Below are 576716 nucleotides of genomic sequence, written 5' to 3'. Positions count from 1 at the left end.
ATGCATAATGGGGTAGATTTTCAAAGGGTTACATGTGTAATATACGCACATAACCCTTTAAAACTCCCCCTGTGCGAGCCGAGCCTATTTTGCATAGGCTCTGCGGCACACACAAGCCCCAGGATGCGCGTATGTCCCGGGGCTTTGAAAAAGGGGTGGGAAGGGAGCAGAGTCGTGGGCTGGCTGCTGGTCCGGGGGTGGGACTGAGACCTCCGGCACAACGCCTGTGCCGGGGGCTGGCGCGCCGGCAGCTGGCCGGCACGCGCAAGTTACACCTGCCAGAGGCAGGCATAACTTCTTGAAATAAGGTAGGGGGAGATTTAGGTAAGGCTAGGGGGTGGGTTAGATAGGGGAAGGGAGAGGAAGGTGGGGGGGGAGCGGAAGAAAAGTTCCCTCCGAGGCCGCTCCGATTTCGGCGAGGCCTTGGAGGGAATGGGGAAAGCCATCGGGGCTCCCCTAGGGCTCAGCGAATGCAAGGTGCACAAGTGTGCACCCCCTTGCGTGCGCCAACCCTGGATTTTATAACATGTGCAGCAGCGAACGCATGTTATAAAATCGGGTGTACATTTGTGCGCGCCAGGTAGCGAGCATAAATGTACCCCGTGCACGCTCTTTTAAAAATCTGCCCCAATATGAACCTACATTAAAAAAAAACCACTCCCCCCTCAAAAAAAACCAAAAACCCACATACATATAGACTGTCATGGAAAACATAAAAGAATTACAATATTCTACTACATGCATGCAGCATGAACAGCACACAATGAAGGACCACCAGTGTTATTATGAAAAAGTTTGCGTGTTAGCAAGTCCGAGACCATGAGGAGCCAGAACAAGGTTTTCCCAGCGAGAATCCTCATGCAGTTAGCTATAAGAGTTATTTTCAGCTTCCCCCTTGTATAGCTGCAGGCTCATGGTTACATTGTACCTGAAGACCTGCAAGCCAATTTTCAAATGGAAACCCCTCACTGAGTTTCTCTTTAAAAATGTGTGGCAGTTGGTGCTGGGAGTACTTGTTTAACCCTCATATTTCTCAGAGTATACAAGTTAAACAACCCACAGTGAATTCAAATCAAACTACCTACATGTACCTCAGCTGATCTGCCCTGGACGCAAGCCCGGTTCCTCCTCTTTTCCCACAGAAAGGGTTAGGGCAATTTTCAAAGAGGAGGTTTCTGGGGGTAAACACTTGTTTACCCATGGAAATGCCTTTGAAAGTTTCCCCTTATGGGGGTAATTTTCAAGCAGCCAACATAGGAAGGTCAGCAAATGCATGCATAAGTTACACCAGTTTTCAAAGCGGACTTATGTGAATAGGTCTACTTTGAAAATTATCATACCAAATCTATCCATACACACTCCTGGTAAAATGTGCACCAATAGTTTTCTTGAAAATTCTTGCACCAAATCCAAAAGTATGCGTGTAAATCCAAACCCTTTCTCACTCGAGGAATGTCTCCTGTCAGTCTGGATAAACTTGTGTGAGAACATGACATATGCATATATGTTTACCCACAGATTGGACAGGCAATTTTGAAAAACACCAATTCTACACATAAAACACTATTTTACACACAGATCTCCCTGTGAGAATGACCCTCCCTATGTATAGAGAGAGAGAGAGGAAGATTTGTGGAGAGGGTCAGTTCTTGGAAGCTAACTTAGTGAAAAGTATTAAATAAGTCAGCTTCTAAACAAGCTGGTGCATCTTCAAAGTCAGGTGGGACTTTGGTTATTGCATTTTGTTCTGATTTCATTGGATATTAATTTCCAATTGACTGTTCCATGAAAAAGGTACAGTCATACTGAACACAAATAACTTCAAAATGTGTAACTTGAAATACATATATTAAAGAAAACTAAGGCAAAATGCACATCTTTGTCTTCATAGCAGATATTCAATCATTATCCTTTCCAGACACAAGAAAGCTTGGAAGGAATGAGAATGGGTTTATTTTAATGAGAGGAAGCTAGAGACTCGTCATATAGAAAATGACTGAATTATGCTCTGTTTAGGGGTTTCACTACTCTGTTTTGCCTCAGGCTTTTGGGACATTAAGACCATGTTATAAATCCTGGTCAGTGCTTCCTCTAAAGAGCTAAAATGAGAGTTTATTAGCATCTCAGTGGTTGCCTCAATAATGACAAAACAGTTGCTCATTACTGCTCATTAGATTCATATTAGATTCATTTGCCATAGCAATACATCTTCTATTCATACTCGATTGCAAAACAACAGATATGACTTGACACCTGCTGTACTACAGAAATCATTAGATACAAATAAAATACTGCAAGAAAAGGATTTCAAACTTATACTCATCTATGGGGAGACTACTAAAGGACTTTTCTGTTTAAGTTGCTCCATGTGGAATTTCATACTGGATAAATAAACACAGTAGGCAATCAACATTTTCAACAAGTGTGTACATTCCTCTTAAGAAACAAAACGTGAAAGGTCTTAATCAGCAGAGCAATGGCAGCTTGCAACACAAAGGGAAAATTAATTTTGTATTTAAGGATTCGTAGTTGAATAAATGAAATATCTCATTGCCTTGAAAGAAAAAAAACATCAAATGGATGTGCATCCAGCAAGTATTTCACAAGCAATCCTTATCACTTTCTATTGCATTAATTAATTTTAGCTTTGCATACGTGCAACTCAGTCCACACTTTCATTATGAGTAGTTTTCATCTTAATTACATCTACTCCACTTCCTCTAATGTGTCTCATCACAACAAAATAGAATTAGCGTACGCTAACTTATCCAAACTCTTTCATATGTAAAATCAATAGCCAAATGCACAATTAAGTAAATATTATGCAAAAAAAAAAAAGCTAAGTTTGCTGTACACTCTTAGGGGTAGATTTTCAGAGCCCTGCTCGCCTAAATCCGCCCAAAACCGGGCGGATTTACGCGAGCAGGGCCCTGCGCGCCGGTGAGCCTATTTTACATAGGCTCACCGGCGCGCGCACAACCCCGGGACTCGCGTAAGTCCCGGGGTTTTCGGAGTGGGCGTGTCGGGAGGCGTGTCGGGGGGCGGGGCCGGATTGCGCGGCGTTTCGGGGGCGTGCCGGCAGCGTTTTGGGGGCGGGTACGGGGGCGTGGCTACGCCCCGGGGCGGTCCGGGGGCGTGGCCTCGCCCTCCGTACCCGCCCCCAGGTCGCGGCCCGGCGCGCAGGGGTCCCGCTCGCGCGCGGGGATTTACGCCTCCCTCTGGGAGGCGTAAATCCCCCGACAAAGGTAGGATCGGGGTTTAGACAGGGCCGGGCGGGTGGGTTAGGTAGGGGAAGGGAGGGGAAGGTGAGGGGAGGGCAAAGGAAAGTTCCCTTCTAGGCCGCTCCGATTTCGGAGCGGCCTAGGAGGGAACGGGGGTAGGCTGCGCGGCTCGGCGCGCGCAGGCTATACGAAATCGATAGCCTTGCGCGCGCCGATCCAGGATTTTAGCCGATACGCGCGACTATGCGCGTATCTACTAAAATCCAGCGTACTTTTGTTTGCGCCTGGAGCGCAAACAAAAGTAGGCTGTTCGCGCTCGTTTGAAAATCTACCCCTTAGTCTTCAATCCCTGCCTCAAAAATCTGCTTCGTCATTAAAAGCTTTCTACTAGGCTCCCCAATGGGACCAATGTAATAAACCGTGGTAAGCCATCTGCGTGTTTTTGCGCACTGATCTTACACGTGTATGGAGTGAAGCACTATGGGGTAGATTTTCAGACGAGCGCGAACAGCCTACTTTTGTTTGCGCTCCAGGCGCAAACAAAAGTACGCTGGATTTTAGTAGATACGCGCGGAGCCGCGCGTATCCACTAAAATCCTGGATCGGCGCGCGCAAGGCTATCGATTTTGTATAGCCTGCGCGCGCCGAGCCGCGCTGCCTCCCCCCGTTCCCTCCAAGGCCGCTCCGAAATCGGAGCGGCCTCGGAGGGAACTTTCCTTTTCCCTCCCCTCACCTTACCCTCCCTTCCCCTACCTAACCCACCCACCCGGCCCTGTCTACACCCCCCCCTTACCTTTGTCGGGGGATTTACGCCTCCCGGAGGGAGACGTAAATCCCCGCGCGCCAGCGGGCCTGCTGCGCGCCGGGCCGCGACCTGGGGGCGGGTACGGAGGGCGCGGCCACGCCCCCGGGCCGTGGCCACGCCCCGTACCCGCCCCCAAAACGCTGCCGACACGCCCCCGCAACGCTGCGCGCTCCGGCCCCGCCCCCCGACACGCCCCCCTCCGAGAACCCCGGGACGTACGCGAGTCCCGGGGCTCTGCGCGCGCCGGGAGGCCTATGTAAAATAGGCTTCCCGGCGCGCAGGGCCCTGCTCGCGTAAATCCGCCCGGTTTTGGGCGGATTTACGCGAGCAGGGCTCTGAAAATCCGCCCCTTAGTGCTGAAAAAACCCGCGCAAAAACCCGTGGATGATTTAGCGCAGGCCCATGCAAATAGCATGTAAAGGAGGCTATTACGTAATTACATGCAATGCAGAGAGCCGTGCTAGCAGGGAGATCTTCTAGTGCATGGTTTGTTTTTTTTATGCGGGTTATTTAGCGACTAGGTCAGGGCAGGAGTAAAAGTTAAAGCACCTGTCTGCTATGCCAAGTCTGATTCTTCTGCATATTTCAGTGCACATACAGCACCTATATTGGATTTACCTGTCTGACATGTATTCATCACTATAATATATTAATTGCACTTGTATCAAAACAAGTGCAATTAATATATTAGAGCGATGCTTGCTCTTTTGCATAGGTAAATGCCTGGTTTCTGATGAAGAATGCATATCCAATAGGGAAATCCATTATGCATATGCAGTGGAATCAACTGAGCCATGGATTTCAGGATAGGTTAAGAACATAAGAACATGCCATACTGGGTCAGACCAAGGGTCCATCAGGCCCAGCATCCTGTTTCCAACAGTGGCCAATCCAGGCCATAAGAACCTGGCAAGTACCCGAAAACTAAGTCTATGCCATGTTACTGTTGCTAATAATAGCAGTGGCTATTTTCTAAGTCAACTTAATTAATGGCAGTTAATGGACTTCTCCTCCAAGAACTTATCCAATCCTTTTTTAAACACAGCTACACTAACTGCACTAACCACATCCTCTGGCAACAAATTCCAGAGCTGTGTGTGTAATGTGGAGGGTAAAGTGTACATAGGGTGAAAGATAAAAAGAATCATATGTACCTGCTCCGGTGCCCTGGTTTTGCCCTGAGTCCAAGAGGCCTGTCGGTGGCAGGTAGACGTGTGTCCCAAAGCCATTGGCAGAAATTGGCCTGAAATGAGAAAGGCCTGAAGGAGGGGGGGGGGGGGGGTGCTGGCTGGGTAACATGGCCGCAGCCATGTTACCCAGCGCCCCCCCCCCCCCCACCCCAGAGGCCCCACAGGGAAGTACCAGTGGCCAAAAGGAGACAAGCCATGTGAGTCAGGAGCCAGAGTGGGCAGCCGGTGAAACAGCTGTGGCTGCTCTAGGATGCACAATGCTGCTGCTGAGACCCTGTATATTTTTAAATGAAAAAAAGCAGTGCCATCACGCTGCACCCACGCAACCCTGGCTTTCTGTATCGGGACCTGTGCAGGTATCTGAGCAGGCATTTGCTTTTGCGCAGGTTTTTTTGTGCACTTCTCATTTGCATGCCGTTCTATTATTACATCCCGTGAGGCTGCCTGTTTTTGCCGCACGTGCTCAAAACATTCCGTGCCAATATATTTAGCGCCAATTTCAGGGTTTGTTTTATTATATTGGCCCCTATGTATGCTGCAACTATTGCAAACCGTTCTCCACTCTTCTCTTTGTTATCATGCTTTATTTAAATTGTAAGCCTTTTAAGGTATGTGTTCAGGGAATGGCTGGAAGACTCTCTCTGCTAAGATATCAGCCTGAAATACTAACATCTGTGTTTCACAAATGCAGACCCTGATATAACTGATTCACCTTTCTGTTGCAGATAAAAAGAGGACCAACTGTAGCTGGGTAAAGACAGCAGTATAGAATATCTGTAAAGCACTTGGGACAAAAGTGTTAAAGCACAATGCATTTTTTTTTATTGTAAATGTACCTACTTTTATCTTTCTTTGAACAACCCTGTGTACACTGAAAGCACTCAAACTAATAAATATCAATTTAATCTAATTTGGAATTCTTAAAGAGATTTTATTTCTAACTTTATAAAAATTCTAAACTTTTATGCTGCCTACTATACTACTAAAACTATTTCTATTCTACGTGCTTGGTAATTTCAGAGGTCGTCATCAATGGTCATTTAATGTGCTTTGGATTTATCTTAGAGATTCATCGCTGGCTAACACATAGGCTGAGAATTAACTTTATTTTTTTATTTTTTTTAATAGCGAACATTTTACTTTTTATTGGGTTTTCCTTAAATAAACATACAGGGATGAATTTTCAAAACATTTACACATATAATATTTGAATATACTAGCATTAGTAGTTGATACTCGTGTACATGCTATTTTATAAGAATCAAAAGTATGCACGGATTTTTGGTTGCATGTGTACATTTGTGCACGCATAAAAGGGGCTGTCTGGAGCAGGGCCGAGAGGTACACTCGCAAATTGCTTTTTTATAAGAAACTTAAATACTTGCATTTGTCAGCTTATTAATATCAAACTCTTCTATTGTCTTCTATTGTTTGGGTGGGAGGAGTTCACAGTGAAGAAATGGGAGGGTCTTGATGACCTGGAGAAGGTCTGGGTATCACCAAATGCAGAATATCTATATATTAAAAAAATATTTTTTTAAAAAGTTGGAGGTTTTGGCCAACTGGTGATTTCAATTACGTGCACATTTTAAAATACATGGACTCCCATTTGTAAAACAGGGTTTTATGCAAGTAAATCACAATTTTTTTGCGCATAAAATATATGTGAAAATGTTTTAAAATAGGTAAGAAAAGTACGCACTTTCAATGCATCGTAGATATCCACACATAATAAAACATACACACGTATGTTAGGGGTAGACATATTCAAATTTTATAATCAGTGCATACCGTACCTGATATGCACATGTTATAAAATACAGTAGTAGATCTCTGCGCAGCTATACATGCCTGTATATGGGGCTGCACAGAGTTGTTTGAGATTTACCCTCACTGAGTTTACAATGTCTTTCTGTACATATACAGTGCATTTAGAGATTGCTGTGATTCAGTCCAGTTTCTCATGCATATCTCTATGTCTGTTCTTCCAGTTCTTGTTACATAGTTTTCTTTATCACAGGCATTAGACATGCTAAGAATTCACCATCTATGGTGCTGCTAACAGAAGTTGAAAAGTCTCAGGTTAGCTTAGATTGCCTATCTCACAGCGTGGTGCTTTCTGGGCCGAGTTTGTAGATTGGGTTTGTCATTGCTCTTCACTACTTTTTCTTAGATGTCATTGGTCAGATTGTTTTGATTTCTCCAACAAAGGGGCTCTATAGCTTTAAAGATATTTGCTAATCTTAAGTAATGCGGTTATTTTTTACAATGTTTCTATCTCCCAGGCCTTGGCCAACCACTGTTCAACTCCTAGACAGATTGATGTTTTCCAATTCCTGATCAGTGGAATACTAGTTAAAAAAGGTGAAGCACCAGTTTTGAGAGTGAGCCAAAGCCTACATTCCCTTCGCTGAATCCCAATAGGAATGTTCTTGGATCCAATATCAGTTTGTGACTTGTGATTTTATTTAGTCAGTCTCTAACTGATGACTGAAATTGTGTTATGACTGGGCATTCACATCATATGGGGAAGATTATTCTGTTAATATTACAACCTCTCCAGCATTCTGCCAAACTGGACGTGCCTTGATAATGCATTTTCACAGAATAGGAGTTCGTATTGGGATTTTTTACCATTAACTGCACGTGCGCATTAGTAACTCTGTGGAAAGTTTGCCATTGCTATGGGTCTAGTGGACAGAGCCGTAGCCAGGCCATCTCACACCTATAGCCAAGTGAAAAAGTGCACCCTCACCATGAATGCAACATACACCATCATAAGGCAGTAGGGGGCTTTAATTTTTATTTTTATTTCTGACACAGTAATTTCCTCCTGCTCTTTTGGGTTTCCAGCTCAATTGGACCCAGTATGGGGATCCTGGCACCATGAACATTATTAATAAAAATGTATAGCCCGCTCGGTCTACAATTCTAGGTGGAATTGTCATAAATCTGCTGCTCGGAGTTAGCAATCTGTTATCGATTTCCTCCTGTAGGGGGAGGAGTTAGCAGTCTGTTATGGAGCTCCTCCTGGAGAGGGAGGAGTTAACAATCTGTTATCAATCCTTGCTGCTAGGAGTGGCAATCTGTTATGAGTCCGCCAAGGAGTTAGCAATCTGCTATAGGTCACCCTGCCAAGGGGAATAGTTAACAACTGTAATACTCCATAGGCGGAGTTAATGATCTGTGGTGGATTGGCTTCCCACAGAGTGGCAGTCGTACAATACCACACTAGTAGTGTAAGGAATGACACTTGAGGTGAATTGGTGAATCCCTGGGCCGATGGCAGATGACAGCGCCCCCAGGAGGATATCCTGAGAGGGACCACTGGCTAGGCTGGAGTATGGAGACAATCACAGATAGTTCTTTATTAGACAGGAAGTAGAACCACCAGAGGTGGAAGTAGTGAGCTGATGTGCCCGGCAGGGCTGAAGTCCTTCTGATACTGGAATTGTGATAACTGGGTTGCTGAGCTGTAGAGAGAGACTATAGGTAGTGAGTAGACAGGGTATGCTGGATACATAACCAGTAGTAGATGATACATTCACAATTGTCCGACCCTCTCGCACTGTCAACAAAGGCACCCTCTCCATTCCCCCTTTGAAAAAAGCCCACCTCTCCTCTACTAGGGACCGTGCACTATCCATTGCAGGCCCTAAACAATGGAACGCCCTCCCTACCACTCTCAGGCTAGAGCCATGTTACGCCAAGTTCAGAAAAAAACTTAAAACATGGCTCTTCCAACAAGCCTACCCTGATTAAGTACACCGACTTCTGCAAGTATCTTGCCTACGCCTTGTATATTCCTGTAAATAGTCCGTTGCAGTTTTTATTTATTGCTTTAATTCCTCCACCTCCTGCTCTTTGTATACTCCTCCTTGTTCGCCCTCCCTGTTCATTGTAATTTCTACCTTTAAAGTTACATTGTAAACCGGTATGATGTATGCATACTAATACCGGTATATAAAAGTTTTTAAATAAATAAATAAATAAATTGTAGATATCTGTAATGGCTTTTATGCAACAGAGTCTTCCATATATTCAGGAACAGGAGCTGTAGGCAAGTGTTGGTTCCTATATGCAGTCTGGAATGAGAACTCACAATATCTGTGTATGAGATGGCTTATGGAATAGAAGAGAGTCTTGGAGGGTTTTAGGAACATAGGCCCTTGTGAAGCGAGTACCGGTTCCTATCTGTAATCTGGAATAGTAATACACCAGATATAGGTATATAACAGCTTCTGATATAGAAGAGAGTTGAGAAAGGATTTAGGAACATGGGCCCTCGTGGATCGAGTACCGGTTCCTATCTGCAATCTATAATAATGACTCACAATCTCCGTACCTGCGATAATGTCTTAGACAGAAGGGAGTCTTCGGAGATTAGGAACATAGGCCCTCATGGAGCGAGTACCAGTTCCTATCTGTAATAGAACTCACTGTGTTCACGTCTGCAATCGCTTCCAGGTAGTAAAGAGTCTTCTGAGCATTCAGGGACGTAGGCCCTTGTGGAGTGAGTATAGGATCCTATCTTAGCAATCTGAAATCAAGAAGAGAGAGCGGGGCCCCCAGGAGTGGGTACCCCTAGGTAAGGTGGTGGAGGCAGAGCAGCGGAGGATGAAGTGGGTCAGAATGATCCCCGCAATCAAACCCCATGCTAACTCGATTCATAGTTGCAAACAAAGACCTTTTAAGCTGGAAGCAGATGACGTCACTACGGGGGGACGCCCCCGAGGTTCGCGCCCTTGCCGGTACAAACTCTGGAGCGAGCACGCCCTTATGTCATCAGGAACATGGCGGATCCGCAGCATCAGGCCAGCCTGGGGATTCCAGGAAGTATGGCGAGGAGAAGCTGCGGCAGCATCTGTCCGTCAGACCCAAAGGGAGTTGCCTCTAAGGTAGAGAGGGTGGAGCGAGGACGAGAACAGGCACGAACGCAACAGGAATACAAAATTACATACAGAATAAAACTCATAACTATCAAAAGATTCACAAATAAGACAAACAAAAATATTTATACTTCCATGCATCAAATATTCACCATATTTAAATTAGTTAGGTTTCTAATGTTTCACGCTATTATCCTGTTATAATGTGAACCGATGTGATGTACCCAGACGAATGTCGGTATATAAAGGCAAATAAATAAATAAATAAATAAATAAATAATGTTGGAATAATGAGCACGGAATATTATTGTATCTGTATCTTATGAATAGATCAGAAGATTCAATATCATCAGACATATCCAATGTACCTAATGTAAGGGGCTGGGAAAACTGCCCAAGAAGTTTCTCTTTGAAAATCTGGGAGCCATCCAGATCCTTGCACACCCACAGACTTTGCACCTGCTATCATAGAGCACATGCAGGAATTTCAAAATTGAATCCTAGGATATTGCTTGCCGGTTCTACCCTTCCCCTTAAAGCCTTGCACTCCATGCCAGTCACACACTCCTAAAACACAATTTAAAATTATGCATTTAGAATACATAAAAAAGAACAAAGTACAGTTTCTCAAGGCAAAAATATCACTTACAACATGTATATTATATTTATATTCTCTGCTGTGATGCAAATCCTGCAAAAAAGGTTCTTGGAACCCATATAGTATTAAGCCTATCATAACATGTGTTGGGTATGGGCTTGGCCCTGAGAATGCTATGAGTAAACTGAATTATAATTACAATACAGTAACTGCCAGCACTCAAAAAGTAACAGCTCTACCTGTCAAAAATACAACATTGCAAAATATTACACCAGCTCCTGGAAAACCAATGCACCTTCTATTAGGAAAAAGAACAAGCTAAGCTACTACAGATCCCTACACAGAAACAACACATTAGAAGAATCCCTCACCTCAGTCATACATGCAGAATATAGAGACTCTCAAATACAGAACAGAGAGACCATAAAATATAAATAGAAACATGCAGACAAAAACTGAACTGGAAACCACAAGCCAGACTCTATGCAGTGCATCAATGGAAAAACAGAAAAATCACCATTCATCATAAAACAAACAATAAAATTAAAAAAATATAAAACTTCCATCATAAAACCATACTAATAAAACCATACTAATAAAAAACAGCTGAGGAATAGAACATCCAAAAATCAAAAAAGTGAAGCCAATCCCGCCGGAATAGGCCCCCTATTCCCAGAATACTCCCCAGTTCCTAACAAATTTAAAATACTCTTCCCTGCACCATTATCTCATTCACATACTGAGGCTCTGGAGCTCAGCCTGCCTCTGGGGTTCTGCATATGGAATGGAGAGCATTTCTGAGAATGCCACCCTGGAGGTTCTAGATTTCAGTTTCCTACCATATAAAGTAATTTAAAAGGAAAGCGCGTGTGCCCATAAATGTACGTGAGCGGAAATATGCTGCACTTTTATATCGTGTGCGCAAGTATGTGCATATCATTAAAATACCCTTCCCTTGTGAATGTGTGGGTGTTATCTTAAGAGGTGGCTCGAGTAAATGTCCCACACATATTTCCGCTAGAGTTTTAGAGGCTTTTACGCACGTATGCAGGCAGAGGGAAAAAACTGTTTTACAATTAGTCCACCAGTTTGTCCAGTTGATATTGAGGTCTTCAAGACACCCTCTGGTTTTTCATCCTGCAAGCCTTCAACTTGACCCCTAACCCTCACACTGTGCTGAAAGCCCTAAAACTCGAGATCTCCAGACTTGCTCCTCATCAGGACCAGCAGAAAAGGTTAGGCGTATAACAAGCTAACGTGCACCATGGTCAGCTTTTTTAAAATTTGGAGTTACACAAATAAGTCTAGCCTCTGTCCCAGAATGCCCATGTCCTGACCATTGTCTGATTCCCGACTACACCTGAACTCCACCTGCCACTGACCACTGCCTGCTCTCCAACCACATATGAACCTTGCCTGCCCCGGTCCCTGACGTGTAATCCAACCACCTCAACACATCTCCGGGTCTTCCAAGATGCCCCTGCCTAAGACCTGCCGGTCCTGGCAACCAAGGGCTCAACCTAAGGGGAACAAGAGCTCTTATAGGTGAAGCTTCAGTTGGGCCTCTTCCTCATCTAGCTCTGCCAGCCAATGGTGGGTTCTGCAGGGCTCCACCCTGCAGGTTGCGCCACCTCCACCTCAGTCCATGGGTCAACACCCACAACATCCAGGTTTTATTTCTGCCTTCATTTAGGAGTGATGTGGGGTTTATTTGTATGATTATCTCTGCATAGTCTGACTCTAAAGATGAATGTCTACTCTGCTTACTGTGTATATTTTTGGGTAGGGGGGGGGTACTAGAAACTAATCTAATCTGGAATAGGAGTTGCACCTATTATAATAAATGGAATAATCTCTTATTTTTGGATTTGTACGCCTCTAGATTAAAGTTCTGCATACTCTTGTTTTTTTAGATCCATGCCTTCCTTTTTTACAGTTTGGACTGCATTTCCTGAATTGTCTATTGGGTGTTGTGTATATTTCTTGTTCCTCTCTATTATCTTTTTCCTCTGTGTAAAATTTTATAATTGTCTCTGCAATTTTTTCCTATAGGGCCATAAAGATTTAGGATTGAGATTTAAGAGTTCCCTATCCTACCTATCACCCACATCGTACCTCCTTCTTGATCTTTCTCTGTATTCTATGGAGTGGAAGCTGGCTGTCTATTGATTTATATTGGAGTTATGAGTAGAATATCTGCCCTCTCCATTTATTTTGTAGTTTTTCAAGTTCTACATCAGTTACATGAGTTTCTTGCCTTAGAGCTGGCCAAGAATTAACTTGACTTTTGAAACTGCTAGTAACAAGAGGTGAAATGTGCTTCATAATTTCAGAGTGAGTGGCTCAGACTATTACTCAGTGCTGCACAGACTAGTCACAGTTGTATAGAACAACCATGATCATCATTAAACCTATAAACTTGTAACCTTTTGGTACAATTGCAAGCAATTAAAAGTAGAATTATTTTTCAGATCTGGCATTGATTGCTACAATTCATTCCATAATAAAAAGGCTCTTAATACTATGAGAGTAAATGCTCTTAGTCTTTAATCCTGCCATAGTGATAGATCCTGAGATAATTTTTTCATGAAATATTTTTATTAGAATCTGAACCAGAAAGGTTTACCTGAAGATACAGGTGATCATTTCATATCTGTTCTGTAAATGTGTATATAAACATGGGTGGCTGGGAGAGAATTTAAAAAATATGGGCAGGTACATCTTTCTCCTACTGTTTCTAAATGCTTTGATTTACTATAATTTAAGACATCTTTTTTCCAATACAAGAAATATTATTTGGTAGCAACTGAAAGAAAACTCTTGAAGTCACCAAATGCAGATCACTTTTTTGGGTTTTTGCTAGAATATATATTGCTGGATTCCAAACATTAATTTACAGACATTTCTGGGAACTTAGATAATTAGACAAAAGAAGAAACCAAATGATGAGGTCATTAAAAGATACCAAAATATTAAATATTGTAATTTTAAAATGTTTCTGTTTACTTCAATCATACACTCACACATTATATTCTCTTCTCTTGGTTTTCATGGTTTCAGAAAACTAAAGCTAATTTGAAAGCAATATGTCCGATAGAACCTGATTACTTACTGATTTCCTGTTGCTTCTCCATGACTCATCCATGCTGTACTTATCATCCTGCTCATGAGTCATCTCTCCATCCCTGCTATTTCTGGAGGTGGATTTGGACGTTGTTGCTGTTATGGAGACATAGTTCATGGAATCTCATGATTGGGATACGGTCATACCGTGTTATAGCTTGTTAAGGAAGGACAGAGAGGACAGAAAAGGAGGAGGAATAGCTTTTTATGTCAAAAACAATATCCAGGTAACTGAACTGCAAGGAATAGGGGGTAGAGAAGAAGCATTATGGGCCATCCTAAAAAAAAAAAAAAGAGGATGCTACATCCATTTTTACTGGAATGGTTTAAAGGCCTCCGATTCAAATGGAAGAACTAGACATAGAGCTGATTGAAGACATCCAAAAGGTGGGAAGGAAGGGAGATAGGTTGATTGTTGGAGATTTTAATCTGCTGGATGTAGACTGGAGGATCCCTTCTGTAGAATCTAACAGAAGTAGAGAGATAGTGGATGCTAGGGATGTGCAGAGGGACGCCATACGTTGCATTCGGGATTTGTATTCGTCGGGGGGCAGATACGTTGCATTTGACAAGGGGGCCTCCCCGATACGTTTATACGTCAATTCCTATTTGTTTCCCTGCTAAAATTAAATTAACTACAACCCCCCACCCTCCTAACCCCCCAAGACTTACCAAAACTCCCTGGTGGTCCAGCGGGGGGTCCGGGAGCAATCCCCTGCACTCACACCCTCGGCTGCCGGTTTCAAAATGGCACCAATAGCCTTTGACCTACTATGTCACAGGGGCTACTGGTGCCATTGGTCAGCCCCTGTCACATGGTAGGAGCACAAGATGGCGCCGATGGCCATGGGGTGCTATTGAAGGTCTGAGCAAGATGATTTATTCACAGTTTAATCCTATGGAAATTTAAATTAAGGATTTGGAGGCTAGATTTAAATTGTTGGAAGCTGATAAGACTCAAATTAAAGATCTTTGTGAGGAAACTAAGTCTGAGGTTCAATCAGTTAAAGGTCTGCAATTTTCAATAATTAAGGAGAATACGCAAATGGCTTCTAAAATTGAGAATTTGGAAAACACTTTAAGAAATCACAATTTAAGATACCTAAATTTTCCAAAATGCTCATTCGTTCCTCCTAAGGATATATTGAAAAGATATTTTCTGGAGGTGTTAAAGATTCCATAACAGACATTACCTCCTATATCCAAAGCTGACTACACTCTGAATTTTAAGAAAGAACCTGTATCGATACCACAGCAAGATTCATAACTGGTTATGGATAATCTAACTATGATTTTGGAGAAATCTATTACAGAAGAAATCAATCCAGCTACTTTAATAGTAATATTTGTTCTTGAACCGGATAGGGACTGGGTCTTACGGCTTTTCTTCAGGCACAAATCTGTGGTATTTTTGGATATGCAGGTTTGAATATTTCCTGATATTGCAAAGCAGACCCAGAAAAGGCGCCAGCAATTTCTGATATTGAAACCAAGAACTATTCAAGTAAGAGCTATTTTTTTTCTTAAAGTTTCCATGCAAGTGCTGTAGTAAATATAGGGGCTTGACTTACATTTTCCTTCAACCATCACAACTATCAGTTTCTTGCTGATAAATTGCCTGTTAATGAGCCTTTCTCATTGGCAACCTAAAGATCCGTTATCTCAGCACTAGAGTCCTTAATTTATAGCCTTTGTTGGTTGCACCACCTTTTATTCCTATGATTAATATGTGATATTTTTTCCTGAAATTGTGTGAGAGCTCCTCCCAGTTTGAGGACTTGATTTGAAATAGGCCTTTTGATTGTGTTTATTATTCACTTTTCTTTTTTTCTATATTTCTTGTGCCTTTTCTAATTTTCTTATCAAGATTTGTCTTATGATATTTTGTGAAATTTAATAAAATATAAATAAAAAAGAACTGTTTGAGATGGGGGGGGTGAAGCCCTGCTGTGCACAGAACAGGAAAGGGACCTTGGGGTGATAGTGTCTAGTGATGTAAAGATGGCAAAGCAATGTGAGAAGGCAATAGCTAAAGCTAGAAGAAGGCTTGGCTGCATAGAGAGAGGAATACCTAGTAAGAAAAAGGAAGTGATAATCCCCTTGTACAGGTCCTTGGTGAGGCCTCACTTGGAGTACTGTGTTCGGTTCTGGAGATGGGGAGGTACATCTTTAAACAATACACGATCGCGTACTTTTGTTGGCGCACCAGGCGCAAACAAAAGTACGCTGGATTTTATGATACGCGCATAGCCGCGCGTATCTTATAAAATCCTGGATCGGTGCGCGCAAGGCTGCCGATTTTGGGCAGCCTGCGCGCGCCGAGCTGCGCAGCCTGCCTCCGTTCCCTCCAAGGCCGCTCCGAAATCGGAGCGGCCTCGGAGGGAACTTTCTTTTCGCCTGCCCTCCCCTTCCCCTCCCTTCCCCTGCCTAACCCACCCCCCCCCCCCCCCCCCCGGCCCTATCTAAACCCCCCCCTTACCTTTATTTCGTGATTTACGCCTGCTAGAAGCAGACGTAAATCTACGCGCGCCAGCAGACTGCTGGCGCGCCGTCATCCGACCCGGGGGCTGGTCCGGAGGCCTCGACCACGCCCCCAGGCCGGCACCACGCCCCCGGCCCCGACCGCCGCGTCATTAGGCCCCACCCCCGACATGCCCCTTTTCAAAAACCCCGGGACTTACGCGAGTCCCAGGGCTCTGCACGCACCGGCGGCCTATGCAAAATAGGCGTGTCGGCGCGGGAGGGCCCTGCTCGCGTAAATCGGGCCGGATTTACGCGAGCAGGGGGTTTAAAATCCGCCCCTGTATCTCAAAAGGGACAGAGACAAGATGGAGGTGGTCCAGAGAAGGGCAACCAAAATGGTGGGGGGTCTCCATCCAATGACTTATGAGGAGAGGGTGAAGGACCTAAATATGTATACCCTGGAGAAGAGGAGGAGCAGAAGAGATATGATACAGTTCTTCAGATACTTGAAAGGTTTTAATGATGAATGATCAACAACAAACCTTTTCTGCTGGAAAGAAACCAATAGAACTAGGGTTCACGAAATGAAGCTCCAGGGAGGCCAACTCAGAACTAATGTCAGGAAATATTTCTTCATGGAGAAGGTGGTGACGCCTGGAATGACCTTCCAAAGGAGGTGGTGAAGACAAAAACTTTGAAAAATGTCAAAAGGGCATGGGATAAACACTGTGGATCCCTAAAGGCAAGGGGGAGGGGAATGTAGTAAGAGGAATGGGGGTAACTTGCTGGTGTGGCGAATACTACTTTTAACAAAAAAGCCTTCATACTGTTGATGCAACTCCATCATTACTCACTGCTTCAATGGCAGGGAGAAAAGAGGAAAAGATGAATTGAATTCAGACAACAATCAACAAGAACATTGAACTGTACAGTCTGGGAAAACAAATAAGCATGTGGGTAACTTGCTTGATGCGGCGGTTACTACCCTTAACCAAAAAGCCTGATACTACACTTCTGATGCAACTGCAATATTTCTCTCTACTTCTGTTAGCAGCGTCGGCCGCGGCAGGCCGCAACCGGGACCGGGTGTCATGGCCGCCGGCCGCGGTAAGCCATGACCGAGGCAGAACTAGGCGCTGCTAGGGACACTAGTTTACTTACCCGGATCGCCGGGTCTGGTCGAGGGAGCCTGCGAGGGCAGGCAGGGCTTCCTCTATCCCCCGTGGTCGCTGCCACCGCTGAGACGGCAGCATGGCTCTGCGGCGATCTGGCTTCTCCCCCTTTGCCTCTTAGGGCCGCGCGCGCGCAGCTATTGGATTCTCTTAAAGGAGCCATGACAGGAAGTGTCATGGCTCCCCCTGAAGCTCCTCCTCCAGCTTCCTGTACTTAAGGCATTCAGTCCTTGCCTTGGTATTAAGGTTCCTGCCTTGAGTGTGTTCCTGGCTCCTGGTTCTTGCTTCTTCGTCCCGTCTTCTCCCCTGCTCCCTGGATTGATTCTTGGCTGCTGACTTTGGACTGGTGGACGTGTCTTCTCCTGGCTTGGTCCTGGTACGGCTCTGGACTCTTCTCTGGCTTGACCTTGGTATGGATTTGGACCCTTCTCCTGTCTCGACCCCGGTATGGCTTCGGACCCTTCTCCTGCTTCAACTCTGGACTGGATTCGGACCCCGCTGGCATATTGAACTTTGGACTGGCTTTGGACTCTTCTTCGATTCCATCTTCAGACTGTCACGACCTGCTGGAGGCGCCAGCCGTCTGGAACCCACGACCTGCAGGAGGCGCCTGCATCCAGACCTCTTACAGTCTTCAGAGAAGTCGCCTAAGTCCCAGCGGCTGGACCCTACGGGCTTCTCCTGGGGGGGGTCGCGTGCTTCCAGGGTGAAGCCTTCTAGCAAGAGTCTTCGGTTCGAGAGGCCTCGCCCTTCAACGGTAACTGTTACCTCGAAACAAGGGTCCACATTCACAACAACTTCAACTGCATGGGGTGAAAGGAAATTGGACTAAACAGAAACCAATAAGAGCCCTGACCTTGGCGGTCTGAGTAACTGATAACTATGGGAGCTTGCTGGGCAGACTGAATGGGCCATTAGGTCCTTTTCTGCCATCACTTCTATATTTCTATGTTTCACGTGAAATTTTTGCTTTACCATGGCTCTTTCACCATTGTCCCATAATGCATTTCCCTATTCATTCCCTTCTTTTGCTGTCTAACCCTGTTTTCATATTTGTCTAATCAGTCCCTTATTTTATCTTCATGCCTAATCCTTTGATCAGTCACTGCCCTCTGTTCTTTGCTAGCACTCCTCTTCCCATCTGATGGTCAATTTCCCCTAATGTATGTTATGTTCTGTTTCTGTTCCATAGTTCCTTTTTTATGCATTTCCTTTTTTTTGTATTTCCTTTTTGTATTTCCTATCGGCCACAATTATCTGCTGGCCTGTTGTTCTTCCTCAACCTTTTCTTCTGCCTGCTGCTTCAATACTGTTTCATCATTTTTCTTCTACCATAATGTCTCCTCTATACCTGCCTTTTAAGTGTACTCATCACCTTCTCTCCTCCTCATCAGTCTCTGTTCCCGCCTTCTATCTTCTCTTCACCATCTTCACTTGACTTCTTCAGCCAACTCTTCACTCTCCCAATAACGATTTAGCTCCCATTTCCTAACTACCTCTTCGTTTTCTGTTTCCTAGTCCACCAATGTTTATTTTGTTTTAAACAAACCTCCAGATTATGGGATTCAGAATAGTAGACTCCATGACTTTCTGGAATGAATGTCTCTATCTATGTTTTTTGCAGCCAGTTGAAAAAGGAACATTTTTTTATAATCCCTTTCTATGTACTTCTTACTCCTCCTCCCTGCCCCCCATTTTCCTTTAAAAGCAAAGGAGTTACTTTTCAAGGGAAAGAGATTTCAAGAAAGAACTATTTCAAATGCCTTGTCAATCTTTCCATAGATGGTGTATATTTGCAGCCTTGTTTGTTAAATTCCCTGAAAATCACTTGCACCACTAATGTTACTAAAACTGACCTCTGTAATCTAAGGTGCACATCGAAGTTTTGTCATCATTTCAAAATCCTGTTTAATATCCATGCCCACATTATGACAGGTTTGTGCTAATAATAAAAACACTTTGGGTTGAGATAATATGTTTTATATATTTCACCAAAAAAAACCCCTCTGAATTAAAAAAACAACAACAACCCAGCATTATTGTTTGTTCTTAATGCTCTGAGAATAGAAAGAGTATACTCAAAGCACTGTTATCATTAATAGAGTATCAAAGGGAAAACAACCCACTGGCATGATTTTTCATTCTTTTCTTCTTTTCCACTAGGTTTAAATGTGTTTTTATATAAATAACATAAGGCACAGGATAGTGTTAATTGCATTCTATTCACTTTCTAGCAGAAACTGGATTAATAAGTTAATATGGATTGCTGCTTTAAACCCTAAAATACCGAAATATTTGCTGCCAACTTTGCTTATTTATTTATTTATTTTTTAGATGCCATTGCAGCACCTTACACATGACATGTTTACTTAAATAACGGTATCTCACACAATGCAGCAGATACATCTGACTAGTTTGTCTCACTAATGAGTCATAATTAGTGTGAAATAAAAACAAAATAAGCAGCTTTTCAAACCTCTGTTTAAAACTATCATTAGTTCTCCATTTCACGGTTCCCTTTTCCCATGGTTTCTTTTTCAGTTACTTCCTTTTCTCTTGCTATGTCCCTGTCATCACTTTATGTTCTTAAGTTGGCGCCTGCCTTTCCTTTTGCTACTTTCTGTCGCCTTCTGACAGCTTTGCCTCCTTGGTATGTTGACATGCACCCTGCATCAGCATTTCTGCTCCATTTCAGGCAATTTCTCCATGAAACTAATGCAGTTATTTCAAGGGACACATTTCAAGCAATATGTTGACTATTCCACACTTTATGAGTAGTGTCTGTTCTACCTTATTAGTAGTGCTAATTCAAAAAAATATATCAGGTTGATATCTATTTTATACTTGTATAGCTCATGTCAAAAAGAGTGCTGTTAATTTTAATGTGGGTGTCTGTTCATCTGTCCTTCTGCCATGGGATGCTGAACAGAAGTAAAATGCCCCTGATGAGCTGTGAATAGCTTATCCTTATTCATACATGCAATCATCATAAAAACAAAACTTCCAGAACATCTCTATAACCTTCTACTGCCCAAAACCAAACTTTCATAAAAATCCTGGGTTTATTGGTCATTCTTGTTTTCCTCTACATCTGTTATCATTTCCTAAACCTTTGTAATTAATTTGTAAAAATTGACAGCTAAAGGACTCCACTGGACTTTGGAATGTAAGCAATATTGGTATGAACCTGCTTAACTCCCTACATCAGTACACGTTCCTCCTGGTTCCTCCAGTGCTCACTTTCTGAGTCCTGGAGGAAGCATGAATAAGATGCACTAGAACAACATACTAGGTGAGTCAATGGCAGTGACTGACAAAGATCCAAATCTCTCAGTGTCCTTCACCTACAGTTAAAGATTTGTTGTTTTGTTTTTTTTAACAATTTTATTTTTCAGATTAAAGGAGAAACATCAAGTGGAAACACTTAAATATACAGAGATCCATATTCAAAGGGATTTGGGTCCAAGTAATTCTTCAGTTACTTCAGTTAAATGTTATCAAGGTAAATTTTTAACTGAGTATAATTTTAGCCTAGATTCATCAAAATGCCATGTTTATTGTGGGAATAATGTGTGCGATAAAAAAAAAAAAGGGGCGTGTGTATTCAAATTGCCGGCCTGCCGCATTGCATAGGTAAATAACCACACGGCATTGCGTTATCGCGCCGCGCAATTTTTTTTTTTTTTTTTTTACAGTATAAATACAGGTTTCCTGCACGTGCCTCTTTGAAGGTATGTCAGGAATTTGGGGAGAGGAATGGAGAGTTGGTAAGTGGATTAGTGGTGGTAGGAGGTTCTAGATTTCAATTTTCTGAGTGTGTTGTCCTGTTACCTGTTCTCATCTGTTTCCCTTTACACCATGGTCTTTTGACATCTTTGTGGAGTGCAAGTTTTTGTCAGTTTGTCCTTTTTGTCTGTCTGTTTTTTTGTGTGGAGGAGTGGAGGTGTGGAGGAGTGGAAGTGGTGAGGAGATGTGTGTGTGTGTGTATGTGTGTATTGAGGTGTGTGTGTGTGTGAGTGAAGGAGATATGCTTGCAGCTTGTGGAGAGAATGGAGCGTGGCAGGGAGAGAGGAGAGAAGAGGCTTCAGGATAGAGGGGAAGGGCGGATGCGAGAAGTGGCAAGGGAAGAAACTGGAGTAGAAGTAGGAGTAGGGACAGGCGCAGGAGTAGAGAGAGGCAGCAGGGAAGGGATAGGAGGGTACGGGAAGGGGAAGGAGCTATTCAGGCGAATTCGGAGAGAGGAGTAGGACAGGCAAGGGGAAGGGAGTTGGTAGGGCAGGGGCAGGAGGGGGGAGGAAAGAAGGGGAGAGGGGAGGGAAGTGAGAAGGAGAGTGACAAAAAGGGAGGACACCTCTCTGGAAGAGGAAGTGGCACCCCCATCAGGCACACTAAATGGGTGGATTTGACCACTCCTTCAACACAATTGTAAGCAATACATATATTGAAAGAGAGAGCACATTTTTATTATCACAAAAAAATTTTGATTACCAAACAAGTGTGTCATAAAATACACTCATACACTCACACATTCACTCATTTAAAATCACAAATTGAAGCATAGTGAAGGAACAAACCAGAATACTTAATATATCACTTACAAGTTGTTAAAAAGATATTCAAAATACAACTGAAAACATGTATTTATGCTTCCTGTGGTTATATAAAGCCACTTACAACTCTAAAGGCTCTTGTACCTTCTCTAAGTGCTTGGACTGTTAATCTTAATTACCACATTATGTATGTGAGTAACTACACCAAATACATGTAGCTTCTATGTATCCAAATACTTGAACCCTTAAAGATCTCTTCATCTGGTGTTCTTCACTATACACTTTATTTCATCAACATGTGAAGGCAGTGCTTCATTTATCTCACGATATGAACCCGACAAGAGGCCCTTGTTTCTCTGATTTCAGCTTCATCAGGGGGAAGTTGACCATCTAGGAAAACAAACCCATACATCTTTACATTAAATAAGCACAATACCGTGTTGAAAGACACACTATCTAAATTGCTTAAAAAACCTTTACCTATCTTGCTTCTGAGAAATTCTTTTCAACGGACCTTCCGCATTATTCATAAGTTGACTTACGTCATAATATTTTCACCAGCTTGATAAGATTCTCACAGGCTGAATCCCAAAACATGCATGTTGGTTCACAAATCATTTCTCATACGAATTGCCCAGCATACCCTGCAATAATAATACATAACTAACTCCCAACAGAGACAATCACAGTTCGTGACTTATCAGCTTTCAAGCTGACTTGTCCTTAGCCCAACTCATACCATAAACTCAACCCGTATCAAACATACCTAGTAACTACACCAGCTCTTAATGACTTCTCCGAAAATACAGCAACATTTGGATCAGGACTTGAACCAACTGACCGCACTGCTCCACAAGAAATGCCACTAAAGTAACTCTCTCATAATACTTTTAAGGAGTTTGTAATACTGCCACCGCCTAACAAGTGCATGCGGTGTGCAGGCCAATGCCCGAACGCACGCCTAAACATGCCTCAACGGCGAGCCGTTCATACGTCACGTGACAGTACGTGCTGATGCTATCAAGACATTAGGAAGTCATAACGTGGATCCTGAGGCAATATTCAAAATACGTAACTTTAATTACACCAACCGCACGAAACAACAAAACTGCAAAAGACCAAGCCCCCACATTTCCACCCAAACCTCTGCTGCAACTTCCACCCGTCTGGCGCAATTAAAACATCATCCATTCCCCCCACACAAACCCTTACATGGCACTTGGCACATGGCACATTGGTACATGGCACATTGGTATAAACTGTAGTCCTTTGGTATGATTCTAATTAATTACGAATATATGGAGGTCACAAATCTTCTCCTTACAAACTACTATATTTGCTATTAATACAAGGACTACTCCAGGACTGATGTACTAGATTTGTGTGACCTAAAAAAGTAAAGAACTTAGCCAACAAAGACTATTTATCCACTAATACATCTAAGACAACACCGCCTGTGAGAAAACCAGCTTAACACTGCTGAGAGATGCCTACCTGATAACCATACAAAAAACTATACTCCACTTAAGGAGATCTATAAAAATGCTGCCCATTCTTTTTCAATATTCAGCCCACTGGGAACCAAGGTGTTCCACTCAAAAATGCATTTTTGCTCCTACTGGCTAAGCAGACGTTGAGTGTCCCCTTCTGCACTATGACTGTTTAATTACAAAATATTTAATGTCTTCCACACTATGATTTTCTTGTCTCCAATGGGTGACTAATGGGGCAGACTCTTTTCTGGTACGAACACAACTTTTATGTTCAACTATCCTTTGTCTAATGGTTCTATTGGTATGACCGATGTATACTAACGCACATGGGCATATTATTGCATAAACCACTCTTTCACTAGAACAAGAGAAATGTCCTGGTAGAATGTATGGATGACTCCCTGTTTTAAATTGATGTTGTTGTATAGATAACACATTAGAACAGACGGAGCAATGCCCACATTTAAATTGCCCTTGTTGGGGCTGGACATCTACCAAACAATCCCTATTGTTATGTTTCAACTTATACCTTAAATTTTTGCCCTTTTTAGTGGCAAAAATAGGGTTATCCACAAAACACGGAAAGGTAGATAACACTGACCAATGCCGTAGAATGCTTTGTTTAATAGCCATGGTTTTAGAGGAATAAGGAAGTGTGCAAACAATTCTAGATATCTTTTCTTTATGTTGAACTTTCAAGAGATTATCACGATTTGCATTAAGGCCTCGTTTAAATGCTCTCCTGATTATTTGTTTGCTATAACTTCTTTCCAAAAATCTGGCAGATAACTCTTGCGCCTTAGCTCTATAATCCATCACAGAACAACACAATCTCCGGCATCGAAGGAATTGTCTACAGGGTATATTTTCCTTCAGTTTTCTGGGATGAAAACTGTCTGCATGAAGGAGTATTTCTATCAGTAGGTTTCCTGTAAACTGTCGTCTCCATACCTAAGGGACCTTTTTAACCGACATACCAAGGAAAGTGACAGTAGTCACATGTCTAGAGAAAGAGAATTGTAAATTGGCATCACACTGATTCATATATACCTGAAATTCCAACAATGTACCCTCATCACCCCTCCACAGAAAGAAAAGGTCATCTATGTACCTTTTCCAAATGAAGACACAATCAAAAAACCTAGATGCATATATGAATTGTGATTCAGATTCTGCCACATACAATCCCGCCACCGATGGCGCTAGAGGAGATCCCATAGGGATTCCTCTAACTTGTTTGTAAAATACATTATCAAACCAAAAATAACTCTCAGTCAAAACTAGTTAACCAACTCTACCATTAAACAATATTTTCAGTTAGAGGGTACCACCTGCTTCAACACCTTGCGAAGTATAGAAAGAGCTTCAGTCTGGGGGATACATGTGTACAGTGAAGTGATGTCAGCAGTGACTAACCATTGAACATGGCACTGTTGAACGTCCCTAATACTGTCCAAGAAGTCCATGGAATCTCTCACATATGATTGTACTCGTACTACCAATGGTTGAAGAAGACGATCGATGTATTTACCGATAGACTCGAACACTGAACCAATGCCGGAGACGATAGGACGTCCCGGCGGTGTAGACAAAGATTTGTCTGCTGCACAAATTGTAATGGAAGTGTCTGCTCTCAACATTTTAATAGCATGACTTTCTGCCATGTTTAAATTAAATTTGATCCTGCCAAATCTTTCATAACTAAGGTCTCAAATGCTGTGACTACAGGGTGCGGGGGAATTGGAGGCATCCCTTTGGAGGGTTTGTATAAATGGCTCCTTGAATCTTGATGTACCAAAGGGGTGCCAAAAAACTCTCTCAATTTAACTCTCCTGAAAAATGTATTCAATTCAACTCTGGTGTACAAAGGATCATGTTTCTCTGCTTAACTCCTGCTATGTGGTCTGTTTAAAACAGACCACATAGCAGGAGTTAAGCTTTTGGAAGAAATATTAAATACCAATCTCACATTTTCCCCATATGTCACTTCATTACCTATTATCTCTTGTAACGGTTCTAAAACCCCCATTGTGATGTTTCTTGCATGGTATCTATTTGAGGCTGTTTGGTATGGGACCTTAAAAAAGGCGCTCTTTGATTCCCACCTTCTGATGTGACTATCATCTTGTGCTGGCTTAAATGTAACTCTTTTAGCCGGGCCATCTTCTTCTGCTGAAATTAGTTTGTCATCATCAGAAGAATCTCCTGACGATGAGAAAACAGAATGAATCCTATTGGTATTTTTCTTGCCTTTCTGCATCCACGTATAAACATAACCTTGAGAGTAATCTCTTTCATCAACTTACTTAGTTTCACTTTTTTAATATCACTACTAAATATATCCAACTGCTTTCGATACTCAGTCAATTGTGTTTCATAAGTATCTATAGGACATGTTCCTGATATAATTTCAATTTCCTTAGCTATTCCTTCCTTAAGAACATAACAAACTGCCATACTGGGTCAGACCAAGGGTCCATCAAGCCAAGCATCCTGTTTCCAACAGTGGCCAATCCAGGCCAAAAGAACCTGGCAAATACCCCAAAACTACGTCTATTCCATGTTACCGTTGCTAGTAATAGCAGTGGCTATTTTCTAAGGGGTGGATTTTCATACTCCGCGAACAGGCCTACTTTTGTTTGCGCTCCAGGCGCAAACAAAAGCACGCTGGATTTTAGTAGATACGCGCGGAGCCGCGCGTATCTGCTAAAAACCTGGATCGGCGCGCGCAAGGCTATCGATTTTGTGTAGCCGGCGCGCGCCGAGCCGCGCAGCCTACCCCCGTTCCCTCCGAGGCCGCTCCGAAATCGGAGCGGCCTCGGAGGGAACTTCCTTTTGCCCTCCCCTCACCTTCCCCTCCCTTCCCCTACCTAACCCACCCACCCGGCCCTGTCTAAGCCCCCACCTTACCTTTGTCGGGGGATTTACGCCTCCCGGAGGAAGGCGTAAATCCCCGTGTGCCAGCGGGCCTCTTGCGTGCCGGGCCGCGACCTGGTGGCAGGTACGGAGGGCGCGGCCACGCCCCCGGACCGCCCCGGGCCGTAGCCACGCATCCGTACCCGCCCCAAAACGCTGCCGACACGCCCCGAAAACGCCGCGACGACCGGGACCGCCCCCCGACACGCCCCCGACACGCCCCCCTCGGAGAACCCCGGGACTTACGCGAGTCCTGGGGCTCTGCACGTGCCGGTAGGCCTATGTAAAATAGGCTTACCGGCGAGCAGGGCTCTTAAAATCCGCCCCTAAGTCAACTTAATTAATAGCAGATAATGGACTTCTCCTCCAAGAATGTATCCAAACCTTTTTTAAACACAGCTATACTAACTGCACTAACTACATCCTCTGGCAACAAATTCCAGAGTTTAATTGTGCGTTGAGTAAAAAAGAACTTTCTCCGATTAGTTTTAAATGTGCCCCATGCTAACTTCATGGAGTGCCCCCTAGTCTTTCTATTATCCGAAAGAGTAAATAACCGATTCACATCTACCCGTTCTAGACCTCTCATGATTTTAAACACCTCTATCATATCCCCCCTCAGCCGTCTCTTCTCCAAGCTGAAAAATCCTAACCTCTTTAGTATTTCCTCATAGGGGAGCTGTTCTATTCCCCTTATCAATTTGGTAGCCCTTCTCTGTACCTTCTCCATTGCAATTATATCTTTTTTGAGATGCGGCGACCAGAATTGTACACAGTATTCAAATTGCGGTCTCACCATGGAGCGATACAGAGGCATTATGACATTTTCCGTTTTATTCACCATTCCCTTTCTAATAATTCCCAACATTCTGTTTGGTTTTTTGACTGCCCCAGCACACTGAACCAACAATTTCAATGTGCTATCCACTATGACGCCTAGATCTCTTTCTTCGGTTGTAGCACCTACCTAATATGGAACCTAACATTGTGTAATTATAGCATGGGTTATTTTTCCCTATATGCACCACCTTGCACTTATCCACATTAAATTTCATCTGCCATTTTGATGCCCAATTTTCCAGTCTCACAAGGTCTTCCTGCAATTTATCACAATCTGCTTGTGATTTAACTACTCTGGACAATTTTGTATCATCTGCAAATTTGATTCTCACTCGTCGTATTTCTTTCCAGACCATTTATAAATATATTGAAAAGTAAGGGTCCCAATACAGATCCCTGAGGCACTCCACTGCCCACTCCCTTCCACTGAAAAAATTGTCCATTTAATCCTACTCTCTGTTTCCTGTCTTTTAGCCAGTTTGCAATCCACAAAAGGACATCGCCAGCTATCCCATGACTTTTTACTTTTCCTAGAAGCCTCTCATGAGGAACTTTGTCAAACGCCTTCTGAAAATCCAAGTATACTACATCTACCGGTTCACCTTTATCCACATGTTTATTAACTCCTTCAAAAAAGTAAAGCAGATTTGTGAGGCAAGACTTGCCTTGGGTAAAGCCATGCTGACTTTGTTCCATTAAACCATGTCTTTCTATATGTTCTGTGATTTTGATGTTTAGAACACTTTCCACTATTTTTCCTGGCACTGAAGTCAGGCTAACCGGTCGTAGTTTCCTGGATCGCCCCTGGAGCCCTTTTTAAATATTGGGTTTACATTTGCTATCCTCCAGTCTTCAGGTACAATGGATGATTTTAATGATAGGTTACAAATTTTTACTAATAGGTCTGAAATTTCATTTTTTAGTTCCTTCAGATCTCTGGTGTGTATATCATCCGGTCCAGATGATTTACTACTCTTCAGATTGTCAGTCAGGTCTACCGCATCTTCTAAGTTCAACCTGATTTGATTCAGTCCATCTGAATCATTACCCATGAAAACCTTCTCCAGTACGGGTACCTCCCCAACATCCTCTTCAGTAAACACCGAAGCAAAGAAATCATTTAATCTTTGCACGATGGTCTTATCTTCTCTAAGTGCCCCTTTAACCCCTTTAACCCCTTGATCATCCAACAGTCCAACTGACTCTCTCACAGGCTTTCTGCTTCGGATATATTTTTTAAAGTTTTTACTGTGAGTTTTTGCCTCTACAGCCAACTTCTTTTCAAATTCTCTCTTAGCCTGTCTTATCAATGTCTTATATTTAACTTGCCAACGTTTCTGCATTATCCTATTTTCTTCTGTTGGATCCTTCTTCCAATTTTTGAATGAAGATCTTTTGGCTAAAATAGCTTCTTTCACCTCCCCTTTTAACCATGCCGGTAATTGGTTTGCTTTCTTTCCACCTTTCTTAATGTGTGGAATACATATGGACTGTGCTTCTAGAATGGTATTTTTTAACAATGAGCACGCCTCTTGCACACTTTTTACTTTTGTAGCTGCTCCTTTCAGTTTTTTTCTAACAATTTTTCTCATTTTATCAAAGTTTCCCTTTTGAAAGTTTAGCACTAGAGCCGTGGATTTGCATACTGTTCCTCTTCCAGTCATTAATTCAAATTTGATCATATTATGATCACTATTGCCAAGCGGCCCCACCACCGTTACCTCTCTCACCAAATCCTGTGCTCCACTGAGAATTAGATCTAAAATTGTTCCCTCTCTCGTCGGTTCCTGAACCAATTGCTCCATAAAGCTATCATTTATTCCATCCAGGAATGTTATCTCTCTAGCGTGTCCCGATGATACATTTACCCAGTCAATATTTGGGTAATTGAAATCTACTCGCACAAGGGAGTCAGTGGTTAACCACAACATACAATCTAATATACAAAAATGTGGAACCAAATTACTATTCAAAGAAAAGCCTTCCAAATGAGGAAGGTGAATGATCGAAAAGACCGGTTAGTGTCTAATTTCAAAGATACATAACGTCAAGGCTTGCTGACACCTTCATAGGCTTTTCTTTGAATAGTAATTTGGTTCCACATTTTTGTATATTAGGTAATTGAAATCTCCCATTATTACCACACTACCAATTTGGTTAGCTTCCCTAATTTCTCTTAGCATTTCACTGTCCATCTCACCATCTTGACCAGGTGGATAGTAGTATACTCCTATCACTACAGTCTTCCCCAACACACAAGGCATTTCTATCCATAAAGATTCGATTTTGCATTTGTCTCATGCAGGATGTTTATCCTGTTGGACTCTATGCCATCCCGGACATAAAGCGCTACACCGCCTCCCAGGTGTTCCTTTCTGTCAGTAAAATATAATTTTTACCCCGGTGTTGTGAGTTTGACTTGTTTGTGGACCCCTGGTTGCTGTATTGATGACTCCTCCCATGGGGCGGGGCCCCATGGGGAAAACACAGCAATAGGCTGACTCTTCAGTAATGATGACAGAGAGAACAGAAGCTTTATTATACAGCAGTTGGCAAGGCCTGAGAAGCGGGCTGCGTTCCTCAGCCAGTGGAGTAAGTCTCTGATGATATTTCAGTCCAGGCACTGAGTTGTATCACGTGCAGGAAGGTCTCACCAGAAGCTGGAAGTGAAGGGTCCGTAGTGGACCGCGGAGCGGAGTAGGCCGAGAACCCAGTCACTGAAGACATAGTCAGCGATGGTAGATCCGGTAGTGGTCCACGAAGCAGGGTACGCCGAGAATCTATTCTGTGGTGAGACAAGGCAGAGAGACTGAGAGAGAAGGTACTCACGAAGGCTGGTAGCTGTTGAAGAGATGGTCTCTGAAGAATGGAGGTAGAGATGATGCAAGGCCCGGAGCACCGGAGCCAAGATATCCTCTGTAGATGCAGGTTAACCCAGGAGGAAGGCAGGCATGTGCAAGGCCCCGGGGAGCGGGTTCCTAGGATCCTGATGAGCTGGGAAACCTGGAGAGTAGATAGGAGTGAAGCAAGACCCCTAAGGAGCGGGTGCCTTGAGCTTCCTTGCTGGAACAGTGAAACCCTGGAGGGTAGGTAGGAGCGAATAAGGCCCCCGAGGAGCGGGTACCTAGAATGCCCTAGTGTTGCCAGCATAACCCCGTAGGGTTTGTAGAAGCAGGTATTCAGAGCCGGTGTCTCTGAAGGAGTCGAAATAAGCTGAAGTGGTATCCTTGCTAACTCGTAGCTGGATTGGAGATCGGAGGCTAAGTACCTGGAGGTAGTGATGTCATGCGGTGGGGACGCCCCCGAGGTTCCCGCCATGACATATTCAAAAGAGAGGGCGGCACGCACATGCCCTCAATGACCTCAGTGTAAGAATGGCAAACGCAATCACCCATGCCGGTCCAGGGACGCCAGAGAGGTCGGTGGAGAGAGGCGGGGGCAGCCATCTTGCCCAGAGGAGAGGAAAGAGAAAGAAAAGAGGTGAGACAGAGAGGGCACAGCCGTCTGTGACCGACGGGCGCAACACCTGCTAAAGCACTGTCCCGTTGGTTATCCTCCTTCTACCATGTCTCTAGGATGCCAATTAAGTCTATGTCATTATTCACTGCTATACATTCTAATTCTCCCATCTTACTTTTTAGACTTCTGGCATTAGCATACAAACATTTCAAAGTTTGTTTTTTCTTTGTATTTTCATTGATAGGGATAAGTTAGATTTTTTTAGTTCAGGTGAGTTTTTAGTTACAGGCACTTGGACTACTTTTCTTATTATTGGAACCTCACTGTCGGGATGCCCTAATTCTAATGCATCATTAGTATCCTTTGAAGATACCTCTCTCCGAACCATGCACTGCTGAGTGAGTGTTGGCTTTCCCCTTTGTTCTAGTTTAAAAGCTGCTCTAATTCCTTTTTAAAGCTTAGTGCTAGCAATCTGGTTCCACCCTGGTTAAGGTGGAGCCCATCCCTTCGGAAGAGACTCCCCCTTCTCCAAAAGGTTCCCCAGTTCCTTACAAAATTGAATCCCTCTTCCGTGCACCATCGTCTCATCCACGCATTGAGACTCTGGAGCTCTGCCTGCCTCTGGGGACCTGCGCTTGGAAAAGGGAACATTTCAGAGAATGCTACCCTGGAGGTACTGGATTTAAGTTTTCTACCTAAGAGCCTAAATTTGGCTTCCAGAATCTCCCTCCCACATTTTCCTATGTCATTGGTGCTCACATGTACCATGACAGGCAGCTCCTCCGCAGCATTGTCTAAAATCCTATCTAGGTGATGCATGAGGTCCTCCACCTTTGCACTAGGTAGGCATATTACTAGGTGATCCTCATGCCCACCAGCCACCCATCTGTCTACATTCCTAATAATTGAATCACCAACTATGACGGCCAACCTAACCCTTCCCTCCTGGGCAGTAGGCCTTGGAGACACATCCTCGGTGCGAAATGACAATGCACCACTTGGAGAGCAAGTCCTTGCTACAGGATCCTTTCCTGCTGCACCAATTTGATACTCTCCGGTCATGAGACCTTCTTCCTCCAAGGCAACACCAGGGCTGCCAGTCTGAAGTTGGAACTTGGCTACTATGTCCCTGAAGGTCTCATCTACATACCTCTCTGTCTGCCTCAGCTCCTCCAGGTCTGCCACTCTAACCTCCAGAGATTGGACTCGTTCTCTGACAGGAGCTTTTTGCATCACATGCACATGTACAATTTCTCACCGGCGGGTAATAAATCATACGTGTGACACTCGATGCAAAAGACTGGGAAGGCCCCTCTTGCTGCTGGACTGCTGCCTTCATCTCAAATTTGTTCAGTTCCTAGTTAAGTTTTAGGTTGCTATGGGAGTAGGAATGTGTCTAATTAATGTCCTTTAAATGTATTGGTGAATTTACTATATGTCTGGTAGTGGCCCTTTTTTGTGTGAAAGTGGCACCTGCCTATAAATTAATAGATGAGCTAGGGGTGGGTGGGTTAGGAAATACAAACAGTCTAACTTCAGTTAGTCAGCCAGAGTGACTCACTGCTCTCTTGATTAACAATTGTTAGTACCTAATCAAAGCAAATCACACTACCCTAACACCTTTCGAAGGTGAGTAACTGAACTGAACTTTTCAACCTTTGTACTTAGATATACACTGCTCCTAGCTTATTTCTAGCTTCTGGCTACTTTTTTTGTTTTGTTTTGTTTTTATGTTTTAATATACAAACACTAACTTCTACTTATTAGCTGCCTTACAGACTATTAAAAATAAACACACTAACTACTGCTTATTAGCTACCTTACTGACTATTTAGGCTCCTAAGGTGATCTGGGAAACTACAGTGCAGTGAGTTTGACTTCAGTGCCAGGAAAAAAATCATAAAAACTATTCTATTTAATAACTGCATGGATTTGTACAAGGGAAGTCTTGCTTCACCAGTCTGCTACATTTTTTGAAGGGTTTAATAAACATATGGATAATGGTGACTCAATGGATATAGTGTATTTGGATTTTCAGAAGGCATTTGACAAAGTCCCTATGAGAGAGTTCTGAGAAAATTAAAAAGTCACAAGATAGGAGGCAATAGTCTATTGTGGACTGCAAACAGATTAAAAGATAGGAAACAGAGAGAAGGATTAAATGGTCAGTTTTCTCAATGGATAAAGGTAAACAGTAGAATACCTCAGGGATCTGTACTGGGAAAAGTGCTTTTTAATATACTTACAAATTTTCTGGAAAAGGTAACAATGAGTGAGGTGATCAAATTTCAGACAACACAAAATTAGTCTGAGTTGTTAAATAATAATCAGATTTTGAGAAATTGCAGGAGGACTTTTGGAGACTGGGCATCCAAATGGTAGATTAATGTGGACAAGTACAAAATGATGCACATAGAGAAAAGTAACTTACATTGTAGTTACACTATGTTAGGTTCCATATCAGGAGTTACCACTCAACTGGGCATCATACTTTGAAATCCTCAGCTCAGTGTGCAGTGGCAGTCAAAAAAGCCAATAGGAATTATTAGGAAAGAGATGGAAAATAAAATGGAGAAGGTCATAATATCTCTGTATCGCACCATGCCGCTCCTAGAGTAGTGTGGACAATTCTGGTTGCCACATCTCAAAACAAATATTGTTGCATTTGAAAAGATACAGAGAAGGGTACCCAAAATGATAAGGGTGATGGCATGGCTCCTCTAGGAGGAAAGCTAAAGATGTTAGGGCTGTTCAGCTTGGAGAAGAGACAGTTGACTGAGGTCTATAAAATCATGAGTGGAATAGAATGAGTAGTTGTGAATTGTTATTTACGCTTTCAAAAAATGCAAAAATTAGGTACCACTCTATAAAAGTTAGTAATTAGCACATTTAAAACAAATCAGAGAAAATTCTTTCACTCAATGTACAATTAAGCTCTGGAATTCATTGCCAGAGGATGTAGTAAAGGAAATTGGCATTGCTGGGTTTTTTAAAAGTTTAGATAAGTTCCTGGAGAAGCCCATAAACTGTTATTAACCAGTTAGACTTGGTGTTAGCAGCATGGGATCCATCAACTGTTTGGGATCTTGCCAAATATTTGTGACCTTGACTGGTCATTGTTGGAAACAGGATACTGGGCTTGAGGGACCCTCAATCTGACCCGGTATGGCAATTCTTATATTCTTATAACCAATAATATTTTATTACTTTATAAATGGAATTAAAACATTGCACAGAATCATTATGTGTCTGTTTAAATTTCTTATAGTGGGCTACTTTAAAATCAGAAAAACTTAAAATGCAACACGTTTTTTGTGAGATAATGTACTATTTGATCAAGCCTTTTGACATTTGACTGAACTGCACAGGATGTGTATGGATAAATATTCAGGTGTACTGAATATCAGAAATCAATATAGGAGTGAATATCAATATTGTAACAAGACAGTATGCATTCCAGGATTCCAAAAGTGACCAATCATGGCATTACAATGATTGAAGTCACAGACCCACTGAAGATTTTTTTGTGGTGCCCAAAAAGGCATATTTTTCCATTCTAGTTCTGTACTATCCAGTTCACACACAATTTATGGACCTGTAACAAATATGGCATAAATCATCTCTTAGCTTTGTCCTTTAACAGTTCTTTGTCTTTGTCTCCAGCATCCAGTGGCAGCTGCTGCTGATATACTGCTATTTCTTTATTTCAATTTCTTATTCTCCTATTCTCTGTAGGCATTTTTTGCCATTCTTGTGCTCTACAAACTTGAATTATCATCTTTGTATAAGTTCTGAAAGATTTTAATTACTTGCTTCAACATGTAACAGCCCTCTAGCTTGAAGTAAAATCTAGTGCCTTCCTACAACCCCATTAGTCTGCCTGAAAATTCATAGCAGAATGGACAATTAACATTGCACTCCTGGATGTTTTATAAACTTCATGTTAGGAACTGTGGACCCTTGGCTTGAGATGGGGGTTGTTACTATCTGAAGGGCTGGGCCCCACAGGTCCCCCACCTTCGGGAGGCGAGGCTGGCCGGGAACAGAGGCAAGCTGGGACTTCCCCTGTACCGAACCTCATTCCCCACAGGTTGAGCCCTTGGGTGCCGGGACTGCAGGACGTAGGAGCACCTCTGAGTGGCTGGTCCCGGAGAGGGTAGGTGAGTGGGTGCAGAGAGTGTCAGGGAGGATAGGCACAGTTCGAGACAGGAGCACTCTCAGAGGGAGGAGGAGAAAGAGTCTCAAGGAGTGCAAGGCCACTGCAGCTCTGAAGGAAATAGAGCAGGACCATGTGGGAGTGACCTCGAGGTGAGGAGGTGCAGGTACAGAGACATGTAGTATGCTGAATAAGGGCTAGAGCGGGAAACCCGCTGTAGCAGGTCCCAGGAGAGTAGCAGCGCAGAGGAGTGCCCCGAGGAGCGGGGGCACCGAGACACAGGCTGGTGGAGTACTGCGCTGCCAAGTACTTGGTGAGAAAAGGCACTGTAGCAAAGTCCTCAATGAGAAGTGCCGTGGGGGTCCCAAGGAGCAGAGGGCACTGAGGTAGGGACTCACAAGGTAGCACTGAGCCTGGCCCTGAGGAGCGGGAGGCACTAGAGACAGTCCAGGTGAAGCAGTGCTGAACCAGGGCCCGAGGAGCGGGAGCACTGAGAGAGAGAGTCCGGGTAAAGTGGCGCTGAGCCTGGCCCCGAGGAGCGGGAAGCGCTGAGAGTCCAGGTGAAGAAGCGCTGAGCTAGGGCCCAAGAAGCGGGAAGCACTGAGGCAGGAACCTGGATGGAGAAGCGCAGAGATCTGAAGGCAGGAATAACTGGTCCATGGAAAAGGAACTGGCACCAAAAGGAACTCGTTGCTAAGTTGGCTAGTGGTGGCTGGAGGTGAAGCTTAAATATCCCAGGCCTGTGATGTCATCAGCCAGGGACGAGCCTGAAGTTCCCGCCATTGGCCCTTTAAAGGGAGGACAGATGGCGCGCGCGCCTAGAGAGGCCCAGGATCGGAACGCTGGTCGGGTTTTAGGGTGTTTTAGTGTGCCGGTTTTCCTGCCCTCCCCCTTCCCCCGATTTAGCTACGGACCGCCGCTGGACCCCCAGGTAATTTAAGGCATTTGGGGGGATTCGGGAGGGTGGGGGATTTAATTTAAAGGGTCGGGGGTGGGTTTTAGGGGGTTTTAGTGTGCCGGTTCACGATTTTAACGATTTTCACAATACTCTAAACACCCAAACGGCGACGATACGATTCCCTCCCCTTCCCAGCCGAAATCGATCGTTAAGACGATCGAGGACACGATTCACATCTCTAAACTGTACTGTTAATGATTACTTGCTGAGGGTTACTGAGGGAAGTTGGCTAATGTCATCTATTTAGATTTTCCTCAGCTTTTGATCTAGTGAATTATAATCTTCTTCTTAGACTTAAATCACTTGGAATGACTGGCAGTGGTTTACAGTGGTTTACCTCTTTTCTGTCTCTGTGCAAACAGCAATTCAGAATTGGGCTGAAGTGTTCTGATTGGATAATGACAACTGTAGGAGTGCCTCAGGGATCGGGATTGTCGCCTACCTTTTTTAATATTTACCTTCATCCTTTGTGTAAGTTATTAGATTCTTTTAATACCCGTTTTAAGATTATTGCTGAAAACATCCAGCTCTGTTTTGAGGTTGTAGCCGATTTGCAGGCCAGATTTGATCGGATTTCTTCCAGTTTAGTAGCAGTTAAGTACCTGGCAAGTGGAAAATGCATTGATCAATAATCTTTCATAAACCGAAGCCCTTTGGTTTATGAAAGGGCTTTCATAAACCAGCCGGAGGGGTTTCCAAGTATTTTGATTGATAAGGTCAATATTGAGTTTCGTGATCAGGTTTCTGTTCTATCTTCTGGTTATCACAAATTATGACAGACATCTTAGAACTTTAATAGAACAATCTGATTTCCGTACCAAAGTCCAAGCTTTTGTTCTTACCACGTTGGGCTAAGGTAATTCTGTTTACTTGATCCCAAAAAACAAGGTTGCAGGCATTACAGCTCCTACAAAATTCAATAGCTAGGCTGGTATTAAAGGCTCCACTTCGGGAGTGTGTAACTCCTCTGCTCTACCAGCTCCATTGGTTGCCAGTAGAGCAGAGGGTTCAATTTAAGATTTTAACTTTAGTGCTTAAATCAGTTCAAGGAAATGCCCCACCATTTTTATCTGTCCTTTATAAGGCCTATGTTCCTAAAAGAACATTACGTTCGACTGATTTAAGATACCTCGAGATTCCTTCAGCAAAACCCATACATGTCCATGATACTAAGCAACGAACACTGTCTATTGGAGGTGCTATGCACTGGGACAGCTTATCAGATGATATGCGAGGAATATCTAAGCTGTTTCGGGAGGCAGTAAAAACTGCTCTATAGAAGCATTTCATCAAGTGTAATTTTTATTTATGTTACTTACAGTTTTTAATGTTCATTTTGTCATCCGTCTCACATAACACAGTTAATATAGACAGAACATAAATATTTTAAATACATAAATATATATATGGTTAGAAATAAAGGAAAAACACAGCTGTTGGTCAGAGAAACAGCCACTTTGCTTAGTGGAGTAAAAAGTGATAGGAAAATAACTTTCTGAGAACAATAGCAGCACTGTCCCCCATCTCTACACATCCCCTTTCTTCCCTCCTGCTGCATCTGTCCTCTGCCTTGCTGCGCCTTCATCCTTGCTACCTGCCTCTGACCCCGGCTATTCTTCTTATCCCACAGGACATCTTCCTTCTTGTTCTTTGGTCCTTCTGCTCATAGGCATCGGAAGAGGATGGGTCACAGGGGCCATGCCCCCCCCTCCCCAGAATTCGGGCCACCTCCAGCAATGAATCATCCGCCTTCCCGTTCCCCTCTTCCTAACCCAACAAGTGCTACAGTTTGCTCATGGTGGAAATGATGTCTTAAAGATGTAACTTCCAATGCAAGCAAGCTTAAAAAGGTCCTGGAGCATATGTAGGCTATTTTTCCTTGCTTACCCTGTGCAGTCTTGTACCTGCACTCCCACCCCTGCCCTGATCCCCTCACTCACCCTCCATGCCATTCAGGTACCGACAGCTGAGGAGGAGGAGGAGGAAGCTGCCCAAGGTGCTGCAAGACCACGATCCTCCTCCTCTTTCAGAATATGGAGGGTGAGAGAAGGGATCACAGCAGCCACTGGAGCAAGGAAGGGAAATAATGCACCATCCCACCTGCCACTAGTGAGGCTTCTCTTCTAGGGGGGGAGTGAAGGTGAGTGGAGGGGAGGGAGTAAAGGAGATGAGGGGATCAGAGGGGGTGGGGGTGGGAGTGCATTGTGAAGGGTAGGAGTGAGAGAGGGGATTGTGGGGAGAGAGAGAATAAAAGACTATGGGGGCAGAGAGTGGATGAGAATGAATAAGGGGATTAGAGGAAAGGGAAGTAAACCCCAGAGGGTGTGGGGATCAGGTGGGTGGGTGGGGAGAAGTGAATGAGCAAGAGTGAGAGGAGTTATTCTTCCTGTACAGTGTTTTAACGTGATTTAGAAATTAGCATTATATCGTTTACATTTATTTATTTATTTTGAACTTTTTTATACCGACATTCATGTGGCAAGATACATATAATATCGGTTTACAGTGTAACACAAAATTGCAACAGGCATTACATGGAACCGGGTTACATAGAACTGGGAAAACAGAAGATACAACTAGGAGAAGAATTAGCAACTGTTAACAAGTGCGGCATTTAGAAAACGAAAAATCGATTGGGCGGAAGACTGTAAATCTTCACCGGTGTCATTTTAAAATAAGTATAAGTAAAAATAAAATAAGGTAAAATAAGTAAATATACAATAATAAGTCAGTGAAGGAGGTCATGGAAATGTTCGTAGAGGTATGTTAGTGGTTATACTCGTCTGGTTATGGATAGGCTTGTTTGAAAAGTAAGGTAATGGTGAAGATCGTCTGGTTATGGGTAAGCTAGTTTGAATAGCCAGGTTTTGAGTTTCTTTTTGAAAGTCAGTAGGCATGGTTCTTGTCGGAGTTCTGGGGGAAGAGCGTTCCATTGAGCGGGACCAGCGGTGGATAGAGCACATTTCCTTAAGGCTTTCTTTGCTGGTGGGGCATAGAGTGTGCCTTTGTATGCAGATCTAATCGGTCTTGAAGATTCATGGGGACGTAGAGAAATGTAGAGATCAAGAGGTGTTAGATTGTGCATGGCTTTATAGATTATCATAAGGACTTTGTAGAGAATTCTAAATTTGATGGGAAGCCAGTGTAGGTTGTGAAGTATGAGTGTGATGTGCTCTGTTCTATTGGAGTTGGACAGGATCCTAGCGGCGGAGTTCTGAACCATCTGCAGGGGTCTGATAGTGTTTGCTGGAAGACCTAGAAGGAGCGAATTACAATAGTTGATTTTTGAGAAAATGATGGACTGAAGCACTGTGCGGTAGTCATGGAAGTGGAGTAGGGGTTTCAACTTTTTCGGTACTTGAAGTTTGAAGACCACATTCATGAAGAATGTATGTAGGAGAATGATAGTTGGGTACGGAGCTGGGAGCAATTTTCATGACTCCCCCCTCCCACCAACCTAAAAAGTGTTCTGCTATTCCTGCCATGGCTTGTGCATGGTCTTTCTACAGTGCACCTTCCACTGTTCAGAGTGCCCCCAGTGGACACAGATAGGCACAACATACTGACACAAATACACATACAAAAAAAAATACTCAAAGCAATCTAGCCATGTTTAAAATGGATTAGCACACCTAGATTGCCCTGTCTAAAAATTGCCCTTCTCAACCCAGCTAAAAGTGCTTGCAGGTTTCCATGTACATTTAGTTGGAATCAAGGGGGTGTTCTCAGGAGAGTGTCAGGGGAAGAAAGCTGTGCATGTGCACAACGTTGTCAAAAGTATGAGAGCTATTTTATCCCCTCAGTCACCTGCACAAAATTACAGGTGGAAACTATGTAGGTGCTTTTAATGTGTGCTCTTTACATTAATTTTCCAAAACAAACTACCTGGGTAATTTCTTTTTGAAAAGGACTGTAAAGTCTGTATGCTGAAAGCGCTGGCATACTTTACAAATCAGTGAGCTTTTTGAAAATTACTCCAACGTGCAAAGCTACCACTTTTTAAAGCTTACAAATGTTTCATTTCCTACTAGCGTCAGCAGAACAGCAGTGTCAGCCTGTGCCATTCCACTGCTGGAAATGGGGAAGAGCAGCAGTAGATCAACTGCAACTCAGGATTTCTGCGAACTTGCATAAGTTTTATCATTCATTCAGGATGGCAATTCCAGCTTGCTGGAAAATTAGTCTGACATTTAAGTTCTCCTTTAGCCTGTTTAAAACATGGTGGTTGGATAAAGAGAGCCCACCAAAATCAGAATCTAGATTTATGCTACATCAGTGGTTTGCAGATATCAGAAATGAATATGCTTCATGAGATAGATTTGGTCAAGTTAAATTGTATACTTTACCTGCATAACAAATCTATTTGAGGACCTCCGACACTGTATTTTGCAATTAAATAAAGCAAAGTTAAAATGGGTCTACATAGCTACAAAATTCATGAATAATGTACTTTAAGACATGGATAGATATGTCTACAGACCGTCATCTTTCTAGCTGCTTTTTTTTTTCTCTGCTGGAAAGGAGAAAAATGAATACAGCATAACACCATTCCTTCTATTGGAGGCCCTACACAATAACAAAACAAATCAATTAATATTGCATGGTCAAGACTGTCTGCTATTAGTATATATGCCATTAATTTAATGACCCTAGTAGTAGTGCATTTAAAGATCATCAAGATCAATATTTATTTTGAGGTCAGACATATTGATCTTGCAGTAAAATGAGTCATGTTTAATATATCCCATCATGATAATTAAGTTTATAATAAAATGTAGCATTAATATGTGAGTAATGAATACTGTTGTGGATAAGTTGAATATGTAGCAGAGTACTAGGTTGACTCAAAAAGAGCAGAAAGATCTTAAAGGTAAAGCAATTATCCTCTTGCCTGAGAAGTTGTGAGTGTCAGTTTGGAATGAGCCTCCTACCTAGACTAGCAATTGTCTTCATTCAAGAATATCTGTTCTCCTCCAGAAATCTGTCCTAACTGCAAAGGTAGATGACAAAACCTGAGGCATTGCATGTTAGTGACCAGCAAACACAGAGTAGGGAAATTGTAGGAAAATGGCAGAGGTTTCCACAGCTCTCACATATTTATCAGTAATATACTGAATTGCAATTCTGTGTTCAAATCCAGTTGTATCTATTATGTCCTTGTTTGGGTCACATACAAATTAAGTACAGCAATGTACCTCTGACTTTTTATTACTCCTGTTTCATGTTCTACAAATTCCCCTTTTCTCCTAACTCTAGGGTATAATATAATAGAGCAACATATGGAATAATTTAGTCATAATTTGGAAACTAATAAATTAGTTCAAATGCTGATCCTTTTTGGTATTATCAGTAAACTACCTTTCTTATCTGCACAGAAACTGCTATTAATTGATTAATGGTGAAATATCTATAGTTGCTGTATTACAGGATATCATTTTATTTTAAAACCCAGGTAACATATTACTGGATGCTTATTTCTTTGGTGGCATATCACCATCAAGAGGATTATTCACACATAAAGGCATGTACTGTACGAATGGTCATGGCCCATGCCTGCATAAATTTCAGTGAACAACTGCTGACTTCCTTCATATTATTTATACACTATGAGCCAGATCTATAACAGATTATTCCAAAGGCACAGACTGGTAGATATTTCTCTGAGATTAGAGCCCTTTGACATTTAATAGATGGCTTCTTGTTGTGAACAAAGCTGTAATTATATTTATGGAATGCATACATACATAAATGTATTTACATTCACAAAATTGTTTTAGTGCAAATAAAACTCTGTAAAGGATTCCTGCTTATCAAATTAAACTGCAAAATGTTTTAAAGACACTTTGAGAACAGTTTTCCAAGAGATAATAATCTGCTTTATGCATCAAAGGCTCAATTCGACCATATTCTGGATTTATAAAAATGTGTTGATGAAAGATATTCACCAAGGGCCCTATTTACTAAGGGGCGGATTTTAAGAGCCCTGCTCGCGTAAATCCGCCCAGATTTACGCGAGCAGGGCCCTGCGCACCGGTGTGCCTATGTTCAATAGGCCTACCGGCGCGCGCAGAGCCCCGGACTCGCGTAAGTCCCGGGGTTTTCCGAGGGGGGGCGTGTCGGGGGCGGGGTGGAGCGGCGTGCCGTTTTCGGGGCGGGACGCGGCGTTTCGGGGGCGGGCCCGGGGGCGTGGTTTCGGCCCGGGGCGAGGCCGCGCCCTCCGGAACCGCCCCCGGGTTGCATCTAGGTGCGCCAGCGGCCTGCTGGCGCGCGGGGATTTACTTCTCCCTCTGGGATGCGTAAATCCCCCAACAAAGGTAGGGGGGGATTTAGACAGGGCCGGGGGGGTGGGTTAGGTAGAAGAAGGGAGAGGAAGGTGAGGGGAGGGCGTTAGCGAATTCCCTCCGAGGCCGCTCCGATTTCGGAGCGGCCTCAGAGGGAACAGAGGCAGTCTGCGCGGCTCGGCGTGCGCCGGCTACACGAAATCGGTAGCCTTGCGTGCGCCGATCCAGGATTTTAGCGGCTACGCGCGTATCTACTAAAATCCTGCGTACTTTTGTTGGCGCCTGGAGCGCCAACAAAAGTACGCCAACGCGCCGTTTTTGAAAATCTACCCCTAAGCATTTTTCCCATAGACACAAAATGAGTGAAAACATTGAATAAATAACACCCCCCCCCCCAAGTTTGATGATAAATAAGTAAGCAAATTTTATGTTTAAAAAAATCCCAGAATCCATCTTGGATTCTGGATTGCTTAAAGTAGGCACTGTTAAATCCAGCCCCAGCTTGGAAAAGCATAATACATTATTAGTTTCTGGATGTGGGCTCCAATGCCACAGAAGCTTTCTACTAACAGTCTTGCGCTTGGAACGTGCGGATATGGTATTTATTTGGGATACTGTGGGCAGCAATTTATAAATGTCTTCACTACTACTAGTACTCATATTCATCACTTCTATAGTGTAATGTACAGAGCACTATACAGATACAAAACAGAGATTTGTCCTGTTCCATGAAGTTACAATTTTATCAAGATAAATAAGGAATTTGGGAATTTCATTTATTAAGAAAATGGTTAAAACTAATAATGCTGTGAGAGGAAGAATCAGTGGTTAAGATTCAAAAGTAGCCTGAAAAAGGTGGGTTTTTAGACTGGATCTGAATAAGGCCAGAGAGGGAGCAATTCAGGAAGTCTGTTCCTAATGTACAGAGCAGCGAGATGTAAAGCCAGTTGGCGGTGGAGGAGGAGGACATCAATAAGTGTCACTTGGTCAGGTAGCGAAACAGTGTGATATGGTGGTGGCCAGAGATGGGAGGATACCTGAATATACAGGGAGAGGCATAACCAGCAGAAAAAGAGAAGTAACAATACATTTTTAGAGATCATTGATGAAGCCTTACCTGGAGTACTGTGTTCAGATCTGAAGGCTGGATCTCAGATAGGATAGAGAGAGGCTAGAGAAGGACCAAAGAAAGGAAACCAAAATGGTACAGGGTTTGCACCAAAAACTCTATGCAATGAGACTGAAGAAATGTAATATGTATTCCCTAGAAGAGAGGCGAGACAGGGGGATAGGATACAGACATTTCAATACCTGAAAGGTATTAATGCAGAGTATACCAAGCTTTTTTTCCATGGAATGGAAGCTGTAGAAATAGGGTTCACAATATGAAGCTCCATGGGAGTAGATTCAGGAACAATGTCAGGAGGTAGTTTTTTTTTACAGAGAGGGTGGTGGATGCCTGGCATGCCTTCCCGGAGGAGATGGTAATGACAAAGAGTGGTCAAACAAAAACTGACAGATTTCAAAATAACATGGGATAAACACAGAGGATCTCTAGTGGCAAGAGAATGGTAATGAAGCACGAGGCAACCTTCACTGAGTGACAGTTGCAGCCCAAGGCAGCAGTGATATAGCTGCATTGTGTGATAATAAAATTTATTGTAGGCACCTATTTAGTGGAAACTTATCAGGAAGGCTCCAGGAAGCAATACTCTGTCTTGAAACTGTCTCTGAAACTATCTCACACTTAGATAGCAGAAAAGACAGATGTACCTCTTTGAAGATACAATGAAGAGTTATAAAATCAAGGGTAATTGGAGTTCTCAGGATGTTTAGAAGTGTCAGCAAATGTTTTTTCACCTTGTGATCTTAAATCAAAGGAGGGTTGTACTAACTTCCTGGGCTAAAGTGTATTTAAGTACATTCAATTGGATATCTAATCAAGTCAGTCTCTCAAACTTAGGAGCTGACTTCCTTATGCACATAAGAAATAAAGGCTTTTGATCATGAGAAATACACTGTCTATATTGTCCTCTGTGTCCTTGGTAAACTTTTTCATTACAATTGTGATTCCTGGAAGGCATGTGGTAATCTGCACAGAGCAGTAGTTGCACACTTTAGGGAACACAACGGGATTGGTGGTTGGGTTCCATAAAATCACTTCTGGGTAGACTAGATAGGCCTATTTGTGCTTCATTTGCAGTCATTTACTATGTTACTGTGTTACTTGCCTGATGAGCAGAGTTCATGAGAAGAGATGTAGGAAGAGATAAGAGGTAGTGAGTGGCTGCAAAGTGAAAGCTTTTCTAAGTGAGTAAATGTGGAAATGGATAGGAAGCCAATGAAATGACTTCAGAAGAGGGGATTTATGGATATAGTGATATTGGTGAAATTCATGCAACTGAAGTTCAGATAAATTGTAGTGGAGAGAGATGGTTCACTGGGAGGCCAATGAGAAGCAGGTTGCAGTAGTTTAAGCGGGAAGTTATTTATTTATAAACATTTAAGTAGTGTTAGATTATTTGTATTTTATCTTATTTGGGATTTTCAGCATGTATGTTTTACTGTAACACCGCCTGGGTAATATGATTTACAGGTAGGTTATGAAGTTTTAATAAATGAAATGAAAGGATTCTGATAGCATATTCACAAAGGAAGGGATGGATTTTAGTAATGTTATAGAGAGAGAAATCACAGTAGTAGGTAGTATAGCGCTGGTTACGTTCATGAAACCTTGTCTTACAGAACTCAAAGAGACTTAACAAAGAATTAATTTTATCATATTCATTGTTTATTCACAGTTGGTCTCTCGACACAGTCCGTGTTTTGCCACATGGGCTGTGTGGACAGGAGCCCAAAGGATGCTCAGTAAGGCCAGTTATGTAGGAGTGATGAATATGTAGAGGAGCCCTGCTGAGGAATCAGATGAGCTTATAACAGTTAATAGGGAGTGCAGCAGCGTCTCCTGAAGATAATTGTTTTCCAGATTAAATACAAAGTACTGGGGACGCTAGCGAGTGGTTCCAAACAAAGACAAATTCATGACGGCTCTGCAGGAGACGCTGCTGCACTCCCTACTAACTGTTATAAGTTGTGACTGAGAAGCACAGTTCTGAACTTCCTTCTGAGAGGTCATATCCATAAGGGAGAAGGTGAAGAAATTTGTAGACCTTCAATACGATCTTCATTCAGGGGACCAGGATACAGGTTGGATACCGAGACTCAGTAGGATTTTTTCGATTGTTCAACCTGGACCCCATGCAGAGTAGGACTTATCCCAGGAGGCTGGACATCTTATACACTCAGTGCAGGAGTGGTGAGAAGTGTCCCAATGAACCTGAGCTCATAAACACCTACACAGAGGAAAGTTGACCTTCTGTTATACAATCCATCCTTTTATTAATTGGACATTTAAAATTTTCCAAAATCAGTAAAGTTTATTTGAACACCCAGCTGAATGTTGTCCAATTACCAGAGCGCTGCCGTAATCCTGGAGTTCAATCTTTTCCTGCTGTGCAGGGAATTCAAGGAATCATTACCTATTTGGCTCCACGCCTATACAGAGAGTTCAAGTCCCAGAGCCTATGCTCCTGGGCAGAAGGCCGGCCCTTCTGAAATAATTCACAACCTCTTGCTTAATGAGTAATCTTTTTTAGTAAATTGCAAGAAATGAATATATAATTAATCTTGGAAGCAGCGCAGCTACGTACTACCTAGCCTACTCTGCTCTCTCGCTTCCCCCCCTAATACAAGATACATTATTGTCCTATATACATGTAGGGCTGACAACATTTTTTTTCTCTTTTGTTTTGGGATGGCTCCCTTATTTGGAGTGGAGAATAACTGAAGATTTACCTTAAAGTACTGTTATCTGGTATACTCCCCCTATTCCGTGTTCAGTAACTAGGCCTTGAGCAGGAGACAGTTCTCTACACAAACTGCTTCTGTTTCTCATCCAAGGTCTGTTTTGCCTTTTCATAAAGGCAAAATATATTATTTTCTCTTGTGCAAAGCTGTTCCATTATTTCATTATTTAATCCAGGTTATCCTCAGTGTCCAGCTAATTTGTCCCTATAGCAATACATCACCAAAGTTTACAGAGAGATACACTCATACATGGGGGGGAAGTTTACTATTGCCTGGGCTAAGAAGGACTATCTTCACCCCATAGAAAGAACCCCTTGAGGATATAAAAGATGGAAGAGATGACTGTAGGGGAAAAAAGAGTTGAGAAGTTAAGTGGGAATGGGGTCTGAGGAACAAGTATTGAATTTGGAATAGGAAGATGGGCAGTTTCCTCCATTGTGATTTTAGAAAAGGAGGAGTGGGGTGGCAGGGGCCAGAGGAAAGAGAGAGGAATGGAATGGACAATGGAGATGTTTAGAGATAGATGTTACCTGGTTGAAAACTCAAGACTAATTTTATGACATTTGTCATGGAAGTAGTCAACCACAGACTGGGTAGAGAATGACAAGGATGGAACTCAAAGGCAGTTTGAGAAAGGAAGTGTCACAATATATTGCGGGAGTGGGGGGGTCAGAGTCTCCCAGGAAAGCCCAGTTGGATAGGTCCAGACCTCAGATTTGACTTTATGTGTGGGAGGGGGATGGAGAACCTCAAGGAGTCCCTTTTTAAATTTCTATGAAAACAAATATTTCTGAAAATCTTTGTGTATTTCCATGAAAGGTCATTTTTGAAACATTCATTTGACATGAATACACATTCCTAGTGGGTTGTACTGCTTTGTAGTTTATTGAGACATATCAGAGAACTATGTAGATGAATTGCAACTTCCCGGTATCTAGCAGGATGGCAGCAGCCAAGGGACAAGGTGGGTTGTGGTGACTTTCAAAGTTAATTGTATATGAAAAGAGTCCTCTAGTCAATGTTCCAATAAATTACCATGAAAATATTCACAACAAAACTTTATAAGTTTACTCCCTATTGGCAATATACTGAATATAGCAGAAGTTAAAGATTCATTTCAAAAGATCATTAAAAAAAATGCACAGGATATCACGTACCCAAGGTATGTTATTTACCCATAGTGCATGATTTTAATCATAGGTCCCAAATAGATTTTTATATCTTTTTTTTTTTAACAGAATTTAAAATCAAAAGTGGGAAGAAAGAGGAGAGAGAGACAGAGACATGGCATTATCATCAATTTTGGCACTCGCAGGTTCCTGCCACTGAGGGATGATGATGATGATGATGTCATCTGAGTGAGCCTCCTATATCAATAGCGCTGTCCAGTGGCTTGTGGGAGAGAGAGACTGTGTTGGGAATCCTGGTCGTGGACCGCTGCAGCCGGGTCCCCCTACCTCATCCGGCAGACGCCGGTCTCCATCCGTTCCCACGGTCCTGCCCAGCAGACCACGCCGGGTCTCTGATGCGATGTTCTCTGCAGATTTAAAGGGACCGCGGCGGGAAACCTCGATCCAGCCCCCAACGATGATCTCACTGGCTGGGGCTATTTAAGCCCACTTCCTGCTTCTCTTCCTTGGCTTGGCAACAGGTCAGCTCGTGAGAGTAGCTAGTTGCTTGTTCCTGCATTCCAGTCTCTGTTCCTGTGTTCCAGCTTGTTCCACTTCCTGTGTTCCTGCTCCTGTGGTTCCGCTCTTCTTCCAGTTACTGTCCTCAGTTGACTCCTCGGCTCTGACCTCGGCTTGGTATCCTGATTCTCCTGTCTTCTGCCTGTCCTGACCTCTGGCATGTTATCTGGTTCCTGCTTGTCTTCAGCCTGCCCCGACTTCTGGCCTGGTTTACCGTGTTGCACCGCTGCTGCCCGCCTCGACTCCTGGACAGACTCTCCTCTTCCAGATCTCCGCCCATCTTGACTACTGGACCCTGACAGGAGACCTTCACCTAAGTCCTGCCGGCCCCTGCACCCAAGGGCTCAACCTGCGGGGAACGAGGGCTGGTAAAGGTGAAGCTTCAGTCTGGTCTCCTGGTCCCATATCGCGTCCCGGTTAAGAGTACCATTAGAGGGTCTCCCCTCGGTGGATCCATCTTCTCTCAAGCTGGCTCAAGGGTCCACAGTTGCAACAGACTGAGATACAACCCTACTATCGATTTTGGCACGCGCTGTCGCTGAGGGATGACATCATCTGGGTAAGCCTCCTATATCAACAGCGCTGTCCAGTGGCATGTGGGAGAGAGAGAGACTGAGAAGCAACCCTATCATCGGCTTAGTGCTCACAGGTTCCTGCTGCTGAGGGATATCATCTGGGTGAAACCTCCTATATATCAATAGCGCTGTCTGGTGGCATATGGGAGAGAGAGAAAGAGACTGAGATGCGACACTACAATCAGCTTTGGCGCTCGCAGATCCCCGCCACTGAAGAATGACAATCTGGGTGAGCCTCCTATATCAACAGTGCTGTCCAGCTGTGCATCAAAGCTGAACACCTAAGGTACGCACCCCTTCAGGTGTTTTTTCTCTCTGATTAGTCCTCTCCGGTTTTATTTATATAACTTCCAAACGCCATCTGTATCTGGCACTCCCCCATTTTCTACTCAGGTGACCTCGGAAGTTTTCAATTTCACAGCATTCAATAAAACAGGGTAAAATGAATTTGGGACTATGGGTCCCTTTCTCAAGAGAGTTTCATCTCTGGTGGTTTCACCCCCCCACAGGTTTCATCTCATGTCAGCAGTCCTTGTGGAGAACTGGTTCAGGCTGAAGATACTAGGGGTGTGCATTCATTTTGAACGCATATGTAAAATGCAACTTTTTTTTTTTTAACTTAAAAAAAGTGATGATGCGCAACGCATCACATTTTCAACTTATTCAACATAGCTACGTTGAATACATTGAACCTAAATAAACACTTAAACCCCCACCGTCCTGACCCCCCCAAGACTTACCAAAACTCCCTGGTGGTCCAGCGGGGAGTCAGGAAGCCATCGCTGTTTTCCTTTGCGAGGAGCACGTGACGTTGGCGTCACGGGCCTCCTGACCCCCCCAAGCTGGCCAAAAGTTCCGGTTGGGTCCAACGGGGGTCCCGGAGCGGAGGCGCGGAGAAACACGTGACGTCCGCGTCACTCCGACGTGACGCGGACGTCACGTGCTCCTCGCAAAGGAAAACAGCGATGGCTTCCTGACTCCCCGCTGGACCACCAGGGAGTTTTGGTAAGTCTTGGGGGGAGATTAAGGAGGGTGAGGGGTTTAAATTTTTATTTAGGGAACCGGTGAATGTATGGACAGACCCTCAACTTATGGGATTCTCCATATGTCCATATTGAACGAAATCGACCCTCACCTTCAACTTATCAACTTATGAACGCAAACTTTTTGTCTGCACATCCCTAGAAGATACTACACCTGGTTCTTAACCAAATGGGGAAGCTGCTGGTTTCACCTATAGAGTGGACACTAGTTTGATTGTTGGAGCAACCTCTGTAGAAGACACGCTGGAATCCCTCTGGGTAGCAATTTTTAATTTGGAGGAGAAGTCTGTTTCCTTTAGAGTGGACTCTGTTTTAAGTTCTCTGGCTAGTGTCTCCAAGCAAATCCAGGAACTTGATATATTGATCAATAATCAGGAAAAGGAAGTTCAAGATCTAAAAAGAGTTGTCAATCCTTACAGGATAGTAAGTTAGCTCTTATGAAAGATAAATCTCTACATTGCAGACTGGATAATTTGGGGAATTACACAGAGGTTAAACCATAGATTTTTAAACTTTCAAAAATGTGCTACAATTTCTCCTCTTGAAATGCTTCATAAATATTTTTTGGAACATTTGAAGATATCTAAGGATGTCATCCTTAAAGTTAGTAAGGTTTATTATATACCAAATAAAAATAGACCGATACCATCTAACGACAAGGGGCAGCAGGGAGGCTCTATTGAAGAGAGATTTAATTTCTTGGAGCAATCCCAGTCAGATTTAATGGGAAGAGCCATTTTTGGGCTAAAGATGTTTCCTTTATGGGAGGTAAAGAGGCTATGTTTCCTTCTGCACAAAAGGAAGCTATTTCTTTCTTACAGTCAAAGAGTATTAGTCATTCGAGCATCATTTCTTTTAAAATTTCCATGTAAATAGTTATTTTCAATGGAAATAAATATTTTCTTTGATCTCGAACAATTAGACAATTTTCTTCAGAATAGGACTTCCCATAGATCTTGTTTACTTAGTAGGTGTGTGAAATATAGAATTGAATATTATGCTGAGTTTTCCTTTCTTATTTTTTTTTTTTAAATTGTAATACTCCAATTTGTGGACTATGTATTTGGTAAATGGTGGACATTATTTAATTGTACAATTTATGTTTGTTTTTTCTTGACCGCCTTTGCTAAAGTATTTTCTGTAATTCAATTTTTATCTTGATGTAAAATTAAAAATTTAATTGAAAGAAAAATATCAAGTGTACTTCCCTTCCAACACGGCAACATGTTTTGAGAAACATTTCTCTGTATCACAGGGCATCACATCTCACTGCCTTGTTTCTTCTGGTTTGCTGTTGTCAGTGTGCTTTAAATAAGAGGAAACACATTCATCAGGAAGATAGACGCAATGTTCCAAACAATCAGCAGGGCACATCACTGTTCCCTGAGGTTTCATTGATTGCTACCATACTTAACACATCACAAGGTATATCTCATCAACTGGTCAATGACCAGGATTAGATCTCACTTCTAATCTTCAAATAAACACATATTAAAACTGTGCTAGACTACTTTCCAATTAATGCCCATATTTAGTCCCGGTGGATGAATTGTTTGTAAGCTAACAAGTCATTCCTGTTCCTTTTGGTCAAACGTCTTCAGGCAATCGCCCCCACGCCAATGCGAGTGTACCTGATCAATAACCACCACCCACTGTATGTCCTCAAACGAGTGGCCGTAATGTTGGAAATGTTTCAACATAGGAAATTCAATTTCTGTAGCAGGTACATAACTCTTTATGTTCTGCTAACCTAATTCGTATCTTGTGCTTTACTTTCCCAATATAGTATTTTTCCCATGGACACTCTATTAAAGAGATCACATGGGTGGATGTGCAATTAGTGAGGTAAGAAAACTTGGTATGAGAACCATTTTGGTTGTAAATGAATGACCTTTAATAAAAATTTTACCCATATTGTAATTGCCACATGGAAAATGTCCTTTTAATGTCAATGATCTTGAAGACATCCTTTACAAATTTCTTCATCAAAAGTAAGCAAATAATGGCAACTGAAAAAAAAAATATTATACAAACTTAAAACAGCCCAAGGCTTTTTAGGGATCCGACATATTCTTATCATAAAGTTTAATAGTGATCTGAAGCTCATGGATTAACTCCAAAACCGCTTGACTCTCATTTCTGGTCCAATTAAAAAAATACTTATGATGTTGTTGTTGCTCTAATATAGAAATGTTTCCTTTTATTTAAAGCATGCTGAGAGCAGCAAACTGGAAGAAACCAGGCAGTGAGATGAGAATTCCCCTGATGTAGAGAACTGTTTCTTGAAACATGGTACTGTATTGGGCTACTAAAAGGGATGTACACTTTAGATTTTAAATCCTGCTAATAAAGATAAAAAAATATATATATTTGGGACCTATGATTAAAATTGAGTAGGTAAATAACACACCTTTCGGTATATGATACTCTGTGCATTTTTCTATGACAGTCCTTCGAAATGTATCGTTTAATTCTGTTTTACTGTTCAGTATATTGCTAATGGAGAGTAAATTATAAAATTTTGGAGTGATTGTTGTCATGGTACTTTCAAGGTCAACCACAGAGGCAGCTGGGAGAAATATGCAGATTGACTGCAACCTCCTCATTACATGGCCAGCTGCTTGAGGAGTGCAGGGTGGAAGCGGCCTAGGCTGGAGATCAGTTGTAATTACATCCAAAGTCGACCACTGAGGCAGATAGGAGACGTATCCAGATGTACTGCAACCTCTCCAGTACTTTTCTATCTCTTTGATTAAAGCAATGCACACACAATATAAACATATACACACACACACATATATATATATATATATATATATATATATATATATATATATATATATATATATATTATAATCACCAAAAGACAAATCACTTATTTATTATACCTGATCCTCCCCAAAATTCAATATATACAAATCACATATGAGGATTCATACCGATTTTTCACTTTTATCAAATTTTTATTTTTTTTAATTTCTTTTATTTCTCTATATTTTCCACATTCATGTTTCTAAAACAACCAGCTGAACAATTTGTTATTCCACAATTCTTAAAATCAAACACATTATTTTTCAGAATTCACTACTTGAAAAGTCATTATTCCATTTCTCAGTAATCTTCGTAGATGTTATTCCCCACAACACATACTCACAGAGATTTTTCACAACTTCTCTAATACATATACACTAGTCTTATTCAGATATGTAATTCCATATCCTATTCATACATGAATTTCTCAATATTAACATTTAAGTATAAGTTTCTCAATTCACACCCCGATGCTCATACAACTACACCATTTTTTCAATGATGTTATCATTCAAGTATAAGTTTTTCCATTCACACCCCACCAGTGTTCTCACAAATATATGAGGTTTTCACAGATGTATAACAGATCTTCATGTATTGACACTCCACAACATGGAGACCTCGATGTTTCACCAACCAAGCGGCTTCATCAGGAGGATTCTAAACATTTTTTTTGGTATCTTAAAAACAAAAATATAGGGGTAGATTTTCAAAAAGTGCGCCTTCGCGTACTTTTGTTGGCGCATCAGGCGCCAACAAAAGTACGCTGGATTTTAGTAGATACGCGCGTAGCCGCTAAAATCCTGGATCGGCGCGCGCAAGGCTGCCGATTTCGTGTAGCCGGCGCGCGCCGAGCCGTGCAGCCTGCCGCCATTCCCACCAAGGCCGCTCCGAAATTGGAGCGGCCTCGGAGGGAACTTGCTTTCGCCCTCCCCTCACCTTCCCCTCCCTTTCTCTATCTAACCCACCCCCCCGGCCCTATCTAGACCCCCCCCTACCTTTGTCGGGGGATTTACGCCTCCCGGAGGGAGAAGTAAATCCCCGCGTGCCAGCGGGCCACTAGCACCGAGACGCGACCTGGGCCCGCCCCTGGGCCCGCCCCCAAAACGCCGCGTCCTGCCCCCAAAACGCTGTGCCGATCCGACACGCCCCCGACACGCCCCCCTCGAAAAACCCCGGGACTTACGCGAGTCCCGGGGCTCTGCGCGCGCCGGTAGGCCTATGGAATATAGGCGCACCGGCGCGCAAGGCCCTGCTCGCGTGCAGGGCTCTTAAAATCCGCCCCATAATATATAGATTCAAACACCTATTACATAGTATCTCACAATCCCCACATACTTCAAAAAAATTATTTTTTACTTACATATAGCGTGGTTTTCTTAGTTCTGACTTTACTCACTCTCAGTCTCTTATAGTTTTGGCTTTATTCATTCTCAATTTCTTATTACAAATGTAGTTAAATGACTACAATTTCAAAACAAAATACACCACAGATGCCTGAATCATATTACATCTCATACCGTCATTCAAAAGAGAAAGAAACCAATTTAACACAGTGCTTACCATTACTGCTTCTTAAAAGATCACCTTTATCATATTTGTAGTGCTTCAACTGTTCCAAAGGAGGCATTAAATGCCGCGGCTGTGCTGTAGATTATAACCCCACCTTATCTCATCCGGGTCCTCCAAGTCCTTCTCTCCCTTGGACGTAACCACTCCCACAACATCCGGGTCTTCAGGGCCCTATCTAGTAGCGCAATCTCTTAAACAAATTCCCGATCTCTCACAAAACAGCTTTCAATCCCTCCCATATGCAAACGCACTTATATATTAAATGTCACCATTGGATCAAACACATCACTCTTGTTCATACATAACTATTCACAATAACTATCCCATTATAACATTTTTGGCTAGAAAAATAGCCCATCTCTATACCCAGATCTCATACATGATTGACCCTCTTTTCCTTCTTAATGGTATTCCCTTATTTCCCCATATGAAATATACCCTGTATAACTCAATCCAATGCATTTTCTGTTCATAACTATAACATATCCACCTTCCCATTAAACTTTTTTAATCCTCCCTTTCACATCCCCATATTCTATACTGCATACATGATATTAAATTCCAAAAATGATCGTATTCCATGTTGATTTTATCAATTCCTAAAAAAAGGCCTCTAATTCTATTGATGCATTTAGAGCTGCAGGACTAACCGTACACCATCTATATATAAATTTCTGCTCTATTTGCCAAAGCATCAGAGAGCTATCTCCCCCTCTCAGTAAGAAAACCTTTTGGATGACAAAAAAATGCATATCCTCCACAGTGTGATTCTGTGTAATCCAATGCTTAACCAGTGGTGATTCCAACCACTTCATCCTAATACAACTTTTGTGCTGAATGATTCTAGTCTTGATGGCTAATTTTGTCTGTCCAACATAAAGCTTTTGACAAGGACATATAATTGCGTACACCACCTGGGTAGTGTCACAATCATAATGTGCTCTCAAATAATACTTGATTTTTGATTGTGGATAGCAAAAAACTTTAATCTGCAGCACATTTTGACATACTATACAATGGCCACAATCCATAGATTTTTGCATACATTGTGTACTGCAGTGATCCATTTTATCATTCAGAGAGTTTATAGCAGCAGCCATCCCAGCCATAAAATCCCATAGAGAGTCAAGTGTCACTTGTTTAGGGCACGTTGGAATAAAAATTAACTCTCTACTTCTAGCACTTTCTGCGTTCATACCTCTTTCCAGCTGTTCAATGGTACCTGATGACCCCGCAGTCAATTGTCCTTCCACCGGACTCGATGTAGAGGGTCCCGGTTCTGTGCTAGCAGGAGTCCATGAAGAATTTTCCGGATTAGGGCCGGCTTGAAACACTGCCGGTTCCACATTCCGCGTCTCCACGTCTGCCCTCTGAACCGGTGGTTGTCTCTGCTCGGGACTTAGGGACACCTCCCCTGCAAACGAAGTCGGCTCTCCCACACCGTCTCGCTCACCAGTTTCCTTGGTTCTCTGCATCTGAGCTGCTGGATACATAAAACCGGTAATCTCAGGCTGGAAATGTGTTGAAGGGCTCGTCACGGACGGGTAAGTCCAAACTTTCCCCTTCCTCTTAGCTGGCATTATTTTGAAGGAAAAACAAAATCTTCAGGAGGCCACCGACTTAACGATCACTCCGTGCGGCTATCTTGGCTCCTCTGTTCAAGGTGATCTTTTAAGAAGAAGTAATGGTAAGCTCTGTATTAAATTGGTTTCTTTCTCTTTTGAATGATGGTATGAGATGTAATATGATTCAGGCATCTATAGTATATTTTGTTTTGAAATTGTAGAGTCATTTAACTACGTTTGTAATAAGAAATTGAGAATGAATAAAGCCAAAACTATAAGAGACTGAGAGTGAGTAAAGTCAGAATTAAGAAAACCACGCTATATGTAAGTAAAAAATAATTTTTTTGAAGTATGTGGGGATTGTGAGATACTATGTAATAGGTGTTTGAATCTATGTATTATATTTTTGTTTTTAAGATACCAAAAACAATGTTTAGAATCCCCCTGATGAAGCCGCTTGGGTGGTGAAACATTGAGGCCTCTGTGTTGGGGAGTGTCAATACATGAAGATCTGTTATACATCTGTGAAAACCTCATATATTTGTGAGAACACCGGTGGGGTGTGAATGGAAAAACTTATACTTGAATGATAACATCATTGAAAAAATGGTGTAGTTGTATGAGCATCGGGGTGTGAATTGAGAAACTTAAACTTAAATGTTAATATTGAGAAATTAATGTATGAATAGGATATGGAATTACATATCTGAATAAGACTAGTGTATATGTATTAGAGAAGTTGTGAAAAATCTCCGTGAGTATGTTTGTGGGGAATAACATCTACGAAGATTACTGAGAAATGGAATAATAGCTTTTCAAGTAGTGAATTCTGAAAAATAATGTGTTTGATTTTAAAAATTGTAGAATAACAAATTGTTCAGCTGATTGTTTTAGAAACATCTGAAGCATCGACTTCTACAATAAAGGGCTTGTTGGGGTCTGGATGCCGTAAGCATGGTTCTGTGGTGAAGGCAGTCTTTAATTTCTCGAACATGGAAATGGCCTCCGCTGACCAGTTTGAGACATTGGCACCCTTGCAGGTCATCACAGTCCAGGGTACAGTTAAAGAAGAATAGTTCTTTATGAAGCTTTGATAGTAGTTGGTGAACCCCAGGAATCTCCTTAAAGCCTTCAGGTTGGTAGGTTGGGACCAATTCTTGATACTTTCAAGTTTGTGAGGGTCCATTTGGAAGCCCTTCTTTGACACTATGTAACCTAGAAAAGGCACTTTGTGAAATTCACACTTAGCGAGTTTGGCGTACAGCTGATGTTCACAGAGACGGTGAAGTACTTGCTTGACGTCTGCAATATGGATCTCCAAATCCTTGGAGAAGATTAAAATGTCATCCAATTATACCACAACGTCCTTGTACAGCAGATCCCGCAAGATGTCGTTCATCATATTTTGGAAAATGGCGGGTGCATTGCATAACCCGAACAGCATCACAAGATACTCGAAGTGGCCGTCTTGCGTATTGAAGCCCATTTTCCATTCATCGCCACTCTGAATGCAAATGAGGTTGTAGGCCCCCTTCAGGTCAAGCTTTGAAAATATCTTGGCCCCCTGCAGCCAGTCAAACAGCTCTGAGATTAACGGCAAGGGGTAACAGTCTTTGATCGTGATCTCATTTAGACCTCGGTAATCGATACATGGTCGTACGGTACCGTCCTTCTTCCCCACAAAGAAAAAGCCTGCACTGGCTGGCGACTTAGATGGTCGAATAAAGCCCTTCTGGAGATTTTCTTCAATGTATTCCGACATAGCTTTATTCTCAAGAGCTGAGAGAGGATACACCCATCCTTTCAGTGGCTCAGTATTGGGTTTCGGTCTTATGGCACAATCATAAGACCTATGTGGAGGAAGAATATCAGCCGCCTCTTTGGAGAATACATCCCCAAAGGATACATATTGGGGCGGCAGTCCTGGCATCACTGGAGTAGTAGGCATGCAAACAACAGGCGATATCTCCTTAAGGCATCTCCCATGGCATTCTGGGCCCCAGCGGGAAAGATCCAGGGAGGCCCAGTCAAATTGGGGTTGGTGCACTTGCAGCCAGGGTAAGCCCAGGATGATAGGATTTAGAGCCTTTTCCAGTACAAAGAAGGAGATTGATTCCGTATGGAGTGCGCCGGTACGAAGTGTAACTGGTCCGGTTTCGCAAGTCACGTTACCCAGTAAGGGTTCTCCATGAATGGAAGATAACAGTAGTGGATCTTTCAATTTGATGAGGGGAATCTTCAAGTATTCCACTAGACTTCTGATAATAAAGTTGCCTCCTGCTCCTGAATCCACCAGGGCAGGAGTCTGAAATGATATCGGTCCGTAGGTCAAGGAGACTGGGAGAGAAAGTGGAGGAGAGGACGCGGTAAGGCCTAAGAACAGTCCTCCTGCAGGATTTAGGCCCGTCCATTTCCCGGATGAATAGAGCATGTAGAGACGTCATGGCCAGGCTGACCTCAGTACATGCAAAGGCCGCGCTTCTTCCAAAATCTTCTCTCTTTAGAAGTCAAATGTCCATGACCAAGTTGCATCGGTTTGTCTTTATCAGCAGCAGAAATTATTGGAACCTTTTGAGGTGCAGGTATAGAGCTAGCCTGATTCAACCCAGATAACATCTTAGGCCGGAGTTCCTTCACCTTGTCCTGGAGCCGGTGATCAATCCGAGTGGCCAAAGCTACTAATTCGTCCAGCGAGTCAGGTGTTTCGCGAGCAGCCAGCTCGTCTTTTAAACGGGTATCCAGGCCTCTGCAAAAGAGTCTTAAGACATTTGGGGTCCCAGCAGAGTTCTGCTGCAAGAGTTTTAAACTCTATGGCAAATTCAGCTAATGATCTGTTGCCTAGCTTCAATTCCACCAAAGCAGAACCGGCTATAGAAGTTCGAGCAGGGTCATTGAAAACGGATTTAAACAAGTCATAAATCCTTCTATGTCCTGCAAAATAGGGTCCTTATGTTCCCACAAGGTAGATGCCCAAGACAAGGCCCTACCATCCAAGTAGGAAAGGATGTAGGTAGTCTTGGAGAAAGCAGTAGGAAATAAAGATGGTTGTAAGGTAAAGTGCATGCAGCACTGGTTTAAAAAGCCCCGGGCCTTCTGTATTTCTCCGGAGAAGCGGATCAGAGCCACCAGTGGTACAGCAGTCTTTAAAGTTACCTCCTGTAACTGACCTTCATGGTTAGAAGCAGTGCTTTGAACCTTCTGTGTGTGTATCTGATGAAAAGCTGAAGTAAGTTTTTCCAAGGCGTCCTGTTGTTCCGTAATGCGCTGGGCCAGACCCGGTATAGCCTGTAAAGCATTGAGTTGTGCTGGATCATGTAGTAAGCCGAAACCCTAGAGTCAAGCCAAAACCCTGGAGTCAAGCCGGATCCATGGAGTTAGCAATCTGTTATTAAAGCTCTGCTGTTAAAGCTGAAAGTAGCAGTCTGTTATTAACAGAGTTGCTGGAGATAACAATCTGTTATTATTTAGAATAGTTGTGGGTGGATCCTTGGACCAGTGGCAGGTGACCACGCCCTCGGGAGAGATCCCGAGAGGGACCACTGGTCAGGCTTAGTGTAGGAGACAGACACACACTAGTTCTTTTATTAGACAATATATTAAACCACCAGAGGTGGCAGTAGTGAGCTGGAAGCGCCTGGCTGGGCTGTAGTCCCTCAGGTATTGGAACAGCGATCCCAAGGTGGCTGAGCTGTAGAGCAAACCATAGTCTCTTGAGGCAGCCCAGGAGTTGGAATGCAGTAGGCCCTCGAGGAGCGAGTACCTGGTCCCAGGGAAAGCTCTGAGAGATAGATGGAAACTCACTAATGTTGTAAGCAGCGATGACTTCTTAGCAGAAGTGGTATTCAGGAGCTGATCCGGGACGTGGGCCTGCGAGGAGCGATTACCGGTTCTGGACTGTGACCTGAAAAGAAAAAGAGAGAGCGAGGCCCCCGAGGAGCGGGTACCTCTAGTAGAGATGTGAATCGTGTGATCGATCGTCTTAACGATCGATTTCGGCTGGGAGGGGGAGGGAATCAGATCGTCGCAGTTTGGGTTTTTTAAATATCGTGTAAATCGTGTAAATCGAAAACCGGCAACCTAAAACATCCCTAAAACCCACCCCGACCCTTTAAAATAAATCCCCCACCCTCCCGAACCCCCCCAAAATGCCTTAAATTACCTGGGGTCCAGAGGAAGGGTCCCGGTGTGATCTTTTACTCTCGGACCTCCGTGCGTTTTTTTGTCCCCAGACGTCAGGAGCGTAGGAGATTGCTCCCGGACCCCCACTGGACCCCCAGGGACTTTTGGCCAGCTTGGGGGGGCCTCCTGACCCCCACAAGACTTGCCAAAAGTCCAGCGGGGGTCCGGAACGATCTCCTACCGTGAATCGTTTTTCCGTATGGAAAATGGCGCCGGCCATACGCCGAATGGCCGGCGCCATTTTCCGTACGGAAAAACGATTCGACTGCAGGAGGTCGTTCCGGACCCCCGCTGGACCCCCAGGGACTTTTGGCCAGCTTGGGGGGCCTCCTGACCTCCACAAGACTTGCCAAAAGTCCAGCGGGGGTCCGGAACGACCTCCTGCAGTCGAATCGTGTTGCCGTATGGCCGGCGCCATTTTGCGCAAAATGGCGCCGGCCGCCATTTCTACAACACACGGAGGTCCGAGAGTAAAAGATCACACCGGGACCCTTCCTCTGGACCCCAGGTAATTTAAGGCATTTTGGGGGGGTTCGGGAGGGTGGGGGATTTATTTTAAAGGGTCGGGGTGGGTTTTAGGGTTGTTTTAGTGTGCCGGTTTTCCCGCCCTCCCCCTTCCCCTCCCCCCGATTTACGATTTTTTGACGATAAATCGGGGGAATTGTTATTGTATCGTGGCTCTAACGATTTTTGACAATTTAAAATATATCGGACGATATTTTAAATCGTCAAAAAACGATTCACATCCCTAACCTCTAGTGAAGTCCGAGGAGGCAGAGTAGTTAGGGTTGCGGAGAGCGAATCCCATCTGCAGCGACCTGGAAGAAGCTAGGTAAAACTATCCCTTGCTAACTCATCTTGTTAGCGAAAACTGAGACCTTAAATATCTGGAGCTGATGATGTCATCTCAGAGGGACGCCCCTGAGGTTCGCACCAACGCCAGTACAGTAGTCAGGCCACACGCTCACGCCCTTAGGCATCTGGTCAACATGACGGTTTGCAGCATCAAGCCAGTCCAGGAACACTGGAGGAGGACGGCCTGGAGACGCCGCAGCAGCTAGCCTTCCATCAACCCCAGAGGGAGTCGCCAACGAGGTAAGGTGGGCGGGGCAGAGACGTCAGACAGCGACGGACACAAAACTAATAATTCCTAACATTCTGTTTGCTTTTTTGACTGCTGCAGCACACTGAGCCGACGATTTTAAAATAATATCCACTATGATGCCTAGATCTTTTTCCCGGGTGGTAGCTCCTAATATGGAACCTAACATCGTGTAACTACAGCAAGGGTTATTTTTCCCTATATGCAACACCTTGCACTTGTCCACATTAAATTTCATCTGCCATTTGGATGCCCAATCTTCCAGTCTCACAAGGTCCTCCTGTAATGTATCACAATCTGCTTGTGATTTAACTACTCTGAATAATTTTGTATCATCTGCAAATTTGATAACCTCACTCGTCGTATTCCTTTCCAGATCATTTATATATATATTGAAAAGCACTGGTCCAAGTACAGATCTCTGAGGCACTCAACTGTTTACCCTTTTCCACTGAGAAAATTGACCATTTAATCCTACTCTGTGTTTCCTGTCTTTTAACCAGTTTGTAATCCATGAAAGGACATCGCCTCCTATCCCATGACTTTTTAGTTTTCTTAGAAGCCTCTCATGAGGGACTTTGTCAAACGCCTTCTGAAAATCCAAATACACTACATCTACCGGTTCACCTTTACCCACATGTTTATTAACCCCTTCAAAAAAATGAAGCAGATTTGTTAGGCAAGACTTCCCTTGGGTAAATCCATGATGACTGTGTTCCATTAAACCATATCTTTCTATATGCTCTACGATTTTGATCTTGAGAATAGTTTCCACTATTTTTCATGGCACTGAAGTCAGGCTCACTGATCTATAGTTACCCGGATCACCCCTGGAGCCTTTTTTAAATATTGAGGTTACATTGGCCACCCTCCAGTCTTCAGGTACAATGGATGATTTTAATGATAGGTTACAAATTTTAACTAACAGATCAGAAAGTTTTGGAAGTTTTGGTTTTTCCCTTTTTGTTTAAGAATTTAGCTGCATGTTTATATTTGCAGAGTACCCTAGGGCCCAGGGACTCAAATTCTTTGCCATTTGAAGGAAGAGGTGTCTTTTACCTAGAAATAATCTTAATATTATCCATGTTACCAAGGAGGAGTGGATTCACATCCATTACCTAGGAGAAAGAGAAAGGAGAAGACCAGAGACACCATCTAAGTGCATCTACTATCTTCTCAAATTAAATCTTCACAGGAGGGGAAGAGCTGGACAGTACCATCTAGGTGCTATACAGGGAAGGAAGGAGAATAGGGAGTAGCTACAGAAGAGGTATGAAAAATTGAGACTTGACATTCATTGAATTTGGGGGGGGGGGGGGGGGGGAGGGGATACAATCCTACTCACCCTGCCATGGGAAAGAAGTTTACACTTACTTCACTCTATTGGTTTGGACGGGAAGTAACATTTAAAAAATTGGCATTACATCTAAAGATTTTTTGCTGGAAGTTTAAGGTCACAAATTTATTGATGAAGCCAAGTGTAGAGTAATTGGACTATAAATATCAAGAGCTGTAAATGGCATTTCATTCATTACCACTAATCATCAGTAAAATTGAGTTGGAAACCATACAGCTTTGGGGAGTTAAGCAAAGCACAGGGCCTAGAAGTTAATCTTTTCCCTACTCAGGGATTTCTGGATATTCAGAGTGATTTGACATCTTTACTGAGAATTAAAATGAAAGGCCGGTTTGAGGTGTGTGTTCCTGGGTCCCTATCTGAGACCATCCACCCAGGGGATATACATTTTCAGTGGAAATGAAGTTCTAGAACATGAGGTCATGATATGAGGCACATGGGGGATAGAATCAGGGGTAGCATTAAGAAATCTTTCTTCACAAAGCAGATGGTGGATGCATAGATCAGACTCCCAGAGCATCCAAGGAAAGCATAGATGACCTTTAGTAGCGAAGATGTAAAAGTAAAGCCAGATGGGATGACCCTTTGGGATCACCCCTAGATGTCTTTTGTTCCAAACCTTAGGCTAGAATTTAGGAATTAGTAAGAGAAAGAAGGGGTGTACCATTTCTGGAATAGCACCTCCAATGAAGCCGCTGGAGTTTTCAGCCCACCTTGCCCGCATTGAAGAAGGTTGAGTCTTAGATCTGTGTGGCAGTGCAGATTTGGTCTGAAGTTATGAGGAAGTAGGAGCTTTTCTTTTGTTTGTTTTTTTTGCCTAGTCTAATTCCAGGGCCAGAGATAGCTTTTTTGCTGCCCTGTGCAAACAATTACTGTGCTGTTCCCCCCCCCCCCCCCCCCCCTTGCCTCTGCCCCCGCTCCCTTCAGTCTCTGTCCCGGGCCCATCAAAAAAAGCCCAGCTTTCTCCCTCAATCTATATTTTTAAAAACTGCCCCCTCCCCAAATGGAACCCATAGTCAAGGGAAGGGTATTAGGTTACCCTAAGCAACCCTTACAGCCTTGCGCGCGTGCACACATACACACACACACACACACACACACACACACACACTCTCTCTACTGACGCACAAACACAATTCAATTATGCATTTATAAAAGATTTTACATGACAAAAGAAAATTCAAAAGTACAGTCTTCTGAGGCAAAAATATCACGTACAAGTATATTATATTTACATGAACTGCTCTGGTACCAACCAGAAAATACTACATAAAAGATACTTGAAACTCCTATGGAATTAGACTTTTTGTAATGCGTGCTAGATGTGGGCTTGGCCCTCAGAAAGCCATGAATAAATGAAATTACCATTACAATATAGTAAACCTCCCATACCAAAACAATCTTAACTACCAGCACTCAAACAGTAACAACCTTATATATGAAAAGGCAACACTGCACATATTACACCAGGCCCTAGAACATCAATGCACCTCCTACTGGGAAAACAGAAATCAGACTGCTATAGATCCCTAAGATAAATTATATAGTAGCAGAATACCTCACCTCGATTATACACAGAGAGCACAGACAGACCCTAACCAAATATAGAATAAAGAGACAAGAAAGTATAAATAGAAACATGCTGAGAAGAACTGAACTGGAATCCACAACAAGCCAGCCTCTATAAGAAGAGCAATTATGGAAAAACAGAAACATTACCATTCTTCATAACACATTAAAAAATAAAATCAAGAAATATAAAACATCATAATAGTAAAATCATAGTCATAAAAAGAATAAATATTTCAAACCAGTAACAAGTAGAATATCCAAAATTTCCCAAACACCAATAAAATATTTCAAAACATTTGATGAATAAAAAAAATCCAATAATTAAAATATGTACTAATAGTTTCCAAAAAAAAAATTTCAAAACAGCAAAAACATCAAATTACACCCAATAATTAAAATTAATAAGGATTTAAAAATCTCCTGCTCTCCATATCTGGGATCTTTTGATTTCCATTCACCCTGAGATTGTCAAGGATTGTGGGAGGTAGGGCCATACAAACTTATCTTCACACGCATACACACATACAAATTCATTCTCTCACACACTCCATCTCTCATATACATGCCTATGCTCTCACACACACTCTCTCTCTCCCTCACAGACACATTATGTGTGTATGAGCATGCCTGTGAAAGTCTATATGTGACACATAGGCTCCCACAGGCACGCACACTCACACAGACACATGAACACAAGCTCTGACACAGATATAAAGATCTCACACAGACACACACACATACATACACAAGCACAAGTTCTGATACAGACACACACTGAAGCTCTGACAGACACACATAGACATGAACATAAGCTCTGACACAGATGTAAAGATCTCACACAGACACACACACATACATACACAAGCACAAGTTCTGACACAGACACACACTGAAGCTCTGACAGACACACATAGACATGAACATAAGCTCTGACACAGATATAAAGATTTCACACAGACACACACACATACATACACAAGCACAAGTTCTGACACAGACACATACACTGAGGTTCTGACAGATATACACATATGAACACAAGCTCTGACAGACACATGCACACAGGTTCTCACACACACACATGGCCTCCTTTCTCCAGGCCACGGTGAGATGGGCTCCTCTTCGGGCCATGGTGGGATGAGCTCCACCATGGCCCCGCGGGCTAGTCTTTCCTTCAGCCCCACCAGCCTTTTTGTGATGGGGGAAAGGGGTAGGAAAGCTTTGAGTGCATGCTCGCAGCTAAGATGGATAACTGTCGTGGCCTTTCCTCAAAATTTTAGCCACTGGTGGGTTGAGCTCTGCCGGTGGCCCATCTCTCTTCTTCATGGCCTTTTCTTGTTTTCGTCTGCCGATGATTTGAGCTCTGCCAGCTCTCCTGCTAGCGCCAGGCCCCCAGGTGTGCTGCCCCTTGCAAATGCACAGTGTGCATACCTGGTCACACCAGGCCCACTAGGGACCAGGTTTCATGGTGCGTAATCCAGGATAAGTGGAAGGCTTAGCCCCCTCTAGTACACCACCTTTCTGGTTGGGTTGCCTCCAGTCTTTATGATCCTGGGAATTATTTTAAGATTTTGGGAGTTTCCGGCAAGACCCCTTTTCTGGAGTGGTCAGGGTAGGGAAGATCTGCTTGCTCCAGCTCACAATCTGTGGATGGTAACCTGTGGTGACCTGCTGCAGGAGAATTCCAGTTTTGGAAATTTGAATAAACACTATGTTATTGTGTATCTAGAAGGAAGAATTTTGCTGCTAATCTTCCTGCCCGAAAGTGGAGAACATTGGAAGAATTCATTGATCTCTGCTGCCTCGACCTTTCTTCTGCAAGTTCTCGTTTTTCATTTGGAAAAAGGACTGTGAGTTTGTTACATTTGGAGGCTCCATCCAGAGTCTTTACTCTGGGAAGAAGAGGTACATTTGGAGACATGCAGTATTTGATGTCCTGTTTGACTACCAGTATTTTGGAAGAGGATTTCTGCCTATAATTGGATACCCCTGTCCATCTGGGAAGGCTTACTTTTGCATGCCTTGGAGGGCATTTTTTTCCCCTTATCAATCTATTGAGGAAGACTTGCATAAATAAAGAAGAAATGGAAAACTGTGCCAAGAACTGGTGTACATAGTGCCACAAACTTGCTTTAAAGAATTTCTGCAGTAAAGTTTTTTTGGATACCCTTCCTGAAAGTCCAGAGTATGTATTTGGCACTCACATCCTTTTTGCAATCATTGGGAAAATAACTCCATGGTTGAGAGAGAGTCATCCCCGACACCTTGAAGAAGTATATCTCCCCCTAATCAGAAGAATCCAATTGCCTAGGGCTGTGGGGCCAGATAGTATTTATTCCTCAGACTCTGTGTGACTCCTGCCTCCCTGGCTCACTATTGGAAGAGAGGCTACATAAAGATGGTACCTGAACAGAGACCCAAGGGGGTTAAAGGGGGTGAAGTTGGGTATTTTGGGTGAAAAAAAGGGATTTTTTTTGGACTTTGTTGTGGTTTGGAGAATCTAAGGAAAAAAACAACTCCATAGAGGTGAATAGACTAAAGATGGCACTGTCCCTGTCTATGGGGGAGGGGAGGAGAAAACAAAATTTTTGTGCCACACACCAGTAGATGATACTAGTGGCATCAGTTCAGAAGGAGATTGAAGATATTAATAACATCAGCTTGAACATGGAGAAGTGCTTCTGTGGTGCCATAGAGGAGAGCTGCCAAGGCCCAAGTTTGTGCTCGAAGAGGAAGCCATGGTAACAAAAGAAGCACTGCTGATACTTTCCTTCACTTTCAGCAGTTTGGGTTCTGCCCTAGAGCCAGGAAGAGTTGCAGAGCTGGAAACGTTTGCCACTATTCCCAGTGTTATCACTGCTTGTGAGCTGTGCGTGTCCCAATTTGGCAGAGCAGCATTTCAATCTGGTTTGGGACCAAAGAAGCCAGCAGGACGAGAACAGCACCTGCGGGAGGTGCAGCAAGAGGCAAGAAGGCCAACAGATGGAAAGCGAGGCCTCAGATGGAGAAAAATATTGTGGCATCTGTGTGCACCTGAGCAGGGGGAAAGCACTGGCTGTGTTGGGTATGGAGCAGGAGCAAGATAAATAGCAGCAGCATCAGAAGAGCAGGGTCCAGCCATTGAGGAAGGGAGGCCTGCGCTACACCAGTGTGGTCCTCCATGTGAGGAGTGAAGCAAATGTGCACAGCATCTATGGGGAGCTGAGAAGCAGAAACACTCTGAGGAGAATAAGGGAGGCGGGGCTGTGCAGATTGCAGCTGTAAAGGCTGCCACAAAGAAAAATCTGATATCGTATGGAGCTTCTCTTAAAGAGAAACTAGCCTTTTGCAACCAGGACGCATGCTCTCTTAAATATGCAGTGTCAGAGGACAGCAGTAGCGCTTTGAGGAACCTCTCTGCCCTTATTTCGGTCTCCTCACCATCACCAGAGCTGGAACATGTTACAGATGTGGACCCTTGGGCTGAGGAGGAGCTGGCGTTACCTGCGGGGCTCCTCCCCGCAGGTCCCCACCATCGGCAAACGGAGCTGGTGGGAGCAGAGGCCAAACTGGAGCTTCGTTAGTACCAGCATGGTGGCACCACAAATGGGGTGGTGTTTACAGGAAAGAAGAGATAGCCTATAAGACCTATGGTACTGTTTTTAGGGATGTGCAGCCCCAAAATTGTATTTTTTTTTCATTTTGTTTTATTTCAGGAGAGGCTTCTAGGAAAAGTAAAAAGTCATGGTATAGGTGGCGATGTCCTTTCGTGGATTACAAACTGGCTAGAAGACAGGAAACAGAGAGTAGGATTAAATGGACAATTTTCTCAGTGGAAGGGAGTGGGCAGTGGAGTGCCTCAGGGATCTGTATTGGGACCCTTACTTTTCAATATATTTATAAATGATCTGGAAAGAAATACGACGAGTGAGGTAATCAAATTTGCAGATGATACAAAATTGTTCAGAGTAGTTAAATCACAAGCAGATTGTGATAAATTGCAGGAAGACCTTGTGAGACTGGAAAATTGGGCATCCAAATGGCAGATGAAATTTAATGTGGATAAGTGCAAGGTGATGCATACTGGGAAAAATAACCCATGCTATAATTACACGATGTTAGGTTCCATATTAGGTGCTACCACCCAAGAAAGAGATCTAGGCATCATAGTGGCTAACACATTGAAATCGTCGGTTCAGTGTGCTGTGGCAGTCAAAAAAGTAAACAGAATGTTGGGAATTATTAGGAAGGGAATGGTGAATAAAACGGAAAATGCCATAATGCCTCTGTATCGCTCCATGGTGAGACCGCACCTTGAATACTGTGTACAATTCTGGTCGCCGCATCTCAAAAAAGATATAATTGCGATGAAGAAGGAACAGAGAAGGGCGACCAAGATGATAAGGGGAATGGAACAGCTCCCCTATGAGGAAAGACTAAAGAGGTTAGGACTTTTCAGCTTGGAGAAGAGATGGCTGAGGGGGATATGATAGAGGTGTTTAAAATCACGAGGGGTCTAGAACGGTTAAATGTGAATCAGTTATTTACTCTTTCGGATAATAGAAGGACTAGGGGGCACTCCATGAAGTTAGCATGTGGCACATTTAAAACTAATCGGAGAAAGTTCTTCTTCACTCAATGCACAATTAAACTCTGGAATGTGTTGCCAGAGGATGTGGTTAGTGCAGTTAGTATAGCTGTCTTTAAAAAAGGATTGGATAAGTTCTTGGAGGAGAAGTCCATTACCTGCTATTAATTAAGGTGACTTAGAAAATAGCCACTGCTATTACTATCAATGGTAACATGGAATAGACTTAGTTTTTGGGTACTTGCCAGGTTCTTATGGCCTGGATTGGCCACTGTTGGAAACAGGATGCTGGGCTTGATGGACCCTTGGTCTAACCCAGTATGGCATGTTCTTATTGTTTTGTTTTATAGTTTAAATTTTTTTTTTTTCCTAAACCAAAAAAACATTAATTTTCCCAAAACAAAACAATTTAAAAAACAGGTCTTCCACAGCCCTGGAAAGCCCCTCCCATCCTTCAAAATGTTAACCTGGAGCCCCAGACCTACCCAGCTGGGCCTCCCCAGGCCTGTCCAACCCCCACTCCTGACCCACAAAATTAATATAGCCCAGGACCTGAGCCTCCTCAGGCCCCTCATATATCTACCCTATTTAAATCTAGCAGGACCAGAGTGCTCTCACCCCATTCCCGTTACCCCATTCTTAGGTCCTGGAAAGTCTTAAAGGGCAGGATCAAAGCCCATTCACTCCTGCCTGAAGTCTGGAATGTTAAAAATGGCAGCGCCAAAGTGACATCAGTGCAGCCAGTGCCAATTTGGGGGTTGAAAGGCCAATGCCTCAGGTTTACATTTTGCAGGGTGGCAGGAGGTTTCCAGGGATATGTGAGCTCCTTTAAAAAAAAAAAAATGCAATGAATTAAAAAAATACCCAATTATTTTTTGCATTTGTTTTAAACAAATACACATCCCTACTGTTTTATTTCTATTTATTCATATGATACAAATTTTTAACATTAGGGATTTATAATTCAAGAAAATGCTTTGACTTTCAAGAATTTGCCTCGCTTTGTGTTCATTAGCCGGTATCTCAATCATATCCTTCATGGTTTACAAATATAAGAGCTTTTAATTCTTTGAATTCACTGCAAATGATAAAGTGCTAAAAATGTCTACTTAAAACCCTTAATCTGTCAGAAATGTAGCAAATTATACCTTCATACCATCCATATCCAGTATCCATTACTTTTGGACATAGCACATTAACTGACTCATTAGCTATTTCAAACCATATGGATTTGGGTTTGGGGGGGTCACTTTGATAATATCTAAAAGGTTATCTTCTTAATTATTGTAATTATATGATCTGAGTCATGGGGCCAATCACACAAAATAATGTCAGTGCCTTTAAAATGGGTGTCAGCACCCCCAGATAATGACTGAGATGAGCAACATATTCTCTGTTTGTTGAAAATCCCATGCTAATGGAAGAGAAAAACTAATTACTGCTCTTGAAAACTTTCTAGAGCCCAGCAGAGTGAGATCTGAGCAGATATATATTGGTGCATGTAAGGCTGTAGTACCTGATGAACGCTAACAGATTCCTCAGACTGAAAAAAAGAGAGAAATTGGCATCTTGATGTTGTTTATCCAAAGGAGTAGTGTCAGTGGTGTAAATTTAGCTATGATATTTTAAGATACGAGGCAGACTGCAGAAAACATGTTAAAAGGAAATATGCTGAAATGTCAGTATTAAATATCATGAGGGTGTTACAATGCAAGTGTTAGAGAGTGCATGTTGTTCATATAAGGCAGCAAATTTTATGGGCCCGCTTGTGTGAAGCAGTAAATTGACAATCCCTTTAATTCTTGCTGAAGGGCAGGCGGCTAAAAAACACAAATGCCAGGAAAGAAAAAAAGTTTTCAAAGTCTGAATAATAACCTGTCTTAAAATAGAGCAAGTGAAATAATGACAGACGTGAAGTAGTGAATAAGATTTGAGTGTGAAGCGTCGAGGGATGAAAGGGAAAAAGGATTCTTTCTTTATGGGGGTAGGAAAGGAACTTTTCATATCTGTAGTTAATACAGAGAGGCTCCTACTTAGAATGGGCACTGAAAGTAATCACAAGTAAGGGCTATTTTTTAACTTCTGTGAGCTGTTGTATGCCGGCTTTCATTTTTGCGTCTTTTAGTTACGAGAAGGTCCCAGGTTCTTAAGCACTTTCTTTGACTTTTTAGGGATAAAGGAAGTTCATGTGCTGTATTTGCATAGTAATCCAGTTCTAAGGGATCTCTGAAGAGCTGGTTGGTGTGAGTTAGGAGTCACATTCACTGGATATCCTGAGCTCCATATTCAAACTCAAACGCTATCCGTCTAAATGGCAAATGTGGCATGTTCAGCCACTTATCCGCCTAAATTGCAGCCGGATAATTAGTTATCTGGCTATAATTTAGACGGATTTAAGGACATCAGGACTGACTTGAGATTTTACTATTGCTGTTAGCTTGCATTTGGCATATGTCTTCTCAGGTGGGAGGAGGAAGAAGAGGAAATGCCAGCAGCAATGATCCTGAAAGTAGAAGCAGCAAAGAAACCATGAAGAATCCCTTCCCTTTACCCCAAACTGCCTCAAGAATTAACTAAAAAAAAAAAGGTAAAATTTAATAATGGTGTATTTTTTTCTCTTACACAGAGACCAATAAACTAAAGTGCGCTAATACCTTCACACACATTATTGCCCATTAAAAGCAATGTTGGTGCATGCAACCTATGCTCATGCAGTCTTAGCTTAACAGAGTTTTAATGCAAAAATCTAAGGAATTGAGAAGCATAAATATGCAAAACAGCTCATTGCCTATTAGTACATAGAAAAACACATATGAAAACTCACAAAAGTGAACACAGAGCAGTTAACAAAAAACCTTAACAATGTCTAAAGGAGGTATAGGTGTGATAATGTCCACATTACTATGCTAACTTTAATGCAAGTAAATGAATGCAAAACTCATTTCTATATTATTAACATAGGTCTTAAACATGAGCTAAACACTTTACTACATTGGCCTCATATTTCTGTTTGTATAATTTTTTTCTTCCATAAAGAAAAGATTAAGTATAGGAAAGAAGTCTATTAATGGAATATTAATAGAGGAAAATGATAGGGATACGCTGTTTCATTTTCAAAACAAAATGAAAGGAAAAAAAAATGAAGTGTGTTCATTTTGCTTTGTTTTGAAGCTGCCTTTAAAAAAACATGTAAAAGCCATCCAAGTTCAGGTCCCTCTCCTGCCCAGCAAACCCATAAAAATAAATGAAGCCCTCAAACTCCCTTTGCCCCTCCAATCACTCCCTACCTCCTGAATCTGCCATCCAATAGGGTCACTGTGATATGGCGCGCTGTTAGCGCAGGTTTTTTACTCCTGTTTTATCACGTATTGTTTCGCAATGTTAACCCTGGTATTTAACAGGATTTCAATTCCTACATAATGCTTCTTAACAGGAGTAAAAACCTCAGCTAAAATTAGCATGAATGCATTCAAATCCTGTGTAAAAGAAGGTATCAGCTATTCTTCAGCAATGAAGGGAAGTGTGTTAAACAGTTTAAAAAATTTTCTTTTTTTTCTTAAATCATTTTTATTCAGCAAGATACATCACTAGTATGAGAGGTAATGCATAACTAATCAAACCAGTCATCAAGCCATAAAGTGTCATCAGGACTCTATCAAACATCAACAAATACAATCTACTGTAATATAATATTAGGCTCTCAGAAATCATACATTGTATCTGAACACCTTTAAGAACATGTCATACTGGGTCAGACCAAGGTCCATCAAGCCCAGCATCCTGTTTCCAACAGTGGCCAAAAACTATTTCCATTCCATGCTACTGATGCTAGTAATAGCAGTGGCTATTTTCTAAGTCAACTTGATTAATAGCAGGTAATGGATTTCTCTCCTCCAAGAACTTATCCATTCCTTTTTTTAAACCGAGCTACACTAACTGCACTAACCACATCTGGCAACAAATTCCAGAGCTTAATTGTGCATTGAGTGAAAAATAATTTTCTCCAATTAGTTTTAAATGTGCTACATGCTAACTTCATGGTGTGCCCCCTAGTCCTTCTATTATCCGAAAGAGTAAATAACTGATTCACATTTAACCGTTCTAGACCTCTCATGATTTTAAACACCTCTATCATATCCCCCCTCAGCCATCTCTTCTCCAAGCTGAATAGTCCTAACTAGGGATGTGAATCGTTTTTTGACGATTTAAAATATCGTCCGATATATTTTAAATCGTCAAAAATCGTTAGGGCCACGATACAATACCAATTCCCCGATTTATCATCAAAAAATCATAAATCGGGGGAACGGGGAGGGCAGGAAAACCGGCACACTAAAACCCCCTAAAACCCACCCCCGACCCTTTAAATTAAATCCCCCCCCCTCCCGAACCCCCCCCCCCAATGCCTTAAATTACCTGGGGGTCCAGCGGCGGTCCGGAATGGCAGCGGTCCAGAACAGCCTCCTGCAATAGAATCATGTTGTCTTTAGCCGGCGCCATTTTTCAAAATGGCGGCGCAAAATGGCGGCGGCCATAGACCAACACGATTCGACTGCAGGAGGGTCGTTCCGGACCCCCCGCTGGACTTTTGGCAAGTCTTGTGGGGGTCAGGAGGCCCCCCCAAGCTGGCCAAAAGTCCCTGGGGGTCCAGCGGGGGTCCGGAAACGATCTCCTGCCACGAATCGTTTTCCGTACGGAAAATGGCGCCGGCAGGAGATCGACTGCAGGAGGTCGTTCAGAGCGGGGGTTCCGGTCCCCCGCTGAACGACCTCCTGCCGCGAATCGTTTTCCGTACGGAAAATGGCGCTGGCAGGAGGTCGTTCCGGACCCCCGCTGGACCCCCAGGGACTTTTGGCCAGCTTGGGGGGGCCTACTGACCCCCACAAGACTTGCCAAAAGTCCAGCGGGGGTCCGGAACGACCTCCTGCAGTCGAATCGTGTTGGTCTATGGCCGCCGCCATTTTGAAAAATGGCGCCAGCTGAAGACAACACGATTCTATTGCAGGAGGCCGTTCTGGACCGCTGCCGTTCCGGACCGCCGCTGGACCCCCAGGTAATTTAAGGCATTGGGGGGGGGGGGGTTCGGGAGGGTGGGGAATTTAATTTAAAGGGTCGGGAGTGGGTTTTAGGGGGGTTTTAGTGTGCCGGCTCACGATTTTCACGATATTTTAACCACCCAAACGATAACAATACGATTCCCTCCCCCTCCCAGCCGAAATGAATCGTTAAGACGATCGAGGACACGATTCACATCTCTAGTCCTAACCTCTTTAGTCTTTCCTCATAGGGGAGCTGTTCTATCCCCTTTATCATTTTGGTCACCCTTCTCTGTACCTGCTCCATCACAACTATATCTTTCTTGAGATGTGGCGACCAGATGATCCTTCCGGTCCTCTTCTGCTTTCAAGGATATGACACATAGTAGAACCATTAAGGTTCAGAATTGCTTGTTTAAGGCAAATGTCCATAAAATGGGAAGCGAAAGTGGCACTACCCCTTGATCAACAAAGAGAAAGGCTTTAAAATAGGGGATGAGTGTTAAAGTTGAATTTCTAGGTATTATAAGATATGTGACATGGATAGAGGAAGAAAATGTTTTATACAAAATCAGGGAAAGGCTTTTAAGATGTTAGAAAAGCACCCACAAAAACAAATGGGGGTGAGTGGCAGGAGCAGCAGCCACCTGCACCAATTATCAGAGCCATCTGTAGTTTGTATGTAATTTCTTTAGGGTAAGGATGTAACTTCTGCTTTACATTGAAGATGCAGTTGATATTGGTAGAACTGTTGAAGACATACTTGAAAGAGGTTAACTACTCCAGAGAATCAAGCTTTTATTATATTACAAAAGTAGTTTTAAATGAGAAGACCTAATTAATCTCAGCTACACATTGGAGACATGAACCAAAGGCAAGACTACAAAAACTGCAGTATAATGTGGTATGATGTGACAGGGTTTATATCCTGCACAACAGGAGGAAGACCACCAGAGTGGTAGATGCATGCAATAGCCTCCCCGTGGAGGGAAATACAGTATCTGAATTCAAAAAAGCATGGGATAAACACAGGGGATTTCTGAGGAAGTGATAGGGATTATAAAGAGTTGGTGTGGATGGGCAGACTAGACAGGCAGTGTGGCAGGGCTACCCAAACTTGTCCTGGGGACCCCACAGCCAGTCGGGTGGTCAGAATATCCACAATGAATATGGATGAGATAAATTTGCATATACAGAGTCCCCAGTGATATGCAAATTTATCTCATGCATATTCATTGTGGACATCCTAACCACCCGACTGGCTGTTGAGTCCCCAGGACAAGTTTGGGAAGCCCTGCCGTATAGTCTTTTTCTGCCATCATGTTTCTATGTTTCTAAATCAGCCAGCATTACCGAGGGCACTTGAGATCAGCTCCTAGGGAGAAAGCTAGGAAAGCAGAAGTTTTTATGTAGTGGGAGGGTCAGAACTCCAAGCCCACATAGCCTTGGTAGCCCAAATAAGCTAAGACCCCAGATGGGGTGAGAAGAGACTGGAAGAGGAAGAAATAAGCTGGCTCCAACTTTTTAAATTTTCTCTTTATTCATTTTTCCTTTACAACAACAAATAAGAAATTCAAGTGTGTACAACAATAGAAATTATACATACTAAGTGATAATCCAATAAAGAAAAGAAATCTCTCACACTTTCCAACATCACAGAGGAAATTTGTGTGGGGGGGGGGGGGGGGAGAAGAGGACATGGAAATAAAGGAGATATCATATAACACTATTTCTTTTATCCTATGAGGAGAAAATACAGGTAGCCTGAAAGGTAACCCACAACCATGTTTCTAATTGACCCATTTCTACTACAAATTAATAACAGGCTCATGTCTGCTAGCAGTCAAGTAATCTCTTAGTTGTACTACATCAAAGAAAAATATATGTGTTACCCAACAACTTCACTATGTACTTGCATGGGTATTTTAACAAGAAACTGGCACCCAGAGATAACTTCGGGTTTCAACTCCAGAAAGGCCTTTCAGCGCTTTTGGGTGGGCCTAGCTAAATCTGGGTAGATTCGTACCAGGCCCCCCAAATAAAGTATATTTAAACTCTTAAAATAAAAATGTATTACTGTATTCAGATCTTGCTCAGAAAAATAAGTCACTAGTAGTGTTGCTCTGCTTGTGACTTCTGTCAAAGATTCTTCTAAATATTGAGTTAAGTTGGATAAGTTCTCTGCAGGATTAATTCTCAGTGAATTTTGCTTCCGAGATAGGAATATTGTCCTTTATTCCACTGAAACTTTTATCTGGAGGGATATTTAGAATATCACCCAGATATTTTTTTTAAAGTAATCACAGTTTATTCATCTTTTAACGGGGAAATTTAACAACCTCAGATTGAGATGCCGAATAGAATTTTCTAAGAATTCCATTTTCCTCATTGAGGCCAATCGCTCACGGGTAATTATGGCAGTTGTATCCTTTAAGGTTTTCATCTCCTCCTCCAACTTCTGAATAGCAGTAAATTGTTCCAGCAAAATACGCTGATGGTCTTGGGCCACCATATCTAATTTAGAAGAAACACCTTGCATTCGATAGGACTGTTCTTGAAATGTAGTAGTAAGGCCTGCCATTAAGTCCCAAAGGGATTCAAGCATGACAACTGCTGGTTTTATAATCCCCATAGGGTTTCGACTCACCCCTCCAGTTCCAGTCATAAAGTCATTCCTGCTTGCTGCCACCGGCAAGCCGCCTCCGATATCTACTCTTCCCTTTCCGGAGAGCTCCAATTTCTGGTCTGGAGTTGAGGCTCACATCCGCTCGAGCTCGACAGTGCCGGCTCAGGTAAGCTGGGAGGATTTCCTCCTGTTTTCCCAGTGTCGGCAATGTCTCTTGAGGAGAAGCTAAGAGCAGCTGTAGTGGGTCTGGAGGGCTCAGAGATATTTCCCCCGGTGAAAACGGGGCTTCTCTCTCCGTTCCACCAGCGGGGGTCAATGCCCCCCAACTCTGTTGTGGTAACTGCAAACTTCCGGATTAAGCGCTGATCGGCTGGGGGGGTTAGGTTTGGGCAGAAAAACCCTAACCGTCCTCTTTCTCTTGTGTGGCATAGTAGCAAAAATCAAGGAAATTTTCGGAGATAGTGGTGAATGCCCGGGAGTAACTTCCTTTCAGGCAGCCATATTGGATCCACCTGGCTCCGTCTTTAAGGTCTCACACCAGAGGTGAAGTCTCCACAAATAAAAAGAGGAAAGTTGATAAAAAGACTGGGTCAAGAGACCTTACCTGGAGGAATCACTTTGTTTACAGAGAAGAATTACAGACAGTGGGTGAAGAGCTCATTTCTCTTGCAGAGTCTGGCGCACTGACATGCCCATGTGCACAGAAGCTGATTACAATACTCAGGCCTTCATATAATCAACAACACCAAAATGATCTACAGCGTAAAAGCAAAGTAACATCCACATTCACCCATGCAAGTAGTCACAAAAGTATACAAAATCCCCTAGATCTCAGAGGGATTATCTTCTCAGTCACTCATGCAGCTTCCAAGTATCCTTCCATACCCTACTTGATCTTCCCTGCATAAGAGAGGAAGGAAGCCTCTATTGTTGCCCTACATAAAGGTATTGATTTTATTTCTGTCCGTCTGGAACACATATAGAAAAGAAAAAATAGCATGTCATGACTACATAATAAGCTATGAACAATCTATAAACTACACATTCATTACCCCTTTCAAAAATAGGGCAGATCAATTGACTGCAAACAATTGCCAATAAGTAAAATATTATGTGCATACAAAAGGGTTACTTATGCTAGTCCCGTGGCTCAGGCTGCAGTGCAGTGACCCAGAGATCTAAGTCTGGATCCTCCATCAGTTGGGGGCAGATAGGTTCGGGCATGTCACAGAGGTAGTGCACTCAGCCCTGAAGTGGGACGGAAGACATCTCTCATTATTGTGAAAACTTCTGAAGGCCAATAAGTGAGGCTGAGGCCACACCTGGGAGGAGATGCATTTCCAGCAGCTGGACTGGGAAGGGTTCCAGATGGAGGGAAGGAAAGAAAGATGCTACTTGCTGGGGGTGGAGTAGAGTTAGTCACCACAGGATCACAATACGATGCATGCTATTTTAAGACTGAATTACTGGGGCATGATGCTTCATAGTGGTGGGATGCTGAGAGGTGTTCTTTCTGGGGGGATGATCCTCCTCGTCAAGTAGTGCAGAGAGCTGAGCAAGTCTCATTAGGTTCCAGTCCAGCATGTGGCTCTGGTTTTCACCTTGCTCATCCTTTTTGCAGGTCCAAGCCTATCTTCATCTCCCATGCCAGTCCTTATGGGCTGTTACTACTCCATGCACTGCTTCCTGTTCCTCAGCTATATGTAACGGTAACAAAGCTTCTTGTTCCCATGGCTGCTTTTCTGCCTGTAGCTGCGTACTTCCTGCTTATAGTGGAAATGAACAGGCAGAAAAGAAAGTGGCCATAGGAACTGGAGCAGAGTGTTCACTCAGCTCGCCCCTATCCCCTATCCTTGCTGTTCTGTGCTGCCTCAGAGGTGGAAGGGGAGAGACAGGAGGAAGAAAGAGCAAGGGAAGATAGGAGGAGAGGGAGATAAACTGTTTTTAACACTAGCGAATGCGTTGGCTTACATCCTATTTCTTGTACAGGGACCATTATCAATAAAATATGCATATACCACTGATACCAGTGGTCCTGAGTTGACAGTATTGCTTCTATTTCTTAAAACGATAGTGACTACAAACCTACAAACCGAAACAGCACATTTTCAGCATGAGAATGTGACGTGTCAAACAGTCAAGCATACAGCATGCAGTTTGCCAATGCATTGCTACATGATCATGAGCAAGGAATGCACCTCTTATTAAAGTAATCTGAAATTGATTCAGCAGCTGGTTTAAAGCACAGAATACAATTTATTATTCAAATTCATTTTGCTAGTGACTCTCTCATTTGTAATATATTGTATTTAATGCACTGTGATTTTCATAATCATACTGTTTATTGAGGTGCCCTCACAGGTTAGTATGATCCACATCTAAACATAATAATTGCTATACTGGGTCAGACTGTGGGTCCATCAAACCCAGTACTCTGTTTCCAACAGTGGCCAATCCAGGTCTGTGGCACCCTGGGCAAACCTTCGGTCCTACACCCCCTTCCCCCTACATACCTCCGGCAGTGCTCCCTTTTGTGGCGGACTAGCTCTGGCACAGGACTTCTCTAGGCCTCACACTGGCTGGATTTTGCTATCCCAAAAATTCTGGCACTGTAGGCCAGGGCTTCTCAACCTCTTTTTTTATTTCAAGGAACAGTTTCAAGTTTGCTCAATTCCTATGGGACAGCAAACCAAATTTTGCATAATTCTTGCTCCTCCGACAAGAGAGTAGCACTTTTTACCTGTGTGTGACTCATTCTGCCAGCTTCAGTCTTCCATCTGAACGTGCAGAATCAGCCAATCCTGTGAGATAACAGGACATCACACATTCAAACATCAGATTGAAGCTGGCATAGGAGATGCACAACGGTAAGAAGCACTGCCCTTCTTCTTCCAGTGAAAAGGGAGATAAACTAAGATTACCAGTCTGGTGGGTGGATCTGGGACATTGTTCCCTGCAGTGCAAGTAGTGAGGGAACAGTTTATTTTAGTGGAAAGGAGGAAGTCTAGTGGACTGTCCCAATGGAAAATTGTAGTAAATCTACACTCAAATTATACTGTATCTAAAAGCACACAAAATACTGGTGGGCCCAATACAAAGGCCTCCATGTTGGTGGGTATGTCCTGCATACAAGAGAATTAATTACATGCCAGAAAGTCAAATTTAGCCAACAAAATTCAACTCTTCCCAACATGTAAATTCTATGTGGGAGGCACATCCAGGTCAGACACTTTGTGTCCCAATATATATTTTTTACTGGTGAGTTATTAATATTCTCTATCTGGCAATACATGTTTTCAACCTTTGATGTCTCTGGCTTGCTTTTCTGGCTCAATGTGTTTTTATTTTTTTTATTCTCTTCTCTCTGTTCCTTTTTTATTTTCCCCTCTCTGGTGCCTTTTTCTTCTTTGTCTCGTTCCTTGAATTGATATTTTAATGTTTTCTCTTACCTTGATTCTCTCCTTTCTTCATTCATCATTCCTTTTCTCTTCCACCGTCTCCTAGAATTCCCCACCCTCACTCTCCCTCTCACATCCCTTTTCTCTCCCTATTCCTGAGTCATTTCAGCACCTGTCCTCTCGCTCTCTCTATCCGAGGTCCTCTTTCCCTTTCTATCACCCTGGCCCTTATCCTGGATCCTTTCTTCCTGATTCCACCCCCACTTTACCTATCTCTCTCTCCCTTGTTCCCCCTTTGTCACCTTCCTCCCTCCCCTAGTAAGACCCAGCTTGCCCCCCTCCCTCACCACCAGCAGGAGCAGCGGCAGTGCTGGATCAGCATCCTGTTCCTCCCCACAAGCATTCACACACTGCTAACCTCCCTTACCATTTACCATCTTTTGCACTGCCCCTCCTCACAAGCATTCACCCCTTCTCCCCTCACCCCCTTTCAGCATTCACGCTCCCCCTCCTTTCCCCACAAATCATTCTCACTTGGCTGCACCCCTGCCTGTCTCCCTATTCTGCTGTCATCTGAGTGCCAAGTTCTTGCAGCACAGACATCTAAGGCCTGCAGCAGTGACTCTCCAAGTCCACTGCTGCTGTGTCGACTCTCTGCGTCTTCCCCTCCCCCCTGCTCTTCCTCAGTGCTGGTTACTGTGGGGACAGGGAGGAAGGACTGAAGCAGCAAAAGATGAGCACTGCCCACTGCCCACAGAAACCAGCATGAACCCAGGGAAGAGAATCATGCTGAGGCACAGAAAGAACTTTTCCAAGGTTCACCAGTGCACTCTGGCAGACTGGCTGAGAAGCACTGCTCTAGGTGCCAGCCTGTGTAATAACTCTGGAATACTTTGAAAGTCTGCTTGCAAAGTTAATAACAGTTTATGGATGTCTCCAGGATCCCTGAGGCACACATTTAGTCCTACTCTCCGTTTCCTATCTTTTAAACAGTTTGCAATTCACAACAGGTCATTGCCTCCTATCCCATGACATTTTAATTTCCTCAAGAGTTTCTCATGGGGAATGTTGTCAGATGCCTTCTGAAAATCCAAAGACACTATGGGGGTCATATTCAGTAGGGCGGTTAGTGGACAAGTTAGCCAAATAACTTGTCCCATGTATCCAGCAGGATATAGGTCCTGCTGAATATATTTGCCTAAAGTTATCTGGCTAAATATAGCCAGATAACTTTAACCCTAACCGGCCAGCATTTGAATATGACCAGTTAGACCTAAAGTTATCTGGCCTTGAAGCAGGCCTAAAGTTATCCAGCTTCTAGCTGGTTATGGTTTAAAATCAGCTACGTTAGCCTGATAACATAACTCCTCCCTGAAATGCCTCTTTTTTATCCGGCTAAAGGGTTGAATATACAAAATCTTGCCATTTAGATGGATAACTAAGTGTGGCAACACCCCCTCTAGGTTGGCCACTAGATGTCACTGTTCCTGTATAGAACACACTATCAATGAGCCTTCCATCCCTCACAGCCCCTCCCAACTTGGAGGGTCTGGATTGGATGTCCCAATTCTATTTAGCCCAATCATTTTCAGATTCTTTGGAATCAGTTTTAGAAAGCCTTGGAACAGTAAGGATGTTTACGTTTTTCACTTTGGTGCACATAAAATTATATAAAGTTCTCAAATACTAATAAAATATTTCAAAACAGAAGACATATCAAATAATAGTTAAAAACAGTAAAATATCCCCCACTCTGCATCCATGGGAATTTTATATCAAATCATCAAGAGATTGCATGTGTAACATACCTCTAGGAACTAGGGCAGAGAAATGTTGAATCATCATTGTGACATGAAAAGACTGACAATAGAGTGCTGTCTCTTTAAGAGCTGGGGGGGGGGGGGGGAAGGAGATTCAAAATTGGATTGTATTGAGCATGTGCAACATACAGATCACTGCTACAGTCTGCACAGAGTTTCTGCCCTGCTCTGAACTAATAAATATTATCTGTGCTGATTAAGGTTCTCTTTTCTGGAACCCTGCTGTGGAAGACTTGGGAGTAATTGAACTGTGCCCTGTCAGGATTTGAATCTTTTCTTTCGGATAGAGGCTGCTGTATTGTGGATTTGACAGTTGAAGCAAAGAGCAGTACTGACGCCATCTTCAGCTCTAAATTCAAATGGACACACAGTAGGGTACAATCTGGGACTTTGCTTGTTCAGAGACTGCTTAAGGTCAGGTGCTATTATCACATGCTGATTCTGGTTGAAATACTTAACATGAGTTTATGACAAAGTTAAGTTTTCTCTTGTACTATATACATGTGTTTATATGAAAAATGCAAATGCTTAAGAAGTGAACAGATTTATTTCAGTCATTCATCCCAGTACAGATAAAACTGTTACTCACTAAAGAGTGTGTGGATTCATTTCTGATACTGGGCTGGGAATCAAAGTGCAGGTTTCAGACACAAGGAGTCATAAAGAAATTTGAACTTCAAGGGTTACACATGGATTAGATGGGAGAGGGGGATGCACACAGACTTTCTCCTCTCTCTCTCTCACACACACACACACACACACACACACTTGCTTATCACGGACTCATACTCTAACATACTCATACACTCTTGCTCACATATATACTCCCTGACACACACACAAACACATACACACACGTAAAAAAATAAAATGTTTTTACTTACATTGGTGATTAAGGAGGGATCCAGGCAGGGCCCCAGGAGAACAGGACTGGGTCGGGTAACATTTAATACTCCAGGAGGAAGTGCTCTTTAGCTTGGAAAGGGGGAGGGGTACATGGCCACTATAAGATTTTCTTTCTTTTTTATTAGCCCAAAGATGAGGGGCTGGTAACAGAGGAGAACAATAAGGGGCCTATACCCTTGCTCCCCCCCCCTCACCCAGCATCTCCCTGCATTCTCTCGCCTTCTCCCATCCCATTGTCTCCCAGCATCTTCCTGCAATCTCTCTCCCATCCCATCATCTCCCTGCAATCTCTCTCCTATTTATTTATTTATTTGGTTTTCTATACCGGTATTCGTAACATCATATCAGTTTACAGAAGAAAAACAAATATAATAAAATCCATCAGTATAAAAATAAAAGAGAGCATACACATCATAAATAAAATATAAAAACAATGTTCATAGAAAATTCAATAAAATAAAATACAAATAAAAGGCTCAATAAAATACTAAAACAAAGTAAAAGAGGTAAAGTAAATCTGGGAAGGCTTGCTGAAATAGCCATCCCAGCATCTCCCTGCAGTCCCTCTGCCACCCCATCCCAGCATCTCCCTGCAATCTCTCTGCCATCCCAGCATCTTTTTCTTTTTTTCTGCAGCCCAAGGACAGCAATAGGCGGCCTCTCCCCTTCACCCAGCCTAGCATCTCCCTGCATTCTCATTCACAGCCTCTTCTTGGGTCCTCCCCACTCACCTGGTGTGATTTATTTGATCCAGTACTGTGGAGGGGCAGGGGTTTGTGAAACTATGGCTTGCACAAAAGGTCGTGGTGCGAACGAAGGGCAAAAAAATGTTTAACTGCGGGGCCTATTTCTGACCAAGCAGCATTAAGGATCTGAAGCAACCCCTTCCCCTTCTATCGCATGGGTTTCCTGTTACTACAGAAACCTGGGAGAGGGGCGGGGTTTGCCCACTGCTGCCTCATAGATAGGCCCATTAATATTTTCAAATGTCTTGGGCTTCGTTGACTGCACCATGGCCTTTCTACAAGCCATGGCTCTGACACGCTGACAATCCCCCCCCCCCCCCCCAAGCGGTGATGCTGCTGAGCAGGAGAAACGGGAGGCCATATGAGTGTTTCCTGCTGTCGCAGTTGGGGGGATAGGCCCATAGAGCTGTTACCACCACTGCCGCTGTCAAATGGGATGGGGAGAGAGAGGCCCAGGCAGCCCTAACCACTGCTGCTGCCACGAAAAAATGAAGACAGCTCCTGGTAGAAGCTAGTGAGTGGAGAAGCTCCCACTGGTATGTCCTTATTTTGGTCACAGCGGCTCTATAGGCATCAGACTTCTGTGACTAACGCTAGTCACCTGACCGGCCCACTGGGGCATGCCCGAAGGCCCGATAGACCAATCCGCCCTTGGATCTGACCCAGTATGGCATATCTTATGTTCTTATGTAAAGGACACCTACCTACAGAGAAAATCATTCATGTATCACAGTCAGATGTAATTTCATTATTTATGGACAAACAAGCCGTTAAGCCCGTTAAAACGGGCTACATCCCTCTGTCTCTCACCTCCCCCTCATTCTCTCTCCCCTCACTCTTCACCACCCCTACCTCCCTCCCTCTCACCCACTCCTCCCTCTCCTCTCACTCACTCCCTCCCCCCTCTCTCCCTCCCTCTCAGTCACACTCAGTCCCACTCACTCTCCCTCAGTCCCACTCCCTCCCCCTCACTCCCTCCCTCCTCTCTCACACTCAGTCCCTCCCCCTCAGTCCCACTCCCTCCCCCTGAGTCCCACTCCCTCCCCCTCTCCCTCAGTCCCACACCCTCCCCCTCTCCCTCAGTCCCACTCCCTCTCTCCCTCCCTCTGTCCCACTCCCTCCCTCTCTCAGTCCCACTCCCTCTCTCCCTCCCCCCTCTCTCTCTCTCTCCCCCCCTCACTCAGTCCCCCTCTCACTCAGTCCCCCTCTCACTCAGTCCCACTCCCTCCCTCTCACTCAGTCCCACTCCCTCTCTCTCCTCCCCTCTCACTCAGTCCCTCCCTCTCTCTGTCAGTCCCTCCTCTCTCTCTCCTCCCTCGCTGCCGCCGCCGCTGCCACCCGCCACCGCCGCCGCGCTGCCATCCGCCACCGCCGCTGCCGCCGCTGCCACCAGCCGCCGCCGCTGCCATCCGACGCCGCCGCCGCCGCTGCCACCCGCCGCCACTCAACGCCGCCGCCGCCGTCTCCCGACGCCGCCCCTGCCACTGGACGCCGCTGCCACTCGACGCCACCATTTTTTTTCGGCTCAGACCAACGTGCTCGCCCGCACATGCACGGTAGAGCTGGTCTCTACTGCGCATTTGCCGCTGCCGCCACCCGCCGCCGCTGCCATCCGCCGCCGCCGCTGCCACCGCCGCTGCCATCCGACGCCGCCGCCGCCACTGCCATCCAACGCCGCCGCCGCCGCTGCCACCCCGCTGCCGCCGCTACCACCGGACGCTACCACCCGCCGCCGCCGCTACCACCGGACGCCGCCGCTGCTACCACCGGACGCCGCCGCTGCCGCCACCGGACGCCGCCACCGCCACTGTCTCCGACGCCGCCGCTGCCACTGGACGCCGCTGCCACTCGACGCAGCCATTTTTTTTCGGCTCAGACCGACATGCTCGCCCGCACATGCGCGGTAGAGCTGGTCTCTACTGCGCATTTGCAGCACGTCGGTCATCCTTCGTTTATTAGGTAGGATGGGCTTTCATTTAATGATTATCAAATCAGTAACATAGGGAAACAAGACATGCGGCCTGCATCAGCTTCCCCCCCCCCCCCCCCCATACAAAAACACAGTACACTTTTATGGCTTAAAAACAAGGCCGCAGTTTATTGCACACAGAACCCGAGCCCGCAAAGCTTAATATACAACAATGAAAAACACCCACCCCCCTCCCCCACTGTCCAACGTCCCTTACCACCTCGTCCCAATGGTAAGAATAATCCAGTTCCCCCTTAACTCTTACCCCGCCGCATCCCAGCGAGGGTAAGAACACGGCCTGAGCATCAGCCCCCCCAGCTCATTGGCCATCTCATGTAGCAGCTCCAAACTACATGAGATTCCCCCCCCCCCCCCCCCCCGCCCTTGATTGCCATTTTAAAATACAATACTAACATCACAACTTGGGCTCGGGTTACTGCCACAAAACAAGGGTAACCCTTGGTTTCCCTTGTTCCCCCACTGCAGCCTCCTATATTTCCTTAACCAATTTTTCAAACCCTTCCTGCAGGGCATTGTTAAACAATTCGATGCCGACCTCTGACAGGTGCACACCATGTACCCAGAAATAACCCTCTTCCCATGACCAGTCGTGTCTAACCCAAAAACCTCCCTGCTGAAGCATCCACTTCCCTGACTGCCGATTGATTTTCTTGACCTCCCTTTTCCATACCGGCTCATGCCGGTGTCTTAGACAATTATGTCCAACAATTATGTCCAACCAACCTACCTGAGTCTTTCCTCACTTGAGCCAAGAACTCCCGGCAAGAAATGTTTCCAATACCATTGCCCCCAAATGTACTAGCAGAATCCGGGGAACTCCCCAACGATTAACAAACCCCTGCAGGAATGATACCAACTCATCCCATTTCATCCCCCTCTTGCTGAATCATTGAAGTGTCCAATGCTTGCTGTCCAATGTCAAATGCTCCCCGTATGGTCTCTTCTCCGCCTTTTTTGGTATCACCGCTAATGGGGATAAATGCATGCAATCGAAAGGCAGCACAACAAACAAACCTGCAACTCGCCCCACCTGCATTTCAGACAACAATTTCTCCTTAGCGATGTCCCCGAGACGCGATGCAGACCTTGCATTCCGTGTTCTACCCCCACAACCTGGACCCTCATAAGGAATACGAAAACCTACTTCAAAAACCAACATACAAGAAAGAAGCTACATTAACATCCGGATAACACCTTAACCAATTTTTTAATTCAGACAAAACAATTGGTGAATCTGCCCTTTGCTGTAACACCTCAAGGTTTACCTTCTTTCGGGCCGATACAGTAAACCACGTGGGAGAGCGGGTGAGCGCCCGCTCTCCTGTGCGCGCGATTCAGAAAGTTAATTTATTTAAATTAGGGCCCGCGGAAGTGGTGGCTGTCAGCGAGTTTGACAGCCGACGCTCAATTTTGCAAGCATCGGTTCTCAAACCCGCTGACAGCCACGGGTTCGGAAACCGGACCCTGGCAAAATTGAGCGTCCGGTTTTCAACCCGCAAGCCCATTTTTTTTTTTTTTTATTTATTAGTTTTTCAAAACTATTACAAAGTAAGAATCAACTTTGCAAAATGAAATATTAAAGTTTTGAACATACATTCTAATTACACAACTTACAGATAATAAGTAAACATATTTGTTCAAAAACTAGACATCATAGAGGAAATTCCAAGAGGACGAAATTTGTAAGTGAGGAAATTTTTTTTTTTTTTTTTGAAACCCGCTGACAGCCACGGGTTCGGAAACCGGAGGCTGGCAAAATTGAGCATCCGGTTTTCAACCCCCGAGCCCATTTAAATTTTTTTTTCTTTTTTTAATTTTTAACTTTTTTTTTTTTTTAACTTTTGGGCCTCCGACTTTACTGCTTGTCTGTGCACTTCCCTGGTGCCGGCAGAAAATGCCTACCTTTGGGTAGGTGCTAATTTCTTAAAGTAAAATGTGCGGCTTTGGCTGCACATTTTACTTACTGTATCGCGCGGGAAGGACTAATAGCGCCCGCAACATGCATTTGCATGTTGCGGGCGCTATTAGTCTCGGGGGGGGGGGGGGGTTGGACGCGCATTTTGGACATGCTATTACCCCTTACTGAATAAGGGGTAAAGCTAGCACGTCGAAAACACGCGTCCAAATGCCGGTTAAGAGTGCGCTCCACCGGAGCGCACTGTACTGTATCGGCCTGTTTGTAAGGGACAGGCCCAAGACCCTGGGTACACTTCGTGGCTGGGTGTGCTCTCCTGCAAGTGGTGCAAGCGTGTCTGAACTTACACTCGGGAAAAAGGCAGGTGAGCTTATTAAACCTCCAACATACATCTGTTCCCCCTGCTGCTGACTTACTTCCCGCCTCAAACTTCCTAACGGGCCCAAGCGCTCGAAAGGAGACGCCTTGACCACTGCCTGCCCCTGGGTTACTTATGCCTCTGTTACCACCCCTGAGACCCTGCTCATTTGACAATCTTCCCTCCCTTATTGGTCATTTGTGTTAACCACAAATGGATATCCTGTGTACCCCAAGCCACAAAACGGTTACCTGCCATTTTGTCACGAAATTTCTCGTCGTAGTTGAGCCACCCCCAACCTTTATAATCTTTAAACGCTCCCAAAATACTGTCCACATAAGACAGCAAGGCACCATACTGCGACGGGTAATAATGTCCTACCATGCTAGCTAAGCGCAGAAAACCACACACCCAATTAACTATGTTTTTTTAAATCTTGGGCCCTGTACTACTCCCTTTACCCTTCTTTTTGGCCCATTTCTTATCCTTCTTCCCTCTAGCAACTTGAAAATGTTAACATATTTTCGCTTGCGTATGCGCCTGGCTAGGCGCTTAGGAACCTCCTCCCACAGCTCGGTCAATGATGCCAATGCTGGATGCCCCATATCCTGCCTAGGACCCTCAGCTAAAACTGTTCCTAACACTGGGCCCGATCCCCTAGATACTGAGGACGAGGAAGATGTCGAAGAGGAACTAGATCTAGTTCTCCTTTTCCCCATAACCTGACCACCAGGTTCGGACTCACTCTTTCTTTTTTTTACCTGCCTCCAAACACCGTGCCTTGCCACTTGCTTCCACCGTGTCCTGCACTTCCACCGTTGACCCTCCAAGCTTCCTGCGGTGACGACCCCGGGAACACCGACTCTGCAGGATCTGGAACAGAAAAGACATCTCCCCCCCATCCCACCCCGTCCCGCAGGGCACCTTCTGGCCCCCTCCAGGCGTTTTCCTCGGATGTGAAGGGTTACAGGACCTCCCCTCATATCCCGGCCACCGTTCCCGGTTCCAAGAACCCTGTGTGTAAGGATCTACATCCGTCGCCTCCCCCCACCTTGAAGACCAGCCCCCAATACCATGACTGCCGCATCGGCCCTCACCCTGGGATGACAAATAGGCCGCATGCTCTGCTCTGATGCCCTCAAAAAAAAACCCCAACATGTCCGCTAAACGACCCCCATTCACCCCATACTGCCCTGATACACCAGTACCCTTGGTTGAACGCCTTTCCCTGCCCAGCATCCGGAAACAACGAGTCTTCACTGAGGTGCGAGGGGGTGGCGGCCTGGACCTCCTCCGATTCCGGGCCGCTCTCCCCAGATTCAGATGCAAGGGGAGGCCTATTATTTATTCCTGGAAATGCATGTTGATGGGCCTATTTGTTATTCCCGCGCGATTCAGAAAATAAAATGTGCAGCCAAGTCGCAAATTTTACTCTTAGAAATTAACGCCTGCCAAAGGCAGGCGTTAATTTCAGCCGGCACCGGGGAAGTGTACAGAAAAGCAGGAAAAAACTGCTTTTCTGTACACCCTCCGACTTAATATAGTGATATTAAGTTGGAGGCCCCAAAAACTAAAAAAACTCAAAAAAATTAAAAATCTGCCCGCGGCCTGCGGGTTGGAAGATGGACGCTCAATTATGCCGGCGTCAGTTTTCTCAACCCGTGGCTGTCAGCGGGTTTGAGAACTGACGCCGGTAAAATTGAGCGTCGGCTGTCAAAACCCGCTGGCAGCCGCTGCTCTGTCAAAAACGAGGTGCTAGGGACGCGCTAGTGTCCCTAGCACCTCCTTTTACCGTGGGCCCTCATTTGCATTTTTTTTTGTTTTCTGAATCGTGCGCCCAGGAGAGTGGCCTGGGCGCACGCCAGGAGAGTGGGTGCTCTCCCGCGGGTTTTTCTATATCAGCCCGTGAGTTAGCTCTAGTTTCGGCGCGAAAACCGGTCGGTGGTGGGTCAGCAGTCGGCGCATTGGCAGCGAGAGCAGGGCTGAAGCGGCTTTTGCCTCTGCCTTTTTTTTGCTGTTTTTTTGCCGATTTGTTTTTCGCGGCGGTGCCATCTGTTTTTCTCCTGAGTTTCTGTATGAAGCGAGCTAGGGTCAGAGGTGCACCCATTTCCAGTTCCGGTGTTGGGCAGGCAGGCATCAGGGAGATGCGTTCCTGTGCCTCCTCGTTGCCCTGTGGTGAGTTGTGGGCTGGCGCCGGTCTCCGCTCCGGCACCTGCACGCGATCGGCCTGTCCTGGTTGTTTCTTGGCCTCCCAGCTCCCAGCCTCCCCTTGCATCTGAATCTGGGGAGAGCGGGTAAAAATAGCGCGTGGAAAACGCACGGCCAAACGGGGGATAAAAGTGCGCTCAGCCTGAGCACACTTTACTGCATCGGGCCATAATAGCAAGGGAATTCAAATTGATGCCATCGGTTAGCCCTTTTCCTTTCCCCCTGCTCCCCGCACTTTTCCCTTGTTACACATGGCGGTGCGAGACAGGCCAGTGCCGCCTTAATTAAACTTTACCCTAACACCCAAGCCTGGTCCTGTTGATTTCTCCCAGCATCTCACCCCATGGAGTGCAACTGCATTCTAACTACACACTAAATACACCGGAAGCAAGACACATGGTCCAGCCAGAAGCGAGAGCTTTCCCCATAAAAAGAATCCCCCCAGGATTAATAGTTAAGCATGGAAGTAAATTGCCAGCCAGAGCAGCCCTGAAGAAATAAATATGTTTGTGTGCCCTTGGGATTAAAACCCCCAACTGAGGGTTACATAAGTTATCCGTCTAAATGGCTTTTTAATAATGACCTCCATATCTACAGTACCCTCCTCTTAGACTTCCAGCAAGTCACAGCTCCATGGATTTGAATGGAGACAAGCATGCTGTTTCCCAGAAGCTTGGGAGTGCACAAGGGGGATGTCATAGAGAACCGAAAGTACACAGAGACCAGCAATAAACAACATTATGGCGAGACAGCTTTGCTGAGCTCATTCAGGCATTCTTTATGGCTTTGGATTTCCTGTTTGGTAAGTGACTCAGGGCATTTTTTTTTTTTTTACCTTCATTCTCCTTCAGATTGTAAGCAAAGAGCTCAGGATACTGCTCCTCCAGCCAGGTCTGAGCTGTGCTCCATGGCTCTTCCTTTCCCAGACCCCAAGTTTTCACAGACTGAAGGAGATAGGGCTGGATGCAGTGCCCACTGGGGAAGCTGTTTAGTCAATGGCAGATAAAGGACACCTCACAAGAGGCAGGGCTGCTTCTTAAGCTTCTTTCTCAGAATGTGCAAGCAGGCAGCTGACAAGAGCCCTGACTAAACCCCCTGTGAGAGGAAGCAAGAAAGCGAGCCTCTGTAAGGAAACTGAGAATGAACTAGTTTGGCTGCCCTGTTAGTCTACTTGAATGCACAGAAATTAAAGATTTGACCAAAAAAAATAACATATATATATATATATATATATATATATATATATATATATATATATGTATAAGCTCATATCTTTTTATTGGACTAACTTAATATCTTGCTTGTCCAGCTTTCAAGAGGTAATAGTCTCTTCTTCAGTTCAGAATTCCAATCAGCAAAGGATGACATTTACCATGAAATACAGATTAGTATGGCTGCCATAAGTGAATCATAAAAGGCATTCCAATTACTCATTTAAAAACAAACAAATATGCAAAGGCACGCACAAACATAAAAAATGAATACACATCACCACAGCACACATAGAAGAAGCCCCAGGCAGGTGAAGGAAACAAAGAGGCTGAAGCGCACTGTTAACCGGCGTTTGGATGAGCGTTTTCGACGCGCTAGCTTTGCCCCTTATTCAGTAAGGGGTAATAGCGCGTTGAAAACGCGCGTCCAACCCCACCCAAACTAATAGCGCCCGCAACATGCAAATGCATGTTGATGGCCCTATTAGTTATTCCCGTGCGATTCACAAAGTAAAATGTGCAGCCAAGCAGCACATTTTACTTTCAGAAATTAGCGTTAATTTCTGCCGGCACCGGGAAAGTGTACAGAAAAGCAGTAAAAACTGCTTTTCTGTACACCCTCCGACTTAATATCATGGCGATATTAAGTCGGAGGTCCCAAAGTAAAAAATAATTAAAAAAAAAAATTTAAAATCAGCCTGCGGCTTGAAAACCGGATGCTCAATTTTGTCGGCGTCCGGTTTCCGAACCCGTGGCTGTCAGCGGGTTTGAGAACCGACGCCGGCAAAATTGAGCGTCGCTGACAGCCACCTCTCCTGTCAAAAAAGAGGCGCTAGGGATGCGCTAGTGTCCCTAGCGCCTCTTTTTACCGCGGGCCCTCATTTAAATACTGAATCGTGTGCACAGGAGAATGGCCTGTGCGCTTTACTGAATCGGCCTGTTGATGAGGGGAGAGTACTCCCCCACCTCCCTTCTGCTATGAGGGTCATTTCTTCTGGACGCAAGACGAGGGGAAAGGTCTGGAGTGGAGTCTGCAGATGGAGGTTGGACAATTAGGCATATAAAGGGAGCATAAGAACATAAGAAAATGCCATACTGGGTCAGACCAAGGGTCCATCAAGCCCAGCATCCTGCTTCCAACAGTGGCCAATCCAGGCCACAAGAACCTGGCAAGTACCCAAAAACTAAGTCTATTCCATGTTACCATTGCTAATGGCAGTGGCTATTCTCTAAGTGAACTTAATAGCAGGTAATGGACTTCTCCTCCAAGAACTTATCCAATCCTTTTTTAAACACAGCTATACTAACTGCACTAACCACATCCTCTGGCAACAAATTCCAGAGTTTAATTATGCGTTGAGTGAAAAAGAACTTTCTCCGATTAGTTTTAAATGTGCCCCATGCTAACTTCATGAAGTGCCCCCTAGTCTTTCTACTATCCGAAAGAGTAAAAAACCGATTCACATCTACCCGTTCTAGACCTCTCATGATTTTAAACACCTCTATCATATCCCCCCTCAGCCGTCTCTTCTCCAAGCTGAAAAGTCCGAACCTCTTTAGTCTTTCCTCATAGGGGAGCTGTTCCATTCCCCATTCCAAGTGACTCACTCTCTTTCCCTTTCCTGCTTGCCATGGAGCAAAGTAAACTTACAAGCGGTTCCCCTGCGCTCTCCCCACGTGGCATTTCAGCCAGTTCAGTCCCCTCCCTCGTCTGTCCCGCCTCTCCTATTCAGGAATTTCCCCATTTGTCCTCCCTCGGGATCTCCTTTGTCATCCCCCCAGTCTAGCATTTTGTCTTCACTTGCTGAGCTGCGAGCAGCGGCCCTGCATCTGCCCGCCGTGCTTCACCCAAAGGCGGATCCCTCTGGGCGGTGGCTCGATTCTGAGCCCCCCTCCTGATCCCACCTCTTCCCGCAGGCGTGCCCAGGTATGGAACTGCTCTGCCGCCGCCGGCATGCATCCAGCTCTGAGCCGGATGACCATGCGGTCAAGCAAACCACGGTAGCCTCTCTCGTTCCTGTTCCTGCTTTCTCAGGCTCAACTTCAGCTCCCAGCGACGCAGTCCAGAGCTATAAGTTGACTCCCAGCCCCTTCCCCTGCCACACACGTGGCTGCCTCTTGTGTCCTAGCTTTATGGATCTCAGACTTCAGGGAGGGAGAGCTCATCTCACGTTACAACAGAAACTACTGCCAGCTCTACCCCTCAGATCCAGCTTCACCTGGGTCCTAGCGCTACCCAGGCAGCAAGAAGGAGCTTTATGAAAGAGGGGCAGTGGCATACTAAGGGGGCGGGTGCCATCAGGAATGTTTTGTAGTACAAAGTAGCTGGTTTTACATACAACTTGGTGGTGCAGCTGCAGAAGAGGAGAAAAAAAAAAGAAGGATCCTTTGCCTGCCCTGCGCATGTGCTTCTCATGCTGCTCTGCTTTCTGGTTTTCCTTTGTAGTAGCCAACGATTAGAGGCCCTGCATGGTGACAATTTGTGACACAGGGGCGGGGGTTCCTATCCCCTAGCCAGCAATTAGGGGGCCCATGTGGCACAGATTTGTAATGCACTGGAGGGGGTTCCCACTTTCTACCAGCAATTAGAGGCCCCCAGCACAGCGGCACTAATGCTCAGTGGGATCCTGCCAGCAGGAAGGAGTACCACCTTGGGCAAAGATGAGTCACATGGCATTTTGACTGGCAGGGGATGGGAAAGAGAGGGAAGGGGAGGAAATGAGAATGAGGGCGGTGAGAGTGAGGGAAGGGGGTTTGAGTGATGAGGGATGGAGTGAGAGGTAGGGGTAGAGTGAAAGTGAGGGAAGGGTTTGAATGATGGGGTGGGGGAGGGAAGAGAGGTGAGAGTGGCGGAAGGGGGATGAGTAACTGAGAGGTGAGTGAGGGGAAGGGGGAGTGAGGGAGAAGAAGAAAGTGCAGAAGAGTGCCCTCCACTAATCCATGACAATCTCAGAGTTACTGGAAATCAAAAGTTCCCAGGTATGGCATGGGGAAAATGGTACATGCTTATTAGTTTTAATTATTGGGTGTTATTTGATATTTCTGCTGTTTTGAAATATTTTATCAATATTTAGGACATTTTTAAAAATATGTACAGGAGCTTCTAATTATTGGATGTTATTCTATTCATCAGCTGTTTTGATATGGTTTTTTTTTTGTATGCTTTTACTACTGTGATTGTATTGTTTTGAGGAATAGTTATGTTGTGCTTTTTCGTTGATGCACTGCATACAGTATCTGGCTTGTTATGGTTTCTGGTTCAGACTGTGACATGTCAGAGAAGAGACAGTGGAGGTGTGTGTGTGTGAGAAAGAGAGAGGAAGGGTGTGTGTATATATGTGACTGTGTGAGAGAGAGGGAGCATAGTTTGTGTGTATGCGCACACCTAGTCTGCGATAATCTAGGACTAGGGGGCACTCCATGAACTTAGCATGTGGCACATTTAAAACTAATCGGAGAAAGTTCTTTTTCACTCAACACATAATTAAACTCTGGAATTTGTTGCCAGAGGATGTGTTTACTGCAGTTAGTGTAGCTGGGTTTAAAAAAGGTTTGGATAAGTTCTTGGAGGAGAAGTCCATTACCTGCTATTAATTAAGTTGACTTAGAAAATAGCCACTGCTATTACTGGCATCAGTAGCATGGGATAGACTTAGTTCTTGGGTACTTGCCAGGTACTTGTGGCCTGGTTTTGGCCACTGTTGGAAACAGGATGCTGGGCTTGATGGACCCTTGGTCTGACCCAGTATGGCATGTTCTTATGTTCTTAATCCCAGGGTGAAATATATGGAGAGCAGGGTATTTTTAAAATCCTTATTAGATTTAATTATTGGGTGTTTGTGTGTGCTGTTTTGAAATATTTTATCAATGTTTAGGAAATTTAAAATTATGTAGGGGTGGGGAGTGCCTGAGGAAGTATCTGCCCTGGTTGCCAAATAATTTAGATACGCTACCGATGAGGGGTACAGCACTGCAGTGCCGTGGGAAGCTGGGAAGAGAACACAAGCCCCTTATCAGCTGTCTTTAGGGGCCAAAACTGTGCCACTGAACTGGAAAGGCGTGGGGGGGCAGGATTTAGTATTGCCCCTGCATGGTCCTGCAGAGCAGGATTTCACAATCTCCTTGTTACCTCCCTTGTAGCCCCTGTGGCTTGGTGGGGCAATTGGGGGCAAATGGAAAGCAGGGTCATAGTGGCAGCACCCCCGCAGCAGCATAGGAGAAATAGCGGAAACGCAGGGCCTGCAACTCCTGTTCTCCCATCCACAAGGGCTGACTGATCGGGAGTGGGCAGCCATCCTGTCTCGCATTCAAGATGTGGCCATCGGGAAAGGGGTTACCTTTCCCCCCCCCAGGAAGGTTAAGTAGGGGCAGGGGATATCCAACAGGGTGAGGGTGAGGGTCTACTCGCGTTTCTCCCCCAACAGATCCCGTTCCCGGCGGAGCGGAGCTGCAACCAAAGGAGGAAGCACCAGGCCAAAGCAGTACAATGACATCTGGCGAACGGGCTGGTGAGTGTGCGTCAGGGGATGGGAAGAGGACCGCAGCTGGGCAGGGGCAGAAAAAAGCGGCAGAAAGGATGCACGGAAAGGAGAAAGGCAGAGCAACACCACGGGAGGTATGGGCTATAAGGAGTAGCCGAGGAAGGGAGACATTGGAGTTCAGCAGCCCTGATGATTTCCTTGTCAAGCTCATCCAGCTCGTCGGGTTTGGATGAGGAAGATGAGGTCACCCTTTAGCGGACCTCAACGTCGCTTTGCAGTCTGACTCGGCTGTGGGAGGATGTGCCGCTGAGGGATCAAAAAGTAAATCTGGAGATGAAAATGTCTGGGTATCTTTTCCTTGCCAGAAGGTTTTGTCAGAAGCAAAAAAAGGGAAGCACGGTAAGAAAAAGAATACTTCAGGCCGAAGGGTGGGATATCCAGGAATATTGATAACTGGAGCCTGGCCTGGTTGGTTTACATGTCGGTCACTGGCCTGAAGGACCCCACACTGGTAGCGGACATGCTTAGCTATGGGGACATGATAATAAGGGGCGACTGTGACCACGGCAGGTGGGGGTGGTTCAATTATGATGAGAAGGAGCCAAGCAAGTTTAGGCTCATTCATAACCAGTTTTATCCAGAAGGGGAATCAGTTAATGACCTTTTGCCCTGTCAGTTATGCTCAGTCAAGAATGCTTCCTTTGAGAGTTCGGTGAACCTGGTGAGATCCTGTGGTAGTGTTGCACGCATGGCAAAGGCAGATATTGAGTCTGCCTTCCGTCTACTACCTGTTCACCCTGACGGTTTCCATTTCCTAGGCTTCCAATTTCAGGGTCGGTTTTATGCGGATAAGTGCATCCCCATGGGCTGCTCAATCTCGTGTGCATACCTTGAAGCATTCAGTGCTTTTGTACACTGGGTGACAGCACAGGCTGCAGGGAATGACAATATTATGCATTACCTCGATGACTTCTTTTTCGTAGGCCCAGCCTTATCAAAGGGGTGCAAAAAGCTGTTGCGCTCTTTCCAGGCAGTCACAGAGGACTCTGGTATTCCTTTGGCAAAGGGAAAATTGGAGGGGCCTGCCATGTCTCTTAATATTTTTAGAGAGCGAATTAGACTCAGTACAGAGGTATCTCCACTATTCAGCAACAAACTTGGGGATCTGCAGAGCAGATGCAATTCCTGATTGGCCAGCTACGATTTGCAGGCGGAGTAGTTCCCATGAGCAGGGTGTTCATGCGCAGAATGGCGGTCTCCACAGTGGGAGTGTGGCAGCATCCTCACCACAGCAGGATATCACCATGTGGGCGGGAGGATCTGCAGATTTGGGGATCCTTTCTAAGGGAGTACAATGGGGGTCTCCATCTGGCAGGCACCACCGATATCCAGCAAGGATCTGGAGCTGTTCTTGGATGCCTCAGGGGAAAAGGGTTTTGGTGTCTACTACCAGAGGGCATGGTGTGCGGCACCCTGGCCCACAAGCTGGTTTGAAGCAAGTGTGACTAAGAACATCACCTTCTTGGAATTGTTCCTGATTGTAGTAGCTCTGGCCATATCGGGCCAACCAGAGGATGATGGTGACGATGATGTGACAACTTAGGCATGGTAGATGTGATCAACAAGCAGGCACCTAAGTGTAGGTAGATTCTCACATTATTCAGGGAATTTGTGCTTTGCTGTTTAAATCTGAAATGACGGTGTGGGCTCGGCATGTGTCGGGAGAAAAGAAATAGTACAGCTGATGTTCTCTCTCGCTTTAAGTGGTCTCTTTTCAGGCAGCTGGCTCCTGGAACAAACATGCGAGGCACCCTTTGGTGCTTTGGGATGATGCAACATGGGACCTACTGAGCAGAGCGGTATCCCTGCCAACGTGGAAGGCATACAAGCAGGGATTCAACGTCATATACAGTTTCCTAAGGGAGCAGGGGTGGGTACAGAGACAGGTGACAGAGAAAGTACTGGTAGATTACATCATATGGGCTAGGAGATGGGGGTTTGGCCAAAGGAACAGTCGCCACACAGGTGGCTGGTTTCACCTCTTTTACAAAAACTTTGACCCGGGGTGACCCATTCAGGAGTTCTGTCATCAAACTGTTTAAGGGTTGGGCAAAAAAGAACCCTACTGGGCCAGCAGGCACCCAGTCACGCATGAAATACTGTGCCAGCTTTGGGGGGAGGCATCGGTAAGAGGCCAGACTGCATTTGAAGCAATGCTCTTCCATCTGGCCTTCTCCCTCGTATGCTTCGGGGCTCTGCACATTGGTGAACCTGGTGGCATTGGCTGAGAAACACGGCGGTGGCATCGGTTTACTGGCGGGCAATGTGGTGTTAAAGGTGCAACTAAGGGTGCACAAGTCAAAGACTGACCAAAAGGGAACAGGGGATAAGTTGGTGCTGAGGGCATCTTCTTCCTTCACATGTCCAGGGAGCAGCTTGAGGGCATACCAGGCTTGTAGACCTAGGGGGTGGAACCCACTTCCTGATAAATGAGAATGGCTCCTCCCCCTGACTAGATTCCAGTTTACAGCAGTTTTCAAAAAGATGTCCTGAATAGGAGCAACGTCAGAGGCTGTTTGCTGGGGTCTGCCAAAGGCAGCTATACAGAGAATTGGTAGGTGGAAATTCTCTGCATACACAGAATTTCCACGACAAGCGTGGCGTGTCGATGCATGGCTCACATTAACCTTCATGTATCATTTGTGCTCCAAATGCAGGTACTGCTCCGACAGGGGTTGTGCGGACGGTCAGACACTCCTTCACGGCCAAAGTGGAAAAGAGGGCTCAGAACCAGGTGTATGGAGAGCACCTCAGGCTGGCATTAAGAGGTGTCTGTGTGGTGTGAAATGGGTGCCTTGGCATGGGGTGGCCACAGCTTTTGCTAGTGCTTGTGCAGCCTGGCCAAGAGTAGTGATCATTCACTCAGATGTCAATGATTTTGGTAGGATGCCAACCCTGGTAATGATGAGGAACATCAAAAGAGACCTGGCTTGGCTTTGCGCAACTTACCGAGGGCTACAGTTTGGTCGAGAATCATTCCACAAGCAAAGTGGGGTTCATGGAAACCAACAGATAGTTCCTGGACGTAGATCAACAAACAAGTCAGTGACTTTATTCAGCAGAGGGGGGGGGTATGACTCTGGACACGGCCAGACTCTTCTACTCGGACGGGGTGCATTTATCTGACATTGGGAATTACATTTTTAATATGACACTGCAAGATACAATGGAAAGGGTCTTGAGATACTGATTTAACAGGGCCGCAGCCTTTGCGATTGGTCTGGGGCAAGGGAGGGTCAAGCACTCATCGCCCTCAGATTGTGACGGGTACCCGAGCCAGTAAGAGCATGAGCCGTTACCCGGCCTGGCGGGCTGGAGGGCGGCAGCTTGGGGGTGCGGGCTGGTCCCGGATAGCAGGCTACGGGGTAGCAGAGGAAGGAGAGAGGGCTGTAAAGTGGAGAAAACTGGAACTGGCTTGAGGCCCATGTAAATATGCAATCAAACTGCGGCCCTGTTACACCAGTGAACAAAGTGTAGCGTGGTGTTTGTGGGTGGGCTGTAATGGTGACGGGCGGGGGGGAGGGGGCAGCTTATGGCTGCCTAAGTTACTGAACTTAAGTCTGGTGAAAGATTGCTTCACTGTGCTCCAAACGAGAAAGGTAATTCAGATGGAGAGGCATTAATGCCATCTTCATGAGGGGAGGGCGGGGGCGAGAAAGAAGACAGCTCAGCAACTGTTTTAAAAGTCTTGTACTGTTCTACCTTAATATTTCTTTTAGCAAACACAAATTCCGAAGCTAAAGTAGGGAGACCTCGGTTAAGAGAGCTTCGAGTCACGCTCTCCCCAGAGCCCGGAGGAGTGGCAGGAAGTGTCGTCTTCCCTAGGGCTGGCAGAGCTGTCAATTACAAGCCAGCAGTGCCGGGTTTGCAAAGCTGAGAGAGAGCCCGCGGTTTCAGGAGCTCAGAGAACCAAAAGTACAATTGTTACAAAATATACTCGATGGATGTTAATTAGGAAAAAAAAAAAAATCTGCAGATCAGATTTTGGTGTTAATGTAACGTATGCTAGTCTTATTTTTTTTCTTTATTCTCTGGCAAGTTTTACATTTCACATGTTGTTGCTGGAGCAGCTGCTTTAAAACACTGCTCGCTTTTACCGGGAAAGTTTGCCTGAGGTTGGAAATTGAAACTTGTGCTGTTCCACTTTTGCAAGTGAGTAATTATGATGTTCATTTCTGTTTCTCGTATTTCCTTCTTAGGAGGAGAAGTGATGCCGCCTAGGAAAGCTGGTAAGAGCAAACTTCCCGCCCCGCTCCCGGAAGGATTGGTTTTGAAGGACACGGATGGGAAGAAGTGGAGGCTGGGCAGACTGTTTGCCAAGGGTGGTTTTGGATTAATATATTTAGGTAATGCATTCTTGCCCCTTACAAATAGCTTAATGAATGGCATGCATGCTTACGCACTGTTGCAATAATGCAGAGCTGTACAATTGATTTATGAATATTTGATGTTCTGCCTTGTCCCAAATTATAGTTAGGGTAGTCACCTAGGTGTGCTATTTTGGCAGTGCACTGGAGGCACCTGACAGTCACGCAGATATTTGGCTTTCAGAATATTCAAAGTAAGTCAGGCTGAAATGTATGGGCACATATCTGATGACTTGTCCTTGTGCATATCCTAAAAACCAAACCAATTTTATGGCTCTTGAGGATCAGACAGAGTTGCCTTCACTGTTCTGGGGATTTTTCAGTGTGAAAATCCCAAGTGTTCCTAACTCACCTGTTTAAATCTGGTTGTGTCAGATAATAGAGTGCAATTTTCAGTTTAGTTAGACCTCAAGTTGAATGGCCAGGTTAAAAAAAATTCAAAAACTTTTCCTATAGTAGATTTATTAAATAAGATACCTGAAAATGGGGCGTGATCATGAATGATTGGGCTGTTTCTATGGAACTACATCTTTTAATAGTTATTTTATTATCTATTTTATTTGTATTTATATATACTTATATTCCACAACCAGGGATGGTGCAAGGGGATTGGGCGCCCTAGTCGCGGCCTCGACTCCAGGGGCAGGGACCACATGCGGCCACTCCCCCTCCACCCCCAAAAAAACCTCACAAAACACCTGGTCCAATGGGGAGCCCGGGAACGATCTGCCGCTGCTGGGTCGTCAGCTGCCACTAATCAAAATGGTGCCGGTGGCCTTCAGCCCCTACCACGTGACAGGGGCCACTGGTGCCATTGGTTGGCCCCTGTCACGTGGTAAGGGCTAATGGCCACCGGCGCCATTTTGGTTAGTGGCAGCCGAGGCTCCAGGAGCGGCAGATTGCACGGTGGGGGGGGGGGGAGAAGCAGGGTGAGGTGGGGGCTGGGCAGAATTTTGAAGGAGCACTTTTTGCCCTTTCAAAATTCTGCTGCCAGAAGTGGCCGCGAGCAGCGGTGCCGCCCCCTAAATCTCGATGCCCTAGGCACAGGCCTAGCTCGCCTAGTGGTTTCTCCGGTCCTGTCTGCAACTTCCAAGTATTTGTTCAGTGCGGATTAAAATGTAAATTTTCACAATCATTACATAAATATAAAATACATATAATAACTTAAAATAACTCTGTAGGATCCAACCTAAGATCATCAAAGTGGCATTGGCACAGGTTAAAATGTTTAGAGTCTTAATCTGATTTCTCTGAGCATTTTACCATCCGGCATCTGAGAAGTGGAATGTTTGCAGGCCTCTTCCGATGACTGGCAGGGAACTATGTGATCTCAGAAACTCATGTACACCATCGTGATCTTTAGATAGTTCTTAGATTTACGATTCCTCTGCTGTGGTAGTTGCAGAATTTGTGCTTTGCTGTAGAAGTTATTTCCAGCATTTATATGCTGCCTTCCGCCGAAGCTCTATTATTATTGTATTATGTTTAATGAAATAAACATAATACAATACATATAATATTTATTTCCAGCATTTAGATGTCCCCTAGTGCAGAATACCTACTTGCACTACTACCACTACTACTGACAACTTGACTTTCCCCTTTCCATTGTGGCCTCTATTGGGCTGAAATTCATTTTTCCCTGACTACCTTTAGTTACTGCTACTTAGGGATGTGCATCGGGTGCCCGATCGTTTGCGCTTTCGGGTTCGTGTGGCCGCGGGAAAATTTTCCCGTGGATCGGTTTGTTTTTTTTTTTAGTAAAAAATAATTTTTCGGCTTAGTGCGCGCTAAGCCGAAAAATGATTTTCACGAAAATTCATGGGAAAACGTGTTCGTTTCTTGTTTTCCCTGATATATAACGAATTAAGAAATATCATACAATATTTCTATTCGTTATAAAAACTATTCACATCCCTACTTGCTGCTAGTGGCTTGGTTTGCCTTCTCCCGCTGGCCATCAGTTTTTGCAGGCTTGCTCCTTCCTCTCTCTCTCTCTCTCTATTCATAGAGAGCCTGAAAAGTGGGAGGTGGGCAGATGAATAGAAATGAAGAGTATTCCAGGAAGAGAATGGAAATCTGAAAGGAAGGGAAATAAAAGTCAAAGAGACTGGATGGGAAAGTAGCAGAGGACAGGCCAAAATCTGGAAGGGGGGAGAAAAATGAAAAGGAATCTTGAGGAGATTGAGAGGCAGCGAATGAGGGTGGGGCAAGAAAAGAGAGGGAAAATGCAAATTCTGGAACAAACTTAAAAGAAAATGGGAAAACTGAAATACAGTAGGTAAGGAAAAATATTTAGACACAAGAAAGGCTCAAAAGTTGAGAGGGCAATTTTCAAAGTGATTTCCGGCAATTGAAAAGCGCTTTCTGCACTTAGATCAGCTGTCTGAAAATTGCCTGTCTCCTTCGGTGAAACTGTGCACAGGCTTTTAGCTGTATTTGAGAGACGGCATTCCCGGGGCTGGGTTTGTTTGACTACCTTTCTAGTTCGAGATCTAAGCAGTTTAATTTAATCACAGCTTACACTTACCAAGTTTATAAATATTTATTTAAAAATATTTGTTTACTGCCTATACAGTGGGTATTAGGTCTAAGCGGTTCACACAATAAAAACATACATAATTTAATTATAAAATTTAAAAGAGAGCGAAAAATCAAAACCAAGTTGGATAAAAACAAGCAACATCTCAATAAATATGAAAAAGCAGGTGGAAGTGACTGTCCTTCAATTTCATACCCATGGCAAGTTTCAAAGTGCAAGCCCTGGCATATTTTCCCTTTGAAAATTGGTACAAAGCCTGCAGGTGTAAAGCACACTAGAAATTTGAAACGGTACAGGCAGTTTGAATGATGGCCTCATATTTTTTTTTTAAAGAGATTTATGAATAAATGAAAATTGTATGTAAATTTATGCAGATATGTCATATAATCTACCATTCCTTTTCTTCCTGCTAGTCCAGTCATTACGTATGGGATTTCTCTTCTCCACAGCTGACAGACAGAGGACACTCCTTTTTTATGACCTCATTCTGAGTTATAAGAGGATTGGGACCTAATACAGTTCAGTGTCTCCGTCATCTGTCTCTCTGTCTTCATGTGAAGAGGACATTAAACTCCCAGAATTGGTTGAGTCCTTGTTGCTCCTGAGAGATCAGTCTCTAGAGGTTAATTTTCCTAGTGGCAGCATTCTTGCAGGGCCCGCCCTGGTTGAGCGCCTGGAAGGTTATCCCAGTACCCTTAGGGGTCTGTGGGGCCTCCAGAGAATGTTTCCTGGATTCAGAGGAACCTAGTAGCCCTTTAAATTGAAGAAAAGAAAGGGGCTTGCAGGACTGCTCGTGTTCTCTCTCACACTCTCTCCAGTGAGGGCAGAAAAATAAAGCCTTAGGCTTGGAACAAGAGACATGAAAGAAAGCTAGGTCTGCTTAGCAACCAGCAGGAGACCAATGGAGCTGGTAATAGCAGCTGTGCCATTTTATTTCCTTGGGGCAGGAGAGTCAGCATTGGGCCTTGTTTTGTTTGCTATTTGTGTGGGTGCTCACCACGGGGGAGGGGAAACTTAAATTACCATAGCTATGCCTTGTTTGTTTTTCCTTGCTCTTTCTAGGGTATTGTAGACATGCATAGAAGGAGAAAATGCTCTGTCTATGGGGCTAAGCAGGTCCTTAGCACTGTGGATTCATTCTGCCTGGTCTTTGAAGGAGAACCAAGCAGGGAGCCTCAGGGGGAAGATAGTAATACAAACTCTCAAGCTGACGTTTTTCAATTGCAGAGCCAGGGTCCAGGTGACTAGATGCACTCTTGTGTCTATGGCCAAGGCTCAGCCCGCTGTATGTCCTCTCTCACCATGGCCTCCTGTAGGCCAGACCATAAAGAAGGTGGAGAACTATCCATTCCTGGTCATCCTTGTGGCTGAGGAAGCCTTGGTATGTAGATCTGGTGAGACTAGGATGACCAACTGCACGGTTTTGGACCGCACAGCCCGGTTTTGCAGCCTGTTGTACTGTGTCTGGTTACAAACGGTAACCGGACACTGTAAAGCCCGGTCCAGCAAAGGGTGGTCTATCCCTGACTACCTTCCAATCAGCTGTGGCTGCATAGCACCAATCAGCTGCCTGTTTACTTGTTTTTGGTGGCTTTAAAGACTAGGGAGCCGCAAATGGAGCCATTCTCGTTTGTGGCTGAAGCATGCGCTGCACTGACCTTCATGGCCAACACAGTAAGGAGGAAGTGCCTCAGGATCAACAAACCAGAAGGGAGCGGGAGCCCAAGCCCTGCCGGTCGAAGAAGATGGGTTCCCACCAGGAGCAGCGGCCAGCAGAGAAGTAGTAGAGAGCTAGCAGGATATCCAAACGTTGTCGGGCAAATGCATGAGCAGAGAAAGAGGGTGGGGCCTTCAGCATCTTCCTTCTCGCCCATGGCAGAGGAGGCCTTGGATTTGAGAGAGCCTGTTGAGTGGGGTGAGGGGAGAGCAGCTTGTGTGAGGGAGAGAGAGTCAGTGTGTGTGCAAGAGCTATGTATATGAGGGAGAGATAATCTGAGTGTGTGAGAGTAAATGGGTATATGTGAGTGTGTGGGTGGGAGAAGTGTGTGTGTCTGAAGGGGAAAGCCTGTGAGTTTGAGAACCTGTGTGTGGGTAGGGAGGGGAAAGAGAGCCTCTTCATGCGTGTGAGGGAGTAGGGAGAGAGCCAGTGTGTTTTTGGGTGTGTGTGAAAGAGGAATGTGCATGAGAGTCAATAGTGTGAGAGAATGAATACGTATGTTAGGGAGTTTGTATATATGAGAGAGGATAAAGTGTGCACTCTCCCTTTTCTCCACTAATCTATGACAATCTCAGGGTGACTGGAAATCAAATGTTCCCAGGCATAGGAAGGAGGCCTGTGTGGGCCATGAGCCGAGCCCATCCTGAAGATGAAGGCGCCAGTGTGCTGCAGCCGAGGAGCAGTAAGCAGCTAATGACCTCAATGCGGTCTGTGAGTTTGTGCATGCGCCGAATGACAGGCACAGTGACAGGAGTGTGTGTGTGTGATTTAGAGCCTTTGTGCCTGAGTGAGGGTGTGTATTTGTGTGAGAGGGAACCCATGTGAAGGGGTGAGTATGAGTGAGAGAGAGCCTATGTGAAGGGGTAAATGAGTGTGAGTGTGTTTGCCAGAAAGAGATGGAGCCTATCTGAGGGTGCATGTGTGTGTGCAAGAGAGAGGGAGCCTGTGGAAGGGTGTGTGTTTGAGAGAAGGACAGAGGGAGCCTGTGAGGGGTAGGGTGACTAACTGTGATAGAGCAATTCTGTGTGGCAGTGAATCCATTGAGAGAGAGGGAGTGTGTGTATATAAGAGAAGAAAGTTTATGCATCCCCCTGGCCTCCCTCCACTCCCCAGTAATCCATGACAATCTCAGAATGATTGAAAATCAAAAGTTTCCAGGTTTAGATAGTTGGAGGTTTTTCAATCCTTAAATATTGGGTGTTATTTGATTAGTTTTCTGTTTTTAAATATTTTATTGGTAGTTGGGAAATTTTATAAAGTTTTTAAGTTTAAATGAGCTTTTAAATATTAGAGGTTCTGTTCATCAGAAGTGTTGAATTATTGACTATTTATTAATATGGTTTTACTATTACAATTGATGTTTTTTATTTCCTGATTTATTAGTTATTTTATGAGAAATTGTGATGTTTCTGTTTTTCCATTATTGCACTGCATTTCCAGTTCAGTTCTTGCATATGTTTTTATTTATACTATGTTCTCTTTATTCTATTTTTGGCAAGTGTCTGACACTGCAAGTGTGACTGAGGTGAGGTAGCTAGCATGTAGGAATCTGTGTAGGAATCTATTGCATTTTGGTTTGTTCTTTTTCCATAATAGGAAGCGTATTGTGTTTTAGAGTCTGGTGTAATATTTGCAATGTTGCCTTTTTATGAGTAAGGTTGTTTTGTTTGAGTGTTGGCAGTTCATCCTGTTTTTGTCTGGGAAGTTTACCGTTTTGTAATAGTAATTTAATTTATTCATGGCTTTCTGATACCATGAAATCAAGGTGGATGATCTGAAATGTATGCAAATTAATGCAAATGAGGGGGGAAACAAACACACCTCCTTGTGATTCCGCCCCCCCCCCCCCCAGTGTACTCTGTGTCCAGTCGTGGTCTGTGAAAAAGTTGGCAACCCTAGGTGAGACTCCTGGACCAAGCCCCATTGGCTCTGACAAAGGAGTAGCGTCTTCTCTTGCAAAGTCTGGTGCTGATGGAAGATCTGTCTCCAATCTCTATTATGCCTTGGTCTTTGAAAGGGTGCACTTGTGAAAGAGAGGTAATTCAGCTTCAGTAATCTCATCTATGTTAAAGGCGTGGAAGTTTTCCACTTCCCTGGCCTTTGTCAGAGTTTAGAGGATTTTTGAGCATAACTGATCTAAGCAGGACCTTTGTCCCTAGAAAGCAGATATTTCATAGATTGTTTCTGTCAAGTGGGCCTGGAGAAGGGACACTGGCACTCAGTTCCTTGAAAGTCCAGGTAGCAGCCATTGCGTACTATAGGGGTTGAGTTAAAGGCACCCCTGTAGCCATGCATCCAGACATAGGGTGTTTCCTGAAAGGATTAGGCCACCATTCTGCCTACTTATACCCCAGTGAGATCTCAGCTTGTTGCTAAGGGCCTTGGGTAAAGGCTGCTATTTGAACCAATAAAACAGGCATCCATTAAATTCCTGAAAATATCCTTCCTTGTAGCAATATGCTTGGCTAGATGTATCCTGGAGCTGTAGGTCCTGTCCTGCACAGATCCTTATTTAGTACTTTTGCAGTATTTTGTTACTTTTCACCTGATCCCATCTTTTCTGCCCAAGCTAATACCTACGTTTCATGTGAACCAATCGATATCCCTTCTTCAGCAGTAGTGACTGTCAGGGAAAAGATAAGAGCCTATGACTGTTAGATGTACTTCAGATTCTCTTGAGCTATCTGAAGGTAACGCATGTTTTTAGGAAAACAGAAACTGTGTTATTCGGTGATGCCCAGAAAGGGGAGGTGGTCTCCAAACCACCATAGCTAGATGGGTCAAGGAGTCAATCTTGTTGGCCTACGTACTGTTGGGTAAACTGTTGGGTAAAGTAGCATTCTGGATCCACTGTACAAGGGTGCAAGCATCATCCTGGGCAGAGGCAGCTTCGGCCTCTCCAGAGAAAATTTGCAAGGTAGCTTTCTAATCTTCCTTGCATTCTTGTGTAAAACATTACAGACTGGACATGCAGGCCAAGGCAGATGCTGCCTTTAGGGCCAGGATCATTAAGATAGCCCTGTCTTCTTGCTGCAGCAAAGGATTATCATTGGTAACTCTCACATTTAATGACTCGTCTAGCAGGAAGATTAAAATTATTCTTACCTAATAGTATTCTTTCCTTGAGTCTTGCTAGACCAGTCAGGAACCCACCCAGGAATACAAGGTTCAGTAGGATATAATCGTGTAACACAATTATATTTCTAAGGGTGCTTGTTCTCTTTTGGTGATAGCATCTCTTTTCTCACTTGGATCAGATGTGTGGGCTCTATGACAAATTAGAAAAAAAAAAGGGGAGGTATTGTGGATGGTCACACTGGGTAGGACCGCACCCCTCTTATAACCCAGAGTGAGGTCAGAAAAGAGGTGTGTCCTCTGTCTCCATCAGTTATGAAGGAAGGAAATCCCATATATTATGACTGGTCTGGCAAGACTCAAGGAAAGAAAAAGCTCAGGTAAGAATATATTAACCTTGTATTGTCTGAGAAATATTGGGGATAGGGTTTGTTTATAATTAGATTTTCATTATATTTGTTTCCTGTGACATTTGGTTTGGTTTGTGTGTAGTACAATGACTTGTACACAGACAGCCACTGAATAGTATTGTATGCTATGTCATTAGTTGCACGGAGTTATTTAACCAAGTCTATCCATTATGGATTTCTTAATAAATATATATTATAAAAATGGGTTGTGAGTCAGATTGTATTAGTGCTATCCACATATATCATCACTCTTCAATCTGGAATTCTGGAATGCATTTTTCTCACCTTTGTGAATGAAAGTGGAAAAAATGAAATTGCCGAAAATTGTAGAAATGATAGTAGTGAAACGTCAGCTTGTGTACATCAGATGACATTTGCTGTAAGCATTGGATGCAATAGCCATTAGGGCAAGATTTTCCCTATATACTATACTATGCTTGCTTTACAGTGAATATTAATGAACCTTTGGTTAGTTTCTAAGCTTTGATATTTGGTTTTGCAGCTTTCCCTCATATTGGAATACCAGTAGAAGATGACCCAGAACACGTGATTAAAGTGGTAAAGTATATCCTATGAGGTCAAAATTCAGAAAAGCGGCAAGTGGAGAAGTTATCCAGCTGGATAACATGTGACTGATAGTCAGCAGGACAAGTCTCTCGCTAAATATACTTTCCTAAAGTTTTCCAGTTTGCTCAATAAACTTTAAACTTAACCAGATATATTCAGTATGTAGCCGAGTAACTGGAAACAAATAAATCTTCCAGCCTGATTCCCCCAGCTCCCCACCCCAAAATAATACAAAAAATAATAAAAGTAAGATGCAGACTCTTTTGTGTCCCAAATCTGGCCTTCCCTTCCCCTCCATGATACTGAAACCAAAAGTATTGAGCCCCCTTCCTCACCCTCCCCACCCACACACAAACTGAACTGTATCTTCCCAACCCTCTGGACTTCCCCCAACCCCAGCCAGGAGCGCAGGGAGGTGTTACCCGCTTCTGGTGGCATCCAGGTTTACTTTCGGAGCAGCGTTGTGAGCGGATGTTTCCAGGTTCTGCTGTTGGAGCCATGCTGGATGCGGCTGGGTCTGGGTAGGACTTTCCTGGGCTCCTGGCTTGGGTATGGAGAAGGTGCGGTTAAGGTTGCGAACGGGTGGTGTGAATGAGCGAGGTGCTTTTTGGTTTCAGTATCCTGGAGGGAGAGCCTGCTTTTTAAAAAGTTATGGGGGCTGGGAGGGCGGGGGAATCGGGCACGAACCCATGACTACTTTAGAGAGGGGTGGGGGCTGGGGGATCAGGCCTGAAAGCCCGGCCTTTTTTTTTACACCATGTTTAACCGGCTATATTCTTAATATATAGAAGATAGTTTAGGTATCAAGTTATCTGAGTACACATGCTCTGACTGTTCTGAGGTAGTCCTAGACTTATCTGGCTAATTTAACTAGACAATGCTGAATATTGGTTAAGTTAGCCTGATAGTACTGCTCCTCCCCTGAATTACCCGGCATAACTACTTGGCCAGGTAAGTCGGGGACAGTGAAACTAGTGGGATTTTCAAAACCTGCTGTTTGTTCAATTAAGTCCTGAACTTGACTGGACAAATGCTTGGAACATGGACCCCTATATGTTTTTTAATTTGTTTTTTAGTTTTTTTTTAAAATCCATGGTTAGAACCATATGTTCCTCCCCCTTTGTATTTCTTGTTAGCTGATTTATGAAAACCAATATTGACCTATTTTCTTGGTGTATAAAACACAATCCAGCCTTTTGTTTTAGATGGGAGATCTGTATTTTTTTAACTCTTTATTTATGAAATAATTATACAAACGTACAATAAGAATGTACTGTACTGCATAAACAAAAGCTGGATCAAAGTGTAAAGCATACAATCAAAAAACTGTAATTGACTCAAACAATCAGACATCTGTAGGAGATCCGTATTTTGATGATACATAGGTTTTACACTGTGACCTTAGTTTCTGATTTAAGAATGTGAAGATATAAAGATGACAGAGGATGGTGGTTGGGAGGGGGGGCAGAAGGTACGTTACCTGCAGGGTTGCCAGGGATTTCTACAGATTTGGATAGAAATTGTAGAAGTTTGTGGCTCTTTTGCTTCCTGACTTTTTCTGAGACTTCTGTGCTTCAGGGGTACAGTGGCTCTGTCGGACTGCTTGCAGCTGGGGATCTTTACTTTTCCTAATGATCTAATAAGCTTGAGGGAGAACAGAGAACCTGTGGGGTTAACCCACTGTATACAGTACAAAATATACCCATCGTATGAAAAAGGGACAAATATAAGAAGATAAGAAACAGTAAGAAAGCTGCAGAGAGAATTATATTGTGGAAAGTGCTCAGATTATTCAGGGTAGATGCTCTGCTTGCCCTGCATTGTCTGATTTGGGGGTTTGAAGGCATTTCTTTCCTAACACACAGTGCACACTTTTTCATAGGAATATCTTGAAAATGGGACACTGTTTACCGAACTGAAATTTTATCAACGAGCAGCAAAGCCAGAGAACAGTAAGTGACACCTCTTAAGTACATTTATATTGGTCTGAGTAGGTGCCCATCTGAGCACCAGTGATCATCAGACCGTATGATTTGATGTCGCAAATAAAATACAAAGAATTTGCACAAAGACCAAGGTTTTGAATTTCAGAAATACAGATTTTGTTGAAATAGGGATATTCCTGGAGGAAGATCTAGAAGGCTGGGAGACAATAGGTGAGGTGAAACAACAGTGGGTCAAATGTAAAAGGAGCAATTACAAAGGCAACAAATCTATGTTAGAAACAGATTTGGTTATTAAAGGAGATGGCTGAAAAAATAAAGGCAAAAAGAGCAGCATTCAGGAAGTATGAAGGATCCCAAAAAGAGGAACATATGGAAGAATATCTGCTGAAAGTGAGGGAGATAAAAGGAATCAGGAAAGCAAAAGGTCAAGTGGAAGAATGGATTGCCAAAGAGGTAAAGTGAGGTGACAAAACATTTTTCAGATATATCGGAGAAAGAAGGAAAGCCCTAAGTGGTATAGTGAAATTGAAAGGGGATCAGGAAGCAATGTATGGAGAAAGTCAAAGAAATAACAGAAATATTAAACAAATACTTCAGTTCAGTGCACTAAAGAAGACCCTGGAGAAGGACCGTTGTTGATTAACAAGACTGTAAATGGGAGTGGAGTAGATGCAACCCCATTTACAGCAGAGAATGTATGGGAAGATCTAGAAAACCGGAAAGTAGACAGGGCCATGGGGCTGGATGAGGTACGGCCTAGGATACTGAGGGAACTTAGAGATGTGCTGGTGGATCCACTGAAAGACCTGTTCAATAGATCCCTGGAAATGGGAGTGGTGCCGAGTGATTGGGGAAGAGCAGTGGTGGCCCTGCTTCAGAAGTGTGAGGAGGCTGGAAACTACAGGCAGGTTAGCCTCACTTCTGTGGTGGGAAAATTAATGGAAACTCTGCTGAAGGAAGGATAGTGAACTATTTAAAATCTGTTGGTTTGCTGGACCCAAGGTAGCATGTATTTATCAGGGGAAGGTCCTGCTAGTCAAATTTGATTGACGTTTTGATTGAATAACTAGAGAATTGGATCAAGGAAGATAGCTCGATGTGATTTACTTGACTTCAGCAAAGCTTTTGATAAAGTCCCGCAAGGGAGGCTCATGAATAAAATGAGAAGCTTGGGAGTGGGCACCGAAGTGATGGAATGGATTACTAACTGATTGGCTTACAGGAATCAATGTTTAGTGGTAAATGAAACCTGCTCTGAAGAGAGAATGGTGCTACCTCAACAATTGGTTTTGGGACTGGTTCTGTTCAATATCTTCGTGAACATTGTGAAGGGGTTAGAAGGAAAATTTTGCACTTTTACAGATGATACTAAGAGAGGTCACTGCAGGGGTGTATCTAGGGTGGCGTCAGCTTTGAAATCTGACTCTGTCTCCATCTGCTGGCACGGGGGCATAACCATTAGTCCTGAAGGGTACAGAGAATGAAAAATGGTCTAAGAAAACTTGAAGAGTAGTCAAAGATTTGGCAGCTGTGATTCAATACCAAGAAGTGCAGAGTTGTACACCTGGGATGTGAAAATCCAAAACAGCTGTATGTGATGGGGAACGAAAGACTATGGTGCATGGACCAGGAGAAGAACCTTGGGGTGATTGTGTCTGGTGATCTGAAGGTGGTGAAGCAATGTGACAAGGTGGTAGCTAAAGCCAGAAAGATGCTGGGCTGCAAAGAGAGAGGAATAACTAGCAGATAAAGGGAAGTGATAATGCCCTTGTATAAATCCTTGGTGAGGCCTCACCTGGCGTGCTGTATTCAGTTCTGGAGACCTTATTTCAAAGGTTTAGAGGCAGAATGGAAACGGTCCAAAAGAAGGTGACCAAAATGGTGGGGGATCTGTTTCAGAAGAACTACGAAGAGAGGCTGAAGGATATAAACATGTATACCCTGTAGGAGAGGAGGTGCAGGATTGATATGGTACAGACCTTCAGATGCCTGATAGGTATTAACGATGCACAAACTTCAATTTCCTAGCATGTAGCCAGATGGACTCAGGACCAATAGTTATGCTCCCATGCCAGCAGATGGAGACAGTCAGATTTCAAAGCTGACATCACCCTAGATACACCCCTGCAGTGACCTCAGCCCTTCAGTATTCCTCCGTCTCCAGCAGATGGTGGACGTACCTCTCCCTATGGGGCTTGCTGTACTGTTTGGAAGGAGAAATCTTACATTTAAATTGGAGGAGAAAAAAATTGAGCCCCACTCTCCTGTGATGATACGTAAAGGACCCTCCCCCAGTTGAGAATTCCTTAGGCAATTTCCGAGCTTCTGCAGAGATGTGCCTTGGTCCGGTAGCTGGTTCCCGGTGTGGGCTTTGCTGCTTAAGCAGCTGAAAGGCAGCGGGTGCAGGAAGCCGAGCACAGTAGTAATGGCCAAAACTCTTTTTCCCCCCGCAGCCATAGACAGTCTCTGTCTTCAGCCGATAAGCACTGAGCCCAGGTAAGCTTTCTTTTTTTTTTTTTTTTAAGAGAAGATTTACCTCCCGATTCAGAGACATTTGGAGGGGTTTCGGTAAGACTTCCTCTGTTCTCCTTGCTTGGTTTGCCATACCGATGTCGTTCTCGATCTTGTTGGGGTAAGGGGAAGTGGGCTTCTGAGCGCCCCCCCCCCGAGTGGGCTAGGTCCTGCTTTAGGTTTGGTCGGCACACCGTGTGGTAGGCCACGGTGGCGCCATCTTGTGCATGTCTTTTGTGTGTGCCATATTGCCCTCCATAGAACGTCAATACTTGCAGCGTGTCGGCTCTACGCACGAGTTGTGCGCATAGCATCATGTGCGTACATACATGTACAACCTAAGCGCAGAATACAGGTAAAGCCAGGCACATGGGCTGTGCATTCACCTTATCGCGTCCTGCCTAGGCACCTGAAATCTGCGTGCATAAAATTTTAAGTGCGAGCCGACAGAACACAGTTACTACTGTCAATGACTCTGGCAGCCAAGAAACATAAGCGTGTTTCTCTCTGTGCTGCTGGTCATATTAGGGCTTCACAGTCTGACCTAGATTCCAAATTATGCCAGCACTGTGAGGAAGCCCAGGAAGAGTTGGCCCCCCCGGACTTTGCTAAGCCCGGCTCCTCCTATTCAGAGGAAGGTTTAGCCTCAGCCTCAACTGGAAGTACCCCGGATCTGAGTACCCCCAGGACTAGGTCATCCATGGGAGGGGGAAATTCAGCAGCACCTACCCTAGTACCTTCTGGGCTAGGCATGGACCTGGCTGCCTTCTTTTGGGAGGAAGTTTTCCAGGGCCTTCAAGCCTTCGTACAGGCACAGTCTGTTACCTCACTTGCCCCTGTCCGGATGGAACATAAGCCAGTAAGCCCTCCATATCCCAGTCCTATTGGCAGACCTCGAGGCCTGCCTCGCCTCACTAAGGGTATCCCTGGCAGGGACAAAGAGGAGGATACAGATTTCTTGGAAGATGGGGAAATTCCCTCTGGTTTAGAAGCATATCGGACCAGGTTATAGTTTTTCCATAGACATGAATTGCTGGCCTTGGTTTCCCAGCCCCTGAAGATGCTGGGAGTTCCTGGGGCTGACTTTGATGGCACCAAAGAAGAATCTCATTCTGATTTCCCTAAGGAAAGCCTCTTGCTACTTTCCAATAATGGAAGCCATCCAGGAGTTGATTGACCAGGAATGGGATGCCCCAAAAGCAAGTTTTCAAGGGGGACGAGCTTTAGAAGCTCTATACCCACTGGAACCGGCAGTGAGACCGCATTTTCATTTCCATAAATTGGATGCACTGGTCTGTGCCGTCTCTCAGCAAACAACTACCCCAGTGCAGGGAAGAGCAGCCTTAAAGGATGCGCATGATAGACACAAACAGGCCTTTGACGCAGTAGGAATGATCTTACAGATTGCTTCTAGTTGTGACCTGGCAGCTCATTCATGCCTACTCCTCTCTCAGGAGGTGGATGACTCAGGGATGAATTCCAGAGCGGTTATGGAACCCACTGCCGCCTTTTTAGCTGATGCGGGTTCGGATCTGGTCCGCACTTTGGCCAGAGGAGTGGCCTCAGTAGTGGTGGCCAGAAGACAGCTATGGCTGTGGAATTGGTCAGCAGACGCAACCTCCAAGGCAAATCTTACAAAGATGCCTTTTAAAGGATCACTCCTTTTCAGAAGCAAATTGGAAAAGCTGACCAGTAAATGGGGCAAATCTCCAGTTCCCCGGCTACCAGAAGATAAGAGAAAGCAGTGATTTCACCCCTTGCCTATGAGGGGTCGATCCAGGGGCTCCCAATGCTTTTGCCCCTACAGAAACTCGATATTTTTGATGTCTCTGCCCTTAGGGAGGTCTCGGTTCTTTCGTAGTCAACAGCCCAAGAGAGGGGCAGGCTTAGGTTCAGGTTCATCCTGAACCCACCAATGAAATTTTGCCAACCCACCCTTGGAACTAGGAGATAGGGAGTAGACTGTCTCTCTTCTATCAGAGGTTGGTCGAGATCACTTTGAACAAATGGGTACTGGAGTTCATAGGAGAAAGATATGCGTTGGTATTTCACAGCACTCCTCGGGACACATTCATGATGTCTCCTTGCCACTCCCAGCACAAGAAGCAGGCAGTGGAGACTACTCTTTTTAAGGTCCCTCAGGATGAGGGCTATAGTCTCAGTACCTGCGCCCCAGGAAAATATGGAGCGTTATTCAATCTATTTCATCATACCCAAGAAGGAAGGTTCCTTTCGCCCCATCCTGGACCTCAACAACATCTACTGACATCTACGAGTGAATCATTTCTGCATGTAAACCCTATGCTCTGTGATAAAGGCCATACAATCGGGAGAGTTCTTAACCTTCCTGGACCTACTTACATATTCCATAAGAAGATAAGAAATTGCCATGCTGGGTCAAACCAAGGGTCCATCAAGCCCAGCATCCTGTTTCCAACAGAGGCCAAACCAGGCCACAAGTACCCAAACACCAAAAAGATCCTATGCTACTGATGCAATTAATAGCAGTGGCTATTCCCTAAGTAAACTTAATTATAGCAGTTAATGGATTTCTCCTCCAAGAACTTATCCAAACCTTTTTTGAACCCAGCTACACTAACTGCATTAACCACATCCTCTGGCAACAAATTCCAGAGCTTTATTGTGCGTTGAGTGAAAAATAATTTTCTCCAATTAGTCTTGAATGTGCTACTTGCTAACTTCATGGAATGCCCCCTAGTCCTTCTATTATTCGAAAGTGTAAATAGCCGATTCACATCTACTCGTACAAGACTTCTCATGATCTTAAAGACCTCTATCATATCCCCTGTCAGCCATCTCTTCTCCAAGCTGAACAGCCCTAACCTCTTCAGCCTTTCCTTATAGGGGAGCTGTTCCATCCCCTTTATCATTTTGGTTGCCCTTCTCTGTACCTTCTCCATCGCAACTATATCTTTTTTGAGATGTGGTAACCAGAATTGTACACAGTATTCAAGGTGCGGTCTCACCATGGAGCGATAGAGGCATTATGACATTTTCCATTTTATTAACCATTCCCTTCCTACTAATTCCTAACATTGTTTGCTTTTTTGACTGCTGCAGCACACTGAGCCGACGATTTTAAAGTATTATCCACTATGATGCCTAGATCTTTTTCCTGGGTGGTAGTTCCTAATATGGAACCTAACATCGTGTAACTACAGCAAGGGTTATTTTTCCCTATATGCAACACCTTGCACTTGTCCACATTAAATTTCATCTGCCATTTGGATGCCCAATCTTCCAGTTTTGCAAGGTCCTCCTGTAATGTATCACAATCTGCTTGTGATTTAACTACGCAAGGTGCAGTCTCATCTATGCTTTGCAGTACTGGGTTGACATTATCAGTTCCAGGTACTGCCCTTTGGCCTAGATACTGTCCACTGAACATCTTCCAAGATTATGGTGGTTGTAGCGGCAGCATTGAGAAAAGAGGGAATCCTGGAGCACCCATACTTGGATGACTGGTTGATCCGGGCCAAGTCCATGGAAGAGAGTCTCCGGGTGACCAACAAGATGACCTCCTTGCTTCAGGAACTTGGTTGGATCGTAAACCTGGACAAAAGCAGTCTCAAGCCCTCCCAGTCTTTGGAATATCCGGGAGTCCAGTTGAATACCAAGCAGGGCAAGGTCTTACTTCTGACCACACAGATAAGGAAGTTGATGTCCCAAGTGTGTCAGTTGATGAGCATGATATGCCTAACAGTGTGGAGCTATCTCCAAGTTCTCAGTTTGATGGCAGTAACCCTGGAGGTAGTGCCATGGGCGAGGGCACACATGCGACCACTTCAGTGCTCACTACTGTTACTGTAGTCTCAAGACTATTCAATTCACCTCCACTTTCAAATGGATGTATGCTCTCAGCTCCAGTAGTGGCTGCAGGAAGCTCATCTTGAGCAGGGGTGTACCCCTGTCCTATCCAAACTGGCTGGTCCTCACAATGGACACAAGCCTTCAGGGCTGGGGAGCTCAATGTCAGGAAATGATGGCCCAGGGATATTGGAACAAGGAAGAGGCCCTCTGGTATATCAACCGCCTGGAGGCCCAGGCAGTTAGATTGCATGTCTACAATTCAGTCACAGACTCCAGGGTCAAATGGTCCATGTAATTTAAATACAACACAACAATGGTAGCCTACATAAACTGCCAGTGTGGAACCAAGAGCCAGCAAGTGTTACAGGAGATAGATCTCCTTATGGAATGGGCGGAAATACATCTACAGATGATCTCAGCCTCCCAAATCACAGGAAAAGTCGACAGAGCAGACTTTCTAAGCAGGGAGAGTCTGGATCCAGGAGAGTGGGCATTGTCAGCCAAAGCCTTCAGCTGATAGTAGATCGCTGGGGTCTCCTGTCCATTGACCTGCTGGCCTGCATCTCAAAATGCAAAGGTTCCCTGATTCTTCAGTCGCAGAAGAGATCAGTAGTCCCTGGGGATTGACGCTCTCATTCAGACCTGGCCAGAAGAAGAGTTGCTATACGCCTTCCCTCCATGGCCCCTGCTAGGCAGGGTCATTCACAGAGTTGAGAACCACGGGATTAGTCCTACTAGTAGCTCCAGATTGGCTCAGGTGTCCATGGTATGCGGACATACAGAGACTCCTAGTGGATACCCCCCTGTGCCTCCCATTGCACAGGGACCTGTTATAGCAGAGACAGGTCATTACTGAGGATCTGACTTGATTCTGTATTATGGTCTGGCCCTTGAGAGGGCTCGCTTAATGAAGCGAGGATATTCTGCGGCAGTATTTGCTGACTTACTCTGCGCAGAAGTTCTCTACGTCCCTAGTGTATGTGCGGGTCTGGAGAGTATTTGAGGCCTGGTGTGAGGAACTCAGTGTCCCCCCTTGAGCGGTAAAAATGCCACTAATTCTGGAATTTTTGCATGGTGGCTTGAATAAAGTTTTGGACTCTCTACCTGGGTAACATCAAGCTAGGTTGAGAGAACCTTGCCCAAATCTCATCTTCGAGTGAGTTTCCTCACTCCGAAGGCCATCAAATCTTCACAAGAGACCACTGTTCTGTTCGTAGGTGGTATCACGTAGAATGTCAAAGTGGCCAGCCTCTCTCTCTCTCTCTCACGGACTTATTTAAAATTATTTTGCCCCACAGGGGTCCTTCCTATAACTTCACAAGAGACCACTGTTCTGTTCGTAGGTGTCACGTAGAATGTCAAAGTGGCCAGTCGCTCTCGCTCTCTCAACAATGGTCCCCCAGTGGTTGAATGCAGGAAATACAACAGGTCTGGCACTTATCGCAGAATCTGAAAATGGTATCGCAATTCGCGCTAACTTAGCTCTTCGCACAGGTAATTAGTGCAAATTGTGGGCCACAGTTGGAAAAGTGGGTATTTTTTTAGACTATGGGCTATATTTAAGGCACAGTAATGGGTTACTGTAATCAGTGGTTATTTTGTAACTTAGTCTTGAATATTTGTGAATGACAATTTTTTCAGCCCAGTGTCTTCAAGAATTAATCTACATATGTTTCTGAGAAATATTCTTGTTTTTCTCTGGACTGCCAAAAAAGGTGGCACCAGATCCTGAACTCATGCAGGGTTTCACTGATCAACCCTGAAACAAATGGGGATATTATATTTTGCATCTTGGTCAGGGCTGGAGAGAGCAGGAATTAGGTCTGTGCCAGCTAAGAAACGAAGGCCCTTATGTAAGGTTCTGATGTGATAATAAGAGAAATCATTTTCTAAATTTCCCAAATAATGTTTATTTATTTAAGAAGGCTTTACAAGCTTTTTTGTTAGCAAATTCTCCAATTACAATTGAAATTTTTATTTATATATGTTAGAAATAGATATATTTAGCTTTTTTAAATTTTTTTAATTTTGCCCAACAAAAGTAGGCCCCTTGAACATTGTAGGCCCTATCCAAATGGCAATGCTGGCACCCCCTCTCTCCTGGAGTGATCTTGGTTATCTCCATTGTAAATGTCTACCATTTCAGCTTATTTTTGGTTTCGGACATTTCCTGGCTTATATTCATCTTGGTAAACAGTGTAACAGTAGGATTCTTACACAAGTGTTCATTTAGACTTAAAATAATAATTATGATGTGGCAGTGTGATTCATTTGATAAAACGAGAAGAGTGAACTCTGCTATGCTTTTGGTTTTCAGTGTGCTACCCCCAAATTCCAGTTTTCCTAAGAAGCCAAAATTTGTTTTGATATTATATTTTCTTTTTGGGAGGGGGAGAGAGTGACTTGTTTCGTACAAGCTAGAAACTACATTAGAAGCCTTTCCCATAAATACAGGATACAAAAATGGCAAATGTGCGTCCCAACATCCTTTTGGTCACAAGGCTGCCTTGAAGTCTTTTGGGGATGCTATTATAATATTAAGGCGTTCCCAGTCCTGCTTTATGAGGATTGTATAACTTGTCTCTTGGTGTTTTAATCACTAGCCTTTCCCCCTGGTGCTTCAGAATGCATCTGAAGCATGTTACAAAGGCCATCTAAAATCCTCCCAGTTGTGTTTTAGGGGCCAGGGCACTAAACTGTGTTAACAGTATTACAAGCAGTAACGGCATGTCATCTGCCTGCATTATCTATCACAAGGGGTTTAACATGTAAACTAGCTTGCATTAGGGTTAGTGCAAAATCTAGTAGGGAGGTAATGCAATGCAAAAGTATGCAAAATAGCTCATCCATGCAGGAAATCATTATGCCCATTAAAATGCGCAAAACGGAACAGACTAATTAATAAAAAACGTAACTGCATCTCTACCGTTTGTGGGAACATGCGCGTTATTTGCATCTCGCTAATACTGGCCGTTAATACGCACGTTAAACACTGCTTTTATGAGTGTTAACGGCCACTGTTAACACAGTTGAGTATATCGGCTCCGTGGGCTGTACTATAAGCCTGAGATAAGCATGTAGAAGGTGCAGTTAATTCCTCATACCATTTTGTCTCTTCTTTGAAGGCAAGTGGGTGCCTAGGAAAAACCCTGTGTCTGTGAATGAGCAACTCATATCACTCAAAGCTGTGTCACTGAACTGCAGTGCAAAGATGGACAGGTCATGCATTTTTTGGCATGGGCGACCCACAGATGGCAGTGCCAAAGGAGCTTCTTCCTTACCAAGTTTTGCCCATAATTTCTTTCACTTGTCTATTCTGAAAATATTATTCTCCCAGATGCTATTTTATGTTTAATCCCACCTTCTGATTAGTTGAGGGTCTTCAGCGGTTACTTTGAGCTTGGAATGCCAAATTCTCTCTCAGACAAGCTTTTGTAATCTTTCCTGTTTTTAAACGGCACTGGTTTAAAGACTAATCTTGATGTGAGCCCATCTTTTCCTCCTGGTTAATTTCTACCCTAATGGCAGTAATCTCCATCTAGCACCAACATATGAAGTTATAAATGCCTCCTGCTTTTTAAACACATCAGCTTTGCCTCCTTGTTTTGTATGCACAGCTGTTTTATTCCCTCAAAAGCAGGTGCTAAGTACTTTATAAAATCTACGCTGCTCCACATGCAGAAATGCTCTTCATCTAAGGAAGCACAGAGCAGGATTGGAGCCTGAAGTGTCTTTTCGAGTCTTCCATTTTCTTTTTTGTGATTGTATTGGGGTTCTAGTTTCATAATTTGTGCCTCAGTGCATGAAGAGATGAAGTAATAATAATACTCTAGTCCAGTCCCAGGCAAGTACTGCACTGCTGGAAAAATTGAGATTGTCAATTCTGTAATTTGAACATGTTTGAATAAAAGTGAATATTCAACAAAAAATATAGCAGTAACACTAAATAAAATATTCCCTCATCAGGTGGTGCATCGTTGTGAATATTTAATTTTTGTTCTTTTCACAGTTGAGAAGTGGATGGCCAAAAATAATTTAGATTTTTTAGGGATCCCTGCGTATTGGGGATCAGGTTTGGCTGAATACAATGGAAAAAGGTAAGAAAAAAATACCCTAAATATCACTGTTAAATAAAGTCTGTATCTCATAGCCCACTATCATTGGGTTATAATACTTTTGAACTTAGCCGGACAAACTGTGGGATTTAAAATGCTGCCAGTCTGACCACTTCAGACTTACATGACTAAAAATTTAGCCAGATAAGTCTGGGGTGGGGCCAGTTAAATGGCTAAGTTAGTTGGATAAAGGCTGATTTTCAGCTTTATCCAGCTAACATAGCTAGGGTCCTAAAGAGAGTTGGTTAAACCTATCTGGCTGATTAACCCCTAGATTCATCAAAATGCTATAATAACACATGGTACCCTGTTATAAAGTCCATCAAGCTAAGGTGAGAGAACATAGTAGAAATCTCAACTTTGTGAGACTTTCTTCACTCCAAATGACATCAAATCTTCACCGAGGTATACTGTGCTGTTCGTACATATTACTCTGCTTGTAAAACTGGCCCCTAAATAGCTAAATGGCTTATAAATAGAGCAAGCGAGCCTGAGAGAGAGACTCTCTCTCTTGCTGAAATGCAATTTGCAAAATTTATCGCAAATTGCGTTATGGTTGTTTAGGATGATTCGAACAGCTTAACGCCAGGAAAAAAGGTGTAGTTATTTCTGGCGTTAAAACCATATGATAGCATGCGATATTGCCCCTCATTTTAATTAATCCTACCCCTTCTAAAAATGTGCATTTGCGCTGTGTCTTAACGCCTTATCGCAGTGCGTTAACACCATAACGCGTTTTGATGAATGACCCTGTAAGTTAGTTGGGTATGTTCAGTGGTGTGCACGTGCCATTGAATATCCCAGCTGCATTAGCTGGATAAACGTATCTGGCTAACTTTCCTGGCTGGCCTGTGGCTGAATGTGGACCTAAATTATAGGTCCTGCTTCCATTCCCTATTCTACCTTTGCTGCTTCCAGAAATTGATATGTAATCCCTTGCTTTTACATAATCATGACTGCACCCAAGTGATCTGTCTATATGTATTTCAGTGTAAACTGGATATCTTTATAATGAAACTGGTAGGTTTTTTTTAATTTTTGTTCTTTATATGTGTCTTTCTGGCATGTTTTTACATCATTGGTAATTGTTCCATAATACAATGAAGGAGTCTGGCTACAAAAATCAAGTCTTGACGTACTGTATGCAAATTTATCTTAGTAAACGCAACTATCTTTTTGTGGGATCTCTGTTGAAAGTATCTTACCGTCCAGTTCAACAGCTGTTACTGATTTTCTACTGTTACTCCTCTGATTCTGCTTGCATAATTTAACACATTTTATAGTTCCAGTTATAATCAGAAAATGTTAATTCCTATTTGGATTAAAAGCATACTAAACGCTATTACAATTCAAAACATTTTTTTTAACTTTATTTCCGCAAGAAGATAAAATCCAACAACCAAAGGGGCCAGTATACGAAAGCATGTTAACATCAGCCTTTAACACATGTTAATTGGCTTGTGTTATTGGCCCATGTTATTGACATGCAAATGATTTGTGCGTTAATTTACAAGTATATGTTTGCACATTAAGATGGGAATTATTGGAAAAAAAGGTAACTATACTGGCCTGAGGTGTAGTTTTTTGTGTCCCATCTATGTTAAAATTTTTATTTTTCTATGCGCTTAGAGATAATGAGTGATTTGAATCTCATTATCTCAGCATAGGTTTTTGCATTACATCTCTTGCAAGCAAATTTATATTTGTTAAAATCACCATTACCTGTGTAAATTAGAATGTGTGCGCTAAGAACACTTGCAAAAGCACTGGCGCACTTTAGTTCATTGGCCTCAAAGTGAAAATATTTCCATTGACTGTTGATATGACAGAAAATATGATTGATATGACAGAAAATTCCCTAGCTTTAATAACCAATTATATCTCTGTACACCGACGTGATATCTCTGATGAGCGGCGGTATATAAAAAAATTATAAATAAATAAATAAATAAAATAAATCTCTTTATCAAATACTGAATAGCATGATAAAAAAATTGATCCAGACGGACCATTGATTGCATTGGTATACAGCTTTGCATTGTGCACATTGGGCCAGATTTTATAACATGCACGCGGGCGTAGATTTGTTCGCGCAACCCGGCGCAAACAAATATTCACCCAATTTTATAACATACGCGCGCTGCTGTGCGCATGTTATTAAAATCCAGGGTTGGCGCGTGCAGGGGGGTGCGCAATTGTGCAACCTGTGCGCGCCGAGCAGCCTGCCTCCGTTCCCTCTGCCCCCCCCACGACCTTTATTGAAGAAGTTACGCCTGCCTCTGGACAGGCGTAACGCCCCTGGAACGCCCATTTTTTCAAGCCCCGGGTCTTACGCATGTCCCAGGGCTTGCGCGCACCGCCGAGCCTATGCAAGATAGGCTTGGCGCGTGTGCAGGGGGAGGCAGGGGTAGGTTTTCGGGGGTTGTGCGCGTATCTTACGCGTGCAACCCTTTGAAAATCTACCCCATTATGTTATATGGGAGTTTGTCAGCACATCCCTAGCAGTATCCCACTATAACTTTCATCTGAGAAATAGTCAATTATATTTAACAATATATCTACCAATGCTGTGAACCTATTTCAGTCTGGGTTTAGATTCACTTTTCTTTTTCATGCTGCCTCCCCCTATCAATTGAATTCCTTTAAGAATCTGCTTTCTGATCTTACAACTCACTCCACCAAATTTAACTTCCAGAGGAGTTTATTTTATCCAGTTCCTTGCTCTCCTCTGCCGATTGGTTTCCTGTTAATAGTTTAAGCATTGACCAGTACTTACCTATTGTCTACAGATCCCTTTCTGGCCTTGCTCCTAAATCTGCTGAACTCTTAGCTGCTTGCATTGTCACATATACTCTGTGCTGTCTTTCCTATGAAGCAAGTTTCTTCATGTTTCCATGCTTTCTCTTATCTAGTTTCAACTCTGAAACAGGTTCCCTTCAGACATCCAAGATGCCTCATTCCTCCCTACCCTCTAGACTAAAATAAAACCCTATCTGTTCCAGCTTCTTTTTTTGACCTATAAACACAGTGTAACCCACTTATCATGCAGCCCTGTAGCATTGAAGACACTGGGTTTCCTTTGTTCTAAGGTGTCATAAAACAATCAAAATGAAACAGGATTGTTAAAAATGCCCGTCTGGTCTGCTGGTTAGAGAAATTCACATTTGAAGAAAGCCAGCCTGGTTACTCAGCCCCAAAAGAATAAGTACCAGTTCTTCAACTATTTTTTATGCTTGCCAGCATTGACTTCAAAATGTTTTCCAGACCAGACACCTCCCAAATCTTGGCTAATACATCTAATAAAATGCTTTGCTACAGGAGATTGCCAGAATTCAAATACATATTTAATCAATGTGCAATTAAGATGAGAGACAAACTTTATTTTTTTCACAGTCCTTGTTTAAACTTTTAAGAACAGTAAATGCAAATATTTGGATGAAGCTTGTAAGGAAAGGCTTATCAGGAACCAGTGAAGGGGGGAGAAGCGAGAAGCTTGGCAATGGCATTGGGGATAAGAGTGTAAAGGAATTGTCACCTTTTTACAGACTAAATCAACATTTAATCTCATTAATATTCCTCTTCAATTTATTCTGTATTTTGGAATTCTATTTTGATTATGACATTTCCTAAAGGCTGTTTTAATTCAGACTATTAAGTACAGGAGAAAATGATATATTAAAATTGCTTGTAGTCTATAATTTCAGCATATTTTCTCTCAAATTTTCCTCAAAGTGAGGCTTATATAAAATGTTCAAAATCCTGATGCAAATATTCTACTTTCAATGGCATCTTGAGATGTTTCCCAAAGTAAGAGTATATTCACCACTTGGCTTTAATTTTAAAAATACTCATTTCTAAGAACTTTGTTCATAAACTTGAAAAGAAAATTTTTTGGGGTGGCATAATTAAATGAACACTGCCTGGACCTGTCTACTAAACTGTGATAATGTTGCAAAGCATGTTAAATGCAGACTTTGATGTGCAACATGAATTAAAAATACATTATTGGTAATATGAAAAAAAACCTAACCCCTTACAAGTAAGAGCTGCCATACAGTAATGGGGCAGGTCTGATCACCAGTCATTCCTGTCCTGGGGCAGCCATCCAAAATGGCACTGGCTGACATTAGGGTCCCCCTTTGCCATGCACATACGGGGCAAAGGGCAGCCTAGGGTCATCTAGTACCATTTTTGATGACAGTACCAGTAGGGCAAGAGTGACACGGGATCAGTCCTTCCCCATTACACCCAAAAGCTTTTGCTGGTAAGGAGAGGGATTAGGAGGAGACACCAGCACCTGTGCGGAGTTAACGTTTTATGTATGTTTGGGGAGGAAGGATTCTGAGCAGGGGGCAGGGTTTACTTACACATGTTGGGGGGAGGGGAATTTTATAGGGGGGGGTTGGGTTTTGTCACTCAAGACTTCCTGTCTATGCATTACTGGAACGCATGTGTTTTGGGGGAAGGGGGTGAAGAATTTGAAATGCAATGTCCTATTGTTGGTAGCATGTGTGTTACTATTGCTAATAGTATTTGCACATTCCTGGCGGCAGGGACAATCTGTACTGCAACATTCACAAAAATGCGGTAGAAAAGTACTAAAATTAGTTTTAACATTTCTTAGTAAATAGGCCACCTTGTTTGCTAGAATTTTTATCATTTGGGTCCTAGTGTTTGTGTGCACTACAAAAATTAAGCTTCAATGGATGGCTCATTTTGACAGGTAGTAAGCTTAAATGTGTTCCATTGGAGCAGTCTCATCATGGAGAACTCTGTATTCTCTAGGACTTTCCTATGGTGCTCTCTGACTGTAAGCACCACTGTATTCCATGGATAATAATTCAACAAGTCCATAGTTGCAGAATTTTCACCCATGGGTGCCATTGCTACATTTGCCTTAAGAATCTTCATGCTACCTACAGCTGTTTTACGACTGATCTTTGCATTCATACTCCATAAATGTTGGTGCATTGATTTACTGCCTATTGAAGATTTTTGTTGCTTTGTTTTAATAGCTACAGATTTATGGTGATGGATAGGATGGGTGACAACCTGAAACAAATACAACCAAATGACAGATTTCCAAAAGAGGTTATTATGAAACTAAGTATTCAAATAGTAAGTATGAAAAAAAATATTCAAGCAATAACGCCTACTGCAGGCAGCATTTACTGGCAGATAATGACCTAGTATTAGGTGTTGTAGGTTAACTCACTTAAGGTATTATTGTAGAGTTCTTGGCATGGTAATGGACTGATAGAATCGGCTGGGCAAAGCTTTACAATTTTCAAACACCTGTATAAATTCTTCTTTGCATAAGTACTGTGTGACCTTTTACCAAGCTTGCTCTTATTTTTCTCTCTCCTTTTGCTCTCTCTTCCTTCCTTTTTCTTGTTAACGCCACACTATGTTCACTGTGGTCTATTCAATAGACACACAAAATAATTTAATTAGATTTAGAATTTCTGTTCTGCCCTTCATGGCCGATAAGCCGCTTCAAGGCGGATCACAGTGTGGTTGATTGAAGTTAAGAAAACAGTACATTTGAGGCAAATTTACATGAAGTCAGGGAGCTATATAATGCAGCTGGGTTACATCAAATTGGCAAATGGATGATTGGGTTCAGACTTGATGGTGTATAAGACTTCTGGTTTGAACATTGTTTAACTTACATAAGTTATTGTAATTCAATCATCTCAATTTCCTAAGAAACTGTAGTCTGCTTTTTCTAACCCTTCAGAGTCCTAGTTTCTTTAGGATTAGCTGGTGTTGGTCAGGGTTATGTATTACAGTAGGCTTTGGCCCGCTGGGTGAATAACCATGTTTTTAGCTGGTGCTGGAAGTCCAAGTAGTCACTGATTTCTTATAAGTAGTGGGGGAAGTGGCATACAGTCCCGTTCTAGAGGTACAACTATGCCTTTTAATGTTTGAGTTTTTCTGCCATGAAGGAATGTAAGGCACTCTATGCAAGAACATTCCTCCCGTTAAAGCCAGATCCAACTAATGATTGTAAAATGCAAAATGAATAAAAAAAATAACTGAGTATGAAGCCCCACAGTGCTTTCAGGACACATCCTGCTTGATTATGCACCTGCAAAGGAAAGATAACATATTGCTGGCTATTTGATTACTGTAAAGTTACTATATGGAACGAAACACTGACTTTTTGCCATGCGTTGTTATTTCACAGTAGATATGCTAACGAAGCATATTGAAAATCAAATAATCTTCAATTCTCATCTTTAAAATGTTATGCAGGCATGATTTAGAGATGCAGTGTCGAGCTCCAGTTCTCAAGAGCCATGAACAGGGGTGGTTTTTGGGATAACAACCAAAATATATGATTTAACTAGTAAACCAGATCGATTTTATACCAAGAGAACTAAACTGCCTTCACTGTGGGTAACCTGAAGATGAACCACTTCCGGCATGGCTGGAGTTGTACCCTTGCTTTAATGCCTAGGCACATTTGCTTTGCTTCTTACCTATGATGTGAAAGGCTTGGCAGTTGCATTACCAGCTATTGTGGGTAGACTGTGGCGGGACGAATATGGAGGATGTTGGTTAATAAAATTGATATGAAGTTTTTTGCTGGTGGAGCAAACCTTTGCAGTGCTTAAGCTCTTTGAAAAAGTGCTCAATCTTATTTTAGAAATGGTTAAGAATTTTTACTCCTCTGTGAACCATCTTCCTGAAGAAGCCTACTGAAGACAAAACAAAGACCTTTGTTGGGGAAGGGGAGTCCATTTGTCCTTGGATCTAGTATTAGTATGTTAAAATTTTGTTTTATATGTGATGCCCTAGAGATATTTTTCCCAGCAATGATTGGAATGAACAGTTTAACATTGATTAGAAGTATGAACTGGTAATCAGAAGGGCAAAACTGCTATTTTGATTTTTGCCTCTAGCCTATGAGCTGTTTGTTTTTTTTTTTCAGCTCAGATACATTTTGATCAGTAATGGGTTTTTTAGTGTCTCCTCATTTTTTGGAGAGTTTTTACACAGCTTTGATGGGGCATTTTTTGGTCATTTTTTCTGCTTTTTTTTAGATTTACCTGTAGTTTCTATATATACTGTATAAGATATGACCTTAATACAATCAGCAAATTCATTTGAAAAGTTCTTTTTCATACTGGTTAGTCTATGATACTATTTTACCTCTGCAAAATAATAGTAGTGTGATTACAATTTCTTGTTAAAATAGGCCATGTGTCTCATCAGGAATAATTCTAGCTATCTCAGTTTTATAACTGTTTCCATAGGGCCCAGATCTTGGAAAAATTCTTTCCATGCTGGCTCCTTTGTATGCATATATGCTCTGAATTTGCCACTTTGATTGGCTTGTTTGGGCTTATATGCTTGTAAAACCACCTGTGAGACACAAGATTTTTGTTGGGTCACTAGTATTCTAGAACAGTTAAGGAAGACAATGTGCTTCATACTGCCCAAATATCAGAGTCTTTATTGTATTCCTTCCAAAAAATGCTCTTTTTCTTTTTTTTTTTTTTGTTTCTTCAAATTGCATTTTCTATAAACATAAAATACTAGCAGTGATACTATTATTTTCTTTAGGAATCGCACGAAACAGTCTATAGAGAAGTATATTTTATACAAAAGAACACATTTTGGCTTTTATACAAAAGAACACATTTCAGATCCAATTTCTAATAAAAATTAATAATCCTGTAGCATAATTTTATGAATTCTGCATTATTCTCTATGGCAAGAAGGAAAGTCAGTCACACTTGTGTGTGGTGTCAATTCATGGTGCAAAGGTCAGAAGTGCACTGAAGTAAAACTTTTGTGCTCTACTGAGCATGGGTTGTGGTTTTTCTGCACATGCTCAGTGATTGAATGAGGAACCCTCTTTTCTTCTGTGGACTGAATAGATTGGGTACTATGGTGCTTTGATCAGTTGATCAGGAAACTCAGGCTTCCTAGCGTGTAGTAGATGGACTCAGGACCAATGGTTATAGTGTGCTCCTGATAGAAGTTGGAGACAGAGTCAGATTTCAATCTGATGTCAGCACTACATATACCTGTGCTTGAGGCTTTGCTCTCCAGTTTTTTCCGTCTCCATGGCAGTTCGGGACTTCACACACGCTTGCACAGCATTAGAAAACCAAACTCCAAATTTAAAGAAGAAACAAAGAAACACTTACCTCCAAAACGAGCCCCGTTCTCCTGCCGTGATACCTAAGGGTCCCTCCCTCAATCGAGATTTTCTGAGGTGATTTCCGAGATCCCTCAGAAATAAGCCTCTGTCCTGGCGTGGACTTAGCCCCCGGGAAAGGGAGTAGCTGAGAGGCAGCAGGGTGCAGAACCGAGCGTGGCGGTGAAGGTAATTCCCTCTCCCCCCCGCAGCCAGAGACCGCCTGGCAGAGGACTGGGAAGCGCCGAGACAAGGTAAGATAGAAAACTTTCTCTAAGTCTCAGTCTCCGAGGCTCGGACAGCCGCACAGATCGTCCCTCCGGCGTCTATACATTCAGGTTGAGCAGCCCCATCTGGGCTAGACCCCAATCCGACAAGAGGGTTCTCCCACATGGAGACCCCCTGGGGGGGGCGCCATCTTACCGTGTGGTCGCCAGCGCCTTCCCCCCCCCCAGTCACCGCATCGTCCGCACAACTGAGTCGTGTGCACAGCGGCCAGCCGGGTGCACAATGTACTTGTGCACCCAGCAGCGCGCGCATCTACGCTGTGCACACAGCGACTCACACATCGGGGCCGGGTGCGAAGCGCACAACTAGGCCCGCGTGCACAGCCACACACGCATCTTCTGTTCCTATGCGCATAACGTAGGCACACCCGGAATGCATAACCAGGCCTCCCGGCACGCGCACCTGTACAGGATGCACGCGCAAATCATGGCACCGCCGTCCAAGACAGCTAAAGGTCCAGTCCTCTGCCCGGCATGCCACCTGAGAGTGGCGCAGCCCGAGGTGACCTCCAACCTGTGCCTACTATGTGAAGAAGCTTGGGGGGAGCCGAGACAAGGTACCCCTCAGCCTGTAGAGGACTCTAGATCCACCAGCGAGACTACCCCGGACTACTATTCCCGACTCGGCCCCTCCACAGTGTGAGCCCTCGGGGAGCGCCGTCGGACCCAATGCGGTCCCAAGCAACTTCACCTGGGCGGGATTCTTCGCTGAGCTGCAATCCTACATCCACGCACAGACAGGGCCACCAGCGGCACAACCACAACTCCTGCCAGTGGTCCAGAACCTCCCAGGCCCCTCCCGGCCTCCACCAGATGAGCCTCCCCTGGACAAATACCTCCTCTTAGGGGACACAGATGATTCGTCGGAGGAGTCAGAACCCCTGGAAGAGGGGGAACTCCCTCCAGGAATGGAACCGTATCGCACCATGATGCGCTTCTTCCCAAAAGACGAATTATCAGATCTCGTAGCCACGAGTCTGAAGGCATTGCCCATCCCAGACACATGCAACACAGCAGAGTCCAAGGCGAGCCCCTTCCTGGCCGGGCTCTGCCAGACCTCACGCCATTTCCCTATGCTACAGGCCATACAACTGATCGACCTGGAATGGTGCGATCCAGAGGCCTCCTTTTAAAGGAGGTCAAGCCCTAGAAGCTCTCTACCCCTTGGACCCGGCGATGAAGGAACTCCTAAGGTCAACGTCCTGCTCGGTGCCACCACAAAGCACACTACCATACCAGTCGAGGGAGGAGCTTCACTCAAGGATGCCAATAACAGATGGCAGGAATCCATCCGCAAGAGGTCTTACGATGTATAAGCTATGACCTTACAGATCACTGCCTGCTGCGCCATGGTATCACGCGCCTGCCTGGCTATGGCCAGGGATGCAACTATGCCAATCAAGGCATTAGACCCAGCAATATCATTCCTCACAGATGCGACCTCAGACCTGGTACACACCTCAGCCAGGAGCCTCTCGTCCATAATGGCAGCCAGATGACAGCTTTGGCTCCGAAGCTGGTCAGCTGACGCGACCTCTAAGACAAGGCTCATGAGAATGCCCTTTAGAAGAACACTCCTATTCTGAAGTGACCTGGACAGATTAGCTGACAAATGGGCTGAGTCCTCAATACCTCGTCTACCGGAGGACAGGAACAAGAGGAACCAACTCTCCTCTCCCTGGGCACCCAAGGGCAGAGGATCCCAGCATTATAGACCATACAAAAACACTTACCAAGCCCCCTGCCCTGCCGGCAAGGGGCAGTCCTTTCGGAACAGACACAACAAAAGAGGAGCCGGCTCAGGACCAGGCTCCAGCCGCAACATGCAATGAGAATCAGCAGATCCATCTACAGGAAGAGATCATAGGGTGCAGGCTTGCCCTATTCTACCAAAGATGGGTCGAAATAACATCAGACAGTTGGGTCTTATCCATCATCTAAGAGGGATACTACCTGGACTTCCACAGCATCCCCCCGGACAAATTTGTGATTTCTCCGTGTCACGAGCCCTCCAAGAGGAAGGGAGTGGAAACCACACTAACAAAACTACTCAACCTAAAGCCAATAACACCGGTGCCCACGCACCAACAAAATTCTGGGCACTATTCCATCTACTTCATCGTGCCCAAGAAAGAGGGAACATTCCGGCCCATACTGGACCTCAAGACAGTCAATCGCTACCTGAAGGTACCCCGCTTCCGCATGGAAACCCTGCATTCGGTCATAAAGGCGGTACAACCTGGAGAATTCCTGACCTCCCTGGATCTGTCAGAAGCCTATCTCCACATACCGATCCATCGCCTCCATCAGCATTTCCTACGCTTCGTGATATTGGGCCATCACTACCAGTTCCATGCCCTACCGTTCATGTTAGCTATGGCTCCCCGAACGTTCACCAAGATCATGGTGGTAGTAGCGGCGACACTGACGAAAGAAGGGATCCTCTTTACCCATACCTGGACGTTTGGCTGATCAGAGCAAAATCGCCAGAGGAAAGCCATCAAGCAACCACCAGAGTCATGGAACTACTGCAGAACCTCGGGTGGGTCATCAACACATCCAAGAATCACCTGTAGCCCTCCCAATCCCTAGAGTACCTGGGAGTCTGGTTCAACACCAAATGGAACAAAGTCACCCTTCCCCTTACAAGGAGAAGGAGATTGATGGAAAAACCAAGAGCATTGTTGAACTCCACTCTCCCCACGGCATGGGACTATCTCCAAGTCCTCCGACTCATGGCATCAACCATAGAAGTCATCCAGTGGGCAAGGGCCCACATGCGGCCCCTACAACATTCCCTACTGTTACGGTGGAACCTGATGTCTCAGAACTACTCCGCCCCCCTCCGGCTACCAGCAAAGGTTCGGAACCTACTACAATGGTGGCTACAAGACCACCATCTGAGCGAGGGAACAAGCCTATCCCCACCGGAATGGACCGTGCTCACAACGGATGCGAACCTGTGGGGAGCCCACTGCCAGGAGCTAACGGCTCAAGGGCAATGTGACAAAGAAGAGTTGGCATGGAACATAAACAGACTGGAAGCCCGAGCAGTCAGACTAGCCTGCCTACGGTTCAGCCACAGACTCCAGGGCAAATCAGTCAGTCATGTTGGACAACGCCACAACAGTGGCCTACATCAACTGCCAGGGGAGGACCAGAAGCCAGCAGGTGTCCCTGGAAATGGAGCCCCTAATGACGTGGGCAGAATCAAACCAACGGGGGATATCAGCCGCCCACATTGCAGGAAAAGACAACGTCACTGCAGACTACCTCAGCAGAGAGAGTCTGGATCCAGGGGAATAGACACTGTCTACAGCAGCCTTCCAGCGGATAGTAAACCACTGGGGAACCCCAGCTATGGATCTTTTGGCAACCTGGTCCAACACCTGGGTTCCCAAGTTCTTCAGCCGAAGACGGGAACCACTGTCCCAGGGAATCGACACCCTCATCCGGACCTGGCCACAGGAGGACCTTCTGTATGCCTTCCCTCCATGGCCACTACTGGGCGGAATCATCTGCAAGATAGAACACCACAGAGGGCTGGTACTTCTAGTGGCCCCGGACTGGCCAAGAAGACCGCGTGGTATGCAGACATGCGAAGACTTCTGGCGGTAAACCCTCTACGCCTGCCTCCACACAGGGATCTACTCCAGCAAGGAACGATCCTCCATGAAGACCCAACGAGATTCTCGCTTACGGTCTGGCCATTGAGAGGTCTCGCCTGAAAAAGAGTCGATACTCAGGGCCAGTGACTGACACACTGCTCCAAGTGCGCAAGTTCGCCACCTCCTTAACATATATACGAGTATGGAGAATATTCGAAGCCTGGTGTGAGGACCGCGACATCCTTACACGGACAGTCAAAATCCCCATGATCCTGGAATTTCTGCAGGATGGCGTGAACTAAGGGTTGTCCCTCAACTCCATCAAGGTACAACTGGCCGCTCTGGCCAGCTTCAGACCCAGGGTGGACGGCACCAGCGTAGCTGGCCACCCAGGTGTCTCCCGCTTCTTAAAAGGGGTCAAGCACATTCGGCCATCCCTAAAGGGGCCGATACCCCTATGGAATCTCAATCTAGTGTTAGACTTCCTAGTGGGAGCTTCATTCAGACCAACTCGCGGTCTCTGTCCCTATGGCTCCTGACCTTGAAGACTGCGTTCCTCGTGGCAATCTGCTCAGCCCGTCGAATCTCCGAATTTCAAGCACTATCATGCCGGGAGCCGTTCCTCAGATTCATGCTGGGATCCATACAGCTACTCACGGTACCCTCCTTCCTGCCAAAGGTGGTTTCTCACTTCCATCTCCAGATGAGCATAAGGACTCGGAAGACTCATGCCTTCTTCGCCACCTGAATGTCGGCAGACTCCTAGTCCGATACCTGGAAAGATTGAAACCTGTACAAAAGAAGGACCATCTGTTAGTTCTTCACAGCGGGAAGAAGCAAGGAGAAGCAGCCTCACGGGCAACCATAGCCTGCTGGATCAAAGAAGTAATCAAGGCGGCCTACGTAGAGGCAGGCAAGCCTCCACCGCTACAAGTCAAGGCCCATTCCACAAGGGCCCAGGCAGTGTCCTGGGCAGAAACCAAGATGCTGTCACCCGCAGAGATCTATCGGGTGGCAACGTGGTCCTCCATCCACACCTTCTCGAGATTCTATCGCCTGGATGTTCAGGCCAAGGAGGACACAGCATTTGCAAGGGCAGCCTCTCACCCAGTTTGGGAGTAGTTTTGTACATCCCATTGGTCCTGAGTCCATCTGCTACACGCTAGGAAATGTAGAAATTACTTACCTGATAATTTTATTTTTTTAGTGTAGACAGATGGACTCAGCACCCCGCCCATGGCTGCCTCACAATCAAGAATCCTTGGGGGAACCTCCCCCCGAGTGCAACACAACTACAGGTAAGCCAACCCTTATCTCTGGTTCACCCATATTACCAGGTGTCAGTGCTTCTCTATTGAGTGTCCTGGCGGTCTCCAGCTAGAAACCATGTCAACCAATTCGAGTTAAACAAGTTACTCAAGTTAATCAAGTTATCCAAGTTAATAAAAAAAAAAATTATCCAAACACATATATCCATAATTGCTTTTCGAGGAGAAAACTGGAGAGCAAAGCCTCGTGCACGGGTATATGTAGTGCTGACGTCAGATTGAAATCTGACTCCATCTCCAACTGCTATCAGGAGCACACTATGGGGCGGATTTTCAGAGCCCTGCTTGCCTAAATCCGCCCAAAACCGGGCGGATTTAGGCGAGCAGGGCCCTGCGCGCCGGTGAGCCTATTTTACATAGGCCTACCGGCGCGCGCAGAGCCCCGGGACTCGCGTAAGTCCCGGGGTTCTCCGAGGGGGGGCGTGTCGGGGGCGGGCCCGGTCGGCGCAGCGTTTAGGGGGCGTGTCGGCAGCGTTTTGGGAGCGGGTGCGGGGCTACGGCCCGGGGCGGTCCGGGGGCGTGGCCGCGCCCTCCGAACCCGCCCCCAGGTCGCGTCCCGGCGCGCAACAGGCCCGCTGGCGCGCGGGGATTTACTTCTCCCTCTGGGAGGCGTAAATCCCCGGAGAAAGGTAAGGGGGGGTGTAGACAGGGCCGGGCGGGTGGGTTAGGTAGAGGAAGGGAGGGGAAGGTGAGTGGAGGGCGTTAGAGGATTCCCTCCAAGGCCGCTCCGATTTCGGAGCGGCCTTGGAGGGAACGGGGATAGGCTGCGCGGCTCGGCGCGAGCCGGCTATACAGAATTCATAGCCTTGCGCGCGCCGATCCAGGATTTTAGTGGATACGCGCGGCTCCGCGCGTATCTACTAAAATCCAGCGTACTTTTGCTGGCGCCTGATGCGCCAGCAAAAGTACGCCTATTCGCGTTTTTTGAAAATCTACCCCTATACCCATTGGTCCTGAGTCCATCTGTCTACACTAAGGAAAATGAAATTATCAGGTAAGTAATTTCTACATTTTTCACTGTAATCTATCTCTTTCCCTCTAACTTTCTCTGCAATGTTCCTTCACTGTATAGCAGATTGCTGCCCCCTAGAGAGAACCATTCTTCAATTTGAATTATAGATTCTTTTTCCCCCCACCATGATTGACAAAAGGAGCCACATGGCCCGATTTTAAATGGCTCGTGCCCGTAAAAAAAAAAACCTATGGGTTACCCGGGTGGCTGGGCCTTGCACGCACCATGCACACTTTAAAAGGGGCTCAGCCACGTGCGTAACCCCTTTTACGTGCACAGGAGCCGGGCCTCTGCAAGGGGGGGGGGGAATGGCGGGGCGGGAGGCGGCTGCACACCAGCACAGCAGCCATTTGCTGCTGTGCTGGTGTGCACAACCTGCTACGGCTCCTTTGGAGGAGCAAAAGGCTAATTAAAAAAATTGGGGGTACCTAAGATAGGAATAGGGTGCGGGTAGGAGAGTGGAAGGGAGGTTAGGATAGGGAAGTTCCCTCCCAGTCCGCTCCTTAATTGGGGCGGACTGGGAGGGAACTGGGGGAGCCCCGATCTCGTTGCCGTGCAAATTAGCTAAATTCTACCCCCCCCCCCTTGCGTGCGCTGCCCGGGATTTTGTAACATGCGCGTGTCCATGTGTGTGGCCAGGTAGTGCGTGCACGTATTTTTTAAAAAAAATCTACCCCACAGTGTTTAAGTGATATATTGATAGTAATATGGTAGGTAATAAGGTGTGCCTGTGTTTCCTAGGTTTAAGATTATTATATTAAAAAAAAGTATATGCCGAGATGTCTGGGAAGACCGGACTATCCTGAAGCAGCACTGTCCAAGTCAGCAGCCCCTAAGCCCCTCAACTTCAAGGAAGGTCACCTTCGCTGTGGAGCTGGAATCGAGGCAGGACAGGCTAAAACACATACCCATTCCTTGAGCTACTCTAAATGAAGCACAGTGTAGTAAAGGAGTGAGGGTTTTTATCGTCAAGCAATGGGCTTAGACTTTGAAACCTTTGCAGCCTAGCAGTCCCAGCTGGATCTTCAGGGCTGATGAAGATGGTTCATTCAAGCATCTGAGGCTGCAAGACCACCTCTTGATGCCCAGGTCATTGTTACAGGCTGTTCAGTGCCTAAGGCATCAATGCCTGCTCCTGTAAAGCAGTGGTCCCCAACCCTGTCCTGGGGGCCTACCAGCCAGTCAGGTTTTCAGGATATCCACAATGAAGAAGCATGAGAGAAAATTTGCATGCACTGCCTCCAGAACATGCAAATTTTCTCTTATGCATATTCATTGTGGATATCCTGTAAACCTGAAAAAAGTTAGAAAGAAAACTGAAAGGTGCAGCTGCAAAGGTTAAAAGTGTTCAAAAGGCATGGACATTGTTTAAAAATATAATCCAAGACGCGCAGTCCAGATGTATTTCACGCTTTAAAAAAGGTGGAAGGAAGGCAAAACAATTACCGACATAGTTAAAAGGTGAGGTGAAAGAGGCTATTTTAGCCAAAAAAAATCCTTCAAAAATTGGAAGAAGGATCCATCTGAAGAAAATAGGATAAAGCATAAGCATTGTCAAGTTAAGTGTAAAACATTGATAAGACAGGCGAAGAGAGAATTTGAAATGAAGTTGGCTGTAGAGGCAAAAAACTCATAATAAAAACTTTTTAAATATATCTGAAGCAAGAAACCTGTGAGAGTCTGTTGGACTGTTGTGACCGTCGCTGCCCGACGTCGCCACTCCGCCCACCTTACCGCATTGGCGACTCCCTCTGGGGTTGATGGAAGGCTGGCTGCCACGGTGTCTTCCGGCCGTCCTTGTCTGGCGTCCCCGGACCGGCCCAATGCTGTATCCGCCATGTTGACCTGATGCCTAGGGGCGCACGCGTGGTGCGGCCCCGCCTCAAGTAAAAGAAGTGGCGCGATCCTCAGGGGCGTCCCCCTGAGATGACATCATCCACTTCAGATATTTAAAGGTCTCTGAATTGCTAACAACTCGAGTTAGCAAGGATAACGAATAACGGAAAAGGATAAGGATTCGTTCTATCTACGCTACTCTGCCTCCTCAGACTAACCAGGGGTACCTGCTCCTCGGGGGCCTCGTCCTCTCTTACTTTGTAAGTTGCAGTCTGGAACCGGTACTCGCTCCTCGAGGGCCCTCGTTCCCGGACTTCTTCAGAATTCACTTCTGCCTGGAAGTCATCGCTGCCCACTACATCTGTGAGTTACCATCGCTCTCTCAGAGCTTTCTCTGGAACCAGGTATTTGCTCCTCGAGGGCCTACCTCATTCCAGCTCCTGGGCTTCTATGAGACATTGTGTGAGTGTTACCATCAGGTTCTGTCTATGAACTCTGCATACCCTGCCTACTCACTATATTTCAGTTTCTCTACAGCTCAGCCTCCAGGGATCGCTGTTCCAGTATCTGAGGGACTACAGCCCAGCCGGGCATTCCAGCTCACTACTGCCACCTCTGGTGGTTCAGTATACTGTCTAATAAAGGAACTAGTGTGTGTCTGTCTCCTAACTCTGAGCCTGACCAGTGGTCCCTCTCGGGATCTTCCCCTGGGGGCGTGGTCATCTGCCACCGGTCCAAGGATCCACCCACAACTCTCCTAAATAATAACATGGACCATTAGATTACTGAGGGGTTAAAGGGGCTCTTAGGGAAGATAAGGCCATTGCAGAAAGACTAAATTAATTCTTTGCTTCAGTGTTTACTAATGAGGATGTTGGGGAGATACCAGTTCCGGAGATGGTTTTCAAGGGTGATGAGTCAGACGAACTGAACCACATCACTGCGAACCTGGAAGATGTAGTAGGCTAGATTGACAAACTAAAGGGTAGCAAATCACCTGGACCAGATGGTATGGATCCTAAGTAACTGAATGAACTAAAAAATGAAATTTCTGATCTATTAGTTAAAATTTGTAACCTATCATTAAAATCATCCATTGTACCGGAAGACTGGAGGGTGGCCAATGTAACACCAATATTTAAAAAGGGCTCCAGGGGCGATCCGGGAAACTATAGACCAGTGAGCCTGACTTCAGTGCCTGGAAAAATAGTGGAAATTATTCTAAATATCAAAATCGTAGAGCATATAGAAAGACATGGTTTAATGGAACACAATCAACATGGATTTACCCAAGGGAAGTCTTGCCTAACCAATCTGCTTCATTTTTTTGAAGGGGTTAATAAACATGTGGATAAAGGTGAGCCAGTAGATGTATTGTATTTGGATTTTCAGAAGGTGTTTGACTAAGTCCCTCATGAGAGGCTTCTAAGAAAACTAGAAAGTCATGGGATAGGAGGCAATGTCCTTTCATGGATTACAAACTGGTTAAAAGACAGGAAACAGAGAGTAGGATTAAATGGTCAATTTTCTCAGTGGAAAAGGGTAAACAGTAGAGTGCCTCCGGGATCTGTACTTGGACCGGTGCTTTTCAATATATTTATAAATGACCTAGAAAGGAATAAAATGAGTGAGGTTATCAAATTTGCAGATGGTACAAAATTATTCAGAGTAATTAAATCACAAGGGGATTGTGATACATTACAGGAGGACCTTGCGAGACTGGAAGATTGGGCATCTAAATGGTAGATTAAATTTAATGTGGACAAGTGCAAGGTGTTGCATATAGGGAAAAATAACCCTTGCTGTAGTTATACGATGTTAGGTTCCATATTAGGTTCCACCCAGGAAAAAGATGAAGGCATCATAGTGGATAGTACTTTGAAATCGTCAGCTCAGTGTACTGCAGCAGTCAAAAAAAGCAAACGGAATGGTAGGAATTATTAGGAAGAGAATGGTAATAAAACAGAAAATGTCATAATGTCTCTGCCTCACTCCATGCTGAGACCGCACCTTGAATACTATGTACAATTCTGGTCACCGCATCTCAAAAAAGATATAGTTGCAATGGCGAAGGTACAGAGAAGGGCAACCAAAATGATAAGGGGGATGGAACAGCTCCCCTATGATGAAAGACTGAAGAGGTTGGGGCTGTTCAGCTTGGAGAAGAGGCGACTGAGGGGGGATATGATAGAGGTCTTTAAAATCATGAGAGGTCTTGAATGTGTAGATGTGAATCAGTTATTTATACTTTCGGATAATAGAAGGACTAGGGGGCACTCCATGAAGTTAGCAATCGGAGAAAATTCTTTTTCACTCAGCACACAATTAAGCTCTGAAATTTGTTGCCAGAAGATGTAGTTAGTGTAGCTGGGTTCAAAAAAAGGTTTGGATAAGTTCTTGGAGGAGATGTCCATTAACTGCTATTAATCAAGTTGACTTAAGGAATAGCCACAGCTATTCATTGCATCAGTAACATGGGATCTTCTTGGTGTTTGGGTGTTTGCCAGGTTCTTGTGGCCTGGTTTGGCCTCTGTTGGAAACAGGATGCTGGACTTGATGGACCCTTGGTCTGACCCAGCATGGCAATTTCTTATGTTCTTAAGAGGAGAGCTACCTTACTTCAGGGGTACTAAGGGCCTCAACAGCAGCTGCGAATGAGGCAAGGAGACAGACAAAATACACAGATATAGTTTCTGGCAAAATAGACTTTCTGATTCCCTATGGAGGGCAGCGTCAGTACCCTGGAATCAGCTTTGGTCAGGAGTCCTACAGAATGTTGCCTTACACTCTTTGCATCATGATGGTCCTAGATTCGCATTGTCAATAAAGATTACAGGCTGCACTTCTTCCACATTCTTTCAGATTTCTCATCCAGACCCTATCAGAGAAGAAGCCAGGACAGGGCTCCTTTGCAGGAGAAGATTTCATCCCTCCTGGAGGCAAGGGTGATAGAGCATGTCCTATTCTATTCGGGTCAAACTAGCAATCCTGCCCTGCTGCATCAAGGAGACTGGCATTGTTCTCTGAATGTAAAAGATACCATTACCCATATCATGATACACTTGGATAGCAGATTTTTTCTCAGATACATTATGTGGAGGACCAGAACCACCTCTGGTACTGTGTACTTATTTTTTGGCTGTAATCAGTACTGAGAGATTTCACCAAGCGCCTTGCAATGGTAGTGGCACATCTAAGGTCCCATGGTACCCTTTTTTTTTTTGCCTGGATGAGGGACTCATCCTGTCCTCTAGGCTGCTAGCCATGGAGAGTAGCGATCCAACGACAAGATTGCCTCAGACTCATAGTGGATTATTAAAGTCCAGACTCTCTCCATCCTTGTTAATTACGTTCAGCAAAGTCCATTTTCCTAACGTGTAGCCATATGGACACAGGACCAATGGGTTATGTGCTCCCCTGCTAGCAGATGGAGACGGAGTCAGGTTTCAAAACTGACATCACCTTAGATATACCCCTACCGTGACTTCAGCCATTGAGTATCTCTCCGTCTCCTAGCAGATGTGGACATGCTATCCCCATACCAGCATTGGTGTTTAGCGCGATTGCAGTTCTAGTTTGAAGAAGAAAATTTACCTTTAAATTGGAGAAAGATCTAGCCCCGCTCTCCTGTGGTGATACATAAAGTTCCCGCCCCAGTTGAGAATTCCTGAGGCAATTTCTGAGGTCCCACAGAGGTATGCCTTGGTCCAATAGCTGGTTCCTGGCGTGGACTTTGCTGCTGAAGCAGCTGAAAGGCAGTGGGTGCAGGAAGCCGAGCGCAGCAGTGACAGACTAAGCCTTCTCCTCCGCAGCTGGAGAATGTCCCTGTACACAGGCAGTAAGCATTGAACCCAGGTAAGTTAAGAACTCTAATTCAGAGACAAGAAAGGGCTTCGGTAAGTCTTTCCTCCGGTCTCCTTGCTCAGAGCGCCATATCGATGACGTTTCCGAGTGGGTTGAGCGGCCCCCCAATGGGCTAGGCCCTGCTTCAAGCTCGGTGGGCACTCCACATGACAGGCTGGGGTGGTGCCATCTTTCCCCATTGACCATCAGTATGCACGGCGCGGGCTGGCCCTGTTGTGTGCACGCACCTGTGCACATACCAGCTCGCATAACTGTATGCATATATTCATGCAGAAGTGGATGCTTATACTTGTGCGCATCGGGACAGACTTGTGCACGCTCAAGCTCAAGTGCTAGCCGGCTGAAAGCACAAGCTACAGTGAACTATGGCTCCATCAATAAAGCACGAGCGACACTCCCTTTGTGCTGCCTGCCATATTAGGGCTGCACAGTCTGACCTAGAATCCTTCCTATCAGGTCGATCCAGTAAGGCCGCGGTAAAAACAGTGAGGTAGTGTCAGGCGCACCCTTCCTCCCCGCACGCACAGTTCTCTTCACTAACTCCCCGATACTCTCCTCTAATCGCATGCAAATGCATGCCGCGGCTGTGAAGCGTTAGGGAAGGGTTATGCCCGCGCAACCCATTTTACTGTATAGGCGCTGTTACAGCGCCTATACAGTAACCTGGGTGCGCTGGTACCTGTCATTTCAAATGACATTTGAAATGACAGGCACCAGGAAGTGTAAAAAAGTTTAAAAAGTGTAAAAAACAAAAAACCTGTGTGTTATATAAAAAAATAAAACAATTTTAAATACCTGTCGGAGAGCCGTGGGTCCCGGTGGGCGGCGGGCAGCCATCAGCGGCATCCGGTAGTCCCTTCTCCCTTCCTCCCTCCCTCCCCTGCCTGGATGAGCGCCAAAATCGCACGGGCGGGTCGGCAGCGGGGGGGGGGGGGGGGGGCGGCAGCAGGATCCGGGAGTGGCGGGTAGGCGGCAGCGGGGTCCGAGGGGGCAGCGAGATCCGGGGAGCCAGCAGCGGCAGCATGTTCGATCGGGCAGGCAGCTAGGTGGCAAAGTAAAGATGGCCGCCTGCACGGGAAAATCGTGCAATTGGCCGCTGAAGACGTGACGTCACACCCCGTGACGCCAAACGTCGTGACGTCACGTCTTCAGCGGCCAATTGCACGATTTTCCCGTGCAGGCGGCCATCTTTACTTTGCCACCTAGCTGCCTACCCGATCGAACATGCTGCCGCTGCTGGCTCCCCGGATCTCGCTGCCACCCCGGACCCCGCTGCCGCCTACCCGCCGCTCCCGGATCCTGCTGCCGCCCCCCCCCCCCCCCGCTGCCGACCCGCCCGTGCGATTTTGGCGCTCATCCAGGCAGGGGAGGGAGGGAGGGAGGAAGGGAGAAGGGACTACCGGATGCCGCTGATGGCTGCCCGCCGCCCACCGGGACCCACGGCCCTCCGACAGGTATTTAAAATTGTTTTATTTTTTTATATAACACACAGGTTTTTTGTTTTTTACACTTTTTAAACTTACCATAGCAGGCCCGAGCCTTGCTACTTTTGTGTTTGTTTTTTTTTTGCCCTGGTCCCGTCCGGTCTCCTGCAGCCCCGTCCGGTCCGGACGGGGCTGCAGGAGACCGGACGGGACCAGGGCGGGTAAGCAATGTTTTTACCCTACACTACACTAACTCCTACTAGGGGGAGGCGTTAAACTAGCAGGTTAAGGCCGCGGCAGAACAGCGGGTTACGGAGGAGATAATATCAGCACCCGTTACAGTATCGCAGGGGAATAGCTAATTCCTTCATTATACAGCTTTTTCGTTCATTTACATGCCAGGTGCGGAAAGGGTTATGCGTCTGTTTTCAGAAGCGATACGGACGCGTGAAACTGGAGACTGTATCGCCGAATTGCCTTGCGCGCCCAAATTGTGCGCTACGAGCACGTTACAGACGGGCAATCCTCGAGCGGACGATACTGGATCGACCTGTATGTCAGCACTGTGAGGAAGCCCAGGGAGGGCTGGACTCTCAGAACTTCTCCAAGCCCAGCCTCTCCCAGGCAGAGGATGGGTCAGCCCTGACCTTATTTGGTAGAACCCCAGATCCGCCCAATCCCGGGGCTGTGTCCTCCTCGGGAGAGGGCAGTTCAGTGGCGCCTACCCCAGTTTCTCCTGGGCTAGGTATGTACCCAGCGACCTTTTCTTGGGTGGAATTCTTTCAGGTCCTTCAAGCCTTTGATCAGGCGCAGTCAGTTGCTGCCCCTGCCTGGTCTGTGCCCCAGCTGGGAAGGCTTTGTCCTTCCAGCCCTATCAGCATGCCTTGGGACATGCCTCGCCTCACCAAGGGTATCCCTGACAGAGACCACGGATGACGAAGGAGATGCAGACTCATTGGAGGACAGGGAAATCCCTCCAAGCCTGGAGCCATACAGAACCATGCTATGGTTTTTTCATAGAGATGAATTGTTGGCCCTGATCTCCCAGACTCTAAAGACTCTGGGAGTTCCTGGCACGGGGACCCTATGTCGGAACCAAAGAAGAATCCCATCCTGGTGTCTCTATGGAAAGCCTCTTGCTATTTCCGCAATGCTGGAAGCCATACAGGAGTTGATTGACCTGGAGCCAGCTTTAAACAAGGTCAGGCCTTGTACCTTCTGGACCCGGCCGTCAAAGAACGCCTGCGTTTCCCGAAAGTGGATGCCCTGGTCTGTGCCATCTCAAATCAAACAATTATCCCAGTAGAGGAAGGAACGGCCTTGAAGGATGCACACAATAAGCAATTGGAGTCCATCCTTAAGCAAGCCTTTGATGTGACAGCAGTGACACTGCAGATTGCTTCCTGCTGTGCCCTGGTGACTCGCTCATGTCTGCTTCTCTTGAGAGAGACAGATAGCTCAGGGGCGCGTTCCAAAAAGAGGTGATGGAGCCCTCTACGGCCTTCCAAGCTGATGCAAGCTCTGACATCATGAGTACCTTGGCCAGAGGAGTGGCCTCAGTGGTGGCAGCCAGAAGACAGCTATGGCTGCCAAATTTCTCTGCGAACGCGACCTCTAAGGCAAACCTCACAAAGATGCCCTTTAAGGGATCCCTCCTATTCGGAAGCGAATTGGAAAAGCTAGCCAGTAAGTGGGGTGAATCTCCAATGCCTCAGCTACCGGAAAATAAGAGAGGTCACAGCATCCCTCTCCCATGAGGGGTCGGGCCAGGGTCTCTCAGTGCTTCCAGCCCTACAGAAACTTATTATTTCAGACATCTTGGCCCTCGGGAAGGTCATAGTCCTTTCGGAGCCGACAACCAAAAAGAGGAACTGGTTCGGGCTCAGGTTCAATCTGAACTTCCCAATGAAGTTTGGCCGACCCATCCACAGGATGAGGAAATAGGGGGCCGACTATCCCTCTTCTAACAGTGATGGGTCGAGATCACGTCGGACAAATGGGTACTGGACATCATTCGAGAAGGATGCAATCTGGAATTTCGCAGCATCTCTCATGATGTGACCTTGCCACTCCCAGCACAAAAAACTGGCAGTGCAATCCATGTTGATAGGGCTCCTTAATTTGAGGGCTGTAACTCCGGGACCTACACCCCAGGAAAATACGGGGTGTTATTCTATCTATTTCATTGTACTCAAGGAGGAATGTTCATTTCGCCCCATCCTGGACCTCAAGAGCTTCAGTCATCATCTGCAGATAATTCACTTCTGCATGGAAACTCTGCTCCATCGTAATGGCAGTACAACCGAGAGAGTTCTTAACCTCCGTGGACCTATTGGAGGCCTAGCTTCATATCCCAATCTGTCAAGATCACCAGCGGTTCCTATGCTTTGCGGTACTGGGCCGCCATTATCTGTTCCGGGCACTGTCCTTCGGCCTGGCAACCACCCCTAGAACATTCTCCAAAATTATAGTGGTCATAGCAGTGGCACTGACCAAAGAAGGTGCATCCTTCGACAACTGGCTGATCCTGGCAAAGTCATTGGAAGAGAGCCTCCAGGTGACCAGTAGGGTCAGGTCTCTGCTTCAGGAACTCGGTTGGGTCATGAACATGGACATGGACAAGAGTAGCCTCAAGCTCTCCCACTCCTTAGAGTACTTGGGAATCCGGTTTGACACCAAGCAGGACAAAGTCTTCCTCCCTCCCTCCCTTGAGGATGAGGAAACTGATGTGCTGACAAACACAATGCGCCCCAGGGTGTGGAGCTATTTCCAAGTCCTCAGCCTGATGGCATCAACCCTGGAGGTAGTACTGTGGGTGAGGGCACATATGCAGCCACTCCAATGCTCCCTGCTGTCACGTTGGAACCCACTGTCTCAAGACTATTCGATTCGCCCCCACCTATCGATGGAAGTATGTTCTCGGCTCCAGTGGTGGCTACAGGAAGTTCATCTAAGCAAGGGTGTAAACCTATCCCCACTGAACTGGCTAGTCCTCATGACAGACGTGAGCATCCGAGGATGGGGGAGCTCACTGTCCGGAATTGACAACCCAAGGGTGATGGACCAAGGAAGAGGGGAGCTAAAACATAAACCGCCTGGAAGCCCAAGCTGTCACATTAACGTCTGCAATTCAGCCACAGGTTCAAGGGACAGGCAGTCTGCAAGATGTCGGACAATGCAACAACAGTAGCCTACATCAGCCATCAGGGAGGAACCAAAAGGCACCAAGTGTCTCTGGAAATAGACCCCCCTTATGGAATGGGTGGAGCAAAATCTAAAAGGGATCTCTGCCGTCCACATCACGGGAAAAGAGAACGTTAGAGCAGACTTGCTCAGCAGGGAGAGTATGGATCCAGGAGAACGGGCATTGTTGACCAGAGCTTTCCAGCTCCTAGTAGATCGCTGGGGCCTCCCATCCATCGACCTACTGGCCACATCTCACAATGCGAAAGTTTCCCGTTTCTTCAGTCACAGAAGAGATTAGTGCCCTTGTCCAGACCTGGCCAGAGGAGGACTTACTGTAAGCCTTCCCTCTGTGGCCTCTGCAAGATCAAACGCCACAGAGGATTAGTCCTTCTGGTGGCCCCGGATTGGCCCAGATGCTCGTGGTATGCAGACAGGCAGAGGCTTCTGATGGAGAGCCCCCTATGCCTCCCCCTGCACAGGTACCTTCTCCAACAAGGTCTGATCCTTCATGAGTGTGGATATTTGGCGGCAGTAATCACCACCTTGCTCCACACGCGGAAGTTCTCGACGTCCTTGGCGTATGTTTGGATCTGAAGAATATTTGAGGCCTGGTGCAAGGAATGTGGGGTGCCCCTTCGGACGACCAAGATCCCCATGATTCTGGAATTATTACAGGACAGCCTGAACAAAGGGTTGTCCCTCAACTTCTTGAAGGTCCAGGTGGCGGCTCTCTCCTGTTTCAGGGGGCGAGGTCCCACCTGGATCCCACCTGTTGATACATCCAGACTTGACCCCTTTCCTAAAAGGGGTTAAACACCTCCGACCACCCATAGTGGCCGGTCCCCCTATGGAACCTCAATCTAGTATTGGACTTTTTAGCAGGGCCTTCCTTTTGGCCACTGCGCAGTCTGTTTCTGTCTGTTAATGTTGAAGACTGTATTCTTGATGGCAATATACTCAGCTCATTGCATCTCTGAACTACAGGCACTGTCATGTTGGGAGCTGTTCCTCCGGTTTACTCCAAGAACGTTACAGCTTCAGACCGTTCCTTCCTTCTTACCAAAGGTAGTCTGAGTTTCACCTCAACCAGTCTATTTCCTTACCATCCCTAGATAGATGCAAAGACACAGAAGACTCCTATGCCACTTAAACATCAGTAGGCCTCCTATGCCACTTAAACATCAGTAGGCTTTTAGTATGGTATCTGGAAAATTCAGTACTGGTGCGCAAGACAGACCGCTCGTTTGTTCTTCACGGTGGAAGGAAACAAGGCGAAGTGGCTTCATGAGCTACCATAGCTCGCTGGATAAAGGAAGAGATCATGGCAGCTTATGTAGAGGCAGAGAAGCCTTTACCCCTTCAGGTTAAAGCTCATTCCACTAGCCCCAGGCAGTATACTGGGTAGAAGCCAAGCTACTGTCTCCCATTGACATCTGTCGAGCAGCGACGTGGTCCTACTTACACACCATCTCCAGGTTCTATCGCTTGGTCGTCCAGGCCAGAGAGGATGCAGCCTTTGTGAGGGTGGTGCTAACCAGACCATTGACAGCCTCCTGCCTCGTTCAGGAGTAGCTTTTGTACATACCATTAGTCCTGAGTGCATCTGGCTACACACTAGGAAATGGAGAAATTACTTACCTGATATTTTCGTTTTCCTTAGTATAGTCAGATGGACTCAGCATCCCGCCCACGGCTGCCCATGAACAGTCCCAAGGAATCACCCATGAGGTGAATCTTACTTCCATGAGGTTACGGGTAAGCCGTTGCCCTATCCCTAGATCAGGGCATCTTAATATTGCTGGGATTCAGCACTTATGTTTGGTTGAGTACAGTTACGGTCACTAGTTTTTTAATCAAGTTTTTAATCAAGTTATTAAGTTGTATCCAAATTTTAATCAAGTTTTTCAATAGTATGTCCACAAGGGCTTTTGAAGAGAATACTGAATGACTGAGGTCACTGCAGGGGTATAGCTAAGGTGATATTAGCTTTGAAACCTGACTCAGTCTCCATCTGCTAGCAGGGGAGCACATAACCCATTGGTCCTGAGTCCATCTATCTACACTAAGGAAAACAAAATTATCAGGTAAGTAATTTCTCCATTTGATTACAAAAAAGCCATGGTTTTTCTCCACTTGGGGAGAACAACCAATGTCATGTCTTCAGTACAGTCAAATCGGAGCGGCCTCGGAAGGAACTTTCCTTCCACCCCCCCCGCACCTTCCCCTCCCTTCCCCTACCTAACCCACCCTCCCGGCCCTATCTAGACCCCCCCCCCACCTTTATCTGAAAAGTTACTACTGCCTCCGGGCAGTAGTAACTTACGCGCACCGGCGCGGCAGGCCCCAACACAGGCCGCTGTGTCAGGGCACTCGGCCACGCCCCTGGACTGCCCACACACCCCCGATCCGAAACCACGCCCCAACCACCCCTTTTTGCTAGCCCCGGGACTTACGCGCGTCCCGGGGCTTGTGCGCACCGCCGAGCCTATGCAAAATAGGCTCGGCGTGCACAGGGTTTTTAAAAAAATTTTTCTTTATGCATTTTTCACAATATAAATTACAAGCATTTACTTGTTATTTGGTAATTGCGGTATCAGTATTACAGAATAACCATCATAATGACAATTCAATAAAAACAAAAAAAAATCAAATATACTGATTATCCTAACTAAATGAAGGAAATTTTAAGAGAATCCGACTTTATTAGTAAAGGATGGAAAGATTGAGCAATAATTTCTATATAGGTAATTAAACAATAAAGAAGGTACAATAGTTCCCCAATTTACTTTTTATATCGGCTTACCTAATTCCTCAGAAGACCTTTCAATTGCTCAGGCTCTATAAAGGAATAATCCTTCCCTTCCAATTTAACCAATAATCTGCATGGGTATTTTAACAGAAAAAAGCCCCCCTTGTCTACAACCTCCTTTTTTAAAGCTAGAAATTTTTTCCTTCGTAATTGTGTATTTCTTATTAAATCGGGAAAGAGCCATATTCTTTGCCCATAGAATGTTTTAATTCTGTTACGGAAAAAAAATTTCATAATATTCTCTTTGTCTGTTATAAAGGCAAACTGTATTAGGAGCGTGCCTCTATTTCTAACTTCTATTTCCTCCTGTGATTTGTTTAACAAATCTGAAATATCTAAAGATGCTTGAATACCTTGTTCTTGATCAGCTATTTTTTCCCCTTCTTTTTCCAGATATTTATTCTGTCTTTGATCACCATTTTCTCGTTCTTTTTTCCTCATCCCAACATAAAAAGCCCTAATTATCACTGGGTAAGACTGGTCTGGAATTTTTAAAATCTGTGTTAAATAAGATTTGAATAATTCAACAGGACCAATATGTTTTATTATAGGAAAATTAGTTACTCTCAAATTGAGAGCTCTAATTGAATTTTCTACATTTTCCATCCTTTTCTGGATTTCCATTTCACTCTATCTGATAACCTTGAACTTTTTCTATATTTACTAAACTATTATCTAACTCATTGATCTTTTTTTGTTGATCCTCTGTCTTCCCTATATTCACCTTTAATGAAATGTTAACCTGTTTCACTTCATCAGTTAAGTTGACAATTAAACCATCCAGCTTTACCATATAATACCACAATGATTCCAGTGTTATGTTACTTGGTTTTAAATTCACAGATTTAATTAAATCTGATGTCTTGGGCTTTGGTGTACTAGTCTCTCTAGCTTTTACTTGAAGATCTCCAATTTCACTAATTTGGGGTTGTAGAACCACCTGGGGATCTAATTCAGTATTTGTTATTCCTTTTATCCCATCTTGTATACTCTCTTGACTTCCAATGTCCTCTGGAGAGATTCCTGACATACTTGAAGGTATAACCCTTCCATTGCTTGGTGGTGATGGAATCTCCGGTGCCCCTGGACTTAATGTTGTCTCCAAGACTATGGGGGGAAGATTTTGCTCTGAACCCTCCCCCTCAGCAGTCAATCCTTCAGGGGTTACTTGAGGTAATCCTAACCAGTCAGAGACAGTTTGTTGTCTAGGCTCGACATTGGCAATATTAGAGACAGGCCGTAATTTAGCCTCTCTCTTAGTATGAGGCATAGTTCTATAGGAAAACAAATAATGGAGCACTGGCTCGTACCAGACTCAGTCTGATTGTTGTACCTTTATTCTTCAATTAGTGGATTCTCTTAAGGAAGAAAGAGTGAAATATTGCATACCTGAGTAGAGATTGGAGTCCAAACTAAAGAGAAATTGATTCCTTCCAGAAAATCCAGGCAAAGCCAGGCTAAGCCATTCGCCACGCGCCCCTTAGGCTCACGTGGCTTTGGACGCAGGGGGGGGGGGGGTTAAAAGGGTTACGCGCGTAACCCTTTTAAAATCCGGCCCTTAGTCTTTAAGTTGTTAAAATTCAGTTTTCTTCTTTGGGCCAATGCGATGTTGAAAATATACAAATTTGCCCTCGCTCTCCGCACTTCTTCATGGGGTATTTTGGATGTCCCATCAGTGTGACAGGTAGTGTCCAGAGATATTTCGAGACTTCAGGTTTTATTTGATCTTGGTAATTTTTTGTTATGTGTTTTTAATCCGCTTAAAGTGGATATTGTGCAGTTTTATTGTATGTTTCATTCTGGTTAATGTGGATATTTTATGAATGCTTGTTGCCTTGGACCTCAGTATCAGTGACTAATAAATCTCTAATAAACACAAACATCGTTCATTGCTTTGCTTAGCTGGCCTACAGATTGCAGACTGTTTTAAGGCTCATCAAGTGAGAGCTATGGCTACATCAGGGGCTGCAACTTGGTCATCAATTCACACCTTCATGTCCCATTACTGTCTGGACAATCTTATCAAGAAGTGATCGTAACTTTGGGCAAGGAGTTTTGCACTAGAGGTGTGCATTTGTTTCCAATGAATTATAAAAACACAATGAATAAGAGCAATTACTTTCATTCTGGGGGGCAATTAGTTTCATTCAAGGGGCCCCAAAACAAATCTGGGCCCCCGTGAATGAAACTAACCTTATTCGTTACAATTGTTTGACATTAATGAATCAGGCCTTAAGTCTAGGCCTGAAGCCAGGGCCTTGCCTAAAGTGGAGGCTGAGGCTCACGACCTAGCACTATACTGGTGCTGCGGCCTAGGCCCGAGCGCAACACCGGAGTCTCTTACCTGATCCATCGGGAGTATCCAATGGCATGGTTGGGCCTTGGGTCCATGAGTCTGGGCAAAGGCTGGAGCCCGAGCCTAGACCCTAGACCCTGGCTCAATGCTGTGACCTAGCCCGGAGGGCAGGTACCAATACCTAGGCCACAGCCCAAACCCAGGCCTGACATTGCGACCCAGCCTGGAGGATGGGTCTTGATGCTGGGGCCTCAGCCTAGACCGGAGCCCAGGTGCAATCCTCTGAGACCTGGGCCTCTGCCTCAGGTTAGGCCCAAGCTCAGAGCCCAGGCCTTGCGCTGCTTCCCTCTTCATAGTCTTCCCTCCTTACAATTGCCGTACATCAAAATGGCACCGTCCAGTGTGATGAATGCGCTGGAAATAATTAACTCCGGTGCAACCCCAGTAGATGGCATCAGAAGAAAGAAGAGGATGAGGGAGCAGCTCGAGGCCTGGGATCTGGGCCTAGGCCTGACCTGAGGCCCCAGTATTGGGACCAGACCTCCAGGTCATGGTGTCGGGCCTGAGTCCGGGCTCCAGCTTAGGCTGAGGCCAAGGCATCGGGATTCAGCCTTTGGTTTGGTCATGGTGCTGGGCCTGGATCCGGGTCAAGGCCCTGGCATCAGACCTGGGTCTGGGCTCCGGCATCGGTCCAGGCCTGGATTCGGTCGAAGTGTTGGCCTTGCATAGATAGAGGGCATGGTAGGTTGCCACGACTTCAGCCTACAACAAGGCTGACGCTTCAGCTTGGGCCTAGGCCTTACCAGCAGATCTTCTCTGGATCGGGTAAGTGAGGGTCTAGGGGGAATCTTGGCCCTGGCATTTTTCCGGGTGGGTGGGCGGGAGCCCCCCCCCCCATTTGTGATTTTTGGCCATTTTTTCCTTTTTATTGCCTGATTTTTTTTTTCTCACAAATTAAATGAATCGTGCAATCCACAAACTGAAATTCATTGAAAAAAAAAACTCCCGAAAACAAAAATCCATATTTTTCCCCTGCACATCCCTATTTTGCATACCCAGTAGTCCACACTCTACAGGAGAAGTTCGGTTTGCTTTTTTCAATAAGTGCTTTGCTGCCGCCCACGTGTCATGGCTAATTTATCTCAGCTTGTATAAGGAGAAGGCAAGTTTGCTTACCATAAACAAGACTCTCCGTAGAGTGCAGGATGAATTAGCAATGCTGCTCTCTGTTCCCCCAATCTGGAGAGTTGACTACCAAGCTAAAGTTAAGCTCTATATTCAACTGAAGGGCTCACAAGGTAATGCCCATATAGGAACTCCCGCACATGTTCAGTAGAGCAAAAGCTTTATGCACTAGGAGAGAAGGGTCTGTTTGGCATTGAAGGATATCATCATCCAAGCATCATAGCTGATTCATCCTGCTGTCTACTGAGAACTAAAGGCAAAAAGACTAGAGCAAAGAGCTTTACCTGACCAACAGATTCAAACATTGCCAACATTACTCTATCCCTATCCTCTCTCCCATCCCTCCCATTCCCATTATGCTGAGTGAAATAGCACCTTTAAGGTTGTCAAATAACCAATTATAATTCCTAGAATGAGAATATATTAACCTGAGAGACTGTTATTCATCATATCAAAAAAAAGATGTCTGTATTATAAGCCATGAACTTTAACTTTTGTATTTGATAGCTTCATGCATTGGAATATATTCATGAAAATGAATATGTACATGGAGACATTAAAGCAGAAAATCTACTTTTGGGCTACAGGAACCCTGAACAGGTAAATGTTTTGCGTTTTTAACTATCTGATATTCTAATATTTGTTAATTGTAATCTGTTGTATTAAGTTCTTCATCATAGCTTTGGACTTTTGTTTACAGTTTATTTTATTATCTCTGTGAACTTCTCAATGTTATTATAACCAACTAAATAGCAGAAAAAAACCCTTTTTCCCCCACTGATTTTCTCCTGTTTTTGTTGATTATAATAAACACTGAGAAATTCCCAGAGAAAATAAAATAAGAAAAAAAATCAGGTTGGTTTTAAAGCGTTACTCACGCAAAAATGTCCACATACGCATGTATGTGGACCGTGAACAAGCAACAATTATTTTAAAAAGACACAAAATACGCATGTATTTACCCATGCACATGTAAGGAATAAGGGGGCAGAAAAGGGGCAGGGCATGAGCGTTCTCAGATAGGACCAAGACTTGCAGGTGTAACTCCAAATTTTAAAACCGAAACCCAAAGCGCATGTACACTGCATAACCGCATAACTTAACTATTGTTCCTGATGAGAAGCAAGTCTGTAGATCTCAACTTTTAGGGCTTATAGAACAAGGTGAGGGATCCGTGTCAACTGTGGGGCACTTAGGATGAAGAACTAGAGGTCTGAAAGACCTCGTTATTAACTGGACAAACTGGTGAACTAATTGCAAAACTGAGAATGTGCTTCGCGTGAGCATGTTTTAAAATTCACTGACATCCGCGCGTAAAAGCTGACAAGGTACTGTGGAAGACTCGCGTGCTAGCTGTGCTCGAGAAACTCAAAATTAGGAGCATACGCATGGCTAATGCATTTTAAAACATGCACACGCAAGTGAGCGCACCATTAAAAGTTACAGTGTATCCTCACTCGCACTTGCTTTAAAATCAGCCTCTAAGGTTCCTGACCATAGCTTAAGAGTAAGAAAGAATTATGCAAGTTAAGAGAGGGATACATTTTATCACCGGTGTGCTGGTATCTATGCTATGGGCCTATACACTAGTTTCTATTAATTGCCACGAATAAACACTGAGGGGACACTCCTAATACACCCTAGAAGATAAACACGGTTAGTGTATTGGGGGGAACATGCTATTTTGTTATATTAAGAGTATAGTTAGGTTTCTGACTGCTCTGGAGACAACGTACCCAATATAGCAGGAGGCTCGCAGTCGGGGAGCAACATCCGGGACCCTCTGGCACTGAAGCCATGCCCATGAGCAGTATTGCAGCAAGCCATGCCCCCCTACCAGCATACAAAAATTCATCCTAAATAAAGTAGCTAAGTGTATACTTGCCACAAAGTCTAGCTAGACAAACTTTTCAACGCCACAAAGAAAGAGAGTACAGAATCACCGCAGAAGCTGTCATAAGTAATTGTGCCAGAGACATAAGTGAAGAATACATGGTACAAGAGCCTCAGAGTTCACTGGAAAGAGACAGAGAGAAAGAAGAGAGGTTAAATAGACATACAGAGTAAAAAAAAAACCAAAAAAACATAGAAAGGAAACAATACAAAACACTTGTTATCTACTTACCTGCAATTAGAGTGTTGATTTTGTCCTGCTGCACCTGCAAGACAGAATTGGGACACACAGGCTCACTTTCTTCATAGTATCATTAATTACTAAATTCATGATATAGAAAGTATAGCAGTTAATACTCAAACCATACTTATCTGATTATTTTATGGTAAAGTTAGGAGAACTGGTTCTCTTCTAAAGTAATTGTTAGCTGTAACAAAAGAAAACCAAATTGTTAATTGCGAAAAATTCTCAGTGCCTTTATAAAGTTTTCGTCACTTGCTTTTCACTAGTTAAACTTGTTCTAGTAAATCTGAGTCACAGCTCAGAATTTGTAAGAATTTAATCTGCTTGCTTTTGAAGTTTGTTTTTTTTTTCTATTTGGGTTCTGCCTCCCCTCTCTTCCCCTGGGAGGGTTCCGGACCCCTATTCTTAATTTTGGTAGACCCAGCAGGAAGGAGAATTCCTTTCCTATCCTCCCCCCCCCCCCTGGGCATTTATAACCCCTTAGCCATTCAGTACTGCCTCAGCCACTGCAGCGGGAGGGAGGGTCACTATGATTACACCCCAAAGGGGCGGGGACTTAGATGAACGCACACATTTGATTCATTGCTGTTGCAATTTCTCATTTGTAATGTCCTCCCACCAGGGCATGGAGCCAGATGGTCCCAAACAAATAAAAAATCAGCATTATACACACAAAATTATTGAATCCCTAAAAAGGAAAGTGATCATATTTGGAGTCTCATTGCAGCAAGAGGCTCTGCTAATCTAAATCTGCTTTTTTTAATTTTAAAAGAAAGCCCAGAACAACAAAATACAGCTCAGTTTGCTCTAACAACTCATAGCTGGATCAGACGGTTTCAATGAGCCTGAGATTGAGTCCCCAATTTTCTACTTCTGAACCAAACCACAATCAAGAATCAATACCCATTGACTTCACTTGTGCTAAATGGAATCAGCTACCCACAAGTAATGACCTAACCAATTCAAACTGTCAATACTCAAAGGAGTTAGACTGTTGGAGGAACAACATACTCTCAGAAACAATCACCGCTATTATGTCCAAGTCCATAACTTTTATGGCATCTTTTTAGCATACCAAATGCCAAAGAAAATAATACCTACCTAAAAAAACAAAACAGGCTGATCTGCACCAAACATCTAAACACATTTTATGAAATTACTTGAATGTATTCTGTAATAGCCCTTTGTACCAATACAGTGCAGAGATTCTAAGCATCCAGTTCATAAAAGCTCTGCTTGTATTTATTAAAGGAACTGCTTATGGGTAGTAGGTAGTATTCCTCCAGGCCTGAAATTTGCATCATGAGAAACGAAGGAAATGTTGCCTTCTGGATTTCTTGGGATTTTCCTATCAGGAACGAAGACATTTTAAATAGGCAGAAAATACAAAATATAATTTTTTTCTTTCAATAAACTTTTTATACATTTCATTAGATTATGCGCAGAGTGAAGATATAAAGAATAAAAGATATATGTGCATAAATGGTTTCCCTGCCACACCACCTCCCCCAGTTGCCTCTTCAAGTGCACGTAAAAGTTTGCACGAAATCCCTTCCATGCCTACATTTTTTTACACCCACAATCCCAGGGCAGTTTTCAAAAATCCATTTACATGCAGAAATGCTTTTGAAAAAGCAGGCCCAAATTGCTGGACTCGTTGACATACATTGAAATCAATGTAACATAATATAAAAAAAAAAATGACAACCCTTGGTTTAGCTATGTAAAAACATAGTCCATGGATCCCTACGCAGCGTACACTGCTTGGGAGCAGAATATGATTCAAGCCTGACCCAGGGAGGATGAGAGTTAACATCCAAGCAGTCAACAGGCTGGAAATGCATCACTAAATTGAGCATTACCATGCCCATATCCCCACACACAATCCTTGGCAAGCTAAATAGTGCTTAATTTGATCCTGGGAGCTTTGTTCTGCCAAATAATACTTAAAATGTGCCTGTGTAAGTCGGTGAACCCTCCTACAGAGAGGCTGCAGGGAATATGCTGAAATAGGTAAAGAAGATGGGGCAAAATGCCCATCCTCAGATTCATCCTTCCTGCCTAGGAAACATGAAGGTCTACCCAGTCCTACCTGTCTTTTTTTTTTTTTTTTTTTATACTAAAGGGATATTATTTATTTTGCAAAGGTCTTGACAATTTTGAGTAACATTAATGTCCAGATACTTGAATCATAAATAAGTTGTAGAGCCGAATGAGACCCTATTGGGAAGATCTCAGATTCTAGCAAAATGTATTTTAGATCTTGAAACCAGACTATAATTCTCTAAAGTACTGAGTAATGATGGTGCAGATGTCTTCAGATCAGTGATGAACAACAAGATAGAAATCAGCATCTAATGAGACTGCCACATTAAACCTGTATCCAGAGAGATATGGAGAAACTATGATGGAATAGGCTAGAGGGCTCTATCGATAGATTAGAAAGAAGAGAGACTGAAGAACATCTTCGTCTGGTTTCTCATAGGATCTGAAGAAGGGAGAAAGAGAAGCATTTGGAAGAATGGGAGAGCATAAAGAGCCTTAATCCAGGCAATTATTTTTTTTTTTCAGGGAAGCCAGATGTTAGACTAAGGTGGTCATTTCTGTTTGCCATATTGCAATCAACAGCCTTGTCTGCGTTGAGCAAAACAGTCATTCCTGGAGAACTGCCTCTGTTAACCAAATGTTTAATAAAGAGCTGTTTTGTATTATTGGTAGATAACTGTACTGATCTGGGTCTATCAGACGTACCATAATAAATCTGAGAAACAGTTGCAAAAGTTTAGCTAAGATTTTGATGTCTGAATTTGTAAATAATATGAATGGTGGTATGTACTGTCCTTCCATTTTTTTTAAATTAAAGTCATAGGAGCATCAGTTAGATTTCCAAGGTGAGGACTTGGGTTATTGTAGGAAAATGAATAATTCCTGGAGCATGAGGTGGGGGGAAGCTCAGAAGAAAATTTCATATACAAAATAAAATTTTAAAAAGAATAGAATAAGGTATGAATAAAATAATAGAGAAAATGAGACCTGAATGGAACACAATAGATGGAGATCAAGGAGGCTGCAGAGGTTTGAACCAAAACTGGTAATTAAGGGATCAGTAACTATTTGGGAAAGCTGGGCATTTTAAACAATGCAGAGGCTGTGCAGGAGACCAAATAGCGGTGCTTAATGAGGCATACTGCATGGACTGAACTGCAAATGCGTCATCAGCCTCATAATATGCATAAGAATATAAGAAATTGCTATAATGGGTCAGACCAAGGGTCCATCAAGCCCAGCATCCTGTTTCCAAGAGTGGCTAATCCAGGCTACAAGTACCTGGCAAGTACCCAAACACTAAGTAGATCCCATGCTACTGATGCCAGTAATAGCAGTGGCCATTCCCTGAGTCAACTTGATTAATAACAGTTAATGGACTTCTCCTCCAAGAACTTATCCAAACCTTTTTTAAACCCAGCTACGCTAACTGCACTAACCACATCCTCTGGCAACAAATTCCAGAGCTTAATTGTGTGTTTTCTGATATGCATAACTGCTCAGGTGACTTCGGTCTCCTATTAAAAAAAAAATAAAAAGGCAGGAAATCTGAGCTTGTCTGGGTCATGACATTGGTGTGAGCTAAAGGCAACAAGCCCCAAATGCCTGCCCATGCTTCAGTCCACTCTGCCTCCTTTTCATACTCTTTCCAACATTTATTTGTTGTAGTATGTAGGATTCACTGGGGAAAACCTCTGTGCTCGGTAATCGATAGTTACAACACACAGGAATGTTCAGACTTATATTTCCAGTAGATTGTTTCCTGGCTCATTAGAGGAAATAAGCCCACAGAAGTGCAGTCAGTAGCCCTGATTGCTTTAGGGAACTGAACTATTTCAAAGAAACTTCTTTGCACCTCCTTCCTCTCTTGGTTAGTACAGGGATATTTTATATAGCCCGATATAGCCCACCATGGCCTTCGGAAAAAGCGTTGACACATTTAGAGATAGAGGACTGTATTATGCTAGTTATGTTTTCTGCCCCTGTCCTTTGGAAGGTGCCAGTAGCTAAATAACGCAGATGATCATTATTTGCGGGGCAAGCTGAGAAAGTGGCCTAAAGGCGAAAGTTGATGTCCAGCTTCTCTGAGTGGCTGATATAATAGGCATTGGGCACAGTTAAAATAATTTAATGCCCAATGTCCTAAGCTAATGGTATTCTAATGCATCAGGAGTTAAAAAAAAAAAAAAAGCACACTAACTGCATATAAAAATATGATTTGTGCACAAACAATGTTTTTCTCATATAGAGGGTAATTTTATAACTGCATGTAAAACTAAAGTCTGCAAGTAGAAAGTACTCATGGATTTTAGCCCAAATTGTCAAAGTGGACTTACACCTATAAGGCTGCTTTGAAAATTAGGACTTTGAAAATAAGAAACATAGAAATGTGACAGCAGAAAAAGACCGTATCGCCTATCTAGTTTAACAAGCCACCCAAGTCATTTAGCTTTTCAATTCTCATAACTTTGTTTCAGATCTGTGTTTATCCTATGCTTTCTTGAATTCAGATACTGTTTTTGCCTGCACCACCTCCACTGGGAGGCCACTGCATGCATCTATCACCCTCTCTGTAAAGAAATATTTCATAAGTTTACTCCTGAGTCCATCTGCTTTCACCCACAAGCCATGATCTCTTTTCATTTTAGAGCCTCTTTTCCATTGAAATATGCTCACCTCCTCTGCAATGACATCTTGGAGATATTTAAATGTCTCTATCATATCTCCTCTATCTTGCCTTTCCTCAAGGGTATTCATGTTAGAAATTTAAATCTGTCCCCATATGCTTTAGAACGAAGACCACTGACCATTTTCATAGCCACCCTATGGACCAACTCCAACTGGTTTATGTCCTTTTGAAGGTGCAGACTCCAGAATTGTACACAGTATTCCAAATGAGGTTTCACAAGGGACCTATACAGGGGCAATAGTGCCTCCCTTTTTCTGTTGATTATTCCTCTTCTAATGCAGCCAAGCATCTTTCTGGCTTTTGCTGTCGCTTTATGCACCTGTTTTGCCAAATTAAGATCAACAGAGACAATCACTCTCAGATCGAACTCTTCTTTCATGCTTAGAAGAATTTCACCCCAATACTATACCTCTCCCTAGTTTTTGCAGCCTAAATGCATAACTGAATTTTTTATCATTAAATCTTAGCTGCCAGACCCTAGACCATTCCTCAAGCTTCGCTAGATCCTGCCTCATGTTTTCCATGCCTTCTTGGCTGTGTACCCTGTTTCAGATTTTGGTTTCATTGGCATGAAGACAATCCTTTCCAGACAATCCTTTCACAATGTCACTGCCGAAAATGTTGAAAAGGATCAGTCCAAGGACCAATCCCTGAGGCACACTGCTAATGAAATCCCCCTCCTTGAAATGAGCTCCATTTACCACTACTCTTTGTTGCCTCCCACTCAATCAGTTTTTAACCCAGTCAGTCACTCTAGGACCCATACCAAGGGTGTTCAATTTATTTATGTCTCCTATGTAGAACCATCTGAAAGACCATACTAAAATCCAAGTATACTACATCTAGCGCTCTTCCTTGATTCAACTCTTTGGCCACCCAGTCAAAGAAATTGATCAGATTCATCTGACAAGATCTACTTCCGCTAAACTTTGCAGCCTCAGATCTTGTAATCCACTGGATTCCAAAAACTGCACTGTCCTGTTTTAGCTGTGATTCCATTAATTTGCTTACCACAGAGGTCAAACTAACCGGCCTATAGTCCCTAGCCTCCTCCTTACTTCCATTTTTATGAATAGTAACCACATCTGCCCATCTCTAATCCTCTGTAAGAACTCCCAATTCTAAAGAACAGCCAGTGGAGCTGCCAGGGCATCCATATGTTCCCTTAGAAGTATCCCATCTGGCCCCATTATCTTATCTACTTTAAATTTAGTTAGGCCCTCATGAATACACTTTGCTGAAAATCGATTGAGGTTTACCTCACTTCCAATCTATTTGTGTTCGTTTTATGGGGTCCTGCTCCTGGACCTTCCATAGTGAACATCAAACCACATTATTTGTTAAGCAGTTTAGCTTTTCCCTCATCATTTTCCACATATTTCTCCTCTTGACCTCGAGTCTCACTATACCGCTTTTGCTCTTCTTACTATCGCTAACATCTTGTTTTACCGTGTTTGCTATTTTAATTCCATTAGAAGTTTTGCATTTTTGCATTTCTGACTTTCTCCGCTTCTCAAGATATTGTCATGACTTCCTCTTTCTGTGATCTCTTGCAGTTGGAATGCTAACCTTTTCTTTCCTTACCTTTTCAGCTACTTCTTTAGAAAACTATAGTGGGCTCTTTTTTATTTACTTTACTAACAGTTATTATTGCAATTTCCACACAGTATACTTATTTCCATTTCTTTTTACTTGTTTGTCTATTTTGTATTCTGTTTCTATTATTATGCAGTTTTACATATTATGAGTTTTATGCATTTAATTATGAATGTTCTTATGTAAGCCATTTTGAACTCTTCTTATGTAAGCCATTTTGAACTCTGGACCTAGCGGCACCTATAATTTATTTTGTTTTAAAATTTATCATCTTTTAGTTTTGCCCATTTCTGCTTCCCCTAGATTTTCCCATCCAGCTAACTATTCCTTGAGGCAATTCCCTCCTTTAATCAAGTTAGTTTTTCTGAAGTCTAATCTCGCCTTTGAATGAACCTTCATCTCCTGTGCTCCAATACTTAGCCACACCATCCGGTGATCACTGGATCCCAGATGATCAACTACTACTGCATCAGAGATACTGTCGCTGCTGTTAAACACCAGGTCCAATATTGCCCCCGCCTATCTGGGTTCTGTTACCAATTGAGAGAACCGTTCTCCCTGCAGAGAATCCAGGATCTTCCTGCTTCTAGGAGACACTTCAGCCAGGATGTCCAAATCAACAGACTTGCGCATTTTAGATTTATACCTGCTCCAGTCCAGAGCAGGAGTAAATGTGTGCATGTACATTTATCCTCACACTTTTGAAAATTAAAAGTATAGGTGTAAATGATTTCCCTGCCCTAACTCTGCCCCTTGGAACACCTATTTTTTTGTGGGCATGAAAATACATGCATGTCTTAGACACATACTTTTACGAACACAGCCCCCTGTGCAATTTTCAAATGCCCATTTACTTATATGAAACCTTTTTGAAAATCAGGCCTGTTACATACAATTTGAGTTGATTTGTACATGGCAGTCTCTGCCAGCTGCATTGTACAAATAAAAGAATTTTAGACCTTATAAGTAATGAAAAGAGTTGTCTGCAGTGTACAAATCAACTCCTCGTTAGAATTCTCGTCACTAAAATTCTTTAATGATGCCAATTTTACAATGAATACCTCTGAACGTGTCTGTAACACCACCCCCTCAACCCAGCTCCCGAAAACTCACCCCGAATCAAAGTGCCCTTTTACAATGGGTCCATATATAGAGTATCAGACTGAGCCTTATAAAGAGGCAGTCTCTCCCCCCTCTCCTGTTACACCTACCAAGGAGCTGTAGAGCATAACATACGTACACCAGCTGAGGAAAATTAGGGGTTATGTGCGCTGGTGCTGGCCCTGCCTCTGGGACACCTGCGCCCTGCCCCCTTTCCCACCTACTTTTTCTGGGCACGCGTACATCAACGTACGCACACCCTTCCCAGCTATTTGAAATTCATGCAGCTCCTGCACGGCCCACGTACATGCGCATGTGTCCGTTTTTGTGCACGCCAGGCTTTTAAAATCTACCTCTAAGTCAGCGAGCAGACAAGTTAGCCAGCTAACTTGTGCCAGATATTCATGGGGGGTAAACGTCCTGCTAAATAGACTCACCTGAAGTTATCTGGCTATATATGTAGCTGGATAACTTTAAAATCTAACCACCTATGTTTGAATATAACCCATTAGGTTTCAAAGTTATTGGCTATCTAGTTAAGTAGCACCGTTTAAAAAAAAAAACAAAAAACCCCCCAAAACACACAAAAATAGATGTTGAGCTGGCCTTCAACTCAATTTTCTCCCCTCCCCCTTCCCAAATTTCATAAATGGTCCTGGTGGGCTGTGTGATCCTCACACCCAAACCCCTTCTAAACATTAAAAAAACAAAAAAAGCATTGCAGGGTCTGCAAGTCAGGCCCCACCATCTCCTTTTTTTAAAATCAAAATCAGGCTGTCTCCCCCCCCCCCCCCCACACTTCACCCACCTGCAGTCCCCATGTCCCAGAGTCCTTCTTGGACCCCAAACAGCCCGACCCGGGGCAAGGCAAGCACTTACAGAAGCAGTGCTGGAAGCGCCGGGAGCAGGTAAGTGAACACTTTGCTTCAAGTGGGCTTTTTAGGGTGTGAAAGAGGGATTGGGGGAGTGGCCCAGGCCATAGGTCAACCATTTCTTAACATTTAGAAGATGTTTGGGGTGGTGGGGAGTGTGTGGCCGGTGAGGTCATGTAAGAAACTGGGTGGGGGAGGGAAATCAGGCTGCAGGACTACTCTGCATCTTTTTTTTTTTTTTTTTTTTAATGTAGAGTGGGCTCATTTGCGGGTAGATTTTAAAAATGTTGCATGTGTAAAAAAAAAAAAAACCCGGGGGTTATGTGCATGGCCGGGTCTTGCGCGTGCATTTTCAAAGGGGCCCGTTACACGCAGAAGTGCTAGGCCGAAGAAAAGGGGTGGGGAGGGGCAGCGCTGGAGGCAGCCGGTACAGCAGCCATTTGCCACTGTGCCGGGGAAATGCGCGCGCGCCAGCAGTCGGCCGGCGCAAGCAAGTTGCTTCTGCTCCAAAGGAGCAGTAAACAACGAAACAAAACCAAAAGAAAGGTACGAGACAGGGTTTAGGGGTGGGGAGGAGAGGAGAGGGGAGGGAGTATGGGGAGGGGGGTTGGGAGGTTCCCTCCCAGGCGCGCCGGGAAGAGCGCACACATGGACGTATGCGTGCACCATTTAAATTCTACCCCTTAGTGTATGGTTTGAAAAGGAAACCGGTAAGAGGCGTATCGGGGAGGTGGGGCAGAATTTGGACTTCCTTTAGGATTTTAAAAAGTCTTGCACGTCAAGTTCAACTGCTCTCAGTACGGCAGGAGTAAATTTGAGCTGGCATCCATGCACATTTTCAAAAGTGTGCAAGTCCGCTTAGAAAATTCAGGATATAGTTTGTGCTTACAAGGTAGACCCACAGTTATAAAGTTACCTTCTATGTGTATGATATATTTTCATCCGTTTAGCCCCTTGCAGTAGTAATAAAGTGGTTCTAAAGCTTATTCCGGCTTCTCGTAGAATTTATTCTGGCAGACCGAGAACTGCTACATTTTCTCTTTCTAGTGAATTTTTTTTTTAGTCATGGAAGTTGTCAGTACTGGGAAACAGGAATATTCTGTGACAGTGCAGGTGTCCCCTCACCGTCCTGCCCCTCTGCCTCTGCCCTATTTTGGAGGGATCTCCCTTGCAGTGAGAGATTTTTATCCACTTTCCAAGCCCATTTAAGTCCTTTGTCTCCCTGCTGAGATTGCCAAAAAGGGTGCCATTTACTGCCCCTTGTCATGGTGGATGTATAAGTAATGTGGATACTTGTCCACTGTGACCTGGACTGAGACCATCAACTCCTTTCACATTGGTCAATCAAACAGCTTTCAGGTATTAACTTTGATCACTAAGGACCCAAATTTAAATTTGAACTGGTGACCTAGAGGTGAAAGGCATGTGGAGTAAGAGCACACGCTTACGTACTATTTTCTTCTATTCTTGTACATTTCTGCAGTTGTGGGAATGCAGTAAAATGTGAATTTCCATAAAGTAGTGGGGCTAGTTCATTCAAATATGTAATGTGTGTAGTTATTTTTTTGTTTGGAGGTAGGGATTCTCCTATACAATGAGAGGACAGATAAAAGGCATCTTGTGGTTTATGATGGCTGAGTGCCCAGCTGGAGAGAAGCTAGCAGAGGAGCAACATAAAAAAAAAAAAAAAAAAGAGAGACTGAAATCCAACTCAACTCTGAAACTAACTCTGAGTACAGAGGGAGAGAAATTAAAGTGGGAGGGTGGTGGTTATAGCCCCCCAGTTGTACATATTTTATTCTACGGCACCATTTGGTTTAATAAAATGTAGATCATAGGCTGTCCTTAACCTCAGTTTCTTAAGGCTTAATTATAAAGGTTATACTTTCAAAGGACAAAAGCATTATTCATTTATCTGCTCAATGTCTTCCAGGTTTATCTTGCAGATTATGGACTTTCTTACAGATATTGTCCTGATGGGACCCACAAACTGTATAAAGAAAATCCTAAGAAGGGCCATAATGGGACAATAGAGTTTACGAGCATAGATGCCCACAAGGGAGTAGGTACGGTTTTTTTTCCCCTTCCTTTCTTTCTCTTTGTCTCTCTGTCTCTGTCTCTCCCCTATTGGATTAATGGTGTTTTGTGTATTAACCAAGTATATTTTGCTCGGATATGGAATGCAGTAAGTTTATATAAGTGCATGGGGGGGGGCAATTAATGGTAAGACTGGGGGAGGGGATGTAATAGTTATTTTTATTGGCAAAATAAGGACCGATCAAAATAGTTAAGGTTAAATTCTATTTAACCACACAAGATAGTAGTGATTCATACTGCAAGCGTTTGCACTGTATTTTATAAAATAATTTTATTTTAAGGCAGGTACAGTTGGAATGCAGTCTTTTGTGCATGAGCTTGTTTGTCCCGTAGCAACTAATACTGTAAATGTCCTATTTATATTGCTAGTCCACTGCCTGTAAAATATGGTCCTGTTCAACCATGAAAGCTAATCAGAGTATCACAGTCACAGCCCAACATTTGGCAAGTGGCCAGGAGTTTCATACTGAAGCTGTGATAACCAAAAGTGAACATTTCCTGGCAGCAAAGGGCAAACATTTAAGGGTTTCATACTGGGCCCTTTAATACAACTGGTCATTAATGAATAGGAAATATGTGACTGGAATTTCAGCAGTACGATGAGAAATCTTTTGATAACTTCTTTTCCTTTTTAAAATCTGATTCTGGTTGTCCACAGTACTGGCCTTTCCCTGGATAGTAAAGACGAGTGGCACGGCCTTTTAAAACTTGGCACGCCCATTTCTGAGTTCTGGATTTCTTTTAATGACCCAAATGCAATAAACTATTTCCCATAAGCAGAACGTGCATGAAACCTCTCAATGCATAGGACTTCATGTCTATAATTACACGTCAATAGTTCTGTTCTTTTGCACTTGACAACTTATATTGGTAGGTCTGTGGCACCTTGACAATTGTGACAGCCCAAAGTCCCTGCAAAGGCAGACATAGGCACATATAGCAATGAATCGCTTGGGACTGCAGGGAGAGCTCCCAATGAGGAATTGGGAGAGAGGAAGGAAATAGAAGGACTAGGCTTGCTGGGAATTGTAGTCTTAGAGGTTTGGCTGGTAATGCTAATAGAAGGTGATTGGGGTGGTATTTGAATATGGAGGAAAATCTCCAGGGGGAGAGGGCAGGCAGGAGCCAGGAGGCTGAAAGGAAGGCAGATGGCCACAGGCTGCTCAGAAGGTTCAAAGAAGCCCATGCCAGTTGGAGAGACACACAGCTTGTTATAGAGGCTGCGGCCTAACAGAAACTGGCTGTCGTCCCAAAGGGATGTCAGATTGGTCACAAGAAGCCATATGCCAGCCTGTACATATAAACCGGTATTTTACTGTACATGTTCGTCTGTGCTTGAAAAAGGTAGAACAGTTAAATGAGGACCAACATATAAATGAATGGAATAAAAGTGAAGTTTTGCTGCAAGTTATTGTCTTGCTCAGTGTTTTTATGATTGCTTGGAGGTGATTCAAAGTGGATTCAGAGGTCTGACTTGTGACAACGGTAGTGAACAGCATCACAACAAAATTCAACACATGCATATTTTTATCACAGTTTCTAAATGAGAATTTTAAACTATCATTGTATAGAAATTACTTTTTTAACTATAAAGCGTTAACTTTTTAAAAACGCTTTCAGTAGCCTTTCATATATCTTACTTACTTAAACTCACTTTGATGGTATTGGAAACACATTTGCAGGCAAATTACATACATAGTCCTTTTATTGGATATTGATTGTACTGCCTTGCATTCCTAGGCAGACTTAATTCAACAATTCCCTAATTAGTTAAAGTCATAACCTATGTCTTGTATTCATTTACCATTAATTAAACCTTAGCTGTTTATTACACTGCAGTCCAAATCCAATAGCAGACCCATAGAGCCATAGAAGATGGGAGTGGAAGGTCAATATTGAAAATATGTGGTGCACGGTCCCTCTGATGGCTGCATTGTTCACAATCAATGCAGCACAACTTTCTTACTTGCTCTGTCAGCAAGACAAAAAGTCAATTCTAATGTTATGCTAGAGGAGAAAAAAAATGAGAATTATTGAAAAACTTTGACCTCACTTGCAAAACAATATTCTCTCAACTTCTTTTCTTCCAAATTTTTCACTGTAAAATGATGGTTCTCTGCTCGCTTTTCTGTTGAATGTGAAATGGGTAAGTGTCACAAATTAAAGTTGCAGGCATTAGAAATCTAAGCACATTAATTGCTATCCTGTTGCTTTAAAATGATACTTTCTAATGAGTTTTAGTTGGCACAAACAACTACATATTATTGCCTTTTCTATTAAAAGGACCATTGACCATGTAATGCGGAAGGTCTTGGTAATTTGCCAGCACTGTTGAAATCTGCAGTAGTTTAATATTGGTCATTAGGAAAAATGAAATCAGACTGCCAGGTATAAGGGAATTGCTTGGCTGCACCTGCTTGAAACTTTGTCATTAGACCTTTCATAGCTATTTATAAAATGAGGAATACTAAACATTTAAAAGAAATTCTTGGCATCATTTTTCTTTTCATCTGCTCTCCCCAGCTCTGTTCTCTTTGCAAGCAAAAATAGTGATCGAAGTGATGGGCAATAATTCTTTTGTCAGGTAACTAGCAGTTTCAAGGATTCCAAATACATCAAATCGTACAGCATTTATTAATCCCAACTTTTTTTTTTTTTTAACGGAAGGGGTGAGATTAATGAACAGCGGTGGCAAGCGACCTCTAGCTGTGCAGACTGAGGATTGCTACCGGCGGGGGTGGGTGGGTTTGGGACGGTATATCCCCCATAACCTTCTCCCCCCCACCCAGCCGTTCCTACGCGTACTGCCTGAGCTTTTCCACCCTTTCAGAACTTTACTCCGTGAGGACGGACCCGAAGCACGCTGCTGGGGGGGAGGGGAGGGCATGCCACGCCGGGGGGGGCAGAGATGGGTAAACGAGTGCCAAATTAACTGGATGGTAAAACAAAGTGAAAGTAAACAGCGTGAAAATTAACAACTTTGAAAAAGTTAAATAAATAAATAAAATTGAAGAGGGGGGAAGAAAGAAGAGAAAAGTTGAGGGAAGGTGTTTGCAGAACATGTTAGCGAGTCAGGGAAGAGGAAGGCAAGTTGCCCCCTTGAGAGGATGTACAAGTAGAACTTGTTCTATTTTACTGGCTATTCCTAGAGCAGGGACCTTTGTGATCTTGAAAACTTACAAATGATTCCAATTTTCTGATCGGGACATTAAGCCAGTCTGCATGGTGGTAGCAGGCGGTGCCAGTGTGCCCACAGTGAGTGTCCCTTCCTCCCCTCCCCCACACATTATCCTTTGGGAACAGTAGTGACTGAGGATGCTGTCTCCATTTGTAAAAGGAGTGATTGATTAAATGAAAACACAGGCCAAAAGCGGTTCACACAACTTGACCAGTGCGATTTGTGTCATCCTCCTTAATTACTGGGTGGGACTGCAAGAACCACCACCAAGAATTACAGGCCCCTAATTCTTGAAAGCTGGATCACCCAATTTAGATCCGTGCATTTCCGTCATGCACATTGTGACACCCGGATTCTTTATTCCCCTTTCTACTTCTTGTGGCTGAACCTCTGAATAACTTTCTCAAGCCAGGAATTTCTCCTGCAAAGGGTAGTACAGCGCATTACCAGAGGGAACATGCAGCCAGCCCTCTGAGATCGTCTTGGAATCCCTGAAGCAGAAGCATTAACAATAAACACTTTCAATTTGTGTTTAAATCTTTCTTTTGAAGAATTTATTTATTTATTTATTTATTTTACCATAAATGCTCAAAACCATGCAAAAGGGAAAAGTCAAAAGGAAGTGTCTTAAGTCATCAACTTATATGCAGTAAATATATTTCTATATACAGATAAATGGCATATTTTTCAGCTAAAAAAAACCCAAAACAAACATGTCCCTATTTGTCTTCCAGTCCTTGAAAAAAAAGAAATAAAAATTATGCCTCATTTTAAAGCATCACTTCACTAATAGATTGCTACAACAATAAAATTAAGCTCTTCAGATTTCAAGACTGTGACTGCACTGGGTTTTCCAGGTCGTAATTGTTCAGCTTATTGGCTAACATCACTTTTTTCCATGCTCAGTTACTATAGCGTAAAAATGGAATTTGAAGCTTAGGATAGGTTTAAACCTGAACTGATGTCAAACAGTAGGCTAGTAGTAATTGACTAAGGATATCAATGTTTGATTTTCTGATTTTCAGGAAAGAAAATACCTTCGGTATTTCACTTTTGTTTCCACAGTACAGGAAATAAATGTGATTTTAAAAGTAAACGTTGCCAGACAGTTATAGGTCTCCAATTTACAGTTCTTTTGCAGAATTTTTTTTTTTTTTTAACTGCATGAGGACTCCTATAAAGACTCAAGGCTATATAGATTTAGGCTGTCATTTAAAACAACCGACACTGAAAATTTCCCAGTGACTGAATGTGAGGGAGGGAGGGTGGGATGGGGGCTTGGCAGATATGATGGTCAGTGCAAAGGCAATCCCTGCTGCATAGGTGCCAGCTCCAAGGGGGTGCAGTGGATGCTCCAAGACGCCCCCACTATCGAATGTGCCCCCCCTGCCCCATGTCTTCACTGTTCCAGACCCACAGCAGCCGAGGAAAGAAGAGGAGAGATTGAAGGGGAGGGTTCTCAGGAACACACAGCACTCATAGAGGTGGCGCCTATGCCCCCTGGTACAGAGCAATTGATAAAACTTCAGTCCTGGATAGGGATGTGAATCGTTTTAGGACGATTAAAATTATCGTCCGATAATTTTAATATCATCTTAAACCGTTATGGAACACAATACAATAGAGATTCTAACGATTTATCGTTATAAATCGTTAGAATCGTGAGCCGGCACACTAAAACCCCCTAAAACCCACCCCCGACCCTTTAAATTAAATCCCCCACCCTCCCGAACCCCCCCCAAATGACTTAAATAACCTGCGGGTCCAGCGGCGGTCCGGAACGGCAGCGGTCCGGAACGGGCTCCTGCTACTGAATCTTGTTGTCTTCAGCCGGCGCCATTTTCCAAAATGGCGCCGAAAAATGGCGGCGGCCATAGACGAACACGATTGGACGGCAGGAGGTCCTTCCGGACCCCCGCTGGACTTTTGGCAAGTCTTGTGGGGGTCTGGAGGCCCCTCCCAAGCTGGCCAAAAGTTCCTGGAGGTCCAGCGGGGGTCAGGGAGCGATTTCCCGCCGCGAATTGTTTTCGTACGGAAAATGGCGCCGGCAGGAGATCGACTGCAGGAGGTCGTTCAGCGAGGCGCCGGAACCCTCGCTGAACGACCTCCTGCAGTCGATCTCCTGCCGGCGCCATTTTCCGTACGAAAACGATTCGCGGCGGGAAATCGCTCCCTGACCCCCGCTGGACCTCCAGGAACTTTTGGCCAGCTTGGGGGGGGCCTCCTGACCCCCACAATACTTGCCAAAAGTCCAGCGGGGGTCCGGAAGGACCTCCTGCCGTCCAATCGTGTTCGTCTATGGCCGCCGCCATTTTTTGGCGCCATTTTGGAAAATGGCGCCGGCTGAAGACAACAAGATTCAGTAGCAGGAGCCCGTTCCGGACCGCTGCCGGACCGCCACTGGACCCGCAGGTTATTTAAGTCATTTGGGGGGGGGTTCGGGAGGGTGGGGGATTTAATTTAAAGGGTCAGGGGTGGGTTTTAGGGGGTTTTAATGTGCCGGTTTTGCGATTTTACGTTTTTTCGATTTTTCACGATATTTTACCCCCCCAAACGGCAACAATACGATTCCCTCCCCCTCCCAGCCGAAATCGATCGTTAAGACGATCGAGGACACGATTCACATCTCTAGTCCTGGATAGGAATTGCCCTTTCTCCTTTTTGTCGTAAACAGTGCGCACCATTATTGCCTGGGGAAGGTAGGGCAGCCAACTTGAAAAGCCATCTACTATAGCACTGCACACTATTGGAAGGGGCAAATTATCAAAATACAAGGGATATTCTCCACCTCTCTTGATTGGGCTGTTTGGCTGCCTTCTGTCTGCTACACTTAAGCTGCTGTTAGGCATTAGGGCACTGCTGGAAAGAGATCAGTAGCCCTTTTTGGCTTTTGCCAATACCCAAACTGGAGAAAAGGTATTAATTTTTCTGAGGGCATGTGGTTCTATACTGTGGTATGATGCACCCATATATATTGTTTTTCAACCTTGCTGACCTTTTTTTTTTTTTTAGTTGCTAGTTCAAAAATGCCCCTTTATCCAAGATAACCTCCAGATGTAATTTTCATCTATGTATCTGGGGCAGCAGCAGAACTGGCTCTTCTCCAACCATTCACGTGCTCTTATGTAATTGCCATACAAAACTGGGGGTTCGTTCCTTAAGCTCATTTCTCGTTTACAACAGCCCAGGGGCACAATCTGAATGTCAGCACAGGTTAAGTGCAGAATTTGTGGAAAGCATTTTGAGCTTGCTTTTATTGCTACATTCAATTTTTTAAAAGGCCGCCTTGTATAAATAGTGTTACATTTTTGACTTGTTGCTTGATAATTAAAGAGAATTATATCTGCGCCAAAGGTACTTTTTAAATTTGTTACATTGTTAGTAGTGCTAAAAAGTAATATTTGGATCAATGCATACTATGGATTTTTGTAGATTTTCCACTCACTGAGGCATTCAGTCAATACCTAATTTCTCTGGAGATATACTGCGCTTAACATATTGAGTGTTTTTAAATACTCTGGACCTGTGCATTGAGTGTGCAAGACCTGTTTTAATTTACCATCATTGATGAACATAAGAAGAGTATGAGCTGTCTAAATTACATTCCGTGTAATGTATGCTTTTGTGTGGAATGAATCTGGGGATCATTCTCTTGTCTGACTTTTTTTCTAAGCGACTACACTAGATGTTTCACTATTATTGTTTGAGTTCTTCTGATGAGCAATTATACCACATACTTTCCATCTAGTTGACAGAATTGTTTATTTGGACTCAAGAGTGAAGTGTGAGAACCGTCTTTAACAAGTTTGCTTAATTTGCAAACCTGCTGGTACCTTGATTATTCTTAAAACACTGATCTGCACAGCCTATGAAATGTTATGTATTCTAAAATAGCACAGAGCTGTATGGTTTCTGGGTGAAAGGTGCAGGGCATTTTATGTACCTGTTTCCATTATGAATCTAAGCTTATGCTACAGCTCAGTGTAAAGCAACTTGGAGCAAGGTACTGTACTGATATGTGGTCTCAAAGCATCCGCTGATTAAAATAAAGCAGGCTGCAGAATTCCTGTCGCAGCAGACTCTTTGTAGACAAGGGACCTGTTTTGCTATGTGTGTGGAACAAGAAACAGGAGGAAACTGGAACTTAAAATTCTTGGACTTGATTCTTGTTAATGCTTTTTCAGTTTGCCTTAAAACAGTTTTGCTTTTCCCTTTTGCATTTCTTTACAAGCCTTGCCCCTATTGTTTTGTCTTTTCCATATATTTTACTCAATTTTCTCTTCCCTTTTAAACATTTCCCCTTATACATTCTTTGTCAGATTAACCCATTCCTGTTCCTTGTGTATTACTGTCTCTTTTAGTTGTACATTGATGAGGTAAAGGTGAGGCACCATGGGTTGGTCTAGAAATGTGAAATGGGTCTATAGAAATTCAAGGTTAGGTGAAGCCATCTTTCAGAGACCAACAAAGGAGTGACAAATGTTGATGAGGGCATCTTGGCTACAGCTGCAGATTGGAGCAGGGAAATCCTTCAGCCTTTTGGGATGGACTCATCTCAGATAACTAGTAACAACTCACCTGACAATGGTAATAGGGTGTGGGAGGGCAAATATATCAGAACAAAAGAAAGCACATTTGATCCTTCTCAGCAGGAACTTTGCTGCCAATGCATTGTGTATTGGTACATTGATCATTCCCATTTTCAACTATTTCTAGCTGTGCAACTGCCAACTTCCATGCCCTGTGAACTAAATCTGTACTACTGAAGGTCTGATATGGGGTATTATTTTATTTTGGCCCTCATATTTTCATAGCTCACAGAAAGTTCACTAGCGACTACTTTTACTGTGATTACACTTTTATGATAATCAAAAGTACAGGTTTTACTTAAAAATCCCCCTTTTTTTGCTTGGAGATGTCTTCCCTGTTATTTTCTGACCTGTGATAACATACAAGAGGAGATCTTCTACAGAATTGTTTCTCCTGTTAGTTTCTGACACAAGCCAAAGAACATCAGGGAGCATATTAGGAATAACAGAATTTTGTTTTCTGAAAACTATCACATTGCTGTGGCTGAACATGTATTTTTGTGCATCTTTTCATGCAGTCATTGTTGATTGTGAAGAATTTCCGTAGTCCTTGTATGGAAGTGTGCTTTACTCAGTCGTACTGACTTTCACTGCATTGCTTTTAAATTTAAAAAAGTACAGTATCAGTTGCTGGGGAAAAAAAAGTCGTTTCCTGCAGTGAATGCAGCAGAAGCATCCCTGAAAATTGTTTTCAGCTGATATTGCTATTTGAAATGTGGTTTAACTTTTGCTGAATGAAGAGAGATTCCTGACTTTTAAAGTCTTTTTGATATTAAAAACCCACAGATCAAAGGGCATGAACCTTTGTTTTAATCTGACTTTGCTCCATTATATAGTCCTAGGACAATTACATTTCTTTGTCTCAAAAACAAAGTCCTGTGGGTAAGATTGTAGTGTTACTCTATGGACTTGATTCAGTAAGGTGTTTTTTTTTCCTATCCACAAAAATGGGAAAGAAGTCGTGGTGAATCTGGCCTTTTGTTAGCATGGAGCCTCTTAAATCTAATTTTTCATTAAAAAAAAAAAAATCTTAGATGATTTTACAGGGTACTTATATATTGTGATAGGTAAAATTCTGCATGATGGCAACTATAATCAGACTTTAAAATGGATATTAATTTATGAGAACATTTTCTCCCAGAGGAAAAGAAAAAATATTCTGTCACAAACAATCATGTCAGCTATTTGCTTCTCATGCTGATAAGATTTCCAAACTTTCTTTGTAATAAATTTTAAAAGAACCAGTCTAATGTGACTTGAAAAATGTAGTAGTTCTGTATAAATTGAGATGATCAGCCAAATTTGTCTTCTCCAGGGTAGAATTTGTGATCGCTTAAAATCTTTGGAGAAAGGTTACTTACACCTCTCCTCAGTTTAAAAAAAAAAATTTGAAAACAATGTTTTTAATTTTTGTGTTTAAGATTTGAGAGGCACAGCCCTGCACAGGTCACCATGTAAACACTTTTTTATACAATTATACATGCAGAGTAAAAGTTTATATGGTCATAGGCTGACTTTTAGGGACTGTTCCTAATGATGTCTTCGAAAAGCTTTGGTATTCTTATTCTGGTATAGCTACTTTATGGCAGGATCACTTTGTTAAAACTGTTGAAGACATTCAGCTGGCAGTTAAAATAGGAGCTTGTTAGGCTCCTGTTTTCACAGTCTGATTTTCTCCTACTCCTGAAGCAGCATCAATGTTTACAGTTTTTGTTGTTGGTTTTTTTTTTAGTTTCTTTGTATTTAGTGCTTCCCATCATCATGATTAACTTAATTAGGGGGCAGCCTGAGCTCACCCATTTTAGCATGCATTGGAGCAATCCTGCTGAGCATGCATGGAACATGACCCAGATGAAAAGGTGAATCAAGGAAAGACGCTTTACAAACCAGGACTTTCCCCACTTTTAAAAGGTACACACCTGTTCCCCCCCCCCCCCCCCCCCCCAAAAAAAAAAATTAAATTATAAGCCAGCATATAGGCCAAGAAATGAGGTTGAGGTAGGCCAGGAAGCAGGCAGGATTTGAGCAATCAGTTGATACTGCTGTTCTTTACAGTAGCAACCAAGGCAACTGACAAAATGCAAAGGGCCATGGCAAATCCTCAAGCCTATATGATTTCATTGGAAACTGCTGTGGTTATCTCCATTTTTATTTCATTCATAACTGTGATTAATAATATGTGACTTAAAATGGGCTCTAAGCCACTGGTTCTAACTCCTTAGAATTTGCTGTAGTCAATCCTACCTTTTCTTCTTATTAAATTCAAAGATTTTTCTTTCATCTTTCGTAGATAGTTTGAAATAATAGGTTCTTTTTTAAGGTTGTTCAGGTGGCAAGGTTGACTCGTTTGCTTGGGATAAACACATGGGAGTCACAGGGATTGTAAAGTTGATTAGTTGGTGTCCATGGGCAGACTAGATAGGCCAAATATGTTTTTTCTACAGTCACATTTCTGTTTCTCTGTTTCTAATTTTTTCCTAAGTAATTGTGCTAAATGTGCAGTTTTTCTAAATTGAAATAGAATGCATGTATACTGCTGAATAGACCAAAAAGAAAGATGTATCGGTGTTCCTACACTATTGGAGAGGCATTATATATATTTAAATTCCATTGCTCAGAGTTTACTTTGCTGCATTGATCCTGGAGAAAACTGCAGCCTGAAGACGGGACTTTGTGGTCTCAAAAGCTCATGTACTGCAGTGCCTTTTTTTGTTTGCCTTATTAAAAGTATCACATCCACAACTCAATTCATACAAATATCTTAGAGGAGTGAATACATGTGAACATAAAAATAAAACTAAGAGGTATTTTTTTATCAAAATGCACTAATGTAAATTGTGCATTTATGTGCATTGTTAATAAATAAGCCTCATGAATATTTACTAACAATACACAGTAATGTATGTTAACGTGTTTAAAGGTGAATTTTAAAAGCCTTTTGCGCGCCAAAGCTGAGAGATACGTGTATCTCGGGCCGGCATGCACCACGTGGATTGTAAGAAGTACTCAAGTATGCATGTATCTCCCAGTTCATACACAAATCTAAAAGTTAAAAAAAGGGTGAGATGAGGATGTGGTCTCGGCAGAGCATGGGCAGGACATGGGCATTCCAGGAAGGTCACTTGAAAAGTGTGCATAAGTATTTACGTGTACAAGTGCGTGCTGGAGTCCCCTACCATGTAACTTTACTTCTGCTATGGATGGCGTGTACATTTTAAAATTAAAAAAAAAAAATCAGGGCTAGTCAGCGGGGTTTGAAGAGTCAGGGCTAATAGGGGAAAAGGGAGGAAGGTTAATTATGGGAGTTAGGAAGTCAGGAGCCTTTACTTGGGTGAACTGGGAACAGAATCGGTTATTTACTCTTTTGGATATTAGAAGGACTAAGGGGCACTGCATGAAGTTAGCAAGTAGCACTTTTAAAACTAATCGGAGAAAATTCTTTTCCACTCAATGCACAATTAAGCTCTGGAATTCTTTGCCAGAGAATGTGGTTAGTGCAGTTAATTTAGCTGGGTTTTAAAAAGGTTTGGATAAGTTCTATTAATCAAGTTGACTTAGGGAACGGCCACTGCTATTATTGGCATCAGTAGCATGGGATCTACTTAGTGTTTGGGTACTTGCCATGTACTTGTGGCCTGGATTGGCCACTGTTGGAGACAGGATACTGGGCTTGATGGACCCTTGGTCTGACCCAGTATGACAATTTATGTTCTTATGTAGAATGGGGAAACTGGTAATTGTGTCGGTGTGCATATTATATAAAATCCCCCCATTTACATGGTAGAGCCGGCATTTGCACCCACAAGCTGCGTCCATATAAAATTGCGCACACGTATGCATGTACAACCAATTTTATATCATATGCGCATATATGCATGAATGTTAAAATGGCCGCCTCCATTCGCGTGCCTGTTTAAAAGTTACCGTCCCCGAGTATTTGATAAATAGACCCCCAAAATATTAACAATAAATAAAATATAACCCTCCAAGGAGACAAAATAATATTCTAAACTATATATAATAAAAAGCAAATTAAAAGGTGAATTTTAAAAGCCCGATGTGCACATAAGTCGGGCTCTCGCACACTGAGCACATTTTAAAACTGGCGAGGTATGTGCATATTTCCCACAGCGCACAAATCTGGAAAGTTTTCAAAAAGTGGTAAGGCATGGGCAAAGCCTAGGCATATCGGGCTGTGAAGCAGAGATGTGTGTGTAAATTCTGACGCGCCCTGGCTGGCGTACAGAGACCCCCTGCTGCATAACTTTACATCTGCTATGGATGACGTGCAAGTTTAAAAAAAAAAAAAAGAAAAGAAGAAAAATAGGCAGATCTGTGGAGTTTTTAGGATCAGGGATAATGGGGGAGTGAAGGCTAGTGGGGTTTGGAGTACCTATTTTTAACTGGGTGAACTGGGGATGAACTGGTAAAACTGGGAATAGTGTTGGTGTGCACCCCTTTTCAATTTCCCCAATTTATGCAGTAGAAGCAGCATTTGTGCGCCCCCCCCCCCTTAAAATTTGGCGTGCACGGCCAGGTTATTTTATAACATGCATGCATATACGCACACAAGTTAGAAAATTGCTGCGTCCCTAGGCGCAGACCAGTGCACGCATACGCCTGTGCCAGTGCCCTGGTTTGAAAGTTACCCTCGTAACCTTTGACGGCTGTTTACATGTTTACTTCTTTGGCGTTTATTATTTTGTGTGTGCGATTTTTTAACATTTTTCTCCAATATATGCTTATCCATTTTTATACTACCACCAACTTGCTTTTTTGTATGCTCCCTCCCCCCACAATTTTAAAAGCACTTTCAATTCATAGAGCGTATTGAGATGTAGATCGGGGATCTCAGTAATAGTGCAATGTGTTTGATGGACAATTGGCAAACTTTTTGTGTAGTTTCATAGACATTTTCTGTGCATATGATGCAGACTTTTGGAAACAAATTCTGTTACGTATGAGCTCGGTATATGCGAGGCATCTAGAGAATTAACATCTGATAGGATAATTACACAGATTGTTTTAAATGCTTTGGAAGGGTCACTTTGAATCATACATATATTTTCTTTGACTATCTATATTATAGAAGCATTGAAAGCTTAGTCAAATATCTACATTTTTATAACCTTTTCTTCTGTTATGCATCACATTCCTTTACAAATCATGAATCTGCACTTGGCGAGACACTCCAGCTACATCTGAACTGAATCCTTCGGGTTGTGTTCAGTCTCTAATGCCTTCCTATTCCCCCAAGAGGCGTCTGTATATATTATGCATCCAAACTGTGTTGGACATGAAACTGATTTCCTTCAGCTAAACTGTAAGAGGAGCCAAATACAGTTGTTTTATTTTCATAGATATTATTTTTCTGCTCCTTTTTTTTTTTTAGTTAGAACTAATTACATTTTGCATCATATTTTGTTACCAAGCTTTCAATTAATCTGTTTGTTTTTTTTTTTTTTTGGGAAGGGAAGAATTAAAGAGAGTAAAATGGAAAAGATCTAATTTCTAAAATATTCTGTTTAAATAGTAAGAATTCATTGAGATTTAAAGAGATGAAACTTACCAACAGAGCATCTGAGCCTTTGATAATTTAACCTAAATCTGTATCATTAAACATAAGTCTGCAAACTAGTACATTTGATTTCAGACTGCTACATTTAAATAAAAAATGTACACAATATGATTAATCTTAACCTAGGTATGTCCACTTCTTATACTTTTATCACTAGAGAACACAGTTGCTCATTAGAAAAACTATACTAAGCAATTCAGAATCTGTGTACCAAGCAATTGGGTAACAGTTGCTTGGTACACAAGCGAAAGAATACGATCAATTGCATCCTTGCCTTCCTGGTACTTTGCTTTTCTTGCAGTGTTTCCTTTTTTTTTAGTTTTCCAGTGTTTGACCTGAGACCAGCATGATAAAGCCCTAGGTGTCTCTACTGAATGTATGAAATATGGTAGTGGCTCAGAATATAGGTGCTGATCTGAAATGTGAACTAGAATGTAATTAGTGTGGCCAAACGGAGACAATGAAATAAAGTTAACTCTCAAAGGAGTGCTTCCTTCTGAAGACCAGTTAGTAGAAATCTGTAAATGACTTCAGAAATCTAAATGACTTGTTACTTACAACTTCATATCAATTACTCCCTGAGTGGGAAAAGTGGTCCACTGCAATTCTGACAATTTTTCTCAAAGGGCTGCTTGTATGCCGCTTGTTGTAGCAGCATCACACAAACAGGTGCCACCCAGCATTTTCTGGAAATTGAAGGATCTGAAATGAAAAGTGCTAGTTTATTGGGTTTAATCTGGAATTGCCATAATGGAGAAGATGACTTGTGAATATATGTACGAATGGAATCATTCCATAGTTAATGGGAGATTTATGATTGATTGAAATAGCTACAGAACAGCAAGTGGTGGAGATTGTGTTTTTTATTTTAATACAGGAGCCAAGTTTTACATTAGGACATTGTTGAATCTAGCGCAGAAAATAAACGGCACCCAAGGGATTTTGTAGCATTCTCCTAGATTGAAGGGCCTTTAATAATCCGATACTCTAATAGCAGTTTAGATAGCGTACATGTAAGAGCTAATCTTGTCTCATGCTTTTAGAATAACTTATGCATGGTAACAAGAATCAGTTATGATGTGTTGGCACTGTAGCTTTTAGTAGCTGACTTTAAATTAAAAAAAATATGTTCACCGAGTGACTTTTTTAGAATTCACTTAACGAAGGCTCATAAAACATGATACCTGTTTACAGCAGGTTTAACAACCACATGCAGCTCTGCTAGTGAGTGCATCTCTCTTTTGTTGAAGGTTCAGGAACAAATATATATGTATATTTTTTTTCATTCTTGGTACTTTTAACAGTTGTATTTTATTTGAGATCTGCTCTAATAAGAATGTTATGTTGGATATAAAAGCTTGAGGTTTACACTTCCTGTTTTAGAATAATTCCCTTCAGTTTTATCTGACTTTGCGGGTCTTGCTTTTCAACTGGTTTTTCTTTTCTGTGCTTCTGACAAAAATGTGTGAAGATAAAACTCTGAATATGCTGAAAACACACTGGCAACTTTTTTTTTTTTTAATTCCTGGTCAGACCAAAAAAAAAAAAATGTACACTATAGTATTTTGTCATTTACATTGGTCTCCTAAAAAGATTTAATAGCATCATCTTTTCACCCCCAACCATTTTCCTTTCTCAAAGGGATTAGAGAGGAGAGATGTTTCAGGAATAGGGAACAGTTTACACAATGAAGTAATTAAATTCTGATGGGTTTTTGGAAAGAAATGCATGACCGAGCAAGTGAAGTTTTTTTTTTTTTAAACAGTGTTTCTACTCTTACAGCAAGTAGTTCCATGAAATTATAAGGACGCAGAGCTAGGTTGACTGTACAGGAAAAATGCCCATCTATGTTAGCTGTACACTAGATGGCAGTTTTGTCATATCTTTCAAACTGAAATCTAGTGTAATAGAACAGGAAAGGCCATCAGTATTTAGTCTGCACTCAAAGGTTCTCTGTATGACCAGTGTAGACCCCATGGACTTCCTGGAACATGTGTTAGCAATTTAGCTGCAGACATTTATTTCTTTGTTTTACTGCTTGGCTCTTTGAGAAAGTGTTGGTGCTGTGTTATGGGCTGTCTGGATCATGTCAGAGGCCACGGGGATCAAGTTCATGTGACAGGCCAGACTAGAGGAGGATGAAGTTGAAGGAGGTGAGGAGACTGACCCTCCATTTCAACAGCAACAAGTCACTGCCGGTCTGTGGAGCAAGGCCAAAAAGCCTGGGCGTTTTGACTCTTAATACAGCTGAACAAACAAAACACTTTGCCCACTTGGCTTTTCATATTTTTATCAACAGTTCAGTTAAAGATTTTTCTGTTTCTTAATGGGAAGTTCTAATCCATCTCTCTCTCTCTTTTTTTTGTATTAATTCTTACTCCCTCAGCCCTATCCAGGCGAAGTGACCTTGAAATCCTTGCCTACTGCATACTGAAGTGGTTATGTGGGAAGCTGCCCTGGGAACAGAACCTGACTGACCCTGTGGCTGTCCAGACTGCTAAAACAAAGTATGGGTTTGAAAGTAGTCCATCATGTGTCCAGTCCTTTCTGAAAGGGGATTTTCAAGGGGCAATTCCAGTTTTGCAAAGTCTCTCTTTTCACGATACCTGAAAAAGAAACAGTCTTCTTTAAATTAAAATGATACTACAGTGGTATTCACTAGCCTTGTCTTGATTATGCATCTATTGCGCATGTATCTACTGTATGTATAATTAGAACAATTAGTGAGCTAACTGCTCAACTGCAGCGTGATCATTGTTAGCACAAACTGTGATGGGTAAGATAAGGATGCTCAGCTAAGATTTCTTGCTACTATAGAAAGTACACACTTTTTTTTTTTTTTTTAATAATCATGATGTGCAAACAAGTACCATGGAAGCACATTAATAGCCATTTTTTAAAAATTAAATTTCAGTCTGTTTGAAAAACAGATTCCTTTTGCTTTTATGCTCTGCCAAACGAATAACTGCCCTTGACCTTTGTTACAAGCCTGCACTTTTTGCAAGGGGAACTTAAAAGCTTTCTTCTACCAGCTAAATTCATCCTTCATGGTAAATGCAAAGAAGTACATGTAAGACCTGTGCATGCACATGGACGTGCCGATTTTATAACATAGGCACATATATGCGCCCATGTTATGAAATTGGCTCTTTGCGTGTACGTGCTTGCAAGATTTTATGTTGATGCGCGCATATGTAATCTTGAGCGCAAAAGTGGGGAGAATTTTAGTAGGTTCGCGCGGCAATGCAAGAGGCCTTTTTCCCCAGTTCGCTCCCAGTAAACCCCCTAGCTTAACTTGCTTCCCCTTTCACCCTAGTACCCCCCCCCGACCTTTAAAATCCCACTAACTAGCATATTTTTTCTTTTGTTACGACTTACACGCCCGTCCATAGCAGAAGTAAAGTTACGCGGTAGGGGACCCCGGTGTATGCTTGTGTGTGTAAATACTTACACACTGGATTCCTGCTACAGACCTAGCCTGCCCATGGCCTGCCCAGACCAGCCCACATCCCTCCCCTCTTGGTGAGAAAAAGTTTTATGCGCATACCCTTGCTGGTTTTAAAATCCACGCAGTATGCGCCAGTCTGAGTCACGTGCGTAAGGCTTTTAAAATAGACTAATAAGTGAATATACTTTGGCTATATATCATGTATGCAGGAGGTTACTTGGGATGATAGACTGCACAGTATGATGTACTGTACACCTTAGACTTGAAGGCTGATTAAGTGGAGCAGACATGGTTCATTACTCAAGTACAATTGTTTTATTTCAAAATAACAACATGCAACATTTGGGTAATACATCTTACATTTTTTCCTTAAGAAAAGTATAATATGGAATCACATATTTTGTCCCATAGATCTGCACTCACATCATATAAAATCTTTGAGCAGTCTTCGAATTCTACTTTTTAAATATTACCTTGCATGTAGCAAAGAGTCACAGGCACTGCTGTGAGGAGGTATGAAGAAAGGAGAGGGAAATTAGTCTCCTCACCATATTTTCCATTCCAGGGACAACCCAGATCAAAAGAGAAATCCTTTATACAAAACCTTACACTCGTAGAAAATAAAATCATGATGAGCCAGGAAGAATAAAAATGAAGGGCCCCCATTATTCAGCGCCACTTAGCTATGCTCAGATTTAGCTGGCTTGGTGGTGCTGTTTGAATATCCAGGCACTGTCAGCGGCTGCCACTTTGCCTGCTAACTTTTTTATCTGGCAAAAAAAAATTAGCCGACTAAGGAGTTGATTTTAAAAGGAGCACGCGGTGCATCCGTGGATCCGCCGATTTTATAACATGTGTGCGCTGGCCACGCACGTAGCCCTTTGAAAATGTACTTGTGAGGGGCGGGACTGGGCTTTCCGAGCATTCACACTTGGCCGTGTGAATGCTGGTATTCAGAGTCATCCAGCTTAGCCAGACAAGTCTAGGACTGTTATTCGGCTGTCCTGCAGTTAGCTGGATAAACTTAACTGGCTAACTATAAGGTAGCTGAGTATATTCAGTGGTGCGGCTGTGCCACTGAATATCAAAGCCAAGTTATCCAGATAAGTGTATCCGGCTAACTTATGTAGCCAGGTAGCAACTGAATATCAGCCCCTAAGATCTTTATTAATATTTGGATATTAATGGTAAGCAAGAGGGACTAAATAATGAAATACTGATATTGAAGTATTGTGAGAAATTATTAGAAGATGGGATAATGCTAAGCTACAGTATAAATACCAATGCTTTCAAATAAGTGAAGAAGCAGAAATGAAACTGGTCCGGTTGTTGCCTGTTTTGCAGGTGCAATATCCTTTTTTCAGGAGGAAATAGTTTCTGAAATGTATCAGTGCTCTTAAACCAGTTCTAATTAGGACTGATGACACTTGACTATTAATTTTATTAAGGCATTTACATAATATAGTAAACACCAACAGCATCTATTTTTCACAGATTTTGAAGGAAAAATAAGCTTTGGCAATGAGGCCTATGGTAGTTTTCTTCTCCTCCTCCTTTGGACTTCCAATGTAATTGAAACCAGATTTGGGATCTGGCACAGATTTCATTTGCAACTATCTGGGGATTTCTTGCTCTTCCCCTCCCCTCCCCCATTTTATATCCTTTCTCCAAATCCGCTAGCCAGTTCATTGCAGTGACAGCCCTCAGCACTAGGACTTCTGGAGCCCTGCCAGCCTGAGCTTTAAATCTGGCCATCAGGTGGCGTCATTTACAATGACTGCACTCAGCAGCTATGAACAGTTCATTCACAGTATCCTTGGCCCTGACTGACCAGGGCAACATAAGAACTGACCTTGGAATCAAACCAGGCTCCTCTGCAGTGCCATTGGGCCTGCCTTATCCATGTCTTTTTTTTTTTTTATCTCTTATTTAATGTAGGCATAATCACACCTTCTTTGAAGTTGTAAATTGCCAGTAGTATAAAGACATTATGCTGCATAAAAACAAGAGGCCAATCCGGTTTTATAATTTTGTTTTTTTCTGGCACAATGTGGGTGGCCCTGAAAGTCAGGCATGTCTCCCCTTTGTGAAAGAGAACCATGGCAGAATTGTTAAAGGAAAGGTAAATAAATACATCAGCCTGACCTGAAGGAAGGTATACTATTTATTTTCAGTATTACAGCCCTCTGATGACTCACTCAGGGATTCACTTTAGTAAGACACCCTTGGATTTAGAGGTTTTTCTTTAATTCATTGATCTATACCAGTCCATGAGTTACATTGTATGCAACTGAACACTTTAAATGCAGTTAGCTTAAAAGAAATTAAATGACCAACATGATATACAGCTGAATAAAATACCTTGCTACGTATTAGTGTTTCAGGCTTTAAACTAGTGATTATTGCCATAGATTGAAACAAGTAAAGTATATAAAAGTCTTTGGGGTATAAATATATAGATACTGTACATGAAACATATAGAACAGAGTATATGTTTTATCTTTCTCTGATGGTTTAGTTCCCTATATAAGAATAGTCAGGTATTAAGATTAATTTGGGCTATCTACAACAGTAATATATCAGTCCTAATTATAAGGTGCTGCTTTTCCAGATGGCAATTTTGTGTTACCTTTTGCACTGTAGTCAATTTAAGAGAAATATTGTTGTGCACGAGAGAGAGGAGTAATTTTGATAGGAAATTATTCTCATAGCTTTCTGAATAGTAAATGAAGGATCAGATAAAAAAGGCAAGTTAAACTTGTAGCTTTTCATATTGTTTCAGATTCATGGAACAGCTTCCTGATTCCCTGATGAATTGGGCTCTTTCTGAGAGCAGCAGCCGTAAGTGTAACTACAGTTCTGTGTACAACCTGTAGAAGAAAGTTTCACTGTTTATTGTTCAGGCATTTTCTTTTTTTATAATTTGTTTCTTTTCAGGATATGGGAATATAGGTGTAAAGTTTGAGGCTTAGCTTTTAAACAAAGAAAAATAGGTAACTTGTAAATCATCCATAAAGAAGTGAGTGGATTTTCATCCACCTTAAAGTAGGTGCATACTTCCATGATATACACAAACTTGGATGCATAAAAAACGTGTTCTGGGGACATGTTTTACATGTGTGAGTGGACTTTATTTCCTCTTCATCCAGTCAGGCTAGTCCACACAAGTGGGTTATACACTCCAACCAGCAGATGGAGACCAAAATCTCTCTGAGGTTACTCCTCATATACCTCTGTGCTGACATCAGCATGCCAGTATTCTGTGTCTCTAGCAGATGGTGGATGTTCTTCCTGTGCTGGAAGCTGAGGCCTGGTTAGGACGAATGAAGATGATGATTTTGGTGCAAGGCTCCTGTGGTGATAGATCCTTCTCCCTCCCTCAATTGAGCATAGCCCTTGACTAATTCCAGACTGTGAACATGTTCAAGGTGCTGAGAAGAGGGCTGGCACCAGCAGGGTTGTCTTCCTCCATGGAAGTTCTCCAGAGGTGATAGCATTGGCTCCCTCCCTCTGGGGGGAGTAAGGTAGGCGTAGAGGACATCCAGGGATGGGAGTCTCATCCTTTCACTCTCTGTTTTCCCCCTGCCATTTGTCTCTCCCCCCTTCATCTTACATTTAATCCTGGAACTAAGAGGAATATACGTTAAAAAAAAAAGAGACCATACACAGGTCTGCAGCAATAGTTTTGTTGCAGTGAAACTATATCTTCTTTGAAATGGGGCAGAGAAGGATGATCAAAATGATAAAAAGGATGGAATGGCTCCCCTATGTAGAAAGGCTAAACAGGTTAGGACTCTTCAGCCTGAAGAAGAGATAGCTGTAATGAGATATGATAGAGATTTATAAAATCTTGAGTACGGTGGAAGGATTAAACGGAACGTTTATTTACCCTTTCAAATAAGACACTCTATGACGTTAAGGGATAGCACATTTGAAACAAATCAAAGAAAGTATTTTTTTTCTCCACACACAATGAAACTGTGGAATTTGTTGCCAGAGGATATGGTGAAAGCAATTAGTATAGCGGCATTTAAAAAGGGTTTAGACAAGTTCCTGAAGGAAAAATCCATAAACCATTAGCCATGTAGATTTGGGAAAGCCACTGCTTATTTTTGGTTATGAGCGAGAAACAGTGAACTTATTTTTTGGGATCCTTTTCGAACCTAGACTGGAGACACGATGCTGGGCTTGATGGATGTTTGCTCTGCGCCAGTATGACATTTATGTTAAATACTTGTGTTTGAAAAGCTTGTTTTGTGTAGTTTTAAAAGTACATGCCTAACTCTGCAGTTAGGATTCTTATTGAAAACTAGCGGTACCCCGCCACGCCTTGCAGTGGCAGAGTCAGGTTCTTTTCCCTCCCTCCCCCTTCCCCTTGCTCATTTACCTCAGTCACTCATCCTCCTCCCCCTTGGTCACTCACCCCCCCTTCCCTCCAACTCTCTCCTCTCACACTCACCTCTCCCCTCATTCTCCCTCCCCTCGCCTACTGCCTACCCTTCAGATCAGAAAACCTTTGCCTTCCTATTTCTGTGGGAACCCCCCCACCCCCCAAAAAAACCCCCAATCCCAACCCTTTAAATCAAATAATAACTCCCCACCCTCCTGCCCCCTCCCAAGATCTGGGAATTTAAAATTGTTGGTGCTACATGTGGTCTGTCCCTGGGCGTCTGTGCGCGATATGTAGCCAAATAGGGGAGTGCCTAACCAAATTTGCACTTCCAAATTTGTTTTGTGGTCTGGGGAAGGCTATTTTGGTGCGTTCCCAAGATCGTGCACGTTTAGTGTATGTATTTGTGTGTGAACCTCCCCCTTCCCCCAAAAAACAACCCTATGAGAAAAGTTCTCTTAAACTAACCACCCCACACTCTCCTGCCCCCCCCTCCCCCAGCCCCACGAAACACAGTAGCCCCCCTGCCCCACCCCCCCAGAGTTGCTGAATGAATGAAACCTGGTCCCCCTTCGTGACCCCTCCCCAAGATGTTCGCAATAAATTCATTAGCACCCCCCACCCTCCAGACCCCCCGAGATCTGATAAAAATGTCAGTCGGTGGAGCGGGCGTTCAGGAGCGGTCCAGGAGCGATGTATTGGCGTTGGTCCGTCGGCTGCGAGCACTGAAGCGGGTTCCGACAGCCCTTTGCCCTTACTATGTCAGTGGGGTGGAGCAATGGCAGCGGTAGGTCCTCTGACATAGTAAGGGCAAAGGTCCGCTGGCTGCCAGTCCTGAAAATGGCGCAGAGGGGCCCTCGCCCTTACTATGTCACATGGGCTACTGCCGCCATTGGTGTCCCCGAGTGGCATAGTAAGGGAAAGGGCCGTCGGCGCCATGTTGATTACTGGCAGCCGATGGCCGTAGTGCAGGAGATGTGTCCCGGACCAGTCCTGGCCCCCCGCTGGAGCCTCCCGGACTTCTGTCAGGTTTTGTGTGTGTTGTGAGGGCCTGGGAAGTAAATAAATTTGGCATGTGTGTGGGGGGTGTGAGGAGGGTGGTGCGTGTATTTTATCTGTAAAGGAAATAGTTATCTTCCGGCGAAAAAAGTGCACGAATGTGTTAAAATGGAAGTGAAACGTGGACCTGGACTGGCGAAATTATTAGTGTAGCGTGTGTTAGTGTAAGGTGTAACAGATGGCGCTTACATCCAGCAGATGTCGCTGTTTTCTCGAAAAAATATTGAAACCTATTTTACCTGTCACAGGTGTGACATATCTGTAATATAAGTACAGAAGAACCTTCCTGTATGAGAAATGAAGGTTTTGTCCAAATTTGAAAGCAATCGGTTCAGTGGTTTCTGAGATTAGCGATTTTGTCCAAACTATTTAACATTTTTATTTATATAGATGTAGCATCTATTGTAAAATGGATTTTTTAATTATATATCCAAATAAACACATTTCCATGGGCTTTGTTTCTGGGAAATTTGGAGGTGTGCAAAAAAAAAAAAAAATGTACACAAGTAAATTTCCCATGGTAAAAAGACAACTATTCCTTTGACCAGCTAAGAATGTCATTTTTGCAGCATGAAAAAAAATGCAGTGAAGAAGATATCGCCAGATATTCAGCCATATGCATGGCTAAGGAATCTTACATAACAGAGCCCAAATTTCTGCTTCTAAACTGTAACAAGGTTAATTGTTATATTTGTGTGAAATGCATGAGAAACCTAATAGTCCATAGAAAATGGAAATTAGCACTGAAAATAAACTGGTTTTGGATAAGTACACACTTCCCTCCTCCTCCTCCCTATTTTCTACTTTCTCTTTAATTTTCCTATCCCCAGATTGCATGCCCTGATGGCTCTGAGAACCCTTGCTAGCCTGAGCACTGGAGAGGCAGCCTCAGCACCACTTATGCACTAGCAGGGGGCACAGAAACAAATGGTCAAGACTTTCTCTTTGTCGGGCCGATGCAATACAGTGTGCTCAGCCGAGAGCACCGGTACATGTGTTTTGGGCGCACATCCACAACCCCTTATGCAATAAGGGGATTAGCGTTGTCAAACCCCCGCGATCTGTTACCCTCCTTTTAGTATGGGCTTTTTACTCTTTACGGTTGTGTATTGTTGTTTGCATGGATCCAATAAAGATGATTATATATAGAAAAGCAGAAAATACTGCTTTTCTGTAGTTCCTCTGACAATATCATGGCGATATTAAGTCAGAGGAACTGAAAAAAGGAGCTAGGTAAAAAAAAAGATTTTTTTTTTTTTAAAGTGTGCTTTGCGGTCAGGTTAGGAAAAGGGACTCTCTTAATTGAGCGCCCGTTTTCCTAACCCACTGACAGCCAACTTTCTTGGGTGCTCCTTGCCGAGGAGGTGCTAGGGGGCTCAATTTCCCCTAGCACCTCCTTTTTATAATGGCAGCCCGTTTGCATATTGCATTGGGCGCCCTGGAAAGGTTGATAGGTGCACATTAGGAGAGCGGGCGCTCAATGATAAGCACCCGTTTTCCCGTGTGCTGATATTGCATCGGCCTGTGTGTGTTTTATTTACAGTGCAAATAAGCCAAAAGTATTCCACATTCATAATTCCAACTACATAATACAAACTCCAACAGGTCAGTTATCTTGAAGGGGCTGCCTTTCCCTTTTTACTCAAGGTCAACCCCCAAGCTATTTTCTCCAAGAGTCTAGGTCCTCCCTATGCTCTCAACCCATGTTATATCTCTGGCCCAGAGGAGACTGCCTGCACCCAGCATTCCCTGTCTTAAGGTGGACTAAATCAAACAAGAGAGCAAACAGATCCCAGGCAAGGAGCAAAATCAAAGAAAAATGGGGGATCAAAAAATATATATTTTAATGAAATTGTTTACCTATAAGCTAATAGTGTATAATGTAAAAAATGTAAAGAATAGTCTTTTCTTATTAAAACCGCAGCAGCAAGCCAGACGCAGATCTCTGACTTTGAAAGAGATCGCCCGGTCTTCTCAATCATTTGCGGTTTTAACCAGAGTCTTTGTAGGATTTGTATAGGAAACTCTTCCTTAGGTGCAATGTAGATACAATTTGAACCAGAGTCTTTATAGGACTTGTATAGGAAACTTTCCCTTAGTACAATGTAGATAGTCAATATGCATTGAAATCATCTCTACATGGTCTGCTTGCTGATAGAGATCTTTTAAAGAGCACAATCAACAATTCTCCAAAGGTCAGACTGCCAAACAGAACTTCTAAAGGCTCAACCACGGCCGAAGTTTCGCTTAAAAAAGCTTCATCAGGAGCCCAACTTGTCAGTCTTCAATCGGACAAATAGCGTCTCCCATAGTAATGCAATATATAACTAACCTTTTAAGAAAAAATAATATACAGTGAATGAAATAGCTTTAACCACTTAGCTTTCTTGATGGTCACGAGAGTAGAATCCTTACTCGGAACAGCAATGTCTCCGATTTCTTTCAGCGCCGAGTAGAGCCTGATCGTAGACACAGCCTCTGTTTAAATCAGATGAATTTTGAAATCACATGAACCAATCAGAGCGCTTCACAACAGGAGCGATGTCATCTCGCGATGATTTAGACAGCTATCAGAAGAACACCTGTAAATCTAAGCTTACATTAAGGCCAAGGGGGTGTACCGTCCCGTCTGTAAGCGGTGTATCCAACGCTGTTCAGAGCGAAGCAAAAGAAGATTAAGATCCCCGCCACGCCAACTAGGGCGAATCTGCTCAAGGATACTTACCTGTAAATCAGTGAATGCATGAGAAAAATCATTACAATTGTTTACCAAGGGAGCAGTGACACGGTTGCTAGCAAGGCAGGAACGATGCTCTATCATTCTGGTATGACGGGAACGTTTAGTTTTACCCACGTAAAACTTGTCACAGGGGCATTTAATAATATACACAACCCCTGTGGTAGTGCAAGATGTTAAAGAATGTAAAACAATTGTTTCATTTGTTATTGGAAAATAGAGTGAGGATACGTCCATCATCACAGGACAAACTGAGCATCTGCCACATGCCTTATGAGCCCCGACAGTGGTGGATATACAACATGGAGTAGAGTCAGTAGTTACCAACTGGTCCCTCAAATTTGTTCCACGAGTGTAAGTGCAGCAAGGTAACTGAGCAAACTCATCATACATTTGTACGATATGCCAATTCTGCAGAATAATGTTCAGCATAGTAGAAGCCATTGGTGAGAAAGGACAGACAAATGTTGTAATCGATTGAGAAGACCGGGCGATCTCTTTCAAAGTCAGAGATCTGCCGTCTGGCTTGCTGATGCGGTTTTAATAAGAAAAGACTATTCTTTACATTTTTTACATTATACACTATTAGCTTATAGGTAAACAATTTCATTAAAATATATATTTTTCTTTGATTAAGGTGGACTAAGCCAGATAGCTAGGCCCTATTCTTAAGGTGTTCAATGGTCCCTGGGTATATACTCTTGACATATTGCCCTACACTCTAACAGGTGTAACTTTGTGTATGGGCGCTGGTTATGCATGCATACACCTGCACATAGTCAAAGCAGACCTACCAATAGCAGGTCCATAATTTCATTTCTCAGTTCTTTCAGCACTTTGGGATATATACCATCTGGTCCAAGTGATTTGCTATACTTTAGTTTGTCAATTTGCCCTAGTATATCTTCCAGGTTCACGGAGATTTGTTTCATTTCTTCTGAATCATCATCTTTGAATCTCATTTTTGACCTGGGCTTCTCTTAAATCTTGCTCAGTGAAGACTGAAGCAAAAAATTAATTTAGTCTCTCAAAACTCCTAAAATGGCTAACATCGGAATAAGCTATTTAGGATATTTGTGATAAATGGCCTGCTGAATATCCACAATTAAAGTTATCCGGCTAACTTTAAATCCAATTGGCTATGATTGAATATAGCTAGTTTGATTTAAAGTTATCCGGTTAAATGGCCATACAGTTTAAAAAAAACCCCAAAAGACCCATGTAGGCCTATTGCATAAGTCACAGCCCCCACATTGAAATTGAAGAATGTTGTCACGTTCCCTGATGCTACTGTAACCCTTTGCTGGGATTGTGCTGGTTCCCCTAGGGTCATAAAAGTAATTATAAGTCGGGGCTGCTCTTGCCATTTTTCCTCTCCTTCCTGAACTTCCCAGAGAATGAGTTCTTTCTGTGGTGGGGGAGAGGAAATCCTTTGTGGCTCAGGTTATAAAATGTCACTCTTGATGTGTGTATATCTTTCTGGTGTGGTGTTCTCTTCAAGGACAGACAGGCTGGACTCAGACTGGGTGTTCAAATCATATTTACTAATTCCAAAAGGTCAATCACTGTCCCACAAACATTTAGCAAATGAAACTGCACAGCTGAAAACTATTTATACAGGTGTCCATCACTCAAGCTCCTGGAAGGGAGCTTGCCACGGCCTACGCATCTATGCAACAGCCCAGAGGAGGGAGAATCCTAGGGGGGGGAGGGCATGCCACGAAAAGATCCTACCTGAGTCCAAAGTTCAGTCTGATGCCCACAGCCTGTGTCCTGATCCATTTGGGGTGGAGATCTGGTTGGGAATCTCCCAAGGCTTGATAGTACAACTTTGAAGGACCTCTCAGGGAGAGAGACCAAATGTTCCAGTTCATCTTCCAGCTCCTTCACCAGGTTGTGCAGAGGGGAGGGACAAAAACCTCCACACGAACAAAAAGGGGAAAAATCCAAAAAAGTTTTTATCCAAAAGTCTCACACTCGATAGTGCTGTCTCTGATCTTGCTTCCTCGAGAGAGTAGAGGGGGTGCTCACTGGTCCCCAGCCCCTGCTCTCAGGATAAGAGAGGGTTACTCCTCTCCCAAAGCACAAGGTGTTCCCTAGAACACGAAAAAGCTTATAACTGGGCCAAAACCTACAAAAATTTTGACTCTCTACAAAACGAGGCAGACCCTCTCCAATAGGGAATGGGATCTCCTCTAAACACAAGAAAATATCAAGCTGGGTTAGTGGGCCCAGCTCAGCAGGGAAAAAAAAAATGAAAACAGCTTTTTATGCCTCAGTCTCTAACTCAAAATGACCACTCTGTATACTTCTATAACTCCACCTTATACCCCTGGGATAGCCAATCCAGTCAGCTCAGTGGAGAAACTGAAAGAGAATGGAAAATCTCATGTTATTAGTCCAGCTGGCAAGAAGGGACCTAGGGCCATCTAGTGACAAACTGAAGGGTTGTTCACACTACAGTTTCTCCTACTCAGAATGACACCTGAAATTATAGCACTATTATATTGTATATTATGTGTACGTTGAACCATTGTTTATTATATAGTACTCAATTGTACTTTGGACAGTCATTGTTCTTTTTATTTTATTTTCTATTACCCATAAAAATCCATTATCTGGAACAAGCAGGGTCTCAATCCTTTTCAGATATAAGGTACTCTACTGTATATTATTGCAGAGGATGTGCCCCAGGATCTTGTCCTGGGCTATCATCTTTTTTCTCTCTGCATTTGTTTTCTTGATGCCCCAATATCCTTCCTTGATTTTCAGTACTACCTTTTTTATGCCAATGATTCCCATATCTTCATCTCTGCACCAGAACATTCACCTAGGGGTAGATTTTAAAAAGGTGCGTGCACTACCCGGCGCGCACACATGTACACCCGATTTTATAACTTGTGCATGCAAGTTATAAAATCAGGAGTCAGCGCGCGCAAGGGGGTGCACAATTGTGCACCTTGCGCGCGCCATGCTGCCTTCCCCCGTTCTCTTCCCCCTAACCTGACCTTTCCACCCCTTCCCCTAACCTTTCCCCTCCCCATCCTTTGTCTTACCTTTTGCACCTGCCTCTGGGCAGGTGCAAGTTGCGTACGTCGGCAGGCTGCCAGCACGCGATCCTTTGTCACAGCGGCAATGGCCGCTGTGTCGGAGGCCTCTGGCCCCGCCTCCTCCCCTCCCCTTTTGTAAAGCCCCAGGACTTACATGCGTCCTGGGGCTTTATGCGCATCGCCGGGCCTTTTTAAAATAGGCCCGGCGTGCATAACCCTTTTAAAATCCGGCCCCTAGAATCCAGTCTCAAATCTCTACCTGCATGTCTGACATTGCTACCTAGGATAACCCACCATTCCCCTAAAGCTCAACATGGCAAAGAGAACTTATTTTTCCTCCCAAGCCCACTACACTATTTTTCTATCACCATGATTAGCATCATCATTCTCCCAGTACCTCGCCTGCAGTCTTGGGTCATCTTCAACTCTTCTCTGCTTAATTACAAAACACCACTATAACATGTATACTTTTCTCTATAACATCAATCCCTTCTTTTCTGAACTATCTAAATCCTTGTGATCTCTTCAGCCTCTGCTTAAGACAATTGCAGTGTTTCTCACAGATTTCCCACAGAACCATCTTTCTCCCCTACAATCTCTTCCAAATTCAGCTCCCCGACTTTCTTTCCTCAAATGCCATTATGACCATGTAACCTCTCTTCTCAAATCATTATATTGGGTCCTCATCTGCTTCTGCATACAGTTCAAGCTTCTACCTCCTATAAATGCCTTCATTCTGCAGCTCCACACTACCTCTTCTCTCATCTCCTCTTATACCATCCTCATGACCTTCATTTGTTGGGCAAATTGCTCCTATCTGTGTCTTGCTTCTCTGTCACCAGCTTACAATTCTGTGCTTACCATCTTGCCATGTGGTATGCCTGAAACGGTCTTCCGGAGTTGCTATTCTCTGGCCATATTCAAGTCTTGCCTAAAACCTACCTTTTAAAAAGAAGCTTTTTATTTAGTCAGACATCAAAAGCATTTATAGTTGAATTGCAGAATTAGAGATGGTTCACAGTACAACTTAATAGAGCTTGTAACTTCTATTAATCAAAATGATTATAAAACAATACAGCATCTAAAAGGAAATAACTGGTCCAGAGTAAACCACTTCTGATAAACTTCCCAAATTTGGTCGTAATCCCCAAATCAGATATCCCTGATTATTGACTATGTAAAATATATAACCGATTTACTTTAAATTGTTCAAGTCCTTTCATGATTTTGTAGCCCTCTATCATATCCCCCCCTCCCTCAGTCGTCTCTTCTCCAAGCTGAACAGCCCTAACTTCCTTAGCCTTTCCTCATACAGCAGCTGTTCCATGCCAATTATTTTGGTCTTCCTTCTCTGCACTTTCTCCAATGCAACTATATCTTTTTTGAGATGCGGTGACCAGGATTGCACACAGAATTCAAGATGCAGTCCCACCATGGAGTGATACAGAGGCATTATGACATTGTTTTATTTGCCATTCCCTTCCTAATAATTCCTAACTTTCAGGCCGATACAGTACAGTGTGCTCCGGTGGAGCGCACTGTTAGCCCGGGTTTGGCCGCACGTTTTCGACGCGCTAGCTTTACCCCTTATACAGTAAGGGATAAACGCGCTAGCTTTACACCTTATATACAGGCCGATACAGTAAAGCGCGGCCGCGGTTACCCTGTTTCTAACCCACTTTGGACGCCTAATTTGGACGCGTAAGGCGAACCCGCGATTCAGTATCCGGTTTTACGCGTCCTTACCGCTCGCCAAAATGGACACGTGTCAGTCTCCGCCCGCCGCATGTATATATGTTAATGATCGATTTAGCTATTCCTTCCGATACAGTAACGTGCGCCCAGATTATCGCCTTTTTAACCAGCTTATTTGCCGCGTCTTTAACCTGCATATTTACCGCCTACCCTGACCCTGGCGTTAGTGTGGTAATTGCTGTTTATGTTCCCCATTCAGCAGCAGAGGCCGCCGGGCCACGCTCTTCTTTTGTTGTTATTTAGGGCTTCAGATCCTGGACTGCTCGGCGGGGAAGGGTAACAGGCAAGGAGGGACGGACGGATCGCGTTCCCTCCCCCAATCGGAACCGGACTTCGGGACACCAACCTCGAACTGCCAGTGTGCCGCCTGCAGCAGCTGCTTGGCTTGATCCGCCGCACACCCCGTCGCCAGCACAAACTGTTTGATCATGACTTGGTGCCGCAGCTCCTCCATATTCACCGACATGGCGAAGGAAAAGCAGAGGGGGGGGGCGGGGGGAAGAATTGAGCAGGAAGGCAGCAAACAATAAACGAGCAGAGGCGAACGGCGGCTGCCAGCACAGGAGACAGAGTGGGAGAAGGGGAGAGGGGGTGCGGGGGGGTGGGGGTTTAGCGCCCGGCTGGATGTCCAAGCCGCGACCTCGGACGTCCGAGGTTGTGGCGTCCATTCATGGACCTTCCCGCTGCCTTGAGCGCCCGGCTGGACGTCCGAGGTCGCTGGTGGATCTGAGTTGGTGGCAGGAAGGGGAGGCTCGGGACCTGGACTGTAAAAAAAAAAAAAAATCTCTGGCTTTTTTTTGGAGGTGCGATGCGCGTTCTGAGGGGTCGGGAAGCGGGCTGGCCCGCTGGCCCCTCGGCCTAACCATGCTGCTGTGCTGCGCCAGCCCAGCTCGGGAGGAGAGCCCCTGGCGGGAGAGAGAGCCGCAGTGGGATCGCTTCTGGCGGGGGGAGGGAAGGGGGGCCGTGGCAGGCGGAGGATCGAGGCTCTGAACTAACCGCCCGGGAATGGAGCCCCTCTACTGAGCTTCGCCCGGTGCCTGGACTAAGGACCCCCTCCCTCAGCCTGTCCATGGGGGTCTTCTGGAATGGGCTCCTCCGGCAACCCGGAGCCCGTCCCGCCCGACTTCGGGGACGCGTGCTGGCACAAGTCGCCACCCCGGCTGGTGCACCCGCCGCCCCCCATCCCGACCGAGGATCGGCCACGCTGCACAAGTTCCAGCTCCCCTACCAGGTGACTCCGTACAGGGAGAGCGGACCCAGCCAGGGGAGAGGAGGTTGGAAGCCTTGACCCTGGAACTGGAGAAGGAGCTGGAGCTGCACATGAAGAAAGATAATTTCGGGGATTAACTAGTGTGTGGTACTTGCTTCACTGCGGACAAACGTTCATGGAACTTCCCGCTGCCTTGAGCGCCCGGCTGGATGTCCAAGCCGTGACCTCGGACTACCGGCTTGGACATCCAGCCGGGCGCTCAAGGTAGCGGGGGTCTGTAGGAAAGAACTATCCACTTACCTGGTGGAATGACATTTCAAATGACATTTCAAATGACAGGTACCAGCGCACCCTGGATACTGTATAGGCGCTGTATACCGCTGTATACAGTAAGATTGCGCACGCCTACTGCTTCATTGACGCGCTTTGGACGCCACTTGGATTTGCGTCTAATTTCAATACTGAATCGAGCGGTATGTGAACCAAAATATGTGCGCGGCAAACGAGGGTGCGCCAGGCACTGCCGCACTCTTTCTTACGCGTCCTTTCTGTATCGGCCCGATAGGAAGGGGTAATAGCGTGTTGAAAACGTGCTGCCAACCCCCCTGAAACTAATAGCGCCCGCAACATGCATGTTGATGGCCCTATTATTTATTCCCTCACGATCCAGAAAGCAAAATGTGCAGCGAAGCCGCACATTTTACTTTCAAAAATTAACGCCTGCCCAAAGGCTGGCGTTAATTTCTGCTGGTGCCGGGGAAGTGTACGGAAAAGCAGATATAAGCTATATTAAGTCGGAGGCCCCAAAATTAAAAAAAAAATTAAATTAAAAAAAAAAATTTTAAAGCTTGCCCATGGGTCGGAAGATGGACGCTCAATTATGCCAGCATCCGTTTTCCGAACCTGTGGCTGTCAGCGGGTTTGACAACTGACGCCGGCAAAATTGAGCATCGGCTGTCAAACTCGTTGACAGCCGCCGCTCCTGTGAAAAACGAGGCGCGTCCCTAGCGCCTCTTTTTACAGCGGGCCCTCATTTGCATACTAAATCGCACGCATAGGAGAGTGACCTGTGCGCGTGTCGGGAGAGCAGGTGCTCGCCTCGGAGTGCCGGCTCTCCTGCGGATTTTACTGTATCGGCCTGTAAGTTAGCCAATCAGTCCCTAAGCTAGAACTAACAAGGGGCAGAGCCTTTTCCTTAGTAGGCCTTTCCCTCTGGAACTACTTGCCAGACTGTATCAGGTCTATTTGTAATGCTAACCTTAGAATGTTAAGACCAGACTGAACCGAGTAGTATCTTCTATAGTTTGACATCATAATGGCCCTTAATTTCAAAGATTATAAATAGCACCCCTGACTGTATATTTGCTTTGCAGTTTTGAATTTGTGCTCTGTTTTTATTGAGTAGTTTTTGTAAACTGCCTTGTAATGTTCTCCCTGTGAAAGTGTGGAATGCAAGTTTTTAATAAATTTAAATTCAAAAATTGAAATAAATGTAGAACTGCTATTCAGCCTTCTTAAAGTTAGCCACAGAAACTAGTATGTTCAGTGGTGTGATTGTACTACTGAATGTGTTAGCTAAGTTAGGCCTGGATTTATCAAAATGCATTAAATATTGCATGCGATAGGAAAAGGGGTGTGTTTTATGGTAATAGCGCACTTTGCGATAAACAGCCTATCTTAGCGCTTCGCATAGGTATTGCCGGAAATTGCGATAACTTTTTCTCACTTTGCGGTAAGTGCCAGAGTTGTATTTCCTACCTACAACCACTGGGGGGAGAGAGAGAGACAGAGAGAGCAGGAGCCTAGCCATAATGCCCTCATACTAGGTAGGTAGGTATACTCGAGATTTGTGCAGTGTTCTCTCAGCCTAGCTTGATGGACTCTTTACCTGGGTAACATCAAGCTAGGTTGAGAGAACATTGCACAAATCTCATCTTTGGGTGAGTTTCCTCACGCCGAAGGTCATCAAATCTCCACAAGAGAGCACTGTTCTATTCGTATGTCTCACTCTGAATGTCAAAATGGCCCCTAACCCCTACACTAATACCTAAACCTCACCTCGAATAACTAGGTGGGCCTCATATAGAGGTATAAATACCTACCTAGTATGAGGGCATTATGGCTAGGCACTCTCTCTCTCTCTCTCTCTCAGCCAGCCCACTTGGCCACAAATCCCACCCTAAACTCCTCCCCTTTTTCTGATTTGCATCGCATCATGCATTATGGTGCTTTCGCATGCGTTAAAGGTGCTTAACGTATGCGAAAACGCCATATAGCACTTTGATAAATGACCCCCCCCTTAGCTAGATAATTGAATATGATATTAGTTAAAATAAATCCATATATATAAAAATGTACATGCATTAGGGCCCTAAAACCTGTGATAATGCCATAATGCATGCAATAAATATTGCATCACGAAATGCATATGCAAATTTGAAAAATTTATTCAAGTAGGAGTTTGGGCAGAGTAAATGTAAATGAGGGCTGTTTAATGTTGTGTGCGATAGCGTGCATTTCGTTATCATGGGATTTAATGTCGGAAATAACTACACCTGATCGTTATACATGCGACAGCTGTGCATTACAGACGAAATGGGATTTATCACAAATTCTATTTCAAGAGGGGAGAGAGAGAGACTCTGTGGAGGGCCACTGATTTCTGAACTTTTTATACCACTGTAAGAGGGGTTATTATTAACTCGGGGTGAAGTTTGTGGGGTGAGTTGGGTTTTGGGGGGGGCAGTTTAACATGCAGTCATACATGTGAACAGCACAGTTACCATCAGTGAAGATTTAATGTGATTTAGAATGATGAAAAGTGGAAGAAGAATAGATTTGCACCATGTTCTCGCTACCTAGCTTGATTGCAGCTAGGTAGATAGTGCATCAAAAACAATATAGCTGGTTAAGTAGCAATGGCCATTTAAAAAAAAAAAAAATAAGTTGCATGCAGGTTTTGTGGCCCAATTCTCAGCCACTCTCCCCACTCAATGTAAAAAAAAAATAAGAGACACCTGTTGAGCCAAGTCCCCCTCTCCCTTCCAAACTGCTCTAAATGTTATTTAAAAATCTGTTTCACAGGTCTGCACAGACCTCCATCCTTTCCTCAGTAAAGCTTGCCGGTACTCATCTCTCTCTCCCCCCTACTAGCCTCCATACTAATCCTAGTCCTCCCATCCACCTGGGAGCTTAATCTTCCCCTGTGTAGCACCGATCCTAGCAGTTTCCAGTGTGGCAAGCAGCACTTTACCAGCTATATTATTTTGAATTACATGAGGCTGGATAACTTTAAACCTAACCGGCGAAATTCAAGAAATGGCCAGTTTAGTTTAAAGTTATCCAGATAACACTATTTAGCGATATTTAGTGGAACATTGATCTAACTGAATAGTAGCTAGGTTAACTTATCCGACTAACTTTAACCAGATAAATTATCCATTATACAGTTTGTTCAATATTGGCCTCAAACTTTTGTAGAACTGTAGTTTGGGGGTTTTTTTTAATTTAAAAAAATACATTCTGCCCACAGTGACATTGTCATGCTGGGCGGATTACAATTAAAACTGACTTTAAAATAAACACAACACACAATCAATCTGAAATAGTACCTCGAACTATATTTTTGCACATTGAAATGCCTCTAGAAATAAGGCAGTTTTTAAAGCCTTAACAACTTGTAATCAGAGATTGCTCAAATCTCATCTGCTAAGGCTTTCCAAAGCATTATAACCACCAATAGATATGGCCCACTGTCTTGTTTCATGAGGTAGTGCTGCTTTTACCGATGGGACCTCTAAATGATGACTGTAATGTACGATTGGGACTTCAGGCTTTAAATAGATTGGCCAAGAAAACAGAAGCTTTCCCATACACCGATTTAAATATTAGGACAAGTATTTTAAACTTTACCTTTTGCTCTATTGGTAACCAATGGAGTTGATAAAGAATTGTGGTAATATGTTCCCAACGAGAGGCCTTTACCACCATTCTCACAGCATAATTTTGTAAAAGTTTCAAGGCATAAATCCCACTTTAGGAATCCCTAAGTAAAGAGCAATCCCATAATCTAAAGGGGTTAGAATAAAAACTTACGGTACGTTATGATAAAAAAGACAGATTGTTCTAACAATGTTCTAAGATGATGTAGCTACTGTATTCTAAAATATCCAATTGATAACATTGATTTCAACTTTTTTTTTTTTTATAATTTAACACGGGATCAGAAACAAAATCCAAGTTGCAAGCATGTTCCCAGAATACTATATTCATCCCTCAATTAAAACCCCTGGAAGATTTGTAGGCAGTGGCTTTCTCAAAAGCTACAGTGCCTCGGTTTTAGAAGAATTAAGAACCAGTGTACTTTTTGCCAACCATGCACTTACCAAAGACAGACATTGGTCCTAGGACTACCAACTGTTAATATTAATCCTAATTTTACAAATATATTTTCAACACTGATATTCTGACTTTGTGTGGCACTGAAAGGTATTTGGGCACTGGCACCCAATGGGTTACCAACCAGAGACAATGCTGTTGCTGGCTGGCATCATTAATACGGGCTCCAACAAAGCTATTATCCACCAACTGATGTGCTGTCTGATTAGTGCAGGCTTTTTCAAGTACCATATAAATCAATGCATTTTACATTAATAAATAAGCATTTGAAGTGTTAAATGTCTGCACAAATATAAAATTGAATGAGCAAAGGAAAGCATTCTAAAGGTCGTATTATAAACCACATACCACTAATAATACTTATAGAGAAACCTTTCCTTGTTACCATGTTTATCATCCATGTCTTCAGATAAAAAAGGAAACTACTTGCACGTATTTTAGCTGTTATGTTTTTTTTGTTTGTCATTGTTCAGTCACAAGTACAATATATAAAATCCTAAGAAAACTAAAGAGCTTGATTCAAACCTTCCATCTGTCTTTACATGCTACAAACGCATTTCTTTGCAGATTGATGAAAATTTTAAATTGGACCCATCACATATATGTATAAACACATCTACTGGGGGTCATTTATCTGCTTGGAAATTTGCAAAATTATGTTCATCTTTACATTTCACATTGTATATCAATATATTGCTTAATAACTGTGTGTTTGTTCTGCGCTGTATTGAATGCAGTTTTAAAGAAATAACATGATGAAACCATTTTCTAAGGAATTTTGCTAGGTGGAAATGCAAAAGCCTTTTGAAATTAGACCTCAGTATTAATTTCCTAAGCTTTTGGACTTTTATTTGTCCTCTCAAGCATATAAAAGATTTTAATAGGAGGTATTTTTTGAAATTGCCTAACTAGGGTATTGTTCATGGACATAGCATTGCACTTGCTAGTACAGTGTGCATTTTAATGCCTTTTGGAAAGAGGTAGAAGAAAACTCTCTTCCCTGCCTTTTCTAGAAATCCAAGGGAGCGGTACACTATAGGGGATGAAATTCTTCTATGCATGAAACAAGAGCGGGATCTGGGGTTGATAAAGCAAAAGCCAGAATGATGGCTGGGTGCATAGGTAGAGGAAAGGCTAGGAGACAAAAGAGGAGGTGATAAATATTGGTCCTGTATAAGTCCCTGGTGAGACCTCATTTGGAATAATGTGTACAATTGTGGAGACTGTACCTTCAAAAATGAGTACTATTACACACTAAGGGCCAGATTTTAAAAGGGTTACGCGCACAAGGTACGCGCGTAACCCTTTTAAAACCCCCCTGCGTGCGCCGAGCCTATTTTGCATTTATTTATTTATTTATAGACTTTTCTTTGCTGACATTCGTGACGCACATCATACCGGCTTACATTGAACTGAAAGGAGGAAGGCATAGGCTCGGCGGCGCGCGCAAGCCCCGGGACGCGCGTAAGTCCCAGGGCTTCCAAAAAGGGGCGGTCGGGGGCGTGGCCAGGGAGCATGGTTTCAGATTGGGGGCGTGTTCGGGGGAATGTGGGCGGTCCGTGGGCATGGCCGAGTGCCCCAACACAGCGGCCTCTGTCGGGGCCTGCCGCGCCAGCGCACGTAAGTTACTACTGCCTCCACTTTTCGGATAAAGGTAGGGGGGGGGGTCTAGATAGGGCCGGGGGGGTGGAAGGACAGTTCCCTCCAAGGCCGCTCTGATTTCAGAGCGGCCTCGGAGGGAACAGGCAGCGTGTGCAGGGCTCAGCGCGCGCAAGTTGCACAAATGTGCACCCCCTTGCATGCGCCAACCCCAGATTTTATAAGATATGCGCGGCTACGCGCGTATCTTATAAAATCCAGTGTACTTTTGTTTGCGCCTGATGCGCGAACAAAAGTATGCGCTTGCACTGTCATTTAAAATGTACCCCTAAGATGCTATAATAAGGAAATCAATAAGGCCAAAAAAACCTTTTTTAAAAAAGAAAATTTGGATGCACATGGGAACCCTAGTATCCTTTTTAACATAGTAAAATCTCTGACAACAATTAATAATTCGCACGGTCCACATTATACTCTTGATGATTGTAAAAACATTGCTTCTCATTTCAAGGACAAAGTTGATAAAATCTCTAAAGAATTCCAGCATTTACCCTATCCCATTTTTAAAGACCCACCAGTTCACACGGTATGGTCTGAGTTTGAATTAGTATCAGACTCCACAATCCTTAAAATCATTCAAAAACAGAAAACAACAAATTCTCCCTTCAGTCCCTGCTCAGGATTTTTATTCAAAGCAATTGCCCCCTTCACATGTAAATTCTTAAGTGAGTTGGTAAATCAATCACTTTCATTAGGAATTTTTCCGGACAATCTGAAACATATTGCAATTCTTCCAATTCAAAAAAATAAACCAAAAGATAGTCTAGACCTTAACAATTTGAGACCTATAGCTTTGATTCCTTCTTTAGCTAAACTAATTGAATTGGTTGTTCTTCGCCAGCTCTCTGACCTTTTAGCAGAAAATGATTTTTTACATTCAGGCCACTCTACAGAGACGTTATTACTATCTTGTTGTGACACAGTTTTTCGTGGCTTTGATGCATACACAGAATATATTCTTATCTCTTTAGATATAACAGCTGCTTTCGATACTTTGGACCATCTTATACTTCTCTCAGGCTTAAAATCCTTAGGAATTCAGTCTACTGTGTTTTCTTGGTTTCAATCTTTTTTATCAAATCGATATTTACAAATAAAAGTCAATAATCATTCATCAGAGCCTTACCTTACTTCTTCTGGTGTTCCACAAGGGTCCTCACTATCCCCACTACTTTTTAATATCTACTTACTCCCTCTGTCATATTCTTGCTTCTCTAAACGTGTATTTTCGAATTTACGCAGATGACATCCAACTGTTAGTACCTTATCAAACCTCCTGGTCAGACACACTCTCCTTAATTTCATTGTACCTATCTACAATAAATCATTGGCTGGATCATAACAGATTGAAATTAAATCCATCTAAAACCACTTTGACTTATCTATCATCTATTACTAATTCAATGTTAGGTCCACCTTCCCATTTAATGTTTAAGGGTATTTCTATTCCTTTTGGTACTTCTGCTAGTAGCCTAGGGGTTATAATCAACTCAGATCTTTCAATGCAAAACCATATTTCTAATTTTACAAAAAAGTCTTTTTTCAAACTTCATTTACTGAAAAGAATTCGTCCATTTCTTTTCCTTCAAGATTTTCGCACAGTGTTGCAGTCTTTGATATTCTCTGGCTTGGATTATTGCAATGCCTTATTCTTAGGTTTACCGGATTCAGCTATTTTTCCCCTTCAATTAATACAAAACTCATCGGCTCCGATTTTATCAGGTTCCATCCGCAGATCACATATTACTCCTATTCTTTTTTCTTTTCACTGGTTACCAATTAAATATTGAATTCATTACAAGGTATTGAACATTATTCATGCGCTCATTCATAACTCAACCTCAACGTGGCTCTGTTCCAACCTTCGTATTTATAAACCAGCCAGACAACTCAGGTCATTCTCCAAGAACCTCCTGAACATACCCACAGTTAAATTGGCAAGATTGGAAATAACTAGGAAAAGGGCATTCTCAGTAGCTGGCCCTATTCTTTGGAACGCACTCCCTGATTCTCTCCATCTCATACCATCTCTTCCTCAATTTAAGAAAATGTTAAAAACCTATTTATTTCAGAAAGCTTACAGTTCATTGACCACAGCTTAACTCTTGTACCTCACTTATTTTTCTCGCAATTTATAATCTATTCATCTTTACATAACAAGTTCAGGATTATATTTGCTTTGAAGGGCCTTTTATTATTTTTATTGTATTTGTTTTAAGTGTTTAAGCAGTATATTGTTAATTTTATTTATTTATGTTTATGCAGTGTATTGTTAATTTTATTGACTGTTTTTAGTTGTTTGAAGTTTTTGTGTATGTTTATTGTGAACTGTTTTGATTAATTCCTTGAATTGTAAAGGCGGTATATAAACATTATTAAATAAATAAATACAAATAAAGAAAAGACATAAACCAGATGGAGTCAGTCTAGAGATGGCTATTAAAATGGTCTTTGTTATAAAGTATATGGGGCCAGATTTAAAGATCTAAAAATGTATACCCTAGTACAGTGGTTCCCAATCTTGTCCTTATTCAGAAAGGGTTATAGCGCGTCAAAAACGCGCGTCCAAACCCCCCCCCCCCCCCCCCCCGAAACTAATAGCACCCGCAACAAGCAAATGCATGTTGATGGCCTATTAGTTATTCCTGTGCGATTCAGTAAGTAAAATGTGCAGCCAAGCCGCACATTTTACTTTCAGAAATTAATGCCTGCCCAAAGGCTGGTGTTAATTTCTGCCAGCACCGGGAAAGTGCACAGAAAAGCAGTAAAAACTGCTTTTTTTTACACCCTCCGACAATATCATGGCGATATTAAGTCTGAGGTCCCAAAAGTTAAAAATAATTAAAAAAATATTTTAAATCTGCCCGCGGCTCGCAAACCGGATGCTCAATTTTGCCGGCGTCTGGTTTCCGAACTCGTGGCTGTCAGCGGGCTTGAGAACAGACACGGGCAAAATTGAGCGTCGGCTGTCAAACGCGCTGACAGCCGCCGCTCCTGTCAAAAAAGAGGCGCTAGGGACATGCTAGTGTCCCTAGTGCCTCTTTTTACCTCGAGCCCTCATTTGCATGCAGGCCGATACTAAATCGCGCGCACAGGAGAGTGCCTTTTACTGTATCGGCCAGAGAGGGAAGAGCTATTCAAACAAGCCCCCTTTGCCCAGCACCTGCCAATCGGGTGGCGCGCCCTCGTTCCCCGATGCTACCGCGTCACTCCGCCCCCCCCACCTGGCGTTGTTAGTAATTTTGATTCCCTGCCTTGTGCATCATTGCTATTTTTTATTTCCTGTAGTTCCCCCCCCCCCCGATTTCTCGCCTTCCAGCCATGAAAGTGATAGTACTCATGCAGGAGATATAGACTGGGGCTTTTCCCAGAGGCCAATAGACACGCACCCTGAACCTAGCCATTAGTCATCAGTTATACAATGGCTGAGACTCCCTTCTCCCTTCCCCTGGGGGCTGTGATCACTGCCTCCACAATGGTATCACTTCTGTTAAATGGTCCACACTAATGTGGAAAGGAGTTCCTGAAATTGTTCAACCTAGTTTGAAGGAGCATTTATACCAAACTGTACCAGTGGGAAGATTGCCAGTGCACCTGGATTGATATTTAAGGAGGTAGGGTTATTAAAGTATTAGTATTAGTATTCTGCGACACTTAGCAGCTTTAATCCTCCTACTCTGGCAATGGGGAAGCCAATATAGAAAATTATTTTTTCCTTAAAAATGTGTAGAAAAAAGGGTGTGTGTCTTATACGCCACCGTGTCGTATACGCCGCCAAATACGGTACTTAAGTTGTTTTTCCCCTTTTTTGTGTCTATAGGGAAATATGTCTATTAGATCACATCCTATGTGAGGTATTTTATGACGCTCTTCTGAACATGTACCAGAGCTACAGAACATCCAGGGATTTTAAAATGATGAAATAGCATTAAAATAATAAATGAATGCGCAGTACCTGAAATATTGTAGCATATGCATAGATATTGCCTTTTTAAACAAAAACATTTTATGAATATAACAAGTAATAAATTAGATTTTTCTTTTTCTTTCTGTTTTTAATATTCTACAGGTCAAATAGCCCAGTTTTTTGCTTGTGTTCGTGACTTAGCTTATAACGAAAAGCCAAACTATCAGTTATTAAAGCAACTCCTGTTAGATGGATTTGAGTCAACTGGAGCTGGAAATGAAAGCCCATTGCCATTTTCTACTGCTGGATATTGCCGAAATAAGCACAAGCCTAAGACTCTGAAAGTAAGTAACACTGTCTCTTAATGCCTTGTGATTACAGTTTCTGAAACCATCAATTTGATAGGTGTTACATTTTTATGGAATATGATTAATTTAAGTCAAATAAATCTGATACATTGTGTTTGCTTTAAATATATTTGCTAATTGTGGTTCCCCATGGTTTTGCTAGAAAAGTGGGATGTTAGTCTTAAAGGAAGAAAAAATGGTCACAAATCCTTTGACCTAAAAATCTGGAGAGCTGTGGAAGATCATTTACTTGCAGTGTAATGGAGAGATGAAAGACTTCATTCATTGACATCTTGAAGACTTCACTGCCAGTTTTTTTTCTTCTTCTTCTTTTTGACCAGATGAATGAACATTTCCTTTACTGTTAGCGAGGACACCTAATTCATTTTCCATCCTTTGCTTTCTTACCTTCAGATACAAGGCTCATATTTTATATTGCAGAGATAATATGAAAAATTAACATTTATTTATGTGCAGTTCAATATGATATAGTAATTTCCTGGCATAATTGTAAAGCAAATAGCAATTCTGGAATATATTTACCTTACATTTAAAATCTTTTTTTTAAATAAATTGACAAAAATAATTACTGAACATGATACAAAATGTCAATACTTTGTTTAAATTTGACCATATGTAAAAGCATTTTTTTTCCTATGATGCATGTGCAATAAGTCAGGGTCACGACACCATTCATTTTTAATATCTTGTGAACTTTGGAATGTCACAAGTGTTTATAAGCCAAGAATTCAGGGTGTAAACTAATGTGACCGATAGGCTGCTAGATGAATGGAGATTCAAGAATCGGTGCACAGATGGTTCTGATTTGCTGAGTTTTGTAGCTGCTGGGACTGAAGACATAAAATATCCTTCTAGTCATAAATTAGCTCTTTGGAAGCAAAACCTTGGCACCAGAGCTTTACAACCTTCAATTAGTAGGGAAAGAAGTATTTGAATGACTGTGGTATTGACATCTGTAGGCCTGCATAGTAATCATTCCTAATAGAAGAGAATATCTGTTTGAGGGGGTTTTGCATGGCTAATTAACTACCAGTGAGAATATGTAATTTTTTCATGATCTTCTGATTGTCACCTTTCTCTCATGATACAATTACATTTTATTGCAGTAAGTGACTCACAAACCAATTGTCAGCATTATTTATGTGTTGTAGAAGGTAAAACAAAAGTTTACTTAATAGGAAGCCACTGGATTTTGATCTTATCAATTGCAAAGATTTATTTTTACTGTTTTATTGACTTTTGTGTGTTTATTACTCTTCTAATGAAACAAAACATTTTACTTAACAATGTTAATTCAACTCCTGCTCAAGTTTGAATACTTTGTTTCCTTTTGTATTTTATATTTCTCAAACTTAAGCATTTATAAAATTGTAATAGTAACAATCTTGAAAAAAATTATTCCTTATAAAATAAACCCATAGATTGAAATCTAGAATAAATTCCTTTCGTAAAGATCCCATAATGGAATCCTATGTATAGACATTCTCTTTTGCTTACAAAGATGATATAGAAAAGATTTTGTATTAATCTCATGCTTACAAGAGCTCTGCAAAAATATTGATACAATATTTTTAATAAAAGCATAGCCAACAAGATATGTTGTGGCAAGAATTCATGTATTAAAGTGAAATTACTTCCCTGTAGTGCTGCTCATTCTCTAATCTCAGCAGAGTAACCAAGAAGACATGATCTGCATATTATTTATCATTGTTGGAACATAAAAACATAGATAATGTCAGCAGAAAAGGGCCTCTTTGTCCACCCTGCCTGCCTAGGTGTACCTGCCTACTGTGCTGTAACAGGTCTTACTTTACTTGTGGTCACTTCCCTTTCTCTACCACTAAGTTTCTTTTATATGTATCAATGAATGCTTGAATTCTACCACTGTTTTAGTTCCTATGTGGCAAGATTGTATCCACTGTTTCTTTGTTGAAATTCCTCAGATTAGTTGAGCTGTACGTGATGAGGGGCAAAAGTCTAATGTGCATGGACTGAAAGAGAGATCTGGCAATCTGAAGATAGCAAAGCAAGGTGGTGGCTAAGTCCAGAGGTATGCTGGACTGCACAGAGAAGCAGAGTCAGCAGGAAAAAAGTAGTAATGCCCCTGTCCAGGTCTTTAGTGAGGCCTCACATGAAGGCCTGTGTTCAGTTCTTGAGTCCATATCTTAAAAGGAGAGACAGGATAAAAGCAGCCCAGAGAGAGGCAACCAAAATGAGGTGGGGTCTGTACTGAAAGACTTATGAGATGAGACTGGAGGATCTAAATATGTATACCCTAGAGGAGAGGAGAGACAGGAGAGAGATGATACAGACTTTTGAATACCTTAAAAGACTTTTTCCAGGCTGGGGCCTGAGGGTGTCAGCTTTTCCTGGGTTGTGGAATACTGCAACGACTCCTCATGTCCAGGCCCACCACAATGGAAACACCTCCTTTCCTGGGCCCACCAAGGTGGAAGCTGCTTTGCCTTGGGCTTGTGGCATGCTTATGACAACATCACTATGCTTCCTCCCTTTTGAGCTTGCATTGCCTCCATGACACCAAGCCTGGACAGCAGAGCCATTTTTCTCATTCAACTGTAAATGATGCACAAGAATCAAACCTTTTCTGATGGAAAAGAAGATGTAGAACCAGGGATTGTGATCTGAAACTCCAAAGAAATAGACAAGGACATTATCAAAAACGTTTTCTTCATGGAAAGGGTGGTGGATACATAGAATGCCATCCAGGAAGAGATGGTAAAGACAAGAATAGTAATAGAATTCAGAAGGGCATGGGATAAATACAGAGGATCCTTAATGGCTACAGGATGGAAATGAAGAAAAGAGGTAACTTGTGTTAAATTTAGGTGTAACATTTTTGAATAGGGACAGTCTGCATGGAGAAGCAATAACTACGCTAAACAATTTGCTGGGAAGACTGGATGGACTATTGGGTCTTTATGATCATATACTATGTTATCTGTTACTACTGTGCAACATTCATTTGGAGAAATATGTTGGTGGGAAGATGGGTAAATTGTCTTTCACACATTTCTGTAGGCAGAAGATTGAGAGGGTATATTATGTTTCATAACTTCTAGTTAATTGGTGGGATCATGTTAATTCAAACAGAAGAGTTCTGAGTCATTTGGAAAATGCCAGACACAAATTAGATCAAGCTTAATTATCTTCTGACAACACTAGATAGTCTTTATGATTAACATCTATGTCTTCGGGAACATTGGACTTGATATCAGTGGTGATCCATCAGAATGGTTGCCTTCTTAGGCTGGACTAGAATTCCATTTTATCTGGGAAATATAATAAGAACATAAGAAAATGCCATACTGGGTGGGACCAAGGGTCCATCAAGCCCAGCATCCTGTTTCCAACAGTGGCCAATCCAGGCCATAAGAACCTGGCAAGTACCCAAAAACTAAGTCTATTCCATGTAACCATTGCTAATGGCAGTGGCTATTCTCTAAGTGAACTTAATAGCAGGTAATGGACTTTTCCTCCAAGAACTTATCCAATCCTTTTTTAAACACAGCTATACTAACTGCACTAACCACATTCTCTGGCAACAAATTCCAGAGTTTAATTGTGCGTTGAGTAAAAAAGAACTTTCTCAGATTAGTTTGCCCCCTAGTCTTTCTACTATCTGAAAGAGTAAATCACCGATTCACATCCACCCGTTCTAGACCTCTCATGATTTTAAACACCTCTATCATATCCCCCCTCAGTCGTCTCTTCTCCAAGCTGAAAAGTCCTAACCTCTTTAGTCTTTCCTCATAGGGGAGTTGTTCCATTCCCCTTATCATTTTGGTAGCCCTTCTCTGTACCTTCTCCATCGCAATTATATCTTTTTTGAGATGCTGCGACCAGAATTGTACACAGTATTCAAGGTGCGGTCTCACCATGGAGTGATACAGAGGCATTATGACATTTTCCGTTTTATTCATCATTCCTTTTCTAATAATTCCCAACATTCTGTTTGCTTTTTTGACTGCCGCAGCACACTGCACCGACGATTTCAATGTGTTATCCACTATGACACCTAGATCTCTTTCTTGGGTTGTAGCACCTAATATGGAACCCAACATTGTGTAATTATAGCATGGGTTATTTTTCCCTATATGCATCACCTTGCACTTATCCACATTAAATTTCATCTGCCATTTGGATGCCCAATTTTCCAGTCTCACAAGGTCTTCCTGCAATTTATCACAATCTGCTTGTGATTTAACTACTCTGAACAATTTTGTGTCATCTGCAAATTTGATTATCTCACTCGTCGTATTTCTTTCCAGATCATTTATAAATATATTGAACAGTAAGGGTCCCAATACAGATCCCTGAGGCACTCCACTGTCCACTCCCTTCCACTGAGAAAATTGCCCATTTAATCCTACTCTCTGTTTCCTGTCTTTTAGCCAGTTTGCAATCCACGAAAGGACATCGCCACCTATCCCATGACTTTTTACTTTTCCTAGAAGTCTCTCATGAGGAACTTTGTCAAACGCCTTCTGAAAATCCAAGTATACTATATCTTCCGGTTCACCTTTATCCACATGTTTATTATTAATGTCCATAAAACTAACAGATGCTTGAGTCAACTATTTCATTTCGTTGAATCTACTTGTTTTCCCACAGGAGTTGGATAGAGATAAATTAATGTGGGAGACAGGTTCATGTTAATTGTTCCAAAGAGGAGGCTGTGCGATTTCTTACTGAAGCCCTATTCTTTCTCTAAGGACTGAAACTGCTTGTTCATTCTGATTCCTTGGTCTGTTTCGACATTCTGTTAGCAAGGGGCCAGTCTGTCCGTAGCAGAAGCATAGTCCCTGTTGGTGGCACTTTCCTTTTAAGCTGGAGTGAGTTTTAAGTGCCTTCCATTACAAAATAAGGTTTGATTGGTTTGTCTTACTAGCAGTGTTCTGCAAAGCGATGATCAGTTCAATGTAGACTATGAAGAGAGATTCAAGATCTTCAGGCTCTATCTTTGTCCCTTTGTTTTTGATATGACTTACCAGGCTCCCTCTGAAATATGAGCTTAGTGCTGTCTCATTTCAGTGTGGATCTGCTGCCAATAACTAGAGTGTTGTAGTATATTCTCCTTTTGTCAACCTTTTTTCAGATTCATGAGGCTTGTTTGTGTAACTGTACTCTTATCAGGCTTTCCAAATGCCTGCGACATGACAGCAATAAACTGTTCTAAATTATTTAAAAAGGAGCCATTCTGTTCCAGTAAGGCTGTATCCTACAGCAGGGTGTCCTTGGTTAATAGACTGGGATGGACAGAAAGGGGACTTGGCAAAATTGATAATGAACCCTTGTGATCTTAAAATCTGAATGATGATAAACAATGATCATTATGCCTTTAATCATCCAATTGTCTGGGTAGGGAAAATGAAAGTTACTTACCTGTAGCAAGTGTTCTTTGAGGAAAGCCGGATTAAATCCTCACAAGTGCATGATGTCATTAGATAGAGGTGGGCTGGTAAAGCTGACTTAATAGCTTCTGGAGCTTTGAAAGCTCTATTGCAGAAGTGAACATATTTTTTGAGCGGCGGCCCTTCCCCACCCCAAGCCGGTTTCCATTATATTATATATTTGTGTATGCATATTGATAGAGATCTAGAGAGAGAAACGTCTTCAGAGGGATAGCCATGTTAGTCTGGTATAGCAAAAATGACCGGAGTTGGGTGGCACCTTATAGACTAACATTTATTAAAGCATGAGCTTCGAGGACAGACTCCACTTCTTCTATCAGTCTGCTGGTAGACTCCTGTTTAGGATAATTCACATACCTCTATTTGAGACCCTCTGATCTACTGAGCATATGTAGGCCATATCTGATGTCGTGCAGGGACACTCTCTGTTTTTGTTTTTTTAATTTCACTAACTAAAGAAGCCAGTTTCTAGTGAGGTGAGTGGAGTCTGTGAGGACTTGCATCCTGCTCTCCTTGGAGGACACAAGTTATAGTTAAGTTATTGTGTTTATATAAAGGAAGCCAGATGAGTATACTTGCAAGTCAGCTGAGGAAAAAGTCAAGATTTTGGTAGGTCTTAATTATTTAAAGGCCAGAGGTGGTACTGTAAGTATATATGATGCAATGTGTGGAGAAAGTTGAAGAATTAGCAAAAATATTAAACATATACTTCAGCTCAGTGTTAACTAAAAAAAAAAAGACCTTGGAGAAGGACTGCTGCTGCTTGGCAAGAGTATTGATGGGGATGAGGTAGATACCATCCCATTTACAGAAGAGAGTTGGTTGGGTGGAACTAGCAAAACTAAAAGTGGACAAGGTCATGGGACCGGATGAGTTGCATCCTAAGATACTAAGGGAGTTCAGACATGTTCTGGCAGATTTGCTGAAGGACCTATTAAATTCAACCTTGGAGAGGGAGTGGTGCCACAAGATTGGAGAAGGGCAGTTTTAGTCCCACTTCACAAAAGTGGTAGCAGAGAAGAGGCTGGAAACTATAGGTCAATTAGCCTTATCTTGGGGGGGGGGGGGGGGGGGGGAATTATAGTACAGATTCTGCGAAGATCTCACACAACCTAACCACACTCATTAACAACAAACAAATAATACTTGCAGAGAAAGTACGAAATCTAGGAGTAATAATCGACACAGAACTAAGCTTAAAACAACATATATCCATAAAAGAAAAGGAAGGATACGCCAAACTCATGGTCCTCAGAAAACTCAAACCACTTCTAACAACCGCCAACTTTCGATCAGTACTGTAAGCACTAATATTTGCAAGCACTGATTATTGCAATACCCTTCTACTAGGTTTATCATACACCTCCATAAGACCACTACAAATATTGCAGAACACGGCTGCAAGAGTATTAACTGGAAAAAGGAAAAGAGACCACATTACAGAAACACTGGCCGAGTTACACTGGCTTCCCATTGAACAAAGAATACAGTACAAAACACTATGCACCATACACAAATTAATACACAACGAAAACGCAGACTGGCTCAACACGGCCCTTCGTGTACACATCCCCAACAGAAATCTAAGATCAGCCAACAAGGCACTACTAACTATTCCATCAGTCAAAACAGCAAGACTAACCCAGGTAAGAGAGAGAGCGTTATCCTTAGTGGGACCCATACTATGGAACTCCATGCCCTTGGAATTAAGACTACAATGAGAAAACAAAACATTCAGAAAAAATCTAAAAACTTGGCTATTTAAACAAGCCTTTCAAAAAGAGAAGGGAGAATAGATTCCAAGGACTTGCAAGGTTCAAACCAGGGAAGTGCAAGAGACAAAACACCCACACAAACAGGAATCAGTAAGGGTGTTCGTTCTTAATAGAATTCATCACTAAAGGATAAGTTACATTTATAGAATGACTCCTGAATTCAAACTGCTATAGAATTGACCTGGACAGAATAGTGATCACACTCATTTAACATCTAGCTTTGATTAAAAAACTATGTTACCGAACCTAATGGCACCTGTGTAAATTGATAAATTTTAATAACATTATTTTTGTGCCTTACTGTAAACCGTTGTAACGGTACCCACCTTAATGACGGTATAGAAAAGATTTAAATAAATAAATAAATCTACAATCAGATATGTATTTATCTATTTTTTATTTGTTTTTATATACCGACATTCGATCGAGATATCACATCGGTTTACATATAACTGAACAAATAAGGCAAGATCTGCTTATTTTACATTGTAACATGGTAACTAGTATAAAAGATAAAGAGAAACATTTATATTATAACGTTATAACATTGCAACTTGTGAATATAAGTTATAGAATACGATCTAAATAGAGTCTTAGAGAGGTTGACTGGGGTGGAGTCCTTGAGGGAGAGCTTTTAAAATGTGGCTGGGGGGGGAAGGGAGGAGGCGGGGGTATTAATGCATGGCTAGGGGGGGGAAGGGGGAGTGGGGGTGGGAAAGTACGGTTAACTGTGGGGGGGGGGGGGTGCTGTAGGGTGGGTTTCATTGGGTAGGTAGCAGCGGTTAGGGTTTTGTTTTCGAGGCAGGGATGAGCCCGGGGGGGTGCTAAGTATCTGGTGGGAAGGCTTTTCTGAAGAGCCAGGTTTTGAGTTGTTTTTTGAATACTTGAGTGGAAGGTTCATTTCTGAGTAGGGGCTGGAGGGAGTTCCAAAGTGTGGGGCCAGCCACGGATATGGCTCGTTTACGGGTTAAGGTGAGGTGCGCTGTTTTGGAGTTTGGAATGGTGAGGAGGCCAGTTTCTGAGGACCTGAGGTTTCTTTGTGTGGAGTGTGTGGAGTGTTTCCCCAAACTGGAAATCAGCCTGTTCAAATCCCCTGAGTTGCAAATCTGCCTTATCTATGCCCCTCCAGGCTCCATAGAACTCAATCCCTCCCCATAATCAAATTCATCTCTGATAATATCAACATAGAAATCCCTGCTATTGTACTAGGAGACTTCAATCTCCACGTAGACTCAATCCCCCTTACATCGTCCTGCGAAACCTTCCTCACCTCCCTCCAAGCCATAGGCTTTAAACAGATCATCACATCCCCTACCCACAAAGCCGGGCACTCTTTAGACCTCATATTCATTAACCTATGTATTCACTCTCCTAACACACCTACTTGCTCCCCGGTTCCCTGGTCAGACCACTTCCTCATTGAAACACTACTCTCTATAAATGCACCGACCACTCTTAACCCGGCATAAAGCACAACTATTGTATTCAGAAAACCCTGCACCAGTGAGGATCTATCTTCTGCAATATCCAATGCCCTATCAGAACTTGACTGCTCCAACCCCGACGCTGCCCTGGCCTCCTGGAGCAACCTCACACTAGACATCGCTAATAAACTATGTCCTATCTCCAGACATGAGTTGCGACCCTCTTCAAAAAAACCTCCAACCATGGTACACAGCTGACCTAAAAATATTGAAAAACAAACTCAGACAAAGAGAGAGAATTTGGCGTACAGACCCTTCACCTCAACACACCTCCAGCTATAAATCTGCCCTTCATCACTACAGACTTTCCACGCTCAACTCCAAACGTGATTTTTATGCCTCCAAAATACACGAGTGCATGTACAATCCTAAGGCCCTCTTTTCATACATTGCTGACCTCACCAAGTCCGCCCTGCGCCCCATCCCTGACAATGAAGCTTCTGCTAGATGTGAAGAGCTAACTCTGTATTTCCACAGGAAAATTGCTAACATCCTCCTCAGATTCCCAAACTCCTCGCTTTCATCTCACCCTTGTTCCGACCCTAACACCACCACCATTGACTCACTCGAACCAACCTCTGCCAAGGAAATTGAATCTATTCTCAAAAACCCGCCAATCACCCCACAGACACCATCCCCACAAAAACCCTCCTCTCCATTCCGAACACCATTGCCAAACCTCTAGCTAATATCATTAACTCCTCGCTCTCCTCTGGCATAGTCCCAGACACTCTCAAACAAGCTGTGGTTAAACCCCTCCTCAAAAAACCTTCCTTAGACCCTTCGAACTTCCGACCCATCTCAAACCTTCCCTTTATCTCAAAAATTATGGAAAAGATAGTTAATTCCCAACTTATGTATTATCTTGAAAACAACAAGATTCTCCACCCGTCCCAGTTTGGTTTTTGCAAGCACCTCAACACAGAAACGCTCCTTCTCACCCTCAGAGGTATTGATCAGGGTCATTGCTACCTTCTGGCACTACTGGATATCTCCGCTGCATTTGACACAATCAATCATAACCACCTCCTCACCCGGCTGATGGAAATAGGCATCTCAGGCTTAGCTCTCTTGTGGTTCAAATCATATTTATCCAATAGAAAGTTCTCTGTCAAAATAGGTAATGCAGCATCCACACTCTATTCCCTGTCCCAAGGAGTCCCACAAGGTTCCTCCCTCTCCTCCACCCTTTTTAACATATATCTCACACCCCTCTGTCAGCTCCTATCGAACCTTGGCCTCAAGTTCTACCTCTATGCTGATGAAGTCCAAATCATCATTCCCATCCTTGATTCTTTATCCGATGCACTGAAGCTTTGGGACACATGCCTTGCGTCCATCAACAACTTACTCACAAACTTCCACCTTGCCTTAAACACAACCAAAACAGAACTGCTCCTCATATCCCAACACCAAACCCCTAAACCATCGATCACCAATGACCCGGCCTTCAGTGCCATATCTGTTCAGCCTTTTGTAAGAGACCTCGGGGTCTTCCTGGACCAGCAACTGAACTTAAAGAAATATATTAACTCTATTCTCAAAGAGGGCTTCTATAAGCTCAATGTCCTAAAAAAACTAAAATCCCTACTTCACTGCCATGACTTCTGGACAGTCATTCAGGCCACCTTCTCCTCCAAGTTGGATTATTGTAACTCCCTTCTGCTAGGGCTCCCCTACTCCACCATAAACCCCTACAAATGCTCCAGAACGCAGTAGCGAGGGTCATCACAAATGCCCAGAAATCCGCCCATATCACCCCCATACTCAAAGACCTCCATTGGTGCCCCATCCCCTCGCGTATCCTCTTTAAAACACTATCCATCATCTGCCACAAATCTAACTGGCTAGATGACCCTTCTGCCTCACACGCTCTAACCGTCCCACCAAGGCTATCAATAAAGGAATCCTCCAAGTACCCTCTCTACCCTCTCTTAAAAAGGCTCATCTCTCCTCCACAAAGGATCGTGCCATTTCCATTGCTGGTCCCACGCAATGGAACTTACTTCCCACCTTTCTTCGACTTGAGCCCTGTACCACCAAATTTAAAAAGAAATTAAAGACATGGCTCTTTAAGCAGGCCTACCCAGACTAGACACTGACCTCCATCTCACCTATGCTACCCTCTTCTTGATCTGATCCTGCATATAATTTTGTTACTAGTTCCTGTATATAATTTTGTTACTAGTTCTTGTTATTTACAGTACAACAATTGTTATTTGCATTATATCTTCTCTGTTTCTGGCTTCTTCTTTGCCTCCCGGTTCACTGCACCCTCTTGTCCCGTTTTATGTACTTTCCACCTGTCAGTTCGGATGTAAACCAGTATGATGTTGCACACTAATGTTGGTATATAAAAGTGTTAAATAAATAAATAAGCACATCTATTAGGAACATGAAGCTTAACAAGCTGTGTAAGGTATTCCGGCCCAGTTCCCTGTTTAATCTTGAACATTAAAAACCATGATCTTAAACTGTATATGTTCCTTGATGGGAACCAATTAAGCTGTACCAAAAATGTTTGCACACTTACTTGTTGTGAACAGAGAAAAAACAGTCTCGTTGCCATAATTCTTTATAATCTGCAAATAATACAAACTCCTTTCTGTAATCCTAACACCACCCCATTACAATAATCCCACACTAGAGACACTAATGCCTGCACCATAATTCACTTGAAGGAGTCTGAAGAAATGTAAAAAAAAATCAATCCTACTTTGAAAAGGATTATAATATGACTTAAGGGCGAAAGATAGACTACAATTTAATACAACTTCCTCAGCTATTGTAAATGTACTTTGGTCCTGTTGCTTCTGATGGTAGATAAAATTAGATTGTTTCAAGTGAGACTAAATCCACTTTTGTTTCTGTGGAATCTTATATTAATACCTTGCAGTCTCCAAAAGAATTGGATTTTTCCCCTCATGCGATTCAAAGACTTAATGAATCAGTTTAAGCAGTTTCTTAAACAGAAAAAGAATAAACAATTCAGAAGGGACGAATCAGATTATAGCAATTAGTTGGTGTATCGTTGGGTGAAATCAGAAGCTATGGGAAGCCCAAGGAATAAACATGTTACCTTTGAAGACTATTTGGATGAATTTAGTAGATACACATAGGGGCGGATTTTAAGAGCCCTGCTCGCCGGTGAGCCTATTTTACATAGGCCTACCGGCGCGCGCAGAGCCCTGGGACTCGCGTAAGTCCCGGGGTTTTCGGAGGGGGCGTGTCGGAGGCGGGACCGAGCACAGCGTCGTTTTCGGGGCGTGTCGGGAGCGTGGCCGCGCTCTCCGGACCCGCCCCCAGGTCGCGTCCCGGCGCGCTAGCAGCCCGCTGGCGCGCGGGGATTTACTTCTCCCTCCGGGAGGCGTAAATCCCCCGACAAAGGTAAGTGAGGGGTTTAGACAGGGCCGGGCGGGTGGGTTAGGTAGGGGAAGTTGAGGGGAGGGCAAAGGAAAGTTCCCTTCGAGGCCGCTCCGATTTCGGAGCGGCCTCGGAGGGAACGGAGGTAGGCTGCGCGGCTCGGCGCGCGCCAGCTATACAGAATCGATAGCCTTGCGCGCGCCGATCCCGGATTTTAGCGGCTACGCGCGTATCTACTAAAATCCAGCGTACTTTTGTTGGCGCCTGGAGCGCCAACAAAAGTACGCCTATTCGCGGTATTTGAAAATCTACCCCTTTATTAGTACACGAAAAAAAATGTAAGACAAGGACAAAGTTCATGGCCAGTTTTGCCGAACTTGGACCAAGTAGTGGTATAGCACAGATAACACATTAGGCTCAATGATGATGTTACATTCCAGGCCACCTCCGCCATTTTAAATTTATCAAGAGAGCAGAGTTGCTTACCTGTAACAGGTATTCACCCAGGACAGCAGGATGTAGTCCTCACATGTGAGTGACGTCAGCAGACTGAGTCCTATCATGGAAAACTTTTCTGTCAAAGTTTCTAGAACTTTTGACAGGCACACTAAGCATGCCATAATCCCTGTAGCCACAGGGGTCTCCCTTCAGTCTCGTTTGTAGCAAAAGGTGCAAGCGAAAAAATAAAATAATAAAACATTTCGGACCCAACTGAGCGGGGTGGTGGGTGGGTTTCGTGAGGACTACATCCTGCTGTCCTGGGAGAACACCTGTTACAGGTAAGCAACTCTGCTTTCTCCCAGGACAAGCAGGATGGTGGTCCTCACATATGGGTGATTAGCAAGCTACAGGCTGACTCATATTTGTTTTAGACTAACAGCATACAACTTGTGCAACAGGCACAACAACTGGTGTACCTGTTGGTAAAAATGAGGCAGCCTGAAAATCACAGCAGGTGGATGTGGAAGGAGTTGGAATTAAACTGGAAATAAGTTCTTCAAGACAGATTGGCCAAAGGCAGAGTCTTGACGTCCTTCCTTGTCCAGGCAGTAATGTACTGCAAATGTGTGAAGAGAACTCCATGTTGCAGCTTTACAAATCTCAGCAACTGGTACTGAACGATAGTGTGCTACTGAGGTTGCCATGGCTCTCACTGAGTGCGTCTTCACTTGTCCCTGGAGAGGAAGGCCTGCTTTCTCATAGCAGAATTCAATACAGTCTGGTAGTCAGTTGGAGAGAGTTTGTTTGCCCACTGCAACTGCTGGTTTGTTCCTGTCAAAAGAAACAAAGAGTTGGGTGCATTTCCTATGGGCTGCAGTGCGGTCTAGGTAAAACGCAAGCGCACGTTTACAGAAGGTGTGTAAAACTCTCTCGCCCTGGTGAGAGTGAGGCCTTGGGAAAAAGGTGGGCAAGACTATGGACTGATTCAAGTGAAAGTCAGTAACCACCTTGGGAAGGAATTTTGGGTAAGTATGCAGGACCACTCGGTCATGTAGGAACCTGGTATAGGGTGAATATGTGACAAGTGCTTGTAACTCACTAACCCTTCAAGCAGATGTAATGGCTACTAGGAAGAAAACTTTCCATGTAAGAAATTTAACATCGCAGGAGTATAAAGGCTCAAATGTGGAGTGCACAAGCCTTAAAGTACCACATTTAGGTCCCATTCAGTGACTGGTGGCCGTAGAGGGGGCTTAAGCTGTATTAGGCCCCTCATTAACTGACTCAACAAGGAGTTGCATTGTTATCGGGGCATCTCCTACTCCCTTGTAGTATGGTGAGATGGCACTGAGGTGTACTCGTGTCAAGGAAGTCTGGAGACCAGAGTCTGAAAGGTGCCAGAGATAGTCTAATAGAGATGGAGTGGGGCAGGAAAAAGGGTCTATACATTTTTGCATGCACCATATGGTAAATCTATTCCACTTAGAACGATAGGATTTTTGTGTGGAAGACTTTCGTGAAGCTACATGCACTTGAAAGACATCAGTTGAAAGGTTGAGTGGTTGGAGGATCAAGCTTTCAACATCCAGGCTGTGAGGGACAGAGTATGAAGGTTCGGATGGCGTAACATGCCTTGGTTCTGAGTTATGAGAGTAGGTGCTGTTTTCAGGCGAATGGGTTCTCTGATCGAGAGGTCGAGAAGCATGGGAAACTATACTTGTCAAGGCCAATACGGGGCTATGAGTATCATGGACCCTTTGTCCTGTTGTAGTTTCACGAGAGTTTTGGCTATTAGCGGTATCGGGGGATACGCGTATAGGAGGCCTGTGTTCCAGGAGCAAGCGAATGCATCTCATGGGTAACTTGTTTTGTTGCCTGTGTAGGGAGCAGAATCTGTCCACTTTGTTATTCAGTTCGGATGCAAAGAGGTCTATTGTTGGCTGACCCCAGCGTTGGAGGATTCTGGTCATTACCACAGGATCCAAAGACCACTCGTGTGGATGGAACTCTTGACCGAGGTGATCTGGTACTATGTTTTGTATGCCTGCAAGATAAGTGGCCGGAGATGCATGGAGTATGCAAGGGCCCAGGCCCAGATCTACGCGGCTTCTTGGCAGAGGAGATAAGAGCCTGTTCCTCCTTGTTTGTTCAAGTACCACATTGCAACTGTGTTATCTGTTTGTATGAGAACAGTCTTGTGTGAAAGGCAGTCCTTGAACGCATAGAGAGCATAACGTATGGTTCGAAGCTCTAGGAAGTTGATTTGATACTTTGCTTTGAGTTGTGTCCAAGTACCTTGAGTGTGAAGGTTGTTCACATGAGCTCCCTAACCCAAGTTGGATGCATCTGTGGTTAAAATTACTTGTGGAACTGGTTGCTGGAAGTGAAGACCTGTTAGCAAGTTGGCTTTGTTTGTCCACCAGAGAAGTGATAGATGTAGCTGGTGGATTACATGAATCTGGGATGAGAGAGGATGAGTGGCTTGGAGCCACTGAGATTTCAAAGTCCATTGAGTTATTCTCATGGCCAGCCTGGCCATAGGAGTGACATGGACTGTGGAAGCCATGTGGCCCAGCAATGTAGGAATTGATGAGCTGAGGCTGTTTCTTTTGTGCGCAGACGCAGCTAGTTTGGAGAGTGTGTCTGCGTGATCTTTGGGCAGGAAGGCCTTTGCGACTGTGGTGTCGAAATCTGCTCTGATGAAAGTGAGGAGGTGAGATGGAGTCAGGTGGGATTTTTGGTAGTTGATGAGAAATCCCAATGAGTGTAGCAGATTGATAGTGAGCTTGAGAGCTTTGAGAGCTTCTTGCTTGGATTGACTTTTGATTAGCCAGTCGTCCAGGTAAGGAAACACATGTATGCTGTTCTTGTGTAGATGGGCCGCAGCCACTGCTAGGCACTTTGTAAATACACGGGGTGCCGAGGCAAGTCCAAAAGGCAGAACCCAGTACTGAAAATGTTGATGTCCCACTATAAAACGCAGGAATTTGCGGTGATGTGGAAATATTGGAATGAGAGCGTAAGCGTCCTGAAGATCCAGAGTACAGAGCCAATCTCCTTTTTGCAGAAGGGGAAGCATGGTGCCCAGGGATACCATCCTGAATTTTTCTTTCTGTAGAAATTTGTTGAGATTGCGGAGGTCTAGGATGGGGCAGAGTCTGTCTGATTTCTAATCCTGCTATTTTCTCATTCCAAAGAAATCAGGTGGCCTCCGCCCCATCCTAGACCTCCGCAATCTCAACAAATTTCTACAGAAACAAAAATTCAGGATGGTGTCCCTGAGCACCATGCTTCCCCTTCTGCAAAAAAGAGATTGGCTCTGTACTCTGGATCGTCAGGACGCTTACGTTCTCATTCCAATATTCCCAGGAGTAGAATCCTCTGCCCTGCTGTGCCCGGGGAACGGCTTTCACAGCCCTGGTGCTCAGGAGGGTGGACAGTTCTGACTGTAGAAGGGTTATGTGATCTTTTTGCATCCACATTGGATTGAGTGGTGAATCCGGGGGTACCATGAGGAAGTTTAGATGGTATCCTTGGGTTATGATGGATATAACCCATTGGTCTGTGGTAATGCTGTACCAGCTGGTTATAAAGTGGTGCAGCCGACCTCCTACTGGCAAGTCTGGTCTTAGATTCAGAGAGTGGCCGCTGTTCTCTTGATAAGTTTCAAAACCCCAAGGCTGGCCCTGTTTGTGGGGCTGGCTGAGATCTGGACAGTTTAGTCTGACGGTGTCCCTTTCGCGGTGGTCTGGCTGGTCTCACACGAGATGTCGGAGGATAGTACTTGCGTGAGCGATAAAAGGGTCTTCTGGTATCCTTTCTGGTTGCCTTATGAGCTGAAGGAGGAGGATCCATGGAGACTGTGGAGAGCTGATGCAGGGTCTCATGGTGTTCCTTTAATTGAGCCACTGCATCCTGAATCTTGTCACCAAAGACATTATCTCCCATACACGGGAGATCAGCAAGCTTGTCTTGGACTTCAGTTCGCAAGTCAGATGCCTTAAGACAGGCCCACCTTCTGGCGCAGATTCCTGTCGCTGATAAGTGGGAAGCAGTCTCAAAGGAATCGTAAGCCGCCCTTACTTCATGTTTCCCTGCCTCAAAGGCCTTTCTGGAGTATGGCATTGAGGGTATCTTGTTGCTGTTGGGGAAGATTGTTGGTTTTTATTCCCTGAACTTGCTTCCAGAGATTCCTCTGATATTGTGTCATGTATAGTTGATAGGCAGCTATGCGGGACACTAGCATAGAGCCCTGAAAGATTTTCTGACCCAAAACATTGAGGAATTTTTGGTCCTTTCCAGGGGGAGATTAAGAGTGAGGGCGCAGTCTTCTGGCCTTCTTCTGTGCGGATTCAACTACCACTGATTGGTGGGGTAGTTGTGGCTTTTGGAATCCTGGAGTATGCTGGACCAGATACGTTGCATCTGTCTTCCTATTTACTGGTGGGACAGTGCAAGGGTGCTCTCATAGACTATGTTGGAGATCCAAGAGTACCTCATGGACGGGAATAGCCATAATTTCTTTGGGAGCATCTACAAATTGGAGGACTTCCAATGTTTTATGACGTGTCTTCCTCGGTGACCAGTCAAAAGGGATTGTCTCTGACATTTCCTTTACAAAGTTAGCAAAGGAGAGGTCCTCTGGGGAGAACGTTTCCTTTCTTCCGGAGGAGATGGTTCTGATAGTATGTCCTCCGTAGAAGCGTCTGTGCCATCCTCCCATGGGTCATACAGGGTCTCTGGCTGAGATCCAGAGGGAGGGAAAAAAGCTGGTACTGCAGGACGTGTTGGCATTGGATCCATCGATTTCCTTAATGGAAGATGCGGTGGCACTGATGAAGACTTCGGTGGCATCGATGGCATTGAGGGGAATCGTGGGCATCTTGGTCCCGAGAGCCCCGATGGACCAGGAACCGGTTCAGGTATCGGTAGCATCTGTGCTACCGATACCTATATGTAAAAAATCACCAAAGCTAATGATTTCCGAATTATCCCAAACAACTGAAAAGCAGGTTGTTAAAACAAGCAAAAAACACACTTTGAAATGTCTGTATGCCAATGCCAGAAGTCTAAGTAGTAAGATGGGAGAGTTAGAGTGTATAGCAGCAAATGATGAGATTGACATAATTGGCATCACAGAGACTTGGTGGAAGGAGGATAACCAATGGGACAGTGCTATATCAGGGTACAAATTATATCGCAATGATAGGGAGGATCAACTTGGTGGGGGTGTGCCACTTTATGTCTGGGAGGGTATAGAGTCCAACAGGATAAAGATCATACAAGAGACTAAATGCTCAGTAGAGCCTATATGGGTAGAAATCCCATGTGTGTTGGGTAAGAGTATAGTGATAGGAGTATACTACCGTCTACCTGGACAAAATGGTCAGACAGATGATGAAATGCTAAGAGAAATCAGGGAAGCAAACCAATTTGGCAGTGCAATAATAATGGGAGATTTCAATTACCCCAATATTGACTGGGTAAATGTAACATCAGGACTTGCTAGAGACAAAGTTCCTTGATGTAATAAATGATTGCTTCATGGAGCAATTGGTTCAGGAACCAACAAGAGAGGGAGCTATTTTAGATTTAATTCTTAGTGGAATGCAAGATTTGGTGAAGAAGTAACGGTGGTGGGGCCACTTGGCAACAGTGATCATAACATGATCAAATTTAAACTAATAACTGGAAGGGGGACAATAAGTAAATCTGCAGCTCTAACACTAAATTTTAAAAAGGGAAACTTTGATAAAATGAGAAAAATAGTTAGAAAAAAACTGAAAGGTGCAGCTGCAAAGGTTAAAAGTGTTCAACAGGCATGGACATTGTTTAAACATACAATCCTAGAGGCGCAGTCCATATGTATTCCGCGCATTAAGAAAGGTGGAAGAAAGGAAAAATGATTACCATCATGGTTAAAAGGTGAGGTGAAAGAGGCTATTTTAGCCAAAAAAACATCCTTCAAAAACTGGAAGAAGGATCCATCTGAAGAAAATAGGATAAAACATAAGCATTGTCAAGCTAAGTGTAAAACATTGATAAGGCAGGCGAAGAGAGAATTTGAAATGAAATTGGCCATAGAGGCAAAAACTCATAATAAAAACTTTTTAAAATATATCCAAAGCAAGAAACCTGTGAGGGAGTCGGTTGGACCATTAGATGACAGAGGGGTTAAAGGGGCTCTTAGGGAAGATAAGGCCATTGCAGAACGACTAAATGAATTCTTTGCCTCCGTGTTTACAAATGAGGATGTTGGGGAGATACCAGTTCCAGAGATGGTTTTCAGGGGTGAAGAGTAAGACAAACTGAATGAAATCACTGTGAACCTGGAAGATGTAGTAGGCCAGATTGACAAACTAAAGAGAAGCAAATCACCTGGACCGGATGGTATGCATCCTAGGGTCCTGAAGGAACTAAAAAATGAAATTTCTGATCTGTTAGTTAAAATTTGTAACCTATCATTAAAATCATCCATTGTACCTGAAGACTGGAGGGTGGCCAATGTAACCCCAATATTTAAAAAAGGCTCCAGGGGTGATCCAGGTAACTATAGACCAGTGAGCCTGACTTCAGTGCCGGGAAAAATAGTGGAAACTATTCTCAAGAACAAAATTGTAAAGCATATAGAAAGACATGATTTATGGAACATAGTCAACATGGATTTACCCAAGGGATGTCTTGCCTAACAAATCTGCTTCATTTTTTTGAAGGGGTTAATGAACATGTGGATAAAGTGAACCGGTAGATGTAGTGTATTTGGATTTTCAGAAGGCGTTTGACAAAGTCCCTCATGAGAGGCTTCTAAGAAAACTAAAAAGTCATGGGATAGGAGGCGATGTCCTTTCGTGGATTACAAACTGGTTAAAAGACAGGAAACAGAGAGTAGGATTAAATGAACAATTTTCTCAGTGGAAAAGGGTAAACAGTGGAGTGCCTCAGGGATCTGTACTTGGACCGGTGCTTTTCAATATATATAGAAATGATCTGGAAAGGAATACGACGAGTGAGGTTATCAAATTTGCAAATGATACAAAATTATTCAGAGTAGTTAAATCACAAGCAGACTGTGATACATTGCAGGAGGACCTTGCAAGACTTGAAGATTGGGCATCCAAATGGCAGATGAAATTTAATGTGGACAAGTGCAAGGTGTTGCAGATAGGGAAAAATAACCCTGGCTGTAGTTACATGATGTTAGGTTCCATATTAGGAGCTACCACCAAGGAAAAAGATCTAGGCATCATAGTGGATAATACTTTAAAATAGTCAGCTCAGTGTGCTGCAGCAGTCAAAAAAGCAAATAGAATGTTAGGAATTATTAGGAAGGGAATGGTTAATAGAACGGAAAATGTCATAATGCCTCTATTTCGCTCCATGGTGAGACCACACCTTGAATACTGTGTACAATTCTGGTCGCCGCATCTCAAAAAAGATATAGTTGCGATGGAGAAGGTACAGAGAAGGGCAACCAAAACAATAAAGGGGATGGAACAGCTTCCCTATGAGGAAAGGCTGAAGAGATTAGGGCTGTTCAGCTTGGAGAAGAGACGGCTGAGGGGGGATATAATAGAGGTCTTTAAGATCATGAGAGGTCTTGAATGAGTAGATGTGACTCGGTTCTTTTCACTTTCGAATAATAGAAGGACTAGGGGGCATTCCATGAAGTTAGCAAGTAGCACATTTAAGACTAATCGGAGAAAATTCTTTTTCACTCAACGCACAATAAAGCTCTGGAATTTGTTGCCAGAGGATGTGGTTAGTGCAGTTAGTGTAGCTGGGTTCAAAAAAGGTTTGGATAAGTTCTTGGAGGAGAAGTCCATTAATGGCTATTAATCAATTTTACTTAGGGAATAGCCACTGCTATTAATTGCATCAGTAGCATGGGATCTGCTTAGTGTTTGGGTAATTGCCAGGTTCTTGTGGCCTGGTTTTGGCCTCTGTTGGAAACAGGATGCTGGGCTTGATGGACCCTTGGTCTGACCCAGCATGGCAATTTCTTATGTTCTTAAGAGGACTGGAGTCCGTGTCTTCATCTTCTGAGGACCCCGGAATGGGTATCGGGGGTTTCGGAGACTCGGTAGGTTGTTTTTGCATAGACGGCCCAGGCTGGGTCGGAAGGGCACCGATAAGTGTGTCCAGGCGGTCGAACAGTGGTGTAAAGATCGATGGCTCTGGTGTCTGTGCCGGTATGGGACCGGCATCGATGGTGACTGTAGGTTCAGGAAGGCCTCAAGGACCACCTGTCGGACAAGTATGTCCAGCTCCTCCCTGGAAGCTGGTATAGGAAACAGCTGCAGTGGGAGGCAGGCTAGGCACTACTGGCACCTCCACAGGAATCTGTGGGGGCTCAGTACCCGGCACCAATGTTGGTGGGGATCTCCACCGACACTGCATCGAAGCCGATGCAGTGTCGGTGGAGGCACTAGGTGTGGAATGGCGTCATGCTGGTGCTTCCCTCTGTGCTTGGTCCAGTCTTTCTCTGGCACTGAGGAAGAAGATGCTAATGCCCTAGATGTTGTCTGTGATGGATGGTCACCGCTGCCTTGCTGCTCCCGGCGAGGTTTTTCGATGGACTTTGTCAATGTTCCTGCCAGTGATGACTGGGTAGATGTCGATGGAGTTTTGAAAAGGGACTCCATCTTGTCTAGTCGGGCACGCTTGCACTTTGGGGTCATCTGAGCACAGCTTGGGCATCGACTGACATCGTGTGATGAGCCGAGGCACAACACACAGACATCATATGGGTCAGTAATTGACATTGTATGCGGACACTCCTGGCATTTTCTAAAACTCGTCGCCATGATGGAAAAAAGGGCCGCAAAAACGGTTGGTGGCCTGCGGGAATCTAGGCCAGGTAGCCAGAACCAACCAAAAACGGTGGAACTTACTCACCAAGCATCGAGGAAAACGATGTCGCGATGGGATACCCCTATGGGGGATCTTTTTATTAAGAAAACTTCGTTTTTCCATGAGGAAACGTAGTGAAAAATTCTCACAGAGCTCCTAACCGCGAGGCAAACTGCAGCGCGGAAAAAAAGAGACTGAAGGGAGACCCCTGTGGCTACAGGGATTGTGGCATGCTGGGCATGCTCAGTGTGCTAGTCAAAAGTTCTAGAAACTTTGACAGAAAAGTTTTCTGTGATAGAGCTCCGTCTGCTGACGTCACCCACATGTGAGGGTTACCATCCTGTTTATCCTGGGAGAATGCCAATTACAGCAGCTAAAGAAGCTGTATTAAATCGTAGTCTATCATTCATCCCTACATCTTATTATAATTCTTTTTAAAGTAGGATTGATTGCTTCAAGTGAAGTTATTTTTTTCAAATAAAGGGTCTTCAATGGATTTCTCTTTAGTTTCAAAACACTCAAGTTGGCTACCCAGCACGCCTTTAGATCCTCACCTACAAACATTTTGGGTTATCATACTTAAAGATTTGGATGTATTAGGCAAGACAGATAAAAAGAGTTGTTCCAATTTAACACTGAATGAACGACAAGCATTTAAGGATTTAGCCCATAGGGATGATGTCATCATAAAACCCATTGACAACTTGCAGATGCAGTATATTATAGTAAATTGGACCAGGATCCTATGGGCACACTACAAATAATATTTCTGATGCCTTTTTGGATGCAGAAAAGAGGAGATTCCTTACTTCAAAAGAACTATCCTATTTATGATTTAGCAAGTCCATCATGCCTGTTTTGTATACCATTCCAATGATCCACAAATCACTCACTGCATGATACCGGATTTGGCCAAACTTTGTTACAGCCTTCGAGGAACAATTTTTGTGTGTGTCTCGCAGTTTCAACATATACAGTTGTGGCGTTAATATACAGACGATGCATTTTTTTATTTGGCAATCTACTAAGAAAGAATTGTGTCAATTTCAAAAATGGTTAAATTCTCTTGAAACTCTGTTTTCCATGGAGATGATCCAGCAAGCAATTTAATTTTTGGACATCTATGTTGTTATGCAAGATGGAGGTTTAAGCTCTACTATTTAAAGAAAGCCTACTGACAGAAAGCTTTCATCCAATCAGTCAGAAGATACATCAGCCAATAGGAAAATTGCTACAGATAGTGAATTCACATTACAAGCATGGACACTGCTTAATAGATTGTCAATGTGGTTATCCAGAATATGCTCAAAAATGAACATTCAAGCAGGGGTGGCATTCTAATTGTCAACTATTACTTCCTTACCAGTCAAAGGAGAAAAAGTATTATGAAATACCCTGAGCAATCCAGTAATATTAAGATTATTAAAAAAACACTTGAAGGTTCTTTCCCTACAAAACATCTTTAGGGAATTGCCCTGCTTCACTTTTACCAGGAACCATAACATCAAAGAACAAGTCACTCGAGCAGCAATAAAAGAGCTTATTGTATCAGTGGAGGGGACTCATGGACATTATAAATGCAGTTCATGCTCTCACTGTGCTCAAACGATAGAACCGATATAGACTGTTCCTGGTACTAATAGAATGCTTAAATTAAAAGGCACTGATTGTTCATCAGCTTGGGTCATCTAAGTTCTCACTTGCCAGTGCTCGTTGATATATATTGGCAGAACCAAGTGTGCAATTAAAATGTCTCACTCAACATCGTAAGAGCATCCGGTTAAATAAACTCAATACTCCACTTTTTCAACATAGTATGGCTGTTCAACATTCTTTCGACAGTTATAAATGGCTTATTGATCGTTTTTATCTTTCATGGCAGGTGAGAATAGGGAGGGAAAATTAAATGAAAGAACAATGTGAGATATACTGTCAGAATAAAGTTTATCAGAGGGGTGTAAACAAAGAAATTGAATGGTATTAATGTAATTTTTGAAGCTTTTTTGTGAACTGGACAGTTTGGGGTAGATTTTATAATGCGTGCGCGCTTCCCGGTGCACACACATGGACACACCAATTTTATAACATGTGCTCCGGCGCGTGCATGTTATAAAATACGTGGGCCGCGTGCATACGTGTGGGTGGCACACGCAAGAGGGGGACTTTAGCAATTTCCATGCGGCAACACATTCCAGCCTTCCCCATTTCTCTCTGTCTGCTCCAATTAAGGAGCAGACTGGAAGGGAACTTCCCTACCCTCCTACCCATGCTCCTTCCCTCTTCCCCTCTCCTCCCCAACCCCTAAACCCTACCTTTTTTTTGTAATTTTCTTTGTTTTGCAGCTTTCTTCAGCTCCCGAGCTGTTGAGTTGTACGCCTACCAGGCTTTACGCGCATGGCCGGGCCCCTTCGAAAATTCGCTCAGCACGCACAAGGCCCAGCCATGCGCATAAAGCCCAGATTTTACGTGTACAGGGCGTTTAAAATCCGGGCGTTTGTGTTTTGATCAATCAGGAAAGTCCACGTGTAAGCTGTTTATTGAATAGCTCATTTCTTTTGAGGAAAATGAAGGGTTTCGTTGTTGATCAATTAGTAAATACTGCTCGTAAGTGGTGGACTAATTGGTAAACCAGTAAATTTTATATTTACACTTGCATGTTTTAAAACTGGTCAGCTTACACAAGTCTTGTTTTATGTTTGCATCTAAAATATATGCGTGTATATTTTTTAAATATGTAGGAAAAGTACGCACGTTCAATGTATTGATAATATGCTTTCAATGTATTGCACGTATTCACACATAAGCCTACATATTCACATATGTTGCAGGTTAAAGATATGTGTATTGTGTGATACGGGCGAGTTATGAAATACTATGCTAAAACTACACACACATATGCTGCCACCCACAGTGGTTTGAAAATTATCCTCTCTGTCTTTGCGCCATTTATCAAAGTAAAACTACACATGTACTTTAAGTTTGAAAAGTACCCAATGAAAAAGTACACGCAGAGATTTTCACCTGCTTCTTTTGTGGATATATACTTCTGACCAAAACCACATATGCGGTTTTCTCTCTTGACCTAACTTTGCACTGGGAACGCCTCCACTACAATGGAAGTAAAAGGAATGCAAGCATTGTCGAACAATGTGCATATTTTTAACCACAAAGAAAGTGTTAATTTAAAATGAGCCTATTCATTTAGGTAAAATTATGTTTTTCCTATGGAAATGATTTTGAAAATTTCTCTCTGTTTGTTGCGAACGCAGGGTGTGGTCGCTTGCTCAAGAGAAAGTGAGCAGTTAGACCACTGCACAGCCTCAGGCGAGGCTCCAAGGTAGGCACTGTGGGAAGCGAGGGTATCTAAGCACAGGTTAGACTTGGAACTTAGCTTTCAGGCCTCTGCTGAACCTGCACACACAGAGTGAGACCCAACAATGCAATGCTGGTCTCTAGGGTAGCCTGGCCACTTGATAGCCCTTTTGGACCTGACACTTGGAAATGGCTTGAGCATCAGGCAGACAAAAGCTAAGGACACAAGATGTGGAACATGGACGAAGGCAATGGAGATGTGGAACATGGAGGAAGGATCAGGTTTAGGTTCAGCTTCAACGAGCACCACGCCACAGCGCACAGCCCGAGGGCTGGTCGCAGACCACTCTGTCCTGCTGCGCGCCCTATAGAACCCACCACGGCTTGGTCGCAGACCATGTCGGGAGTGGGGTGGGCTCTGGACTGAGAGATGGACATGGATGAGAGGCAAGACATTCCAGGGAATGAGAAACATGGTATGGAATGAGGAACAAGATGAACCCCTGGCTAGACAAGCTCCACAAGACCAGAACTAGGAACTTAACTTGAAACTCTAAAACGAGGATGGACTCTGAGGACTTGACCCAGCGAAGACAGACTTGGAGACAGGTCTTGTACGAGGAGGCACCCTACACAACCCGCCGTGGGTTGGTCACGGACCACGATGCTGGCATGCCTGGAAGAAGGATGAGAGAGGAGCTGGAAGCAGAACTTGGGAATGAGGACTGGAACATCTGAAACTTGACAGAAGACTTGGACAAGGGGAAGACCGAGAGGACTTGGATGAGGAACTGATGAGAGACCAGGAAGATGGAAAAGGCAATAAAGCATTTCTGACGAAGCACAAGGAGACTAGGAACATGAAGAACAAAAGGCTGGAACATGAAGTCCATCATCACAAATGCTTGACCATGAAAGACTTTGAAGGACAAAGACACCATAGTCGACCAAGAAGATCCTTGCGAAGGCCATGGTGAACTGGCAGGGAAGCCCTTTCATAGGGCTGAAGACAAGACAAGGCGGTAACGTCATCAAAGAGGGCATTGAGGCTTTCCCTGCTGTGGGCCCTTTAAATTCTGGAGAAGAGACATGCACACCTAGGGAGGTGCGGTGCAGGAGCCGAGTACTGGAGCATAGTATGTGGCCCAGGCTGCAAGGAACACTGGCGTCGGCGGCACCCCAGCAACAAAGAGGTTGGTAGTGTCAGTGGCACCCCAGCTGCAAAGAGAAAAGCAGCAGCTCCAAGCCGTGAAGAGGCAGGGAGCAGATGGCCTCCCACTAGCAGGGAGAAACTGAGCCTGCGTCCTGCTAACAGGAAGATGAGAGGTCACTCGCGGGCTTGTCCTGCGGCAGCGTCGCAACACTTTTTAAATGAATGTTCATTGTTATCTGTTTATTGTAATTTTTATATTAACTGATTTTGTAATTTAACTGATATTGATTGTATGATATGTTTACTGTTTATGCTTATATCTCTCACTGATTATTTCTATATGGAAAAATGAGTAACAAATCTGGATTGGATTGAAACATGGATAACATCACAAAGCCAAACATAGATCTTACCAGAAAAGTAGCATAGCTTCAAGTACTGAAATTGATAAGAATATTCATTTATTACATGATCAACTTAGAAAATACCCTATAGTTGTGGCAAACTGAGGGCCCTGGCTATGGGAAGGACAGAAAAATCCAGTCCCTACTGCAAAATTTCCTATAGACAAGTTGGACTGGAAGCAACAGTGCCCCCTCTCTGCAACTGCACACATCAATCCTGGCTTGGTAATAGAAGATGGTAGTAGCAGTACTTTGGGCTGCATCATCCTCCTCTGCAGCTAGGAGCTGGAGTGTTGTGATTTCAACAGCATCGTACTACACTGTGCCCCCACAATTCAACCATGACACTGGTCCTAGAAAGGGAAGATGCAGCCTGAGGTTCTGTGTTGCTGCTGTCCTCTTCATTTTGCCAAGCAAATGGGAGGGGGAAGGGGATCAAAAAGGATGGGTTGAGGGAAACAATAGGGGTTTAAAAAGGGAAGGAGATTGTGGAGGGACTAAATGAGGGGATCAAAGGGATGAATTGAAGTGGGGGTTTCCGGGTATTCACAATGTTGGATTATCATCGAGGATTTCTTCAAAGTTAAGTGTGTACTTCAATTTAAAATTTATTTTATAAGGATCAAAGAATTACAAAAATTAATGTGAAGAATTGGGCATTACTAAGACTTACCTTTAAACAGTCGCTTTGACCTTCTGATTAGCCTGCCAGCACTATCTGAACATCAGTTCTGTATTTATAGATGCAGTCAGAGTACTACTATGAAGGTCACACTAACATTTTCGGCTTGCTCTATAACTTACAGGTTTCTAGTGGAATTTATATTTTGTCTTATTTGATTCTAATTTAAATTTGGGTTTTTTCTTTATACATATGACTACATAATAATCAGTGTAGAACCCCACTAACACATTCATTGTCCTATTTCAAAGACAGGTCAATCCAATTAACAGCAAATTTATCAGTATGTAAATTGTTACATACTTATTAAAATGATAGAAAGATGCTTCTTACAGGGGTGAGCAGGAGTAGCTACTAGCAAACCCAGTCCATGTTGTGGTACTGCCCAAGATAGGCAACCTGCAAGAAATGTAAAAAGCTTTATAGTGAAGGTACTGCATTATCTGCCATAAGACAAAAGAATAGGGGAAACCATGTTATAGCTGTGTACCTGTAGTTCCATACCTGACCACAAGGGTAGTAGACATAAACCAACAAATTTGACCTTGAAAAATGCAAACCTGTTGATACAGTTGAGGAAGGGCTGTAAATATAGGACATGCTCATCCTTATTGGTTTAATTATCATTAAGAGTTCATGTGTGATCTTAATGGCCATGAATTCCCCTGTTCTCCTTCCCTTCTTGCACTTGGGTTTCTCAGCATTGATTTGTGTGGAGTTAGCACTGTATACTGTCAAAGATGGAAACTTCATAGTCATGAAATGCTGAGAAGTGTTGTTTGTGAAGGAAATGGTCCCTTTTAATATGTCATGATGCTCATAGGGGCACATGAGAATCACAAATTATGCAAAGTAGTTTGAAATAGGCTCACTTTCATATGGAAATTAAAAATCACAACATTTCTTAGCTTCTCTATACTCTATAGTGTTCTTCTTTGTCATCAAGATTGGGTTTTCCATAAGATTTTTCAATCAGTTACACTGGGGAACAATTTTTTTTTTAACAGAATTCCTGTTGAGTTCGATTTTTCAGCTGTTTTAGACTTAACTAGGTATGCTGATTTCAAAACTGTAGTTAGTTTTCTTCTATCACATCAAGTTTTTTCTCTTCAGCTATCTTAGGCCTGGATTTATCAAAATGTACTAAATATTGCATGCGATAGGAAAAGGGACATGTTTTATGGTAATAGGCTGTTTATCACAAAGTGCGCTATCTTAGCACTTCGCATAGGTATTACCGCAAACCTAGATAACTTTTTCGTACTTTGCAGTAAGTGCCAGAACTGTAATTCCTATCAGTATTTTAAGCTGCTAGCGGAGACAGAGCATAGCCTGCCACCACTGGGGGGGGGGGGGGGGGAGAGAGAGAGAGAGAGAGAGAGAGAGAGAGAGAGAGAGAGAGACTAGCTATAAGGCCCTCATACTAGGTTGGTATTTATCTCTATAGGAGGCCCACCTAGTTACTCAAAGTGAGGTTTAGGTATTAGTGTAGGGGTTAGGGACCACTGACATTCAGAGTGCGTCGTACGAACAGAACAGTGCACTCTTGTGAAGATTTGATGACCTTTGGAGTGAGGAAATTCACCCAAAGATGAGATTTGTGCAGTGTTCTCTCAACCTAACTTGATGTTACCCATATAGCACTTTGATAAATGACCCCCTTCATGCGACCACTCTAGGCTGGTTCGAGCCTGGATCGAGGGAAGCACTAGTGCTCTCCTATTAGCTGAGAGCAAACCTCCCTCGAGTGGGGAGGGGTTGGGGACGATCTTGGAGACTAGCGACAGGTTCATACTTGTCTAAAGTATTCAGTTACATATGAGACAATGTTGTGAGAGGTTGTGTGCCGCTCTATATAGTGAATCGTATTCTGAAGTGTAGTCCGAGTTCTTGTCTGTATACAAGGAGTTAGCAGAATTAATTTTTATATTTACATACGTAAATATTTCCTTTCCTTCAGATCATGTCTGCCTCTGCTATTTCTCATCGTAAGTGCCTAAACAACCCTAATTCGTTTTGTTATATCTGTGGCAGTTTCACCATTCCCAGTCAAAGTCAAACATCAGCGCATTTGTCAGGCAAGCCTATTTTTCAGATTTTAAATTAAAACTTGGTGATCGAGATAAGTCTTGGGCCCCTCAAAAGGTATGCAGTGTGTCGAGAGCTTACAGATGTGGACGAAGGGAACACGTGATAAATTGCCATTTGGTATACCTATGGTTTGGCGAGAGCTCAGAGATCATTCAAATGACTGTTACTTTTGTATAGTGAAAATGTCAGGATATAACAAGAAAAATAAATGTAAAATAGAGTATCCTAGTCTACCATCAGCTATATGCCCAGTGCCTCATTCAGCTGAAATCCCAGTGCCAGTTTTCATTGAACTACCCTCTTTCGAAAAATAGGAGTATGGTGAAGAACTAAGTGACAGCAATGATGAAGATTTTGAAATTGAAGATGACTCAGTTCATAAGGGATTTGATCAGCATGAGTTGAATGATTTGGCACAAGATTTGTGACTATCCAAAAAGGTTTCAGAACTTCTAGCATCAAGACTGCACGAGAAAAACTTGCTCGAAAAAGGAGCACAGGTATCCTACTTTCGATCAAGAGAAATTGCAATTCTGCAGTACTTTCGGAGTGACAGTGGCTTTGTCTATTACCGTAACATACATGGTTTAATGAAGGAATTGGGAATTCCAATCTATAATGCAACTGAATGGAGACTGTTCATCGATAGCTCAAAGCGGAGCTTGAAGTGCGTCCTCCTCCACAATGGCAATTTATTTGGTGCAGTCCCAATTGGCCATTCAGTTTGTTATCGTGAAGACTATGAAGACATAAAGAGAGTCATTGATCTGTTGCAATATCACAAGCACAATTGGATCATCTGTGTTGACCTTAAAATGGTCTGCTTCCTTCTTGGTCAGCAACACAGATACACTAAGTATCCCAGTTTTCTGTGTATATGGGACAGCAGAGCTCGTGAGAAGCATTGGGTGCAGTCAAATTGGCCTCCAAGATTTGACCTCAAACCTGGTGATCCAAACATTCTACATGAGCCACTTGTTGACAGAAAGAACATTATATTCCCACCTCTACACATAAAACAGGGTCTCATGAAGCAATTTGTTAAAGCTTTGCCAACTGAAGGAGACTGTTTCAAGTATCTCATTTTGGCATTTCCTAGCCTATTATTTGAAAAGATAAAGGCCGGTGTGTTTGACAGTCCTCAGATTCGGTAGCTCATTAAAGATGAACATTTCATCGGGATAATGTCAGAACTCCAAATGAATGCTTGGTTGTCATTCAAAAACCTTGTCAAGGACTTTCTTGGAAATACACGAGCACAGAATTACATCGAAATTGTCCAGAAACTCTTGGAGAGCTTCAAAATGCTTAGTTGCAACATGAGCATCAAGGTGCATTTTCTGCATAGCCATCTTGCTGACTTCCTGAAAAACCTTGGTGCAGTCAGTGATGAGCAAGGTGAACGATTCCACCAAGATTTGAAGGTCATGGAGGCATGGTATCAGGGTAGATGGGATGTACATATGATGGCTGACTATTGTTGGAGCATCAGGCAAGATTGTCCACAGATTGAACACTGCCAGAAAAGCTATAAGAGTAAATTTTTACCTTAATGTGTATGTTTGGTAGCAGAACTTTACTACTTGTACACAATTTGACTTACAGTAACAATATATAGCCTTTGTATGAATAAAGTAACTAAATAAACAGTATATTCAGGTAATTTTTTCTTTTATTTCTTTCGTATGTACATTTTTATGATTTTTGGGACAAAGTGAGGGTATCCTGTACCTTAAAAAGTTGACGTGATAGAGAAAAAACTGGGGTCATTTTTGGATTCAGATGTCAAAAGTTAGTCAAAAACAAATGTCAGATCTAACTCAACGAAAATTGTGTTCCCCAGTGTTATGCATCCTTTTTATCTTATTAATTCCAGCAGAGCTGGGATTTAGAAGTGGTTTGGAAAGTTTTAAAATGAAATAGTATAGTGACTGAAGAGTAGATATGTTTTATGACTTTCAGCTCAGTCTGAGTTGACAGACTATGCTCAGTATGTTTTCACTGCTTACTTCTAGTCAATGATGACAGGAAAATGATTATACATATCTGAAGAGGGATTATGAATATTTTTAATAATGCTGATTATTACTTATATAAATGCTTCACACACAATGCTATTAAATAATCCCACAGTACATCCCACTCTGCAAAATGTAACTGCTCAAAAAAATGAAGTATTAAAAAGATAAATATTGAGGTACAGAGTAAAATTCATACATGGCTATCTTTTCACTTAAAAGTCGATTTTAAAATCCCTATTCATGCAAAAGCCAGGAGATACATGTGTGTCTGGCGCATGCTGCGTAAATTTTAAAAAGTGCACTTGTACAGGTGTATCGTCTGGTACGCACACAAATCAAAAAGTTAACAAAGGGGTGGGGCATGGGTGTGGTCCGGGCAGGACATGGGCATTCCAGGAAGTTACCTTGAAACATACAAGCATGTGCCAGGATTCTGTACCTCGTAAATTTACTTCTGCTATGGATGACTTGTAAGTATAAAAAAACAAAAACCCACTAGGTGAATCAGAGGGGTTTTAAGGGTCATGGTTAAAGAGATAAAAAGGAGACTAAATAACAAGGTGGCTTAAGAAATACGATCCGTTAACTGGGCGAACTGGGTAAAAGGTCTATTGCGTCAGTGCGTGCGCACATCCATTTAAAATTGTGCGTACATGTACAGCTGATGTTATACGATACATGCATATACACGTAATATATTATATAAAGGCCGTGTCCACTGATGCGATCCAGCATACGTGCGTACCTGTACACATGCATGGCTGCTTGAAAGTTATCATTATATAAAGGTGCCAAAATATAATCAAAAATCCCACCATAACCTCCTAATCACAATATTTTTTGAAATTATTTTTCAATTATTTTATGCAAGTAAAACTTAGCTGAGAAAGCTTCAACAGTCCAATCTGTTAAGGCCACCTTTCAAAGAAACTTTCTTCTTCAGGGATAACTTCTTTTATACAACACTGCTACACTCAAAGGAAACTTTATTCCAACATGGTTCCATGATGCTATCAGCATTATCATTTTTAAATACCTGGCATGACCTGGAAAGCAGCCAAATAACAGAACATATATCATCAACCAATCAAAACAGTTTCATAGCAGAGAAGACCAATCAATAATTTACATTAATACAAAAAGGAGCACAAGCATTTAAAGAGTTAAAATATATATCCAGAACTACTCTTTAAAAATAAGGTAAACTTTTTTATGTCACCGATGTTTGCACTTGTTCTAAAATTGTCTATTTCAAGTGGCTAGACTCATAGGGGCGGATTTTAGAGCCCTGCTCGCCTAAATCCGCCCAAAACCGGGCGGATTTAGGCGAGCAGGGCCCTGCGCGCCGGTGAGCCTATTTTACATAGGCCTACCGGCGCGCGCAGAGCCCCGGGACTCGCGTAAGTCCCGGGGTTCTCCGAGGGGGGCGTGTCGGGGGCGGGCCCGGTCGTGGCAGCATTTTGGGGGCGGGTACGGGGGCGTGGCTACGGCCCGGGGCGGTCCGAGGGCGTGGCCGCGCCTTCCGTACCCGCCCCCAGGTCGCAGCCCGGCGCGCAAGAGGCCCGCTGGCGCGCGGGGATTTACTTCTCCCTCCGGGAGGCGTAAATCCCCGGAGAAAGGTAAGGGGGGGGTGTAGACAGGGCCGGGCGGGTGGGTTAGATAGAGGAAGGGAGGGGAAGATGAGGGGAGGGCGTTAGAGGATTCCCTCCAAGGCCGCTCCGATTTCGGAGCGGCCTTGGAGGGAACGGGGGTAGGCAGCGCGGCTCGGCGCACGCCGGCTATACAGAATTCATAGCCTTGCGCGCGCCGATCCAGGATTTTAGTGGATACGCGCGGCTCCGCACGTATCTACTAAAATCCCGCGTACTTTTGTTTGCGCCTGGAGCGCCAACAAAAGTACGCCAACGCGCCTTGTTTAAAAATCTACCCCATAGTGAGCATCAAGACAGTGCACTTAGACACATGGTGTTCAAGCAGCTACAATGTTCAATTAATCTAAGCTGCATTTTTCTAGTCGTGTGTCCAGCATACATCAGACACAAACATTAAAACGTACACCACAAATGCAGAATTGCTATTAGTCAGTCTTTCATTTAACATGATACCCTGTTACCGTGTCAATCCCTTCGGAGACCGTCAATCAGTTCTTTTGGATCTATCGATTTGCTCTGATTTGAAAGAATATGATCAACAGGCAAGTATTTTGGTGCAGTATTTTATAGAGAAAGGATATCCCCCAAGTTCAATAGAAAAAAAAGCTTACAAAAGAGCAAGGTTTTCAGACCCTCAGGATTTGCTGGAATACAAATCTTAATCAGATTTGGCTAGATTAGTGATTTTCCTTCAGTATACTACAACTACTGCAGCAATAGCTACTTCAATGTGACGGCATTGGCATGTACTTGCGCTCCATTACATCTTTAAAGAAATGCCATTAATAGCATTTTCTCATGGGTCAAACATCAAGGATACACTGGTACATGCTTCAATTAACAATGAAGGTGCTTGTGCAAGACATGAGGCATTGCAAACATGATTTTTGTGCCAGTACACTAACAGGCGCTGAATAGATTGACCAGGTAACAAGTTATGTTAAATGAAAGACTAACTGCAATTCTGCATTATTGGTATGTGTTTTATTATGTCTGTGTCAGATGTAATATGTTGCTCCGGCACAGTGCGCCGGCAGCCCGCCTCGGGCAGGAGTAACTTTTGGAGTAAAGGTGGGGGATTTAGTTAGGGATGGGGGGTGGGTTAGATAGGGGAAGGGAGGGGAAGGTGATGGATGGGGGTGGGGGGAAGTTCCCTCCAAGGCCGCTCCAATTTCGGAGTGGCCTTGGAGGGAACGGGGAAAGCCATCGGGGCTCCCCTCGGGCTCAGCGCGCACAAGGTGCACGTGTGCACCCCATTGCGCGCGCCGAGCCTGGATTTTATAACGTGCGCGGCAGTGCACACATGCTATAAAATCGGGCGTAGATTTTAAGATCTGGCCCTATGAGTTTGGCTACTTGAAATAGACAATTTTAGAACAAGTGCAGACATCCTCTTATGAATGAGATATATAAGCTTGCCTTCACTTTAAAATATATTACCAGAACTGTTCTTTAAACTCTTGTGCTGCTTTTGGATTAAATGAAACTATTGATTGGTCCTCTGTGCTATGAGAATATTTTGATTGGTTGCTATGATATCTGTTCTGTGATTGGCTGCTTTCCATTTCATGTAAGGAATTTAAAAATGACAGCATGGAACTATGTTGGAAAAAAAATCTACTTTAGCATAGCAGTGTTGTATAAAAGAAGCTATCCCTAAAGAAGAAAATCTTTAAAATGTGACCTCATCGGAATTGATTGATACTGCAGCTCTCCCAGCTAAGTTTTACTTGCATAAAATAATCCAAAAATAATATCATCATGACCATTAGGAGGTTTTGGTGGGGTTTTTGATGATTATATTCAGCCACCTCAAAAGAATACATGAGAAGTTAGACATGTATGAAATTTATGCCATACCTCCACATTTATTTTTTTGACATTTCATTTTTGTGAAAATATTACAGAACCCTGTGTATACTAATAAATTTCACTGCAAAATATACATCTTACAAACTGTTCATAAATTATATAAAGTGAAAGGTAGTGGTTTCATATATTCTTGAGGCAGGAAACACCAAAGTTATCCCATCCTTATGGTATTTAATCATTAACGCACCCACCTTCCACCTCCTTTTTTTGGAATGTGTAAAATGCTGTGAAATTTATAAAATATTATAGTGCACTCATAACGTGATTAATTTATTCGTGCCATACTCTGCTTCTTAATATATGTTCAGAGCACCCAAAACGTTGCTTAGCTGCGATTAAATGGCGTCTTTCACCAATTCTTCATTGAACCCGACTTACGCAAGTTTCGAACAAGAATCCTTCTTCAGGAGTTAAACCATCTTTATCTTCATTGTTCAAACATGACAGTCCAAACATTCACAGTTTTTTTCTTTTTCAAATCTTGTGCTGCAAAAGCCTCCTCGCCAGCGTTTGAAAATGGCCGTCTGAATAACTACCCTGTTCATCCTGAACATAAAGTCACCTGGGAATACTTGGAGAACCAATCAAAACACCACAATTCAAATTAAAGACATCCAGTCAAGTTCTTCATTCAACCCAAAGGGTTGTTCCGACTTTAATTTATGGATCCAGAACTGTTCCCAATAGTTCAATTTAGCAGGCAAGTCCCCTTCGCCCTTCGGTAAATATTCAATCACTGTCCATTGTAGTTGCTCGAAAACATGATGAGCTTCCATACAGTGTGCAACAATAGGCGCCGTCATATTCTCAGTGTTTAATCTTGATCTATGCTCCATAATTCTACACTTCACTGCTCTACTAGTGTGGCCAACGTATATTTTAAGGCATAGACATACATAATGTGGTATACATCATAGTATGTCCGTGCCCTAAAATATACATTGGCCGCACTAGTAGAGCAGTGAAGTGTAGAATTATTGACCATAGATCAAGATTAAACACTGAGAATATGACGGCGCCTATTGTTGCACACTGTATAGAAGCTCATCATGTTTTATATTCAGGATGAACAGGGTAGTTATTCAGACCGCCATTTTCAAACTCTGGCGAGGAGGCTTTTTCAGCACAAGATTTGAAAAAGAAAAAAACTCTGAATGTTTGGACTGTCATGTTTGAACAACGAAGATAAAGATGGTTTAACTCCTGAAGAAGGATTCTTGTTCAAAACTTGAGCAAGTCGGGTTCAATGAAGAATTGGTGAAAGATGCCATTTAATCACAGCTAAGTAACGTTTTGAGTGGTCTGAACATATATTAAGAAGCCGAGTTTGGCACAAATAAATTAATCACATTATGAGTGCACTATAATATTTTATAAATTTCACAGCATTTTACACATTCCAAAAAAGGAGGTGGAAGGTGGGTGCATTAATGATTAAATACCATAAGGATGGGATAACTTTGGTATTTCCTGCCTCAAGAACATATGAAACCACTACCTTTCACTTTATATAATTTATGAACAGTTTGTAAGATGTATATTTTGCAGTGAAATTTATTAGTATACACGGGGTTCTGTAATATTTGAATTTTGTCATAGGAACCTACGAGGATGATCGTTTGAGATATTTGGTTTATTTCATTTTTCTGAGCAGATAGATTTTGCAGAGTGGGATGTGTTGTGGGATATATTTCTTGTGTCAGTCTAAGCACTCTTATCGTAAGGATTTAATGCATCTTTCTGAGATGCAGTGCCTCTAAGTTGAGGGGGTCTTTTTTTTTTTTTAATGTGGGATTAAATTATGTTTATTTGCAAAATACAATGAATATCTTTCAGCCATATTTTTTTTTGTAAATCAAAATTTTGGGTGCATTATAAATTATATTGTTTAACATTTATTTCAATAGGTCAGTTTATCAAATCCAAATGGAAAAGATGTTAAACAACGGATTCAAAATAAGATAAAGGACAAAGAAGCTAATGACGAGAACCTACCCGAATCTATTAATCACAGTACACATAGACAAATTCAGGAAAAGAAACCAGTGGATGTAGATGGTATTCAGCATGATGATTGGTTAAAGGTAATTTTTATATCTTAAGGATGAAAACTATGGTATGATTACCTATTTAGAGTATGTAATTATTAAATATTCTTATATAGGTGAGGGAAGTGGAAAACTTGCGGGCTCGGAGGAGTGTATCTATCACGGGCTCCGAGTAACCTCTTTTCTTCAGTCTAGCCCTCTCAATGGCCAGACCGTAAGAGAGAATTGAGCCGGATCCTTGTGGAGGATGGGACCTTGACGTAGAAGGTCCCGGCGAGGAGGCAGGGGAAGGGGCTCCCCTGCCAGTAGTCTTCTCATGTCCGCGTACCAGGGTCTTCTTGGCCAGTCTGGTGCCACTAGAAGAACTAGGCCCCGGTGTCTCTGAATCTTGTGGATGATGGCGCCCAGCAGAGGCCACGGAGGAAATGCGTATAGCAGAGTCCCTGGAGGCTATGGCTGAACCAGGGCATCGATTCCGTGTGAGAACGGGTTGCGTTTGCGGCTGAAGTATCTGGGTACTTGAGCATTGGACTTGTCCGCTAGTAAGTCCATGTCCGGAATCCCCCAGTGATCCACAATCATCTGGAAGGCTGTGGGCGACAGCTGCCACTCTCCCGGATCTAGGCTTTCTCTGCTGAGGAAGTCCGCCGCGGTGTTGTCCTTCCCGGCAATGTGGACGGCTGAGATGTCCTGAAGATTCGCCTCTGCCCAAGCCATCAGCGGGGCTATCTCCAGAGATACCTGTTGGCTTTTGGTTCTGCCCTGACGGTTGACGTATGCCACCGTGGTGGTGTTGTTGGACATCACTCTGACTGCTCTGCTCTTCAGTCTGTGAGCAAATTGTAGGCATGCCAATCGGACTGCCCGGGCCTCTAGACGGTTGATGTTCCACGCTGACTCTTCTCTGTTCCACCGCCCTTGTGCGGTGAGTTCTTCGCAGTGTGCTCCCCAGCCGTTCAGGCTGGCATCTGTGGTGAGCAGAGTCCACGTGGGTGAGGACATCTTCGACCCCCTGCTCATGTGGCTGGACTGCAACCACCACCGTAACTGGGTCCGTACTCTGGCTGGCAGAGGAAGGTGTGTGGAATAGTTCCGAAAGCGGGGGCTCCAGCGAGAGAGCAGGGAGTGTTGTAACGGTCTCATATGGACCCTTGCCCAAGGTACCACTTCCAGGGTGGATGCCATGAGGCCGAGAACCTGCAGATCATCCCAAGCTATGGGCCGACTGGCTCCCATCAAGTACCGGATACGCATCTGAAGTTTTAACCTTCTCTTTGTAGTGAAATTGACTGTGTCTGCCTGGGTGTCGAACTGTACTCCCAGGTATTCCAGCGCCTGGGAAGGCTGTAGGCAACTCTTGCTGAGGTTGATTACCCAGCCCAAGCTTGCCAGAAGGGCGATCACTCTGTTGGTTGTCCGATGGCTCTCCTCTCGTGACTTTGCCCTGATGAGCCAGTCGTCTAGGTAGGGATGAACCAGGATTCCTTCCCGTCTGAGTGCCGCTGCTACCACTACGAATACTTTGGTGAAGGTCCGCGGTGACGTGGCCAACCCGAAGGGCAGAGCCCGGAATTGGAAGTGGCGTCCTAGAACCTTGAAGCGTAGGTAGCGCTGATGATCCGGATAGATCGGGATATGCAGGTAGGCTTCCGACAAGTCTAAGGCCGCAACCGCAGCAGCCGCCGCAGCCGGAACAGCAGGGCCTGGACGGGAAGCTGTTTGCATCTGTACAAATGCATGAATCCCCTTAAAGAGATCCACCCAGGAAATGGAGGCGGTCTCTAATCGCCGGGGTACGAGATCCCCCGGGATTCCAGGTTGGTCGAGACTGCCTGCTAAGTCCGGGGTAGCCCCTGGGGAACTGTCAGCGAATCGTGGCTGAGACTGGTCCTGGCCCGAGGGTCCCCCGGCCTCCTCACATTGGGCACATAGGGAGTCTGGCTCTCCACTGTGTGTGGCTCTAAGCTGGCATGCAGAGCAGAGGCCGAGGGCTTTAATGCCGGAGGCAGGAGGTGCCCCTGCTGAAGACGCTGAGGCGTTCTGTTCCATTGAAAAATATGCACTTAATGAAAAGCGGCAGCAATATACACTTAATGTAACAGGCGCTTAATAATAATAATAATATGCGGCAGCAATATACGCTTAATCTAACAGGCGTTCAATACAACAGGCGCTCAATAATATGCAGCAGCTATATACGCTTAATACAACAGGCGCTCATTAATATGCGGCAGCTATATATGCTTAATACAACAGGCGCTCAATAATATGTGGCAGCTATATACGCTTAATACAACGGGCGCTCAACAATATGCGGCAGCAATATACGCTTAACAGAACAGGCGCTCAACAATATGCGGCAGCAATATACGCTTAATCCAACAGGCGCTCAATAATATGCGGCAGCAATATACGCCCAATGATATCCAATATGCTCTCAGCAATAGGCGGCTAGCAATATACGCCCAATGATATCCAATATGCTCTCAGCAATATGCAGCTAGCAATATACGCCCAATGATATCCAATATGCTCTCAGCAATAGGCGGCTAGCAATATACGCCCAATGATATCCAATATGCGGCTTAGCAATATACGCTCAATGGTATGCAATATGCTCTCAGCAATATGCGGCTTAGTCATAGACCTGCACCTATCATGGGCGCTCAATACCTGAGTAAGGCCAACAAAATGGCGCCCTTCCATGGCGTGCCGCCTACAGGCCACGCCGCCGATCCTCGTTCCTCGGAGACCAAAGAATAAGAGATGTACGCCTTACCTGATCCTCGGCGCTTCCCGGCTGGAACCCGGGCGGTCTCCGGCTGCGGGAGGAGAGGGCAAGTACCTTCACCGCCGCGCTTTGAGGAAATGCACCCGGCTGCCTCGTCCACCCCACCCGAGCCTCGCCCCAGGGCTACGTCCCTGCCGCGATTCGGCCACTGGACCGAGGACTTATACCTCCGGGGGATCACGGAAATCACCCCGGGAAACTCAACTGGGGGAGGGACCTTAGGGTATCACCGCAGGAGTGCGGGGCTCGATGGTGCTGTAGAAGTTTAGTAAAAAGAAAGTAGAAAATAGATTTGGAAACACGCTCAGCGAGCGTGCAGGCTCTCCAAACTGGTTTGGAGACGGAAATTACTAAGTTGCTACGCTTCCTGTGGGGGTATATATACCCATGCTGACGTCAGATCCGTCTCCAACTGCTAGCACGAGCATACTATACCCATTTGTTCTGAGTCCATCTGGCTACACGACAGGAAAGTTACTAATAAGGGCCAAGAGTAACAGATAAGTATGAGAAAAAAAAAAGTGTGAAAGCTTGCTGGGCAGACTGGATGGGCCGTTTGGTCGTCTTCTGCGGTCGTTTCTATGTTATGTCATGCTGGGATACACAGCTTGATCAGTAGGTGCTGCTTAACTGGATACAATGTCTAAGAAGGCCACTGAAGCCTCAACAAATTCATGTGCAGCTAGCCATGTCAGCTAGTTTAAACAAATGTCCTGTTTATGAAATAGTAGTGGTTCTTTGTTCCAATCACTGCTTAATGCCTTTCTTTGCTTCGGGACCATCGTGTTGGTTCAATTACCTGAACATGGTCCTACAATTTCTGCTTGTCCATGGAGAAAGCTAAGTTGCTTACCTGTAACAAGTGTTCTCAGTGGACAGCAGAACAGATCAGCCGCATAATTCCCTCCCACCTTCTAAAGCTGAAGCTTAGCTAGAGAATACTAAGGGGGGCGGGGGGGGGGGGGGGGGCCACAGGACTGGCAGCACTGGAATGTCAGTGCATGCTCAAAGTCTTTTCAGACTATGGGAACTGAGAGAACCTTTCCCACGTCTGTGCTATCTGATGACGTCGCCCATTTGTGTGGCTGTTTTGTTCTGTCCACAGAGAACACCTATTAATTTTGCTTTATTTTCAAAATTAATGAAAATGGTGTCCACAGACCTGTCTCTGAAAACTGATTCATCAAAATACATATCATTTATTTCAGTGCTTCACAACCGTTTGAAGTCCAAGGCACACTAACATTAACAATTAAAAATGTGTAGCATAACATTCACAGAGCAGCAGCGAGTACATGGAGAGCACTCGCATGGTCAAAAGAAGAGCTAGGGAAGTATTTAAAGCCCAACCAATCTCTCTTTCAAAGTTTAAAACAAAGGGAGAGAAGGCGCAGACACACACATAGACCCCTCACAAAACATCAGTGTTCCAGTTTCTTTTGAAATTAGTTGACTGCCTTTCTTACTCAGGATACTTTGGAGACTCCCCTATACAAACTTTAAGAGTATAAGAGTATGTGGATGTGTGTGTATACATAACGACAGACATACATACACACAGTGTGCAGATAACTGCTGGTTTTGTTGTACTAGATGGCAATGGAAATTCCTGTGTAACACCTCCATGGCTCTTCTGGCACTGAATGATGAAATCCAAATTGCACTTCTGGATTATCTAGTTTCAGCACATTTGTCAATAACATTTCCTTAGGCTTCAGTCACAGTTTGGCCATGTTTTTGTGCATAAGTGTGTCAAGCTTTAGGGCTTTTTCCTCTATACCTTCAGCTGAATTTTCACACAGATACATCATCTATCTGCCCTATATCCTTACCCCACGCATGCACCTTCCACATCCTCCATTCCTATGAATGGATTTCCCTCTCTATCCTGTCCCCTCCATTTCTTACCTTGAACTGACCTCCCAAATTCCAGCTCCATTTATTATGTAAGAGAAAGCAGAGTTGCTTACCTGTAACAGGTGTTATCCCAGGACAGCAGAATGTTGTCCTCACATATGGGTGACGTCACTGGATGGAACCCTATCATGGAAAAATTTCTGTAAAAGTTTCTAGAAACTTTTGACTGGCACACTGAGCATGCCCAGCATGTCATTATCCCTCGAGCCACAGGGGTCTCCCTTCAGTCTAGTTTGTAGCAATAAGTGTAAGCGAAAAATAAAATAAAACATTTTGGACCCAACTCTGCAGGGTGGCAGGTGGGTTTCATGAGGACTACATCCTGCTGTCCTGGGATAACACCTGTTACAGGTAAGCAACTCTGCTTTATCCCAGGACAAGCAAGATGAAAGTCCTCACATATAGGTGATTAGCAAGTTACAAGCCAACTCATTTGTTTTGGACCAACAGCGTACAACTTGTGCAACAAGTACAACAACTGGCGTACTGTTGGGAAAAATGAGGCAGCCTGAAATCACAGCAAATTGGATGCAGAAGGAGTTGGGATTATACTGGAAATAAGTTCTTTAAGACAGATTGTCCAAAGTCTGAATTTTGTCATCCTTCCTTGTCCAAGCAGTAATGGGCTGCAAATGTGTGAAGAGAGCTCCATGTTGCAGCCTTACAAATTTCAGCAAGCAGTACGGAATCAGGTAAACATTGCTCTTATGGAGTGCGCCTTTACTCATCCCTGGAGAGGAAGGCCTGCTTTTTCATAGCAGAAATCTATACAATCTGCTAGCCAGTTGGAGAGAGTTTGTTTGCCCACTGCCATACCCGGTTTGTTTTTGTCAAAAGAAACAGAGTTGGGTGGATTTCCTATGGACTGCAGTGCGGTCTAGGTAATATGCAAGTGCACGTTTACAGTCTAAAGTGTGTAGAACCCTTTCACCTTGTGTGAGAGTGGGATCTTGGGAAGAATGTGGGCAAGACAATGGACTGGTTCAAATGAAAATCTGTAACCACTTTGGGAAGGAATTTTGGGTGAGTACAGAGGACTACTCGATCATGTAGGAACTGTGTGTAGGGTGAGTATGTTACAAGTGCTTGTAACTCACTAACCCTTCTAGCAGATGTAATAGCTACTAGGAAGAGAACTTTCCATGTAAGAAAATTTAACATCACAGGAATCTATGGGCTCAAAGGGAGAACCCATGAGCCTTGATAGTACTACATTAAGGTCCCATTCTGTGACTGGTGGCCATAACAGGGGTTTTTAGCTGAATTACACCTCTCATAAATCTACTGACAAGGAGTTGCGCTATCGGGGCATCCCCTATTCCCTGGTGGTAAGCTGAGATAGCACTCAAATGCACCCTTACTGACATAGTCTGGAGACCAGAGTCTGAAAGGTGCTAGAGATAGTCCAATAAAGATGATGTGGGGCAGGAAAAAGGGTCAATACTTCTTTGCGTGCACCACGTGGTGAATCTTTTCCACTTACAACGATAGGATTTTTGTGTGGAAGGTTTTCGTGAAGCTACAAGCACTTGAGAGACATTAGTTGAAAGATTGAGTGGTTGGAGGATCAAGCTTTCAACATCCAGGCTGTGAGGGATAGGATTTGAAGGTTGGGATGGCGCAACCTGCCCTGATCCTGAGTTATGAGAGTGGGTGCTGTGCCCAGGCGAATTGGTTCTGTGATTGAGAGGTCGAGAAGTATGAGAAACCACACTTGTCAAGGCCAATATGGGCTATGAGTATCATTGACCCTTTGTCCTGTTGTAGTTTCATGAGAGTTTTGGCTATCAGAAGTATCGGGGGATACGCGTATAGGAGGCCTGAATTCCAGGGGCGAGCAAAGGCGTCCCTCGCTATTTGGTTTCTCTGGTTGTGTAGGGAGCAGAATTGGTCCACTTTGTGATTCAGTTCGGATGCAAAGAGGTCCATTGTTGATTGACCCCCAACGTTGGAATATCCTGGTCGCTACTAAAGGATCCAGGGACCACTCGTGGGGATGGAACTGTCGACTGAGGCAATCTGCAACTACGTTGTGTATGCCTGTTAGATAAGTGGCCTGGAGAAACATGGAATGTGTCAGGGCCCAGTCCCAAATCTGTGCGGCTTCTTGGCAAAGGAGATAAGAGCCCGTATCTCCTGGTTTGTTCAAGTACCACATGGCAATCATGCTGTCTGTTTATATGAGAGCTGTTGTGTGAAAGGCAGTCCTTGAACGCATATAGAGAATAACATAAGGCTCGAAGCTCCAGGAAGTTGATTTAAAATGTTGCTTCGAGTTTTGTACAAGTACCTTGAGTCTGAAGATTGTTCAAATGCGCTCCCCAACCTAAGGAGGATGCATCTGTAGTTAAAGTTACTTGTAGAACTGGTTGCTGGAAAGGTAGGCCTGTGAGCAAGTTGTTCATGTTCGTCCACCAGAGGAGAGATGAACGCAACTGGTGGGTTATTTGAATTTGAGATGACAGTGGTTGAATGGCTTGGAGCCAATTTGATCTCAAGGCCCATTGCGTTATTCTCATGGCTAATCTGGCCATAGGAGTGACATGGACTGTGGAAGTCATGTGGCCTAGTAGAATCAGGAACTGATGGGCTGTAGTCATTTTCTTTGTGCACAGAGATTTCGCTAATCTGAAGAGTGTGTCTGTGCGGTCTTTTGGTAGGAAAGCTTTTGATACAGTGGTGTTCAATTCTGTTCCGATGAACTGTAGAAGGCGAATTGGTATGAGGTGGGATTTTTGGTAGTTGATTAGAAATCCCAATGAGTGAAGCAGATTGATTGTGAGCTTGAGAGAGTTGAGAGCTCCTTGTTTTGCTTGGCTCTTGATAAGCCAATTGTCTAGATAAGGAAAAACGTGTATGCTTTCCTTGTGTAAATGGGCCACTGCCATTGCTAGGCACTTTGTGAATACTCAGGGTGCCGAGCCAAGTCCAAATGGGTAGAAAGAATAAGACCCGGCTCCAACTGGCAAATCTTGGAGTGGGTTCCTGGAGAGGCTGCTGTTCCCTGGAAGGTTTTCAAAACCCAGATGCTGGGCCTGTCTGAGGGGGAGGCGGAGGTCTGGATGCTTTTGGTTGCCTGGAGTGACCTCTCTGGGATGGCCTTGTTGTCCTACCACGAGGTGCTGGTGGATAATACCTTCGTGGTCTATAAAAAGGTTTTCTCATCTTTTCTGGTTGGTCGTCTTGCAGAAGATGGAGTTTCTGCAGCAATGATGGATAGTTGGCGCAGTTTCATTTTGACCCTTTAACTGAGCAACAGCATCTTGTACCTTTTCTCCAAAAAGGTTGTCACCAGTGCAAGGAAGGTCTGCTAATTTCTCCTGAACCTCAGGCCTGAGGTCGGATGCCTTCAGCCAAACCCATCTTCTGGCGCTAATACCTGTCGCTGCCATTCTGGAAGATGTCTCGAAACAGTCATAGGCCTCACGCATTTCATGCTTACCTGCTTCTAGGCCTTTGTGAATAATAGAATTGGAGGAATCTTGATGTTGCTGTGGCACAGATTCTGACAATTCTTGCATCTGCTTCCATAAATTTCGTTGGTATTGCGTCATGTATAATTGCTATGAGGCAATCCTTGATACAAGCATGGAGCCTTGGAACATTTTACGTCCCAAATTATCTAGAAATTTTTGCTCCTTGCCAGGAGGTGTGGATTAATGTGGACAGATTCTTTTTGATCTTTTTTGGGCAGACTCTACCACAACAGATTGATGTGAGAGGTGAGGCTTTTGAAAACCTGATATATGTTTAACCAAGTATGTGGCATCAGTCCACTTGTTCACTGGTGGAATTGAACAGGGATGTTCCCACAGTCTATGTTGAAGATCAACTAGGACTTTGTGCACTGGAATGGCAACTACCTCCTTGGGGGCATCTACAAACTGGAGAACCTCCAGAGTTTTGTGTCTTGTGTCTTCTTCGGTTAATAACTGGAAAGGAATTGTATCTGACATTTCCTTTACGAAGTTGGAGAAGGAGAGGTCCTCAGGTGGTGACTTTCTCCATTCTTCTGGTGGAGATGGGTCTGATAATATATCTTCAAGAAGAAGAATCGGTATCCACGTCTTCCCAGGTATCTGATAAGGTGTGACGTTGAGGAGTGGAATGAGGGATGAGAAATGGCATCAAATGATGTAAAGGCATCGATGGTTTTGGCTGAGACCTCTGTGGCATCGATGGTGGTGGATGTGGAATCTATGGCATCGAATGGAATAGTCGGGCGCCTCGGTTAAGAAGGACCTGATGGTCCCGGTGTTGGTTCAGGCATCTGTGAATTAGTCTGAGGCGTCATCAGCTGAAGAACCGGGAATTGGTATTGGTTTTGGATGTTTGGTCGGTGCTTTCGGTTTCGATGGTGGAGGTTGCATCGGCAGGGCACTGATCAAGGTATCGAGTCTTGCGAGCAATGGTGTAAGAACCGATGGCGTCAGCATTGGTACCAGTGGATGGAGATCTCGAAGAGCTTTGATAACTGCCTGGTGGATGAATCCGTCCAGTTCCTTCCTAATAGCTGATGAAGTCAGAGCAGCTATAGGGGGTGGCAGAGAAGGCAGAACTGGCTCTTCCACAGCTCCCTGTGATGGCACAGTACCTGGCACCGGTGGGGATCGCCTTGGACTAAGAGGCATCGAGGGCATAGACGTCTCTCCTCTACTCTAGTCCTCTTCGGTGGCGGCTCGATGGCCATTGAAGCTGCCCCGGGAATCGAGCCGACATCGGGTGTGGAAGTTCGTCGATGCCGATGTCTATGCTTCTCTCGGTGCTCGGTACTTTTCTTTTCCAATACCGAGGTCGATTTAATCAATGACCTTGATGAAGTCGGGGAAGGGTGGTCACCCACTTCCTTCAAGAAGCCGCTTGGTTTTAATTACTTTTTTAGCCGCTCCTGCTGGTGATCACTGCGTCGATGTCAAGGTCGATGGAAGTAGCTGAATTTTGAAAAGGCTTTTCTCCAGATGGGCCCGTCTGCCTTTAGCCGTCATTTCAGCACATTGAGGACACAAAGTAGCACTATGTCCTGCGCCCAAACATAGTACACACTCGTCATGGGGGTCGGTGATAGACATTGTACGAGGGCAATTTGGGCATTTTTTAAACCAGGTTGCCATTATAACTAATTTTGAAGGCCAGATAGCCGTCGACAGCCTTCTGGCAACAAAAATCTGTGAAAACGGTATTGACTGCAAGAAAGTTTACTCACCGATCGATGAAAAATGGGAAACCCCTATGAAGGGTTAAGTTTTGAGAATTTTTTGAGACTTTTTCCGTGAGGAAAAATGTGTGACGTATCACACAGGGCTCCTTAACCGCAAAGCTAACTGCAGTGTGGAAAAATGAAGACTGAAGGGAGACCCCTGTGGCTCGAGGGATAATGTCATGCTGGGCATGCTCAGTGGGGTCAGTGTGCCAGTCAAAAGTTTCTAGAAACTTTGACAAAGTTTTCCGTGATAGGGCTCCGTCCAGTGACGTCATCCATATGTGAGGACTATCATCCTGCTTGTCCTGGGATAAAGCAAAACACAATATGCTGCCAGGGGCTGGCTTGGTTAGTTACCTTGACATGTGGCTGCCAGAGCTCCTCCACTGCTTCTGCTTTCCACACTCAAAGTAAGTTACATCTGGCGCTCAGTGCATGCTCTTCCCGTTTCACTCACCTGGAAATAAGACGGAGACTCAGGAGGGGGAAGAGGAGGTGGTGATACGTGCAATGTGCACACTGCACAAAGTGGGGTCTGGTTATCTGTGCCTTCCTTGCAACCTGTTAATTCCCATACTCTGGGTTATGCTGTAGCTAGGCAGAAAGGCATTAATTATTGTAAATGTGTGCAGAAATAAGTTCCTACACATTTAAGAGCTCCCACTGGGGTGCCATCTTGTTTGAGATGCTGAGAGCAGAGCCAGGTGTTGGTCTTATTTTATTTATTTATTTTATTTAAAATTTTTATATACCGACATTCATCCAGGATATCATATCTGTTCACATTGTAACATAAACTGGCGCCAGTCATGGCGCTTTACATTGAACGATTAAAACATGCGAACAAGGTATTAAAAGGGGGTGGGAGATAACATGGGAAAGTTTGCATTAATTATATTATAGCAACGTTTGCTATTATATACATATGTACAATGGAAAATAAAGACTAAGAAGTGCAGGCAGGCTAGTGAGGGAGAAAGGGGAGGAGGAGAGCTGAGATGGAGGGAGGACCGGGGGAAAGAAGTAGGAGGGGGAAAGAGGGGAGGGGAGAGAGGGACAGTGAAGGGGAAAGTAGAGGGGGGAGTGGAAGGTGGATATAATGGATAGGAAGAGTGAAAAATTAGGTGTATGCTTTAGCAAAGAGCCAGGTCTTAAGCTTCCGCTTGAAAGATTTGAGGCATTCCTCTTGCCGTAAGTCAACTGGCATTGTATTCCAGAGGGTCGGCCCGGCTATCGATAATGCACGGGCTCTCGTGGAAGTAAGTTTGTAGAGTTTAGGAGAAGGGATAGGCATGGTTGCAAGGTGTGCATGTCTGGTAGGCTTAATAGACTGGTGTAAATGGAAGGAATCGTTAAACCAATTCATTTCAGGGTTGTATAAGGCCTTATGGATTAGCGAGAGCGCCTTATATTGTATGCGGGAAGCTATTGGAAGCCAATGTAAATCTTTTAGAACAGGGGTAATGTGGTCATGTTTACGTAAGTTGGTCAATATCCGGGCTGTGGTGTTTTGCAGGATTTGAATGGGATGGATGGCATTGTTGGGTAGGCCGAGAAGTAGGGAATTGCAGTAGTCAGTCTTGGCGAAGATTGTAGTTTGAAGCACTGTACGGAAATCGGGGGGGGGGGGGGGTGTAGTAGGGGTTTGAGTTTTTTTAGTGTGTGGAGTTTAAAGAAGCCGTCTTTGAGTATGTTATTGATGAATTTCTTAAGTGTGACATGACCATCAAGGATGATTCCCAGATCACGGACTTGTTGGGCAAATTGGAACTGCGTAATAGGGGGGAGGATTGGTTGGTTTTGGGGTGAGATGAGCATGATTTCAGTTTTCGTGGTATTAAGGGCTAGGTGGATGGAAGATAGGAGATTGTTAATGGAGAAGAGGGTTTCATTCCAGAAATCCATGGTTTTCGATAGAGAGTCGGTGATGGGTATGAGCAGCTGAACATCATCAGCGTATATGTAATGAGGGAGATTTAGACTGGAAAGGAAGTAACAGAGAGGTAGGATGTATATATTGAATAGGGTAGAGGATAGGGAAGAACCCCGAGGGACACCTCGGTTGAGGGGGATGGCCTTGGATACGTGATTTCCTAATTGAATTTTGTAATCTCTGTTGCTGAGGTAGGAATTGAACCAGTTGTGGGCAACGCCTGTAATGCCAATTTCAGTCAACCGCTGTAGGAGAATAGGATGGCTGACGGTGTCAAAAGCGGAGGATATGTCAAGGAAGGCAAGAATGTATGATTGCCCTTTCTCAAATCCTTTGATAATGTGGTCTGTCAGGGAAAGTAAAAGAGTCTCAGTACTATGAGATTTCCGAAAACCGTATTGTGCGGGGGCAAGGATATGATTATCTTCAAGGTATTCTGTAAGTTGCTTGTTGACAGTTTTTTCAAGGAGTTTAGAAATGAATGGAAGATTTGATATAGGGCGATAATTAGCTGGATCAGAAGGGTCAAGTTTGGGCTTCTTTAGAATAGGTTTGACAATTGCCTGTTTCAGGGGGAGGGGTACCTGCCCAGAGTTAATGGACAGGTTAATGATTTTTGTTAAAGGTTTGGCAATGATGTTGGGTATTGTGAGAAGATGTTTAGAGGGTATAGTGTCAGATGGGTGAGTGGACGGTTTGGCTTTCTTGATAAAGGTTTCTATTTCTAATGTAGAAGTGCAGTCTAGGGAGGAGAGAACTTTAGTATAGTTACTGGTCTTTGTTTGATTGATGTCCAATTCGAAGTGGTTGCTGGGACCGGTAGAGGAGGAGAACTTGGATAGCAATTTGTCTACTTTGGTTTGGAAGAATGTGGCAAGTTCTTCGCATTTGGATTTGGCTACTACATCAGGGATGTCGGGAGTAGTTGTCTTGGTGAGTGAGTTCACGTAGTCGTATAGTACTTTAGGATTGTATTGGAATTGGTGTATTTTGTTGGCATAGAAGTCTCGCTTTGTCATGTTAAGTTTGTCACTATAGAGGTTTAGGGAGGATTTAAATTGTGCCAGGTGAGTATGTGAGGGATTCTTACGCCAGATCTTTTCAGATTTCCGAAGTTGTTTAAGGTTTTTTAGCTCTTGGGAGTACCATGGCTTGAGTATCGAATTTTTTAGCTCTTGGGAGTACCATGACTTGAGTATCGAATATACCTGATCAGGTCTGATAGCACAATAGTTGTAAACTGCTCTACTTATGCCCCTCGATAGCTCTTAGAACCAAAGATATTTAATCCTGCATTGGCAGCAATAATTTTAGCTTGGATGGTTGGTGCTGATGTATAGTTTTATTCATTTCCAAGGCAAATTTTTTTTTTCACTCTTGAAATAGTATTTTCATTTTTCATAAATGAATGTTCTCTGGCTAGTAGGTGTTGCTTTTGAGCAATAGTTAGGACTCCATATCCTCAGGAACTATGAATGCTGCCTTCAGAGCATTCCCAAACACTAGCTAACCAGGGAGCAGAACCTGGACTTGGGAAGTGAACCTAAATCTCCCACTTAGGGGCCGATGCAATATCGGGTGCTGAGCTCAGCGCGCAACTAAACACTCGTTTTGGACATGCTAGACATATGCCCAATGAAATAATCGGGACAAGCGTGTCCATACCGGTGTGTAGCCAATAACTCATCACATGCAAATAGCATGTTGATGAGGCTATTAGCTAGTGCCCCGGATGTAAAAAAAAAAAAAAAATTATGTGCTCAAATGTGCAAATTTTAACTCTCAAAAATTAATGCCTGCCAGAGCTGGTGTTAAGTTTCGAAGCACCTCAAGCCATGCTCAGAAAAGCAAAAAATACAGCTTTTCTGTGGTTCTTCCTACTTAATATAGTTGCGATACTAAGCAGGAGAAAGCACAAAAAGCTGCAACATGAAAAAAAAAAAACCAATCTAGACAGCGGTCAGGTTAGGAAAAGGGAAGCTCAAGTTACAAGCGTCCATTTTCCTAACCTGTGGCTGTGCATGGGTTAGGAAAATGGATGCTTGGAAAATTGAGTGTGTTTTCCTTACCTGCGCACAGCCCCTTCTTCTGGGTTTTGGATGCCATGAATGCGCTAAGGCTGCATAATTTATCCATTCCAAGTCCCTTTTAGCGTGCCAGCTCATTTGAGTATTACACATTGAGCGTCCAAGAGCGGGGATGTGCCCGCTTTCAAAAAGCGTGCGTCTGGGTTGGATGCACGTTTTTTTGCGTGCATGATATTGCATTGGCCCCATTATGCTGTACTGCACTGTCACTGAGTTATCTGACTGGACCCATAATTTTTATTTTATTAATCTCTGTATACATAAGATTCAGTAAAGCATTAAAGCAGTGTTAATAGCTTGGTGCAAGTATATATTCTTAACTCATTCCAAGAAATCCTGACTTAGGGTTATTTTCATATGTGCTTTTTTGTCTTTTTAAACTTTTTTTTTTTTTTAGTTAGTATGACGAAGAATGGATTTTTTTGTAGTGTTTGCTCATCTGAATCTAACCTCTACTGAAGCATCAAACTAATTGAATCTGATTATCTCATGGTGCTTTTATTCTTTTTCAGGAAAAAGCCAGACAGAAGTCAACATATCAATATCTTCCTGTACTTTTAGTCAAAGGTGAAGGAGGCACAGGAGAAAAATTTCTTGCAAATTCTCTGAAATGTTTGCATGGTAATAATCAAAATGTTATAGATCTTCAGTTTGACCCCTGCATTTCTCAGAACATATTCAGTGCCCAGGGCAAATCAGATATATGCCGATACAGCTTCTCTATTGTTCTTCTTGTAATATTAATATTTTTTTGTTTACATTGTCTCTGATCTCATCAAAGCTTTTTGCATCGTTTCTTCAGTTGAAAGCTTGTTCTAGTATCTCATCACAATTCAAACGGGCTCTTGTTTCAAGTTTTCTTCATAGACATTTTCAGCGTGATGGGCTTAGAAAAGAAAATTGAATAATATTTTAAATACCATACAAGCTAATTTTGGTGCCAACTATCTTAAGTGTTCTATCATGTCTTTTACATACAATTTCAAAGAAAAACACTAGGTTAAAAATCAAGCATTGAGTGTACAGTTTTTAGATTTTATTATACTTGTAAAAAGGAATGGACTTGTGGTTAGAGCAATGGGCTGAGAAGCAGGGAAACCAGGGTTAACATTTTACTTTTCCTACTAACATGTCTTATGACCGTGGTCAAGTAACTATTTCTCATTGCTTCAGCTACCCACTTATATTGTAAGCTCTTTGGGGCAGAGACTTGTTTCTGAATTCTAATACTGTAAGCCATCCTGAATGTTATTTTGAAAGGTGAGCTAAAAATAAACAATTATTAAAGTGTTTTCCAATCTTTTCTAGAGTTTTAGTGACTGTTTACATTAATAACTATATAGATGTTTTATAAACAAATGCAAACTATGTACAGAAATAGTTTTTCTTATTTAAAGGCTCTGAGCTTCTTAACCAAAGCTGAAACTTGCAGCTAGCCTCTGCTGAAAGCTGACATTATAGAAGAATGTATTTTAAAACATGACTTATTGTAATTAATATGGCTTCAAAATAATTTTAGTGTATATGAAATATTATAAATACATTTTGCTAATGCTTTATTCTTGGTGTTCATAAGATATCCTTACCTTACTACAGTAAGGGCATTCACCAAAGATAACATTGAAGCTTTGTCTACTAGAAGGTAGGCCTCGTAACCACTAAAGAGAGAAAAAAATATTTTTTATTTTTAAGCGGTTTCTATTTCCAGCTAACAAACACTGAATGACTACACCACTGTCTTTTTACAGTTTTTGATCCATTCCTACTAAGTATCTTTATTGCTTTTTTTTCAGCATTACTTAAACCAACATACTGCCATTTGTCATATATGCAAAAAAAAAAAAAAAAAAAAATCCAAGAATTGCCTGGAACAATGTGTAAGATCAAGGATAACTTTCACAAATATCCTTTACCTATAATACATTTATGTATGGAAGCTGTGCATGCAAATCTATTTCATTATTCCTTGTGGATATCCTGAAAACCTGAATAGGGAAGTGTGCCATGAGGACTGGGTTGAGAACCACTGGGCGCGCGCCGCCGAGCCTATGCAAAATAGGCTCGGCGGCGCGCACAAGCCCCGGGACACGCGCAAGTCCTGGGGCTTGCATGGAGGGGCGTGTCGGGGGCGTGCCGGGAATGATGCGCCATTTTGGGGGCATCGCGAGTGACACTGCGTTTCGGGGGCGGCGCTGCGGGGCGTGGTTTTGGCCCGGGGGCGAGGCCGCGGCCTCTGGACCGGAACATGGAGCGCGCAGGCGTAACTTTGCCGACAAAGGTACGGGGGGGTTTAGATAGGGCCGGGGGGTGGGTTAGGTAGGGGAAGGGGAAGGTGCGGGGGGGGGGGGGGTGTGGAGGGAACGGAGGCAGGCTGCGTGGCTCGGCGCGCGCAGGCTGCCGATTTTGGGCAGCCTTGTGCGCGCTGACCCTGGATTTTAATGGCTACGTGCGTATCTATTAAAATCCCACGTACTCTTGTTCGCGCGTGCGCAGATTTATAAAATCTGCCCCTTAATTGTGATACTGAAACTCTGGAAAGGAATGATCACAAAAATTGATGCAAGTACACCAGCTGTCACAAATATAAAATATCAATATAACAGAGGTGGTCTGCACTGCTGTAGATCCAGGTATATAATTTTTCATTAGCTCAAAAAGCCTCAGTTACTAAATTAGACAGGAATAGCAAAGTTCTTACTGTGATAATGTCCCATTTTTATTTCTACATTTAGCTTTTTCAGCAGAAATAAGTTATATTATCTCAAGCCCACAAAAAACTGTAAACTTCTTACCCCAGTTATGACATTAAATGCTACCTCAAATTTTGTGGAAAAGTGTCAAGTGTCATTTGGAACTTACTGCCAGCACAGGAGGGTAAAAGTAGGCTTTTGAAGTCACAGGGTTTTGGAGACTAACTTGAATAGGCAGGGGGAAGGGTTCATGACCAGGTGATGATGGGGAAAACATTTTGTGACTCCACACTAATCAGCAACAAAAATGTTCATAGTAACGGGCCTGACCCTGTCACTGTGAAAATTATAATGTGGCCTCAGTGAAAGCTGTGGTATATAAATATTTACTGTGATGGTAGGTTTGAAAGGTTGCCCTGTGGAAGCTTTCAATCATAACACTAATGAATCAGTCCCTTAGTATCCTAATCATGTTGTCTAATGCAAGGGTCTGGTCTAGAGAATTTTGCTCTATAGTAGTCACCTGGATTTTTTCAGTAACATATTACCAGTTGTATTTTCATTTTAATTTAGCTACTTCTTGCAGAAGTACAGTCTCTGTGGTCAAAAAAACTGTGAACCATATAGTAGGTAATATAATTGAGACAGGACTGTCAAACACAGCTGAAGTAAATGGATCATATAAAAAATTTACAATATAACATGAAAGATGAGCAGAATATTTAAAAACCATCATTAAACAGAGTTGCTTACCAGTAGCAGGTGTTCTGAGAGGACAACAGTATGTCACTCTTCACAAGCGAGTGACATCTGACGGAGCCTGGCCTGGAATTTAGGCATGCCCATTGGGGCACAGCGAAGCATGCCATTATGCCACATGAGGGCCCCTTTGGTTCTGTTCCGTAGCAACATAGGGAGAAGCCAACTCCAAGGTTTCATAAAGACTGATATCCTGTTGTCTTTTGACAACACCTGTTATAGGTAAGCAACTCGCTTTCTCCGAGTAGCAGCAGGATAGTAGTGGGAAATCCCTAGCTAGAGACTGCCCCGAATGAAAAGAGGGGAAACAAAATAGGTACAACAAATATTTTTATTGGCAACAGGGCTTTTTTCTTTTCTTATGAGTGGCAGCCTTGAACAAAAACAATGGGCCCCAGGACAGAGTGGATTTTTATACCTCAGAGATTCTGCAGAACAGATTGGTCAAATCTACTGTTGCATTGGGAGACCTGGGAATCCTGGGAGCCCCTGTCCAAACTGTAATGTGATGTGCATATGTTGAGAGAACTTTAAGTTGCAGCTTTGCAGATCTCATCCGTGTAGATAAATCTTAGGTGAGCCAACAATGCTGTCATGGCTTAGACAGAGCGAGCCTTGACATGACCCACCAGATTCAGGTATGCTGAGCATAACTGGAGAATGTGTAATTTGCTAGACAACTTGATAAAGTCTGTTCCTCTTTATCCAGCATGACCAGTCCAGATGAATGGATTATGTTCTCAACCAGCAAATGTAAACAAAGAACAAATGGTTTGCTTACATCACCCCATTATAGAATCCAGTGCTGCACTAAGCTGGCCAGTATTTTGTCTCCAGCAGATGGTAGCCACACCTAACTACTTCTAGAATCCATTGATAGGGAGAAATCTGGGTCCACCTCCAGTAAAATGCCAACAACTGCCCACCTATCTTCAAAACTGGAGAATGGGCCCCCAAATCTTCACTGAGAACTCAGAGTGCCCGCAGTGCTGTTCAAACCAGTATCCTTTCCTCCTTTTTAATTGTTGTGAAAAGGACTGAAACATGCTATAAGATCAAGACTGTTGTTGACCAGACAACCTCCCTGACCTGCCCCTCTTTGGGTATCAGAACATATTCTGCGATGATGACCGAGCAGTGCCTTTGGGCCTATCCTCCAGCAATCTGGGTGCTTTGGATTCTCCCAAGGCTTTAACAAACTTCTCTAAATCCTCTCCAAAAAGCAGCTTTCCTTTAAAAGAAAATTTAACCAACTGAGTTTTGGAAATTGAGTCTGTAGACCATACCGGAAACCAACCAGGAAGCAGCCAAATCTGCAGACAAAGCTCCCCCCTGCCTGGCCAATGCGGTAGCACTCGGGTCCAAAGCCTTCAATGTGATATCCAGGCCCACGGGAAACAAAGGATGAGGCCCTAGCTACCTGCAAATCCAAAATGGCTACCGTTCCTGCCTTGGCAAAGAACCTGCAGATGGAAACTGGCTAATGAGCTGGCTTTGGAAACGTGGACTCCTCCCACAGACACTGCATGCACCATTGGCTCTCCTTCTCCCTCCATCTGACTGCTGCTCCCCTCACACTGTCGAAAAGATTTCCTCCCCCAAACAAGATGTGATGTAAAGCACATCCAGCAAAGAGAGGTACACTCTTCCTGCACTCTGAGGAGCCCAGCATGAGCCCCTCCCTACTTCTGCCCCAAAACAAATGGCCACAGAAGGAAAAATTACTTGCTGAGTTGCTCGCACCATAGCGCAGGAAGGAAGATCTGCTCCTGGACCTGCTCTAGTTTATGACTTTTTTATTTTATTTTTTAACTTTTCTAACAGCCCGGATAGCAGGCAGAGTAGTTAAATCTCAAGCGGATTGTGATAAATTACAGAAGGCCCTTGCGAGACTGGAAGATTGGACTTCCAAATGACAGATGAAATTTAACATGGACACGTGCAAAGTGATATAAATCGGGAAAAATAACCCTTGCTGTAGTTACACAATGTTAGGTTCTATCTTAGGATTTACAACTCAGGAAAGAGATCTAGGTGTCATAGTGGATAATACATTGAAATCGTCAGCTCAGTGTGCTATGGCAATCAAAAAAGCAAACAGAATATTAGTAATTATTAAGAAGGGAACAGCAAAACGATGGACGACATAATGCTTCTGTATCGCTCCATAATGAGACCGCATCTTGAATACTGTGTGCAATTCTGGTCACCACATCTCAAAAAAAGATATAGTTGCACTAGAGAAAGTGCAGAGAAGGGTGACCAAAATGATAAGTGGCATAGAACAACTGCCTTATGAGGTAAGGCTAAGGAAGTTAGGGCTGTTCAGTTTGGAGAAGAGATGGCTGAAAGGCGATATGGTAGAGGGCTACAAAATCATAAAAGGACTTGAAAAAGTTTAAAGTAAATTGGTTATTTATTCTCTCAGATAATAGGACTAGAAGGCACTCCATGAAGTTAGCAAGTAGCTCATTTAAAATAAATCGAAGAAAATTCTTTTTCACTCAGCGCATAGTTAAGCTCTGGAATTCATTGCAGAGGATGTGATTACAGCAGTTGGTGTAACTGGGTTTAAAAAAGGTTTGGATAAGTTCCTAGAGGAAAAATCCATAAACTGCTATTAATTAATAAGCAATAGTAGCTTGAGATTTATTTGTTTGGGTGCTTGTCAGGTACTTGTGACTTGGATTGGCCACTGGTGGAGGACACTGGGCTTGATGGACCCTTGGTCTGACCCAGTATGGCAATTCTTGTTTTCCTATATAGAATAGAGATGTGATTCGGCCGAACATTTTGGTTCGGCTTTTGTTATCGGCCCGCCGTGGGAAATTGTTTTCCTGCGGTTCGGGCCGATTTTTTTTTGACTGTCCTGAACCGAAAAAACTCCAAATACCCCAACCCTTCAGATTTAAATTACACCCCCCAGCCTCCCAACCCCCTCCAAAACGTACCGAAAGTCCCTGGTGGTCCAGCGGGGGTCCCTGAAGCGATTTCCCACTCTCAGGCCCTCAGCTGCCAGTAAACAAAATGGCGCCAGTGGCCCTTTGTCCTTACCATGTGACAGGGGCTATGGGTGCCATTGGCCGGCCTCTGTCACATGGTAGGAGCAATGGCACCCATAGACCATCACATAGTAAGGGCAAAGAGCCATCGGCACCATTTTGATTAGTGGCAGCCGACGGCCTGAGAGGGGAAAGTCACTCCCGGGACCCCGCTGGACCACCAGGGACTTTCAGTAAGTCATGGGGGAGGGTTGGGCAAGTCTTGGGGGGAGGGGGGGTGGTTTGCAATTAATTAAATTTGAAGGGTTGGGTGGGTTTGGGATTTTTTTTTTTTTTTAATGTGCCCTTTCTCCTCCCTCAAAAACGATAAGAAAAATCACACAAAATTTAATGTGTTTTCCTATTGTTTTGTCGCCCCCCCAAACCACGACGAAATAGGAAATATCGTCTATATTTCCTATTTCATCACAAACGAACGCACATCCCTAATATAGAATAGGGGGGATTGCCTAAGAAAGACACAAGGACTCCTTGATCCTCTTTACTCTCTTCTTCTCTTGTCTTATTTTTAAACAGGGGAAAAAAACCTTAGCCCTAGGATGGAAAAAAAAGAGAAGAAGGCCAGAATAAACCAAGAAGAGAGGTGGAAGGAGGGATTTCACAAAACTGGAAGAGCCCTTTTCCTAGAAAGCCCCCCACTCAGACCAACAGACTAAGTTCAGTTGGGGAAGGGAACCCAGGTCATCATCCTGAGAGCAGCTAAACTGAGGGAGGGAGTCCCAGGTCTAATCACCTCAGGAGCAGCCACATCCAGAAAGTACTGCTTCATTCAGCTTAATAAAGGTCTCAGACCACAGCACTAGTGTGGCTATGCTCTAGAATTTTCCTGACCTATTTCAGATGCTTTTATGGTGTCCCCTTGTCATACCACTTGAAAGGCAGAAGCTGTGAGAGACTCAATAGGCTTTTGCAGTTCTTGTTTCTCAGAGAGATTGGGGGGGGGGGGGGGGGGGTACTCGATATTTTCTGAAGTACTGAAAAAAGAAGAAACGTTTTGATCCATCTTGGATCTAAAAGGGGTCAAAATGGAGACATTAAGATCCATCACGTGGTGGTAAGAAGGAGGAGGAAATTCTTAACTTGTCGGGATCTGATGGAGGCATATTTACATATTCCAATTCGGGAGGACCATCAGAGTTATCTTCGTTTTGTCGTTCTACGGGACCACTTCCAATTTCAGGCCCTGCCTTTCAGTTTGGCAATTGCCCCACGGTCCTTTTCCAAGGTATCTGTAGTGGTGGAAGCAGCTCTTCAGCATGCAGTAATTCTAGTGCATCCATACAGTATCTGGATGATTGGATGATTTGGGAAACGTTTGCTCAGGAGAGTGAAGTGGCTATACCCATCATGGTGTAACTGTTTTAGGAACTAGGCTGGGTAGTTGTATCAGGTAGTAAGGGATAGTTTTTGTGGAAGCATTTCGGTGTGACGTGAAGGGTTAAGAAGTCCCTTATGAGAAAAAAAAAACAATTATAATGATTCGTAATTAAAGCATGCAACTTTGTGCTTTGAGGAGTTCACTGTGAAACTTGCACTTCTATCTCCGCAGCCCACAGCCAGTGTTCCCTCTAAGCTGTGCGCTGTGCACGCACACGGCCCGTGAAGGCCGCGCACATAGTACAAAGTTTAGTGCACAGAGTTTTTAATTCTAGAGTTTTTCCAAAATCTAGGCAAATTATTAGATATAAAATCATTATACTTGCGCAGCAATGATGGGAGACACCTAACGTGTGCTACATAATGTCTGTGCCACTCTGTGGGTTAAGAGATCTCTGACTCATCTCTACACAGTCCATAGTATTGGTTTAAACACTTGCTCCAAAATTTCTGTAACCCCAGTGAATTTAGGCCTAAGTGCACACTGATGCGGCTCTCTGACAGAGGCCAGGATGCCATCTGTTACTTAGAACTGACTGCTAGCCTGCGAGGTCACTAATGGGATGAGGTCAGGGAGAGTTCATACTCCCAACCTCCAATAGCATAGCTGCAGCAGTTCAGGGTACAGCAAGGAGGGATGCTAACATTGCTAGGCTACACAATACACACGCGTACAAGAATCTATGCTCTGCATCAGCAGCTAGATGACTGAATGTATATGACGCCATGTGGTAATATAAATCATTTATAAAGAACATTAGAAAAAGATAGTGTCAACTGGTTAAGTTTAAATAAGTTGATATTTAAGTTAGTTACAATTAAGATAATAAGATTTGAACGCATAAAAACCAAAATGAGTAAAGGTGTTAAACACAAGAGAACAGCTACATCATTTAAATCCGAATGGCGAGATGAGACTGTTGAAATTAATACCGCGAAGTCGCACGGCCTAACTCGTGTAGCCCTGCGCAAAATTTTTTCGTATGATGAAGATAAAGGAGTCATTTGTCTGATCTGCGCTGAAGCGAAAGCTGTAGGAGAGTTTTCTACGGGTAAAAGTTGGAACGAGGTCTGGAAACTGGATTTCCTCAAAAGACATCTAGTAAGTAAATCTCACATTGACAGTGTAACAACATTGAAAAATATGAATCCACTATTTCGCAGTGGGTTGAAGAACCTGTTACTAGAGACTCCAGAAGAAAAGCAAAGGAGGCAAATCTTTGTAGAACGGAAGCGTTCAAATCCAGATGAGATAAAAGGTCCTCCTGATTGACAGCGTCTTGCTAGCCATCAAATTGAACTCCTCTATGCTGGCTGTTACAGATATAAATGAACACATGGCCAAATTTGTAAAACTGCCAGATAGTTGGAGAAGTAAAAATTACACATTTGAATTTCTTGAAGTCATCAACAGCGTTGTTCAAAATGATATAAAGCAAGAAATTTCTTCGGCATTGTTCCACACTATAACCATTGATGAAAGCACTGACATATCTTTGACCAAATGCTTAATACTTTACTTTAAATATCGGCCTAGCAATGCTTTGGATTACAAAGTATTATATGGTGGCATTTTGCAATTAGAACATTGCAATGCTGCTTTAATCGTATCTGCCATCAAACTCTTTTATATAGCAAACAAGCTTGATTTAAGGAAGATGGTTATGTTTACATCGGACGGAGCCTTTGTTATGTTAGGAAGAAAAAAAATGGAGTAGCAGCACAGATGAAAAAAGAAATCCCACACCTATCTCAGCAACACTGTTTAGCACATCGTGAAGATTTAGGAATAACTGATACATGGAAAGAAGTCAAATTGATGCAAGACATTGAAACTCTTATCGTTGATGCCTCAGAGCATGATTCAGTGGCATTCAGACCTTTAAATGAAGTGCGATGGCTGTCGAGGCATTTTGCTGTGCAAGCTATAGTTGAAAACTATGCTGTTTTGTTACAATATTTCGAGGAAGAGCGGGGAAAACACCCAATTGCCGAATACTGTTTCAAGAAGCTGAGCACTTCTGAGTTTAGGGTAGCTCTGGAAATTTTGAATGATGTTCTATCAGATTTGGCTTCATTGTCTCTTCTTCAGAAGAAGGGTTTAACAACTCTAGAAGCTCACCATCTAGCTTGAGGCAAACTGAACAAGATCAGAAGTCAATATCTAACAAGCTCACCTCAGTGGAGTCAAAGTGTCAGATACCAACCAATAGTGCAGTCGACACAAGCTTGCTGATCACATTTATCAATCTCTTTTGTGTCCATCTGGATGAAAGGTATCCAGAAGAGGAAATACAGGCATGGGCTGCATTTGATATTGGGTCATTTGTCAATTGTGACTTCGATTTCGGAATTGATAACATAAAATCACTTTGTGCTCAGCATAAAGAGTTTCTCCCTGAGGAGTTAACAGTAGTTGATCAATACAACGACTTCAAATTCGTTGTTGCTGAGAAAATCAAAGACAAAGTTGTTTCAAATTTGTCATCTATGTTGTCGTTTGTAACTCAAAATGAACAATTCAAAGACCTCGCTGTTTTGATGGATATTGGAGGAACATTCATGGCATCCAGTGTAGACTGTGAACGTGGCTTCAGTTTAATAAATGCTACAAAAAACAAATCACAAATTGGTTACAGACGGAGCATTTGGATATGATCATGCGTGTGAAGAACTATCAACTAGATGGTGGAAATATAGATCTTGACAGAATCTATAATGAATGGACAAATGTCAAAGACTGCAGGGAAAAAAATGTAAATATTATGGACTGTGAATTGTGAACTGAGATATGAGGCGCAGTCGCCCAGTATATATGGTATAAAACAAATAAACTGTTACGCTTTCTACTTGCTATATCTTAGTAGCCTCTTTAGTTAAGAAGAATATAAACATGTTAACATTTCACTTGATCTTCACTTCTTTTTTAAACTCCAGTAGGCTGAGTTGTACGTTTGGAAGCACAACATTAAGTTAAGTTTCGGAAAAGTTATACACAACAAAATTTTTGCGCACACAGCATGTCAGAAATTAGAGGGAACATTGCCCACAGCCCTCCCTTCTCCTAGTTTAGAAGCTGGAAACTTCAAGATCACACACACACAGAAGGACAGAAACTTGCCAGGTTCTTATGGCCTGGATTGGCCACTGTTGGAAACAGGATGCTGGGCTTGATGGACCCTTGGTCTGACCCAGTATGGCATGTTCTTATGTTCTTACAAGATGGAGAGAAGACCTAGTGAAATTAATAAGAATACCACGTACAGCCAAGCTGGTAGTTAGGGAGTTAAATCTTGTCCTTGACTAGCAGCTCTGCTTGTAGCAAAGAAAATGCTGAGACTGAAAGCACATGACAACTGTCCAAAATAGTTATACAGTATAAACTGGATATAATTTTTATAGACCTTATCAATATAAATGCACTTTCAGCCTTTGGGGTGCTCACATTCTTATCACAGTAGTGGTTGCTTGCTATCAGATAATAGTTATATGATTGCTTTTATTTTACATGACATTAATGCCAACAGCATGTGTTTTATTTAGACGTGCAGGGCTAATGGTTTCATATATGATAGAGAATGTCTGGACAAAATGGCAATTAGAGATAGAGAATAAACTACAAGACATCCACTATTTCAGAGCAGACATAACATGCAGAAGTTTTCCTTATCAGTTAGTCTGGCAATATTTCAAGAGGGCTAATAGACAAAGAAATCTGTACAGCGCATGTCCAGACATAGGGGTGACTCTACTACCGGGTGGGCTGAGTATATTCTCTACCGAGAGCTGAATAGATCACTTCAGCAAAACCAATCTCTGCAATGAAAAAAGAACCTCCTGTACTGTTTTCAGCCCTCCCCTAAGAACGCTTGCAGCCATCAACTAGAGAGATAAGAGGGCGCTCATTCTGGAAAGTGACAGCTTTTGCTAGGCCTTTGTATATATATTTCCTTGTTAGCTAACAGGGAAATATATACACTTATATGCTTATTGTGCCGATATATATAACCTGTTCTATTTGTCTGTGACTCAGACATTCTTAGAAGCATCTGTTTGTGCATATAATATAGCTTTTCACATTTTCACGAGACAGTCTTAGTATGTTTGTGTGATCCAGACTACAAGGCAATAACCCTCATCCTTCCACCCACTACAATAGTGAACTTCAACAAGAGCAAATTGTGACCATCACAGTCCTTGGAGTACCTAGGGGCATATTTCAACATGAGTTAGTTTTGTGTGTTCTTGACCTAGGACAGAATTCACAAGTTAATGACTCAAGTGATGGCCTTGTTGAGAATTCAGTCTCTCACAGCTTAGGAGTATCTTCAGGTTCTAGGTTCCATAGCAGCCACATTGAATCTACTTCATTGGGCGAGGGTCCAGATGTGTTCCCTTTAGAGGGCCTTGTCTATATGGTCACCTCACTTCCAGGAATATTCCCTGTAGCTGATATTAACAGCTCTCATAAGAAATCTGGACTGGAGACTGCTTCCCAAGAACCTCGATCTGAGGGTTGACCTTGAACCTTCCTTGTGGATTATGCTAACAACCAATGCCAGCCTGATAGATTGAAGGGCACACAGTGTTGCTGCAAGAGAGCAAATGGTCAATCAATCATTTGGAAACAATGGTATTAAAGTTGGCTCTTCTGTGTTTTGCTCCTCTTTTGTAGGGGCAAACAGTCAGAGTACTTAAGGATAATGCAACAGTGTAGCATATGTGAATCACCAGGTAGGTACCAAGAGTCTGTAGGTGGTGCTGGAGGGCAGCCTTTTGATGGAGCAGGTGGAAGAGAATGTAAAGATGATATTGGTGGCGCTCACAGCAGGAATAGAGACTATTCAAGAGGACTTCCTCAGCCAAAACTCTCTGTATCCCAGGGAGTGGTCCCTATTGAAGGTGGTCTTTGTCTTGATAATCAACAAATGGGGCGAACCAGTGATGGACTTGATGGCCTCTAGTGGCAATGCCAAAATAAAGTCCTCCTTCAGTTGAAGAAGGGAAAAAGGTTCATCAGGCTTGAACACTCATTCAAGAGTGGCTGGAATGAGTCTTGCTGTATGTATTCCTATTGTGGCCTTAGTAGGCAGAGTGGTGCATAAAATCTCTGAGCACTGAGGCCTTAAAATCTTTGAGCACTGAGGCCTTATGGTATTGGTTGCTCTGGATTGGCTGAAGAGACCATGGTATACATATCTAGTGAACTTGTTGAAAGGGAATTCTCTGGCATTCCATCTCTTCAGAAATTTCTTGGTCCAGGGACCAGTTTGACACAAGGATCAGGCTTGCTCTGTCATACAGCCTGGCCCTTGAGGGGTCTCGTTTAACCAGGAGATTATTCCCAGAGTGGAATACACTCTTACAGGAAAACAAGTTATTTACTTCCTTAGTCTATGTGAAAGTTTGGAAAGTATTTGAAGACAAGTGTGAGGAGAGAGGACTATTGGCTGGGGTGGGGTGGGGGGGGATGTTGGCTTCAATCTTGATTTTCAAGATGGGTGTTAAACTAGGGAATGTGAGTCCTTAGCCATCGCCAAGATGACCAGTTTAACTCAGGTCAGGCCTCAGACTGTATCAGTCCCACCCTCAGGCAAGACCCAAGTCATGGGTCTTCACCTATAACAACCCCCTTCTTTGCAGACTGAGCCCTTGGATTCTAGAGGTCAGCAGGACTTAGGAGACAGGGGGTATCAGGTAATGGGCAGGGTAAGCAGCTGAAAACAGGGTTGATGTCCAGGCAAGGTCGAGGCAGACAGAGATCAAATAAAGTCAGAAGCAAGCCAGATCAGCAAAAGGAGGACAGTCCGAGGAAAGGCTGACAGGAGAGGAGGGCAAGGCAAAGCAGGACAGAAGAACAAGGCAAGACAGGACAGGAACAAAGCAAGACAAGACTGAACAAGACAGGAATTCAGCAAGGCAAAGCAAAACACACTGCTAGCAAGAACACAGCAGGAGACCTGTTGCTGAGGCACTGGCTGGAAGCAGAGGACTTACTTATATACCTAGAGGGATGTGATGTCATCTGCCAGCACATCAGGAAGTCTTGGTAGCAGGGCATATAACAAGGCACCTAGGATGCTACATGGAGTGGAATGTTATGCAAGAGGCACTTAGAGGTAAGGGGGCGTTACAAGGGATTAAATAAGGATTTAGTCCTTAATTCACTAAAGAGACAGATAGCGGCTACTTTTGGCTCAGGGGTCCTAAGACCAAGAATGGTAGAGTCCTACCCAATTGAGAGATAGCTTGGGTACTTCCCATGCATCTGGAATGTTCTGGCGGGATGAAGAGAAAGGTGAAATTAGATCGTTCTTGATAATTTCCTTTCCTTGAGTCCAGCCAAACTAGTCCAGAATTCTTCCTGCCTGTCAAAATATTTTTCAATTATCTGTGTTTATTTAAATTTGTATCCCATACCCTCTGAAATTCAAGGTGGGTAACAATATAACATACACAAAAGAACAATGACAATATACAGAACAAACAGCAACAAAAACATTTTTCAAAATTCTTCAAGTTCATTTCTCATTGCTACATTTGAATACTGGCTAGCAAAATCTCAAGCTAGATTTTGAAAATACTGAGGGAAAAAGATGGTATAAGTTTATGAATTTTGAGGAGAAAGGGCTGAGCTAAGGAGGGTGGTTGTCAGTAGGTGCTAGGGAGAAAGTGGTTGTGAAGAGATGTGTTTTGAGGGCATTCTTAAATTCTTTTGTATTAGTCAAGGTGCACACAGGTTATGAGAGGGATTTCCAGAGTATTGGTCCAGCAAGGGAAAAAGCTCTTTCTCAAGGGTGTATGGCAGTCCAGCTGTGCGTAGGGAGGGAATTTCCAATAGAGCTTGAGAAGTTGAGTGAAGAATTCTAGTAGGAACATAGAGTTTAAGGATACTACTAATCCATGGAGAAGTGATGTGATATAATAGATTATGGATTATCAGTGCAAGTTTGTATTGAATACAGTACTCGATCAGGAGCCAGAGTAGGCTATGACAAATGTGTCTATTCTTACATAATGTGAGTAACCTTGTGGCAGAGTTTTGAATTAACTCTAATGGTCTAAGGTATATGGGAGAATGGTATATAAAGCATTGCAGTAGTCTAGTGACGTGATAATCAGAGATTGCAAAACTATTTTGAAATTTTGAGGGCTTACAGAAGTTTAAGATGATGGAGATGTTGTTTGTAGAAAGAAGAGTGGATGATTGTTTTTACATGAACATGCATAGAGTGGAGTCAAGCTGGATGCCTAAATAACGCACTAGGATGGACTGGAAATCAAATTGCAAGGACAAAGGGATGTGGTAAGGGGTAGTACAGCCTAAAGTCATGATTTCAGTTTTACCAAGGTTAAGTGATAGCCCATTGAGGGTGAGCCAGTCTCTAATGGAAGAAAGACAAAGGGAGATAAACTGAGAAGTGGGTGACCAAGACGAAATAATAGGGAAAAAAATTGAATGTCATCTGCATAAATACAGTAGGATAGAATTAAGGTGGAGAGGAGACAACAGAGAGGAGACAGATAAATGTTAAACAGGGCAGCATAGAGAGCTGAGCCCTATGGGACACCTGTTGATAGGAAATCAAGAAGATGTGACATTAGCTATCCTAATTTGTTGTGTTCTGTTAGTGAGGTAGGATCTAAACCAAGAGAGAACAGTTCTAGAGATATCAATACTGGAAAGACAACTAAGTAGTATATCGTGATTTAGCGTATCAGATGCGGAGCTAATATCCAGAAGAATTATCAAGTAGGAGGTCTCAGAATCAAAATCCCTATGAATGACATTAGTAATGGAAAGCAGGAGAGTTTGTGTTATGGAATTTTTTGAAACCAAATTGGTATTGGTTCAAAACTGAATGTTTGTTGAGAAATTGCGTAAGTTATTTAGACAGTCAATTCAATTACTTTTGATAGAAAAGGCAGGGAAGAGATGGGATGAAAATTCTGCAAGTCCGTGCGATCAGCACTTGGTTTCTGTAGAATTGGGTGGATAGAGGCTGCCTTTAGAATTGGTGGAAGGCTGACCGAGGAGAGAGATGAGATAACAATTGAGGTGACCTGTAGTATGTATTCACAAGAAATTACTTTCAGAAGACTGGTGAAGCAGGGATTCAATGGACAATTTGATGAGTTTAATGATGTAATTTTCTGTAGTATTTCTGATTATGAAGTATAACCAAATTCTGACCAAAGAGGTCTGAGAGCTCAGAGAATGGAAATCTGGGACAGTGAGTGAGGGGAACTTAATACAGAGATTAGAGATTTTTTTTTCTGGAAATGGTTTGCGAAGAATTCACATAATGCTGGGTCAATCTGTGTGGATGGAAATTTAGTTAGAAACTAGGATTTTCTGGAGAGATTATCTTTTGGTTTATAGATTGATGATGTGTTGATTTGGTTGCTCTCAGTAAGGTACTAGTTCTAGTACAAGGTGATTCTTTGTTTTTCTGATACTTTGTATGTGTAACCCCTTTTTGGATTTTGTTGTAGTCCAGAGAGCACACAAAATAATTTCTCTTGAGGCTATCTTTTGCCACTTTCCCAAATTTTCTAAGTCCCAAGGAGTGGATTCTTTATAATCTTTTAGGTTTAATCTTTTAGGTCCAGGTGGTGAATGGGAATCCTCTCTGAGGTGTGTTACTGTCCCCTTTGGTGATGTTAGTGCTGTATAAACAGGCAGGACACAATGTAGATGTTCAAAAGAAACTTTACTTTGATTTGCACAACTTAAATGTCCAATCAAGATGACACTTGTTTTACATCACATCTATGTTCAATCTGGGTCATACATAGGGAACTCTCTCTTTACTCAGTGCAGGTGTCCTTAGTACTGCTATCTGGGAGAGGTTCACTTTTCCTTGTCTGTGAAGCAAGGCTCCCAGCTGAGAAGAGAAACCTATTGAGGGAAGTCCCTTAAATCCTGAAAAAAGTCTCATACCTGCAGTCCAACAGAGTCCCAGATGTTCCCAGCTTTTGTCCTGCATTCCCTGGGGTAGAGATCTGTTGGGGTTTCAAAGTGATCTTGAAACTCTTCTTTTCTGGACTCTGTTTGACCTCTTAGGGGAAAAGGTCCTTTTCTGGGACCAACAGGGCTTTTACAACTCAGCCAATAGTGAGGAAGGGTGGTACAAAAAACCTCCTCACTAAACTCAAAAAGCCAAAACTTCACCACTGAGTCAATGTAGTCCTCTCCCTGGCTGGAAATGAATAACTAGGTCTTCTCCCTCCTGCTCTGTGGTTATGGGGGTTGCCCCACTAGCAGAAACAAGATTCATCTAGGCAAAAACAAACTTAGAAAATTATATTACTGAAGTCTGTTCTCATGCTGGGAAAGGATAGCCTCAAGCAGGCAAGGGGTGCACTGGTGAAAGAGCAATTTCTCAATCTAAACAAGAACAGGAGTGAAATAGCTCCTAATTCATCAAAACCAAAACTCAACGGCCCAGACACTAAGGCTCCGACCCTCACCCCCTTTTTCTGGACGAAGGACTGAACCATTGTAGGCATCCTCAGGGGAAAGTCCTGCAAGGAATGGTCTGTCCCTCCTACTGTTACTTACCAAGCAGGGATCTAGGGTAGCTAGTGGGAGACCAAGGGTCCCCCACATGTTTTTATTCTTATTTCTGGGAAGTCCTCGGGTCCTAGACTTGAATATGGGTTTTTAAAAATCTCTTAGTAGTTACATGGAATACTGGAAGCTGAATGCAGTATAGGATCTTATATGGGTGATATCAGCAAGCCAGTCGTTCTGTCTCAATCTTCTGGTTGGGGAGACTAACCCATGCAATCTGAACTGGTCTGGCTGGACTCAAGAAAAGGAAATTATCAGGTAGAACTTAATTTCACCTTTGACAATGGCAATCCTCAGTTTGTTTGCATCAAAAGAATCAAAAAGCTGTGTAGATTTCCTATGGGCTTCAGTTCACTCCAGATAGAAGGCCAAGGCTCATTTGCAGGCCAACCTCTGCAGTGCATATTGACTTTGGTAGACATGTGGCCTAGGAAAGAATGTTAGAAAGACAACTGATTGGTTAACTTGGCATTCTGACACCATCTTACGTAGAAACTTAGGATAGGTGCACAGAACCATTCTATCATGATAAAAATTAGTGTAAGGTGGAGAAGTTACTACAGCCTAGACTTCACTGAGCTTGCATACTGAAGAAACTGCCACCAAAAATATGATCTTCCAGGTGACGAATTTCAGGTCATAGGAGCACAGCAGCCCAAAAGGAACTTTCATCAGTTGGGTCAGAACTACGTTGAGATTGCAAGACATAGCAGGAGGCCTAATGGGAGACTTCAAATGAAGCAGATCCTGCATAAATCGGACAACCAAAGGTAGTACAGAGATGGGTCCTATCTTCTACATATTGGTAATAGGTGCCAAATGCACTGAGGTGAACCCTTACTGATTTGATCTTAAGACAGTTTTTGTGTGGAGCAGGAGAAAAAAATATCTAGGGCCTTTTGCTCATATCACCTCCTCTATTTCAGCTCACAAGACTTCTTAGTAGAATCCTTTCTTGAAGCTAAAGAAGACGAAGTACATCCTCTGACAGATGTAAAGATTACGGTCACCTTCTCAACATCCAATGTGAGCCAGGGACCTGACGTTGGAATGGTTCAACCTGCCTTGATCATGAGTGATATCTTGGGAATTCACCAGTCAGAATAGTTCCCTGATGGACATCTCCTTCAGGAGTGGAAACCAAATCCGCCTTGACGAGAATGCCTGTCTTCCCTTATCTTCAGCAGTCTTAACAACTAGCAAGATCAGAGGATACATGTACAGGAGGCCCTTGCCCTAATCGAGGCAAAGGCATCCGAGTCTAGCTTACCTTGTGCCCATTTCCTGGAACAGAAGACTGAAGTCTTTCTCTTCTACCATGGGTCTTCCCCACTCACAGTATATCTGGTTTGGTCCTCATCAGACTAGGGACCATTCATGGGGTTCCAGAATTTGACTCAATCTGTCCACTAGGATATTCTCCATACCTGTCAGATATATGGCTCTGAGGACCACTCTCTCAGAGATGGACAGACCCCTAATAGAGGAGGCACAATGTCATGTCTCCTTGCTTGTTGATGTAAAACAGCACAACTTGATTGTCTCTCTGCACCAGGATGACTTTGTTGGCTAACCAATCTCTGAAAGTCTCCAGAATACGTCAAACTGCTCTTAGCTCCAGAAAATTTATTTGATGAAGTTTTTTCCTGAGTAGACTAAAGATCTTGAGTGCAGAGTCATTCTACATGGACTCCTCACTTGAGGCTGGACACATCCATGGTGAAGACAATTTGGACTGGAGTAATTTGGAAGGGTATGCCTTTTGTCAAATTGGAATTATCTTGCCACCAGGACAGGGAATCCTTGAGTGGCTGCATGATGTAGATGCTGTACTGAAGGTTCTGAGTGGCTTGAAGCTACTGAGGATCCATAGGGCTCTTTTCATATGGAGATGTGCCAGCAAAGTTACACTGACTGTTGATGCCATAAGGTCCAACTGCATCATGTCCCATGCAAGAACCATGTCAGGGGATTCATGGTCGCAGCTAGAATATTCCCTTTTCCAGCACCTTGCACTGATGGACACCAATACCAAAATAGCAGAACCCTTCACCTTAGAGTGGGAGGAAGCAAGTGATGGCCTGTCTTCCCTTGTCCCTACCCTTGCTCAAAGTTAAGAGCATATGAAGCCCCTTTGGTGTTGATGCATCACCAGCATCCAGTGCAGCTCCTAGTTTCATTGATATCAATGCATCTGATGTTGATGGGCCAGTTTTTCAGTGCCCAAAGTACTCCTCCATCAGCTCCAGATGAGACAGTCATTCTTTCTGGTCATGGTCACGCACAGGAGACACTCCCAGATGTCATGCAATGCCCCCAGCCACAGGATATATCTATCTTGCGGATCCTTGAGACACAACCCTGGAGCACTGGGAGCATCATTAGAAGTGGTTGGCTTGCTTATCCATGACTGGATGAAAAACAAGGGCCATGAAATTGAACTAGATGACCATGAATGGTCGATACCGGTTGGTGCACAAGCCAGGCACAAGAAAAGGAGAGGATGTTTAACCTAGAAAGACAACCAAAAAAAAAAAAAACAACAACTATCTATGACATTAGGAGGGGCCCCAGGGAAATAAATCTGCCCACTTTTCTGAAATATAAACAGCCAAAGCAGGTGAGTGAGGAACTGCGACTGGTGAGCTCCATGGAAAAGAGAAGACTGAAAGGGCTCACATGTGGCATAATGGCATGCTGGGCATGCCCAGTGAGGCACAAAGTTCTAGAAACTTTAACATAAAAGTTCCAGGCTGGGCTCAATCAGATGATTTCACCTACGTGTAGATGACTGCCATCTTGTCCTCAGAGAAAAAAATATTAACATATAAACCCTTCTCAGTGATAACCTTGCTAATCGTTGTATTTCACTGAGATATAAGGTCCCATTTTGCTTGTCTATACACACTCACATATGTATCTTGTTCTCAAGATAAATAAACCATATATCAGAACCTTATTAAGAAAAAAAAATATTTTAACACAATTAATATCAATTTGTCTCAAAAATATAACACTTAGAAAAACCACCCATCATAGTTTTTATATATTTAAAACTCCCATACAAGCCCCATTCATACCATACACACTATACTCTTTAATACAAAAATACAACATACTCATAAACATATTCCAAACAATATTTAACATGCAATAGCAATGCTTAAATGGCACTGTTAACCCAACCAAGCCCTAGATTTCACCTAATGAAAGGCTTCATCAGGGGAACATTACATAATTATCAACTTTAGTGTATACTTGATAGCAGCAAATGTTCAAATTGGAATATTTCTAGCCCACAATTAGTTCATTCCTTTCACATTGCACAACTTCAGTTTGATCCGCTGTTTGCATAATATCAAAGGGCTTAATAACATCTCCTATGTAGGTGGGTTTATTTATTCCTTTCAAGCCTTTGTCTGGCACGTTGCCTTCACAAAGATATTCCAGTGACATTAGCTTGTTTACTGGTGGACACAATATACTGTGCTTATAATATCCCAACTACAATTGCTGTAGTCCACCGTGCATTGAAAACGGGCGAGCACACACACACACACAATCTCCAATGTTGCATTCAAAATAAAAGGATGCAAGTTACCACTCTATCAAAACAAACATTCAGCACCTTTATAGAATGCCTTGCTATCTCTCAGGTAACTTTACTTGTATATTCAGTGGAACGCAATTGGTTATGCATTCTGCTGAATAAACCCAGATAAAATTCACATTATCTGAATAACTTTAGGACTGCTCTCTGCCATGACCAGATTTACTCTGAGCCCCGCACCAGAACACCTCCAAATATATTTGGATAAGTTTTAAACGGGCAGTGGCCGACGTGGCAGGAAATTCAAATCCTGTGATTTGTCTGGCAAAATCCAAACTTAGCTGGACAAACCGTTTTGAATATGGACCTCAGTATTTTTGTGAATTCACACTGATGGGCTACATGATGTGTGCCATACCCAAGTACATTCCTAGGCCTATGCTTATAGACTGCCAATGGGAAAGTCTTTTTCAATCTAATAAAGTGATGCTAAGTTCCAAGTAAGCTAAGTGTACAACTACAAACCATCATCATCCACTTTCTATGAAACTACAAAAACAGTACTTTTGAAGAACATCAGTTATAGGTAAGTAATTATTTGTCCAAAGGTATTTTGAATGGATTTACACATGGGAACTATTACACTTATAGAATGTGTCCGCAACAGAGGCAAAAACCTTAAGGCAGTATAAAATGATCTCTACTGGGGATCTCAATTATGTACATATGTTTGATAATGGGTGAGAAAGCAAAATTGCTTACCTTGTAATAGCTGTTATCCCAAGATAGCAGGATGTAGTCCTCACATATGGGTGACATCACTGACGGAGCCCTATCACGGAAAACTTTCTGTCAAAGTTTCTAGAAACTTTTGACTGGCACTCTGAGGCCACTGAGCATGCCCAACATGCTATAATTCCCTGATCCACAGGGGTCTCCCTTCAGTCTCGTTTGTAGCAATAGCCAAAAATAAAATAATAAAACATTATCGGACCCAACTCCGCGGGGTGGCGGGTGGGTTTCGTGAGGACTACATCCTGCTGTCCTGGGATAACACCTATTACAAGGTAAGCAATTTTGCTTTATCCCCGGACAAGCAGGATGCTAGTCCTCACATATGGGTGATTAGCAAGCTATAGGCTGAATCAATGTGTAGTGAACCAACAGCGTACAACTTGTGCAATAGGCTCAACAACTGGTGTACTGTTGGGGAAAATTGAGGCAGCCTGGAATCACAGCAGGTTGGAGGTAGAAGGAGTTGGGATTAAGTTGGAAACAAGTTCTTTAAGACAGACTGTCCGTAGGCTGAATCTTGTCTTCCTTCTTTGCCACACAGTAATGAGCTGCAAAGGTGTTAAGAGAACTCCATGTTGCAGCTTTACATGTCAGCTATTGGCACTGAACGATAGTGTGCTACTGAGGTTGACATTGCTCTTACTGAATGCGCCTTTGCTCGCCCTTGGAGAGGAAGGCCTGCTTTTTCATAGCAGAACTCTATACAATCTGCAAGCCAGTTGGAGAGAGTTTGTTTGCCCACTGCTTTACCTGGTTTGTTTGGATCAAAAGAAACAAAAAGAGTTGAGTGGATTTCCTATGGACTGCAGTGCGGTCTAAGTAATATGCAAGTGCACGTTTACAGTCCAAGGTGTGCAAAAAACTCTCCCCTTGGTGAGAGTGCGGTCTTGGGAAGAATGTGGGCAAGACTATGGATTGATTCAAATGGAATTCCGTAACTACCTTGGGAAGGAATTTTGGGTGTGTACGGAGTAATACTCGGTCATGTAGGAACTTCGTATAGGGTGAATATGTGACAAGTGCTTGTAACTCACTAACTAGTCTAGCAGATGTAATGGCTATTAAGAAGATAGTCTTCCATGTGAGAAATTTAACATCGCAGGAATCCATGGGTTCAAAAGGAGAATGCATGAGTCTTGAGAGTACTACATTAAGGTCCCATTCTGTGACTGATGGTCGTATAGGGGGCTTAAGATGAATTAAACCTCTCATAAATCTACTAACAAGGGGTTGAACGGATATTGATGCATCCCCTATTGTATTATGGTACACTGAGATTGCACTAAGATGTACTCTTACTGATGACGTCTGGTGACCTGAGTCTGAAAGGTGTCATAGATAGTCTAATAAAGATGAAGTGGGGCAAGAAAAAGGGTTAATACTTTTCTGTGCACACCACATGGTGAATCTTTTCCACTTAGAGCAATAGTTTTTTTGTGTGGAAGGCTTACGTGAAGCTACAAGCACTTGAGAAACAGTAGTTGAAAGATTGAGTGGTTGCAGGATCAAGCTTTCAACATCCAGGCTGTTAGAGAGAGGGATTGAAGGTTGGGATGGCGCAACCTGCCCTGATCCTGAGAGTGGGTGCTGTGCCCAGGTGAATTGGTTGTCTGATTGAGAGATCGAGGAGTATTGGAAACCATACTTGTTGAGGCCAATACGGGGCTATGAATATCATGGACCTTTTGTCCTGTTGTAGTTTCACTAGAGTCTTGGTTATTAGTGGTATTGGGGGATACGTGTATAGAAGGCCTGAATTCCAGGGGTGAGCAAAGGCGTCCTTGGCTAACTGGTTTCTCCGCTGGTGCAGGGAGCAGAATCTGACCACTTTGTGATTCAGTTCGGATGCAAAGAGGTCCACTGTTGGTTGACCCCAACTTTGAAAAATTCTGGTCGCTACCAAGTGGTCCATGGACCATTCGTGAGGTTGGAATTGACGACTGAGACAGTCTGCTACTACGTTGTGAATTCCTGCCAGATAAGTGGCCCAAGAAACATGGAATGTGTGAGGCCCCATTCCCAAATCTGTGCTGCTTCGTTGCAAAGGAAATATGAGCCTGTACCTCCCTGTTTGTTCAGGTACCATATGGCTACTGTGTTGTCTGTCTGTATCAAAACAGTCTTGTGAGAAAGGCAGTCCTTGAACACATGCAGCGCATAACGTATAGCTCGAAGCTCTAGGAAATTGATTTGAAATGTTGCTTTGAGTTTCGTCCAAGTACCTTGAGTTTGGAATTTCCTATGTGCGCTCCCCACCCTAAGGTGGACGCATCGGTAGTCAAAGTTGCTTGCAGAATTGGCTGTTAGAAGGGTAGGCCTGTCAGCAAGTTGTCCCTGTTCTCCCACCAGAGGAGAGAGGAACATAGTTGTTGAGTTATTTGAATTGGAGATGACAGTGGTTGAATGGCTTGTAGCCACTGCGCTCTCAACGTCCATTGAGTGACCTTCATGGCTAATCTGGCCATAGGAGTGACATTTATTATTTATTTTTATGTGACATTTATTATTATTATTATTATTATTATTATTTGGCCTCTGTTGGAAACAGGATGCTGGGCTTGATGGACCCTTGGTCTGACCCAGCATGGCAATTTCTTATGTTCTTACTTATTTATTTTATTGACATCTTTTTACTATACGTTCAAGACGAAGATTCTTATCACACCGGTTTACATCGAACCAAAATTGGAAAAGTTACAAACAACAAGTATCTTCACTCAAATCAATTAAAATTTAACAAAGATGAGAGAATAAAGTATAACAGGATATAACATATGACAAGGGCTGAACAAAAAACAGTGCAGAAGAAAACCTCGAGAGACTATCTCCGAACATAGTACGGTTCTTGAATAGATGTAGGGAAAAAGGGGTACTGGGGGGAGGGAGAGGCCAGGGGGGTCAGGAAGGGAGAGAACATTTGACGTAGTAACAGCAAGAATTGAATGTTGACTGCATCAGAAGTCCGCATTAGAGTTAGGAGTCCGTGTTAGTGTTAAGGGAAAGCTTGTCTGAATAACCAAGTCTTCAATTTCTTTCTAAAGGTGAGCGCGCATTGTTCCTGGCGAAGCTCTGGGGGTAAAGCGTTCCAGTGCTTAGGTCCGGCGGTAGAGAAGGCGCGTTTTCTTAGTGAGGGGTGGAGCGTAGCCTTGGCGGAGGGGGTGAGCAGGGACGTTTTGTAGGCAGATCTAATCGGTCTGGAGGCGGTGTGAATTTGGAATGGTATGTTTAGCTGTAAGGAGGATTGATTGTGAATGGTTTTATGTATGATGGTGAGGGACTTATAGAGGATTCTGAAATTAATGGGAAGCCAATGTAGATTCATGAGGATGGGAGTGATATGTTCTCTTCGATTAGAATTGGTTAGTATCCTTGCGGCGGCGTTCTGGAGCATTTGTAGAGGTTTGGTGGAGGTTGCCGGGAGGCCAAGTAGTAAAAAGTTACAATAGTCTATTTTTGAGAAGAGAGTGGCTTGAAGGACTGTGTGGAAATCGTGAAAGTGCAAGAGAGGTCTGAGCTTTTTTTTTTAGTATGTGTAGCTTATGGAAGCATTCTTTTGTTGTATTATTGATGAATTTTTTAAAGTCCAGCCAGTTATCTAAAGTGGCTCCAAGATCTCTCACGTGTGAAGTGGTGGCTGTAGCGAAGTTGTTGGTGGAGTCGTCGATGTCATTGGTAGAGATAAGGAGGAGTTCTGTTTTTGTGGTGTTGAGGACTAGGTTGAGGCTATTTAAGAGGTGGTTGATTGAATTGAGGCAGCTGTTCCAAAAGTTAAAGGTTTTGGTGATGGATTCTGTTATGGGGATCAGGATTTGTATATCGTCGGCATAGATATAGTGAGTTAATTTTAAATTTTCAAAGAGCTGGCAGAGGGGGAGAAGATAAATGTTAAAGAGAGTGGGAGAGAGTGATGAACCATGAGGTACTCCATGAGTGGAGCTTATGGGGTGTGAGTCTTTGTTGTTTATTCTGACCCTAAGGAGGCCATGTGGCCGAACAGAGTTAGGAACTGATGGGCTGTCTCCTGCGTCCTTGTGCGTAGAGATTTCACTGAGGAGAGTGTGTCTGCACGGTCTTTTGGAAGAAAAGCTCTTGACATTATAGTGTTTAATTCTGCTCCGATGAATTGCAATAGGCGAAATGGTATGAAATGGGAATTCTGGTAGTTGATTAGGAATCCCAATGAATGGAGTAAATTGATTGTGAGCTTGAGAGAGTTGATAGCTCCTTGTCTTGACTGGCTTCTCATGAGCCAGTCGTCCAGGTAGGGAAAAACGTGTACACGTTCCTTGTGCCACCGCCAGGCACTTTGTGAACACTTGAGGTGCTGAGGCAAGTCCGAACGGTAGAACTCGGTACTGGAAATGCTGATGTCCCACCAGAAAGCATAGATACTTGCAATGAGGGGGGAATATTGGAATGTGAGCAAAAGCATCTTGAAGATCCAGAGAACAGAGCCAATCTCCCGTTGAAGTAGAGGTAGCATAGTGCCTAGGGATACCATTCTGAACTTCTCTTTCCGTAGAAATTTGTTGAGATTGCGAAGGTCTAATATGGGACGTAGGCCTCCTGTTTTCTTTGGAATGAGGAAATATCAGGAGTAGAATCCTCTGCCCTGCTGAGGTCGGGGAACTGGTTCCACAGCCCTGGCTCTCAGAAGGGTGGATAATTATTTTTGTAAAAGCGTGGAATGATTGTGAGTTGTCCAGAACGATCTGGGTGGGGCGTCATTTGGTAGAGTTAGAAAGTACAGATGGTAACCTTGAAATATGATTGAGAGTACCCATTGGTTGGTGGTGATGTGCGACCAATTTTGATGAAAAAAGGTTATTCGACCTCCTACAGGTAGAGTTGGGGTTGGATTGGTGGACAGGCTTCTGTTCTCTGGTGAGATTTCAAAATCCCGAGGCCAGACCTGTCTGGGGTGGAGGCTGAGCTCTAGGAGCTCTTAGCTGTCAGGCTTGGGCTCTTTGTACAGGTCTTGATGACCTACCACGAGGTGCTGGGGGGTAGTATCTTAGTGGTCTGTAATATGGTCTTTTTAAGTCCTTCCTGGGAGGTCTGCATGCAGAAGATTGGGGTTCTGCTAGAACAGAGGAAAGCTGACGCAGAGTTTTTGAGTACTCCTTGAGCTGTGATACAGCTTTCACATACCTTGTCTCCAAAGAGGTTATCTCCTGTACAAGGAAGGTCTGCGAGTTTTTCTTGTATCTCTGACTGAAGGTCTGAGGCTTTCAACCAGGCCCATCTGTGAGCGTTGATGCCTGTTGCAGCCATCCTGGATGATGTTTCGAAGCTGTCATATGCTGCACGTACCTCGCGTGGTTTCCAGCTTCCAAGCCTTTGTAAATAATAGTATTGAAAGAATCCTGGAACTGTTGTGGAAGTGAATCAGATAGTTCTTGCAGCTGTTTCCATAGATTACGCTGGTATTGTGTCATATAAATATAAAATTGGTATGACGCAATTCTGGAAACCAGCATTGAGCCTTGGAACATTTTTCTTCCGATGGTGTCTAAGAATCTAAGCTCCTTCCCAGGAGGAATAGATGAATATGGCTTAATTCTTTTAGATTTCCTCTGGGCCGATTCTACCACTACAGAGTGGTGGGGGAGCTGAGGTTTCTGGAACCCTGGAATGTGCTGTACCAAATAGGTGGCAACAGTCCATTTATTGACAGGTGGAATGGTACAAGGATGTTCCCATAACCTGTGTTGGAGATCTACAAGTACCTCATGCACTGGTATTGCAAGAACTTCTTTTGGTGGATCCACAAATTGTAAAACTTCTAAAGTTTGTCTGGTATCTTCCTCCATCTCTAACTGGAAAGGGATGGTATCAGCCATTTCTTTAACAAAAGTAGAAAAAGAGAGATCCTCTGGGGGAGATAGTCTTCTTTCCTCCGGAGGCGAGGGATCAGATAGGACTTCGTCCAAGTATCGGTGCCTGCATCTTCCCAGGTGTCCAAATTGGGTCAACGTGGAGGCGAAGGAAGATGGAAAGGTGGTATCGAGGGCATCGATGGTTTCATCGGTGGCCTTGATGGAAGTAATGGAGAGAAGGAAGGTTTGGGACGAGAAACCTGGTGTTGGTTCAGGCATCAGTAAAGTCTTCGATACATCCTCATCTGTGGGCCTTGGCATCAAAACGTCTAGCAGCTGCACCGGTATGGCACCGATAAGTGTCCAATTTTGCCAGTATTGGTGCCAAAAGTGACAGATCCAGCATCGGTGCCGGTGAAGGTGTTGGCCTCTGTGATGGTATCGGCACCGGTATTAGAATCGGCATCGAAGATGGAATCGGGTACTGGCATCGAAGGTAACTCCCAGATGGCATCTCAAACTGCCTAGAGTATATATACGTCCAGTTCCGCCCTTATAGCTGGTGAATTGAGAGCAGCTATAGGGGGTGGCAGTGAGGACGAAACCAGCCGGACCACAGGTCCCTGTGGTGGCATAGTACCCGGCACCAATGTCGGTGGGGATCGCCTGGGAGTCCTAGGCCCCAAGGGCATCAAAGACTCATCCATCCGAGGTTTCTTAGGAGTCTGTTCAATAGGCATTGAAGAACTCCGGGCATCGTGTCAGAATCTGGATCCAGAGGCCTTCGATGACTATGTTTCATTTGATGTTCGGTACTCTTTTTCTCGATGACCGAGGTCGATTTGATAGATGACCGAGAAGGGGTCGGTGACGGTCTGTCACCCGCTTCGTCCGGACAACGTCGAGGTTTCAAAACCAAATTTTTTAACCTCTCCAGCCGGAGACGATTGCGTTGAAGTCGAAGTCGACGGCAACAATTGAAGATGGAAAAGATGCTCCATCTTTTCCATACGACCTCGTCTGCCCTTCAGTGTCATTTCAGCGCATTTCAGGCATGTCAATATGTCATGTTTTTCGCCTAAAGATAGCACACATTCGGTGTGCAGGTCCGTTATGGACATGGTTCGAGTACAATTTGGGCATTTTTTAAACCCAGTAGCCACATTGAAAGCAGACAGCCGTCGTGACTTTCTAACTAAAACTTTTTTGAAAACGGTAACGACCGGAAAATAGTTTTACTCACCGGTGGTGAAAAAGGTGGGATAACTTTTTCCGATGATTTTTTAAAAACTTTTTTTGAAGTGTAAATATACCACACAGGACTCCTAATCCACAAGGCTAATAGCAGCACGGAAAAAAGAAGACTGAAGGGAGAACCCTATGGATCAGGGAATTATAGAATGCTGGGCATGCTCAGTGGCCTCCGAGTGCCAGTCAAAAGTTTCTAGAAACTTTGACAGAAAGTTTTCCGTGATAGGGCTCAGACAGTGACGTCACCTATATGTGAGGATTAGCATCCTGCTTGTCCTGGGATAAAGCTAATATCGAAGTCCTAGTGTTTTGATTCTAATCTATTTGATTGCCTTAATTTCAACTATTTTGTGTTTTTCTGTAGTCTGAAATTTCCTTTAAGTACCATGATTGTGAGGTTGTTAACAGAATGAGTGCCTCTTGAGAAATGTTCCCCTATTGAGGTGTCACTCTGTTCTTCTCTATAATGTGTTATTTTATTCCTGTAGAGGTTTATTCTTGCCCTTAAAATCTGGTTTGTTTTACCAAGGTAGTATTTCTCTTCATATTTTTTGTACTAGTTCTTGGTTGAATGTCTTTCCCAAGTAGGTTGCTGTGTCCTATGAAATATGCTGGGATAGTTTGCATCATGCAGGGTTTGTGCGTAACTCTCAGGAAATAGTTACTGGTGTATTTTTAGTCTAATAAAGGGATATCACCTACAGCTTGTTTGTGGACCTTTATTTCTACATATTCAAGTGGACTACCACAGCAACCACAATACTTTTCTAAACTTTGTTTCTTGTTTCTATTAAGGAACTTGATTTTATTTTTTAATACCTCTTCCAATAAATCCTTGCTCTCTGAAAGCTATTCCCAATTCCCAAGCCCAAGCCACACCAGGTTCTTCAAATGTAGGTATTTTATTTCATTCCATTTGTAGAAATTTAAATCCCCTGCTAATTGTTTCTGACTCTTGCAGGGCAGTAATCTTATACAACACATACAAGTAAATAATTTTTATATTTTTGGAGTGTACATTTTAGCCATTAGTATTCCCCCAAGAACAAACATCCCCCATTATCAATCCTACAGAGTCCTGTAATAATACATTTTCAAATCTACCATTTAGATTTACTGTAATTAAAAAACTATTCAGGACCATTAAATAATTAACACAAGATTCTACAGTTCTGATGCACTCTTCTAGAACTGTTATCCTTCAAAATAAGACTAGTATCACTGCCAAGGTTTATAATAGAAAAACAAAGTAGGTAGCAAAAGATGCCTTCATTACCTTATGCATAACATTCTCCTATATTGAGGCTCCTTCTGGTAATATACTTAGGCTGTTTGTCTACAAAGAACTATTTTAAAACAGAAATATGTAACTACCTCCTTGTTTCTAAGGCTACTGTTATGCAACATATAGACATTTTTAACCCAATTTTTTAAGTCACTCCCCTTTAAAATAATATACTCCCATTAAAATGATTCAGCTTGTGAATGTCTAAAAGGTTAACTATCCCCTTATTCAGCTGCAAAGAATGCAAAGCTGGAAAATCTGACAGGATTCCCTTCCAACATATACCCTGCAATCCTGTACCTCATATAAGCAAACTTGATGGAAAGGCTGTCCACACCGAGGATCATCACATACTTGATCTGGAACAGTAGTATCCAAGCGATAAGCATAGCATATACCACAATCCATGCTGAAGTCCTAAAATAGGGGTATTCTGGTTAATGTGGAATTAAACATTTATTAATTTACATTTATTAATTACTTGATTCTCTCAAACTACTTTTGTCCAGGAGGGTGATATTCAGGTTTTAGTGCAAGTAAACTCTCATAGACATGGAGATGAATTTATTATTAGTTATAAAGAAAAACATTTATCACAGTTAAAAAAATAAATTAAGGTTATGCAGGAAAAAAGGCTTACCACAGATCTATCATCACCTTCAATTCCACTCACAATCCTGCCCATAAGTGATTCACCTAAATATATAGTATATACCAGGGGTCAGGAACCTTTTTGGCTGAGAGAGCCATAAACGCCACATATTTTAAAATGTAATTCCATGAGAGCCATACAATATGTTTAAAACTAAATACAAGTAAATGTGTGCATTTTATGTAAGATCACACTTTTAAAGTACAATAAGTCTCTGAAAATATTACACCAGGCCTTAAGACACTAATACATCTCCTATTAGGAAAACGGACCAAGTCAGGCTGCTATAGAGTCCTACACAGAAACTACACGCCAGCAGAAAACCTCACCTGAATCACGTGCTGTCCCTCACCTAACATAGAATAAAAAGACCAAAACGCATAACAAGAAGCATGCAGGAAAAACTGAATTGGAAACTGCAACAAGCCAGAGTCTCTGTATGCAGTGTAACAAAGGAAAAAAGAAACATCACCCATCCTTATAAAACAAATCAAGAAATATAAAATCATCAGCAGTAAAACTGTACTAACAAAAAGAACATATTTCGAAACAGCTGATGAGTGGAATATCCAATAATTAAAAACTCATATAAAACATTTCCAGATACCAACAAAATATTTCAAAATAGCAGACACAAAGACCCAGTAATGAAAAATAATAAGGATACAAAATTTTTTTTGCTCTGCATACCTGGGAACGTTTGATATCCAGGTGTCCTGCGATTGTTCTGAATTAGCAGGAGGTGGGGTGGTTTGCTTGGAACTTTCTCCTCTCTCTCTCACACTGGCTCTCAATGACACACCTATACACACATGCTCTCAGTCACTCACATATACACATGTTTTTTCTCTCTCACTTATATAGGCTCTTAATTACACATTTACACACATGCTGTCTATCTTTTCACGCTTACACACACACACAGGCTTTCAATCACATAAATACATGCTGTCTTTTTCTCTCACACACAGACTCTCATTCACATGCTTACAAACATGTCCTCTCGTTCTCTCATTTACACACAGGCTCTCAATCACATACTCACATGCTCCCTCACCTAAATCAGCTCTCAATCACACACAGACACACATGATCTCTCTTACTTATACACACAGGCTCTTAATCATACATACACATGATTTCTCTCACACACAAAGGATCTCAATCATACACACATACTCTTTCACACAAACAGGTTTTCAATCACAAACTTACACATACAGGTTCCCAATGGTAAACTTACATTCATGCTCTCTCTCACAGGCAGGCTCTCAAGCACAGACATACTCTCTTTCACATGTACAGGCTCTCAATCATTCACATACATGCGATCACACACACATACAGGCCCCCAGGCTCTCAATCATTCACATACATGCAATCTCTCTCACACACACACACACACACAAGGCCCCCAGGCTCTCAATCATTCACATACATGCGATCACACACACACACACAGCCGCCCCCCCCCCGCGGCCCGGAAGAGGAAGTGGAGAGTATCGGGTGCCTGCGCGGCAAGAAGAGGCCACGCTAGTGCGCTCGGCATCGGCCCGAAGAAAAGACTGCAGCGCGGCTCGGAGGAAAATGAAGAGGTTCAGCCGCGGCCGATGGGACTCCGCCTCCGCGAGGGCTGAAAATGAAGGAGGTTAGCGTTGGGAGGAGGCTGCTGCTGCGAGTTCCCGGGGTGGGGGAGAGAGAGTGAATGAGCGAGCAAACACACATGCTTGCTTGCTCATTCACTCTCTCCCCCACCCCCACCCCGGGAACTCGCGGCAGCAGCAGCAGCCTCCTCCCAACGCTAACCTCCTTCATTTTCAGCCCTCGCGGAGGCGGAGTCCCATCGGCCGCGGTTGAAGCTCTTCATTTTCCTCCGAGCCGCGCTGCAGTCTTCTTTTCTTCCGGCCGATGCAGAGCGCACTAGCGTGGCCTCTTCTTGCCGCGCAGGCACCCGATACTCTCCACTTCCTCTTCGGGCCGCGGGGGAGGGGGGGCGGGAAGAAGAGAGCACGCCGGTGCCGCTGACTCCAGCTGTCCTGCCGCGTTCCGCTCGGGCTGACAGCATTTTAAGCCCGGGCGGAGGAGGACAGGGGAGCAGCTGGGTCAGCGGGAAAGTTTGGCGACTGTCTGCGAGCCAGATGCAGCCCTCAAAAGAGCCATATCTGGCTCGCGAGCCATGGGTTCCCGACCCCTGGTATATACATTGTGTTTATTCACCTCTTAGAACCCTCCATCCTAAATATATTTACTCAGACCTCAAAATATATTTACTTAAAAGTTCCAGAACAAATACATGAAGCAAGTTGCATTTCAACACTTCTAAGTCTGTGTAAAAAGCAAATAATTCAAAATCCATCTATTTCCACAAGGAATATCCAACAAGATGCTGGATGCTACAGAAATCACACAAATTGCAGACTTAGAGGAGTCAAAACATATCTGGTGTATCTGGGACTTTTGGAAAAGTATATAAAAGGCTTATTTCAGTCACCTGAGCAATATATTTACTTCTGACATGAAGCAATTATGGATCTAAAATTTATGACTGATACAGGAGGTGAATGAATACCTTAGTATATCACCAAATGATGATATACTAAGGTATTATGTATGAATATTTGCTAAGTTTAGTGAGCATTTTGGGGGGAGATTTTTCTCACTCTTCAAGAAGATAATAGAAGACAACTGGCATCATCAGCTCAAGGCAGACTACATCCAATGCCCATATATCAACAGGAGAGGGAGAAGGTGCATAAAAGATTTCAAGCTAGGACAGACTAATGGTCCATCAAGCTCAGCATCCTGACTCCAATAGTGGACAATCTGGGTCATTTCGAAAAACCAACAGATCCTTATAGGAAAGTCCACTACCTATTGCTCATGCCCATTAGTATGAACATACCCAATTCTGATTAAAAATTATTTATGGACCAATGTCCAAACCTTTTTAAATTCAGCTACTGAATATTACTAGCCTGGAGCACATTCTCTGGTAACAGTTGCATAGCTTTAATGAGTGAAAGAAACCTATTTGAATCTGCTACTAATTAGTTTCTCATGTATTGTTTTCTAGTCCTAGTATTGATTGCTGGATAAGTAACTGTTCCTTATTGAACTTGTTCTAAACACTCATGGTTTTGTAAATGTTTATTATGAGCCCTCTGCTGTCTTCTCCAAACTGAACAACCCTAACCCTTTAAATCTTTCCTCCTTAGAGAGCCATTTGATTCTCTTTACCATTTTTGTTGCTCTTCTCTAGTACTGCTATATCTTTGAGATGTGACCAGAACTGCAACAATACTCAGTGTAGTTATTATTAATTGATAGAGACATTATATTCCAGGTTTTGTTTTTTATTTGTTTCCAAATACTTCCTAATATTCAATTTCCTTTTTTTTTTGGCCGCTGCCACAGATTGACATTTATGCAATGTATTTTACAGAAGGACTGAGGATCTGTTTGCTGAATGGTTCCTCATCTAATGTGGAACTCGGCATTGTGTACATTTAGTTGGGATTTTTTTACCCATCATTTTACACTTGTCCTTATTAAAGGGGCTGTTATGAGATAGCTCAAAGAGTTATGGATTAGCAACTGCACTGCCTACTTGATATTGCAAATGTTCTTCTGCCACAGAGAAACATATTTCCAGTGATGGGCATGGATAAGGATGTGTGTATAAACATTTTTTAGATCTAGCTGGTTGTGAAGGAGTTCATTTTGAACTTTTCTCTCTTGTGGAATTTGTTTAGGTCTCTTAGAATCAGGATTGGATTTCTTTGGATTAGGAAATACGAGAATAAAAACCCTTTCCTTTTTCTAATATTTGAAGTGGTTCTATTCCATGAGCTGACAAAAGGGCAATCATTTCTTGCATCAGAATGTGGTCTTCATCTTTGGAGACTTGATGATGTGATGTATTATTATGAGGGGGCAGAGCTTGAAAATTTACATGATAACCCTTGTGAACTATTTTGAGAATGCAATAGTCTGTGGGGCTAACAGATGATTGAGGGCAGAAAAATTGAGGTCTTTTCTTCACTGGAAGATCTATGACGTCATCAGATAAATGTAAAACTTGCTGGTGTTTGAAATAATTATTAGGCAGCCTTCAGCTGAGCTCTGTGTCTTGGCTGAGATCTGGGCTGTTGCTGGGGACAATATATTTACTTCTGATATGGAGTGATTATGGATCTATAATTTATGACTGATATGGTATAATATTAGTGATGTGCATTAAAAAATGTTTTCTGCAGGTTTGTTTTTTTGGCCCACCCCCGAATCAGATTTTTTTTTCCATTGCCAATTTCGTTTAAAAAAAAAAAAAAAAAAGCCCCAATCCTTCAAATTTAACTAAATGTAAAGACCCCCCACTCTCCCAATCCCCCAAGACTCACTCAATGTCCTTGGTGGTCCAGCGGGGGGCCCGAGAGCTCAGAGCGATCTCCAGCTCCCGGGGGCCGTCAGTTGCCAGTATTCAAAATGGTGCTAGCGGCCCTTTGCCTTTACCATGTGATAGGGACTACTGGTGACATTGGCCGGCCCCTGTCACATGGTAATGGCAACGGGCTGCCTGCGCTTTTTTGAATACTGGCAGCTGATGGCCCCCTGGAGCTGGAGATCGCTCTGAGCTCTCAGGCCCCCCACTGGACCACCAGGGACATTGAGTGAGTCTTGGGGGATTGTGAGCGTGGGGGGGGGGGCTTTTCCATTTAGTTAAATTTGAAGGATTGTTGAGATTACTTACCTGATAATCTCCTTTTCCTTAGTGTAGACAGATGGACTCAGAACGAATGGGTATAGTATGCTCGTGCTAGCAGTTGGAGACGGATCTGACGTCAGCACGGGTATATATACCCCCACAAGAAGCGTAGCAACTCAGTAATCTTCCTTGCAAAAGCTGTTATGGATGTATGTGTACTGATGATCAATGAATTAGTGAAACAGGATTCCCCTGACCGATTGATAGTAGCTGGAGACCGCCAGCATTCACAACCAGAAGGCGTCGACACCTGGCAAAGGGGACGCTCTTATGTAAGAAAATGACATGGCCTACCTTGAATCTGTGAAACCCATGTATACCGGCAGCCGGGCGGGATGCTGAGTCCATCTGTCTACACTAAGGAAAAGGAGATTATCAGGTAAGTAATCTCAACATTTCCTAGCGTGTAGCCAGATGGACTCAGAACGAATGGGATGTACAAAAGCTTTACTCCCAGCCTGGGCGGGAGGCTGCCTGAGGACCGTGTAGGACTGCCCTCACAAATGCTGTGTCCTCCCTGGCCTGGACATCCAGACGGTAGAACCTGGAGAAGGTATGGAAGAAGGACCATGTCGCCGCTTTACATATTTCTGCAGGCGACAGCAACCTGGATTCTGCCCAAGATGCTGCTTGGGCTCTGGTAGAATGAGCCTTGACTTGCAGAGGCGGTGACTTCCTGGCCTCTATGTAAGCTGCTCTGATGACTTCTTTAATCCAGCGGGCGATGGTGGGCCGAGAGGCTGCTTCACCTTGTTTCTTTCCGCTGTGCAGGACGAACAGTTGGTCCGTCTTTCGTACTTCTTGTGTCATTTCCAGATATCTGGGCAACAATCTGCCGATGTCGAGATGGCGTAGTAAACGCCCTTCTTCGGATTTCTTCAAACCCACTGTGGTAGGCAAGGATATGGTTTGGTTGAGGTGAAATTGTGAGACCACTTTAGGTAGAAAGGAGGGAACCGTGCGAAGATGGATCGCCTCAGGCGTGATTCTGAGAAAGGGATCACGACAGGACAGTGCTTGAAGCTCTGAGATGCGGCGTGCTGAACACACTGCCAGCAGAAACACCATCTTCAAAGTTAGAGAACGGAGAGACAGGCCCCGAAGGGGTCTGAAGGATCCCGCGAGGAAATCCAAAACTAGGTTGAGGTTCCACAGGGGCACTGGCCACTTCAGTGGCGGACGAATGTGCTTGACTCCTTTCAGTAAGCGAGAAACATCTGGATGCGTGGCAATGGTCTTGCCATCCCTCCTGGGACCGTAGCAAGACAGCGCAGCCACCTGAACCTTGATGGAGCTTAGGGAGAGACCCTTCTGAAGCCCATCCTGCAGGAAATCCAGAACAATAGGGATAGTGGTCGCATGTGGATTGGTGCCATGAGTGTCGCACCAGGCTTCAAATACTCTCCAGATCTTTACGTAGGTGAGGGATGTGGAAAACCTGCGAGCTCGGAGGAGAGTATCTATCACCGGCTCCGAGTAACCTCTTTTCCTCAGCCTAGCCCCTCTCAATGGCCAGACCGTAAGAGAGAATTGAGCCGGATCCTCGTGGAGGATGGAACCTTGACGTAGCAGGTCCCTGAGAGGAGGCAAGGGAAGGGGCTCCCCTGCCAGTAGTCTTCTCATGTCCGCGTACCAGGGTCTTCTTGGCCAGTCTGGTGCCACTAGAAGAACTAGGCCCCGGTGCTTCTGAATCTTGTGGATAAGGGCGCCCAGCAGAGGCCACGGAGGAAAAGCGTATAGCAGGGTCCCGGGAGGCCATGGTTGAACCAGGGCGTCGATCCCGTGAGAGAAGGGATCTCGCTTGCGGCTGAAGTATCTGGGTACTTGAGCATTTGACCTGTCCGCTAGTAAGTCCATGTCCGGAATCCCCCAGTGATCCACAATCATCTGGAAGGCTGTGGTTGACAGCTGCCATTCCCCCGGGTTTAGGCTTTCTCTGCTGAGGAAGTCTGCCGTGGTGTTGTCCTTCCCGGCAATGTGGACGGCGGAGATGTCCTGAAGATTCGCCTCTGCCCAAGCCATCACCGGGGCTATCTCTACAGATACCTGTCGGCTTCTGGTTCCGCCCTGACGGTTGATGTATGCTACCATGGTGGCGTTGTCGGACATCACTCTGACTGCTCGGTTCCGCAGTCTGTGAGCAAATTGCAGGCAGGCTAACCGGACTGCTCGTGCCTCTAGACGGTTGATGTTCCACCCTGACTCTTCTCTGTTCCACCGCCCTTGTGCGGTGAGTTCTTCGCAGTGTGCTCCCCAGCCGCTCAGGCTGGCATCTGTGGTGAGCAGAGTCCACGTGGGGGAGGACATCTTCGACCCCCTGCTCGTGTGGTTGGACTGCAACCACCACCGTAACTGGGTCCGCACTCTGGCTGGCAGAGGTAGATGCACGGAATAGTTCCGGAAGCGGGGGCTCCAGCGAGAGAGCAGGGAGCGTTGTAGAGGTCTCATATGGGCTCTTGCCCAGGGTACCACCTTCCAGGGTGGAAGCCATGAGGCCGAGAACCTGCAGATAATCCCAAGCTATGGGCCGGCTGGCTCCCATCAAGGACCGGAGAAGCGTTTGAAGTTTTAACCTTCTCTTGGTAGTGAGACTGACTTTGTCTGCCTGGGTGTCGAACTGGACTCCCAGGTATTCCAGTGATTGGGAAGGTTGTAGGCAACTCTTGTTGAGGTTGACTACCCATCCCAGGCTTTCCAGAAGGGCGATCACCCTGTCGGTTGCCCGATGGCTCTCCTCTCGTGATTTTGCCCTGATCAGCCAATCGTCTAGGTAGGGATGGACAAGGATTCCTTCCCGTCTGAGCACCGCTGCTACCACTACGACCACCTTGGTGAAGGTCCGCGGCGCCGTGGCTAACCCGAAGGGCAGAGCCCGGAATTGGAAGTGGCGTCCCAGAACCTTGAAGCATAGATAGCGCTGATGATCCGGATGGATCGGAATATGCAGGTAGGCTTCTGACAAGTCTAAGGCCGTGAGGAATTCTCCTGGCTGTACTGCGGTCTTGACTGAGCTCGGGACCCTTAAGTATCGATTGACTGACTTGAGGTCCAATACGGGCCGGAAAGTGCCCTCTTTCTTGGGTACCATGAAATAAATGGAATAGTGTCCAGAATTCATTTCCCATGCAGGTACTGGGATGATGGCTTTCAAGGACAGGAGCCTTGCCAGGGTAGCTTCCAATGCTGCCTTCTTGTGTACGGGACACGAAGATTCCACAAACTTGTCCGGAGGGAGATGATGAAAGTCCAGATAATACCCCTCTCGGATGATGGCGAGGACCCACTGGTCCGACGTAATCTCGACCCATCTGGGGTAGAAGAGGGTTAACCTGCCCCCTATGGCTCCGTCCCCCGGATGGATCGGCTGATTCTCATTGTGAGGCGCGGCTAGGACCTGAACCCGAGCCGGCTCCCCTCTTGCGCTGCTTGGTCCGAAAGGACTGGTTCCTGGCCTGAGGACGAGGCGCCTGGTAGCGACTCCTATAGGGAGTGAAGCACTGGGAGCTTCTACCTCTGGAGGGCCTTGGAAAGGCGCGCTGGTTCCTTCTGAACCGATCTTCCGGCGGTCGAGGTACTGGAAAGGCGCCCCATGTGCTGGCCAGTTTATCAAGGTCGCTGCTGAACAGGAAAGAACCCCAAAAGGGCATTCTGGTGAGGCGTGACTTCGAAGGAGCATCGGCTGACCAATTCCGTATCCAGAGCTGCCTCCTGGTGGCTACGGAGGATGAGACCCCCTTGGCTGTTGTACGGACTAGGTCTGATGCAGCATCCGTGAGGAATGAGAGAGCTGACTCCATGTCTGTTGCCGGAGCATTGTTCCTGACCTGTGACAAACAGGAACGCGTCACCACTGTGCAGCAGGTTGCGATCCGCAAAGATAGAGCTGCCACCTCAAAGGTCTGTTTCAGAATGGCGTCCAGTCGCCGGTCATGAGGCTCCTTGAGTGCCGCCCCCCCCTCAACTGGAATGGTAGTGTGCTTGACCACAGCGCTAACCAAGGCGTCCACCTGAGGGCACGCCAACATCTCCTTGATTGCCGGTTCCAGGGGGTACATGCCCGTCAGGGCCCGACACCCTTTGAATGAGGCCGCTGGTGCAGCCCATTCTAAATCTATCAGTTGCTGAGCTGCTTGCAAGAAGGGAAAATGGCAGGCTGTAGGATGAAGACCTTCCAGCAGAGGGTTCTGCGTAGAGGGCAACGTAGTGCTAGGACCTGTAATAGCCAACTCCGCCAGGCACTGAGATACCAGGTCGGAGAGATCCTCCTTAGGAAAGAACCGCCTCATGGTTCGATATGGCTCAATCCCCGAGGGAAGTTCCCCCTCCTCCGGGGGTTCGGACTCATCCTCCGAGACATCAGGGTCCGCCTGAACCGGACTGCTCGGAGGCGGGTGCCCATGATAAGGGCGCGAAGGTCCAGGGGCAGGATCAGCTGGAGTAACAGCAGCAGCAGCAGGGCCTGGACGGGAAGCTGATTGCATCTGTACAAAGGCATGAATCCCCTTAAAGAGATCTACCCAGGAAATGGAAGCGGTCTCTAGTCGTCGGGGTACCAGGTCCCCCGGGATTCCAGGTTGTTCGAGACTGCCCGCTAGATCCGGGGTGGCCCCTGGGGAACTGTCAGCAAACCTCGGTTGAGACTGGTCCTGGCCCGAGGCTCCCACTGCCTCCTCACATTGGGCACAAAGGGAGTCTGGCTCCTCGCTGTGCGTGGCTCTAAGCTGGCATGTTGAGCAGAGGCCGAGGGCTTTAATGCCAGAATCAGGAGGTGCCGCCGCTGAAGACGCTGAGGTGTTCTGTTCCATCGCGGCCTGGGAATGTAGCGCTGAAGAATATACGCCCAATACAATATGCGCTCAATAATATGCGGCAGCAATATGCGCTTAATACGACAGGCGCTTAACAATATGCGGCAGCAATATGCGCTTAATACGACAGGTGCTTAACAATATGCGGTCAGCAATATACGCTCAATGATATCCAATATGCGCTCAGTAGTATGCGGTCAGCAACATACGTTCAATGATATCCAATATGCGCTCATTAGTATGCGGTCAGCAATATATGCACAATGATATACAATATGTGCTCAATAAGATGCGCTTAGTCATAGACAGGCGCCTATCATGGGCGCTCAATACCTGAACAAGGCCAACAAAATGGCGCCCTCCATGGCGTGCCGCATACAGACCACGCCGCCGATCCTCGTCCCTCGGAGACCAAAAAGTAAGAGATGTACGCCTTACCTGATCCTCGGCGCTTCCCGGCTGTAACCCGGGCGGTCTCCGGCTGCGGGGGGAGAGGGTAAGTACCTTCACCGCCGCGCTTGAGGAATTTCACCCGCTGCCTCTGAGCCGCCGAACTCGTCTCACTTGGGGCTAAGTCCACGCCGGGACCGAGGCGCCTCTCAGCCCGACCCGAGCCCTTCACGCTCAGGGCCAAATCCCTGCCGCGATTCGGCCACCAGACCGAGGCCTAGACCTCCGAGGGATCGTGGAAATCACCCCGGGAAACTCAACTGGGGGAGGGACCCTAGGGTATCACCGCAGGAGTGCGGGGCTCGATGTTCCTGGAGAAAATTTAGTAAGTAGAATAGAGAAAGTAGAAAATAGAAAGTAGTATTGGAAAACATGCTCTGCGAGCGTGCAGGCTCTCCAAACTGCTTTGGAGACAGAAATTACTGAGTTGCTACGCTTCTTGTGGGGGTATATATACCCGTGCTGACTTCAGATCCGTCTCCAACTGCTAGCACGAGCATACTATACCCTTTCGTTCTGAGTCCATCTGGCTACACGCTAGGAAATGGGATGTTTTGTTTTTTTTCCTTAGAGGTGCAGTTCCTGAAAAAAAAAAAAAAAGACAGGAAAACCCAAATTGTGGGTTTTCCTATCTTTTTTTCTTCCTGAAATGCAACGAAATAGGAAATAAAGACGAAATGTCCTATTTCATTGCAAACAACTGCACATCTCTAATATTTATGAATACTTGGATTCATAATATTTTCTGCATCGGCGCTGCTGGTGATGATATCCACTTGTCTTGAACACCAAATAGAAAATACTTTGGGCAGAGCATCTTCTTAAATGCTAGAATAACTTTCCAAACAATAACGTGTTATGAATGAGTGGCCAGAACTCCACGTTGCGGCCTTGCAGATCTCTTCCATGGGGATTGCTCGCAAGTGGGTCACTGATGCTACCACAGCTTAGACAGAGTGATCCTTGACATGACCCACAAGATGAAATCCCACCTGGGCATAATAGGAGGATATGCAGTCTGCTAGTCAATTGGATAGAGTCTGTTTGGCAACATTAATCCTCAGCTTGCTGTGATTGAAAGAAATAAAAAGTTGTTTGCATTGTCTATGGGCTTCTGTCTGCTCCAGATAGAGTCTAAACTGTGCAGGGCTTGTTCACCTCAGTGAGCATGAAGACCGGAGAAAAAATGTTGGAAGGATAAATTACTAGTTAAGATGGAAGTCCAACACCACCTTAGGCAGGAATTTAGGATGCATACGCAAGACCACTCTATAGTGAAAAAACTTAGTGTAAAGTGGATAGTCACTAAGGCCTGGAGCTCACTGACCTTGCATGCTGAAGTGACCACCACCAACAATATGACCTTGCAGGTCAGGTACTTCAGGTCACGAGAGTGCAGCGGCATGAAATGAGCTTTCAACAGTTACCACCATGTTGAGATCCCAGGACATAGTGGGAGGCCTTAAGGGAGGTTTCATATGAAGCAGACCCCGCAAGAAAAGTACAACTCTAGGCTATACAGAGATGAACTTATCTTCTACACATTGGTGATATGTGCCAATCGCACTAAGAGGAACCTTAACCGAGTTAGTCTTGAGACCAGCGTCTGAGAGATATAGGAGGTAATCAATCAGTGTTTGTGTTAAACAGGAGAAAGGGTCTAAGGCCCTTTGCTCACACCACACAGAAAACCTCCTCTACCTCAGCCTATAAGGCTTTCTTGTCAGAGAAAGTCTGACAGAAGAGATACATCCTCTGAGGGGTCGAGGGGTTGCAGGATCAACTTCTTTCCAAGCTGTAAGCGAGAGGGTCTGGAGGTTGGGATGCTGCAACCTCCCCTGATCCTGAGTGATGAGAGCTGGGGGAAGTGCCCAGGTCTTTTTGGTTTCTGGATGGATAACTCTTGGCAGAGCAGAAACCAAATTTGTTTCAGTCAATGAGGCTATGAGGATCAGTGTTCCTTTGTCCTCCTTGAGCTTCAACAAAGACTTTGCTACCATTTGAACTGGAGAATACTCATACAGAAGACCCTGACCCCAATGAAGGGCGAAAGCATCTGAGGATAGCTTGCAGTGTGTCCTGCATGTGGACAGAAGAAAGGGACCGTCCTGTTTCAAGGGACTGTGAACATATCCATCTCCAGGGTCTCAGAGGCAGATCTGATTTGCTATTCCTTGGTCAGGGAGCCATTCGTGGAGGTATGAAGGATAGACTCAGTCTGTCCACTACTCCATTCTCCAGACCAACCAGATATGTGGCCCCTGTGTGCCATCCCATGAGAGGGGGCCCACAACAAAATGTGGACCACTTTATGACACAGTAGGTATGAGCTTGCACCTCCCTGTTGATGTAGTATATAGACACTTGATTGTCTATCTGGATTAACACAATTTTGTTAGACAGCCAATCTCTGAAAGCCTATAGCACATACCATATCACCCGAAGCTCCAGGAAGTTTATTTGAAGCTGACTTTCCTGGGTGGACCAAAGGCTCTGGGTGCTGAGCCCAACTACATGCACTCCCAGTCCCAAGTGGATGCAGCCATTGTCAGAACAATTTGCATCGGAGGAATTTGAAAGAAAACCCCCTTCACCAACTTGGAAATGTCTCTCCACCAGGACAAAGAGTCCCAGAGTGACTTGGATGCAGTCCTGAAGATCCCTGAGTGGCCTTCAACCACTGGGATCTCAGGGTCCATTGGGCTCTCTTCTGAATAGGCGTGCCATGGGAGTAGCATGCATGTGGCCCATTAGCCTCAACATGTGCCAAGCTGTCTGCTGCCTCACTTGGATCTCTGCCACAATGGCCAGAGTGATAGCACTCGACCACGGCAAGAAGGCCTTGGCCTTAGCCTGAACCGTGACTAGCAGAGATCTGATGAATTATAATTGAAGTAACAGGCTGAGATATAGTTTATGTCGAATCCTAGTGAGTCCAGAACCAGGATGGTCGAGCATGAGCTGTAAGTGATATAAAGGATTCTGTAACCTGTCTGATACTGTGCACCTTCCTCCCCCACACCTATCACGGCCAGCAGTGCTACAATAGTTTGGAATAGTTCAGAAAAGACCATGTGTTTTATCCAGACTTCTATTTCTCAGATTTTGCAGGGTTAGCATTTAGAAGAAAAACAAACAGTACATGTTTCTAAAGTCTTTGCTACTTAGCATCGGATAAGCTCTGCATCATTAGTGGATTGAAACATGACAGAAACCTGAACCTGCTTGGAGTATTAATAAAGGTAACTAGTTGGCTAGACTCCCTAAGTTTAGATTAGCTTCTGTTCCACTCTGGAGCGGTTTCTGCCTGGAGGTCTTGGAGACTGTCTGTGGTGAAGAACATATGTGTTCTTGGTTCCTGTCTCAGGCTGGGCTGAGGAGACTTCTCAACCCGGGAAAAGGGAAGCCAGCTTCAGCACAGGTAGCCAGGTCACAGCAGGGATCTCTTCTATGAAGATGTCTTGTCCTAGATCTAGGAGCTCTCCCTTCATGGCTGGGAGGGGCACAGTCTTCAGGTGAAAATGGTCTGTCTTTTGGTCACCCTCTCCTTTAGCTCTCTCTCTCTGCCACTTTTAACAGTCCAGACATGCATATGTAAACAGCTCATGCATAGTCAAGCAGCAGGATGGACAGGATCATTTCTTCACTTCAGAGTGCTGGTCCCCTTTCCTCATCTGGAAGGGGCATCACTGCTCCTGCTGCATGGAGACTCTGGACAGGGTCCAGTCACATTTTGACCAGCACTGCTTCGCCATGTCAGTGATTCTCCATTTCAGATTGCTGAACCTTCATCAGGGAGGTCACGGCTCCTGTCTGATGAACTGTCCTTGGATCGATGAGTTGCTCTGCTTAGACGAGTTGTTGGTGCTTCTCTGACCTGTGGATGTCCTGGGGCTGTTTACAGGTTTATAGCCCTTAAATCAAACAAGTACATAAGAACATGCCATACTGGGTCAGACCAAGGGTCCATCAAGCCCAGCATCCTGTTTCCAACAGTGGCCAATCCAGGCATTAAAAACCTGGCAAGTACCCAAAAACTAAGTCTATTCCATGTTATCGTTGCTAGTAATAGCGGTGGTTATTTCTAAGTCAACTTAATTAATAGCAGGTAATGGACTTCTCCTTCAAGAACTTATCCAATCCTTTTTTTAAACACAGCTATACTAACTGCACTAACCACATCTTCTGGCAACAAATTCCAGAGTTTAATTGTGCGTTGAGTGAAAAAGAACTTTCTCCGATTAGTTTTAAATGTGCCACATGCTAACTTCATGGCGTGCCCCCTAGTCTTTCTATTATCCGAAAGAGTAAAAAACCGATTCACATCTACCCGTTCTAGACCTCTCATAATTTTAAACACCTCTATCATATCCCCCCTCAGCCGTCTCTTCTCCAAGCTGAAAAGTCCTAACCTCTTTAGTCTTTCCTCATAGGGGACTGTTCCATTCCCTTTATCATTTTGGTCCCCCTTCTCTGTACCTTCTCCATCGCAATTATATCTTTTTTGAAATGCAGCGACCAGAACTGTACACAGTATTCAAGGTGCGGTCTCACCATGGAGCGATACAGAGGCATTATGACATTTTCCGTTTTATTCACCATTCCCTTTCTAATAATTCCCAACATTCTGTTTGCTTTTTTGACTGCCGCAGCACATTGAACCGACAATTTCAATGTGTTATCCACTATGACGCCTAGATCTCTTTCTTGGGTAGTAGCACCTAATATGGAACTTAACATTGTGTAACTATAGCATGGGTTATTTTTCCCTATATGCATCACCTTGCACTTGTCCACATTAAATTTCATCTGCCATTTTGATGCCCAATTTTCCAGCCTCACAAGGTCTTCCTGCAATTTATCACAACCTGCTTGTGATTTAACTACTCTGAACAATTTTGTATCATCTGCAAATTTGATTACCTCACTTGTCGTATTTCTTTCCAGATCATTTATAAATATATTGAAAAGTAAGGGTCCCAATACAGATCCCTGAGGCACTCCACTGCCCACACCCTTCCACTGAGAAAATTGTCCATTTAATCCTACTCTCTGTTTCCTGTCTTTTAGCCAGTTTGTAATCCACGAAAGGATATTGCCACCTATTCCATGGGTAAAGCCATGCTGCCTTTGTTCCATTAAACCATGTCTTTCTATATGATCTGTGATTATGATGTTTAGAATACTTTCCACTATTTTTCCTGGCACTGAAGTCAGGCAAACTGGTCTGTAGTTTCCCGGATTGCCCCTGGAGCCCTTTTTTAAATATGGGGGTTACATTAGCTATCCTCCTGTCTTCAGCTACAATGGATGATTTTAATGACAGATTACAAATTTTTACTAATAGGTCTGAAATTTCATTTTTTAGTTCCTTCAGAACTCTGAGGTGTATGCCATCCGGTCCAGGTGATTTACTACTCTTAAGTTTGTCAATGAGGTCTACCAAATTTGGTTCAGTCCATCTGAATCATTACCCATGAAAACCTTATCCAGTACGGGTACCTCCCCAACATCCTCTTCAGTAAACACCGAAGCAAAGAAATCATTTAATCTTTCCGCGATGGCCTTATCTTCTCTAAGTGTCCCATTAACCCCTCGATCATCTAACGGTCCAACTGACTCCCTCACAGGCTTTGTGCTTCGGATATATTTTTAAAAGATTTTACTGTGAGTTGTTGCCTCTACGGCCAACTTCTTTTTAAATTCTCTCTTAGCCTGTCTTATCAATGTCTTACATTTAATTTGCCAACATTTATGCATTTTCCAATGTCAGGAAGTATTTCTTCACGGAAAGGGTGGTGGATGCCTGGAATGCCCTTCCGGAGGAAGTGGTGAAGTCTAAAACTGTAAAAGACTTCAAAGGGGCGTGGGATAAACACTGTGGATCCATCAAGTCTAGTGGGCATAAATATAGAGGAGGTGGTAAAACACTGCACGGAGCGGCAGTAGCCACAGAGGCATTCACGGAGCGGGATGCCAGTGGCCAGTAGTTGTTCCACCTTCAGGCAGCAAAATACTGCACAGAGCGGCAGTAGCCACAGAGGCATTCACGGAGCGGGATGCCAGTGGTTTGTGTTCCACCTTTACGGAGCGGAAGGTTGGAGGGCTGCCATCTCCAAAAAAAACCCAAAAAACAAAAAACAAACAAACAAAACAGAGGTGGGTAAGAGTATGGGGCAGGGGTGTGGCCGTTTATTGCGGCAGTTGCTACCCCTGATTGAGCTGGATGTTCATTGGGATGCGGATACGGCACTGCTCTCTGCATTGGTGGAGGGGTGGAAGGGAATTGGGGCCGGAGGGTGCTGGAAGCCAATAGTGACGGGGGAGGGGGGGAAATAAAAAAAAAAAATGGATAAACTGCGTAGCTTGCTGGGCAGACTGGATGGGCCGTTTGGTCTTCTTCTGCCGTCATTTCTATGTTTCTATGTTTCCTATTTTCTTCTGTTGGATCCTTCTTCCAATTTTTGAATGAAGATCTTTTGGCTAAAATAGCTTTCACCTCCCCTTTTAACCATGCCGGTAATCGTTTTGCCTTCTTTCCACCTTTCTTAATGTGTGGACTACATCTGGATTGTGCTTCTAGGATGGTATGTTTTTTGTTTTGTTTTTTTTTTTTTTTTGTTTTTTTTTTAACAATGACCACGCCTCTTGCATACTTTTTACTTTTGTAGCTGCTCATTTCTGTTTTTTTTCTATTTTTCTCATTTTAGCAGTTTCCCTTTTGAAAGTTTAGCACGAGAGCCGTGGATTTGCTTACTGTCCCCCTTCCAGTCATTAAATCAAATTTGATCATATTATGATCACTATTGCCAAGCGGCCCCACCACCGTTAAAATTGCTCCCTCTCTTGTCGGTTCCTGAATCAATTGCTCCATAAAGCTATCATTTATTCCATCCAGGAACTTTATCTCTCTAGCGTGTCCTGATGATACATTTACCCAGTCAATATTGGGGTAATTGAAGTCTCCCATTATTACCGCACTGCCAATTTGGTCAGCTTCCCTAATTTCTCTTAGCTTTTCACTGTCAGTCTCACCATCTTGACCGGGTGGACGGTAGTATACTCCTATCACTATAGTCTTCCCCGACACAAAAAGTATTTCTAATCATAAAGATTCAATTGTGCATTTAGTCTCATGCAGGATGTTTATCCTGTTGGACTCTATGCCATCCCGGACATAAAGCACCACACCGCCTCCTGGGTGCTCCTCTCTGTCATTGCGATATAATTTGTAACCCGGTATAGCACTGTCCCATTGGTTGTCCTCCTTCCACCATGTCTCTGAGATGCCAATTAAGTCTATGTCATCATTCACTGCAATACATTCTAATTCTCCCATCTTACTTCTTATACAAACAGTCTAACTTCAGTTAGTCAGCCAGAGTGACTCACTGCTCTCTTGATTAAAAAATGTTGGTACCTATTCAAACCAAATCATACTACCTCAACACCTTTCCAAGGTGAGTAACTGAACTGAACTTTTCAACCTTTTTACTTGGGTATACACTGCTCCTAGCTTATTTCTAGCTTCTGGCTACTTTTTGGGTTATTTTTTTTAGTGTTTGTTTTTTTTTTTTTTTTAATACAAACACTCAGTTCTGCTTACTAACTGCCTTACAGACTTTAAAAAATAAACACACTACCTACTGCTTACTAGCTGCCTTATTGAATGACTATTTAAAAATACAGTCTAACTTGTTTATTCACTGCCTTACTGACTATTAAAAGCACAAACACACTAAATAATATTCCCAAATAGTTAACTTTGCCCCAATACTTTTAAAAAAGACAATGTCCCAAGCAAAAACTTACTGATTCCTTTCAGCCACCAGCAAGGTGATCCTCTCCTCTCAGAGCTCCTGAGTAGTATTGTTGCCTTGGTCAAAAGTTCCTCATCATGTTTTCCTATGTTGGTCAAAAGTTCCTCATCTTGTTTTCCTATGTTGAGACATATATATCAGCATCCATCGTTTAAAGCCTGTGTCCCTCTGAGGTCAGTATTCATAGAAGTAGGTATTCATATTTTGCTGCATACAGTGGTAGAACATCTGGAATCTCCCTTACAGGATTCCTCGGCCCCTGCCCGAGAGCAGTTCGTGATCAGCCATTCGTCCAGATAAGGAAACATGTGCATTCCCAATCTGCAAAGATGCGTTGCCACCAAAACAAAGAATTTTGTGAAGACCTATGAGGCAAACGCTAGCCCAAATGGCAGAAAGTGGTACTGGAAGTGCTGGTTTCCCACCATAAATAAAATACTTATGGTGACTGGGGAAGATCTCGATGTGAGTATAGGCAAAATTTAGATCAAGAGAGCACAGCCAATCCTTTTTTGTAGAAAAGGGATCAAGGTGCCCAGGGAAATCATCTTGAACTTTTCTCTTTTTAGAAACTTATTCAAGGTCCTTAGGTCTAGGATGGGACAGAGTCCCCTGCTATTCTTTGAAATTAGGAAGTACTGGGAGTAGAATCTCCGCCCTCTTTATCCTGGTAGAATAAGCTTGACCGCTCTGGCCATTAAGAGGGAGGAGAGCTCCAAGAGAAGTACCTCCTGATGTGCTATGAGTCCACAAAATGGAGTCAGAGGGCGATTTAGTAGGACAGCCAATAGGTTCAATCTGTCCCCCTTCTGAGGTTACACTGGGCCACTGGCTTGTGTAGAACTGCAGCCTGCTACTGACTGGAGGGTCTCCCGACACAAGTACCGGGACAATGGCTATGCTTTCTCCAGTCCAGTCAAAACTCCATCCTTGGAGTTGACAGACACTGTCTGGAGCTTACGGGCCCCTCTTTTGCCTGAGGTGGCTACGAAGGGCCTGCTGTGATTGGGATCAAGATGGAGGAGGACAGTGTCTCTTCGGGTGGAAGAAAGGTTCCTCGGACCTGATCTCAAAGTGGCACCAATGCTTGCGACAGAGTCTTGATGCCACTTCGAAACCCCGATTTCTCCACACTCAACCCTTATTCACCAATGACTGGAGAGTGTCATGCTACCGCTGAGGTAGCTGCTCGGCCAACTCTTGCACCTGCTTCAGGGTGACCTGCATGTACTGGCAGAGGAAGAGCTGGTAGGTCGCTATGCAGGCAATGAGCACAGCTCCTTGAAAAACCTTCCTCCTAAGAATATTCATAGTCCTCTGATCCATCCCCAGGCACAACGAGGAATGGGTTTGAACGTGCTTAGATTTCTTGAGAGCAGATTTAGCTCCTTCTGATGTGGTAGTTGGCAACTAAATCCGGAAGCCTTTTGGACAAGGTAAGTTATGTCCACCTTATTTATTTATTTTTTTTAATTTTATTTTTATTCCACTTTATATTATGTTCCAGAAGAAAATCACAGATAAATACACAAATATCAAAAACAAAAAGATAATTTCATACAGAAAGAAATAGATTATGCTTGAAATTTATCTGTGAATCCTAAGACTAGTACAGAAAGAAATAACGGAACCTAATAGAAACTAAAAGAAGCAGCATTAACTAAGAATTAACATTTGAAAAAACTGTGTTAAACTACTATTTTACTATTTCTCTCCTAACCCCAAGGTTTGATGGACTTAGGACTCAAGGTATGTTCGCAGTTGGTCCGGATGGTTAAATACATATCTCGTGTTTTGATAAGTCAAAACACATTTACAAGGAAAACGCAAAAAACTTCGCTCCCTTTTGAATTACTTTCTCCCTCATGGTCAGAAATTCTTTTCTCCTCAACTGCGTACTTAGAGATACATCTGGAAAGATCCTAATAGGAAATCCATGAAATTGAGAATTTTGATTTTTAAAATATAATCTCAATATTAGATCCCTCTGTGAAATATCAGCACATTGTATTATTAAGGTACCCCGAGTTTTTATCTCCATATCTGACGACTTTTCTAACAGTTCAGACAAATTTGTGTCTTCACTTAAACTTCCTTGTTCTGGCCCTTCTGTGCCCCCTACTAGACGAGATATATAATAAACTCTAGAAATTACAGGAAGCGTACTATCAGAATACTTTAATATTTTTAAAAGATAACTCTTGAATAGTTCTCTAGGGGACAACAGATGGGTCCTAGGAAAATTAAGAATTCTCAGATTTGCCCTTCTCATTTGATTTTCCATCTGCTCAATTTTATTTTGTTGAAATTTTTCTGACTTAATTAAGTTCACCTGAACTTTTTCAACCTCTTCAATTTTATGTTCTAGATTTATCATTGAATTTTCTATCTTCTCTGTTCTAACCTGAAGTTCTTTATTATTGTCTAAACTTAATTGAACTGTTTTAGTCAAGTCATTTATGGATTTTTGAATTGCAAGAATCATACTGCCAATTTCCTCCATTGTAAATTTTGTGGGAACAAACAGTACTGGACCAGCTGGCATTTCCCCCTGTCCCCTTTCCATCTTTTTAACCTTGGGAACCAATACGGTACTATCCCTATAGTTAGGGCTCAAGACTAGGGGTGACTCATGAGTCCGCTGTGGCACATCCGTTACCACTGCCTCCCCCTTGCCCTCCACTAGTATAGAGTCCAAACTCGGGGTGGTATCCTCGAATGTTGTTACACCTCCTCCCCTTCCCGTTGGCTGTTCAGGTGTTGTAGGAGCTCCAGGGCTCAGAGATGTTTCATTGGTCAAGGAGTTGCGTTCCTGCTCCTGAGCTTCATCTCCAGCGACTCCCGCTCCTGGCATTAAAGTAGTTCGACCAAAAATGTCCTGAATTCGAGGTTGATTACTCTCAATCACAGGTGTTGAGGTAGCTGTTATTTTCCCCTTCCTCTTAGTATGTGGCATTACTATGAGGAAGGGGCGTCAAGAACTTAAACTCAATTGATGAAACCTTAAGACTTCAATTAGGATTTTGGTAACCCAGTAGTGTTAATAGAACAGGGTCCGACACCTTCTTATTAATGGGAGCCACCGAGAGGGGGTTCTTCCACATCCTCATCAGTAACACCATAAGGATCTCATGTACTGGGACTGCCATGATCTCCTTAGGAGGCTCCACGTACAGAAACATATCTAGCATCTTGTGTCAGGTATCGTTCCCTGTCTGCAAATTAAATGGGATGGTTTTGGACTTCAACCTAACAAACCCTGTAAAGGAGAGGTCTTCCAGAGGAGACAATGGGTCAGAGGGGAGGTTATCTGATGCCTCATCTTCCAAAGCCTTCCCCAAAGGGGTAAAGGAGGTCCGCCTGTCACCAACAAGCGATGGATCCAGTGGCTCTCAGTCCTCTGCCAGCAGTACAGGTACCAGAGCAACTGGCTAGTTGGGCCTGAACTCCGAGACATCTCCTGTCTTCGAGTTAGCTTCCTCCAAGGAACTGCAGACAACCACTGGAATGGTAGGCAGCAGCTCTGATGCTTCACTAGACACAGACAAAGACGGTACAAAACTGAGGAGCACCTGTAGAGGGCCAAGTAGCAGCTCGAGAAGAGACTGTGCCGGTCCCAGGGCCGTTGGTACTCCAAAATAGAGGCCCTGGAGCGTCTTTCTCCATGGTGAGCTGCACTTGTTTTTCCAGCTCTTCCTCGAAGATTGCCAATGCCATCACTGACTGGGAGCCAAGAGACATGACCAGATCCTCTTTGGAAACGAGATGAGGATCACTGGCTGAAATTTGGAACGATGGACATCATGGCAAACCCCTGGGAACCATGGAGGATGAGCAGTCTTCACCACGGGGTCACTTCAGGGGCTTCTCAGTAAAAGCTGGAGCATCCGCGGAGAACGATGCTTCTTCTGCATCCATCGATGCTTGGCACGGTCCTTCCCCGGTGTCAAGGTTGAAGGAGGAGGAACCTGATGGCCCATTTCCAGAGTCCGATGAAACCGATGACCCCGCCGATTGATGGCCATCAATGCAGTTCTGAAGTCCCTCGTTGTTGATGCCTCTGATGCTGATATATCGGTCTTCTGCATCTTCTCCAGACAGGCCCGGAGTCCTTTAGGGGGTCATCTGGGTGCATGTACGACAACCCTGGACATCATGCAATGCCCCCAAGAAGAGGACACATCTATCATGGGGATCTACGATAGACATGGTAATCATACATTGAGGGCACAGCTAGAACACTGTTGACACAGCATCACAAAATAAAAGGGATGCAAGATCAAAATTGATGGCAGCGGACATTGATGGCTGGCAGGCATAGGGCACACTGCAGCCCCAAGGATTCAGACACAAACACCAAAAAACCTACCTAGGGATGAAACTAAGGGAAATCTAGAGACCCCATGTCAATGAGACGTGAATCCTGTCGGTGAAAACTACCAAAAGTGAAAAAGAAAAAAAAAAAAAAGACAAAAAAATGTTTGAGAGACTCAAACCACAAACCTCCAGGCACCATGGATAAAGTAAGACTGAAGGGTCCCCTTCCCTCCTATGGATGCGTGGTATAATGCATGCTCAGACAACTCAGTCAAAGTTCTAGAAACTTTGACAAAAGTTTTCTGTGCTGGGCTCCATCGGATTATGTCACCCATGTGCAAGGACTGCCATCTTGCTTGTCCTTTAAGAAAGATATATTCTTTAAGCACAAATGTTTTTGAAGTGCTCTAAATGTCCATGATTAATGGCTGGGGGAAAATAACTTTTACCATATAAATAGGAATAAGAATAGGATACCAACCCCATATACAAGGAACATTACACCTTGAGAACAATTGTGTAAACCCACCCATATTCATCACAACCAATTCATAGTAAGCTAACAAAGCAAAGTAAGTAAAGCAAAACCCCTGTGGCTCCTCAAAGGGCTCAGTAAGGTGTGCTTACATTCTGCCTGCTGCAGCCCAGTTTCCTCAAGATGATGATTTCACTGAGTGGGACTTTTGGTATTCCAGCAGAGAGGCGGGGCTTTGATGATCCAAATTATTGGTTATACTGGGAAAAGTTGAAAGCCTGTTCCCAGGTCAGATAACTGAATATATTAAATGGCTGTAGGGGGTAAGGCTGAGAAGACAAGGGTGAAGATTTTTTGTGGGATGTAATTATTGATGTGGTAAGGGTCAGTTGAATTAATCAGTAAAATAAGAGAATGGGCTGTATTAAGAGGAAACAGAGTTTGGCTATTTAGATGTGAGCCATATTTTGACATCTGGGGAATTCTCCTTGTGGTATTGAGGTTTGTAATGTTTGATAATTATTTGTGGTATGTTTGTTTATTTTAGAATTCAATATATATTGTCGCTGTTGACTTTATGCATTGTAATTTTAATATGTATTTTTGTTTCTAAAATTATGCATGTATTTTTATACACCACTTTGGGCAACCTAGCTGGTGTGGGAAGTGGTTAACAAGACATTTAAAATAAATAAGTTGTAAATGATGGCAGCTAAAGATCAAAATGGCCCATCCAATCTGCCCAGCAAGAAGTTCAGAGTTGTAACTGCCGCTCCAAGCATCTTATTCCCATGTATTCTGTTTAGGGTTGTAACTGCTGCTCTGTGCATGTTACCCCCTGTTACAGGTTCACTGTGTGGGTGTAGTAAAACATAAGGCCAGTATCCCCTAAGCACCTTCAGAGTGAGATCTGCTACGCTAAGACAACGCCAGACAGACCCGATTCAGCACGACTGTAAATTCCAGAAATAGATTTGCTCGGTTACGCTTCAGAAAGCACTGAAGCAGAGATAATACACAGATATAGCAAAAGCAATGGTTATAATACTAATCCAGTATAATACTTTACTGTTGTTGAAAGAGCCCAGGAAAGCAGCATGGCTCTGATACTTCTGGAAGTTGGGGGTTTCTCTCCTATGCCTTTGTTAGTTACACCCTTTTAGTTTGCACATCTGAAACAAGTTTTGAGACACACATACAATCTCCCAAAAAAATAGCCCAAAGTGAGAAACAGCTTGTTTTCTCTTGTGACTTTTAATTCCCTTACTACAGAGCCTGTACATCTGTTTATCTCTCCCTTTCCCACACTTCTTTTAGTCACATGAAATTGGATCAAGTGTGAACACTGAGGCCTAATTTCTGAATATATCCTTAGACACACTTGTCAGACTTAGGTTAAGCAATCCTATTACATCCCCATGCAGAACAATCACTACTAGTTATCCCAATGCTTTATTTCCATCCCCTTGTCATTAGGGATCCTGTGTTTATCCCATGCTATCCTAGGAAGTAACACGAATTAGATCTACTTTATGGGATCTGCCAAGTACTTGCAACATGGATTGGCCATTGTTGGAGACAGGATGCTGGGCTTCAGTGACTTTGGTCTGACCCAGAATGGCAGTTCTTATGCTCATGCCCTTTTGAATTTCTACCTTTCCTACAGTAACAGAGTTTACATGTGTTTAAGTGCTGGTGTTTTCTCCATTGATTCCTATGGAGCTGGGGAAAGCAAGTGTTTCAGAAATTATGGGAATGAGTTAGCATGGAGAAGTTTGGGCAGGTATTCTTGGCTTCTTAGTCTAAGATTGTGCTGATGGTAAGATTGTGCTGATGGAAGGCAGAACAGTAGGTTCACCATATGGGACTGATGTCATATAAGCAACTATTCATATGAAAAATAGGAGGCTAATACAGATGGAAATTAAGTAGTTAATGTATTCTACACCATTGAGCAAGGCAGATATGACTTCCTTCATTATATGCTCATTTGAATGCAATATATCAGTACATGTCCACCTAAACAGACTTTCCCCCTCCAGGAGTGAATTTCAAACATTTTTATTTGCCAGCCAGGCTAATAGCTATTCACCTCAGTCTCAATTGGACATGCTAAGAGATCTGATAATATTAAATCAATTCATTGCCTCAAACCTTCTATTTTGAACAACCATCATCCTCTACACAGGGAAAGTAGCCTAACTGGCAATCATAATGTAAAAGCTTGGAGCAATAATAATCTTAGACAGAGTGATATTCAAAGTTTGCAGGCATATCATCTTTGCCAAAATAGGCTTCATTTTTTCTTTTCATAGTGTACCAATGTTTCTTTTTTGGTTGAAGACATGCATCGTTATCTCTAGAATATATATTTTGCCTTGATATCCTAGTAGCTCCACTTAACAATTAGAATGGACATCTACTACAGAGAATGTTTCAGAAAACAAACATCTGGTTATCTGCATTTAACTTTAAAAAATGATAGCAGCTGTCCTGAGCCACCTTACAGGATGACAATTAGTACTTTTATGTTAATCAAAGGTTTATAAATTCCTCAGTATATTATTTCCTACATTACTTACAGAACCTTGTTAATTTTGAGGGTAATTCTCAAAAGCTATTTACCCAGCTAAGGGGGTCATTTATCAAAGGCTTATTGCATGCGAAAAGGGCCTATTCGCATGCGACAATATGCAAATTAGGGGGAGGGGAGGAGTCGGCGGTGTCTTCGCTGCCGGCGATAATGTTACTAACATTATCGTCAGCAGTAGCACGCCGAATAGCACCACCTTTCACGGTGGCGCTATTGCTTATTACAGCGGTTACTACCCCAAATCAATTAGCTAGATACTGCACTTAGATGCAGCTCCAGCACTGCTGTCTGCATCGATGGTGGAGGTGGAAGGGAATTGGAACCAAAAAGTTACCAATAAGGGCCCTGACCTCAGCGGTCAGAGTAAAAAATAAGTATGAAAACAATTAGGCGTGAAAGCTTGCTGGGCAGACTGGATGGGCCGTTTGGTCTTCTTCTGCCATCACTTCTATGTTTCTATATGTATGTTTCTATTCTGTGTGAAAACCGGTAGCCGGCGCACCACCGTGGTGCGAAGACTGTGGGCTTTCGCAGACTGCCCCCCCCCCCTTCGCCCCCCTGCCCCTCGTTTTCGCAGGATTCATCATTCCTGGCCTAAATAAGCTGTTTGAAACTTGCTTATCCTGTATGCAGGCTCAGAGACTGGGTTAGGTCAAGGGAGGCAACAACAAACATGGTTTTGTATTATCAAAACTGTGTGCATTCTTTTGCAGGGAAAAAGTATTTTCAGAAAATACAGATGCAAATATCTGCAGGTATTTTTTCCCTAAGCAATTTTCAAAGAGAAAATATGTACATGCTTTCCCTTTGATAACTGGTGCAGGTAAAAGTATTCAGACTTTTCAGCTACATGCATACTTTTGAAAGCTGCCCTTCTTATGATTTCCTTTCTAAGAAAACACTTGCTTTAAATCTTAATTTTTTTCTGTCAGGTACATTAATATCTGAAAATTGTATTTTAATATTCAGCAGAATATTTATTAAATATGAAAAGGTAGCAACTTACAGATTTTTCAGTGCTGGCACGAGCAGGGAAATCAATTTCTAAAACATTTTTCAAATTTTGTAACAGATTACTTTCTGGTTCCCTATAAGAAAAAAACAAGACAATACATTTTATATTTCAGAAAATTTCAGTTTTTAAATCTATAGTATATGTTATTTCTTGGGAAACATACCATAAATGGATGTTGTTATTCAGTTTACTTCTCAACGGAATTACCACTGCAAAATACAAATAATATTCTCAACTTAATTTTAAAAAATCAAATATATGATCTTCTGGAATAAATACACACTACAGCATGCAAGTCTAGGCTGATCTTACCATTAACTTGCTAGCCCAAGATTACCTCTGTGGAAGCACTGCTTATTTACTATACTTTACAATAATATTTGAATTTGAACACAATTTTAAAATAAAAATGTGAGATGCATTTCCAAAGTATATATTTCTTGTATTATAGAAATATAAAATAAGATATGTGTATGAATGTATTAACATGTGTTAAACATCTATGCTGGTGTCCAACACCCATTGCAATGGTGTTACAATATGTTATTGGTAATACAAAATAATGGCACAATCACTATAGGGTACTGCTAGATCCCCTCAATAATATACAATCCAACACATTTTAGGGAATCCCAAAAAATGTAACCTTGAATTTTCAGTATATATCACAATTCAAGAATCTTCATATACTTTATTATACATCTCACATGAACATGTTATTAAATTACATTTTATAACAATTAAATACATGTTTAACATTGTAATACACACATATTTCTGATGATAACACCATATTCAACAATGCATATATATCAAACACTATATTCCTCACCACACATACACAGTTTTAAATATGCCCGGTCCGGACCGGATCCAATAATACAACTCCAACCCTAACCCCCTAATATCACACATTCACATACATACACCATTCATTCATCTTAAAATCATATACCCCATAAAAATATCCTAATGCCCTTAATGTCTACATCCGATGATATACTGTAATACTTCAAAGTTATACTTGAACATTTAATTATTCATTCTCCTGCTGAGATATTATCAATCACCCTGGTTCTTTTTAATCATTTTAACATCAAACACCTCCACCTTAAGTTCTTTTCAATAATTATTTTAACACCAGTCGCCCCAAGGCACCTTGTTTCACCCCTGTTCGGGCTTCCTCAGGAGATTTCTTGCTGTATTTCACAATTTCACTCGTATCCACTTTTTTCTAATGTTGGGCACCCCTCGTCCGGACCAAACTACATGCTGATACATCCAAACATTTCCGGTGTGTTAATGTGGCCGTTCACTGTGTGTTCCAATAGTAAACCAAACCACCGACAAAAGTCTTAAACTTTTCTGTACAGAAACTCCAAATCTGCATCAACAAATGCTGGCTTTTTCACTGTTCACCAAACTTATTCAATGCCTCTTCCCAACGTCAATCCGCTCAATGTCACCTTTGACACTACGGGAATGACGCGACATTGAGCGGATTGACGTTGGGAAGAGGCGTTGAACAAGTTTGGTGAACAGTGAAAAAGCCAGCATTTGTTGATGCAGATTTGGAGTTTTGACTAAATTTGACTAAAATTACTGTCACGTCGACAGTCTTTATCCAGGCAATAGTGTGTGGCGAAAGTATGGAAAGAACTCCAGGGTGCAGCCCTGCAGATCTCTCCCACCAGCATGGCACACAGGTGGGCATCTGACGCTGCCATGGCTCGTACCAAACGAGCCTTAACATGGCCTCCAAGTGGCAGTCCCGCTTGTGCATAGCAGAATGAAATACAATCTGCTAGCCAGTTTCATAAGGTCTGCTTGGACACTGCAACTCAGAGTCGCTTTTTGTCAAATGAAACAGAGTTGTGTGGATTGCCTATGGCCCGCTTTACATGCTAGATAAAAAGCTAGGGCCCTTTTGCAGACTAGGGTGTGCAGAGCCTGCTCACCCTGGTGTAAATGCGGCTTTGGAAAAAAGGTAGGTAGGATTATAGACTGATTGAGATGGAAGTCCATCACCACCTTAGATGTGCACCAACTTATGAAAAAATGTTGTGTAAGGCAGGTACGACACCAGAGCCTGAAGCTCGTTGACCCTGCATGCAGAGGTGATCGCGACCAGGAAGATAACCTTCCTGGATAGACACTTCAGTCACAACATCGCAGGGGCTCAAATTGGGGTCTCATCAAGTGGGCCAAGACCACACTGACGTCCCACAAAATCACTGGTGGCCTAATTGGAGGCTTGATCTGTAGTAAGCCTCGCATGAAGTGCTCCACCAGCGGTTGCATTGAGATGGGTGAGCCATCTAACCCGCGGTGCTAGGCCCCAATAGCACTGAGGTGGACCCTCACGGAGGTGGTCTTCAGGCCAGTGTTAGAGAGATGCAACAGGTAGTCCAGAGGTTTCGTGGTGCAACAGGAGAACTGGTCCAACCCGTGTCTCTCACACCAGATCGAGAACCTCTTCCACTTCAGACAGTAAGACTTTCTAGTGGAAGGTTTCCTAGACTCCACCAGGATCCGAGATATTCCTTCTGAAAGATCCAGGGCCCGCAAAGTCATCCTTTCAACATCCAAGCTGTTAGAGTTAAGGCCTGGAGGTTGGGTTGGCACAACCTGCCCTGATCCTGAGATATCAAATCTGGGGAAGTCCCCAGGCTGATCGGTGCTCAGAAGGAGAGATCCTGCAGAAGAGGAAACCAGATTTTCCGCGGCCAATAGGGCGCTATTAGGATCACAGTTCCCAGATTCTGTTGGAGCTTCAGGAGAGTCTGCAACGTTAGTGGAATACAGGAGGCTGGTGGGCGAAGGCATGCATGTCGGGCCGGTGTCCCCCTGGACCAGGGAGCAAAAACAATCTACTTTCTCCCACAGAGGCAGAAGATTCAATCCGTGACCTCCTGTTTGAGGGACCATTTGTGGGGGTGGAATGAGCAACTCAGAACGTCCACCGTCACATTTTCTGCTCCTGGCAAGTTGATGGCACGAAGCATTATGCCCTAGGATAGTGCCCAGGGCCAGATCTGGATCACTTCCTGACAGGAGAGGAACAATCCCATGCCTCCTTGCTTGTTCAGGTACCACATCGCCACCTGGTTGTTGGTCTGAATCAAAACTACCTTGCTGGTGAGATGATCCCGGAAGGCCCACAGAGCGTACCGGATAGCACGGAACTCCAGGAGGTTTATCTGACATCGCTCTTCCCTCTGGCCTTGGGTGCAGAGATCCGCAACATGAGCTCCCTAACCCAGGGGGGAGGCATCGGTAGTGAGGTTGATCTGTGGGGACAGACCCTGAAATGGTATACCCACTTCCAGATTGGATTGTGTCTCCCATCACGATAAGGACTCTCAAAGCAGTGGTGTGACACTGATGCATATCCAAAGGTCCTGGTTGGCCTGACACCACTGGGACCGTAAGGTCCACTGCACCATGCACATGTGTAGCCAAGCAAAAGGCTGTTGCCGCCCTGTGACCCAGCACACACAGTATCTTGCATGCAGAGACCTGGTGACTCAGAGATTGCCCCCTGCCAGGGACACCAGAGTCAGCACCCAGTCCCAGGGCAAAAAGGCCCTGGCTTGGTCTGTTTCGAGCCTGGACCCAGTGAAGTGGTGATGGTACCAGCTGGGGCTTCGGATGGTTGATCAGAAAACCTATGGTCTCCAAAACTGGGATGGCGGATTGGAGAGACTGCAAGGCCCCGTGCCTGGTGTTGCTCTTGATGAGCCAGTTGTCCAAGTCTTCCCCTACCTGCAATGCTCCCAGGCATAAAATACAGACCTCTTGGTGGTCCGTGATGGACATGGTCCAAGGGCGCTGGGGGCACTGGCGAAAACCAGATGTAATGGGAAAAAGAATCCGGCGTGCGGTCGATGGCCGGCAGATACCTGGGAATGGCCCAGTCAGTAATTGACTAACAACGGGAAAAGAAAAAAAAAATTTACCATGATGCCTAGCCACGAACCCCAGGAGACAGAGAGGCCTGACGTGACCGGGAAGAAGGAAAAAAATTGTTTTCCATGAAAAGAACCACAAGCTCAACAATAGCGATATGAAAGTCTCACGGAAAAAGAGACTGAAGAGGGACCCCGCGTGGACACGTGAATTAGTGGCATGCTCAGTGTTCCAGAAACTTTAACAGAATTTTTCTGTGCCGGGCTCCATCTGATGATGTCACCCATGTTTGAGGACTAACATCCTGCTGTCCTATGAGAAATAATGATCTATTACACAAAATTTCTGAATATTTATAACATTTCTTTCTTTTCAGCACTTAAAATTAAACATGGATAAAAAAGGTCTTTTTTACATTGCTTTATCTTTTTCTCTATCCTCTCATCTTATATTTCTGTCCTATTTAGTATCTGCTTTTCCCTCCTTCCTTGTCAAAAAATATCTGCATCATGAATACTTCCTGTCATATTTTCTCAAAACCATGACTTTTTAAGTTTTCCAGCAATACTGCAATTTCTAGTAGCACTGGACATAATGCTTAGAAATGGGGGAACAGTTTGTAATGTCTCAGTAAGTGATCATCAGGGTTCAGTGATCACTGGAAAGAGTTTTTTAAAATTAGTGTAAAAGAGAGAAGTCATACAGAAATGAGGGTTCTGAACTTCTAAAGCAATTTTTAAAGTTATTTAACTATAGAAAATGGTCTGACTAAAAACTGCCCTTCTCAGATGTAGCTAAAAGTAAGTGGGAATTCCAAAAGTATGCATGCTATTTTGCCCCTTTCGGCCACCTGCACAAATAATAGGTGCAAAGGGCACAGAGAATTATGGAGGCAGGTGTTTTTGGATTCTTAATCTGAGAGTACACTGATGTCATGACTTATGAATACATGGAACAGTGTGCTCACCTTTTTCTATAAAGAACAGACATCATGCAAGCAACTATTCATATGTAAAATAGGAGGCTAATACACAGGCAAATGAAGCAGTTAATATATTATGCACCACTAAGCAAGGAAAGTATTATTTCCTTCATTATATACTCATCTGCATGCAATCTGTCATTATATGGCCACCAAAACACTCCAGGAGTGAATTACTAACTTTTTTTCCCTTTTGTCAGCCAGGCCTAAAGCTAGTCACCTTTTTGGCCTGAAATGGATGTGCTAACATCCAGTAATATTCAATCAATTCATCATCTCAAAACTTACCCTTACACTTCCAACTTTGCTGATATAGCAATGCAGAAAGTACTTTTCCAGAATCACACTAGCAAAGTACCACAATCCTGAATTATTTGCTAAGGTACTGGGAGGGGAAGAGGGTTATGATTGGGATGGAGGAGGGGGAGGTGGAGGAGGGGGAAGGAGAAATGCAGAGGAATGGTTTTGGGAAAATATAGAAATGGGGAGCAGGTAGCAGTGGGGAAAGGAGAGGCCTGTCTCAGACTCCTAACTCTTGTTTAACTCCTTTTCAGAAGGGTTTTGGCAGGGTGGGAAGGAGGGTTGGTGAAAGCAGAGTTGCTTACCTGTAACAAGTTCTCAGAGGATAGCAGGATGTTAGTCCTCACACATGGGTGACATCATCAGATGGAGCCCCGATGCGGAAAACATGTCAAAGTTTCTAGAACTTTGGCTAGGTACACTGAGCATGCCCAGCACCCCATGTCCTCACGGGGTCCCTTGCCAGTCTCACTTTTTCCGTGGGGCTGTACACATCATGGTGTGAGTGAGCTCAATTTGGCTGCTTTTTGGCCTTGTGGAAAACTCTGCTATTCTAGCGTTTTTTCTCGTTCCATCACTGGGTCCCTCTTGGTGCATTCTTGTAGTGTCTCCTAGTCAGGGTTTTCGGCGATTCGGGTAAGTTTTCTTTGTATGGGCAACTGGCTTATGCTCCCTATGGCCCAGTCAAAACCCCATCCCTGGAGTTGACTGAGGAACCAGCTGGGGCTTGCGGGCTCTCTGCTGCCTGGGTTGGCTGCGGGAGCCTTAATGGCATTGACAGAGTGAGGAGGCAGAGGATAGAACTTCCTTTGGTGAAAGAAAGACTCCCTTAGCCCTGGTCTCACTGGCTTCCTGGATGAGGAGGATGGGTCCTAAGTACTGGTGGAGAGTTACTGGAGGGTTTTGTAGTGGTCGCAAAGTTGGGCCACAGCATCCCTCATCCTATCTCCGAAGAGATTCTCTCCAGTACACGGCATGTCAGCAAGTCATTCCTGTACCTCTGATCAGAGGCCCGCAGCCAAGCTATACTGCGGGTGCTGATTCCCGCTGCAAAGACTCTCGATGAAAACATTGTAGGTGGCAAGGACCTCGTGTTTTCCAGATTCCAGACCCTTATGCACCAGTGACATAAGGGCCTCTTGCTGCTGTTGAAACAGCTGCTCAGTCACCTTCTACACTAGCTTCTGGATATCCCACGAGTAAGGGCTCATATATAGAGATGGTAGGTGGCAATGCGGGCAAAAAGCATGGTGCCTTGAAATACCTTCCTCCCAAGAACATACAGTGCTCTATGGTCCTTCCCCAGGGGCGCTGAGGAATGGGTACGAGAATGCTTGACTCTCTTGAGGATGGATTTGACACTCCGACTGATAAGGCAACTGATGCTTATCGAATCCAGCAACCTTCTGGACGAGGTAAACCATGTCTGCCTTCTTATTGACAGGATGCACTGTGAGGGGGTGTTCCCATATCCTTAGCAGCAACTGCTTAAGGATCTCGTGTACTGGGACCACCACGATCTCCTCAGGAGGCTGCATGAACTGGAGGATCTCAAGCATTTTGTGCCTGGCATCCTCCTCTGTCAATAAATGAAAAGGGTTGGCTTCCGCCATTACCCTCACAAATCTTGCGAAGGTCAAGTCCTCAGGCGGAAACTTCCTTCACTTCTTTGGAAGAGAAGGATCTGCAGGAGGAGGACGCTGAAGCATCATCCCCCCGAGGGGTCGTAGGGCTCCTCATCCTCACTGAAGGCAACAAGGAATGGGTCCCTAGGGGCTCAGCCTACGTCCAAAGGTGTAGGCACTGGTAGAAATGGACAGGGGTGGGGGCAGCCTTAGTATCTTCACTGGCCTTTATGGAGCTTCCTCTTTGGAGGAACTAGCAACGACCGCCGTATTGGTAGGGGGAGGCCTTGGTGTCCTGCCAGGCCCTGTTATCCCAGGAATCGATGCCAACTTGGACAGTAATGCACCGATGAGCACGTTGAGCTTCTCCAGAAGTGGTACGAGGACGGGTGGCACTGGGTCTGGTGCTACAGGACCAAAACCCTTCACTGCCCAATCCACCACTAACTGGAATCAACGCTCCAGCTCCTCCTCAAACGTTGCCAATGACAAGACTGAGTGGGAGGAAGGAGAGGTAGCCAGATCTTCCTTAGACTCTCAAGGTGGATCAGCGACTGGCATCAAGACCAGTGGAGAACTTCGCAGACCCCCCAGCACCAATGGAGGATTGACACTCCTCGCCACTGGGTTGCTTTGGGGGCATCGCAGCAAAAGCCGGTGCATCCTTGAATCTGGCAGCATGCATCGACAGGGACCAATGCCGATGCTTTGGCTTCCCTCTATGCTCGGCCAAGTCCTTTCCCAGTGCTGATGACGACGAGGAACCTGACGTCCTTGGCCTGGAGGAGTTTGACGATGGTTAGTCACTGGCAGACAGGGGCGCTGGAGACATTGATGGAATAGATAGTTCCGCCAAATCGATACTACCCCAAATCAAATAAGCCTGATACTTCACTTTCGATGCATATCCAGCATGGCTCTCTGTTTCAACGGCAGGGGAGAAAAAAAGAAAACTGATACTTCACGCATATCCAGCATAGCTCCCTGCTTCAACGGCAGGGGAGAAGAAAAACAACCAATAAGGGCTGTATAACATAGTCTGGGTAAAACAAATAAGCATGGGTGTAGCTTGCTTATTGGCAGGGGAGAAGCTTGCTTATTGGCAGGGGAGAAGAAAAACAACCGATAAGGGCTGTATAACATAGTCTGGGTAAAACAAATAAGCATGGGTGTAGCTTGCTTATTGCGGCGGCTACTACCCCTAACTAATAAAGCTAGATATTTCACTTGGATGCAGCTCCATCACTGCTCTCTACATTAAAGGTGGGGGTGGAAGGGAAATAGAACCAAGAGCTAAGAGAAACAGATAAGTATGAGAGAAAAAATGTGTGAGGCTTGCTGGGCAGACTGGATGGGCCATTTGGTCTTCTTCTGCCGTCATTTCTATGTTTCTATGTTTCAATGTCGATGGCTCGGTGTCAATCGGTGCAACTCCTTGGTCCTTTCATGCCAATAGCTTGGATTTCTTTGATCTGAAGAGTTGCGCCATCTTGTTAAGTCAAAGTCTACATCCCTTTGGGGTCATCTGGGAGCATAAGCAGCAACCTCAGAGGTCATGCGATGCCTCTAGGCAGAGGATACTTCTCATGCGGATCTGTAATGGACATGGTCCTCGAGCACTGGGAGCATCGCCAAAAACCAGATGTGGCCATGACAGACGAAACAAAAGGGACAGTAATGGAAGATGATGGCAGTGGGCACCGATGCGCCACCACCATGGGTGAATCGACCACGAAAGGAAACTTACCTGAATCATCGAAAACCCTGACTAGGAGACACTATGGGAAAACTCCGAGAAGGCTTAAGCAATGGAACAACAAGTAAAAACCTGCGAAAAACGCAAGTTTTCCACATGGCCAAAATACAGCCAAAGTGAGTTCATTCACACCACGATGCTTACAGCTCCGCGGAAAAAGAGAGATTGGAGAGGGCCCCCGCGTGTATGTGTATGCATTCTCAGTGTTCCCAATCAAAGTTCTAGAAACTTTGATATACATTTTCCACATTGGGGATACATTTGATGATGTCAGCCATGTGTGAGGACTACCATCCTGCTTGCCCTCAGAGAAAATCAGTCTCACTGGGCAGATTTGGAAATTATTATTTGGGGTCAGGGAATCAGGCCACAGGCCATGCGGTACTTTTTTTTTTTTTTTCAAATCTCTGCCACTAGACCAGCTATGATCTTTTGAACATAGCTGGATAATTTGAACGTTTTCTGGCTTCACAAGACTGGATGACTTAGTTGGATATAGATGAAAATTGGCTAAGTTAACTGGAAAACTCTACCCTAGCCCAGAACACCTCTTTTATCCAGCTTTATTTTATTCAGATAATGAATTATCAAGCTAAAATCTAGCTGGATAAGTGTCCTAATATTCTAAAAGTTGCCATTCATCTGGATAACTTGAGTTATCTAGCTAAATGCCTTTGAATATTGACCCCTTATAGTCCCCAAAATGTTTAACTGAGTCCTTACGGCTTACTGTAGTTCTAACAACCACAGGAGAAATAGCCAACTCATTCTCTCATTTATTCAGGCACAGAGTCCTGACTTCATTGAATTAAGCTTAAGTTTAGCTTTCCCCAGCCAGTCTGCCACTGTAGCTAAACAGCAATTCAAGTTAATTATTGCTGGTGTATGGTCAGAATCAATATACACTATTATCTATATTTTAGCATTGAAATCCACGTGTGTTCAGTAAACTGGCCTCTATGAAAGGAAAATTGGTTCTTACCTGCTAATTTTCATTCCTGTAATACCACAGATCAGTCCAGACCAGTGGGTTATGCACTCCCACCAGCAGATGGAGTCAGAGAGCAAAGCTTTGAGGCACTGGAATCCCAAGTGTGCCAACTGCAGCTCATCAGTATTTATCGATACCCAAGCAAAGTATAATTGACAAAGAAACAAAATATTGTAGAATTATTCTGATAGATTCCCTATGTACACAGCTAACCGTTAGGTAAATCAGTCTTTCGGCAGTAGCACCCAGGCAGGATCTTGGGCTGATCTGTGGTATTACAGGAACGAAAATTAGCAGGTAAGAACCAGTTTTCCTTTCCTGTAGATACCCAGATCAGTCCAGACCAGTGGGATGTACCAAAGCCACATTACACCAGGTGGGAACCTGGAAGCCCCTCTCTCGCAAGACGCTCTCCCCAAAAAGCGCTTGGTCTAGATCCCTGACATCCAGATGATAATGCCTTGTGAAGGTATGCAGGGAAGACCAGACTGCAGCTCTACAAATCTCCTCAGGTGACAAAAACTGACACTCCGCCCAAGAAGCTGCTTGCGCTCTCATTGAGTAAGCTTTCAAACCAGTCGGGACAGGGCAACCCTTCCAGATGTAGGCCAAGCAAATTGTTTCCTTCAGCCAGCGAGCCAAGCATGCCTTAGATGCCTTTTCACCCTTCTTCAGACCTCCAAAGAGCACAAAAAGGTGATACGATTTTCGAAAAGAGTTAGTGACCTTCAAATACCAAAGGAGAACCCGGCAGACATCTAACAGATGAAGATCTCTTCCCATAGCGGGTCCAATCAGGGAATCCGGGTAACTCCACGGACTGATTAACATGAGAGGCAGACACCACTTTCGGCAAAAAGGAAGGGACCATGCGCAGGGACACCCTATCAGCCAAGATGCGAAGGAAGGGATCCCTACAGGAAAGAGCCTGCAATTCTGAAATATGCCTCGCGGAACAGCTGGCCACCAAGAACACCGCCTTCAAGGTGAGGTCCTTTAAGGAAGCGTGTCCCAGAGGCTCAAAAGGGGGATCATGAAGCGCCCTCAACACCAGATGGAGATTCCACTCCAGGCATAATTTACGAAGGTGCTTCACTCCTTTCAAGAAATGGACAATGTCCAAGTGGCTGGCTAGAGGCTTGCCACCTACTCACCCTAGGAGACATCCTAGGGCCGAAACCTGGATATGCAAGGAACTATAAGCCAAACCCTTAGATAATCCCTGCTGCAAACCCCCCAAGACCTGAGGAATGGTCACCAACAATGGCACTACACCCTGCTGGTCACACCAGACTTCAACACCTTCCACACGCGAGCATGTGCCATAGACGTCGAGGGCCGCCTGGACTGAAGCAGGATGGAAATCACCTGTTCCAAATAACCTTTCATCCATAACTGCCGCCTCTCAAAACACCAGGCTGCAAGACAGAAGTGATCCTCCCGATCCAATAAAATGGGCCCTTGTAGCAGGAGGTTTGGCAGATGAACTAGGCGTAGCGGGCCATCTGTTGCCAACCGTACCAGATCCGAAAACCACGGCCGTCGCAGCCACTCCGGTGCCACCAGAATTACCGAACCTGGATGGTCCTCTATGTGCCGGAGAACGCACCCGATCAGGGGCCGTGGAGGAAAGGCATACAGGAGGATTCCGGTTGGCCACTTGCAGACTAGGGCGTCTAGTCCTACCGCCCCGATTTCCTTCTTTCAGCTGAAGAATGTCTTGGCATTGACACAGGTCACCATGAAGTCCAGTTGGGGAACTCCCCATTGGGCACAAATGTGATTCCAACCCTCCCGGGATAGTTCCCACTCCCCAGGATCCAGCTGTTGACAACTGGGGAAGTCCGCCTGCACGTTGTCCATGCCTACCACGTGAGAGACTGCGATGCCTTCCAGATGAAGCTCGGCCCAAGTGAAGAGGTGGTGTGCTTCCTTTGCCACGGCCGGACTCCTGGTTCCTCCCTGGGGATTCAGATACGCCACTGTGGGGGCGTTGTCCGAGAAGACTCGAACCATTCTCCCCTGCACCAGGGACTGCAATGCCAACAACGCTTTGCAGACTGCCCTTGTCTCTAGGCGATTGATAGACCACGGCCATTCGGGCAAGGACCAGGTTCCCTGCACCGCATGACCGAGGCATACTGCTCCCCAGCCCTGATGGCTCACATCCGTTGTCATGATCACCCAATCTGGGACTTCGAGGGGCATCCCCTTCTGTAAGTTATCTTCCGACAGCCACCATTGCAGGCTGAGCCTGATTCGCTGCGACAAAGGCAGGGGCAACTGGTATTGCTCAGACACTGGGTCCCAACGTGACAGTAGATCTCTCTGCAACAGTCTCAGGTGAGTGAAGGCCCAAGGCACCAATTCCAACACTGAAGCCATGAACCCCAGAACTTGTAGGTAATCCCACACTCTGGGGATTGGAAGCTGTAACAAGAGACGTTCTTGTGGCTGAACTGGTACATCCTGTCGGTCGTGAGAAACACCTTGCCCTAGAGGGTGTCGAAATGAGCTCCCAAATTCTCCAGACACTATGACGGAGTCAGATGACTTTTCACTTCATTGGTTACCCAACCTAGGGACTGGAGACAATGGATCACACGAAGAACCATCTGCTTGCCTTCCTCTTCCAACTTGGCTCAAATCAGCCAATCATCAAGGTAAGGATGGACCATTATCCTTTCCTTGCTGCCACCACGACCATCACCTTGGTAAAGGTGTGCGGGGCCGTCGCCAGTCCGAACGGCAGCACCCGGAACTGAAAATGCTGACCCAGGATCTTGAATCATAGGAATCTCTAGTGAGCGCTGCGAATTGGGATGTGTAGATAAGCCTCGGTGAGATCCAAGGAGGCGAGGAGTGCTCCCTTTCAAACCACTGCGATGACTGTTCCAAGTGTTTCCATTCGAAAACGGGGCACCTTCAAGCAGCGATTCACCTTCTGTAGGTCCAGGATGGGTCAGAAAGTACCCTCCTTTTTGGGAACCACGAAATAAATGGCATACTGTCCCCTACACCAATCCTCAGACAGCATGGGGATGATAGTCTTCTGGGCCAGCAATCTTTGTAGTGTCTTCTACCACGGCTCGCTTGTTGTGGGAAAACACATTGCGATTCCACAAAGGCCAGCATGAGAGGCTGAGAAAATTCTAAGGCATAACCTTCTTTTACCACCTCCAACACACAGCGATCGGAGGTGATCCTAGCCCACTCCTCGTAAAATTGGGACAACCTGCCCCCGATCATCCCATCCAAGAGTGGGCGGGCCTGATTTCATTGGGCAGGCTTCCCAGTTCCGGTTCCCTGACTGAAACCACCTCTGGCAGGATGACTGGAGCCGCAAAAGGACTATGTATAGGAAGAGGTCGGTCTGGAACCAGAGAGTGGAACACTCCTCCCCGACTTGCTTTTTCGGAAATCCCGATAACGGGATTGAGGACCGAATGATTTCCTGTAGGGCTTTCTATCTTCCGGCAGTTTATTGCCCTTGGAATCCCTCAGAGATTTCATCAGCTGATCCAAATCCTCTCCAAACAGCAACTTCCCTCGAAAAAGCAGTCTGCACAGTTGCGACTTGGAGGAAGCATCTGCTGCCCAATTGTGGAGCCATAGGAGTCACCAAACCGCCACAGAGGAGACTATAGTCTGGGCCTCCGAACGCACCAAGTCACTTTGAAGAAATGGGGAAGTACCTAGAGGAAGAACTAAAAGGCTGGGAGAACGAGAGAGATGTGGATCAGCAGTGGACCAATCTAAAAGGAGCAATTACCAAGGCAACTACTCTATATGTTAGAAATGTAAAGAAAAGCAATAGAAAAATGAAACCTATCTGGTTCTCAAAGGAGGTGGCTGACAAAATTAAGGCTAAAAGAACAGCGTTCAAGAAATATAAAAGATCCCAAAGGGATTAGCACAAAGAACAATATTTGAGACAACTGAGGGAGATGAAGAAATTAATAAAGTCGGCAAAAAGTCAAGCGGAAGAGATGATTGCCAAGGAGATAAAGAATGGCAACAAAACATTTTTCAGATACATCACTGAAGAGAGAAAAGTTCAAAGTGGTATAGTGAAATTGAAAGGTGGAAATGATCAATGCGTGGAGAGTGACAAAGAAATGGCAGAAATATTAAACGAATACTTCAGTTCTGTGTTCACTAAAGAAGACCCTGGAGAAGGACCATCTCTACACAACAAGAAACTGGAAGGAAGTGGAATAGAAGAAAACCCTTTTACAGTAGAAAATGTATGGGAAGAGCTAAAGAAGCTGAAAGTGGACAAAGCCATGGGACCTGATGGGATTCATCCAAGGATACTGATGGAGCTCAGAGATGTGCTGGCGGGTCCGCTGTGTGACCTGTTCAATAGATCCCTAGAAACGGGAGTGGTGCCGAGTGATTGGAGAAGAGCGGTGGTGGTCCCGCTTCACAAGAGTGGGAACAGGGAGGAGGCTGGTAACTACAGACCGGTTAGCCGCACTTCGGTGGTGGGAAAAGTAATGGAGTCACTGTTGAAAGAGAGAATAGTTCACTATCTACAGTCCGGAGAATTGCTGGACCAGAGGCAGCATGGATTCACCAGGGGAAGATCCTGTCAGACAAATCTGATTGACTTTTTTGACTGGGTAACGAAGGAATTGGATCGAGGAAGAGCGCTCGATGTCATCTACTTGGATTTCAGCAAAGCTTTTGATACAGTTCCGCACAGGAGACTGGTGAATAAAACGAGAAGCTTAGGAGTGAGTGCTGAGATGGTGACCTGGATTGCAAACTGGTTGACGGACAGAAGACAATGTGTGATGGTAAATGGAACTCTCTCTGAAGAGAGAGCGGTTTTAAGTGGTGTACCGCAAGGATCGGTGTTGGGACCGGTCCTGTTCAATATCTTTGTGAGCGACATTGCGGACGGGATAGAAGGTAAGGTTTGTCTTTTTGCGGACGACACTAAGAGCTGCAACAGAGTGGACATGCCGGAAGGAGTGGAGAGAATGAGACGGGATTTAAGGAAATTGGAAGAGTGGTCGAAGATATGGCAGCTGAGATTCAATGCCAAGAAGTGCAAAGTCATGCATATGGGGAGTGGAAATCCGAATGAACTGTATTCGATGGGGGGGGGGGGGGGGGGGGGGAAAGGCTGATGTGCACGGAGCAGGAGAAGGACCTAGGGGTTATAGTGTCTAATGATATGAAGTCTGCGAAACAATGCGACAAGGCGATAGCAAAAGCCAGAAGAATGCTGGGCTGCATAGAGAGAGGAATATCGAGTAAGAAAAGGGAAGTGATTATCCCCTTGTATAGGTCCTTGGTGAGGCCTCACCTGGAGTACTGTGTTCAGTTCTGGAGACCGTATCTACAAAGAGACAGAGACAAGATGGAGGCGGTCCAAAGAAGGGCGACCAAAAAGGTGGAAGGTCGTCATCAAATGACTTATGAGGAGAGATTGAAGAATCTAAATATGTACACCCTGGAGGAAAGGAGGAGCAGAGGTGATATGATACAGACTTTCAGATACTTGAAAGGTTTTAATGATCCAAAGACAACGACAAACCTTTTCCGTAGGAAAAAAATCAGCAGAACCAGGGGTTACGATTTGAAGCTCCAGGGAGGAAGATTCAGAACTAATGTCAGGAAGTATTTCTTCACGGAGAGGGTGGTAGATGCCTGGAATGCCCTTCCGGAGGAAGTGGTGAAGACTAGAACTGTGAAGGACTTCAAAGGGGCATGGGATAAACACTGTGGATCCATAAAGTCAAGAGGCCGTCAATTAAGAGTGGGTGGCTTGCCAGAATGACGGCTACTGCCTGGAGATAATACCCTTATATTCAATAAACATACACATGGTTACTGTGACTCCAACATCGCTCTAAGCTTCAACAGCAAGAGGAAATGTGGAAAAAAGGATTTGCACTCACAAAGCGGGGAGTAGCTGGCTTGTTATGGCGGTTACTACCCCAAACCAAATAAGCGTGATACTTCACGCATAACCAGCATAGCTCTCTGCTTCAACGGCAGAAGAGAAGAAAAACTGATACTTCACGCATATCCAGCACAGCTCTCTGCTTCAACGGCAGGGGAGAAGAAAAACTGATACTTCACGCATATCCAGCACAGCTCTCTGCTTCAACGGCAGGGGAGAAGAAAAACTGATACTTCACGCATATCCAGCATAGCTCTCTGCTTCAACGGCAGGGGAGAAGAAAAACAACCAATAAGAGCTGAATAACAGTCTGGGTAAAACAAATAAGCATGGGTGTAGCTTGCTTATTGCGGCGGTTACTACCCCCAACTAATCAAGCTTGATATTTCACTTGGATGCAGCTCCATCACTGCTCTCTACATCAATGGTGGGGGTGGAAGGGAAATAGAACCAAAGAGCTAAGAGAAACAGATAAATATGAGAAAAAAAAATGTGTGAAGCTTGCTGGGCAGACTGGATGGGCCGTTTGGTCTTCTTCTGCCGTCATTTCTATGTTTCTATATAAGGCATCCACCACATATGCTACTGCCGCCTCCAAACGAGCCGCCTGAGAAGCTGACAAAGTCCCAGAAGACGATGGGTCCTGAGTTTTCTGAATCCAACATAAACATGCTCTTTGCATCATGCTGGCACACACCGTGCCCGAAGTCCTAAGGAGGAGACCTTGAACACCCACTTCAGATGCAGCTCCAGCTTGCGGCCCCTGCACATCTCAGAGCAGCCGCTCCCGCCACTGGAATGGTCGTCTTCTTGGTCACCGCTGATACAGCCGCATCCACCTTAGGTACCCTGAGGTGTTCTAAATGTTCCTCCATTAATGGGTAGAGATTTTGCATCGCCCGGCCGACCTTAAGCCCCTCCTCTGGGGATTCCCACTCCCAGATTATGAGCTTTTGAATCTTCTTTGGGATGGGAAAAGCACTAGGTGGACCCCGGAGACCGTCCAAGACTGGGTTCACTCCCTCGCTGTCAGAATCTTCCAGAGAGGGTCTCACCCCCAATTCCTCAAGCACCTGGGGAATAAGGGGCGTAATTCCTCCCTCTTAAACAGCCGGACTACGCGGGGGTCGTCCCCATCTGCACTAGGTTCTACCGGATCCTGATCGTCGTCGCCCGTATCTACGTCTGGAGGGACCCTCACCCTGATCTGCAGCGGTGTCCCTCGAGGGCGGAGTGGAGTCGTGCCCCTGCTGGTCGACTGCACCCGCTATATCCTCCCGAGCCAAAGTTGCCTGGGACAGACGACCATCAGTTCACAGATGGGGACACTGGGGAACTCCCACGCTCCCATCCTGGGCTCTGCGCTTCGCGAGCTTCCGAGCCAGAAATGCTTTATGTATGAGCAGCACAAATTCCGGTGAAAATCCCCCCAGTCCCGTCTCGTCACTGCTAGAATCAGTGTCCATGTCTCTCGATTCCTCCAGTCTCGGAGTCCACGCAGTGGGGACAGCGGGGGAGGGTCATCCTGGGAGACCGTTTTCACAGGGTGCGCAGTGGGGGTTGGGCTCCTTCTGTTAGACCCAGCCGCCGAGCCTGACCTGCATGCAGATATTTTAGGTTTGGTCCTCTTGTCTGAGGCCCCTTTCCCCACCCAGTGCACAGTCCGTGCAGTGACAGAGGGTCTAAATAAGCTGACCAAGTCCCGCAAGCCTTACAGGATTCCACCAGAGGAGTTTCTGCCATGTTCCTCCTGCAAAAAGGGGCATATAAGTCCCCCCCTGAAGAAAACAGGTGCTACCACCAAAAATGCCACGAAAATCAGCCCCAGGAATGCTGGGGAGCCGCGTGGAAGGTCGAAAAAGAAAAAACAAAATGCCCACTGCGGTAACAATAGCTCCGGAAACTGCGGTAAAAATGGGGCAGGGAGCCTAAAAACATCCTTGGAGGTTCTTACCAGGGCTGAAACACTCTCCCCTCCTCTTCAGGTGTCTGCCTGGCTCTGCACCACCGGGCAGACTGATTTACCCCGGGAGCCGCAGTGAACAGAGAACTTGTGGCTGGTTTTTTTTTTTCACACAAAAACTTTAACTTCTAGAAACAGAAAAAAAATAAAGACTAAGCTAAGAATAATAGAAAAAAATCCCGAAAGGGGCTACTTCCCTGTACCGCAGACACTGAGGGGGAGCCTTCGGGTTGCTGAGGGAGCCAGTCCCCTGGGTATCAGGGGACCCGGAACCACACGGGCTAGCACCCCTTGGCGGGGTAATCAACTCCCCATTCGCCCGGCTCTACCTGAGGGATGGCACAGACACTGAACCTAGCACCTCAGGGAGCAAGAAAAATCCATCTCGCACAGAGCTGCAAGTATACATGACCACCATCTGCTGGAGTCAGAGAAATACTGATGAGCTGCAGGTGGCACACTTGGGATACCAGTGCCTCGAAACTTTGCTCTCTGATGCCATCTGCTGGTGGGAGTGCATAACCCACTGGTCTGGACTGATCTGGGTATGTACAGGAACTTTACAATTACCCTAGCACAACATTTGGCCCCAGGTTTTGCATTCAGGCTGCTGAAAGGGGACTGTTCTTCAAAGTTACCTTTCCACTCCTTACATTTTACACAAATCACCCTTATCTTCATCTAAAAGATTTTAAAATAGCAATATAATATAATGGGCTTGATTCACCAAGACTCTTCCCTCATTTTGTATCTATGAAAATATACCAGAGGTAGTCTAAAAACATAGTTGTGGGGCAGGTAAAAGGATCTAACTCCTTAAACGTGCACCATAATAAAAATCTTTTCCACTTAGAATGATGAGATCATCTAGTAGAAGGCTTTCATGAAGCTAGCAGGATCTGGAATACAGAGTCCGAAAGATGAAAGGCTAATCTTACGGCCGCTCAAACATCCAAGCTGTCAGCGACAAGGCTTGAAGGTTGGGATGGCGCGGTTGTCCGTTCTTCTGAGATATCAGAGATGGATCTGTGCCCAGGCGAATCTGTGGACGGATGGAGAGGTCGCGAAGGATGGAAAACAATGCCTGATGCGGCCAGAATAGGACTATGAGAATCATGAGGCCCCTGTCCCGATGTAGCTTCACGAGAGTCTTGCTGATGAAAGGAAGTGGCGGGTAGGCATACAGGAGACCTGCTGCCCAAGAGAGGGCGAAGGCGTCTCACGGTGGAGTCTTGTGACCGCGATGCAAGGAGCAAAAATTCTCCACCTTGCGATTGTGAACCAATGCAAAGAGAACGATGCTCGTTTACCCCCACTTCTGAAAGATCTGATCCGCCACCGTTGGGGTTGAGAGACCACTCGTGGGGCTGAAATGTACAGCTGAGTTTGTCTGCTAGAACATTGTCCACGCCCACCAGGTAAGTCGCTCTCAGTAGCATGGAATGAGAGAGAGTGAAAGCCCAAATTTGCGCTACCTCCTGACACAGAAGGTAGGAACCGGGCCTACCCTGCTTGTTGATGTACCACATCGCTACCTGATTGTCTGTTTGGATTAAGATTGTTCTGTTGGATAAGCAATCCTTGAAGGCCAGAAGGGCATATCTGATTGCCCTGAGCTCCAGAAAGTTTATCTGATGTTGCGCTTCTGCTGCAGACCAGGTTCCCTGAGTTTGCAGGTGGTTGACATGCGCTCCCCAACCGAGAATGGAAGCATTGGTTGTCAGAATTAATTGATGTTCTGGAGCCTGAAATGGTAGCCCTTTTAGCAGGTGGGGCTCTTGGGTCCACCAGGCTAGTGAAAGATGAAGCTGCCTGGTGACATGGACAATGTTGGACATTGAATGGTGGGGGCCTGGGACCACTGGGATTTTAATGTCCACTGCGTTACTCTCATGGCAAGTTGAGCCATTGGGGTAGCATGGACTGAGGAGGCCATATGTCCCAAAAATACGAGGACATGACGAGCAGTTGTGGTTCGGCGAGACTGTACAGAGTGCACAAGCACTGCCAACGAATGCACTCAGTCCATGGGAAGAAAAGCTTTCCCTTGGACAGTGTCAAGGTCCGCGCCGATAAATGAGAGGGATTGAGACGGAATCAGATTGGACTTCTGATAATTGATTAGAAATCCCAAGGACAGTAGGAGTCACACCGTGAGATGGAGGGAGAAAAGAACCACCTCCAGAGACTGAGCACTCAGTAAACAGTCGTCCAGATAAGGATAGACGTGAGTGCCTAGTCTACACAGGTATGCGGCTACTACTGCTAGGCATTTCGTGAAGACACGAGGGGCCAAAGCGAGGCCGAACTGCAATACTCGGTACTGGAAGTGCTGGTTTCCAACGAGAAACCGAAGGTACTTTCTGTGAGACAGGGTAATTGCAATGTGCATATACGCGTCTTTTAGATCTAGAGAGCAAAGCCAATCTCCCTGCTGCAGCAATGGAAGTAGGGAGCCTAAGGTTACCATCCGGAACTTCTCCCTTCGAAGATGTTTTTTAGGGCATGAAGGTCTAATATGGGGCGAATGCCTCCCGTATTTTTTGGTATTAAGAAGTATCGTGAGTAGAAGCCCTTCCCCCTTTGCAAAGGAGGAACTGGCTCTATGGCATTGGCCTAACAGAGGGAATTTATCTCTCCTTGCAGGAGATGAGAGTGGTCGGAGGAAGTCCACCCCGGCTGAGGTGGAGAGTCCGACGGTATGGAGAGGAAGTTTAGATGGTAACCTTGAGCTATGACTGACTGGACTCAGCGGTCCATGGTAATCTTTATCCACATGGTGGTGAAGTGGCAGAGCCGGCCGCCGACTGGAAGAGATGGCAGAAGGGTAAGATGACAATCGCTCTCTAGCGGGGAGTCAAAAACCTGAGGCAGGTCCAGGTTGCGCAGGTGGCTGTGTCTTCTGAGGCATGGGTTATCGTGGTGGAGGCTTCTGGAAAGGTCTGGATGGACGAGACTGCGCAGATGGAGGATAGTATCTGCGAGCCTTGTAAGCAGGTCTCTTCGCCTCTCTCCTGAACGGCCGTTTAGAAGAGGTAGAGAATTCCGCATGTACAGCGGAGAGCTGTCGCAGCGTTTCATTATGATCCTTAAGTTGTGCGATAGTTTCTTGGATCTTCTCACCAAATAGATTATCCCCTGTACAGGGGAGGTCCGATAAGCGGTCTTGAACTTCTCGGTGTAAATCCGAGGATTTCAGCCAAGCCCACCGTCTCGCACTTATTCCAGCTGCTGACAACCTGGATGCCGTATCAAACACGTCGTAAGCTGACCTGACCTCATGCTTACCTGCGTCGAATCCTTTTTTGAGAATGGAATTCAAGTGATCCTGAAACTGCTCCGGAAGAGATTCCCCAAATTCCTGTAACTGCTTGAACAGGTTTCTATTGTATTGGGTCATATACAGCTGATAGGCTGCAATATGAGAGATGAGCATAGAGCTCTATACCCAAAAGCATCCAGGAACTTTTGCTCCTTTCCAGGAGGAGCCTGGGAATGTGGTTTTGGATGTTTAGCCCTCTTCTGGGCAGACTCCAGCACCACTGATTGATGAGCCAACTGAGTTTTCTGGAAACCAGGAGCCAGCTGGCTGTACCAAATAAGACACATCCGTCTTACGGTTAATCGGAGGAACTGTACCTGGATGTTCCCAGTTGCGCTGCAGAAGCTCCAGCAGATCATCATGCATCAGGATGGACATTATTTCCTTCGATGGATCCAGAAACTGAAGCACCTCCAGCATTTTGTGTCTAGAGTCTTCTTCAGATTGAAGTGTGAACGGTATAGTCTCCGCCATCTCCTTAATGAAATTAATAAAGAAGAGGTCCTACGGTGGAGACTTATGCCTCTCTTCAGGTGGCGAAGGCTCCGATGGGATATTGACAGATTCCTGGGAATCGGAGGAGGCATCAGTCCACGGAGTATAAGGCTGCTGTTGAAAATTGAGGCTGGTCGCGGTCGATGCCTATGAGGCCTATACAAGTCTCCGATGGGAACCGACCAAAAAACAGGGTAAAACCTACCGTGCGGATGCAGCTATCAATGGCGGAGAAGGGAGCCCCCAAGGGGGTATAAACCTTTACAAAATTTGCAAACGTTCCTGAAGAAAAAATTCCTGTCAGGAACTTGTGAGAAAGCTCCTAATCCACGTGGCAAAGCTGCATGTAAAAAAAAAGACTGAAGTGTTCTGTGATTGGGCTCCATCCTGATGATGTCACCCATATGTGAGGACTACCATCCTGCTTGTCCTGTGAGAAACCTGGCTAAGTCTAAGGGGACAAAGACCAAGGGACCCTGCGTCAAAGGAACTCGCTGGAAAAATAGCAAAAAAACATTAAAAAACGTGAAAGAGCAAGAAACTCAATTACCTACGAGCACGAGGCTCCACAGAAAAGAAGAGAATGAGGGGACTCTGCGTAGATGCATGGTATAATTGATGCTGGGCATGCTCAGAGAGGCTCAGTCACAAAGTTCTAGAAACTTTGACGTAAGTTTTCCGTGCCTGGCTCCATCCGATGATGTCACCCATGTATGAGGACTGCCTGTCCTTGGAGAAAATATATTTTTCTTTGTTTCTCCAGCATTGTACTGCATGTAGAGTCTAGTGTCTTGAGGGTCCCATTTCATGTTCTGTCTGCATTTTTTGTGGTCACATTTTTTATTTGGGGAGTTTGTTTTCTGCATGTGTAACAGAGGTGAGGGATTCTGCTAGCCTGTGGTTTTTGTGTAGAGATCTGTGGCAGTCCAACTTGTTCTGTTTTCCCCATAGGAGATGTTTTGTATTCTTGACCTGGTGTAATATTTGCACTACTGCCTTTTCATAAGTAGGGCTGTTGATGTGCAAGTCCTAGGAGTTAGTGCTGTTTTGGTATGGCAGGACTGCCAAGTGATTATTCTAGGGTTTTACATTTCACAATGTGCCTAGTAGAAGAGGGAGCTTGACTTGCTTTTAATGAAATGAAACCAGAATTTAAATTTATTTTTGAAGGTGAACTGTAAAGGTAAATGTCTTAACTCTGTTCTGCTTAGATTCCAGACTTAATTCCCAATTAGATAGGGAACTTCATTTTCAGTTTTTATTGGGTTTTTTTCCTGTGAATTTATCAGGGTTTATTATGACAAGAACAAAAACAGGAGAAAATCAGTTTATAAAGATACTTATTTTTCCAGGTAAATAGAGTTTATTTTGGTGAACAAAAGCCAGGACAATAAAATATTAAGTAGATTATCCTACCCACCCATTCAGCAGCATTCCCATCTCTACCCCTCATCCATCCCCTGCCTAGCATGTCTCTCTCTCTCTCCCCCTACCCCACCAAGATCTCCCTACTCCAGCACACTAACAGCATTCATCCTTACTGGTGTTAACTCTAGGCTTCTCCGCTCTCCTTCAGCAGCATGCTTACTGAGGCTCCTGTGCTCCGCAGCAGTGTATTTCTGCTTTTGTGCAGAGCCAGGGACCCTGTTGGGAAGTGCTTCTGGTGGACAGGCCTGCTTCAAATCATTTGCGGCATCAGACAGCACACACTTTGGCTGCTTATAGAGTGAGGAGGCAGGACTTGAAACAGCATGGGTGATACTGGAGTGTAAGAGCTTTCACTGGTAGGGAATGGGACCACTGGTATAGCTGTATGCTTTATCACCATATAACAAAATGACACCAGTTTCAGGGCCTGCCAGCATATTTTTCAGATCGGGACCTGGCAGGGTAGCAGCAACTGTGGGTTTCTCCTGCCCCATTTGGACTTTAAAAATGCTATAGAAGGGGTAAGAGGTATTCAGGAGGTTGTAGGGCATAGGGGAAAAGCCAAGAGGGTTTGAAATTTTACATTTTAACGGTACTGAGCTATTTTGTGGCGGAAACAAGAGAACAGGCAACGTCTCCACTGCATTCCATCTTCTCCAGCTGATATAAAATGCTGCTGATTGCTGGAGTTATAACCTTCCAAAATGTAATTAAAAAAAACCAAAACAGTATTAAAAATAGCAAAAAAAAAAGCCTGCAAATCTTCATTTTAAACATTTCCTTAAAAACCATATCCATAGGTATGCAAGCCATGAGAAAGAACTCACTCAACGGTTTCACTGTCATCAGCATGCCCCCCCCCCCTGAGAAATATCTAGTGAATGCAAAATACATTGTAGAATTTCTTTGCTTACATACTTATGGTATAGTTTTAAGAACATTTTAATTTTTAAATTGGCTTTTTATAAAGGCTTATAGGCATGTTTCTATATTTTGAGCTTTGTTAGTCTCACTTCTTTCTTCTTATGCAATTTGTTTGCACATAAAACCATAATTTGATGAATTGTGCTGGCTTTCTAGTAAATACACACTTTCTCAGACTCTCTCTCAGTTCACTCAGATCTTCAGACCCCAACAAATAAAAGTGATTAACCAATTATACAGGAAGTTGATGACAGAAAATGTTGACACCTGGGATTTTTGTCACAGCGTGATTGCTGTTATTTTTATAAAATGAAATTAATCCTTTGGGATTTCCTGTCAGGGTTCAGTACATACCAGTTCTAGTAAGAACTCAGTTTAAACTGATGGCAAAGTTATTGGTGTACAGCACTCTAACAAGCAGTCAAAAGTACTTGATTTTTTCACAATGAATTAATTAAAGGATTAAATACCATGTTCAGCTCCAAGAAAGTAGCATTCAGGAAGCATTTTTGGATGCCTAGGGTCCACGTCTATGTTTATTGAAACATTGTTTCCTACAATAAGAGAACATATAGTCTTAAAATAGTTTGAGATGCAAGTTATATTTCAGAAAATGCTGCATACAAAACCTTTTTTTGCTGGTCCTCCTGCAATATGTTTTAAAACTGAAAAACGGAGGAAAAGAGTGAGGAAGAAAGAACATATCTGACCTTGAGAATGTGACTGTGGAAATATAGGACATCTTGGAATTAGCATAAAGTTAGATAATTTTTATCACTTAACTATTTTAAATGCAGCTCAGTATTAGTAGTAACTGGAATCCATCAACATCAGATTAATACCTAGAGGCCTAAAAGAAGAAATTTACCCTTACCATAGGGAAGGAGGGAAGACCTGGAAACAAAGTCAGAATTAAAAAAAAGGATCCCTGCAAGGGATATATATGTCGGTCAGTCAGTCGCACTATGCAAAGACAATATGTGGTGTCTAAAATCCTGTCAAGCTCACACACACACACACAGGCTCTTAGGGCCTGATTCACTAAGGCTTTTTTTCCATACTATATCTATGGGAAAACAGCTTAGTGAATCAGGCCCTTAATTTAATATACTAAAACACTATTTATCTTTTCCACTTTTGTTTGGTTTTGAAAATTTACATCAGTTGTGACCCACAAAAATCAAACAACTCTAAAATGCTCTATCTGCAAAGCCATCTCTCTTGTGTTCTAACAAACAGGGTCAGGCAGGCACAGGCAGATAGACACACATACATAGGCATACACACACACAGAGCCTCTTCGTTAGCTACTGCCACACCCCTTCTTTATCTGATGTGGGATGGGGTCCGAAGTAGTCCTCTCTTTCAGCAACTGAAGGATGGGGTATCATGGCAGCCCTCTCCTTTGGCTGCTGTGGGATGAGATCTGCAGCAGCCATTCTGCAGGATGGAGCCCCACTGCGAACCGTAACAGGAGAAGTCTGACATACTGTTAATGTAGTTTGTGGAGAAGTTCTCTAAGTTTCTATATATCTTCTGTTATTTACTTAATAAAATACAATAAATACTGTCGTCACTTTTGTTCGGTTTTAAAATTTATATCCGTTATGAACCAGACAACTTGAGCAATGCTGGGCCCTTTTCACTAATTCAGATATATGCCTAGCTGAACATATGGCTACTAGAAAAATAGTTTTCAGAGAAAGATTCATCTGTGTAGCCTGCCTGAAACACTTAAACGGACAGGCCACTTAGCCTTTGAGGACCAGGTTAAGATTCCACTGTGGAACCACAAGCCTAAAAAGGAAGGACAAACCCGCTTCACTTTCTAGAGGAACTGAGAAACATCTAAATGGGAAACTGACCACAATGCTTGGATTGCCCCCTATAACATGAGACTGCTACTACTTGAAACTTAAGGCCAATCTTTTATCAAACTCTTTGTAGAAAAGTGAAGACATTAGAAATATCCAATCACCAAGGTGACATTGATTATTCTCTGCAGTACATCTCAAACAAGTGTCAAACTCTGACATACGCCAGAAAAGTAAAAGCCTTTTGCATCTTCAGCTGAGCAGAAATTATGGAGGAGGAAAATCTTGCACAACTGCAACCAAATTGGTAGTGCGGTAATAATGGGAGACTTCAATTACCACAGACTATAAACAGTTATGTTCAACCACAACGAATACAAGTCTCACTGAAAAGACGTCATGTAATTATATTTTTCTTGTATTTTAATGTGCTATTACTGTTATTTATAGAGCCATCATAACACCTGCAGGCATACCAGCATATTTTGCTTGAAGGTTTTGCCACTTCAGGTCGTATTTAATCATTGGCCCCAGTCCTTTATTCTTCAACGTATTTTTGTTAATTTTTGTTTTTGTAAAATTCTGTATCGGGGTAAATGTATTCCTTAAAATGACTCGAAGTGTCAAGGAAATTTAAAGCCCAGTCCGACGCGCGTTTCGCACTGCTTCATCAGGGACTGAAACACATATCCTCCGCTATTATTGTTATCAACGGTTGACCTGCTATTAAGTTCACGTAGAGAATAGCCACTGCCATTAGCAATGGTAACATGGAATAGACAGTTTTTGGGTACTTGCCAGGTTCTTATGGCCTGGATTGGCCACTGTTGGAAACAGGATGCTGGGCTTGATGGACCCTTGGTCTGACCCAGTATGGCATTTTCTTATGTTCTTAAGGCCCAAACTATAAGATAAAATGGAGCCAGATCTTCCATGAGAATTGGACTCTGATTTAAAAGACCCCAAGTCCCAAGAAACCGGATCGGGGAATCTAATTGTAGCCTTACAAGATCCACATACTAAGGTCTTCTTGGCTAATCTGGCACCACTAGAATTCCCAGGAAATTCTGACTTTCTATCCTTCTCAAGATCCTCCCTATCAGAGGCAAGGAAAGAAAGACACAGCGGTTTTCTCTCCAGCCACTCTTGCATTAGTGTGTCTATTCCTTAGGGGTGATGGCTGAAGTCAAGAGAACCTCGGCATTTTTGTGAGTAGCCATTATATCCATGTCACAGACCCACTATTTTCTAAAAGGTCTCTGAGCTGATTTACCACTCTCTGAGGTCCAGCATGTTTCTACTGAGAAAATCTGCTTGGATTTTTAGTTACACTATATGAGCTGCAGAAATGTGAAGATGACTCTGACCAGCCCATTGCCTCTTTGGATGCCTCCCTGTCTGTCTGTTCAAAAATACTACTGCCTTGGCATTGTGAAAGTGAACCTAGACCACTTTGCCTTCTATCAATGGATAGAAATGAAGCAATGCTACCCTGATGGCTCTGGTTTCCAGTCTGTTGATAGACAAAGAGGTCTGCTTCTGCAACCACAGCCACTGAGCAACCTGTCTCTGGAAGTGAGTTGCCAACCCCATGGAGCTTGAGACCATTGTGAGATGTACCCATGAAGGAGGTTCTAGACTGGTTTCTTTCAGCAAGTTTAGTGGCAACAACCACTACAGTAAGTTTCACTTCATTGACCTTGGAAGCGACCCATGGGACCACATACAAGGTGGCTGCCATGGATCTCAGGGGTTGTAGATAATCCCAGGCTCTAAGAGCCTCCTAAGCAAGAAACTTCTTCACCTGCCCCATGATCACTCTCTCCTAAGTCAAGTATACATTGCTGGCTTTGGTATCCAAAACAGCTCTTAGATATATTCCATGGACTGCGAAGGGAAGAGTTTACTCTTGAAAAAGTTGATCACCCAGCCTAAACTTTATAAAGCTTGCACATCCCTGTTGGTCAATGTGAAACCCTCCTGATGAACCAATCGTCAAGATAAAGATGAACCATAATCTTTTCCTTTCATAAGAAGCTACCACTACTATCACCTTGGTGAAGTTTCTTGGAGCTCCAGAGGCCCCAAATAGTAACACTCTGAACCAAAAATAATTCTCCAAGATGCAAAAAATGAGAAACCTCTGATGTTCCTTCCTGAAGGGAAAACGGAAGTATGCTTCTGAAAGGTGTAGAGAAGAAAACAGAATTGCTTACCTGTAACAGGTGTTCTTCAAAGACAGCAGAATGTTAGTCCTCACACATGGATGAAATCGGATGAAGCCCAGGCTGGAAATTTAATCTCAAAGATTCTAGAACTTTCATGCATGCCCTACTGAGCATGTGCAGCTGCAGTTAAACATCCTGCCCCCTAGGCAGAGTCCCTCAGTCCATGATATAGCTCATACATGGAGAATCCTGTTACAGGTAAGCAACTCTGTTTTCTCCGAGGACAAGCAGGATGGTAGTCCACACACATGCTCGATTCCCAAGCTATTGGCTGTCCGAGCAGGACAAAGTGGGAAACCGCACAGTGCTGAAAGCGCCACCTCTCTCCCTTTTGCCTGTGAGGCAACCAACCCATAAAGGGTCTTAGGCAGGAAATGAATTGGGATCTACAAAGATAAAACCCATAAAAAAGACTGACACAAAACCCCAATGTGTAGTAGAAGCACCTAAGGCAAGGGAGTGATGCAAATGCCAGCAAGAAACATACTCCGCATCACGGAAAACATTACAAACAGGGTATCAGATCAGTAAACCCTGACAATGACAGTAGGTCTAGAACCTACTGGATACAGGAGATGTAAACAATAGAAGAACTCTTGGACAAAGACTACATAGTTTCCTTCTGTGTTACAAGAAAACAAAAAAAAAACAAAAAACCCAACAAACTGGGGCCTGAGAGCTTTCCAGAAAGAAAGTGCATTCTACTGGCATCTGAAGGACAAAATGAATCTGCAGAAGTATGTCCCATGTTTGGCTGAGAGGCACAATGGGCAGAAAGCCCCAGGCAATGCTTGGAAGAATAATCAACAGCAGCAGGGTTTGTGACAGACCCTATATGCCAAAGTACCAGACTTAGCTGACCATGCAGGACAGCATCAAGAGTTTCAGGGGATGAAAGACAATCCCTGAATGGGATCACTAGCCTAAACCCCTGAGAGGGAGATAAGTTAGGCCTGAAACTCACCCACACTGCACCCTGTTAAGGTCTGGGCTATCCATCCTGTCTACAGGATAGTTCAGGTGAGCAGGAAAGCATTTTGGACAACCCAGTGAAGTGAGAAAAGCTAAAGGCAGTACTGGCCTGAGCTTGGTGAAAATATAGGGAAAAAGTGGTGTATCTTTCCCTGCAGATATACAGTAAGATATACCACAAATGCCCTAGCTTCCCCCCCCCCCCCCTCCCTTGACATTACAACTGGAAGTTGGAAGGAGTGAAGAACACAAGGAGGCAGACTACTGGACTGCCGGGGTAAGAACAAGTCGCTAGGCTGTATATCTCAACCCCAAGCAAATAACTCACTGCCGATTCCAGTATGAGATTACCCATCGAGAAAGAGCCCTCAGCCTACTTGGAACAGCTGAAACTGACAGTGAAACCCCCAGGGAAGAAATCCAGAAACACTCCTCTAACAGACAGGAAGCCAGGGTGCTGCAACTGCAAACTCCTGTAGAGCAGGATTTCTTCACTGGCCTGGAAACCCTAAGGGTACCAGAGCAGGGTCAGTTTGATCTTGGAACAGACTGTCCACCAAGCTGTCTTAGATATTAATACCTCAGCCATGATGACATATACTTCCGCTAAGGAAGCACATGTCTAGTAAATGGAATCCAGTGGGAGCACTGACAGGAGAGGATCACCTTGCTGGTAGCTAGAAAGATTCAGTAAGTACTGCTTGGAGAAATTTTGTTTTTGTTTAAATCCGTTTATTCTTTATTGAAAATTGCCAAACAAAAGTACAGAAAACAAGAAAGGAGCACTACTGCACGCAGACAAATAAATCAGGAAAATGTGCAGAATAACAGATAAACAATGTACCTGCCATATAACAATGTACCAACCATATAAAACAAGAAGTATGTATACATGGTACCAATGTCAACAGTGAAAATAAGGCTTGACAAATGGTATTATAAAGGAGCCAAATCAAGGAACTATAGGAAAAAGATAATAAAAAAGAGACACTATATCATAGGGAAAGATAGAGAAACAAGAGAAGAAAGAAAGGAAAAACCAAGAAATAGACTAAAAAGAAGAAAAAGGAGGAGAGAAGGAAGAGTACTCATCTAGGCCATATAAAGAGAGGTCTGGTACAGCAAGCGAAGAATTAGGTAGATGCTAAATAAGTGTCAAGTGGCTTCCACACTTGTGACCATGTGGCAAGGCGGTAAGACTTAACCGCCATGGCCTTTTCATACTTGCAATATAAATTTACAGAGTTCCACCACAGATGCTCCGAGAGCATATCCCCATGCTTCCAGTTAGATAAAATGTGTTGTGCAACAGTAAGAAATCTAGCAGTTTGCGATGGGGAATAGATAGCGAAAGGGGTGTATAGGCCCTTTACGAATTATAAGACTATATGAGAGTGGCCAACTGAGGTGTAAAATACTAGAAACAGTCTACCAAATTTGGAGCCAGAAGGTATGATTGTAAAGATAAGAGAATAGCATGTGCTGTAAGATGGCCTTGGGTGCAGAGCAAGACCAGCAGGCATGTGATTGAGTGAGACCTGCTCTATGGAATTTCCATGGAGTTCACATCGCTCTAGGCAGAATAAAGAAGGAGGTCTGTGTCAAACTGGAAGAGAGGGATATATGCATTGAGACATTCCATATGTAATTCCAGGCCTCTGCGGAAGGTGATTTCCCTATATCAGCGGACCAAAGATTGTATAAGGATTGTAAAGGCGTTTTCTGAAATAAGCGTTTAATAAGCTTGTAGAGATGGGACGCAAGATGTTCTTTAGGGCCATATGTCAAATAAATATCTAGTAAATAGGGAGATTTAGTGGGAAAAAGATCTCTCTTCACAGAGGACTGGATAGCACTGCGAAGATGTAGCCAAGCAGAAAATTGGTCCTGAGGTAAAGCAAACTGTTCTTGCAGCAATGAAGAAGGGAGTAGAGTATTTTGAATAAGAAAATGCCATACTGGATCAGACCAAGGGTCCATCAAGCCCAGCATCCTGTTTCCAAAAGTGGCCAATCCAGGCCATAAGAACCTGGCAAGTACCCAAAAACTAAGTCTATTCCATGTAACCATTGCTAATGGCAGTGGCTATTCTCTAAGTGAACTTAATAGCAGGTAATGGACTTCTCCTCCAAGAACTTATCCAATCCTTTTTTAAACACAGCTATACTAACTGCACTAACCACATTCTCTGGCAACAAATTCCAGAGTTTAATTGTGCGTTGAGTAAAAAAGAACTTTCTCCGATTAGTTTTAAATGTGCTCCATGCTAACTTCATGGAGTGCCCCCTAGTCTTTCTACTATCCGAAAGAGTATATAACCGATTCACATCTACCCGTTCTAGACCTCTCATGATTTTAAACACCTCTATCATATCCCCCCTCAGTCGTCTCTTCTCCAAGCTGAAAAGTCCTAACCTCTTTAGTCTTTCCTCATAGGGGAGTTGTTCCATTCCCCTTATTTTGGTAAACCCTTATCTGTACCTTCTCCATCGCAATTATATCTTTTTTGAGATGCGGCGACCAGAATTTAACACAGTATTCAAGGTGCGGTCTCACCATGGAGCGACACAGAGGCATTATGACATTTTCCATTTTATTCACCATTCCCTTTCTAATAATTCCCAACATTCTGTTTGCTTTTTTGACTGCCGCAGCACACTGCACCGACGATTTCAATGTGTTATCCACTATGACACCTAGATCTCTTTCTTGGGTTGTAGCACCTAATATGGAAACCAACATTGTGTAATTATAGCATGGGTTATTTTTCCCTATATGCATCACCTTGCACTTATCCACATTAAATTTCATCTGCCATTTGGATGCCCAATTTTCCAGTCTCACAAGCTCTTCCTGCAATTTATCACAATCTTCTTGTGATTTAACTACTCTGAACAATTTTGTGTCATCTGCAAATTTGATTATCTCACTCGTCGTATTTCTTTCCAGATCATTTATAAATATATTGAACAGTAAGGGTCCCAATACAGATCCCTGAGGCACTCCACTGTCCACTCCCTTCCACTGAGAAAATTGCCCATTTAATCCTACTCTCTGTTTCCTGTCTTTTAGCCAGTTTGCAATCCACGAAAGGACATCGCCACCTATCCCATGACTTTTTACTTTTCCTAGAAGCCTCTCATGAGGAACTTTGTCAAACGCCTTCTGAAAATCCAAGTATACTATATCTACCGGTTCACCTTTATCCACATGTTTATTAACTCCTTCAAAAAAGTGAAGCAGATTTGTGAGGCAAGACTTGCCCTGGGTAAAGCCATGCTGACTTTGTTCCATTAAACCATGTCTTTCTATATGTTCTGTGATTTTGATGTTTAGAACACTTTCCACTATTTTTCCTGGCACTGAAGTCAGGCTAACCGGTCTGTAGTTTCCCGGATCGCCCCTGGAGCCCTTTTTAAATATTGGGGTTACATTTGCTATCCTCCAGTCTTCAGGTACAATGGATGATTTTAATGATAAGTTACAAATTTTTACTTATAGGTCTGAAATTTCATTTTTTAGTTCCTTCAGAACTCCGGGGTGTATACCATCCGGTCCAGGTGATTTACTACTCTTCAGTTTGTCAATCAGGATTACCACATCTTCTAGGTTCACCATGATTTGATTCAGTCCATCTGAATCATTACCCATGAAAACCTTCTCCATTACGGGTACCTCCCCAACATCCTCTTCAGTAAACACCGAAGCAAAGAAATCATTTAATCTTTCCGCGATGGCCTTATCTTCTCTAAGTGCCCCTTTAACCCCTCGATCATCTAACGGTCCAACTGACTCCCTCACAGGCTTTCTGCTTCGTATATATTTTAAAAAGTTTTTACTGTGAGTTTTTGCCTCTACAGCCAACTTCTTTTCAAATTCTCTCTTAGCCTGTCTTATCAATGTCTTACATTTAACTTGCCAATGTTTATGCTTTATCCTATTTTCTTCTGTTGGATCCTTCTTCCAATTTTTGAATGAAGATCTTTTGGCTAAAATAGCTTCTTTCACCTCCCCTTTTAACCATGCCGGTAATCGTTTTGCCTTCTTTCCACCTTTCTTAATGTGTGGAATACATCTGGACTGTGCTTCTAGAATGGTATTTTTTAACAATGACCACGCCTCTTGGACATTTTTTACTTTTGTAGCTGCTCCTTTCAGTTTTTTTCTAACAATTTTTCTCATTTTCTCAAAGTTTCCCTTTTGAAAGTTTAGCACGAGAGCCTTGGATTTGCACACTGTTCCTTTTCCAGTCATTAAATCAAATTTGATCATATTATGATCACTATTGCCAAGCGGCCCCACCACCGTTACCTCTCTCACCAAGTCCTGTGCTCCACTGAGAATTAGATCTAAAATTGCTCCCTCTCTCGTCGGTTCCTGAACCAATTGCTCCATAAAGCTATCATTTATTCCATCCAGGAACGTTATCTCTCTAGTGTGACCCGATGATACATTTACCCAGTCTATATTGGGGTAATTGAAGTCTACTATATAAGAACAGTTAATTATTAAGTGCAACGAACTACACTTATCTCACAAATTAAACGTCGCATAGGTTATAATTTTTTAGATTTTTTTATGTGCATAGAATTTATCTGGAACAGTGGACCATCATAACACCCTTGGTTTTTTAGGCAGTAAGCCACACTTTCAACCTTACAGGGTCATGTTTAATCATCGGTCCATTAAATGTCTTTTGTCTTCTTTATTCAAATGTTCTCTTACTCCTTTTTTATCTTTTTTATAATTAGTAAAATCCTTTGTAATAAATTCAAAGACGGAATTGCCTTACTTGTGCGGAGCGCCGCTGCGCTTCCAACCTTTATCTCCTGTGCCGCCGCGCTATTATCTCCAGCGCTGTCGTGCTTTACTTTGCAATAAATTTAAGACGGAATTGCCTTACTTGTGCGGAGCGCCGCTGCGCTTCCGACCTTTATCTCCTGTGCCGCCGCGCTATTATCTCCAGCGCTGTCGTGCTTTGTAGGCGAAAAATACTTCTGGGTTTTTTGTTGAACTTCCGATTGAATGTGCTCACACACTTTAGAGCTCCTGCAGTCCGACGTACGTTTCGCGATTTGCGCTGCTTCAGGGACTGATCGGGAAGTTGTAGAGTCGCATTCAGCCGCCTAATCCTCTTGTCGGCGCCGACAGCGCTGGAGATAATAGCGCGGCGGCACAGGAGATAAAGGTCGGAAGCGCAGCGGCGCTCCGCACAAGTAAGGCAATTCCGTCTTAAATTTATTGCAAAGTAAAGCACGACAGCGCTGGAGATAATAGCGCGGCGGCACAGGAGATAAAGGTCGGAAGCGCAGCGGCGCTCCGCACAAGTAAGGCAATTCCGTCTTTGAATTTATTACAAAGGATTTTACTAATTATAAAAAAGATAAAAAAGAAGGAGTAAGAGAACATTTGAATAAAGAAGACAAAAGACATTTAATGGACCGATGATTAAACATGACCCTGTAAGGTTGAAAGTGTGGCTTACTGCCTAAAAAACCAAGGGTGTTATGATGGTCCACTGTTCCAGGTAATTGAAGTCTCCCATTATTACTGCACTACCAATTTGGTTAGCTTCCCTAATTTCTCTTAGCATTTCACTGTCCATCTCACCATCTTGACCAGGTGGACGGTAGTATACCCCTATCACTGTAGTCTTCCCTGACACACAAGGGATTTCTACCCATAAAGATTCAATTTTGTATTTAGTCTCATGCAGGATGTTTATCCTGTTGGACTCTATGCCATCCCGGACATAAAGCGCCACACCTCCTCCCGACTGCTCCTCTCTGTCATTGCGATATAATTTGTACCCCGGTATAGCACTGTCCCATTGGTTATCCTCTTTCCACCATGTCTCTGAGATGCCAATTAAGTCTATGTCATCATTTACTGCTATACATTCTAATTCTCCCATCTTACTTCTTAGACTTCTGGCATTAGCATACAAACATTTCAAAGTTTGTTTTTTGTTTGTATTTTTATTCTGCTTTTTAATTGATAGGGATAAGTTAGAATTTTTTAGCTCAGGTGAGTTTTTAGTTACAGGCACTTGGACTACTTTTCTAATTATTGGAACCTCACTGTCGGGATGCCCTAATTCTAATGCATCATTAGTATCCTTTAAAGATACCTCTCTCTGAACCATGCGCTGCTGAGCGACTGTCGGCTTTCCCCTTTGTTCTAGTTTAAAAGCTGCTCTATCTCCTTTTTAAAGGTTAGCGCCAGCAGTCTGGTTCCACCCTGGTTAAGGTGGAGCCCATCCCTTCGGAAGAGACTCCCCCTTCCCCAAAAGGTTCCCCAGTTCCTAACAAAACTGAATCCCTCTTCCTTGCACCATCGTCTCATCCACGCATTGAGACTCCGGAGCTCTGCCTGCCTCTGGTGACCTGCGCGTGGAACAGGGAGCATTTCAGAGAATGCTACCCTGGAGGTTCTGGATTTAATCTTTCTACCTAAGAGCCTAAATTTGGCTTCCAGAACCTCCCTCCCACATTTTCCTATGTCGTTGGTGCCCACGTGTACCACGACAGCCGGCTCCTCCCCAGCACTGTCTAAAATCCTATCTAGGTGACGCGTGAGGTCCGCCACTTTCGCACCAGGTAGGCATGACAGAATTTAGGGTCCAGATATTCCTGCCTTGCCAAATCAGCCAATTAAGGGCTTTATTTCCAATATGGATTAAGGGGTTGTGCCATAAAGGGCCCACTTTAGATGATTTCCAGGAGCAGGTTAGTTGCGGACGTAAAGCTTCTAATTCCAAAAAAGCCTGGTGCAGCGATCTTAATATTGGATTAGAAGCGTGCTCAGGCAACAATGTAATGCCTGGAAAGACTTCTAAAGGATACGGGGAGATCAAACTCCGTTCTAAACAGAGCCATCGTGGTTGGTCCATTTGAGTTACGGGGTAACAAAGTAGTGGTAGCCCTGTTGTAACATATAAGCTTGGTGGTATGTATAAAAATCATGAAAATTTACGCCGCCATTTTGTTTGCAAGCCTTTAGTTTCTTTAACGCAATTTTGGGAGCTTTACCATTCCAGAGGAACACCGTTAGATGTCTATCCAAATGGGTATAAAAGTCCTTTGAGAAGAAAAGGGGGATCATAGATAGAATATACGTAATTTTTGGGGCTAGAATCATTTTAATAGTATCCAATCTAGCCCACCATCGGGCCGATACAGTAAAGTCCACGGGAGAGGGGGCGAACGCCCGCTCTCCCGGCGCACGCACAGGCCACTCTCCTGTGCGCGCGATTCAGTATTCAAATTAGACCTGGCTGTAAAAAGAGGTAAAAAGAAGAGCTAGGGACACTAGCGCGTCCCTAGCGCCTCTTTTTGGACAGGAGCGGCGGCTGATAGCGGGTTTGACAGCCGACGCTCAATTTTGCTGGCGTCTGTTCTCGAGCCCGCTGACAACCATGGCTTCGGAAACCGGACGCCGGCAAAATTGAGCATCCGGTTTTCAACCCGCGAGCCGACTTCAAATTTATTTATTTATTTTTTAACTTTTTGTAACTTTCGGGACCGCCGACTTAATATCGCCATGATATTAAGTTGGAGGGTGCACAGAAAAGCAGTTTTTACCTCTTTTCTGTGCACTTTACCGGTGCCCGGAGAAATTAGCGCCTACCTTGGCTGCACATTTTCCTTTCTGAATCGCGCGGGGATATCTAATAGGGCCATCAACAAGCATTTGCATGTTGTGGGCGCTATTAGGGTCGGGAGGGTTGGACGTGCATTTTCGACCCCTTAGGGCCGGATTTTAAATGCCCTGCGCGTGTAAATCCGGCCAGATTTACGCGTGCAGGGCCTTCGCGTGCCTATTTTGCATAGGCCGCCGGCGCGCGCAGAGCCCCGGGACGCGCATAAGTCCCGGGGCTTCGTAAAAGGGGCGTGTCGGGAGCGTTCCAGGAATGACGCGGCATTTCGGGGGTGGGCCCGGGGGCATGGCGCCGGCCCGGGGGCATGGTCGAGGCCTCCGGACCAGGACCCGGGCCTGGTCCGGTGATGGCGCGCCAGCAGCCCGCAGGTGCGCGCAGATTTACGTCTGCTTTCAGCAGGCGTAAATCTGCCAACAAAGGTAAAGGGGGGGGGGGGGGGTTAGGTAGGGGAAGGGAGGGCGAAGGAAAGTTCCCTCCGAGGCCACTCCGACCCCCTTGCGCTCACCGACCCCGGATTTTATAAGATACTCGGGGCTACGCGCGTATCTTATAAAATCCAGCGTACTTTAGTTCGCGCCTGGTGCGCGAACAAAAGTACGCGCTCGCGCAAAATTATAAAATCCACCCCTTACTGAATAAGGGGTAACGCTAGTGCGTCGAAAACGCACGTTCAATTGCGGGTTAACAGTGCGCTCTGCCGGAGCGCACTGTACTGTATCGGCCTGCATGTGAGATGTAACGGGGACCATTTGAGAGTGGCACTTTTAAGTTGCTGCAAGATCATTGTTTCACTATGGGTGATGGTATCCATCAGGCAGGAATAAAACAGAGTTGCTTACCTGTAACAGGTGTTCTCACAGGACAGCAGTATGTTAGTCCTCACATATGGGTGACATGATCAGGATGGAGCCCAATCACGGAACACTTTTGTCAAAGTTTCTAGATCTTTGACTGGCACCTACTGGGCATGCCCAGCAATGCACCAACCCTGCATCTAGCAGGGGTCCCCCTTCAGTCTAGTCTTATAGTAAAAAATTTGTGCGAAAAATAAAATAAGAAACAAACAAACCCAACTCCATGGGGTGGCGGGCGGGTTTCGTGAGGACTAACATCCTGTGTCTTGTGAGAACACCTGTTACAGGTAAGCAACTCTGCTTTCTCACAGGACAAGCAGGATGGAAGTCCTCACATATGGGTGAGAACCAAGCTGAGGATGCCCAAGCAAAGCACCAAATGCACACAAAGACGTGCAACAGGCACAACAACAGGGGTGGAAATTTGGTTAGGAGGGCATCCTAAACCCTGAACGGGTTGGTGGAAAGATGTTGGGAAGTTAAACTGAAAACAAGTTGTGTAGAATGGACTGGCCAAAGATTGAATCCTGTGTGCCAGCCTTATCTAAGCAATAATGGGTTGCAAAAGTATGGAGAGAACTCCAGGTAGCAGCCTTACAAATACCAGCAAGCAGCACTGAACGGAGGTGCGCTATTATGTCACCATGGCCCTGACTGAGTGTGCTTTTACACGGTCTTGTAGCGGAATACCTGCTTGCTGGTAGCAAAAAGAATGCATTCCGCCAACCAGGAGGAGAGGGTCTGCTTTCCCACAGGATTTCCCAATTTGATGGTATCAAAAGAAACAAACAATTGAGTGGATTTCCTGTGGGCCAACGTGCGGTCCAGATAGAAAGCTAGAGCACGTTTACAGTCCAAGGAATGCAGAGCCTGTTCTCCTGGGTTCGAATGGGGCCTGGGAAAAAAAGGTAGGTAGGATAATAGATTGGTTAATATGAAATTCCGACACTACCTTCGGCAAAAATTTAGGGTGAGTGCGGAGCACTACCCTGTCATGTAGAATTTTAGTGTAAGGCAGGTACTTAACTAATGCCTGTAATTCACTAACTCTGCGAGCGGACGTGATCTCAAGAAGAAAAATTACCTTCCATGTGAGATAGCAGAGATCACAGGAGTGGAGAGGCTCAAACGGAGGTTTCATGAGCCGTCCCAAAACCACATTAAGGTCCCAAGCAGGGGCAGGAGGGTGCAGTGGAGGTTTTAAATGGAGCAAGCCTCTCATGAAATGTGATACTAAGGGTTGTGTTGAAATGGAGACATCTCCTATACCCTCATGGCACGCAGACACTGCACTAACATGCACTCTGATAGAGGAAGTTTTTAGGCCTAATTCCGACAGGTAACAACAAAAGAGTCTTTAATAATATAAAGAGTCTTTAATAATATTAAAGATTTGGCAAAGACTTTCTTGGGCATCTACTCTTTTGTTGTTTCCTCACGGCTTTGTTAGATCACCTGCCTTGCTGTTGTTTGGGCCCTAACTCTAGACAGGTGCCAGAGATAGTCTAGGAACCTCGCAGTGGAACAAGTGAAGGGATCTATGGACATGGAAGTGCACCAGACCATGAACCTCTTCCATTTAGAGCGATAAGACCTTCTCGTTGAAGGCTTTCATGAAGCCACCAGGACTCAGGATACCGACTCGGAAAGGTTAAGAGGTTGGAGTATTAACCTTTCAACATCCAGGCCGTCAGAGATAGAGCCTGGAGGTTGGGATGACGCAGGTACCCTTCATTCTGAGTAATTAGAAGGGGATCCTTCCGCAGAGGAATGTTCCAGCGTACTGATAGGACCTGGAGGATTGGAAACCACACCTGGCATGAGCAGTGGGGAGCTATCAGGATCATTAATCCCTTGTCTTGCCGGAGCTTCACGAGAGTCTTTGAAATGAGAGGAAGTGGAGGGTACGCATAAAGGAGACTGCTGGCCCAGGAGAGGGTGAAGGTATCTCTTGGTTGCAAGTGGTGACTGCGAATGAGAGAGCAGAAGTTGTCTACTTTGTGGTTGTGGACCGACGAAAAGAGATCTATGCGAGGGTAGCCCCAGCATTGGAATATCATGCCCGGTATCATGGGGTTGAGAGACCACTCGTGCGGATGGAAAGTACGACTCAGCTTGTCTGCCAAAAGATTGTCCACTCTCGGCAAGTAGGTTGCTATGAGGTACATCGAGCGGGAAAGGGCCCATGCCCATATCTGTGCAGCTTCCTGACACAGGAGGTAGAAGCCCGTTCCCCCTTGTTTGTTGATGTACCACATCGCAACCTGATTGTCAGTTTGGATCAGGATGGCTTTGTTTGATAGGCAATCCTGAAAAACCTGGAAGGCATAACTGATCGCCCGTAGCACCAGGAAACTTATCTGGTGTTTGGCTTCCTCTGGAGACCAGGTTCCTGAGTCTGCAGGTCGCCTACATGTGCACCCCACCCGAGGTTGGATGCGTCTGTTGTTAAGGTAATTTGAGGTTCTGGAGCCTGAAATGGAAGGCCTTGAATGAGACTGGAGTGGTGTATCCACCAGGCTAGTGACAGACAGAGCTGTTTGGTAACCTGGATAAATGCTGGACCATTGGCTGACAAGCTTGCATCCACTGGTATTTTAAAGGTCCACTGCATCACTCTCATAGCTAGGCGAGCCATCGGAGTGACATGCACAGAGGACGCCATGTGACCCAGCAGTATGAGGAATTGACGAGCAGTTGAAGATACTCGAGTCTGTAGGTGATGCGCCAGAGATGCTATGGTGAAAGCATGTTCCTGGGGGAGGAAGGCTTTTGCCTGTATAGTGTTTAGGTCGGCCCCTATAAAGGATAGGGTTTGGGATGGAACTCTCTTGTATTTGGGATAGTTGATTAAAAACCCTAAGAAGATCAGGGTGTGGATAGTGAGACGCAGGGAGGCTAGAGCACCCTGCTGAGTCGGAGCCCTTATCAACCAATCGTCGAGATAAGGGTAGACATGCACACCCTGATTCCTGAGGAAGGCTGAGACCACCACGAGGCACTTGGTGAATACTCGTGGAGCGGACACTAGGCCGAATGGTAGTACACGGTACTGGAAGTGACAAGGGCCGACCAGGAATCACAGGTACTTGCGATGAGATAGAGTAATTGAGATGTGTGTGTAAGTGTCTTGGAGATATAGAGAGCATAGTCAATCTCCTCTTTGTAGAAGAGGAAGTAGAGAGCCCAAGGTTACCATTTTGAATTTTTTTCTCTGCAAAAATTTGTTTAGGGCGTGGAGGTCCAGTATCGGGCGTGTGCCACCTGACTTTTTTGGTATTAGAAAATACCGGGAATAAAACTTTGCCCTGCTGGGAGACGGGCAATGGTTCTATTGCTCGGGATTTGAGGAGGGATGAGACCGCTTGTTCGAGCAAGGGAGAGGGGTCGGACATCCCCCACGTCAGCTGAGGTGGAGAGGCCACTGGAACAGTCAGTAAATTTAGGTGGTAACCCTTAGTGACTATTGTATGTACCCACTGGTCTGTGGTGACTGTATGCCAAATGCTGTTGAAGTGGCAGAGCCGTCCGGTATGGATGGAAGAGGAGGTTGGCTTACACTCTCTAGGAAGGAGTCAAAACCCTGACGCTAGTCCAGGCTGAGAAGCTGGCTGAGACTTTTGAGGCAGAGTCTGTCTGGATTGACCTTTTTGGTAAGGTCTGGAAGGGCGTCCTCTAGAAGCCGGAGGATAAAATTTCCTTGGCTTGTAGGCCGGCCGCTTAGAGTCACGCCTGAAAGTTCTCTTAGGGGCGGAAGGAAACTCAGACGGCACAGAAGAAAGCTGGCGCAGCATTTCATGGTGGTCCTTTAACTGCACAAAATATCAAAAACTGGTTTACTGGTAAATGTTTATATCAATACAAATCGCCACACCAATTATTATTAGATGTAATAAATTTTATAGTTTTGTAGGACCAATACGCAAAGAGTCTGTATATCAATCAGACCCACCATGGAAAAGTCACATTACTTTATTATATATTTCAACTATTTTTGGAATTTTTTGTGTATTTTATCCTAAAAATGTTCCATACTGCCACAGGAACCTCAATGCAAAACAGTCTAATGGACCATTTTGGTCAAATATTCCAGATGTCAAAACAACCGTGATAATATATCCATTCAAAAGAACAAAGTCTCGGTACTTAGCTCAAGATAAAATCCCGATGTGATCGCATTTCGAACCTCACGGTCCTGCTTCAGGGGAAATCAAAGAGATCATCACATCTTCCAGGAACAGTCTTCCCTTAGTGGCATCAACGGTGGCTGCTTGTCGTCCTTCTTCAGATGTCTGATTTCAGACTTTAACTGTGCCACGGTCTCTCGGATCTTTTCCCCGGAGAGATTATCACCCACACAGGTGCTAACCTGGTCTTAAGTCTGAGGATTTGAGCCAGGCCCATCTTCTTGCACTAATCTCCGCTGCAGACACTCTAGAGGCAGTGTCAAAGATATCATACGCAGCGCAGACCTTGCGCTTTCCAGCATCCAGACCTTTTTGAGCCAGAGTATGACGTTGAGCCTGGAGTTGCTCTGGTAAAGAATCATAAAAATCCTGGATCCTCTTAAAAAGGTCTCTGTTATACTGGGTCATGTATAACTGGTAAGAAGCAATGCGAGATATGAGCATTGAGCCATGGAGGACACGTCTGCCAAAAGCATCCAGGGATTTTTGTTCCTTCCCTGGAGGTATGGAGGAATGAGGTTTTGAACGTCGTGCCTTCTTCTGGGCTGATTCAACAACAACAGAGTGATGATCCAACTGTGACTTTTGGAACCCAGGAGCTGACTGCACAAGATAGGTGGCATCTGTCTTGCGGTTGACAGGTGGAACTGAACATGGATGTTCCCAGTTTCTCTTCAGGAGATCAAGCAGGATTTCAAGAATAGGTATAGACATGATTTCCTTAAGAGCATCTAGAAATTGGAGTACTTCCAGCATCTTGTGCCTAGAGTTCTCTTCTGTCTGAAGTTGAAAAGGAATGGTTTCAGACATTTCCTTGATGAAATTAATAAAAGACAGATCTTCTGGTGGAGAACGTCGTCTTTCATCTGGGGGAGAGGGCTCTGATGGAGATCTGTATCTTGGGATGAATCATCAGTCCAAGGATCATAGGGCTGATCTCCAGCACCTAGTGGTTCTCCAGCGGGGAGAAATGGTGCTAATCCTGAAGGACCAGGCCTAGGCATCGGAGGTGGCACAGACGGCCTCGAGGGAGGCACAGAGGGGACCGGTGACATCGATGGACGAGTCGGTGGTAAAATCCCAGATGGTGGAATGGGTATCGGTGTTTCCTCATCATCCAATGATAATGGAATCGGTGTGGAAGGCACCGGAGCTACCGGTGCTCTCGGTTCCATCTGTGGAAGGGCACTGATCAACACATCCAGCCTACCCAGTAGTGGTGTGAGCGGAACGGGAATCGGATCGGTGACTGGCTCAGGGACCGGTACCCGTGTCGATGGAGGTTGGAAGCCCTGAAGTGCTTTACCGATGGCCTCTTGGATCATCTGATCCAATTCCTCACGGAAGCCTGGGGTGTGGAACCCCGGCACCAGAGTAGGAGGCATCACTGGCGTAGCCGGAGGGTCCGCCGGTGAAGGTGGAATCGCGGATCCCAGCACCACTGAAGGTGGGGAACGCCTCTGTGGCCCGGTCACAGAAGAGGATGGGGCCTTTTCTGGAAGGGGCTTCTTTGTTGGTGGTTCTGTCGACGTCTATGCCGAGGACTTGCCTGGATCGGCGGACTGAGCCTTGCAATGACCGTGTCGACGTTTTTCACAATGATCTCCTCGGTCCTTTTCTTGAGGAGGCAAGGAGGGAATTGACACCTTTGGAATCGGATGAAGTCGAAGCTATCGATGGAGTTGGGGTTTTTGACTGAAAGAGAAACTCCATTTTCTCTAAACGAGCCTTACGGCCCTTCAGTGTCATTTGAGCACATTTGGTGCAAGTTAGGACATCATGGTCGGACCCCAAACACATAAGACAGACCCCGTGCGGGTCAGTGATGGACATTGTTCGAGTACAGCCAGGCACAGACGAAAACCCGACGCCATGACTCAGACAAAAATTTAGCCGCGGTGTGGTCGATGGCCGGTAGGCCCCGAAGGGATAACTCGACGGGAATCGACCGCAACAAGGGTAAAACCTTACCTTTCAACCACGGAGTATGGATGTCGATAGGCGGACATCTATGGGGTAGATATATATTTTTTTTATTTGAAAGAAGTTCCGTGAGGAAAATTCCTGTCAGGAATCTCAAGAGAGCTCCTTAACCCGCATGATTACTGCTGCGCAGAAAAAAGAAGACTGAAGGGAGATGCCTGCTGGATGCGGGGTTGGTTACTTAATAACTGGATGCGAACTGTGGTAATGATGTAACAATCTTATTATAGTAAACCACATTGTTTAAGGTGCCAATAAACTTGTACCTATAGCAACAACAACCCTCATTCGGGAGCCAAATATTTGCACTTGAAGCGTGTTTCTTTCTATTCACTTTAATGAATATGGGATTTATAACTCATTATGAAGTGAATTGCTCACCAGGGATAACATATAATCCATTGGGTTTGTTGCAATAGCTTACAATATGTATTTTTCAAAATCAAGTGTGAACCTTGACTGTTCCTTTTTTCTTTTTTCAATTTTCTGGAAGATTGGGAATCCAAATGGCAGATAAAATTTAATGTGGACAAGTGCAAAGTGATGCATATAGAGATAACCCATGCTGTAGTTACACAATGTTAGGTTCCATATTAGGAGCTACCATCCAGGAAAAAGATCTAGGTGTTAAATGTCCCCTGCTTATAATGTTGTTTAATGTGTTACCTCCCTCCCTCTCCACTTAACCATTTTTTATTTTAGCAGACTTATCACACCAAATCATTCCACCCCCATATACACTATCACCTATATTATTTCTATGTACTACCCTAAGATTCTCTGGTAAAATACCTCTGTAACCAATCATGTTCACTGCTTGAAAACATTCCAGATAATTTTTTGTAAACCGATGTGACATACTAGTTCGAACGTCGGTATATAAAAATAAATAAATAAATTTCGGATAATACATTGAAATCATCTGCTTAGTATGCTGCGGCAGTCAAAAAGCAAACAGAATGTTAAGAATTATTAGGAAGGGAATGATGAATAAAACGGAAAATGTCAATGTCTCTGTATCACTGCATGGTGACACCGCACCTTGAGTAACGTGTACAATTCTTGTCACCGCATCTCAAAAAAGATATAATTGCACCGGAGAAGGTACAGAGAAAGGCGACCAAAATAGTAAAGGGGATGGAACATCTTCCCTATGAGGAATAGCTAAAGAGATTAAGGCTGTTCAGCTTGGAGAAGAGATGGCTGAGAAGGGATACAATAGAGGTCTTTAAAATCATGAAAGGTCTAGAACAGGTAAATTTGAATCGGTTATTTACTCTTTTGGATAATAGAAGGACTAGGGGGCATTCCATGAAGTTAGTAAGTAGCACATTTAAAACTAAGTCGGAGATAATTCTCACTCAAAGCACAATTAAGCTCTAGAATTTGTTGCCAGAGGATGTGGTTAGTGCAGTTAGTGTAGCTGGGTTTAAAAAAGGTTTGGATAAGTTCTTGGAGAAGTCCATTAACTGCTATTAATCAAGTTGACTTAGGGAATAGCCACTGCTATTACTGGCATCATTAGCATGGGATCTACTTAGTGTTTGTGTACTTCTCAGGTACTTGTAAGCCTGGATTGGCCACTGTTGGAAGCAGGATGCTGGGCTTGATGGACCTTTGGTTTGACCCAGTATGGCAATTTCTTATGATCTTATGTTTTATATAAATAAAGATGCCAATACTTCAAACCAATAAATCAAAATGTGTGATGAATTTCACAGTAATCTGAAAATAAAAGGAAGTTATAGGAAAACAGTCCTATATCTAGCCTTTTTACAGACATTCCGCATCAATCTTTTTGTGCATAATGATGTATCATTCAAATGAATCTCACTTTTTCCCAAGATAATAAAAATTCTACAAAAAAAACAAAAACTTCTCCCAAACCTTCCCATCTATTCGCCCTCAATTTCCCCCCTCATCAACCATGTGACATTTACACTCTCCCTAAATAGAGAGATACAAGATCATTCAAACAACAGACTAGTAAATCGGATGCCATCTCCTCCAAAATTGCAAGCACCAAACAATGATCACTGAATATTGTTACACATTCTAATTCTGATCACATAAGATATTCATTGCTGCTTGCACATTATCCCATACAACACCAACTCCACAGAACTTTATGTCTCTTATAAATAAAACCGTTGGAAACAAGATTTGAACTCAAGCCTTTAGTTTTCAATTTCGGCTCCAGGAAATCTGCAATAAAAATATACATAACAGATTCTACAATAAACACTGCACAAGCAGGCCTACTTCATGTTGCCGCTAGGAACAAGCTGCTGCATGCAGCCCTCAGGTGAGCCAGACTTGTGATGACGACATCCTGTCTCGGCCTCTAAAATTTAGATCTTCAGAGAATCTACATACACTGTCACCGCTTTGGCTTTATCAAACAATTGTGTTCCTCCTTCATGCCAGATGCATAGCCTGACTGGATAATGCAATGCAAATGTTGAGATTACTTACCTGATAATCTCGTTTTCCTTAGTGTAGAGAGATGGACTCAGAACGAATGGGTATAGTATGCTCGTGCTAGCAGTTGGAGACTGATCTGACGTCAGCACGGGTGTATATATACCCCCACAGGAAGCGTAGCAACTTAGTAATCTTCCTTGTAAAAGCTGTTATGGATGTGTGTACTGACGCTCAGTGAAAAGTGAAACAGGATTCCCCTGACCGATTGATAGTAGCTGGAGACTGCCAGCATTCCCAACCGGAAGGCGTTGACACCTGGTAGAGTGTACGCTCTTATGGAAACAGATGACATGGCTTACCTTGCATCGGTGAAACCCATGTACACAGGCAGCTGGGCGGGATGCTGAGTCCATCTGTCTACACTAAGGAAAAGGAGATTATCAGGTAAGTAATCTCAACATTTCCTGGCGTGTAGCCAGATGGACTCAGAACAAATGGGATGTACAAAAGCTTTACTCCCAGCCTGGGCGGGAGGCTGCCTGAGGACCATGTAGTACCGCCCTCGCAAATGCTGAGTCCTCCCTGGCCTGGACATCCAGACGGTAGAACCTGGAGAATGTATGGAGGGAGGACCATGTTGCCGCTTTACAGATTTCTGCAGGCGACAGCATCCTGGATTCCGCCCAGGATGCCGCTTGTGCTCTGGTAGAATGAGCCTTGACCTGTAGAGGCGGAGACTTCCCGGCCTCCACGTAAGCTGCTTTGATAACTTCTTTAATCCAGCGGGCGATGGTGGGCCGAGAGGCTGCTTCCCCTTGTCGTTTCCCGCTGTGCAGGACGAACAGATGGTCTGTCTTTCGGACGTCTTCTGTCATTCCCAGATAACTAGGCAGCAGTCTGCCTATGTCGAGATGGCGTAGCAAACGCCCTTCTTCAGCTTTCTTCAAACCTGCCGTGGTAGGCAAGGATATAGTCTGATTAAGGTGAAACTGTGAGACCACTTTAGGTAGAAAGGAGGGAACCGTGCGAAGATGGATAGCCTCTGGAGTGATTCTCAAAAAGGGATCACGGCAGGACAGTGCTTGTAGCTCTGAGACGCGGCGTGCTGAACACACCGCCAATAGGAACACCATCTTCAAGGTTAGAGAATGAAGAGACAGGCCCCAAAGGGGTCTGAAGGTGGACCCCGCTAGGAGATCCAAAACAAGGTTGAGGTTCCACAAAGGTACGGGCCACTTCAGTGGTGGACGAATGTGCTTCACTCCTTTCAGGAAGCGAGACACATCTGGATGCGTGGCAATGGTCTTGCCATCCCTCCTGGGACCATAGCAAGACAGTGCAGCCACCTGAACTTTGAAGGAGCTGAGGGAGAGACCCTTCTGAAGCCCCTCTTGCAGGAAATCCAGAACAATAGGGATCGTGGTCGCATGTGGATTGGTGCCATGAGTGTCGCACCATGCTTCAAATATTCTCCAGATCCCTACGTAGGTGAGGGAAGTGGAAAACTTGCGTGCTCGGAGGAGTGTATCTATCACGGGCTCTGAGTAACCTCTTTCCTTCAGTCTAGCCCTCTCAATGGCCAGACCGTAAGAGAGAATTGAGCTGGATCCTCGTGGAGGATGGGACCTTGCCGTAGAAGGTCCCGGAGACGAGGCAGGGGAAGGGGCTCCCCTGCCAGTAGCCTTCTCATGTCCGCGTACCAGGGTCTTCTTGGCCAGTCTGGTGCCACTAGAAGAACTAGGCCCCGGTGTTTCTGAATCTTGTGGATGATGGCGCCCAGCAGAGGCCACGGAGGAAAGGCGTATAGCAGAGTCCCTGGAGGCCATGGCTGAACCAGGGCATCGATTCCATGTGAGAACGGGTCGCGCTTGCGCCTGAAGTATCTGGGTACTTGAGCATTGGACTTGTCCTCCAGTAAATCCATGTTCGGAATCCCCCAGTGATTTACAATCATCTGGAAGGCTGTGGGTGACAGCTGCCACTTCCCCGGATTTAGACTTTCTCTACTGAGGAAGTCTGCCGTGGTGTTGTCCTTCCCGGCAATGTGGACGGCGGAGATGTCCTGAAGATTCGCCTCTGCCCAAGTCATCAGTGGGGCGATCACCAGAGATACTTGTCGGCTTCTGGTTCCGCCCTGACGGTTGATGTATGCCACCGTGGTGGCGTTGTCGGACATCACTCTGACTGCTCTGTTCTTCAGTCTGTGAGCAAATCGAAGGCATGCCAATCGGACTGCCCGAGCCTCTAGACGGTTGATGTTCCACGCTGACTCTTCTCTGTTCCACCGCCCTTGTGCGGTAAGTCCTTCGCAGTGTGCACCCCAGCCGCTCAGGCTGGCATCTGTGGTGAGCAGAGTCCATGTGGGGGAGGACATCTTCGAACCCCTGCTCATGTGGTTGGACTGTAACCACCACCGTAACTGGGTCCTTACTCTGGCAGGCAGAGGTAGGTGCGTGGAATAGTTCCGTAGATGGGGGCTCCAGCGAGAGAGAAGGGAGTGTTGTAGAGGTCTCATATGGGCCCTTGCCCAAGGTACCACTTCCAGGGTGGATGCCATAAGACCGAGAACCTGCAGATAATCCCAAGCTATGGGCCGACTGGTTCCCATCAAGTACTGGCTACGCGTCTGGAGTGTTAACCTTCACTTGGTAGTGAGACTGACTGTGTCTGCTTGGGTGTCGAACTGTACTCCCAGGTATTCCAGTGACTGGGAAGGCTGAAGGCAACTCTTGCTGAGGTTGATCACCCAGCCCAAGCTTTCCAGAAGGGCGATAACTCTGTCGGTTGTCCGATGGCTCTCCTCTCGTGATTTCGCCCTGATCAGCCAATCGTCTAGGTAGGGATGGACCAGAATTCCTTCCCGCCTGAGGGCCGCCGCTACCACTACGACCACCTTGGTGAAGGTCCGTGGTGATGTGGCCAACCCGAAGGGCAGAGCCCTGAATTGGAAGTGGCGACCCAGAACCTTGAAGCGTAGGTAGCGTTGATGATCCGGATGGATCGGGATATGCAGGTAGGCTTCCGACAAGTCTAATGCCGTGAGGAATTCTCCTGGCTGTACTGCGGTCTTGACGGAGCGCAGAGTTTCCATGCGAAACCTCGGGACCCGTAAGTATTGATTGACTGACTTGAGGTCCAGTACGGGCCGAAAGGTGCCCCCTTTCTTGGGTACCATGAAATAAATGGAATAGTGTCCAGAATTCACTTCCCAGGCAGGTACTGGGATGATAGCGTTCAAGGACAGGAGCCTCGCCAGGGTAGCTTCCAATGCTGCCTTCTTGTGTATGGGACCTGAAGATTCCACAAACTTGTCCGGAGGGAGATGATGAAAGTCCAGATAATATCCCTCTCGGATAATGGCGAGGACCCACTGGTCCGACGTGATCTCGACCCATCTGGGGTAGAAGAGGGTTAACCTGCCACCCTATGCCCCCAAATACCGTCACTGCCTTATTTAACTCATTTGTTAAAATTAACATGTACATTTGTATATTATTCCTGTATATAATTCATGTATTGCCCCCTGTTAATGTTAATATTGTAAAGCTGGTTGCTAAGTTATGTTATATTGTGAACCGAGGTGATGTTTTTTTCAAACGTGCCTCGGTATATAAGAAACCTCAAATAAAAAATAAATAAAATAATGGCTCCGTCCCCCAGATGAATCAGCGGATTCCCATTGTGAGGCGCGGCCGGGACCTGAGCCCGGGCCTGCTCCCCTCTTGCGCTGCTTGGTCCGAAAGGACTGATTCCTGGCCTGAGGACGCGGCGCCTGGTAGCGACTCCTGTAAGGAATGAAGCGCTGTGAACTCCTGCCCCTGGAGGGCCTTGGAAAGGCACGCTGGCTCCTTCTGAACCGATCTTCCGGCAGTCTAGGCACTGGAGAGGCGCCCCATGTACTGGCCAGTTTATCGAGGTCGCTGCCAAATAGGAAAGAGCCCTTAAAGGGCAATCTGGTGAGGCGTGTCTTTGAAGGCGCATCAGCTGACCATTTCCGAATCCACAGCTGCCTCCTGGCGGCTACGGAGGATGAGATCCCCTTGGCTGTTGTCCGGACTAGGTCTGATGCAGCATCCATGAGGAATGAGAGAGCTGACTCCATGTCTGCTGCTGGAGCGTTGTTCCTGACCTGTGACAAACAGGAATGCGTCACCACTGTCCAGCAGGTTGCGATCCGCAAAGATAGAGCTGCCACCTCAAAAGTCTGTTTCAGAATGGCGTCAAGTCGCCGGTCATGAGGCTCCTTGAGGGCCGCCCCCCCCTCAACTGGAATGGTAGTGCGCTTGACCACAGCGCTAATCAAGGCGTCCACCTGAGGGCACGCCAGCAGCTCCTGGATAGCCGGTGCCAGGGGGTACATGCCTGTCAGGAATGGAAAATGGCGGGCTGTAGGACGAAGACCTTCCAGCAGGGGGTTCTGCGCAGAGGGTACCGTAGCGCTGGGACCTGTAATATCCAACTCTGCCAGACACTGAGACACCAGGTCGGAGAGATCCTCCTTAGGGAAGAACCGCCTCATGGTTCTATATGGCTCAATCCCTGGGGGAAGTTCCCCCTCGTCCGGGAGTTCGGACTCATCCGGTGAAACCTCCTGGTCTGACTGATCTGGACTGTCCAGCGGCGGGAGGTCCCGCTCACGATAAGGGCGTGAGGGTCCAGGAACAGGATCCGCAGGAGCCGCCACTGCAGCGGCAGCAGCCGCCGCAGTCGCAGCCACCGCAGGAACCGCCGAAACAGCAGGAACAACAGGAACAGCAGGCCTGGACGGGAAGCCGTTTGCATCTGTACAAAGGCATGAATCCCCTTAAAGAGATCCACCCAGGAAATTGAAGCAGCCTCCACTCGCCGGGGTACAAGATCCCCCGGGATTCCCGATTGGTCGAGATTGACCGCTAAATCCGGGGTTGCCCCTGGGGAACTGACAGCAAATCGTGGCTGAGACTGGTCCTGGCCCGATGGTCCCACGGCCTCCTCACCTTGGGCACATAGGGAGTCTGGCTCTTCACTGTGCGTGGCTCTAAGCTGGCATGCAGAGCAGAGGCCGAGGGCTTTAATGCCGGAGGCAGGCGGCGCCCCCGCTGAAGACGCTGAGGCGTTCTGTTCCATTGTGCGGCAGCAATATGCGCTTAATAAAACAGGCGCACAATAATAATATGCGGCAGCAATATGCGCTTCATACAACAGGCGCTTAATAATAATATGCGGCAGCAATATGCGCTTCATACAACAGGTGCTTAATAACATGCGGCAGCAATATGCGCTTAATACAACAGGCGCTTAATAATAATATGCGGCAGCTATATACGCTTAAGACAACAAGCGCTCAGCCATATGCGGCTAACAATATACGCTCAATGATATGCAATATGCTCTCAGCAATATGCGGTCATGAATACACGCTCAATTGTATGCAATATGCTCTCAGCAATAAGCGGTTAGCAATACACGCTCAATGGTATTCAATATGCTCTCAGCAATAAGCGGTTAGCAATACACACTCAATGGTATTCAATATGCTCTCAGCAATAAGCAGTTAGCAATACACGCTCAATGGTATTCAATATACGCACAATGAGGAATATAATATGCGCTTAGTCATAGACCTGCGTCTATTACGGGCGCTCAATACCTGAACAAGGCCACAAAATGGCGCCCTCCACGGCGTGCCACACCGCCGATCCTCGGTTCTTCGGAGACCAGAAGTAAAAGACGTACGCCTTACCTGATCCTCGGCGCTTCCCGGCTGGAACCCGGGCGGTCTCCGGCTGCGGGGGGAGAGGGCAAGTACCTTCACCGCCGCATTTGAGGATATGCACCCGCTGCCTTGTCCACGCCGGGACTGAGGCGCCTCGTATGCCTCACCCGAACCTCGCCCGGGGGCTGCGTCCCTGCCGCGATTCGGCCACCGGACCGAGGACTTAAACCTCCGGGGGATCACGGAAATCACCCCGGGAAACTCTACTGGGGGAGGGACCTTAGGGTTATCACCGCAGGAGTGCGGGGCTCGATGGTGCTGTAGAAGTTTTAGCGAAAAGAAAGTAGAAAAATAGAAAGTAGATTTGGAAAACACGCTCAGCGAGCGTGCAGGCTCTCGAAACTGCTTTGGAGACGGAAATTACTAAGTTGCTACGCTTCCTGTGGGGGTATATATACACCCGTGCTGACGTCAGATCCATCTCCAACTGCTAGCACAAGCATACTATACCCATTCGTTCTGAGTCCATCTGGCTACACGCCAGGAAACAGTAATTTACCAATGTTCTATTGAGAAAACACAACTAATAATATTGATGCCTACATGCCAGTAAAATACTTCACCTCGGTCACACACATAGAATCAACCTTCATCAAGTACAGAAAGACCACAAATTATAAATATGGAAACAGAAATTGGAATGGAAACCCAAAAAAGCCACTCTACATTCTGTGCAAAACAGAAATATAGCACCTAACAGACTTCCATGATCTGCAATAATGTACACAAACTAATGTGCACAAAGTTACACCTACATTATAGAACTCAAAACAGTAACAACCCTACCTATGAAAATTCAGCACTGCAAAAGTTACACCAGGCCCTAATCACCAATACACCTCCTATTAGAAAAAGAGAACAAGCCAAGCTGCTATAGATCCCTACCAAGAAACTACAAGTTCAAAGAACACCCCTTAGCTGGGTCACACACGCAGAACACAGACGACCCTCACCAAATACAGAATAAAATGACCATAAAGCTAATGTTTTTGAGTTGTTGCACTGCATACAGAGTTTGGCTTCTTGCTGTTTTCAGTTCAGTTTTTGTCTCCACATTTCTATTTATACATTCCTCGAGAAATATAAAATAATTCTAAAACTAGAATATAATAAATGTTTCAAAACAACTGATAAATGGAACAACATCCAATCATTAACATTTTTCAAAATTATTAAAAATTCTCCAAACACCAATAAAATATTTCTAACAGCAGACACATCACATAATACCCAATAATTAAAATGGCAGTCAAGCAGGAAAGATAAACTTAAAAAGTCACCTTTACTTACCCTCTCCAGTAATTCTGCTACTCCTTTCCCTTGTAGGCCAATAGCACATACCAGAAGCAGCAAGGGCTGCTGAAGCTCAGTCCTCTAGCTATTCTTCCTTAGGGCCCATGACTAGTCTACCTCACACACCAGTCACCTCTCTGACCAATGTCTCTTTCTCACACACACACACACACACACACACACACACACACACACACACTAGTCACCTCCCTGACCAATGTCTCTCACACACACACACGTCATCTCCCTGACCAATGTCTCTCTTTCACACACATCACCTCCCGGACCAATGTCTCTCTCACTCACACACATGACCCAGTCACCTCCCGGACCAATGTCTCTCACTCACACGACCCAGTCACCTCCCTGACCAATGTCTCTCTCACTCACACACACGACCCAGTCACCTCCCTGACCAATGTCTCTCACTCACTCACATACTCACACACACAACCAATGCCTCTCTCACTCACACATACAACCCAGTCACCTCCCTGACCAATCTCTTTCTCACTCACACACAGTCACGTCCCTGACCAATCTCTTTCTCTCTCACACACACAAACCAGTCACCTCCCTGACCAATCTCTCTTTCTCTCACTCACACACTAGTCACCTCCCTGACCAGTCTCTCTTTCTCTCTCTCACACACACACACCAGTCACCTCCCTGACCAATCTCTTTCTCTCTCACACACACAAACCAGTCACCTCCCTGACCAATCTCTCTTTCTCTCTCTCACACACACTAGTCACCTCCCTGACCAGTCTCTCTTTCTCTCTCAAACACACACCAGTCACCCTCCCTGAACAATCTCTCTCTCTCACATCAGTCACCTCCCTGACCAATCTCTCTCACACACCAGTGACTTTCCTGAGCAGTTTCTTGCTTTCACACATTTTCTCTCTTACTTACACGCACATTCTCTCATACATTTACACACATGCTGGCTCACACTCTCTCTCACTCACTCACCCCCACCCCACATGGCAGCTACAGCACAAGGTAACCAGTATGCTATTAAAAGCAGGGTCCTGTCAGGCTGGAAACTGCAGCATGAGTGATCTCCCCCACCCCGCAGCGGCAAGAAGGCAGCAGTCAGCTGTTTGCTTGTGCTGCTATCATGGCACAGAGCAGTCAGCCTAGAATGTAATTCTGTGCTTTTTCTTCTCCCCCACCCCAGCCTTTTATTATTATTTTTTGGTTTGATTATTATTTTTATATTTTCTTGGTGGTGTTGTGCTGGCGAAAGAAGGGGAGGTCAGAGCCAGGGCAATGGCACCGTACTCCTGCAGCTCTTGGCAAAGTGGCCAGCCAGCACTGATCTTCAGCTCTGGGTCAGGGCAGCTAATGGATGGATTTCCCCAACAACTGCGCAGCAGGAAATCCTGGCGGCCACATTCTCAGCTGACTGCTCAGTGCTGCGATGATCAGCACTGGCAAACTTCTGAGTGTAGTGGGACCGGGGAGAGCCTTGGGATGTGATTTCTGCAGCAGCAGCAAGCATGCATGGCCTTTTCTTCTTCCCATGTGCTCTGTAAACATCACTTCCTCTTCCGGGCCACAAGTGTGGGAAGAAGTAAAGATCATGTTCCTGTTACTGGCTTCTACAAACACTGCTGCCATTCCCCTCGACGCTTGAACATGCTGATAGCCCAGGCAGGAACGGCAGCAGTGTTCATCTCGCTGAGGAGAAAGGGGGGGAGGGGAGAAGAGCAACATCTGCCGGTGCTTCGCGACACACTAGTGTGCCATGACACACCGGTTAAGAACCGCTAAACTAGAGTAAACTAAGCTGGCTAAAAGGGCTCTGATCTGAGAGGTTTCTATCCTCTTGAAGTTCACTGAAACCTGCAGCCTAGGCAGCACAAACTTGCTCTTCAGGAAGACACCACACATACATACGCTCAGGCTAGGTGCCATGACAAAAATGGAGGCAGCATGAGCAATGATTGATGAAAGCACTGTTCCAGCCAAAGAGACGAGCGAGCGATCCCTTATAATATGCAATTGATTTTCTTTAATTGCAATGTATCAGATACTGAATGCTAATAGTATGTAATGCCTTACATAATCTGACAGCCTCTGTTTAAGACCATATCTGATGCTGTGCTAATAATCATCACTGTAAAATTTCTCATTTCTACTCATAAAATTTATGTTAAAAAAATCCCTCATATTTACTGTTCCCACCAGCACTTCATTTTATAAGCCACCAAAAATGTGCCACAGACTACAAATCTGATACCACAGAATTGTGGTATGATTTCCAAGAGGGAGAAGGCATCGCACACCAGGTGTCTGCCTCCAGGCAATAGGGAGCAAAACTTGCTCACTTTGTGATTGTGTAAGGAGGTGAAGAGATCCACATCTGATGTACCCTACCGATGAAAGAGCTTGGCCGCTACTTCCGGGTTGAGGGACCACTCATATGGCTGGAAAGAACTACTCAGCCGGTCCGCCAGCATGTTTAGATTTCCAGGCAGGAATGTCACTTGTAGCGACATCCCCTAAGATAGATCCCAGGCCCACACCTGCACCACCTCTTGACAGGTCTCAGAGGAGGCACGGTGCCCGGCACCAATATAGGTGGGAAATGCCTGGGACTCCCGGGGGTATCGAAGGATAGGGCCTCCAATGGTCGGTGTCATTTCGGTGGCAGTATGGCAGCTGCCGGTACCGTTCCAGAATCGGAGCTGTGCATAGACGGCGAACGGCGGCAATGCTTGCAGGATCTCCCACGGTGCTCGGCCCAGTCTTTCCCCGTTGCCGAGAAGGCGGAGGACCCCGATGTCCGGAAGAGCGGTGAAAGCACCATGCTTCTTCTCACCGTCCCTGCGATCCTTTGAAGACCCGGCGAGAGGAACAGTGAGAGGGAGCATATTGAGGGGCTCCCTGCGACTTCTCGGCATCATGGGCTCCAAAATCAGGAGCGGAAGGAACCGACTTGGAAGAACCCTAAGCTTCTCCACCTTATCGAGGCACGCCTGACGGCTCTTGGGGGTCATCCGGTCACACAGACACCCTCAGACGTTGTACGAGGCCCTCAGGCAGAGGAAGCAAACCTCATGCAGATCTGTAATGGACATAGTCCATGGGCATTGGGGCACCACCGAAAACCAGTTGACGCCATGAAAAAACACCTGGCATGTGGTCAATGAGGCGAGAAGTCTGGAACTGACCGCAAAAGCAGCAAAAAACCTATCATACCGAGAAGGCACCGATCACAACGGGGGACTCGACGAAGAGAAACAGGAAAAAGACACGATACTTGTCAAGAAAAAACAAGAAAATGGAAGAGCTCCACGAACTGTGAGGCAACTACACTGTGGAAAAGAAGAGACTGAAGGGGGACCTCGCATGGACGCGTGGATAGTGGCATGCTGGGCATTCTCAGTGTGCTGGTCAAAGCTTCTAGAAACTTTGACAAAAGTTTTCCATGCCGGGCTCCATCAAATGATGACACCCACATCAGAGGACTACCATCCTACTTGTCCTAGGAGAACAAACATTTCTCATGCCTCCCTCCATTAATTTGTAAGACGTCTGCTGATAGGATATGTCATAGTGAACTTAAAGAAATTTAAAGAATTTTCAGTACTTCATTCTGAATATCACCTGTGTCCCTTTTTGAATTTTAAAGTCAAAGTTGTAGGGAGGTACAGATGCTATAAACAAAATGTTTGAAGGGATAAAAAGCAACTAAAAAATAAATGCACTTCTTTTGCATTATAATAGAAATTAGATTTTCATTTTTAATGTATGACACTTTAAAATATTTTTGGTGAAAGAAAACAAACATGTAAACTTTTACCACCTACTGCAATTCTTCTCGTTGTGGCATTCCGTGTGGGTTTTTCTGGTTCAAGTACCCAAGTCTTCTCATCAATTTCATCCATAACATCCCAGAACTCCTTCATGGACTCTAATGCTGCCAAAAACTGCTTCCGAATATTTATTAGAGAGCTCTGCAAAAGAATATAATATTGAAAAACTAATATCGTATTTTACCAATAGCAAACAATGAATGATTATTGTTTACGAGGAACATCATTTGAATGTTTTAAATTTAACTCTCAATCAGCCATTTCGATTAATAGACCACACAATTACAGAGACCAAGTTGGTTCCAGGTTACATTTATTTTTATAATGCATACTAAAGACAAAACAACTAACAGCTTTAAAAGCACTCAGTCTCAGAATGTTTATTTTGCATTAATTCCAAAATGCTTCTCAGAATACAAGTTTAGTACAGCTGGACATTTTGATGTAGTTACAAATGTAAGATGTGTTGAAAGTTTTAAAGCAAAAACTGAGGTATTATGTGGTTCATAATGCTGACACAAAATAGCCACAGGCCGCATAATTTTTACATAAGAACATAAAAGGCTTGCCATATTGGGTCAGACCAAGGGACCATCTCAAGCCCAGTATCCTGTTTCCAACAATGGCCAAGCCAGGTCACAAGTACCTGGCAGGATCCCAAGGGGTAGATCGATTCCAAGATACATATCCCATGAATAAGCAGTGGATTTCTGCAACTCTACCTTAATAATGGTTAACGGACCTTTCCTCCAGGAACTTGTCCAAACCTTTTTTAAATGCAGCTACATTAATAGGTTTCACCACATCCTCTAGCAACAAATTCCAGAGCTTAAATATGCATTGAGTAAAAAAAAAATATTTTCTCTTAGTTTTAAATGTATTACCTAGTAACTTCATTGTGTGTCCCCTGTTCTTCTTACTTTTCGAAAGAGTAAACGATTAACGTTTACTCATTCCATTCCACTCATTTTATAGACACCTATCACATCTCCCCTCAGCTGTCTCTTCTCCAAGCTGAACAATACTAACCTCTTTAGCCTTTCTTCATAAGAGAATTGCTCCATCCCCTTTATCATCTTGGTCACCCTTTTCTGTACCTTTTCTAATTCTGCTATATCTTTTTTGAGATATGGTTATCAGAACTGCACACAATACTCAAGATGAGGTCTCACCTAGGAGCAATAAGAGGCATTATGATATTCTGTTTTAATCTCCGCTCCTAATAATCCCTAGCATTCTATGTGCTTTTTTGGCTGCTGCTGCAGCACACTTAGCAGATGATTTCAGCACATTTTCAATGATACCTAGATCCTTTTCCTGAGTGGTGTCTCCTAGTGTGGAAACTTGCATTATGTAGCTATAATTTGGGTTACTCTTCCCTAAGTACATCACTTTGCACTTGTCTACATTACATTTCATTTGCATGCCATCTCCCAGTTTTGCAATGTTCTCTTGCGATTTCTCGCAATCCTCTTGTGATCTAACAACTTTGAATAATTTTGTTCATCTGCAAATTTGATCACCTCACTACTTGTTTGAATTTCCAGGTCGTTTATAAATATATTAAAAAGCAGGGGTCCCAGAACAGATCCCTAGGGCACACCACTGTTTACCTTGTTCCCACTGGGAAAATTTACTGTTTAGTCCTACTCTCTTCTTTATTTTAACCAGGTGACTATCCACAATAGGACACTACCCACTGACCCATGACTTTTTAAATTTCCTAAGATGACTCATGAGGGACATTGTCAAATGCTTTCTGGAAATCCAGATACACTTATCAACTGGCTCTCCTTTATCCGCGATTATTTATGCCTTTAAAAAAATGTAGCAAATTTGTAAGGCAAGACTTCCCTTGGCTAAATCCATGTTGACTTTGTCCCAATAAACTACACTTATCTATATGTTCACAGCAATTTTGTTCTGATAGTTTCTACCATTTTGCCAGGCACATATGTCAGACTCACTAGACTATACTTATTGCTGTTGCCTGTTTTTTTCATTCGGATCCATTTTCCATTTTTTGAAAGATATTATAGCCTCTCTCCCCTCCCCTTTTAACTATGCCGGTAGTCGTTTATCCTTCTTTTCCACCATTTCTAATGCGTAGAATGCATCTGTTCTGGGCTTCCAAGATAGTATTTTTTTTAAACATCCATGCCTGAGCTAAACTTTTAAACATTGCAGTTGCTCCTTTCTGTTTTTTTCTTAACCATTTTCATTTTTAGTCAACTTTTTGAAAGTAAAATGTCGCTGTAGATTTCATTTTTTGCGCTCCCTACAAGTATTAAGTAAATTTAATAATGTTGTGATCACTATTGCCAAGTGGCTCCAACACTTACCTCTCACTAAGGACTAGGTCTAAAATAGTTTACCCCTCTTGTTAGTTCTCATACCAGTTGCTCCATGAAGTAAAGGCACTTTACTTTTCTAGAATGTGTTGTTGTAACATTCACCCAATCGATACTGGGGTAATTGAAATCACTCATTATTACTGTGCTGCTGGTTTTGTTAGCTTACCTAATTTCTTCTAGCATTTCATAACATTGGCAGCTTGCACTCCCGCGTCCCTCCCCTCCCTTCTCCCTATCAGATAACCAGCAATAATCACACATTTACCGTTGTTGGTGAAAACAGGCCGCAGCATTTATTAAATAATTAACATAAACCAAACAATTATGATACCCGAGTATTAGTACGTGCGTCAAATATAACTAAACCAGGCTTCGTACCGGCGTCCGCCATTTTAGCCAGTCCGCCACACGATCTGTCCGGCCCCTCGCCATGTCCAAGCCGAGGGGCCACCCCCCGGGCAGCCCACGCCCACCTCTACGCACTTCTCCTTCCTCTAGGACCCCGGTTTGTCCACCGTGTCCTCCAGGCCCCTCCGGGCCCCCTGACTCGGGTACCCCCGCCACCAGGCCGGGATAGTGGTACACTTGTCCCGGACCCCCCAACACCTCTACTGCGGCCCCAACTTGTTTAGCTCACGCTCTAACGCTTCCTGTATTGCGTTATTAAATATGTCGTACCCCACGTCTGATAAGTGAATCAGGTCCTGTCTGTACAGGCCCAAGCATGGCTCGTCGGCCCACTCATGCCGTATGGTAATAATATCCGTCGTCTGGGCCCATACCTCGATCTGCCTGTTCACTTTCTTCCGCCCTCTGGCCCACAATCTGTCACCCTGCCATATTAGCCTGGGTATGATTTCGGACCATATTATGATCGTGTCCATTGTTAAGCTCTGGATCTCCGCGAGATCCCTTTTAATGCTGCCTATGAGCTGCTTAGCTGTCTGTCCCCCCAGGTCGTTGCCCCCTAGATGTATTACTATGGCGTCTGGCTTCCGGCGGGTACGCAGGCTGTTCTGAATCTCCGGGATCAGTTGTTCCCATCTCATTCCACGGATTCCCATCCATGTCAGGGAGATTCCCTTTGGCGCCAGCCCCAGGTGGGCTCCGTATGTCCTCTCACGGGCTCTCTTGGCCGCCCAATGTACGAAAGAGTGCCCCACAACCCACACTATCTTTCTTCGGAGGCACTGACCTGTAGGTAAGATGAATTACATGATTAGTGACCCAATTGCACGGCCCCCGGCCTTACGTATCTCTTGGCCGCTGCCGATTGCCACCTACCAATCTTTTGTATGACCTCCATAGGTAAACCCGCCTGGGCTGCGCTTGTCGCCGCCCCAATCCGGAACGAATGAGTTCCGTACTCTCCCGGGTTTAGCCCAATGTAGACCAATCCCTTTCGTAGCACTGCCGCAAACTGAAATTTAGTTAATGGTACCCCGTCCTCGTGAATTAATAAATGGAAGCCCCCTTTTGGTCTAATCTGCAGGAACTTTAACACGTTCCTCACTGGGCATGTCACTTGCGACGTCACCTGTGCCAACCTTATCTCTACCCCTTTTGCCCTCTGGTCGGTCTTTGATTTGTGTACCTTTAGTCTAATTGTCTGTCCCTCGACCACCACATTGTGAAATAATATGCCGTCATTTCCCACATCCTTTTTGGATGCCGCCACCAATTCGCTGACCCTTAAGGCCGCGAAGAACGCCGTGCAAAAGGCGGCCCTGAACAATACCACCTCGAACCCGCCAGAACAAACCTGCTCGGCTGCGTACCATAAACGCACCAATATCTCATGGGTTATTGGCCGCCTCCTATCTCCCTTCCAGGCTACTGTCCTGGCCCATCCCGCCAGTAATTTCTTGACCATGAAGTTGTCCAGGGGGTCTCCCAAGCCTTGCGCCTTCATAAAGAAAGCAAAGCCCGCCAGCTGATTTACTGTTGTTCCCCTGGATAGACCCTCCTCTTTTGCCCAGGCCACGAATCGCTCTATGTGCCTACCCTCTATCCTACCCCCTTGCCATCCCTGCTCTCTTACAAAGGCCTGTACTCTGGTAAACCCCTTGCAGTAGGCCTTCCATGTCGCTGGAGCCACGGATGCCTTCAGGAGTGCCCATTCTGTTACATTCCAATCAGCCATAACCGATGCGGTATGGGGGTTCCCTCGCAGTCTGCCTCCGGGACCTGTTGATGAAAGAGATCCCACTTAGCTCGGGATAGCGCATCTGCCACCTGGTTTTGAACACCGGGCACGTGCCTGGCCCGTATTGTTGTGTTAAGTCGCAGGCCCTGCAATACCACCTCCCTAAGCAGTTCTGCCACTTTGGAGCAGCGTGCTGCTTGCCTGTTAATAACTGTTACTACTGCCAAATTGTCCGACCAAAATACTATCTTTTTGTTGCGCAATTTGTGCGCCCAGACCGTAATCGCCACTAATATCGGGAAAAGCTCCAGGAATGTAATGTTCCTGACCAACCCGCTCTGTACCCATTCGGGCGGCCATGGTGCGGCGCACCAGGCGCCCTGGCAGTAAGCCCCGAAACCCCATCCTCCCGATGCGTCCGTGTGTATATCCAGATCGTAATTTGATACTGCCTCGTCCTGCCATATTGAAATCCCGTTAAAGTTATCCAGGAATTCCAACCACATTACCATGTCCTTCTTTATGGGCTGTGTGATCCTGATGTGATGGCGCGGGTTTTTAACCCCCCTGGTCACATCCGCCAAACGCCTCAGGAATGCCCTCCCCATTGGAATCACCCGGCATGCAAAATTTAGACTTCCTATTATGGACTGGATAGCCGCTAGCGTTAGTTTGGTGCACGTCAATGCCCGCCCGAGCATGGTCCGTAACTTGTGCAACTTTTCTAGTGGCAAGCGCGATGTCATGGCCAGTGTGTCTAACTCAATCCCCAAAAACGATAAAGTGGTCACTGGTCCTTCCGTTTTCTCCCCGGCTAACGGAACCCCGAATTCTTGTGCCATGTCTTGGAATGCAGCCAAAGTTTTGGCACAAGTGTCAGCATGCGCTGGCCCCACGAATAAGAAATCGTCGAGGTAATGCGCCACGTTCGCATTCCCCGCCCTCTGCTGTAACACCCAATGCAAGAATGTACTAAACATTTCAAAATATGCACAAGACACGGAGCACCCCATCGGCATGCATTTGTCGAAATAGTATGACCCCTGAAAGTGAAAGCCCAGAATGGGAAAGTTGTCGGGGTGCACCGGAAGCAATCTGAAAGCCGATTTAATATCTGCTTTTGCCAACAATGCGCCTTCCCCGCAGCGCCTTACTAGTGCCACTGCCTGGTCAAATGAGGCGTATTGCACTGTACACGCCTCTTCCGGCAAACCATCGTTCACAGAACGCCCCGGCGGGTAAGATAGGTTCTGTATGAGCCTGAACTCGCCCCGTTCCTTTTTTGGTACTACCGCCAGAGGCGACAACATCATGTTATCAAATGGAGGGTCCGCGAAGGGTCCCGCCATCCTGCCCAACTCGATCTCCCTCTCAACCTTTTTCTGAACTATGTCTGCTTGCCTTACTGCTGATGCTGAATTAGTGTAATCCGTGCCCGTAATCCTACCCTGAAAGGGGATCCTAAAACCGGATTCGAAACCGTCCCGTAACTGTTTGGCCTCCCTGTGCTTTGGGTATTTATCCAACCACTCAACCATGGCAGATAGCCGCACTGGGGACGGTGCCTTGCCCTCTGCTTCACTGCTTCCCTTTACTATTACTCCCGGCTGCAAACCCCTGCCCCTTCTTTGTACATCTCGCTGCCGAGTGTGGTGCCGCACATACTGCGCATATGTGCTTGAACCGGCAATCCTGGAAGGTACAACCCGCTTTGTTGAAGCGCCAGCATACCTTGCTATTACCGTTGTCCCCCCACTGAGAACTACCCGTGCCGCCCGATCCTCCGGATGGCCTTGACGGTTTGCGTGTCGTACCTGACTCCATGACCTTACTAGTCATCTGACGTAGCCACAATCCCACGTCCTGAGCTGCCCAAGACAGGTTCTTGTTGCCTTCCATCCTGTCCCTGAATTTCTCATCGTAATTCAGCCAACACCACCCTTGATACTCCTTGTAAGCCTCCAAAATAGAGTCGGCATAGCTCAACATGGGAGCGTACTGCGAAGGGTCCTCTCTTCCTATTACGCTAACCATTCTCAGGAATGCCCTTGTCCAATTAGTAATGTTCCTGGCTACCTTCACCTCCGCCCCTTTCTGCTCTTCCTTCTTCTTTCCTTTCCTTTTCTCTGCTGCCCCTTTCCTTCCCTCTAATATTGTGAATATGTCAATGTATTCACGTTTTCGGATTTTGCTCCGCAATGCCTTCGGCACACTCTCCCACAATTCGTCTAAGTTTGGTAGAGCTACTGCGGCCGCGCTGGCGGCCCCCGTGTCTCGTGCTGCGGAGGCTGCCGAGTCAACAGACGCCTCGCTCTCCTCCGACTCCTCCCCTGAGGATCGCCCTGAGGAGTCACTTTCGTGTCTCTTCCTCTTAACCCTCTTGCCTTTTGTGTCTCTGGTCGATGCCATCCTTCCATCCCGGCTTCCGATCTCCTCGTCATGCACCGCTCGTGCCAGCTCTACTTCGCGTGATGGCGCCAATGCCTGCCCAATGGCGTCACTGTCCTCGCCCCGAGTTGTCGCCTCCACGGGAGCGACGGCTGTGTTACTCCTCTCCGCCGTGTCTTGCGCCGTCTCCCCTCTCGTTCCTCCGGCCGACGTCTGACCGCCCGCGCTGCTTGTGGGTGCTGTATACCATGGCGGTGGGACCTGCCACCATGGCGGGTACATCTGTGCTTGCCATGCGTTGTAGCCGAAGGGTCCGCCCTCTTGTGTCCTCTGCGCTGATGATGATGCCTCCGCTCCAGAAGGCCCCGCCAAAGGCCACGACGGCCAGCCCCACGGTGTCGCACTGTACCGACCGGCCTCTGGCTGCGTCGCGGTCGAGCCTCTAGCCTCTACGGTCTCTGTGTCCTCTTCCGCCGCCGGTGTCGCTCCCTTCGCATTTCTCCCAGTCTGCTTCTTGTTTCCTTTTCCAGCTTGCGTTGGCACCCTTCCTTGTGCCTTAGCGCTGACTGTCCGGGGGCGTTTGCCCTGCTGTCCGCCCCCTTTTCCTGCGCGATCTGGTCTCTCTGGGGTCTCCTTCCGTGGCTCGACCGCCTTCGGATGCCGGCTCCGCCCCCTTGTCTGCCTCGTAATCGGGCCTGCCTTTGTTCCTTTACCTGCCATCCTGCGAGGTAAAGTTTTCCACAGCTTTAAAAGCCTCTCTCCGCTGTAAAAGTCTCTTGGCTTTAAAGTCTCTTCCTGCTTTAAAGGTCCCACTCCGTTGTAACCGGCTCTCTGCTTTCAAAGTCACTCCCACAATAAAAGTCACTCCCAGCCTTGAAAGTCTCTCTCCACTTAAAAGTCCCCGGAAAGTCAATCTCTGCTTTAAACCTCACGACTCCGTTTCAAGTCTTACAACTCCCCGGTTCTGTACCCCGGCACGTATAACCAAGTACTCACAGTTCTGCTGCGTAAGGTTCACTCCGGGTCCAATTCCTGGTATCCACTATGGTCCCCTGCAGCGTGGTCCTGCCAAGCTATAATCCAGTCCGTAAATACGGCACTACAGCAGCTGCCGACAAGCGTGGTACCAGCCTGTGCAGTCGACCCTGCAGCACCGGAGGTCCTCTGATCGCACCCTTCACCGTCCTCTGTTCTCTCTCGGGCCTAGCCTGCCACGTGGCCACCGAGTGCTGGGAGCCCGGGCAACGGCAACCGCGGAGGCTGGCGGCTCTCTCCCCCCCTTTTTTTTTTTTTTTTTTATTTATTGCTTAATATCTCCTCCCTGTGCCGCCGCCGCCGCGCCACCCCGACCGCTTGTCGCGTGGGGCTATCCCTCGGCCCGTTCCCTGTCCTGCCGGCTCCGACGAACCGCGTGGTCTCTCCGGGGTCGCGAGTGTGGGGGCTCCGACTGCGAGCAAAACGCGAGCGCCGGCCAGCTGAAAAGGCCTGGCCCGGCGCTTGTTCCGTCTTTTAAGGCCCGAGGTCTCGCGAGACCTCGGGCCGGGATCATCGCGTCGTTGCGCTCTGGCGCGACGACGTCGCCGCCCGTCTGCGCGGCGACGTCATCGCGCCCCCGCCATCATGCCCCGGCCTTGCCGAAGCGCCCTCTGGGCCGGGGCCCTCCCATCGCTGCCGCCTGAATGCTCCGCCCCGGGATCCCCACGGTAAGTCGATCCCGGGGCGGGACAAGGTAAATCGCCGCAGGGGGAACGAGGGGTGGGTGACGCCGGGCCGGCAAGCGCCATGTTAGGGGGTCCCTCCCCGCAGGCGCCTGTCGGTCCGTCATTATCTGTTAGTTCATTCTGGCCAGGTGGACGGTAATACACCCCTACTACTATTTTATTCCCCATTTCACCTGGAATTTCTATCCATAAAGATTCAACATTGCATTTTGTTTCCTGCAGAACTTTTATCGTTTGACTCAATGCTCTCTAACATATAGTGCCACCCCTCCACCAATTTGATCTATCCTATCATTTTGATATAGTTTGTACCCTGGTATCACAGTGTCCCATTGGTTATCCTCCTTCCTCCAGGTCTCAGATGCCAATTATATCTACTTCTTTTTCCAGTGCTATACACTAACCCTCCCATCTTATTTTTTAGACTTCTAATATTTGTATACAGACATTTCAAAGTATGTTTATAGTTTGTATTAACAACCTGCTCATCAGTTGATGAGGTAATTTGGAATCTTTCTGCATTTTACTTAAAGGCACTTGATCCACTTTGATATTTATTGCAACCTCTCTACTGGGATGCCCTATTTGACCTGTTCTTAGTATCCTTCAAAGAATCATCATTCCGAACTATACGCTTCGGAGTGACTGTCTACTTTCCCCCATCTAATTTAAAATCTGCGCTATATCCTTTTTAAAGGTTAGTGCCAGCAGCCTGGTTCCACTTTGGTTAAGGTGGAGCCCATCCTTTCAGAAAAGACCCCCACTCTCTCAAAATGAAGTCCAGTTCCTAACAAATCTAAACCTTCTTCCCTGCACCATTTGTCAAATCCACGCATTGAGATTCTGGAGCTCTGCCAACCTCTGGGGTGCTGTACATGGAACATTTCTGAGAATGCTACCCTGAAGTTTGTGGATTTCAGCTTTCTACCTAAAACCCTAAATTTGGCTTCCAGAACCTCCCTCCTGCACTTTCCTATGTCATTGGTCCCCCATATACACCAAGACAGCTGGCACCTCCCCAGCACTATCTAAAATCCTATCTATGTGATGCTTGAGGTCCACCACCTTCGTACCAGGCAGGCAATTTACCAAGAATCCTCATGTCCACCAGCTACCCAAGTATCTACCTTCCTAATTATCAAATCACCAAATATAACAGCTGTCCTAACCTTTCCCTCCTGGGCATGTTCTAATACTATTCAACAACTTTCAGATGGAATGAACCTATTCACCAACATTAGGATTTAATTTCAATTCCAAGGAAAGCAAGGATGCTTACCTGTAGCAAGTATTTTCCAAGAACAGAAGGAAAATTAAGTCACAAATGGGTGATGTCATTCAACACCACCAATAGTCTCAGAGTTCTGAATAAAGTTTTCATGCTTTTCCAAGCATGTGTAGAATTTTCCACATACATGCCAGCTTGAGGAGCTCCCCCCCTTCTGTTCTATAATATATTTTGATAACCAAAAACATGTAGAAAATAAGGCAAACACAAACAAGATACAACCAAAAAATGTGTGTTGCCAGAGTAGGTAAATGGACTGTTAATAATCCTGTCAGAAGTAAGCAGGAGATCAGATGGCCTATACTTCAAAGAGTATATATTTTTTTTCACTGTTCAGTAAATGGTTGACAACTGTAAATCAGCATCGGTTATAAAGAGATTTCAGTCCCTCGACACGGGACCAAGGCTCTCCCTCCCAATGCAGCCTCTGGTAAAACAGTGTCCCGTGTCGAGGGACTGAAATAGTTTTATATCCAGTGCTGATTACAGTATTGAACCATTAAAGTCAACCCACTTGGGGCATTGGAATCGCTTTACAACTGCTGATTTACAGTTGTCAACCATTTACTGAACAATAAATAAAAATATACTCTCTGAAGTCTGGTCTCCTTCTCAGTTCTGACAGGATTAACAACAGTGGTCCATTTACCTACTCTGGCAACACATGTTTTTTGGCTATATCTTACCTGAACAACTCAATAAGGAGAGGAGGAAGTGTTTATATGGTTGCATATCCTACTGACCTCCGAGAACATTTTCTAACAGGTAAGAACATTTTGCTTTCTTCAAGGAAAAACAGGATATATCATTTATTTATTTATATAATTAGATGTATTATCTGTTTTTAAGTATACACTCTTCACCCAAAGCAGTTTACAGTACATTAGAATAGCAGTATATGAGCAAAGTCAATAGCAGATTTACAAATATGTGCATAAGAATTTAAAGTTACAGCAAAATCACATTTTATTTCTCAATCATAGGCGTATCGTAGGACAAAATGTATGTAAGCAATACTAACAAAACTCTACTACAACACAAAGGACAATACTAATCATTTACTCAAAAATAACTATTGTAGCAAAAATATTTGTTTTCGGCAATGCATTTAAGACAGAATGCCAGATGGCATCATTTAGTGTATTTGCTTTTCAGGTTTTGAATCAAAACCTTGACAGAAGAATCAGGCCCTTAGTTGCTTCCTGAAATAGGCGAGATCCTGTAGTTTTTGGAGGTCTGAGACAGAGTGCCAGAGAGCTGGTGCTGCTCTCGAGAAGGATCTGTTTTGGGTGTCTGTTCTTTTGATTTCCTTCTATAATGGGATTGTCATAGAGGATATGAATGACTAAGATCTTGAGTGAAAGTAGACAGGGCCTTCACCTATTGGCATCTTGAACATCAGCATTAGAATTTTGAATTTCAGTCTGTACAGTGCTGGTAACCAGGATATTTTTGTAGGGCAGGGGTGATATAATCAAGCTTTTTGCATCTTCCTGTCAGCAATGCAGAGGAGTTTTGTATTAATAGAAATTTGTGGAGGGCCTTATCTGTTAAACCCTTGTAAACTGTATTACAATAGTCAGCCATGTGGTTACAGTGGTATGAACTGTGAATAGATGTCTTCTCCATGAGAGGACTGATGAAACAAGAGGGTAGGTGATCTAAGAACGCCGTGTGGGCAACTAGTGGATTAGACACCAGATGTTGTCCAACTCTTTACTGTTCCACACACCAAAGGAGATGCAAAAAAATAAATAAGGTCCAAAGCGTAGATACATTTATAATGAAAAATTCTATTTCAAATTTATTTTTGACATTCATTCAATGCGGCAACTCCATTGCTCATCCATCAAATGTAGACAGCTCTCAACCGGGTTCCCTGACACGGACCCCGTGTTTCGCCAGAAGGCTGCGTCGGGAGGGACAGCAAATATGACTAACAACTGAAATGTAAACACAGAAAACAAACTTACAATGACTTCAAAGTTAAGTGGACCATAAAAGAAACTGGTATGCCATGGAAATATTTCGCCGATAAACATACCTTGTATGCAGAGCCACGTTTAACAGGCAAGGAGAGTGCACAGTGTAAACAGACACAAAAATTTAAAGGAACTGAAGTTGTGGCGTGAAAAAGCCAGCCAGTGAGAAGGCAACAGCTCAGGGAAGCTACAACCAATCATGGAGTGAATAATGTGAAGTAACAAAAATAGAGAGAATAATGCAAAGTGACAAAAACCAAAGGAATTACACAAAATATTGCCATTCTATTTCATTGTTCAAACCCTTAGGGGGCAAGACAATCCAATCTGTAAATCCATTTTTGTTCCCTGCGAATCAGCATTTCAGAGAAGTTGCCACCTCGGGATGGAAGAGGCAACAAGTCAATCACAAAAAAACTTAAGGTCCGCTTCAGAGTGTGCTGAACCTAACCAATGGGAGACTAGAGGAGCTGTTTCATGACCAGTTCTAATATTCGACCGATGTTCAATGATCCATGTGCGGACCGGACAGGTGGTTAATGCAGTTAGTGTAGCTGGGTTCAAAAAAGGTTTAGATAAGTTCTTGGAGGAGAAGTCCATTAACTGCTATTAATCAAGTTTACTTAGGGAATAGCCATTGCTATTAATTGCATCAGTAGTGTTTGGGTAATTGCCAGGTTCTTGTGGCCTGGTTTGGCCTCCATTAGAAACAGGATGCTGGGCTTGATGGACCCTTGGTCTGACCCAGCATGACAATTTCTTATGTTCTATTATATTCTTCATAAAACTTAACAGATCTAAAAAAAAAAAAAAATTAAAATTAAAAAAGAAATTCTGCAAGCAACATTTTTACTGGGTGAGGAGCCTTCTTGAAAATTCAGACAATACTGCTTGACTTGCTTTGCTTTTGGATTTTGCCATAGAAGCAGTCCTGTGCTTTAGCCCTTATGTCTGCATATCGGTAATCCAGACCGTAAAAGTCAGGGCCCATATTGGTTGCTGTCTGAATCTAATTCCCGTTCCTCCCCTGCCCCGTCGTCAAAGCAGAGAGTGATGTTGCAGTTGCATCAAAAGTATCAAGGCTTACTGATTGAGGGTAATAATCCCCATGCTTCTGCTAAGGGTAGAAACTGTCCTACCGAGTGGGTTACCCTCATGCACCCTTTTCTTCATTTCCATCTTCTAGCCTTTAGGGACCCAGAGTGTTTTTCCTAATTCTTTGACTATTTTTGTCTTCACCTCCTCCTCCGGATGGGCATTCTAGACATCCTCCACCCTCTCCATGAAGACATATTTCCTGATGTTGGTTCTGAGCCATGCCTCCTGAAGTTCATTTTGTGATCCCCTTAGTTCTAATGTTTCCTTACCAACAGAAAAGATTTGAAGTTCTTCCATCATTAAAACCTTTCAGGTATCTGAAGGTCTATCATACCTCCCCTGTACCTCCTCTATTCCAGGGTATACCCACTGAGGTCCTTCAGCTTCTCCTCAAAGTAATTCAATGGAAACACCACATTAATTTAGTTGCCTTTCTATGGACCGCCTTCATCTTATCTCTGTCCATTTTGAGATACGGTCTCCAGAAATGAACACAGTATGCCAGGTGAGGCTTCAAAGACCTGTACAAGGGCATTATCACCTTTTTCTTACTAGTTATTCCTCACTCTATGCAGCCTAGCATTCTTCTGGCTTAAGTTTTCGCTTTGTCACATTGCTTCACCATCTTCAGATCCCTGGCTTGGATGTGCATAGTCTTTCACTCCTCCCCCCGATAAAATACAGCTCTTTTGGACTAACATATCCCAGATGTTTTGACTCTGTACTTCTTGACATTGAGTCAAAGCTGCCATATCTTCAACCACTATTCAAACTCTCTTAAATCATGTTTCATTCTCTCTACTATCTCTGGAATGTCCACTCTGTTTCAGATCTTAGTATTATCCGCAAATAGACAAAATTTATCTTCTATCCCTTCCGCAATGTTGCTCAAAAAAATATTGAACAGTACCAGTCCCAACACTGATCCTTGTAGCACTCCACTTAGCATTGTTCTCTTTACAGAGTAGATTCCATTTACCATTAAAAGCTGTATTCTATCCGTCAACCAGTTTGTAATACATGCCACCACTTTGGCGCTCACTCCCAAGCTTCTCATTTTATTCACAAGCCACCTATGCAGGACCATATCAAACATTTTGCTGAAATCCAAGTAGATTACATCACACGCTATTCTTTTATCCAATTTTATAGTCAACCTATAAAAAAAATTATATTAGATTTATCTGACAGGACTTTTCCTAGTGAATCCATGCTACCTCGGGTCCAGCAACCCACCTGATTGTAGATAGTTCACTATCCTTTCCTTCAACAGTCTCCATTTTCTTTCCACCACCAAGGTGAGGCTAACTGACCTGTAGTTTCCAGCCTCCTCTTTGCTCTTGTGAAGTGGGACCACCAACGCTCTTCTCCAATCCCACGGCAACACTGCCTTTTCCAGGGATCTACTGAACAGGTCATTCATTGGACTCGCCAGCACATCTCTGAGCTCCCTAAGTACCCTGGGATGAACCCCTTGTCCACTATGTTTACTAGCTCTTCCCACAAAATTTCTTCTGTAAATGGAGTTTCGTCTACCCCATCTTCTTGTCAACCAGCATTGGTCCTTCTCCGGGGTCTTCTCTGATGAACAATGAAGTTTTTGTTTAATATTTCCGTCATTTCTGTGTCTCACTCCACACAATGGGGCAGATTTTTAAAAAGAACGCATGCGCAAACTAAAGTACACCGGATTTTAAAAGATATGCGGTTAGCCCTTTGAAAATCTGCCCCAGTGCTTCTCGTCACCTTTCAATTTTACTTTGTCACTTTGAGCATCCCTTCTTTCTCTGATATATCTGAAAAATGTGGTATCACATCATTTTACCTCTTTGGCAAGCCTTTCTTCTGCCTGACCTTTTGCTTTCTTGATATCTTTCTTCATCTCCCTCAGTTGTTACAGATATTCCTCCTTGCACTCCTATTTTGGGGTCCTTTATATTTATTGAACGCTGTTCTTTTTGCCTTTATTTTTTCAGCCACCTCCTTAGAGAACCATATCGGCATATTTTTGAAGGGGTTAATATATGGATAAAGGTGAGCCAGTAGATTTAATGTATTTAGATTTTCAGAAGGCATTTGACAAGTCCATATGAGAGACTCCCAAGGAAATTAAAAAGTCATGGGATAAGAGGCAATGCCCGTTTTTGATTGCAAATTGGCAAAAAGATCGGAAACAAAGTAGGATTAAATTGTCAGTTTTCTCAGTGAAGAAAGGTAATAGTGGAGTGTCTCAGGAATATGTACTTGGACCGGTTCTTTTTTAATATATTTATAAATGATCTGGAAAGGGAAAAAGTGAGAGGTGATCAGATTTGCAGATGGCACAAAGTTATGTAGAGCTGTTAAATCAGAAGTGGATTGTGATAAATTGCAGGAGGACCTTGTGAGCCTGGAAGATTGGGCATCCAAATAACAGATGAAATTTAATGTGGAGAAGTGCAAACCGGTGCACATAAAGAAAAGTAGCCTATGTTGTAGTTACATGATGTTAGGTTCCATTTAGGTGGTACCACAAAGGAAAAAGATCTGGGCATCATACAATAAAATCATCAGTTGAGTACGCTGTAGCAGTCAAAACAGAAAATAGAATGTTAGGAATTAAGAAAGGAGTGGTGAATAAGATTGAGAATGTCATTGTATCGCTCCATGGTGAGACTTCACCTTGAGCACTGTGTGCAAGTCAAGCTGCTGTATCTCAAAAAAGATATAGTTGCACTACAGAAGGTTCAGAGAAGGGCGACCAATATAATAAAGCGGCTGGAATGGCTCCCCAGTAAGGAAAGGCTAAAGATGTTAGGGCTGCTTAGCTTGGAGAAAAGACGGCGGAGGTGGGATATGGTAGAGGTTTATAAAATCGTGTGAGGACTAGAATGAGAAAATGTGAATAGGTTATTTACTCTTTCAGATAATAAAAGGATTAAGGGGCACGCCATTAAGTTAGCAAGGAGCACATTTAAAACAAATTAAAGAAAATGTTTTACTCAATGCACAATTAAGCTCTGGAATTCATTGCCAGAGGATGTGGTTAATGCAGTTAGCATAGTTAGGTTTAAAAAAGGTTTGAACAAGTTCCTGGATAAGAAGTCCATAAACTGTTATTAATCAAACTGACTTAGGAAATAGCCACTGCTTATTACTCGCATTAGTAGAATGGGATTTATTTACTGTTTGGCTATTTACCAGGTACTTGTATCCTGGATTAGAAACAGGCTTTTGGGTTTGATGGACCCTCAGGGTTTGACCCAGTATGGCAACCTCTTAAGTTATGCTCTGAATGTAGTCATGAACATACTGCACCATGCCGAATTGGTGGATAATGTGTGCAGATAGCATTGCACATTGAAAAGTTTTTTTGCTGTAGTTAGCCAGAAGTCTGATCTTTACCTGGAGAAGAATTTGAGTGAATCCATGTCTTTGCTTTTTTCATAGCAGATTTAACCATCATGGACAGGTGAGGCACTTGGATGACACTAAAGCCTAATGAGTGCTGGACTCTGAATTTGAAGTCCAACTTTCTATCTGTAGAATGACCAAAATGGGGATTTCCTACATTCTAATTTGTAGAACACTGAGGATGTTGTGAACTAGAAGGCCTGCTGGTTTGGCTGGAGAGTCAGGTATTTGAAGAAGCTCAAGAAGTTCACAGTGGGGATCTTTATCTTTGTGGACATGGATACCCAGTGCTGTACCCACCCTTTTCCACAGGCGTAGAATAGATAAGATCCTCGGGTGAAGTGTGGTACTGAAGATTTGGAAGAGGTTCGAAGGGTATGCTGCTAGAACCTTTATCCGAGAGTTCACTCCTATAGGTGATATTGGAACTGCGGTATCACCATAGCAAAAGTAGAAAGGAGAGCCTGGAAAGCAGAGCTGCTTACCTGTAACAGGTGATCTCCCAGGACAGCAGGATGTTAGTCCTCACATATGGGTGACATCATCAGATGGAGCCCTGTCACGGAATACTTTTGTCAAAGTTTCTAGAACTTTGACTGGCACAATGACCATGACCAGCATGCCATTAACCCTGTGGCCACACCGGGTCCCCCTTCAGTCTCATTTGTAGCAAAAAGTACGAGCGAAAAATAAAATAAGAAAACAGTATCGAACCCAACTCCATGGGGTGGCGAGCGGGTTTCGTGAAGACTAACATCCTGCTATCCTGGGAGAACACCTGTTACAGGTAAGCAACTCTGCTTTCTCCCAGGACAAGCATGATGGTAGTCCCCACATATGGGTGAATAGCTACAGGCTGAGACATAATGAAGGAGGCCCAGCAGCACACAACATGTGCAACAGGCACAACAACTGGGGTGCTGTTGGCCATGACGAGGCAGCCTGAAATTCACCGCGGGTCAAGGTAGGACGAGTTGGGTTTCTACACTGGGAATAAGTTTTGTAGGACAGACTGGCCAAAGACGGAATCCTGTTGACCAGCCTTGTCAAGACAGTAGTGGGCAGCAAAGGTGTGGAGAGAGCTCCACATAGCAGCCCTGCAGATGTCGGCAATCGGTACTGAGCGGTAATGTGCTACTGATGTTGCCATGGCCCTTACTGAGTGTGCCTTCACTCATCCCTCAAGTGGAAGGTCTGCTTGCTGGTAGCAGAATGCAATAGTGTCTGCCAACCAGTTGGAGAGAGTCTGCTTGCGCACCGCAACTCCAAGCTTGTTTTTATCAAAAGAAACAAAGAGTTGGGTGGACTTCCTGTGGACTGCAGTGCGGTCTAAATAAAATACAAGCGCATGCTTATAGTCCAAGGTGTGCAGAGCTCGCTCACCCGAGTGAGCGTGAAGCCTTGGAAAGAAAGTGGACAAGACTATGGACTGATTTAAGTGGAAATCCGTTAACACCTTAGGAAGGAATTTAGGATGAGTGCAGAGAACCACCTGGTCATGGAGGAACCTTGTGTAGGGTGAGTATTTATTTATTTTTTTTATTTAAAAACTCTTCTATACCGTCATTAAGTTGGAGAATCATCACAACGGTTTACATATAAGCACGATAACAACTATGAGTGGTATAGGTTACAACTTGAAAATGTGCCATCATAGTTCGGTAACAATAAAGTGCAAGCAGCTATATGTTTAAGTAATCTAATCAGTTTGGTATGACAATTTATCAACAGTACAAAATTAACATTACTGTGAGTTTGTTCGGTGCGTCCATCTTAATCAATCAATTGTTTTTCTCCTTTACTTTGTCTTTATCGAAAGCTTGTTTTATAGAGCCAGGTTTTCAGGTTAGATTTAAAGATTTTCAGATTTCTCTGGAGCCTTAATTCGAGAGGCATGGTGTTCCATAGTACGGGGCCAGCCAGTGACAGTGCTCTTTCCCTAACTTGAGTGAGCCGGGCTGATTTGACGGAGGGGACAGTAAGTAGAGCCTTATTCGCAGATCTTAGGTTTCTGTGAGGGATATGTACGCGCAGTGCTGTGTTAAGCCAGTCGGCTTTTTCCTCATGTATTAGCTTATGAATTATACATAGAACTTTGTATTGTATTCTTTGTTCAATTGGGAGCCAATGTAGTTCAGCAAGTGATCCAGTTATGTGGTCCCTTCTTTTTTTGCCAGTTAAAATTCTTGCAGCGGAGTTTTGTAGTATTTGCAGTGGCCTAAGTGTAGATTGTGGTAGCCCTAGTAATAGTGCATTACAATAGTCTGTGCTTGAGAATATCAGTGCCTGTAGGACTGTGCGGAAGTTGTTTAGTGTTAAGAGGGGTTTCAGTCTTCTAAGAGTCATTAGTTTACCGTATCCTTCTTTTATTTTTTGTGAGATGTGCTGTTTCATGCATAGCTCAGGGTCCACTATAACCCCAAGATTCCGTACTTTTCTTGCTAGTTCCACGTCTTGCATATTTTTTATTTTGATTGTAGTTTGTGTTGGGTGAGTGTTTTTTCGTTGGAGGTGTAAGAAATCAGTTTTGTCAATGTTTTTTACTAATTCCATCTTATTTAGGAGCTCTTTGATTATTTCAAGGTACATGTTAGCTAGTTGCATTGTTTCCTCGATGGAGTTTACTATGGGTAACAGTAGTTGAATATCGTCTGCATATAAGTAATGTGTGATTCCTAGTCCTGCTAGAAGGTGACAGATTGGCAGTAGGTAAATGTTGAAGAGTGTTGCGGACAGGGCTGATCCCCTGTGGGACACCTGTTAGTTTAATTTTGTCTGAAAGTGTATTTTTGATTTGTGCTTGGAAGTATCTGTTGTTTAGATATGATTCAAACCAGTTTAATGTTTTGTTAATGAGTCCAATTTCTTTCAGTCGAGTGATTAGTATTTTGTGATTTACAGTGTCAAAGGCTGCGGAGAGATCTAATAGTACCAGAATGTAATGTGTTCCTGTATCAAAGCCTCTTAGGATGGTATCAGATAGGACTAGTAGTAAAGTCTCTGTACTATAATGTTTGCGGAATCCATGTTGGGCTGGGTATAATATGTTGTTATTTTCGAGATGGTTTGACAATTGTTTTTGTACTGTTTTCTCAATGAGTTTGGCAATAAAAGGTAGGTTGGAGACAGGTCTATAGTTGTTCAGATTAAGAGGGTCAAGGTTCTTTTTTTTTTTTTTTTTCCAAAGTATTTTATTAATCCACTCAATAACACAATACAGCATATTCCAAACACAGAATTATCACAAATCAAACAAAATATGTACATTGCTTCGCATATCCATACCTAATTTTATCGCATACCCCTTTATCAATCTCCCACCCCCCCACCCTAGCATTGCAAACACATATACTGAACTATTATACTTCAATGTCAGTGATTCTGACTAAATTGAGAATTATCCAATCTCAGGTACATAAAAGATGGGAGAAGACAAAATAAAAATACCATAAAATGAACATTGCCCCAGAGCATTCAATAGACGATAAACATAAATTAGGTACACCATTGCTGCTTGTTGCCTGTAGATGCTGGGGCCTTTAACAGAAATAGACGCTGAGTGCTTAATGGGAGAGAATCATAAAAAGGAAGCCACACATCTCGGAAAAAATGCTTTTTCTGAAAAGAAAACTTATGGTAAAGGGACCCGTACTCCATCTGGAATAATTTGGCCATCTGGGATGTCCACAGGGAACAATCTGGAGGTGCAGCCTCTACCCATTTCAATAGAATGCATTTTTTAGCCATCAAACAAGCTTTCGAAAAAAATAGCGTATTATCATGATTTAGTGAAGTGTCTCCAACGTCCAGATTTAACAAACAAAAGCCCCGCGACCATTGAATTTGAGTAGAAACCAAGTGAGACACCCTGGAGCGAATCTGCTCCCAAAAAGCTTGAATTGCCACACATTCCCAGAGAGCATGGATTAGTGTCTCAGGTCCATCGGAGCATTTCACACACTGTTATGAGATACTTAAGCCCATTCGGAAGGCCGCTCTTGGGCTATAGACCACCCTGTGAAAAATCCTCCCTTGCATCTCTCGCAGCGCCACATTACCAGTAATCTTGAAAAGAGATAAATAACATTCTTTCAACATTAGGACATCGAGCTCCTCTGGAATATCTGGTTGCCACTTACCCAGTAAACGGTCAAAGATGGTGAGATATTTTGACAGTATTTGTATAACAGGGAAAGGGACCCCATCTTTTCCTGGAACAATTTGAGCAGAAAAAGATATGCAGTGTTTTCTATAGGCCGTTGCGATGCCAGCAACAATTTATTGACACTGGCACGCAATTGCGCATATCCTAAAAAACATTGGCAGGAGAGCCCCATCTGTGCTTGCATCATGGCAAAAGATTTAAGCTTCCCAGAACCAGGATCCAGAAAACCTCCCAAAGTCGTGGATTTCAGAGATGGGGAAAAACTATTAAAAAGGGCGTCCATAGGCGGTAAAACCAGGTTCTTTTTTTAATGATTGGTTTAATTATAGCTCCTTTCAATGGATCTGGCATCACTCCTTCATTTAGTGATAAGATGATGATGTTTGAAAGTGTTGGTGAAACAGTACTGGCAAGTTTTTTTAATTCTGTAATAGGTATGGTATCAATTATGTGGGTGGCAGGGCTCATTTGATTTATCATTTTTTCAACTTTGTTTTGTGATATCTCCTCAAATTCTGACCATTTACTGACGTCTCTAGTGGGCATCTTAATTTCTTGTTTTGTTGCATTGGGGATTTTTTTTTTAGGTTCGCAATTTTATCACTAAAGAATTGGGCAACATCATTGCATTGGTTCACTTGTAAGGTTGGTTGATTGTTTGTATTGTCATTGGTTAGGTTTTTTCACTATGTTAAACAGGGTTCTGGCGTTATTTGCAAATTTTTCAATTTTTGAACTGTAGTATTTTTTTTTGGAGTCTAAAATTGTTTTTTTGTAATAGGCGAGTTGTTTTCGATATTTTGTTAGGTTATCATTAGTTTTGTGGTTTTTCCATTCTTTTTCTTTTCTTCTAAGGGTTCGTTTTACTTCTTTAATTTGTTCACTGTACCATGGATTATTCAGTTTTGGTTCTTTGATGTGGGCTGTTTTTAGAGGGTTTAATTCATTAGCTAATGTGTTTGTTTTGTTTATCCAATCTGTTGCAGCATTTTGACTATTTGAACAATTTATGTGCATTAATTCTTTATTTAATTTATCTTTAAGTATTTCAGTGTTGAACGGGGGACGGTATGTAAATTTATCTGGTTCCTTGATCTGTTTCTGTATTGGTCCTACGGTCTGGAGGTTCGGGTGGCGTAACTTGCAATGATTCTGTGTTATGAGGTCAGGCGCCTTGTCTAGGTGAATGGGTTCCTGGACAGATAGGTCGGAGAAGTATGGGAAACCAGACTTGGCGTGGCCAATACGGGGCTATGAGTATCATTGAGCATCGGTCCTGTTGTAGCTTCACAAAGGTCTTGCTTATTAGTGGAATCTGAGGGTACGCATATAGCAGACCTGTGTTCCAGGGGTGGGTGAATGCATCCATGCTTGGTGCTCTTCGGTCCCTGTGCAGGGAGCAGAAGCGTTCCACTTTGCAGTTCTGATAGGATGCAAAGAGGTCGATATTCGGCTGACCCCACCAATGGAAGATTCTGCTCACAACAGAGGGATCCAGAGACCACTCGTGGGGCTGGAAACGTCGGCTGAGGCAGTCCGCTACTGCATTCTGTGTGCCTGCCAGATAAGTGGCTTGCAGTAGTATTGAGTGTGACAGAGCCCAGGCACAAATTTGCGCCTTCTCTTGGCAGAGCAGGTAAGAGCCCGTGCCCCCGTTTGTTGTTTAGGTACCACATTGCAACTTGGTTGTCTGTTTGAATCAAGACTACATAAGAACATAACATACTGGGTAAGACCAAGGGTCCATCAAGCCCAGCATCCTGTTTCCAAAATTGGCCAATCCAGGCCATAAGAACCTGGCAAGTACCCAAAAACTAAGTCTATTCCACGTTACCGTTGCTAGTAATAGCAGTGGCTATTTTCTAAGTCAACTTAATTAATAGCAGGTAATGGACTTCTCCTCTAAGAACTTATCCAATCCTTTTTTCAACACAGCTATACTAACTGCACTAACCACATCCTCTGGCAACAAATTCAAGAGTTTAATTGTGCGTTGAGTAAAAAAGAACTTTCTCCGATTAGTTTTAAATGTGCCACATGCTAACTTCATGGAGTGCCCCCTAGTCTTTCTATTATCCGAAAGAGTAAACAACCAATTCACATCTACCCGTTCTAGACCTCTCATGATTTTAAACACCTCTATCATATCCCCCCTCAGCTGTCTCTTCTCCAAGCTGAAAAGTCCTAACCTCTTTAGTCTTTCCTCATAGGGGAGCTGTTCCATACTCCTTATCATTTTGGTAGCCCTTCTCTGTAACTTCTCCATCGCAATTATATCTTTTTGGAGATGCGGCGACCAGAATTGTACACAGTATTCAAGGTGCGGTCTCACCATGGAGCGATACAGATGCATTATGACATTTTCCGTTTTATTCACCATTCCCTTCCTAATAATTCCCAACATTGTTTGCTTTTTTGACTGCCGCAGCTCACTGAACCGACGATTTCAATGTGTTATCCACTATGACGCCTAGATCTCTTTCTTGGGTGGTAGCACCTAATATGGAACCTAACATTGTGTAACTATAGCATGGGTTATTTTTCCCTATATACATCACCTTGCACTTATCCACATTAAATTTCATCTGCCATTTTGATGCCCAATTTTCCAGTCTCACAAGGTCTTCCTGAAATTTATCACAATCTGCTTGTGATTTAACTACTCTGAACAATTTTGTGTCATCTGCAAATTTGATTATCTCACTCGTCATGTTTCTTTCCAGATCATTTATAAATATATTGAAAAGTAAGGGTCCCAATACAGATCCCTGAGGCACTCCACTGCCCACTCCCTTCCACTGAAAAAATTATCCATTTAATCCTACCTCTCTGTTACCTGTCTTTTAGTCAGTTTGCAATCCACGAAAGGACATCGCCACCTATCCCATGGCTTTTTACTTTTCCTAGAAGGCTCTCATGAGGAACTTTGTCAAACGCCTTCTGAAAATCCAAGTATACTACATCTACCGGTTCACCTTTATCCATATGTTTATTAACTCCTTCAAAAAAATGAAGCAGATTTGTGAGGCAAGACTTGCCTTGGGTAAAGCCATGCTGACTTTGTTCCATTAAACCATGTCTTTCTATATGTTCTGTGATTTTGATGTTTAGAACACTTTCCACTATTTTTCCTAGCACTGAAGTCAGGCTAACCAGTCTGTAGTTTCCCGGATCGCCCCTGGAGCCCTTTTTAAATATTGGGGTTATATTAGCTATCCTCCTGTCTTCAGGTACAATGGATGATTTTAATGATAGGTTCCAAATTTTTACTAACAGATCTGAAATTTAATTTTTTAGTTCCTTCAGAACTCTGGGGTGTATACCATCCGGTCCAGGTGATTTACTTCTCTTCAGTTTGTCAATCAGGTCTACCACATTTTCTAGGTTCACCGTGTTTGATTCAGTCCATCTGAATCAATAGCCATGAAGGTCTTCTCCAGTACGGGCATCTCCCCAACATCCTCTTCAGTAAACACTGAAGCAAAGAAATCATTTAATCTTTCCACGATGGCCTTATCTTCTCTAATTGCCCCTTTAACCCCTCGATCATCTAACGGTCCAACTGACTCCCTCACAGGCTTTCTGCTTCAGATATATTTTAAAAAGTTTTTACTGTGAGTTTTTGCCTCTATGGCCAACTTCTTTTCAAATTCTCTCTTAGCCTGTCTTATCAATGTCTTACATTTAACTTGCCAATGTTTATGCATTATCCTATTTTCTTCTATTGGATCCTTCTTCCAATTTTGAATGAAGATCTTTTCGCTAAAATAGCTTCTTTCACCTCCCCTTTTAACCATGCCGGTAATCGTTTTGCCTTCTTTCCACCTTTCTTAATGTGTGGAATACATCTGGACTGTGCTTCTAGAATGGTATTTTTTTTTTTTTTTTTTTAACAATGACCACACCTCTTGCACACTTTTTACTTTTGTAGCTGCTCCTTTCAGTTTTTTTCTAACAATTTTTCTCATTTTATCAAAGTTTCCCTTTTGAAAGTTTAGCACGAGAACAGTGGATTTGCATACTGTTCCTCTTCCAGTCATTAATTCACATTTGATCACTATTGCCAAGCGGCCCCACCACCGTTACCTCTCTCACCAAATCCTGTGCTCCACTGAGAATTAGATCTAAAATTGTTCCCTCTCTCGTCGGTTCCTGAACCAATTGCTCCATAAAGCTATCATTTATTCCATCCAGGAACTTTATCTCTCTAGTGTGTCCCGATGATACATTTACCCAGTCAATATTGGGGTAATTGAAGTCTCGCAGAAAACACAAGTGCAGGCGCACAGTTCAATCCTGACAGAACACTCACAACCGGTGTATATATTAAATTCTTTTAATTCTTCAATATGGCAACTCCTCTGACTCATACAGGCAACAGACTTAATGGCGTCCCCCGACACGGTACCCGTGTTTCGCCGCGGGCTGCATCGGGAGGGCTCGCCAATAGGGGTTCATAAGAAAGCTGTGAAAGATAAATATACATCAGAACAACGAAACAGGACTTATAACCGAACATAATATACAACATTATACAACATCATAGCATACCTGACAGCATAGGTGCTTAAAAGTGACAGGCCCTTAACCACTGACAGGTATTTAAAGCTGATTAAGGCGCCAAAACAGGAAGACAAACCACGTGGGACTCCACCGCCCCGTTCATTGGCTGCCATTCCTGTGATGCGCCTCAGCAGGGTTGTAAACCCAACAGTGCTTATGAATGACCAGCTCTAAAGGAGAGCTCTATGTGAACAAAAACCATTCAATGTCTCGATTTAAACCCTTGGGGGATACTGAATCTAAAGTGAAAATCCAACGTTGTTCGATACGACCCAGTTGTTCGGCATAGTTACCCCCTTGTGGGGACCGCGGGAATACCTCAAGCACACTGTATGTGAGATCTGAAAGGGTGTGTGATTTTTTTACCCAATGGTCTACGAGGGGTTCATTTTCATGGGAATGACGAATGTTGGAGCAATGCTCTATAATTCGAGTTTTTACCATACGGGATGTTTTCCCGACGTAGATCAGAGGACAAGGGCATGTAATAACATAAATCACTCCAGCCGTAGTACAATCGGAATAAGAACATGACCTAAAAATTTTTTTGGAAACTGGATGAATAAAACTAGTGGAAGGTGAAGTATGGGAACATACAGTGCATCGTCCACAAGGGTGGTGACCAAGTACACTATCAAGATTCCGTGGCACCGGAATATCAGTATGAATGAGTTTATCACGTAAATTTTTACCTCGTCGAAAAGTAAATCTGAGGGGACCAGGGAATAAAGTGTGTAAGGACAGAGCCTCCCAATGTCTGCGAATCATCGCAGTGATCTGGCGGCTAAGAGTGGAATATGGCAAAATGCAATTTGTGACTGTTTGATCATCATGGGACGTTGGTAAAAATAACAATTCACGATTGGTGTACAAAGCCTGTTTCATTGCCTTTTTAACAACATACCTCGGGTACCCCCGGGATATAAAGCGAGAGGACATTATTTGAGCCTGTTTAAGAAACTCACATCTGGTCATGCATAGTCTACGAAGCCTAAAAAATTGGCCAGTGGGAATGTTCCTTCGTAATGTACTAGGATGACAACTTTGAAAGGCAAGTAAGGTGTTCCTATCGGTTTCCTTGCGGTGGATGGTGGTCGAAAAGCGACCCTCATCCACTGACACAAGTACATCTAAGAATGCTATCTGGGACCGGTGTAAACAAAAATTAAACTGAAGATTAGAATCACATGAGTTGAGCCAATCAATAAACATATAGAATTGAATCTCCGTACCCTGCCAAAGTAAAAAGATATCATCAATGTAGCGGAGCCACACTGCTATATGTTGAAACCATTCACCAGGGTACACAAAAAGATCCTCAAATTCCGCCACAAACAAGCACGCCAGACTGGGGGCCATAGTAGAGCCCATAGCGGTGCCCTTTACCTGGAGATAAAACATCTCACCAAATCTGAAAAAGTTCTTTGTGAGTGCCAAAGTAGCTAACGTGACTAGCAAAGAGGTGGGGACACGCTGTGGGCCAATGCGAGAGTTCAAAACTTTTTCTATGACTTGTAAAGCAGCGGTTTGGGGAATACTAGTGTACAGAGAAACAATATCTAGTGTGACAAATAAAAACGGTTCACTGGGGACAGGTGTCATGTCCAGAATGGTAATGAAATGTGAAGAGTCCCTTATGTATGATCGAATAAGGGGTACAAAGGGCTTAAAGAAAAGGTCCACGAATTGGGACAGGGGTTCTAACAGTGAACCAATGCCTGCCACAATAGGTCGGCCTGGCGGGTCCTGTAGGTTCTTATGTACTTTTGGCAAAGTATAAAAAACCGGGGTAATCGGGTGTTCTGGTGTGAGGAATTTGGCCTCACGAGGGGTCAAAATATGACGGTCCAATGCTTCTTCAACCACTTGTATAACCTGCTGGCGTAACTGAGGGGTGGGATCCTCTGTTAAGGGAAGATAGAACGATGTGTCATTTAATTGTCTGAATGCTTCAGACATGTATTGATTTTTGTCCTGGATGACAATGCCTCCTCCCTTGTCGGCGGGTTTAATAATAATGGAAGAATCTTGCCCAAGTGACAGAACGGCCTGATGTTCGGATTTTGATATATTAAACTGTGTATAATGCTGCCTTGAAACCAACTCAGTCATACCCTGATCTACCAGCCGCTCAAAAGCCATAATAAGCGGCCGGGGCCAGGGGGAACCCATCTTGATTTTGGACGGGCTAAAGATAGATCTGGGCTGGGAGGCACATCTGCAAAAAACATTTTAATCTTTAGCAAACAACAAAATCGATGTAAATGTATTCGAAGATCAAACAAATTACATTTTGCGGTAGGCACAAAAGAAAGTCCTTTAGACAAAACTCCTAATTCAGTAACAGTTAGGGAACGTGAAGATAAATTAAATACCGAAAGTAGGTCTACAGCCACGGGTCTGGAACTGCATGGGTCGCTCTGGTGATTCGTGGAGGAGGCTGAGATTGTTGATTGCGGCCGCGGGACCGAGTCGTGCGGGTAGGTTTGGTAGAAGGCCCGGGATCGGGTGGGTGTTGGCCAGAGTCTAAAAAAGACACCGCTATAGACGCATAGCGTGATGATGGTGTACATGTAGAAGAGCTGGATGGTGCTATTGCCGGACGAGTCTCCTCCCGAGGTGGTCTTGAATGAGTTGTCTGAACATCGTCGCCAGAGGAATCGCCGGAAGTGTCGTGCGCGAAAGTTACTTTTCTCGCAGGTTGTGAACGAGACTTGGCCATCCATTTATAAACAAACCCAGATTTATAATCCGTCTCGTCCCGGATGAACTTTTGGTATTTAGCAGTTTTTAGATCAGTCCGAAACTTGTGAAGTTGGGCTTGAAATTCGGAGTGCTCCTGGTCAAAAACTTCAATAGATAAAGATTGTTTGATGATGTCCAAATTATTTGTCAACTCCTCCTGAAGTGTGGTTTGTAGAGTCTTCGTGGTCTCGATGATCAACACCATTAAGTCCAGGGAGCACTTGTTAAGTATCTGATTCCAACGAGTAATGAAAGTACTGTTATCCGTGTGCAAACGGGGCTCCTTCTGGATGTGGAGCCCCCGCGGGATCCGGCGGACTCGGCAATATTCGATCAAAGTCGCAGCGTGTAATTCTGCTCGAGTCAAACGTTTCTGAATATCTGTAAGGCTCTGTAAGGCTCTGTCCTTACACACTTTATTCCCTGGTCCCCTCAGATTTACTTTTCGACGAGGTAAAAATTTACGTGATAAACTCATTCATACTGATATTCCGGTGCCACGGAATCTTGATAGTGTACTTGGTCACCACCCGTGTGGACGATGCACTGTATGTTCCCATACTTCACCTTCCACTAGTTTTATTCATCCAGTTTCCAAAAAATTTTTTAGGTCATGTTCTTATTCCGATTGTACTACGGCTGGAGTGATTTATGTTATTAAATGCCCTTGTCCTCTGATCTACGTCGGGAAAACATCCCGTATGGTAAAAACTCGAATTATAGAGCATTGCTCCAACATTCGTCATTCCCGTGAAAATGAACCCCTCGTAGACCATTGGGTAAAAAAATCACACACCCTTTCAGATCTCACATACAGTGTGCTTGAGGTATTCCCGCGGTCCCCACAAGGGGGTAACTATGCTGAACAACTGGGTCGTATCGAACAATGTTGGATTTTCACTTTAGATTCAGTATCCCCCAAGGGTTTAAATCGAGACATTGAATGGTTTTTGTTCACATAGAGCTCTCCTTTAGAGCTAGTCATTCATAAGCACTGTTGGGTTTAAGACCCTGCTGAGGCGCATCACAGGAACGGCAGCCAATGAACGGGGCGGTGGAGTCCCACGTGGTTTGTCTTCCTGTTTTGGCGCCTTAATCAGCTTTAAATACCTGTCAGTGGTTAAGGGTAGTGCGCTCCCTGTCACTTTTAAGCACCTATGCTGTCAGGTATGCTATGATGTTGTATAATGTTGTATATTATGTTTGGTTATAAGTCCTGTTTCGTTGTTCTGATGTATATTTATCTTTCACAGCTTTCTTATGAACCCCTATTGGCGAGCCCTCCCGATGCAGCCCGCGGCGAAACACGGGTACCGTGTCGGGGGATGCCATTAAGTCTGTTGCCTGTATGAGTCAGAGGAGTTGCCATATTGAAGAATTAAAAGAATTTAATATATACACCGGTTGTGAGTGTTCTGTCAGGATTGAACTGTGCGCCTGCACTTGTGTTTTCTGCGATATTGCTTGGAGTGCAGTATTTTGCTCTTATGTACTACTGGTAATTGAAGTCTCCCATTAGTACCGCACTACCAATTTGATTAGCTTCCCTAATTTCTCTTAGCATTTCACTGTCCGTCTCATCATCTTGACCAGGTGGATGGTAGTATACGCCTATCACTATAGTCTTCCCCGACACACAAGGGATTTCTACCCATAAAGATTCAATTTTGCATTTAGTCTCATGCAGGATATTTATCCTGTTGGACTCTATGCCATCCCGGACATAAAGCGCCACACTGCCTCCCGGGTGCTCCTCTGTCATTGCGATATAATTTGTACCCCGGTATAGCACTGCCCCATTGGTTGTCCTCCTTCCACCATGTCTCTGAGATGCCAATTAAGTCTATGTCATCATTCACTGCTATACATTCTAATTCTCCCATCTTACTTCTTAGACTTCTGGCATTAGCATACAAACATTTCAAAGCATGTTTTTTGTTTGTATTTTCATTCTGCTTTTTAATTGATAGGGATAAGTTAGAAATTTTTAGCTCAGGTGAGTTTTTAGTTACAGGCTCTTGGACTACTTTTCTTTTTATTGGAACCTCACTGTTGGGATGCCCTAATTCTAATCCATCATTAGTATTCTTGTTCGTGAGGCAGTCCATGAATGCATAAAAGGCGTACTGCATCGCTTGAAGCTCTAGAAATTTGATCTGATAGGTTGCTTCGGCTTTTGTCCAAATCTTTTGGGTTTGAAGGCCTTCGACACGGGCTCCCCAACCTAGGTTGGAGGTGTCTGTGGTTAAGGTCACCTGAGGAGCTGGTTGCTGGAAGGGAAGACCTGTTTGTAAGTTGGCCTTGTGAGTCCACCAGGCAAGAGACAGAAGAAGCTGTCTCGTTAGGTGGATAAGGGACGAAAGCAGTTGAGTGGCTTGGTGTCATTGAGATTTTAGCGTCCACTGTGTCACTCTCATGGATAGGCGAGCCATTGGGGTGACGTGGACTGTTGACGTCATATGGCCGAGCAACGTGAGTAATTGGCGAGCCGAGGCTGTTTGTCTATGGCGGATAGAGTTGGTGAGGTTGGACAGCGTGGTTGCGCGAGTCAGGTAAGAATCCCTTGGCCACTGTGGTGTTCAATTCTGCTCCTATAAAGGAAAGATGATGAGACTGTGTCAAGTGGGATTTTGGATAGTTGATCAGAAATCCCAATGAGTGCAGCAGGCGTATGGTGAGACAGAGGGAGTTGAGGGCTCCTTGCCTGGACTGGCTTTTTATGAGCCAGTCATCTAGATATGGAAAGATATGGATGCCCTTGCGGTGTAACTGTGCAGCCACGACTGCCAAGCACTTCATGAACACTCGGGGCGCCGAGGATAGGCCAAATGTCAGTACCTTGAATTGATAGTACCTGTGACCCACCACAAATCGCTGGTATTTGCGATGAGGAGGGAAGATTGCAATATGAGCATATGCGTCATGAAGGTCCAGAAAGCAGAGCCAATCCCCTTGTAGCAGAGGGAGCATGGTGCCCAGGGATACCATTCTGAACCATTCCTTGTGAAGAAATATGTTTAAGGCACGGAGATCCAGAATACTCCGGAAACCGCTGGTCTTTTTCAGGATTAGGAAATGCCAGGAGTAGAACCCTCTCCCCTGTTGAGTCGAGGGAAATGGTTCTACGGCCCTGGCTGACAGAAGGGTCGAGAGCTCTGACTCGAGAAGTCATGTGTGATCGTCCCAGCTCCAGGTTGAAACGGGCGGGGAATCTGGGGATACAGTTGAAAAATTTAGGTAATCATGGGTTATGATGGATAATACCCACTGGTCCGTGGTAATTGGGAACCAATTTGCAAAGTGGCAGAGACGGCCTTCCACTGGTAATCTGGGTTGTGGGATCAAGTGGGGGTGGCTGCTGCTCTCTGGAAAGGAGCAAAAATCCAGTCGCAGGACTAGTTTGTGGAGCTGGCTGCGCTCTCAATGTCCTCGCTTGGCGTGCATGTCCTCTCTGTGGGGTCTGAGCTGGTCGAGCACGGGAGGCAGGAGGATAATATCTACGTGGTCTGTAGAATTGTTTTCTGGTGTTCCTTTGTGTGCCCTTGCTGGCTACGGAGGATGTCTCTGAGGTGACAGTGGAAAGCTGACGCAGGATCTCATGCTGGTCCTTTAACTGGGCCACTGCATCCTGGATCTTGTCCCCGAACAGATTTTCACCTGTACAGGGGAGATATGCAAGTTTGTCCTGCATCTCCAGGCATAGGTCTGAGGCTTTAAGCTAGGCCCAGCATCTAGCACTGATGCCCACTGCCGAGACTCTGGATGCTGTTTCAAAGGAGTCATAAGCAGCTCTGACTTCGTGTTTACCTGCTTCCGATCCTTTTGTAGGATGGAGGACAAGATTTCTTGATGCAGTAAGGTGTCTGCAAATTCCTGGACTTGTTTCCAGAGATTCCTGTTATATTGGATCATGTATAATTGATACACTGCTTTTTGTGCTATCAACATAGACCCTTGAAAAACTCTGCGCCCCAATGCCTCCAATGCCTTCTGTTCCTTTCCAGGAGGAGCAAAGGAGTGTGGACAGGTCTTTTAGCCTTCTTTTGGGCTGATTCCACCACTACAGAATGGTGGGGCAATTGGCTTTTTTGAAATCCTGGGGCTTGTTGGACCAGGTAAGTAACATCTGTCTTCCGGTTTACTGGAGTTACAGTACCTGGATGGTCTCACAGGCAGTGCAAGAAGTTAAGCAGAACTTCATGCACTGGTATCACCATTACCTCTTTTGGAGCATCTACAAATTGTAAGACCTCCAACATTTTCTGGTGAGCGTCCTCCTCCGTTATCAGTGGAAATGGTATGGTTTCAGACATCTCTTTGACAAAGCTAGCAAAAGAGGTCCTCCGAGGGAGAACGATGCCTTTCTTCCGGGGATGAAGGCTCTGAGAGCAATTCATCGGAAGCTTGTAAGGAATGGTCAGAGGATGCCTCCTCCCATGGATCATAGGGAGCTTTTCTTCCTCTCCCACCGGGATTTCTGAGGGAGGAAGGATGCCAGATCCAAGAGGGCAAAAAGGCATCGATGGATGTCAAGGTAGCATCGATGGATGCGGCACTGGCTTCTAAGGCAGCTAGGCGGATGAAGTGCGCTTAGGCACAGACAGTCCCGATGGCCCTGGAAAGGACTCCAGCATCGGTGGATCCCATGCCGGGATCGGGGCAGAAGTCGCCTCCTCATCCGAGGAACCCGGTATGGGAATCGGAAGATGTGGAGGCCTCGATGGTCGACTCGGTGCCAGCATGTCCGATGGCACAGGCTGAGTTGGCAGGGCACCGATGTGAGTGTCCAAGCACTCGAGGAGAGATGCGAACATCAAGGGCGCCTGTTTCGGTATGGGGGCCGGCGCCAGTGGCAACTGGAAGCCCCAAAGGGCATTCAGAACTGCCTGTTGGACTAATCTGTCCAACTCCTTCCTGAAGGCTGGTGTAGACAACACTGCGCCTGGGGTAGGAGGCAGGATAGGCATAACTGGAGCCTCCACAGGGGTCTGTGGAAGCTGAGTACCCGGTACAGATATCGGTGGGGAACACCTAGGGTTCCGGGTCCAGAGGAGGATGGGGGCTCCTCTCCCCGGGCTCTGTGGAAATCGATGCCGGCACCAGGCGGGGACGCACGTCAGTGCGGTGACTGTTTCCCTCTGTGCTCGGTCCAGTCCTTCTCCAGCACAAAGGATGATGACACCGATGCCGTCGAAGAGGTCGGTGATGGACAGTCACCCGCTCCACAATGTTCCTGGCGGGGCGACTCCAAAGTAGATGGGTGCCCTCCGGTCGGTGCCACGAACTGGAGTCGATGGAGCAGAACGTTTTGATGTAAACAAATGCTCCATCTTGTCCAGTCGAGCACGCCGGCCTTTGGGGGACATTTGTGCACAACTGGAGCATCGACTGTCCTAAACACAGACATTGTGCGGGTCCGTTATGGACATGGTCCTCGGACACTCTGGGCACTTTCTAAACCTGGTCGCCATGCCGAAAAATGTGGCGCGTCTGGCACCAAGAGGTATGCCACCGGGAACTGACCGAAAACCGCGGGAAAGACACTTACCGAGCATCGGAGGGAACGGAGCACTATGGGGAACCCTGATGAGGGTGATATATGGAAAATAAACTTCTAATTTTTCGGTGAGGAAAAGTGTGAGAAATTTCTCACAGAGCTCCTAAACCGCAAGGCAGATTGCTGCGTGGAAAAAAAAAGAGACTAAAGGGGGACGCCCCTGTGGTCACAGGGTTAGTGGCATGCTGGGCATGCTCAGTGTGCCAGTCAAAGTTCTAGAAACTATGACAAAAGTATTCCGTGACAGGGCTCCATCTGATGTCACCCATATGTGAGGACTACCATCCTGCTTGCCCTGGGAGAATGTTCCTTCCATCTCCTTGGTCAGTGAAGTAAAACTCGAGATTAAATCTGTGATTTGGTCACATTACTGGTAACCTCTGGCCTGAATAGGTGGTGGGACATCCTCTCTGTGACCAGAAAAGACTCCTGCATGTGGATCGGTGGCCTGTTAGAAGTAAGCGGCACTATGGAGGTCACTGGTACTGCAGTCTCCAGGGCAAGTCCTTCCACCACTAGTCTAGGCAGGGTGAGTGCCCTGGTTATTAGTGGGGGCAGGGGGCAATCTGATCCCTTCTGCTGTAAATGTAGAATGGGTTGTGTAAAGATTTTTTGGCAAAGCAGCCTATAAAAGAGACCGAGCCTTTTCCACAGCCGGACCTTCACTATGGAATTCTATTCCTCCGGATCTGAGACAAGAACCATGCCTACCTACTTTCAGAAAAAGGCTTAAGACTTGGCTATTTAAGCAAGCCTTCCCAGATCCCAATTGAAGGACAGCAACATCTTATAAGAGACTTCACAATATAATGTAAATAATTAATCCTAACTGCTCGGTTACCTTACTCTAATTCTCTCCCCAGTTATATGATCCTTGTTGTAATGTTGAGATTACTTACCTGATAATCTCCTTTTCCTTAGTGTAGACAGATGGACTCAGAACAAATGGGTATAGTATGCTCGTGCTAGCAGTTGGAGACAGATCTGACGTCAGCACGGGTATATATACCCCCACAGGAAGCGTAGCAACTTGGTAATCTTCCTTGCAAAAGCTGTTATGGATGTGTGTACTGACGCTCAGTGAAATAGCGAAAACAGGATTCCCCTGATCGATTGATAGTAGCTGGAGACCGCCAGCATTCCCAACCGGAAAGCGTCGACACCTGGCAAAGGGGACGCTCTTATGGAAACAGATGACATGGCTTACCTTAAATCGGTGAAACCCATGTACACAGGCAGCTGGGCGGGATGCTGAGTCCATCTGTCTACACTAAGGAAAAGGAGATTATCAGGTAAGTAATCTCAACATTTCCTGTCGTGTAGCCAGATGGACTTAGAACAAATGGGATGTACAAAAGCTTTACTCCCAGCCTGGGTGGGAGGCTGCCTGAGGACCATGTAGGACCGCCCTCGCAAATGCTGTGTCCTCCCTGGCCTGGACATCCAGACGGTAGAACCTGGAGAAGGTATGGAGGGAGGACCACGTCGCCGCTTTACATATTTCTGCAGGCGACAGCATCCTGGATTCTGCCCAAGATGCCGCTTGTGCTCTGGTAGAATGAGCTTTGACTTGTAGAGGCGGAGACTTCCTGGCCTCTACGTAAGCTGCTCTGATAACTTCTTTAATCCAGCGGGCGATGGTGGGCCGAGAGGCTGCTTCCCCTTGTCTTTTCCCGCTGTGCAGGACGAACAGATGGTCCGTCTTTCGTACTTCTTGTGTCATTTCCAGAAATCTGGGCAGCATTCTGCCTATGTCGAGATGGCGCAGTAAACGCCCTTCTTCAGATTTCTTCAAACCCGCCGTGGTAGGCAAGGATATGGTTTGATTAAGGTGAAACTGTGAGACCACTTTAGGTAGAAAGGAAGGAACCGTGCGAAGATGGATAGCCTCCGGAGTGATTCTGAGAAAAGGATCACGGCAGGACAGTGCCTGTAGCTCCGAGATGCGGCGTGCGGAACATACTGCCAGCAAGAATACCATCTTCAAGGTTAGAGAACGGAGAGACAAGCCCCGAAGGGGTCTGAAGGTGGATCCCGCGAGGAAATCCAAAACCAGGTTGATGTTCCACAGAGGCACTGGCCACTTCAGTGGCGGACGAATGTGCTTGACTCCTTTCAGGAAGCGAGAAACATCTGGGTGCTTAGCAATGGTCTTGCTGTCCCTCCTGGGACCGTAGCAAGACAGTGCAGCCACCTGAACTTTGATGGAGCTGAGGGAGAGACCCTTCTGAAGCCCATCCTGCAGGAAATCCAGAACAATAGGAATTGTGGACGCATGTGGATTGGTGCCATGAGTGTCGCACCATGCTTCAAATACTCTCCAGATCCTGACGTAGGTGAGGGATGTGGAAAACTTGCGGGCTCGGAGGAGTGTATCTATCACGGGCTCCGAGTAACCTCTTTTCTTCAGTCTAGCCCTCTCAATGGCCAGACCGTAAGAGAGAATTGAGCCGGATCCTCGTGGAGGATGGGACCTTGACGTAGAAGGTCCCGGAGAGGAGGCAGGGGAAGGAGCTCCCCTGCCAGTAGTCTTCTCATGTCCGCATACCAGGGTCTTCTTGGCCAGTCTGGAGCCACTAGAAGAACTAGGCCCCGGTGTTTCTGAATCTTGTGGATGATGGCGCCCAGCAGAGGCCACAGAGGGAAGGCGTATAGCAGAGTCCCTGGAGGCCATGGCTGAACCAGGGCATCGATTCCGTGTGAGAACGGGTCGCGCTTGCGGCTGAAGTAGCTGGGTACTTGAGCATTGGACCTGTCCGCTAGTAAGTCCATGTCCGGGATCCCCCAGTGATCCACAATCATCTGGAAGGCTGTGGGTGACAGCTGCCACTCTCCCCGATCTAGGCTCTCTCTGCTGAGGAAGTCTGCCGCGGTGTTGTCCTTCCCGGCAATGTGGACGGCGGAGATGTCCTGAAGATTCGTCTCTGCCCAAGCCATCAGCGGGGCTATCTCCAGAGATACCTGTTGGCTTCTGGTTCCACCCTGACGATTGATGTATGCCACCGTGGTGGCGTTGTCGGACATCACTCTGACTGCTCTGTTCTTCAGTCTGTGAGCAAATCGTAGGCATGCCAATCGGACTGCCCAGGCCTCTAGACGATTGATGTTCCACGCTGACTCTTCTCTGTTCCACCGCCCTTGTGCGGTGAGTTCTTCGCAGTGTGCTCCCCAGCCGCCCAGGCTGGCATCTGTGGTGAGCAGAGTCCACGTGGGGGAGGACATCTTCGAAACCACCACCGTAACTGGGTCCGTACTCTGGCTGGCAGAGGTAGGTACGTGGAATAGTTCCGAAAGCGGGGGCTCCAGCGAGAGAGCAGGGAGCGTTGCAGAGGTCTCATATGGGCCCTTGCCCAAGGTACCACTTCCAGGGTGGATGCTATGAGGCTGAGAACCTGCAGATAATCCCAAGCTGTGGGCCCATTGGCTCCCATCAAGTACCGGAGACGCGTCTGAAGTTTTAACCTTCTCTTGGCAGTAAGACTGACCTCTGCCTGGGTGTTGAACTGGACTCCCAGGTATTCTAGTGACTGGGAAGGCTGTAGGCAACTCTTGCTGAGGTTGACTACCCAGACCAAGCTTTCCAGAAGGGCGATCACCCTGTCGGTTGCCCGATGGCTCTCCTCTCGTGATTTCGCCCTGATCAGCCAATCGTCTAGGTAGGGATGGACAAGGATTCCTTCCCGTCTGAGTGCCGCTGCTACCACTACGACCACCTTGGTGAAGGTCCGCGGTGACGTGGCTAACCCGAAGGGCAGAGCCCGGAATTGGAAGTGGCGTCCTAGAACCTTGAAGCGTAGGTAGCGCTGATGCTCCGGATGTATCGGGATATGCAGGTAGGCTTCTGACAAGTCTAGAGCCGTGAGGAATTCTCCTGGCTGTACTGCGTTCTTGACTGAGCGCAGAGTTTCCATGCGAAACCTCGGGACCGTTAAGTATCGATTGACTGACTTGAGGTCCAGTACGGGCCGAAAGGTGCCCCCTTTCTTGGGTACCAGGAAATAAATAGAATAGTGTCCAGAATTCACTTCCCATGCAGGTACTGGGATAATGGCTTTCAAGGACAGGAGCCTCGCCAGGGTAGCTTCCAATGCTGCCTTCTTGTGTATGGGACATGAAGATTCCACAAACTTGTCCGGAGGGAGATGATGAAAGTCCAGAAAATACCCCTCTCGGATGATGGCGAGGACCCACTGGTCCGACTAAATCTCGACCCATCTGGGGTAGAAGAGGGTTAACCTGCCCCCTATGGCTCCGTCCCCCAGATGAATCGGCGGATTCGCATTGTGAGGCGCGGCCGGGACCTGAGCCCGGGCCTGCTCCCCTCTTGCGTTGCTTGGTCCGAAAGGACTGATTCCGGGCCTGAGGACGAGGCACCTGGTAGCGACTCCTGTAGGGAGTGAAGTGCTGGGAGCTTCTACCCCTGGAGGGCCTTGGAAAGGCGCGCTGGTTCCTTCTTAACCGATCTTCCAGCAGTCGAGGTACTGGAGAGGCGCCCCATGTGCTGGCCAGTCTATCAAGGTCGCTGCCAAACAGGAAAGAGCCCTTAAAGGGCAATCTGGTGAGGCGTGTCTTCTAAGGGGCATCGGCTGACCATTTCCGGATCCAGAGCTGCCTCCTGGCGGCTACAGAGAATGAGATCCCCCTTGGCTGTTGTCCGGACTAGGTCTGATGCAGCATCCGTGAGGAACGAGGGAGCTGACTCCATGTCTGCTGCTGGAGCACTGTTCCTGAACTGTGACAAACAGGAACGCGTCACCACTGTGCAGCAGGTTGCGATCCGCAAAGATAGAGCTGCCACCTCAAAAGTCTGTTTCAGAATGGCGTCCAGTCGCCGGTCATGAGACTCCTTGAGTGCTGCCCCCCCCCCTCAACTGGAATGGTAGTGCGCTTGACCACAGCGCTAATCAAGGCGTCCACCTGAGGGCATGCCAGCAGCTCCTGGATAGCCGGTGCCAGGGGGTACATGCCTGTCAGGGCCCGACCCCCTTTGAATGAGGCCACTGGTGCAGCCCATTCTAAATCTATCAGTTGTTGTTGTGCCGCTTGCAAGAATGGAAAATGGCGGCTGTAGGACGAAGACCTTCCAGCAGGGGGTTCTGCGCAGAGGGTACCGTAGCGCTGGGACCTGTAATATCCAACTCTGCCAGGCACTGAGACACCAGGTCGGAGAGATCCTCTTTAGGGAAGAACCGCCTCATGGTTCTATATGGCTCAATCCCTGAGGGAAGTTCCCCCTCATCCGGGAGTTCGGACTCGTCCGGTGAAACCTCCTGGTCTGACTGATCTGGACTGTCTGGAGGCGTGAGGTCCTGCTCACGATAAGGGCGTGAGGGTCCAGGAACAGGATCCGCTGGAGCCGCAACCGCAGCAGCAGCAGCAGCCGCAGCAGGAACAGCAGGGCCTGGACGGGAAGCTGTTTGCATCTGTACAAAGGCATGAATCCCCTTAAAGAGATCCACCCAGGAAATGGAAGCGGTCTCTAATCGCCGGGGTACGAGATCCCCCAAGATTCCAGGTTGGTCGAGACTGCCCGCTAAATCCGGGGTAGCCCCTGGGGAACTGTCATCAAATCGTGGCTGAGACTGGTCCTGGCCCGAGGGTCCCACGGCCTCCTCACATTGGGCACATAGGGAGTCTGGCTCTTCACTGTGCGTGGCTCTAAGCTAGCATGCAGAGCAGAGGCCGAGGGCTTTAATGCCGGAGGCAGGAGGCGCCCCTGCTGAAGACGCTGAGGCGTTCTGTTCCATTGAAAAATATGCGCTTAATGATAAGCGGCAGCAATATACGCTTTAATATAACAGGCGCTTAATAATAATATGCGGCAGCAATATACGCTTAATATAACAGGTTCTTAATAATATGCGGCAGCAATATACGCTTAATACAAAAGGCTCTTAATAATATGGGCAGCAATATACGCTTAATCTAACAGGCGTTCAATATAACAGGCGCTCAACAATATGCGGCAGCAATATACGCTTAATACAACAGGCGCTCAATAATATGCGGCAGCAATATACGCTCAATGATATCCAATATGCTCTCAGCAATATGCGGCTAGCAATATACGCTCAATGATATCCAATATGCTCTCAGCAATATGCGGCTAGCAATATATGCTCAATGATATCCAATATGCTCTCAGCAATATGCGGCTAGCAATATACGCTCAATGATATCCAATATGCTCTCAGCAATATGCGGCTAGCAATATAGGCTCAATGATATCCAATATGCTCTCAGCAATATGCGGCTAGCAATATACGCTCAATGTTACCCAGTATGCTCTCAGCAATATGCGGCTAGCAATATACGCTCAATGTTACCCAGTATGCTCTCAGCAATATGCGGCTAGCAATATTCGCTCAATGATATCCAATATGCTCTCAGCAATATGTGGCTTAGCAATGTACGCTTAATAATATGCAATATGCTCTCAGCAATATGCGGTTAGCAATATACGCACAATAATATATAATATGCGCGTAGTCATAGACAGGCGCCTATCATGGGCGCTTAATACCTGAGCAAGGCCAACAAAATGGCGCCCTTCCACGGCGTGCCGCCTACAGGCCACGCCGCCGATCCTCGTTCCTCAGAGACCAAAAGTAAGAGATATACACCTTACTTGATCCTCGGCGCTTCCCGGCTGGAACCTGGGCGGTCTCCGGCTGCAGGGGGAGAGGGCAAGTACCTTCACCGCCGCGCTTTGAGGAAAATGCACCCGCTGCCTCATCCACGCCGGGACTGAGGTGCCTCATTCGCCCCACCCGAGCCTTGCCCGGGGGCTACGTCCTTGCCGCGATTCGGCCACCGGACCGAGGACTTAAACCTCCGGGGGATCACGGAAATCACCCCGGGAAACTCAACTGGGGGAGGGACCCCAAGGGTATTACCGCAGGAGTGCGGGGCTCGATGTTGCTGTAAAAGTTAGGAAGAAGAAAGTAGATTGGAAACACGCTCAGCGAGCGTGCAGGCTCTCCAAACTGCTTTGGAGATGGAAATTACTAAGTTGCTACGCTTCCTGTGGGGGTATATATACCCGTGCTGATGTCAGATCAGTCTCCAACTGCTAGCACGAGCATACTATACCCATTTGTTCTGAGTCCATCTGGCTACACGCCAGGAAATGTAACTTTAAGATCTCTTTGCACTTGTTTATGTTCCGTTTTTTGTTCACACCCCCTTGTTATATGTAAACCGGCATGATGTGGTTTCTAATCACGAATGCCGGTATAGAAAAACTCTAAATAAATAAATAAATAAATAAATAAATAAATAAATAAATGTCGAAGTCTGACAGAAATGTGTCAGTGGCTTTGATGGAGTAGCATGTTTGGAGACCTTGGCTGCTTTGGTATACTTCAACGGATTTGAAATGTGCATCGATATGTCCAATGCATCAGAGCTGTGCAGAGGGTCCTTGCACTGCACATTGCGGGATTGTGCAAATTAGCATTCTAGCACTGTGTGCCCGTAGAGTGAATATATCGGATTGCATCAAGGTAAAACACTTTTGTGGCACTGGAGCATCAAGCACCAAGTACATTAAAGGTCTATCCATAGATAGGTCATACACATTGATTGCTTTGGCACATCCTGCGTCAATTGCATTGGTGGAAAATGCATCAGGCAAGATAGTAAACCATGTATCACCAATGCTGTTGGCATCAACAGCGCTGATGGCCATGTCAAAGGTGCCAGTGCCAATGCACCCCAATTAGAATGTTTGTGCTTCTTCGACATAGGCTGTGATGGCTCCAGTGATTGATGCCATTTTGGTCTTTGACTCAGGACAGCTGTGGAACTCAAGACTGCGGCTTCGGCCTGAGCAGAAGGGGGGAGTTGAGTTCCTGCTAAACCTTTTACTGACGTGGCAGATGAGGCTGCATTGGGGATAAGGACCTACTGCGACTCCAGAGAGATTTACTTAGTTCCTCAATATAAAGTGCCCTGGACCTCTGCAAGTGCAGGGACATTCATCTACAGGCATAGAAATTCTTCTGGTCATGATCCAAACTGAGTTACAATTCGTGCCCGTTGGTGAGGAACAATCTTATCACAGAAACAGCTTTTGAAACTACTCACCTTTGATTTCTTCTTCTATCCTGACATTTTTGGAGAGAAGGACAGACTTTGGTGGTATGATTTTTTATAGCAATGAAAAGCATTATTCTGAGGCTTTAGAGACAGCGATCAACTTAAGAAATGTAGAAAAAATACCAAAAAAGAAAGGTTTTAAGGAATTTTATACAAAACATTTAGGGAAGACAAGATTTCACATCTCTGCTATGCTCAAACAAAACATGACTGAGAAGACTCATGAGAACACCTACGTAGGAACTCTTGCACATGCTTCTTAGCGCTCAGAGATCTACTAGCTTGGAACGATAAGCAATTCTGTGCTGCTGGATGTTACCCACATGTAATTGAGAACTCAGCCTGCTTAGATAGAAACTGAAAAGTTTTTTTTTGGCCCACCAGTTTTCTCCTGCTTCTTTTGGATTCCAGCTCAATTGGCATCAGGGCTTGAATCTGGCGCAATGAACCTTCATTTGAAACTACCCAGAGGTTTTGCTCCTCATTTTATATCCCATCCAAATTCATCCAATCACTTGGCCAAGGATTACAACATTTATCAGGCCCCCTTCAGAAACCCAGTAATCATAAGCCCTAAACTTGGCCACTAGGCATTGCCTTTGTGCAATGGCTGACTTCCTACACATCCTCCCCATCCCCAGAGACATTGAATGCTGCCACCGTGGCATTGCCAGACCTGGGAGAGGAAGACCTGAACCAGGGATAAATATGTTTCTCTACATATTAGTGTGCAGCACTGCCACTGAGCCACCATGATGGCCCAAAAGGTTTTAAATAAGCTACAATTTTGTGCAAGGCTCAACATGTACTGGTACTATTATAAACAAGTAATTTCATGACTGAAGTCATTTTTGTTATGTGCAAACACCAAGTCAGATTGATTTTACTTTTGAATATAACCATGTTTTACATGTTTAAATAATCATAACATGAACAATGCCAGCCTAAAAGAATGTTACTTACAATAATCTTTATAAGAATATTTTGGGTTTCACAGCTTCATTAGTCATTTTAATCTACATATGTATGACTGTTAGGTAAATAATCACTCAAATGTGCTTTCTACATGAGGACATATCTGTATATACATTACTCTGATACGATGGTTATTTTGCTAAACACTAAATGAATGGCAAACTTCATTTTCTTAATCAAAAACAAACATATAACCGAAAAAAGAGAAAGCTGTAGAACTTATCATTAAGAAGCACTTTGCATTTATTTGGCACATACAGCAACAGAAGCAGCAGCATCATTGCCCTTGGTGCCGATTTCCTACTATTCTAAATGTCTCCTCTGAGCCAGAATACACTGGCTGTTGTTGATCATGCTGTGAGACACCTGCACTGGCTACTAGGCTTGTCATGACGCACAAAACCCTACCATCTTCAGCTTGACATTGTACAAGTTATAATTATTCATCCAAATGAATATGTCAGACCAGCAGCAGCAGACCTCTCATCAGAGCAAAAGAAAAATACATCAAAACATTATCAACCCAGCAGGAAGACAGGGACCATAAGGAAAATTACCCATTTTTAATATGGATGCCACAAAGCAATGCCTATTATTTTACACAAAAAAAAAAGAACGAAAATAAAGATCTCCTAAGTTTGAAGTCCACAAGCACTAAAAACAGAGCCTGACATATACAAAGGAGCAGACAAAAAGAATCAATTGCTAGAAATCTGTGCTCTCTTTTAAAATACTTTCATCTACATTTTATATAATTTGCTTAGGATTGTTTTGTTCTGTAATATTGCTACATAAACTGCATCTTCACCGAGGTAACATTAAAGTAAGGAGTACTTTCAGGTCCATAATCATAATCACTGCTCTTTAAAATATATTTTAAATCAGTTTGTCTTGGTCAGTGTAATTCTTTCAAAGAGCGACTCATGCAAAAGCATACAAGATCATAAACCTCAGCTTGTCCACCAACATAAAAAGGAAAGGATAAAGGCCATGTAAAGAATCACCTTAGCTAAAGAATTCCAAATTATCCATATCAACTGAAAAGCAGGTTGTTAATTCAAACAAAACACACACTTTGAAATGTCTGTATGCCAATGCCAGAAGTCTAAGTAAGATGGGAGAGTTAGAATGTATAACAGTGAATGATGAGACAGACATAACTGGAATCTCAGAGACCTGGTGGAAGGAGGATAACCAATAGGATAGTGCTATATCAGGGTTCAAATTATACCGCAAAGATATGGAGGATCAACTTGGTGGGGGTGTAGTACTTTATGCCCAGGAGGGGATAGAGTTCAACAGGATAAAGATCAAACAAGAGACTAATTGCTCAGTTGAATCTATATGGGTAGAAATTCCAAGTGTGCTGGATAAGAGTATAGTGTTAGGAGTATACTACCATCGACCTGGCCAACATGATCAGACAGATGAATATTAGGAGCTACCACCCAGGAAAGAGATCTAGGCATCATAGTGGATAATACTTTGAAATTGTCTGCTCAGTGTGCTGCAGCAGTCAAAAAAGCAAAGAGGAATGTCAGGAATTATTAGGAAGGGAATGGTTAAACAAAATGGAAAATGTCATAATGTTTCTTTATCGCTCTATGGTGAGACCGCACCTTGAATACTGTGTACAATTCTGGTCACTGCATCTCAAAGATATAGTTGCGATAGAGAAGGTAGAGAGAAGGGTGACCAAAATGATAAAGGGGATAGAACAGCTCCCCTATGAGGAAAGGCTGAAGAGGTTAGGGCTGTTCAGCTTGGAGAAGAGATGGCTGAGGGGGGATATGATAGAGGTCTTTAAAATCATAAGAACATAAGAAATTGCCATGCTGGATCAGACCAAGGGTCCATCAAGCCCAGCATCCTGTTTCCAACAGAGGCCAAACCAGGCCACAAGAACCTGGCAATTACCCAAACACTAAGAAGATCCCATGCTACTGATGCAATTAATAGCAATGGCTATTCCCTAAGTAAACTTGATTAATAGCCATGACTTCTCCTCCAAGAACTTATCCAAACCTTTTTTGAACCCAGCTACACTAACTGCACTAACCACATCCTCTGGCAACAAATTCCAGAGCTTTATTGTGCGTTGAGTGAAAAAGAATTTTCTCCGATTAGTCTTAAATGTGCTACTTGCTAACTTTATGGAATGCCCCCTAGTCCTATTATTCGAAAGTGTAATAACCGAGTCACATCTACTCGTTCAAGACCTCTCATGATCTTAAAGACCTCCTTCAGCTGTCTGTTCTCCAAGCTGAACAGCCCTAACCTCTTCAGCCTTTCCTCATAGGGGAGCTGTTCCATCCCCTTTATCATTTTGGTTGCTCTTCTCTGTACCTTCTTCATCGCAACTATATCTTTTTTGAGATGTGGCGACCAGAATTGTACACAGAATTCAAGGTGCGGTCTCACCATGGAGCGATATAAAGGCATTATGACATTTTCCGTTCTATTAACATTCCCTTCCTAATAATTCCTAACATTCTATTTGCTTTTTTGACTGCTGCAACACACTGGGCCGACGATTTTAAAGTATTATCCACTATGATGCCTAGATGTTTTTCCTGGGTGGTAGCTCCTAATATGGAGCCTAACATGTCTTGAATGAGTAGATGTGAATCAGTTATTTACACTTTTGGATAATAGTACTAGGGGGCACTCCATGAAGTTAGCAAGTAGCACATTTAAGACTAATCAGAGAAAGTTCTTTTACTCAATGCACACTTAAGCTCTGGAATTTGTTGCCAGAGGATGTGGTTAGCGCAGTTAGTGTAGCTGGGTTTAAAAAAGGTTTGGATAAGTTATTGGAGAAGTTCATTAACTGCTCTTAATCAAGTTGACTTAGGGAATTGCTTCTGCTATTACTGGCATCTGTAGCATGGGATCTTCTTTTTTTTTAATGTTTAAATGTTTTTTTATTAAGAGGTAAACAGGTATATCCATAACAGGTGCAAAACATCATACAACCAAATAATACAAATACATGTGTCGTTTGAAATAATAAGCCAGTTACCCCTCATATAGCGGGTATAGCCATAAAGAAAATAAACGAAACAGGAGAAAGAAGAGGAAAGAAAAGAAATCAAGAATACTGAAATGCTAACAAATAACCTAGATAATCAACATAAAAAGGAAAAAAAAGAGAAGAGAAGAGCACAAAAACATCTATCACCCTTATTTAGAAGATAAATTACAATAACAATGATGATATCTAGAAAGGCTACCCAACATCCGTAGACAGTGATAACGCATATGCATCTAGCGGCTTCCACACCTGTGACCATGACATAAGCCTGTGGAACTTAATGGCCATAGCTTTTTCATATTTACTATACATGCACACCGAGTTCCACCACAAGTGTTCAGAGAGTAAGCTGCTCTGTTTCCAGTTGGCCATAATATTATGGAGTGCAACTAGCATTAGAAAATCCAATAATCTACATTGTGTGGGTCTTAGTTGAAGTATCGGGTCCTTGCTGCGTAGGATGACTAGGGAGTATGAGACAGGGCAAGCAAGGGGGAGAATAGTAGAAATAATAGCCCAAATTTGGATCCAAAATCTTTTCACATTTGGGCAATAAAACAGCATGTGGGAGAGCGTACCATTAGCACCATTACATGACCAACAAGCATGGGTCTGCCAGCTCTGTGTAATTTCCACGATGTCCACACTGCTCGGTTCATTACAAAATATGATGTCTGAGTTAAGCTCGAAGACAATGAAATACGAACCAATTTCTGCCATAAGGCTTTCCATTGGGTAGTATCCAAATGGACATTGAGAGTAGACATCCAGAGGGATTGTAACCCTGTGTTGGAACTAAGTGGCATCCGCAGCTTAATAAACCTGTATATTCTTGAAGCGATTTGTCCCCGTACAATGAGTAAAAAGAGCAAATATGGTTCTCTTTGGATCATAAGTCTGGTAGAGGAAGCATCCTTAAAAACATGTTTCAACTGTAACCAAGCGTAATATTGAGACAAAAGTATGCCGAATTTATCTCGAATATAGTCAAAGGGGAGTAACTGGTTATTCTGCAACAATGTCGAGAGAAACCATATCCCGCATTTTTGCCATAAAGGCCAGCTAATAACCTGGCCATCCACTTTTATGTTTGGATTATGCCAAAGCGGGGCGAATTTCGAGACTGTCCAAGCCGGAATATTAGTTGGCCGTAATTTATCAAATTCTAATATTGTAATATGCAAGGACCTTAATATAGGATTGGATCTAGCATGTTTGGATAATGGGATTCCAGGAAAATACTCCATTGGAGCCGGGGGCAATAGCGAAAGCTCTATAGAGAGCCATCTAGGTGAATTGAAGTAAGGTTCATCAGCAATAAAATGATAACCCTGTTGCAATATATACGCTTGATGATATAGATAAAAGTCCGGAAAGTTAACCCCTCCATAAATAGTAACTCTCTTCAGTTTAGACAGTGCAATCCGGGGGGTCTTACCATTCCACAAAAATTTAGTAAGAATCTGGTCTACTTGCTTATAAAAATTTCGAGAAAAAAGAACAGGCAACATGGAAAGGACATATGTAATCCTTGGCGCGAGAACCATCTTAATAGAGTCTAATCGCCCCCACCAACTTAAATGCAAAGGGGACCAAGCTAATATTGCATCTTTGAGTTGTCTGATAGTGGCCTCCTCACAATTGGAGACAGTTAAATTAGGGTCCATGTAGAATCGGATGCCCAGGTATTTGAGACCTCCTTTTACCTTTTGAACCAAAAGGTTACAGGAATCTACCAAAGTTCCAAAGGAGTTTAATGGGAGCATCTCAGTCTTGTGCCAGTTTATTTTATAGCCAGAAACTAACGAGTAATCTGAAATAAGATCAAATAAAGAGGGAAGAGAAGATTCAGGATTTGTAAGGAAGAGGAGAACATCATCAGCGTATGCTGATAGCTGGTAAGTATTATCCCCTATTTTGAAACCCTCAATGTTCACAGATTGCCGTATAGATAATAATAATGGTTCCAAGGCCAGGTTAAAGAGTAGAGGTGACAGCGGGCAACCTTGACGGGTGCCTCTATGTAAATGAAACGGGGGAAGACGAATGGTTATTGACAAATAGAAAAGCCGTGGGGGAAGAATATAATATCTTAACCCATGATAAAAAAAACTGGGCCAAAACCAAACCATTCTAGAGTGGCCCATAGAAAAGGCCATTCTACGTGATCAAACACCTTTTCCGCATCCAATGAAACGGCCACTGCAGGAATTGGCAATGAAGGTGCTTGATCCAATATGTGTAAAAACATACGGGAGTTATTAGTTATTAATCTACCTTTAATGAAACCAGATTGATCCGGATGTATAAGAGCACAGCACTCGCGATAAGCGTGTCGCCAATATTTTTGCAAACATTTTATAATCGGTATTTAGCAAGGATATCGGCCTGTAATTAGATATAGAGGACGGGTCTCTTCCTGGCTTTGGAAGAACTATTATACAGGCCTCAGTGAAACTGGAGGGACCGGCTGAGGAAGAGAGAATAGAAGAAAAGTAATTATGCAAATGTGGAGTAAGCAGTGATTTAAAAGTATGATAAAAATCTGATGAAAATCCATCTGGTCCGGGAGCCTTGCCAATGGAAAGCGAGGCAATGGCCGAAGCAACTTCCTCTTGAGTGAGAGGTGCATCTAACATTGAAGCTTGTGTATCCGTGAGAGTAGGATGAGAAATCTTTGCCATGAAGCGTTGCATACCATCTGACGAAGGGTCTACTTCTGATTGGTAAAGAGAGTCATAGAAAGATCGGAACTCCTGCAGAATGTCAGTATCAGAGGTCAAGGGCATTTGAGTTGTGGACAAAACCATATTGATTTGTTTCTTCTCTTGGCGCTTCTTGAGATAAGAGGCTAATAGATGACCGCACTTATTATTTTCAGCATAATAAGTCGCCTGAGCCCGGGTAAGACAAAGCTGAACCTGCGAGCTTAAATGTTGGTTATAACTATATCTTGCCTTTAGCAGCGCCGTCAGGGAAGAGAGAGTAGGATCCGCAATGTGCTTATGCTCTAATGTCTCTACCTCCTTCTGCAAAGTGGATAGAGTAGCACGATATGCTTTCTTGAGCTTTATAGAACAGCTGATTATAGAGCCTCTGATTGTCGCCTTAAAAGCTTGCCATAAAGAATCAGGCGAAACCTCTGAAGTAGTGTTAAACCGGAAATATTCTTCAATTTGCTCTTGGATGGTGGATATGAAGGATGAGTCCGCTAAAAGTGAAGAGTTGAACCGCCAGCGGTGTTCCGATGGGATCATGGAGAACAGTTTAACAGTAAACTGAATCGCTGCATGATCTGAAATCAGGATAGGTTGGATGGTTACTGCAGTTATATATGGTACTAACTGTTTAGAAATGAGAAAAAAGTCAATCCTGGAATACGTGTTGTGGGGAGCGGAGAAGAAAGTGTAAGCTTTAGTCATGGGATGAAGTAGGCGCCACGGATCCGTCAACCCTTGAGACTGTACTAACGCTTGCAAAGCCTTGCACAATTTTGAGATATGGGGTCGTAATTTGGTTGTCTTATCAAGAAAGGGGTCCAGAACCTGGTTGAAGTTCCCTCCTATAATTACAGGAGCTGGTGGAATCGCAAGCAGTTGAGCAAACACATGATGAAAGAATTCTGGATTGTCTGCGTTTGGAGGGTAGATGTTTAATAATGTGTAGGCATGTTGTGCAATCTGAATTTGTGCTATGGACCACCTGCCATCTTCATCTGCCGAATAATGGAGGAGTTTAGCTTCCAGTCTCTTATGCAACAATATCGCCGTGCCCCTTTTCTTATGAACTGCAGGGCTGAACAGTACTTGACCCACCCATTGCTGTTTACGTTTGAGAGATTCAGTAGGAGATAGGTGGGTCTCTTGGAGAAAAGCGACGTCTGTATTAAGCGACTGAAGATATGTCAATATTTTTTTCCTTTTGATCTGGTGTGTGAAGCGTTGACGTTCAGGGAGGTGATTTTGATCTCAGTGATTGTAGAAGCCATGATTCGGATAAACAACCATGCGCTGGGTAGCAGCCAAACAAATCTGGATATTGATAAAACCCGGGTGAGAAAGAAAGGTCAAAAATGGAAAAGAGACTTAATAAGATCCATCGCTGTCTAAAAAATGCAGATACAAATAAAAGAAAAAAACCAGGAGAGAGAAAAATCAAGAGCCATAAAGGCTGCTTTTCTAGAATGAGCCTCTTGTAGTGCCAGAGGTCTCTATCAACCATCCACTCTCGCCAGACCTTATTCTTGTTAACTTATAAAACCCATTCCGAGGAAAAAGAAAAAATTAAAACCAAACGGAACAGATAGCAGATGGTAGCATTCAATAGTAAATAGACTCACTGCAATCTACTGTCGTCAGTCTGAGCATCAAATAAACCAAAATGCTGTATCCAGCAAACTTAGAAATCTGTCCATATTAACATTCAGCTTTATATGGAAAAGGAAAATAAAAAGGCACAAAGGCTATAATCCTAGAGCAGAATTATAGCTACAGATGCCTGAAAAGGTAAATTCAAATAAATGTGTAACTTCTATATTTAGGTTACCATTCCAGTAGGTTGGTCTTGGGTCCAGAGAAAATCTTCAAGCGCTGCAGGACTATGAAAAATCTGTGTATGATTACGGTATGTGATTTTCATTTGGGCCGGATACAAAAGGCCATATTGCGCTCCCAGATTTCGAAGGCGAGGTCGAAGCGCTAGAAAACTTTTCCGCTTAGCTGCTGTGACCTTGGCGAAATCCGGGACAAACAAGATGGTGTTGCCCTGAAAGTTAATTGGAGCTTGATTTTTCGCCGCTGCTAAAATAAGCTGCGTTTGCGGATAGCGTAGAACTGAAAATTATAGGCCGGGGGTACGTCGACTCACGTAGAGGCCTAGCTGGAATCCGATGCGCTCTTTCAATTTCAAACGGCTTGTCGAACTTTATCTTTAGGCTGGACGGAATAAATTGCAAAAGAAATGTGATAACGTCCATACCTTCCGTGCCTTCTGGAACGCCTAAAATACGAAGGTTATTCCATCTGTTTCTATTTGATAAATCTTCAATTTCTGATTGCATATGCTCTAATTCTTGGCGAAATTTAGGGAAGGCCGATGTAGCAAGTAGTAGTGATGAAGTTTGAGCTTCCACATCTTCCAGTCGCGATTGAAAGTGTGCCATTTGTTGCGTTACTGTCTGCAGGTCAGATCGAATCGCCGTTGTAGCATCTGTATTTAACTGAAGCATTTCTTTTAGTTGTTTAAGTTCCACAAGAATGAGGTCCGCCGACGCCATTGTTTTGTTGGTAACAGACTTCTCCGGTGTAGGAGGGTCGGGTTTAGCACGTTTCGACCCCAATCCCGCTGCAAAAGCTGCGTCAATTTTCCCCGACTTGGGCACGGACATTCTGGAGTATATCCTGCACTTAATAGCTCAAAAATCAAAAAAATAGCAGGGGTTTATTCAGAAATTAAAGCGAGGTCTGGCGGAGCTCACTGGTTAAGCAACCATCTTGCTCGCTGCTCAAGAGCGCCCCCCAGCATGGGATCTTCTTAGTGTTTGGGTACTTGCCAGGTTCTTGTGGCCAGGATTGGTCTCTTTTGGAAACAGGATGCTGGGCTTGATGGACCTTTGGTCTGACCCAGCGTGGCAATTTCTTATGTTCTTATGATGAAATGCTAAGAGATCAGGGAAGCTAACCAATTTGGCAGTGCAGTAATAATGGGAGATTTCATTTACCCCAATATTGACTGGATAAATGTAATATCAGGACATGCTAGACACATAAAATTCCTAGATGGAATAAGCGACTGCTTTATGGAGCAACAGGTTCAGGAACCAACAAGAGAGGGAGCTATTTTAGATTTAATTCTTAGTGGAATGCAGAATTTGGTGAGAGGTAATGGTGTTGGGGCCACTTGGCAACAGTGATTATAACATGATCAAATTTGAACTAATGACTGGAAGGGGGACAATATGTAAATCTACAGCTCTAACACTAAATTTTCAAAAGGGAAACTGATAAAATGAGGACAATTTTTAGAATAAAACTGAAAGGTACAGCTGCAAAGGTTAAAAATGTACAACAGGCGTGGACATTGTTTAAAAATACAATCTTAGAAGTGGAGTCCAGATATATTCCATGCATTAAGAAAGGTGGGAGGAAGGCAAAACGATTACTGGCATGGTTATAAGGTGAGGTGACAGAGGCTATTTTAGCAAAAAAAAAAAACCTTCAAAAATTGGAAGAAAATAGGAAAAAGCATAAGCATTGTCAAATTAAGTGTAAAACATTGATAAGGCAGGTTAAGAGAGAATTTGAAATGAAGCTGGCCATAGACACAAAAACTCATAATAAACATTTTTTAAACATATCCGAAGCAAGAAACCTGTGATGGATTCAGCTGGACAGTTATATGACCAAGGGATTAAAGGGCTCTTAGGGAAGATAAGGCAACTGCAGAAAGACTAAATGAATTCTTTGCTTGTGTGTTTACTAATAAGGATGTTGGGGAGATACTGGTTCCGGAGATGGTTTTCAAGGGTAATTCAGATGAACTGAATCAAACAACTGTAAACCTGGAAGATGTAGTAGGCCAGATTGACAAACTAAAGAGTAGCAAATCACCTGGACTGGATGGTCCCAGGGTTCAAAAGGAACTAAAAAAATGAAATTTCAGATATATTGGTTGAAATTTGTAACCTATCATTAAAATCATCCATTGTACCTGAAGACTGGAGGGTAGCCAATATAACCCCAATATTTAAAAAGGGCACCAGGGGCGAACCAGGAAACTATAGACCAGTAAGCCTGACTTCTGTGCCGAGAAAAATAGTGGAAGCTATTCTAAAGCTCAAAATCCCAGAGTATATAGAAAGACATGGTTTAATGGAACAGAGTCAGCATGGAATTACCTAAGGCAAGTCTTGCTTCACAAATCTGCTTCATTTTTTTTTTGAAGGGGTTAATAAACATGTGGATAAAGGTGAGCCAGTAGATGCAGTGTATTTGGATTTCCAGAAGGCACCTGACAAAGTCCTTCATGAGAGGCTTCTAAGGAAACTAAAATGTCATGGGATAGGAGGCGGTGTCCTTTTGGGTATGACAAACTGGTTTATTTATTTATTTAAAAGTATTTATATACCGCTTTATAAAAATAAATTTTGTCAAAACGGTTTACATTAGGTAAAATAAAAATGTTAAAAGAACAATCAAAGTCAAATTAAATTTAAAATAAACATAAAATTAACTAATAGCTAGAACAAGTTCTAGCTTAAAATAAATCAATTATTTACTCAAAATAAATGAAACAAAAATTGTTGCCATGGGAATTACTATTGCTGTGGGAAGGGAAGGAGGGGGGGAGAAAGAAGGAGAGTGGAATGAGTAGGGGTTATAAATGGGTCGATAGAGTATGATGAATGTTATGTTTGATCTTGTGCAAGTGTTTTAAATGCGAGTTGAAACAGATGAGTTTTGAGTGATTTCTTGAAATGAGAAGAGTTTGAAATTGACCGAAGAGGATTTGGGAGTGAATTCCAAAGAATAGGACTGGCTACCGAGAAGGCTCTCTTTCTGGTAACATCTAGCCTGGCTTGTTTGGGTGAGGGAATATCTAGGAGGTTTTGCGTGAGTGATCTTAAATGTCGTGCAGGTTTGTAAATTCATAATAAAGAACAGAGCCAAGTAGAAGTTGGATTGTAAATTAAGCCATGGATGGTGGAGAGAATTTTGTATTTGTATTTTATCCTAAACTTTATGGTTAAAAGACATGCAACAAAATAGGATTAAATGGTCAATTTTCTTAGTGGAAAAGGGTAAACAGTGGAGTGCCTCAGGGATCTCTACTTGGACCAGTGCTTTTTAGTATATTTATAAATGACGTGGAAAGGATTATGACGAGTGAGGTAATCAAATTTTGCAGATGATACAAATTGCAGGAGGACCTTGCAAGACTGGAAGACTGGGCATCCAAATGGCAGATGAAATTTAATGTGGACAAGTGCAAGGTGATGCATATAGGGAAAAATAATCCATGCTGTAGTTACACGATGTTAGGTTCCATTTTAGGAGATACCACCCAGGAAAAAGATCTAGGCATCATAGTAGATAATACATTGAAATCGTTGGCTCAGTGTGCTGCGGCAGTCAAAAAAGCAAACAATGTTAGGAATTATTAGGAACGGAATGGTGAATAAAACAGAAAATGTCATAATGCCTCTATCGCTCCATGGTGAGACTGCACCTTGACTACTGTGTACAATTCTGGTCACTGCATCTCTTGCGATGGAGGCGACCAAAATGATAAAGTGGATGGAACATCTTCCCTATGAGAAAAAGCTAAAGAGGTTAGGGCTGTTCAGCTTAGAGAAGAGATGGCTGGGTGGGGATATGATAGAGGTCTTTAAAATCATGAGTGGTCTAGAATGGATAAATGTGAATCGGTTATTTACTCTTTTGGATAATAGAAGGTCTAGGGGGCTCTCCATGAAGTTAGCGAGTAGTACATTTATTTTATTTATTTATTTATAAACTTTTTTATACCGATATTCGTGGTGACATCATATCGGTTTACATTGTAACAACAGGGAGGAAATTACATTGAACAGGGAAGGGGCTACACAGGATTTATAGGAACATTAAGCTTAGCGAAGGAAAGGTATGAGAACTAAACAATAACATCAATCAGCTAAATAATAAGGCAAATAGATACTCAACTGTAGCTATAACTGGAATCACAATCACCAGAAGGAATAATAGTAAATGTAATTAGAACTACAATCACAGACCAGTCTCTAACAACAAGTTGTAACAGAGAAATGTACGGAGTACATCAAAGAGCTAGCAGGTAAAGAGAAGGGAGGCAAAGCTGAGGTTATTGGGGGTATGCCTGTTTGAATAGCCAGGTCTTGAGGTTAGCTTGGAATTTGGAGGGACATGTTTCGAGCTGTAGGTTAGTGGGTAGGGAGTTCCAATGGGTGGGACCAGCTATGGAAATAGCTCGTTCCCTTGTGGATGTGAGGTGAGCGTGTTTTAGGGTGGGCACATGAAGAGTCCCATTCTTGGAGGCTCTAGTGAATTGCTACGAGCGTTTGGGTTGGAATGGTTCTTAAAGCCATCTGGAATTGTGAATGTGTATGGCTTTGTGGGCTATGGTGAGGATTTTATAGACGATATGGGAAGTGATAGGGAGTCAGTGCAAGCCTTTGAGGATGGGAGTGATGTGGTCATATTTACGGGCATTGGATATAGTACGTGCTATTGAATTCTGCAGGAGTTGAGGTGGTTTTAAAGAGGTGGAGGGGAGGCCTAGAAAGAGTGAATTGCAGTAGTCAAGTTTTGAAGCAAGGGTGGTTTGTATGACCGTGCGGAAGTCGCTGTTATACAGTAGAGGTTTTAGTTTTTTCATGACTGAGTTTAACTTAAAGCCCAATGTTCCCATTTGGGAACACTGAAATTTTACATTAATATTTTTGTGATAAGTAAGATATTCCCATATTGACTCTAATTCTTTGTTTTTAAATAGTTTTTGCATCCGTTGGTATCATTTGAGGTATATTTAGTCACTCTGTGTTTGCTGCAGCCATCTTGAAAGCTGACCTTTTACAACAGCCATGTGTGTTTTTGGTTAAAAAGTTCTTCTGCAGGAAAGAATAAAATATTTTTTACAAATTTTGCTGCAAAACTATACAAAAGTGTTTAGTTATCATTTTGATTTTATTTATTTTAAAATTGAATATGTTTATAGATATGTAAATTGCATCGATTCAGTGATGTTCCCAAATGGGAAAATTGGGCACAACTGCGACTATGTTCCCATTTGGGAACATCCTTATATTTAAGTGATTTGGCCTCATGAAAAGGTTATCCTTTCAATGTTGATGTTTATTGTGGAAAGACCAACTGCGAACAGGATGGTCAGAATCAAAGTTTTGGGCTAGGCCATCGTGTTGTGACATCATTACTGAGCTGCATAGAAAATCCATTATGCCATGAGGTATTCTTTGATAACTTCTTCACCTCATATGATCATCTTCTGGCACTGCAAAAGCAAAACATCAAGGCCACTGGAACTGTTCGCGAAAATAGGTTGAAGCAGTGCTCATTGATGGAGACAAGACAAATGAAAAAGGAGGAGAGAGGCTGCTTTGAAGCCGTATGCGACGGACATGTCTTGGCTGTGAAATGGCATGACAACCAGTGTGCTATTGTAGCTTCAAACTACAACAACACAGAACCACTGGGAAAAGCAAGAAGGTGGAGCAATGCCAGAAAGTGTCCAGTTGACCTTCCACAGCCAGCGGTAATTGGCTTATACAATACCCATATGGGAGGAGTGGACATACTGGACAGATTTATGGCAAACTACTGTCCAGTGTTTCGTTCAAAGAAATGGTGGTGGCCTCTATTTGTCAGTGGCATCAACATGGCAATTGTTGCATCTTGGCATCTTCATGTTGAAGTAGGAGGTAAATTTGATCACCTGGAGTTTCGTCGGTACATTGTTCGCACCCTGCTTCAGCGTTCAGAACATCGCACACCATCGACATCTGGACCTTCCAGTAGACCAGTCAACGATGTGAGGTTTGATGGTCATAATCATCACCTTACTCCATCAGAGAAACAAAGAAGATGTAGGATGTGCAAGAAAAACTCCCACCTAGTGTGCTCCAAGTGCAGGGTTCCGCTTCATCTTCATTGCGAACAGCAGTATCATAGCCCAGAGCCAGTTAGCAAACTCTGCTGATTGAGAACACAGTTACTAAATAGTTTCCCGTAGCTAATTAAATGGTTTTCTATAGTTACTAGATAGTTTTCTGTCAAAACTGCTTAAAATACTTGAGTCTATGATTTTAATGTCATTAGTTCATAATTAAAACAGTGTTGTTCCCAAATGGGAACGAAGCGCCATCTTGTGTACGTGACAAATATTAAAAAAAAATTTGTTCAGTCACGTGATCCTCTCATGTCATGTGACCAATTCTAATAAAAGAGACCACATCACGCCCATCCTCTACAATCTCCACTGGCTTCCAATTAAATTTAGAGTCTTCTACAAAGTCATGACCCTCATTCACAAATCCATAAACAATATAGCTCCTATCGATCTTACCCATCAACTACGCACCATCAAATCAACAAGACCAATCAGAAAAGCCTACCAAGACACCCTGGTTATCCCTCAAGCCAAAACTCCGCTAAGGAATAGAGCTTTTTCCACCGCAAGTCCTTCTCTTTGGAATTCACTTCCACCAGAAGTAAGACAAGACTCTTCCCACCAGTCATTCAAGAAAAAACTGAAAACTTGGCTATTCAGTCAAGCATTTCCCTGACCACTAACAAGCAGCTTTCAACCTGTTATTTTTGTATCTGCCTCGCTCTAAAATGCATAACTCCAGCTCCACCCTCCTCCCCTCCTCTTCATTTTCATTCCCACAATGGGTCATTCGATGCACTCAAGCGGAAGTTAGTTTTCCAATGACTTCTGTTTCCAGCAAGACATCTATACATTTAGGAATAGGAATAATTCCTAATACCATGTTTGAATTAGACATTGTCTTTTTGGCTATTTATTTATTTTTTCTTCTTGATAAAGGCTATTTAAAAGCTCTATTTAAAACACTAAGATATTTAGACATTTAAAACACAGTGTTTTTGTCTAATATATTTCTCTATTTAACTGTTTGTTTAAAAAGTTCTATTTATCTGTTTGTTCAAAAAGTTCTTCGTTATATATAATTGCCCCCAAGCAAGCTTTTCAACAGTTCTCTGTAAACCGATTTGATTTGCATATTATGTAAGAAGACCGGTATATAAAAAACATAAATAAATAAATAAATGTGTTTCAAACTTTAAGATAAACCAAAATTGCTTCATCACATAAGATTTGGGCATTAATGGGTTAAAGTAGCCTTCTTTGAGGATTTTATTGATATGTTTTTTTAGGTTCAATTGCTGATCAAGTTGCACCCTAAGGTTTCGTGCGCAGGGCTGCATAAGGTAGGAATTAAAGGCAGGATCATTTGTAGGGATGTGAATCGTTTTTCAACGATTAAAATTATCGTCCGATAATTTTAATATCGTCTTAAATCGTTATAGAACACAATACAATAGAAATTCTACCGATTTATCGTTAAAAATCATTAAATCGTGTTAGTGCGCACTAACAGAAAATGATACAAATTCACACTTTCCAGGTCAGTAAAGGTCAGTTAGGAATGAATATGTATTCCTATTGGCTGGCTGCCCTCTTATCTATTGATGTTACCAAGGTTTCCACTGAGGTGATGGTTGGGGGGATGGGAAAGGGAAATGGAAATGGAAATGGAAATGGAAACTCAGGAACACTAACAGAAAATGATACAAATTATTGACACTTTCCAGGTCAGTAAAGGTCAGTTAGGAATGAATATGTATTCCTATTGGCTGGCTGCCCTCTTATCTATTGATGTTACCAAGGTTCCAACTGAGGTGATGGTTGGGGGGGGATGGGAAATGGAAACTGTTGGTAGTTGACAAAAAAAGTAATGTGATCAGTCAATATGACTAGAACTTGTGCCCTATTCCTGATACCAGGGGTGTTGTGATCTTCCTGCACTCAGTGCCCTATCCCTGATAACAGGGGTGTTGTGATCTTCCTGCACACAGTGCCCTATCCCTATTAATACCAGGATTGTTGTGATCTTCCTGCACACAGTGCCCTAACCCTGACACCAGGGGTGTTGTGATCTTCCTTGCATGCAGTGCCCTATCCCTATTAATACCAGGAGTGTTGTGATCTTCCTGCACTCAGTGCCCTATCCCTATTAATACCAGGAGTGTTGTGATCTTCCTGCACACAGTGCCCTAACCCTGATACCAGGGGTGTTGTGATCTTCCTGCACACAGTGCCCTAACCCTGATACCAGGGGTGTTGTGATCTTCCTTGCATGCAGTGCCCTATCCCGCCTGCATTACTAGTGAGAGGCTGGCTTCACAGACAGGGGGGAGCTGCCTGACCCTCACTCCTGACTTCCCCCATGTCCCAGCCAGTGAATGGTGTGTGGGTGAGGGGGGGGGGAGGATGGTGAAGTCTGAGACAGCTCCCTCCCTGCATTACTAGTGAGAGGCTGGCTTCACAGACAGGGGGGAGCTTCCTGACCCTAACTCCTCCCCTCCCCCATGTCCCAGCCAGTGAATGGTGTGTGGGTGAGGGGGGGGGGGGAGGATGGTGAAGGCTGAGACAGCTCCCTCCCTGCATTACTAGTGAGAGGCTGGCTTCACAGACAGGGGGGAGCTGCCTGACCCTCACTCCTCCGGGGTGTTGTGATCTTCCTGCATGCAGTGCCCTATCCCTATTAATACCAGGAGTGTTGTGATCTTCCTGCACTCAGTGCCCTAACCCTGATACCAGGAGTGTTGTGATCTTCCTGCACACAGTGCCCTAACCCTGACACCAGGGGTGTTGTGATCTTCCTGCACACAGTTCCCTATCCCTATTAATACGAGGAGTGTTGTGATCTTCCTGCACTCAGTGCCCTAACCCTGATACCAGGGGTGTTGTGATCTTCCTGCACGCAGTGCCCTATCCCTGATACCGGGATGTGTGCAAGAAGATCACAACACCCCCGGTAACCGGGATAGGGCACTGCATGCAGGAAGATCACAACACCCCTGGTATTAGGGATAGGGCACTGTGTGCAGGAAGATCACAACAATCCTGGTATTAATAGGGATAGGGCACTGCATGCAGGAAGATCACAACACCCCTGGTATCAGGGATAGGGCACTGTGTGCAGGAAGATCACAACAGCCCGGAGGAGTGAGGGTCAGGCAGCTCCCCCCTGTCTGTGAAGCCAGCCTCTCACTAGTAATGCAGGGAAGGAGCTGTTTCATCCTCACCATCCTCCCCCCCCCCTCACCCACACACCATTCACTGGCTGGGGACATGGGGGAAGGGAGGAGTGAGGGTCAGGCAGCTCCCCCCTGTTTGTGAAGCCAGCCTCTCACTAGTAATGCAGGGAGGGAGCTGTCTCACCCTTCACCATCCTCCTCCCCCCCCTCACCCACACACCATTCACTGGCTGGGACATGGGGGAAGGGAGGAGTGAGGGTCAGGCAGCTCCCTCCTGTCTGTGAAGCCAGCCTCTCACTAGTAATGCAGGCGGGATAGGGCACTGCATGCAGGAAGATCACAACACCCCTGGTGTCAGGGTTAGGGCACTGTGTGCAGGAAGATCATAACACTCCTGGTATTAATAGGGATAGGGCACTGTGTGCAGGAAGATCACAACACCCCTGGTGTCAGGGTTAGGGTACTGTGTGCAGGAAGATCACAACACTCCTGGTATTAATAGGAATAGGGCACTGTGTGCAGGAAGATCACAACACCCCTGGTATTAATAGGGATAGGGCACTGTGTGCAGGAAGATCACAACACTCCTGGTATTAATAGGGATAGGGCACTGTGTGCAGGAAGATCACAACACCCCTGGTATCAGGGTTAGGGCACAAGTTCTAGTCACATTGACTGATCACATTACTTTTTTTGTCAAGCTACCAACTGTTTCCATTTCCCATCCCCCATATATTGTCAGTGGGAACCTTGGTAACATGAATAAATAAGAGGGCAGCCAATATGAATACATATTCATTCCTAAACTGATCTTAACTGACCTGAAAAGTGTCAAATTGTATCATTTTCTGTTAGTGCGCACTAACTCCCGGTTAGGGGAAAAAACAATTTTTTTAACTAAAAAATCGTGCCAAACACGATTTTCTTCTCCTGCCAGACGATTTCAATCGTTAAGACGATATGGCACACGATTCACATCCCTAATCATTTGCAAGGTTGGGATTGGGGGGAATATGTTGAGATATGAGGAGCAGTTCTGTTTTTGAGGAGTTAAGGGAGAGGTGGAGATTGGAGAGTAGGGTATTTATGGAGGCAAGGCAGTTCTTCCAGAATTCAAGGGCATTGGTGAGGGAGTCGTGAACAGGAATGATGATTTGATCATCATCTGCGTAAAGGTAGAACTTGAGACCAAGATCTGTTAGGAGATGGCAGAGGGGGATGAGGTAGATATTGAAAAGGGTGGATGAGAGGGAGGAGCCTTGGGGAACTCCTTAGGAAAGGGCATGGTAGGAGGATTCGGCATTTCCTATTTTAACAGAGTATTGTCTGTTAGAGAGATAGGAGGGGAACCAGTTAAGAGCTGCGCCTGAGAGGCCAATGTTGGTGAGACGGGAGAGGAGTTGGGTATGGCTTACGGTATCGAATGCAGCAGAGATGTCCAGGAGGGCAAGGATGAAGCAGTGTCCTTGGTCTATTCCTCTGATGAGGTGATCAGAGAGGGAGAGTAGCAGGGTTTCTGTATTAAGGTGTTTACAAAAGCCGAATTGTGAGGGGTGGAGTATTTATTTTCTTCAAGGTAGTTCATTAGCTGTGAATTGACCACCTTCTCCATGATTTTTGAGATGAAGGGGAGGTTAGAAATAGGCCGGTAATTAGCTGGGTCTTGTGGGTCTAGGGAGGGTTCTTTAAGAAGGGGTTTCATCACCGCATGCTTGAGGGTGTTAGGAATAATGCCTGAAGAGAGGGAGCTGTTTATGATAGTAGCTAAAGGTTTGGCTACGGTATCTGGTATCAAAAGTAGGGCTTTAGTGGGTATGGTGTCTGAGGGATGGGAGGCAGGTTTCATCTTTTTGAGGATGGATATGATTTCAATCAATGAGGTGAGCTCAAGGGAGTCTAGGATGGCAGGTGTAGAATGGCAGTTTTGTGTAATATGATGGGGTTCGGGAGGGAAGCTGAGGATATTTGATATTTTGTTATGGAAGTAATGAGCAAATAGTTCGATTTTGTCCTTTGCTTGTCTGGAATGGGAGGGGGGGCTCAGACTTGGTGAGTTTGGAGACGTATGAGAAGAGAGCTTTAGGATTGTAGATATAGTCGTGTATTCTTGCGGAGAAGTCACGTTTGGCATTGAGGGTGGAGGATCTGTAAAAGTGAAGAGCGGATTTGAAAATGGAAGCTTTCTGTGGTGATGGGTCTTTCCGCCAGGCTCTCTCTTTTTGTCTAAGATCGTTCTTTTTTTGTTTCAGTTCAACTGTGTACCAGGGTTTTAGGTTTTTGTTTTTAGTACATTTAAAACTAATCTGAGAAAGCAGAGTTGCTTACTTGTAACAGGTGTTCTCCCAGGTCAGCAGGATGTAGTCCTCACATATGGGTGATGTCACTGGATGGAGCCCTATCATGGAAAACTTTGTCAAAGTTTCTAGAACTTTTGACTGGCACACTGAGCATGCCCAGTATGCCATGACCCCTCGAGCCACAGGGGTCTCTCCCTTCAATCTCCTTTGTAGCAAAAGGTGCGAGCGAAAAAATAAAATAAAATGTTTCGAACCCAACTCCACGGGGTGGCGGGTGGGTTTTGTGAGGACTACACTGACCTGGGAGAACACCTGTTACAGGTAAGCAACTCTGCTTTCTCCCAGGACAAGCAGGATGGTAGTCCTCACATATGGGTGATTAGCAAGCTACAGGCTGACTCATGTTTGATTTGGACCAACAATATACAACTTGTGCAATAGACTGTTGGGAAAAATGAGGCAGCCTGAAATCACAGCAGGTTGGATGTGGAAGGTGTTGGGATTATACTGGAAATACATTCAAGACAGACTGGCCAAAGGCAGAGTCTTGGCATCCTTCTTTTTCCAAGCAGTAATGTGCTGCAAATGTGTGAAGAGAGCTCCATGTTGCAGCTTTACAGATGTTAGCAATCGGTACTGAATGATAGTGTGCTACTGAAGTTGCCATGGCTCTCACTGAGTGCACCTTCACTCGTCCCTGGAGAGGAAAGTTTGCTTTTTCATAGCAGAATTCGATACAGTCTGCTAGCCAGTTGGAGAGAATTTGTTTGCCCACTGAAACTCCCAGTTTGTTTTTGTCAAAAGAAAATAAAGAGTTGGGTGGATTTCCTATGGACTGCTGTGCAGTCTAGGTAAAATACAAGTGCACGTTTACAATCCAAGGTGTGTAAACCTCTCTTGCCCTGGTGAGAGTGAGGCCTTGGGAAAAATGTGGGCAAGACTATACACTGATTCAAGTGGAAGTCAGTAACCACCTTGGGAAGAAATTTAGGGTGAGTAAGGAGGACCACTCAGTCATGTAGGAACCTGGTATAGGGTGTGTATGTGACAAGTGCTTGTAACTCACTATCTCTTCGAGCAGATGTAATGGCTACCAAGAAGAGAACTTTCTATGTAAGAAATTTAACATCGCAGGAGTGCAAAGGTTCAAATGGGGAGCGCATAAGCCATGTAAGTACTACATTTAGATCCCATTCAGTAACTAGTGGCCGTAGAGGGGGCCTAAGTTGTACTAGGCCCCTCACAAATCAACTGACAAGGGGGTGCGCAGTTACCGGAGCATCCCCGATTCCTTTGTGGTATGCTGAGATAGCACTCAGGTGTACCCTAACTGAGGAAGTCTGGAGACCAAATTCTGAAAGGTGCCAGAGGTAGTCTAAAAGAGATGGGGTGGTGCAGGAAAAAGAGTTGATACCTTTTTGCGTGCACCACATGGTAAATCTTTTCCATTTAGAAGTATAGGATTTTCATGTGGAAGGCTTTCGTGAACCTACAAGCACTTGAAAGACATCAGTTGAAAGACTGAGCGGTTGCAGGATCAAGCTTTCAACATCCAGCCAGTGAGAGATAGGGTTTGAATGTTCAGATGGCGTAACATGCCTTGGTTCTGAGTTATGAGAGTGGGTGCTGTGCCCAGGCTAATGGGTTCTCTGATCGAGAGGTCAAGAAGTATGGGAAACCCTACTTGTCGAGGCCCATACAGGGCTAGGAGTATCATTGCCCCATTGTCCTGTTGTAGCTTCAGTAGAGTTTTGGCTATTAGCGGTATCGGGGGATACACATATAGGAGGCCTGTGTTCCAGGGACGAGCGAAGGCGTCCATGGTTAACCTGTTTTTTTGCCTGTGTAGGGAGCAGAATCTGTCCACTTTGTGATTCAGTTGGGATGCAAAGAGGTCTATTGTTGGTTGACCCCTGCATTGGAAAATTCTGGTAGTTACTACAGGATCCAGAGACCACTCATAGGGATAGAACTGTCAGCTGAGGCGATCTGCTAGTATATTCTGTATGCCTGCCAGATAAGTGGTCCGGAGATACATGGAGTGTGCAAGGGCCCAGTCCCAGATCTGCGCGGCTTCTTGGCAGAGGAGATAAGAGCCTGTGCCTCCCTGTTTGTTCATATACCACACTGCAACAGTTTTGTCTGTTTGTATGAGAACAATCTTGTGTGAAAGGCAGTCCTTGAAGGCATAGAGAGCATAACATATAGCTCGAACCTCTAGGAAGTTGATCTGAAATGTTGCTTCGAGTTGTGTCCAAATACCTTGAGTTTGAAGATTGTTCACGAGAGCACCCCAACCCAAGGTGGATGAATCCGTGATCAAAGTTATCTGTGGAACTGGTTACTGAAAAGGCAAACCTGTTAGCAAGTTGGCTTTGTTCGTCCACCAGAGAAGTGATACACGTAACTGGTGGGTTACTTGGATCTGGGATGAGAGCTGTTGAGTGGCTTGGAGCCATTGAGCTTTCAAAGGTCATTGAGTCATTCGCATGGTCAGCCTGGCTATAGGAATCACGTGGACTGTGGAAGCCATGTGGCCCAGCACCGTTAAGAATTGATGGGCTGTGGCTGATTCCTTTGTGCACAGAAATACAGCTAGTCTGGAGAGTGTATCTGCACGGTCGTTGGGCAGGAAGGCCTTTGCCACTGTGGTGTTCCAACTCTGCTCCGATGAAAGTGAGGAGGTAAGATGGAGTTAGGTGGGATTTTTGGTAGATGATGATAAATCCCAACGAGTGAAGTAGATTGATGGTGAGCTTGAAGGCGTCGAGAGCTCCTTGTTTGGATTGGCTCTTGATGAGCCAGTCGTCCAGGTAAGGAAAGACATGTATGTGGTTTTTGCGTAAATGAGCCGCAGCCACTGCTAGGCACTTTGTAAACACACGGGGTGCCGAGGCCAGTCCGAAAGGTAGGACCCGGTACTGATAGTGTTGATGTCCCACTAGGAAGTGCAGATACTTGCGGTGAGTTGGGTATATTGGAATGTGAGTGTAAGCATCTTGAAGGTCCAGAGAACAGAGCCAATCTCCTTTTTGCAGAAGGGGGAAGCATGATGCCCAAGGACACCATCCTGAAGTTTTTTTTTTGTAGAAATTTGTTGAGATTGCAGACGTCTAAGATGGAGCGGAGGCTGTCTGGTTTTCTTTGGAATAAGGAAATAGTGGGAGTAGAACCCTCTGCCCTGCTGTGACCGGGGTACAGGTTCCACAGCCCTGGTGCCCAGAAGGGTGGACAGTTCTGACTCTAGAAGAGTTGTGTGATCTTTTTGCATACATAGAGGATTGGGCGGTGAATTCTGGGGTACCGTGAGAAAGTTTAGACGGTATCCCTGGGTTATTATGGAAATAACCCATTGGTCTGTGGTAATGTTGAGCCAATTGGTTATGAAATGATGAAGTCGAGCTCCTACTGGCAAATCTGGTTCTGGATTTCTGGAGGGGCTGCTATTCTCTGGGAAGGTTTCAAAATCCAGATGCTTGGCCTGTTTGTGGAGGAGGCTGAGGTCTGGATGTTTTAGGCTGTCGAGGATGCCCTCTTTGAGATGGCCTAGCTGTCTTCACGCGAGATGCAGGTGGGTAGTATCTGCGTGGACAATAAAATGGCTTTTTAGGGTCCCTTCTGGTTGATCTTCTCGCAGAGGAAGGGGCCTCAGTAGTCACTGTTGACAATTGGTGCAGGGTTTCATTGTGGTCTTTCAATTGAGTCACTGAATCTTGTATTTTGTCACCTAACAGGTTTTTGCCAGTACATAGTAAATCTGCAAGTCTGTCCTGGATCTCAGGCCGCAGGTCCGAGGCTTTTAGCCAGGCCCATCTCCTGGCACTGATTCCTGTCGCTGACATGCGAGAAGCTGTCTCAAAGGAATTGTAAGCAGCACAAACTTCATGTTTTCCAGCCTCAAGGACTTTATATAATATGGCATTGAGGGTGTCCTGCTGTTGTTGAGGAAAAGAGTCAGCTACTTCTTGAACCTGTTTCCACAGATTCCTCTGGTATTGTCTCATGTAAAGTTGGTATGCAGCTATTCGTGACACTAGCATAGACCCTTGAAACATTTTGGGACCTAATATGTCCAGGGATTTGGGATCTTTGCCAGGAGGAGTGGAAGAGTGTGGTCTCAGTCTCCTGGATTTCTTTTGTGCAGATTCAGCCACCACTGACTGATGTGGTAGTTGTGGTTTTTGGAAGCCAGGGATGTGCTGGACAAGATAAGTTACATATGTTCTTTTATTTACTGGTGGAACAGCGCACGTATGTTCCCAGAGACTATGCTGTAGATAGACAAGTACCTCGTGTACTAGAATTGTTACAACTTTCTTTGGAGCATCGACAAATTTGAGAACTTCCAATGTCTTGTGCCTTGTGTCCGCTTCCATAATGAGATCAAAGGGAATTGTCTCTGACATCTCTTTAACAAAATTGGCAAAGGAGAGATCTTCTGGGGGAGATTTTCTCCTTTCCTCTGGAGGAGATGGTTCTGACAAAATATCCTCCATGGAAGTGTTGGTATCTATATCTTCCCATGTGTCAGGTTGAGATCCTGAAGGAGGGAAGAAGGTTGGTGCTGTAGGACGTATTGGCACCGATGGATCCTTCAATGGCCTCGATGGATGGTGCAATGGCATCGATGCAGGTTTCGGTGGCACCGGAGGCATCGATGGAAAACGAGAGCCTCTCTGTCCCGAGAGCCCTGATGGACCAGGCATCGGTGAAAAGGGACTGGAATATGTGCCCTCATCGTCTGAAGACTTGGGAATGGGTATCGGGGCCTTCAGAGGTTGCTTTGGCATTGGTGGCACAGGCTGCATTGGAAGGGCACCGATGAGTGTATCCAGCCTGGTTAGCAACGGTGGAAATATCGATGGCTCCGGTGTCGGTGCCGGTATGGGGGCCGGCACCAGTGGCTGTAGGTCTCTGAGAGCATCGACCACTGCCTGGCGGATGAAACAGTCCAGCTCCTCCCTAAAAGCTGGCACCTCCACAGGGACCTCTGGGGGCTCAGTACCCGGCACGGATATCGGTGGGGATCACCTTGGCAGTTTGGGTGGAGAGGATGTTAACAGTTCCTCTACCCGTGTCCACTTTGCAAGCGGCTCGATAGCCATTGAAGCTGATGCAGTATCAGTGCTGGCCCCAGGAGAAGACTCGCGTCTGTGCCGGTGTTTCCCTCAGTGCTCGGCCCAGTCTTTCCCCAGCACAGAGGTAGATGCTGTCGATGCCTTAGATGGAGTTGGTGACCGGACGGTCACCACTGCCCTGGTGTTCTCGGCGAGGTTTAATGATCAACTTTTTCGATGCTCCTGCCGATGACGATTGGATGGACATCGATGGAATCAGTTGTAATTTGAACAGGGTTTCCATCTTGTCGAGGCAAGCCGCCTACCATTCGAAGTCATCTGGGCACAACTTGGGCAGGTAGACACGTCATGTGATGAGCCAAGGCACAACACACAGACATCATGTGGGTCGGTAATGGACATGGTTCAGGGGCATTCCAGACCATTTACGGAAACCTGTTGCCATAATGGCAGAGGTCAAGGACCAAAAACCGTTGACATCCTGCTGACACCGAAAAAACAGTGGGAGCGGCACCGACCGGGAATAGTGATTTTACTCACCGAACGATAGAAAAATATATTCCGATGGGAGACCCCTCTGAGGGAATGTTTTTCTGAAGTAAATTTCATGATTTTTCCGTGAGGAAATTTATGTGAGAATTCTCACAGAGCTCCTACCGCGAGGCAAACTGCAGCATGGAAAAAAAAGAGACTGAAGGGAGACCCCTGTGGCTCCAGGGATCATGGCATGCTGGGCATGCTCAATGTGCCAGTCAAATGTTCTAGAAACTTTGACAGAACGTTTTCCGTGATAGGGCTCTGTCCAGTGACGTCACCCATATGTGAGGACTACCATCCTGCTTGTCCTAGGAGAAAATTCTTTATCACTCAACGCACAAATAAGCCCTGGAATTTGTTGCCAGAAGATGTGGTTAGTGCAGTTAGTGTAGCTGGGTTTAAAAAGGTTTGGATAAGTTCTTGGAGGAGAAGTCTATTAACTGCTATTAATCAAGGTGTTTTAGAGAATAGCCACTGCTATTACTGGCATCAGTAGCTTGGGATCTACTTAGTGTTTTGGTAATTGTCAGGTACTTGTAGCCTGAATTGGCCACTTTTGGAAACAGGATGCTGGGCTTGATAGACCCTTGGTCTGACCCAGTATGGCAATTTCTTATGCTCTTATAGACTAGTTATCAATAAAAAAAAAAAAAAAGAAAAGAGTCAGGTGAAGTTATTTCTACACTGTGGAAAGACATGATGGTGCACATAAGAGGGCACTAGATTTGTTAGGAAGTTGAGAATATTCTGGGTAAGGAGGAGGAGTTTACTCTGATGGGATGGGCTCCAGCTTAACCACAGTGGATTCAGGTTGATGGTGCTAACTTTTAAAAACAAAATAGAGCAGATTTTAAACTAGAAAATGGAGGAACGCATATAGTCACTAAGCAATGATTAGTTTGGAGGGAGGTATCTTCAAAAGATACTGGTAAACCAAATAAGTTATGTCCTAAAAACAGGTGATTATAAAAGCAGATAAAATCTAGGTAAAATGATTCCACATTGCCTGTATTATCTGTTAATAAGCAGGTTGTGGGTATATATAAAAATAGAAATACAAATAAATCTACTTTAAAATATCTGCATATGAATGCCAGAAATCTGAAAAATAAGGCTGGAGAGTTAGACTATATGGCACTAAAGAAAGTTATAGACAGACATAACAGGCATCTCTGAGACCTGGTGGAAGGAGGATAGCTAATGGAATACTGCAATTTCAGTGTATAAATTATATCGACATGACAGGGAAAGTAAAATTTGTCAAGGGGTGGCACTACATGATGGAAGAGAGTTAGGAAAGAAATATTTTGCTGAAAACAAACCACTCTGAAATCCTTTTGGATAGAAATTCCAAGGGTAAAAGGGAAGAGTATAGTAGTGGGTACCTGTTGTCACCCGCATGGTCAGGATGAGGAAACCAGCTGTAAAATGCTAAGACAGATTAGTCTGGCTAGTAAACTGAGCAACACAATTATGAGAAACTTCAATCATCAAGGTATTGATTGGGTAAATGTCACATCAGGACGTGCAAGGGAGGTAAAGGTCCTAAATGCCATTAATAACTGCTTCATGAAGCAGGTGGTCATGGAACCAATGAAATTGGGAACAATATTAGATCTAGTTCTCAGCAGAATTCAGGACCTGGTGCAAAGGATAAATGTGATGGGTCTGCTTGGCCACACTGATCATAATGTAATTAAATTTGACATAATCCCTAAGGAAAACTACTGCAGTAGCATTTAACTATAAAAAGGAATGCTATGATAAAATGAGGAAATTTATTAGAAAAACTGAAAAAACCAATTCACAAGGTTAAAAACTTGTAAGAGGCAAAGGCATTTTAATAAATTACCATCCTTCAGGCCCAGACAAAACATTTTATTCATTGAAAAGCCTAAAGGAAAACCAAATGGCCACCGGCATGATTTAAGAGTGAAATAAAAGCAATTAAAGCCAAAAGGACAATTTAAAAAAATGAAAAGTATACTTAAATGATAAATGTTAAAAACCACAAGTGTACAGATTTTACCTTTGGTGTCCAAGTGATTTCAAATGGAACTGGAAAATCTACAAAACAATCTGGTGGCTCTAGAGGATACTGGGGAAAAAAATATAAAGTGCCATTTTTCCATCATTTTCCTTTACTGAAGTTAGCAACATTACATTAAACTAAATTAGACATACAGTGCCTTGTAAAAGTCTTCACACCCTTATACATTTTTCTCGCCTTGTCTAAAAAAAATGCAAATCAAACTGCAATAAAGTAGGAGTTGGTTACAATGATCTACCCAAAATACTCTCATCATGAAAAACAATTATATAAATATTCCAAAAATAATTAAAAACAATAAACCAAAAATTGATTCCTTAAGTCTCAATACCCTTTGATACAGAATTAGCTGGAAGTACACCAATAGGCATGAGTTGTTTGGAATATAAAGTGTCTACCAAATTTCAGTAGTGGAATGGCACAGTTTTTGCTCATTCTTTTAGGCAAAAGAGCTCAAACTCTTTCAAGTTGGCTGGGAATCGTCCATGAACCTGCCATAGATTCGCAATTGGATTGTGTGGAGTAGCAGCCTAGTGGGCTGTGAACCAAGAAAGCCAGGGTTCAAAATCCCACTGCCACGCCTTGTAACACTGAGCAAATCACTTTACCCTCCATTGCCTGAGGTACAAACTAGGATTCCATGTTTTCTGGGGATAAATACCCAAGTACCTGAATATAATCTGCTTTGAAAGTGCCTGAAAAGAAGAATATAAATAAAATTCAGGCCTGAGCTTTGACTGGGCACTTTGTTCTTGCTGAGCCACTCCACTGTTGCTTTTGCTTTCTGCTTGGGTTCACTGTCCTGCTTAAAGGTGAATCTTTTCAAAGTCCTAGGTCTATGGCAGACTAGAATAGGTTTCCTCTAGACTAGATGGTGTCTGTACTTTACATAACTCCAAATATATAAAACCAGAAGGAACAAAAATAAAACTAATGATGCATCACATATAGCAATCCACTAATAAAGGATTTAAAAATAATAGAAAACTTAATGCTGCATACTTACTGTTGAGTTCAGTAGCCTGATCTATGTTTTTTTACTCAGTCACTTTTTTTTTTTTTTTTTTAAGGATTTTTATAGCAACACAATCTCAAAATTCAACTAAAAATACTTACCATAATGTCCAATATTCCCAACACAGGCCCCATATTTTGGATACCTGCTTTAGGGGAACATTTTCTCTTTTATGTATCTGGTTAAATTGTCTGCAGGCCGTGGACTCCTACACAGTGAAAAGCAGTCATTTTGTGTGTTGCATTATACTTCCAAAAAACAAATCAGATTACATCTTTAAATGCACTCTTGACAGACTGGCATTGCAACCATTTGTATCCAATCACTCTTCTCTTCAGATAACATGGAACTATTCTTATTTCCTCATTCATCCCAAGTACCGTAGTGATTACATATAAAAATACAAAATTTTTTCTCCATAGTTGATTGGTAGCAACCAAGGGGGGGATAAGTACATTTGTTTTTCGAAAGCCTTAAAATATTTTGATGTTTCAAGGCTTTCACACTAGATTTTTGAAGGTTGGTCTTCCCAGTCAGCCAATTTTTTAGGATACGATATGTAACACAGTGTCACAGAAAGGGAGCAGAGACAATTGGTGTTTGGCCAAATATATGTAAACTTTTATTCCTACACAAAAACTAATAGCAGTAATATAACTCGCAGAAAACACTTCCCAAAAATACGAAGCAATGTAATCAGTAATAGCAAGCATTTGATTATGAACATGAGCACAGAAAGAAGAAACATATACAGGACTACTTATGAGAATTGTCCAGAGAGAGAAAAGAGGTAGAACAAGCATTTACAAGGATTCTGCTCTACTGAACTGGCTTATGCAGTTGGGTGAAAGGAAAATTGGTTGTTACTTGATCATTTTCGTTCCTGTAGTACCATGGATCAGTCCAGACTGCTGGGTTTTGCCTCCCTTCCAGCAGATGGAGACAGAGAAAAACTTTGAGGGCACCCCTCAAATTGGTGTGCTACCTGCAGTTCCTCAGTATAAATAGGACCCAAGCATTTGTATAACATTATTGAACAGGCATGTCAAGTAATGGACAAGGAAGAACTAAGTAGCTAAAACTATAAACAAGTGAGCTTTCTGCGTAGAAGGATAAACCTATACCCTCCTTCCGATGAAAAAGATAACCAGAACAATCAAGGTATACTAGAATGACAGTGCGCGTGGACTCAAGAACTGAAAACCCTCAATGGGCAGGCGTCTGGTAAAAACCAAATTTTCCTTTCCCTGTACATACCCGGATCAGTCCAGACTGTTGGAATGTACCCAAGCTGCCCTATCTGGGGTGGGATCCTGAGAGTCCAGCTCGTATGACACTGTCTCTGAAATTGGCGACGTCCGAAGCCTGGACATCCAAATGGTAATGCCTGGAAAAAGTATGCAAAGACTTCCAGGTCGCCGCCCTGCAAATTTCTTGCATCGTCACCAACTGACTTTCCGCTCAGGAAGCTGCCTGATCGAGTGGAATGTGCTTTCAAACTCTTCAGCACCGGGCGACTGCAACAAATGTATGCGGAAGCAATAGCCGCTTTGGATGCTTTTTGGCCCCTGTTAGGACCGCTCCATAGAACAAAAAGATGATCCGAGCGACGAAAGGCGTTATAACTTCAAGATAATGCAAAAGGACTCTTTTGACATCCAGGCGTCTCAATTCTCGCGCATGAGAAGGTTCCGCCTCTGATTGGAAAAAGACTGATTCAAATGGAATGCTGAAACCACCTTGGGAAGAAAGGAAGGAACCATTCGGGGGGGGGGGGGGGGGGGGGGGGGGAAAGACTCCCAAATCTGAAATCAGCAAAAAAGGTCCCGGCCAGAAAGAGCTTGCAATTCTGATACCCTCCTAGCGGAACAAATCGCCACACTGTTTTCAGAGTTAAGTCTTTTAAAGAGGCCTTAAGAGGCTCAAACAGAGCATCACACAAGACATTAAGGACAAAGTTGAAACTCCAGGACAGGCCCACAGGATGGGCTGGAGGATTCAAGTGTTTCACACCACAGAAAAAATGAACCACATCAGGATGTGCCGCCAGAGACGTCCCCTGAAGTTTGCCTCTGAGGCAGCCCAAGGTCGCTACCTGTACCCAGAGGGAGTTAAAAGACAAGCCCTTACTGAGGCCTCTCTGCAAGAAGGCCAGAATTAGAGCTGCCAAGGATTGACACGGGAAGACTCCCTGCTCACCATACCAGGATTTAAAGACTTTCCAAACCCGGACTTAGACATCTTGCGAGCTCAAAGCAGAGTGGTAATAACATCCTCCTGGTATCCTTTCTCCCTCAATTGCCTCCTTTCAAAAGCCAGGCCACAAGACAAAAGCAATCTGCCTGGTCGAAAAATATAGGGCCTTGCTGTAGAACGTTCTGAAGATAACTCAGGTGCAGAGGACCGTCCACCGCCAGATTGACCAGGTCTGCAAACCAAGGCCTTTGGGGCCACTTCGGAGCCACCAAGATCACCCAAGGATGAACCTCTATTCTTCGAAGGACCTTGCCTATTAGGGGCCACAGAGCACAGAGGAAATGCATATAGCAGAACTGTGCTTAGCCAAGGGAGTACCAGGGCATCAACCACCTCTGCTCCGTGTTCTCTTCAGCGACTGAAGAAGTGTGGATCCTTGGCATTCCTTTGAGTTGCTATCAGGTCCAGATGGGAAAAAACCCCTCTGTGCAATACGAGATCCATCGCTTCGTCTGAGAGCTCCCACTCTCTGGGGTTCAATCTCGGACTGCTCAGGAAATCTGCTTGCGTATTGTCGGCTCCCGCTATGTGCAATGTGGCCAGCATGGACAAATGACATTCTGCCCAGGTCATCAGCTGATCGGCCTCTAAGGCTACTGGGTGACTTTTGGTCCTGACATGCCGGCTGATGTAAGCCACTGCTGTAGCATTGTCCGAGAGGACCCGCACTGCCCGGTTGGTCAAGAGCGGGAGAAATCTCTGCAATGCCAACCTCACCGCTCTCGTCTTGAGCCAACTGATGGATCACGATGCCTCCTTCTGCGACCATCGGCCTTGGACCGAAAGAGACTGGCCTACTGCTCTTCCCAACTGGTGAAGCTGGCGTCCGTGGTCACTATTACCCACTGAAGCACCTCGAGATCCACTCCTCCCCTCAAGTGTCCTGGCACCAACCACCATCTGAGGCTGTCCCTCGTGGAGACGGAAGTGGTAAAGGACCTGAAACTCCTCCAACATTGGACAACAATGCTTTCTGTAAGGGTCTCATGAGTGAAGGCCCATGGGACCAACGCCAGAGTCGACACCATGGAGCCCAGGACCAGCAGATAACCCCAGACTCTGGGTACAGACACCACCAGAAGGCGTTGAACTTACGACTGGAGCTTGGCGTCCCTCTCATCAGGGAGAAAGTCCTTGCCCACTCAGGTGTCAAAATGGGCTCCCAGAAGGTCACAGATGACTCTTGACCTGATTGCAATCCCTCAGGTGGGTCATCAGACGATGCAAGACCAAGTCCACTGACTGCAGAGAGCTTCCGACTTTGCCCGAATGAGCCAGTCGTCTAGGTACGGGTGAACTAGAACTCTTTCCCTGCGAAGGGCCACCACCACCACCACCATCATATTGGTGAACATACGGGGCACTGTTGCTAGACCGAATGGAGAGCTCAAAATTGAAAATGCATGCCCAGGACCATGAACCGGAGAAACCGCTGATGATCGCTGCGAATACCTATGTGCAGATATGCCTCCATCAGATCCAGAGAAGCCAAGAACTCTCCCTTCGCACTGCCGCAATGACAGAACGCAGGGTTTCCATCCGTGAATGCAGTATCTTGAGAACCCTGTTCACCTTCTTGAGATCCAAAATGGGACAGAAGGAACCTTCCTTCTTTGGTACCACAAAGTAAATGGAGTAATGTCCCATACCCATTCCTCTGTAGGGACGGGCACAATGGCCTCCAGAGATTCCAGCCTGTGGATGGTCTGCCGGACTATTCACCTCTTTGCCGGCGCTCCACGCAGATTAGAAAGAGGTCCCGGAGTGGCTGAACAAATTGTAAAGTGTAGCCTTGAGCGATGATACTTAGTACTCACTGGACTGATGTTATCTTGACCCATTCCTCAAAGAAAAGGGGCAGCCGTTCCCCAATGACTGGCACTGAGGAATGGGCCAGCTGTATATCACTGAGAGGACTTAGGGTTGAGGGATCCCGGATCCGAACAATCGCGGCCCCCTCAATGTCCCTGAAAGGGCTGAGACCAGGAATGAGACCTCACTGAGGGTTGTCGCTGTCCCGCACTTGATGTTCTATATAGACGAAAATGCCGCTGACTCTGAAAACAAGAATGGATCAAGGGAAACCCTCTAGGACCCCTCAGCTTATCTTCCAGCAATCTGTGCACCTTATTGTCACCCAAAGACTTAATTAGTTGTTTCAAATCTTCACCAAAGAGGAACTTTCCTTTGAAGAGGAGTGCACTAAGCTGCGCCTTGGAGGAAACGTCAGCCGACCAATTGCGCAACTATAGAAGTCTTCTGGCGGAAACAGCAGATACCACAGTCCTAGAAGAGGTCCGAAGGAGGTCATATAAGGCATCCACCCCATAGGCCACTGCCTCCAAATGCTCAGCCTGGGCTGACTCCTGAGGAAGGTCAGTCTCTGGTACTCAGGAGTTGCTGCACCCATCTGAGGCCCGGCCTGGAGCTTGAAGCTACTGCAAACATCCACTTGGATTCCCAGGGCAGAGACCTCAAAAATACACTTAAGCTGAACCTCAAGCTTCCTGTCCTGGAGGTTTTTAAGGGCCGCCGCCCTGACCACCAGAATAGTGATCCTCTTGGTGACCGCAGACACCGAAGCATCCACCTTCAGGACTTTCAAGCGCTCCAGGATGTCTTCCGGCAATGGGTAGAGCTTATCCATAGGCCTACTCATGCACAAGTCAGCCTCTGGAGTATCCCATTCCCAGGCCATCAGCTGTTGGATCATCTGAGAGAGAAGAAAGATCTTAGCCAGCCCACGTAATCCTGCCAGGACAGGATCCACCGTACTCTGGTTGAGGTCATCTGGAGGAGCCGCAATACCCAGCTCTGCCAGGACATGCGGTATAATGGGATTAAGTTTGTCCCTCTGAAAACGGCGAACCAGCTTGGGACTGTCTCCGTCCAATGGTGCCGCCTTCTCCAGCTCCTCTCCCAGATCTGCCGAGTCATCACCCAAAGCCTGCCCGAGTCCGGGCTCTACCCGAGGCGAGTTCTTCTGAGGGGCCGTGAACTCTCCGGACCTGAACGGACCCCTGCAGCTCCAGCTGCCTGAAGAGCTTCCTGGGCAGCCCCTCTGGGAGCCGAGGCCCACCCAGCCCCTCTGGGCTGGACCTGGCTAGCCAAGTAGACCTGGTGCATAAGCAGAACAAATTCTGCTGGAAAACCAGGCGGGCCCATTAAATCCCCCCCCCCCCCCCAACACCGGGAACAGGCTGATCCTCAGCAAGCTCAAAAAAGGAGTCCTGTAGAACCCCGGGACTCCCCTGCTGGCAATAGAGTGGGAGGAAGATCCCCTCCCCCGTCCGAAGTCTGCAAGGCAGGCGTGAAAGAATTCAAAATGGACACCGTTCCCGCACTCAGCACGAATGGATCGGCATTGCTCTCCCTCCCACAGCAGTCCTTTTACCCGTATCACGAGACCTTGCCACCGGACCTACCGCTGTGCTAAACGCTCCGTTCCCACCGGAGAGGCACCATGCACAGAGGCCTGCACGGGAGAGCTGCACTCCTGGGTCCTGGCAGACCTCACAGCTGACACCACGTGGCATGACCGCCGAAAACGAGAGCACGCACAGGTAGTGCCACCGACCTTAAGCCCAAAAAAGGAGTGGGACCTGAGAGCAACCACCACCGGACCGGGAACAGGGGCTACTCCCCGAAGGTATACTGCCGCAGAACCTGCCACTACTCAGCCCTACCGCAGGGACAGCAAATTCTTTTGCCTTGATTTATTTTTTTTTGGTGAGCAAAGCTCCAGCAAGGAGGCAGTGGGTCCCTGCAGGGAGAGGGGAGGGAACCGGACCACTGGCTATCCCCTCGGCACTAACTGGGTCACAAACCCAAGCTGTCTGAAGCCTATGACCAGGGAGGATGGTCCACCTAGAACCTGCCAAATCCCTGGAAGGCCTGCTGAAGTTTCCTGTCCTACCTTGACAGCCTTTTTAAACAATTCCTCCTGTTATTTATTTATTTTTTAATTAATTAGTGAACCCACGAAGGAAAGGTTCAGAACCGCAGGTTTTGCACCACCTCCATCTGCTGGAGACAGAGAAATACTGTGGAACTGCAGATAGCATACCAGATTAAGAGGGGTGCCCTCAAAGTTTCTCTCTGTCTCCATCTGCTGGAAGGGAGACAAAACCCAGCGGTCTGGACTGATCCGGGTATGTACAGGGAATTCCCATCTCCTATTCCAGTCCCCTTTGGGCAGACAAGGCAACTCCAATCAATCATCCTGAGTAGGGCGTCCGCTTAATATAGGGACTCAGCGCTGGGGTTACAATGCTTGATCAGTGTCAACAGTTCCTTGGGCTCTCCTGTCCTATATACCCCATTTTGCAGAACTAGTACTGGGCTGACAGCCAACTTTGAGCGATTGTCCACCTTTAGACTATAGGCCAAGTCTGGGCTAACAACCAGGGACTCTCTTACCTTGGTGTAAGAGAAACTGTCAGCAGCTCTGAAAGCTGTGTCTAATTGTCTATGTGCTTGCTATGAAGTCTAAAATAGTGACAGGGTTATTGTTTCTAGTCAGGGAAAATCGCCATGTTATCCCATTGTCTTTATATTGTGCTTCTCTCTCATTTGGGACCTAAGGTGTCCTTAACGTGCTTCCATCTAGATGTTTTCTGCAAACTTATCCCTCACCTTAATACACATTTATGTTCCTCAACACAAGATTTAAAATATCAAGGGTGGATTTTAACATGCACATTTTTACAATGTGGTTATCTGGCATCATCAGTGAAGGCAGCATATTATAGGGCACTTTATTCTAATCAGGATGATTTGTTATAATATAGAACTCCCCAGTCTATAATCATGAGATGTGTATGTACTGAGATATTCTAACAAAATCATTAGCCACAGCAGCTAGTATATGCAAGCTTTGGCACATATTAGCCAAGTATCTGGTATTTTGTGATCTTCCATTGATAATTTATTCACAGGGTGCCAAAATTAAAGATAGTGTGGTAAAGGCAGCCTTACCAAGAACTTCAGAGATAGCGGATCAAAAAGTATGGTATAATTAAGTATGTCAGTGTGATGTGTGCGCACCAATAGAGGGAGACATATGGCAACATCCAGTATCCAATTATAGCATTATTTGCAAGAATGATTCTGATTGCTCTACATACAACATGATTTATGTGATACAGTGTCCATGACCTAAATTATATATTGGTCATACAAAGAGACCAGTATGTATACGTTTAAGAGAGTACCAGAGCTATTTAGAAATTAAGAAAGAACAAGCATTTATTGCCAAGCACTGCTAATCTTATTTTTGGCAATTTAAAATGGTCCATGTCAATGTCAGAGAAAGGAGGTGATGCAGTTTCATTATTAAACTAGAGAGCAACCCATTCTGGATTTTTATACTTAACACTACAGCACAATGGGATGAATGAGGAAGTAGAGTGGTTTAGTATTATCTGAGGAGAAGAAGGATTGCATGCAAATGGTTTTAATATACAGCTATCAGAGTGCATTTAAAGATTTAACCTGATTGTAAGTTTCATTATATTTCCAAAAAAAACCCAAACTGGCTGTCTTTTCACTAAGGAGTCTTCCATGGTCTGCAGACAAGCTATCCAAATATCTGAAAGAGAAAATGTTCCCCTGAAGCAGGTGTTCAAAGCATAGGGCCTGTTTCTGGAATCTTGTGTTGCATTTTGAGATTTTTATATGTTGCAACAAAATCCTTAAAAAGAAGGGGAAAAAAAAAAAAAAGAGAGACCACCAAGTAAAACAGAGCTGAGCTACTAAACTCATCAGTGAATACTTGGGAGATATGAAGGTTGTTAAAGCGGTGGATAAATTGGAGAAATTTCTGACTTTAAATGTTAGAGTATACCCAGATTTTTCTAAACAGACTCAGAGAAGGAGAGTTTCTACTTTTGAAGGTGAAGGTGCTCCAAATAGGAGCAATTTTTTTTTTAAACATCCTTGTAAATGTTGCATCAATTACAAGGGTAATTCTTTTGTTTTCTTTTCTCCTCAATTGACCAATTTCCTAAGTGATAAAACAGATGTGGTTTGATTTGTTACTAGGAATCCAACTAATACCATAATTCAGTGTGAATTCTATAAGTATGAATCAGAACGCTTGGTAAACTGTTTTGCTTATTATAGTAATCTTGGGAATTATAAGTTTAAGAATTACTTACATTGCAGTCCACAATAAAGGATCCAATTTAAGAGGATTGGGAAATTTTCAAAAAATTATAAATGTATTCTCTTTTTTCTTTTTCTGAATCACTTACTTTTCAATCAAGATTGAATTCTTGTAAATTTTAATGTTAAAATGATAAAGAATAAAAAAAAGTGGTGGATAATAATTGCATGTACTGGGCACCACCCATCTTTCCCTTGATCTTCACAAACTTCCCGACCCTGCTGCTGCAAAGGATCCCACAATACAATGCTGCCACCACCATGCCTTACTGAAAGAATATAAGAAAAGCCAAGCTGGATCAGATCAATGGTCGATTTAGCCCAGCATCCTTTCTCAAACTGTGGCCTCAGTCACCATATGAAAACCAGAGTTTTACAAATGCTCCATGTAGATCTATAACAATGTGTAGAAATGGTATTAGCAGGGTGATATACTGTTTTGCAACACACATCACTTAGCATAGAGACCAAAAAATTCCACTTTTGTCTCATCAGACCACAAAATCGTTCCCCGCATATGTGCAGTGTCCCCTTAAGTGTTTCTTTGCATAGGCTATGCAGTACACATATGGCTTTTCTTCAGCAGTGGCTTCCTTGTCACCCTTCCATACAGACCATGTTTGTGAATAATCTTAGCTCAGCTCCCACTTGCCTGGATCCAAAAGATTCCTGCTCAGAAAGTCTACTTGAACTTATGAGTTGCGGACAAGGGTTCCATATACTGTTCTGCCCAAGGGAATAGATTAGCCTCCTTCAAAAATCCCCGATTCTTGGTTCCCTCTTGTTTGTTGATATATACCACCCACATTTGCATTAACAGACAAAACTGACTGATTTTCCCTTGAGTGGAGGGAGTATATGACCAAATAATCCTAGTCTCCAAATCTGTTGATGGACCAAGATGCTTCCAAAGGCGTCCAGAGGCCCTGGACCACCCAATCCAGACAATGAGCTCTTTAACCAGACATCCATCATGACCAGAATCCAAGAAGGGATTCAATTGTATGTTAAGAGTGACCATCACACAGGCACTATTGATCCATCATTCCAAAGTGCAGAAGATCTCAGTACAGCTGCATCTCTGGATATCTCATTGCAAGATAAGTGCATCTTTATATAGTCCCCCTATAACTAAAGAGAAGAAGGGGGAATACATTACTCTTAAAGACTTGCACATAAGAAGTGACCTATGATCATAAAGCCCCAGTGCTCATAAAAGCTTTCTCAGTATAAGCTTCCAGTTGCAAGGGCGCTGTATGATGGTCACGCTTTACATACAATAGAAGCCATTATCATTTAGCGGAATTTTTTCTATTTAGTAACAAAAAAAGGCTGGCAGAAAAAGAAACGCAGGAAGGAGGGAGGGGAGCAGAATGGAAAAGCCTCTCTACAGCAACCCAGCCAAAACCATAAAGCTCCTGGCTCTCCTTTTGTTTTGGGTAAGGAGAAGCTGCCCCCCCCCCCCCCCAAGTCTACCTCATCCCCTATTGCACTGGGAGCTAGTAAACTGGCTCACTGCTGGGTCAAATTGATCCTGGAAATCCTGCTGCACCACCAGTGTTCTATCACCTGCTGGAGACAGGGAATACTGTAGTTTCTCCATGCTGCATCACCTATATATAGTGTCAATGGCATTGCAAGGAAAGTCTATGTGCTTGCCCTCCATCTGCTGGTAGGGGGACAAAACCCACCTGTTTGGACTGGTGGAGCAGGATGAAATGGAATTTATTATGGGCCTTATTAAATCAATATTTTGACTAATTTGGGTTTGCTATGACATAGGGTGTAAAGACTTATGCAATAAAGACTTTTTGGATTTTCTATTTTTACAGAAATATTCTGTGTAATTACTATAACTGTCCTGTCATGATGAAAGAGTAGAGCATATTGTGTAGATCAGTGAAATAAACTCCTACTTTAATGCATTTTTATTTCTTATTACACAATATAAAAAATGTACAAGGCACTGTATTCAGATTAAAAAATGCAAACTAAATTGAAGTACTTTTTATTGGAATAAAATAAATTTCTACAATTTTACATTTTAACTGAGAAATATATAACATTTGTTTCACAAAAATGGTGAGTTAAACAATATTCACAGTTGCTATTAGAATGCCTTATTTGAATAAATGACCTATTACCACACTCTGGCAACATTTCAAAAGGACATGGATCATTAATTAGAAAAGTGGAACTTAACACAGAAACAGAATGTGATGGTTGATATGGATTGTAAGGCCCATCCAGTCCATCCAATTTGTTTCCATTTCCAATGCAATAGACCCCAATTCATCTCTAGCTTTCCATTAACTTCTGTATTGTAAGACGTGGGATACTATACCAGGGTACAAATTATACCGAAATGATAGGATGGATCAAATTCGTGGGGGATGGCACTATATGTTAAAGAGAGGATTGAGTCAAACAGGATAAAAGTTCTGCAGAAACAAAATGCAATGTTGAATCTTTATGGACAGAAATTCCAGGTGAAAAAGGGAATAAAATACCAGTAGGAGAGTATTACCATCCACTTGGCCAGAATGAACTAACAGACAATGAAATGCTAAAAAAAACTAAGGAAGCTAACAAAATCAGCAGCACAGTAATAATGGGCGATTTCAATTAACTGGGTGAATTTTACATCAGGACATTCTAGATAAGTAAAGTTCCTACATGAAATAAATGATTGCTTCATGGAGCAGCTTGTACAAGAACCAACAAGAGGGGAAACTATTTTAGACCTAGTCTTTAGTTGAATACAGGATTTGGTGCGAGAGGTAACAGTGTTGGAGCCACTTGGCAATAATGATCACATCATCATCTAATTTGACTTAATAACTGGAGGGCATGCACTAAAGAAATCTGTGACAGCATTTAACTTTCAAAAAGGTGACCGATAAAAAAAGAAAATTATTCCTCACCTGCTAATTTTCGTTCCTGTAGTACCAAGGATCAGTCCAGACGGTGGGTTATGTCCCCCGTCCAGCAGATGGAGTCAGAACAAAAACTTCTGGGGGAGGTGCTATATAAGTCCACCTCCCTTGTCTCAATACTCAGTAACTAGACTAACAAAGCCCAGAAAAAAACAAGAGAAGAGACTGAGGGATCAAGTAAGTAAACACACAGGAGGCAAACATTAGGCCAACAACTGTAAAATGTACTTAACTGAACAAGAAAAACTCCATCTGGAACTTGCAAACAGAACTGCCAGAAAAAGGACTCCCTAGGGCCCCAGGGAGCCCCGAGATGAGTAGGAGATGAGAGTCGAGCAGAGGCTTCCCACATAAAACCCCCAAGATACAGGGAGGGCATCTGGACTGATCCTTGGAACTGCAGGAATGAAAATTAGCAGGTGAGGAATAATTTTCTTTTCCCTGTACGTACCAGGATCAGTCCAGACGGTGGGATGTACCAAAGCGTCCCTATTATGGGTGGGCTGTAGACAGCCCTGCTCTGATGACCCCATCCCCAAAAGAACCAAAAGATGGTGCCCGAACATTGAGCCGATAGTGCCTCGCGAAGGTATGGAGCGATTTCCAAGTGGCCGCCCTGCAGATCTCCTGTGAGGATACCGAATGACTCTCTGCCCACGACGTAGCTTGAGAACGAATGGAGTGAGCCTTGAGTCCCGGCGGCGGGTTCCGTCCCGCCCCAACGTAAGCGGCAACGATTGCTTCCTTCAGCCACCGGGCAATAGTTGGTTTGGAGGCCATACATCCTTTCTTAGGTCCCGACCAAAGAACGAACAGGTGATCGGAAAGACAGAACTCATTGATCTCCAGATACTGCATCAGACATCGCTTCACATCGAGCTTGCGAAGATCCCGAAAATCCGTCGACACAAAGAAAGGTAATTCCACCGTCTGGTTGAGGTGAAAAACCGAAACCACCTTGGGAAGGAAAGAAGGAACCGTGCGTAACGTGACCCCCTCGTCGGTGAAACGGAGGTACGGCTCCCTGCAGGATAACGCTTGCAATTCAGAAATGCGACGCGCCAAACAAATCGCTACCGGAAGATCGTCTTGAGTGTGAGATCCTTAAGCGTAGCGGAACATAGAAGCTCAAAAGGAGGTCTGCCGAGGACAAGCAGCACGAGGTTGAGGTTCCAAGAAGAGCAAGGAGGCCGTATCGGCGGCTTCAAGTGTTTAACCCCCTTGAGGAAACGGAGTATATCCGGATGGGACGAGAGCAGAGACTCATTCCCATGGCGAAGAAAGGCGCCCAAGGCCGCAACATGGACTCGCAAAGAGTTATAAGCCAGACCCTTATCCAGGCCAGCCTGCAAGAACGAGAGAATCTGCGCTACCAAGACGTTTGGGTTGGCTGAATGGAATGTGACATGCACCATGACTCAAAAACCTTCCATACGCGAACATAAGCCATGGAAGTGATGTCTTACGAGCTCGCATCAGAGTCGATATCACCGCCTCAGGGTACCCACGACGTCTTAACTTGCGCCTCTCAAAAGCCAAGCCGCAAGACAGAAGCGATCTGCCTCCTCGAAAAATATTGGTCCTTGCCTGAGTAAATGTGGAAGGTGACTGAGGTAAATAGGGCCCTCCTGCACGAGGTTGAGCAGGTCTGCAAACCACGACCATCGAGGCCACTCCAGCGCGACCAGAATCACTGGTCCCTGGTGACCCTCTATTCTTCGGATTACCTTGCCCACCAGAGGCCACGGAGAGAAGACATATAGGAGAATCTGCCGAGGCCATGGTAACACCAGCGCGTCGACTCCCTCCGCTCCGCGTTCTCTTCTGCGGCTGAAGAAGCAAGGAGCCTTCGCATTGCCGGCAGTAGCCATGAGGTCCATTCGGGGGGGGGGGGGGCCCCAGCATTGGACGATCAGACGCATCGCGTCTTCCGAGAGTTCCCATTCTCCGGGGTCTAAGTTTTGTCGGCTTAGGAAGTCCACCCGAACGTTGTCCACTCCCGCAATGTGCGAGGTTGCAAGGCGAAGTAAGCGGCGTTCCGCTTACTTCGCCTTGTAAGTAAGTGGATGCCTGGAATGCCCTTCCGGAGGATGTGGTGAAGACCAGAACTGTGAAGGACTTCAAAGGGGCGTGGGATAAACACTGTGGATCCATAAAGTCAAGATGCTGCCAATGAAGAGTGGGTGACTCGCCAGAATGATGGCTACTGCCTGGAGTCCATACCCTTATTAAATAAACATACACATGCTTACTGTGACTCCAACATCGCTCTAAGCTTCAACAGCAAGAGGAAATGTGGAAAAAAGGATTTGCACTCACAAAGAGGGGAGTAGCTGGCTTGTTACGGCGGTTACTACCCCAAATCAAAAAAGCCTGATACTTCACTTTCAATGCATATACAGCATAGTTCTCTGATTCAATGGCAGGGGAGAAGAAAAACTGATACTTCACACATCCAGCAGAGCTCTCTGCTTCAACGGCAGGGGAGAAGAAAAGAGGGTTCGCACTCACAAAGCGGGGAGTAGCTGGCTTGTTACGGGCGGTTACTACCCCAAACCAAATGTGCCTGATACTTCACTTTCGATGCACATCCAGCATGGCTCTCTGCTTCAACAAGCATGGGAGAAGACTGATACTTCACGCATATCCAGCATAGCTCCCTGCTTCAACGGCAGGGGAGAAGAAAAACAACCAATAAGGGCTGTATAACATAGTCTGGGTAAAACAAATAAGCATGGGTGTAGCTTGCTTATTGCGGCGGCTACTACCCCTAACGAATCAAGCTAGATATTTCACTTGGATGCAGCTCCATCACTGCTCTCTACATTAAAGGTGGGGGTGGAAGGGAAATAGAACCAAGAGCTAAGAGAAACAGATAAGTATGAGAGAAAAAATGTGTGAAGCTTGCTGGGCAGACTGGATGGGCCATTTGGTCTTCTTCTGCCGTCATTTCTATGTTTCTATATGTTTCATTGCATCAGCTTGTCCGCTTCTAGGGAGACCTGATGGCTCCTCGTGCCTCCCTGGCGATTTATGTATGCCACCGTGGTCGCATTGTCCAAGAGGATTCTGACCGCCCGATGGCGGACCAGGGGCAGGAAAGCCTTCAATGCTAAGCGGACCGCTCTGGTCTCCAGACGGTTTATTGGCCATTGCGCTTGCTCCTGCGTCCACAGACCGTGTCGTACTCGACTGACATACCGATCCCCAGCCCGAGAGGCTGGCGTCCGTGGTGACTACCACCCAGTCCGGCATTTCCAGGGATACGCCCCGGGCCAAGTGGCGAGGGTCCAGCCACCAGAGGAGGCTGGTCTGTGCTGCCTGAGGGATCGGAAGGACCACCTGAAAATCCCGCGACACCGGCTTCCAGCGGGAGAGAAGAGCTTTCTGGAATGCGCAAAAGCCCACGGAACCAGATCGATAGTAGAGGCCACGGTTCCCAGGACCTGTAAGTAATCCCAAGCTGCGGGCGCAGAGAAAAGACAAACCTGATCGCGCAGTGCCTGGGCCCGCTCCGGCTTCAAGAATACCTTGCCCTCCTTTGTGTCGAAACACGCTCCCAGGAACTTCAGCGACTGGGATGGGATGAGGCTGCTCTTGGAATAGTTGATGATCCACCCCAGGGATTGGAGCAGGTGCACCACTGTGTCGACCGCCCGATAACCCTGGGCTAGGGATTTCACCCGTATGAGCCTGTCGTCCAGGTAGGGGTGAACTAGAATTCCTTCCCTGCGTACAGCAGCCGCCACTACCACCATGACCTTCGTGAAGACGTGTGGAGCTGTCGCCAAACCAAAAGGGAGGGCTTGGAATTGAAAATGTTGACCTAGAATCTTGAAGCGGAGGAAGCGTTGATGTGCCCGGTGGATCGGAATGTGAAGGTACGCTTCCGTGAGATCCAACGAGGCCAGGAATTCTCCCTGGTGCACTGAGGCCAGGTCCGACCGGAGAGTCTCCATCCGGAACAGAGGAACCCTGAGGAATTTGTTGACTGTCTTGAGGTCCAGGATAGGACGGAAGTTGCCCTCCTTTTTGGGGACCACAAAATAGATGGAAAAGTGTCCGCGGCCCAAGTCGGCGGCGGGAACCGGAACTATTGCCCCCAGTGAAAGGAGGCTGTCAAGAGTCTGGCGAACAGCCCGTTGTTTGTGAAGGGGTCTGCATGGAGAGAAGATGAACCTGTCCCTGGGGGCGCGGACAAAATCCAAGGCGTAGCCACGTTTTAGAATATCCAAGACCCACTGATCCGATGCGACGTGGACCCACTCCTCGTAGAAGAGCGCAATCCGGCCCCCTATCCTGGGGAACGCCGTGTGGGTCGGCCTGGCATCATTGAGCTGGTTTTGAGGAAGCGCTATGCCCCAGCCCATCTCTGCCGGGTCTACGCCCTCGAAAGGATCGGTTCCAGGTATGCGAGCGGAAGGACGGTGTCCATGGAGTCTGTTGCCTGGTATTCCGAAATAGACGCTGCATCCAAAACCGGTTTCTGGAGGAAGTGAAGGATCTCGAAGAACGAGAACGATCATCTGGGAGTCTGTGAACAGCATTTTCCCCGAGAGACTTTATGATCTGGTCCAGATCCTCCCCAAAAAGAAACTTGCCTTTGAACGGGAGCGACCCCAGACGAGACTTGGAAGAGGCTTCCGCTGACCAGTTGCGAAGCCACAGGAGGAGACGGGCCGAGACCGCCGCCACTATAGACCGGGAAAGGACCTGGAGAAGGTCATATAGAGCATCTGCTCCGTAGGTGATTGTAGCCTCCAGCCTGTCTGCCTGTTGGGCCTCCGCTGCCGGCAGATCCTGGGAGGTGAGAAGCTGTTGGACCCAGCGAAGCCCTGCCCTTTGGGCCAGTGAGCTGCAGATGGCCGCACGGACCCCCAGTGCTGAAACCTCAAAGATCCTTTTGAGGTAAACCTCCAACTTTCTGTCCTGGATATCCTACAGCGCCGTGCCGCCTGTGACCGGAATGGTGGTACGCTTAGTGACAGCCGAGACCGCGGAGTCCACCGCCGGAACCTTGAGCAGCTCGAGGAACTCCTCCGGGAGAGGATAGAGCTTTTCCATCACTCTGCTGACCTTTAAGGTGGCCTCAGGGGAGTCCCATTCTCTGGAAATTAACTGCAAAAACGTGGGTTGGGAAGGCCCTAGCCCACAGCCGCAACCCCGCCAGGAGAGGATCTCCCTTCTTCACCTTGGGATCAGGTCCCGGGGGGACATCGATGTTCATTTCCTGTAGAATATGCGGGATCAGGTCGTCCGGCTGAAAGATGCGAAGGACCCGAGGGTCATCGCCTTCCATCTGGGCCCCTAAGATGGGATCGTCCCCAGACGGGTCAGGAATCGGATCACTGACCGGGTTGAGGGATGCCTCCAGGGTGACTCGGGTGGATCCCGGGCTGGAACTGGTAACTTTCCGCCCCACTGGGCACTGCCCTGGGAATAATCTCCTCCCAGGAGTGGGGCCGTGCGCGCCAACTTGGGAGGTGGGGGTCCCGGGGTGACATCCAAAGGCTGGGCCATGCGCTGCAGGAAGACATTATGCATCAAAACCACAAATTCAGGTGAAAACGCTGGAACCCCCTGGGGGGGCAAGCTGGAGCCTCCCCTGTACGAGAACGTGGCTCCGACTCTGAAAACGGAGCCAAAACGGGTGGCAGCATTGGTATCGGAGCCTCCGGGTCCTCCCCCTGAGAGTCTGCATCATCGACGTCATAAAACAAGATGGCCGCCGTTCCCACACTCAGCAGGAACGGGGCTTGCCGCTGACAAGAAGCGCGGTCATGTCCGCGGGCTCCGGCGGAGTCCCCCTGCTGTGAGCAGCCTTCCCCACCGGGAAGGCAGCTCGTACATAGCCCCTCCCGAGAAAGGCGGCCCCCAAGTCGGCCGCATGTAGTGCAGGTCACCGAACACGGCATCCTGGAGCAAGGAGGGGGGGGGGGGGCACGGAAGCGCGGCTACTTCTTCGGCCAAGCTTCAAACGGACCGCCCACAAACCCCACCGACCCGGAGAGAAAGGACCGGTGGAGAGCGGCCCTGGGGAATGTCACGTCGCGGGGCGGCGCTCGATTGGGGGGGAGGGGGGGAGAGGTTAGAGCCTCTAACATGCACCCCGGTGGTCAGGCGCAAGGAGGGAGGTAAACCTGCGAAAGGAGAAGAAACAAACTTACCCCCAGACCGCAGAAAAAAAAAAAAAAAAGACAGGGAGAGAAACACAGGACCAGGACCTGGGGGGGGAGGGAGGAGGAGAGCCCGAGCAGGAACTCTCCCAAGCTGATCTATCCTGATTGATCTTGTCGAGCAAACTGCTCTTTTCTTCTTTTTATTTTATTTATTTTTTTTATACTTGATCCCTCCAAGAAAAAGAGACAGAATACAAGCCTAGATAACACTAAGCTACCGTGCTGGGGAACTGAGGATCCCCTGCTACCATCTGCTGGAGTCAGAAAGATACTGAGTATTGAGACAAGGGAGGTGGACTTATATAGCACCTCCCCGAGACGTTTTTGTTCTGACTCCATCTTCTGGACGGGGGACATAACCCACCATCTGGACTGATCCTGGTACGTACAGGGAATGAGGAATATGGTTAAGAAAAAAATTGAGGGGGAAGGAGAGGTGAGCCGACTGCAGCTGGGACCCCGAAACGAGTGCTATACGCTGTGAGAGAAAAAAGACGCTAACTCCTCGACGAGGGAGAAGGGGGGGGGACGCGGCTTGAGAACACGCCCCCTGGTGACGTCACATACAGGAGCACCGGAACACCATAAAAAGAAGGGACCTGCCGCGAGCAGCCGAAGCCGCACGCCCCTGGTAAATTTTCTTTTCTTTTTTATTTCTTTTTGATATTAATTGTAGAAGTTTACTATGGGGAGGAAGCGTAAATCTAAGAACTGGACCTCCTCACCAACAACTCCCGTGTCAAGGAAAGGACCCATGGACAACCATATAATACATACGGGTGAGTCCAGTGTGAGGGACGATATAGAGGGAAACGCCCCTTTGGGAGTCACCCTAAGTCCCAGGTCAGGTCAACCCCCCTTACAACCCTTAAGGGAAGGTAATGGTGAGATGCAAACAGCCGAAAACCCTCGAGTGGAGTCCCCGGGTTTTTCAGGTGGGAATACTACTGAAGGGAATAGGCTGCTTAGTAGTAATATAGAAGGGAGAAGTGATGCTGTTAGTAACAACTTAGTTCCATGTCCAATGGTATTGCCAGATTTAACTGATGAGGTTGATGAATGCAATGTGGAACCAGAAAATGTTACTCTTTCTGATGTTTGGAAATTGTCAGCAAAAATAGATAAAAAATTAACTAAATCTGTAATACAAGCACATGAATTCTCTCTTCAAGTAAGGGCAAAGTTTGAAGATCTAGAAAGTAGAGCAACAAGGGTAGAACAGGCGGTTGCGATGTTAAGCCCACAAGTTAATGCTATTTATACCACCAACACCTTATTCATAAAAGATAATTTAACGCTGCATAATCAGATTGAAATACTAGAGAACAAGTTGAGGTCGTTCAATTTAAGAATATTAAATTTCCCAAAGACCAGATTACTGTCAGCTGTTGAATTATTCAATAAATATGTTATTGAGATTTTATCCTTTGAGATCAATAAAATTCCAATATTATCTAGGTTATATTATTTACCTTCTAGAAGGATTATCCAAGTACAAGAGGGGGGTCTGGATACTTTGAATAGCCCTGGAATCTCCACTTTTTTGGAGGATTCCATGGATAATATTCACACCAGAGCCACTTTGTTGGTCTCTTTTTCCTTAAGGAAGGATAAAGATAGATTTTTCTCTAAGTATTTTCAAGTCAAGGATTTCAATTTTTGTGGGCAAAAAGTCCAAATCTTCCCAGATGTTTCGCGTGCTACACAAGCACGTAGGAAACAATTTCTTAATTTAAGGAAACAGGCTCTTTATATCGGGGCCAGTTATTTCCTAAAATTTCCTTGCAAATGCCTAATAATGTTCCAGAATAATAAGTTTATTTTTACCGACCCCACTCACTTGGAACAATTCTTAAAGGATAAATCTCAGAATGTAGTTGATCAGTTAAGGAGTTAGGGTTGCATAACATGTTGAAGACAAGCAAGCAGTTAGGATCCCTTCCTTCCACCCCTAGATGTGGACTAGGATTGTTATAAATAATGGGGAAAAAAAATTGTGTAATACTCAATGTGAGAATATTATTATTGCTTTACTTTTCTTGATTATTGCATTTGTGAAAAAATGTTATAATTTAATAAAATATAAATTAAAAAAAAAAAGAAAAAAATTGAAAGGAGCAACTGCAAACGTTAAGAGTTTAGCTCAGGCATGGATGCTGTTTAAAAACACCATCTTGGAAGCCCAGAACAGATAAATCTAAAAGAAAGTTTTCCAAGAAATGGAAAAAGGATCCATATGAAGAAAACTGGAGATGCAAAGTGAATTTGAACAGAAGCTTGCCGTGGAAGCAAAATCTCATAATAAAAACTTTCAGATACAATCGAAGTAAAAAGCCTGTGAGGGAATCAGTTGAACCATTAGATGATCAAGAGGTAAAAACGGCACTTAGTGATGATAAAGTCATAGCAGAGAGACTAAATGAATTATTTGCATTGGTAATCACTGAGGAAGATGTAAGACGCACCTATGCCAGAATTGATATTCAAAGGTGATGATTCAGAGGAACTGAAACAAATCTCAATGAACCTGGAAGACGTACTAGGCAAATTGACAAACTAAAGAGTAGCAAATTACCTAGACCAGATGGTATACATCCCAGAGTGCTGAAAGAATTGAGCATGAAATTGCAGACCTGCTATTGGAAATTTGTAAACTATCAGTAACATCATCTTTGGTACCTGAAGACTGGAAGGTTGCCGATGCAACGCCAATTTTTAAAAAGGGATCAAACAGGGACCAAGGAAACTACAGACCACTGAATCTGATATCTGTGCCAGACAAAATGGTAGAAAATATAAAGAATAAAAGTTGCTGAACATATAGATAAGCATAGTTTAATGGGACAAAACCAACATGGATTTAGCCAAGGGATGTCTTGCCTCACAAATATGCTACTTATTTTGAGGGCATAAACAAACACATGAATAAAGGTGAGCCAGCTAATATAGTGTATCTGGATTTCCAGAAAGCATTTCACAAAGTCCATCATGAGAGACATCTTTGTAAATTAAAATGTCATGTGATAGGGTGTAGTGCCCTATTGTGGATCGTCAACACATTGAAATAGTCGGTTCAGTGTGATGTGGCAGTCAAGAAAGCAAACAGAATGTTGGGAATTATTAGAAAGGGAATGGTGAATAAAAAGGAAAATGTCATAATGCCTCTGTATCGCTCCATGGTGAGACCGCACCTTGAATACCGTGTACAATTCTGGTCGCCGCATCTCAAAAAAGATATAATTGCGATGGAGAAGGTACAGAGAAGGGCGACCAAAATGATAAGGGGAATGGAACAGCTCCCCTGAGGAAAGACTAAAGAGGGAAGGACTTTTCAGCTTGGAGAAGAGATGGTTGAGGGGGGATATAATAGAGGTGTTTAAAATCATAAGAGGTCCAGAATGGGTAGATGTGAATCGGTTATTTACTCTTTTGGATAATAGAAAGACTAGGGGGCACTCCATGAAGTTAGCATGTGGCACATTTAAAACTAATCTGAGAAAGTTCTTTTTTACTCAAAGCACAATTAAACTCTGGAATTTGTTGCCAGAGGATGTGGATAGTGCAGTTAGTATAGCTGTGTTTAAAAAAGGATTGGATAAGTTCTTGGAGGAGAAGTCCATTACCTGCTATTAATTAAGATGACTTAGAAAATAGCCACTGCTATTAATACAACGGTAACATGGAATGTTGGGTTCCATATTAGGTGCTACAACCCAAGAAAGAGATCTAGGTGTCATAGTGGATAACACATTTAAATCGTCGGTGCAGTGTGCTGTGGCAGTCAAAAAAGCAAACAGAATATTGGGAATTATTAGAAAAGGAATGATGAATAAAACGGAAAATGTCATAATGCCTCTATCGCTCCATAGTGAGACCGCACCTTGAATACTGTGTACAGTTCTGGTCGCCGCATCTCAAAAAAGATGTAATTGCGATGGAGAGGGTGCAGAGAAGGGCTACCAAAATGATAAGGGGAATGGAACAATTCCCCTATGAGGAAAGACTAAAGAGGTTAGGACTTTTCAGCTTGGAGAAGAGACGACTGAGGGGGGATATGATAGAGGTGTTTAAAATCATGAGAGGTCTAGAACGGGTAGATGTGAATCGGTTATTTACTCTTTCGGATAAGGGAAAGACTAGGGGGCACTCCATGAAGTTAGCATGGGGCACATTTAAAACTAAATCGGAGAAAGTTCTTTTTTACTCAACGCACAATTAAACTCTGGAATTTGTTGCCAGAGAATGTGGTTCGTGCAGTTAGTATAGCTGTGTTTAAAAAAAGGATTGGATAAGTTCTTGGAGGAGAAGTCCATTACCTGCTATTAAGTTCACTTAGAGAATAGCCACTGCCATTAGCAATGGTTACATGGAATAGACTTAGTTTTTGGGTACTTGCCAGGTTCTTATGGCCTGGATTGGCCACTGTTGGAAACAGGATGCTGGGCTTGATGGGCCCTTGGTCTGACCCAGTATGGCATTTTCTTATGTTCTTAATAGACAGTTTTTGGGTACTTGCCAGGTTCTTATGGCCTGGATTGGCCACTGTTGGAAACAGGATGCTGGGCTTGATGGACCCTTGGTCTGACCCATTATGACATGTTCTTATGTTCTTAACTGATTAAAAGTTAGAAAACACAGTAAGGCTAAATGGTAAATTTTCCCAATGGAGAAAGGTGAATCATGGAGTGTCCCAGGGATATATTCTGGGATCACTGCTTTTTAATATATTTATAAAGATTAGAGTTAGAATTTTATATTGAATATGTTCTTTGATAGGTAACCAACGAAGACTGAGAAGAACAGGCAAGACGTGTTCATTTTTCTTAATGTTTGTTAACAGGCAAGCTGAGGAATTTTGTATAAGTTGGAGTGGGCGGATAGTTGTTTCGGGGAGGCCAATAATCTAATCCCAAGAGAATAATGGCTTGAACCATAATCCCAGCTGGAAGTCTAATATGCACATCTCCCTTCAGGAACACGACATATCTGGGAAAGAGGAAAAGGGATTACCATTATGCGCCCCCCCTTTCCAAGTAGCACATCACAAGTACCACATGCGCCTGCAAAAATCAAGCTCCAAACCCAAGAAAGTCTTGCCTGCAGAATCTCCAGAATCACCAACACCACCGTCTTCTGAGGGAAGAGTTGGACCCTACACACTATGTTAAACCATATTATCTAGGTCCATACATAGGTTAAAAAAAAAAAAAAGAGAGAGGACAACCATCCAGGATTCAAAAAGAATATTCACTACCTTATGTTCTCTTGAGAATAACTTTTTTTTTTTTTTTTTTTTTAAACACTAGACAAGTCCGCTCAAGAGCCAGGCAATAAGACAAAACCAACCCAGAGCCTCAAGCCAAAAGCAAACCCTGAGAAAACAATTCTCTATGACGAGGGAATCATACAGATGTGTCCACAGAATTGCCTGAAACCTGCATACCAAGTGTTCCTTGGCCAGTCTGGAGCCACTAGAACCATGAGGCCAAGATATCCCAAACTCCTCTGTATCATTCTTCTTATAAAGGGCCACAGAGGAAACACATATAGAAAAACACACTTATGCCAGCTAAACTCACAGGGCATAGAGCCCGGGAAAGTTTTCTACTCTTTTTCTGTTGAAAAGCTTTGTACATTCATATTATTGAAAGTTGCCATCTGATCCAGTAACTTATCACAGCCTGCCTAAGCAAGAACCCCCCCCCCCCCCACACACAAAAGGATTGAAAATCTGAATGGAAATTCTCCACACTTGCAGGAGGAAAGAGTACAATTACAGCAAGACACCATTTCGCTCAACGGTGTAGCAAAACTATCTTACTGGCACCAGAGGACTTCGATGTCTAATAATGCACATGCCGTGGCGTTAAACAATACTCTGATTGCTTCAAGCTGCAACCACTGAACCTGAGACACATGACAGACCAAGTCCACATGTCTGGCACCAAATACCATTGCAAGTTTATCCTTACCAACTACACACGGATAAGTCTCATAGAAAAAAAATGTGATACCATGGGTCCCATTGGGAAAGCACGGCTCTCTAAGAGTTTTAATAAAACCGCACTCGCAAAAGGTACCAGATCCACTACCATTATCATTGAACCAGGAAACTGCCAGTCTCCACACAGCTGGACTCCTGACCAATGGCAATTACAGGACCGGTTGAACCAGTCCTTGAAACTTTCATTCCATTAACTTAACTTGGCCTATCATGTCAAGTAGGGCTACCAGATACTGCAGGACCTAGAATGCTGTATACTGTCCTTTGGAGAAGATGCCTATCCAATCAACTCCTGAAAAACTGAACCATCCTCCGAGGGGGGCACTGGTGAGCACCAAGGAAGATGGCAGTTTATTCTTTTAGCTTCTCAGATCTCTCTGCATTTTAGCATTCTGTTGCCCCTTTTCGTTTATCATTTCCTAGTTTTGCAGAGAATTGTTGCAGGATAGCTGCCTCTAAGTCTGGGAAAATTGAGGCGGCATTTGCAGCCACCTCCACGACCAAGCGAATCAAACATGATCTTCCCTCTCTGGAGAAGATGCCAGCAGGGCAGGCCTCATCGGCTTCGGAGACTATTCTCCGAGAGTTACAGCAAATGAAAGAAATGCTATGCCACAATACAGAGACTACCTGTGCCATTAAACTAGAACTAACAGACCTTTCTGCAAATATGACTGCTTTGGCGCCGCGTTTGGATACCGTGGAATGTCGTCTAGATTCCTGAGAGACGGCTATAGCCGACCTTCAGCTCCTTTTGCAACACCTTACTTCTCTCCAGCAGGATTTCGAAGATCTTTCGAATCGAAACCAGCGCAACAATCTCCGTATCCTCAGAGTCCCTGAAGGCCGCGAATGCGCCGATATCCTTCCCTTCCTATGCCAGTTAGTTCCTGCTAGCCTGAGCCTATAGTTTGAGCTCCTGCTGGAGATCGAGCATGCGCACAGAATCCCTTCACGACTGCCATCCCATGCTTCTCGTCCACAGCTCTTCATTTTTAAGCTTTTGCATTACCAGCATGTTTTGGCAATTACGGCAGCTACTAAAGCTAAGTCGCCTATTATGTTTGATAATACGCATCTGCTCCACATACCAGATGTTGCTAAGACCACTGTGGCCCGTCAGAAAGCCTTCCTGGAATTACGCCCACGTTTGTGGGAGGTCGGGGTGCAATATGGTCTGCTGTACCCGGCTAGAATTCGGGTCACTCATCAAAACTCTACTAGATCCTACGATGATCCGGCTGCACTGACTGCCTACCTTGATGGTCTCCAGCTGTCTCCTCCTATGGTCACTTGACTGTTGCCCAGTGCTGCCATTTTTTCATTTTTCTCTCCAGACTGTGTTCTCTCTGCCAGCATCCTTATTTGGAGGGCGTGAAGAAATGTTCCTGTGTTTTGTTACTTTCAAATGGCTTTGTGTCCTGCTTATTTTTATACTATTTTGTATATGTTTTCTTTGTTATACAATATTGCCTGAGCCATATTTGATCACAGCTGTCTTGAAATTAGGGACTTTTAGGCTCTCTTGTTTTTTCTGGATGGGTTTTTTGCTTCTTTTTATTGAGTGCCCTTTAACTTTTTTCTTTTTTACTAGGAGCTTGGGAGACCAGGAAGACTGGAAAATAAAATGGAAAATACATTGCCTCTTTACAGTCATGACCACACCTTGAGTATTGTTTGCAGATCTGGTCATCCCATCTCAAGAAAGACAGAAGAACTAGAAAAGATGCAGACAAGCGTAACAAAATGATAAAGGCTAAGGCTATTCAGCTTGGAAAAGAGATTGCCAGGAAGGGACATGGCTAAATGTTTCTAAAATCATGAGTGGAGTCGAACAGGTAAATCAAACATAGATATTTACCCTTTCAAATAATACCAAAATAAGGGGCCACTTCATGAAACTAACAAACAGCAGATTCAAAAATTGTAGAAAGCAAATTTGCTTACTGTAAATAGGGTTCTCCATAGTCAGCAGGATGAATTAGCCATGACATGTGGGTGAGGTCATCCAGTGACACCGAATAGAGCTTTTGCTGCACAGTCGACTATAGAGCTAATTCTAGCTAGATAGTGGACTCTCCAGGAAGATGGGTGGCTAATTAGCCTGGTTAATTCATCCTGCAGTCTAAGGAGAACTCTATTTACGGTAAGCATAAGAACATGCCATACTAGGTCAGACCAAGGATCCATCAAGCCCAGCATCCTGTTTCCAACAGTGGCCAATCCAGGCCATAAGAACCTGGCAAGAACACAAAAACAAATAAAGCTGAATTAGCCATAATGTATGGGGAGTCCCAAGATGAAGGTTGCAGCGCAGCATTTACTGAATAAGCAATCCGGACCTCCCATGGTGCAGACTATTGGGTGAATAGGCTATGGCAAAACTGTTTGTCCAAATATACTGTCACTGTTTGAAAGGTTGTCCAGGCAAAAGGAGTGTACTGACAATCAAGTTGCAGCTTTACAGATGTCTTCAAGACAAACAGCTTGTAGATGAGCCATTGATTCAGGCATTGCTTAATAATGTCTGTAATTTGTAGGTTTACTAGCATGTAGCAGTGTGCTATACAATCTGCTAGCCAGTTAAAACAATGTACAATTGGCTCCTACTCTGCCTAGTCTGTTAGGATCATAAAACACAAATAGTTGTGAGGACTGAAGATTGAGCTGAGTTCTTTTATGGTAAGTTAAAGCTTTGGTATGAAGGATTTCTCAACTTCATACACATATGGCCTTGGGAAGAAGGTAAGTAACACAATAGCTTGATTATTATGGAAAGCAGACACTACTATTGGTAGAAACCAGATGGGTATGGAGCACCACCCTATTGTGGAAGAATTGCATATAAGGGGGATAATGAACCAAAGCCTGAAGCTTGCTGACTCTTCTGCCTGATGTGACTGTTAAGAGGAATATTACTTTCCATGTTAAAAACTTGAGAGCAAGGAGGGAAGGAAAGCTCTCTCATACACAAAAATCTATCCATGCTCCAATGAATTTGATTTTCAGAGAGATAATGAAGAGTTGATTTCTTGAAATTTATCAGAAAACTTAACTGTAGGAGCTGACTTGACTTTTGTAGGGAGGCAAGTACACCTTCTCGGGAGGTCACCATCACAAGCCAGTCAGCCAGGTAGGGGAAGATGCAGGTGCCCTGTTGTCACAGATGCACTGCTACTACAGCCCAACACTTGGTGAAAACCCCCGGTGCTGTTGACAGACCAAAGGGGAGTACTCTGTACCGATAGTTGGAAGAGTCCAACACAAAGCGCAGGTAATGCCAGTGGGAGGAATGGATGCGTATATGAGCATAAGTGCCCTCGAGATTTACAGCACACCTCCACTGCTTCCTCTGGATGAAGGGGAGATTCATATGAACAGAATTCATTTTGAATTTTTCCAGGAGTACATGCTTGCTCAGGCTACTTAAATTCAGGAAGGGTTTCAATCCCTCTGTTTTCTTGGGGATGAGGAAATAGATGAAGTAGAACCCCTAGTCCTAGGGTAGAAAAGGTTCTATCACCCACTGATTGAGGAGTGATTCTACCTCCAGACGAAGGTGCATCGAGTGAGATGGATCCAGATTTAAGGCTGAATAATGAGGAAGCATTGGAAACTGGGGGGAATGCAAGCAATATCCAGACTCCACAATCTTGAGAACCCAGTGATATTTGAATATCTTTCATCACCATTCAATTGCTTGTTTCTGCCTATCAGAGAGAATATTTCTTGGGTTTGTAATTGCAATTTTACGATTTGAAATACAAGGGGCCAGCAGGTCCTGCAAGACTATTAAGCCCCTCATGATTCAAATCATGAAATGGCTGCAGCAATATCATGCAGAAGATAAGCGGCTGGGCTGACCCAGCTAGGTGCTTTGTGCACAACAGAAGAAATATTAGTCAAAGATCATATGTCAACTCACAGATCATTCAAAAACAGATATAGAATATCTTACATCTTTTGAGCTGTCTTTATTGCTCAAGCTTCAGGACTGTGTACAGGAGCCAAAAAGATTTGTGTTTGAGACTCTTGTCCAACAGGGTTGGCTGGGGTCAAGAGACAATGGAGAAATTACTTACCTAATAATTTTGTTTTCCTTATTGTAGACAGATGGACTCAGACCAATGGTTATGTGCTCCCCTGCTAGCAGATGGAGACAGAGTTAGGTTTCAAACCTGATGTCACCTTAGATATACTCCTGCAGTGACCTCAGCCATTCAGTATTCTCTTCAAAAGCCATTGTGAACATAATATTGAAAAACTCAGTTAAAATTTGATTACAACTTGATAAAAAACAGATACCATAACTGTACTCAGCCAAACATAAGCACTAAATCCCAGCATTATAGATGCCCTGGATCTAGGAATAGGGCGATGGCTTTCCCATAACTTCTTAGAATCGAGATCCACCTCATGGGCGATTCTTTGGCATCGTTCATGGACAGCCATGGGCGGGATGCTAAGTCCATCTGTCTACACTAAGGACAACAAAATTTATCAGGAAGTAATTTCTCCATTTCCTAGCATGTAGCCAGATGGACTCAGGACCAATGGGATGTACAAAAGCTACTCCTGAACAGGGTGGGAGGTTGCCTGCAGTCCAGTTAGCACCACCCTCACAAAGGTTGAATCCTCTCAGGCCTGGATGTCTAGGCAATAGAACCAGATAGAACCAATAGAGCCAGAAGCTAGAAATAAGCTAGGAGCAGTGTATACCTAAGTAAAAAGGTTGAAAAGTTCAGCTCAATTACTCACCTTGGAAAGGTGTTGAGGTAGTGTGATTTGGTTTGAATAGGTACCAATATTTGTTAATCAAGAGAGCAGTGAGTCACGCTGGTTAACTAACTGAAGTTAGACTGTTTGGATTTCCCAACCCTCCCACCCCTTGCCTTTAATTTATAGGCAAGTGCCACTTTCACAAAAAAAATAAAAAACCCACCAACAAAAACTTTGAGAGTTTGATCACACCCCGGTAGGCCACTAATTCACTAATACATTTAAAGGACGTTAGACACATTCCTACTCCCAATAGCAACCTAAAACTTAACTAAAAAGTGATCAAAATTGAGATGAAGGCAGCAGTCCAGCAGCAAGAGGGGGGCTTCCCAGTCTTTTGCATCGAGTGTCACATGTATGATTTTTTTACCCACCGGTGAGAAGTTGTACATGTGCATGCGATGCAAAGAGCTCCTGGCTCTCAGAGAACGAGTCCGATCTCTGGAGGCTAGAGTGGCAGACCTGGAAGAGCTGAGGCAGACAGAGAGGTGTATTGATGAGACCTTCAGGGACATAGTAGCCAAGTCCCAACTTCAGACTGGCAGCCCTGGTGCTGCCTTGGAGGAAGGTGGTCTCATGATTGGAGAGCATCAACCGGGTGCAGCAGAAAAGGATCCTGTAGCAAGGACAAGCTCTCCAGGTGATGCATTGTCCTTTCGCACTGAGGATATCTCCCCAAGGCCTAATGCCCAGGAGGGAAAGGTTAGGTCGGCCGTCATAGTTGGTGATTCAATTATTAGGAATGTGGCTGCTGGGTGGCTGGTGGGCGTGAGGATCGCCTGGTAACATGCCTACCTGGTGCGAAGGTGGCAGACCTCACGCGTCACCTAGATAGGATTTTAGACAGTGCTGGGGAGGAGCTGACTGTTGTGGTACATGTGGGCACCAACGGCATAGGAAAATGTGGGAGGGAGGTTCTGGAAGCCAAATTTAGGCTCTTAGGTAGAAAGCTTAAATCCAGAACCTCCAGGGTAGCATTCTCTGAAATGCTCCCTGTTCCACGCGCAGGTCACCAGAGGCAGGCAGAGCTCCGGAGTCTCAATGCGTGGATGAGACAATGATGCAAGGAAGAGGTATTCAGTTTTGTTAGGAACTGGGGAACCTTTTGGGGAAGGGGGAGTCTCTTCCGAAGGGATGGGCTCCACCTTAACCAGGGTGGAACCAGACTGCTGGCACTAACCTTTAAAAAGGAGATAGAACAGCTTTTAAACTACAACAAAGGGGAAAGCTGACAGTCGCTCAGCAGCACATGGTTCGGAGAGAGGTATCTTCAAGGGATACTAATGATGCATTAGAATTAGGGCATCCCGACAGTGAGGTTCCAATAATAAGAAAAGTGATCCAAGTGCCTGTAACTAAAAACTCACCTGAGCTAAAAATTCTAACTTATCCCTATCAATTAAAAAGCAGAATGAACATACAAACAAAAAACAAACTTTGAAATGTTTGTATGCTAATGCCAGAAGTCTAAGAAGTAAGATGGGAGAATTAGAAGGTATAGCAGTGAATGATGACATAGACTTAATTGGCATCTCAGAGAAATGGTAGAAAGAGGATAACCAATGGGACAGTGCTATACCGGGGTACAAATTATATCGCAATGACAGAGAGGAACACCCGGGAGGCGGTGTGGCGCTTTATGTCCGGGATGGCATAAACATCCTGCATGAGACTAAATGCAAAATTGAATCTTTATGGGTAGAAATCCCTTGTGTGTTGGGGAAGACTATAGTGATAGGGGTATACTACCGTCCACCTGGTCAAGATGGTGAGATGGACAGTGAAATGCTAAGAGAAATTAGGGAAGCTAACCAAATTGGTAGTGCGGAAATAATGGGAGACTTCAATTACCCCAATATTGACTGGGTAAGAAAATGCCATACTGGGTCAGACCAAGGGTCCATCAAGTCCATGTATCATCGGGACACGCTAGAGAGATAAAGTTCTTGGATGGAATAAATGATAGCTTTATGGAACAATTGGTTCAGGAACCGACGAGAGAGGGAGCAATTTTAGATCTAATTCTCAGTGGAGCACAGGACTTGGTGAGAGAGGTAACTGTGGTGGGGCCGCTTGGCAATAGTGATCATAATATGATCAAATTTGAATTAAAGACTGGAAGAGGAACAGTATGCAAATCCACGGCTCTTGTGCTAAACCTTCAAAAGGGAAACTTTGATAAAATGAGAAAAAAATTGTTAGAAAAAAACTGAAAGGAGCAGCTACAAAAGTAAAAAATGTGCAAGAGTCATGGTTAAAAAATACCATTCTAGAAGCACAGTCCAGATGTATTCCACACAATAAGAAAGGTTGAAAGAAGGCAAAACGATTACTGGGATTTCTGCTACCACTGAGGCCACTCCCCTGGCCGAGGTACAAACTAGGTTGGAGCTTGCGTTCGCTAGAAAGGCCGCAGCGAGCTCCACAGCCTCTCTAGAATGCACCCTTGAGCTATCTGCCTCTCTTGAGAGAAGCAGGCACAAGCAAGCCACCAGGGCACAACAGGAAGCAATCTGTAGTGTTATTGCTGTTGCGTCAAAGGCTTGCTTAAGGATGGACTCCAATCGCCTATCATGAGCGTCCATCAAAGCCATTCCTCCCTCCACTGGGATAGTTGTTAGCTTCGAAACGGCACAGAGCAGGGCCTCCACTTTAGGGAATAGCAAGCATTCTCTGGCCGTCTGGGCCAGAGGGTACAGGGCCTCTGATGCCCGACCTCCTTTAAAGCTGGCTTCCAGGGCATCCCATTCCAGGTCGATCAACTCCTGGGTGGCTTCCAGCATCAGAAAATAGCAAGAGGGTTTCCGTAGAGACACCAGGATGGGATTCTTCTTTGGTTCCGTCATCAGGTTCGTGCTGAGAACTCCCAGAGTCTTCAGGGTCCGGGAGACTAGGGCTGGCAATTCATCTTTATGGAAAAACTGTAACATGGTCAGATATGGCTCCAAGCCTGGAGAGATTTCCCCATCTTCCAACAAGTCTGCATCCCCTTCATCATTCGTAGCCCTTGTGAGGGATACCTTTGGTGAGACGAGGCATGTCTCGAGGCATGCTGATAGGGCTGAGAGGACAAGGCCTTCCCGGCTGGGAGGGCAAGGGCAGCAGCTGACTGCACCTGAATCAAGGCTTGAAGGCCCTGAAAAAATTCCACCCAAGAAAAGGGCACCGGGTCCTAGCCCAGGAGGAACTGGGGTAGGTGCTGCTGAACTGCCCTCTCCCAAGGTGGTCGCAGTCCCAGGATTGCACAGATCCAGGGTGCTACCGGATAAGGTAGTGGCTGACCCATCTTCCGAATGGGAGGGACGGGCATGGAGAAATTTTGGGAGTCCAGCCCTCCCTGGACCTCCTCACAGTGCTGACACAGGAAGGATTCTAGGTCAGACTGTGTAGCCCTAATATGGCAGGTAGCACAAAAAGTGTCGCTTGTGTTTCTTTGCTTCCAGAGCCATAGTTAGCTAACTTGTGCGTTCAGCTGGCTAGCGCTTGGACTCTAGCACTCACAGATCCGCCCCGATGCGCGTAAGTATAAGCATCTGGTTGTGCGCGAGCGTAAACGTGCAGTTACGCACACAGGTATGCGCACATATGTGCATAGCAGGGCTGACCCGCACCATGTGTATCGACAGTCTATAGGGGAAAAAGATGCCGCACAAAACCGTGTGGAAGATGGCACCGCTGCAGCCTGCCCCATAGAGTGCCCACCGAGCCAGAAGCGGGGCCTAACCCATCGGGGAGCTGCTCAAGCCGCTGGGAAACCCCCCTTCCCTTGCCCCAACGGGATTGGGAATGTCGGTACGGTGCACTGAGCAAGAGACCAGAGGAAAGACTTACCAAAGCCCTTCCACATCTCTGAATTGGAGGAGTCCTTTTACTTACCTGGGCTCAGCGCTTACCGGCTGAGTACAGAGATGGTCTCTGGCCGTCACCACAGCGCTCTGCTTCCTGCACCCGCTGCCTTTCAGCTGCTTCAACCAGTCCACGCCGGAAAACAGTCTACCGGACCAAGGCACATCTGAGGGATCTCGGAAATCGCCTCAGGAATTCTCAACTAGGGGAGGGACCTTTAGGTATCACCACAGGATTGTGGGCTCAATCTTTCTCCAATTTAAAGGCAAATTTTCCTTCTTCTAACGAAGTACTACAATCCCGCTAAACCACCTGCACTGGTGTGTAGGAAAAGCACATCCACATCTGCTAGGAGACAGAGATACTGAATGGCTGAGGTCACTGTAGGGGTACATCTAAGGTGACTTTCAGCTTTGAAACCTGACTCAGTCTCCATCTGCTAGCAAAAGAGCATGACCCATTGGTCCTGAGTACAGCTGGCTACACACTAGGAAATGCTGACTTAATATTCTTGATGTGAGAGAGGCAGGAAAGGCATTTGCTGTTATGATGGCAATCCCTGCTGACCAAAGTAACAGCACTCAAAGACTTCTCTCCAGCTCCCCTGAATGGCCAGGATATTTAAATTACCCATAAGAACATAAGAATGTGCCATGCTGGGTCAGACCAAGGGTCCATCAAGCCCAGCATCCTGTTTCCAACAGTGGCCCATCCAGGCCATTAGAACCTGGCAAGTACCCAAAAACTAAGTCTATTATTCCATGTTACTGTTGCTAATGATAGCGGTGGTTATTATATGTCAACTTAATAGCAGGTAATGGACTTCTCGTCCAAGAACTTATCCAAGCCTTTTTTATACACAGCTACACTAACTGCACTAACCACATCCTCTGGCAACAAATTCCAGAGTTTAATTGTGCGTTGAGTGAAAAAGAACTTTCTCCGATTAGTTTTAAATGTGCCACATGCTAACTTCATGGAGTGCCCCCTAGTCTTTCTATTATCCGAAAGAGTAAAAAAACAATTCAGATCTACCCGTTCTAGACCTCTCATGATTTTAAACACCTCTATCATATCCCCCCCTCAGCCGTCTCTTCTCCAAGCTGAAAAGTCCTAACCTCTTTAGTCTTTCCTCATAGGGGAGCTGTTCCATTCCCCTTATCATTTTGGTAGCCCTTCTCTGTACCTTCTCCATCGCAATTATATCTTTTTTGAGATGCGGTGACCAGAATTGTACACGGTATTCAAGGTGCGGTCTCACCATGGAGCGATACAGAGGCATTATGACATTTTCCGTTTTATTCACCATTCCCTTTCTAATAATTCCCAACATTGTTTGCTTTTTTTGACTGCCGCAGCACGCTGAACCGACGATTTCAATGTGTTATCCACTATGACGCCTAGATCTCTTTCTTGGGTAGTAGCACCTAATATGGAACCTAACATTGTGTAACTATAGCATGGGTTATTTTTCCCTATATGCATCACCTTGCACTTGTCCACATTAAATTTCATCTGCCATTTTGATGCCCAATTTTCCAGCCTCACAAGGTCTTCCTGCAATTTATCACAATCTGCATGTGATTTAACTACTCTGAACAATTTTGTATCATCTGCAAATTTGATTACCTCACTCGTATTTCTTTCCAGATCATTTATAAATATATTGAAAAGTAAGGGTCCCAGTACAGATACCAATTATGCCATCTGAGGCAGCAGGATTTAGTGAGGAAAAAGTGTGTGTGTGTGTGTGTGTGTGTGGGGGGGGGGGGGGGGGGGATATGAAAAAAAACACAAAGCAGAGTAACAAGTGTTCTTCTAGGACAGCAGGCTGTTAGTCCTCACACATGGGTGATGATATTGGATGGAACCCAGCATAGAAAACTTATGTCAAAGTTTCTGGAACTTTGAAATGCACACTGAGCATGTCCAGCATACCCTGTACCACATGTCCACACGGGGTCCCTCTTCAGTCTTGTAACATACAATTAAAATAAACAGGAGAAACCAACCCTGCGGGGTGGTGGGTGGGTTTCGTGAGGACTAAAATCCTGTTGTCCTAGGAGAATACCTGTTACAGGTAAGCAACTTTGCTTTCTCCTAGGTCAAGCAGGATAGCAGTCCTCACATGTGGGTGAATCCCTAGCTACAGGCTGCTTCCCAACACAAAAGGGGACTAATAAGCACCAACCTGTTGTCAATAAGTACAACCACAGGAGGAGACAGCCTGAAACCAAACAATGGGCCCTAGGCAGGGAGAATTGTGTTCTACACCTCAAAGAGATTCCGAACGACAGAACAGCTGAACCTACTGTCACGTCAACTATCCTTATTAAGACAGTACTGAGATGCGAATGTGTGGAGAGAACGCCACATCGCAGCCTTACAGATCTCCTCCACAGGAGGTGCTCACAAGTGGGCCACTGACATTGCCATGGCTCTGACAGAATGAGCCTTGATATGACCCACAAGATGCAGTCCAGCCTGGGCATAACAGAAGGAGATGCAATCTGCTAGCCAATTGGGTAGTGTCTGTTTGGCAACAGCAACTCCCAACCTATTCCTGGAAAAGAAAAAAGTTGTGTGGATTGTCTATGGGCTTCTCAGCCCAGATAGGCAGCTAAGGCTCTCTTGCAATCCAAACTGTGCAGTGCTTATTTACTTTGATGTGAATGGGGCCTGGGAAAAAATTTTGGCAGGATGATTGACTGGTTAAGATGGAAATCTGTCACCACCTTAGGCAGGAACTTAGGGTGCGTACGCAAGACCAACCTGTTATTATAAAACTTAGTATAAGTTGGATAAGTCATTAAAAGCATGAAGCGCGCTGAAGTGACCGCCACCGAAAATATGACCTTCCAGGTCAGGTACTTCAGGTCAAAAGGAGCTTTCATCAGCTGAGCTGGCACCATACTGAGGTCAGGTGGAAGAACAGCGGAAGAACTTAGGGGCCACTTCAATTGAAGCAGGCCCTGCATGAAGCGAACTATCAGCTGTAGAGATGGGCGTACCAGCTACACCTTAGTGGTATGCACCAACTGCATTGGTTGAACTCTAATGGAGTTGGCATTTGAGACAGCCTCCGATAGGTGTAGGAGATAGTCAAACAGTTTTTATGTGGGGCAGAAGAACAGATCTAGGGCCTTCTGCTCACACCACATAAAAAACCTCCTCCATTTCAGTCCGTAGGACTTTCCATTGGAAAGCTTTCTGGAAGCCACTAGGACCCAAGACACATCCTCAGAGATTGAGCGGCTGCAGAATTAACCTCTCATCATCCAACCTATGAGCAACAGGGCCTGGAAGTTGGGATGCCTCAGCCTGCCCTGATTTTGACTGATCGGTTTCCAGATGGATAACTCCCGAAGGAGTGGAAACCAGATTTGTTTCAGCCAACGAGGGGCTATGAGGATCATAGTACCTCGGTCCTTACAAAGTTTCAAGAGAGTGTCACCAGAGAATACACATACAGAAGACCCTTGCCCAAATGGCGGACAAAGACATCCAAGGTTGGTCTATACAGGAAGTAGAACTGAGTCACCTTCCTGTTGCAGGGGGATGCGAACGGGTCCACATCTGGGTTCCCCCAGAGGCAGAAGATATGGTTCACAAACCCCTGGGTCCAGAGATCACTTGTGGGGTCTGAAGACATAACTCAATCTGTCCACTATCACGTTCTCCATTCCGGCCAGATACATGGCCCTGAAAACCATTCTATGGGAAAGGCCAAAGGACCAGATATGGACAGCTTCCTGACACAGAAGGTATGACCCTGTGTCTCCCTGCTTGTTGACATAACACATTGCTACATAGTTGTCTTATTGGATCAGGACAATTTTGTTAGACAGACAATCTCTGAAAGCCCACAGCGAATACCTAATCACCAAGAGCTCCAGGAAGTGCATTTGACATTGTGCTTCCTGAGCAGGCCAGAGGCCCTGGGTGCGGAGCCCCTCTACATGAGCTCCCTACCCCAGGGTGGACGCATCCATGGTTAGGACAATTTGGGTAGGGGGATTTTGGAAAGATATGCCCCATTCCAAATTCGAGAGAACCCGCTACCAGGACAAAGAGGCCTAGAGAGACAGAGTGATTCGAAAGAGAGCCTGGAGGCTCTGCATGGCCTGGAACCACTGAGACCTCAGGGTCCATTGGGCTCTGCACATGTGTAAGCATGCCAAGGGAATAATATGGACAGTTGCAGCCATGTGGCCCAACAGCCTTAACATGTGTGAGCTAAAACCTGTTAGCTCTGTTGAATCATCGCCACTATGGAACACCAAGGTGACTGCCCTGGGTCGTGGTAGGAAGGCTCTTGCCTGAGCCTTGTCTAGCAGGGCTCCTATGAAGTCCAATCAAGGTGAAGGGCTGAGGTGGGACTTCAGGTAGTTGATGACGAACCCCAGTACACCCAGATGGGCAAACACATGAACCAACTGGCACCTGCCTGAGAAGCACTCTGACCAGCCAATCATCCAAGGAAGGGAAAACGAACTCCCAGCCTGCGAAGGTGCGCTCCCACCACGGCAAGGCATTTTGTGAAGACACGTGGTGTCGACGCTAGCCCGAACGGCAACACTCTGTACTAAAGTGCCATTTTCCCACCACAAATCTGAGATACTTCCTGTGACTTGGGAAGATCTCTATATGAGTGTATTCATCCTTTGAATCGAGGAGCATAGCCAGTACCCATTTTGCAGGAGGGGAATCAGGGTGCCCAGGGAAATTATCTTGAACTTTTCTTTTTTTGAGAAACTTGTTCAAGGCTCTCAGATCTAGGATGGGACAGAATCCCCCTGTGCTATTTGGAATCAGGAAGTATTGGGAGTAGAATCCCTACCCTCTTTGCCTTGGTGGGACAGGTTCAACTGCTCTGGTCATGAAGAGGGTGGAGAGCTCCCTTAATAGCACCTCCTGATGCACTATTGACCCCCAAAACAGGCACGGAGGACAATTTGGCTGGACACCCAATAGGTTCAATTGGTACCCTTGATGGACAGTGTACAGAACCCACTCGTCCGAGGTTACTGGGCCACCGATCTGCAAAGAACCATAGCCTGTCCCCGAAGGGTGGGTCCAGCATCTGGGGTATGGGTGGCTGGCTCATGCTCCCTATGATCCAGACAAATACTCATCAAGTGGGGCTTGGGAGCTCTCTGCTGCCTGGGACGGTAGCAGGAGCTCACCCTCTGCGAACGGAAGCGAGGGGCCGGATGGTAGTACTTCCTCTGGCGGTAGAAAAGACTTCTTTTGACCCTGCCTCACAGACATCCTGGCTGAGGGGGGAGGCTCTGAAGTGCTGGCGGATAGTTGCTGGAGGTTCTCATGGTGATTCCACAACTGGACCACCGCATCCCTCACCTTATCTCCAAAGATATTCTCTCCTGTACCTCCGGTCATAGATTAGAGATCCACAGCTATGCCATTCTGCAGGTGCCGATTCCCACAGCAGAGACTCTTGATGGCATCTCAAAATCATCAAAGGTTGAATGAACCTCGTGTTTTCCACACTCCAGGCCCTGACGCACCAGCAATAATGTGTCTTGCTGCTGCTGAGGCAGCCACAGGGGAATGGTCCCCAGCGCCCCTATCCACAGACAGAATTGACAGAACCAAAGGCCCCGTCTTCCATACTGTTTTCTGGGACCTTCCTCAGTGTCCATCGGTGCAGGTGCTGCCGATGTCTTGGACTTCCTCGACCCAAAGAGTTTCTCCTTCTTATCGACTCGAGTACGATGTCCCTTAGGGGTCATCTGGGCGCACATAAAGGAACCCTGGATGTCATGTGATGCCCCCAGACAGACGGCACACAACTCGTGGGGGTCCGTGATGGATATGGTTCTCCAATACTGGGGACATCGACAGAAACCAGACGAGGCCATGACGAACGAAAAGAAAGGAAATACAATAAGAATGGTGATGGCGGGCAGCTGAAGCTGACACTGAGGGAACGGAAGCAAAAATAAACTTACCGAATCGCCGAAAAACCTGACTGATGAGTCTAAAGTAGGGAACAGAGAGGCACCCAGCATAGATGAAAAAGACAAAAAGCCAAAAAATAATCAGTGAAAGTTTTCCAAGCCAATTTTTGGAAGAAAACCCAAGAGCTCACTTAACCGCAAGGTGAAAGCTCTGCGGAAAAAGAAACTGAAGAGTGCCCCTGCGTGGACGTGTGATATATGGCATGCTCAATGTGCAGTCAAAATTCCAGAAACTTTGACATATGTTTTCCATGCCAGGCTTCATCCAATGTCACCCATGTGTGAGGACTACCATCCTGTTTGTCCTAGGAGACGTTTAAAAAAAACAAACCACACACACACACACACACACATGAAAAGCTTACAAATAAAGACGGGTCAGCCAACTAAATATATTATAGTTGATATGTGATCACTTTTTGGGGGCATTTTAGCTTTTTATACATGCCTCCATTACACACTAGTTACATGTTAGGTAGTCCTTACTTTCACCTACTTTTTTCAGAGATTGAGTGTGATATTTCTCAAGATATGATTTATTTTGTTACTCATATCATTACATCTTTGCAGTGTTTTGTGGGTTTTGACATGAGTTCTGAGGTCTATCAAATATTTTTCTCAATTTTTCTTCCTATTTGTCTTGAGACAATTATCACCTTGTTATTGTTCATTATAGTTACATGGATAAAACCTCTGAAAAACCTATAAAGGAACTGTGTTCAACAGATTAAGAACATATGATGTGCCATGCTGGGTTAGAGCAATGGCTCATCGAGCCCAACATCCTGTCTCCAACAATAGCCATAGAAATTGTTTTTTAAGCTACTCAGTAACTGCAGAAAAGGATTCTAAGTCTGTTAAGAGGAAAATCACTGAACTAATGAGCCAAAAAGAAAAAGAAAGAAAAAAAAAGTTAAAAGTATCTATCTATATATATATACACACACATATATATATATATACACACATATATATATATATATACACACATATATATATATATGTATGTGTATATATATATATATATACATACATACACACACACACACACATATGTATTTGGCATTTTTTATTATTTATCCACTAGGACACTTACATTGGCTTTTAAATGCAGAGTTATCAGATGCTCTCGACCAGCAGAATCTTCTACTTTTAGCCGAATGGTGCTTAACTCAGTATCCACAAACACAAGTCTAATGAGGACAAAAATGAAAATATTCAGAATATCAGAGGAAGTTACATTATGCAACATCTGCCATACTCCTGTTAATCTGTTACAATTATTAATCAGAGGAAGTCTTACATGACAGCCATTTCTGCTGTCATAGATTTACTGCTGTTAATATACCAGTCTGCTGCTTAATGCAGCCATATATCTCTAGGTTATTTACAATGTGTGTCAAGGCTCATGCTGTGGTCAGTGAGCACTATGTTTCAGTTTTCCATCACTGGAACCTTTGGCACACACAGCAGGTTCCTGTCAGCCTCTACTTACGTACACATTAAACTTCCTGTCAAAGTCTGATACATTTCTGCAAGGCCATAAAGTATGAGACATTTATGTTTTCTTGCTTTGTTTCTCCCCTTCAACTTTATCAGTATTATTGCTGAAAAAACAAATTGATAACATTTCAAATACTCTAATCAATCTTATGCATAAATTCAACCTCTGCACAGTTACACAGATTTTCTTTACAATAATTTTCTTCAATGGACACTTGTTTGGGTATGTATATTTAAGGTGGCTTACATTTTTAAACATACAGCATCAAAAACAAATGTTAGACACCAAGACTCTTCTGATGTTCTGAGTAGCAGCAGTACAGCTGACAGTTTCATGTTTTTAATAGAAACTAAGTTTATTTTCCAAATTTAATAAAGCATATAATTTGCATATATAAGCTTAAGTTTATTGTAGAAATATAGAGGCCAATAATCAAAATGAATCAAAAACCCTAAAATGGATAACCTATCTGGCTAAAGTTAACTGAGTAAATTATCAGGAATATTCAGCGGGTCTTATCCTACCTCAAAATCCCTGAATAAAGTTACAAGTAAACCTACCAAGAAAACTTTGAAATCTAATCAGCTAGATTTGAATATCACCAGTTAGGTTTCAAAGTTCTCCAGGTAATCAAATTTGCAGATGATACAAAACTGTTCAGAGTTGTTAAATCACAAGCAGAATGTGATAAATTGCAGGAAGACCTTGTGAGACTGGAAAATTGGGCATCAAAATGGCAGATGAAATTTAATGTGGCTAAGTGCAAGGTGATGCCTATAAGGAAACATAACCCATGCTATAGTTACACAATGTTAGAAACATAGAAACATAGAAATGACGGCAGAAGACGACCAAATGGCCCATCCAGTCTGCCCAGCAAGCTTCACACACTTTTTTCTCTCATACTTATCTGTTTCTCTTAGCTCTTGGTTCTATTTCCTTTCCACCCCCACTATTAATGTAGAAAGCAGTGATGGAGCTGCATCCAAGTGAATATCTAGCTGATAAGTTAGGGGTAGTAACCGCCGCAATAAGCAAGCTACACCCATGCTTATTTGTTTTATTCAGACTATGTTATACAGCCCTTATTGGTTGTTTATCTTCTCCCCTGCCGTTGAAGCAGGGAGCTATGCTGGATATGCTTGAGGTATCAGTTTATTCTTCTCCCATGCTGTTGAAGCAGAGAGCCATGCTGGATATGCATCGAAAGTGAAGTATCAGGCACATTTGGTTTGGGGTAGTAACCGCCGTAACAAGCCAGCTACTCCCCGCTTTGTGAGTGTGAACCCTTTTTTCTTCTCCCCTGCCGTTGAAGCAGAGAACTATGCTGTATATGCATAGAAATAGAAGTAACAGGCTTATTTGGTTTGGGGTAGTAACCGCCGTAACAAGCCAGCTACTCCCCCCTTTGTGAGTGCAGATCCTTTATTCCACATTTCCTCTTGCTGTTGAAGCTAGAACGATGTTGGAGTCACAGTAAGCATGTGTACGTTTATTGAATAAGGGTATTGTCTCCAGGCAGTAGCCATCATTCTGGCGAGTCACCCACTCTTCATTAGCGGCCTCTTGACTTTATGGATCCACAGTGTTTATCCCACGCCCCTTTGAAGTCCTTCACAGTTCTGGTCTTCACCACATCCTCCGGAAGGGCATTCCAGGCATCCACCACCCTCTCCGTGAAGAAATACTTCCTAACATTGGTTCTGAATCTTCCTCCCTGGAGCTTCAAATCGTGACCCCTGGTTCTGCTGATTTTTTTCCTACGGAAAAGGTTTGTCGTTGTCTTTGGATCATTAAAACCTTTCAAGTATCTGAAAGTCTGTATCATATCGCCTCTGCTCCTCCTTTCCTCCAGGGTGTACATATTTAGATTCTTCAATCTCTCCTCGTACGTCATCCGATGAAGATCCTCCACCTTCCTGGTCGCCCTTCTCTGTACCGCTTCCATCTTGTCTTTGTCTTTTTGTAGATACGGTCTCCAGAACTGAACACAGTACTCCAGGTGAGGCCTCACCAAGGACCTGTACAAGGGAATAATCACTTCCCTTTTCTTACTCGATATTCCTCTCTCTATGCAGCCCAGCATTCTTCTGGCTTTTGCTATAGCCTTGTCGCATTGTTTCGCAGACTTCATATCATTAGACACTATCACCCCAAGGTCCCTCTCCTGCTCCGTGCACATCAGCCTTTCCCCCCCCCCGCATCGAATACAGTTCATTCGGGTTTCCACTCCCCATATGCATGACTTTGCACTTCTTGGCATTGAATCTCAGCTGCCATATCTTCGACCACTCTTCCAGTTTCCTTAGATCCCGTCTCATTCTCTCCACTCCTTCCGGCGTGTCCACTCTGTTGCAGATCTTAGTGTCATCCGCGAAAAGACAAACCTTGCCTTCTATCCCGTCGCAATGTCGCTCACAAAGATATTGAACAGGACCGGTCCCAACACCGATCCTTGCGGTACACCACTTAAAACCGCTCTCTCTTCAGAGAAGGTTCCATTTACCATCACACATTGTCTTCTGTCCGTCAACCAATTTGCAATCCAGGTCACCACCTCGGCACTCACTCCCAAGCTTCTCGTTTTATTCACCAGTCTCCTGTGCGGAACCGTGTCAAAAGCTTTGCTGAAATCCAAGTATATGATATTGAGCGCTCTTCCTCGATCCAATTCAAAAAAGTCAATCAGATTTGTCTGACAGGATCTTCCCCTGGTGAATCCATGTTGCCTCTGGTCCATCAATTCTCCGGACTGTAGATAGTTCACTATTCTCTCTTTCAGCAGTGACTCCATTACTTTTCCCACCACCGAAGTGAGGCTGACCGGTCTGTAGTTGCCAGCCTCCTCCCTGTTCCCACTCTTGTGAAGCGGGACCACCACCGCTCTTCTCCAATCACTCGGCACCACTCCCGTTTCTAGGGATCTATTGAACAGGTCACACAGCGGAGCCGCCAGAACATCTCTGAGCTCCCTCAATATCCTTGGATGAATCCCATCAGGCCCCATGGCTTTGTCCACTTTCAGGTTCTTTAGCTCTTCCCACACATTTTCTACTGTAAAAGGATTTTCATCTATTCCACTTCCCACCAGTTTTTTGTTGTGTAGAGATGGTCCTTCTCCAGGGTCTTCTTTAGTGAACACAGAGCTGAAGTATTCGTTTAATATTTCTGCCATTTCTTCGTCTCCCTCCACACATTGATCATTACCACCTTTCAATTTCACTATACCACTTTGGATCCTTCTCTTTTCGCTGATGTATCTGAAAAATGTTTTGTCTCCATTTTTTATCTCCTTGGCAATCCTCTCTTCTGCTTGACTTTTTGCCAACTTGATTAATTTCTTTGTCTCCCTCAGTTGAATCAGATATTCTTCTTTGTGTTCCTCCCTTTGGGATCTTTTATATATCTTGAATGCTGTTCTTTTAGCTTTAATTTTGTCAGCCACCTCCTTTGAGAACCAGATAGGTTTCAATTTCCTTTTCTTTACATTTCTAACGTATAGAGCAGTTGCCTTGGTGATTGCTCCTTTTAGATTGGTCCACTGCTGATCCACATCTCTCTCGTTCTCCCATCCTTTAAGTTCTTCCTCCAGGTACTTCCCCATTTCCTCAAAGTCTGTGTTTTTGAACTGTAAAACTCGGGTCTTTGTGGTTCTTTTCCCTATTCTTTTAGTGATATTAAACCATACCGTTTGATGATCACTGCTGCTGAGGTGGGCACCCACCTGGACATCTGAGACATTATCTGCATTAGTGAGCACTAAGTCGAGTATAGCTCCTTCTCTGGTGGGTTCCAACACCATTTGTTTGAACAAAGATACTTGCATGGCATCCACTATCGCTCTACTATTTTTAGTTTCTGCAGATGGGATTTTCCAGTCTACATCTGGCATATTAAAGTCACCCACGATCACCACTTCTCCCTTCTTACCTATCTTATGGATGTCTTCAACCAGGTCTCTGTCCAGCTCTTCCTTTTGGTTTGGAGGCCTGTAAACCACTCCAATATAAATGGATGCTCCGTCATCTTTTTTTAGGTCGAGCCATAGAGCTTCTTCCTTACCCCAACATCCTTGTAGCTCAGATGCTTGGATGTTGTTTCTGACATAAAGAGCCACACCTCCCCCTTTTCTATCCTCTCTGTCCTTCCTTAACAAGTTATAGCCTGGTATTGTTGTATCCCAATCATGAGATTCTGTGAACCATGTCTCTGTGATAGCAACAATGTCCAATTGTGCCTCAGCCATTAGGGCCTGCAGATCTGGGATTTTATTTCCCAAACTATGAGCATTTGTGGTCATAGCCTTCCAGGTACTCTCTTTAAGGTTATTGCTTTTCCTGGACTCCTTATAAGATATTAGTTGAGATTTGCTATTCACTTCACTCTCTCTTTTTTTAGTTGTGCCACTGTTGACAGAGTTATTCATCTGAATTAGATTTTTCTTTTGGTTATGGATCATGAAATACTGCATGCATTGTGTTTTTTCTCTCATTTCTGGTAACACTTCAATGTTTTTCTGAAGAACTTCTTCAGTTTTTAATATAGAGATGGCTTGTTGTTCTTTTTGCATTTGGTACATTGTGTGTCTCCTCATCACAGGTCTAATTCTACCTGAGCCCACTGTATTCCTGGATTTTAAAGAACTTAATGACCTGTTTGAGTGGGGGGGTGTACCTGTTGGCTGCCCATCTGTCAAAAATGGGTGACTGTGGGGCCTACCTGAGCCTAATGAATCTCCTTTTCTTGACTCCTGGTTTTTTTTGTGATATTGGGGAATTATGTTCTGAGTAATGCAATGTGGGTGTATTACTTTTAATTGAAGCTAATTGATCTTTAATCTCAGACAGCTCCTTTTTCAAGGAAGAGAGTTGTGCACAAATTGGGCAAGCTCTAAGTGTCCAGATGCTTTCCCTCAGAATAAAGGCTCCACAGCAGTTACATTGGATAGTCCTCATCATGGGAATTTGTGAATTGTATTTTCTTGACTTTTACCAATGCACTAATTTATCTCGCCGCCAATGGTACTTTAGGCAGTCTTTATTAGAAAACAAGCCCCAGGGGTGGGTGGGTAGAGGGGCAGGGTGGGAGGGAGTCAAACAGTTAAGCCTGGTACAAGCTGGGTTAAGCAGGGCACTTCTGGACGGCTCCTTGCTTTTGGTCAATTGTTTTAAAAAACAGTCTTTATGCCCCAATTTTTGTTTGACCAACTTATTTATGCCAGCTAATTTCAAAACAGAGAGACTTAAACAGTTTACAAGCTGGAGAGCGATTTGGTATGGGGGGTGGGGGTTTTTTTTGTTTTTTTTTTCTTTTTTCAACTTATGCAGCAGACAACAAAATTAACTTACTAGAGTAATATCTTACTTTGAAGAACTGAAACACACACTATAATTAAAATTAAAACACACAGGAATTAAGAACAGAAGCTTTCTACACAAATTCTAAGCAACAGCAGATATACTTAGCTCAATGCAATATACACTGCCTCCAAGAGAACACACTCTAACGTGTGCCCAGGACCACAATGGCTCTCCTGCTCAAGGTCTGAGACACAATGGCTCTCCTGCTCAAGGTCTGAGACACACCCAATTCAGTTAGATTACGTCACTTCAGGACGGCTCCTTGCTTTTGGTCAATTGTTTTAAAAAACAGTCTTTATGCCCCAATTTTTCTTTGACCAACTTATTTATGCCAGCTAATTTCAAAACAGAGAGACTTAGGTTCCATATTAGGTGCTACTACCCAAGAAAGAGATCTAGGCGTCATAGTGGATAACACATTGAAATAGTCGGTTCAGTGAGCTGTGGCAGTCAAAAAAGTAAACAGAATTTTGGGAATTATTAGAAAGGGAATGGTGAATAAAACGGAAAAATGTCATAATGCCTCTGTATCGCTCCATGATGAGACCACACCTTGAATTATGTGTACAATTCTGGTCGCCACATCTCAAAAAGATATAATTACGATGGAGAAGATACAGAGAAGGGTGACCAAAATGATAAGGGGAATGGAACAGCTCCCCTATGAGGGAAGATTAAAGAGGTTAAGCCTTTTCAGCTTGGAGAAGAGATGGCTGAGGGGGGATTTGATAGAAGTGTTTAAAATCATGAGAGGTCTAGAACGGGTAGATGTGAATCAGTTATTTACACTTTCGGATAATAGAAAGACTGGGGGGCACTCCATGAAGTTAGCATGGGGCACATTTAAAACTAATCGGAGAAAGTTCTTTTTCACTCAACGCACAATTAAACTCTGGAATTTGTTGCCAGAGAATGTGGTTAGTGCAGTTAGTATAGCTGTGTTTAAAAAAAGATTCGATAAGTTCTTGGAGGAGAAGTCCATTACCTGCTATTAATTAAGTTGACTTAGAAAATAGCCACTGCTATTACTAGCAACGGTAACATGAAATAGACTTAGTTTTTGGGTACTTGCCAGGTTCTTATGGCCTGGATTGCCCACTGTTGGAAACAGGATGCTGGGATTGATGGACCCTTGGTCTGACCCAGTATGGCATGTTCTTATGCAAAGCAGGAGGTGGTAACAGTGACTCTTCAGCACCTTCTTGATCTGAAGACTGGGTGCCAGTACTGGTTCTTCAGAGTGGTCTGGGCCAGATCTTGCACTTCTGGAGGCTCGGATGAAGGTTGCCTCGATGGTATCGAGGCTGTCATCGACGTTGTCATCGGTGGAAGTGGCACGGAAGTCGTCGACGTCGATGGAATTGAGACCGGCATCGATGGGCCCGATGGAATATGGGCGAAGATCGATGTCGATGATGTTATGAGCCTCGGTGTGGTGGTGATGGAATCCATCAGTGTCCTCTGTGCCAATGAAGGTACTGGCATCGGTGGGCCCACCGGCATCGGTATTACTACCGGCATTACTACCGGCATCGATGCTGGAGGCATCGGCAGAATCACCGGAACAGCTTGCTCTTTAAGAGCTTGGATGACCGCTTGTCTTATTAAAATAGACAATTCCGGCTGTACAACTGATGAAGTCAGAGCAGTTGTAAGCGGTGGCGTTAAGGAGACATCCTGCGAAGAGGTGTGAGGAGTGTCTGGGAGCGATGGAGATAAAGGCCCAGGCGCCGAAGGGGCCGGTGTTTCCTGGTCCCGTGCCACTTTGCCATCGACTCGTCCTGGGACATCGATGTGGAGGATGACGGACGACGATGTCGATGTTTGGACTTTAGATAATCCGCTGGCTTCGACGACAGCACGGACGATGGTGAGGACAGGCGATCACCGGATCCGTCCGGACGCGGTTTTTTAAGTAGGGCTCTTTTGGTCGCTCCAGCCGGAGATGACCTCGATGACTTGGAAGGAGATGGAATTAGTTGGAGCTGGAACAAATGTTCCATTTTTTCCTGCCTAGCCTTCCGCCCTTTTGCTGTCATCTCTGCACATTTGGGACATGTACTCACATCGTGTTTTTCACCGAAGCAGAGGACACATTCCAAATATGGGTCGGTTATCGACATATTTCTATTGCAAACAGGGCACTTTTTGAATCCCGTCGCCATTTTGTCACCGACGGCAGTCGATGAATGTGAATTCGTGAGGAGGGATTTTTTTGAAAAATGAGATATCAAGGTTGAGGTACTCACCAGCAGGTGAAAAAGAACCCCGAGAGACTTCTATGAGAGAGAATATCAAGGAATATCGAAAAATATAACTTTTCAGTCAGAAAAGACTTCGTGAAGAACGCAACGGCTCCTGTCCCGCGATGCGTGAAGCAGCGCGGAAAAGCGAAGACTGAAGTGAGACACCTGTGGCAGAGAATATCATGGCATGCTGGGCATGCTCAGTGGCCTCTCAGGGCCAGTCAAAAGTTTCTAGAAACTTTGACAGAAAGATTTCCCGTGCTGGGCACCGGTGACGTCACCCATATGTGAGGACTAGCATCCTGCTTGTCCTGGGATAAACCTTTTTTATTCACTTTATTGGCTGTTTGGGAGCCCTATATTCAGACTCTTCCTCATCGGACCCGCCGTCGATTGCTCAACGACTGAATACCTTCATCTCTGGGTTATGATGCTTGGTCGTGCGTGGGTTGGGATGTCTGGTAGCACGTTTAACTACTTTTTCACTAAGCATGGTAGTTTTTTCTCATTTGTTTCCATATGTCTCTCTAGGCTTTCGTTCAGAGACTCATGGGATGGTGGGGAGGGGAAGGGGTTACAGTTGGGGGAAGAAGGGGTATGTATTGTATAACTTGTCAGCTTGGTTTGAACTGGGGGGTGCTGCAGTAACACGCATTCCTCAGTACGTCTGTTAATTTATTCTTGCAAAACTCAATAAAAACCGTTTACACATAAAACAAATCAGAGAAAATTCTCTCAATGCACAATTAAATATGTAATTCGTTGCCAGATGTGGTTAATGCAGCTTGTGTAGCTGGGATTAAAAAACAGTTGGATAAGTTCCTAGAGAAATCCATTAACTGCAATTAATCAATAGAGAGAAACTGCTGCTTGCATCGGGATTTATTTAAATTTTGGGTATTTGCCAGGTACTTTTGACTTGGATTGGCCACTGCATTAGACAGAATACTGGGCTTGATGGACCCTTGATCTGACCTAATATGGTATTTCTTATGTTCTTAAAATACCACTCCACGTTTCATGGCCATTTTAGCCCTGCTTGTCAACACAGAAATACCTTTTTTTAAAAACAGACCCTGTACCTAATCAGCATAAAGAGTAGTAAACATGTAAACATACTTATCCCAGCCCAAATTTTCTATGTCTTTGACAAGACAAGAATAATACTGTGGAGGCGGAGGTGCATTCAGTTCTCGTTTGTTCTTCAAAGCAGCTTCCTGTGAAAATAAAGACCATATGAGTAATGACATTCAGTTTTGTTACATTTATTTTATTCATATTTCTTTTCAGTGTAGAGAACCTGGTTTCCCTAACTAAAAGGAGTGTACCAATTGATTGAGGAGGTTCGGTGTAGAAATTAGTGAGTGGTTTGGACTTTGCTCCCCTATGTGGGAACAGCAGATAGCCGTTTATAATCCCAATGCACCAACTGTCCTCATGGATTTTTAGTAACAGTTTCAAGCTGACAGGAGCTCTTTGTCCCCTGCTTGCTAATTCTTTCCTGAGTTATGGAAAGGAGTGAGGAAGTTTTCCATTTTAGATGTCGGCCTCCCATTGACTTGTCTATCCAGCCTTTAAGCTTGCACTGGACTCTTAAGCCAATTTTTGATAATTCCCTGTGGGAGACAGTCCCCCTGTTGCAATGGTTTGGGGTGTCCCTGTATTCGAGGATAGGTTTAGGGAAAGGAAGACTTACAGTGTGCACTCTCTTTTTCAGAGGACAAACAGAGACAGAAGTATATTTTGAATTAACTGTCTTTTTGCACTATCTCCTCTGTTTGGAGGCAAGAAAGGTTTATCCCCCCCCCCCCCCCTTTCTGCTTGTTTTCTCCTCTTTTTGGGTTTAAAATATTTCTGTTTCACTGGGAGCTGATGGCCCTTGGTACCCAGGACTCAGTAACCAAATCATTGAGAAGAATGACATCTCATTCCCATTAAATGACAATAAAGGAAGGAAATGAAAGGATACAAAATAAAGGTAACAAGGACTTTGTTGCTATTAACTAAAGGAAGAGTAAGGTGCCCACCAGGTGCTTCCAAGGAGTTAAAGGATTTAAGAAGAATTTAGGGCATACATTAAAACTGGGACTGAAACTATTGAGAATATATTCTGACCACCTACAGTGGGAAGAGCTCGGAAAATAAATCAGGAGTTAAAGGAGGATTGAATTAACTTCAATGTGATAAATCTGAAGTATTTGGAGTAATTGGGAAGAAGCTTCCAGTAAAAGGAGAGACTTTGTTAACGAAGGAGCAAATCTTTTGGCTGTCTTATTTGATGAACAAGAAACAGTTTGAAGCTGTAAATATTCAGTCATCTAATCAACTATCAGTAAAGAAGTTGAAAACTACTATTCTTCTCATGTGTTTATTGGATGCAGAGACAGTGTTAATTATCAGTACTGTATATAGAGGATTGAGCAAGGGCAAGTGTTCAAAAAGCTGTGATAATTTCTTTCACCCAACAGGCTATTGTTGCCTGTGTCGCCAGTTCACTTTGTTTACCTCCAACCACGGAGCATGGTCTATCACACTTCCTGAAAGAGTGAGTAATCTTCAAGCACAGCACCAGATGCCACTTGACTTCCAAGGCATGCAACAGATGATAATCACACTCATCTCTATTCCTGTCCAGTGTGGGCAGGGAAATAGACTGATTCAAATGAAACTTCAAAGCCACTTTTGGCAAAAAGTAAGGTACAGTCCTAAGCTGTACCACCCCCGGAGTCATTTGTAGAAATGGCTCACAGTAAGGAAGAGCTTGCAGCTCAGAAATCCATCATGCTAAACAGATCGCCATAAGAAAAACTGTTTTCAAGGTCAGCAGGCATGAAGAGAAAATGCAGTGGCAGAAACGTAGGACCCTCCAAAAAACTCAAGAACAGATTAAGGTCCCAAAGAAGCATCAGGAACTTGCTTAATTCCCTTCAAAATCCCAAATACATCTGGATGAGAAGAAACTGTTGTTCTGTTGACTCGGCTCCTATAGTAAGCGAGAGTTGCTACCTGCACCTTCAGAGTGTTAAGGGCCAAGCCTTTAACCAAGCCTTCCTGCAAAAATTCCAATATCAGTGGAATTTCAACTTTGAGCAGAGAACCTCACTCTTCACACCAGTTCTTGAAAACTCTCCAAACACTAACATAAGCTAGCGATTTAGAAATTTTCCTGGCTGGGAGCAAAGTAGAAATCACTGTGGAAGACTAAACATGCTTCAGCAACCGAGCCTATCAAGGGTCAAACCATAAGACCCAGATCACCATGCAACATGGGCCCCTGATGCAATAGATCCTTCCTGAGTGGTAGTCAGAGAGGACTATCCACCTATAGCCTCTGAAGATTGGCATACCATGGCCTCCGGGGCCAATCCAGAGCCACCAGAAATACAATTTCAGTCTGACTTGCAATCTTCCGAATAAGCTTGCCTAACATTGACCATGGCAGAAGGAATAAACACCCCACTTCACGGCAAAACCTGAATGACAGCATCGATGCCCAGCACTCTCGTATCCCTTCTGCGACTAAAGAACCGGAATACCTTTGCATTGCCAGAGGTTGCCAGTAAATCCAGGTATGGGAGAGAGCCTAGCACTTAACTATGAAATGAAAGGCTTAGTTTGCCAACTCCCACTCACCTGGGTCCAAGGTCTTCCTGCTGAAGAAGTCTGTCCTTACACTGTCCTCCAGGCAACATGAGAGGCAGATATGTTCTGGAGCAGCTGTTCAGCCCACACCATGAGCGCATCTACCTCCACTGACATCTGTGGCTTCTGGTTCCACCTTGATGATTGATGTAGGCTACCATTGTGGCATTGTCCAACATGATCCTTACCACTCACACTTCCAGTTGTTCATCGAACCGCAAGACGACCAGTCAAACTGCACGCACTTCCAACCAATTGATGGTCCACTGCCGCTCCTCAGCATTCCAGCAACTTTGCACCACCAACTCTTGACAGCGAACCCCCCCCCCCAACCCAGAATGCTCACATCTGTTGTGACCACTAACCAAGTCTGATGCCTCCAAGGAAAAACCTTTCCCGAGATGATTCATTTGAAACCACCACTGCAACTGGATGCTCACTTCCAATGGCAAGTGGAGTCTCACTGTGTATTCTTGGGCCTGTAAATTCCACTGGGAGAGCATCGTGCGCTGAAGGGGGCCACGTGTGCACTCTTGCCCAGGGGACTATGCCCAATGTGGCTGCCATCAATCCCAGGACCTGCAAAATAAGACCACACCGTCAAGCGAATAGTCCTTAGGATCTGAACTTGAGTAATTAACTTCTGAATGCGAATCTCAGGTAGAAATACTCTGCCCTGCTCCGTATCGAATTGCATGCCAAGATATTCTAGCATCTGAAATGACTAAATTGTGCTTGGTGAATTTTATCACCCAGCCTAGCTCCTGGAGTAAGGAGATCACCTTGCAAAATGCCAAGTGACTCTCCTCTGCACCTTTGGCCCAAATCAACCAGTCGTCCAGATACGGATGGACCAGAAAGTGCTCCTTGCATACAGACACCATTACTAACACCATGACCTTGGAGAAGGTCCTGAGTGCTATAGCTAGCCAGAAGTGCAGGGCCTGAAATTCATGACGACATCCCAGAAATGCATAGCGCAGAAAACAAAGTTCTTGGTGAATGGGAATATATAGACAGGCCTCTGTCAGGTTGAAAGACATGAGAAATTCCCCTATTTGTATTGCCATTATGAGATCTTCTGATGGGCAAGACCTTTGAGTAGTTGCTCCTCTGTAAGGATGAAACAGGCAGGAATCTCTGGAGTGGCCTCTCGCCCCAAAAGAACATGACACTGCCTTCTTGCACTCCAGCAATCAAGGAACCTTGGATTCCCCCTAGCTAGTCGCCATTTTCTCCAAATCACCGCCAAATAAGAGAACCCTTAAAGGGAAACCTTGTGAGATTGGACTGAAAATAGTGTCTGCTGACCAATTTTGCAGCCTCACCTGGCGTCTAGCAGCAATCACGGAAGCAACCCCTCTAGCGGCTGTTCACACAAGTCATAGCCTACATCAGCAAAGAATATGGCCCCCCGGTTTCATCACCGATCTGCCATTAGACCCCGCTCCTTGTATCTCCTGAGACGCACGCAAACCAGCCCAAGCCACCAGGAAGCAGCAAGAAGCAATCTGCCAATTCATTGCTATGGCTTCAAAGGCCTGATTAAGGATAGAATCAATCCTTCTATCCTTCAGGAATTGCAACTGATCCCTTGTCTTTGGATCCAAGGGATATAAACCCACTAAAGCATGCCCCCCATCCCCATTTAAACTTGCCTTCAGGGCGCTCCACTCAAGATCAATCAACTCTTGAATGGGATCCAGGAGGGGAAAGAAACAGGATGCTTTGCATAAGGCGACCAATATAGAATCCCTCTTTTGTACACCTATAGCATTCCTCAGGGTCTGAGTCAACAGCCTCGGCAACTACTCCATTTTTTTTCACAGAGATGAGAGTCCAATATGACTAAATCAAGTGGAATTTCTCCCTCATTTAGAGGAGAGAAATCCAAGTCCCCATCAGAGTCATACAACTTATGATCCACATTCCCCTGAACATCTCCAGGGACAGCTTCCCTGCGAAGCTTGCCTGCAGTGGCTGAAAAGTGGGAGCCCCGAGTATGCGAACCCCTCTTAGATGGCTGATTTGCCTCTGCTGGATGCCCCTGAAGAAAATTCTGCAGGCCCAGGAAAAACTCCACCCACAAGGAGGAGGCTGGATCCATACTAGGGCCCATAAGCCCAAAGATGACATTCTCTGACTCTTTCCTCAGAGCATGTTTAAAAGATGAGGTAAGAGAGGCTATTTTAGCCAAAAGATCTTCCATTCAAAAATTGGAAGAACATCCCATCAGAAGAAAATAGGATTAAGCATAAGCATTGGCAAGTTAAACATTGATAAGTCAGGCTAAGAGAAAATTTGAAAATAATTTGGCCACAGAGGCAAAAACTCACAATAAAAATTTTTTAAAATATGTCCAAAGCAGAAAGCCTGCAAGGGAGTCGGCTGGACCATAGAATGGTCAAGGGATTAAAGGGACACTTAGATAAGATAAGGTCATCGTGGAAAATGTAAACAATTTCTTTGCTTCAGTGTTTACTGAAGAGGATATCAGAGAGACACCCGTTCCGGAGAAGGTTTTCATAGGTGATGATTCAGATCAACTGAACCAAATCACGGTGAACCTGGAATATGTGGAAGGCTTGATTGACAAAATGAAGAGTAGTAAATCACCTGGACCAGATGGTATACACCCCAGGGTTCTGAAAGAACTAAAAAACTGAAATTTCAGACCTATTAGTAAAACTGTATAACCTATCATTAAAATCGTCCAATGTACCTGAAGATTGGAAGATGGCCAATGTAACCCCTAGATTTAAAAATGGATCCAGATGTGATCCAGGAAACTACAGACCAGGGAACCTGACTTCAGTGCCAGGAAAAATCGTGGAAAGTGTTATAAAGAATAAAATCACAAAACATTTAGATAGACATGGTTTGATGGGACACAGCCTACATGGATTTACCCAAGGGAATTCTTGCCTTAGAAATCTCCTACATTTTTTTGAAGCGGTGAATAAACAAGTGGATAAAGGTGAATCGGTAGATGTGGTGTATCTGGATTTTCAGAAAGCGTTTGACAAAGTCCCACATGAGAGGCTTCTAAGAAAAACTAAAAAGTCAAAGGATAGGAGGTGATGTCCTTTTATGGATTGTAAGTTGGTAAGAAAACAGGAAAGGAAAATTAGTTATTACCTGTTAATTTTCGTTCCTGTAGTACCTCGGATCAGTCCAGACTGTGGGTTGAGCCTCCTTTCCAGCAAGTGGAGACAGACTAAAACTGAAAGGATATCCTAAATGAGGACAGAGCCTATCCTATACCCTTCAGTATAACGACTGTCAAAGCAGAAAATAACAAAACCAGAGTAGGATCAAGCAAGCAACGATAAAGCTCAATGGAGCAACTGTAAAAACAATGAATGAAACATGTTATGCCTAACTGCTCTTGCATATCTTGGTACTTGGACAACCAAGGCTTCCGGTGTATTTGCTCAGTATTCTTGCCCAAAAATGATGTATTAAAATCTGCAACCTGCAAGAACAAGCTTCGAGAGGACAGAAAGAGACAAACAGGGAAGGGCGCCTGGACTGATCCGTGGTACTACAGGAACAAAATTAACAGGTAAGAACTAATTTTCCTTTCCCTGTACATACCCGGATCAGTCCAGACTGTGGGATGTACCAAAGCTTCCCTAAACTGGGTGGGATTGAGACACTTGGAGCCCAAAAGAACCAAAAAGTGGTGCCTGCACATCCAGGCGGTAGCGTCGATCAAAAATATACAAGGACGTCCAAGTGCGGCACTGCAAAACTCCTACGGAGAGACCGATTGAACGTTCGCCCAGGAAGTAGCTCAAGAACGCAGTGAATGAGCCGTTTGGTCCTCGGGAACAGCCCGACCTTGAAAAAGAGAGTCAGAGGAGATCGCTTCTTTCAACTACCGTGCAATAATGGTCTGAGAAGCCGGCTTACCCCGATTGGGCCCACTCCAGAGGACAGAAAGATGGTCCGAGACAAAAGTCATTGGAAACCTGGAGGTAGCGAAGTAGAACTCGTATGGCATCAAGTTTACGGAGATCGTCCCCAGTCGCAGGAAAAACACAGGGAGTTCTGTCGACTGGTGGACATGGAGGTTAGAAGAACAGACACTAAGAAGGAAGGGCCCGTTAGGAGGGAAACCCCGGAATCAGAAAATCGCAAAAAAGGTTCCCGACAGGACAGCGCTTGGATCTCCGAGATCCAACGAGCAGGGGAGATAGAAACCAGAAAGACAGCCTTAAGCAAAAGAGCTTTCAAGGTAGCTCGATGGAGAGTTTCGAACAGAGCCGCGCAGAGGGCCCAAAAGAACAGATTAAAATTCCATGAACGGCAAGCGGCTGAGAAGGTGGACGTAGATGCTTGATGCCCTTCAAGAACCAAAGCACAGCCGGGTGTCCCGCTCAGTGATGACCATCTACCCGACCCAGGAGAGAGCCGAGAGGGTAGACCTGTATGCGCCGAGAACGAAGGAAAGACCCTCGGAGAGACTTTCTTGGAGAAGAGAGGACTGATGAGAAGGGGGCGGAGTACGCTGAGAAACCAGACTCCGCACAAACGGACAAACACATTCCAGATACGCACGTACGCCAGGGAAGTCGACTGTGTCCGGGCCCGCAACAAGATGGAAATGACCTCCCCCTAATAGCCCTTGCGCCTTAGACATCGCCGTTCAAAAGTCAGGCCGCTAGACAGAAGCGAGCGGCCTGGTCGAAAAATACAGGTCCCTGCCGAGGGAGCCGAGGAAGATGGAGTAGCCGTAGAGGTCTGTCCGGCGCTAGGTTGAGAAAAACAGCGAAAGTACGGCCTGTGCGTCCACTCTGGTGCTACCAGGGCTACGAGACCCCGGTGGAGTTCTATTCTTCTGAGAACTTTCCCGACCAGGGGCCACGGGGGGAGCACGTACAGGGGGACGTCCGTCGACCAAGAGAGAGCCAGAGTATCTACGCCCTCCGAGCCGTGTCACCTCCAGCGGCAGAAAAACCAATTTGCCTTGGCATTGCAAACGGTCGCCATGAGGTCCAGGTGGGAGGGGACCACCTGCCGATGATGAGGTGCATGGCTGCAGAGAGTTCCCACTCCCCCAGATCGAGTGACTGCCGACTGCGAAAATCGGCCAGAACATTCCCCTTGCCCGCGATGTAGGAGGCCACCGGGCACTGTAGATGTCGCTCTGCCCCGGTGAAGAGACTGATGGTTTCCCGGGCCATCAGCGGACTGAGGGCACCTCATTGGCGAGTGACGTAAGCCAGTGTGGTGAACGTGGCGGAACAAGACCCGTATCGCCTTGGCACGGATGAGAGGGAGAAATTCCAGGAGAGCTAGGAACACCGCCCGAGCCTCCAACCGAAGGATGTGCCAGCGAGACTGAGCCGCTGACCAGATCCTCTGGGCGTACTGGGAGAGGCAGACCCAAGAGACTGGTATCTGTGGCTACTATCGTTCACTGAGGGAGTTGGAGAGGAATTCCCTGTAGCAAAGAGGAAGGGAAAAAACACCCTGCAAGGTGGCAACGGTAGAGTCCAAAAACGGAAGGACTGTGTGAAACTGTGCCACCACTGGCTGCCAGCGGGACAGCAAAGCTGTCTGGAATGGGCGCATAATTGCAAGAGCCCAAGGGCCGATGTCAATGGCAGGAGCCAAGGAGTCCAAAACCTACCAGTAGGCACAAACCGTCGGAGAAGGCAGCAAGATACGACTCTGAATCTAGTCGAACTTGAGAGCCCGCGCGCGGGGCAAGAGGACCTTGCCCATCCGGGTGTCAAAGTGTGCTCCCAGGAACCCAAAATCCTGGGAGGGCTGAAGGTTGCTCTTGGAGAATCCAGCACGCACCCGAGAGACGCGAGAAGAGCTAATACGCGATCCACTGCCTGTCGGCAAGGAGCAGTGCCTTGGCCCTGACGAGCCAGACGTCCAGGTAGGGGAGAACAAGGATACCTTCCTGGCGGAGAGCTGCCGGTACCACCACCATTGACTTCGGAGGAGGTGCGAGGCGTCGTCGCGAAAACAAAAGGAAGGACCCTGAACTGAAAGTCTCGGCGAACGTGAAGAGACTACGGTGCCGCGATGAATCAGAAAATGGGAAGACTCCGCAGTCAAAGCGAGTGAGGCGAGGAACTCTCCGGGGAGAAAATGGCACGAGGACCGCTCGCAAAGTTTCCATGTGGAAAAAACTGGATCTTAAAAGCCCGGTTGACTCGTTTAAGGTCGAAAATCGGAAGTATACCCGTCCTGTTGGAGAACGACAAAGCAAATAGAAAACTGGCCTGCGGCAAGTAAGCTGGCAGGAACCGGGATCACCTGACCCAGACACAGAAGCCTGGCAGGGGTGTGCTCCACCGCTTGTAACTGGGACCGACCGCACGGGGAAAATAGAAAAAAGGATCCCGAAAATCTCGAGCAAAGCGAAAGCATACCCAACTCTAAGAACGTCGAAGACCCACTGGTCTGGAATGATTGTAACCCATTCCACGAAAAAACAGAGAAAAGTGACCGCCTAGGAAGGAGCCGAGGAACAAGTCCAGCGAACTTTGTTGTGCGGCAGGTGTAAGGATGGAGTGCGTGGGCTGGCCCCCACGAAAAGGCTGGGACCAAGACTGCGAGCAAGAAGGAAAACCCCAGGAAGAGTCACCCTGCTCGCGTGGGGTATACCGTTTCCGGCCTCGACAACATGTACGAGAGGGACGGGATGATTTCGGATGGTCCTCCTGAAGCTTACAGAACTTACCTTTCCCTAAGAATCCATAGCTTCTGAAGGTCCTTGCGAAAGAGCAGCTTACCTTAGAACGGCAACGTGCCCCACCGGGATTTGGAGGACGGATCGGCCGACCAATGGCACAGCCAGAGGAGACATTTGGCGGACATCGCCGAGGCCATCACTGTTGTCTGGACGCGGAGAAGGTCGTATGCGCAGCCTCTGCCCACTGGAGGTCCCAGGTGCAGAGCAACTGTTAAACTCTCCTGAGACCTGCCCGCAGCATGAGAGTGCTGCAAAGAGCCGCACGCACCCCCAGCGCCAGAACATCGAAATTGCGCTTCACATGAGCCTCGAGCATGCGGACCTGGGCGTTTTGGAAGCCAGGAAAACCTCCTGTATCGTGCCCGCAAAAGGTAGTCCACGGAGGGATAATAATATATATATATATTTTTTTTTTTTTTTTAATCTAAGCATACCTCTGGGAGGGGGAGCTTGTCCAGGGCACGGCCCGCCTGCTATGCCCGCAGGCGCAACAACTTGTGCGGGGGAGGAAAGGGGAAGGCGCTTTCTGGATCCCTGATTCCCGCCAGGACCGGGTCCATATCCGTGGGGCCGTAAGGGTGCCCCATAAGACCCTGGGGACGTCCCTCTCTAGGGGAGGGAAGGGTTATCTTCGCATCCGGATTGGCGGCAGGATCCGGGGGGGTACCGGAGCCACTTGGGAGACCGGGGGAAGAGGGGGCACCCCAGAACCACCCGTGCCCCAAGGAACCCCGGGGGCTCCGCAGCCGGCCTAAACTTCAATGGCGCGGAGCGGGGAAATTTTTTTTATTTTATTTTTTGTTGGGGGGGGGGGTCAAGGGGGGGCCTTCCCCCGCCTCCTGCAGGCTAGCTAAAGAGGATCTGCGGAGGAGGAGGGCACAACTAGTGAAAAAACGAGCCCTGGAAGCCCCGGGTGGGGGAGGCGAGAGGGTGACAGAGAACCCATTCTGGGGGGCCGCGGGGCTCAAATCGGGGGGTAGCTACAAAAAAAAAAAAATCGGCCCCCCAGCCCCAGGGAGCTCCGAAAACGGAGCAGATAAATCCAAAATGGCCACCATTCCCGAGCTTTCCCGACCCGGGAACGGCCTGGCCAAGCTTTGGGGAGTCGATCCCCGGGCTAAATTTGCCTGCCCTGCCAAGGGGGGACCTTCCCCACCCGGCAGGGAGGCAGAGAAGAAGCCCCTTCACAAAACATTTGAAGGGGGCTGCAGAGAAAGGGCAGGCTGCCTGCCGCGGCAAAGAGAGCCGTCTGAAGAAAACAAGCTGCAGAGAAAAAAATTTGATTGACTGCCTGGAAGCCCGGAGTGAAGCAGGGGGGATCCTGCTGACTCCTGCTTGTCTGGCTGCCGGTTCAAGCCCAGGTGAGGAACAAAGTGAAATAATATTGGTCCGCTGCTGTAGGAAAGTATTAAAAGTACTGGAAATACTTTTAAACTTAACCTGTTTCTGTGTCTCTGGAAATTTTTTTTTTTTTTTAAACTGAGCACAGCAGCATAAATTTAAGACCCTTCGGCAGCCGGGGGGGGGGGGGGGGGGGGGGGGAAAGAGACGAGACCTGGACAGACTCTGTCCCCACACCTGGAAGCGATAACGGACACAGGCTATGCACTGCACAAGGGGCCAAGCCCCCCCCTGAGTCCGGCAAAAGCCAGGAGACTGAGCAGTCTCCTGAAGAAAAATTCTGCAGACTTTCTAACCTTCCAATTTTATTGTAACAGGAAGAAAAAACCACATAAATCCCTAAGGAATAAGTACTTGCTTGATCCGTAAGGAAAAGAAGAAGGAAAAGGCTGACCAGCCTAAAGCAGAGAACGAAGGGTGAGCTGCTGCACCTGCTGGGAGACAGACGAATACTGAAGGGTATAGGATAGGCTCTGTCCTCATATAGGATATCCTTTCAGTTTTAGTCTGTCTCCACCTGCTGGAAAGGAGGCTCAACCCACAGTCTGGACTGATCCGGGTACGTACAGAGAAACAGTAGGATTAAATGGTCAGTTTTCACTGTGAAAAAAGGTAAAACAGTGGAGTGCCTCAGGGATCTGTACTTGGACTGGTGCTTTTTAATATATTTATAAATGATACGGAAAGGGGTACAATGAGTGAGGTGATCAAATGTGCAGATGTCACAAAATTATGCAGAGTAGTTAAATCTCAAGTGGATTCTGATGAATTGCAGGAACACCTTGCTAAACTAGAAAATTGAGCTTCCAAATGGCAGATTAAATTTAATGTGGACAGTGCAAAGTGATGCATATAGGGAATAACAACCCTTGCTGTAGTTACATAATGTTAGGTTCTATCTTAGGAGTTACCACTCAGGAAAGAGATCTAGGCGTCATAGTGGATAATACATTGAAATAGTCGGCCCAGTGGGCTGAGGCAATCAAAAAAGCAAACAGAATGTTAGGAATTAAGAAGGGAATGGAAAATAATGGAGGATGTCATAATGTCTCTTATCGCTCCATGGTGAGACTGCACCTTGAATACTATGTGCAATTCTGGTCACCATATCTCAAAAAAGATATAGCTGCACTGGATAAAGTGAAGAGAAGGGGCGACCAAAATGGTAAGGAGCATGGAACGGCAGCCCTATGAGGAAAGGCTAAAGAAGTAGGACTGTTCAGTTTTGGAGAAGAGACTAGGGGGGATATGACAGAAGTCTACGAAATCATGAAAGGACTTGAACAAGTTAATGTAAATCTGTTATTTAGTCTCTCAGATAATAGAAGGACCAGGGGGCACTCCATGAAGTTAGCAAGTAGCTCATTTAAAACAAATCAAAGAATTCTTTCACTCAGTGCATATTTAAGCTCTGGAATTAATTGCCAGAGGATGTGGTTACCGCAGTTTGTGTAACTGGGCTTAAAAAAAAGTTTTGGATAAATTCCTAGAGGATAAATCCATAAACTGCTATGATGGTAATTAATAAGCAATAGCTGCAAATGATCTAATGTTTGGGTACTTGCGACTAGGATTTGCCACTGTTGGAAACAGGATACTGAGATTGACAGACCCTTGGTTTGACCCAGTATGACATATCTTATGTTCTTATGGGAACAAAGTGCGAGGGGACCTGTCTGCTGTCTCAACTTCCACCCCACTCCCCTCCGGAGCCACCATAGCCTGAGGGGATGTTCCAACATCTGTAGCAGCCAAATTGCCAAGAAAATCTAAACAGTGCAGACACAGACTTAAAGAAAGTGATGGCTCAATTGCCCTTATACGGCAAGCCTCACATATAGCAAGGCCCTTTGACATTTCCGCCCCCGGCACCATGGCTTTCCTGCACTCAGCTCTAGGCAGCCTCCTGCACAAACCACGCCCAGGAGTACATGTGCAAACATATGCCCAAAACTGCGTTGCAGGCTACACCCACAAGTATCCCCATGTGCAAATATGTGCTCAAATCTAGGCCTTCGCTTTACGTGCACAAGTACATGGGCATGTGCACGCCCACATCAGGTCACCGCTGCGCAAGAATGCACACACTCGCCTATTCTTGCGAGAAAAAAATCTGCCACCGCAGCCTACCACGCTGCTGCCGAACCAAGTCGGAGAAGTGGGGCCTAGTTCAAAAGCTGCTCAACCTGCCAAACTCAAGCCCCCTCTACTTTACACTAATTCCCCAAAGAAGTGAGAGGGGGAAAAGGGGGGTAAGAGACGTCTAGGAACACATGTAATTGGGGGGGGGGGGGGGGGGGGGGGGGGGGAGAACCCACACACCTGAGTTTAGTCCTCCCTGGCTGACAGCATAATTGGGTCACTGGCTACAGGAGGAGAGGGCACAAGCCTTTACTGTTGAGCAACACTGATTTATTTATTTTTTATAAAGCCTTTGCCAGGTCAAGCTCCCAGACTTGAATCGCTCAACAGAGGGAGGAACTAAATGGGTGTCATCTCAGGAGCTCAAGCAGGGCATCTAAATCTTCTATTTTCTCCTATTTTTCTTCTCCTTATTCATTTATTTTTTTAAATCACAAGCAATCCCCACTAGGGAGATGCATGTCCACCATCTGCTAGAGGTGGAGAATAGTGGCAGGCTGATATCTGGGCAAGCCCAAATTGTCTGACGTCAGAGAGTCAGCTATACTCCATCTCCATCTGCTGGTAGGAGTGCATAACCCACTGGTGTGGACTGGCCTGCCTGAGTGCAGAGGAAATAAGTTTGAAATACAATTTCAACTAAATGCAAACATATTGGAGTACTTTTTTTGCACTACAAAATAGTGAAAAATCATTTAAAAAAATTGTTAAGAGGACTGTTCTGTAGCAGTTTCATTAACCATAACCATGAAAATGCAAGCAATGGGATAAAAGTGAAATCTAATAGTGCAATGATCTCTTAGCACATTTATTACTTACCAAAATAGTCTTCAGCTCGAGCATAAAGCTACCCAAATCACAACTGTGCTGCAGCCTCTATGGATAAGGACATTGACAGTTATTTTTCGGCATCTTTGAAAATTAGATTGCTTACCAAAAACAGGATTCTCCATGGAAAGCAGGATGAATTAGTCCTGACATGTGGGCAATTTCATCTGACAGTGCCGAACGGACCCATCTCTCTAGCTCAGTAGAATTTCTACTAAGGAGCATGTACAGGAGTTCCCCAATATGCATGCTGCCTCATAAGCCCCTCAGCCAATTCTAGAGAGGAAAATTAGTTCTTACCTGTTAATTTTCGTTCCTGTAGTACCACGGATCAGTCCAGACAGTGGGTTGAGCCTCCTTTCCAGCAGGTGGAGACAGACTAAAACTTGCAGGATGCCCTATATCAGGACAGAGCCTATCCTCTCACCCTTCAGTATAACGTATGTCAAAGCATAAAACAATAAACCCAAGAATAGGATTTATTTATTTATTTAAGGTTTTTATATACCGGCATTAGTATGCAAACATCATGCCGGTTTACATTGGAACTAAAAAGGAGGAAAGGAAATACAATGAACAGGGGTATTGGGAGGGGGCATAGCATAGGCTGCAGAGGAGATAAAGGCAAGGAAGCGGACAGTAAACTGTGATGAACTATGTACAGTATGGAGTATAACTATAAATACATTATAAATACATTATATACAGGGCTGTGGATCAATTGTGTTAGTCAAGAGGACAGAGGGGGCAGGGTGGAGCGGGAAAGAGAGGTCTATTCGAGGTAGGCTATTCGGAAGAGCCAGGTCTTTAGTTTCTTTCTAAATTTTGCGTAGCATGATTCGAGTCTAAGGGGGGGTCGGAAGGGAGTTCCAGTGCCTGGGGCCTGCGATGGAGATTGCTCTATCCCTTGTAGAAGAGAGGTGGGCTTTTTTAAGGGAAGGTATGGTAAGGGTACCTTTATTGACAGTTCTGGTGGGCCGGTCAGAGCGTGTAAAGATGAGCGGGTCATCAAGCCAGTCAGAGTTATGGGAGTAAAGGGATTTGTGGATAATGGACAGGGTTTTGAAGAGGGTACGGGATGTGATGGGGAGCCAATGAAGGTCTTTGAGTATGGGGGTGATATGTTCAAATTTCTTGGTGTTAGTGATGACTCTAGCAATGGAATTCTGGAGCATTTGTAGGGGTTTGATGGAGGAGGAGGGGAGTCCAAGGAGGAGGGCATTGCAGTAGTCAAGTTTTGAAGAGAGGGTGGCCTGAATGACAGTCCGGAAGTCTTGGTTGTGGAGGAGGGGTTTCAGCTTTTTTAGAATATTTAGCTTGAAAAATCCCTCTTTGAGGATGGAGTTAATATGTTTTTTTAGGTTTAGTTGCTGGTCCAGGGTAACCCCAAGGTCTCTTACGTGTGTTTGCGATGACGTGACTTTAAAGGCAGGGTCGTTGGAGATTAGGGGTTTGGGGGGTTGGTGTGGGGATATGAGGAGTAGTTCAGTTTTAGAGGTGTTGAGGGCGAGGTGGATATGTGTGAGGAAGTCATTTATGGAGGAGAGGCAAGATTTCCAGTGTGCTAGGGTGTTGGATAGGGAATTCTGAATAGGGATGATGATTTGCACATCATCGGCGTAGAGGTAGAATTTGAGGCCGAGGTCAGTGAGTAGGTGACATAGGGGGGTGAGGTAGATGTTGAATAAGGTGGAGGAGAGGGAGGAACCTTGCGGGACGCCTTGGGACAGGGGGTAGGGTGCTGATTCAGCGCATCCAATTTTGACGGAGAATTTCCTGTTGGATAGGTAGGATTTGAACCATAGGAGGGCGGTGCCTGAGATGCCAATTTCGGACAGTCGGGTGAGAAGTTTGTTGTGATCAATGGTGTCGAAGGCCGCGGAGATGTCTAGTAGGGCAAGGAGGTAGCTTCTACCTTGGTCCATGCCTCTGAGGATGTGATCTGAGAGGGTGAGGAGGAGGGTTTCCGTGTTGAAATGTTTGCGGAAACCAAATTGGGTGGGGTGCAGTATTTTGTGGTTTTCTAGGTGCTCTGTGAGTTGTGCGTTGACAATTTTTTCCATGACTTTGGAGATGAGAGGAAGGTTAGAGATTGGACAGAAGTTAGAAGGATTTTTGGGGTCTAGAGAGGGTTTCTTGAGTAGGGGTTTGACAATTGCTTGTTTGAGTGAGTCGGGGACGCATCCTGATGAGATGGATGAATTAATGATGTCGGCAATTGGTTTGGCGATGGAGTTTGGTATGGAAAGGAGGCTTTTTGTGGGTATGGTATCAGATGGGTGACAGGCTGGGCGGAGCTTTTTTAGAACTGCTTCGACTTCCTTAGGTGAGGTGGGCTCCAGACTTTCAAGTGTGGAGGTGATGAGGTTGGCGTGGGGGGAGGAGATAGGGAGGGTTGTGGTTGTGGGGTATTGGAATCTGAGAAGGATGTTGGAGATTTTATTGAGAAAGAATTGGGCAATTTCTTCACATTTGGCGAAGGCGTCGCTGTCGAGGGATGCAGCTTGGGGTGACTTTGTAAGGTTGGAGACATAGGTGAACAGCGCCTTTGGGTTATACATGTATTCATGGATTTTGGAGGCATAGAAGTTGCGTTTGGTGTTAAGGGTGGAGGTTCTGTATAGATGAAGGGCGGATTTGTAGGTGGAGGCGTTATGGGGGGATGGGGCCTTGCACCAGATTCTTTCCAAGTGCCTAAGCTTGTGTTTTAGGGTTTTCAGCTCAGGTGTGTACCAAGGCTGGCGGTTTGTGGTCGATTGTTTCAGTTCGCGTCTGGATATTGGACATAGTTTATCAGCAATATCAAGAGTGATTTTGTTCCAGGATGAGAGGGCGACTTCAGGGTTGGAGCAGTCAAGGTTTGGTAATTCATTAGAGATGGCTTGGGACAGTTCCTCGCTAGAGCAGGGTTTTCTGGAGACAAAGGTTGTGTTATGTGCTGGCTTGGGTGAGGGAGGTATGTTGAGAGTAAGTGATGCTTCGATTAGGAAATGGTCTGACCAGGGGACTGGGGAGCAGGAGGGGGGGGTGGGGGGGGAGTAACGGAGGTGTGGGGGGAGTAACGGAGCAACCATAGATTAATGTGGGGGGAGTAACGGAGCAACCATAGATTAATGTAGAAGCATGGTATACCTATACGCTCTTGCATAAACTTGGTATAAAATAACCACCAAGGCTTCCGGTGTAAATGCTCAGTAATCTTGCACCAAGGAAAGTATGAAAATCTGCAGACCTGCAAGAAAACAAGCTTCGAGAGGACAGAAGACAGACAGGGAAGGGTGTCTGGACTGATCCGTGGTACTACAGGAACGAAAATTAACAGGTAAGAACTAATTTTCATTTCCTGTAGGTACCCGGATCAGTCCAGACAGTGGGATGTACCAAAGCTTCCCTAAACTGGGTGGGACCGAGACAGTCCTGATCGAAGCACTTGCCGCCCAAAGGAACCGAACACCGGAGCGTGTACATCCAGACGGTAGTGCCGAGCAAAAGTGTGCAGAAACGTCCAAGTGGCGGCCCTGCAAATCTCCTGCGGGGAGACAGATTGACTCTCCGCCCACGAAGTAGCCTGAGAACACAGAGAATGGGCCTTCAGACCCTCAGGAAGCGGACGACCTTGACAAAGATACGCCGAGGAAATGGCTTCCTTCAACCACCGCGGAATCGTGGTCTTAGAAGCCTGCTTACCGCGGTTGGGACCACTCCAAAGGACGAAGAGATGGTCCGATATCCGGAAGTCATTGGTGACCTGGAGATAGTGAAGCAAGACTCGTTTCACATCTAGCCGACGAAGGTCGCCACCCGCCGTACCCGCAATCTCCTCCAGAGAGAACGCTGGGAGTTCGACCGACTGGTTGACATGAAAAGCGGAGACAACCTTAGGCAGGAACCGTCCTGAGAGAAACCCCGGAATCGGAGAAACGCAAGAAGGGCTCCCGACAGGACAGCGCCTGAAGCTCAGAAATACGGCGAGCAGAGGAAAAAGAGACCAGAAAGACAGTCTTTAGAGTAAGATCCTTGAGCGTAGCATGGCGAAGAGGCTCGAAGGGAGCCGCACAGAGAGCACGAAGGACCAGGTTGAGACTCCACGACGGACACGTGGCCCGAGAGGGGGGGGCGGAGGTGTCTAACGCCCCTCAGGAAACAAATCACGTCAGGGTGAGCTGCTAAGGCATGACCGTCCACCCGACCCAGGAGAGAGCCGAGCGCCGAGACTTGAACGCATAGAGAACTGAAGGACAGGCCCTTAGAGAGACCCTTCTGAAGAAAAGAAAGAATCAAAGGAATCGAAGCGGAGCGCGCAGTGACACCCGCCTCCGTACACGCGGACTCAAAAACTTTCCAGATGCGCACATAGGCCAGAGAAGTCAACTGCTTCCGGGCTCGCAACAGGGTGGAGATGACCTCCTCCCTATAACCTTTGCGCCTCAGGCGACGCCGTTCAAAAGCCAAGCCGCAAGACTGAAGCGATCGGCCTGGTCGAAAAATACAGGCCCCTGCCAGAGGAGAGGGAGATGACCGAGGCGCAGGGGCCTGTCCACCGCTAGATTGATGAGATCCGCGAACCACGGCCTTCGCGGCCACTCGGGAGCGACGAGAATCACCGGTCCCGGAGCTCGATTCTCCTGAGAACTTTCCCCACCAGTGGCCACGGGGGAAACACGTACAGAAGGACGTCCGCTGGCCAAGGTAGAGCCAGAGCATCCACGCCCTCTGCGCCGTGCTCCCTCCAGCGGCTGAAGAACCGATTGGCCTTGGCATTGCGCAGAGTCGCCATGAGGTCGAGGTGAGGAGGACCCCACCTGTCCACTATCAGAGCCATGGCCGCGTCCGAGAGCTCCCACTCTCTCGGATCAAGTGACTGCCGGCTGAGGAAGTCGGCTTGAACATTGTCTTTTCTGGCGATGTGAGAAGCCGCAAGGCACTGAAGGTGATGCTCCGCCCAAGCGAGGAGACGGCTGGCTTCTAAGGCTACCAGGGGACTGCGAGTGCCCCCTTGGCGACTGATGTAGGCGACTGTGGTGGAATTGTCGGACAGGACTCGTACCGCCTTGCCATGGATCAGGGGAAGGAACTCCTGAAGGGCCAGGTGGACCGCCAAAGTTTCCAGTCGATTGATGTGCCAGCACGACTGAGTCTGGGACCATGTCCCCTGGGTGGACTGAGAAAGGCAGACCGCAACCCAGCCCAACAGGCTGGCGTCCGTGGTTACTATCGTCCACTGTGGAGCTTGAAGAGGCATCCCTTGCAGGAGATGAGGAAGAGACAGCCACCACTGTAATTCGTCGGTAGTAGACTCCAAGAACGGAAGGACTACGTGGAACTGCTCCGACACTGGTTGCCAACGAGACAGCAAAGCTTTCTGTAACGGACGCATATGAGCAAAGGCCCAAGGGACCAGATCGATGGTAGAAGCCATGGAGCCAAGGACTTGGAGATAATCCCAGGCTGTCGGGGAAGATAGCGCAATAAGATTCTGGACCTGATCGATCAGCTTGAGGGCTCGCGCCCGAGGTAAGAATACCTTGCCTACTTGGGTGTCGAAGTGTGCTCCCAGAAATTCCAACTCCTGGGAGGGCTGAAGCATGCTCTTGGAAAAGTTCACTATCCACACGAGAGAGGCAAGGAGCTCTAAGACGCGATCCACCGCCCGCCGGCAAGAGGTCTCCAACTTGGCCCTGATGAGCCAATCATCCAAATAGGGATGGACGAGAATCCCCTCCCGGCACAAGGCTGCTGCCACTACTACCATGACCTTCGTGAAGGTGCGAGGAGCGGTCACGAGGCCGAAGGGGAGAGCTCGAAACTGGAAGTCCTGGTTGAGAATGTGGAATCTGAGATACTTCTGGTAGTCGCGGTGGATGGGAATATGAAAATATGCTTCTGCGAGATCGAGGGAAGCAAGGAACTCTCCGGAACGAACCGCCGCAATGACCGCCCGTAGGGTTTCCATGCGGAAGTGGGGGATCTTGAGGGCCCGATTGACCCTCTTGAGGTCCAGGAGTGGGCGGAAGGACCCATCCTTTTTTGGCACGGTGAAGTAAATAGAATACTGGCCGGCGCCAATTTCCCCTTTTGGGACTGGGACCACCGCCCCCAGATCCAGAAGCTTGGAGAGTCTGGACCACCGCGTCCCTCTTGGCCCGGCCTCAGGGGAGAACAGAAAGAGATCTGGAAGTTCCCTGACGACTTCGAAAGCGTACCCGTCTCCGATAATGTCGAGGACCCACTGATCCGATGTGATTTTGACCCATTCCTCGAAAAACAGGGAGAGGCGTCCGCCGAGGTAAGGGACAGAGGAATGGGTCGGCTGAACTTCATTGTGTGGCAGGTTTAGCGGTGGTACGCACGGGCTGGCCCTCGCGAAAAGGCCGCCTGCCTCGAAAGGATTGCGACCAGGACTGCGCACGAGAAGACCCCCTTTCAGCACCGTCCCGCCCGCGAGAAGCGGAGCGACGCTGACCCCTGAAGCGAAAGCGAGAGCCCGCGAAGGACCGAGAAGACTTAGGGCGGTCCTCTGGAAGCTTATGGACCTTGTTGTCAGCCAAGGAGTCCATAAGCTTGTCGAGGTCCTCGCCAAAGAGCATCTTACCTTTGAAGGGAAGCATGCCCAACTGGGTCTTCGAGGACTGATCAGCCGACCAGTGGCGTAGCCAAAGGAGCATCCGGGCAGCCACTGCCGAAACCATCACCTTCGCCTGCACACGGACCAAATCGTAGAGGGCGTCTGACACGTAAGCGATTACCGCCTCCAGACGTTCGGCTTGTTCTGCCTCACCTGGCGGAAGCTCCCGGGTGCAGAGTAACTGTTGGACCCACTGGAGGCCCGCCCGCATCATGAGACTGCTACAGCAAGACGCCCGAACCCCGAGGGCTAGGACGTCAAAGATGCGCTTCAGGTTAGCCTCCAGCTTACGATCTTGTGAATCCTTCAAGGCCGTGGAACCTTCCACCGGAATCGTGGTGTGCTTGGCCACTGCAGAAACATAAGAATCCACTGACGGATATCGCAACAGCTCCAAGCCCTCTTCCGGGCGGGGATAGAGCTTATCCATCGCACGCCCCACCCGGAGCGCACCCTCAGGAGCCTCCCATCCCCGCAGGATAAGGAGCTTAAGCATGGGGTGGAAGGGAAAGGCCGAGGCCGGAGCCCGGAGCCCTCCCAAAACCGGGTTCATATCCTTAGGGAGTGAGGCCATGAGATTATCCATAGAGGGACTTTCCAGACCCAGCTCCTCCAAAACAAAAGGGAGGAGGTGCTTTAACTCCTCCTTACGAAAAAGACGAAGGGCTCTGGGGTCATCCCCCTCTAGGGGGGGGCATCCGCCAAATCCGAGGAAGCAGCGGGGGGGGGGGGGGGGGGGAGGGGGGCACCCCCGGGACCACCTGCACACGAACTGGTCCCTGAGGCTCCGTGGCCGGTCCAGTGGTCAACGGCACTGAACGAGGGATTTTTGGCGGGGGGGGGGGGCGCAAAGGGGGGGGGGAGCTTTAATCCAGCTCATGCAGGCTAGCTAGATAAGATTTGTGCATGAGGAGGACGAAATCCGCAGAAAAAGGGACCCTGGATTTGCCAGGGAGGGGGGGGGAGGGAGAGGGGGGGCGAGGGAAGGTCAGGACCCCCCTCCTGGGGGCCAAATCAAAAAAATCTGGCCCCCCAGCCCCAGGGAGCACTGAAATCGGCCCCGATGAAAAATCCAAGATGGCAGCCAATCCCAGGCTCTGCCGACCCGGGAAAGGCCTAGCCATGCCAGGAAGAGTGGAGCCCCGGGCTAAATTTGCTTGTCCTGCCAAGGAGGGACCTTCCCCACCCGGCAGGCAAGCAGTGCAGAGGCCCTGACGTGAAAAACGCGAAGAGGACAGCCCACAAGAAAGACAGGCTGTCAGCCGGGACTTAGCTAAACCTCGGCTGAAAAAAAAAGTTGAAAAAAAGATTGATTGACAGCCTGCACAGCAGAAGAGAGCAGGCGGGAAACCTGCTGCCTTCTGCTTCTCTGACTGCCGGTTCTAGCCCTACTCTGACCAGAAAAAAATAAAAAAGCTGGTCAACTGCTGCAAATAAAAGTTAGAGGTAGGTGAGTACCTGCAACTTATTGAAAGTTTAACACCTTTTAACTTTTTTTTTTTTTACTGAGCGCAGCAGCGGGTTCAAAACCCTCTCGGCAGCCAGAGGGGGAACGAGGCCCAGAGAGCATCGGTCCCCACACCTGGAAGCGTCCACGGACTCAGGTCTATGCAGGGAACCCCCTCCTGCAAAAGGGGACAAGCCCCCCTGAGCTGGGCAAGAGCTGGGAGACTGACGTCTCCCACACAAAAAACAGAAAGGCACTAAAGGCGGCAGAAATTTCCTTCAGAGATCCTTTTTTTTTTTTCTTTTTAAAAACAAGAACCAAAAGAAGAACTTGCTTGAGCCTAAAGAGAAAGAAGAGGCTGACTAGCCTACAGCAGAGAACCGAAGGGGAGATGCAGCACCTGCTGGAGACAGACGAATACTGAAGGGTGAGAGGATAGGCTCTGTCCTGATATAGGGCATCCTGCAAGTTTTAGTCTGTCTCCACCTGCTGGAAAGGAGGCTCAACACACTGTCTGGACTAATCCGGGTATGTACAGGAACTTAGTTTTAGCTAGGTAGTTGACTCTTCAGGGAGCCAGGAAGGGTCCAGGGACGATCCGGGAAACTATAGACCGGTTAGCCTGACTTCAGTGCCAGGAAAAATAGTGGAAAGTTCTAAATATCAAAATCACAGAACATAGAAAGACATGGTTTAATGGAACAAAGTCAGCATGGCTTTACCCAAGGCAAGTCTTGCCTCACAAATCTGCTTCACTTTTTTGAAGGAGTTAATAAACATGTGGATAAAGGTGAACCGGTAGATGTAGTATACTTGATTTTCAGAAAGCGTTTGACAAAGTTCCTCATGAGTGGCTTCTAGGAAAAGTAAAAAGTCATGGGATAGGTGGCAATGTCCTTTCATGGATTACAAACCGGTCAAAAACAGGAAACAGAGTAGGATTAAATGGACAATTTTCTCAGTGGAAGAGAGTTGGCAGTGGAGTGCCTCAGGGAACTGTATTGGGACTCTTACTTTTCAATATATTTATAAATGATCTGGAAAGAAATACGACGAGTGAGGTAATCAAATTTGCAGATGATACAAAACTGTTCAGAGTAGTTAAATCACAAGCAGATTGTGATAAATTGCAGGAAGCCCTTGTGAGGCTGGAAAATTGGACATCGAAATGACAGATGAAATTTAATGTGGATAAATGCAAGGTGATGCATATAGGGAAAAGTAACCCATGCTATAGTTACACAATGTTAGGTTCCATATTAGGTGCTACCACCCAAGAAAGATCTAGGCGTCATAGTGGATAACACATTAAAATTGTCGGTTCAGTGTGCTGCGGCAGTCAAAAAAGCAAACAGAATATTGGGAATTATTAGAAAGGGAATGGTGAATAAAACGGAAAATGTCAATGCCTCTGTATCACTCCATGGTGAGACCGCACCTTGAATACTGTGTACAATTTTGGTCGCCACAACTCAAAAAAAGATATAGTTGCGATGGAGAAGGTACAGAGAAGGGCGACCAAAATGATAAGGGGAATGGAACAGCTCCCCTATGACGAAAGACTAAAGAGGTTAGGACTTTTCAGCTTGGAGAAGAGACGGCTGAGGCGGGATATGATAGAGGTGTTTAAAATCATGAGAGGTCTAGAACGGGTAGATGTGAATCGGTTATTTACTCTTTCGGATAATAGAAAGACTAGGGGGCACTCCATGAAATTAGCATGTGGCACATTTTTAACTAATCGGAGAAAGTTCTTTTTCACTCAACGCACAATTAAACTCTGGAATTTGTTGCCAGAGGATGTGGTTAGTGCAGTTAGTATAGCTGTGTTTAAAAAAGGATTGGATAATTTCTTGGAGGAGAAGTCCATTACCTGCTATTAAGTTGACTAAGAAAATAGCCACTGCTATTACTAGCAACGGTAACATGGAATAGACTTAGTTTTTGGGTACTTGCCAGGTTCTTATGGCCTGGATTGGCCACTATTGGAAACAGGATGCTGGGCTTGATGGACCCTTGGTCTGACCCAGTATGCCATGTTCTTATATACTTACCAGGATTAGCTAATTCATCCTTCCATCTACGGAGAACCCAGTTTACTTGTTTTCTCCATTGATAAGCAGAGCTGAATTAGCCATGACACATGGGAGTCTCATGTTGAGGGTTGCAGCAGAGCATTTACTAAAAAGCAACCCCGACACCCCCCAACCCCATGGACCGTGGACTACTGGGTGAACAGGCTGTGCAAAACTCTCAAAATAACTGTGTCTGCTTCATGACTTGCCTATACAGCAAAGGGATGTGAAAGTGTAAACTTACAAGTTACAGCTTTGCAGATGTCTTCAATGGAGATGGCTCTTAGGTGAGCAACAGAAGTAGCCATGGCTCTTACTCAATGAGCCTTGATAGAGTCTGATCTGGAGGCCAATCAGAGCTTAGCAATGAACAGCAAAGTCAGCTGGGACAACATGGACGTGGCAACAGCTATTCCCAGTTTGCTAGGATTTTAAGAGATGAAAAGCTGAGAAGCCTGACAATATAGTTTAGTTTTCAGAAAACAGAACAAGGCCTTTTTACAATCCAGTGAATGAAGCGCCTTCTCTTTTTGTGCATGAGGTTTTGGAAAGAACTCTGGTTTAACAAAGGCTTGAATCGAACAAAATGCCAAAACATTCCAAGCAAGTGCAGAGCACCAACTTATTGTGGGAAAAAAACAACTGTAGATAGAGTCCAATGAACTAATGCTTACAGCTTACAGACTCTAACAGAAGTGATGGCGACTAGAAATACCACCCTCCAGATAAGAAATAGTTGCGGACGTTCCATTGGGGGTGGGAGCTTCTTCAGATGTACCAAGACATCATTGAGATCCCATGGCACCAGTAGTTTTGCAACTGGAGGTCTCATACCAAAAGCCTTTCAGGAACATTAGCTCCCAGAGAACGGCTGGAAATCAGCTTTCCATCAACTTGAGGGTGGTAAGCGGCAATGGCACTAAGATTTCCTTCAACTGACAATGTACTGAGGCATGAAGATGAGAGGGAGAACAAGTACTAAAGTAGATCTTTCAGGGCACAGGTAAATGGGTTCAAGAAGCCTACCTAACACCACAAGGAAAAAAAGATTTCCATTTGAAACTATATGCTTGTCTGGTAGACGGCTTCTTGGCCAACATCATGATGTTTGCAACCTCCCTAGATAGTGACAACCATGGAACTATGTAGCGCTCAATATCCATGCTGTCAAGCTGAAGAAGAGGAGGGTAGGATAACAGATGACCACCCTCCTGTTAATAAAACTGGATCAGATCCCAGACGGCTCAATGGATTGACTGAATCTGACAAGATAAAAACCATACTTACCTTGGCCAAGCTGAAGCAATGAGGATAAGGTGCGCCATGTCTCAAAATATCTCCTGCTCTGTTCTTGCCACCGGAAGCATACAGCACATCTGCATTCCACTTGAGCAGAAAAGCATATGGCACAGATCTGAGCTTGCTTTGAAGAATGCAGCAAAATGTCAACTTTCCTGTTGTCTTCTGATGCAAAGAAGTTGATTGACAGGCAACAAGACGATGAATAGCCCGTCTGCCATTCTCTGTCCAGGGACCATGCATGGGGATTAATAATCTTGTCGAGGTGATCCGTTAGCATGCTGCAGATTCTGGGAAGTAAGATGCTTGGAGAAATGCTCCGATTGGAAGACCATTCTCAAATTCCCAGAGATTCCTGACACACAGTCCAGGAACCTGTACCCCCCCTTGCTTGTTCACATAAAATATTGCCATTTAGTTGTTGGTTTGGACCACGATTCTCTTTCCCTTAAGGAGATACAAGAATACTCAAAGCATGGCGAGTGGCTTGTAGCTCCAAAAGGTTGATCTGAAAAGGAAGTTCTGATGCCAACCATATCCCTTAACTTTGGAAGAGGCCCCTGTGCACACCCCTCCATTTGATGGGCACAATTGATGCATCAAATGGTACCCGATGAGGTAGATGTTGCGACCGTCACTTCCCGACGGCTTCACTCCGCCTACCTTTCCTTTTTTTGCAACTCCTCCTGCTCTTCACGGACGCCTGGCTGCCGCAGCGTCCGCCTGCCATCTTCTGCGGCATCCCCGGACCGGCTTGGGCGCTGCCTCCCGCCATGTTCTACAGGTACCTTAGGGCGCGCGCGCCCCTCATTGGTGCGTTCCTCAGGGGCGTCCCCCTGTGATGATGTCGCGCTGCCCGGATATTTAAGCCTACAGTTTATTGCTAGCCGTTGAGTTAGCAAGGGGAATTCTTACGGATGGGATTCGCTCTCCGTACCCAGCTACTCTGCCTTTCCAATTTCCATTGGACTCTTTCTGCTAACGGGGTACCCGCTCCTCGGGGGCCTCTTTTGCTTCTTTCAGATCGCTATCAGGTAACCGGTACTCACTCCTCGAGGGCCCATGTTCCCTGACCCACTGCCTGCATCTATCTCCTCTTCTACTTGGAAGAATTCGCTACCGTCACCATCAGTGAGTACTACTATCATCCATTCCTCAGAGCTGCTCCCTGGAACCAGGTACTCGCTCCTCGAGGGCCTGCCTCCGTTCCAGCGCCAGTGCCATCTCCTACGTGGAAACGCTGTGTGAGTATTTTGCCAACGAGTCTCTCTGCTCCCAGGGATCTGGTACTCGCTCCTCGAGGGCCAGCTCTCCCTATCTCGGGGCTTCTCCATATCTGGGACTCTGTGAATGTTCTATTGTACTCATTATCTCAGTTTTCTCCACTACAGCACTGCTACCGGAGGAACCGCTGTCCAGCGCCCTGGGGAATACTAGCCCAGCCGGGCTCCATCTTCTATTCACTATTGCCACCTCTGGTGGCTTCTCAAACTATCTAAATAAAGATATAATCTGTGTTTGTGTGTCCAGAGCTGAGCCTGATCTGTGGCCCCTCACGGGACTTCCCCCTTGGGCGTGGTCAGCTGCCACAGTGTCCAAGGGTCCACCAAACCTCACTAATTATAACAGTAGAATTTGAAGATAGAGCATCTATCTTAAGGAAACATGGATCTAGTCACCACAGATGATGTCTTCATCTTCACATGAGAATCATATATACCACTGCTGCCATGTGCCCAAAGTCAACCAGCACTGCTCGGGCCAGGACTTGATCTCATTGTAGTAAGTTCTGAACCAGTGTTTTAAAGATAAGATGCCCAATCTGATGGAAGGAATTTCTCTCTCCTCAGTGAGTCTATCCACACCTCAATTAACTTGATTCTCACAGGGTGGGAATGACATTCAACTTGATAAAGTTGATTATGAACCCTAGAGACTGAAGAAGCTGTATCATCATCTGCAGGGAATCCAACATCCTTACCATCAGCCAGTCATCCAGATAAAGGAATACAAATCCCCTGGCAAGAAAATTGTGCCACCACCACTAATACACATTTCATAAACACCCTTGGGGACATTGAGAACCCAAAGGGAAGAATTGTATTGGTAATGAGGAGTCCACCACGAATTTGAGGTACTTCCATTGGGACTGATAGACAGGTATGTGAGCATACATATCTAGCCTCCCAACCTTGATGAGGGGTAGGATGGTATGGAGGGAGATCATTTTTAACTTCTCCTATAGATGGCTTTTGTTCAGGCTTTGTAAATCCAGGATGATTCTCAATCCCCATCTTCTTGAGGATAAGGAAATATCAGGAGTAGAAACCCTTGCGATGGTCTTTGGGAAGGAGAGGTTTTATCGTGTAACTCCACCTCAAGTTAGAGCTGGGTTGAGTAAGATCGATCCAGATTGAAGCTTAAACATAGATTCAGCACAGGAAGACAGAAGTGCAAGCAGTATTCAGATCCCAACACTCCTTGGTGATCTTGTCACTCTTCAAAAACTGCTGAATTCATCCCCTACAGAAGATGTCATTTAAGGACCAAGACTCATTAAAAATGTGGATCAATCTTAGGCTGGGTTATTGTGGTGCTTTAAGTTGATATTCTCATGTGGACACCCTCAAGCCAGAAGCTGCTACTGCAGAAGTGAAGATGGGGTGAGAAAGTTGGTGGAAGGAGTTTTTCTGGAAGAAGAAACTCCTATAAGCAAAGTAAGGCCATTTAGATGATAGTTTGTGCCTTGATTTGGGCAACACACAGTTTTTGTCCCCTTGGACATAGGATATCAGCCAATTTTTCATGAACATCCTCATATAGGCTGCTGGACCTCAGCCAGGCCATCTTGCATGCTCTAATTGCTGCAGCAGAAGAGTTAGCTATTGTGTTGAATGATTCACACGCTGACCAGAAGAGATGATGCTCACACTTCTGCATTCAGAAGGGCCTGCTGACAGAGTATCTCGATAGGAAACAGGAAGGCTATCTGAGGCTTGAATTTGTTGATGGAACCAGTACTGAACCATGTATAGCTGGTGGGCAGCAATGCAGGTGTTGAGCATCAAGCTCGGGAAGACACTCTACCCGAAGCAGTTCAACAACCTAGAAGTCCTTCCCAGGAGTGGGGGTTGCTGGAAAAAGTCTTTTCAGCTCACTTCAGTGCTGACCACAACCAAGGACTGATGCAGTAGATAAACCACAATAAACCCCGAAGATTGTTGGACCCTGTATATAAGGTCCTCCTGGCTACTGGGGGCAGACAGGCAGCCAGATTATCCCATATTCTCGTTTGTAGCTCCCACAAGATAGAATAAATCAGTATTGTTGTAGGCTCAGCAGGTGTTTCCAAAATCCGCAGTATCTTGAAGTCCTCTACATGGGGAGCCTTGTCTCTATGGACATGGACTCAGATTGCCTTATCCAAATTTATTCAGGAATGTAGAGTACAAGAAGTCTTCTGGAGAAGATGAATGCTCTGGCAGGTCAGGTAAGGGATCTGAGAAGATCCCTATAGACTCCTTCCTCCAAATCCAGAAGTGTGGGGCAAGGGGGAACACTAGGCTAGGACCTCAAAAAAGACAATGGCAATTGGGATGGAGTCCTCAGTTATCTTGGAGGAGAAAATGCCTAGGGCCTACTCTAGCAAGTGGCATCCCCAACTCCATCCTCAGGGTAGCTAGATTCCTCCACAGAGAGGGATCCTGATGTGGGCTAGAACCTGGAACTGGGAGCTCTGATGGCTGCTCCCTAGACATGGTAGCAAGAGTGTGACCCCTTTGCGGGAGTAAACCACAGTCTGGACAGGAGGGATTTGAAAGTGCACTTCTTGTCGCTGGCCACCAGTGAGGTAAAGAAAGTCTTCACTAATTCAGCCACCTGGTCTATGAACTGTTGTGTACTTTAGCCCTGAGCTGGAGAACAGAACTTGTCTTCTGAAACCAGTATAGTGGTCCATCCTTCTGAGACAAGCATACTGGACTTCAAGAAGGACCCCTCCTGTGTTAACTGAACCGGTAGTTACACAGAAACCAGAGGCACAATGGATAATATTGGATCCAGAGACTCTAGGTGAAGCCCACAGGACAATGAAAAAGTAGAAGCTCCAGGAGGCCTATTGTCTGGATAAAGAAGGCAAGATAGATACAAGGGCACCACATGGAGGAAGGTGACTGCGAGGAGTCACCTGCTGGTCCTCCTAACTTTTATTCCTGCATTGAAAGCATTGATGTTGCAGGGTATTGGTGTCACGGCATGCACTAAGACCTGGTGATGCATTATCGGTACAGATGTCCAGTGATGCATCAATAATGCCTCTTTCAGCACAGACTTCTGTATCATCAGTTCCGAGGAATAGTGCTGCTTTTTCTTCTGTGTCGACAAGCTCCATGAAGACATGGAATCGGCCTCTGGATGCACCAAGGAGCTCGTGGGCACCTGCACACAATACTTTGTCTTGCTCTACCCCTGAACAACAGTGGATCTAGAGCCTGGCACCGCAACTAGGGGGAGCTTTCTCAGAGGATCTCTTGTTCAACTCTGCACAGAGGGAACCTGCTACAAGATCAGCTCCAACTTTTCACTTACCTGCAAAGTTCTTCCATCTTCCAAGCCCTATTCCTTTGGGAATCACAGCAACATACTGCCACAGTTAGCTGAATCATTGTTGGGGCCAAGGCATCTGTGGCAGATATCCTGGCTGTTTGTGATTGACATTTTGTGGACAGACAGACAGTCCTTGAAGCCAGACATCCTGAAAAAAATCAAGACTTTTTTTTTTTTTGGATAGCACTGGAAAGTGCTGTTGAGGGGCCACTGAGGCAGCGAAAACCCCAACAAAGTTACTTGATGTAAGAACTTAAAAATTGAAAAAAAAAAAAGACAAAGTTACAGGCCGATGCAATATAGTGCGCTCAGCTGAGTGCTTGGACGCACATCCGAAACGCATGTCCAAACCAGCACGTAGCTAATAGCGCTCATCACATGTAAGATAACTATGGATAACTTAGAAACCGACCAAACCTATTTCATGCCTATTTGTAAACCATTGTGATGGTACACCACTGAGCGACGGTATAGAAAAGCTTTTAAATAAATAAATAAATAAATAAATGTTAAGGAAACTATTAGCTATTACCCCTGATGCAAAAAATTACCATGCGGCCATGGTGCCCATTTTAGTGCTGCAAATTTTAATGCCTGCCCGGGAACAGGCGTTAAAGCATGCTGTGCTCAAGTGCTGACAAAAAAAAAAATCTGCTTTCTGTGTTTATTCCTATTAGTATCTTGTAATACTAAACAGGAGGAACCCCAGAAAGCATAATTATGTCCTGCTCAAGGGCTTAAAAAAACAAAACAAAAAAAAAAAAAAAAAAAAAAAAAAAAAAAACTTGCTATGGTTCCTCATAGGGGGAACCACAGAAAGCAGCATCTCTAAGGTCTGGCCCAAATCGGAACCCCTGCCAGCAGCGAGTGAAGGAGTGAATACATTAATATTAAGTATCGGGCACTTGATATTAATTTATTCACTCCTTCACTTTCTGCCGATTACTCCATTCACTGACAAGTGTCAGTGAAAAGTACAAATCAGGAACAGCTCTGCCGGTGGTGTTGAGGGAGCTCTGGCCAGGCTGTTCTAGATACACAGCCACTTCTCCTGGGCGCCCGATGCAGAGCGCTAAGGATGCACAAATTACCTATTGTGCGACCCTTTTATCGTGGCAGCTCATTTACCTATTGCACTGAGTGTCCAGGACAGGTGGATGTGCGCGTGTTCAAAAAATGTGTGCCCAGTTTGAACGCCCGTGTTTTATGCACAGATATTACATAGAGAGATAGAGAGAGATGGTCCATGTGAAATCTCAGACAAATAGTGGCTCACAAGGCAGTATATGCACACGGGAACTCCCATGCATGCTCAGAAGTAAACATTTTGAGCTAGACAGATGAGTCCGTTTGGTGCCATCGGATGGCATCTCCCATGTGTACTGGCTAATTCAGCCCCAATTCTCTACTGGGACAGTGACTATACCTTTATAATCACAAGCCAGTTTCATGAAGGTGAATGTCAGTTTCTTCCTAGTTGATTACTTGCAATATACTTGAAGTCTGACTTGAGGGCAAAGTTCATTTTTCTACAATAGCATCCATATTTTTGCAACTAATTTATTATAATTTATAAACCACAAATTACAAAAATATGTTCTAAGCAGTGTACCACCAATACAGAAACCAATAATAAATATAAAAAATATTACAACAGATACACAAGATACATTTCAAGACTTCTAAATATAAACATTTATGAATATTTATGGACTGGTGTTCATTTATTAATATTTCTGCTGAGATATAATTATTGTAGAAGCACTAATCTCAGAAGACAGTTAATTCATTGTGAAAATTTATCTGTATTCTAATTATGGTTTTTAACTTCACTAAATGCAGCAAAACACACAATCCAATGAATATAAGGTTAATAAAGAACTGAAAAATGAAGCACATATTTCCAAAGTAATACAGTTTGCAACTAAATTACTCCAAAACATGTATTCAAGAAATAAGGTTACATTCATACCTGTTTCACTATTTGATGATAGCCATGTAATACATTCTTCAGGTGCACACTACACTGTAATCTACAGTAGAAATGTGTATAAAAATGTCATTTAACAGCATCAAATTTCACAGACAACATGGCTGAAAATTAACTTGCAATTCTAATTATGCAAGATCTTTAAGGACCTTCATTTTTAGTTTTTATTGTTCTTTATTTTTCCCAGGAATTTATAAGAGTTTACTTTAACAACAAAACAGGAGAAAATCAGTTGCAAAAAAAAAAAAAAGATTCATTGTTTTTCCAGGTAAATATCAGAGTTTATTTTATTTTAAAATGTATATTACACACATTTCCAAATGTTCATAGCATACTACAAGTTTATTTTGGTGGACAGAAGCCAAGGGAAAAATAAATATTAAGCAGAGTCTCCCACACAGCCACTCAGCAGCACCCCCTTCTCTAACCTAATCCCCTGCCTAGAATGTCCCACTCTTTTCCCCACCCCTGCATTGCAACAGCTTTCATCCTTATTGGGTAGCTCCAGGCTCTCTCCTTCATCAGCATGCTTACTGAGGCTCCTATGCTCTGCAGCACACTACTTCTGCTTTTGTGCAGGACCAGGGAACCTTCTGGAAATGCTTCTGGTGGACAAGGCTTGCTTCAAACACCATTCACGACACCAGACAGCAGGCACTTTGGCTGCTTGAGGGGTGAGGCGGCAGGAATTGAAACACAGCATAGGCAGCACTGGAGAGTGAACACTTTCACTGGTGGAGGAGGGGGTGGGGGGGGGGGGACTTGGCCCCCCACTGGCTTCCAGTAGGGATTGGAGGCTTTTAAAAACACTTATCTGTAGCTCGGGAGCAGATTTTTAATCAGCCTATAATTATTAGTATATCAGAATATCAGTTTTAAAAGATTGTCACTTTGGGAAAATTCCAGGAATTTATTAGTGAAAAATCAGTTTAAAATGAAAACGAAGGACCCTAAAGATCTTACATGAGAAAAACAATAGGTCTTATTCAAAAAATCCTAGTCCTATGGAAAATAAATATTTATTGAATAAGGCCCAATATGTTAAAATATTTACACTTTAGTTCTTCCTTCTGTTTGGAATCTTGAGCATCACAGTTTAATATGAAGTATTCATTTTAAGATCAGGTTGTGTTGTGTTAGTGGAATAAAGTATGTGGAAATAAAAGGTCAGACAAGCTGCAGGTCATTACTTGCATACTAGATAAACTTAACATTTTACTAGCTTTCTAGCATTATACACCATCGTGTCAGTGCAAAATGACTTAAGAAAAATAGCCTTTGTATACATAACAGATTATACATGTACACTGTAGACTGAATTATAATAGTACTGTTGGTTAAATATTAAAAGTAAGCTTTTGCATAAGTAAAAACACTTATAAGCTGAAAACTCCCAGAAGATTAAGAAATGCTTAACAGGACAGTAATGACCCTATGGCTGGGTTTCAGGATACCCAAGTTTCTTTTTATTTCCTGATCTTAAAATAATACAATTCCCTTGGAATTTACAAGTGAAAGTTTACTTTGATACTGCACAAAAGAATTTCAGCCAAATGTATAATGAAAAATATAAAGCAAGTTTGCTTACCATAGTTTTCCATAGATAGGATAATTTAGCTATTACAAGTGGGTAGTATCATCTGGTGGAACTGAACAAGTTCTCTCTTAACAAGTAAAGCTTTGCTCTGTATAAGTATGTGCGGGAAATCCCATACAGGCGTTGCCTTGTGAGCCCCCCCTCAGTTGATTTGAGAGCAAATTCCAGCTAAGTAGTCTATTCTCCAGGGAGGAGGGAGAGTATTTATTCATCCTGCTATCTATGGAACACAGTTTACAGTAAGCAAATTTTTTTTTCTGTTGATAAGCAGGACAGAATTACCGGTAGTCATTTTGGGGCAAATTTTGAAAGGGTTACGCGCGTAACCCCGAAAACTTGCTCCTGCGCCTGCCGAGCCTATTTTGCATAGGCTCGGCAATGTGCGTATGTCCTGGGGCTTTGAAAAAGGGGCAGTCCGGGGGCGGGACCGAGTCTTCCAGTACAGTGGCTGGGCTGGGGGATGGCGCGCGCTACTTACGCCTGACAGAGGCAGGCGTAACTCCTGAAATAAAAGGTAGGGCTGGGGGGTGGGAACGGGGAAAGCCATCGGAGCTCCCCTAGGGCTCGGCGCGCACGCTGACCCCAGATTTCATAACATGCGCGCGGCTGCATGCGCATGTTATAAAATCGGGCGTACATTTGTGCACGCCGGGTAGTGCGCACAAATGTAGACCACGCAAGCAGGTTATAAAATCTGCCCCTATATGAATAAGCAACCCACGCCACACTGTGTAGAATAGACTACTAGGTGAACAGGCTCACAGAAGTGCTTGTCCAAATTTACTTTCACTCTTTAAGAGATTGTCCAGACACAACTGGGATGCTAAGATGTGTATTGACAATTGTGTTGCAGCTTTGCTTATGTTTTCAAGTGGTTCAACTCACAGATGAGCCACTGATGCAGCCATGGCTCTAACTTGATGAACCTTGATGATGTCTGAAATATGAAGGCCTGTTAGTCTATTATACTGAGCGATGCAGTCCACTAGTCAGTTTTACAATGTACGTTTGATCACTGCCCTGCTTAGTCTGTTAGAAGCTCAAGATGAATAGCTTTGAAACCTGATGAGGCAGAGTTCTCCTGTAGTAAAGCCAAGGCCCATTTATAGTCTAAAAGTATGTAAGACTTTCTTGCCTTCATGTGCATTGGTCTTGGGTAAGAAAGTAGGTAGCATGATGGCTTGCTTAATATGGAAAGCTGACAAAGTTTGGGAGAAACTGTGGGTGAGCACAAAGCATCACTCTAGTGTGAAAGAATTGCATATAAAGGAAGATAACGAACTAAACGAAGTTTGCTGACCCTTCTGGCTGAATTAACTGCCACAAATGATATTGCTTTCCATGTTAGAAATTTGAGAAGCTTATTCCAAAGGTTCAAATGGCAGCTTCATCAGTTGTGGAAGAACCATGTTCAGATGCCATGGAATGGAAGGTTTTATAAATGATGGTTTAATACGCCACAAGCCTTTCATGAATTTGGATACCTATGGATTAATGGAAATACTTACACTTGGAATGAATATGATAAGCAGCTATGGCACAGAGATGAACTCTTACTGATGAGGTGGCATGACCTGAATCAGAAGAGAGCAAGTAATTCAGTAACTCTTTGGATTCACAAGCAAATGGATTCATGCTGTTTTTTCTGTTGATAAGCAGGACAGAATTACCGGTAGTCATATTGGGGCAGATTTTCAAAGGGTTACGCGCGTAACCCCGAAAACCTGCTCCTGCGCCTGCCGAGCCTATTTTGCATAGGCTCGGCAATGCACGTATGTCCCGGGGCTTCGAAAAAGGGGCGGTCCGGGGGCGGGACAGAGTCCTCCGGCACAGTGGCTGTGCCGGAGGACTATGTCCATGTGGAGAACCCTTTCCACCGAAAATAGTTAATCTCTTCTGGCAGATTTGATGATGTCCTCAACTTCTTTGGGTAAGGACAATTCTTTTACCATTGAGCATTCAACATCCAAGCTATCAAGCTGAGGGAGAGTGCAGTTGCTTACCTGTAAACAGGTGTTCTCCTAGGACAGCAGGATGTTAGTCCTCACATGTGGGGTGACATCATTCAATGGAGCCCGGCACGGGAAACTTTGACTGGCAGAATGAGCTTGCCCAACCTGCTGCTATCCACTCGTCCACGTGAGGTCCCCCTTCAGTCTTGTAATATAGCAAAAAAATACGAGCGAGAAAAAAACAAACCGAAGGTGTACCCAACATAGTGGGGAGGCAGGCAGGCAGGATTCCTAACATCCTGCTGTCCTAGGAGAACACCTGTTACAGGTAAGCAACTGCGCTTTCTCCTAGGACAAGCAGGATGGTAATCCTCACGTCAGTGATTACAGAGCTCCAGATTGCCCCCATTCGATCAGAGAGACCCACAGTAGCCGAACAATGTGCTAACGGGCACAACAGAACTGTGGCACTCTGGTCCCACAGAGAACATGACAAGAGACAGTTGGGCTCTGGACTAGAATAAATTGCACAGGATAGACTGGCCAAAAGCGCTGTCCTGACGACTATCCCTGTCAAGGCAGCAGTGAGCAGCGAACATGTGAAGAGAACTCCAGGTCATGGCACTACAAATTTCAGTGACAGGAACCGCACAGATGGTCCACTGATGCTGCCATAGCCTGCATAGAGTGAGCTTACACCCTGCCAGCCAGTTGAAGGCCTGCCTGCTCGTAGCAGAAGGCAATGCAATCCGCTAGCCAGCTGGACAAGGTTTGCTTCCCCACCGCTGCTCCCTGTCTATTGGGGTTAAACGACACAAAGAGCTGGGAGGACTGCCTATGGGTTGCTGTACGATCCAAAAAAGAAAGCAAGCGCCCGCTTGCAGTCCAGGGTGTGGAGAGCACGCTCCCCCTGGTGGGAATGAGGCCTTGGAAAGAAGGTGGGAAGGATGGACTGGTTGATGTGGAAAGCAGTCACCACCTTCAGTTCACAAGAGGCTTGAACAGATGCCACATTAGCCTCGCCAGGACAACGTTGAGATCCCATGGGGTAGCCAGAGATCTAAGCGGGGGACTTATCTGAACAAGGCCCTGCATAAAGGGTCCAACAAAAGGCTGGACCGAAACGGGCGCACCAGCAACACCTTGGTGGTAGGCACTGAGGGGCAGATTTTAAAGGATTTACACATGTAGGGGGTTACGTGCACCAGGCCTATTTTCAAAAGGCCCGGCGGCGCGCATAAAGCCCCGGGACGCATGTAAGTCCCAGGGCTTGAAAAAATGGGCGGTCCGGGGGCATAACCAGAGGCCTCTGCAAGGCCACTGGGCCGGGGGATCGCGCGCCGGCAGTCGGCTGGCAGGCTTACTCCACCTGGTGCGCATCCAAAGGACTACACCCCTTAGACTGTTCACCTGAATCACTGCTAGACTACCTTCACACTTTATACAAGGGAGGTCTAGCAACTTCTTCTGTCAGAGTTCATCTTAGTGCCACAGCAGCGTATCATCGACCTCATCGTGGCCAGCCCATCTCATTGCATCCATTGGTATCTCGATTTATAAAAGGCCTATCTCACCTTAGGCCACTTATCTCCAAGCCTCCAGTACCGTGGATCCTCAACCTCGTCTTGGAGCAGCTTATGCTGTCACCATTTGAACCTATGGACTCAGCCTACATGAAATACCTCACATGCGGGCCGATATAGTAAAGTCCACGGGAGAGCGGATGAATGCCCGCTCTCCCGGCGCGTGCACCGGCCCTTTGCCGGTGCGCGCGATTCTGTATTTAAATTAAGTGACGCGGTAAAAACGGGGAAAAGGAGGCGCTAGGGACACTAGCGCGTCCCTGGCGCCTCCTTTTTGACAGGAGCGGCGGCTGTCAGGGGTTTGACAGCAGACGCTCAATTTTTCCAGCGTCTGTTCTCGAGCACGCTGACAGCCACGGACTTGGAAACCGGACGCCGGCAAAATTGAACATCCAGTTTTCAGCCCGACAGCCGCGGGCCAAATTCAAATTTTTACTTTTCGGGACCTCAGACTTAATATCGCTATGATATTAAGTTGGAGGGTGCACAGAAAAGTAGTTTTTACTGCTTTTCTGTGCACTTTCCCGGCGCCGGAAGAAATTAGCGCCGACCTTTGGGTCGGCGCTAATTTCTGAAAGTAAAATGTGCGGCTTGGCTGCACATTTTACTTTCTGTATCCCGTGCGCATACCTAATAGGGCCATCAACATGCATTTGCATGTTGAGGGCGCTATTAAGTGCCGCGGGTTGGACGCGCGTTTTCCTCCCCTTACTGAATAAGGGGTAAGGGAAAACGCGCGTCCAGGAGCAGGCTAACAGTGCTGATAAAGTGGTATTTCTTGAAGCAGTAACCTCGGCACGCAGAGTTAGCGAATTGCAAGCTTTGGTTCATTACAGTACCTATTATCAGTTTTATCATCATAAAGCCGTTCTCCGAACGTATCCATCATTCCTTCCAAAAATTGTTTCACAATTCCATGTGAATCAAGCGATAGAACTACCAGCATGCTTCCCTAAACCTCATCAGAATGACAGGGAATGCTTACTACACACCTTGGACTGTAAACGCGCGTTAGCCTATTATAAGAAACGAACACACACAGATTCACGACCGTCGCAGTTGTTTGTCACCTTCAATCCAAATGCTCCGGGAATCCCGGTTGCTAAGCAAACCATATCCAGCTGGATTGTGCAAAATATTCAGTTTTATCATTACAAGCAGAAGCTGACCCTTCCTTCCCATCCGAAAGCTCATCAAGTGAGAGCAGTGTCGGCTTCGATAGCTCATCTGCGACATGTACAACCCATTGACATTTGTAAGACGGCCACCTGGTCCTCCTTACAAACCTTCAAGTCCCACTACTGCTTAGATCAACAGACCTCTGATGACGCCAAGATGGGACGAGAGATTCTTCACTCTTTAACAACTTAACAAGGCAGTCGACTCTCCACTACAATTTGATCACATGCAAACAGACTGCTCAAACCACAGCGTGATCGGGAGCTTAGGACTCCCATGACAGCATGGCTAATTCAGCCCTGCTATCAACGGGGAAAAGCAAGTTTGCTTACCGTAAACGGTGTTTCCGTACATAGCAAGTTGAATTAGCCATGCTGACCTTCCCGCCTCCCTGGAAAGTCGTCCTGACATACGTTAGATTCATGTACTGCTTAATTACAGACTGAGGAGATTATGTTTCCTGCGCGGGAACACACGCTCAGCCGCACAGAGCAAAGCGCTGACTTCCTTTTTGAAAGCTCCACCTCCTGGGCCCTGATAGGATGAATTAGCCATGTTGTCATGGGAACTGTCTATCTACGGAAACACCGTTTACGGTAAGCAAACTTGCTTTTTTGTTATTTATAATTTACAAGTAGAGACTTATTGTTCCATTGATACAGTACACTGCACGTTCCTATATACTATTTTTATCTTGCCCTATATTTTTTCACATTTCTCCAATTTGTCCTAGTGTATGTTATGGGTTTGCCTTAAAATTCTTTTACACTGTGCTCACACTTAACAAATAAGTCCTGATGACATCCCATTATTTTCTATTTCTGAATTTTTCAGTTTGGGGCAATCTACTTATTGACATTATCCATCACGGCATTTCATAGTGTATAACCTACAATATTAATTTTATTATGCACATTATGTATAATTGTATAGAACAGTATGCCAATAAGTATGCCTTTTACTTTAAATAACCTTTTAGGTTATTAATATCCTGGTTTGCATGATCTTGTATATATATTTTGTTCTCCCGCTTGCAGATACACTTATTTTATTTACCTAAGGCATGCCCTCCATGGGTGATGGACATCGCTTTTTGCGCCATTTTTATGAGTTAATTCAGGGTATCAGGTTGGTGTTTCAGATATGCTGCTTAGCGTGGAGACTGATCCTATACGCGTGATTCAAAAGGTAAAATTAGAGAGCCTAAGTTTCTCACCCTGATTCTACTGGTGTAATTGCTATTAGTAGTCAGTAAAGTTTTATATAGTCATTTGTGCAACCCCATCGGCATATTTTTTTCCCCAGTGCGGCACTTTGTGTTTTCGTCGTGCCAGTCTTTGTCTTTTACATACAAATGTAACCTTTCAATTCAGATGTTTGAGGACAGATATGAGGTCGCCCGAGTATGGTTCTGTAGCTAATATATTTAAAAAGAAAATTATTCCTTACCTGCTAATTTTCGTTCCTGTAGTACTCAGGATCAGTCCAGACAGTGGGTTATGTCCCCCGTCCAGCAGATGGAGTCAGAGCAAACTTCGGAGAGTGCTGGCATATAAGCTGGTGCACCCTCCGGCTATCCTCAGTATCGAGAATATCAAAGCCAAGACAGAAATAAACTTGACAGACAGAAAAAGGATGGATCAAGCACCCTCGTGATTATCTAGCATAACAGAGAAACAATGCAACTTGCAAATAGAACTGTCAAAAAAACAATGAACTAACCGAACATGGCAGATCATAGGACAGTAGCAGGAGAGATTCCACGAGCAGGCGTCTAACCGTGAACGAGCAAAGCCCGGGTGGGCGTCTGGACTGATCCTGAGTACTACAGGAACGAAAATTAGCAGGTAAGGAATAATTTTCTTTTCCCTGTACGTACCAGGATCAGTCCAGACAGTGGGATGTACCAAAGCTTCCCTAGACTGGGTGGGTCTCGGAAGACCCTGCTCGTAATACCGTGTCCCCAAAAGAACCCGACTCACCTACTGGCAAGTGCAACCGGTAGTGCTTCGAGAAGGTGTGAAGGGACTTCCAAGTCGCCGCTCGACAGATCTCTTGGATAGGGACGTGCTGGGACTCAACCAGGACGTAGCCTGGGCTCGCAAGGAATGAGCCACGATTCCCGCCGGAGGAGCCTTACCGACGCTGATGTAGGCTGAGACTACCACTTCCTTGAGCCACCTGGCAATAGTGGACTTTGACGCCTGTAGACCCTTTTTTATTCCCAGACCAAAGGACGAAGAGATGGTCTGATAACCGGAAATCGTTGGTCACCTCCAGGTAGTGAAGAAGCATGCGCTTTACATCTAGACGGCGGAGTGACTTGGGGGCATCCAACGGAAATGCCGGCAGCTCCACCGCCTGGTTCAAGTGAAACGAGGAGACTACCTTGGGGAGAAACGACGGGACGGTCCGAATGGAGACTCCCGAGTCAGTGAAACGCATGAAAGGTTCCCTACAAGAGAGCACCTGCAGCTCAGAGATGCGTCTTGCTGAAGCAATGGCCATCAAGAAGACAGTCTTCAGAGTGATGTCCTTGAGAGAGGCCGGACTTAGTGGTTCGAAGGGAAGTTCTCCGAGTGCCCGTAGAACCAGGTTGAGGTTCCAGGAAGGATAAGGGAGACGAACCGTCGGCCGGAGATGCTTGACCCCTTTGAGGACCTCGAGATGTCCGGATGAGACGAGAGGTCCGAGTTCCCCGCGGTGCACGCCAGGGAGGCCAAGGCAGAGACTTGCACTCGCAGGGAATTGTAGGAGAGTCCTACCTCCAGGCCCTCCTGGAGAAACGCCAGGATCTATTGTGGTGAGGCCGCCGTTGCGGACGCTCCGTGACCGGAACACCAGCCCTCAAACACCTTCCACACCCGCACATAAGCTACCGACGTCGAAGTTTTGCGGGCTTTGAGAAGGGTGTCTACCACGGCGACTGTGTATCCCTTGCTCAGGAGACTCTGCCGCTCAAAAGCCCGGCCGCGAGACAGGAGTGTGCTGCCTGATCCGAAAATACCGGACCCTGTCGAAGGGGACGGGACAGGTGAGAGAACCGAATGGGACCGTCCACTACCATGTTGAGGAGGTCTGCGAACCATGGTCGCCGTGACCATTCCGGAGCCACCAGGCTTACCGCTCCTGAGTGTCTCTCTATTCTTCGTAGAATCTCGCCCACCAGTGGCCACGGAGGGAAGACGTACAGCAGGAGCTGAGTCGGCCAGGGGAGAACCAGGGCGTCCACCCCTTCTGCGCCGTGATCCCGTCTTCGACTGAAGAAGCGAGGAGCCTTTGCGTTGACGGACGTTGCCATGAGGTCCATGGAGGGCATCCCCCAGCGCCGCATGATGAGCGACATCGCCTCGGAGACAGACCATTCTACGGGGTCCAACGTTTGTCGACTCAAGAAGTCCGCTTGAATGTTGTCCACCCCGGCGATGTGCGAGGCCGCCAAATGGTCGAGGATGCGTTCTGCCCAGGCCATCAGCCGTGCCGCTTCGAGGGCCATGGGACGACTTTTGGTGCCCCCTTGTCGATTGATGTAGGCTACCGTGGTCGCGTTGCCGAGAGAACCCGAACCGCCCGACCTCGGATCAGAGGCAAGAACTGCATGAGCGCCAGACGCACCGCCCTGGTCACCAGGCGATTGATCGACCAAGTCGACTGTTCCTTTGTCCACTGTCCCTGGGCCGAGCGTCTGTGGCAAACAGCCCCCCAACCTGTGAGGCTGGCATCGGTAGTAACCACTATCCAGTCCGGCGACTCCAGAGGACAACCTGGCGCCAGGTTCCTCTGGTTCAGCCACCAGCGCAGGCTGTGCCTGGCGGGCAGAGGAAGGGTAATCACCGCCTGGTAATCCCGGGAGACCGGCTTCCACCGGGAGAGTAGAGCCATTTGCAGGAGTCTCAGATGCTCGAAGGCCCACGGTACTAAGTTGATCGCAAAGGCCATGGACCCTAGAATCTGGAGGTAATCCCTCACCGTATGCGCCTGGAGAGCCATAAATTGGAGAATGTGATCCCGCAACGCCTTGAGCTGTGTCAAGCGCGCCCCAAGGAAGTCCAATTGTTGGGATGGACGTAGGCTGCTCTTGCTGGAGTTGACCACCCAGCCGAGAGACTGAAGGAAACTGACCACCCTGTCGACGGCCCTCTGCCCCTGAGAGAAGGTCTTTGCCCGGATGAGCCAATCGTCCAGATAAGGATGTACCAGGATCCCTTCTCGATGAAGTGCCGCTGCCACTACCACCATGACCATGGTGAAAGTCCGAGGCGCGGTCGCCAACCCGAAGGGGAGGGCCTGAAACGGAAAATGTTGGCCTAGGATCTTGAAGCGTAGGAACTTGCGATGGGACGGAAGTATGGGGATATGCAGGGAGGCCTCCGTGAGATCCAGGGAGGCGAGGAACTCTCCTTGATGCACCGCCACGATGACTGAGCGAAGGGTTTCCATGCGGAACCGGGGTATCCAGAGCACCTTGTTGACTTCCTTGAGGTCCAGGATGGGACGAAAGGAGCCGTCCTTCTTGGGCACTACGAAGTAGATGGAATAGCGTCCCGAGCCCTCCTCTCAAGGGGACGGGCGAAATAGCTCCCAGGGCGAGGAGCCTGTCCAAGGTGTGCCTGACGCCCAGGCGTTTGGGACTGGAGCTGCAGGTAGAGAAAATGAACCTGCTTTTGGGAAGCCGCCGCAAAACCAAGGCATGCCCGTGCCTTAGAATATCCAGGACCCACTGGTCCGTAGTGATGTTGGCCCACTCCTCGTAGAACAAGGCTATGCACCCTCCAATCCGGGGAAGAGAGGAGTGAGCCGTCCTGACATCATTGGGAGGGCTTGCCAGAGGCTCCCTGTGTTGAAGAGTCCCTGGGAGGTCTGCGGCCATGAAAGGACCGCGTCCAGTACTGTGACCTCGTCGATGAGCTTCTGGGGCCTTGCTGCCTGGATCCCCGAAATCGCCGTTGGGAGCGGAAACGGTTCCTGGAAAAGGAAGAAGACTGACGATATGGACGATGACGGTCCTCGGGTAGGCGATGCACCGAATTTTCACCCAGGGATTGGATGATTTGGTCCAGATCCTCGCCAAAGAGAAATCTGCCTTTGAAGGGTAGAGCTCCTAGGCTGGATTTGGATGAAGCGTCCGCTGACCAATTCCGGAGCCACAACAGGCGCCTGGCGGAAACCGCGGAGACCATAGTCCTCGCTAGGCCTTGTAGCAAGTCATGAAGGGCGTCGGCTCCATAAGCAATGACGGCCTCCAGCCGGTCCGCTTGAGCTGCCTCCTCTGGTGGCAATTGCTGGGACGTGAGGAGCTGCTGCACCCACCGGAGCCCCGCTCGCTGCGTAAGGGAACCGCAAATGGCTGCTCGAACTCCCAGCGCTGAGACCTCAAAGATCTTCTTGAGACAGACTTCCAGTTTCCTGTCCTGTAGATCCCTGAGAGCCGTTCCTCCCGTGGCCGGAATCGTGGTTCTCCTTGTGACGGCGGAGACCGCAGAGTTGACCTTGGGCACCTAAGGAGCTCCAGGAAGTCGCTGGGAAGCGGATAGAGCTTATCCATAGCTCTGCCGACCCGGAGGGACGCCTCCGGCTGCCAGGGGATGGAGTCCTGCTAGGACAGGGTCCTCTTTTGTACTGGCCGAAGCTCCGGAGGGTGCCGAGGGCCCCGGCGGTTCGACCGGAGGATCGAGGCCCAATTCCTGGAGGACGTGTGGAATGAGGTCCGACCGTTCTTCTTTACGAAAGATACGTAAAACACGTGGGTCGTCACACTCCAGGTGCGCCGCTAGGAGTGCGTCCTCATCTGCCGTCGCCACCTGGTCGGATCCTGGGTCCGGAACTGTGGCCGCCCCACTTAGTGGTAGAGCTAGGGAGACCCTGGGACCCTCCCCCACGGGACCCGGTTGTGGCCCATTGCCCCCATGAGGCGGGGCACCTTAGCGGGCGTGGGGGACTGTCTTTGGCACCTGCTGGGTCTGAAGATATGCTTGATGCATGAGCCCCACGAAGTCAGGTGAAAAAACCGGGAGGACCCGAGGGGGGGGGCGGCGGAGGAAGTTCCCTGAAGGGACCCGGGGTGACTGAAGAGGGACCCGGATCCTGAATGGGCGGCAATCGCGGCAAAAACCCCTGTTGAGAGTCCTCCGCGTCAGTGTCGATGCAGCTTTCCAGTTCCAAGATGGCCGCCGCTCCCGCCAAAGTAGGGGGCGGGGCTATCCCCCGAGAACCGCGGCGCTCAGGGCATGGCGGCGAGGAGGCCGTGGGAGCTAGGCTGGACTCCCCCCCGGGGAGACATGCCACACAGGAGCCATCACGCGATCCACTCTGCCCCGGAGCGCCACAGGAACACCGACCGCGCTGCATGGCACGAGCCCGGAGAGGGAGGGGGGGGGGGTCACCGGCGCCTGGGTCCGGGAGCTGAGGAACAGCCCACCCTCACGCACACACACCAAACACCCTCGCGCCGCGGGAGGAGCGGGCTCGGTCCGCCCGGGCTCAACTCCGCTAACCCTCCCCTTAGGTGCGGCAGAGGAATGACTCCTCCCTGCCGCTGCGGCCCTGGGGAATGTTACGTCGCAGGGCCGACGGGGGAGGGACCGACCGCGGCGCGAAATAGGGGAGAGGCTGGCACCACCAGCATCCACCTGTTCAGTCCATCCGAGGCAGCTGCGAAGTAAAAAACGAACAGCAGAGAAAGAAAACTTACCCCGAAGGACAGAAGAAGGGAGAAACAGAGAAAGAAACAGAGCCGTTCCAGTCCTAACGGCAAGCTGACCCAAAAGGGCTGCAAGCCCGGACAGGGAGTCCTAAGAACCCCCCAGAGTGAAAGATGAAATTTTTTTTTTTTTTTTTTTAAACCTGCTTGATCCAAACTTGAAGGAATAGAAAGAAAATCAAATGTGGAGACAGAATCCACTAACTAGGGGAAGCCGTGGTTCCCCAACCTCACATCTGCTGGAGTCAGAGAGATACTGAGGATAGCCGGAGGGTGCACCAGCTTATATGCCAGCACCCTCCGAAGTTTGCTCTGACTCCATCTGCTGGACGGGGGACATAACCCACTGTCTGGACTGATCCTGGTACGTACAGGGAATAAAGTTTTCACCATTTTCGTTCAGCTATAGAATTTTATTTTGCCGCACTATATTATCCTTGTATAAATCGCATCGTTTTAATATATCTCACATCACATTATTACACTTTTTTTTTTTAAGTAAACAGATATGATTTGATATTTTTGTTCAAGAATGTCGGTATAGAAAAATTCTAAATAAATAAATAATGCATTGAGCACATTGTCTGTTTTTACTAATTTTAAATGCATATACTATATTCTGTGGTGTTCTGTACTGCCTGTACATGTTGATTTCTTGATCTAAATGCCGTTTTTTTAATTGTGATTCAGCACTGTTTTTTTTATTTTCTTTTTGCTGTATTGAGAGTTAACTTGCTCTAACTAAGCTTTTACATTTTTTTAATCCTATTTTGTGTTATTTGTATCCCTTAACCCACTATTCAAGGACTCTCTTTTTTGTTGGTTAAATAAGTAACAAAAATTTCTTTAAATGATTTTTCTGCATACATATGGTTAAACTTAATAGTTTTATCATTAATAAATTATATATATATATATTCATAATGAAAATTCACTATGTTTTTATAGGTTGATCATTTTAAGCAAGACCTTAATTTGCTTCCAGAGCTTTATACACATACAGGTATAAAACTCTCTCTCCAATATATTTATGCCATCGTCTTATCATAGTTTTATTGCTTTATTTATGCATTGTGTTCTTTTTCTGCTCATTTTTTGTTATTTTTATTATCTTTTATTCTTTGTCACGTGCCACTGATATACATATAATTCATTTGGACTATATTTTAATTATTTAAATTTATAGGTACAAAAACTTAGATTGTAAGCCCTCTGGGGATAGAGAAATACCTACAGTACCTGAATGTAAACTGATGTGATATCTCAATTGAGATCAAATGTCAGTATATAAATAATAATTATAATTTAATTTTTCTTTATCCACATCTATATGTTACCATTTTATATGTTTTATCATTACCCTATGATTAGGTTGAATGGTCTGTTTCTTTTATGTGGGTTTTTGTTTTTTTTTAAATGTTATGTTCATTCATTGTAGCCCAAGGCAGCCCCACATACGGGGGCGAAACTTGGCCAGAGTCAGGCATTTTCAACGCAATTTGTCTCCATCATAATAATGTATTTTTAAGGACATTTGGCATCTATCCTATTTTGTCTATCCTCACGGCATTCATAGATTGCCTTCCTTGCTGTTTTCTGAGTCCATCTTTTTTACAACTCAAGAAAGATATTATGGCCGAACCTGAGGTCATCGTTATTCACTTAGGCGGCAATGACCTGGGGAAATCATCATGTGTGCAACTGATTCGACGCATGAAGAATGACTTGAGGGAATTGGTTTCATGGTTCCCATATCATCCATCAGCTAAAATGGTGAATCAGCAGGTTACAGAAAAGAGGGCACAGAAAGGTTAACCAGCAAGTGGGGCGATGGGCCTCCAGGTTAGGGGGCTGCCATATATTGCACAGTTGGGCAGATTATCTCTGCAAAATATTGTTCAGGCCAGACCAAATTCATCTTTCGGATATTGGGTATGATCTGTTCAACAACAACAGGAAATTATAGATTATTTTCTGAAGTGAAGAGGCTGCAGATTTGGAGGGGGTATGAGGCAAGTACCACTAACTCAGTGGTGGGGGGCATGAGCCGCTGGGACGAATTGACAGGCTTTGGGTAGGCCCCCCCTTGCTCAGAGGTCACAGAGTTAAGTGGGCTGCCTTGCTAGGAGACATGGCAGGCGGCACAGGTGACAGTTGGTATCAGATGGGGATATCGGCTCGTGCTGAGTATTGTAGTTATGTGTTTGATGTTAAAAATAAAGCTGCAGCCTCTTCGTCCATAAAAAGACTTGTGTAATCTTTTGTTAAAGGTGAAAGTCGCAGGGAGGACAGGGGGGCACAAGGGTGCCGTTGGTCAGGGATCTCCGCGTTACTACTCAGTAAACTAAGAGATCATTATTCAGCTGGGTGGAAAGCACACAAGTTAGCCAGATAAATATCCAGTATAACTTAGCTGGCTAAGTTGAACGGTGCACCTCCTGGCTATCAGGAAGTTAGCTGGATAAGTTTACCCAACTAAGCTTAGGACTGCTTTCAGGCAGTCAAAGTTATCTGGCTAATAGGGTCATTCATCAAAATGTGTTATGGCATTAACACATGCAATAACACGTTAACGCCATAACGCATGTGATAATCGTGTTACCGCATGGTGTGAATGCAAATTTTTTTAAGGGGTGGGATTAATTAAAATGAGGGGCAATATCACACTGCACGATAGCATAATAATTGTTATTGCACGGTTTTAATGCCAGAAATAACTACAACTTTTATATTGACATTTCGGGCGATATGCCCGAAATGGCCGTAACACAATTTGCATTGAAGATTGCGAATTGCATTTTGGCCATTTCTGGGCTTGGGGAGTGGGAGGAGAGAGAGCACCTCTGGGCAGGCCATCACAGTATTCAACTAATTTATATCACTATAGGAGGGCCAGCTAATAGCTTGAGGTGAGGTGTTGATTTATGGGCCAGTTTTACATGCAGAGTAAAACTGTTTGTAAAACTGTTAGAGTCCATCAAGCTAGGGCGAGAGACCATAGCTGAAACCTCAACTTTGAGAGACTTTGCTCATTCCAAATGATGTCAAATCTTCACAGAGGTGTACTGTGCTGTTCGTACATCTCACTCTGCATGTAAAACTGGTCCCTAAACCCTAAATCACCAGCACTTTGCCTCACGCTATTAGCTGGCCCTCCTCTAGAGAGATAAATAGTTGAGTATTATGAAGGCCTTATAGTTTCTCTCTCTCACAAACCTTACCGCATCCGGCAATACTACCTATGCGGAGCACTATGTTAGCATGTGGTATGGTAATTCTGAAATTACCATAAACACACCCCTTTTTTTTTTTATCACAGGTGTTATCTAGGGATGTGCAATGGTTTAGAATGAATTAGGAAATTTCAACAAAATTGCCTTATTTGTCCTGGTTCGGGGAACCTGAAAACCGAACCAAATTTTCCCAAAATTTTGGGAAAATTTGGTTTTCGGGTTGGTGTGCGCCAAGATTTTAACCGCGCACTAACGGGGAGTCAGCGCACACTAACTCCCGTTAGTGCGCACTAACCCGAAATTCGGGTCCCCCGAATTTCAAAGGCCCGAACCACAGGAAATATGAAAATTCCCGGGGCGGGCCAAAAACAAAGCCCAAACCGAAAGGTTTGGGCTTTGCACATCTCTAGTGTTATCCATGCGTTATTATAGCATTTTGATGAATCTAGGGGTAAGTTAGCCAGAAAACGCCAAATATGAACTTAGCCAAAGAAAAATTCTATCCCCCCCAAATGCCTTCTGGTCATCAAGCTAAATTTTATCCAGCTCCTTAGCCAAATAACCTCAAGGCAATCAGCATGTGGGATTTTTTAAAAATTACTATTTGTCCAGTTAAGTCTCAAACTTAGCTAAACATGTTGACTATTGACCTCTAATTCTGTTATTACCATATTTTTCGCTCCATAAGACGCACCTAGGATTCAGAGGGAGAAAATTGAAAAAAAAAAAGTTTGTGCTAAACCAGCTCTGTCCCCGGGCGTCTGTGCGTCTTATGGAGCAAATTTGGGGAGTGAATAACTTTTTTTCTCCCCATTTTGTTTTCAGGTCTGGGGAGAGCCATTTCGGTCCACTCCCGAACTATCTTTCTCTTTCTGTGGGAAACCCCCCCCCTCCAAAAAGAAAAACATCCCAACCCTTTAAATTAATTAACTACAATCCCCCACCCTCCTGACCCCCCCCCCCCACCAAAGACCTGCCAAAAGTCCCTGGCGGTCCAGCGGGGGTCCAGGAGCGATCTACTGGACTTGGGCCGTCGGCTGCCAGTAATCATAATGGCGCCGATGGCCCTTTGCCCTTACTATGTCACAGGGGCTACCGCTGCCATTGGTCGGCCCCAGTGGCATAGTAAGGGCAAAGGGCTGTCTGCGCCATTTTGATTACTGGCAGCCGACGGCCCAAGTCCAGGAGATCGCTCCCGGACCGCTCCTGGACCCCGCTGGACCACCAGGGACTTTTGGCAGGTCTTGGGGATAATAACAGAATTAGAGGTCAATAGTTAGATTTTTAGTTTTGTTTTTTTTTTATATTCGCTCCATAAGACACAGACATTTTCCCCCCCACTTTTGGGGGGAAAAAAGTGCGTCTTATGGAGCGAAAAATACTGTAATCTAAATTCCAGAAATAAAACAAGGAAAGCTTTAAATGCACTTAAATGTATGGATACTTGGGTACGTTTTCAGTATTTCCTTATCTGATCCTTCTATCTGCTGTTAAGAACAAACAAGCGATCTGTCTTGCGCACCGATTCAGAGTGTTCTAGGTACCGCACATGGAGTCTGCCGACGTTTATATGGAGAAGAAGGGTGGAGTCTTCTGTGTCCTTCCGGTGAAGGCAAGGAGATTGATTGATTCAAGTGAAACTCAGAGGCCACCTTTGGTAAGAAGGAGAGAACAGTGTGAAGCTGTACTATTCCTGGGGTAAAATCGAAGGAATAGTTCCCAACAGGATAGTGACTGTAGCTCAGAGATGCGACGGGCCAAGCATATTGCCATCAAGAATACAGTCTTTAGTGCTAATAGGCATGGTGACAGACTGCGCATCGGCCTGAAGGAAGGTCCTGCTAGGAAGTCCAGTATCAGATTGAGGTTCCATAGGGGGACCGGCCACTTTAAGGGCGGTCGGAGTTGCTTAACCCCTTTTAGGAAAACGGGCCAAGTCCGGATGAGCTGACAGACTGTTTCCGTTTACCTTGGCTCTGAAGCAGGAGAGGGCTGCTACCTGAACCTTGAGAGAGTTGAGGGGCAACCCTTTCTTCAGGCCACCCTGTAGAAATTCCAGAATCATGAGAATCTTGGCCATTTGCGGGCACCCCGCGGTCCCCGCACCAGGCCTCAAATATTCTCCAGATCTGTATGTTTGCCAGAGACATTGAGACCTTCCGCGCACGGAGCAAGGTGGCAATCACAGCCGTCGAGTAACCACGCTTCTTCAGGTGAGTCCTCTCAACGGCCAGACCATAAGAGAGAATCAAGACGGATCATCGTGAAGGATCGGGCCCTGTTGGAGAAGGTCCCCTGTGTGGGGGGAGGCACAGAAGGCTCCCCATGAGGAGCCTTCGAATGTCTGCATACCATGGGTGTCTGGGCCAATCCGGGGCCACTAGAAGGACTAGACCCCTGTGTTCTATCTTGCAGATGATCTTGCCCAGTAGAGGCCATGGGGGGGGGGGGGGGGGGGGGGGGGAAGGTATACAGTAAGTCCTCCTCTGGCCAGGTCTGGAGGAGGGTGTTGATTCCTTGGGAGTGCTGATCTCATCTGCGACTGAAGAACCAGGGAACTTGGGCATTGTGAGATGTGGCTAGTAGGTCCCTGGCCAGGAGGCCCCAGCAATTTACTATAAGCTAGAAGCCTTTGGTCAACAGCGTCCACTCCCCCAGGTCTAGGTTTTCCCTGTTGAGAAAGTCCACTGTGACGACGTCTTTTCCTGTGATGTGGGAGGTTGATATCCCTTGTAGGTTTACCTCCGCCCATTCCATAAGCGAGTCTATTTCCAGAGACACCTGATTGCTCTTGGTTGCTCCCTGGTGGTTGATATAGGCAATTGTTTTTGAGTTGTCAGATATCATCCGAATCGCTTGCCCCTAGAGCTTGTGGCTGAGCTACAGGCATGCTAGTCTGACCGCTCGAGCTTCAAAGCGGTTTATGTTCCATTTTGCTTCTTCCTTGGTCCATTGTCCCTGGGCTGTGTGCTCCCCATCCTCGAAGGCTCGCATTTGTCGTGAGGACAATCCAGCTCGGTGGGGATAGTCTTACACCCTTGCTTCGGTGGATTTCCTGTAGCCACCACTGGAGTCGAGAGCATACCTCCGTTGGTAGGTGGAGGCAAATAGAGTAATCTTGGGATGGTGGATTCGTGTGACAGTAAGGAGCGTTGGAGAGGCCACATGTGAGCCCTCACCCACTGTACTACTTCCAGTGTTGATGCCATGAGACAGAGGACCTGAAGATAGTTCCATACCTTGGGGCACATTGTGTTTGTCAACCGGCGTACTTGGTCCATCAGTTTCCTCCTCCTTGGGGGAGAGAGGAAGACCTTGTTCTGCTTGGTGTCAAATTGGGCTCCCAGGTACTCTAAGGACTGGGAGGGCTTGAAGCTGCTCTTGTCCATGTTCATGACCCAACCGAGTTCCTGTAGGAGGGACATGACCCTGCTGGTCATCTGAAGGCTCTCCTCCAATGACATCGCCCGGATCAGCCAGTCATCCAAATAAGGGAGTACCAGGATCCCTTCTTTCCTCAGTGCTATGGCCATGACCACCATAATTTTGGAGAATGTTCTGGGGGCGGTTGCCAGGCCAAAGGGTAGCACCCGGAACTGGTAATGGCGGCCCAGTACCACAAAGTGTAGAAAAACGCTGGTGGTCTTGATGGACTGGAATGTGAAGGTAGGCTTCGGATAGGTCCAGGGAGGTTAAGAACTCTCCTAGTTGTGCTGCCATTATTATGGAGCAAATAGTATCCATGCAGAAGAAGTGCAATATCCGCAGATGACGGCTGACGCTCTTGAGATCCAGGATGGGCCGGAATGATCCCTCTTTCTTGGGCACAATAAAATAGATGGAATAATGCGCCGTATGTACTTGGGGTGTAGGTACTGGAGTTATAGCCCTCAGACTCAGGAGCCTTATCAGTGTGGATTCTACTGCCAGTTTCTTGAGGTGGAAGTGGCAAGATGATATCATGAACTTGTCCCAAGGGATGATGCAGAATTCCAGAGCGTTGCCTTCTCGTATGATGTCTAGTACCCATTTGTCTGACATGATCTCGACCCAACGCTGGTAGAAGAGGAGAGTCGACCCCTTGTCTCCTCTTCCCGTGGATGGGTCTGCCCAGTTTCATTGGCAAGCTCGTTTCGAGCCTGAACCCGGACCTGCTCCTCTTTTGGGTTGCCAGTTCCAAAAGGACTGAGACCTCCCTGAGGGTTGAGGTGACTGGAACGACAGATTTCTATAGGGGCGGAAGCGTTGGGAGCCTCTGCCCCGACCCCTCATGGGAGAGGGGTGCTGAGACCTCTTCTGTCTTCCAGTAGGCGACACTGGAGATTCGCCCCACTTACTAGCTAGCTTCTCCAACTCGCTTCCGAATAGAAGAGATCCCTTAAAAGGCATCTTTGTGAGGTTCACCTTAGAGGTTGCGTCCACTGACCAGTTCCGCGGTCATAGCTGTCTTCTGTCCGCCATCACCGAGGCTACTACTCTGGCCGAGGTACACACTAGGTCCAAGCTTGCATCTGCCAGGAAGGCTACGGCAGGTTCAATCGCTTCTCCAGCGTATGCCCCAGAGCTATCTGCCTCTCTCTCGAGGAACAAGCAGGAGCGAGCCACCAGGGCACAGCAGGAAGTGATCTGCCAGGTCACTGCTGTCGCATCGAAGGTTTGCTTAAGGATGGATTCTTACCCCCTGTCGTGAGCATCCTTCAGGGCCGCCCCACCCTCAACAGGGATGGTTGTTCGCTTCGAGACAGCGCAGACCATGGCATCCACTTTCGGGAAATGCAGGCGTTCCTTGACCGCTGGGTCCAGAGGATACAAAGCTTCCAAGGCCCAACCTCCTTTAAAGCTCGCCTCCAGGGCATCCCATTCCAGGTCTATCAGCTCCTGGATGGCTTCCAGCATTGGTAAATAGCAAAAGGCCTTACAAAGGGACACTAGGATGGGGTTCTTCTTTGGTTCCACCATAGGGTCCGTGCCTGGAACTCCCAGAGTCTTCAGGGTCTAGGAGACTAGGGCCGGCAATTCATCTCTGTGGAAGAAACAAAGCATGGTTCTGTAAGGTTCCAGGCCTGGAGGGATTTCCCCATCCTCCAGTGAGTCCCCGTCATCTGGAGTGTCTGGATCCCTGTCCAGGATACTCTTGGTAAAGGTGTGGCATCTCTCGAGGCCCACAAGCAGGGCCAGGAGAGTGAGCACCCCCCAGCTGGGGTTCAATCCGGGCCGAGACAGGAGCTGATTGCGCCTGAACAAAGGCTTGGAGTCCCTGAAAAAATTCCAACCAAGAGAAGGCCCCAGAGTCCATATTTGTCCCAAGGGGAACCGGAGTAGGGGCTACTGAAATGCCCTCTCCCGGGGAGGACGCCATCCCGGAATTGCTCAGGTCCAGGGAGCTGCCAGATAAGGTTGCGGCCGACCCGTCCTCCAATTGGCTTGGAAAATTTTTGAGAATCCAGCCCTCCCTGGGCCTCCTCACAGTGCAGGATTCCAGCTCAGACTGTGCGGCTCTAATATGGCAGGCCGCGCAAAGGGAGTGCCACCCGAGCTTCTTTGCTTCCGGAGCCATAGCCTCTGTGGTTTGCATGTTTAGTCATTAGGTCTATTGGGTGCGCACAGACTCGTTTTGGCGCGCATATGTCTGAGCAGACGGTTATGCACGAAGTTATGTGCGAGGTTTCAAGCTCAGATATGCGTGCGGCTATGCACATATATACACGCATGTTAGGCACACAAGAGACCGGCCTGCACATACAGACAGCCGAGGGGGGAAGATGGCGCCGCAGCCAAGTGCGTACGATGGCGCCACCGTGGATCGTCATGTGGATGATCCACAGAGTCGAGAATGGAGCCTAGCCCATCAGGGGGCTGCTCAACTCGCTCAGAACCCCCTTTACCTTGTCCAAGCGGAGATCGGGAGCAAAGTCGGTATGGCACGCTGAGCAAGGAGACCAGAGAAAGACTTACCGAAGCTCTTCCCCATCTCTGAATTGGAGTTCTTCTCTACTTACCTGGTCTCAGCGCTTACTGGCTGAGTAGAGAGACGGTCTCAAGCTGCAGGGGGAGAGGGCTTTAGCCTTCACCACCGCGCTTGGCTTCTGCATCCGCTGCCTTTCAGCCGCTTCAGCAGCTAAGTCCACACCGGACACCGGCTACCAGACCAAGGCACACCTCTCTGAGGGATCTCGGAAATCACCTCAGGAATTCTCAACTGGGGGAGGGACCCTCAGTTATTGCCGCAAGAGAGCAGGGCTCAATCTTCCTTTCTTTGGATTAGTGCTGCAATCCAGCTAACACCGTACTAGTATGGGGAAAGCATCCACATCTGCCAAGGAGACGGAGAGATACTGAAGAGCTGAGGTCACTGCAGGGGTATATCTAGGGTGACGTCAGCTTTGAAATCTGACTCCATCTCCCATCTGCTAGCAGAAAAGTACATAACCCACTGGTCCTGAGTCCATCTGGCTACATGCTGGAAAATATATTATTGTACCTTCCTCGTTTCTGTCTTCTATCCACCTTTTTATTTGCCTATGCATTTCAACATACGTAAACATTTTTCTTCCCTTTTGCTTCTATGACTTTCCCGATTGTTTTCCTCTTCCTTCTTTCCTTGATAGGATGTCTTATTAGACGTGACCAATTAGGCAGCTAAAGCAGTCTTGCATTCTTCTCCATTGCATACATAGTGTTACAGTTTATTGAATGATTAGAGTTTTTTGGAGCAGCCTTGAACATCTCAAACTCAGCACGTTGTACATCACAAATGCAGAATGCCGTTTCTACAAAAGCAGCATGATTATTTTCAGGTCTCTCCAGCTTACTAAAGCACTAACTATACACTGACAAACGCAGGTTAGTTTTTCCATTCCAGTGCACTTCTGAAGACCAGTAATTATTCTAGAAATAAGCCACAGAAATTAAATATAATCATGTTACCAGGTCTTCTTATAATATATAGCACCTTACCTTGCATTTTGAAGCTGGAAATCTGAAGGCAAAAATACTCTCAAACGAAAATCTCTACCCTGAAAAACAGCAATGACAAGTTTAAAAATCAGGACAACTGCAAAAATTCTTATCATAAAAATGCTTAACTGACTTAAAGGATAAAAAGTAATTAAAAATCCAGATTTCTCTGCTAAATTGTAGGTACTATAATAATCAAAAAAACTGCAGCAAATCAGTTTCAATTTTGTTGAAGCCCAGCTCCCATTTACATTAGAAATGCCTGTTCATATGAAATTAACTATACACCAAAGAGACTTAAAATAAATAAAAATTAAAAGCTCAGTTGTGTGGTATTTAACTTTGTTAGCAAAAGCAGAAACCTATTGATATCTTGAAGTACTTGAACAATACACAAGTCTCTGTTGCATCCTTGAAACATTTTCTCTGTGGAAACCAATAGAAAAAATTCACAGCAGAATATTAAAATACCAATTGTTCCTGCTAAGGTTTGACAATATCACAATGGTAAGCATCTACAACTGTTCAAAAAAGTTTTGTTTTTTTTAATTCCCCACATAGTGGTAAAGTCTGCACGTATAATATTGTACAGAGGATTTTTAAAGAAAACATAGGGGTCGATTTTCAAAATTGCATGCGCACACGAATAGGCCAATTTTATATCATGCACGCGCATGTTATAAAAGCCAATGTCCGTGTGCTCATATGCGGGCGGACTGCGACTCGCATGCGCGCAGGGGGAGAATTTTCAAATTATGTGCGGCAACATGATCAGCCTTTTTTCCAGTTCCCTACCCCCCCCCCCCCCCCCCCCCCCCCGCCTAACCTTCCTTCCCTTTCCCCTCTCCACCCCAACCCCTACCTAGTTACCCCTCCGGAGCAGAAGTATTCTATATCTATCTACTAGATAAATGAAGCTTGACCGACGTGCCACAAATGCGCAGTAGAGAGCAACTCTACCACGCATGCACGGGCAGCACGTCGGTCAGAGCTTGCCTGTAACAAAAATGGCGCGGCGAGGAGCAGGAGCAGCCGCGAGGGAGGGAGGGACCTCCCCCGGAGATCTTCCGTCTGCGCCATCCGAAGGGGTTGTGAATGAGCTGAGAGAGGGGGAGTGACTGAGGGGAGGGAGGAGAGGGAGGAGAGTGAGGGGAGGGGGGGGGAGGGAGACTAGAGGGTGAGGGAGAATGAGGGGAGGGAGGGAAGAATGAGGGGTAAGGAAATGGACTGAAAAAAAAATGTTAATGTAGCCCGTTGTTATGGGCTTAACAGCTAGTCTAAATATATATTCCTATTTTTTATATATAATTTGTCTTTCCTTTGGAATCGGAAGTACCTGGAGTAGAATCCCCACCCTCTTTGCTTTGGTGGTACGGGCTCGACTGCTCTGGCCATTAAGAGGAAGGAGAGCTCCATTAGTAGTACCGCCTGAGGCACTACCAGTCCTCAATATGGGGATGAAGGGCAATTTGGTGGAACACCCAATAGCTTCAATTGGTACCCCTGACGGACAATGGACAGAACCAACTGGTCCGAGGTTACACTGGGCCACTGGTTTGCAAAGAACCGCAGCCTGCCCATGACCAGAGGGTCCATCGCCCTGGGTAAGGATGACTGACTTAAGCTCCCTATGGCCCAGTCAGAACCCCGTACCCGGGTTTGGGTGCTCTCTGCTGCTCAGGACGGCCGCAGGAGCTCAGATAGTAGTGACAGGAGCGAGGACGAGGAGGACAGTACTTCCTTTGGCGAAAGTTTTCCTTGGACCTGGCCTCAGCCTCCTGGAGGAGGACGGATCCAGAATAGTTGCAGAGAATTGTTGGATGGTTTCATGATGGTCCCGGAGTTGGGCCACAGAGTCCATCACCCTATCTCCGAAGAGTTTCTCTCCCGTACATGGCACTTCAGCAAGTCGTTCCTGTATATCCGATCGGAGATCTGGAAGCCTGCAGCCATGCCATCCTGCAGGCGCCAATTCCCGCTGCAGAGATTCTCGATGCCATCGCAAAAACATCGTAGATTGCACGAACCTCGTGTTTCCCACATTCCAGACCCTTATGCACCAGTGACATGGGGGTATCTTGCTGCTGCTGAAGCAGCTGCTCAGCCACCTCCTGAACCTGCTTCCAGATGTCCAGCGAATATTGGCTCATGTAGAGCTGGGTAGACTGTGATGCGGGCAATAAGCATGACACCGTGGAACAACTTCCTCCCAAGAGCGTACATCTCCCTGTAGTCCTTCCCCAAGGGCATTGAGAAATGGATCTGAGAGCACTTGGCCCTCGTGGGCGGATTCGACCACCACAGACTGGTGTGGCAGCTGACGCTTATCGAATCCAGCAGCCTTCTGAATGAGGTAAATCCAGTCTGCCTTCTTGTTAACGAGATGCACTGTGAGGGGATGCTCCCAAATTCTCAGCAGCAACTCCTTAAGGATCTCCTATACCGGTAATGCCACAATTTCCTTAGGAGGTTCCACGAACTGAAGGATCTCAAGCATTTTGTGCCTGGCATCCTCCTCTGTCAAAAGCTAAAATGGGATGGCCTCTGCCATCACCCTCACAAACCCTGCGAAGGTTAATTCTTCAGGCAGACACTCCCTTCACTCATCTTGAGGAGAATGGTCTGATGGAAGACTATCAGAGTCCTCAGAGGACTTAGTTATATCCCCAGGTGCCCAAACTTAGTTTGCAAGAGCAGGCACCAATGGAACTGGACGGGGGCCTACAGGCCTCTGAGAAGCTTCCTCCTTGCAGGAACTGGCGACAACCACCTTATCAGTAGGAGGCGGCCTTGGTGGCCTACTGGGCACAGATGCCAGCTAGGTCGGTAACACACCAATGAGTATACTGAGCTTCTCTAGAAGCAGTAAAAGGACGGGTGGCACCGGCTCCATCTGTGCCACAGGACCAAAGCCCTGCAGCACCTGCTCCACCGCCAGCTGGACTTAACACTCCAGCTCCTCCTCAAACATTGCCAATGCCAACACTGACTGGCAGGAAGGAGGGATGGCCAGATCTTCCTCGGACCCATGGGGGGGGGGGGGTGGAAAATCAGCAACTAGCACCAGGACCGGTGGAGACTATCGCAGACCCCTGGCATGAATGGGAGATGGATGCTACTCGCCACGGGGCCACTTCAGGGGCATCACAGCAAAAGCCGGTGCATCCCCATGCCTGGCACCATGCATTGATGGGGACCTGTGCCAATGCCTCTTAGGCTTCCCTCAATGCTCAGCACGATCTGTCCCTGGTGCAGAGTCGAAGACATGAACCAGGCATCCTTGGCCCGGAGGAGATAGACAGTCAGTCTCTGGTGCTCGACAACCTTGACACAACTGACAGTCCTGCCGATGTCAATGGGGTGGTGACCAGTGGTGCGGCTCAGAGGTCCTTCGATGCAAAATACTACAGATGCTGATGGCTCGGACTTCCTCAACCTGAAGAGCTGATCCATCTTGTCAAGTCAGATGCCCCTTACAAGTCATCTGGGCACACAAGTGGCAACCACGGACGTCATACGATGCCCCCAGGAAGAGGATAAAAATCTCATGAGGATCAGTGATGGACATGGTCCTTGGGCACTGAGGGTATCGGCGAAAACCAGACATGGCCATGACAAATAAAACAAAAAGGGGCCGGAAACAAACGATGATGGGCATCAATGGCCAGCGGGTGTCGAGGCACAGCTACATGGGAGATAGACCGTGAAAGAAAACATACCAAAATACCGAAAACCCCGACTGGGGACACTACAGGAAGGTACAGGAAGAGAAAGAAAATTGCCAAAAATGCAAAGTTTTCCAGTAGGCAAAAGCCAAGATTTTAGAGCTCAAACGTGAGGCTCACAGTTCCTCCACGGGTGGGGGGAGACTGAAGATGGACCCCGCGTGGACGGGTGGTATAGGGCATGCTGGGCATGCTCAGTGTGCCTAGTTAAAGCTCTAGAAACTTTGACCTAAGTTTTCCATATCTGGCTCCATAAGATGATGTCACTCATGTGTGAGGACTATCATCTTGCTTGTCCTCGGAGAATATGTTAACTTTTAGGTGCATCATTTCTACATGCGGGTATCCTGAACAGAGTGGTAGTTACTACCTTTAACAAAAAAGGCAAGGGAAGATAATGTGAACCCCCTTAACAAAAAGCATGGGGGGATAACCACCATGGAATGACAGTTAGTACTCAACATGCTGGGCAGAATGGACCATTTGGATCTTAATATATGACGGCAGATAATGTTACTGTGTGTTAGATACCCCCTCTCCTCTGGATATCAATAAATGCACTTATTACTACTATTTATCATTTATAAATAATAAGGCTCTTCTCCAAAAAAGTCACTGCCAGAACCTATCATTAAGAGACTGATGTACTAGATCAGGGATGGTCAATTCCAGTTCTCAAGAGCCACAAACAGGTCTGTTTTTTAGGATATCCACAATGAATATAAATGAGATAGATTTACATACAATGCATTCAGTGCATGCAAATCTCTCATGCATATTCATTGTGGATATCCTGAAAACCAGGCCTGTTTGTGGCTCTGAGGACTAGAGTTGGCCACCCCTGTACTTAAGGGTCCCCCCCCCCCCCCTCCACCACACACACACTTTTTATGTGAAAAAAAAAATTCCTTAATAAATAAGTCCTTCTGGCCTGATGTAGCAACCAGTACAGTAAAACTGTACACTGAAATTCAGCAGTTTCTTAACCCATGCACTAAAATATTTTGTTTCTCCCAATGCAGTCTTTTCGATTATCTGAGCGAACATTTTATCTTTGGGGATTGGGGTGGTAAATCTATGGTGACCCTCCTGCACCACAGACTAGGCAGCTGAGGAAACAGAAAAACAATCCCAACTGCAGGTGCACAATACTGGGTTCTCTATTGTCACCACCCAGAAAAATAACCTTGGAATTCTTGTGGACAATACATTGATATTTTCAGCTCAGTGTGCAACAACAGTCAAAAAAGCAAAGACAATATTAGAAATTATCCAAAAAAGAATGGAGAATAAAATGGAAAATATATTGCCTCTGTATTAATCCCATGGTGTAACCACACATCAAATATTGTGTGCAGTTCTACTCGCCCCATCTCATAAAAGACATAGCAGAATTAAAAAAGGTGCAGAGAAGGTACAGCACTAATAAAATACAAGTTAAACAGATGCACTTCTCTGCACTGGAAATAAGCAACACTTGGTTAACAGATTTTGCACTAATACGCATGTACACCTAGCACTTTGTTGTGCATATATTTTTTGTGCACAAAAAAATCCTTGTTAAATTGGATGCAAAATTTACACACAAAAAGAATGTGCACAACCAGACAATAACATGAGTGCACAGATGAATGCACCATGGGAGTGGAACTCAATATTTATTTATTCACTCCTTCACAGTCTACTGATTGGTCCCTCCACTGTCAGAGAAAGGACCAAACACCTTTCAGAAGGCTATCCTTTCAGAATTCTGAAAGAGTACTGGTCCTTTCACTAACATGTGACATTAGAGGGTCCAATCGGCTGTCAGTTCAGAAAGCAGCCCTACCAGAGATGATAGGGTCTTCTCTGGGTTAGACTTGCTGTGAAGGAGGGGGGGGGGGGGGGGAGGAGGAGGAATGTGGACTCCCTCTTGATGAGTAGGAGATGGAAGGTGGCAGTTTGGCTCCAGCCAATTTATTTGTTTAAAGGTGAGAGGAGAGTGTGAGAGGGAAGGCAGATCAGCCCAATCAGATGACAATGAACTCAATTTGGCTCGACCTTCCCCCCCCCCCCCCCCCCCCGGTAAGGGTTTCGGCATACTTGGGAGGAGAGTGAAGACTCGTCCAGCCTAGCCTAGCCTCGCCTTGGCCAAAGTAGGAGGCAGGGAGGAAGGAAGATGTGAAATCAAGATTGGGGAACTTATTTTTTAGCATGGATTTTAAGGTAGACATACAAAATAGTTGGAGTAAAAAAAATAAAAAAGCTGTTTTGTGTTTTTTGGGTTTTTTACACCTTGTCTATTAGCATATCATTTGTTTCTTCATAGGCATTTGAAAGGAAGTGCCTCAGGGACCATGCCCTCCCAAAGTATCCACTGTCAATGGGAGAATCCTCATTGGTGGCAATGGGATGGCGTATTTCTCTTCCACTGCACCCCCACCCTTACCGTAATCAACTCACTCACCATCCCTGTTCCTAAAGAATGAAGGTTCGTGGCCTTGTGGTGCCTCAGAGACCTCCTTCCCAGCTGCTAGCATCTGAATATCAGGCACCAACAGCTGAGGAGAAAAACAGCCCACGTTGCAAGGCCTCCACTCGTCTGTTTATTAGCGTGGAGGGTGATTGAGGGGATTGTGGCAGCACTGGGGGCAGTGACGAAAAGTAAATATACTGTGCCACCTACAGTGGGAGAGGGAATTGTGGGGGAGTATGACTAGTGATAGTGAGAAGGTATGGGGGAGGGGGGGGAACAAGATTGCTGGAGAGTCTGAGAAGACAGAGTGGGCTGGACAGCAAGACTGCTGGCAATTGGGAGGGGGAGAAGGGGCTGGGGAGCATGTGTGTGCATGCTCTGTCTCCTGCCCTCTACCTTCTCTGGGCCCCTTCTCCAGTGCTTGTTTTCCTCCCTCTGCCCCTGAGTGCTGGTGCCCCCCCGTGACTCCTGCCCCCTGGTCTTCTTCCCCCTCCTCCATGGCCATATTACTCAGCGCAGCTTGTCTCCCTCATTGTCAGCCCAAGGCAGCCAAAGCACATGCAGCAACTCCCTGAAATGTTCCTCATGTCATGTAAAGCAATGGCTAATTAAGGTGCTGCACACTTCCCCCTCGTCTTGGTGTGGCTTCATTCGTGGTGGCAATCAGCTGCACTCACCCATGCCTGCTTCTCCATGCTGGTTCAGGCTTCTTATGGTGGTATTCAGCCAGCTGTTCCCTCCTGTCCATGCCATTTCAGGCTCCTCGTGGTGGTAATCAGCTATACTCTTCTCCTTCTCTGAGCTGGTTAGGGCTGCTCAAGATTGATCTTCCCTTCTTTTGGTATGGGATCAAGCAGTGGAATCAGGCAGCAACATCCTTTAGAGCAGAGCTCCTCAGCGGTAAAGTCAGCCAGTCCTTTTTCTTAGCAGCTGCATTTTGATTGCATTCCTTCCAACAGACCACCTATGATGGTCTCACAGACTCCTAGCGGTCCATGGACTCAGGTTGGGAACTACTGCTTTGGACTACTACTTTGCTTTGCACTTATTGGATAAAGCCCACTAAAGGTTTTGGGATTTTTGGGTTTTTTTTTTAAGAAGTTTTTCAGATCAACCTAGATTACATGAGGCACAGCAGAATACGCTGCTTCCTGAGAATCAAGATGCAGAATAGAGGGTAATGGTATTCCATTGGTTTTTAGAAGATCTTCATGTGTTTGAGGACCCAGAGGACCAGCTGTGGCTAGTGGAGATCTACACTCTACACATACTTCCTTGGATATCTTTATTATCCATCCTGGAGATGTGTATGTGTCTCTACAAGTGTTTTTTCCCATGGGACAGTTTCTCCAAATGGGTTTGTTTGCACATACCTCAACAGGAATAAACCTCATTCATAAACCAGGGTATGTTGAGAATAATCTTAACCTCTCAAATTTACTGCTAATACCCTTCTTAGTACATGCATTGTACCAAAGAGAGCCACCTTCTGGAGTTCATAGGATGTATTTTTTTTTTTATTTTTTTTTAAATAGGCAACGTATCAAGGTGCGCTTGGAAATTCGTAATCATACCGGTGGCACCCAATATAATTGCCACTATTTCTGTATTTTCTGCTATAATTCTTTGGTGTCTTGTTTCTCTTGGTACTTAAGGATCTCTGTTTTCTCCATATGATCCACATAAGTCACTGCATACTGACAACTCCATGAGCAATGCCATTCTTGAGGCCGATGCAATACAGTGTGTTCGGCCAAGCGCACTGTATAACCCGCACTGGGATGCAGGTTAAATAGGCGCTAATCCACCCCCTAATGCAAAGGGAGGATTAGCGCCTATTTAACGCACGTCCGACGTGGAGTGAAATAGCAGTGTGAATGAGGCTATTACTCATTCACACTGCATTAAAGAAAAGAAAAGAAAGTGTGCGTCTCAGATGCACATTTTGCTCTCAGATATTAATGCCTGCCTAAAGCAGGTGTTAGTAGCTGAGCACATGTAAGAGAAGTACAGAAAAGCAGAAAAACCGCTTTTCTGTATTTTATAAAAAAAAAAAAAAAAAAAAAACCCTCGACAGACCGCCGAGTTATGAAGACCGACGCCGGTAAACTCTGCATCGGTTTTCATAACCGGCCGTCTGCCAGTAATGAAAACAGATGCCGAGTGTATCAGCATCTGTTTTCTCCATATGTGGATCATATGGAGAAAACAGGCATCGGTTTTCGTAACCGGTAGACGCGGCGGAGTCGCGTTAGAAAGGAGATGCTAAGGTTGCGCAAGCGATCCCAGCGCCTCCTTGCTAGCGCGACCTGCTAATTTGGGTATAGCATGGCACCTCCCTTGCGGGCGCCATGCACGTGTTAAGAAAGCGGGTGCTGACTTTTCAGCACCCGCTTTCCGCTCTTTTTATTGCATCAGCCCCCTTGTGTTATTCTCCTTCACCTCAATATCTGGTTTTCTAGCATTGATCTTCCTGTTGGTGGTTCTAAGAACGTCCTAGGTGATCACAACTTCTTTATTTTCTTCTATTCTTTTAAGGTTGTGCTCCCGGGTACAAACAGTCAACTTCCATTAATAATGCTGTTTTTGTTTTCTCTTTTACCATTAGGCCTGGTTTTCTAGCATCAAGCATTAAATTGGTCTGGGAATGAATAATTATATTCCATGATTTATGCAAAGAACCTACATAAATTAGAAAAACTGTAAATGTAAAGTCACCTAGATAGGATTTTAGACAGTGCTGGGGAGGAACCGGCTGCCATGGTACATGTGGGCACCAAAGACATAGGAAAATGTGGGAGGGAGGTTCTGGAAACCAAATTTAGGCTCTTAGGTAGAAAGCTTAAATCCAGAAATTTCAGGGTAGCATTCTCTGAAATGCTCCCTGTTCCACGCGCAGGTCCCCAGAGGCAGGCAGAGCTCCGGAGTCTCAATGCGTGGATGAGACGATAGTGCAAGGAAGAGGGATTCAGTTTTGTAAGGAACTGGGGAACCTTTTGGGGAAGGGAGATTCTCATCTGAAGGGATGGGCTCCACCTTAACCAGGGTGGAACCAGACTGCTGGCGCTAAACTTTAAAAAGGAGATAGAGCAGCTTTTAAACTAGAACACAGGGGAAAGCTGACACTCGCTCAGCAACGCATGGTTTGGAGGGAGATATCTTCAAAAGATACTAATGATGCATTAGAATTAGGGCATCCCAACAGTGAGGTTCCAATAATTAGAAAAGTAGTCCAAGTGCCTGTAACTAAAAAAACTCACCTGAGCTAAAAAATTCTAACTTATCCCTATCAATTAAAAAGCAGAATGAAAATACAAACAAAAAACAAACTTTGAAATGTTTGTATGCTAAATGCCAGAAGTCTAAGTAGTAAGATGGGAGAATTAGAATGTATAGCAGTGAATGATGACATAGACTTAATTGGCATCTCAGAGACATGGTGGAAGGAGGATAACCAATGGGACAGTGCTATACCGGGGTACAAATTATATCGCAGTGACAGAGAGGTGCACCCGGGAGGCGGTGTGGGGCTTTATGTCTGGGATGGCATAGAGTCCAACAGGATAAACATCCTGCACGAGACTAAATGCACAGTCGATCTTTATGGGTAAAAATCCCTTGTGTGTTGGGGAAGACTATAGTGATAGGAGTATACTTCCGTCCACATGGTCAAGATGGTGAGATGGACAGTGAAATGCTAAGAGAAATTAGGGAAGCTAACCAAATTGGTAGTGCAGTAATAATGGGAGATTTCAATTACCATCCAGAAGAGTGCAGAACTATATATTAAGTCCCAATCAATGTTTCAAAGCAGGTTTTAAGAAACAAGTATTGTTTATTATTTAATGCGGCAACTCCACTGACTTAAAATGCAAGCATCTTAAAGGCATCCCCCAACACGGTCCCGTGTTTCGCCTCGGGCTGCATCGGGAGGGAACACATACATTTCAAGGAAAGGCTGTAAAAAACATATATACAGATCAGGACAAATCAATGGACTTATTGCCGACCCAACTAACAGCATATCAAAAGTACAAGGGTTCAGCCTACCTGAATGCAGATATCTTAGACACCTTACAGGGAGTGCATACAACTTAGATACAGACAGGTATTTGAACCCTGCAGAAATGGCGCCAACTTCAGGTGAACAGATTATGTGGTTCCCGGGGGCCAATCAAGTTGGTCCCCGTTCCTGAAGTGCAACTAGCAGTCACACACACGGATAACACTCAGACCTCAGGTAAATAAATACCACTCTAATTCACGATTAAGCCCTTTAGGAGTGACTGTATCTAGTAGAAAAATCCATCTTTGCTCTTTTCTCCCAAGCTGGTCAGCATAGTTACCGCCCCGAGAGGAGCAGGGCACTACTTCAATCACACAGAAGAAAAGATCTGAAATAGTGTGAGAATGCTGAACCCAATGTTCAACTAGGGGTTCATTTTCCCGGGCGTTCTGTATGGTCGAGCAATGCTCAATCATACGGGTTTTCACCATTCGGGAGGTTTTTCCAACATACAGTAAAGGGCATGGACACATGATAACATATACAACGCCTTGAGTGGTACAGTCAGAGAATGATCTCAAAGGAAAAGATTTATGGGTACCCGGGTGTATAAAAGACGAGAGGGGTGCCATATGACAACGCATGGAACAATGGCCACAGGGTTGATGTATAGTGATGGGGGCGGGACCTCCACTGGGCACAGTAAAGTCTGCGTGGATAAGCCTATCGCGTAGGTTTCTTCCTCTGCGGTAAGTAAAACGGAGGGGTCCCTGAAAAAGGCGATGTAAGGAAAGGGATTGCCAGTGCCTGCGAATAATATTTGTAACTTGACGACTTAAAACCGAAAAAGGTAAAATACAGTTAACAGTGTCAGATGTGCGGGAGTGCGGGAGAAAAAGCAAATCACGATTAACGAATAATGCACGTTTTAAAGCATTTTTTACAACTCTACGCGGGTAGCCTCTAGATAGAAATCTTGTGGACATATTTGCCTGCTCCAGAAATTCGCCGAGTAGAACAAAGTCTACGGAGCCTTAAAAATTGGCCCGTTGGAATATTTTGCCTCAGGGCTCGGGGATGACAACTGTGAAAAGATAGCAGGGTGTTTCTATCAGTTTCTTTCCGGTATATGGTGGTCACGAAGTGGCTGTCATATGCCAAAATTGAGATATCCAAAAAGGCTATCCGTGAGTGGTGTATACAATGGTTAAACTGAAGGTTGGGATCACATGAGTTAAGCCAGTCCAGGAACATAAAGAACTGTATATCTGTCCCTAGCCAAATGAGAAATGTGTCGTCAATAAAACGCAGCCACAGAGCAACAAAATGAAACCTTGCAGATGGGTAGACAAGAGACTCCTCGAATCTGGCCACAAATAAACAGGTCAGGCTGGGGGCCATAGTGGCCCCCATAGCCGTACCCTTAATCTGGTGGTAAAATGTGTTATGAAATCGAAAAAAATTCTTTGTTAAAGCCAAACCAGCTAACGTGACCAAAAAAGAGGTAGGGACCCTTTGCGGGGCGGGGCGAGAATTCAAGACATCCTCTACAACCTTTAATGCCTCCAACTGAGGAATATTAGTGTAAAGAGAAACTATATCCAGTGTGACAAAAAAGAAAGGCTCCACCGGAACAGGTGTAGAATCCAAGATCGTAATAAGATGGGCTGAATCACGAATATACGAGCGTATGTGGGGAACAAATGGTTTTAAAAATAAATTAACAAATTGGGAGAGGGGTTCCAGAAGTGATCCAATCCCCGCCACGATAGGTCGACCGGGGGGATTTTGCACAAGCAGATTGTGATAAATTGCAGGAAGACCTTGTGAGACTGGAAAATTGGGCATCCAAATGGCAGATGAAATTTAATGTGGATAAGTGCAAGGTGATGCATATAGGAAAAAATAATCCATGCTATAGTTACACAATATTAGATTCATATTAGGAGCTACCACCCAAGAAAGAGATCTAGGCGTCATAGTGGATAACACATTGAAATTGTGGGTTCAGTGTGCTGCGGCAGTCAAAAAAAGCAAACAATGTTGGGAATCATTAGAAAGGGAATGGTGAACAAAACAGAAGATGTCATAATGCCTCTGTATCGCTTCATGGTGAGACCGCACCTTGAATACTGTGTACAATTCTGGTCGCCGCATCTCAAAAAAGATATAGTTGCGATGGAGAAGGTACAGAGAAGGGTGACCAAAATGATAAAGGGAAAGGAACAGCTCCCCTATGAGGAAAGACTAAAGAGGTTAGGACTTTTCAGCTTGGAGAAGAGAAGGCTGAGGGGGGATATTATAGAGGTGTTTAAAATCATGAGAGCTCTAGAACGGGTTAATGTGAATCATTTATTTACTGTTTCGGATAATAGAAAGACTAAGGGGCACTCCATGAAGTTAGCATGTGGCACATTTAAAACTAATCGGAGAAAGTTCTTTTTCACTCAACACATAATTAAACTCTGGAATTTGTTGCCAGAGAATGTGGTTAGTGCAGTTAGCGTAGCTGTGTTTAAAAAAGGATTGGATAAATTCTTGCAGAAGTCCATTACCTGCTATTAAGTTGACTTAGAAAATAGCCACTGCTATTACTAGCAACAGTAGCATGGAATAGACTTAGTTTTGGGGTACTTGCCAGGTTTTTATGACCTGGATTGGCCACTGTTCGAAACAGGATGCTGGGCTTGATGGACCCTTGGTCTGACCCAGTATGACATGTTCTTAGGTTCTTAAAATAGTAGCAATGGGAATGTGGGTGGAGCTGGGGCAGAGCTTGGCTAGCCCTCCCATTCAAAAGGCATTCTGCTGCCCCTGAACTTATTACATGCGGCAGAGACCACTTAATTTACCACACCTATAAGACAAAACCTGTGCTAAAATCTAATTACAGTTTTAGGATAGGTTTTATTATATCAGCAACCATGAACCTAATGTAATAAAACATAAGTTAAAATCTGTAGACATTTTTAAATGGTTTACTCGTGGTAAAAAAAAACAAAAAAAACAAACCTTAGTAAGAAAATGACATGCAAAGAAAACAGGTGTTAAACATACTAAAATGAAAACCCACAGTAAATACCTAAGTATACTTTAAAATCTACACGAACTTGAACACATAACAGTGCCTTAAAAACAAAAGTGAGACTCGAACTGGAAATGGTTGAAAAGTGTGACCAACTAAAGGTGCTACCCCAGAGAAATTGTACTTTAATTTTATTTACCACACCTTGCCAAAATGGACTAGGATTCAATATCGTGCCCAAAGTCGGGAGACACAAGGCCAGTTTTCCATGGATGGCCATTTTAGCAAGGCATGGGAAGCATCAAGCTGGGGGCTTACTAATAATCCTCCCAGCCTTTACCGACAGAGTACGAAAATCATGCGGTCAGAGCCTGCGACCTGCTCCCGTAAAAAACCGGCGCTCTCAGCACTGCCCACAGAAGCGAGAAAAGGGAGGGCACGGTGGTACCAGGCAGGAAAATCGAGGGGAACGAGCAGACACCGAAACGTGCGTGCAAGACTGAGCGCGCACGCGCATACGTACCAGAGCGGTAATAAACCCGTCATAAATGGTTTTCTCCTTGTTTTGAGGTAAAAGCAGTGGACACTGATACAGCATCGTCCCAGTCTCTGACATTATTCCTGCACAGTCACTTCCTAACTTCTACCAAGAGAGATTTTATTTTGTGTTTTGGGAGGAAGTTAATTCAGTTGGCCACTAGAACTGGGCAGCGGCTAAAGAACGGAAAACGTAAAGTAGGCGGGTAAACCCTTACCGGAAACTATTGAAGCAAGCACTACTTCTTCAAATGAACCGCTCTCGCCTAAGCCGTGACCAATTGCGCATGCGCGTTAGCTGGAGGCCGCGCAGGTTTTAGATAGGGGGAGCAGCAAGCTGAATAGCGTGTGGGGCGCCCCATAGACCGGCGGCTGGTAAAAGATTCTGCAGTGCAGTTGTGAGGTCGTGTCACTCGTTAAAAGTCGGGGCGAAGGGTTACAGGCCACCTATACGTGTGTGAATCGGTGAGGCGATTCTGTTCTTATACTTACTTTTGTCCTGTCAATCATTTCATCCTACAACAAGCTGTATGCTCAACTTTAAAATGTTTCGTGTCGCTCCTTGACAAAAAATGCTGACTTTTTTTTTTTTAGTGTTTTCAGCATTTATGGTCGGGTTTTAAATGTGTAAATAGGGTTGCCAACTTTTCCACAGACTACGACTGAACACTTGAGGACTGGGGGAGGGGGAGAGGAAGCACAGCGGGGCGTGTTTGCTCCCCTTCATTGGCTTATATTTCACATCATACTTCTTGGAACTCATGGTATCAGGCTTATTGTAATATGCATTGTTTGTGGGCTTGGCTCTCAGAAAGCCATTAAAACATTGAATTGCCATTAGAATATGTAAACTTCCCAGCCCAAAACAGGATAAACTGCCAGCACTCAAACAGTAACAACCTCACTCATGAATAGCCAACACTGTAAATATTACACTAGGCCCTAAAACACCAAGACACCTATTATGGAAAAAAAAACAAAGCTGCAATAGATTCCTGCACAGAAGCTACATGCTAGCTAGCTACCTCACCTCAGTCACACTTGCTAAATACAGAATTAAAGAGACCATAGTGTAAATAAAAACATGACAAGAGCTGAACTGGAACTCACAACTCTAAATGGAATGCAATAATGGAAAAACAGAAACCACCATTTCTCATATCAACCAATCAAGAAATAGAAAACATCAATTGTAATAGTAAAAACATTAATAAATAAAGGAAATAATTCAAAACATCTGATGAACTGAACCTCCAATAATTAAAAGCTCATTTAAACTTTAAAAACTTTTAATAACATTTCCCAGCCACCAATAAAATATTTAGAAATAGCAAACTAATCAAATGACATCTAATAAAGGATTTAAAAACCTCCAACCCTCTATACCTTGGTAACTTTTGATTTTCAGTCACCCTGAGATTGTCATGCATTATTGGGGAGTGGAGGGATACACAAACTTCTCTCTCATATACACACATTTATTCTCTCATACACTCCCTCTCTCTTGATGGGTACACTGATACGCTCTATCACAAGTTCTCTCACATGCATGCTATCACTGCGACATACTCCCTCTCACAGATATGTTGGCCCTGACACTCTCTCACACATGCTGTACACATTATTATAAATCGAGGGGATACGCCTCTTTCCTGAACATACCCAGATCAGTCCAGACAAGTGGGGTTTTATTCATCCCTACCAGCAGATGGAGGTAGAGGACAAAACTTTGGGCACTGCCACATATATGAGAGTGCTACCTGCAGTCCCTCGGTATTTCTCTACCTCCAGCAGATGGTAGAGGTGCTAACCCTGCAGTACTGACTGACTGGATATTTTAAGGAAAATTGCCTCCTGAGGTGACAGGCTCCTGCAGAAGGATCATCCCTCGGGTCGAGCCGGGCGAACCCGGGGGGGTTGGATGCCGCTGGCCAGCTTCAGCCCAGGACCACTGACAGCTAGTGGCCTGGTTCCCTCGGTGGGCCCAAAGCCCCTCTGCCTGCCCAGGACAGGGAAGTACCCTTACTTTTATTTTTGTGCTTTCCTGTGTGTCTGTCGCTCCTGGAATCTCTAGGCTGGGTTATCAATGTGCAGAAGAGCCATCTGGTCACTTCCCGTTCCCTCGAATACTTGGGAGCCTGTTTCGACACCCAGCGGAGCAGAGTGTTTCTTACAGACAACAGGGTGAACAAAATTCAGGGGCAGATAGCGCGTCAGTTTCGTCTACAGGTGCCAAAGGACTGGGATTACTTACAGGTCCTGGGCTCGATGGCGTCCACATTGGAACTGGTGCCTTGGGCGTTTGCCCATTTGAGGCCTCTGCAGAGAGCCTTGTTGTCCCATTGGGATCCTCTGTCGCAACAATATTTCCTGCCTCTGGCTCTGATGGAGTTGGCCAGGGCCAGTCTGGCCTGGTGGATGACGTGGAACAATCGGGAGAAGGGGATGCCTCTAGAGGTCCCGGAGTGGGTGGTGGTCATCACGGATACAAGTCTTCAGGGCTTGGGGACAGTTTGTCTGGGCAGGTCTGATCAGTGCCTTTGGTCGACGTTGGAACAGACATGGTCCATCAGTCGCCTGGAGACGAGAGCGGTGTGCCGAGCTCTGGAGCAGTTTCTACCTTTGATCCACGAGTTTTCTCAGACAATTCGACCACAGTGGCTTACATCAACCGCCAGGGGGGAACCAAGAGTTCCACGGTAGCACAGGAGGCTCAGCTGCTGTTCGAGTGGGCAGAGCTTAATCTCGAAGGAATCGCCACCTCCCTTGTCGCAGAGTCGACAACATCCAGGCAGATTAACTCAGCCAGCAGCAGTTGGATCCGGGGGAGTGGGAATTCTCTCAGAGGGCCTGGTAGCTTCTCTGCGAATGGTGGGGAACCCCGCAATTCGATCTCATGGCAATGAGTCTCAATACCATTTTGGTTACTGGCAAGCCATTTTGGTTACTGGCATGCGCGGTAGAGTTACTCTCTGCTGCGCATTTGCGGCACGTCGGTCAAGCTTCATTTATCTAGTAGATATATATAACCTACAGAGGCTGCTCAAGTTCTTTGACCTCCCACAGAGGTCGAAGAACCTATATATATTTTTTTTTTCTTTCTTTTTTTACAGAGACGTAAAAGGAAGCTTTTGTAGCATAGGGCTGCCTCCTTTATCCTGGGCTCCGTGCTCGGTGTGCCATTCCGACATCCGTCCCGCTCTGTGGGAGGTCGAAGAACTTGAGCAGCCTCTGAAGGCTAGGCCCCACAGGCTTTTTCACTGCGTGTTGTATGGTAGGCCACAATAACATTTTGCACACTTTCTAAGGCTGTCCTCTACAGGATTGTCTGGCGTGTGCATCTAGCTGTGCGTCCAGTTTTTGGACGCTTAGTCGGGACTTGTATTATGTGCGTCTGAGTTAAGCAGCGCCTTAAATGGCCGCACGCTTACCTGTGCACACGTTTTATTCTGCGCTTAAATTGTTTTATGTTGCTTGTTTTGGATACCTAGGCATTGGGATGCCTAGATGTGAGACACCTAGGTTGAATGCCTAGTATTTTTGGATGTACAAAAATAAAAAAGCTAGATGCACACCTTCGGCTGCCACTCAAGTGCACTGTCGGCCATAATTTATTTATTTATTTATTTATTTATTTATTTATTTATTTAAGAGTTTTTATATACCGTCATTAAGTTATTTACCATCATAACGGTTTACAATAGTGCACCAATATCCAAGTGAATATGGATCATAATTTACATAGGTGGTGCCAGTACTATTCGGTAACAAACAATATGGACTAATATAATTTACTATAAGGATTATGCATATGAAGAAAATCAATTGGGGGATTGTCTGTTTTATAGTGATGTATCCTATGTTTTGATTACAGTTAAAATTAGTGGTGAGCTAATTTCCAGTAGTAACTGGATTTTGTGAGCTTGTTGCTACATGTCCGCTTATTCTTGTTTACCTGCTTGCATCACTCTCTTTGTTGAAGGCTAGTTTGAAGAGCCAGGTTTTGAGTTGTGTTTTGAAAAATTTATGGTTGCTCTGAAGTCTAAGTTCAAGGGGCATGGAGTTCCATAAAATGGGACCGGCCAGAGACAATGCACGTTCCCTGACTTGGGTAAGTCTTGCTGTTTTCACGGATGGAATGGTTAAAAGTGCTCTGTTTGCTGATCTTAGATTTCTGTGTGGAACGTGGACTCGAAGTGCAGTGTTCAGCCATTCTGCTTTTTCGTCATGGATAAGTTTGTGTATTGTGCAGAGTGCTTTGAACTGAATTCTTTGTTCAATGGGTAGCCAATGTAGCGTGGCGAGAGTCTCTGTGATGTGATCCCTTTTACTTTTCCCAGTGAGAATTCTAGCTGCGGCGTTTTGTAAAATTTGCAGGGGTCTTACAGTAGTATAGGGTAGGCCGAGTAGTAAAGCATTACAGTAGTCAGTGCTTGCAAATATCAGTGATTGGAGCACTGTACGAAAGTTTGGCAGCAATAGTAATGGTTTTAGCTTTCTGAGTACCATGAGTTTTGCATACCCTTCCTTCACCTTTAGTGAAATGTGTTGTTTGAGGTTCAGTTCCTATGCCTAAGAAACCTAAGGCCTTTCTCTTTGTGCTGCCTGTCATATTTGGGCATCAGCCAGGAATGCCTGCTAACTTGTGTCAGTGCTGTTTGGAGGCTCAGTGCCTATGGAGGCTTGTGTCAGTGCTGTTTGTGTCAGTGCTGTTTGAGGTTCAGTGCCTATGCCTAAGAAACCTAAGGCCTTTCTCTTTGTGCTGCCTGTCATATTCGGGCATCAGCCAGGAATGCCTGCTAACTTGTGTCAGTGCTGTTTGGAGGCTCAGGGAAAATTTCCTTCCTCTGATTTTACTAAGAGGAGATGAGGCCTTCCGGGACATAGTACCCAAGTCCCAAATCCAGTCTGGCAGCCCCAGTGCTGCTTTGGATCAGAAAGGTCTTCCGGTTGGAGAACATCACCCTGGTGAACCAGGAAGTGATACTGTAGCAACGACCTTTTCTCCCGGTAATATGTTGTCCTCTCGCACCGAGGACAAGTCTCCCAATGCTACTGCCCAGGAGGGAAGGGTTAGGTCGGCCATCACAGTTGGTGATTTGATTATTAGGAATGTAGACAGCCGGGTGGCTGGTGGGCGTGAGGATCACCTAGTAATATGCCTGCCTGGTGCAAAGGTGGCAGACCTCATGCGTCACCTAGATAGGAATTTAGACAGTGCTGGGGAGAAGCTGGCTGTCGTGGTACATGTGGGCACCAGTGATGTAGGAAAATATGGGAGAGAGGTTCTGGAAGCCAAATTTAGGATTTTAGGTAGAAAGCTGAAATCTAGAACCTCCAGGGTGTCATTCTCTGAAATACTCCCTGTTCCACATGCAAGTCCCCAGAGGCAGGCAGAGCTCTGGAGTTTCAATGCTGGATGAGACGATGGTGCAGGGAAGAGGGATTCAGTTTCATAAGGAACTGGGGAACCTTTTGGGGAAAGGGGGAGTTTTTTTCCGAAAGGATGGGCTCCACCTTAACCAGAGTGGAACCAGGCTGCTGGCACAATTTTTAAAAAGGAAACTAGAAAAAGGGTGAATGCAGACAGTCACTCAGTAGTGCATGGTACGGAGGAATGTAGCCTTGAAGGATACTAATGAAACAGGAGAGTTAGGGCATCCCAACAGAGAGGTTCTAATAAAAGCAAACATAGTTCATGTGCCTATTTGTAAAAAATCACCTGAGCTAAAGATTTCCAAATTATCCCTATCAATTGAAAAGCAGGTTGTTAATACAAACAAAAAACACACTGAAATGTCTGTGTGCCAAGGCCAGGTTAGCACCTAAGGAAGTAGACTTTTTTGTCCATCCGTTCAGGAAGGTCCAGCATCTTCTATATGGCCCTGAGTACAAGAGAGTGGGCTCATACAGGAAGGAGAGGATGTGGGAGAAGATCCACCACAGGCTCAATTCGGTCTTTCACAACAACCACAATGTGAAAGACTCACTGGCACTCAGTTAAGATAACACATAGATAACACATTGCATAATAACACTAATTGACATCTGACAGGTTAGGTTTAGTGATACCTCTGATATACTGAGGGTATTTTGACCAGCAAATGCCACATACGGATGTAGTTAAGGGGATGGAACGTATTTAAAGAGCCACTAAAAGACACACACTCCCCTTACATAGTGATATGTTGATGGTAGGAGAAATTAAATGGTGCACAAGAGTAGGATTGCCAAGTGGCTCTAGAATTTCAGAACAAGTGTATCCAGTCCAGGTTTTACCACACTGCATGCAGGGACTAAAGCTATAGGCTTTTTTAGGGAATGCAATAAGGAAAACCAAACTAGAACTCCCATAATACTTTTGGATACATCAAGGACTGCACTAATTGGTTCTGAAATTCTAGAGTCATTTGACAACCATAATCATGAGCCACATCAGTTAGTAAGTCATCTATGTCATGTGCTGAAGCTTTACAAGTGTTATCAAGGGTGATGTAAGTCCCATGGGAATGCTATCTATATAATTAATGATGTAGCAGGATACGATAGTGTAGGGCTAATGAAACTGTTTGGCAGAAATAATGGTCTAGTGATTGTGAAGAGAATAAGCTGCATAGCATGAATATTTAGAGAATGTACACTCTTCCTATTTGCAGGTGAGCAGTGAAGTGATGGCCCCAATGTCCTTGGACCCAGTGGTCTCCAATGGGCAAGGCAGCACTCTCTGGTGCTGCCTGATAGCCCAAAAGAGCATACAGAGGAGCACCTAGTGACAGAGCATCGACACCTGCAGGAGGAGGAGGAAGCAGCTGAGGAACTCCAAGTGACAGACCGTGCACACTTGGAGGAGATGGAGACGCATCATACCATGACTCTATAAAACATACCAGACTCTTGCAGCATGCTGCTGGGCTAGAGAAGGGCAGCTCCGCTGAAGAGGACCTCAGCTCTCAGATGGATAAGGATGTGCATGACCTCCAGCGGATCTGAATGGCCAAATGGTGGAGGAGATTGGTGGCCCCAGGTATGATCTGCAGGGCTGAAGAAATTGGCAAATTAAATGTAAGACATTGATAAGACAGGCTAAGAGAGAATTTGAAAAGAAGTTGGCCATAGAAAAAAAAACTAATAATAAAAACTTTTTAAAATATACCCAAAGCAGAAAGCCTGCAAGGGAGTCATTGGACCGTTAGATGATCAAGGGATTAAAGGGGAACTTAGGGAAGATAAGGCCATCATGGAAAAACTAAACAAATTCTTTGCTTCAATGTTTACTGAAGAGAATGTTGGGAAGATACCCGTTCCAGAGACAGTTTTCAAGGATGACGATTCAGATGAACTAAACCAAATCATGGTGACCCTGGAAGATGTGGTAGGCCACAATGACAAACTGAAGAGTAATAAATCACCTGGACCAGATGGTATATACCCCAGGGTTCCGAAAAACTAAAACATGAAATTTCAGACCTATTTCATTTAAATCATCTGATGTAACTGAAGTTTGGAAGATGGCCAATGTAACCTCTATATTTAAAAAGGGATCCAGGAGTGATCCAAGAAACTAGACCAGTGAGCCTGACGTCAATGCTGGGAAAAATCATGGAAACTTTTATAAAGAATAAAATCACAAAACATTTAGATAGACATGGTTTGATGGGACACAGTCAACATGGATTTACCCAAGGGAAGTTTTGCCTCACAAATTTCCTACATTTTTTGAAAGGTTAAATAAACATGTGGACAAAGGTGAACCGGTAGATGTGATGTATTTGGATTTTCAGAAGATGTTCGACAAAGTCCCACATGAAAGGCTTCTAAGAAAATTAAAAAGTGATGTCCTTTTGTGGATTGCAAGTTGGTTAAAAGACAGGATACAGACAGTAGAATTAAGTGGTCAGTTTTCACAATAGCAAAAGGTAAACAGTGGATTGCCTCAGGGATCTGTACTTGAACTAGTGCTTTTTAATATATTTATAAATGATCTGGAAAGGGGTACGACGAGTGAGGTGATCAAATTTGCGGATGACACAAAATTAAGCAGAGAAGTTAAATATCAAGCGAATTATGATGAATTGCAGTAGGACCTTGCTAGACTGGAAGATTGGGCTTTCAAATGGCAGATGAAATTTAATGTGGACACGTGCAAAGTTATTCATATAGGGGAAAATAACCTTTGCTGTAGTTACACAATGTTAGGTTCTATCTTAGGAGTTACCACCTAGGAAAGAAATCTAGGCATCATAGTGAATAATACATTGAAATCATCGGCCAAGTGTGCTGTGGTGATCAAAAAAGTAAACAGAATGTTAGGAATTATTAGGAAGGGAATGGAAAATAAAATGGAGGATGTCACAATGCCTCTGTATTGCTCCATGGTGAGGCCATACCTTGAATACTGTGTGCAATTCTGGTCACCATATCTCAAAAAGGATACAGCTGCACTGGAGAAAGTGTAGAGAAGGGCTACCAAAATAAGGGGCATGGAACGACTGCCCTATGAGGAAAGGCTAAAGAAGTTAGGGCTGTTCATTTTAGTTCAGGGTAGTAACCGCTGTAACAAGCAAGCTACTCTCACGCTTATTTGTTTACTCAGCCTGTGCAATTTAGTCCTTGTTGGTTCTTGTCTGAATATACATCCTCTTTTCTTCATTCCACCCTTGCCATTGAAGCAGAGAGCTGCTTGGATATGTATTGAAAGTGAAGTAGCAGGCTAATTTGGTTTGGGGTAGTAACCGCCGCAACAAGCAAGCTACTCCCACGCTTATTTGTGAATGCAAATCCTTTTTCCCACTGTATATGTGTATGTGCTGTCCACTGTATATGTACTTTTCCCCAAGGGGTAAAGGATGGAGTTGGGATGGGGCTATTGAAGTTCCCACATCTGCTTCATCTCGCATTCTTTCCACATGCAAATTACACAAAGTAAAGATTCCTTATGGAAACAGCCTGTACACCTAGGGTCTTGGTTTAGATAACATATAAATAAATGAACTCTGTGGGGAGTTTCCCGTTGATAAATGGCTTGCTTTGTACCCATGGATGTACAAGCACAATGGATAGTTTGGCCTCATAATGAGGTATTTAGGGAAGACTGGGCTCCAAGCTCTGAAATACATTATCAGCCTCATTAATATGCATGACCTATATTATTGGTTTTTCTACATGCAGATTCACTCAGATGAGGTCCATCCCATATAGAAAATGGCAGGGAAACCACCCTAAGCATGCACAGTAAAGGGAGAAAAAAAATGGCCGCTTACACTATCCTTGCGTGCGTGCCTAATTTGTATACTTTTGCCAACTTTTATTCATCTGCCTACATAGAATTCAATGGGAAAATCCCCAACACTCACACATACTTAAAACATTTCAGTGACAAAAAAGTGTGACAATAGCTTAGAAATTGGACGTTCATAAGGAAATGCTGGCATACAAGACCAGCAGGTGAAAAAAAATCATGTTCTTGTCTCCATGCACAGTTGACCTGTCCATGAAGAGACAGAATTCACTGGACCTTTGCCACACATACACATGCACCATGCAATCCTCAGTTCCTACATTGCTGACATTATCTCTCCAGCTAATGATGGCACTGGGTGCACTATGAAAATGTAGGCATCTCAATGAGCCAAAAGATGCCAGTTACCTGAAGTCATAGGAGTTGAATAGGCTGATCTCAAAGGAAGAAAAGTAGTGGAAGTAAGGAGAAAGAAGGAGTGAAAACTGCAGGAGAGGAGAATAGCAGCCCAACACCATCATTACCATGGCCTAGTGAGCAAGGTGAATAGGGGAAAAAAAGATAACCTCTATGATAGAGCATCTACTGAAGCAGAGTACTCAGGACAGAGCCAAACCTCAGCCAAAGTGAGAGGATGGAAGGAATGCGAGAGATGGAGGTCATAAATGTAGTTCCCTGTACGTACCCAGATCAGTCCAGACCATGGGTTATGTCCCCCTTCCAGCAGATGGAGTTAGAGCAAAAGCTGAAAGGGCACCCTCTCATTAGGTGGTGCGCCCTCTGTGTCCCTTCAGTATTTCCTCTGACTCTAGCAAATGTGGGTCGTTCCTATGGTTCTCCCTTCTAGTTGAGAGATTAGATTAGCTTTTGGCTGTTTTCTTTCCTCTCTTTTGGATGGATCAGTTTAAAAAAAAAAATTATCTATACTTCTTGAGAAAGGATTGTTTGGTTCTGAGGGAGGTAGTACTCTCTAAGTATCTCCTCGGGGCTTACTTAGAAGGCAGCTTGCAGACTGATCTGTTACTGCTGTTTAGCCTCCTAGTTCTTTCTTCTTGGTTTTTTCCTTGTGGGATAAGTTTTTCTGTGAATTTCTTTCAGGTTTTCCTTCATATAGGGGTGCACGCTGGTGGTCCAGCCCCTCGCACCCAACCCACTGTCCCGAGAAGCCGATTTTCTCGGGGCAGCACAGACAGAGAAGCAAAATTTCTCTGTCTTTCCAAAAAAAAAAAGTATAGTAAGGGTTTTCTCCTCACAGGGTCGGTGCCTTCCGTTCACTGTCAGCGACGGTTGTTATTCAGGGGCGCTAATCAAATTTCGGAAGGCTTACATAACTTCCCCCATGCCGCGGACCACGCGGTGTGGAGAGCTCGGATCGAGGCTCTCCCGCTCCGTGCTCTGTACGGGGTGCCTCCCCGGAGGGGAAGGGCCCTCGACTTTGGAGGCATGCTCGTCGGCGCATGGCCATACGCGCCCAACTGCAAAAAGGACAGCCCCGTTCCCGGGCAATGCGGGAATGGTGGCCATTTTGTCTTCGGGAATGCTTTCTCCACCGCAGCCAGATGCTACGGCATCCTCACCACCGATTCTTACCCCGGTCCATCTCCTGGATGTGGAGCCACCTGTGGGGGACCTTCCTTCTGTGCTTCCCCCTCCTGTGCCCCCCCCCCCCACAGGCCTCTGCTTGAGCCATTTTCGGCTGAGTTTATTATCCTGATGCATAACGCTTATCTGGCTAGACACAGCCAGCAACAGGACCCAGCATTTGGCCCCCCCACCACCCAAAGTTCCCCGGCTGGGAGATTCTCTGCCTGTGCCAGCCCTAGGAGTCCCCCTGGGTGCTACAGTTACACCGCTACCTCAGGGGCAGGAAGGCTCGCTTCCACAGGGGCCAAGTGGCTCTCAGGGGCCCTCACGTATTAGGGTGGTATCGGCTCCCATTGCTCCCCCCCCGCCCTCAGGACCCTGATGCTGACCCAGATCTCCCCTATGCGCAACTAGAGGGAGATGATCCATGCGTCCTGCGACTCTTCCAGAGGGATAAATTGGACCCCATTATTCCGCATGTCTTGACTGAATTGGATATTGACCCCTCTTCAGGAGCTTCCGAGCCTCCGAAGACAGATAAGAGGGGGGATCCCATCTGGCAGGTCTTCGCCCTCCAACCAGAACTTTTTCATCTCATCCCACCGTCCTGGAATTACTCTCCCATGAGTGGGAGGTTCCGGAGGCATCGCTTCAGGTTGGCAGAGCGATGAACAAGCTTTACCCACTCCCGGAGGATTTTCTAGAACTTCTCAAAGTTCTGAAGGTGGATGCATCTGTGTCTGTGGTCACAAAGAGGACAACCATTCCAGTTACTGGGGATGCCACTTTGCGGGATGTACAGGATAGGAAGCTTGAAGTCTACTTGAAGAGAATTTTTGATGTCTCTGCCTTGGGCGTCAGGGTGGCGGTTTGTAGCTTTTATGCAGAGAGCAGGTCTGCGATGGGTCCAGCAACTGCTGGGGGCTCAGGAGCTACCACCAGATGAAGCGCAATAGGCAGAACGCCTGGAGGCTGTAATAGCTTATGGAGCTGATGCCCTATATGATCTTCTCTGCGTGCTGGCCAGGTCCATGGTGTCAGCAGTATCGGCTAGATGTCTCTTCTGTATCCCTGTCTGAGGGGAAAACAAATTTGACGAGAACAGTTCCTTTTTTTTCTATAACATCATCTGTTTCTCAGAAATAGAACGAAAAAAATTCTTGAATATCAAATCTGGATTTTTCCAGATGTCACTAGGGTAACTCAGGTTAGACGGAAGCAGTTCCTTGAAATGAAAGCTCAGGCCGATCAATTGGGTGTCCAAATGCTGATAAGGTACCCATGTAAATGTTTAATTCGTTATGAAAATAATACTCATATATATTTTGAACCAGAAGATCTGAAAACTTTTTTGGAAGCGAAAAAAATGTTGGGGAATAAGTAGAGAGTATTGGTTATCGATTTAGAAAGTAAGGAAGCAAACCTTCAGTTATTTGAAAATTTTCTTTGATTGCTCCTTTTCAAGATTGGTTGGATATCTGTTAGATTTCTTTGTATTTAGGATACCTACCATAGTAAAAGTAAATTTATAGTGTAAACAATTACTGATTGTAAAATGTATGATTGCTATGATTGTAGATATCCGACTTGTTAATGACAGTGTTTGTCATAATATTCTATAAATCAATAAAAAAAAAAAAAAAAAAAAGATGTCTCTTCTGGCTAAGCAATTGGTCGGCGGATAATTCTTCCAAGTCCCAGCTTGGCGGAAGAACTAGACCAGATGATAAAATATTTAGGAGAAAATAAGTTTCACAAACTACCGGAGTATCGTCCTTGGAGTGCCAGAGTTTTCAGTGCCACCCGGACCCGCTTCCGGGGTCAGCAGAGATTCCGACAGTCCAGGCCGGTGAATCAAAGGCCACCGTCTTCCCGGTCGCAATCCTGGTCTCATTCCTTTCGAGGCCGACAGTCAGCTCGGGATGCCGTCTCCCAGGGAACATCGTTTAAACCTTCCCAATGAAGTCTTGCCGGCCCACTCCTCGATTCCCAAGATAGGAGGGCATCTCTCTTTTCCTCGAGGAGTGGGTCAAAATTACATCAGACCAATGGGTCCTGGATATTCTAAGGGACAGCTACGCCTTAGAATTTGCTCGACCCTTACGAGACAGGTTCGTCTTCTCTTCCTGCGGTCCTCTGAAGAAGCAAGGAATAGTCCACCAGACGCTCGACCGGCTTCTCGGCTTGGGGGCTATTCTCCCAGTGCCGGTGGCGGAACAAGGAGCCAGCCATTATTCCACTTACTTCGTAGTACCCAAGAAAGAGGGTTCCTTCCACCCCATACTGGACCTCAAGATGGTCAACAGAGCTCTCAGGATACCACGGTTCAGAATGGAAACCTTACGCTCAGTGATGGTGGCCATGCACCGCAGGGAATTTCTAGCCTCCGATTCTCAAGGATCATCAACGTTTTCTCCACTTCAAGATCCCTCGGTCAACGTTATCAGTTTCAAGCTCTTCCCTTTGGACTGGTGACTGCCCCCCCGCACATTCACCAAGGTCATGGTAGTGGTGGCGGCGGCCCTATGAAGAGAGGGATTCTGGTTCACCTATACCTGGACGATTGGCTCATCCTAGCGAAGTCCGAAGCCCAATGCCAACAGTCTGTGGACAGGGTCCTGTATCTCCTGCACTCTTGGATGGGTAGTCAATTTTGCCAAAAGCAATCTGACCCTATCACAGACACTCGACTTTCTAGGTGCCAGATTAGACACCAAAGTGGGCAAGGTCTTTCTCCGCCAGGAACAAGCGCGATCCCTTCTCCTTCAGGTGCAGCACTTTCGTGGCCTCTTGTCCCCGACAGCTTAGGACTACCTCCAAGTTCTCGGATCTATGGCTTCAACTATAAATGTGGTACCTTCGGTTTTTGCGCATATGCGTACTTTGCAGAGGGCATTACTGTCCTGCTGGAAGCCGGTTTCACAGGATTTTCAGGCACTCCTGCCATTGTCAGAGGTTGCCCAACACAGCCTCTTCTGGTGGCTCAACCTGGATCACTTGTTGCAAGGGGTGGAATTGGAGATTCCCCAGTGGATCATCGTTACCTCAGATGCCAGTCTTTATGGTTGGGGAGCAGTGTGCAGAAGGAAGTCGACACAGGGACAATGGACAACATTGCAAGCTGCGTGGCCAATCAATCGCCTGGAGACCAGGGCGGTTCATCCAGCACTGAAGCGGTTTCTCCCCCTGATCCAGGGCAGAGCAGTGCGGGTGCTTTCCGACAATGCCACCGTGGTGGCATACATAAATCGCCAGGGAGAAACAAGGAGCAGTCAAGTCTCCCTAGAGGCGGACAAGCTCATGGAGTGGACGGAGAGCAGCCTCTCCCGCCTGGCGGCATCACACATAGCCAGGGTGGACAATGTCCAAGCGGATTTCCTAAGCCGCCAACGCATAGATCCGGGGGAGTGGGAACTCTCCGCAGAAGCAGTGGCTCTCATTTTCGGCAGGTGAGGAATTCTCCATCTGGACCTAATGGCCACTCAGCAGAATGCGAAAGCCCCGCGCTTCTTTAGTCACAGGAGGGAGCACGGCGTGGAAGGCGTGGATGCTCTAGTCCTACCGTGGCCACGGGGGCTCCTTCTCTACGGGTTCCCACCATGGCCTCTGGTCGGGAAGTTGCTTCAGAGGATCAAATCATTAAGGGTCGGTAATTTTCATAGCCCCAGAGTGGCCTCGACGGCCATGGTTTGCGGACTTGGTCAATCTAGCAGTAGATGGCCCTCTTTGTCTCGGACATCTACCGAGCCTCCTGCATCAAGGTCCAGTATTTTTCCACCGGGCAGATTGCTTTTGTCTTGTGGCCTGGCTTTTGAAAGGCGCAGGCTGAAATGAGGTTACCCAGAGGATGTTATTTCCACTCTCCTTCAATCTAGAAAGACTTCCACGTCCATCTTATATGTCCGGGTATGGAAAGTTTTTGAGGCGTATTGCAGCTCAGTACATATTCTCCCATGTCAAGCTTCAGTTCAGCAAATACTTTCCTTTTTACAGCAAGGATTGGAAAAAGGGCTGGCCTATAACTCCTTGCAGGTTCAGGTGGTTGCACTAGGGGCCCTAGTCCCTCGCCTGGAAGGCGCTTCTTTTTCTTCTCATCCTAACATAGTTTGATTTTTAAAGGGGGTGAAGCATGTCAAGCCACCGGTTCATTCAGTGGCACCTTCTTAGAACTTAAACTTGGTACTGTGGATCCTTGGCGGTCTGCCTTTTGAGCCTCTCTCAAGGATTTCACACTCAAGACTATATTTTTGGTGTCTATTTGCTCCGCTCGCAGGATTTCGTAGATACAAGCGTTGTCCTGTTGTGAGCCTTACCTACGTTTCTCTGACTCCGGGGTCTCCTTGACCACTGTTCCGTCATTTTTGCCTAAGGTGGTCTCTGACTTCCATTTGAATCAGTCGGTGGAACTGCCTTCCTTCTCTGACGAGGAGTCTAAAGAACTTCGCCGGTTGGATGTCAAGCGCATCCTTATTCGATATCTGGAGGTGACAAATGATTTCCGTCTGTCAGACCATCTGTGTTGTGGAGCGGTCCTAACAGGGGACAAAAGGCGTCTAAAGCCACCATTTTCACGTTGGCTAAAGGAAGCAATCTCGTCGGCATATATTGGTGTAGGGCGTCCTCCGCCTGAAGCCATCCGGGCTCAAGCGGCTTCTTGGGCAGAGAACCGATCGGTCTCTCTGCAAGAGATTTGTCGAGCGGCTACTTGGAAATCTTTGCATACCTTTGCGCGCCACTACAGATTGAACCTTCAGGCACCGGTTTTTGGTTCTTTGGTGCTCAGGTAATTCAAGCAGGGCTATCCGGGGCCCACCCTACGTAGGGAAGCTTTGGTACATCCCATGGTCTGGACTGATCCGGGTACGTAAAGGGAAAAGAAAATTATTCCTTACCTGCTAATTTTCGTTCCTGTAGTACCACGGATCAGTCCAGACGCCCTCCCTAAGAATTTATTTGAGGGTTGTCCTACTCGCATGCTCAGTTCACCTTATTCAGTGTGAATTGTAAAAAACTGATAGTTCTTCATCGCATGTTTTCTCCCATGCATGTTTTCAATTCGTTTTTATGTCTTGATCCATCCAAGGGTAGTTTTTCTGCTTTGATATACTTTATACTGAAGAGACGCAGAGGGCACGCCACCTTATGAGAGGATGCCCTTTCAGCTTTTGCTCTGACTCCATCTGCTGGAAGGCGGACATAACCCATGGTCTGGACTGATCCGTGGTACTACAGGAACGAAAATTAGCAGGTAAGGAATAATTTTCTTATAAACTTGAAAATAGAGCATTCATTCACCAGATAATTTTCAAAGCATTTTACTGAAGCAAACATATGCTTACCCTTATAAAATGGGCTTCTAAAAATTGCCCTGCTGTTTCACAGCTTGCATACTTTTGCCCACAGCGGGAAAGAAGTGTTTCCAAGGATAGGAAGGAGTCAGGGGAGTGAATGTGTGTATGGAGATTTGATTTTAAAATCTCAACACCTATTTATCTATGCAGAAATAGACTCATAAGTAGCAGGTGCCAAGTCCGCAGTTAACTTTGTTCCTACCTAAGTCTACCTATGGATTTTGGATTTTCAAAGAGAAACTCAGAGGGTGTTTTCCTTTGAAAATGAATTTGCAGTTTAATGGGAATAGAGTAGCTATTGGCTTGCAAGCTCTGCAGGGAAACTGAAAATTGCTCCCTATATGACAGTTAATATTTCTAAAAATTCTTAACTGTAAAATTATTCAAATTGTTCATTAAGTTGTGAGTTCCTGTGTCCTCATCCACCTCGATACTTCCTTTCCATTATGTGCTATTACCTCCAGACATAGACTCTCTCATCCAAGGGACCAAGTTTCACCTCCCAACTGAGGCTGCTTCAGGGGTACATCTCAGTAAAAAGAAAAAAATCACTGAACCTTCCAGAGGTATTAGTGCACACCACACGGACAATACCAGCATTCAAAGCGATGTTGTTCCCGTCATTTCCAGTTTATACAGATTTTGTCTTGATATGAAGACTGAAGTCTTTGAATTTACATCGGTTGTCGCTTTGAACTTGATGAACTTTTTAAGAATGGATGTGTGCAGGTTTTTCCATCCCGGATTGGATGAGCCTTTAAAAGTGGGTGTGGTATGTGGTTGTGATATGAATTGGTTATGTGAGAGTTAGAGATATGGGTTAATTTTAAATGAGTATGACTGTAGTTGGTGAGATCTTGGTGTTTGTATTACATTTATAAGAGAATCCTTTGTATAAGAGCGTTACATCATATTAATGTGAAAACATTTTGTAAAAGATTGTTGATCGAAGATTTATTAATGTATTGAAACATTTTGTATAAAATAGCCTTTATGTCTTACATGAGCCTCAAAATTTATATTTTGAGGCTCATGTAAGGACTGAGTTTAATGACACTTGCTCCCCTTTTTGTGGTAGATTACTATGTGGAGGAAGTAGTTAGTTTTGTAGTGGCCAAAACTGTTTTTGTTCCTAATGTTATAACAAAAACAGATCAGAGAAAAAATGACTTCATTATAGCAAACAGAAGAAAAATCAGTGGAAAAGTAATTTTTCCTCTGATTATTTGCTTGTTATAACATTGAAATTCCCAGGAAAATTAAAAACTGAAAATGAAAGTCCTTACATATAAAATAGCAAAAGAAATAGAATATCATGTTAAAAAAAAACAGATGAGAATGAAAAAAGATTTTACGGAGAATGAAAACATTTCTTTTTATTGTGAATCCTTAAATGAAAAAATCTTTCAGCATGAAGATGAGTAGAGAGACAAAATCATTAACCAAAGATATTTACAAGTTTAGACTTTCATTTCAATTGTAATTTTAATTAGCTGGACACTGGAGGTGGTGAGGAAATGAAAACCTGTGCTATCTACTTACTTTTCAAATTACATTCTACCTTAATTTTCTGCTCTTCAGTTGTTCTTAATTTTCTCTAATTTTGTTCTAAGTAATTCAGTTATCAGACTAAAGTGGTTTTTCCTCAGCCCAGATTTAGCATTCTACATTCGAATCTCTAAATCAAAAAGTTCACCCCACAGCCTGTTTTTATTCTTTCAAGAGCAAAACCTCTCCAGGTAACTTTTCCAGCTCATTCTGTCTTACAGCAGGGAGCTTTATGTACATGACAGTTATGCAACTAATAACAAAGACTTCTATTTTAAAAATAATTAAACTTCATTTACACAGTTTTCCCTCAGAATTCACTCAGAAATTGCAGGATGCACCAAAAGAATTAAACATTGTCATTTTCCCCTGCTTTCCTGGCTATGTGCCAATCGTTTGCCAATTTATCCCTGGAGCTGCTGTCAATTGGTGGAAAGTAGGGAGGCACTCCGGCCTCAGAGCTGAATATCTTCTTCTGCCTCCTAGAGGAGCAACATTGATTTGCATTGTTAGATGCCTTGTTTTCAGAAGAAAGAAAGACAAACCTTTACAAATTATATTCTTCGCACTTTATGCCAAGCCACAAAGGTATTGGTATTGCATTATACAGTAACTGCATAAAACACTTTTTCAAACTGTTATAGTAGTATTTTAGTGACGCAAGAGAAGGATTTCTCTCCAGCACAGGCTGATGTGGCCCTTTTTGTGTAACAGATTTGATAGACAAAAGGTGGCCTGTGCAGACTGGAACCATACAATAAGAATGATTAAATAAATTAATACAATAAGAGATGGTAACAAAATAAATAATTTGACAAATATATGAAAAACTGTTCTCCACAAAAAAAAAAAAAAATAAAAAAACATTCCCCAACTCCTTTTTCCTACTGTTTCAGTGTCCCCCATCTCGTTTTACTCCTTGGGTCAGAATCTGAGTCCTGGACACAGGATAGGTAATCTGTGTTCAAATGTACATGAAGGTCCAATCCCTGTAGTACCAGTCCAAGCTAGAACTTTTGCTATGCAAAATTATGAGTAAGCCAAGGACAGGTCTGGGATTTCTAGGTGCTGTTCACAGGATCCACAGGGGAAACTAGACAGGAGTATGGAATATTAATAGAAGATCTGGCGCATAAGGAAAACCACAGACAAAAATGCAAGGACTCTCGGGATACAGGAACAAGAAGCTCTGGACAGCTTTCTAGATTGTTTGTTTTTTTTTCCAGTAAGCCCTGTTTGCTTGCTCCCTGGTCTATCCAGGGAGCAAGCAAACAGGGTCCTGAGAGCATGTTTTTGGGAATTCTCTCTCTGAGACCATATATTGTTGGTGTGGCCTGATGTTTAGATTGCAGTTTTCTTGCATAGCTATCCCTTACTCAAGCACTACCAATCGCTTATTCTAACATTGCCTCCCTTCCAACTCCTTCTCTGTCAATATGAGCAAACTAAGGCCTAGATTCATCATTTTGCTATCATTTTTGAAAGGATAGCACCTGTGAAAAAAAAGGTGTTTGGTTAGGGTAATTTTCCAGATACCACAACAAGCACTATTTTACTGCATTTTAGTACAACATGTGTTTCATTTATTGTACCCATGATATTTTCACATTGCAAGCTGAGAAGTTCCCAGACAGGCTTTTACCACATTTTGGTCTACTGCTGGCAAGAGAGGGAGAGAGACTCTTTATAAGGCTCTCATATAAGTAAAGTATTTATATCACTGTAAGAGGTGCAACTAGTAACTCGGGGTGAGGTTTTGGCAGTAGCCGAGGTTTTGGGGGGCAGTTATACATGCACAGTCAGAGATACAAACAGCACAGTAGACATCAGTGAAAATTTTATGTGATTTAGAGTGATGAAAGGTACACAAAGATGAAATTTGTAGATTGTACTCTCGACCTAGCTTGAGTCGAATTTCCTGAGGTGAAATCTTCAGCTTCTTCCCTTAGATGAGTGCCTTGATCTAATAGCTGGTTTTGCTGGCATGGACTTAGCTGTAAAAAAAAATAAACAGCTGAAAGGCAAGAGGGTGCAGGAAGCTGAGTGCAGTGGTGAAGGTCTATGCCTTCTCTCCCCACAGCTGGAGACCAACTCTGTACTCTGGGATGGGCTGAGCTAATTTAAAGAGTAATTAAAAGAAAAAAGATAAGAAGGAGTTGATTTCAGGGATTCCTCTCCATTCTGATCTCTGTGCTTGGTGCACCGATCTGACATCTGTTCCTGCCTCTGGGGGAGCTCGGGGACTCAGGCAGCTTGATGGATTCAGCAGCCTTGTGGGCTAGACCTAACTTTTGGGCTTAGATTGTACGTTACGTGGTTTGTGCGCTTTTCTCTGCACATTAGGCTGCTCTTTTTAGGTACATTGATTCGCGCTTACATGCCCGGCTTTCAGTCTAGTTGTGTGCCTAGCTTCGTGTATAGGAATGCCTACCTGGGCGCTCAGTTGTGTGCGTAGGGGTGCCTAGTAGGGCGCATTGTCGTGCGCTTAAGGATGCCTAGGCGGGCACTCAATTTGCATACGAAGTGAGTGCTCAGGTAGGCATTCAGTTGAGCGCCTACCTGAATGGTGTGTTAGGTGTCTAATTTTTGAGCACCTATTATCTCAAGTGCCTATTGCAAGCACAACTAGGTGCACAGTTCTCAGATGCTGGTTGGAGCTTACAGTCAACTCTATGGCGCCGATAACAAAGAAGCCTAAGTGCCTTATGAATGTACCTTCTGTGAACAGCTTTGATCTACTCACATTGCTTAAGCAGTATACAAAATTTTTAAAATAAAAACCCTTTCTGCTGCTTGCCATATTCGGGCATCTCAGCCTGGGGCCCCCTCTAATTTGTGTCAGCA

At 44.7% G+C, this 576716-nt stretch overlaps 2 protein-coding genes across 8 annotated transcripts; one reads left to right on the top strand and one right to left on the bottom strand.

Moving 5' to 3' along the window:
* The first annotated feature begins 91971 nt into the window (after positions 1-91971).
* Positions 91972-255999, top strand: VRK2 (VRK serine/threonine kinase 2). Of its 5 annotated transcripts, none has more exons than XM_029593729.1 (13): positions 91975-92153; positions 98967-99113; positions 107381-107436; positions 109328-109397; positions 119743-119830; positions 124864-124966; positions 151343-151435; positions 163210-163342; positions 179105-179225; positions 182949-183007; positions 204494-204675; positions 241139-241315; positions 255720-255999. In XM_029593729.1, the coding sequence occupies exons 2-13, from the start codon at positions 98978-98980 to the stop codon at positions 255975-255977; spliced, it is 1476 nt and encodes a 491-aa protein (XP_029449589.1). In that variant the 5' UTR covers positions 91975-92153; positions 98967-98977; the 3' UTR covers positions 255978-255999. The 5 variants fall into 5 exon arrangements, with proteins under 5 accessions (XP_029449593.1, XP_029449592.1, XP_029449589.1 ...); XM_029593731.1 differs by lacking the exon at positions 91975-92153 and adding an exon at positions 98421-98767; XM_029593730.1 differs by lacking the exon at positions 91975-92153 and adding an exon at positions 98422-98682.
* FANCL (FA complementation group L) lies at positions 255687-556362 on the bottom strand. 3 transcript variants are annotated; one of them, XM_029593734.1, is made up of 14 exons: positions 556138-556362; positions 542404-542462; positions 519185-519245; positions 501153-501209; positions 487550-487647; positions 478417-478513; positions 438139-438207; positions 368864-369014; positions 336347-336430; positions 312428-312473; positions 312256-312337; positions 285673-285789; positions 256794-256865; positions 255687-256093 (listed from the first exon to the last, which is right to left on the bottom strand). In XM_029593734.1, exons 1-14 carry the CDS (start codon positions 556228-556230, stop codon positions 256058-256060), a joined length of 1122 nt encoding a protein of 373 aa, XP_029449594.1. In that variant the 5' UTR covers positions 556231-556362; the 3' UTR covers positions 255687-256057. The 3 variants fall into 3 exon arrangements, with proteins under 3 accessions (XP_029449594.1, XP_029449597.1, XP_029449595.1); XM_029593737.1 differs by lacking the exon at positions 336347-336430; XM_029593735.1 differs by lacking the exon at positions 438139-438207.
* Positions 556363-576716: the final 20354 nt, after the last annotated feature.

This window comes from Rhinatrema bivittatum, chromosome 3 (assembly GCF_901001135.1).
Source record: "Rhinatrema bivittatum chromosome 3, aRhiBiv1.1, whole genome shotgun sequence".
Classification (NCBI taxonomy): Eukaryota; Metazoa; Chordata; class Amphibia; order Gymnophiona; family Rhinatrematidae; genus Rhinatrema; species Rhinatrema bivittatum.
Note: the sequence above shows the minus strand (reverse complement) of the source record. Positions and strands in the feature narration are given on the sequence as shown.

Excerpts from the sequence above, each read along its gene's own strand:
- VRK2 (XM_029593729.1), top strand. The coding sequence starts at position 98,978 with ATGCCGCCTAGGAAAGCTGGTAAGAGCAAACTTCCCGCCCCGCTCCCG. Across the intron at positions 119,831-124,863 it reads GCTGAATACAATGGAAAAAG|CTACAGATTTATGGTGATGG; the intron begins GTAAGAAAAAAA and ends TTGTTTTAATAG. Across the intron at positions 204,676-241,138 it reads ACAAGCCTAAGACTCTGAAA|GTCAGTTTATCAAATCCAAA; the intron begins GTAAGTAACACT and ends TTATTTCAATAG.
- FANCL (XM_029593734.1), bottom strand. The coding sequence starts at position 556,230 with ATGTCAGAGACTGGGACGATGCTGTATCAGTGTCCACTGCTTTTACCT. Across the intron at positions 519,246-542,403 it reads TTCCAGCTTCAAAATGCAAG|ATTACAGTGTAGTGTGCACC; the intron begins GTAAGGTGCTAT and ends TTTCTACTGTAG. Across the intron at positions 285,790-312,255 it reads GTGCCAGCACTGAAAAATCT|GACTTCAGCATGGATTGTGG; the intron begins GTAAGTTGCTAC and ends CCCCTATTTTAG.